Source organism: Columba livia, chromosome 6, assembly GCF_036013475.1.
Source record: "Columba livia isolate bColLiv1 breed racing homer chromosome 6, bColLiv1.pat.W.v2, whole genome shotgun sequence".
NCBI lineage: Eukaryota > Metazoa > Chordata > Aves > Columbiformes > Columbidae > Columba > Columba livia.
In genome coordinates, this window is record NC_088607.1 from 29,427,336 (window position 1) to 29,914,922 (window position 487,587).

At 39.1% G+C, this 487,587-nt stretch overlaps 7 protein-coding genes and 3 long non-coding RNA genes across 48 annotated transcripts; 4 read left to right on the plus strand and 6 right to left on the minus strand.

The window, feature by feature from the left end:
- Nucleotides 1-62,438: 62,438 nt before the first annotated feature.
- On the plus strand, nucleotides 62,439-66,870 carry LOC135579781 (uncharacterized). Its single transcript, XR_010473546.1, has 3 exons — nucleotides 62,439-62,805; nucleotides 63,144-63,246; nucleotides 63,492-66,870. It is a non-coding gene; the product is annotated as an uncharacterized LOC135579781 (long non-coding RNA).
- ADIRF (adipogenesis regulatory factor) lies at nucleotides 66,368-70,228 on the minus strand. The gene is made up of 3 exons (XM_005511581.3): nucleotides 70,001-70,228; nucleotides 68,252-68,314; nucleotides 66,368-66,947 (listed from the first exon to the last, which is right to left on the minus strand). Exons 1-3 carry the CDS (start codon nucleotides 70,059-70,061, stop codon nucleotides 66,841-66,843), a joined length of 231 nt encoding a protein of 76 aa, XP_005511638.1. The 5' UTR covers nucleotides 70,062-70,228; the 3' UTR covers nucleotides 66,368-66,840.
- Nucleotides 70,229-76,413: 6,185 nt separating this feature from the next.
- SNCG (synuclein gamma) lies at nucleotides 76,414-90,731 on the minus strand. Its single transcript, XM_005511585.3, has 5 exons — nucleotides 90,109-90,731; nucleotides 85,023-85,064; nucleotides 84,252-84,379; nucleotides 77,395-77,481; nucleotides 76,414-76,809 (listed from the first exon to the last, which is right to left on the minus strand). Exons 1-5 carry the CDS (start codon nucleotides 90,227-90,229, stop codon nucleotides 76,789-76,791), a joined length of 399 nt encoding a protein of 132 aa, XP_005511642.1. The 5' UTR covers nucleotides 90,230-90,731; the 3' UTR covers nucleotides 76,414-76,788.
- Nucleotides 90,732-97,772: 7,041 nt separating this feature from the next.
- On the plus strand, nucleotides 97,773-117,292 carry MMRN2 (multimerin 2). Of its 2 annotated transcripts, XM_005511582.3 has the most exons (7): nucleotides 97,773-98,426; nucleotides 108,917-109,039; nucleotides 110,150-110,256; nucleotides 111,461-111,529; nucleotides 112,744-112,917; nucleotides 114,024-115,934; nucleotides 116,788-117,292. In XM_005511582.3, exons 1-7 carry the CDS (start codon nucleotides 98,149-98,151, stop codon nucleotides 117,174-117,176), a joined length of 3,051 nt encoding a protein of 1,016 aa, XP_005511639.2. In that variant the 5' UTR covers nucleotides 97,773-98,148; the 3' UTR covers nucleotides 117,177-117,292. The 2 variants fall into 2 exon arrangements, with proteins under 2 accessions (XP_005511639.2, XP_005511640.2); XM_005511583.3 differs by lacking the exon at nucleotides 112,744-112,917 and having other exon boundaries at nucleotides 97,825-98,426.
- Nucleotides 117,293-122,720: 5,428 nt separating this feature from the next.
- BMPR1A (bone morphogenetic protein receptor type 1A) lies at nucleotides 122,721-204,727 on the minus strand. Of its 3 annotated transcripts, XM_065067776.1 has the most exons (13): nucleotides 204,572-204,727; nucleotides 168,955-169,076; nucleotides 148,379-148,586; nucleotides 138,079-138,244; nucleotides 136,121-136,223; nucleotides 134,561-134,660; nucleotides 133,327-133,426; nucleotides 132,277-132,421; nucleotides 131,392-131,584; nucleotides 130,723-131,020; nucleotides 129,798-129,973; nucleotides 128,913-129,043; nucleotides 122,721-127,880 (listed from the first exon to the last, which is right to left on the minus strand). In XM_065067776.1, exons 3-13 carry the CDS (start codon nucleotides 148,443-148,445, stop codon nucleotides 127,755-127,757), a joined length of 1,605 nt encoding a protein of 534 aa, XP_064923848.1. In that variant the 5' UTR covers nucleotides 148,446-148,586; nucleotides 168,955-169,076; nucleotides 204,572-204,727; the 3' UTR covers nucleotides 122,721-127,754. The 3 variants fall into 3 exon arrangements, with proteins under 3 accessions (XP_064923848.1, XP_064923850.1, XP_064923849.1); XM_065067778.1 differs by lacking the exon at nucleotides 168,955-169,076 and having other exon boundaries at nucleotides 204,572-204,716; XM_065067777.1 differs by lacking the exons at nucleotides 168,955-169,076; nucleotides 204,572-204,727 and adding an exon at nucleotides 149,110-150,313.
- Nucleotides 204,728-214,582: 9,855 nt separating this feature from the next.
- Nucleotides 214,583-342,430, minus strand: LDB3 (LIM domain binding 3). Of its 21 annotated transcripts, XM_021297325.2 has the most exons (19): nucleotides 335,308-335,456; nucleotides 335,075-335,200; nucleotides 302,024-302,175; nucleotides 287,656-287,731; nucleotides 275,054-275,076; nucleotides 271,255-271,458; nucleotides 264,677-264,846; nucleotides 263,708-263,744; nucleotides 249,094-249,129; nucleotides 247,242-247,448; nucleotides 242,814-242,978; nucleotides 241,066-241,173; nucleotides 235,575-235,622; nucleotides 232,734-232,861; nucleotides 226,360-226,660; nucleotides 224,913-225,093; nucleotides 222,596-222,716; nucleotides 221,064-221,179; nucleotides 214,583-219,065 (listed from the first exon to the last, which is right to left on the minus strand). In XM_021297325.2, exons 2-19 carry the CDS (start codon nucleotides 335,165-335,167, stop codon nucleotides 218,976-218,978), a joined length of 2,256 nt encoding a protein of 751 aa, XP_021153000.2. In that variant the 5' UTR covers nucleotides 335,168-335,200; nucleotides 335,308-335,456; the 3' UTR covers nucleotides 214,583-218,975. The 21 variants fall into 21 exon arrangements, with proteins under 21 accessions (XP_021153000.2, XP_064923824.1, XP_064923823.1 ...); XM_065067752.1 differs by lacking the exons at nucleotides 271,255-271,458; nucleotides 275,054-275,076; nucleotides 335,308-335,456 and adding exons at nucleotides 279,743-280,149; nucleotides 342,290-342,430; XM_065067751.1 differs by lacking the exons at nucleotides 271,255-271,458; nucleotides 275,054-275,076; nucleotides 335,308-335,456 and adding exons at nucleotides 279,743-280,149; nucleotides 341,670-341,871.
- On the plus strand, nucleotides 226,657-258,740 carry LOC110364005 (uncharacterized). Of its 2 annotated transcripts, XR_010473544.1 has the most exons (4): nucleotides 226,657-228,580; nucleotides 236,619-236,724; nucleotides 247,048-247,210; nucleotides 248,891-258,740. It is a non-coding gene; the product is annotated as an uncharacterized LOC110364005 (long non-coding RNA). The 2 variants fall into 2 exon arrangements; XR_010473543.1 differs by lacking the exons at nucleotides 247,048-247,210; nucleotides 248,891-258,740 and having other exon boundaries at nucleotides 236,619-237,973.
- Nucleotides 318,848-335,068, minus strand: LOC135579782 (uncharacterized). Its single transcript, XR_010473547.1, has 2 exons — nucleotides 334,875-335,068; nucleotides 318,848-334,770 (listed from the first exon to the last, which is right to left on the minus strand). It is a non-coding gene; the product is annotated as an uncharacterized LOC135579782 (long non-coding RNA).
- WAPL (WAPL cohesin release factor) lies at nucleotides 342,146-486,736 on the plus strand. Of its 7 annotated transcripts, XM_065067746.1 has the most exons (21): nucleotides 342,146-342,364; nucleotides 349,667-349,789; nucleotides 391,478-391,639; nucleotides 419,333-419,856; nucleotides 435,705-436,754; nucleotides 444,025-444,143; nucleotides 458,243-458,338; nucleotides 461,505-461,657; nucleotides 461,905-462,041; nucleotides 464,046-464,157; nucleotides 469,358-469,585; nucleotides 474,453-474,564; nucleotides 475,546-475,643; nucleotides 477,234-477,310; nucleotides 478,537-478,712; nucleotides 479,030-479,145; nucleotides 479,857-480,018; nucleotides 481,320-481,527; nucleotides 482,709-482,797; nucleotides 483,847-483,942; nucleotides 484,316-486,736. In XM_065067746.1, exons 4-21 carry the CDS (start codon nucleotides 419,355-419,357, stop codon nucleotides 484,379-484,381), a joined length of 3,597 nt encoding a protein of 1,198 aa, XP_064923818.1. In that variant the 5' UTR covers nucleotides 342,146-342,364; nucleotides 349,667-349,789; nucleotides 391,478-391,639; nucleotides 419,333-419,354; the 3' UTR covers nucleotides 484,382-486,736. The 7 variants fall into 7 exon arrangements, with proteins under 7 accessions (XP_064923818.1, XP_064923816.1, XP_021152969.2 ...); XM_065067744.1 differs by lacking the exons at nucleotides 342,146-342,364; nucleotides 391,478-391,639 and having other exon boundaries at nucleotides 349,769-349,789; XM_021297294.2 differs by lacking the exons at nucleotides 342,146-342,364; nucleotides 349,667-349,789; nucleotides 391,478-391,639 and adding an exon at nucleotides 414,875-415,021.
- OPN4 (opsin 4) lies at nucleotides 352,774-397,602 on the minus strand. 9 transcript variants are annotated; one of them, XM_065067768.1, is made up of 17 exons: nucleotides 397,473-397,602; nucleotides 397,242-397,347; nucleotides 394,410-394,477; nucleotides 392,364-392,500; nucleotides 391,154-391,215; nucleotides 377,314-390,578; nucleotides 376,455-376,609; nucleotides 369,004-369,143; nucleotides 366,961-367,094; nucleotides 365,590-365,793; nucleotides 363,608-363,779; nucleotides 362,541-362,705; nucleotides 361,278-361,385; nucleotides 359,953-360,133; nucleotides 356,758-356,910; nucleotides 356,161-356,229; nucleotides 352,774-354,840 (listed from the first exon to the last, which is right to left on the minus strand). In XM_065067768.1, exons 6-17 carry the CDS (start codon nucleotides 377,384-377,386, stop codon nucleotides 354,649-354,651), a joined length of 1,746 nt encoding a protein of 581 aa, XP_064923840.1. In that variant the 5' UTR covers nucleotides 377,387-390,578; nucleotides 391,154-391,215; nucleotides 392,364-392,500; nucleotides 394,410-394,477; nucleotides 397,242-397,347; nucleotides 397,473-397,602; the 3' UTR covers nucleotides 352,774-354,648. The 9 variants fall into 9 exon arrangements, with proteins under 9 accessions (XP_064923840.1, XP_064923839.1, XP_064923845.1 ...); XM_065067767.1 differs by lacking the exon at nucleotides 392,364-392,500; XM_065067773.1 differs by lacking the exon at nucleotides 392,364-392,500 and having other exon boundaries at nucleotides 376,455-376,553; nucleotides 376,666-390,578.
- Nucleotides 486,737-487,587: the final 851 nt, after the last annotated feature.

The following is a 487,587-nucleotide window of genomic DNA, read 5'->3' on the forward strand; positions in this document are numbered from 1 at the left end:
GCCCACTTTTGAACATAACATTCTGCTGAAACATCTTCCCCATCTTCAGAAACTAGGTGATTCTTACAGATACAATAAGGTCCTGTCCAACACACCAAAGTTACTAAATTCTCCCATCTGACTCTGATTTCCTCCCTTTATATCCCCCCAATGGCTACACATTTCTCTTCTTCCAGCTGGACTGTAAATTAGGATTTTACTATGAAAGCTTCAATCTGTTTTAACCTGTACTTCATTACTGTGACTGAGATAGCAGAAGTCCTGCATTCTGCAGTGTCTTGTCTAAGGAGGATGCCAAAATAAAGATATTAATAATTCAGCAAAGGATCAGAAAGCAACTAACACAGAACAGATGATACTGGGAGCTCACTGCAATACAGTGGACTTTTATCACTGGAAAAAGTGTCATAGTTCTGGTTCTGTTCTAAAGAATATAACTTCAGATTTTTCTCCAAACTATTTGAAATGCTGTGCTAATAATAATTCAAAGAGCTCAAAAACACAGCCATCATGATCTTACAGAACTCACACTTGAAGACAGATCTGAAAAAAATCAATGCCTTCAAAATTAAGTGGTGTTTTGTCCATGCTTCAAATCTACAGCTTATGCAATTCTGCAAAAACATGCTACAAGTCTTAAAGAAAAGCCTCTTCTCTAAAGCCTTTAGACATGCTCAACTTCTGCTTCAGGTCCCAAAGTAAAAAAAGCCAGTTGTAATAGCAAAAAGAAAAAAATTAAACAAAAACCACACACACTACATACCCACACACATTAAACACGTACCTTCAAAGGTATTTGCAAACTCTATGTTGCAGACCAAACCACGGTCATTTAGCTGTCGTGACAGACAGCTCTGAACTCAATATCAACACAGAATTCTCATCACTGCTTTCTCCTTTTTCTGCTGTAACACAGGCCACTGTCATGTTCATCAAGTGGCAACTACTAAGCCTTCATGAAAGTGACACAACTGATAATACTTGAGGGTAAACCAGAGTCAAGCAAGGAAAAAAAAACAACTTAAAACAATAAGAAATTTGTTATTGGCCCAACAAGGAACACAAGCAGCATGACTGCTATGTTAACTTCCAGTTCCAGTCTAGCCTTTTCACCTTGATATATGGGCTATCGCTTACTCTGGTTTATTACTCCTTATTATTCATGACATTTATTGTCTGTTAGACAATTGCCTACCAACTTCCAAAACAAATTATGCATTCCACAGGTTGCATGTCCTCATCAGTAATTCTGTTTCTCCTTCTCATCTTCACACTAACAAACAAAAACAACTACACGCATCACACACACCAGTTAAAAAGGATGAAAACTTGCCTCCAAAGAATCTTTTGTTGTAGTCAAATAACAATACAAACTGTCTTAGATGGTCTCATTACAAATTTCTTAGATCTGCTCATACAAAAAAAAAACACAAGCGGTTTTTGCAATGCTAAGTGAGCGGCTCACAAAGTTTGAGTGTTCTGCAAATTCAAGTTTTTTTATTGTCCTCCCTTTGCTCAGAGAGATATTTCTTATTTAAATAGATGATTGAGGGACTGATTTACAAGTTAGAAATATCCTTCACTGCTGGCTCACCTGAAGCAACAGAGTGCAATGAGGATCTCTATACTTCTGAGTTGAGTCATTCCTCTGTTCCTGTATTTATCTAAAAAGACTTTTATTGTCTTCATGTTCAGAGAAGAATAGTTTATCTGCCTCTTTTCCATATTGTTAGTTTCTTTTTGTTATCAAGTGGTCCTTGTTTCCAAAAGGAATATCACATGATCACAGAATGTTAAGGATTGGAAGGGACCTCAAAAGATCACCCAGTTCAATCCCCCTGCTTGAGCAGGAACACCCAGATGAGGTTACACAAGAATGCATCCAGGTGGGTTTTGAATGTCTGCAGAGTAGGAGACTCCACAACCCCCCTGGGCAGCCTGTTCCAGTGTCTGTCACCCTCGCCGAGAAAAAGTTTCTTCTCAATTTTAGGTGGAAACTTGTGTTCCAGTTTGAACCCATTACCCCTTGTCCTATCACAGTTTGTCACCGAGAAGAGCCTGGCTCCATCCTCATGACATTCACCCTTTACATATATGTAAACATTAGTAAGGTCACCCCTCAGTCTTATCCAAGCTGAGAGAGCCCCAGCTCCCTCAGCCTTTCTTCAGAAGGGAGGTGCTCCACTCCCTTAATCATCTTCGTTGCCCTACGCTGGACCCTCTCCAGGAGTTCCCTGTCCTTCTGAAACTGAGGGGCCCAGAACTGGACACAATACTCCAGATGGGGTGTCACCAGGGCAGAGTAGAGGGGAAGGAGAACCTCCCTCGATCTACTAACCACCCCACTTCTAATACACCCCAGGTACCATTGGCCTTCCTGGCCACAAGGAAGTCATGGCTCATGGTCATCCTGCTGTCCACCAGGACCCCCAGGTCCTTTTCCCCTACACTGCTCTCTAATAGGTCATTACCCAACTTATACTGGAAACCAAGGGAAAGAACTTATTTCAGGCTTTTTATTCTACTAACCCCCCCACAGAAATTTCAAAAAAAAGTCTGTTTCAGTAATCAGATCCAGTTTGGAAAGGCATTTTTTGAATATCACATTGTACAATCTTCAACCAGTAGAGGTCAAGAATTGCTCCACCAAAGACAGTAAGATCATGAAGATCTAGAATCAATACCAGAAAGTCAAGACCCTGTGTTAGTACCATCTATCACAGCACATAAAAAGTCTAAGCATCATGCCAAAATTTTATTCAGCACCAGTTACTTTAACAGGAAATAAAGCTTTAAAAAGAAAAATCATGTTATACCATATTGGAATCCAACACACTAGTTTAGTCTCAGAACCACACAGATTTGTCTCAAATTCCAAATTAATTCTCTCTCAGAAGAAAACATTTGCAACTTCAAAACTGAGGCTCTGTACCTTCTTTGTTCTACACAGCCTAAACATATTTGCCAAAGCACCTTCTGGACAAGCTGGCAGAATGCCAAAGAGTACAAAATCATAGTGATGATTGGATTTTCACAAAACAGAGTTTTATTGTGTCCTTAAAGAACTCTTAGAGACTGAGTGGGCCTCTGTCCTCATCACAGATTACTATCACACAGCAGCAGCAGCACTGCACACGTTGATATGCAGGTCACATCCAACCCTCCATCCATCCAGAGACTGCAATCAGGTACCTGATAATAATGCAAGTCACATCAGCCGGACGGCTGCCGCAGTGAACTGATTCATGCTGGTGCCTTGATGCAAATAACAAGCACACCAGGGCCAGAAGATGTAGGATCTTGTCTTTATAACACAGATGCTGTTTTCGAGATGGAGCCTTCCAGTCTCTCACAGGTATGCGGTGTAGCTACATTTGCTCTCTCAGCCTCTGGCTGAAAAATGGCATTGTGACACATTAAAAAAGAATGCTGTGAAGCAGGGGTTGAGGAAACAAACACAATTTAATCACTGAGCTGCTGCTCACTTTCCAGCACTGTGGCACTATTTCTTACTGTAAGCGATGCATATTCCCGTCATCTTTGCCACCAGGTGAAAACTTGCCTAATAGCCTTGAAACACTGAATCTAAATAAAAGGTTAGTCAGGCACACTTACATTGATTACTGATCAAACAAATAAAACTTTCTCTTGTGTTAAGCAGGCATCTCTGGGTTTTTTCCTGGTTAGTTGTCTCACATAATTTTATGGAGATTTTGTCTGTAAGCATTTGTGTAACTCGCAAATGACACAAACTCTTAAGCCATGACAATTCTTATTCCTAAGTTTACATGTGATACTTGTTTATTGTCCTGGCACCAAGCAGAAGTGTTAGTGCCAGATCATGCCACAGAATAATTCTGAAGGGATATAATCCTTCAATACACTCAGCAGAACCAACAATAAATTGAAGCAGCAGTGAACTAAGGTATTGTCAAGCTGCACTGAGCTACAAGCACTGAGTGGGAAAATGCAATTATTTCATTTCCCCATCATGCTTTATTTTGCCCAGATTTCTCTCACATAATTTGGCATGAAATGCATGCAGTTGTAGTTTATAAGAAAGATTTTATAACTTCTTTGCCCTGAGATGACTCCTTTTTGGCTTTTACCTTCATTCTTTTCCTTTCATCCATGAAGAAACAAAAAAATGAGCTGAACATGAAAATAAGAAGAGGAAAATATTAAAATAATTTAAAATTGGCAACTTCAGCTGGTTAGATGCAGCAGTTCCTTCACATGTCCCTACAAATAAATACATAACCACATGGGTTCGAAGATATTAAGACAATATACATTTCCAAAGCTGCCACAACAACACTGACACCACTACTGCTATCTAACACATTTGATTCACAAGTCTTCTAACTGGAACCACCCAGCACGGCATCTGTGAGATCAAAATATTTGCATCTCAAAGTCAGGACAAACAACAAACCTCTGTAGGAATAAACAATTGTTTTTTCCATTTAAAGCTCTAAGTAGTAAGACCTTAATCACAAATATTTTTACTGACATTACAAAACCTTCAAACAAACAAGCACACCTGAACCATGGCAGAGAACCCAGCAGTGCCTGGAGGAGAGGCACTAACATCAAGGGAGTTATCACAACAACCCTTTTGGCCAAAATTAGCCCTAGGACCACCATGCAATAAACAGGTTGGTGAGCATAGAAGATGGTGCTCTGATCCCAAAGGCATTATCAGTCCAGAGTGTTAACCCAGATAACATCAGATCATCTCCTATGAGCACCCTTCTATGGAAAATACATTTGAAATCTAGTTACTTCCATAACTTATAGAACCCTGCTGGACAAAATTCTGCTCTGTGAAGGGGAAAAAACTTTCTTTTCAGGAAGAGCAAATTTTTTAAACTTCTGTCAGAGACCAGTTTACAGTAGGATCTTCCACCACTTCAGTAAACCAGCAAATGCGCTTCCCTGGTTTCTGTTTCTAAGATGAAAGGCCACACAGACTGCAGAGCAACAAGATCAACAGGCACACACAACGGCCTCTGATAGTGACTTGCCCACCATTCAAGTCCAGAAGTCATTGCTTTATCCACACAAAGAGAAATCAAACTCTCATTTTCAGACTTCAGTTTGCCTTCACACAGAGTAGGACTAGCTTCCTTTTCCAAACCTATGTGCTTGAGGATGTACTTTGGCATAACGACAACTTCATCCACTGAAGAAAATCACTACCTAGTTCCCAAGTTTGGCATCTGGGAGTCTGTTCTATGGATGTGTTTGCAAACAATCACACAAGTCTGGTTGTGCATACCTTGTGCATTTAGTCAAAAAACAGCTACAAAGCAGAAGGGTAATCCAAGATCTACTTTATATCTGTTTCTGCAAGAAGGACCATTTATTTTAAAGTGTTGTACATGACAAATATTCCACATACGCTATTTGCAATGTCAAGAACAGCAGAAAAATGTGCAACACAGAATGACTGAGGTCCCTACATTTCACATGTAGTGCTAGAAAAAGTAGCTGGAAAACACACTTTATTTACATCTTCCCAGTTACACCACACTGCTGGCACTTCAGAAGCAGTTCATTTAATGAAGCCTCTATTGTCAGAAGCCAATTCACAGCCTGCATTGAAACATCACAATTTTCTTTGATACTTTCAAAAATCAGCAGAAAATAAAACCAATGGTGAAAAGGCCGGGGGTGGAGGGAGGGAAACAAACAATAAAACCCAACAAACCAAAACAACCCACACACATCAAACAAAACACCACACACACCAGAGTAAAACTTCCTGTAAACTTTGTAGTAACAAATCCCTTCTCAGCACACCAATTCTTTTGCATCCCAGGCAAAGGCACTAGTGTACATAGAAAGATTCTTCAGTCTAGATGAAGGACACAGCAAGAAGTCTATAACCACTTCGAATATTACCCAAGTTCTGATAATATCAAATAACATGCCTAGCATAATACATACCGTAAAGTGATTAGAGCATGGGAGTATGAGTGAGAATTCAGGGACTCCTCCCTAAAAGATTCAGTGAGGCAAAGCCACTAAAAATGTGACCAAAGTGAATTTAGAAGCTTCAGATTACACTGGGAAGGTTGAACTACAGAAGTACTGTAGACCAGTGAGCAAAGAGGTAACATTTCTCATGCAATTTTCTTTCAAAGTTGAAGCTCATCCAGCTACAAATTCAACAGGAGTTAAATTCCTAAACCATTGTTTAAAAATGAGAGCTAAGCCTCTAGTTCACATCAAACTTTTGAAACAGATGTGGTCTCTGGCTTAGCTTGTCCAACTGTAAAGTAAGTATGATTTTAGATTCAAATGCTTCATTATGTTTTAAGGTATTAATCAAGTAATCATAGATCACACAGCAATATATTAACAAAAGATTTTCTATGTACGAAGTTGCTCAAAAGTCATCCTGATTCAGATGTGCAGAAACATGCCTTTCTCTCAGAACCTGTGACGTGGGGAATGACCCAGCTTTCCAGCTCCTGGAATCAGCTCCCATCTCTGCTGTACTCGACAGAACCACTTCTCCAACCAGAGATTAAAGAGACTGTTTCATGCCACCTTTAATCAAATGAGCTATTGAAATAGCTCCCTGATACCACCACCTTTGTGTGAGGGTTCTTGGTCAAGTATTAGCACACTGCCCACCCCGGTCCACACCATCCCTGCTGTTTCACCAAAATGCCATTTTTATACTCCCACGATTCCTAGAGCATGTATTTGCAACAAATGACCAGCTGGAGGTCCCTCAAAACAGGAAAACCATCAAGGCAAGGTCTGTTTGAGCTGACATCCACTGCAGGAGCAGCTTCTGCCTCTCAGCCCTCCAGCTGGATCTGCGCTCATGAGCACAGCCCCTCGCTGCAGTGCTGGCTTTTGCAGCCACCAAGAACATATGGAGGAGGTGCTGCTCTTGGGAACCCCAGAAACTGCCATTGTGTGCCCAAGCAACAATTCCACATACAAAAAATCTGCCCTGATTTACGAAGCCATTTTATACACTGAGCTCTAATGCAACTCTCTGCCGGCCAACAGGACAATCCAATAACCTCAGAGTTGGTGGCCTGACCGTGCTGTAGCCAGAAGTAGTGTTAAAGGTACAGGGCCCACAGACAACATGAAATTCTGCCTATTCAAACACACAAGGCATTTCCTCTTACCAAAGGAAATCTTGGCACACTTACTAGTTACCAAGTAACACTTATTTTTTTAAAACAAAAAGAGGAAAATTTACCCCCTCCACCCCTCCCATGTCTCCAGCAGCAGCTATTAATGAAAGTATCACCGAATATTTTGATTAAAACATTGCTTCAGGAACAAAAATGGAAGTTACACAGACATCCCTTGAATGGCCTTATATGTGAAGAGGCAAAGATGAAATGGATACAAACTATAGATTAGACACATTAGGAACTATGCAACAGGAATGTAGAACTGGGGTCCTTTGGGGATTGCAGGGAGGAGAATGTGAATATGGTGCTCTTGATAGTAGCACACACAGGGAGGATGCAAGACATCAGCTCAAGCAGACAGATCCATTTTTCCTTTCTGTTAACACCTTAAGATGCAGGCTGCCACTGCACTCAATTGGAAATTGCAAGAATAAGTACTGGGAGATTTAGCTGCTGTGGATTCACTCACAACCACCTCCTAGGTATGCCAGGCTAACTCTGTCATTAGATACAGACGCTATCACCCAAGTCACAATAGTAGTTGCACCTGACTTACAAAAAACAAAAAAGTAACACATTTTTTTGATAAGGACTGAAGTTGAAGAGCAGCCTTTTCCAGTACTGTTGTGGTTTAGGTGGACAGATGAGTAACAGGAAAAGAAAGATCACCCTCTTAAGCTTTATGATCATTATATTTAACTTCCAACAAATTTGATATACTACAGTCAAAGTATGGGGGGGGAAATAAATTTTTGAGTCCCCAAAGAGCTTGCCTTATTGTAATTTTTTGCTGGTTTAATACAGTTTCCCCCATATAGTAAAACAGAAGTTCCTATACCATGAATCAAAACGGGACAAAGAAGTTTTTACAAATGCTTCAAACTGAAAGAAAAAGTTACAGACAACCAGCTACAACTTCATATATTTGGTATCATGCAAAGTGTTCTTAATGAGCTAAAGCAACACGACAATCCATGAGTACATACTGAAATACTGATTGATTCCTAGAAATCAATCGCCAGACTATTTTTAGACAGCATTGTACCTTTTAGCTCCAAGCATCATGTATGGACAAGACAACAGTGATTTGATTCACCATTTCAGGTAGCACCTTCAAATGGAAAAAGGACCATATGCTCTTTTGCTTACACAGAATGCCAAATATTTCCCTCAATTCTACACATAAGAAAGTTCCTAACGCTAAGTTAATATTTGATTTAGCCATAAATAAACAAAGTGCCAAATTTTCTCTGGGAAAATCTGTATGTGATCTTCAGTCTTCCAACAAATCACCATCTGTACATGCCTATGCAATTACTTTGTTTGGAGCTTTTCTGTATACAAATAGGACCTGCAAGCAGGTACACACAAAGACGGTAGATCAGAGAGTCTCGTGAGCCTCCTTATTCCAGCCTTGGAGTACAAATACACTTCGCCCACACCTTTTTAAGGTCCCAGACACAATGCTTCACCATACTCCAATGGGAAAACTTCTAACATGAGTTATCCACCCTATCACACACTAACTACAGGATATCGAGGTGGTTCTTATCTGTTAGACAACATCAGAGCTTGACTAATCTGGCAAAGCAGGGGCTGATGCACTGCTTCCTTCCGACTGAACCTTGGTACAGTTATTACTTCCTCCGTGGTAAAATAAGTAGACCTGCAAAATAATTAAGGTCTTGTTCAACATACACAGTTTAGATACACTACCTTAATACAGTCCTGAAATCCTTATTTAGTTGCACAAAATCAAGACTCCAGGTGACTAAATGAAAGAAAACTGAGATGCAGTGAAGCCAAAGACCACTAATTGTGCGTTACTACACCCAAGATGGGCAAATCCTCCAAAACACTGGTTTTCATGACACTTCAAGTGAGGTCTCTTGTAATCCATCCTGCAATACAGAAGTACTTCATATTTTCTATGGTTGTTTTTTTTGTTTGGTTGGTTTTGTTTGGTTTGTTTTTTTTTTGTTTGGTTGTGGGGTTTTTTGTGATAGGATAAAGATGACATGCTACTGCAGTTTTGCCAGAGAACTTCTGCAAAGCTTGATATTTAAAATACTTCATTTGAGCTGTTGCTGCTAGTGCATTTTCACCAATATTAAAAAATAAAAAGTAGTGAAAAACCATGATACCAGTGCAGTTAATAGGTACTTCACAAAATATAATATTGTTAAGTGGCTAGTATTGCTGATTATCCAATAGTTTCAGCACTTGTGGCGTTAAATATCCCACACAAATTGACACGGGCAAGTGCAGGATGAAGCTGCACACAACAGCTGCCACGATGCACATGCTATCCCACCAAACCCTTGCAGAAATGCTCAGAGGTCAGCTGAAAACACCGCGCTGTCCAGAATGCTGACAGAACTCTTGTTTGCCTTGATCTTCTGACTGCAAAAGCTAGCTTTAGAGGGGCAGTGGCAGAAACATACTTCTCTGTGTACACTTCATGAACCATTTCTGCGCTGACAAAGCCAGGCAAACAGTTACACACATTTTCATTACACACGTAGGAAGGACTTCAGCCAACAGCCTTTACATTCATCATTTGCCCAAGAAACCAGAAAAATGGGCATCCTAAGAGAGGATTTGGGCAACCTATATCCTTGTGTTTTGTCTGCTCCCCAAACCAAAACAAAATGGAAGTTTTCCTAAGGAGTTGTTCTGTACAACTTTAACACATTAACACACAGCATAGAAGTAGTATGGTCACACTTAATTATGTAACTGAGGAGCCTGTTTTCTCATTGTCTGCTTGACATTCTTATCAACTGCGCATTATTTACAGCACAGAAGTCCATGAAAGCCCAGGGCCTGATCCAGCCAGGAGGGGTGAGCCCAGGCAGGGCTCCAGCACAGGGCCAGGCACCCCTAGCAGACACAGCCTGCCCACTGCCCCCCAACTTTTGGGGCGACCACAGCTTTTCCTTTGCTTTTGCCTCTAAGGTGGTGCAGCAGACATCTATTTACACAGCAGACCCTAAAGCCACCAACCACCAGGACCCTGAGTGCCCCCACAGGCCTGGCTTGTCCTGACCATCCCTCACTCACCCTGTGCCCTGGAGGGACCCCCTCCTCACCTCAGCTCACACTGCTGGGTGGGACAAGACATGTGGAGCCGGGTGACAGAAGGTTGTGGCGGGGTTTTGTTTGTTGTTTTTTGTTCACTTGGATTTGCTTGTTTTCGACATACCAGTTATTTACTTAGACATCAAATGTCCAACATCACAGCCCTCTTGGTTTGGGTCCTTTTCTTCCCTCAACATCAGCTTACAGAAGGTCACTAAAGTGCAATACAGGTAAGTGAAATTTATCATTTGCCTGAGGAGAACACATAACTGCTCCTACTTCAGTTTTATTTAGCATGAAGGAAACAGCTCCTTTGCTGTTACCTTTCACTAACACAGGTTACAGCAAAGCTGTTACAAACTGTGTTTGTAACTGAGTCACTCAGAAGTTTGGAAGCAAGTTTTACAAGGGAACCTTCTTAATTTAAGAATGCATAGTTTTCAATTAGAAGTTTTCTAACCGAATGAAATTCAAATTAAATCCAGTATACAGCCTGCATGTAATTTAGCTCAGAGCTGAAAAAGGAACTCCAGATTCATTTTTTGAAGCTCAGGTGCACTGCCACATATTAATGTTATTTCCAAGAGGTGCATGAAAGTTTACTATTGGCAAAATCAACATTTTTCCACTTCTGATGAGCAAATGACACAGCCAACCTTTAGAACAGGGACTATTCTTTGAGCAGCAGCGGAAAAGCTCCCAAAAGAAGCACTGGTGAAGAATGAATCATATGTAAGCAGAAGTAGTGTACTCATTGCACACTTCCATCAAGTCAGAGTCAATCAAACCCTCCAAGGCCAGCATGGTGAAGCACTTTACAAAACTCGGCACAACACTGGGGACTCAAGGAAGGAGTCTTTAATAATGAGCAAATGCTATCTAGGGGTTGCATGATGAAAGCACACAAGAGGCTCCCAGCACTCCAGCAAGACAGCACAAACAGAGTTCCACAGCATGTGAAGATTTTTGCCAGGGCCAATTCCCTTCATAAAAGGGGCTGCCATGTTCACAGCTGCCAGATAATTGTCTGCATTGCTGTGGATTTCATATTATTTTTATCTTACAAGCAGGATAGGAAAACACAGAGGAAATGTAACTTATTCACCAAAACACAGACAAAAGGCTGAGAGGCTGACAGGCTCCTGGCTTATTTTATAAACATCCCTTGAGAATATTCTGCTCACAGATGCGTTTCAAAAGAACAGCAGTAGGTGGTAAACAAACACCATACACCTTTCTCTAAGGAGCTTCAGTCCTCTCATCCTGATCTCGAGCTATCAGATACACAAGAATCCACTGCTACAACATAGCTTCTTGAAATGCATTTCAAAATAAACAGTATGCATGCACACACAAGACACTTTCTCTCTTAACATTACCTTTTCATGAAATAGGAATGCCTTTGCATAAAGAAATTACATAAAGAAATTAAGTTTTTCTTTCACAACAAAGAGCTAAATAAAAAACAACAAACATTTTTATTCTCCAGATCAAACTAATTATATGTAATTTTTAAGTGACAGCAAAACATTCTATTCTTTTTTACTCAACGGATCAGACATCTTGAAACCAAATAATGCTGTTATAGCAGAGTAATATAATTTCCTGCTTGAGGTAGCACTTGAAATTTTAACCAATTACCTGTATGTTTAAGCCACAAAGTTGTTTAATCAAATTATACTTTCTAGTCCTAACCTGAGAGAATCAGGGGAAACAGACTCCACAATTTCTTGACACTTTGATCCAACAGTTAATCAACTTCACCTAACAAAAATTCATGTTTCATATTTAATTTCAGTTTTTCCTGGGTTCAGCTTTCAGGCATCTGTACTTATTACATTTTTTCCTGTTAGATGAAAAAGGTATTTATAACTCTAGAATTTCCTCCAGGTGAAGGTACCATGACATAGCCACCAAGGTACTGCTTAATTCTCCTAACCACCCTAACATATCATGCTCCTTAAATCCACCCTTTAAGACCAGACTTCTAATAAATCAGTTCTTTTCTCCACCTTTCCCTCCACCCAATGTCCTATTGATAATGTGGACCAAGCACAAAACATTCCTGGAATTTTGTACCAAACTGTGCACAAAGACATGATGTCATCCCTAATTGCTGTTCTCCTCTATTCCCTGTTCAAGGCTCGCAGTGGATGTTTTGCCACTGCAGCTCACTTGGAGCCCACACCAAGTCACTAATCCATCGCAGAGACCACAGAATCGCTGCTGTACGTGGTACAGCTCCCAATTCAGTAACCATGGGATAGGTAACCCTAGATGTCTGACCTTGCCAGCAGCATAGAGACGACAGTTATTTGAACAGCCACAAGTTGCCACACAATGTCAACTGCTCTCAAGTGTTGTCCTTTTTTTTTTCTTTACTGTTGATCACCATGCTGCTTGGCCCTCCTGTAGGTAAGTCCTTAAGCGTGTGCTTGAGGATTAGTCTAAACTACCAAGTGCCCTACAATTGAGCTTGCATTTAAGCAGCTATATTTCTCTTCATACCAGAAAGAAGGTTACTCTCAGCAGGTCAGATGATGCTCTGCGCTTCTGTGCCTCAGTTGCTTATAATACCCAAGCTCTCTCAGGCAAAGCTAGCAGGTTACCTCTGCTCTCCTCTACAGCCAGCAGTAATTGAATATAATAAGACTGTAAGCACGTTCCTGCATAAAGGGCACTACTTTGATCATGGGTCTAAGGAGTCCAGCTGAGGAATATAACCCTCCTCCCCCGTCATTTTCAATCTACCTGTGGGGAAATTCTGTTCAATTTTCCCCATGCTTCTGTATCTCAAGTTCTTACAGCCATTTCACATGCTGCCTCAACCCCCTCGTCTTGCCATACACTTCCGAGTTCTTTAACATTATGTAAAGACATGAGAACACCTGGTGTAAAAAGCTCCCTGTTATGAGAAAAAAAAATTATCTAAAGTTAAAAAAAAAAAAACACAATACACCCTGCCACACACAAATAGACACACACACACAAACGCACAACAACAAAAAACACACCACCAAAGAAAACCCACAAACACAACCCTGCACAATGGAAGAGCAACTCAGTGAGCCAGGGATCCACTTGAACAGATGGCTGAAGGCAACCCCTGGCTAAGTCCATTTAATCTCCTCACTTGTTTACTGAACCAAGTCAGAGAGGGACACCCTCAAAGCTGGATGTTTGGAGCCAGCTGAAAAAATGCTGGAAGAAATCTGAGCACTGATGCTGTTAATCTATCAAAGTAATTGAAGAAACATACACACTTAAATATAAAATGTTGCCATTAGCAGAACAGAAGGCTATACCTTGCATGTAACAGCCTATATCACTATTGACAGAGAAAAGAGAAGACCTACTAACCCAGCTAGAAAAGCACTGCAGTAGGAGCTCATGTTGAGTTAACCACCAGGCTGTACAAGCCTACAGGCTGTTGTTGCCTAGGGTACAAATCCACCTGCTACTGCTTCTGTTCTGCAAGATCTCAATGTTTTGTTTAAGAAGTATGCGTATATTTTAAAATGTAGCCTAAAGAGGGGAAAAAACACACTCTCTTTCATGGCTTATCAAGTCTATCACTTTACTTCAAGAACAACAGTGTCATCACTAAATTCTGGTTCACGCCCACCCACGCTCAGCTTTCTCTTCCAGGGAAACAGCCTAGGCTCTCACTTCACTTCTACTCAAGAAAATTAGATCATTATGAGAAAACAAAAAAGTATTCCAGACAAAACAGTTACTTCTGGAAGATATGTGATGAGTATTATTTTTAATGAGATAAACCAGCAAGTAAGGATAGTATCTACTCATCATTCTGCAGCTCTCCAGTGCTTTGAAAACATTAGTCAGAGCTTCATAGCGGGGAGGAACAATCATTGCTCCCATGTTATCAAGTGTTCAAGCATCAAAACATGCCTAGGACTTGAATTACTTTTGGTAAATCTACAGACATACTGCAAGACTATATTATCTCAGCACCATCAGGAAGCAGCTTTGTGGCCAGTCTCCTCCTACCACTTTCCACTACATTTGAGATTACTTTGCAAAGCAGCAATACACCAAACACCAGCTAAAGAAACAGGCTGTACTTTTGTAATAGTTAAGTGAACAAGCTCCTCACAAAAGCTGTCTGAAGTACAAGGTGGCATAAAAAGGGTCCCATGATGAGCTGCACATAAAGGAGTTCTCAGCAGAAGAGGAACAAACCATGACCTTCAACACAAACCCAGCTTTCTTCCTTCATACCAAAGCGTGTCAGTAAACGGCCTTGAACAGAAAACAGAGTACTTCCAGTGGATGCTCAGCATCTGGAAGAAGGACTCGATAGGTCTTAACAGTTCCTGCATGAGGAAGCTCTCCATTGTGGAAGCTACTGTGCTTATTCCAAAGTCAGAGCCCAGTAAGTTTCCACTGTCAACTGTGCTTCAAAATAATTAGTAGGTGGGTGTTTTTTTTAAATACATTCAGACACCCGGGTTCTTATGTTCACTGGCCCAAATTTACTGCAAAATCTGAACATTACAGGAAGAGCTGGATAGGTAGAATTTTGAGCTCATGGCAATGTGTAATGCCAAGAAAAACTCCTGTGGATAAAGAATCATCTACAGTATAGTGGGAAAAAACCCAACACACATACCTTCCCCTTACAAGAATACATGTTCTGAATAAAGTGCATTAAGAAGTACTCCCACGTGAGGTGTTGATTTGAAAAAGCATTCTCACTTTTTCTCTTCTCAACTATAAACAAGAATAGTTCCTTAGATCTACCATGAAATCTGCAATACATGGAGCACAGGGTAGTTTTGTCTCCTATGAAATCTCTTTCCTGCTCCCAAGCCGACCTTTTTGCATACCTACGGCCAAGCTGAGGGGAGGACAGTAGTAGAATTACTGTGCCAACTAATAAATCCCTTTCCAAGAGAACTGAGGTACAGGGGACTGAATTATTCAGCAACACACTTGGCACTGGAAATGTGGAACTGCTGCTTTACATTAGCATCAACCTTGTCTGTCGACATAGTTTCTATATTTGTGCATTTCTTGCCATGCAGCAGAGGTGCAAGTCACATGAACCAGCTGGGTCACAAGTGTCATCTTTATTCCCCTCACATTGCTAAATTCTCATCTTTTTGGGTCATCTCAGGAATCTGAACAACCTGAGATAAACCCTAGCCCAGAAGTAGCTACTCATATTAAAATCAAGTCCTAGGCTCGATAACTCTGCTCATCTCAGCTCTATCACTGGACCAGAATTCCCTAAAATGACTTAAACAAATTAAAAAAACGGTTTCCAATTAAGTTGAGGACATTATGGATCTCAGCAGCAGTCAAGTAGCTGTATAAGGCTTCTTGTCTCTAGACCTGGGTCTGAGGAACTATTTAAAGGCAAAATTTGATTTATGTATCATAACAAAACAACAACAAAAAAACACCACCCACACACACAAAAACACCAACAAAAACAAAACCAAAAAATCCCCACACCCAAGTAATTTGACACATCCCAAGCTGGAAAAGTCATGAAAACTACAGACGTACTAATTGTCTCAATTTGCACAATGTCTTGAATGGACAAATGCAGAACCACTAGGCAGGCTTCCAGCCATAGGGGAATGATTGCACACACACAAATGAAAGAATAAACAGACACACGAGCTGTTTACACTGTTAGTGTTTTGCAGACCAAGCTGTGCCAAGTCCCTACTATCCTTTTTCCTCGTCTTTTAGCAACGATAATTTAATATTTCCTGTCTTCTAAGCCCCAAAAACTCAATAAAGCTCCACTCATTTGTAACCAAATACGGTCAAATATGGTCATCTGGATACAATAGTTTCGACATTCTTGGTTAGAAGAGATAGAAAGCTATAATTGATTTAGTCCCAATATGGCAGACTGAGGGTAATTAAAAGAATAGTGTGTATGGCTGAGTTAGAAGAGAAACTACTTCTTTATTACCAATGTCTATTTGACAACATACACTACTTAAATTCTCTCAATCCTCTGATGTATAAGACAATTTTTTTTCTAATCTAAACAGATATAACTATACCAGACTTATTCTAGAAACCAGGCAGACAGTAGATCTTTCTTGATGTCAGATACTTCTGCTTGCATTTCAGCTTGATAAAGCAGCACATTTTATGACCCTATCACGATTTAAGTTTTCTTACTGCCTACAGGTAAAGGTCATGCACCTACACAATATTCACAAGAATTTCTGCTCTTATCTGGGCGAGGAAGAGTGAAAATAATTTCATTTGATTCCAGAAAGCAAACAAACTAAAAAACCCACACCACAAACAAATGAACACTACTCTGAAAATAAGTTTTTAAACTTTCCTTTCTCGAGGGAGTGGACAAGCAAATCCTGAACAGTTACAGATTTGGTAGAGTTATTCTGTTTATTGCCTTACAGTGACTTTGGTACTATCACAATTGACTCAGCTGCACTGACCAAATTAATCTGGTTAACGCACCCTGACAGCCCAGCTGGAGCAGAGGAACTTTGGAAGGGAAACTTGCACCATCTGTGGCCCACCCCATTAAGGTGAGTAGTTGGCAGTTTAAAGCACAATCTCTCTCAGGACACTCTCAGCTACTAACTCAGTGTGCACAAAACAAGTACAGGCAGTACAGTTACACAAAACTGCAATAAAACAGTAAGAATTGCAGTCCAGAGACAACAAAGCAATTAATCCACAGACACCAGTGTTCACAAGCAAGGATAAAGGATTCCACAGTATTCATCACCAATGGTATACAACTAAAATTTATATTAAAAAAAGCATTTCTATTAGGCATAGAACAAAAAAGGAAAGGCAGCTGCAGCATAGACCAGGCAGTCTTATTCAGCCAGAAACCCCACCATCACTCTCTTCCAGACCCCAATCTCTCCTGCTCCTCCCCTGCTGCTTCATATCCCCAATTGCCAATGAACCTCATTAGCCTTCCCGCATGAAGCACCTGCTAATCCACCCATCCTTGTTAGCACATTGAAAAGCATCTGGTGGTCTAGAGAGGAAGTTTAAAGCCTTTAACTCTATCCCTGCCAGACCCATTCACTACCATCCACGCAGGTTATAAACGTTATAAACTGAAACGAGCTTCACAGAATACACTGTCTCAAGTACTGTCTCAAAATCATATATATGAATGAACACAGTGTTCGGTGGCACCTGAACCTGGAGCAGTCTCTAAGCAACCCTGGACACCTCTCATAAGATCCTCAAGAGACAGAAACAATTGCACTAATGAGCTGGAAAATGCAAATGCAAGAAGACCAAAGGCTTTTCCTACACCTGAACATTTATTTTTCCCAATTAAGGTTCTGTGAACAGATCAACGCTTTCACACCCTCTGTAACCTATCCACATACTCCTATGGTCTGATAGCTGCAGCACTTTGAGGAAGCAGAGACAATAAACACATTTCTTCTGTTTTTCTAAAGAGCATGACTAAACACGATCAATGCCTTGCAGCAAAACACCATTGTGACTAATACATTTGTGTTTTGTTTTGTTTTTTTTCTTCTTTAAACTGTGGTATACATAGCTGGGGGTGGAATAGAAAACCAACATATTTTTAAAGAGACCTTATAAAAGAGGAATAATGTGATTTCATGACATGACTTCTTCAAATTATTTTACATCATTTCATACAAGCTGCAGGTGCAATGAGAAATCCATTGAATTATGGAAACAGCGATTACTCAAGAAGCCACAACCTTCAACAGACAAAATGAGGAACAGAGGAGAAAGTATAGTCATACGTTCACCACTGGAGAACTGAAAGGGTTAGGCTGAGCAGCTCTCACAAGGGCACACAGGAAGTTTGCGGTGCAGTCAAGAAGTAAACGAGATGACCAGCCCTTGTCTGGAGCTTTTATTACAAGCTTCAACTGTGAACATGAAATGATTTGGTAAAACCGTTTTATCAAGACAGTTTGACAAAAATTTGATGCTTTGTTGCTTTAGTCTTGATTCAATAAATAAAACTTGTGGGAGTTATTTCCAGCATTTAGAAGAGATTTTATAATTTATCTGTTCTCATAGATTTTCTTCTTTGAGTTTTTTCTGGTGGCTTCTGTGTAGCCTTGTGACAGCACACACTAGGCAACATACATCTAGTTCAAAGCAATTTCAACCACCCATCACAAAAGGAAGGTACTTTATTCCTGTGGTGAACCTGTTTGCTCCTATAGTCTTTGACAGTTGATTGCAGTTACTCTTATTTTCATTGCCTTTGTTACTGTTTTACCAGCCTTTCCCACTAGTGAAACCTCTCGTCCTGGTGACTAACATCCACCCACTCATTTGTGACTCCAGCTTCCCAGACAGCAACTTCTACCACCTGAGGATCCGATGCAGTGTGGGTGTGAGGGAGAAGCAGCAGCGTTTGTTTTCCCATGAGCTGGTACTGCTTTGTCAACAGTGAATTGGCAAAAGGCCTCGGTATAGTGCAGTCTCATTCATCCAGCTTACAGCAACAGTTCAAACGTTCTCGAAAGACTGACAAGGTAGATGTGTGGTCAGCTACGGGCAAGCCCAAGGACAAGTAAATGTGTCTCCTATAGCTCCTTTTCATATTGTTCCCACCTCTTCCCAGAACACCTTGTGTACGAGTTTCTTTTCATATTTAAATTATATTAGGATCTCAGATCTGTTTCAGGCTTGTTGCAGGTAAATATACATAGCTGCTAGATCAATTATTTGTATTGTCATGCTACTTGCATATACTTACAGTGTAACCTTCAACCTGTCTTACCTTTTGCACCCTATAAAAGAACAATCTAGACACACAAGCTACCAATCCTTTCTAAGGAGTTAAAAAAACACCTTGCTTCTTCTCACTGCTGTCACCTGAGACTTCTCTTCTTGGTGTGTTACAGCTATGCTGTAATCTTAAGATAATTGTATCCACAGATAACCTTTGTCCAGGAGTTATTTCAGATCCTTCAATATATCTGAAAAGGTCCCTAGTTTGAAGTGGCTGGTTTTGTCAAACCCAGACTAGCTAAAGACAAACTTTGCTGACAAAGATACAGCAGCTTTCCTTGAAAGCACAACCACAAGAGTTGATTCCACTCCTGGAAAGCTACTACCTTCTCTGCATTTCAGAGCACTTCTCATTCCTTTGAGGCATCTGCCATTAACTAAAAATTTCCAAGTTACTGATTCCAGCTGGATCAAACACATATGGCAGTTAGGGAGATGATACAAAAACATGATACACCAACTAGAGAAAAATCAGACCAAACTTGAAAAGGAGAGAAACTACCTTGCACAGAACACACAATGTTGAGGCCAAAGAAAAAACCCCACATCAAAAACAAAGCCACCACAAACAAAAAACCCCAGACAACCAAGCAAACCACACAATGCAAAATGCACCACTCACGCTGAGTCATCAGCCAGATTCCTAAATTCATCCCAGCTTGCTGCTGACTGATTATGGCCAGCTGGTTAGATTCACCAAGAATGGTTGAGTCACAAATTTAATAGTAAATTCATTTGGGAAAAGATGCTGTAACCAAGCAGTTCCTCCCAGAGTGTTCTGCGGTAAGGCTTGGACTCCCAGTTACTACATGAGTACAGGTGCTGCTGGTTACATAGGAAATCCATCTCACAAGTCAAATCACACTCTCTAAACTGGCCATTCAATTAAGAAAATTTATTTCTTTTCTTAAAACAGTAAAGTTTTCATCAAATATTGGTCCCCATAGAGAATACAATGCAACTAAAAATGGTACTGCCACACCACTGCTGCAATGATATAAACGCTGGTCACAGTCTTCAGTATCTAGAGACACGAGGGACAGACATGACTCACTGTCTCCACAGGTGTGTGGGGTTGTTTGGGGGGGTGTGTGTGTGTTTTGGGGTTTGCTTGATGGGGGTTGATGGGTTGTGGGTTTTTTTTTAAACAGAAAACCAAAACACAACAAAAACATGCTAAGATAATGACTTCTACATGGGGTGGGGGGAAAGTAAACCAATAGTTCCTGTGGAATCTTTGAGACATCACAAAGCATTACCCTCTTGACCAACTATAAACGGCCAAGTTGCACCCAACTACACCTAACATCCTCTCATCTCAGGGTCACACAACACACTACAGACATTCAAACAGTAGGACAGCCAACACTACTTGGATAAGGAAGATGAAATGCATGAAGAAAAATCATCTACACACAGACGGTTTTAGTATCTATTCCAACTGGAGTGGAAAGGAAATAAAAAAAAAGTAAAACCAACAACACCACCATCACCACCACAGTATTTTAGGGGCAAAAACCTTCTAAAAAAACAGCATTTCCTGTCTGGGTGTCTGAATTCTAAACTACACCCATATGTTTGTCTGCTGTGGAGCAATGGAAACTCAAGTTTTTTTAAAAAAGAAATAAGTTTGGAAACCTGCTTTCCTATGGTTTTTTGGGGGGCGTTGTTTGTTTTTTAATGTTTTCATGTATGAATCAACTGAGTACTGACAGTACAGATTATTTTAATTTTCCTGGGATTCAGGGCATCACTAACTTTTTAATCCTCAGTATTGGGCTCTGGAAAGCTGGCAAATAGGCATATAAAAATGAACACAGGGTTTTCTCCAGGAAAAACTTCCTGGAATATCAAAGTCTTGCCTTCTAATGCTTTTAGCCAAGCACCACAGATTCTAGTGTTTGAGAATTTAAACTGTTTAAGTTTTATATGTTTACCTGACTTGTAACAATTGCACACAATAAAGGGTAAGAGAGTTGAAACCTCTGCTTAAATATATATACAACACTCAACAGCCCCTCACTGATACTGCAGAGCATCAGTCTGACTATTAGCCATTCTGATAGTAATTTTTAAATTGGGTAATAACTATGTGTGAGCTAGAAGCAGGGATTAGAGAAGCATTAGTAAAAATCCTATGTATATCAGCATTGTTTGGAAGAGCTATAGTTTCATCACTGGGCAAACAAGCCTCCAACTATGTTATTTCATGTTGTCAACTAGTTTACCTGTTTATAGAGTCCACTTGACTAACACAGTGAAATGCATTTTACCAGTTGAACATGTTTCTGAGTATTCAAAAGTATAGCACAAAGGCTTTTGCTGATGGATTATCCCAGCCTTCAACACAATGACCACCAGAAAGCCAGCCTCTTTCTCCTAGCATTAAAAGGTCTACTGAGCTCAAGATTACAGTAATAATTTTAATTTACCAAACATCTATACAGAGTACATGTCTCACAGCTTTATAATACAATGACTTGATTACACAGTTCATCTAGCAAAATTCACTTGAGAATCAGCCAGTCATACTAAAGAATTTAACCCAATTTACATGCATTTTCTGTCATGCTTGAATAGCTACTACATTAGCATGAAATTCACTCATCAGTTCAAGCAAGCTGACCACCATTCAGTTATCAATGCACATCATCTCTTCTGCCATATAGGAAGCAACTGGTGGCCAGTTGTGGCCACACTGGCCATTCCAGAGAAAGAAAACACTTCACACTAAAAGCTTCCAATAAGATGTAGATATAGTGTTTTAGACTCAATTAGCCATACAGCTTTCTCAGAACGATTGCCAGGCCTATGTGAACATTAGTAAAAGCTGAGAGATGATAGGAGTCAGGATCCACATGCTCCTGACAGGCTATAGAGACTCGTCACTGTTCTTTGATAACAAGGCACCCAAGTTCTTAGCACTGGGTTTTATTACCAACTTCTGCTCAGTATTCTTTCAAAGTTAAAGCAACCCAAGAAGGATCACTGCCTTGGCACATAGTCTTGGTACAAAACGTGTACCATACAAGATATATCCACATACATGTGGATACCAAACGTGCATTGCCAGCACAGTGTACATATGTTCACTAAATACAAAAACACAACTGTTTGGTCCCAGACAGAACCACTGTAGGGCCAAACAATAGACTGGGCCTAGATCTGGGGTTTACTCCTCACCAACGCTCCTGCAATATGGTACACACTTGGCAGTTTCTGAATTTAAACACACTTCACATTAACTGCACACTCCCATATGCACTTAATTTTTTTTTTTTAAAGCTACTTTTGAAGATTTCCCAGAGGTGGAATAGCCCAGTGTGGCACCTATCCTGTGGAACATTTCCCAAACTAGAAGTTTTCATTAAAGGTGGACAAACTGATCTTTATAAGGACCTTCCTTTAGACCTAACAGAGAAAGTAAACCACAGTCTTTCCTTGTGCTGTAACACAAGTGTTTAATGACACCTTCAGAAAATAAGTAGGCTAACATTGTGATTAAGATTTAAGAAAAAAAATAAACCACTACCACACATATAACACACTACACCAAAAAACAAGACAAACACACATTTTTTTCAAGCTGTACTTCCAATTTGATATTAAATGAAGATAAGAACTTTCAGCAGAATGTAAGATTTAGTGCAGATGCACCCTATGGATTCCTCATTTGCATGGCCAAAGAAAAATAGCAAGTTAAAACTGAGCCCAGAAATGAAAATAGTATCATATTAACATATTGTATGCTTTCTGTAGTTGCCAGTGAAAACTGGGCAAACAAGTCTTCAACTATTTTTATTTTCTGCTTTCATAGCCTATTGCATCTATGCAACTAGTCTTCTAGCAGAAAATAAGATAATTGGGCAGACACTAAGAAGTTCGAGAAACACTGCTCAGTGGCTGGAAGAAAACATGAAGCATCGCTAGCTATAATTCACCTACCGGAGGATTAGTTGTATGCAAATCTCAGAACTACAGCCTGCCCGCACCAGGGAAATATTGCATGCTTCACATATTTCAGCAATCCTATCACATGGCACATCATGATGAAGGGAAAAAATATCTCCATGAAAATATTCTATCTGGAGGAAAAAAGTTCAAGGAGCTAGGAACCAGAAAGTTTTGAGCACCAAGTCTGCCACTCAGGAGACTCCTGGTCTCATGTTTTGTTCCATTAAAGTAAAAACCAACCCATCATACACACAAAATCAAACAAAAACACACCAAAAAACCACAAAATTAAAACACACACAAAAATCCACCACATACAAACTAATAAAAAAAAATAACATCTTATATAAAATATCCCTTAAAGAGTAGGCTAATGTACTATTCAAATCTATCATGTACAGCATAACAAAGTCCAAGCACTACAATTTTCATATGCCGTATTTTCTTACAAGTTTCATGGTTTCTTTTATCTACTGGAGTTACGTATGGACAGATCTAAGCAAAGAACGAAGCCAAACCCATGGTGTCATTGAGTACTGTTGTTAGGAATTATGAACATCATCAGTAGTGTGGAACAATCCACAAGCAACTCAACATCCCACTGAACACAAATCATCACTATTGTCATAACAGAAGTCTGTAGTACCACAACACAAAAGAACAAAAACAAGGGATACTGCAAAATGCTTTGTATCCCCAGAAGAGAAGGAAAAAGTTTCAAGCAGCTTAAAGAAGCCAACACACCCAGCAATGATAAATAAACCCTCAATGGTGGTCTGTCTTCTGAAATATTCTTTCATGGACATACCGTTCAGCCGAACACATAAGCCAGGCAGAGCAGCCAGGTAACTCAGATAACTCAGCACTGCTAGAATTACCAGCTTACACCATACCCACATAGCTGTGGCCCGTTACACACTTCAGGAACAGGAGCAAACCCACTGGAAGCCAAATTCCACGTTAGAGAAGAAACAATATTTTTTTGAACCTCAAAGGCAATAGCCATGGAATGCAGATGCAATATAAGCAAAAAATCAACCCAAATCCTCTTCAAACCTGCTTACAAAACAAGAGCCCAAAAGACAAAGGAGAACAACGACTTCACAGAGCTGTTGCCCATCTCTTGGTGTCAACCTTTTGCAAAGATTTCATTGCCAGCATGGGGAATAGCTGGCCATGTGCTCTAACAAGAGTCCACAGCTCATCCTAGTAAACTGAAGTTTTCTTTATACAAGAAATACAAGTTATTAAAGAGGTAGCTCTCCTATGACATGAAAATAAATTTCAAATATCTACGAGAAAACTTAATACAGTGAGAAAAGTTGTATGAGTGTGTGGGGGGGAAATATTAATAGCTTTATCTCTTTACAATGCCAGTTCCTCAGAAATACATTCAATGATAGCTAGCAATGGCTTTAAGTTACAGGGGTCTAAATACTAAATAAGACATGGTTAACCAGAAACCATATTAAAAAACATGCACAAACCACCACAAAGACAAAAAGGTCATATTTCTTGGCCATACACAGCATTTAAGAGGTACCCAATTTTGAAGGGTTTGATACCACATTTTAAGTAACAGACCTTTTCTCCGTAAAGACCCACTAGTTTCAAAGGAAAAAAAAATGTAAGTTTAACTTCAAAGACAGAAAAATAAAATACTTCAAAACCTAATTATTTTATTCTGCTCTATTTATCTTCAACTGCAACAGACATTTATTTTGTCTACACAGTATTGAGTTCGCTGAAGACAAAAAAAATGTGATCAGTATTTTTCCAAAATGAACCATGTTTATTTGGGTTGGCAGCAGGGAGAGCTTTTTTCTGAGTCGTACCCATGCCCTGCCACCTGTGGCAAGAAGCTTGTTTTGCAACAGAACAGTGCTAAATTGTGGATGAGTGCTGGAAAATTTAATTAAAACTCACTTCAAAACCAACACATCCTGTAAGCATCTCAGGAAATCTATAGGTTCATCATTAAATTCATTAGCAAGTTTATAAAATCCAAAACCACAAAAATCTGTTCAAATATGCATGAACACACACACAAAAAGCAACCACCCCCAGTAATGCAAATTCTCTTGGACCTTGTGCATTGTGGCGAGGCCCCCGGAGTAAGGCAAACACGAGCGACCATCTGTTATTTTTGTCTGCAAAGCAGCAACTTCCCCCCTGATGAATCTTTGATAGCAGCCAAGCAATGGCAGCGACGGCTGCGGCAGGAGCTGACAGCCAGCAGCCCCAGCCTCCGTTTCTCTTCTCACTCATCCTGCATGTTAAATGGCTGCTTCAAACCCAGGAGTAGCTCTTTACATATTAAAACCAAATATGCCTTTTCTGCGCTTTCATTTAAATTACAGCAAATGAAGGGAAGTGTCAGGGAGCAAGTGAAGGGAAAAAAGGAAGAGTCAGAGAATGAAGAAGCCCTCAGGGAGCATTCATGGTGCCAAAGAGATACTAATTTTCTAGTACCATCTGTCAAGAGCTACTTGGAGTTTTTCTTTCTTCATCTTAATACCCTCCCCCAGGTTTTACCATCTCACTTGGTGTACCAAATGGCAAAAACCCCTAGAGCTCACAGAAAAACCACTGGGCCCTCAATCACTTGATTGGCAAAAATGTTACTTCAGGACAGATTGAACTATGGTGAAAGTCAACATTAGGCTCTAACTCGGTGTGCCTTGGATGCAGGAGACACCTCCTCTACTATTGACTTGTAGCTTTTTAGCCCTGCTGAGCACAAGTTTCAAGACAAAACCTGAGATTTGCCCCAAAAGCACCTATTAGGCTGGCAGCTGCACTACAACCCATGCAGCTGCTGGGCAGTGGCCCCAAACCAGCCTCCACAGCAGTACAGGTGCCAAATGGAGGAAATCAAGTTAGCTTGTTCTGCACTGCTGTAACATTTTCTCCCATTTTATTCAAATCTATGCATTATCTGACTTCTCACAGCAATTTAGCAGCAGAGACAGAAGGATATTTCATAACTTACAAGGCAAAGCTATATTACCTCGCAAGAGAAATTCATTTAAAATATTCACTGTGGAATTCAAATATTTAGATTAATGACTATTAGTATTTATATGCCATATCTAAATCATCTCTGAAAACTCTATGGAGAATGTAACAATCGTGAGATTGCAAGTTGTTGGCCCTAAGGAGCAACATATTTATCAGCAGTAATGGGGACAGCAAGTCCAGCATAGTTCTATACCTGGAAATCCAGTATTGCCAGAAGGCCCAGCTGTGAAAACAAAGTGCATTGTGCAAAAATTCTGGGCCTTTTTCACTTTATTTCTGCAGTCTTTGGTCAGCTCCAGGCCCTTTTGAAATGTTGATGCAAACAGAACAGAAATAGGGACAGACAGAACCATCCATGGATATCAAATAGGCAAGCATCTAGAGAGTTGTCCATATAAAATGCAGTATATACACCAATTCTGGATTTGAATTCACATTCTTCCTGTATGCCAGGCAAGATCTTAGCCAGAAGCCTGGCAGCTTTTCTTTGACAAACATTATTGGATTATTTAACACAATGGGGGCTGACAAAAAGATCCTTTCTCAGGCTGCCAATATTTTGAGTCAAAGACAGAGCAGAACTTGAACCTCCAAACTAGAGAAGTGCCCTAGGCAGGTATGTACATGGAGAGGGGGACAAAAGGGGCTCAGATACTTTCTCATTCACTTCTACTGAGAAACACTACCAACAATGTATCAGAACTAGCACACTTAACTGAAAAGGTTATGTGATAAGTGAGCCATAGGTGCATAAAAAGCTTTCCCTGTGAGGTTTGATTGGAAGATACCACAGTGCAAAAACATAATTCCAGATCAAGATTAAAAAAAATTCTAAGATCAATTTTAAAAAACAGCATTGTGGTTCAATTTGTCAGCTTACATCTCAGCTTTTAAGATGCATTTTTATTCTGAAATATTAGAATCAGAAAGCTTACATTTACCTGAAAACTTCAGGCTTTCAGCTGGTTTACATCAAATCTGAAGGAGAAAAAAAAACAAGCATAGATTTGATAATAAAATAAAGCCAGAACAGTTGGAAGTAGAAAGCATCAAATCTGACCTTTCAGAAGCAAGACTGAACTTCAACTACCAACTACTTTGTCATTTCTCATTTAACCAATTCATTTTCTCAGATATTACAGACTTCTGGCCCTTTAGCAATGCTCCTATCCTTTTCATAAAGGATTTATTTCTCCTGTAGCATTGTAGTATACAATGACAGCTCTAAGATATGAAACAACTATCTACTTTGCCCTACTATTCACCTTATAATTTTCTTTGTTCAGTGAACCAGGACAACCTGTGGGAATATATCCGGATACCAGGTCAGCAAGATGCTGAACGAGACACTTAAACACCCAAAGAGTTTTAAGCATCAGTATAGTCTTGCCAACTTCAGTGAGATAATTCAAGTCCATCGAGATGTGCTTGGGCTATGCTGGGACACACATGATTCCCAGAGTACTGCTAGATTCAGAAACAACTTCCCTCTAGAGCCAATCACGAGAAGTGGAGAATATCATTACTTCCAAAGTAAATATTTCTATGCAATTCTGAAGGTAAAAACATAGTAAATTCTTATACCTAGTGGGAATTAAAAGAAATCTTCAAATATTTTCAGCAGAAATTTATTTGCCTGGTCAGGAGCTTGATGAATTGTGGGAACTAATCAAAACATGTAATACCTGTGTCAGAGTTAAGCAAACAGAAAGACATGGAAAGCTGTTTTGGAAATCAAAGACAACACTTGCTATTTCTATTCTTTGCCTCCATCCCCCATCAATGAATGCATTTGTATTTTGAATTTAAAAGCAGAAAGTTAATCATTATTCAGGTTTTCTTTTTTATTCACACACCCCCACCCTTCATAAATGAGTTTCTTTTTTTATAACTATGTTTCCTCAATTTTTCTGCCTCACCAGTTTTCTTAGCCTTTCATTGATACAATTTTCCTGCACTTCCTATATTTTCTCTGTTGGGCTGTCGTGTTGTTGATTCCCCTCCTCCATTCCATTTCCTTATTTTATCATGCTAGCCTTACCTCACTCTATATAAAACCTGACCCAACCTTCATCTCAGCCAGCTTAGCCTGTGAGCAGATTCTTCCCCTACAGTGCTTGTGACTGAAGCTATAGCACTGCCAGCTCTGTTCTGCAGTATCCAGCTCACTTCTTAAAACAAAAAAACCTCCTACTTAGTTCCACTTGGCCAAGAAAGATGATAAGCAACCCAGATTCATGGGATTATTGTTCAAGTAGAAACAACTAAGCAAACATTTAAGATTTAGTTGTTCTTCCACCCACTGTTTTCACTAAAGGGTATTTAATTTAAAAGCCTTCAAAATTACTCCTGGTTTACTCTAGTTTTAAACTGTACAATCTGCTCTAAAATATTCCTTCCCCCAAAGGCACAGCCAAGGAATCTAAATTACAGTTCAAGTTCAGGAAGAGAAACAGTCTGGAAAAGCTATATACTATGGGAATTCAAAGAAAGATTTAAATCACTATAAATGCTTCACCTCCAGTATTTCTCAGTCCTTATCCCATCCCAAAACCTTAGCAAAACCTAATAATTATACTGCCTATTTTTAAACTAAATTTTTAGAAGTATTTACCGTCACTGCCAGCTCAAATGAATTCATATAAATGTATATTCGGACATCATGTGTGTGCCTATGTATATTTTAATCTATAATACACACTATATAGACATGCATCTTTCATACAGACAATAAAAATACCAATTCAATCATATACTCTTACAGTGAATTAAAGCTGTTTAGAGATACTTCTCACAGTATTTTAGTGATTACTTCCTTATAGAACATCTTTCCCAGGTACACAACTAAGCTTCCCTTTCCTCCCTAAAACAAAAAAAAACATTGATAGAGCAAAAAATTTTATCATCACCACCATCATACATATTGGACCCCAGCGTTTGTAGTTTAATAGAGACTGTACAGAATCTGTGCCTGCTTTTGGATTATAGAAGAAAAACAAGCTTGAAAGATAATTTAGAAACCAAGTTGCAGATTAGAATCTGACTAACACCATCTCTAATCACTACAACAAGTTCTTCTTCCAATATATTTATCTTGCCCTTAAGTAGAGAGCATCCCAATTTTTAGGGGATATTAATTTGTTTTTATTGTGTCACACTAAAATCTTACATAAGTGCTACTTACCATAAGCATCAAAGTTAAGGTTTAGCTACCCAGAGATCTAACCTCAGTGCTGGAATCTGCTCTCAGAGGCATGACATGCTGTGTGTCTGTACCCACCTTCTTAGCTATCGCATCTGCTTCCACCTGTCTTGCCTCACCTTAGAAAGTTTGCTATTGTATTTGTAGAGCCAGTAGCCCTAGCGTGTCCTACAGTTGGTTGGGAATCCAACTACTACCCATTAGTGGAAAAATAATAATCACCAAAGCTCAGTTTGCAGCAGATTTCTCAAGTAGTCAAAATAATAATCAAGAATACAGTGATCATAAATCATCATAATATCATTACCTAACCTGGCTACCAGCCAAACCCTTGCAAGTAGTTCCACAATCATCTGTAAAATTCCCAGTGTGGTAGGATTGCTTCATTTTATTCAAAAAGTGACAGAACAAGAAGAAACGGCCTCAGATTGCACCAGGAGAGGTTTAAATTGGATATTAGGAATAATTTCTTCACTGAAAGGGTTGTTAGGTATTGGCACAGGCTGCCCAGGGAAGTAGTTCAGTCACCACCCCTGGAGGGGTTTAAAAGACACATAGATGCAGTACTTAGGGATGTGGTTTAGTGGCAGACTTGGAAGTGTTACGTTTACAGTTGACCTCAGTGATCTTGAGGGTCTCCTCCAAATTAAATGACCTATGATTTACAAGACATTATTTACAACAGTAAATAATTCAGAGTAATTATAGACACATGTTTAATATATGTATTGCATTAGGTTTGCAAGCATTCCTAGATCAAAAAAAGATCTCAAGCAGTACATACTGCTTATCTCCACAATCTATTGCATGAACCAGGAAACCTTGCAGCTTGTGTGGTTTTGCATATGTTTGTAGCACAAACTCCATAAATGACAGCATTTGATAAAAGCAGGAGTACACTTTGGTGTGCTTCACCTTTTCACTCCTTCTATTCAACCATTTTTTTCCTCCAAAGGTACACATGTTGTGGCATAAGGAGCAAACTGTTGACAGATGGCATTAAAACACCACAGTCCCATAATTGAGGCTTATATTCATATATTCCTGCCACTTTAAAATCTAATTGCCAGTAAAACAAATACCATGATATTGCCACATTCAATATTATCATATTTTGCTAAAGCAACACTTGAATCTGCTAGTAAATTCTCTTTTCCCAGAGCAAAACATTTTCTCCACTCCATTCTGACACAGGACTATAAATCCACACACAGCCGTTCAGTTCTGAATGAGGACTTACCTCTCACCCTGAAGTGCTCTCACTGCCAGCGCCACTATGAAAATGCTAGAGATTTGTGTATTTGGATGCAGCACTTGGGTGTTTTAGCCATCTCTTATTAGAATGCACAATGGTGCAACTGACACAGTAAGCATTGTTTTTATAAAAGACCCAAGTGAACCAGGAGTAAAAAAAGGAAAGCTTTGATATATTAATTCTGCTTGCAGTCAGCAAATTCAAGGCATCTACGTCTGATTTATCAGACAACAGTCATCATAAACTGAAGGAAATGGGATACTAATTTTTGTTCTATCTGTGGCTGCTTTTAATTGAAGATAGACATTTATGAAAGGTGAACACAATCTTGTTTCGAAGATAATTGAGACAATGGCCAATTGTTGCACTTACTACTACAGTCTGCATTGACTCCCGTTGTTCAACACAGTTATCCCTAGAAGTCACTGAGCATTTCCTGGGAATTCAGACTGATGCTGGAAGCCTTCATAGAAAAACAGGGCTTACTACCAAGAGATTTTAATTGCATTAACGTCACCAATAAACTGAAGCATTATTAAATGCTTATAAGACTAAGTTCTGCATGAGTGTATCCAAGTGTGATTATATGTAAGTTAATTACCTAAATGCCTGCATGTAGACTGACATTGAGACACACAAATTCACCACAAATACTCAGTATGCATACACACATACATATATGCACAGATATGTACACATAAAATCTTTTTTTTACCCTCTAGTCAGATGTAGTCACCTCACAGCTGGACTGTAGTAGTTATTTTAATGCAGATGCACAATACCATGACTTAAGCCATTTGGGTCAGAGAACAAAGTAAAGAACAATGGACAAGTGCTGGAGAAACATTACAGGCTGCTATAGAAGTGGTTCAGTAATTGTGGATAGTTTCTCCAACAAATTTACATGTATTTTGGTGTACCATTCTGTTCAAATTTCTGCTAATAAAAAGGATTTGCTGAATAGTTTAGGTCTGCATCAATAAGCTTGATCACAACAGCTTTCTTAAAATAGATCAATTACAATTGCCTGAACATTAATTTTGGGCTTTCCAGTAAATTGTGTGAAAAGGACAATGCTTTCCCTGGCTACATCATGGTGAAAGTGAAAGATTTCAGTTGGTCACTGAGAGCCTGGTGTAAAATAGGCCTGATCAAAGTACAAAGCACGAAGCCAGTTCCAATTTTATGTACTGTTTTAAAAGATTAAAACAGGAAGAAACAAATGGACAAACACGTAGAACTAGATAACCCACAAACAAAACCACACCACTAGAGGAGCTCCAATCATATCCCCAAGTCATGGCACTACCTCACACCCTGTAAGCTTAACTTTTCACAAGTCAGATTCTCTCATCCCTCATGCCCTGGGCTTGCAATTTGACCTCAGCCATAAGAGAAGCTTGCCTTCAAAAGCCCATGGGACAGGACCTCACTTGATACATTGGTCAGCTCTCAGATCCAAAGATGAGCAAAGCACATCTGAGGAGTTACATAGTCAGATAACTGATGGGCAGAGCACACCAGGTTATCAGCCATTCTGAGGCTAAAGGCAACCTGGGACATCCAAAACCTGGTTACCAGTTATTCAGCCAAGTCCAGTCCTGACAACGGTAATTAGAAAAGTCACAGGAGATATACATGAAAATCCAAGATGACCAAAAGCCTTGTAGTTGAATGATACTGACAGCAGTGACAGATATGCCTTGAAAAACTGACATATTCACTCAGAAGACATATTGCTGGATTCAGTTATTTCCCAAAGGGAAGGTCAGAGAGAAATTACAGGAAAGACTAATGACAGCTTGAAGGAAGGAAGAAGCTTCAGGATGTCAAATAGAAGGTAACAAAGCAGCAAGGTCAATTGGCAGCAGCATCAGAGACTGGGAGATGAAAGGTCTTAGTCACATCTAGAGAGACTGAAGAATGGAATACCTGAATAATTGTGAGCAACTGAACAACTTCTCCATTTTCAATGCATGGCAAAATACAGATGTAGGAAACATGCATAGAAGCGGATGAGGAAGGTGGCATTCCTAACACAAAGAAAAAGAGGGGGGGGAAGTATCAAGAAAGAAAAGTTTCATTTTTAAAACTAGAACATAACACTGTTCTGCCAGTACAGTATTTCCACATACCTTAAATGTTTTGCTATGGGAGGTATGTTTTACATGCACCGCAACAGGAAGCGGTGATCCCAGTTTTTATGTAATAGTGAACCATGACCTCTCAAAGTAAGTTCTGCTGATTCATCCCTTTTGCCAGACATGCCAAGTTTCACTAGCTTCATGAAGCTATTTGGGCAATAAAAAGTGTCTCTGACAAGCAACATCAGAGAAGGGAGCCTGAATATCTAGTCTAAGAGTTGTATGTTCTAACAATTCTAGACAAGACAAAGGCTAATCACAGGTTAAGTCTTAACAGTACCTAACAGGTGAGGTTTCAGTTTTGAGCACTTTACATGGATTGGCTTAGTTAAACCTTCTCAGATCTTATTCAAGACTTCAAATAAAAAAAAATCCAGTTTATCCTGTTAATGTGAAAAAGTAAGAAATCTTATCTATTTTCTCTGTCAAGATAGTATTTTTTGAATATGCATTTAGTATACACGAGACAGCAGTTAATTTAGATGGCTTAATACATTTGTCATTTAGATGGGTTACTAAAAGTTCATTGACCCGATTAACCATTTTTCACTGATTTACACTATTACAAGACCTCAGTAAATTATATTTACCCAAATCAGTCATCTTTTCTCACACATATTTTGTGCTTGTTATTCCACTACTTCAATTGAGTGAATGCATTGTCAAGTGGACTACAGTTCTTCTGCAGGACATGAAATAATGGAAAACCAAAACAAACAAACCAACCCCAAACAACAAACCAACCCCCAAAAAACAAACCAACAAACAACCACCACCACACACAAACCTGGAGTGCTGGGTTGCATTAGCCTCATTAGAACACCACCAATGTGCAAAAACAGGAGCAAAGCTGTGTTTTGACTGTCATATACGGAAGCTTTTGGATTCATAGTAAGATTTTAACTGCCAGAATGGGAAAGAGTTTGAGTTTGTGGTAAAGATAGTAAGAGGATACCAAATCTGTATTCATACTACTGCCTATATGTGGAGACAAAGGTTGGGATCTGTGTTTTGAGTGATGTGTCATTTTTCCAGTCTCTTTTTCACTTCAGTGTCTCTATATCAGTTTGAATAAAGGTTCAGTTTTCCTTTTCCCAGCTGCTCAGGACTACCTGTGAACAGGACTGTCATCAAACCACGTTTTCCTTTTAACCACTGCTCTGTCAAGAGCTGAAAGAAACCAGTGCTGGTGTCAGATGATGTCAAACCACGCAGCAGAGGAAACTTTCATCTGCTCATTTAGCAGGGTAGCTACACCATTAACATGTAGTGCCAATCCTACTGCCTCTACCTCCCCCATCCTTTCATAGCAAAATGTATTCCAATCTTTGTCCGTATTACATTGTGTTGAACAAAATATTCTGAAGGTTACATAAGAAAGCTGACATTATACAGTGTTATAAAATCCCATTTGTATGAAGTCACATATTTAAAGGATAAACTTATGCTCTAGCGTATATCTACTAAAACTATTGATTTTTCTGAAAATTATTCAACCATACACAAAAGGTTTGTTTGTGTTATTTAAATGAAGGAGAAACACACTATGCAACAGAGTATTAAAGACCAGCTACCTGGGTGACTAAAACACCTGTAACAACCAATGTCATAGACACACAGGAAGAGACTTACTGCTCATGCACAGAAACTTTTTCAAATGCATATTACTGTTTTCCTCTTGTCATTATGCATCCAATATTCTCTGGATAAACAGAAGCATCAGTGCAGCAGGGAAAGCACAATTAGGTAATTAATGATTTATCCTTTATACTTCACACTGATGGGAAAAATTATATAAGCTGACCTGAGAAAGAGATAGAGATTTACATACAAGTTTAGATAAGGCCTTTTGGAGTATTTCAGGAACCAGAATACTGGGTGAGACATCTCAGTCCTTTGGTCAGTAAGATTTTTCTTCATAACCTCCAGACACAAAGCAAATTGAGCTTACCAAGCTTGCAGAGGGAAAGTGGGAAGATCACAATTTCTAAGTAAAGGGCAAGCAACTTGACGATTTAAATATGTACGTGAATCCATGTGAGTGGGTGCCGCCCAGTCGAGCTCATGAAACAAAGTATGGTTGGACCTAATGATCCTGAGGGTTTCTTCTAATCAAAATGATTCTATGACTAAGAAAAGATCAAGTGATTCAAAGTAAGCTTTAACAAACTACTTGGTAAAAGGAGTCTGAAAATACCCAATTTGTCTTTTTTCTATAGATTTATCTTTATAACTCAGGTTTTGTAATTTCCTTAGAAAGGGAACTGCTCAGTTTTTAACAGCACACCACAAAAGCCGAATAGTGGCAAGTTAGGAGCACCTTATTACACATTATTTCAGTAAGCAGTACTTTAGCTCATCCGGGAACAAAATATTCCAGGCCATACAAATGGCTTGGAACACCTTATCCTCATCATCTGTACAGGTTCTGACCTATTATTAAACTCCAATTAACAAAAAAAAGGGCTTTATTCAAGTGCTTTCTTGAAACAATTGGTCAAAGGGGGTTGTTAGAGATTCTCTTTGCTGTAAAGCCTGTAACAGTGCACTTCATGGATAGATTGGAGGCAAGTTCCACACAGCTTCCTAATGTGAGCACACCTGCAGCAGTTCAGAGATGTTGCTGGTTCTGAACTTTTGTCAGGAAATTCAGTTAATTCCTTGCATGTAGATGACCAGCAGCCAGGAATCAAAACAAGCACTAGTTTGTTGTTTGATTTACATACAGGTTTATGCAAACTAAAACCTCAATCCAAAATAGGCTTTTTGTCTTAATTTATGTTTTACCATCTTGGTTGGCATATAGCATTCTTGATTCTAAATGTGTTTTCATTCCCTTCTCCATGCTAAAAGAATCCAAAATAATCCATTAAAACCCAGCAGGTTTTTCTGATGATTCTGGATTAACAGACTAGTCCTAAATTCTTACAGTCCCATCCTGTCCCTCCCCAGCCCCACTTACCAACATCAAGTTTTTATTAGCAATACTACACTTAATACTATCTCTGTTCATACAAATCTAACTCAGTTAAGCAAAGACATCACTTTAACTAGATATAACTATAGTAGATGTCGATCATGTCTCCTCCTGATACCAGCTGTTTGGCCTCTGTCGTCTTCCCTCAGAAAGAGGGTTAGGGCATTTTATCTTGGTAATAAAAGTTAACTCATGCTTCATAGTTTCATTTACTTCCAGCCTGAAGTATTTTTTTTTTCTAATTAATAAATGCCGTTAATTTTTTTAGCATTCTTATAGTAATAGGAAAAGAGGTACCCCGCTCAAATATTTTCTTCTCATTTTAAGTTTCTACGGCTTAGCTAAGGTGGTGCAAAGGTAAAACCATTGAACTTTGAAAATGAGAAAACAGAACCAGATTAAAGATGTGAAAGAAAATTAAGAGTTCGTGAAGCAGATACTGTTTCGAACTATATTAATCCAGATCGATACACATTGACACGTAATATGGACAGGTGCCGCATTCAACATATATTATCCTGCTTCAACATAGCTAAACACAATAGAAAAAGATATTTATCTTTCCATTCTAAGTTCCTTCACAACCCTACCATCAAAAAAATATTTTTTCAAAAGGTTATATCACTCTTTTTCCAAATACAATATAGTCTGTACAGTTTATGGTGATATTCATGGCAAGGAAAAATGTTTCATTACCCTAAAAAATTAGTAGGACATATCTTGCTAATATCAACAATATTCGTCCTTTATTTCAAAAATCATTCTAAATCCATCATTTACAGGTGAAAAAAATCATTTATATTGTGTTTTCCCTAAAGATTAGACAGTCTTTGGGCAAAGCTATAAACTTATTGCACATCAGCTGATTCCACACACACCCACCCCCCCACACCTCGTCTGGGATCTATTTTAAAAATGCATCTGGCTGCATTCCTGCCATCTCAACATAAACCAGCCTGAAGGAATAATTTTTAATGTAACTTGCAGCTTCTCTGTGAAAGGACGCTGCTTGTTTTGGCAGTGTTCTCGCTTGAATATTCAAAACCAGCAAGTGAATTACTATCTTGAACAGGGACATCATCACACAATTATAATATCACGTGATTTCACCCAAATACATTCACAAAGCTGGAAACCCCTGTAAGCAATGCATGTGTACAACTACAAGAACATATGCTAAGGTTAAGTCCTAGGTGCTAGCAAATGTGTGACCAATTATCTCAAATAAGACATACCAATAAAGTCTGTACTGTTCTCCTATTTACTAAAAAGATTATGTTAAGCTTCCATCAAGTCCTCTTGCATATTTTTTGATTTATATAAGGCTTTCTCAGTGGATGTTTTGGAAAAAATAGCCTGAAAACATGGATTACACGTGAATGAAATAACAATCTTCTTTCTCCTTGTAAGGTCAGTGGCAAAATTTCTACTGACTTCAGTGAACCAGATCCTACTTCTTCTGAACTTAGTTGCAATGGAGTTGACCACAGTTCTGCCTTTTATCTTTACATCTGTACACAGTTAAGTGTATAGTTTACACTGCATTGTATTTTTTGTGTTTTGGCTTCCCATTGTCATAACGGTATAACCATTTTGAAGTATGTGGGAAGCATTAAAATTATTTCATCAACAAGCAGATTCATTCTTTGTTAACAAGTGCCTTCTTGTTGAGGGAATGGCTGCAGCAACAGACAGGTCACCATCAGTGGGTGTCACTGAAAACTGTGGCAGCAAGAAATGAATGCAGACGAAGAGAGATAAGCAAAAATTAAAAGACTCAGGTAGTCCTGCAGCCACCACGTGAGCTCCTACAGCTCTATCTTGCTATTAATTGTCATTCAGTTCCCCATAGCATGCTAAAACCTAGATGATCTGATAATAAGAGGCTGAGTGGTATGCATAACATCAAGCTGATTAAATTTGTTTACTGATAATTCTTTCAGGTTTCCGTGAATATCATGCAATTTTCAAGGTTTATTTCAAACATTTTATGTAATGTATTATTGACAACATCCTCATGGACCATTTCTACAATGTCATTCAGGATAATTATTTCACAACAGATTTTCAGAGTCCCTGATTCCTGTTGGGATTTGCTTAGCATAAATTACAGAGCAGAATATTTAATCAATGTCCCCATTAGAACCCTATGGCTTATTTTTAGGAATAAGGAATGAGAGAATGGAGAGATTTCAGGAGTGGCAAGGGGAAGGAAAGGAATATTTGTACAACTGCAGCATGAATATTTTCCTCAGTAATATTCTTCTAAAGCACAGCAAAGCTAAAGGCTGTCCTGCAGCATCTTCACTTTCTTTGGAAATAAACACTGGCATTAATCTCTTCATTTCATTAAATTAAATATTAATGTTAATGGATCACATAATGTGGAGTTAAAAACTATTAACATTTAAACTGCGTTCTCCTTAAGGTTGTTCCAAAAAATGAGTTAGGCCCTCTTTAACAATGCCAAAACAATAATGAAACCAAGAATTATGAAAGGACGCTGCTTGTTTTGGCAGTGTTCTCGCTTGAATATACAAAACCAGCAAATGAATTACTATCTTGAACAGGGACATCATCACACAATTATAATATCACGTGATTTCACCCAAATACATTCACAAAGCTGGAAACCCCTGTAAGCAATGCATGTGTACAACTACAAGAACATATGCTAAGGTTAAGTCCTAGGTGCTAGCATATGTGTGACCAATTATCTCAAATAAGGCATACCAATAAAGTCAAAAACAGGATTTTTTTTTAATATATATGCACACAAAGAGTGGACAATTGCTTATCTCCAAAATATGACAAATTCTTATGCTTCAAAATATTCATATGTGTTTCCTTATGTAACATGCTCTGTACCCTGAGCATCAGAACAGGGTGCTGTGCTCACTGCTTACAAAAGTGAATTAAGTGGGCAGAAAAATATGGCCCTGCATTTTGGCAATATGTCAAGATTAAAAAAACCCTGTGAATTCACTTTTCAAACTGATTGCCAGGTGCCCATTGATGTCTGCTCATAGATGGTTTAAAGAAGTTAAAGCAAAACCCAAACTTTTCTGACTGATGGAAATCTGGGTTTCCCTCAATAAGGACCAAGCAACATATTTACTGTAATCTATCTGTGAGCGTACAGTTATTTCAGCAAGGTAGTGCTACCTTAAAGCAAGACAGTGTTTCAGGCCACCAGAACATACCAAGCACTGAGGGAAAGATGTCACCATCGCCCAGTCTGAACCAGTTCTGCCATTCTTATATTTTAAGCCTCCATCAGAGGCAAAGTGTGTTGCTGCAGCAAGGGGAAGAGGCCCAAGTATAGCAGAAAACTAAAACTAAAGAAATGGCTTGAAGAGCAGATGAGTTTGTGGTTCTATCCAAAACATCTGGCAAAGAATTGTGACTAGCTCTGGAAGGCACAGCAGGCAGCACAGGAGAGACCACATCTCACTTTTCAAGCTCAAACTGCACCCAGGCTTCGCCAACAACTACAATGCACAGGGAAAAGCAATATTGATCAGTAGGGCTTCAACTTTCAGTATTTAAGGAGTCAATGACAGCTGTATGCTGGATTATTGTGATCCCAGGGCTCAGAGAGGTACAATACGTCTGTGTTGCACCTGTGATTCCTTGATGGTCCTGTGCAGAAACCAGTTAACAACATAGTTTTGTACATTACCCAAATGTACTGCTGTTCGTGGAGAGTATGTTAAGAGCACGAGGTTCATAGTTGTGTGAAAACCTGCATCCTTCACACCTTCCTCCACCAGTACAGCTCATGCATATTCATAATACCAGTAGCGTGCAGCAAAGGCTAAGACCTAATCAAGTGCAATGATGTTAGTTCATATATGTAGATAGCCATGCAAATATGGAAGCTACTGACCAATAATGCTTAATGTCAGTAAAAAACCCATCAGCTTAAGCTGTCCTAGAGACTTTACAGTCTGTGTTTGTTGTCTCTCCATAGCGCACACATATTCTTACCCAATACATGATTTCTCCTGAGCCAACTGGATGACAGAGCTGGCAAGGCTAAGGCTTGCCATAGCACAAAACCTCCTGCACAAAGGAAACATTGTGCCAGCAGCCCACTGGCAATTTAGAGCTGCTAGCTAGTGGCCAGAGTCAACAGGGTTTGGCCTTCACAAGAAGCCTGGAAAAGGATCTATATCTATGCCTGGTTTTCATATCTGTGCCTGGTTGTCCATGGAAAAAAAAGGTTTTAACTTGTTTTTTTACCTTCCCATTGTGCCCTCTCCAGCATCTTCTCATTAATAAAAGTCAAAAGTAAGTAAATTCTTTCTTCCTCAGATGCACATATACCTTATCAAATGCACCTAAACCGTTACAAGATATTTAGGCCTAAGTCTATCACGTGCAGTTGTGAATTCTGCATTTACCCAGGTGCTAGACCCTTACCATACTATTTTCTTTAAAAGGCAGATATAAACTGACAATGACTATATACCAGAGTCCTCACAGAAGACGAAATATCCTACCTTTCTAAGGTAGCCATATAGTTTGCACTTTTGATTTATGTGCAGTACAGAAATTTTAATAAACAGTGTATCCTGCCAGTATCTAAGTTATTTTTTTTAGAGACCTTATATAGGGCCTTGTGACAGAAGTTTTAGTACACTCATTAGTGCATACAAGGTGTGATTTATTTTTTTTATAATGCAGAACTTTCAAAGTAATCCCACAGCAATACATTCCTTCCTTCATTGTATGCAGACTCAAAGCAGCAAATCCATTTATTCATATTAAATATACAATTAAATTATCATTCATCAAGAAAAAAGGCTTCAGGACTTATTCCTTTCTGATGCTTCTTTCCTAATCCAGCTTTAGAGTTTGGATTTTTTTTTGAAATATGAGGAGTCACCTAGACAATTAGGAAAAGTGTAAAGAAGGCTAAGCCTTTCTATGACGTAAGAAACTAGCACCTAGGGAATATCACCAATAGCAGCAGCTATGGGTCTATCCAGCACAGCAGTTCATAACCTAGAGCAGGGGCATCAAACTCATTTTCACCAAGGCCACACAAGCCTCATGGGTGCCTTCAAATGGCTGAAAATAATTTTAGGACTGTATAAACATAGCTACCCTCTGACCTAGACTATAAGAGACAACCATCTTTAAACCCTTCAATGGGTTTAAACAGAAGCAGCCGTAACTTGAGAAAGAAGAGCTAAACACAAAGCTGGCCTCCCCTCCTCTTCCCTTCTAGATTGGTACCAAAGCATATTGTTTTGTGCAGTCCACTCAAAAAAGATCAAGACCACTGTGCTTTGCTAGGTTAAAATTATTAGAAAAGCCTCATTAAAAAGCCTTTAAATATATTTTTATCAAGAGAATGACATGGATACTGCCTGGAAAACTCCAATAAAATACATTTCCCCACATGTACACACTTAAATTACTTTCTTAGATGCAAAACACTCTAAGCCATTTGTTATCACAGTGCAAAGGGCTGTATGGTCCTTTTCATTTATGTCCCACACAGGGTGGCAGAAGAGGGAAAAGACAGAAGAGCAGAGTCCAACAGTGCCAGGGGAGCAGGGGCACCTCTCCCACAGCTCACCGTGATCCTACTGCAGCTGAATGAGGCAAAGCCAGGGGAGAGCAGAGGAGCCCAAATACCTGGTTAACACAGCACCGTCTCCCTTCCAGGGCAACAGAGGACACTGCAGCCAAAGCATCATGATAATAATTTACTGCCACAGCTCCAGGCATTAGTGTGTTCCACCTCCACTATGCTGACACCAGCCTGCAGCTGGGAGATGGGCAGGCACCTGCAAGCTGGGATGAGGCCTGAAGCAAGGCAGAGGGGCCCCACATTATCTGTAGCATCTCTCATGTTAAAAAGAAAAAAAAATAAAACCACACAAACAAATGACCACACCCCAAAAAACCACAACAAACCACAAACAACTACCACACACCACACAAACGAAAATAACCCCACCATATATGAAATCTGTGAATTATGCCCTTACTTTCACAACCCAGATGGGGCTTTTCAGCCTTGGATAGCAGCTTCCACAAACCAACAGCTATAGGCAAGCCCCAGTGCCCCAAGAGCACAGTGGTGCCATCTCCACCAAGTTTTCCACTTGCAAAGTGAGCATGTGGGTCATACTACGGGCCCTGTGTCAGTCAGCTCAACACCTGGTCACACAAGCACCCAGACTGACACGTGGACCAAATGCCTTCTCATACAACTTGAAGCACAGACTTAAGATTGTAATTCCTGTTTGTACACCAGCATTATAAAAAAAAAAAAAAAAAAAAGGAAAATCCTGCCTGACAATCCTGTTCTTTGACATCCAAGAGACCACATGAGGGTCTGCTAACACACGATGAAGCTCACAAGGAACAAAGGTCAAGATCAAAATAAATGGGAAGTAAACGTCAGTGGACAAAAAAAAAAAAAAAACACAAACACAACAGGGATTAATCTTCATCACTTGTTTCCGAAAAGGTGAGGTTTGGTAAATCTGGGTCTTCTGACAACAAGGGCTGGCTAGCCTGCACACTACATATGTGTCATTAAAGCTCATTATTGTACCTGTTTCCCACCCTGGTGACTCAAGTAATGTTTGCCAAGAGCAATGCCAGTCAGCTCATTCTGCATTTTAACCAGTAGAGAATAGCTTTTTCAGCTTTAACTTATAACAGGCTGAGAGAAAGATCAAACCAGAGACCTACAGAAGATGGGTTAAACATCAGTGGTATTAGAGTGCAAGAGAAATTGCTGCTACACAGTAGTCTCATAAAGCTAACCTAAAACAAGGAGTAGCTCAAATATATTACAGGGAGTTAAAACTAAACAACTTCATGTAGACGTACACAGGTCACTTCAGGATCAAAAAAAGACCAAATAACTCAACATGTAATTTTGCCATTATATCTCAGTAAGGACCACAGTATGGTGCTAAGGAGAAAACCACAGTCAACCCACAATTCCAAGTGATATGCTTCCAACACCCCACTTGTCAGCAATCTTACCACTCTTCTTGATACAGAGTCAGATTTGAAATAATTCAGAAACTGCTTTATCCTCCTAATGCTTTGAAAAAATTATAAATCTGCCATCCCAGCTGAGCATAAGCATCTTTCTAGATGTTGTTTCTACCTGAGCATAAGCATCTTTCTAGATGTTGTTTCTACCAGACTCGAGCATAGCCTATTCAGCACACATTTCACAGTCAACACTATTGGCTCCTTGCAACACTAGGTATTTACACAAATGGGGTCAAGACTCCAGTTTCTGCCTTTCACAAAGTAGGATCAACTCTCTGAAGTCCTGATCCAAAGCCCAATTCAGCCAGTGGAGTTCCTTTCATTTGTTTAAAAGCTTCCTATTGTTTTATTGATCTTAATTACAACTACCAAACAGAAGCCAAACTGGGCCCAGCCTTACACCCTCAGGCATGATCCAGGGCTGCCAGGGCTCCACCACCCCAGCCAGGGCATCTCCCTGGGCATGAGGACAGACTCAGGCCAGCCAGGTACAGGGTAGACACAGCCACCGTTGTGCCTGTGCCCTCCAGCCCCCGCACAGGGCTTTATGGCCACCCAAGGCTTTTGAAATGGCACTGCCTTACCAGAGAGCTGGCCTTGCTACACCCAAGTGAAAGCCTCAGAAGTCTAAGCTAAACAAAAATCAAGTTACTTCTGCAATGGAGAACCCAAACAACTGTTGAGGCCCAACATTAGAAGTGCAAGAATCTTCATTTCATGGCAGTTTATTTTATATTCTGTTTACACAAAGTAAAATCTTGGGAAATCTTTGGCAATAGAATATTTGAGTTCAGGTAATGGAAAAAAAAAGTGATACATTCAAACACCAAGTAATTATACTAATTGCAAGAGTAAATTATGTTATAAAGTCCACAGTATTCAAAATTACACCTGGATACTTCCAATTTCATTACATTTTTATTTAAAACATGTGATGATTCTTTTTGGCTGCTCATTATAATGGGGAAAAAAAAAAAATCACACTATAAAAGTGACTGAGTTTGAATAACAAAAAAAATAAGGACAAAAGAAATTTCAAGAATTGTGTGAATAAATGAAAAGCATTCGGGTTTATGATGAGTACCTTTATGGAAGATAACTCCTGCCAGACTACCCCCCCAACACCACTAAAACAAAAAAGGCCATAGAACAAAACTAAACTAAACAAATCTCCACCTCCTGATAACCACTGTTTGAGTAGAGGACGCAGACATCTGAAAACCTAGAACAAGAAGAAAATCACTGTTTTTCCCCACATTCACATTTATGTTAGAGTATTTTTAAATGCATTTTATGAATTTCTACCAGCTTCTGTTATTCTCCGTAGGGATATAACAGTAATACTTCACAGAAGATAATCAGAAAACTGCACACGAAAATCGAAAGAATGCAAGCTTCAATAACTGGAGAGAGAAGGCAGAATAAAGAATTAGTGTTAGCAACTTAGAAAGAATATGGTATACAGCAAGACAGCATTCCCCCATGAATTAATTTAAAATGTACCACAGTTGTTTGTTTTGTTTTCTTCAGAGTACATACTTCTGTATGAAGCAAAGTACCATTTAAAACCAGATAATACACATTAGAATTTGAGGGAGACAGAAGTTACTCTTTCTGTTAGATATATGAAACCTGGAAAGTATAATCATTTCTACTTCTAACGGCAGATTCTTCGGTATACCTTTTCAAGCTGGTTTTTGAGTGTGTTTGGGGGTTTTATTTGTTTTTGTCTGTATATATTTTTTTTTCCAAAAGGACCCATGTTATAGATGGCCTTATTTCCATAGTCATAAAAAGTTTTTAGAGTTGGACAGCCTTAATAAAGGTCTTCTAGCCTAATTGCATACATGAGTGCACACTGGCATGAATGCCAGTATAAAAAAAAAGTATTTATATACTGTGCCTTTATTCTGGGCTCTGTTCCAGTGTTGGTCCTATAAAAAGGTCAGAAACCAGCCAGTTTGTCCGCAGTTCCTTGGGATGCACAGCCAGCACGACTTCTTCAGACGCAGCCGACAGTCGGTGCCTGGCCAGCCTGGCAGTCATTCCATAACTTCTGCCTACTTCTCACTGCCATGTAGCAGCCTGCAAGGTCACAACCTGCTCTAGAATTAAAGGTCTCCAGGGGGCACTCAGTTCCCCAAGGATCTGATGCTTAGGGGCTCAGAAAAAGGGTTTGGAAGGATGCACATCCCAGGAGACAGGGCAGGGCTCACCAAGGAGAAGAATTTGTGTTCTGCTCCCAGCTGACATTGAATTACTTACAGAAAGGCACTTTACCTATTTTTACACCCATATTTCCGCTCCACATCAATTGACAAACACAAGAATCAGAACTAGGAGGCTGGATAAGGGTAATGCACGTCACCCAGATAAAGGCAATTCAGCAAGTTTTCACCTTTCAGTGTGATTCCTGTCAGAGGGAATACGATAGATAAATCCAATAATGTAAGATAACAACAGCGATGCTGGCTTTCCAGCCAATAGCCAGCAAAAGCAGCGAAAAAACAGGGCTCAAAACCTGGCTTAGCCTCTTTAAGGAAAGGAATTCTTACTGCAGCTCTTAATCCAGAAACCTCAGTGCTCCTAAGACATGAATTGCTACAGCATATTTATTTGTTTGTTTGCTTGTCCTGACTGGGCTTTTGCAGAGAAAACCCCAAAATAATTTCTCTTTTCCAGGCTCCCTTAACACCTGTTTCTTCTCCAGCTTTATTTAACTTTTTCTAAATAGTCATCAACTCTAGTTTACTATAACAAGCTCACAGTTCTTAGAAGAAAGGTAGAAGCTGATGGAAGGAAGCACATCTTGAGGCAGAGCACAAAGTATCTAAATTAAAACCTTGGATCAGGCACCAGCTTTACCTGTGATCCTTCATGAGCCACAACCTCTTTCTGTCCCTACTCCCTCTCAACGAGATCATTAGCTGAATAAATGATAGTTAAAAACCCATTAACAACAGTCAGATTTACTAGGCTTGATCAATTAGGTTTTCCAAGTGTAAAAAGATCCCAACTCACAAGTTTAAGGAGGAAGCTGCTGCTGCTGAATGTATTATATAATTTATGATCACTGCCTCCTTTTCCAATGCCTTCTCGGTCACTTCTTTAAATTGAGAGGTTTGAAGGAGGTAGAAGGAACAGGCTGTACTTTCTGATATTTACAGCAAGGGTTGTCTTTCTTTTCTTTCAATTTTAATTAATTTTACTTAGCTTTTTCTTTCCTGGTCTCAGACTGTGAGCAGGGAAAGAAAAGCAAGATGGATACTGCCAGATAAACACAACCGGATTTCATACTGCTGATTCGGTTCTTTTTCCCAGGGTTCATACCAAGGCTGTGGGGTACTGCCGGCTGTAACCATTCAAGCTCAACAGCCCAGTGGGACTAATTACTGCATTTACAGTCAAAGATGTAAGGAAATGTATCTCCCTATCTCCATATAGCCAAGTTTACTGAAGGATAACCTACTACATTACACAGATTAATACTCCAGTGAGTAAATTAATCCTCAGAATTTCACTCACTGCTTGTGGCTTATAAATTTTAATTGGCTCTAAACTGCCACATGAATTTATGTGAATGTCTATTGATGAAGTAGAAAGGATCAGAAATTATTTTATCAACACTCAGAGCTCAGAGATAACAGGATATGTTGGGACCAATTTATAAACATATATAAATGTTTGCAAAGCAGGATTCAAGCTTGTTTTAGAGGTGCATCATCATCACTTACATGTAAGTCCATTGAGAAGGAAAGCAGCAGCATTAGATAAGAATGAAAGGCAGTTTCAGAAAGTGAAATACTCCCATTTTGAGAATTTAAAAAAGCCAGATGACAAGCTTAAGGATAAGTAGTGCTTGTACTGGTTTTGATTGTACCATTATTGATCATAGTCAATCAATACTAACAGTACAGCAATCAGAACAACTTTCTGATATGCTGACACCCTAGTATACCATACAAGCGGATATTTGGACAACAATGAAATATAGCACCAGACTTCCAAAGGTATTAGAAGTGCTTAACAATACAGACTGGCATCTTGAGGAAATCACACACCTTCAGAAAGTTTTATCATCAGGACAAAACTTTCCCTCCGATATGTAATTGTTTACTAAGATTCACTTCACAGGTTGAACCTTGCAACAGTGAATCAGGATATAACTGGTTCTCTGAAATGCTACAAGGACAGCCTAAAATGTGGTGGTTTTAAAACCATTTACCACAATATGGTTTGTTAATCCTAAAATATAGCAATGTTTACTTGAATATCAGTAACAGTAAATGTTCTAGCACTGCCCATGACAGCAGGAGCATCCGCTTCACGTTGTCCATCTTTGTGAAATATAGCAGCAGTTAGCAAGGTTGACAATCCAAGAACTGACTTACTCTAAAATAATTAACGTCAAGAGTTCTCAAACCCAGCAATATGAAAGGCCAAGTCCATATCCTTTCTCCTCCCCAAATGGAAATGACTTCCTGACAGCCAGGAAGCAAAATTGCTACCAAAGAACCACCTCCCATCCTTGCACTGCAGATATGCATTTTTTCAGATAACAAATGTGGCACACAAAAGTAATTCTGACACCACACTAATCAATTTCATATACTATGAATGTAAATAATGTATGAAATTGTAAGAGGCTGCTTTTTTCATATTTATTCCCACATCTACCTAAAGCTTTCACAAACATGTCTAAGATGCTTCACAAATTGTTTTAGCTTCCAGTAGTGAGTTATTTGGTATGTCCCATTTCGCATCGTTAGCGGTAATGCTGCTGTATAGAAGAAAAATACCTAAAGCTAAAATAACCTATTCTGTCCTTTTCATCTGAAGGGTGGGTCACTGAATTGCCCCAGCAAGCATTTCAAGGGGAAAATACCTGGTACATCACATGCTCAGATTGCCTTTCAAACCACCAAACCAAGCTCTGAACAGACTCCTGCATTCATTATAGCTCCTAACCATAACTTTAGCCCCTGAGACAATGATATTACCTTAAAGAGATGATCCAGTGTCCATCTTCAGAAGCCTTTGATACCTGTTCTAATTTCGGAAAACTGGGACTAGAAGGCAGCATGAATTTCCTTTGAACCAAACTCCTTACAAGCAGAAGTACTGATATCTTGTACCAAACCTTGGGAATGCCTTGGAATTCACAATGCTCCTTGTGACACTGAGAAATACAATCCAAAAAGGGGATGCAGCCAGCAACTTCACAATCACACATACACTGAGTTACATAGCCATATGTCTTCATTTTATGTCCTACAGCCGTGTATGGCATCACCAAGTTGAAGCACAACTTAAAAGAAACAAAGCTACAGTTTCCAAACTGTAGGATATACCATGTGAATAAACAAAAACTGAGTAACTAGGAAAATAGTTTTGTTTGCATATTTCAACTTTCACTTCAAGGCCAGCTAGAAATACTGACTAAACTACAGAACACCTTTTTTATAAAGGGGGCTAATAAGCAAAAGTAATTAAAAACAAACTAACAAAAAAAAAAAAAAAAAAAAACCAAAACAGAACAAACCACACACACAAAAATAAACCACAAAAACCCAACAACAGCACAAACCAACACCTTATTTCTAGATATTTCCTTCTAATGTATTTATTCATTTAACACGATATTCTTTTTACATTTCTATATTCTCTTTTGTTTGTTTTTCAAACAGCAAAGGACAACTTCATGTTTAGAGGCAAGTCAAACTATTTTTGCTTTTTTATTTAAACACAGACGCTATTTCACCCGCATACTTTAGTTCTTGGTCTTTAAGTGTTTCTGACTACTGAATAAAACCAGCAAAACTCACGCAGCCTTAACAGAGATCCCAAAGTTTTCCTACCTTCACCTGAGGTTCAATACTCCTTAAGGCTGCCCTCCTTAAATTTCAGGTTAAGCTGATGTTCCTCAGAGCATCCAAACACATCTCAGTAGCTCTTACACCTTCTTATCCAGAAGAAATGAGCCTCTAGAAGTTCAGCCATCAGATCCTGATCCACCTTTCACTGGGCTGATCAGATTCTGAGCAGCCATTAGGATAGAAAGGCCAGATCCCAATGCTGGCAGTAGAAAAAGGCCCTACCTCACCTGGCCCTGATAAGAAACAGCTGTGTTAAACCACTGACCTGCCAAACCTCCTGCACAGAAAATGAGCATCAGCTGGGCCTGTTACAGAATCAGTACCTGCAGCTGGGTTTAAACACAAACTCTTCGTGTTAGGACTAATGCTGATCAGCCCGTCAGGCTGTCCAGGCTGCTAGAATGAGTCTTTTGATGAACTACCTGTCCTTTTTTTTCATAAAATAAATAGGGAGGTGAGAAAAGTTATGACTGAATTTATTTTTCTAATTTTTGAGAAACAGTCTGAGCTACTTTAGTCGTATATAACTCTGTTGTTTCCATTCATGCTGTACCTATATACTCTGATATGAGCTCTTCTTGCTAAGATCTCAGCACTTTCAAGTAGCTTAGTAAGTAACACAACTCACATCTGTTACACACATGGCTTTTTATTCACTTTGGAGATACAAGGGCATGTAACAGAGCATTTTATGACCCTTGTTATATATTCCACTGCATTGTCCTTCATTTCTGCTGTTGTCTGCTACGTGTCAGCTGGAAATCAAAAGATGGCCCTTTATTTTAGTTTCACTCTCTTAGAATGTCCTTGGTTCCTCGGAAGGGACCCACAAGGATCATCGAGTCCAATTCCTGTCCCTGCATATGACAACCTCAGGTGCTACCCAGTGCATCCAGACTGCCCTGCAGAGAAGGGATTCAGAGTTCTCTGGCTGGGATTTTAGCAGGGCAAGAGTATCATATTTTCTAGGATGCTTTATTGCTTTGACAATCTTTAGAAAAACAGATACGGGAATTAGCCCATTCTTTTCCAAAATGAGCTGGGACAGAAATGTCAAAGAAATAGACCACAAAGTTCTTCAGAACAGTCTTGGCTAGACACGTTCCACAGTTAGACTTAGCGCATTACATCTAGGCCAATAAACTAATTAGATAGTAAATATTAGAAGACCTACTTGTTCATTAGACTAATTGAGCTAATACTGTCCAGATATTAAAATACAAGGAATGAAAGCTATATGCAAACAAACCAGTTGTAATGACTTTCTGTTAAATTCTTTCAGGCTGAATAAAGCTAGAGGATATTACACAAGGGTAGCAGAAAGCTTCCTTTGAACAGCAGCAATAATCTATATATCCACAAAGAATTTAAATACGTGATTGAGATCTGCAGCACATTGTGTTCACTGCAAATGTAGAGGTAAAGTTGCAGCTAAGTTTCTATTAGAAACCAGCATCACTGAATTCACTTCTGGTCTTCAGGATGACAATTTGTACCAAATTTTTGGAGAAATTGACAAAAGGCTCTTGAACTAAAGGACTGACAAGAATGAAAGAAGCAGTCATTAGAATTCAGAGACTAACTTATCTGTTACTTTCTCAACAAAATTTAATCCAAAGAGAGAAAATGGAGCTTCTAGGTCTTATATACCTAGAAGATCAATTTAATGCTGTTTTTTTGAAGTTGAGATTTTTAAACAGATATCAATTTGGCTCATTAGCTCTGAGTTAAAATTGTTTGTTCAAGGCCAAATCTTGCTAATTTTGAATGTGTTTCTTTTCTCTGAAAAATAAAGCGCTAAAGCTTCATTCACCTGTCACAAATTTCCATCACTGACAGTACGCCTCTACTGTAGCTGTAAGTGAACAGTTTCTGTGTACAGTCTTTTTCTCTAAACTGATTCTATTCTCTAATTTGTAGGAATAGTTCAGCAGAGGACAGGAGGCAATGCCCACTTTACATCCCTTTTTTCTGATATATTGACGGGAGCTTGGGAACTGTCTGACCCGTTTGCCATTCAAACGGCAGGAACACAGGTGTGTGCTTGTATACATGTCTCTATGTGTATGTGCATATTGCCAGATAATGTGCAGACAATTCATAGCAAGTCAGAAAAAGCAAGGTCTGCAAATGTTATTTCCCACATTGCATCCTTGTTTGATAAAGCAAGGTGGAAGATGACAACAGTTACCTTCCCTGGGTCCATGTTCTTCTCACATGCAGGTGTGTGAGAAGTAAGCACCTTCTCAATTAGTTGCTTCCTGCGAGTGACATTCCTTTTCTTCACTACTTGCCACATGGCATGATCTGGAGGGATAGCCTGACAAAAGACTTAGGGAAGAATGAAAGAAGCTAGAGGAAGGGAATGTTATGTAGAGAAATGACAGAGTAAGGAAGAGTATCATAAACAGGGTGGAAGGGGAGAGGAAAGCCTAAGGACAGTGCAGTGATGGGTGTATATTCTGGAGCCAGTTTGGAGAGAGAGGAAGGTTCTCAAAATATGAAACGCTTTGTTTCACTGCCCCTCTCTGGACTAATCAAAGGAATCCAGTTTCCAAGTTTACAGTCTTGCTTGTATCCTGGCATGTGGAGATTTTCTGACTTTTGTTCAGCTCTCCTAAATTAATATTAAGAATCCATGTTCTGCCTGAAACACCTCAAATGAAATCCATCTATCACAGTGCTTCTTCCTTTGGATACTTAGAGAAAACAGTATTTATATCAATGTCTTCAAACATCTCAATGACTATTAACAACTTTTGGCTGAAACAATTCTGAGAATTATTTTCAAGGGGACTGTCCTAAAGCAGCGGCTTTGTTACGGTGCTGGTTGCTTGTAATGCTTCACCCTTGTGAGTTATGAGACATGCACTCAAGTGATAGAAATCCCATCACTTACCTTTATCTACGAGATATCCTCTAATTTGATATGAAAGTGTAAAAATGTTTTGAGAAATAGATCTCGGCAGAATTTACTGCAGATGCCCTTCAAGCCTCTTCCAGTGGAATCATTTATCAAATATGTGAGAACATGTCAGGGTGAGGATTTCTGAGACTTGTCCTAAATTGCATTTTATATATGGATTAATGAATGAAGTAATAAATCAAGAAAGACTGCTGTGCTCCGATTACTCTCAGTTCCTTACATACAACTTCTTTTAATATCCTACCTGCAAGGCAAGAGGGGGAAGCAAGGGGGAGGGATAGCACAGAAAAAGACAAGACTGGAGAGAATCAGCTTTCCTTTTTGCAGTGGTTCTACCTAGTGCTGCTTACGCTTTTTTGATTGGTTTTGCACTGTGTTGCCTAAAAGCTGAGTGGAAAACAGAATTTTTCCCTCTCTAACAAGACCCGTGTGAGCTCTGGGAATGGGTTTCTGCATAGGTACCATAATAGCCATCTGTCTTCTAGAACGAAGTATAGGGTTTACAGCATGTTGGTTCTTTGTCTACAGTAAAGCATGGAAATATGTCCCACAAACTTAGGCATTATTATATCTCTTATTCCCCCAAAGTAATCAACTGCAGCCTTACTACTAATATCAGTAGTTAGATATTGTCCTAAAGATCTCAGTTATAACAGAAAACAGCATTGTCTAGTCAAGCTAAGATAATGTGTTAGAAGATGAACTGAAACCAGGTCAGAACATCTACATGAAGGGGTTGTGCCTCTTAACCAATTCATCAATGTTTTTAATGATGTGAATTTGCCACATATGCAAATGCAAAATGTCATGGAAATGCATTCACTTTTGTAGTCTCCCCGCAGATAGCTCCTGGCAGGTAGCACACAAGCAGAGTCCAGGAGTCTTTTCTAAGACTTCAATAAAGCAAACCTTCCTTCTGTAGCTTGTGGAATCTATGTATAATAGATTTATTTTCTCTTGGGCATTCTAATGTCTTTGGGAAGGAATGTAAATGATGTAGAGGCATTTCTGGCTTCCAACAGTGGAGGGCTGTATGACTTGTAATCACAAGTGCTCTGATGGTGTTTGCTGTTCTATTGCCGGAAAATCCCCCTTGCCAATCCTGAAGCTTTTATTTTCTCCTTAGCTCTCATTTGCATTCTCTCTTTCATCCAAACAACACCACAAGTTCAGCATTTTGACAGGTTGTCATCAGCACCATTCCCACCCTGAGGACTAGATCCATGATGTACAATTGTTCTCCACAGCCTCTTTCATCTTTCCTATAGAGCATTAAGGGGGATGCAAAAATATTTCAATGTTTTAACATCCACACTTCTGTAGAAAGGGGGGATAACACATTTTAGTGCTCAAAAGGGTGGATGCCAGATTAATGTGACAAACCTGGAAGAAGCTGGATAGACAGCCAGGAAGATATGACATAAGGTGCAGGAGAATGGGTTTTAAATTGGTGCTGAAACAAGCCATGTTAGCACTGGTGTCACGAATTCATAGAGTGTTTGCATACCACAGCAAGTGTTTATTTTCTCCTTAGGGACAGTTTGTGTTTGTTATAGCTGACAAGAAGAAAGGTGAGGAAGAAAGAGCTAGTGTGTTTTAAAGCATGATAGGAGTTGTTTGGGTTCTTTTAAAAGAAAAGTATTTCATATTTTCCTAGTGTTTGGAGAACAGTTTGCTCTCTGCAACTTAAACAGATTGTAAGTAGTGAAGGGTGGGAGTCCTTCAAAAGGAAGGACATAGGGAAACAAAACAGAAATTGTGGGCTAAATGCTGAATGCTGAACTGGCCAGGCTGCTCACTGATAGAGGGCTCTAGAAACTCAAACAGACACTGGTGACTTGGGAAACCATTTGCTAGTGATTTCAGGCCACCTATCCTTTAGTCATCCTATTGACATAACATAAAATCGCTCAGACTGTATTTTTCCTGTGGCTAAAAGGAGCAGATTATCTGCAAATTTAGCACACACACAGACTCGCAGTGCAGTTTGACTCCAAAAATGTCCCCATATATTTGTTTTTTTTCCTGTTACCCCGTCTACATGGAGAGTTTAGAAAACAGTGGCTGATAGCAAACACTGAACAGTCCCACTGATGACAAACAAGTGACAGTTCATTTCCCTTTGTCTTCTGGGCTGGCTTCACAGAAAGCATAAATGCTTAAATCAGAATGAATTGTTTCACTACAATGAGCAGATATACTCGATATACACAGAGATTTGTGTAAGAAAGTTTTAACATAGAGCTACATTTTTAAAGTAAAATCATTATCCCACTAAGTCTTTCTCAATGATATCAAGTTTTTAAAGAAAAAATAACTTTCCTATGTATTGCATATTTTCAGAGCTCAGAATTTAGATGCAAATTAAAATCAGTATTTCAGGGTGGGACTGTCTCTCACTGCTTATGGTACAGTAGCCAGAACAGTGTTTCTGTTCAAAATCCAACATTCAAAAATTCAAATTCAAAACAGAATTTCCTGTTGAAGTACAGGAAGAAACTGCAGTGTGGTTCACCCCAGAGACAGAGATACCTAACGAATGTTTTAAAAAGTGACAGATAAATGATGAATCTTTATGCTTACAGACATGCCCAGAACTGGTTATGCCAGGGAAGCTCTAGCAAACAACAGAATTTTGAAGAATTAGAGAATTTGTTTTTCTCATGTATTAGTCTTGGTCTCCATTTAGATTTACAGCATGAGAGAATGTTGCTAAGTATTTTATCCATGTATCAATTATTCTCTGAAGAGGGCTTCACAGTATATCTACAATATTGCACTTGTGCAGTAAAAACAAGCATCTGAAGAACCCTCATGAAAACATGTACAAGGCAATTATTGTGATTCGTGTTTACATTTCAGCTGTCTTCTAATGAGATGTTTTTCTATGAAATTAAAAAAAAAGAGGACTGTGCTGTCAATTTCTGGACTCTGAGATAAAGTTCATGAAAGCATTTACATACATATTTACAGTTTCAGCTTCAGAGTTGAGAGTTTTCCCTGAAAATGTATGAATTTAAACCTACACTGAAGTGCATTCATGAATTAAAAACTCAGTTTAATAGATGCAAGTAAACACCCAATGAGACTGAATTCAACCATCTGTTTGTAGCCATGTATTCCTTAGCAAGCAACTTCTCACAGTGCAGGTACTGACCTTCGATGACAAATACTCCATGTATTTCAGCTCTGAACGGTCTAGACCATTCAATAGGGCAGTCAATAGGCCATATCTGGCTTCCGGGGTACTGATATTTCTACTGGTCTTTGAGCTGGGGACAGACGATAAAAGGTAAAACCTTCTTACCCAGCAGTACGTGAATCCCAGCTTTTATGAAGTGCCTCTAGTCAACCTGCCCACACCCGGGCACGAAGATCTAGAATCTGTCTATAGCCCCCACAGATGCAAATGTCTATAAGAAAGCATCTGCTGAGGCGTCCCAGTGCAGGCATCTGGCCCACACATACCAAAAAAATGAATTAACTCCTGTAGGAAATGCTGAGTGAATTTGCTACTATAACATACCCAAACTGCAGCTGCTGTAATAGCACAGTGAATGTTCTCGTTTCTTAAAGGGTGTCATGCATATCGAACCTTTCTCAGTCTTAATTACAAAACAAAAAATAATATGATCTTCTTACTGTATGTCTTTATTTACCCTCTCATCTGCTCTGGCATTCTAATATCCGAGTTTTAGTTAGAAACAGATGCCTCAGCTTTAGCACCCTCTTGTAATGGCTTAATACGTGAGGTAAGACCAAAGACAGAGGAAAAAGATGCTACACTGAGCACAACTTTGAGCAAATGGGCTTGAATATTCATTAAACAACATTTAATTTAAACACCCAGGCTCTAAAAGCAGCAACATATGGGCCTGTTTTATTTTACATAAACTGAATAGGAGGTTGTGCCATTAGTTTCTGCAGACATAATGTTCATTACAAATGAAGTATGATTTCCTTTAGGGAATACACCACTATTACTGTATCAACTTAGTGTTGTCATTCCCCAAAAAGGTTCAGTATACTTGTACTCTTCTTGGCAATGTGCTTCAAAATGTAAGCAAAAATCCCATAGATCTTCAGTGACAAAGGGAACCTGGGGCAAATTAATGCTTTAATGAGAAACAAACAAAGAATAAGAGTCCTGCCTTCTCAGTATTTTACCATGTTTAAGATACTATCTCAGCTACACAGTCTGCTACTCTTGCGATTGAACATTTTTGTATCAATAACTGCATGACATGTGGTTCTAGAGTCCTCTGCTGGCTAAATGATTGCTTTGCACCATCTCTTTGAGAACCTAAGCTGTTTTCTTGCGTGCATCTTTAATGAAACACAACGTTTGCTCTTGAAAGTGGCTAGATAAAAACATTTCAATTACTCAGCAAGCTCCATGAAAAGTATTTTACCCATGGTCCTGCACTTTACATCCCCAGGCCACTATTTAAGTGGCCAAAAAAATAAGCTAAAAAAAAAAAAAGCTGGGGCAGTACGTACTTGGAGAACTAAGCTGAAAAGCAGAAGAGCAGGATTACCGCATGTGAGGCTGCAGGATCTGTTCTCTCTTTAGTGTTGCTTTAACTGTCATTAACTTTATTGAGAAATATTAATTCAAGAGTGGACTTCAGAAGTATCTTGGGCTTGGTGTTTACTTGGTAGCTGTCTGCTGCAATGTTCTTCTATTTCCACTTACTAATTCTAATAAAAGTGAGGCACTGAAAGGTCATTCTGAAAGATTTGTAAACCACAGAGTGCCCCTAGTTAAGACATCAGTTACGGGTACAGCTGAGCCGGGAGACTAAAAGGGCACAAAATTACATTGGCCTATCAAAACCAACAAAAGTGAATCCCCACACGAGCCATTGGAAATGTATTCCTGAAACACAGAAATCTGTTTGCATGACATCTGACCCATCGGAGTTTTTCTGTAGCAGAAATGGTTAAATTACTGCCAACTAGCCCCATCACCTTTGAGGAGATCTTTTGAAGGAAGATAAGAAAGTGACCTCATGAGCTATCTGAACTCAGCAGGAAGAACTACCTGTTCCTAGGTAGGGGCTTTGCAGACTGATAGCACTGGCCAAAACATCAAACATGGACCAGTTGCTGGGCTACAGTTTGAGGGCTGCACAGCTGTCAACTCCAAGAGCACTTGGCAGAACATCGCTGAGGCAGAGCAGAGCTGGTTGAGCCTCGGTTGCATTTGGTGCTTCATGCTCATTGAGCCTCTCTCTCACTGAGCATTTCCAGAGAAGCAAGTCCTGCCTCTGGTTTGCCAAGAAGAAAGCCAGTCCAGCAGTCAGACAGAGCGTTACCTTGACCAAGGTCCAATTCTGCAGCACAATATTTGCTTGTTTTCTGACCTAGTGACCAGCCACCGCAGGATGTATTTTGCATAATACTAATAGAAGGCTCCTTTATTTGGAAACAAGTACATTTGTACTTAGGCTTTTAAAACAATCAGGTACTTACAAACATAATCTTTGTACTTTACCCTTCCATGCTTCACCTGTAAAGTGGAAAATACTGGGACGTTCCAGCCTCAGAGGGATTTGCAAGGTTGTGGATGCCTGCACCTGCCTTCAACACTGGCACAGTTTTTCTAAGGAGACACTCCAAGATTTGGTCTGTCAGCAACACATTAGAGCTTCTGTAAAAGTATCCTACACCAAGTCTTTCCCCCAGGCCAGCAGACACTCCATACCAGTGAAGTATTGCCAGGAGCCAAAAGAATACTGTTAAATACTTTAAAGAAATCATTTACCACACTGAAAGGAGACTATTTTTTATTTTTTCCCAAACACACAAGTCACAGTCACAAAGGCAGCCAGCAGACATTTATGCCTGTGAAGATTTTCCTATTTAATAAAAACTAGAATTTTGATGCATGTTTTACTTACTCCATGTTTAATGTCAGATGTTTACTTTTCAGCATTTCTTTGACTCTGGAAAATCCAATTTCACCATGTTTTCTCTGCTCTATGCATTAGTACAGTGCTTCAGTGTTTGTTTAAACACTATGTAGTTCAATGCTAGGCAAAATACACTCTCATTTTAATTAACTCCTCAAAAACATACAAGTTTAATATTTGTGTGTGAATATGAGGCAATTTCTCCCAATCCTAGGTTCTTACATTAGTCTTTACTTTTATAAAGCCCTGAAGTGGGGCCCAGATCAGCCAGATTTTCTTCAATAATGAGAACTGATCAATTAAAATAAACACTTAAAACATTAATTGTGACAGCACCTAAGCTTTATGTTACCACTTTACTTGCCTTAAAAAACAAACAAACAAACAAACAAGGCTGTGTTTCACTTCTGCCTGTAGCAGGATCCATCAAACTATAAAGGAAACAGTGAAAGAAATGTCAACTTTCTCCCCCTTGTAATTTAAAAATATTAAGCCCTATCCATTGTGATTTTTACATTGGCTGTTAAATCAGACAGAAACATAGAAAAAGGCAACTGGCAGTGCCAATTTTCTACTTATAGCCAATACTGTGCAGTAGATATGGATCTGAAGTAATTTGTTGCAGAAAATGTTTATTATCAGTGATTGAAACCTGTTATCAAATCAACACAAATGATGCCTGGCTTAACAACCAGGCCAGTAAAAATAGTCAGAAAATGATAGCGAGGTAGTACCTCAGTACAATCAAATCAGATCATCATGAAAGGCAGTGGAGCATGTTTCTCCTAATGTGGGTCAGTTTGCAGTCTGGCCAGTTTCATTAGATAACAAGCTGTATTTTAACCCAATGAACACAAGTACAAACCATCATCATCTGCCCCAGTGAAACATGGCACTCACACATCTTTTGCTGCTTGTAAAGCATCTACTGTGTTAAGAAAGGCCACAGAAGCTCCGACTGTCCTTGTGCCTCAGCACACTACTTGACCTTACTTAGGATCTCTGTGTACAAACAGGAGTAAGTAGAAAGGAAAGACGGAGATATTTTTATTAGTAGTACTGGATGCCGATGGCCAGCTCATGGAAGAAAACCACTATTATCTTTTAGCACACAGGATGCCTTTTAGCCACTTCTGCAGCAGTGTCATTAGCTGCAGCTTTTACAAAGAGAAAAAACAAGAATTAATAGGAAACTTATGAATTTCAGACAAGCATAAAATTCCATAAGGCTTTTTTTTTTTTTTTAATCTCAAGACATAACTGCAGTTCCCAAATATTAGCAACAAACCTCCTCTAAAGCAGAGGGGTCCAAAAGCATTAATGCACTAGGTTCTGTCTACTCCTGGCATAGACTTGTCAAATCTTACTTAAACCTTTTCATTTTACCTCTTAGAGGAATTGTAACAAATGTGTTCATAGAAATAACTTAGTCTTATTGCTAAACAAAAGAAATATTTGCCACCTATGTTGGAAAGTTCTTCTGCTGAGATGAAACTTTTCAAGCATTCAGAGAAAAAAAAAATGAACTACTCATCAGGTCCCTTAGCACCACCAAAATATCTATTCAAAAAAAGCTCAATATATCTAGTTTTGCTCATATACAAGCACATAAGCAAGGAGCATTCACAACTAGAATTTCAAACTTACTGTATGAATCTAGTTTCAATAGCTGCTGCAGAACAATGTTCTATTTCCTCTGTGTAGGAAACTAATGACATTAAAATCAATACTGTACAGAAACTGACCAGAATATGGACAAGCTATTTTCATCTGACTGTTACCAATGGATTTGATAGTGACCTGCATAGGTTATTCCCTAAATGCTCCATTTTCTATAAACAAAGAATCTGCATCACCCTTCCTCCCCTCTGCCTGTTGGTACTGCAGTCTTCTCACAGCATATTATGCCTCATTTATTTCAAGCCACTGACGATATCAGCTTCATTCCTTTCCTCAGCATTTGTTCTGAAGCCTCTTACAAGCTGCTTCCTAAACAAAACCACCTCATCGCCCAGGTGATGCCAAATTTTGCTGTCTTTCATCTGTATCACAGTTGTTACATTTTTCTGCGATGCCAAGACACTCATCTGTTTCCCTGGTAAATCTTTATTTTCTTCACTGCAGTTGGTCCTTTACCTTCTACACTGCAGCCTCCTTCAGACAGAAACCACTACTATCTGGATGTGCCTCACCTATCTCACTGAACATGGAGAGGGAACCTCAGCAAGAAGTTGGACTACTTGATCCAGTTTCAGTTAAGTCAAGCCCAGAGGCTTCTGCACAGCTTTTCAAGTATTTCAGAGGAAGACGTCGTTTACTCTTACTAGTCCAGCTATACAAGTTCGAGTCCTTCCCACAAAAAACCTAAACAATTTCTGTGGTAATGATACCCCTTGTAGAGAACAAACAACTCAAAAATAGTGAAGAATTAATGAAAGTTTTTCCATGTACATCAATTTGAGATCACTCATCAACAGTTAAATATAAAAATTCTTTCTCCGAAAATCCTTTACAGTCTAGTTTGGGCTCCAGACTGGTCAAATACATACAATACTCGAGGTACTCAAATATGAAGGCCAAGCCTAAAAGCAGACAATCGTCACAAAGACTACTACATATAGATGATGGGATATGCCAAGACCAGCAGGAAATAAAAGGGTACCTTCAGCACACAGTGGGGAAAGAAGAGAAGATTCCTGCTCATCAGTGCTTTCCACTTAATTGTTTTACCTCCCACAGGAAAGGGGATTAATCTAGAGTCTCTTCACAGCATGACAACTGTGTTCAACTTCTGAATTACAGAACATCTGCTACACATTGCTTAGGCTGCAGTGTACGGCAGCAAAATGTTGGCAGAACAGAAACTCACATGAAGACCTGCTGATGCCTCCAGACTGTGGAAGCACTAAGATTTCAGATGACAGCTATTCAGCTGCCTGCCATTTTCCAGGTGGAAGGATAGAGGAAAAGGATAGCCACATCAACGCAGAATGTTGCAGAAGAGTGGAAAGACTCAAACAGGGTCATCTGATTTGATCAGTTAATTCTAGATCACTTAATGCCAATGTCCCCTTCCTCATTTTTTGTGCTTAATGCCTCATACTGCAAGAGAACAGCTTATAGATATGTGGTTATAACCTAACCATAGCACAAGGCAAGAGTCAATTGTTCTATAGAATCACTAGGTATTTTTGTTGTCAATCTTAAATCATCAAAATGGGGCATCAAGCACCAAATGATGGCACCAAGCATTATGATGGTCTGTTTCAATACATCGGCTTCAAAAAGTTACTGTACGTCAAATGAACCTGTAATGAAAAGCACGTAAGACATTGCAAAATTGAGAAGGGAACCTTTAATATTCCAACTCCAGAAAAAAGTTCCGCTTCAAGAAGTACAAGCCCCTGTAGCAGGACTGCTTATGTAAAGCATCAAGACCACGCAAGACATATGCACCTTTATGCCAGCACGCACTTATAGATCCTTTGTTAATTGCTTAAAACTGAGGTAAGGAGGCTTCTGAAAAGAGCAACTAGAATTTGTGCCAGAACTTTAGAGCTTTAAACATTTGAAAAACACTAACTATACGGTCTTCACTTAAACAGATGGTTTCCATTCAATTAAAAAACGAATTGGTGAAAAAAAATATCACTTAAAGCCTCATATTCTAAACACAACTAATTTTAATGCATATTTTCAAAGGACTTGACCTCTTTGGCAGGGGACAATTCAGTTTCCTTTCAGTCTATTTAATGAAAAATTGCTATACGTCTTCCTCATATTCATATTGATGTGTTCACACTACCCCCTAGTGATTGTTGAATTGCATTTAATAGCATGACTCTTAGCTCCTTTTATGTTGAACACTATATGTGGGAAAGGTTTACTGCAAGTATTACCTTTAAAACACGCTTGGGTTCTAACTCTAAGCCTTATGTGCATAAAGTTTTCTCCATATCCCTTACAATCTTTTTAGTCGTCAGAAATTTACTGTGACCTATTCAAGACATACCTACAGACTCAAGAGTTCAGTGCACATACTGTAAGGAGCAACACAAAATCCAACCCCTCACTTCTAATACCCTTCTAGCAATTCTTCAGAATTTGATATACTTACAACCTTTAAGAAGAACATCAAATAGGCATCTATCTTTGAAGGTCTGTCTGCCAAGCAAAAAAAGCATTTTAACTTCCACAGGACTTCAGAATCAAAGCTATTATTTTGGAAGAAATTACTCAATTTCACCATCCCCTTAGTCTAACATCATTAGTTCACCTATGTTTAGAAGAAACTGCAGAACCTACTCTTTCACTAGAGCAATTGCCTGCTAATCCCAGTTACTAATCTCAATAAAGGCAGAAACCCTATAGCATGAGGTACAGAAAATTCACTGTACAGCCAAGAACGTGATGACAGCAACCCCCCTTATTCAAGACTCAGATGGAAGGTACTGGAACAGGTATTAAGTGCTTTATCTACACTTGGAGAAATTGTATGGAAGTCATTAGGACAACACTTTAACTACTCTAACGATAGGGTTGCTGGTTTTCTCCAAAAACACTAAAAATGCCTTACTTGTGTTACAACATTCTGCCTCAATACACAGGTAGTGCATTTTTAAAATACTGTACTTACAAATAAAGTCAGATCCTTTATCAGCACAGCTGCTAGAGCTGCCCAGTCTGTTGCAGTCCTATTTAAAGTATAAAACTTCCATTTTGCTTGCTACACAAAACACCTGCACCAGAATGCCCACACTTCTTGCACAGCCTGAGGTAAGGAGGGAGATCTTTACCTAGCAGTGGGACTCCTCCTCAGGCCAAGCTGCTCTGTCTTTCTGGAAGAAGATTGAGTCTGTCTTCCCAGCAGCTAAAAAGAGCACTGTGATATCATGCTGCTTCTGGCTGGCTGGTGAAAACCATCAAAGACTTCTTCCATACCACGCTTTTCTGAGCATAAACCCCTCCAAAATCTCCCTTCAGCAAAATAACATTCTGTGCTGTTCCTCTGACATAGCCCCAACCACAGTCGTGGCCTATAGCTATTGCAGGGACTGAGTCTGTGCCTTCCTAAGCCTGGTATCAGGATCTAAAGAACTGGAAAAGCTCCCCTGTGCAACTTGAACAACTCCTATGTGTCAGAGTTTGCAGAAACAAAAACACGTGTTGTGCCCAACCACTATTGCTTGGATCAATTTAACCCATTTCCCTGTCCTTGAGCCATCTGGAGTTAGAGACAAAAGCAAACATGATGTTGAAGATACCTAAAAACTGGAATAGGATAATGAAAATATCAAATACTACCCTGTCAAAACATAGTCTTCATTCACATGGTAATGAGCGGGTTATTTAACTGGATTTAAATAATTTTTATCCATTTAAATTTCCATTCCAACTGGACCCAGCCTCCCAGTGTCTGCTTTCCTCTTTTACAAGGAAATATGAAGCACCCATGTGAAGTGCACTGAGTCTGACAAAAAGGTAAGTGTCATTTTGTCTTAAAATATTCTCTTTGAGACTTACTGTCTAAATAGACCTGTGTTTGTGTTGTCAGAGCTGCAGCTCTTGCATGAGCCATAGACAAGAAGTGCCCTTATTAATGCTGATGAAAGGGTCAAAACATGAAGAGTCCTGTTTGTGGATTGCATTTGCTGTATGCAATAGAGAAGCTTCTGCCTGTACAACGGGCATAAGCAAGGGCCAAAGAACATTTTTTGGGATCAGTCGGTGGTCAGACAGGTCCCACAGTTACCTGCCAGTATTTATATTCTGCTAAGGCAAAGGTGTGAGAGGACAATTTCTGCGTTTATTTCTGATAGAAATGAACGAGCCCGGTGTTTTCTGCAGATGTCTCTCATCAAGACAGCCTCTCTACCCAAGGGCCAGGTGGTGCAGCCTTTAAACTCAAACCCATAATTACAGGTGAGTGGTAAAACCAGCTTTTTTGGTAAACATAACATCCTCTCGTGCTGGCTCACCTGAACTTCTTGAGAAACACTAACGGAAATGGCCCAAATACAAAAACAAAGCGGCCTTGACCCAGCCCAAAGAGCTCGGAAGCAGCAGTGGATCAGTGGGGAGGTGGCCCTGTATTTCTGCATTTCTTTAGCATTGTTCTTTGTTTATAGAAAGTCAGTATTTTTAATGTATTTTTTCTTTTTCACCAGGTGGCAGCAGCTATCAAAGTCTGAGAACTGACGTATTTCCGTTCTCAGTTCAGCCCTTGGACAACTATACTCAATAAACACTCCGAAGATCTCTGCCATTATCTGAGGAAACCCTGCATATTAACAATTTCTCTGACAGTTTCTCTGTCACAATCTTCATGAAAACGCCGCTTGGTTTTTGTTTCCCTCAGCCTCTCAGAGCTGTTGAGGTGACCATTAAGCCTCTCTCCTCCTGCAGCTCCCAGCAGGAGGATTTCCAGCTTCTCCCAGGTATTTAATTCTGAGTGCGGGAACCCGCCGCTGCTGAGGAACTCCCGCTTCGCCACAGCCGCAGAGCCCGCGGAGACCTGTCCCCGCCCCGCTGCGCAGGCTCCGGCGGCGGATTGGGTGGTGCGAGCAGCACGTCCCTGCTTGCCGCCCTCTCATTGGCCAGCGGCCCAATCAGTCCCCTGTGGGCTGGGCCAGGAGGCTGAGGGGGCGGGGAGAGAGCGGCCGGCGTTGCCGCGGTAACGGGCGGGCCGGACATGGCGGCGGGAGCGGGCGGTTGCGAGCAGCTTTCTGGTCCTGAACACATCTGCCTGGTTTTTTGTGTCTCAGTTGGTTTCTCGTTAACATTCACTTCTGTTCTAAGTTGACATAATGTTTTTATTTAGCAACAGCATTTCCCAGAATTCCAGATACCAGTAGTGGGTTGAAAATTGTTTTAATTGAGGCAAGGAGAAAATTCCAGCCACGGACAATTGTAATTAACTTTCTAAAACTGAAATGACCCTGATTAGGTATTAAGCACCTTCCTCCAAGGTTCTTGTTTGTTTTGGTCTGGGTTTTTTTTTTTTGGCAAATGATACATGTATGTTATTTGTGTATATATGTATGTATATATACTGGAGCTGGAGATCAACATCCATTGGCTGCATACCTTGCACTCCAAACACATTACAGAAAGCCTTACAGATAAAAGAAACAATTGCATTTGAAAAAGCAGAGTTTTACCGGTAACAATAGAAATACTTGCACCAAGCTTACAAGTTAAAAAGAAAAAGAAGAAGAAGAAGAAAAAAAAAAAAGAAGAAGAAAAGAAGAAAAAGAAGAAGAAAAAGAAGAAGAAAAAGAAAAAGAAAAAGAAAAAGAAAAAGAAAAAGAAAAAGAAAAAGAAAAAGAAAAAGAAAAAGAAAAAGAAAAAGAAAAACTGAGCTTGCTAAGAAAATTAAGTTAAATTGTAGCTGTGTGTTTTGTGCAACTTGCAGATAGGTTTGCATGTCTACTGTGATTTTTTTTAAAGTACAGTAAACCAAAATATTTCAAAAACCTTGACAGTTTAAAATACTGGATATGTAGCCACTAATTGGTTTAAGTGTTTAATATTAATTTGATGTTTTATTAAATTTGAAACCACTGTGAAGATGTTCCCGATACCAACTTTATGCAGGTCAGCTCTTGGCTTTGAGGATATTTGCCGCCCAAACTTTGATGATGATAATATTAATACTACATATAGACTAAAACTGTAGAAGACCAGTGAAGAGGTGTAGTTCCTAACACGAGCTGCCCCTCTGCTTCTCCTCAGCCATCCCCAGCAGTGACACGTCCCAAACTTTGCTCATTAGTGCACCAGGGCTAATGAGAGCACCCACATGGCCCCATGCTGGTCATGCAGCCACAGCCCAGGGCTGCTGCTCACAGCAAGTGGTGCCAGGACAGCTGGTTCAAAGCACGGACTGGAGCTGCCAAGGCACAAGCACACATGATTCCTGAGCTCAGCCAAACACAGAGAACTCCAGAGCAGAGACAGTTAAGCACTGTTGAAGGCTGCCCAGTAACTGGGAGCGCAATAGTCTAATGCTCTTTCTGTGAGCTTATACTTGGGTAAATATTTAGGTTTTAAAAGCTTTAAATGACAGTGGATATTGCATTGGGACACTGTGCAAAGCCCTGGACTATGTTTACTCACAGATGGTCTATTACCTTTGGGTCCATAAAGGCTTTTCAGTCCATGCAGTCATTCTGCAGAGTGCAGTGCTCTTGGGGTTCAGCGGTGAGTCAGTCTCTCCTAGGACGGCATCCACAAAGACCAGCCTCCAAAAACCCCACAGCTCTTGGTCAAGAGGTGTGAGACAGCAGTATCTCAAGCTGGCCTGGCTTGCCTTATTCATTAATTCCAGGTGCTTTTTTTTGATTGGATTTTTACTGAAATCAGACTGGTAAAGCTTCAAACCAGGAGGAAAAACAAGTGAAAAAAAAAAAAAAAAGCTAATAGAAGAGAACTATTGTCTGGCAATGAGAAACACCCAAAGACCAAGGTAAGAGCACTTACTGTGAATAAGTGAGTATCAGGGCCTTCTGTTGACAGAGGCAGCCCCATGTGGGCACCTGTCTGGCTGCAGCAGCAGCAAGCAGCAATCTCAAATAAATATTTCTGTCTCCTAGGCAAGAAGAGTGCCCATTTCTCAGGCCTAATTACTGAGATGCATCATGGTGCCATCTCCCACGTTGGTGCTTCCTGTCAGATTTAGTATTAGTGCTGCAAGCATGCATGGGGATACAGTGTTCGATTTTTGTCCCCAGGAGATTTAACGGGAGATGTGTTGTTGATAAAAAGAAATCTGGACTGGCAACAGACGGCCAAGGGAAAGGGCGAGGGTGGACACCACAACTCCCGGTCACTCGCAGGAACCACGGGGCTCCTCCACGGTGTGGGGCTGTTGGTTTGCATTTGTCTGTCTGCCAAGCTGCAAAATGATTCAGTACTCACTTCCCTGACAGGATGAACCTTGCTGAGCTCTTCATCAGAAAGCAAAAGAGATTTGCAAGACTGTGTGATACTTCACTGAAAGCCTAATAAAATAACAATAGTGTATAACCACGGGATACATGGGTGGCAGAAATCTTACAATACCTTTTATTTGTCCAAATCAGAAAACACAGCAAATGGGATGAAGCAAACAACTGACATGAAATATAACACCAGCTTAACTTCTGATTACTGGAAGGAAACTCAGTTTCATCATATGAATGTCCTGGTGTCCCAGAACATGAACGGTTTCATTTGGTTTGTAAATACACTTAGTAAATGTTGCAATAACCATTGTGCTGTTGTAAGTGCAGGGCAATAGCATTGCTGAAGCCTTAAGAGCCACGTTGAAGTTTGTGAACAGATGTTACAAGATTTGCTAAAATATGTACTTTTTCCTTTAAGAAGAATAAAGGGGCCTTTTGCCTTAGAATTTTGTATTTGGAGAGAAAGAAGTTATCCAGGTCTCAAACAGCTTTCATTTTTCTACACAAAGGAGCAAAGAATTGCAGACCAAAGAGAGATTTTTACATGCAATACTGTTTGCTTAAATTTGCATCATTTCTTAAATCCACATTTTTTCCCAAAGCCAGACATTGCTTCTGCAGCTTGTCCAGTTGCTTTTTCTACCCCATCCTGCGCTGCCTTGGAAGCCTTGTCAATAGCTGCAAGAGAGGGGAAAAAAAGATAAGCAAAAAGCTTCAAAAACACAACATGGTTTCATATTTATGATGGAAGGGGGAAGTATGAAAGTTATTAGATTATAAAAAGATAGGGTTATATACATATACATATACATATATATATATATGTAATTTTTTTAAATAAAAGGTTCTCCACAGGTGATTATTGTTGAGTTTGAAAGGATGTATTTAGGAAAGGCTGCAAAATAGGAGGGGTCACTTGGAAGTTTTGGGTGCTGAGCTGAAGAACTACAAGATGAAAGACAGGACAAAGCTGCAATAGATGGATTTTGGTCTAGGTGTGGCCTGCCTGATGGAAGAGGGTGCTTTGGACCAAGAAGTGCTGTGAATAGGGGGATGTTTGGGAAAGACAACCTTATCAAACGATAGGGAAGGTGGAGGATGCTTTCCCCTTGATTCCTTTCTCAGTTGTATATTTGAGGCACCACCCATGAGGGCTGTGGGCGCAGGGTCACTCCTACAGGACCCAACGCCCACCAGGATGGGAAACTGCAGCAGGGTCTCAGGAGGAGGAAGGAGACACTCATAAAGGAGGCACAGCCTCTCTCCCTTCTCTGGGATCCCAGCTGTATTTTGCCAATTTTGCTGCCTCCCCATCTAACATTAACAGGTGGCAATGATGTGGCATTATGGAGCTGTAGAGGATATCTGCTCTAAGGAGATATTGTCAATGCATTTTGGCTTTCAGTAAATATTTTAGACCCTGAAGTCACTAATTCTCTCCTAATTCGTAGAAAATTATTAAAATTAATGAGGACTGAGCTTAGATTTTAGTTTATAATGTTCTCATTCCACAAAAATGAGATACCAACGCATTCCTGATGGCACCTTCCCAGCTGTGGGATCATTACTGTTTGACCCCAGCTCCGCCTCAGCAGGCACTGGGGGCTGGTGTGGGCTGGACCCAGACGCACCCCTGCCCTCACAGGGTTACTCAATCCTCAAGAAAGAAGAGCAAAGTTCTGTTCGTGGTCTTCCCTCTTCCCACAAGTTTTCTATAAAGGAAGCCAAAATCTGTGTGTCATGCATGGGACTTGGTGGCCAGGGAGGAGTCAGCTATCATGGTATATCTGCCAGTAAAGGTATGGAGCTACTAAGGAACAGATCCTGAAATTCTGTCCCATGAGATTTGTAAGAGGCCAAAAATTGTCACTGAAACTAAGGGCTTTCAGTCTGACAGCATGGGCAGGACAGAGAGGAATGAGCACTGCCTGCTTGTGTTGAGCTGCTCCATCACTTCTCGATTTGAACATTATTTCTCTTACCTTTCTGGCTTGCATCTGTAATTTGGTTGACTGCATCCTGAGTAGCCTGTCCCAATGTGTTTGCTGTAATTAAGGACCAAAAAAATTCATTTCCACATGTTCATGTTTATACTTACAGGAATTCCCTATATCAATTGGCATTTCTGCATGTCTGCAGAAGGTTGTGCCCCTGGCAAGAGCTCAGGCTGGTACAGAGCAGGCTGAGTCTCTGTGCTTCACTTGCAGGCACCCTGGGAATGACATGTGTTGCCAGAACAGCTTGCTAAGAGATTAGCATTCACCTGGCACCTACAGTCAGCCAAGCAAATCAATGACAGATAAGAAGATAAAATAAAAAGGAGATAAAGAAGCAAAGATTAGTGGTGAGTTTGAATTATGACATCTAGCTGTACTTTACTTATTTTACACTACACCTGCTTTTATTTATTTTTCTAGCTTATTCTGCTTGGAGAAGTTTGGTCATCTAGCATGCATTTTCTTTGCAGGCAGTTTAGGAGTAATGCCTTTCCCAAAAAGAGAGCAAAAACATTAAACAGAGCAGAACAAGAACAAAGATATTTTACAAACGAGACATTATATAAAGAGAAGAAGAGGAGCAGAATCTAAAAATGGAAGGAATCAACTCCAGAATACAAAGCATTAAAAAAGTGAGATGCCATGCAATTGTAAAATGTCTGATAGCTTACAATAGAGTGATAGCCATCCTATCACTTTTGCTAGAAGTAGTGACCCCTCAATGGCACTAATATATTCAGGATGCAGCAAGGGCTGTTTTGTTTTCCAGGAAGGCGTACTATCATGTTTCTCAGGCTACTACACATTCGTTCCCAGGTGGATGGAAACTTACTGTAAGTCCCCAGAAATCAGTGAGGTTACTCATGTATTTCGGCTATACAACAAAGTGTTTGTAGGATCAGAAACCAGGACTGATACAAATCATACTCTGCTAGGAATGGGCTACATACAATCACTGTAAGGAATATACTATAAAATGCTGGCAGCAGCTCTACACATATCAACATTTTTAATTTAAAGCAAAAGTTGTTATACTTTGCATTGCAAAATTGTTTTCCAATGCACAGGGCTAATAATAATACAGCACTTGGCCCTACAACATTGGAAGAGCTACAACAGAAATGTGGGCATGGATTTTTTTTAAACCATGCAAAGTCTGGTGCTTACTGCTAGAGAAGAAGACAACAGAAACATACTTGTACTACTTATTACAAACAGTCCATTGCAACCAATACAGTTATTACCAGAAAGCTTTGATAATCAGGCCAAGTAGCAAACATTAATCAAAAGTTAACTCCAACTTCTTAGAACAGTATAAAAACTCCTGCAGAGCAAGAAAAGTCCACCCTGACAATGTAAATGTTAGATTATTACTAATATGTACTAATGTAAATGTTAGGTTATTACTTCCCAAACAGGCTTCACTGCTCTGAAAACACTAGGTTTAAAGCTCTATATTTGGGGAGTGATAAGGGTTGGACGATGCTCAGCAGCTGCTGAGGGAACTCTGGGTGGCTGGAGGTGGTTGCCCACACGGAGCCGAGAGAAGTGGCCAGTGTGGGGCCTTGTCCAGGCGATGCCCAAAACCTGGGTCTCGGGAATAGAAACAAAAGGGAAAGCTGTGTCCTGGTAGCACCGATGAAGCTAGTAGTGCAACTTCAGATTGTAGTTTCTGTAAATGAAAGTAACAGCTAAGCCCCACACAATTACACAAGGATATTTAGTTTTTCTTACCAGCATCTTTTGCTGCACCTTCAGCCTGATCCTTCAGTCCCTGGAAGTTTTTACCTGACATTGTGGCTTCTGACAGCTGTTAACACTCCTCGGCTTCAGGAAAATTAAGCACCTGGCAACATATATCACACTATGTGAGGGGTTGCCCTGACCTGTCCTGGTTTTATACATGTGCCAGGAGACCTGCTAATTCTTTTGGGCGTGACTGGTACAATGGGTGGAGTTTGAATGTGAGGAATGAGAGCTGAAAACACATACAGAAAAGGTGTTTATTTACCCATCTCAGTGAGAGGGTGTGCCCAGGTAGAGATTTCTGCTTCATTGCGCTGTCTTCGTTTATAAGATTATTTTTTTTTTCAATCAAAACCACACACAAAAAAAAGCCCAACCTGTTCCACCACTGCAGACAGAGAAAAACCACTGAACTGAGCTTTGTGAAGAGTGCTGGAAAACTACTGAAGCAGCAGATCCTGGGCATGGCCAACTTTCATCCCCCGCAGGGCTGGCTTCTTTCTCCTTCCTTCATCCCCTGAGCTGAACCTCCTGAAAACAAAAAGCAGTCCAAACTTCATTCATTTCTTCACAGTTTTAACCACAATCCCCTTTTCTTGTCAAGTGGGATACTGCTAGATGGTGAGAGTTGTAATTTACCTGTATTTTTTTACAAGAAACTGCAAATCTGGCCATCTTTCCAGTTGCCTGCTCAAGTCAGATTGCCAAAGCCCAGCGTCACTGAAGGCCCTGACCGGATTAGGCAGGTAACCTGTGTCAGCACTAACAGCTCTCAGGTGAAGGAAAAATAATAAAGAAGACAAATTAGCAACCCCACATTTTCCTCGTGTGGCAAAGAGGAGGCTCTCCAGCACCCACCAGGCAGCTCATCACAGCTTGAGAGCGGACGTGCTGAGGCTCCAGCAGCAAACCCCTTCGAGCTGCACTCCCAGTTCTTTTCTGTTGCTGGATTTTCAGGTCAAGGGCCCTGCTGCCGCTGGCAGGGTATCTGCCTGAAAAGGAAAACAGGAGTTCGGCGAGAGCATTTCAAACAGACTCACAGTTACACCGAGCATTAAACATTCACCACAGCAATATTTTAGAGGCTCCTTAGCAGTTCAGGTAAATTTTGTTCTCTAACTCTGCACTGGCAACCACCTGGATTACTCCAGTTCCAACTATTTTTCTTCCAAGTGGAAATCTTTGGCACTTTGAACTCAACATGCTTGTCTGATCTGTGCCACTGCTTGCCTTACCTCGGGCTCAACACATTAAGTAGCATGAATTTGTGAGTAAAACCTACACCACTGTTTGCATAGCAGCGTGACTCCTCATCTAATGTAATCTTATCCTTATCATTAAGATAATTATCCTGATTCCAAGCAAAAAAAAGCAAAGAATGCAAATTACACTTGCCCAGCAGACTGGCATGGCGTGATCACTATAGTGCAGCCCAGAGCAGAGGAAAAAAAGGACATTTGGTATAGCATGTATTTATCCCCTATGGTGGGACAAATGGTGTGTGCATCAGGTGGCTCACAGAGTTACAAAACCAAATCAGAAAATTAGCGAAATGTATTGCATCATCTTTATTAATTTTCTGAGTTAACATTACTTCTAAAAGCTAACATGAAGCATTTTGAACTGATGTTAGATATAGATTAGAGCACTCAGATATAAAAAGGATGATTGACCTGGGCAAAAATAAGGACTGGAATTTCATCTGCTCAGAAATTTACAGTGATTTATGCGTGAGTTTTGATTTTGTTCTGTTATGAAACAACTACTTGAAACTATTAACGTATATCTGATCTATTCCTGGATTTTGTAAAAAACACTTCTCAAAATAATTTAACCTTCTCTTGGTCTCTAAAGAGAACATCATCACAAAGCTGTTGAAAGCTTTTCCTGAGACAGACTGTTCATGGAACAGTAAAACTAAAATAGTAACTTACTTCTTATAGATCAATGAACTAAGCAACTAAACATATGGCTTTGAATTAATTCTTGTCCTGGTCCAAGCTATAGGTCACCTGATTTACATTTCACTGTGTGTCTCCTGATACGAGGTGTTCATGATGGGCTTCCATGGGTCCCTCCTAAGTGTCATGGGAAGAGTTCGAGCTCATGATGAGCTGGATACCCCACCTGGGCATCAGCCTTTCCTGTGACTTCAGCAGGAGTGAAGCACACTCGTGGCTGCCCTGGGAAATGAGTGGCTACGTTTTCAAGCAAGTCAGCTTTCAAACGTGCCGCCTTCTGCAATGCGGTGTCTCCGCTCTCCTGAAGATCTGGGGAAAACATGAGCTTTTTCAAGAAGTGTACCTCCTCATGAATCCCAGTGTTTGCTTTCACTCTTTTGTATGCTTTTCAATAGTCTGTCACCCCTGTCAGAGAGGATCTCACTATCACTTGATGGACCTGGCTGGTATGGCAGGTATTGTGGCATTGTTCTTTCCACCGTTGTCAGTTCTCAGCCACGTTATCTCATTACAAGATAGGGGTGGGAGATCATAAAATATTTTGAAAGCTAAATGCCAAAAACACTACAGCCTGTGTGCTCCTTGTCTCCTGACATCTCCATAAGTATTGACCCAAAGTTCCAACCTCTAAGTGCATCTATAGTTTCTACTCCTGTTCCTCCCATGCATTACCTCTTTTCAAATGGATTTCCTGGTCCTTGACTGGTGTGTCCTAAGGTCAAACCAAACTGCCTACGGGTTGGAAGTTAGTTTGGACTTTTGCTTCATTCTGGTCTTGGTGTCTGTTGAGACTGCAGACAGAAAGCCTGGTTAACACCAGCTGGGATAGGTACAGTGTGCAGGCAGAGCCACATGCTGAGGTGCCTCTGAAATTTCAAGCTATTCCATAAATTACTCCACCTGGTAACACTGGGGCACATCACTGACATTGCTGGGCCAGAACGCAGATGTGAAGAAGTGTCACCACCTGCGCAGCTCCGTCTACTCACCTCCAGCGGGGAAATACTCTCACCAACACACTCACCACCGAATCCTTGGGCTTTTTCTCCATGTTCTGCACATTCTCAGTCTGTTGTCTGTGATGAGCAGTCATTTGTGTTCGAGGGAAAAAACTCCCAAACTGATTCCTTAAGTGCTAGGAGGGCTCCAGGACCCATGGCCCTGGAACTAGTTGGCAACTCCAAACATGCAGCCCAAATAGCTGTGAGTTAAATCAAAGGCACTGCAGGGAAATTAGAAATTCTTCTGGTTTCCTTTCCTTTCACACCTCTTCTACGGCATCTCACATATCAGTAACATGAACCTTTCTGTTCTTATTACCTGATGAAGTTCAGAAGTAACTGATCAGAGCTAGAGCTCATGTTTTACACATGACAATGGGCAAACAAAGTTAATTAAATGGGAAGAGCTGAAATTTATGTGGTTTTGTTCAATTAGACTTTTACCAGGGTTGAGTTTTACAGATAGGTGTGGTTTCCATGAGCAAGGTAAATGCAGTGATGTGTCAAGGCTGAAAATTTTTACATAGACCATTCCTGAAGTTAATGAAGTGCACATCTGCTAAAAAAAAAAAGGCTGATATTAGTGTGAAAGTGATGTGATTTTTACATTAAGAAATAGAATTAGTCATTTAAAGGACTGAAGTAAAGCTGTTCCAATTAAGCTAGATTAGCCCTTCAGTTCAAATACAGAAATGTATTTCTGGAAGAAAAGTAGGTCTAACTGATTCTTCATTTACATGGGTGGCAACATTCTCCAGGGCTTGCTGAGAAAGGTGGAGAAGCAGAGCTAACCAAGCTGGCTTCCCTCCCGTGCTGGAATCCACCCAAAAAAGCAGTGCCAAAGTTTGACAGAGAAACTTTGCACTGCTAACAGGCCCGCGTGAGGTCACACAGACAGGGTTTTGTCTGATGTTTAGAAAGCTGAATGTTTTCTGATACACTATTAACAGTATAGAGTATCTTCTTGTGATTCAGTAGGGTTTCAATGTATTTATGAGACAGTTAAAATAAGCTACGTTTCAATATAGAAAAAAGTCTCAAAGTGGTGAGAATGTGTGATTTCATATATCTTATGAAGAACAGTATTAAAAATACCAGCCCTTCAGTTTTCAGTTGGGTGGTCTTTAAGCTCAGTTTTAGAGCATGCATGATGAAGACATGAAAATAAGACTTCCAGATGAAGTGGGATTTTAGGAAGTGTATCATTACTTGATTTGCATTTAAATTAGTGGAATGCACATTGAGATATTCTGGAGAGAGCCACTGCTTTCTCATCTGCAGACCAGATGAACATCTTTGAAAAATCCAGCCCCTGCACACCCTTGGCTAAAAGGCAATTGTGAGAGAGCTCTCAAACACTATGAACTGTATCAAAACAAGTCAGTTAATAAAGCATCACTGCAAATATACATGGCGGGTTTTGCTTTTACAAGGGGAAAAAAATGCTTTTCAGCATTTTGTTGGTCACTTGTATGGTAAAGTTGAGGCTACATTTGGCAGCAGCTGCTCCTGGCTCATTTAATCACCATGGAGGCCTGTGCATGAGCACCTGGAGTCATGTCACTGGGGACGCACTGTGGCTCTGCTGTGCTGGGTAACGAGTGCTGCCTCCTCACACTGGAGTTAAATTAACAACTTCCACAAGAGAGGCAACGCACATACAAGGCCCACTTCAGTAATTCACAGGGTGAAATCTGTAAAAGAAACTTTTGATTGCCCAGACCATGACCTGTCAGCAAAAAATTATTTTGCTAGTGTTTACCTCTGTCAGCTTCTACCTGGAGCAGGGGAGTCCCAGCATCTCCCTTGTGAAAGCACCTTCTGCTGCAGGATGTATTCTGACACATCTCCTCCATCCTTCCATTGTTCAGTTTCCTTCTATCGCTTCTCATTATGCTTGTCTGAACACTCATTAAGAGTACAGATTTCTTTTCCATGCAGTGAACCAAATAAACATACAACAAAATTTAATTGAATAATGAATAGACAATCTTTCGGCTCTTTTATGACAGACCCTTCTACTTCAGAAGAAACAAGTGTTCACCTTCCTTACCTTCGACAAAGGCAGCTCAGACCGGCACCTCTGTTCTCCCTGGCTGGGCAGTGCCTGGTGTGGGGCTGGCGAGGATGCTCAGCTCCTCTTCCCTCCATCTGGCAGAACATTTTTTTTGTACCCCATAAAGCAAAGCTTTGGAGCAGAGAGGTTTTTCCCTCTCTCTCTCTCTCTAGCAAGCACTAAGAATAGGCTCCAGCCTCCTGCTGCTGGGCACGAGTATCTCAGCCCCTTATGTCTTCTTACCTTGGCCTCAATTTCAGTTACTCTCTAACTGGCAAGTTCTGCAGATGTTTTGCAGGCCATCAGAAAAGACTCTGCGCATATCGGATATACCTTCCTTTGAGGGGTCTTGTTGTCTCTGTGATGGCTCTTGAGTTCCCTTCTCTTGTCGAGATCAAACATCCACTCTGGATGGAAATCCTGTGGTCTCTGCAAGGCAAAGCTTTATGTGTATTGCTATTGTGCCAGAGAGGTTGGTATCACACTTGCTAGATCCTTCCATGCTACAGCAAATCTCTCCTGTAATACCTTCCATAACCATCATCATTATGCAGCTTACTGAAGATTAATGGTCTGATTCTGAAGCAGCTTAGATCTCTACAGCTTATACTGGCTTCTCACGGGTTCGTGGCTGTTCTGCCTGTAGGTGAATAAAAGACCCTGTTTTTAGAGCCATACTTACGTGCTTTAAACTCATTCTTCATTATTTACAGCAATGAGCTTGTAGCAACATCTTCCCATTCTCTATGTTTCTGAGTGCAGACAGTCTCTGCTGTTCTACAGCTTACCTGCAGACTGACCAGCTGCTGTAACTGGTACCAGTTCTGGTGTTCGTGTCGCACCAGAAATTCTCCTTTGGCACCTGTTATTGGACTCACGCATTTCACGGGAGTCCTGCCTGCTGCTGCCAGCAGGAATGCAGTTCTGATCTAACAGGTCAGTGCCCATCATGTTTATTCAATTACCTTCTACCCATTCATCACACCCAGAAGATGTCAGGATGGAATTTTCAAGCTCTAGTGTAAGCAGAAAAAATACCAAAAAAAAAAAAAAAAAAAAAAGCTAACCGAGGTCAACATGACCTTCATGTTCTTCTATAAAGCCTCCTTTTTTTCCACCTTCCCCCATGCACTCTCAAAGTTGTGGGAATATTTTAAAAGTGCAATCTCTATTTTTCAGTCCTGAGAGACAGAAAGATGACCTACCTACACTATTTATTCAGAAATACAATTTTTCATTGTTTCCCATCTTTTACATCATGATCTAAGGTCCTTACAGCCCTGAGATCCTTGTATTTTAATACCACACTTTTACAGAAACGGTTCATAGATTTGGAAGGATCAACATCTAAAATGTGCAAATAAAACTGAGAAAACAAAAAACTTGTTCAAATACTTTTTTTTATTAGTTAAAAAAAAATATTTCCACAATGCCTAGAGATCCCAAGTGCCAGTGCAGATGGACACGAGACACAGATCAGTGAGCCCGACCAAAACACGCAAAGCGAGCGGGTCGGGAAGCCACGAGGGAAGTGGGGAGGGAGACACACAACCCTCTGGGTACACGGCTGCGCTTTACTTACAATCAGAGGAGTCTGGCTTACATATATTGTACGATTTGCTTATGAGGGAGGTGAAAGCCTACAGAGCTGAATGTAGTTAGTCTATGGAGAGTGGGGTTTTCCTGTTGTAGTGTCAGCTAATGTTTCCATGTATGCTCTTGGAATGCTTTCTTTTGAGCTACAAGTCACTAAGTTAATTAATTGCCTTCATTTTCACCCTGTGAGAGAAGACAGACAGGAAAACAGTTAAATATTTCCAGTGAAAAACATATATAAATAAAATTAAGAGAAAAATCAATGTTGGTAGTCACCATATTAAAACCCACTCAGGGCTTTGAAAGGACATTGCAGGTCAAAAACTAAAAGAGCTAATTTAAGTATAGAAAAATCTGTAGAAAAATCTAGCTTGTTATCTAAGCATCTATAGAAAAACCTAACTTGTTTCCTATAGCTCTTCTAAAGTATGGCTGCAACCAGGGAAAAGCTATTCCATATGATGACAAAACCACAGGATAACATATATGTGCGTTTACACACCCAAATCAAGCAGCAATTTAATCTGTCACTCATGACAAATTCTTGGTCCGAAAAAAGGAAGAGGTAAAAGTGAGAACCCACAGCTTGGGTTTTGTCAAATAAGTCCTGAAAACGGGAATACCAATGGGCTCCACATGCAGTAGATGTATGATCACAGATAGCAAGGGGAAGATTGTCCTGGAGAAAACCAGTAACACAGATAAAGCCCACGCGTGGTCTCGAGAGCCCAGGGACACGGGGAAGCCACGGCCGTGGCATCACCTCACCTGTCCGCCGCTGTCTGTGCTTGCCACGGGGGCCCCCTCTCCCGCCACCCCCGGCTGCTCGGGCGGCTCCGGCCCAGCCAGGTCCTCCTGCCAAGTCACAAGAGAGATGTTTGTCCTCGCCCGCACACATGAAGTCCTTGCCCGAATCTCAGACTATTTGAGCAGACTGCGCGGCATGGGTTTGAGCATTGCACACACTAATAAAATACCAGGTGTAATAGATGGCAAATATTGCTCAAAATCCATTTTAGTGTGGATTGTTAGAGCAAATGTCTATGAAAAAACAATTCAATTTCTTACAGCCTCATTTAGGCTCTTTTTCACACGGAAAATCAGTTATTTTTGTGAAGTTTTCCTTCCCGTCACCAAGACCAGAGTTTTGACTTCTTCCGTGTGAAGAAATTTGGTAGTAACAAATAAACTTACGTGGAGTGCTTTGAAGCACCTGCAGTTGCAGCTATTGTCACCAGTTTGCATTGTACGTTTCTTTTCTTTCCACCTAGCAGTCTAAAAAACTGCTTGTAAACCTTTAAAATATAATTTGAGGCAGGTGAAAGTGAAACAAAGGCAACAGCCTGGGGTGCTGAGCTGCCTCAGGAAAACTGGGGGACAGCCCATATGAACACCAGTGCAGTGCACCCCTTCTTAAAGGGAACGAGCACCTATTTCTCTTGCAAGAGGGGAGTTCAGCTCTGGCAAACGTGGGAATAGTCATGGAAAAGGCGATCCCTTCCTCAGGATACTGCATCTGAGAGTGATGGATAGGCTAAAGAATCCCTGCTCAGCTACTGTGCTGCTTATTATATCCCTTAAATGGTGCTCCCTGCCAGGAACCTGCTCCAGAAGGATAGCAGTGACGCATCCATCTGTTTTTAGAAAGGGAAACAACCATGTTTCTGGAGGGTGTTTCTAAACAGTGGTGGAGGAACCAGCACAATGGCAGGATGAAGAGGTGTCAGGCTGTGTTAGGCATGGCTTCTCACAGCCTTTTTCTCACGCACTTCCCAGCCTGCTCAGAACAGGGAGCAGGAGATGAGGAAGGGCTGCATTCCTCGGCTGGGCGTTAGCTGCCGGGGATCTCAGGGAGCGGTCAGCAAAACAATATACAGAGGAGGACCGTGTGGTGCAAGGGTCTTCACTCTGGATGAAGACCCAGAAGTTCCTGGGTACCAGCTGCAGCTCTAACACTGACTCATAGAGTGATACTGGGCAAGAAAGCAAGGGTGAAAATCCAGCTTCTCTGGAGGACACCAAGAACTCTGCCACTGTTTGAGTGTGCATCTCCTCATTAAATGGGATAAAATATTCTGAGAGAGAGGCATGTTGCAACCCGAAGTAATTAGTAATGCTCCTCCTGCTCTTGAACAGCAAGCAGATTTATTTTTCCTCTCAGAAATTATATATTGTCTTAGAAAAAGTGTTTTAAATGAAAAAAAAAAAAAAAAAACCTGTTTCAGTTTGTTTCTTGTATTTTTTTCTTGGGGGGGGGTTGAATCTTTTTGGCCAGAGAAGAAAGAAAACCAAAGTAGTTTAACATAGTAGCTAAGTGAAACACAAGACCTTAGAATTCATTACAGGAATACTATACAAGTTTTTAAGTATTGATATCTATAAAAATATATTTTACATCAAATATATATACTATAGAAGATTTATGTGTATAAAATACCATATTTCACCAAGTTTATGAAACAGTTACATGTTCAGATATCACTAATGAACAACTGAACAAATTAGGACCTGCCATTTATAAAATCATTCCTGCACAAAGTTAAGAGGTCTTAAATAGAGCATACTATAGGCTTCTGGGTTCAGATATTTTAATATGTTTTCTTAAAAACAGATTTTAAAAGTCCACAGGTTTTGCAAAAAAAAATTTAAAAATTACAATTTGATTCTTCAGATTTCTGTATTTCACAGGTTCAATCAAATTCCCTCTTTCAGCTCAATGATTGTGTTTTACATTCTGCTGGCTGAGTCCATACATTAAATGAAATTTATATTTTTATCCATATTATGTCATAGGCCAGTGCTTTTCTTTTCACCATCTCTGAAAATTCTTGAGATGAACAACCTTATCAGGACTATCTTCCTTATCTAACAAAGGAAGCATGCAGAGTCTAAATGTTGGATGCTGGAACATTACACTCATCAAAAACCCAACAAATGCATCTGCAAGCAAAATGTCTTTTATTATTATTATTATTTTAAGGCACCAAAACCAGAGAGGTTCACTGACAACCTAATCTGCTGCAAATTTAACAGCCTGCAATGGGACATCAATTGCATAAGGCGGAGAAAGGTTCAGCCTCACGTTGTGCTCTTGACCTTGGGCGCTGGAGCAAAAATGATGCTACTTGGCAGCGTCCCCAAACCGCTCCCTTGTACACCCTTAGGCAACCTGTCAGCTCCTATGGACGGGCCGTCCTGGATGTGTTTCGGGGTGAATTTGCTTGGAGTGATGCTGGCAGCTCTGACTAAGAGGTCAACTCGTGATTAAAGTGAGTGGACCCACTGACGGGATGGACAGACGGGCGTGCCGAATTCCTGTCTTAGCCTTCAAATCCAGGTGGAACTCTTGGGGTAGCTTTGGATTGATCCAACTCACAGCCAGACTCTCAGAGTTTCCTGGGGCTGCTTATACAAATAATACATATTTAATGATGTTTACATTTAATCCTATGGGATTACTGGGGCACAGCCTTTAGCCATGAGGCACACACACAGTCTTGTAGACTTTAGGCCTTCACCAGTGCCACCTACTCAGCCATTCTGCAGGTGAAACATGTATGTGTGGATGCAATAATGAGACCAAAAGGGAAGCACAGAAAAAATGCCTGTAGGCAGAGTACCCGACTCCACTCCCTGCCCCATGGGACAATGAAGGACACCACCAGGATGCATCACTGCATCAGTGTAGTACTGGGAAGCTTGAATACAAAAGAGGAAGTTTGAATACAATGGGGAAGAGTTTTGACTATTTATTCTACTTAATTGTAAGGTAATTTGGCTTTTGATTTCCCTGTTCCTCCTGCTCAGTAGCTCTCACTTCCTTGGCCTCTCAGTTGCCCTTGGTTGCTCTCCCATAAGTGGCACTCACCCTGCTCAAACTAACATAAACAGGGAGGTCACTTATCAGCTTCTGCTTCTAATTCCTTCGGTGCAACTGTCTTAGCATTGGTGGTGTCGCGGGGTTTAAGTGAACAGAATTAAGGGCATGAACATGAACCATTCATATTCAAAATATGCAGTGGTTATGAAAGCAATAAGCTGGGGTACGGTACATGTGTGCTAGATCAAGCGCAGAGAGAAAAGATGAGATCCAATGAACACGCCCAGCGGTTGCACATAACTGACAACTACTCAAATAATTAATGAAGTGAAATAAAAAATGATCAAACCTAATTCAAAATTACAGAGCCATGAACTGACAACTACATCATATAAAAACTGTCAGGGCAGATAGGTCTAAAGGGAAAATCTAGGTGGAGGGCGCGGAGAAGCATCAGCTACTGGGGAAATTCCTCCACTCCCTGAGGGACATTTTGTGAGTATGTGTGTGTGTACGTACGTGCGCTTGTTCCCAGCCATGTGGTGTCTGCAATGCAGCAAAATTTGTGCTGTGTCATGCAGACAAAGAATTAATCCTCTTCTAAGACAGGGATATTTAGGAGGTGGTTATCTCACTAAAATCCCTTAATGTCCACCCCAGGGAGTGGGATGTGTGCAGAGCCACAGGCAAAACAAATTACTCCTTCGTCTCACTCCTTGGTACATCAGAAAATAATGTTTTAACTTACATATTTTTTACTTAATTCTTAAAACCTCCTCAAATCAGTCAATACCTTCTCGTACTCAGCAGTGACTAGGCCAGTGCCAAAGCCCTACTAGGCAGTGCCAACACTACTCGAGGTTGCTCTCGCCTGGCGACTGGCACCCCTCCGTAGGTGTAGCGTTACTTCAGCCCCATTTCCTTCTGCCTGTCTCCGAGCGCTCGCACTGAGGACAGCAAGGAGCAGTGGGCTGCCAGCTGCCCCGTGTGTGTGTCCACGTCTCAGTGCCTGCCATGTTCCACAAAGGGCTGGATTCTTCCCCACGGCCAAAGTCGCCACCTGATATGCCTGCAGAGCTCAGCCACCTTGCAGCTGCAGCCCCAAGCAAAACTTAATCCCGAATCCTCAGACCGTCCCACTCCTTGCTAGTACATGCCTGTCACTGATTCAGGCTATCAAATGCACAGATTAAATGTCAACAAGCTCTCCGTAACTGATATTAATACTGAGAATGCTGAGCTGGGGACATGCATCCAGGACCACTCGGCTCTCCAGATTCAAGTCATCCTGTTGCATTGCTCAGTGTTCACCATTCACACAATCCCCGGGTGCTGTGAACAACCCGTCTACAAAGTCAGCAGTGAACAACACCGGAGATCATTGTTGAAAACAGAAACAAGACATTAGCAACTGCTCTTTGCAGTTAAAAAGGAAGAGGATGGGATGGAGCATAAGCAAGTCTCAGGACTGGATGCAACAGCTCTCTCAAACTTCGGGGCTGGAATGCTTGTGTATAATTTCAGGATTGCAAGATTTTAACAGTGGTATTTGTTTTTTAAAGATCTAACTGCTATACCTTCTCACTCTTCTCAGTGTATCTCCAGCGGGTCCCTCAAATGCATTACAGTGCCCGGTGCTGCTCTTGGCAGCTTCTGGTTTTATTTCCATTAGCTAATTGTGGAGCACAACAGAAGCAGATCCAGAGGGAAAACAGCGGGTGTGGGGGCCCAGCACAACCCCTCTGCTCCTTTCAGGGCCCTCCCTCTGCAGCAGCTCTGGCCCCATAGCCATGAACCATCAGCAGCTCGGATGCACTTGGAGCTCCTGTCATTGCTACCCAAAAGGTATCCAGCAGATGTACCTGAGGTACAGTGAGTGAGGATGACTAGAAGATCTGCACTCCTAATTTAAGCTGATGTAAAACACTAGAGGAGATAACCCTTGTCTTTCACAGAAACAAATGCTTTTCTTGAATTTCTTTCTCCTGTGACTTCTTTCACCTTGCATTTCTCCTCTTATTTCCATTCTGCTGCCCACCTCTGCTATTTGACATTACACCATGATGTCATATCCAAAGCAGTTTCCTGGCTCCCTCAGTCTGCCCTTTAGCATGAGACACATGCCACATTTTTATTTCTTGCTCAATCCTCATTTTAACTCTCAGTCACAGTTCAGATACTCCAACCCTCTGGAAAACTCAGTTTTTCTATATTGTCTGCAGTCTGCATAACCCAGAACCATTACTAGGATGAAGGAACCGCTGATTTTCTAGGGGACTACTTGCACAAGGATGGAAACAGGTAACATCAACCATTTTGGGCTGTGAAATTACCACCTGTAATGCGTAGCTCATCAGACTTTGAGGGAAGGACCTCACTAGGACAAAAGGGAAGAGGATTGCTGCTGCTCTGCCCTTGCAAGAAAAGGAGACAGTTCAGTACCTGCAGGATGGACTCCTACCATCAGCAAATTCCTAGTTCTCCTGGGCCAACCACCCCGCACCCAGCCAGTCAAAGGGTAGTAGGGGAGGGCAGTCTGGGCCCACGGAATTAGGAATGAATGTTTGCACTCCTGCAGCCTAACTGCTGTTCCCTGTGGGAACAGAGATTAACCTTATCCCAAGGGCTTAGCAGAACTTCTGTATCTGCCCTTTTCACATGCTTTCAGGAGGACATTTTGCGTCACTCGTAGCTGCTGTTCTGCTCTTTTATTAGGCTATTCTCTCAGGATTTATATGGCGTGCAGAAGTTTTGTTTCACTTCACAATGTGTTTATATGCAGGCCAGGAAATTAATCAGCAAACTGTCTGAACAATTAAAACTATTTTGGCCAGCCTCTCTTTGCTTCAGTTCTGGGTTTGGGTGTGTTGTGACTCATCTAGCTTAGGTTGCTATCAACTTTATTGACCACAGCTCTCTAAAGAGGGGAAACGCAGCCGGGCCTACCAAAGAGCTGCCAAATATCAGCCTCATGTACTGTACAAATGGATGCTGTTTGTTGCCACCTGGTGAAAGCATCTTCTCTAGTGATCAACATTGCCTTCATCCAGGGAGCCATTCTGCTCCTTCACATGCCTCTTAATCCCCTCACTTGAAGCAACCCAGTTTCTCAAATTAGGCTGGAGGACAGAAGACACCTTGTTTGAATCAGGTTTAATCCATGCATGGTTTGGGTCACGTGGCCTTTATCAACAAGTGTTTGGTTGTTGTCAAAATCAGCACAAAGCAAAGCAAGAGGGTCAGGCTCTCTGCTGGGACCAGATGCTTCTGTACAACAGGTATGAGGCTCGGGGTGCTCACTGCAGCCTGGTTGTGTTTCTACTCAAGTCCCTGGAAAAAATGCTTTTCTACATTCAGAAGAAAACAGGGAGCCGTACTCTTGCCACCAGTGCCCACTGATGGGACAAGATGCAAATCGATTAACATGTCCATCTGAACACAAGAAAATACTTCTTTCTTTCCTGTGAGGGTGGTCAAATGCTGACACAGGTTGCCCAGGGATGTTGTGGAGCCTCCATCCATGGAGGTATTCAAAACTCAATTGGACACAGTCCTGGGCAACCTGCTCTCATTCACCTTAAAGGTCTCGGACTAGGTGATCTCAAGAGGTGCCTTCCAAATGAAATTATTCTCTGATTACAGATTAAGCATTATATAATAGTATTAAACATTATATAAAAGCAGATATTGCTGAAAACCTCTCATTTAATAGGTAAAACCATCAGATGTAAATGTTTGCAGATATTGTAAGTGTAATGTAAAGACAACTCTTCCGTATTGCACATGACTGAAGAAACAAACATACCTTTCTTACAACTCCTGTAGTAGCCACGATGTTCTCTGCTCCTTCTACAGTCTTGTTTGCCACAGTGTTCACACTGGCTACTACGGCTTCTCCCACCACATTGGCCTGTTCTTTGGTCTTCTCAGCAACTAGGATTTCAAGAAAAGCAGAAAGTCAATGATCTAGACATTGCCAAAAGGTCAATAAAACAACTGCATTAAGAGAAGAAATTTCACCTGATACAGTCCTTATTTGGATTTTTTTATGTGAGGTCATGTCTGGATTTATATCATGTACATTTAGATCATGTACATTCGTCTAACTCAAAATGCTGCTCAGAGAGCAGCACTGCAGCCTATCAGTCTTTGTAGGCAACTGGAGAATGAAAAATTCACTGTAAGATGCTAAGGGACATCTGTGCAAATTAGGTATTTGGCATTGCAGACTGCGTGTGACCTCTCTCTGGGTACCTTCTGTTTGATTTAATACACCTCGGTAGGGAGGAAAGAAAAAAAAAAAAAAAGTAATTTAGTAATGAAATTCTCCAGGAAAAGGATCCATTCATCCATTCATCTCTCTTCCAGGCAGTTCAGAGGGCTGTGCAGCCTTGGAGCTTGGGATACCCAGAAAGATCCCTCAGGGTCCCTGACTCTGTGGCTTCCATCAAATGGAAGGTCACGCAGATTAGTGGTGTTGCCCAGAGACCTTCCATGTGGCAGTAACGATGGCCTTATCAAGATGTCCAGCCACACAGCACAGACTTCCACATCCTTTTCAGGGCTGTGCTCTTACCTGAGGTCACACTTTGCACCACGCCTTCCTTGGTTTTGGTACCTGTGAAAGGAAACACATGGTCCATCAGTGCTACCTGGCAAAGAACCCTCTGGACATGAATGGCCACCTGTTCTTACTAGGTGCGGTGAGGAGCTGTGGTGCTGCCAGCACCTCCTGCTAGGACACAAGCCCTTTGTGGAGGTGGCAGAAGGGACCAGCTTTCTTCCCCAGTGAAGTCAATTAGCACCTTTGTGTTGGGAGTTGGATAACTTCAACCACAAATTGTCTGGAGATTCCTAGACCAGAAAAATCTTGATTACAGCATGCTTAAGTAGGAAGAATTGTCCCTGAAATATGTCCACCAGTTGAGTGGATGTAAATCAATGTTAAGCTAATTGTAAAAATGAATGAGTATTAAGTGACCTGGTGAAATCTCACCTGGCCTTTCAGCAGGATCCTTGGCTGCAGTGGTCATTAAAAGCTTCAGTCTACACTTCTAACAGAGACTCTAATAAAGACTTCAGCAAAACTTGAGGCTGAATTTACAGGACAACTACCATTCTACTACATACCTACTAACTAGATTTCCATTTTGGTGCCTCAGCTTAGGCTGTGCCTGCTTTCAGCAACACGCAGAATGTAGATGTTTTTATCTCAAATTATGGAAGTCCACCACATGTATGCTTACATTGCAATTTATCTCGCTGTTGTCAAGACAGAAAAGCTAACAGGTTAGAAGGGCATTCAGTTTGCAAGATGAGTTGCCTTTAAGGAATAATTAATCTCTGTGGTTTTCCTCCAAGTGATCTGCTATACATCCCTTCCATTCGTATACCGCAGCACATGTTAAATCATGGTAGATGGACAAAAATAAAGGATTAAATTTATCTCTTGGAAGTTAAATAAGCATGTGACAAAAAGTTTCACTGGTCCCACTTTGCTGTATTTTGTAAATCAGCTCTACCTATACAGGCTCTTTTCAAGTTTCCCATACTGACACAACAAAAGGATTTTTATGGCCAACTGTCAAAATGATAGAAATATAGAGCTGGGCAGATCTTTAACTCCAGAGGTTCTGGAGCATCCATGGGTGTGGTGGGAGAAATGAGCTACAAACCACATTTAGTTCTCATTAACAGCCTGAAAAGCAAAACAGGTGCAGTGCCCTGATAACAACAGATCCAGCCCAGCTCTGTTCTGCCTGGTACATATTATGTATTATTGAATGTAAGTCTCAATTGTTGATTTATTTTGGTGGTTGTAATGGTTGCCTGTGGCAAAACAAAGCTGTTCTACTACAATATGCCCTCAACATTTCGCTCCACCCTCCCAAACTGTGTTAAAACTGAAGAGATGAATCTTTGTACTTTATTCTTGTTACTGCTATAAGCTCCAGTTCCTAATGACGCATGTTACGTGTGCACTGCTGTAAACTGGATTCAACAATGATGTCTGTGATACATAAATATGTACAGATGCACAGCAGTGAACAGAGCAGATGCAAGTCTGAAGCCATGAACAGCAACTCCTGAACTGGCCAAATGCACACAGTTCAACTCAGACGCCATCCTGCTTCAGTTTCCCTCCCAGTGCCATTCCGATAAAAGACCGCCACAATATTGATTTGACATACAAGATCTTCTCACACCAGACACAGATGTTCTAGTTTATCACTTCCTTGCTGGTTTTTGGTCAAAGAGCAGTTGTCGGGTAAGCGAAGTATATAATTTGCTGTACTAGCCTTGCATATGTTCAGTTTTGCAATAAACATGCTTAGTGAGACAACAGCTGTACTTCTGTATATTTTTTTTTGCTAGGCTTTTGATTTAAGATGACTATCTGGGCTCAGTTCTTTTGCAAGGGGAGGGTACTAGGTGGGTGCTGTATTTTCTGGTGAAAAATAATTCCAGAAAGGAGGGATGCAGGTAGAAGAAAAATACCTGAATCCATTTTGTGACAGAAGCAATGGCAGTGAGATGTGGCACAGCCAGGGCGAGCCTGCCTCATCTTCCCAGCCCAGTTTCCTGACCACACCCAATGACTCAGGCTCAGCATCCATCCATGATGCACCACATGAAATCGGACCTTCTGGCAGATATCCCTCCCAGAAACCCGCAGTCTGTTGAATCAGAAAGTGATCACCTGATGCTCAATCTCATTTCACCCATTAGTCCTTGCCTGCAGCTTGTGTACACAGAATTAAGAGTTCATGTATCCTGTCTCCTCCGAGTGCTGTGAGTCATCCTGAAGAGCTTTGGGATGGCAAGGGTGCAACTGAGGTGGTGGAGTGCTGCGCAGTGGGAAAAGAGTTGTAGCAGAAAAAGGTATTATGAAGTGCTGTAACTCCTGCAGGAGTTCACGATGGAGTCATTTTGTTTAAGTACAGCTTGGTGCGTTGGGGCTTTCTGCAACATGCATGATTGAACACCGTTCTGGAAAAATGGAAGTGCATTCTTTGTCAAGGCTTCCTGAATTATAGTATTAAACAGTACTAACAGCCTTATGTTCAACACTCTGATGCAGCTTTGCATTAACTTCATTAATTAACTTCACCATCACATTTCTCCCTATTTAAACCAAACACAAAAGATAGCCCACTGAATCAACCTCTGTACCCACAATAACCGTGCAAGAACCCACAGCCAAATCAGCATACCCAGAGGCTGTTACAGTTTGGAGAGCAGACTGTGACTTTACTAAGTGCAAAGATGGCCCAAGCTACAGGATTTCTCTCTCTTTTCATGCACCCTCTTCCCTTTCCATGGCAGGGCAGGAGCACCCCAGGCTCCTTGTGACCCCAGAGCGATGGCAGCATCTTTACCCAGCCCCGCTGGGAACCGCAATGCGGTGCCAGCAAGGGAGGGAGGCACCTCGGGCTCTGCCACAGGTTCTAGGAACTGAACCTGCATGGCTTGGAGAGGAGGGACGAGGTGACTGCAGAACCCCAATGACACTATCTGCTCCAGGAGGATGCTTCTGAATGAGTTTTCCTTTTCTTGAGGCAGCAGCAAGTGACTCATCAGATGTGGTGGTTGTGCCCAGACATCTGGAATCCTCCTTGGAGGGTCAGTGATGAGTTAACACAAACCTGAATAAAAGTCAAGGCTCCACTTAATCCACCCCAAGCTCTGGGGTTCCCCCCTCCCTTTCCTAACTTTCTGAAAAGACCCTCAAGCTTTTATACAAGTATTATTTCCTCCTAGCATCCAAAGATTTAAGTTGTGTCATGTGACACTCCAGACCATGCTGCTAGGATGGGGCTCTGCAAGGGAAGAAGCAAGGAAGGAACAGTTCAGGTCTCTGATTAACCCTTCATGTGTCACAGACTGAGGAAATGTGTCACAGACAGCATACTAATCATTCCAACTTTAATCGATAATACCTGGCCTCCACCTTCTCTATTTAAAAAAAAATCAATTCTCTCAGCTAATCAGCATCTGACCTTTACTTTTCCTGCTTGTGAAAGACTGAATATCCCCAAAGGGCTGAGCAGACCTGGGCATGCAACAGGAACTGAGTCAGCCCCAAGGCAAAGGACCAGCCAGTACATGACAGGGCAGGAATTGGAGGTATACCAAACCTCCCAACAAACCAAAACAAAAAAAGGAGAAAGCACTTCATCTTCACCTTGATCCATATTTGATCCTCATTCAGAGATTTAGGTTTTAGGAAGGCTTTTAGAAAATGTTTTTTGAAAAGGTTACAATCTCATGAGCAGACTCTGTACCTCATGGCTGTGCGGGAATGAAAAACAGGTCACAGTGTGGAGAGATAGGACATGGCTGAACAGAGATGTGAGGAGTTATGTATAAAAATTTGGAAGAGTCCTTTCTGACATTCACTCAAATCAGGAAGCAGCCAGAGCAGCAGGGATGCCACAATCTGACACCTAGATGTGACATTTCACAGGCTGGGGTTTCAGTTACTGTGGTTAGTTTAAATATTTACAAGGATGCTGTTTACCTTTCTTCTTCTGAGTCAGTTTCAAACTGAAATGTGAACTGTTACATACATTCATTCTCAGTATGCCAATAGTTGAGAGTTTAAAATTTTGCGATGAAGACATTAACAGATCTGCTACACATACAGTTTGCAATTCCTTTGTAGCTTACAAACATACGTTTTTGTAATTTTTGTAATTTACAAAATCAGGAGCTATTGTCAATATAACTGTTTTAAATATAGTAGCTACGTACAGCTGCGGATGTTGCAGCGTGATAGCAGGAAGATCCTGCGTGTAAACTTCCTTACTAAAAAAAACCCAACTCACTCCTACATCTAGCAAACATAAAAAGCTGTGTCAGGTGCAGCAATCAGCACCGTGGCAATCAGTCTTGGGAACCTCAGACTTCACAGATTTTTATAGTATCTGGAATATCTGACCATCCAGCCATATAATTGCATGCGCTAGATAATGGAGATGGCAGGTTTCAAGTGTGACCTTGAAGAGGAGGTTTCTGAAACAGCACATTAATTGTGAGAGAGGTCTCCAGCAGGACACCAGGCGTGCTGTTTTCCAGATTCTATCCTTCAGGCAAAATTAATTTGGGTGTCCCTTGTAAAGCAAGATTTCATTCCCCATGTGTGCATGGGGAATGAAACAGATCAGTGAACCAGAGAAGGATTTCAGGACAAAATGGTGCGTTTGTGGGGAAACAGATGCATCCTGCAATCCCCACTTAATAATGCTGCAGGGTCCTCTCAGGGACCTCCTCAGCGTGTGTCTCACAGTGCAGAGGCGAGGTGGAGTTCAGCAGCGCTTGGATGCCTGGAGAGTGAGTGACTCACCCTGCAAACAATCAGTGAACAGACATAACAGAAACCTTCCACCTGGGCATATGCTCCTTAACATTGCATTAGTTCTGCCTCCCCTGAAGTAGTGGTCTTTTCTATTTCTAATTTGCAGCTGGGGAAACTGAGGCACAGGGAGGATGTGGCACCCCAGGCTTACACAGCCACTTCGTGACAGAGCTGGGGATGCTATCCAGACCTCCTGCCATTCCCTTCCAAGTTTTAGCCACAATATGATTTCCCCAGACTTACTCAAAGACAGTGTATGCAGCAGTTCATGCTCAAATGTAGACTGAAAATAGTTCTCTCTTACCTACATACATCACCCCTTCTTTAGTCTTCTCTGCAGCCTCTGTCACTCCCTGCTTGGTCTTTTCTGCAGCAGCCACCACACCTTCTTTAGCGATGGAGAAACCTTTCTTAAAGACATCCATTCTTGTTGCTTGCTCGGGTATTACCCGGACGATCTGAGGGACAGCAGCAAAAAGCACCTCTAGACAACGACTGCAATGTGCAGTCTTACCCTCAGTGGATACTCGGTTTCTCTGCTGGGCTCTGTCTTTGCTCTTACTCCTCGGCTGGATGAAGGCAGTGTGGCAAACCTCACAGCCTCTGCCGGCTCTTATTGATGAAGTGCACTGCACTGTAGCCAATGCCTGTGAACAGCTGATACTGAAATATTAATGATATGGATCTGCTTGGTAAGATTTAAGGAGGGCAGGAGAGAAGAGAAGAAGGAGGACATCAGTAGGTAAGGGACTGCCTGGAAAATTTCCAGACAGATAAAGCTTTTAAAATATGCTGCAATGCTCTCACTCAAGGATGCTCTCATGTGAAGAGGGAGACTTTTTATCTGAAGAGCTGAGTTCCTGAGAGGGCATCTCCCCAAGGCTGCAGCAGGAGGCAAACACAAGCTCTCCTGGGTCCCCAGAAGCTGGAGAGCATGTAAAGCTGGTAGCGTTTGTAGCAAACAAAACAAACGGAGTCAGGTTTCTTGGTCTGGCAGTTACCAGAATCCATCCTGCACAAAACAATAACAAGAACATGATTTCTAGTAAATAGAGAGAAAAAGGGAACCAGCTAGAGCTTGGTGCCAAATGAAGGGAGCTGGGAGTCCCACTTGCCAAGTTTGTCAAGTCTGAAGTTGGCCCCTCAAGGCATTTAGTATAAATTACAGTTCCTCCTCAGCTGCACATCCCATTACAATGGTTCATGTCTGAAAAATCAGATGCCTGTTGGGGGAAATCCTGTTTCTTATTTGTTTCTCTGAGTTGCTGTATACAGAGCTGTGCCGCTGCAGAGTGAGACGACATTTTACACCAACGTCACTGCCTGTGTCAGAGGTCTGTGCCGCAGAGCACGGCAGGGCAAGAAAATCTTCCAGCTGAGAAGTGATTGGGGAAATCTTGCAGTTTGCACAGAGGATCCATCCAGCCTCAAGGCCCCCCTAAGAAAAAAATGCCAAAATATAGAATCATTATTCACAGTTGGATATCCTGATGTGCTTAAAGTTAAACTCAAGCTAAATTGTTTTCTGAAGTAGATTCAGAGTGGCCTAAATCAGCTATTGTCCCGCTAGCACAAACTGATATTCAGCGCAGGGACCTGTGAAAGCAATTGCTGGTGCAACATGCTGATTATTTATTTTTATTATTATTTAATGGTGCCTTATCTGAAACAGAAGCCATGGAGCACTGGCCTCTGAGCACAAGCCCTGACTGGCTTTGGTTGCTTTTCCTTACGAGGCAAACAGAACAAGAAATTCAGAGGTTTAACTGTATGATGGGAGGGTAGCACGCTGTAACATCTTGGAGTGCAGTGGTCCCTAAGCCACTGCCACCATGAGTTATCAGCCTGGAAGGGTCAGATGGGGAATGACTACAGAGAAAAAACAAAAGTCTGAATAAAAAAATGACACATCTGTACATACACGGAAACACGTACACAAATATAGTTCTTACCATGGAAGTAAGCTCATTCCTTTAGTTTTGGGGAGTGTTTTTTTACTCCATACTGAAACAGCTGAAAGACTGTTGATCTGGAAAATAACATACAGATTTCTTAATCTTTTTCTCACAAATGGATCTACTTACTTAGAAATGAAGAACAAGAGTTCAATTTGAATGCAGAGGAGCCATATCTCTGACAGATTAATTTATCAATTTATTAATTGTTAATTAAAAAGAGTGCAAGATTCAGAGGAATGCCATCACAGCATACCAATTATTGTAAGAGCTCTCATTGTTCCAGATTGGCAGCAAGGAGTGAAAAAAGATTTTTCTTACCATCTTTCAAAATTTCCCTTAGGTGGCTGGTTGACCACTATCCAAGGTGTACGGCTGGTGTCCATTTTTGCTCCCAGTGTATTCTTAAACTGGAGATGCATGTCTCTTCTTGTATCACACAACCACTGGTTTAAGCTAGCTGCTCTCAGAGTCACTCACATGACTTCCATTGATTTCATTAGGCACAGGGCAAGAGTCTTGGTTCTACTACATTTGATAAAAAGTGAATTTCCCATCTTTGGGAATTGCTACTGGCCCCACTTAGTTTTTCACTACGCTTCCAAAAGCATTAAAGCAGAGCAGAGCACTTCCAGGGTTATGGGTTTTAGTGGTATCTTCAGGAGAATAACCAGCCTGATAAGGGCCAAGGAGAAGTGTATTTTGATTGTTAAGCTCTTGCTCTGTCATTGCCATTTGTACAATCAAATTCTGTATATTTTGCGTTGCTACTAAAGGTAACAAATATGTGAAATACCAAGCCATCCTGGGATGTAAAACGTGGATCATCACCAGACTGAATTAGCCAATACTTGCGTGGGATACTCCTTTCCTGCCTTCTCCTCTCCCAGTGACCTTCAGAAAGAGCTCACAAGAGGCATTTAAACGCCTTGGATCGCTCCCAAGGCAGCAGGCAGTTTGCACCGGCGTTGTTTTACCTTGAAACCCTTTTAGGAAAGCTCTGGACTCAGGACAATGCTGTAGGTGATCTATATAGGGCATCAATAATGGCTCCTGAACATTTGCCACCCCACGGCAACTGTGGTTCCTATTTCTGTTCTATGCAGGGGATCCAGTTCTGAATTGTTGCCAATCCTGCATCGGGTAAACCCAACAACAGGAGTTAATGTAAGCAACCTTGGCTTTCAGATTTTGCAAAGATCTCAACTTTGTGACCGAAAAACAATTTTCCCCTTGTATGAGATAACATAAACAGCAGCTTAAGAGAAGCTCCTCCATTTGGAGAACCTAAATTCCCATCTCACCTGACAGCAACCTCTCTTTTTCTGTTACCTACCTTGGAACACTGGAGAGAGGTCTGTTATGCTAGACATTAAGTTGCCAGTTTTTCCTATTGAGTTTCATTCATATCACTTTCTAAACAAACCTGTGTCTCACAAACACCTAGCTGATCTGCCTAATACCAAAAGAAAGTCTCCTCTTGATTTGTGCAGTGACCAACCAACTGTTGTTCATTTAAAGGCTGAATTCCATCTGCTCAGGCTTGTTCATAGAGTCTCTTGCTGCAGAACTCCAAAGTTTCTGGAGAGTGTCTCAAAGTTGCAGTTCCCCACCTCCCACACGCTCAAACCTCTCTCTGGGTGTTGGTGGATAATCTCTGGAAGCCCAATACAATGCCTGCCAGTAATTCTGGAATATGGGCAAGACAAGTCTAACGCAAGTCTACCTGTTCCCAAAGCACAGATGCAAGGGAAAGAAAAAAATGCAAAGCAGAAATCAAGGTTCCTTGTCCTCTACCACCTGACGTTTCTCTGTGTCTGCAACAGATTAAACCAGGATTTTACTTAATTTGTGTTTCTTCCCTCTTCAATTTTCCCAATTGCAACAAAACCTTAAACATGTCCTTTAATGATGAACTTATGCTGGAGTCTCTCAGTTGACAAAGGCATCTTGCTGGATGAAAGGAGTGGGATTTGGTCGTATTCTATTGAAGTATTTAAATAGTGCATGATGTTTAACAGACAGGTAAGGAAAGGAAAGACAGACTGCTTTGGTGGCTGGTAAATATCCTTTGTTCAGGAAGTTTTTGTGTGGAGAATAATATTAACATTAGCAGGATCAAGCCTTGCTCTATATAAACAGAAATCCTCCCTCCTTCTCTCTCCGTCCATTTATGAAAACTTCAAAACGCCGAAAGGAGAACTGTCTCCGATCATTCATTTTCATGCCATAACAAAAACAAGCAGTTCTGTCTGACATCCTCTTGGCAAACAGTTTAGGACTTGAATCCCTGCATGTACGTTTGCATAGTTAATGAGTAATTTCCTCTGCCAGGGAACAAGCAGTGTGAAGGCTGATGGACGAGCCATCTTTAAGGCACACACAGTGAGCAGAGTGCTGCCAGTACAGCACTCAGCAGTCTTCCCTGACTGATCTTTGCTGTTGAATTCCATTGATGGCTTTTGAACAAACTAAATAAAAATATAGTCGACAAGAATTCATCTTTGTCCTCGGAAGGACAGACCACTGAAAGGAATCGTCCCCAGCCCAGCAGCCCCTCCTGACCGCCCTGTCCCCTTGCTCCCCTTCCCCGGCGCGGCTGCACAGGCACGCGTGCGCATCAGCAGCGGGCAGGGGATGAGACAGCGTTTTCCAGGTCTGAAAGGCAATGCCTAATGAGAAGTTACTCCCTTGCTGTGCAGCTATGATCAAAACTGTCCTATTCATCTTCCCAGACATAAAATCCTTTCAGTTATTCAGTCTGCTTCAGAGATTTGGAGCTGGGATAATGAATCTAAAGCAACACATACTTAATAAAATAATTCCATCTTTTCAAACCTTTTTTTTTTTTTCTTTTAAATACTCAAATTCTGAATTTAAGGCTATAATATAGATCTAAGAGTGTTCTGGAGCAGGCAGTGGATCTGGGAAGATAGAAACCAACCAATCAAAAACTAGAATCTATTCACTGAAAATTCAATTCCTAAGGGCTCTTTCTCTGGAGAGAAGCTGTTCGAAATAGCCAGTTCGCTTTCCAAGTACGTAGAAGTCATTTATCAAGCGTATGGCTTGGCACTGCTTACTGTGTGGCCACCCATCTCCTCTTAACTGTAGCTGCAGGGCTCTGACTCTAAACAAACAGAAAGGGGCCAAGATGAGATTTTTACATTTTATGCGGATTATCCAGAAGACAGTGGTGATATCTGACATCTTGATTATGGAATTGCAAATGAGACACTGAATTCTTAGGGTGGGCAACATCAGAGTGGGTTAATAACTGTGCTTAATGTAAGGGGTTATAATTACCAGACAAGGCGAAAGTAGTCCTGACACTTGTCTGCAAGATCCCAGGGCACACTGAAGAGTCTGGTGATACTGGCAATATCAACTCTTTAAAAAGTGAAAACAGTTTGAAGAAGCATTTCTTAGAAATACTTGGGGGAAAGGGATTTTCATGAATAAGGACACGGGAAAGAAAGCCACTAATGACTGGGGACCAAGAGTGGAGGAACAATATCTGTCACTTGTCAAATTTATTTGCCGAAGTAGAGAACTAGTGGGTTGATTTTTTTTTTTTTTTTTTGGCTAGATGTTCTGAGAACTGCTAGAAACTTCTGAGATGTGTCAGGGCAGCTCCAAACACCTCCATGATGCTACTACCACCTCACTTACTGATAAGGTTTCAAGCACATGTTTGAAGTAACACCAATCTCCATGTAATTTTCCAAACTGTGTTTTAAATTTGGTTTATCTCAGCCATTTGTTCCATCCCAGCAGTAGTGCCCAGCTCCGCAAGGTATATCGGTGCTAAATTAGGCACCTGAATGGTGAATAGATAACTGTTTGTATTAGCTGGTGCACAGTTGCCTTTCTCATCCAGTAGGTACCTCCTAGAAGAGCCTGACCTCAGATGGCAACGAGCAAATCATCACAGCAAATGACCTCATGTCTGTTTTCCCTGGTTCCACACTGAGGCACCAGCTCAAAAAGAGAGGCAAAGTTGGGCTGCATCGTGTACCTTAGTGGGTTCTCCTCATACCTGTTCCCCTACAGATGTTAAACAACAAAACTTACAGCTCAGTCTGCCAATATATCAAATATTATGAACCAACAGTACAACCTCAATATGTTATTCAGACACACCAAATCCAACCAGTTATTAGACAAGAAATCTTAACTAGTGTTGTTTAGTAAGGAGAGTCCTTTGAATAATTCATATCTTGCGTGTGTTCATGGCATCACCCTATGCTATGTCCACCATAAGGAAAGATACGTCAGTCCTTGAGACACTCAATATTTTAACATCTTTCGTAACTGCTACCAAAAATTCATGCTGAATTATTAACTTGCAAATGGCTGAGCAATCTGTGCCTCCTGATTGCTGCACTCGTAGGCAGCATCGTTACAAAGGCACACAGAATGGGTTCTTGCACCTGAAGGAACAGATGTTCTGAGCCAGGAGGATGAATGAGAAATATTGCCCTGCAGTTTAGGAGGTATCATATCCATGAAGAAGAAAGATGTAATGGCTGAGTTAAGACTAAGTGGAAAGGTATCTATTGAAAGACAAGTCCAAAGGCTCACAAGTGGGGAAGCTTCAATATCTGTAGCACAAAAATAACTTTTCTGCAAACCACGATCACACAGCAGGTCAGGTTATAAGCCTGTTGTTTCTTTTGTCTCATGTTCGTTTCAGTTCCTTCCCAATAAAAGGTCTTATTAAGTAAATATATATAACACTTAGGTCACATCCAGTATGTGAAACACAGCACACAAAATATTCACACATTACCATGCATTACAGCAGGATGTACACAATTCTGATATAAAAGCAGCAGGAAGAAACAGAGGGAAGTTACTTATTACTTTCAGTCTTCAGTCCAGAACTTGTGATTTAACCTCCCTGGAGACGTGGCTACAAGAGCAAGAGCAGATTTTGCCCTTAAAATGATCAAAATCTCTCTCTGCTTTACCCCATGTGCTACTGGTCACTGCCCTAGGGCTTAATTCCTCTTACCCAGCAATGTCTGTCACAGGTCAGTAAGGGCCGTTCTGCGGTTTCCTAGGTTCTTACATTAAGCATTACAGAGAGGCATTCAGAAGGAGTTCAGATCTAACCAGCAATAAGGAGATGAAAATCCATAGCCTCTAATAACAAGGCCTTCCAAAATCCTAGAAAGATTTTATCCTCTATTTTTCAGCTGGCATTGGAACGACCCCAGAAAAGCTTTACGTTTAATGCTCTGCAGGACGTGCTGAGCTTTGGGCTGCGTATCTCATCATTCAAACTGAGTCATGATCTAGCAGTCCTACACCAGAATTCCCACGTGTTCTGTCAGTGGAGCATCATTCTCGCTCATTTTATTCTTAACAATGCCAGGGTGCATCACCCTGCAAGATAGTGAGAAAAGAAATACAGCTTATGACAGCAACAAAACTAAAAGTAGCACCATCAAGTAAAGCAAAACCCATAAAAAACCTACATCTAGCCTCCAATGCTTTTTGTTTTGTTTTTTCAGTTGTTAGGATGTGGTGACGAAGGAAGCTCTTTACAGCAGCTCTTGGCAAGTGCTTTTTTGTCACACTAATTAAAAATGCACAAAAACCCCCAGGTGTGAGGTCCAAAGATAACAACCTGAATGGAAACTCTTAAAAATGTTCAGTAATTCTGACCTCTCCAAAAGACTAGTTTATGAAAATCTTCACTTTGATAGGAACAAATTACATTTCACAGAGCTACTTTGCAAAGGCCACACAAAAATGGATGTTTGTAAACTTATTTTTTGCTGTGCATTTAGTTCTGAATCCATTAATGCCCGTAATTTGTTGTACATACCTTAAATATTCTGCTGCTAACGCCAGGATATTTAAGACTTTAAATTGTAGTAAAAAAACACATGTGCAGACACTGGAGCAGGCAGGTCTGTGACATTTTCTGGCACTGTAACGAGAGTCTGTTACACCACTCAGTATTTTCTTTCCTTTCTTTTCTCTTCCTTTCCTTTAAGCTAACATCCTTTTCCTGTGCTGAGGGAGAAGGCAGTTGATAAAAGCCGAGTTCCTGTTCACAGATAAGTTTAGAAGGCAGCCAAGCTCAGAAGTTCCTTGAATAAGCTATATTCCTACCACCTCTCTTTTCCCCCCTGTCAGAGACGTTTGAGCCCCACACAGGAACTAGACTCACATTGTTCAATAGCCACGGACGTTTCCACAGTAGCTGGGAGGGTCGAGAGCTTTTTCCGCTCTTTGTTACACTTTTTTTTTTTTTTCCCTTCCTTCTTCCAACTTTCCAGTTAAAGAATATTGCCGGGACATTCCTGAATTAATCCAGGCTGCGCTTCAGAGAAGAGAACAACAGACAGGTGTAACCGAGTGGGAAAAAACCCACAATGCTAGTGAAGCTTCTGCTCATCTGTAATACAATAGGGTTGGCAACACTGGTCAAACACTCAGACCATCATGGATATCATGATGGTTCAGTGCACAAGCCACGAATTTATGAGACCTCTGCATACCACCAGAGGACTCCTCCGTCACAGGAGGAAGAAAGTTATTGGGAAGCAGAAGGGCTCAGGGAGGATACTCAGGATTACCCTTCAAGTATGATCTCCTCACATCAGGAAGAGAGAGAAGATTTTGAAGCTGCAGGCCCACAGTCCCGAAATGGGTAAGTACCCCCATGTGTCTGTCTTACATGTAACGGTACTGCAATCCTGTGTGATACCTTTATATCCTGTTGAAAAATTACTATTTTCAATAGAAGTTTCTCATTAGAATATATACAATTTTAGGGATCAGTCTATATCACAACAGGAGGGGTTTAAATGTTTTAACTACAGAAACAGAAAGCTGAATCACTTGTGGAGGATGAAACCACAGACAGGACCTTCTTTTTGTCTAGCCCAAGTCAGCAGAATGGGGCTAGGTCTCTGGACACACCTGGCAAATGTGAAGCTTTCCAGTTCAGCTGTAGGACCATAAAACAAAACACTATTTCTGGCAAAGCAAAACTAGATGAAATTAATTTACGGACTTTTTCTAATCACAAACCGATGCAGATTATTTTTGCTGATCATGACAACCTTTGCCCATTATCAGAATGTGCCTGGCTGCAGACTTAGGCCTTGTAAATGGAGAGGAAAAAAATGGAAGGCTGTCAGCAAAATAAAAACAGTGAAGAGTAAATGTAACAAAGCAAATTATAATAAATAAGCATGATGATGACTACAAATTCAAGCCCCCCAAAAGGTTTTCATGACAGTGAAATGCTTCTTGTGGTAATCTATAGCAGAAGAGCAGCCATCCTGGGTAGAAAAGGCATGTACTTCACTAGAAAGATTTCCAAACACTATGATTTTTTAAGTTTTACAGGGCACGTAAGTAGGTCTCTACATGTTTAAAATAGATGAAAACCAAGCAGGACAGTGAATGAATCTTTCATAGCCCTGATGGATGGGTACTGCAGAGCCCTGCTTGGGAGAGCTGAAACAGCAGCACAGTGAGTGCTGTTCCCAGCTCAGCACTTTAGCATGCCCTGGAATTCTTCCCTCTTGAGGAAAGGAAAAAAGGAAGATGGAAACAGACTATAGAACCTTGTTCATGTCATGCTTCCCTTTCATGCAAACTGAAGTATGCAATCTTGTTTCTAATCTCATCTACATGTAAAATTAACGCCTCCCTCCTCTGCGTAGCACGGTGAGTGCATTAAAACCCTGCTGTCCTTCATACTACATCTTCCCACAAATCTGAACCTCCAACCATTGACCTTAAGTCATTTTCTAAGGCCTGTAAGTGTTGAATTCCAGTTTCCTGATGGGTAGTGTTCAATAATGACATGCACTGTTAATTCATCAACTCCTGGATAATGCATTTCAGACACTGTCAGAGGAAGGAAAACAAAGCCTCATTGGTATTCAGGACTTCCATGTTATACTGCAAGGTGGTAATAATTCAATTGCCTGTTGAAATGCCAAAGCATTCTGAAAATTGACAACCAATGGTAGGACAAGGGGTAATGGGTTCAAACTGAAACACAAGAGGTTCCACTTAAATTTGAGAAGAAACTTCTTCTCAGTGAGGGTGACAGAGCACTGGAACAGGCTGCCCAGGGAGGTTGTGGAGTCTCCTTCTCTGGAGACATTCAAAACCCGCCTGGACACGTTCCTGTGTAACCTTATCTAGGTGTTCCTGCTCCGGCAGGGGGATTGGACTGGATGATCTTTGGGGTCCCTTCCAATCCCTGACATTCTGTTAACACTATAAGTACTATGAGAATTGAATGGTGGAAAAAGTTGCATGTATAGGTTAGCAAGATGCTGTGATATACTGTCCTAACAGGGTTTTCTTCCCTTGCTCTGTAACCTCGTTCAGCACTAGCTTGTGTTCAGTACCAGCTATTACTCATCCTAATTTCCTCCTAAGAGAAATACTTCCTCCTTTTATCGAGATAGTTGCATAATGAGTCAAATCATCACATTCTTCCCAATTATAAAGCTGTCTTGATGACTACAGACAATCAAAATTTAGCCTGGTAGTAGCTTTAAGTTATTTGTTCTTTTGCTAGACCGTGCACAAAAATACAGGAAGCCAGAGCATCTTATGAAAGAAATTTGAGACTTTAAGAGAAATTATGTCCAAAAGTGAGGGTAGAGAGTACGAGTAAGGGGGGGTCAGCATAGATCCCCTTGTAACTGCACTCCAGATTCTAAAAGTCATTGCAAACAGTTGAGGCAACAGTTGTACCTTCAGAGCCTGAAGTCCTCAAGGGTGCATCAGGTGCCCATGGCTGGACTACTCTGCTATGCACAGACAAGCAGTTGTAATGGATCTGGTATTTCCTCCTTACAAGTGTGACACGTGCCCTGGAAAAAAACGTTTAGGAACCGGGCTTTTATTTCTGAAGTAGAGAGCAAGAAAAAAAAGCATCAGGAGTTAATCAGGAATTAAGAGATAAAAGAACATAAAGACGTGCCACAAAGAAGAGCCTGGCTGGTGGAAAATAATTTTCTACCCAAACTATGTCCCTCTTCTAGTTTGCTTTTAAAATAAGATAATATTTTATTTTCAGAACTAGGAAAGAAACAAATGAAATGTATAGAACCTTTGTCTTCAAGACAAAGTTTTGACTCTCATCATTTTCTAACAAAAATGATGTGTTTTTTCCAACCTGTTGCTATTTTCCCCGTGTATTAGGAATAGCAGTTGTTACAAAATATTCTCTGATTTAAAATATATATATATATATTATATTTTCTTATCGTAGTTATTTGAATAATTGAGACTATCACAATTAGTAACTAGTCAGACAGAATCCTCTGGTTTCTATTTCAGCATGTAAGGTAAAATGACTCATTAGATCCCAGTCAAATACTTGGATATATTTCATTAAAAAAAAAAAAAAACAAAATAAAAGAAGCATCTAAAAGGTGCAATTCCACCACATGCTATCTCTGACAGCAAAGCCTAAAGCTGCCTGTACCCTCAGTTGGCCTGACCTGTCAGTCAAGTAACACTGTAAACAAGATCACTTCAGTGTTCCAGGTTAAAAATAAACTTAGGAAAAAAGCAGAGGTTATTCTTAACTTTCTCTCTCAGTAAACACACTGACAGAGGTGGTCCCCAAATGGCTGACTCACCCAGTAAGGGAGAAATGGACTGTGGTGGTGCGATGGGAAGGGGCACAGCAAATCAGCAATTAAAGCTGGTTTCCTCAGCTATGACAAAGTCTCATAGGCCTTCTCCTCTGTCTTTCCAACGTGTAATCACTGCCAAGTAGCCCGTTTTGGATTTGCTCTCTCATTGGGCAGGTGGTTTGGTTCTCTGTCTTTCCCTTCAATCTGCAGCAACATGCACCTATTGGGACTTTTCTTACAATGTGTTGGCAACAAATGAAAACAAACAATCAAACAAACCAAACCCCACCCCCTGCGTTACAAATAGCGAAGGCAGAAGTCACCCTTGATTACAGGAAGGCTTTCTGATGTCACCCAGGTACATTGCTATCTCACTGAAACACACGCCTCTTCTTTAATTTGGCACTGACACAGCCACAAAAAAGTAGGCATCTTTTTCAGATTGTACAGGGTGTCAAAATACAGAACAAGTATCTTCTGAAGCAAAGATAAAGCAGGGAAAATCCAAATCAGTCTTATTCTAGGGGAAATCAGAACAATGCTCAGTCTTAATAGCTTATTTTCTTTGTCTGCTTTTACAGGAAAATATCCATTGATTTAATTAAGACCAGTTTCACACTGACTCATCCAATTCTTCAAAATTAGTCAGGGGCTTTCTTAGGAAGCTGATGGGATACTGAAGTTCACCAACAAAGGCACATAGAATATATGCTTAAAATAAACCATGTTTGGATGAAATGCAGCCACATGCGATCTTCAGCCCCTGACATCCTGCAAACGAGTGGAATGGCCGCGGAGCGCTCAACAATAGCCTTCGTGGTGCCAAGTTCATTAACAGAAGCAATGGTTTCCTATCAAAGTAAGGCACTTGGCTCCTTTCAGGACTTCAGGAAATTCTCCAGTTAAGCTTTTGCCTCAGACAGTGACTGCTGACCAAACCCATCACTTAATATTTGGCTCACTTGCTGAGCTGCAGGGGAGGATAATATAAATGAGGCAATGATTGTGATGTTTTGTGAAGAGGAAAAACCTCTTGCGTTTACATCTCTGAGGCAGCTTGTACAACAGCCTCCTTTCTCTGGAGCTGCTGCTCCCAGTGAGGCTCCAGGTTCAGGACCAGATTTGCTCAGAAAGCCTTCACTACACTAAGCCTTTAGGACATTCTGCAGGACACGTCCCAGCTGGTAACAGACCAACTGGGTCTACTGTTGGAATAAAAGTGGCATTCAAGCAGCATTGCTCAGGGCTCCGGAAGACTTCCAGCACTGTATGGAAATCCATATGTTTGAAATTACCACTGCCACTCTTTTCAGCCCAGCTCATTAAGGAAAACCAGAAATCAATTAGTCTACTTAAACTCCAGTGAAAACCAGGGTGGTTTGTGGGATAAGTCACAGGAAGATCCCAGATCCTGCCTGAGACGGAGCTCTGCTCCTCCCAAGGGAAAGACAGAGAAATATGAGTTTCTGCTGTCTGACTGTAATACACAGCTGTTGGCTGCTTGGAAAGAGATGGAGAATTCGCTACTAGACTATCAGCAATTAGTCCCTGTCTGCTAATTAAAAACCCAGCAGCACACCATGTTCCCTTGGAAAGCCAGCACCTTTTTCAATGCCTGAATACCTTCTGCATTCCATAACCAATAAAAAGATAAGTCTGTCTTAAAACTGACATGCATAGTCCTAGTTTAGATTAATTTAAATGTGATATTTTACCTCTGTTTTATTGAGGCTACTTTTGCTTGCCAGTAAGAACTTTGACGGAAAAACAGAAAAGAGATTATTCCATAGCTAATTCTGCTTCAACTGGTATAAACGTAGAGTCATTCTGTGTAAGTTAGTGCGAAATCACTTGATTAAGTTAGAAGAACGTGGTCCTCTGTTGTCATCTTGTAGCACATTTAAGCACCAACTATTGCATATCTGGTGCCTTTTGCACAGTATAGAAAAGGAAAGTGTCATGGCCCGGAAAGTTTTGCCCTTCGTCAGTTGTAGACACAGGAATGGCTGGACAGGAGTTTTCCAAATAATTATATACACTGACTTCCTTGAGAATAGAAAGCTGAGGAAACCGATGTGAAGGACAACTTGGTTGTACAGCCAAAGGAACAACAAAACTTACGGAAAAACAACAGCCTGAAGTCATGAAGCTTCTGTTCAGGCAAAAATTCCACTGACCTTGGAAGTGTCTAAAATTATGCATTGCAGAGCCAATCACAAGAACATGTAACCAAGGAAAATAAAGCATGTAAGTACCTAGCTGAGCTGGGGGATGTAACTCACACTCACTATCGTGCTGTGATTGTTGCTGTAGCAGTGTATGAAGAAAGAGACGACCCTGTGTTCATTTGAGCAGAGTGATAATTACTGCAGACCAGCCATCTCACTTTATCCCCTGGTTCTGGGGGTTTGATTTTCTTATAAGGTGGCCCAACCAAGTGCTAGAAGCAGAGATAGAACTACATGCATTATGCAATATTTCTGTAAAAGCAGAAGTAGTCTCCAACCTAAGAAAAAAATCATTGTAAGATCAGTTTTTAGTTTAAAGACCTTAAAGGTTCAAATAAAAGGAGCTTAAGCTAAAACAAATTCGCTGAATCTTATTTAAATAGAAAATGCTTTGTCATGAGATGTATTTAATCTCAGACAAAAGAATACACTTGCCTCAAAAAAAAGGCAAGAGTGGACAGATGCATGTAAAGACACTGTTTTATAACCAGATTAGAAGAAAGCTTAGGGAAAAAATAAAGCACCTAGTCTAGCAAAGAAAATTATTCAGATACCTTTTTTCCCTGGATGAAAAAAAAAATATTAAAATATTATTTTGTTTGGAATGTAAAAAAAGGAACAGCAAATGAACAAATTAAACATCAGTAGCCCTGGATTTACTAAGCTTCCCTGACACGTTGCTCTAACTCACAGTATTGTGATAAACATTACCGTTCACCAGAGAGAAAGCTCTTCTGCTCTCCTCACATGAGCAACTCCTTTCTACTCCTCACTCTCCTTGGCAGCAGGAGCTTGAATCAAAAGGAAATCATTAAAGAGAATAAAAGCAGAGGGTGTTAAGTTGGTTATATATTCAGTGAATGAAGTGACATAATTACAAAGCAGGGAAAAAAAAAATACAGAAGCAGAACACAAAGCTGCTGTGTTCCAGAAATCAGCTGAATAAAGAAAGCGCTATTTGTGCAAGAGCAGCCCTTTGAAACTTCATAGACTGAGTCAGAGCTCACTGGAGCCAGCGGAACAACTCCTGCTCACCTCATTGAACTTTAGATCAAGCCTTTCTAAGTCTTCCCATTGTTCCACATTACATTAAAGAATGACATATTTTCCCTCAAGTTTAATACAGTTAAGTATTTTTAGTTACAAATAGCAAAGTTTCCTTAAAGGAAGCATTTGACAACATGTGCAAAAAATACTGCAATAAAAGCTTCATCTTTGGGCACATGTATCATCTATATTGCAGCTCATTACAGATGGGAAAGACAGGCCTTATTCACTTATACGATGAAAGAATAAATTTTGATAAGCTTCATGGAACTCAAAACCCCTAAAAGCTTTTGTGATCAAAACATGATATTATGCAGCCATCCAGCTCCACAAATAAGCTTTTAAGATCAAGTGAGAAAGAGCTAGTGAGCAGACACTATGGACATAAGAAAATGTGACCACCATTAACAGAAGCTTTTCTTGAGAGTATATCAAACTCCCTTTTCTTCACGGTATTCATTCTGCATAATGCTAATAACTGTCCAAAGTAGGCGTCGAATTGGGATCAGCTGTTAATTCAATTTCTGATATAATGTCGCCCCTTCCTACAAGTTGGAAGCCCACCACATACCTCAACACATTAACAGGGTTTGAAAAGCAATCCTTATCTTTTCTATTAAACGTGAGTGCACATTTACATGTGCAAAACAGCAAAAGTACTCACAGTCACACAACACCACATCCTTGCTCGCACACGAGCTGATGCATGTAAACATTTGGTTTAGATTTGTGTGGCTTACATGACTCAAAGGACTTGTTTGGGAGCTGTGTACGGTGGGAAAAACAAATCAGCCCAGATGGTGATTCATGGGGCGTGGATTATTTTCATTAGGAAAGAACAAAACACTAAAGCCAAAGAATTCTATTTTAAAGGAGGTTTCCACGCTGAATGCCTGGGTCTGGCAGGCATCCCATGGGCAGATCCAAGATACTGCACCTAGCGCTGATGCCAGCGAGCTCCAGCAGCAGCACTCGGTCACTGTACTCCCCAGAAAAACAGCAGAGAGGATCTGAGGGGAGAAAAGCCACTCCCCAGCTCTGGCTTGCTGGGCACGTGAGAGAGGGCAGCCTAAAGACAAGCACAAATCAGGTCTCTGTTTCAGAGTTATTCCTCTCCTGCTGACCACTGACAAGCAATGGAGGCTGATTTAGAAAGCCTGGCAGACACAGGCACATGTCGGAGGCAGGCATCAGCCAGAGCATGTGTGTCAGTCTGCTGGCTTCAGCTGAACTGCTTGGTGACACAAGCAGAGTGTTTGGCTCTCCAAGAGTATTGAGTTAATAAACTTGAGGATTTGTCCTCTGGTTCAGTCCCATAGGAAACAAGACTCCCATTGATAACAGGCACAAAAATTCACCCAGTCACTTGCAAAGGCCTTAAAACTACAGCTCACCAAAAGAGCTGTTTTGGCTTGCAGTCCCAGCCCAGGCTGCAGACAACTGCTTTCCTGTTCAGCTTTCCCAGCGCTGCAGGCTTTGCCAGATTCCTGCCCCTGCTTCTAAGAGATGAAGAGTTTTGCTTGCACGGGTGCTCGCTGAAATCGGAGTCGTGTTTTCCTTAAGAAACAGGGAAGCAAAAAGGCTGTCTGTGTCCCAGCAAGCCCGGTGAAATGTTCCCAGCCAGCCCGGGCTGCGTGCCCTTTCCTCCCGTGCTTTCCAGCTTCCCCCCATTCTCCCAACTGCCCGGTCACGGCAGCCACAGCTTCTGCTTTTGTGTTGGACTCAGTTCCCCATTGTTTCTGCAACTCTCTCAGAGAGGCAAACTTTTTCCATATATGCTGATTATCAGAGATTTGGTTCCTGTCTTCCCATTTAAAAATATACTCCTTAAAGTTCAGCTGTTCTTCACCAGACACAGCTCTCTCCCCCACACAAAATGCTCCACTCCGTTTAAACACAAGCTGAGACAAACTCATGGAGTACAAGGGCCCCCTGATCTCTCCAAATACCCCAAATAACATGATCAGTACTGCGTAAGGTCTGATATTACTTTTGTTCTGAGAAACTTGATTTCTTAAGGGAAAGGAATTCAATAGTATGCGCGACAGCATATAATAGGATTTCTGATTTTTCTCCAGGCTTCATTAAAGCAGATATGCTGCATATGTTGATACCAGTAAGCTCTAAGGCTCATAGTAATGGCTGCGACTATACCGCATGCTGTTTTATTGGAGGTAGAACAGCAGAGCCCTAGACCTGTCAGAGAGAAAAATGCAAATCACATGAAAATAGCACCTTCTCACTTATCAGGTTTACTCTTGGGTATTTAAACTGTCCAGTGACAAACTTTTGGGTACTGAATTGCCAGCAGCAGTATAGGAAGAACAATGTTAAAAAAAAAATAAATAAAACCAAAACACCATAACAACCAGTTCCTGTCATTGCTAATATACCTGTCACATGGACATCTAACATAAAGGTAGCTCAGTTTTTAAGGTTCAAGTGGTCTTCAACCAGGACAGCTGATTTCAGGACAATTAGAGAACTGTTTCCTCTGCAGGTGTTTTACTGTGAGGTCTCAAACCCCTTTGGAACTGAATTCATGCCAGTCTTCCCATCTGGAAAACAAGACTGTGATTGAAACTGTGGAGTCGGGTATTTCAGTTCGAAATAGCCGGTGAGCATCAAGGGATGTCTGAAGGAGCCACAAGTTCTTCTGCAAAGGGCAGAGCTGGATTTCATGGGTCACTGGGGAAGATGGAGCCCTTTGCAGCCTGTCTGAAGCTGGCACGGGCTGTGGAAGGTCACCAGTTCCGAGCCTAAACCACAGAGGCTGAGCTGCCCTTATCCCTCAAAAACTGCACCTTCATTTGAAAAGAGGAACTAAATCAAATCCCTGCTTCCATTTCGCAGGACAGGAACCAGCCAGGTTACCTGCTAACCTGGCAGCCTGTTTGGACCTGTCTGTATAGAGACACCCTGGAAAGTTAAGTTACATTGGCTAAAACAGTGCAAGTGGTATATATTTTTTCATTTCTCTCTCTGAACTGCTCAACCCCACCTTTTCCCTAAGGACGAGGATTAGCACATTTTAACATCTGTATGTTGTTAATGGTATGTGGCAACTTCCTAGCGGCTCTGCATGCACACACAGTACTGGAAATAACCATGGCAGGTGCTCTCCTATTACAGGCAGGACATGGAGCCAAACTTGTGTGAAACACAAGGCCCTAGACTGTCTTTAAGACAAGTTGTCTGTAAAATGCAATTGCTGGTTCAGTGACTCTTCCTCTGAAGGTTTCGTGGCCAGAGTTAAACAGTGAGAGGGCGGAGACTACTTGTCTCCCTATAGCTTCTTTCTCCATAGCTGTTACATCCCTTCTCTACAGGATCCTACTCGTAGAGTCCTTTGGTGTTTAACTGGTAAACTTCTGTAAACACACTTTCTGAAATAATCTGTTGAATACACACATAGTTTCTGAACAATAATTGCAATTACTAATTAATCAGATGCTATTTTTTCAGTTTCCCATTATAGTCATTACTACTTCCTGTCACTTGTGATCTTGGATTTTAACCATCAAACTTCAACCAACAGCACACTTCCATTTCTTGACTTCGAACTTTTGAAAAGGAAGAGGCTTATCTACACTCTGGGATAAACAGATGCCTATACATTTCTGAATTGGAAAATTTACCAGACTAGTAAGACTCATGTGTCCTTACTATAAGCATAAAATTAAAACTCAAGAAAACCACCCTCATTTTTCCAATATTATTTTCCTGCATGTGATGGGAAAAATTATTTCAAAGCCAGTCCAATGAATAAAGTTCAATCAGTCACTACATTATCTTGAAGAAGTAATACTTAGGAAGGCACTGATTATTAATGGAGTTTATGTAGGATTAAGTTTTCAGAAGCAGTCTGCCTCAACCTGATGAGTCAGTCATTAGGCATCTGCAATGGCAACATGCCAAGAAAGGCAATTTGACATTTAAAATGACATTAACCTGCAGGTTATCGTGAGATGGAAATTTCTCTTGCTAAATGAAAGGACTGGAAATGGAACTAATGCATCAAAGTTCAGACAATCAACCCTTCTGTAACAAGCCCCGATAAACATCCCAAATGAAAACAAAAGAACTGGGAGTGGAGGGAGAAGCTAGCAAGCATTTTCCACTTTCCTCATCATCCAGCTGAAAAAAAAATATAATAGAAGACCTTTCTGCATTTCTTCCTTGGCACTGTTACAAACAGATACTTCAAAAGACCTTCTTCAAATTCCTTTCCCATGTCTTTCTTCCACTAGGAACTGGTGTTCCTTCACGCAGTCCCGCCTGGTAACATACATAGAAGCCTGCATGAAGGAGAAGTACATAGTCCACTCCCAACAGCCCTGTCTAAATGGAGCACCAGACTGCCAGAAGATCATGTAAGTATCCTAAATAAAACCAATGAAGGCAACAGAATTTTCTCTGAAGCATCTGCATGACATTCAAAATTATTTAATGACACATTTTAAAAAGAATTAAAGCACCTACTCAATTTAATACCGAAGTGATATAGGATCTGATTCACATACCTAATGTAAGAGGCATTTAAAGTAACCTGTGCAAACAACTGCCTTTCCAAGCCATAAAGTACAGGGGTACATGGTGATCAAGTGATTTTCCAAATCTACCCACATTTATGCAGAAAAAAAAAACAGATAACATACCTCTCCTATTATTTTCAGGTCATAATATACAAATATAACTTTAAAAAGTTCTGCCTGTGGCCATCTGTGAGACCACCTCATGGCAGGCATTGGAGACGTGCGGTTGCCCAATTGCTCACTCTTGCAGAAGTACTGGCTGCCCAAAGAGTACTGGTGAAAGCCAACAGTGTACCTTAAGGTACTAGGACTGATCCGTGTTTAAAGCTGGGAGTCATTGAATCACAATACCCTTTTGAAGTGAAATAACATTTAATACTCACCTTCATGTTTTCACATCTATGTAGTCAAGCTGATAACAACAATGCTTTTGTTATTTGTTACTATAAATTCATTTCTCTTTCTCTGGACATAAAAGTTTTGTGAGTATTTATAGTGGAGTTTTTCACAATTTTTTATCTTCCTTGGTGCCAGTGACATTTTGGAGTATTTGTTAAAAACAACACTTTCTCTACAACTCTTTGGAATATTACAGAAGTAAAAGCTCACTCTACACTTGATTGCCAAAGAGTCTATTACAATAAATATTACAGTTGCATTTCTGAGAGTTACATAAATTTGCCACCTGTGACATTTCTCAGACTCAAGTCAGATCAGTGCCTGCATGTTGGGAAAATCTCTCTCCTGGAGAACAGCAAAATTGCTGTGGATGGCCTCAATGTTTTACTAAGCAGCAGTGACACAGTTTACGACGCATTTCTTAACTGTGTTCTGCGTTAGTCATCTAGGAGACACTTGGCACCAGACTGCTGCTAGAGTCAATGAATTTACCCCGAGTGATGCCAGCTGACTAAGTTGCAATCTAATGCCCAGACCCTTACTCCCCAGGTACAGGACCGCTCTGAAGCCAGTCTATCAAGTGAAACAGAAGGTTTTGAAGTCTTTGCAGTGGAAATGCTGCCCTGGATTTATTGGCAAAGACTGTGAACAGCATGGTAAGGAAAGCTAGAGAACATGTGTGAGAATTAATAACTAAATGCTACTCACAGTGGCAAGAAATGATTGCCTGTTTTGTTTTCCTTTTTTGGCTGCCTTACTTTCTTTGGTCTGCTATGCCCCAAATCACTAATACCTTGAAACAAGGAGCAGTTGTACTTAGCTGCAACTAGTAGCTAACAGCATTAGCTACTTCTTCAGTTAGTAGCACCTTTGTAATCTTCACACATGGATAAAGGTATTTGTTTCCCTGGGGCCTGTCAGATGTACAAGTCCATCCAGGAATGCCTAATTCCAGGTAGAAACTGGTGACACCAGAAAGCAACACCAGTATATGAAATGTCTCTACGGCCAGTTTACAGGATGAAGTTACCTGGCTAGGGAAATTACGACATATCCAAGCCCAAGCAAGCCAGACAGCACTTGCTCTCCAGCCTGCAGCGCTGCCTCTTCCCTGAGAATTTAAATGGATAAAAGGTAATTCCCTGTAGCGATTGAGGCAACCATGACAAAAACATCGGTCATGTGAGAATTTTCACACAGTCTTCATCTAACTCACCTACCCAAAGAGACTCCCTGGATAAAAAGGGAGTTTCTGTTTTTAGCTCTGTACGTTTAGCTTTTCTTCACAGATTTGCCTTTTAGGTGGTGCCCAAGCCTGACCTTCATTTATAACGTTGGAAGGATATTACCAAATACAGTGTTTTTAGTTTAGTCTCTTCCTTCATTACACTTGTTGACCAAAACCAGCTCTCTCCATCTTCATCTCCTCATTTGTACAGCATCACTCACTGGAGCTGGTGCCATTAGAAAGTTCAGGTAACTGTGGAACAAGGAAGAGGAATTTTCAGATTTTTTGACAGGATCCCCCAGGAAAAAAACAAAACAAAACAAACAAGCAAACAACACACATATTTGCAATAGACTCATAGACTCATTTATTAGGAGAAATAACTCAGCATAAGTTAAAAAAACACCCCTACTACATAACATTATAATTTATCCAATGTTGTATGCTAGTGCCATACCATTAGCAAAGTAATTTCTCCAGACAAGATGTTCTTTCCCTAAGAAACATGCAATGCAGAAGCCTGGTTCCACCTCAGTTATGCTACACATGAAATTGCCCTGCATTGTCTTGCTAAACTGTAGTAGTTTCTGCATCTAAAACATCATCACAGATGTATTATATCTTAATTGCAGATCCTAATTTTATTCTGGTGCCAGAAAATCAAAATGAAGGCCAAGAAGAAGAGGAGTTCTCAAACCACAGTATGTGATCAAAGTTATTTTGCTTGCCATTCTTTTACCTCTCAGTCACTGATCAGAAAAAAAGACGTATTTTTTAGCTGCAATTTTAACATGCTAAGCTATGGACAGTATCTCTAGTGAAAGCATTCTTTGGGAAAGTTTTTACACGGGTACATTTATGTTCTGTGTAAAGGGCATAAATAGGCTTTTGGTATAACAGCACATGAATGCTCTAGACAAAGCATTCTAACGTTTCAAAGTCGTATGCTGGCTGGTCACGAGCGCTACCCAGTGAGAATGCCAGCTGGGACAGCGGCATGGATGTTTAACCCCTTGCTCTGCACAACACGCTCATAAGTCTTACCAGAAAAACAATCTATTAAAAATGCTATTTTTGAGCAGCTACCCAGTAGCTTTGAGTTTATTATTATGAGGTACTTAGATTCAAATCTCAGGCACTCTGTCCTACCAATCTAAGTGTCCAAAAAGGACTTCTTACCCTCTGGGAAATGGTGTGGCCTGCAGTACTATCAAGTATCTTCTAGCAGTTGGCTTCAGGGTAGTACTGCAGCCCTGAAAGAGAGTCTTCTTTACATTATACTCTCAGCACTGAATGAATAAGCAGTTGCTTAAGTCTATAAAACATTAGATTTAAATGCCAAAGGTAATCCTGAAGGGTAAGAGGTCCCCAGGATGACACAGTTGGGATATACCAGTTTCTGCAACTCTTAGTGTACACTTTAAAATCTACAGCTCAAAATAGCAGGTATTTATTTAGAATAACATCAGTTAAAGGGCCCCTCAGCAAGAGTCAGATATGACACACTCTATGCTCCTGATTCCTTAGTGAAGCACCACAATTGCTCTTCCCTGCTGTCCTTTTATTCTAGGTTGTTAAACTTTTCAGTCAATTGGCTTGAAAGGAGTTATTATTCCAGAACATTTTGATGGTGTGGGGAGATTTTAAGTGAAGAGCATTTTAATGACCTCATGGCTAGCACAGCTGATGTCCTTCTGTTAATGTTTAAATACATTAGGTTTTCATCACTGTTGAAAAAAAATCTTTGCAAAGAAATAATGAATTTAGGTGCTATAAATCAACAAACAACCTAAATGTCAGTGCAAAATTTTCAGAGCAAAAGGTACACAGGTGTTCTCAGAGGTCTTGTAGGAATACCTGTCACCTGGTTGCTGCACTCTGTTGCATTACTTTGTTTTTTTAATCTTGTGATTAGTGTCAACACCTGTGGATTCAAGAGAAATGTTGGAAGTCATTCAAAATCATGAGGCATTACTGGATGATCTTCAAAGTGATATTCATCAAGCAGTCAGCAACTTAGGTGACTTACAGAGAATATTTGAGAACAACGGTACAAGCATGGTGTTAGAAGTGAACCAGAGCAATTCAGGTGAGAGGTCTGATGCAGAATTATCGGCCTGACAAAAGGCCATGTAAAACCATGCAGACCAGAGAGAAAAACTGGAAAACAGAAAAGCCCTGATACTCCTTGGTCTGCTGGTTATTTCTAAAGAGAGTAAAAATTGATGCAATTTCAAGACAAATTAATGAACCAAATTATAGAGTAACTTGAAATGGGAAATGAGATGAAAGGTGGATTCCTTTGTGCTTTTCTGGAATTTCAGAATATGACTTAACCATAGAATAAAGAGGTTGCTTTTACTTCAAATTTGTTAGGTTACTGTTCTGCTTCTACAGCTGCTTCTTTTCTATGGGGATGCAGAGTTTAGGTTTGGGTTTTGTTCTTTTTTCATATTCATGCTATATACTCTGATGTGCAGAGTATCAGACTTATTTATGTAAAAAAAATGTAATATCCAGCCCTTCTCTGGAACATTATTCCTGCTGTGGGAAAACAAAAAGAGATAATGCATTTGACCTACAAATGTGAGCCACTGGTGCAGAGAAATATTTTCTAATGATGCAGACTATTTTCCTCAGTGAACTTCAAGGCATTGAGGTTTGAACATTAAAGTCAGAAGTCAAGCCTTAGCATAATTCATATCTAGTACAGATACTTCACAGATTTTTCAAGTTATTTAGTTCTGGCCTGGAATATTCAGCTGCTAAGATGCTGTATAACTTTGTGAAGTAGAAGGTGCATTCTAGAAAGCATCAGAAAAAGAACAACATTATGAGACAGTTAAACAAGCAAGAGCCCACCAGCTAAGGATTGTTGTGAAAATGGGCAGTTATAGCCACTTACAAAACTATTTGTCCAGGGTCTTCAAAATGCAGTATTTTTATGACTTAAATGTGGCAGTCGATACCTATTGTCTGCAAACTCAAAGACACAATGTGCTTCACAATAACCTCAATTTAAAATCAGGCTTTTTTTGCAATTGTCAAAATTTATCACATGGTCAGAATTTGGGGTGTAAGACGGCAGTTACTATAGAAAAAATACACACTTGAATTACCCTGGCCAGATTAGGAAGCATTCCAAAAGCAGAATTTAAATTTAATGAGTTGTTTTTTTCTAAACTGTGTTAACAGATCTACAGGAAAGGCTTCTGCAGCAAGTTTTGTTTCCTCACGTGGAAAATTTTCTAAGGAAACATTTTAACCCAATGTGGGCAAGCTTCAACAGAAGCTTACAGAACCTCTCGAATATGGTAAGAAACCTGTCCCATGACGTGGAAGCCAACAAGAGAAGCATAGAAAGATTCCAAGAGAACACTGTGCCCAAGAAGGAATTCCAGGAGCTGGGAACTAAGTTTGAATCAAAAGTCCAAGAAAACATAGTGAAAGTTGATCAGGTGAAAAGAGAAATAGAGAACCAATTGCAAATGCAGCAGGCGAGTATTCACCATAATCTCACCATGATCAAGGCAGATACTGACACAAAGCTCAAGAAGTTTCACAAGATACAGCAGTTCCATTTCTTAGCTGTGAACAACAGCATTGCAAACATTAAACAAGAGCAAAACAATCTTGAAAATAAATTTGAGACTTTGAAAAATAATTTAACAGAACTCTCCTCACATCATGGTCCCAAAGATGAAAATACCCAGTTAACCATCAGACAAATAAATGACATTCTGGCAGGGCATGCAAAGCAGCTTAAAGAACTTTACATGGAGTCAGATGTGGCCTTTCAGAATATTGCAGTTTTAGAGAGGTGGTTTAAGGAGTTAAAAAAAAATATCACAAAGTATAGGCCAGAAGATCTTACAATAACTTTAATGGAGAAATCTCTTATTATGGAAGAAAACAAAGCAGCAACGGAAAGGCAGATATCAGAGCTCAACGATACTCTCTCAAATCTTCGGGAAAACTATTCAGATCTGTTGAGGTACATGGAGGAATGTAATTGCCAGAGGATATCTTCTGACACCGATGTACTGGAGGAAGATTTAAAGAATACCACGTACTCCCTTGAAGGCACCCAAAGAAGCTTAAAGGAGATGAAGCACTTAGAGTCAGTTTTCAGAGATCTCTTGAGGAATGAAATTGAAGAGCTCTCCTCAGCTTTTCCATCTATCCACCAGTCCCTTAATCTCCGTCAAGAAGAAAACAGACAGCTTCAGTCGCAAGTTACGGCTTTTTCAGAAGACATAGGTTTCTTGAAAAAGAAAGATGAAGAAATTCATCGACACATCAAGTATCTCAACAGTTCTTTTGGCTCTCTTTTGGAAGACGCCATGCGTCATGAAGCAGCACTGGAAGCTTTACTAGGAGAAGAATTTATGGAAATCTTGTTTGAAGATGATCCAAATATCCTAATATTATCATTATCTCAGGTGCAAGAATCTCTCAGACATATCTCAGATAAACTCCAAGAACAAAACGTGACTTTAGAATCCCTTATGAAGAGATTTCATCTCTTGGAGAGACACCAACAGAATAGTCACCATGCTCGTACATCTCCTAAGCATCACAAAGAAGAAACACAAACATCCTCTACTCTAGATGAAGTTAGCAGTCAACGCACCATTGTAGAACATATGGAACCTAACTACGAGGCTGCAAAAGATGACTCCTTGGATAGCTCAACTTATAATGATATCATGACTCTGAAGAATGATATCAAACACCTAAGCCTGGCAATCAAGATGCATGAATCCAGAAGCAACATGAATCTCTGCTGCAATCATACAATAGCAAATGTAATTGAGCCACTCAACATTTCTGTGGAAATTCTCTCAGCAGATTTAGCAACCCTCAAGTGGAAGCTGGAGGAACATCTGCTGATTTTTAAAAAGCTATTTGGAAGCAATGAAGAACTAGTTGCCTCAAATATAAGTCTGGATATTACAAAGATTCAGTCAATGATGACCAGAAAAGTGAGGGGGCAACAGAAAGGTCAAGGCAAGCAAAGAGACAAGAAAAAGCCTGAGAAGCACAGAGAAAATATGCAAATGATAAATGGAAGAAATGCAGTGCAGACAGAACTTTTGGAAAAAGGTGAGTTCTTTTCTTTTACATGCTCATGTGTGAGTAGCTGCTTTCTGGGCCCTGCTCTAAGTGCTACACACATGGCATATTAATTGTGAGACCTTTCAGTATCTTGTGGGATGCTGGAGGGAGAAATTCTTCCATTATTTACATCCTTAGTTTGTAGATGCTCATGTTAATGTAGTAGCAGTTTTAAAGCTGGTGGGGAGTGCTAGGCTTCCTGGTCATGTTTCTTTTTCCTCTGCTATTTGAGTCTGGAAGGAGTATACTCAAAGCACCAAACGCTGCCTAATGTGCAGGTACATGAAGTGAACTGCTAGAATTCACACAAGCGGAACAGGGAGGACTGACCAGACAGCACACTCTAACAGCTGAGCTTCGGGGACAAGTTTTCAGCTTACACTTTACTGTGTCCATCCAGTTGCCTTTCCCCGGGCACATGTGGTCTTATGAGTAATTGGTGGTAATTACAACCACCACAGATTAAGCCCTGGCTTTTATGACTGTAGTCCTTGTTATGGGCATATAACATAGAGCAAAAATCAGCCCTTTTAGGCACATCTGTGCTGCAAAACTGTTGTTAAAACTGAAAAAGCAGAGAATGTATTTCGAACTAATTATTTTTAGGACAGCATTTTTTTTTCCTGGATACTCTCAGCCTTTTACTCTTTTAAGAGCAGTCGTTCAGATATTTCCAGGGAACTATCTGACCTAATCCCAGACACATACTCATTTCAAGCATTTAGCTCTATAAAGAGGCATACAGAAATGAGACTGAGAGGGTTTCATCCTCCCTCCCACTCTGATGATCCTGGGGAGACAACAGCGCTCACTGCTAAAATCCTGTTCCTTTCTTTTTCAGACTCATTGGTGGCATTCCATGTGGGATTCTCAGAAGGAAAGGATAAAGAAAAAACTCTGAGGTTTAATGAAACTTACCTCAATTATGGAAACAGCTATTTCCCTGAACATGGGTACTTTAAAGCACCACATAAAGGTGTCTACCTGTTTGTCATCTCTGTGGAGTTTAGTTCAGGACCAGCATTAGGACAACTCTCCTTTAGCCGTGGGTACAAAAGAACCCTCTCCAGCAATCAGAGGAAAACACCAAATGGAAACACCATGACTACTTTTGCTATGGCAGAAATGGAGAAGGGGGAGAAAGTGTCCTTTGAATTGCTGCAGGGCTCTATAGTGAAACGGAGTCCACCTGGGACAACAATGGCTGGATTCCTGATATTCAAAACTTGAATAGTGACATTTTGTTTTGTTGGTATCTTTCCATAGATGCAATGGATCAATTTACTATTGCTTCATCTGTGATGTATTCAATCCTACTGCATGTGTTTAAACATAGCACTACCCCAGATTTGTCTTCATGCTTCTTTTCTGAAGTGTTTGGCTTTTGATTAGTTGCTTATGAGCAGCAATGGGATTTTCTTTCAAGTGATAACTGTTTGGACTCCAAATGTATTAGCACACACATTCCCAAATCCTTCCACTGTGAGAATTGCACCTAAGTAGATAAATAGGTTGGGTGGGACCTTCTTCACCTATAACACAAATAATTTCTCTTTTCCCCTGGCAAGAGTATTCTCCCATGGCAAACACCCCTACCACTGGCAAGGAAAATATTTTAGGAAGGACTGTATATATCAACTCTCCTATTTTGTGAACAGTAGCTTAAAACCAAGAAGCCAGGACAATTTCACCTTTTAGTTCTCAGGATCACAGGCAGCCACAGACTGTCTTGGAGACTTCTGCAACTCATTCCTATTCAATGTTCCAGTCTGTGCACAACATGAACACTAGAAGAGATTGATCAAACCCACTAAGATGCACCCTATGCTACTACTTGTAAGCAGAGATCTTAGAAACAGCACGGTTAACCCCCTCTCCCCCCACCACCACTTCCCCCTCCTTCTCCCCCCTTTCCACTAAGGAGAGGCGATTGGGAGGAAAAGAAGGACAGAGTGAAGAGAGTTGGAAAAAATTAAAGATGTTTTACTAATGCTACTAATAAGAATAGAGAAAATAATACAAAATATACAAAACCAATCTTGAAAGTCTCATCAACTGCAGAGCTGGCACCTGAAGTCCTGGATTGGACTCTGCAGCCAACCGGAGCTGGATTCAGTCTCTCACTAGGCCTCAGTTCGCAGGGACGACCCGCAAGGTCCTCTCCTCATGTCGGCCATAAGCAGAAGGGAAAAGGGCAAAAGGAAAAAAGGGAAAAGCGAACGAGATCCTCGTGATCTCCCACTTTTATATCAAGTATTCATGTGAATGGAATGTTATACACAGTTGGTCAGTTTCTTGCTCACTTGTTTCTTGTTGCCCCTCTCGCGAGATGTCCATCCATGCTTATCAATAAGTTTGCATTCCATTTGCTAGGTTTACCAAAACATGTGTCTGGTTCTCCAGGAAAATGCAGTTAATATGAAGGCTTTAGCTGACAGGTAAATTCACTAAAAGAGAAACTTGTTTTTAGCAAAACCAGGACAATGACATCTACATTTAGATATAAGGAAATAAAAAAATACTGGTGAAAATGCGATCCTGAAGAATATAACAAATTCAGCCGAGAGTTCAGCATTTAGTAAATAGTTTAAAACCAACCAAGAAAATAACAGCAAAAAGACAAGTTCATTGATCTATTGTCATTGTTGAATATCAGTAAAACAAATAGCAGAATTTCTGAACTGTAGAGTTTTTTGAATTTCCAGAATCTCAAGATGACCATATCTGGTCATGTCCTAAACTTTTCTTCTGTAAAATAAAATATCCCAAAGGCTTTCATTTTAAAGAAGTTCAATCGTTGTGGGATTTTTCCTTGGTTATCCAACTATCTTACAAAACAATACTAAAACAATTACATTTGCCAAAATGAAATGCATTTAGAAATTTCCAATATTTTTGATGAAAGAAATACATTCTTCTTATGTATTTTATAGCCCTATAAGGTAGCATTTTTTAACAGAAACCTATCCTGCTCTTCAGGGGTTTTCTCCCCACCTGCTTGTATTCTAAGCAACACTAAACTACAAAATTATTAAAAACCACATTGTTACCAATACACATTGCACTTCAGAGAATAGTTTCACAAGCAGTCAGTACGTATCTTCTGAAATAAAACTACAAAGCAGTTTCAGCTACTGATTTGCTGAGAAGATTCTCCATAATGAAAAATACAACAAAACAAATGATTAAAAATGATCTCCCATCTGCTCCTCGCCGGTGCTGATTTTCACACAAGATTAACAGTGAAGTCTCACCATTTACCTGGAGATGCAGAGCCACATCTCGCACTGCTCTGCGGCAGGCAGCACAAAATGCCTGCAAGCTCAGTCTCGTCTTCTGTCCCACAGATTTCTCAAATATCTGAGGGAAGGAAGAAAAAAGTTCCAGAGGTGAAGTGTCAAAAAAGAAAGAAAAGCATCAAATTGTAAGATTGGGTTAATCCAGTACAAAGCTACAACACTGGAGTGACCCAGACATTTTTACCAGTGGTTCCTCAATTCCGGGCTTTTGTGGGGGCAAAGTTCTGCAGTGCCCAGCCAAGCATGCTGCCTGGGTCAGGGCAGCTCGAGCAATCTCACCTTCATTCAGTGCACACCCATTCTGCAGCTACCAGCTCCGTTTCACATTAAATAAAGACCACGCGTATAGACATTTAGAAACACCTTAGTTACTTTTAAAGCTTCGACAGAAAGCTTCAACTGGAATGAAAACCATCCAGGTACTTAGAAAAGGACACGGTAGGTAGGAGATAGAACACCAGTTCATCCAGACAGGATTTTCAAAGGTTTGGCATCCTTGTGCTTACCAGGGTTTACTTTTGTTGAAGAATAAGCCAGACAAGTTCAGAGATCGTCGACTCCAGAGTGAGCAAAATATTAACAAAGACGTTTTCATATATGAATTCTTCCAATATGAGCTTAAGTTAGCCACCTGCATATACAAAGAGGACATACTTGACCGGAACACCCTCACTTCTAGACTGTGAAGGAAAAAAATTAATGAAAGCTAATGAGTTAAAATATTCTATTGGCTGTATAAGCCTTTTTTTTTTTTTAAATGAATACAGCAGCTTTTCAGTAAAATTCCATCTAAATGAAGTCTCAAATACAAGCAAACTATTTGACTACTGATACGAATTTCTTTAAAGCCCCCCACAAACACTTGTTTTGTTGTTTGTGGCTTTTTGGGAGGTCGGTTTGTTGGTTGTTTTTTAAGATTAACACAGCCACATCACCATGACCTGTATTTTCAGGCAACACACTAGAGGAAACCATTTTAATGAAGATACGGGAGACTCCAGTTTAGGACCCAAAAAATTTGCCACAAAATCTGCAAGAGGACAAGGATGATTAACTGACAATTGAAAGAAGAAACATCTCATTGGCTCAGTGGAATAAGAATAGGGGATTTTCAAACATGAAAAACAAAGAGGCTGACCATAGGTATTAGGAAAAGAGAATTGTCTGTAGGAATAGACAAGTTGCTTCAGTTTATCTCATAGGGGACCATCTAGACTAGCACACCTGATGGAGGCATCAGCCAAGCACGAATAGGCACAGAAACATGTATGGTCACTCCTGATACAGACATATATACCATCAACCCAAGCTTCACATTTCAAAAGAAAAAAAGCTTCCAACTTCTCTCAGTACTTCCCAAAAATCCTACAACTGCCACAAAACGTTGCTGATAGCTCAGGTTTCTGGATTTCTAGATGAAATCATTAACCTTTATAAAAAGATTTTTAAAAAGCTGTGCATCTTAATGCCTTTGCAAAATTATTTTGTTACTGAAACTTATACTGCTTTATGAATGTCAGTATTTTATAGCACTTAACATTTTGAAATTAAAGTCTCCTTACTTTTTTTTCTCTTCTGTTGCAAAGATGATCTCCTTACTTTACTCAAAATGCAAGTAACTATCATATATCATCAATTTTACATCCATCAGTGCCTGAATTCTGCAATCAGATTCATCTGAACCCATTTTTGGTACCCACAGCAAGCCAGTCTCTGAAGTCTGTGGCGGTCGCCCCTCATGAACCAGATTCCTGAGCTGGTTAGGTCACAGTACTGGTCCTCTCATGTCTCAGGCTCTCAGCTGCTATTCACTTACCGCATTAACATCAGTGAGAAAGACTGAAGTGGTATTTTGGGGAGAGGCAAAGATAAAGAATGGATTAGCGAATTAATTGAATTAAATCTGATCCTTTATGAAATTAGTGATACTTCAGCAATTCATTTTTAGTCATTCAATTCACCAGCTACTCCGTATACTTCTTGGCTTGCACACAAAATATATATGTGTTGTTTTTAAAAGTATTGCTGGATATGGCTGTTTCAATTCTTAAATACTGATGCAAACTCATCAGTAGCACATTTTCATACAGAGGTCAAAAATAATCACGCACAAATAATAACATTGTGATGTTTATTATTAGCAGGCAGTAGAATTTATTTTCATGTATCAAAACCTCCTAATTTTTTCAAAAGTATCCTCTTATCTTTAGGATATAGCACCACCCTGTGGCCATATCAAGAAGCAACATTGGAGGGGGGGGAAAGTAAGTACTCATCAAAACAAAGACTGGTGCAAAAAGTTTCAGTTACCCACAGTATTTTCATTACATGCTCCTGTAATGCTAACATAGAAATCACAATTTTCAATCCAATTATGATCAGTGTAATCAGTGAAGATATTGCACAAAGTAAACAATAGCCACAATCATAAGAAAATATTTACTTTGCCAAGATACTAATGGTAAGGAGATAAAATCTTTGTGCAGTATCATTTCCTGGCACTACGTATTCAGGAAAAAAAAGGTTTAAAACTACATACAGTCAAGCCTTCCACTGTACTTGCCAGAATTCTAATACAAGAATGCAACACTTGACTTTATGGGCAGGGATGGGAGAAGTGTTATGATTATCTTTAAAATATACTGATAACAGTTTGATTATGTACCATGCTTTCTAGCTTTCTAGCTATTGTAAAAAACGACCTCTAAAGCCAAGATGATTCCTGATCAAAGGCAAAAAGAGAACAGAAAAGTGAACTCACAGTCAGCACACTTCTGCAATAAGAAAATAAATTAAGAGATTTTATAGAATTGAGTACTCACAGATGACAGATCCCCTTGATTTGTCTTCATTTGCTTGAATCATAAAAAACAGAGTGAATTTAGCAGGCTATCCAGAAGCACCTGCACAGTTTCGTAACCAAGAGCACATATTAGCTCAGATCTCTTAATCTGGATATCACTACACAAAAGAAGAATGTTCTACACAGAGGGAACAAAAAACAGTTACAGAGGAAGCAAAGAACAGTTAGAGAGTCCCTTACCCTTTTATTTTCTCTCTTTTTACTTAAAGAGATTGAGGCAAATTTATATGGATAGAACCAACATGTAGTGAATTTGTATATGCTCAAATGCAAGAATTATTCCATGCTGATTTGCCTCTGACTTTGCTATAAGACAGGGTTAAAAATCAGGAGAAGAAAGCACTGGTTTTACTGTTGTGCCCAAATTTAGTCCAAGCAATACAGAGCCCGAACTTACAGAGCACCAAATAATACTGAACAACACTGAACAATAAATGTAATCATTAACAACGTATTCAAAGACGGTTGGGGGAAGAATTAAAAAAAAAGAAGCCCCAAAAACCATAAACGAGGTATTAAAAAGTAGGGACTATTTAGTTACAGTATTATGATTTCCAAGTCATTACATTTTTAAGGCAAAATTTTATAGTAACAAAACACATAACTAATGTGTACTAAAATAAGGTTATTTACTTAAAAATGATACATTGGACATAATCTGTGTACAGAACAAGCAATTCAAGGTAAACTCAATAAGGCACCTTCTAAAGCAGATGCTGTACAAAATACATTAGTGTGTTACATTTTTAAAAGAGTATTCTACACTTCTGGCATATAACACACACAAGAGTGTGACCATTTGTCTTGTTCCACTCTTCTTCCATAATTTATTTACAGCTTCTCTAGGTTAACTACAATGTTATTTATTCTTCTTGTATACAATATAGTACATTTCATTTTGGGCATGGCATGTCAGAGCACAAATGTCACTAGACGATGTGGGCTTCTGTAATTGCATTCCAAGGTAACATATTACAAAGCAACAATTACATAAGATTTGTTCCAAAATTAGAAGTAACGTGCACTCCAGTTCTGCTCTACCAACCAAGGCTAATTCACCATGGCCCCATAAAGCACCGTATCGTGCACCATTGCCAGCCATTGAGACATCACCCCTATTTGGAATAAAGATTGTGGGTACAGGATAAAGACTTTTGACTTCAGAGGCACTGTCAGAAGAATGAGGAAGTGCTATATCATTTTTATATTTGACAGAAGATGCGTACGTAACTTCCCTTTAAAAACATCTGCAATAGCCAAAGAATGCTTTTTCACTTAATATCTTTGCTTTTCAAACATTTTAGACCATTAAAATACAGTCTGTGAATACAGAGTAGGTGAAATGTATCCAAATTATTCATTTTATAAACACATTCAAATGGTACTTTAGATCAAGGTCTAAAATTTGATTCTAGACTACTATGGAGATAACGTAAAATATTGATTTTACCTTTTAATCGATACCTCAAAAGAGACTAATTGAGAAAATAATTTGAGAAAAGTGATGTGCATTGGGAAAACTGTCAATTTCTTGAGTAAAACTCAGGAAAAATTACATATTGAATAAAACTTGGAATAAACTCAAAATGTAAGCCTACATTTTTCTGTAGGAAAACTTGTTCTTGTAAGTTCTTGGGGAACTTACAAGTTAATCAGGAACACAGAATTGGTTCTTTCAGTTGCTCTAACAGTAAGATTTCTGTAAGTGACTCAAATTATTTTCCACCTAACTGAAACCACATGGAGTAGGTTAAATAAATACAAATCTCCCCTCCATAGATGAGTGTTTAAGAACTTCCAAGGCACAATCTTGATACTCCTCAAGGTTTTTACCAGACTTCTGATTTTTATATTAAAAAAAAGGAAGACAAAAAAATAATGAAAACAAATTTGCCAGTTTTGACCAACAACAAGAGATTAATCACACGCCAACAGAAGAATCCTATTACCCTCCCTGACCTTAAAGGCTTCTGAACTCTACAGTTTTGCATAAAGCAACAGGTGTGCTCTAGAATCTGCACTAAGTAGGTTTAACTATGTAAAAATTAATGGGCTAGCTCTGAGAGAAGCTGGGGTTTTTGGTGTGTGTTTGTGGTTTATGTTTGATTTGGTTTGTTTTGTTTCCTGTGAATGATTGCTAAACGGTCAGTATAGGCATATTTAGGCTGCAAACAGAGAATGACTTTGCATGGAATGTAAATATGTGCTCAAGTGCTTTATGTAACCAGGTACTTCAGCAATCACATTTTTTGGAGTATCAGGGAATCAAGAAATACTAAAGACTTAACAGCTCCTCTTCAGGACAATGACTACTGAATACGCGTTGATACGTATGAGTGTGAACTGAGTAACTGAAGAGCTGATAAATTAAGGTTAAGCTTAAGGCACGAAGATTTTTCTTTTCTATCAAAGGTGATCTCTGCAGCAGCCAGCTTACTTCTGGGTCCAAGTGATGTGTAAATCAATTCAGGTCTTAAGATGTCTACCAAAGATCACCACCCTATTGCCTTGCAAATGCCTAAATGGAGAAGAGGAGACTGAGGGGTGACCTCATTAATGTTTACAGATATATAAAGGGTGAGTGTCACGAGGATGGAGCCAGGCTCTTCTCGGTGACAACCAATGATAGGACAAGGGGTAATGGGTTCAAATTGGAACACAAGAGGTTCCACTTAAATTTGAGAAGAAACTTCTTCTCAGTGAGGGTGACAGACACTGGAACAGGCTGCCCAGGGAGGTTGTGGAGTCTCCTACTCTGGAGACATTCAAAACCCACCTGGATGCGTTCCTGTGTAACCTCATCTGGGTGTTCCTGCTCCAGCAGGGGGATTGGACTGGGTGATCTTTCGAGGTCCCTTCCAATCCCTAACAACCTGTGATTCTGTAAATAATAGAGGAGAAAACTATCGAAATTCACACTTCTGGCAATGGCTTCCTGAAGACTTAAGAAAAAGGAATTAAAAAAAAAGAAGAAAAAAAAAAATCACAAAACAAGTTGACAGCTAATAATGCTGTGGCAACTTCTAAAAGAAACAAAAAAAATAATCTAAAAGGGAATGGGTTAATTTAAATAGACCTCCATGCTCTGAAAGTTTAAGCTAGCAGGGTACCTATATAAAATTTTTTCCTTCTAATTAATAAAAACCCTAGAGAAGGAAAAAATAAAAAGCTTATCCCTTACCTTTTTTGGCTCATACCAAATATTTTCCAACTATCTGTGCAAAAATTATGCATGAAGACATGATTAACAATTTCAAATTCATCTTCTATTTCTTGGCAATGGACGGAGAAATGCTCTTTTAAAAAGCCCTTTATCATGAGGATTGTGGCACAATATCATATATCTCTCGCTGTTTTCAAATAAGTTAAAATCATAGTTGACACACCTGTTAACTTTTCAGCCAGAATACATATTAATACTTAAAGGCATTACTGAACAAAAGTAATGACTTTATTTTTTTAAAAAAAGAAACGTCCCTTGAAATAGCTAGATTTCTATAAAATATGTAGAACTGTTAAATAAAGTCTGTACATCACAATAGTAAATAAAAATACTGCAATCTTTTGCCTGACCATTTACATTATGTGAACTACAGAATTAGAACAAAAAATAACATGTTAGAAGGTTGTAATTGTTCACAAATCACATTAGTTCTGCATTACATTGTTTTCTACTAGTTGTACTTTCAAGGGAAATTTAAACATGTATCAAAACAATCTCCATGTACATATTCTAAGACAACAAATAATCTGGCATAAATCAATCTGAAGTTTTAACCTTTTTTGCTCAATTTTGATATCATTCATAACTTTTTCTTCAAATCTTGACTATGGCATGTGTGTATGTGTGCATGTATCTAATTGAACACATGTACCTAGGACTAGGCTTTTTTATTTACTAAAGCACAAAACACACTGTATAAATAACTTCCCTTTTTAAAGTCATCTAGAACAAGATTTACAGTACAAAGTTATAGGCACTTAAATTATCAAATAGGTTCAATTGTTCCAATACTGTGTGTTCATTCTTGTGATGATTTATGCATTTGAAGCTTCAACTTGACTTATGGTACTATTTTCTAACTTCAAAGTAGAAGTGCCAAAGTTATAAATCAGTAATCCTGCCTTACAGTAACCCCATGGAGGGGTTCTGGTTTTTAACCAACTTGTCTGGATCAGTGAAGAAAAGGAGGGAACTGTAGCTTCCTGTGCATGCCAAATAGTTGGCATCATAGGATCAAATTTTGCAATTAGATTAACTTAGTTTATCTTCACAAATTATTTTTCAACGCCATTCCTTTTAAATGTGCCTAACTAGAACTTAAAACACCCACTGATTTACCTTGTCTCATGTCTTCAATTTCATAACCGTCCACTAGATGGCCCACAGACGTGGCCTCCTGCATTTACATCAGGGCAACCCAGCTAAAAATCTTGTGCACATTCTGGGTCTTATCTTCAACGGTTCACAGCAGTTCTTCTGGTCTTGACCTTTACTGTATTCTCTAATCTTCTGAGTGCCCGGCCTGCACTTCCTGCCTTCCTTCTTTTGTGTCTGTAAATTAGACTTGTTCTCAAGCCTTTCAAAACTATCTTCTGCCTAGTTTTGTCAAATGGTGAAAAAGCATGCTCCTACAGTTGACCGATTCCCTCAAGTACAGAGAAAAGGTTCAGAGCATGACAGACACCTGCCCGTGACTCTCACTAAAACAGAAAGGCAAAACCTATCATCAATGGTCTTTCTGTTAAGATGTGAAGTATCCTACAGCAAAAACGCTGGTTGCATGTGGCGTTGTTAAGATATGCCCAATTTGATAGTCATCCAATTACGGAGCCCACTAGACCACAAGTGTGGCGACCAAAGCAGTTTATACCTCTAAGAGAGGCTGTTTCAAGCTCTCTGCAGACTCAGGTAGGCATTCCTTAAGTTATTAATGGTTCACATTTTTGCAGTTCTCCTTGTGACCAAAATAAGAATAGAAATAAAATTAAAACTGAGATTTTGGAAGATAACTTAATGGCAAAGAGTAAGTTCTGTAGCAAATCTCTGATTGTGGAGCCACAAAATGCACAGAGCCCTGACCATAAAACTTTGTTCATTTAAATGGTTTCTTATCTATTCCAAATGACAGCAAAATAATCCTGGCACACACATAAAGGCATAAGGAACCGTTAAACTGAGCAGTATCACAAACAGACTCATAAACTACAGGCTGTTTCACAAAAACTTAGTATGGATTGACAAGGTTTTATCAGGTAGAAGGCAAAAAAAAGCTTATATTCTCCATCTCTGTTGAATCCATATAGCTTGTTAGGCTTTCACAGAAAGCACTGTAATCTGAACATTCAATTCAGTACCCAGAGTTTTACTGGAGACTCACTAAGTATGACTGAAGTGTCAATGCAGCTCAAACAAAACCAAAATGTGTATTTTATCAAGGCTGTCCATATCCGTAGCATGTACTGTATAGAGGCTCTCAGTATCACAGTCTATGAAGTACTGAAAGATTTGATTAGCAGCCTGTAGAAGTGTGCTGAGAAAATACACTGAATCTCAGTTATTCTCTCTTTCCACACAGGTCTCACCCATGTCTGAGTGAAAAGATCTAGGAGTCCAGCTTTGCTCTCCAATGTCAATTTACTATGTCAAATCTTTACATCTTGTGATTCCACCATCTTGGCAAGTGTCTTCTTGATCCTCAAGGCCGTGAGCCTTGAGGCAGGATTATGAGCCCAGCATTCAGACATCAATTTCAATATTGCTCTTAAACACTGTAAAACAAAAAACAAAGGAACAATATTGTTACAACTGACAGACCTGAGCTATATAACTCTGGTTTGCTGTCAAGCCCAAATTATAGAAAACTCAAGTCCAAATGTGCAACTTCTACATATTCTGCAAAATTGCTGATAGAGAACTATTATAAACAGATCAACTAAAAAAACCACAACCACCACGTCCCAATCCTTTTTCCTCCTCTTCACTGCCTAATATTACAGTAGCTAGAGCAAACGCAAGTATTTCTTTACTTTTGCAAGGATGCATTACCAGAACTTATCACTACAACTCAAGAGTAGCAGTACAAAAAATGGTAGCAATAAGCAGAAAAATTTACATATATATGGCAGAAAACCTGTAGAGAACTTCTTCACTGAAAATGAAGATGTGACAAAAGTTCTTTCAACAGGTGAAAAATAAGATGGAAAATCTGGAAATTCCTAAAAGAAATCAAGGATTTAGGCAAGAAAGGATATGGCATATCCAGCTTGCTATGTGAAATAGTTACATCTTAATCACTGTGTTCAAGCTGTGGCCCTTCAGAAACACATTTAAATTTAATATTTCAGTTGCATCATGGTTTGCCCTGGAATACACCAGGAGAAAACAAAAAAAAGTGAGGAAATCTACAAACACAAAGAAATTGCCTCATATTCCTTATGCCACAAACCAATATGCTATAGACATTAAGACTAATAAAAGAAATACAAAACTTGAAGTTTTAGCTCCAATCAAAACTCTAAAAAATATTCCACTATCTGAAAAGAGGACCTCAGAGTAGCATTCAAATACTTTGATGCTGCTTAAGGGTATCTTTCCCTCAAATCACTGAAAAGTTATATAAAAATATGAGTATTTGGAGACTATTTCAAACATATCTTTCTCCTATTGTTGCTGTGATGTTTTCAGAATATCATATCTGAATGTAGTCCCCTTTTTTTACTCTGTTTTAATACTTACTAAGCTAAAATACACTTCCATATTAATGAACAAACTGGACTCATTTTTCCTTTCAACATACTTACTTCATCACTGTTCCATCTATTTGATACTACTGGGCGTAGGCGCTTGACACACACCACTTCTCTCATGTCCTCATAGGATGGATCACTTGGCACCATGTCATAATATGGCAGCTGATACTCTTCAACAATACCTGAAGATAATTGTGAGACATCAAGAACCATTAAAAAAAACCTTAAATCTATACATCTACTCTCAGACTGCCCTAGCTAGAAGCAAAAACTAACTCAATTTTGTGCCAAGGTAAACCCACCACACTGTTACACTGTGATAAATATCTGAAAATTTCACTATAACAATCAGACATTTACTAGAAAAGCTCCAATATTACGAATATTAAGTTTAATAGCTACAGTAATTCCCTGCATTCCCTTAGATACTCAGTGTAGAATTTGACATCATCTAATCCACTAGAAGCTACAAAGAAACAGGGAGAAAACAAGGTGGAAGAAGAAAACACAAGTAGAGATTCATAAGGTCACGAAAGAAGAGTGAGAGAAAAGGAATGATGAGTCCCGAAATTATGTATAAGGAGAAAACTGAATTACACAAGAAATGCAAGAAAGTATAACAAAATATCTGATCAATTACATTTTAAAAATTTTATTAAAGCACAGGTGAAGAAATACATCTGCATCCCACTCTCATTTCCAAACTAGGCATTTTGCTTTTTGAACAAGGCAAAAAAGCCTGAGATGCTTAATTGCAACAATCAAAAAGGTTTAGTTCAGTGATTTTCAAGCTGTACTCTGAACAGACTATTACCACTGCTTATAAAGAGTGCAAGATTGATGATATAGCAGGCTTGTTACATTATTTCCTGAAGAAGCACTGCTAAAGTGAGACAAAGGCCTGGTAGATTTTATGAAGAATATTTAAAAGTTTACCTCCTGTGACACAACGTCGAGCCATTTCCCAAATGATAAGCCCAAAACTGTAGATGTCAGCCATGATGTATGGTTGGAAATGGTTTTTATTCAGGCTTTCATCTAGGACCTCTGGAGCCATGTAACGTTTCGTTCCCACTCTAGTATTCAAGGGAACATCAACTTCGTTTGTGTCACTATATGAAAATATTAAGAAGTTAGTGAATTGTGGACATGGTATGAAATCTTGTATGATGCACCTGGCTACACTGCAAAGCTCCCCTTTATAAATTAAATTCTTTCTTTTGTTTCCCTCTCAATACTACACTTTAAATACATTGCACCTCCCTGAAAAGATCATCTAGACAAATGATAGTGAGTATGGAAGTTGACAGTTTACAGCTTCTATTACAAGACATTGAAAACGCATATAAAAACTGAATTAAAAACTACTATAAATACTTGTATATTTGGTAACAACTCAGAAAATTATTTGTAAAGGCTTATGCTTTATTTCAGGCTCCATTGTAGCACAAGACAGTTCTCTTGCCCCATTGAACTTTAAAAAGTGAAGTATTCAGTAATACTATCATAGTATTATTTTTTCAATTAAGTTTCAACTCACTTTACATTGTCCAAATTTTCTATGAGACAATTTATAATGATACTACATGACAGCAATTACTATGAGAGGCCAGTTTTGAATAATGAATGAATTCACATCTTCTTCCTTTCCTCTACATAACTACTTCTATTTTCCACAAGAGTCTTCTCATTGTTCATTCAGCAACATATTTTCACCTCGACGTTTACCAGCATTTAAATGAAGATCAGCATTTTGCTCTCAAAACTGAAAGCACGAAACCACATGACTCCATCTTCCTTTTAAGTATGACATCTGGTACATTAAAAAAGTTTTTGCATTCCAGAGGATTTGTTCATCTACCTGTTAAACTTGACTGCAAGACCCAAGTCAGCAATGCAGCAAGTTCCATTTTTCTTTATCAAGATGTTTTTACTCTTCAGGTCCCTGTGTGCAATAGCAGGCTTGCCTTGTGTCCCATAAATTTCTGTGTGTAGATGGCACAGACCACACGCAGCAGAATACGCCAGTTTGAGCAGAGCCCTGTTGTCTAGCGTAGTGCATTTCAGAAAATCGTACAACGATCCATTTTCATGATAATCTGTAATCAAGTAAAGCTGTGTCCAGGAGCCAGTGCCTTTTATATCTGCAGCTATGAAACCTATGAAATATATAAACAAGGTCACAATTTATTTGTACATAAGTTTTTTTGTGCAAGAGTTTTAGTAAGAATTCCTAAAGCTGTATTAACTCAGACTCTATCAAAAGATATCCAAAGATTCCCCTTATGAAAACTAATAATGTAAAAGCTCAGATTTCAACTGCACATGAGGTTACCACTCCAGTCTTTCAGTAAAGAGATTGCAAACACGTTTCCAAGCAAGAACAGCAAGATTCTACCCTTTCATTAACATTTTCGTAGCATACATGAAGGGACACCTATCTGGTTATTCTGTAGAAGCTGCCATATACCCCTCAAGCCACCCATTAAGAACTTTTCTTTCCTTCACCCTCACACAACTGCTTCCTTACCAAGGATGTTTTCATGACGCATCAAAACAGTTTGGTAAATCTCTGTTTCTCTGAACCAACTGGCTTCTTCTGTGGTGAAAAACACTTTCACTGCGACTTTCTCACCCCTCCATTTGCCCATCCACACTTCGCCATACCGCCCTTTTCCAACTTGCCTCACCATCTGAATTTGTTTGGCAATAGTGCGCTGAACCTAGGGAAGAAAGAAAAAATAATAAAAAAATGAGGGAAAAGTGGAGGAGGAAAACCAGCGATTAAATAAAGTACCTGGACAAGCTGCTTCTCAAGCTTGGACTCCTTTGAACTATGATCCCACTGTAAAATCTGTTCTATATTATTTTCCAGTATCCCCATTTCAAACCCAAAACAATTAGATCAGCTCAACTTCTTATTTAATTCAGATGCATTCTCCTGCACTCTGTTTCTATTTTATAGTCATCTCTATCACCGGCCAATGTTTATGCAAATATATAGGATGGCAAAACAAAAACTGTGAACAACTATCAGCCAATAAAAAACAAACCTCTTATCAGACAGCAGACACGAAGAAAAAAAATATCTTTGAGTTAGCTCAATTTGATACTTGTATTATCCATTCGTTGCATTGTTACTTTAATGTCTGTAGGTTCTAATTTTTCTTTAAATTTTGCTGATGCCAAAAGGTTTCCTAACATAAAATCTAATTTTGCACTTCATTTTAGTTAATTATGTGATGATGTGCTTTCACACATCTTTAGTTTGTACTGTACCTTTTATAGTAATTGCATTTAAAATTATTAACATACTGCATGGATAAACTGCTTTGTTCTACGTATTAGGTAAACACCGAACTTCATATTTGATGGAGAGAGGTTTAGAGAAGAAAAAACTTAGTTTATGAATTACCAACAACGGTAGTCCTGATCCACTCCCAGAACTCTGTGACTGGTCAATAAGGTCTTTTAATGACTCCCCAGCTGGAATAAATGCTTCATCTTGTTCCAGGTCACGATTATAACAGTGCCTCTTTGCCATCGTCTTACAGTAATGCCTGCAAAAGTAACAGGAGAAGTTAAGCTGAACTCCAAAACATGTAGTAAACTGAACAAGGAAATAAGTTATTTAAATATGCAAGTTTTCTTAAAAGAAAAAAAATAAGATTTTACTGTACCATTTTTTTCAGAAACGTAACTTACATAGGTTTTTAATATTAAGAAGTAGTTGTAATGCATGTAGAGGCATGTCAGTTTATTATGAGTCAGATGGAAAACCAGTATTTTTAACATTCAGCTCACAGGCTGTGTAACTAGCATAACACTGCTGGTTTTGGTTTAAACTAAGACTGAACCTTGAATCATAGCAAATGAGACTGACACAGGCTCATTTCTGCTGAGACTGGTAGAACAACAATCACCTCCAGCACAAGACTGAAGCTGACAGAAGGCAGCACAGTCTCTTAAACTACACCCACACGAATTGCCGCAGCTCAGCTGGTCAATTACTTAGTTTTGAAACACAACAGAAAGGAAAAACTACAAAACTCATCCTTGCTGCTTTAGGGTCACAAAAGCACTTTAAAAAGGTAAATCTCAGAAGCAGATGGAATGTAACTATTAAAAGTGACTGAAGATGCAAAACCTTAAAAAGAATGAAGACATTCTTGTTTACTGGATGCTATAGCATCAAAGTTCTATGTAGCTTAGAAAACTGTAAATACTTTGTAGCCAGAGGAAAGGATCAAATTCACTTAAGTTCTATGCTTTGAACATTTAATTTTACCTAACAGTGCAAACTGCTAGCCACAGAAATGGGAAATTATATTAGAACAGTTTCACTTCCAATCTATTTTTGTCAGAAATACAAATGATTAAATGAGTACATTTACAAAATAACTGTTCTGTTTCCACTCATTTGGGAAATTAAAACTGTTGCCAAAAAAGAAAGTGCTTTCCTTACTTGTAACAAAAGCAGCTAAATAAGATGATCATGACAATTATGCAGACTGCCATAGAAATCAACACTGCCATCCAACGAATGCTGCCATCAAAAAGTCCATCTATTAAAAAAAAAAGAGGAAAGTTTCCCAAGTCTATTAATCAAACATTTATTGTAAACAGTTTATTTAGGTACGATATTTTCATATACTGTGTAGATGAATGTGCACAAACTGAAACACAGGAGGTTTTGTCTGAACATCAGGAAATACTTCTTCATTATGAGGGCGATCAAACACTGGCTCAAGTTGCCCAAGGAGGTTGTGGAGTCTCCCTCCTTGGAGATAGTCAAATGCACCTGGACATGGTCCTGTGCAACCAGCCCCTGCTTGAGCAGTGGGGTTGGACAGATGAGATCCAGAAGTTCTGTCCAACCCTCAACCAGTCTGTGATTCTGTGGCAGTGCATGGAACCACTTGAAAAACATCAGAAAGGAACAAGACAGCTGATGCATTTATCAGTTCATGGGAAGTTACACAAATTTATAGGGTTTTTTTTAGTATCAAAGTAAGTATTTACAACAGAAAAGCAGAGATCGTTTCATTTGGATGACAACAAAAAAAAGAGGATTTAACTTGAGATTCTGGAGTTGTTGTTTTTGGTTGACCCTTCCCAGTTTCTGCTTAGAAACAGAAATGAAGGATTTATAGCAGTAAGATTCTGAGAAATTAAGCAACAGTTAAAACAGTATGACTTGTCTAGCGATAAATGAGTAAGTGCATGAAAATATCCAGTTATTTTCATTGAGAATAACAGAAAGAGAATGAATTTACAGTACATAATAGTTAATAATGCCAGAATATTTTTTTAATGATACATTCATCATGACAAATGCACAGCAGAGATTAAGAAAACAATTTTTAAAAGAAAAGAGAAAAGGCTGTAGAAACAGAATAAAAACCGATCAAAAGATCACATGCAGATTAAGATGTGAGCAAATTGAAAAAGAGAATGAAAATACCATGAGTGACTGAAAGGAAAAGAATAACTCAGAAGTGGCGGAAAAGGAAAACTGGAAATAAAGAGTATGAAGCATAGTACAAAGCTTCACATCAAAATTACTCAGTAAGGAAAAAAAACAGATCTGTGCAATACTGCAGTCACAATTTGTGCTTATTTTTTTATCTGTTGATCAGGAAGAACAGAATCCACATAGTATTTGTTAGTAGCAGTGTGAACATCTAGGAGCTATTTACCTGTACTATCAAGCGGTGGTAACGTTGGTTGTAAATCCTGATTGCAGAAATCAGTACGACAGCACTCAATTGTTCGCCGTAATTGTGCTTTAGGTGAGTCCTGTTGAAACACAATTGAATAAACGTTCAGATTTTGAAGTGATCAGTTAGGATGGGCACAAGCAATGCTAGTGATACAACCCACCACAGACAAAAGTTTAAGCTACTTTTTTTTAAAAATAAAGCTCAACCTCCCCATTTAATGTATGAGACAACTTCCCAGGGGCACACAACCCCCAGCTAATCTCTTTGGGTGCATACATTCTATGTTCACTTTTTAAAATTTTTTGTGGAACTTTTTTACCTGGTGCACAGAAATAGATGATTCCTACTTTTTTATTTCATATATTGCAAATTTTTTAAGCTTGGTCAAAAGCACTTAATCATAAGTTAAAGAAATACTGCTCCTAAGACAAAAACTCCCAGTTCTTTTAGGAGTTTTTCTCTTGCGCTCATCACAGCAGCACTGCTTACTTCAAAAACATTTTCAGAACACCATATAAAAGATGGAGGGGCACGAAAACTAATCTGAAGATAAGGCGCTAATATAAATACAAGAACAACTTCAAGAGGTCATTGTGACACCTCGGGTCTCATTTGCAGTAACTCTAAATATTCACAGCTGTAACTGAAGCAAACAGTGCGTCCAAGAGACAGTACTACTGACAGCTACATTATATAGGAACTCAAGTCCCAGATTTACATCTGGGTATTCGAAACAGTGATAGCATTTCAGGGGGGTGGCGAGAGCAACCCAGCTGGTGACCACCTCTGCAAGCTCTGTTTCATGTAAGCAATGTGACAAAAGAAAAACCAAAATCCAGTCTTCCAAGGCAATATTCACTTGCCCAGCTAGCACTACACCCCTGTCTTCTAAACAAATCCTTGTGTTATTAACTGTGCTTTCAGTCCAAGTTCTGTAACAGATAAAAAAGTTCTCAAGGCAGCAGTCTGCTTAATTATACCCCTTTAAATCAAAAGCAAGTTATATTCATGCAGTTAATGACATATAACTACCGTAAAAACGGAAAAAAAAGTTATGCATCAGACAGGAGCTCTTGTGTAACTTGTGAAGACAATTCCTTATGATTTTGCTTTTCTCTCAAATGAACTGAAGAAAGCAAAAAATTCCAAACTAAGTAATCAAGAAAGTCTGCATTAAAATACAAACTACTCAGATCAACTAGGTTGACTGTAAAATAGTCTCTTCAACTGTGGATACAGCTGACAGAAGGAAAAGGCAGATGTCCTCTGTTCATTTTTTCAGTGGTTTACAGATAATTGCAGAGAACTCCAACAAGCCAGGATTCTATTCCAATCTTTGCTCAAACACCATTAAGTGTCCTTTCTGTCACTACTCACCCATGATTGTTCACTTCCATTGCCTTCAGTGGTAAATGGCAACATGCGAAAATTCTATGATTGCAGTTGTAAGCTACAGAGGTTTAAATTGCTTATGCTTTTCCCCTTACGTAACCTCCACGGAGATCTTAAATGTTAATAATATCTCATCTTTTTTACCTTGCACTGGAAGTCTGAACCTTCGTACTTCATGCAGCCAGAAGCAAGCGTGGGTTCTCCATGTTCATCTTCCTCAATGATAGCGAAGCAATGCCCATTAGTTCTGGAATAAACACATCAATTGTTCTTGAATAACGTGTTTGTTGTTCAATATGCAGCATTAGTTGACCATGAATAAGAATAATAGAATGCCAATATCCAGAAAAATCCTTCTTTAACGCAGTGGTTACCATATGGTATGAGTATGGCATTTTTAAATAGAACACTGAAGGGATGTTTTCTCCCAAATATTCTGTCTTCTACTTCCTCATCCCACTTCAAGATTTCTCACATCCAATCACGCACGTGCAGTTGTTCAAAAACAACTGAGGGGGTGGAAGCACAGAGATCTGACTACAGTTTTATAGGTTGAAACAAAAATAAAGTTCACTTGTGCCTGTTCTTGAAACTGCAATGATAAACTCCCAAAGAGAAGTGCTAGTATGTGAAAGGTGGCTATTTCAAGATCAAAAGCTCAGCTACATTTTTCCCACATCAGCTCTCTCAAGTATTAAGCCTTTAGGGCAAAACAAACAAACCCCTAAACCTACTTTCTGAAGTTCATAGTAACAAATAGATTACATTATTTTTTTTAAAAAAATGGCACTTTGATTCCAAATTATCTTTTTATACAAATGCTTTGAATTCTGTACTACATGAAAATGACAATAATTTGTGCAAGGAATCTCAAACCAATTTGCAATGGTAGGTCTGTGCTTTCAGTACATGTAAAATTGATATTTTATTAAGTAATTCAATATTTATTCATTCTCTCACCACAGATACTAAGGAAAACAAATCCAGAAATATTTTTTGTTATTTTTTTTTAAATTTAAAATAATGTAAAGAAATGCAGATTTGGGAAACATAATGTCATAAAACACCCCTCACATGAAGACTGCGTAAGTGTTACTAACTCTCTAACAGCTTTATTATCAGAGTATTGATCTCTACAGCCATTAGTTCAGAGGCAAAAAATCAGTAAGGCCTATACTGACTGCATACACTAGAGGGCAATAACAAGCAAAAAATAAATACTAGGGGAATTGAAAGACAAAATACTGCATCATAACTGAACACTTTCTAGGTGCAAAACTATGGTTGTAAAATACTACCTGTGTTGACATTTAAAAAGATAGCAGTGTTTATTCTACCTGCTTGGGTTCCACAAATTCTGTTTCATCTGCCAAGTTACAGATTTAGAGAGGCTTAATATTAGACTGTAATTACAGTAGCAATATTGTCTACTGTGTATCCTTACACTAATCCTTAAGGAAGAAAACATAAGGGCTTTAGAATATGGAACTGCAAATGAAGAGAAAAAAGGAAAAACACGGATATTTTGCAACATGAATAAAACATCTTAAGCAAGCACATAATCAGTGCATCAGTCTATTAGGATTCTTATGCCTCTCTAAGTCCAAACTACCTTCCTGTCTCTGTATGTTCAGAGGCTTTTCTTCTCCCCCCCTGCCTTTCCCTCATATTCTACAACTAGCACGAAGAATTCTCAGTAAAAGGCTATTTTGCTAACATTATCTTTTGACTACTAGGGGGAAAAAAAATATTAGATCAGGCAAGCAGGTGGTCATATCAGAAGGTTTAGATTTGGGTCATTTAATACCCAACTACAGTTACTGAAAGCCTCAGTTCTTAAAGCAGTTGCTGGGGGCAAAATGACTGGTTGCAAAGGGTTCTAAGGTACAGTGAAAGCAGTATTTTTCACATACAGATGACCATGGGTTAACACCTCATGGGTTAAAACCCACAGTGCTCATATCTCCACAGCACCAGTGAATTTCTAATCCATTATGGTCAAGTCACCTGAGAGAACTGCAGTCAGCACTCTAGTTTGCTCTCTCATGAGCGAAAACAAGCACTCTTCAAAGAGGCTCTTCTATCCTGTAGGCAATACTTACATGCATGTGTTATTAATAGCATCATCAGGACAATGTCCTGAGCAGTAGCACTTAAGAAAAGGTAAGGTGTCCTCTGGAGCCAGTGTCACTCCATTTGCTTGTTTCTTTTGGTCAGGATTTGTCTTCATTCCTGTGCCATGAAGCATGCTGTCGAGACTATTTTGACCTGGACATTAAAAAAGAAAAACCAAAACATTTTTGCATCTCTGTGATAACTGTTCAAGAGCTTCACAGGTAAAAAGTGACAATAGCATCGTTATATTAACAAATAATTGAATTATACAAGATACAAGAACCTCCTTTCCCAAGAGTATGGCAGAAATTTCAGTTAATAATTTTATTCTAGGAATACCTAGCTCTAATGTTTTGTATTTTAACAGCAGATCTTCCAACCATAATCAATATAAACAGAAAGAGGGTATTTTCCCTTTTTTGAGTTGGGGCAGAAAAGTAGTTATGTAACTGGTAAGAAATTTTCTAAAGAAAGCCCTTCTCATTCATGTGTTTAGAAAACCAAAATGCTGACCGCTTGATAACCATAACAGTATAATTTTATGCATGACTGAATGTACTTAATATGCAATTTTCTAATTTTCTGAACGGAATCATTTTTTATGGGTTCAGTCTCATAGAAGAGCAGTAATAACTCCAAAATCTCTTGCATTTTTTGATCTCTGTATGCATTAGTACTTCAAAACAGAGCTTAAGCACATCTCGTTTGCAAATTAAATTTCAGTAAATGACATGAACATCCACACAAATGAGCTTTCAGAGAATAAAAATAGGTCTAAATTACATTCCAAGTAACCCTCAAATTCTCAACAGTAGGAGAGCTGGGCATCATTTGTTCTAGTTCATATTAAAGTGCTTTTGTGAATGTAGGCATTCAGAAGAAAAATTCCATCTGTTTTCTTCTTAGCAAAGAACATGCAAAAAACAATACATCAGGAACATTATCTGCCTCGTTTGGAATATGCTTTGTGACCACTATATGAGATGAAAGCATCTTCATCCTCCTCCTCCAGCTTTATCACACATAATTTTACAAACAGAAAAGCTCTGTCTGTCCAGCACCTAACAGTATTCTTGGCTCTAAGTCCTCAAGGCGTGAGCCAAATAATGCTGGAGGAGTTGTGAACACACTACAGCCTGCACTGACACAACTTGCAGGCAAGTCTCTGTGCAAGGCTCAGCGGGCAAGGTAAGAGAACAGCCAGTTAGGACTGACAGAAGCTTCTACAAAACCAGTTACAATTCAAAAAGTGGAGGTACCTTGGTACATCTCAAAAAATATTTTAGTCACAACAAAAATTTCATTTTATCTGAGAATGAAAAAAATTACCAAGAAACTCATGGTGTCTTGTAACAGATTCTTATGGCTTCCTGCCAAACCCACCAAACACTAGCTGTAATGAGAACACTTCTCATGTACCTTGCTTGAAAGATGTGCAGAAAAATTTGATTAAAACCCTGTGCAAATACCACCCTCTGTATCAATCTGTTGTAACATCCACTATATAATTCAACTAAATGTGCAATTAACTGTTTGTGAAATTTGATCTTAGTGTTCTGAAAAAGCAGACTTGCAGATTTCGCTATCTAATTAACACAGCACACCCAGTGCATCGTCCCAATTCAGCAATTTCACTGAAAGCAATGAAACTGTGCTTTTTTTTCAGATACAATTAAGAGTACACCGTAAGAAAGTACAGCACGCCATTTACCTAAACCCTCAAATCAGTTAGCCAGGTTTTATCTGAAATGTAGCTTTCTAACAGAACTTCAGTAATGCCTGAGTTAAATATTCCTGATATGTACAAACTAATAACAAGAAGGTGCTAGAATAACACATTTACCTGTGCAACAGGTATTCCAAATTTCACCAAAAAGAATTTTGCACATACGAAATAGCAGCTCTTCCATCTGTCCTCTCTTTCTACAGATTTCTTCCCAGCATAAATTGAAAGCTCATTTTAATACTGTGCTACAGATGTTACACAAGATTCTGTATTCACATATAAGAGATACTTACCTGCTCAGAGAACAGGTAATTCTACTTAATATTTAAAGGAAGAATGCGAGAAAAAAAAAATCACTTCACCCTTCCATTTTCACTTTCTAAAACTGTAAAGAGAGATCTTATTAAACAGGAGCTTATCTGAGTATCTGGGGAAGGAAGAAAAAGGAAAATGAGACTGTTTGAGATAACTTCAGAAGAAAGTTTAATAGTCTCTGCCTAGATATTATCCCTAACTCGATCTTTTACTGCACTGCTACAATCCAGGCTCAGCATTTCAAGAAATATTAGTGTCTATCTTAAAGATGCTAGGTATGGGGAAGGGAGTTGAATGCAGAAAATGACTTGGCTTCCATCCACCTCAGATGTTAAGACAGCAGATCAAGATACACATGGGGTCACAGGATGTTTCATTGCTGTTTTTCCTGGTTAACAGGTACTGGGTAAACGAACAAGAGTGAATGAAGCACCTGCCTACATGACATCTTGCTTCAAGAACTACCTGACCTTCCTGCATCGGGGCTCTCATTACGCGTCACACCCAGAGCTCCACCTCTCCAATATTCACACTGCTTCATCTTCCTTCTGGGAGCAGGACAGAGAAAGGGAGGATCTTGTGACACTACACTACTTGATGATGTAAATAATGGCTTATTTTCCATGACACATGCAGTTGTCAGCTCTGTGGTGCAGCTAAGAAACATCCATACACAAACCTTACATAACCCTTCAAAGGTATCAGTGCTATGCACTAGTATGCACAGCTTCAAAAGATAAAAGTTTGCACTGAAATTCATAACCCAGAGATTTCAGATACAGCAAAGTTTCTTTTTCTATTATTTCCCACTCTCTACCTGTACACTGCACAAAACTGGTGGAGCAAAATAATATACGTTAACAGCAAATCAACTGTCACACACTGGAGGGGATTTCTTCAAGATCCTGAACTAGCTTCAGCCAGGTCATCCAGCCTTGAGAATGATAGTATCATGTATCTTTAAACATACAAATTGCTCTATAATGTGTATTTTACCACATTCAAAAACTTGCAGTTTTCAATGAATATCAGAGTGGTGGTGAGCTAGAACATTGTCTTCTTCTCATGTAACCACAGCGTAAGACAATAAAGAGAAATAAGCTGATATGACTTCACATTGTCAGTTGGTCATTCGCTCTGCCCCATCACAACACTGCCTCATACATACGGAATTCATTTTAAATTTCTAGACGTGTGAACTGCTACAGATACGACATTTAAATGGCTGTTTAAAATGAAACTTTTTTAAATATAAAAAATTAACACCTGCCAAGGTATCATATCCAGCCCTTGAGATAACAGAAGTTATTCAGAGAGCTACTTCTTCCAATCATACATTAGAAATGTATGAAGGCATAGCTTCAAATACTACCATTAATATGAATAATCTTTAAAAGGTACTGTGTATGGCAGTGAAGTGTTATTACCCACAGAAAACTGAGTTAACTTGGTTGCAACTCAATGCTCAACTAATTTAATTAAGTCTTCTGATCTAAGACAAGATTTATGTAACCCATAAAAAAACAGCTCTATTGAGAAATGCAGACAGCAGGAAGTGAAAGAAGACAAATACAAAAGCTAAATTATGCACATAGTTTACTTAAGTATATTCCCTCTACCTCCACAAAAAAAAAAATGTTGCAAAGGTAGGACTAGTAGCCTACAGCATTCAAGCTGTTCAACAGCTTTCTGAAGGCATAATATAGACGTTCCACATCAAAAATTTTATTTCCGCGTACACTGCCCTTAAAAGGGATTTATCTTAGCAGAACTACAGTACTCTCAGCATTTCTTTGTAGCTATTCTGATTCAAGCTTGTAAACCCCAATGAATTCAACATTTAAATAATCTTTGTCAGAACACCACCTTCACCTGCCTTCCTACATAACCTCAAGGCATCCTTGCAGTCCTCCTGACTTGCTTGTCCCTTCTTCTAAAGGTCAGAAATTCTCTTTTTGCTCTTGAGTTCCAGCCAAAGCTCTCTGTTCAGCCAGGCCCGTCTTCCCCACCAGCTCATCTTTTTGGACATGGGGACAGCCTGCTCCTGCATCTTTAAGATTTCCTTCTTAAAGAATGTCCAGCCTTCCTGGACTCCTTTGCCCTTCAGGACTGCCTCCCAAGGGACTGTGTCTCCTAAACAGGGTCTGCCCTCCAGAAATCCAAGGTAGCAGTTCTGCTGGGCCCTCTTCCCCGACAACAGAGAACTAGATCACTTCATGATCACAATGCCCAAGGTGGCCTCCAACCATTACATGGCCCGCATGTTCTTCTCTGTTCACAAACAGCTCCAGTGGGGTGCCCCTTCCTAGTTGGCTCACTGACCAGCTCTGTCAGGAAACTGGTGTCCACATAGTCCAGGAGCCTCCCAGACTGTTTCCTCTCTGCTGTGTTGTATTTCCAGCAGACATCTGATAAGTTGAAAAGCCCCACAAGAACAAGAGCTAGCAATTGTGAGCCTTCTCTGAGCTCCTTATAAAGTATTCTTCTGCTTCTTCATGCTGGTTGGGTGGTCTATAACAGACTCCCAACAGGGTATCTGCCTTGCTGGCCTTCCCCCTGGTTCTTACCCTTACACACTCGACCCTATTGTCACCATCATCAAGCTCTAGGCAGCCAAACCACACGTAACATACAGGGCTACACTGCCGCCTCTCCTTCCTTGCCTTCTGAAGAGTTTATGGCCTTCCATTGCAGCACTCCAGTTTTGCCAGTGATCCCACCAGTTTTCCTGCCTCATGATGGCTTCCAGCTCCTCCTGTTTGTTGCCCGTGCTGTGTACACTGGTGTAGATGAACTTCTGGGCTACTGATCCTGACAACCTTTTTGTGGCTTCTTATGTGACCATTCTCAGGTGCTTCCATGGTTTCTAACACATCAATAATCCAACAATTATGTTAGATATGCTTTCCTTATGAAAAACACATGCCTTAAAATTTTTATGTCATGGTTTTAAATTACTTGCTTTTGCTTTAGGATGCAGATACTGCAAAAACATCTACTCCAACAAGGACATTTTACCTTTCTGCCTATCACAAGCTTTCATGATAATTTAACACGTACTGCTATGTGAATCGAACCTCAGTACAACTGATACAGCTTGAGTAAAATACTTTTGCTTAAAACATAAAATAATTTCTAAAAAATCAGAAAAAAAAATGTATGAGTGCAAAGAAAAAATATATTAAATGCTTCTATAAACTCTGTGTCTGGCATTTTAACCATAATTCTCCCTATAGTGCTTTTTTATGCATCAAGCCTGTGATCTCCAAAGACCAGGCATGTTAGAGGTGGCTCCATCTAGCAGAACTGGTTCCTAAAAATCACAGCACATTCCCAGACTACTTGTTTAAAATCTTTTCTACCACCCTCCAAGCTCTCCCAGGAGCTACACCAGTGCTCACCACAGAGAGGCAGCTCCTGCCCCCAACCTTCCCACCCAGCAATCCCCAGCCTCTGCTCCACTGCCCTTCCCAATACAGTCACTTCTGAAGACTACTCTCTGTTCTTACATATTCAAGACAAAAGACAGAGACAAGAATATTTTACATGTATTTTACTTTTTGCTTTTTTATGTATTTTTACTTTTTGCATACTAATTCAAACTAAATGGACTTTCAGTTTTAAGTATCTTTCTTCAAATGTGAAATTCTAATAAAGAAACATATAACCTTTTAATAATCCATTACAATAACTTTACCCAGACAAATATTAACAATATATGTTTGCTGCCCATGTTTTAAAGACAGATGCAGCCATTAATAAGGGAAATCACTGGTAAACAGAACTACGCTGTCCTCAAGCAACAGATCAGTTTCTGACAACTCTAAGTTCCTTCTGCAGATTTTAGACTATTTTCTTTATTTCAGATTAGTTTATATATTTAAATTCAGTAACTATTTCACCTGAAAATCAGAAAATGCGTAAAATTTTTAAAAAGTAATATCATTTTCTATACCAAATCTTTGAATAAAAGTATGACAGTGAAATCAAATCCCAACAGATTTTTTTCAGTTCACTGACAAACAATGCCAACTTTAGTAAGTCCATTTTAATATTTAATGCTAACACTGATTATTTTAAAATGTAACTTTTAATAAACATATCTTCATACATATTGAATGCTACTAATACTTTTTTAGACAACTAATTTACTAATTCATTTTAGGATTAAAATACTGGTGTTCTGCGGTGTCTCTGAAGAACGCAAAGGTGTGCTGAACCACATATCTAACATATCACAGAGTAAACTGAGAGTAATGAAGTACAAAATTTAGGCGAACGTGTTTAAGCATACATTAAGTTCTTTAACTACCACATTACATATATTGAGTAGTTATGCTCATCAATGCATAATAAAAACAAACACAGACCTCCACTTTGAAGTAAAACTGGCTCTCTGAACTAAAAACCTGCACTAGTGGGAAGACAAAAGCACATTTACCACAGTCCTCAACTGCAACTGAAGCTGATAAACTCTTACCTTAGATGAGCAAAAGCAGGTGGATGAAGGCACAGAGCAAGTCACAGGTCTAAATAAATTGTAAAGGCCTTCCATGGTGAGAAAGGAAATACAAGAATGTCTTTCTTGACAAGGTTGCTATTAAATGTAGCCATCTGCTATCCAGGCTTAACTTTGATCATTTCTCAATGTAAGTGAAAAAAAGTCCCGTAGGCTACAAAGACGACACGATCCAAAGGGTAACCACGTGTTCCCCTGTTCTGTAGTACCGACCTGAGGAACAGCAGCTGCTCACCAATGATTTCATGGAATTGCCTCTGTTTTCTGCTGTTGTTGTAAGAATATTTTCACATTAATCAACACAAGCAGCCACTTGTTTTTTAAAGTTACCTACTAAGGAATCTGCTGTGTATATATACATGCACGTATACAGACACGCTATTATTATTCTCTCAGGTCTTGATAAGCCCTGAAATTCCTGCCATTTTGAAGAAGCCTCCGAAACAAGCAAGGGAGCAAACCCTTAAGCAAAAAAGTACATATGCTGGGTGTTTCTACTTTCTCTGCTTTTCCCTCCTCTTTCTGGATATTGCACAAATTCTCTTTAGTTCATCCTAATGTGACTTCTCCACCTCTACTGATTGCTTTATGATGCATTTTTTTAACATCCTGCATGTATTTTCCTTGTTGAAACTATTATTTCCACCTTCAATTTCCACTTTTTAGACTTTTCACTTTAGATTTCCTCTTTCCTATAAAAATTTCAAATATTTGATGACTATCAACCTCATTCTTCTCTCCTTCCCAGACACAACTCCTCCACTAATCTAGGGACAAGCAGAGAGACTTGGTTGTTTTTCTACTCACCACCCCTAGAAACTGAGCATATTTCATGTGTTTGAAGACAAGCCCTTAGGCAACATGCATCAAAGAAACAACAACATGTCAGCAAGCTCAACTTTCCCATAGCTTTCAGAACTTGTTCAGTACTGATTAGAAAGTCCAAAATATTACTAAGACAAGGCAATTTCTTCTTTAGAGGCTGAAAACAAATTTTACAGGGTCTTTAAACTTAATTTAGCTATATTTTTTTTTAGAAGTAATTTATTGGAGCATTAATAATAAAATAGGAAGGAGTTACTGTAATTTAATTTTACATCACTATAAGACCTGTATATTTGTATGATTATTTCTGTTTGTATCTAGAAAGAAGAAAAATTGTTCCTTCAGTTGCAACTGTATTTGAGTAAAATGCTGAATATTGACTAAAGCAAAGGGGTAATCATGACTTCAGTACAAAGAACAAAGCATATCACTCCCTCCCTCTTCAAGGGAAGAAGTTGGTGTCTTCTGCAAGAAGCAGCAAAACTGCTGTAATACTAATAAAACAAGCACCAGTGCAAAATGCTATGTCAGAGTATTTCAGAGTGGAAGAGACCTCTAGAAGTCACCTGTTTCCATCACCTAGTCAAAGCAGGAACAGCTTCTAAGTTAACCCAGGTCGTTCAGAGTCATTCTGGTGAAGTTTTGACTATTTCTAATGACAGATGCTGCACAGTTTCTCCAGGCAGCCTGTTCTAACGCTTAGCCACATTCACAGTGAAAATTTCTTTCCTCACTTCTCACCAAAATTTCCTTTATTGTGATTTGTGCCCATCTAATCACCCTAGAATTACCTGTAAATATTTGTAAATGTGTACTATAAACTTCAACTATACCAAAACCAGGCTATTTCTGTCTAAATACATTGAGCTATTGCTTGCAAATTAAAAATCATATGTTCACAACAGAAAGAGGGACTGGGCTTGAGAATTTCCCTCTACCAAACTAACTAATGGAACAAAGATGGAAGTATCCTGGATTTTTCTTCGTTTTGTTGCTTTCAACCTTCAAATCTCTGCTGCAATAGCAAAGCTTCAAACTAAGACCCATGCTCTTCAATCAACTTGGCAATTATACAGGAACACTTGTGCAGTTTAGGAAGAAAAGCGTTTACAATTCTGTAGACTATACTCAATGATACAGAACCCTTCAGTGTGCCTGTGGTAGCCTCCTTGACTGAACCCCACAGAGAACCTGAAAGGAATAATAGCAGCCTTAAATATCTTTAACAAAGTGGAACTCTTCACAGATCCAGAGAGAGGACTTCTGTTCCACAAATGCTCAGCTGTGAATGTATGTGGGGCATGGTACTTGGAAGAGCTTAAAAGATGATCCTCCTTGCACTGACACACTATTAATTTAGTTTGGATCCTAGTGTAGTTGACAGCTCATCCCTAGTCAATTCCAAGTAAATATCTTCAGTGTCGTCTATATTTACTGCTTTATAAAAGTCTGGGTTATGTTTAAGGGTACAGTCCTGTGCTTTGCCTCATTCCTTCCTCCCAGCCAGGTGCAGCAGTTCCCAAATCCACCTTGGCACTTGGCTACAAGAGGATAAATTCCAGCACATGGGAAGAGGGAGGATCAAGTGGCTTGGAAGTGGAAGGCCCATTACACATTTGATGCAAGTCTACTCTTAAAATCAGTTATCAAGCTATGTATCAAGTCTAGCCCTGATAGCAACAGCTCTGCTAAATCCTTTAATTTGCAGGTACACACCAGAAACTGAAAAAGCGTCATTTGCATACTTACCAGGCTTCCTTCTCTCTCCTCTTTAATGGGTTCATTAAATTATTATTCTTGAAAGTAAATAGCCCAAAGAATATCTCAAAATCAAGCACTAAGCGGTAATTGATATAAATATGGAAAGAGAATATAAAACCTTTTCTATTCAAGTACTGAAATGCCAGTACCAAACTACTCTTGTCTGTTTCTCTGAAAACAGGGGCAAAGTTCCACATACTCAGTTCCCATGTGAGAGGTGCACAGCTGGGAGAACTAAATCTTACACAGAGACCAACTATGGATGTACATGCTTGATGGACACACAAAGCACTACTGTTCACATCCCAAACATGAGAATGCAATACCACTAACAGTTCAGATACCATTCTGCTATTCTGACACTCGACTACAAGCAATCACAAAATCAGATCTGGCAGGTACAGTTGCTAATAAGGAGTAGGGAAATAATAATAAAATGGGTTTTCCCACAAACTACTTATAATCTTTATACTTAAAACTTCAGTTCCTAGTAGAGCATGAGTCAGTCATACTGGTCAGTTCTCCACACGTTTCTTTGTAATTCAACCCATTTGACGGAGGAGTTAAAAGTCCTAATGATAACTGGATTTCCAGAAGTTTTTCATAACTGGTGGCTGGAAAGACAACAGACGTATAAACGAGTTCTTCACTAACTGAAACCCAGGCTACTGTGAATATCCCATAGCCTCACCTCAGCTCACTGAGTAGGAATAACAAGTTTATTTAGATTAGTTATGGCACACTACTTCTTGGCTGCTGGGAGCATCAGATGGCATGTGGATCTCTACAGTGCGTGTCTTCGGTGGGTCATGTTTAAAGGGATCAAAGATGCACACACATAGGAAAATGAAATTCAGAAAGTCAAACCTTCGATTTTGCTGCTTATATCACTTGCTCCAAAGTGTACTGTGCATTTCTGGTATTGTCTCTATGTAAGCATTTGCTAACACTGGCCTAATCTATAATCTATACTACAACATATATGATCATTAGAATGTCCTTCTTTTTAGAGAATTTTCTACATGGTATGTCAGGCAGAAAAGCCACCTGCCTGCAAAAGAAAAACAACAACAAACAAACAAAGAAAAAACATGTCTCAGTTAGATTAAAAACAAACTTATTTCAACCAGTACATATTTACCTTGAACATGGAGAATAATAAGCAGATAGGCTCCAAGCAATCGCTCACAAACTCTCAGTCGAGTCATTGTTCACTTTTAATCCTTCCTGTGCAAGGCAACCAGCCCTTCTGCTTGACAAATGTTAAGCTTAGTCTGTTCGGTGAAGCCTAATACAAGATTTGGTGCTTGACTGCAAAGATGTTTTTGTAACTTTTCCAACTTCGTTTCCTGAAAGATACAGTAGAACAAAGTGTTAAGAAACATCTCGTGTTTTTGAAAAAAGAAAAAACCCTCAAGATTTTTCATCACATTGATCACAACGATGTGGCTGCAAAAAAATAATTAAAAATATATTAGGCATATTTACTATCCAACTGAAGAGCAGAGTTCTTCTGAAATACACATTTTTGATAACACCACACAGAAATTTTATCACTTTCCTATCAAAAATACTATATATGTTAACACAGACATGTATTTTAGAATCACAGTTATCATATGTAATACTCAACAGATTAACACTTAAATCTGTTTGAAAACTATTTTCCTTACAGAAATTAAAATCTATACTTATTTTTCTTAAATGAAAATCAAGTTTGATTTCCCATAATATTGCAGGAAAAAGCAATACCATGTTAAGCTACCAGTTGAAAAATGCTTGCAGAGAAGCTTTACTGCAGTAAAAACCCAGCCTCCTGCTGGATGAAAACAAAATTAGTATTAAAATAGTTTAGTTAACTTATTTACTTACAATGTTACTTTTGTCTTCTAGAATAGTACTACATCTTAAAAATATATAAAAAGCAAAATCTCATTTAACATTTCAATGAAGAAATTGATTTCTCACTTAGCATCAACTACTCCAGTCCCTCTTCCTGTACAGTACATTATATAGTGTTTTCTGAAGAAAAGAAAGTTAGCTCAGCTCACAACACTAATGATATTTATTATTTATCTTTCTGAACTCCAATTCAAAATCCTGATATCCTTCTGGATTCCCAAGTTTTCTGCAAATTAATCCCCACTGAAAAACTGCGCTACCATATGCACATGCCATTTACTCCAAAAATAGAAGATAATTTTCCTCATCCAGTGGCTGAACACATAGCTAAGACAGCCAAATTGAATAAAAAGTTACTTTTTCAGACTGCAGTAGTTGTGGTCACGTTCTGCTTAACGAACTTTCTACAGCAATTCACAAGGGAAGCATAATTGGGCCTCAAAGGACTAAAAAGCAGCTCAAACACCTAAATAGTTAATCACAACAAAAGCGACATTGCACAAAGACGAACAGAGGCCTGATTTTGCCTTTCCTCGGCCTCTTGTTTTGGTGGGCTTGACCTGCCTGACCCCTGTCAGCCTGGCGCTGCTCATGAATGCCCAAACTGGCGTTCGCTCAGGGATGGGCTGCAATTACTGTTGGTGGCCGCTTCCACCATCAATAACTCAATCTGTCTGTCGGTGAGACCCAAGAACTTTTCATTTTAATTAGTGCTTCGGAGGCATTTAACATGGAGGCAAATTAGCGGCCGAGCCAGGAGATGTCGGGGGGCCGGGGCAGGCCGCCCCGACCCCTGGCCTACTTTTCACACGTCTCTGACTTCTCCCTAACGAAGCGACAAAGGCCCCTGTGCCAGGGGCTGCCAGGGGCCGGCTCCTTCCCCGATTACTGCCAGGTTACGGCGGGATGCACTCGGAACGACACGCTCTGCTGACGTCTGAAGCACTGGCAACTTCAAAATAAAGCTCCTGGAGAGGCAGGGGTAAGAGCCGTCTGGTAACAAAGATATTCACTCTCTTGAGTGCTCCCTAAGCACAAGGAGCAGGACCGATTCTGACAGGGAACATCCTTTGACCTACAAAAACATCAGGCCAGCAACCCAAGTCTGGAAGTATTATTGCTTTATTCCCATGTTTCAACTGCAATTAACTTCCATCCTCAATATAACATGTGGAAGACCAACACTGCGAACAGTTTGTATGTAGTAAAACAACAAAGGCTTTATTTACAGTATTATTTTTGCACTCCATCAAGAGAAAAAAAAAAAAACACACACTAATAGTCTGTTTATATTTAAGAATCATTTGTCTGTCCCTTGCAAGTTTCAGGAAGGACTACATAGTCTCACTCTTCCACATTTCAAGACCAGGAGTGTTTTAAACGTTCAGAAAATTGGTGGCCTCACGCCCCAGTTCAATAAGATAAGAGAGCGCAGTGGCACAGGAATTTAACATGCGATGTGTATTTCCCACTGTACTACACAGCATGCTATCAAAAAATCAAGAAATGGGAAAAATCCAACATTTTAATGTAACCCACTTCCAATTTTCATGGTGATTTTTGTTCAGCGACACAGAAATGTAAGGCAGTTCTCAAAAGTGTTGTGCAAGCCCATTCAAAAATAAAATGGTTGCTGCACAGAACCAGTATTTTGTAACTGAATTTTCCTTTCATTAATATTTTGCTTTTCACCGATACAGATATATAAGTAAATATGTATAAAAATGTACAGAAAACATGCAAGAAAGTGACACTGAGAACAAGTTCTGTTATAACTCCCCATTTTATAAATCATTCTAATTTGAGAATGCTTATCAGCATTTAAACGAATACCTCAAAAATGGAAAGTAAAACCCAGCAGGGGCGCAATTCCCAACTCTTCCCCTGAAATGCATGTATGATGCCTCAGTGCTGTTACTTGAGTTACCTTCTGTTGCCACTGCTGTCAGTGTCAAGTTCGCCCTGAGCCAGGAAAGCCCCGCAGCAGACTTGAGGAGCCCCACTGCACCCCCAGCACCCAAGTTCATGTTTCACTGCTGGGCACGGGAGCTTAAGCCACTGATGGAAAACTAGTGCTTCACAACAAAAGGTCCCAATATGAACCATATGAACTGCAGGGTGGACACATGTTCTATTCTACTGCCTACACTATAAAAGGAACAAAGCTGCGTCAAATAGTGATGTGGACAGGGTGAGGTAGGTTTTTTTCGGTCAACACAGTAAAATTCAGCAGAGCTTTCCTGCCACAACTATCTGAAGAGATTTCAAGCATTTTTTACCCATCATTCGAACTGTTCTTCCTTTTTCCCATGTAAATTTCTGAGCTAAACAAAGACAATTAGTTCTCTTAACAGTCTATATTGCTTCTTCATAGAAACAAACTGTTTGAAAACATTTTGTTCTTAAAATCACCTGGCACTTCAATACAGCTATGTAGTTTAACAGCTGGGGAAAAAAGTTTTAAATAACAGGCTAGCTGTTCTAGTGCTTCTAACAAATGCCACACCTCAAAATGATGTAGTTATGACCTTCACATGAGAATATCTTTCACTAAAAACAAAACAAACCACAACAAAAAACACATTTAACAGAACTGAAGAGGCTGCAGTGACACCTTTTCAGAGCTGTTTCTGGATTCCCATTGAAGACTGGCAGCTCCACTAAGGGACACTACCTAAAGTAAGCAACAGCTGGAACGTCTCCAAAACCTGCCTGATATTAACAGCCTACAAGGACACAACTAAATGACTAATTCAAATGTGTTAAAGCACCAATTAACACCTGGAATGCTACTCTGCCAGAGTGATACTGAAGAAATTCAAGCCCATAAGCCAATCAGTTGATTTCAAAGTCCTCAATCTCTCTCTTTTTCTATTGTAGCCATGAAGAAACATCCAACCACAATCCGTTAAAAACTAATTTATTCATCAATCATAACACCCAATTTGTCTACATTGTAATTTATTATGCTTCCTAAAAATAGCTTATTGAAGAAAATGCTTTTGTTATTAAAACTGTGTGGGTTTTTTTCTGCACTGGAACTGAGCTGTGAATTCATGGCACAGCAGTCTAGCCCTACACTCTGTATGACTCCCAATATACAAAGCTGAAGTGTGCAAGATTTGTCATATGGTCCAAAATGATTCTGAAGGCAGAGAGTTCAGTGGTAACTGTTCTTCAGATGTGGTTCTGTAATATTTTTAACAGCATGATCCCAAAACCAAATGAGCTGCACTGTCCCAAATTTCAATAAAGAATGATAGTGCTGAGTGTAACAACAAAGACGGTATTGTAAAAGGAGAACACATGAAAAAAGAAACGTCAATCTCAAACTTCGCAAGAATTAGAACATTAAATCCATTCCAACAGATGTCTCAAAACATTTGCAGCAGTACATACAATACCAAATAAACATATTTGCCAAAGCAAACCTGACAAATATTAAATTCCTCATATGCATAATGAGAGCAAGAAGTGACTTAGGTAACCGTAAGAATATTACCTCAATCACATACAGAGTTTTGAACACAACTTTGAGGTAGAACAGAATGCCAGAGATAAACTGGACTGTCAGTCTAAGCCAATATGTGACAACAACTTTGTATCAGAGCTTAAAAAAACTGTTACGGTGCCACAAAAGATTATTAAATCGGATGAAGAAAAGAGGGATTGTAAGAACAGTAAAGAATTCACTACAGGGCAGATGACAAGTAGTTTCAAGAACAGAGATTCCCAGTGTAGTACAAATGAGATTCAAGTACCTTGATTCTCGCATCAGCTTGATTCAAGAGTACTTACCCTTTTTGTTAATGAACTAGGCACAAAAAGTAAAACTTTGATAAACCTTGCTGACAAACAAGAATTGACAATTCAGCTGAGTGTTGTTTTTATGTGGGAAGATTTGGAGCACATGAAAAAACAAAGAGAAATGGAATTAAATACAGCACGATAAAATTGGGAAAGTTATTTTGCTTATTGGGTACTCTGAAGTATTTGTGCTTCACATAGACCAGGAGATCATGAACAGGAGATGCTGCATCCAAGGACTCCGGTACACTAACCGAATACAGAACATCAGACACATCCATGGGATGATGCTGGGAGAAAGAGACAAACAACTCCAGGATTTCCTAGAGAAATTTCCCAGGGGAAATGGTAAAACATGAACAGCACAGAGATAATATGATTGATAAATTCAACATATGCCTGGAAGGATTGATAATACTATCTGGAGAACAGGAAAGCCCTATGAATGGAGACAAAAAGAAAAGAAAAAGATTAATACAGCGAAAGTTGGCAGGGAAATAATTACTCTTTGAAAACATAACACAGGAATAAACACAAGGAAAGGAAGACAGCTATTCAACCTAAAGAAAATTACTGGTTCAACAACAACTAGGTATAGATTAGCCATTAAAATTTATTTAGATCAGAAATTAGAAGACAATTCCTAACCACTGGTTAGAAGGTTCTAGGGCAGATTTTCAAAATAAATAGAGTCCAAAAACTTAATTAGTCTTCAGTTTACAAAGGCAACCACCTCATGTAGCTGCAGGTGACTGGACAGGAACAGACTCTGATCCAGGAGACAATGACAACTCTATTTTGTTATTCATGATACAAACTATAGTTAACTTCAGCTTATTCAACATCAAATAGTCAAATTTCACCGATTTCATAACAAGAAAAAGGTTTAAATAAAAGTTTCAGATTCTCTACGGTGTAATTCTTACAAATATTGCTACAAGCCTGCTTTTTAAACATGTTTCTATTATTTTATTCCAAGGTATACCTATACAAATTGTAGAAAATTGTCATACTGCAACAGCCAAGCCAGCTATGCTTAAGTGTTAGCAAATATGTTAAGTTAGAAATGCAGGTAAATCCACCACTAAAATCTATGAAGAAATCATACAGCTGATGGAGAAGGCTGCTGGCTATTGCAAGCTTAGCTGGCTGCACAGCCATCCCTAAAAACTATTTCAAATAAAGCCCTATTTGTTTAGGCACTAATCTGTGCAAGTCCACAAAATTATTTCCAAGAAACTGTGAATTGTATTAGAATTCTTTAAAGCTACTAGTGACTGCATACATTTAAAAGCCAAAACATTGTGTAAATTACTTCAATGCTCTTTCTCCCTCTACAAACTGTTGGAAAATCTGAAATGCTAAATGAAGTACACGTGTGTGTGTGTGTGCGTTATACACTTCTCCAAAGACTGAAATGAAAAAATTATATATCTCAGTTCTATTTGTAGGACATTTCTAGCCACATATTTATAACACACATACTGCAACAGGGCGTTTGTTCACTCACAAAACACAGACCCCTAACAACTGCTTTCTGCAGCAAGAGAGCTCAGTCTTTGAAAATGATTTCTTATTTTTGAGCAGCTGTAAGAAAGTCGCCAACGTCCACTTCGGATACTTTAACAAAAATCTTGAGATGAAGATTCCATACTGCTTGTAAATACCAAATGTGTGTACATTAGGGCAGAATTTAGAAACACAGCTACTAAGTTATTATGTAGCTGTCTGTTTCATAAACAAAGTTGTTAACCATGAAGAAATTAAAGCCTAGCTGCATCTTACCATGCCCAGCACAATTAGGTAATTGGGGACGCCACTCACTGGACTCCTGAATGGCAATCTTACTGTTACTCTGGTTTCCAATTAATTAACTGCTAAAAATTTTCTGCCATTAAACTAACAGTAATGAAATTCAGTAAAATTGTTTTCCCAGTGTCATCAGGTATTCAGACATATTCCCAGTTAGTTACAAACATGACACATTTCTACTTAAGCACATTTAAATGTTATTTCACTACACAATTTTTATTCGTCTTGACCTATTTCCCCTCTTTCAGTCCCATCACTTTGGTGATTAGCTGGCTGAGATCTTCTGCCCTTAAGACAACTGGCAAGCAGACAGCCATGTTCCTTATACTATAAATGACATCAACTTCTGTTATTTTAACTAGAAGCTGTCATTCTTAAATGTTTTCATTATCTATTTATCATTTTTGCTAGTTTCTTGACATCATACCAGTCAATGTAAATGAGGAGAAATGTCTCCACATGTAATGCATTCCAGCTCTAAACTTAACAAATCCAAACTGGGAACGTAACTTTAACCTTTTAAATGTCATTCGCCAAAACAACACAAAAACCAAAACCCAAACCACCATTACATAAAGAATACCTTTGGTTCAGGAAACATAAGAAGCACAAATCATTAAATTGTTACAAATATCACATTATTTCATATTATGGTCATAGTATACTGCCCACAAGACCTATCACATGTTTTGGCTCTGAATTACAGTTTTACACATACAATATACCTAGGCTGAGGAAGGGAAAAACCTGGGCCTCAATCTTGAATATACATTTGGCCACTTTTGGGTTTTTTTTTAAGTGAACAATGGACCCTACAATCAAAGCCAGAGAATTTAAAAGTACAAATGCGTTCCAAGGAAGGGTTTCTAAAGTGCAACATCCTTTTCAGCACTATAAAGAAGACTAATGAATGTTTTCACAACCTTGCAGTAATTTTTTTCATAATTTGAGCACAATTGTTCATTAATCTATGTCAAAAAAATCTCCAGAACAAAAAACTGACGGGGTTAGCTTTTATTATACTTAGATCCCACGGCCTTAGCTTGTTTCTGTTATGCGTATAATCTTTGTCCAATCTAGAAAAAGAAATTCACAACTACTTTTTTTTCTCCTAAACCAAGGAGATTATGCAAATTCTGGGACACATTAAGAGTTCTCCAGAAACTGGGATTTTGTTTGGTGGTTACAGAGCATATTTTTCATTTCATGGTGCCCAAGTAAAACAGCCTGTCTTCTTTTGGACACTTAATTTAATCAATAACTGTACAAAAAAAAAAACTATAGCAAAGCTATACAAAACCAAAACAGCTATACAAAACCACGCTTGTCCCCCGGTGTCACTGACATTGGTTTCTCCTACAAGAGGAGGAGCAAGGAAGAGAAAACCCAGATCCCCTCTGTGCTCAGGCCAGCCCGCAGCTCCAGCTCCCAGCGCACCTTCCCACCCATCACTTCGCCCACAGGAGGGGAGCTTAAGCTAATTGCCGAGGGGCGCGTTGCTAAAATCCACACCTCTTAGGCCAGAACAGCGCTTAGAAAAAGAGGTTGCTATTTGAAAAACGCATCACTTGAATTTAAATTTTGGTACAAAGAAGACAACAGCAGCAACAAAGCTGAGACAATTCGATGGGGGGGTGTTTTTTAGACTGTAACTTCTTCTGCCCCGGTGTCCCTGCCGTCCCCCCAGCTCTGGCAGCGCCGGCAGTGGGGTTCCCGGGGCTGGCCCGCCGCCAGCCCCCAGCCGCGCTGCCCCCCGGCCCGCAGGGCCGCTCGGCTGCCGAGCCCAGCAGACTCTCTGGCTCCACTGCCATTGTCTGCGCCGCCGCCTTGCTCCTTATCCACGGCCTGGATTAGCATAAGAATACCGCCTGCCCCCTCTGCGAGCCAGCTCCTCTCTACCAGACCTCTGCCCCTTAAGAATAAACACGGATTGGGTTTCTTTATTTTTCAGATTTTCTCTTAAAGTCCTCTTTTCCTATTCAAGAGTTGTAAGAAACAACTAAACAAATAAAATGCTAAACGAGCAAAGCTGACAAGGCTCAGGAATACTGGCTGCATAGATTAGTAAATACCAAGGTCAAAAGAGTCAATTTGATAATGCTATTCACAGAGGCCTCACTCTTCACACTCATGTCGTGGGTATGATTTTAGTTATTACAGGATACACATTTCAAACAGAGCAGAGAATAAACAAACTCTAGAAAAGAGTAACAGAAAGGAACATTAAACCCCCCCCCCCCTTTTTTTTTTTTTTAAATTTACTCCCAGAATACAGAGTTTCAAATTAGTGAGGACAAATAGCATTACTTACCAACACAACCCTCAGCCAAAAATACACACACACTCCCTCCAAACCGCTAGTAGCAATGCCTTCAATGCAGGAATCACTGCTGCCCACTTAAACAACTGCAAACCCTTTCCCTCTGGTAATTTACCAGGACACTACTGTGCCCCTTGTAAAGCAAGTGACATGACCTAGTATTAAAAAAGGCCAAAAGAAAACAATTTCACAAGAAGCTAACTGCTCGCTCTCAAAAGGCTTAAAACTGTCAACACGGACATGTTTTTTTGTTCTGCTATCTATAAGATGACTGCTGTCCACATTAATTCATACATAATTTTGTGAGCAAGATAAAAACACACTTGCAAGTGGTATTTCATAACCAAGATACATAATTTTTAAATCATCAAATTTAGCAATGGGCAAGAGAAAGGCACTCTTCAACCCTATTTGCTCAATAGATACAAACAGCAGAGACAAGACTGGCAAGTTCAACATCATCATGATTTGCTAATGCAAAGTGCTGCTTGGCAAGGTAAACCTTTAATCCTCATTTTCCTCACCTGCTTGCCATGTCCATAGAGACACTGTACTCTGCTGATACGAGAAACTCTGTGTCTAGCTCTTCTCACAAATCACTGTCAACAATGCACGTATCTTCTCAATGGGCCAGGCTCCATCAGTCTTCCAAAGAGGCCTTTTAAGAGCTGGACAGGGCAAATAAACCTGTAGATGCTGCTCTTCTACACTCCTCTAAAACACCAATGTGGCAGGGGGAAATTAGTGTTCTTACTACAGAAACAAAATTTTAGATATATCCTTTGCAAATTAAATTTAACTGTTACGTTTATTCTTCATGTTAGTTATATTGCCCTTCTAACTTTAAATTGCTGAAACTTGCCCTTTCAACCTCTCTTATAATTCTTTTGAATTATATCAATAGTCAGCTAACAGCTCTTCTGTCATCCATGAGCCTCCACACTCACCCGAGAAACTCATGTTGGGATATTTTTACAAGGTTACAAGCTCCAGACACAAAATACAGGAGGTTACCACCTCCACAGCAAGGGCAAGGGAAGTGAGCAAGTATTGTCGGTGGCAAGTCTAGCATAGGCTAAACCAGAATCAGCAGCAGTTTAAATTAATATGCCAGGCTCTGAACAGCTGTGGCTGATAGCTGCCGCTTGCTTGATACTGCCAGGGAGGCGCTGACCTCCAGCAAAAGAGCAGGGTGGACAGCTGGGGGCTGTAACCTCACCAGCCCTCTCACTAGTAACCTCCAGAGCTTGCACAGAGAAACCTGACCAGTGCAAAGCTCCAGCAGGCCCAGGCAGGGGAAAAAAAGCACAAACAAAAAACCACAAACACCACACAAACCCACCTGAGAGCAAATATCTTATAACTGCAACATTCATTATCTTACATAGAACCTGCAAAGTATTCAGTTATTCTCAGTATCGTAGTGTGATAAACACTTGCGTATAAAGCATGACATGCTCATGCACAGAGTTATTTTGCAAGTACTGGAGATACTACATTAGCCTATACTAAGAAAGTGCAAATAATCTAGAAATGAATTATATGCTGCAATCGGTTTCTACTTTCATCTGCAATACTGAAGTTTTAATTGTGAAGTATGTAAGAAAATAGTATTGCTCCAAGAAAAATTTCCAGGACTCTGGATGTATGTGTCTGAGCCTATCTCACCCCATTAGTATTCTGCAACTTTTGCTGAGATGAAAATACATTTTAATACAAACCAAAGTTAAACTTAAATGCATGGTAGATCCGCTTGGTTAAATAACTACAGAAAAAACATGGCATGCACATGCACACAAACTACTCCTCTTAAGTTTAAACAATGTGCTTTCATCAAATATAGCTTTGAAGACATTTCTAAATCCAAACACAGTAATCTTTCAATAAGTAGACAGAGTTCAAAGGTAATGTTTATACTTCAACAGTTATAGTTGCCTATTTCCCTGCACTGAAGTGCTAAAGCAATACTACTATTTTTTTCACACAAAATTTAAAAACAAACATACACACAAGAAGTATGACTAGAAAGCTCAATGAAGTTAAAATAGCTAAATTTAGAGTTTAGTAGTTTTATTAGCAGTATCTGTCTCACATAAGTATTCAAGCAATTACACCTCTTTTTAATGCAAAAAGCTCATTTTAAACACACTAAGAAATAGAAGTTTTTCAACAGCTGTTGCACAATAGATCTAAGAATAGCAAACATCAACATGTAAAGTAGCAGTTTGCTTGGTTTTGTTTTGGTTCTAGATTAAATGAAAGTTCACATTCCACTAATACTTTTTTTTTGCTCCATTCAAATCTTTGCTTTTCTTTCCATATTGTAAGAAAGCAACGGGATCAAGACCTAAGAGAACTAAGAAGTTACAGAGATTATACGATAGATTTGTTCTCCTATCAATTTCACTTGCTTACCTACTTTTTCTCTTTGCCCCTTGTGGTGTGTGACTTAAAACTGTCCAAACTCGTGACTACAGGAATGATTTGGAGACTATTTTTATTGCAAACATTTCCCCCATTCCCGTATCACCCTTAAACTTAATGGTATTTCCTCTGATGTCTCAACAGTTCCTTAAGCTAAAACTCTTAAAAAGTAAATCCATCTGCCTCCTGAGTCAGCTCTTCATTAACTTTGGCAATTCAATTATTCCCCAATTATTCAAGATCACATTCTTATAAGCATCTCATTCTGCCTTTTCATACATTACCTGTCAGGCCCATTATGGCATCTAAAAGTCATTTATTCCTTCCACATCTCCACTATTAAAACCTTATTTCTTTTGTGATTCTTTAGCCTACACTATCACCTCCAATAGGACAGAATTAAGGCTGACTCAAATCTGTGAAGCAAAAATTGAATGTTACAGGAAAACCACAGATTCTGTAACAGGAAGAAATTTTTTGTTATGAGTAGAAGAAAACTAATTATTTTTGGCAGAAGAAAAAAGGTACAAAAAAGGTATTGTTATTGAACTTTCTCTGTCAAATGCTGTACAGTATCTTGTAATGATCAATCATCTGTCACTTCCTGAGTATTTTTTTCAATTTCCCTTTTTTCACACATTTGAGTTAAGAACTGTAGTACTGAAACAAAACAAGCAAATGAAATACTGTAGTATAAATAACAGTTCTACTAAAGAGGCAGATCAGTTGATCGCTCCTATGTCCTGACCATAAGAGCAGTCAAAAGGAAATGTTTAGAGCAAGAGTATAAGACCCAGAGAACAACTAGGACGCTCATTCTCCACATTTCCCACTACATTAATTTCTTCTGCTGCAAAATTTATCCGTATCACCAACCCCCACAAAGGGATTTACTCACCATAAATGTATCCATCTACCCCCTTGAAATTGATTTGAAATAATGGTCTCTACGATAGTTTGCAATAACTGAATATCACTGTGTAGCTCTGCTATATGCTAAAAAAAAAAACCCTCACAGACCTGGAATGAATACATTAACACTGGGAATGCTTTCAAGAACTTTGTTGATAAGCTACCAGTTGGCCGTCACAAGGCACATGAACACGCTTTATCCAAATCCCAGTTTTACAGTACAACTGCAAAACTTCTTTCCTGATCCTTAGAAGCATTTTGCTACTCACATCGCCAAGAACATTGTTAGACACACAGTAAGCTGTTTTTGTTTATCTGCTCTACCTTAAGCACAGTTTTGATATCCGTGATATTCTGGCTCAGAGAACTGGTATAGCAGACTGTAGAGAATATACTTCTCCCGGATCACAAATCTATACATGCATGACATGCTCAGTGGTAACTGCTCCCCTTGCAGTCACAGCAGCTCAAATCTCAAGCATTTCTACATAAGCACGCATGATTATTTAAAACAACAACAACAACAACAAACAAGAAACAACATTGCAGTCATGAATTTTTTCCTCTTCCTTCACTTACAACATGAGTTACATAATTAGTATTTTCTTTTTTGGGGGGGTGAATGGTCAAATGCTATATGTGTTTGCCATAGAAATGAATGTTTTAGTTTTCTGAGAAACTGATTTCAGCTTATCAATTTACCAGCTGTAAAATTTGCAGATGCATTAACACATTTAAAAGTAACATTGACAAGGCCACGGAATTGGGAGACTTACTTGCTTTCAAGTATGCAGTACACTTCGTACTGGATTTCGAATTACTATGAAACCCAATCAACAAAGAATAGCAAGAGTAACCACTCCCACTGGTTCAAGAGTTCCACAAGACCTTTTCAGGTGCTTTTTTAATTTTTCTTCCCAGTCACAGGAACGGTGACAGTGACAGTATGCCGCCTTTTCATGGGACTGTGTGTCCACCTAAGGATTGAGCTGCTGCTCAGGCTCTGGCAGAGTAATAGGTGGGGGAGAGGGAAAGGTTCCTTCTCCTGATGTATGGAGAGGAACGGCAATAGAACTGCTGATGCTTGTTTTAGAAGACAGATAAAGACATTCCCACCCACCCCGCCACCCTCGAGTGAAAAAAAAGTCTTGATAATTCAGAGATCGGGGGTGTCACCAAACAACAGATATAATGAGGGGAAAAAAACTTCAGTAGATTACAAGTGTGTATTTTCAATCTCTATGATAATTTAAAGCGCACAGAACTTCAGGACACCTGTATAAACATTCCTCTTCTCATACACTGCCACCTCACAGACTTCAGGGAGCCTCTTCCGTACAGGCAGACCCCTCATCACTGTCACTCCACTGAAAGTCTAGGATCAATCTTTTTCTGTAGAAAATTTTCATATGCTTTACCTGACAACTGAAACAAATCATTGTTTTTCAAAAAGCAGCAACTTGAAGCAACGTGTTTGAATGAGAACAGGCATTTTTAGATTCTAGAAGAACAACAACAAAATCTGTTTGAAGCACAGTCAAGTGTAACAATTTGGGGACATTTCTGCATATCCTTACTATGGAAATTTTCCTAAGGGATGGGACTACTTAGTCCTTTAGTGTTACCCTAACAGATTCAAATTTTCCATCACTAACTGCAAAGCGTCATCAACTGCAAACATTTAAAGCCTGAGTGCAAGATGCCCTGTCTATATCTAAACACAGAAAAATCAGTGCACGGAAACTTCCTCATTACTGTAAGCAAGCCACAGCTTCTAGGAAATTCAAGTTAAAAATCAGGAACATGAGGCTGCTGTTTTCTTCAAAAGTTGATATATGACAAACACAAATATAGGCATATGCATAATATTTTCCCATGCAACTTATGCATTTGATCATCCACATGATTATACTTTTTAATACATATTAAACACTATTCCAGACAAGTTTTCACCGAGAGGCAAGAACTCGGAGGACTATGTAAACCAAGTACTTAGTCCTAAGCGTCTTGTCTTTCTGATTTGTGCATTCACAGACTTGCAGCAGATAGGGATGCCCATGTCCCTACCTGTATGCATGTACTGCAGATGCTCTTAACTAGGTTCACAAGAACGGATGGGTCACACTCCAGTTCTAGCAGGTCTCTGTTTACTGAAGATGACACAATCTCTTACCGCTTTCCAGATACAGGTTTGCCATCATGTTTCTAAAACTTCACAGTAATGTCTACTTCTCTATTTCTTATCAATGGTAATATCTTAATATTTTGCAACTATCTGCCTTACTACTTTAACAAAATAAAGACCTGTGTACTGAGACAACACCACAATCCTTGTTCTGGTGGACATAGCAGCAAGGGTCCCCTTTCCTCCCCCAAAGCAAATATTTGACCACAGCTCATCCTACCTAAACAGTTACATTTTCCTTACCCTAAGTTCATACTAATGTACTACTAAAGTAACTTTTACATTCATCATCCTTGCTTCATCAGTTATTCTAGAGCTGTGTACTTACTTTATTTTTCATCAAGCTATGTTATCTTTCCTAATTTTCTGTAAGCTTGCTCTTCAGATTATTAGTAAATACAACTAAAGTACTACTACTGTTTGGCATATAGCCACCTCACCTGTCTTCTTTTTTTTTCCCCCAAACCATTCTGTTCTGAAACCAGATTATTGTTACTCTGCTTTCTTACTGATTTTCTAAGCAACTTTTAATTATTTCTAACTATAACTAGAAAACTTACTAGCATTCTAAGACTTTATATTGTACATACACTTTCAGACTTTGTGCACTTGCCCACAGTAGCTGAACCAGTGGTTTACATCTGTTTTCCCCATACATATAAAGCACACCATCCTAGTATTCAGATTACATTATTAGAAATAACTAAAACCATTATCACATCAAGTCAATTCATGACAAAGCACATGGAAAAAAAAAAACCCACACCTGTGGTTCGTTTTTTTTTAAATTAACCTACACCATCAAGAAGTTCTCTTCCATTCTACAGTATTAACACATCTCCCTCTTTTCCAAAAATGGCAAAATATTGCCATTAACTGTCATATGACTAACCAATTCATGAATTTTTACTGCCTAATTATTCAGATTCTTTTTCAGCATAGGTATTTTTAAAAATCAAAGTTTCAGAACAGAATATTTACATTTTAAAATATTCAAATTATTACTCAAGATCCTGAAATTCCTGTACTGTGTTGTAAAGGCAAAACATATACATTTTAAGGACATGAAAAAGTATGCCTTCTTTACCTAGACTTGGCAATGGTACATGTTTAATTTTTTAAAATAATATAACATACCTGGATTAGAAATAAGAAAACTAGCAAGTTTCTATCATGCTGTTTTTTATTCAGTTTAAGGATATTATACAAGGACCTTGATCTAAATCCATTTTAGATTTCGGTAGGTTAATAAGTAGCTGTTTATTTTAAAATACACGTTAACTGGACCCCTAGATTTATTTCTGTGCAATTCCATATCAACTACAACACTTGAGAAACATCTCATTTAACATTCCATGAAAGTTATCGTAACATTAAAACCTTGGTACCGCTGGAGGACTTTTAAACCTATCTCAGAGGAACCTAGTCCATAACTGACTTCTTTGGACTGCTTCAAAATAGCAGCATCAGAAGGAAACGTTTATCTGCTTGGTTTTGCCTCAAGAAAATAAAAAAAAAGGAAAACAATTCTTGAAAACAAAAAACTATCTCTGTATTAATGTTCAGTACATAACCACATTTTACCTTTCTTAATGTAAACATTAAGCAAGCAAATAAACCGAAAAGAAAATCTGGTATATTTCTAATTACATATCCATGTTACAATAATCTGATTGTAAGATACACTTCTGTCAATATAAACATCTTCAGACTGTACTGTGAATGCAGATCTGTGTACTTTTATCACTGTGAATTTTTCATTTGGTTCATTATCCTACCCCATAAAATTCCCATCCTCAGATATGGAAATAAGATAGAAAATTTATCCTCCTCTTACTACATAGGAACTTGCCTGGGTTTCTTTCAGATCTGTTACCCACTACATTTTCAACAGGAGCCTCTGAGCCAAACAGAGCCAATAAAAAAACTGTGAAATGAAGGGATTTTTGGACAGCTTAACTCAGCCTTCCTGAACCTGACACAGCCTCAGCCTAGCAATAGGGAAAGCTCTTGTTTTATGCTGAGATTGAGACAGTCACATTACTGGAACAACCTGGGCTAAGGCAGGCCAAATGGAAGTGAGGAAAACACTGTTAGATAGATACTGGTCAAAGGACCAGCAGAATGTGTGACAGCATGTCACAGAACAGAGCGGCTCTGGAGGGGAATCACTGGCACGTCCTGTTTTCATCAACTAATTGACAAGACAACATGGAATCCTGGTTACTCCACTCTGGAAAATGCTTTGAGCACACAGACCTGCATTTCCCATTTGTGGTTTGAGCCTGAAGTGGCTCAGCGTGTTTGTTACGGAATTAACTCCTAGCAAATAGTTTGCCACCAAGGAAATTTGGTGCCAGCTAACCCAACCTTACAGAACGACTGCTTCCTAAATGATGGGAGGGACGTTTTATGTAGTCGTGATGATTCATAAGAAAACCACTGCAGGAACACCACCTCATCACTGGCAGATTTCACTCTGAAACACTGCACGTGTTGCTGGCCACTGAACAAACAAGCTCCATTCACATAAGAAAAGATGGTTCTATCACCACTGGTCTGGGAGGAGACAGAAAGATGACACCTCTGTGGACACTCAAAGCTGAAAAGTAGGAAATTACTCCTAAACTGTCAACTAAAGTTACTGGTTCAGTAACTGCACAGGGGAGATCTTTAATCTCCTGGTTGATACCTTGCTGCAGGCAAGTCAAACTAAGGGAGTATTTTACATTTTAATGTAAAAGGGCAAGTCATCCCAGGCCAGTTTTCAGTACCCCAAAGAAAACAAAGTAATAATACAATTAAAATCTTTAATATTAAATAAAGATACAGGAGACTAGCTGCAGAAGGTAATTAAGCATACAGAGCCTTGCTGATTAGGTGTAATAACACGATGCCGTATTTCTCCAGTTACATCGCACTAGAAATGCCAAAGACTTGCACAAATTCAGAGCTGCAATTAAAAGACAGACAACCTACTAAGTAAGATGTTAGAAAATTTTACACTGTCTTAAAAAATAAGAGCAGAACTAGCGTAAGTACAATGAAGGGTTGCATTACAGAGATATTCCATTTCAAGAAAGATTAAAATAAACTATCTTGAGAACTGTCAGAGAGATGGATGATACTCTTCATTGAACCTTAACAGGGAGGAGATAACCAGAGAGATTTAACCACAATTTCTCCTGTACACCAACTAGGAACTAAGAAATAAATTATCAGGCAGCAGTTTTAGATGCAAACAAAATGCACTTTCTGTATATGACAAACATTTGACACTAAAGCACTCACTTTCACAGAGTTTTGTGGGTGTCAGAAGTCATAAATGGTCTAAAAACTACACCTGAAAGCAGGTCAGGCTGTGAAATACAATACCACACAGCTCTCACTTAGGAAGTACAGAAAATGTTTGATCAACACCTGGGACAATGCTCTCTGTCCACATCTGCTATTTATAGATTTTCCCTCTTGGGCCCTGGTAACCTTATTTTTTGTCTTTGTCACCTTGCTATTGAAATTCAAGTATAAAGGTACCAGGAGATAGAACATACACAGGAACAGAAATTATTAGCAAAAGGACTATTTTTAGTTTGGTTCTGATAAGTTCCCTTCTTGCCTTTTGTGTGCTTGTTGATTTACAAGCCCATAATCCTTAGTAAAAACAGGACAGGCTGTGTCAAGATAGGGAAATTTTGTGGTAGAGTGATGTTGTCATTTCATATTTTGCTGGATCAGCTATTTACATACAGGGAAAGCATAAAACCACCTCCCTCCACTGTCGCTAATCCTGTCGCTATTTTAAAATACAGTGGACAAGAGCGGAAACAAACTTGTGAAGGTGGTTTGGCAAGGGGGTGTGAGGGGTAGTTTTGTTTTGGTTTTCCCTTTTTAAAATAATATTTCATCCCATTCATAATAAATATTTAATTTCACTCATATTTAACCCAACTGTATAGATTTATGCCCTGCCACTTAACACCAGAAAGCTTTTGCTCAGCCATATCAGCAAAATAATAAGTATCAGCAAAAAAAAGCCCTTTTCTCTTTCTCTCTGTGTAACAGAAGGGCATCCACCCATTTTTCAGTTCACTTCAGTTCAGGATAGCATCTGAAAGATACTTAGAGGGAAATACAGATGGTATCTTGACATACTAATTAGCATTTACTCTTTATGTAGAGACCTCATTTATACATGGCATTTCCTCTAAGCATTACCCTTCCCTCAAACCCCTTGTATGAAAGGAGTGAGATTTTTCATTAATAAAGTTTACAGCACTACTTCTCCTAATACTGCATCAGCTCTAAATGCTTTGGGAGTGGGATCACTGAGAACAGAGGGCAGAGTGATGAAAGAATTGTTCTATGATGACCCGTTCTTTACCCTCTATCACTGCCGTATCCTGTAAACCCCTGAATTTTACCCAAAGAAAGATCATAGTTTCACTTTAGCACTTGAATCACTCTTTTAAACGGCTGATGTGGTTCTAGTGTCCACTGCAGACCATCTCAGTTAATGAAGCTATTTAGTGATACAAATAGCTCTTAAAGTACACAGTCTTCTATTAGTATGCACGTGTTCCACAAACACTTAATCTCAATTTTGCAATTTGCTTCTAATTACAAGCCTGATAATAGAAACTGTTCTTTCTGGTAGAGTGATCTTTGAAGACAGTGCCTCAACTGCAGTCTTCTATTGATAATTTGAGAACTGTTATTTATTATTCAACTGTGTCTCTCATTGGAGGAGAAATTATCTGCTCCCCTCTTCAGGGAGAAAAACAGAGGAAATTGGTTCTTGATTTTGTGTTAGTGCCAAGTCCATAATTTTCAGCACTGATTCCAAGTCCTTTACTTTCCAGTACTACACAAGTATGTGAAACCTACGCTAGCTGCTGGTTTGTTTGCAGGGTGCATAAGACAACTGGCCTTTGAATTATCCAACACATTTTTAGGAATATATGACTGAATGAGAAGAAATAGTACCTGCCTGTCTTCTTGTCAGGCATAAAATAACTTGAGTAAAATAGGAAGGTGAAGGAAGCTAACATACATCCTTAAGACATGCATTCAGCATGTAGATCAGATTATTATCTTCCTCACCTGAAGTGCTGTAGATTGACTGCAAATATTGCACTTGTCAGCACAATTTCCAACTTTATACTTTTGGGAATTTGCTTATGGTGTGCAGAAAGTTACATGTTTTGAGCAATACATCAGCTAAAGATGAAGTGTGGGTTAGCTGGATTCACTGCTGATCTTTCCCTAAGCACTGTTTCTCTACAATTTGGCCTCCAAAAGGGGATACATGCTTTTCTCTGTCAGTCAAATGTGTGTTAAGATTGCTTGGCTGATCTCCATTAGTGAAAAAGGCACAGTCCTACTGTAAGAAAAAACTGTTTTCTTGAAAAGGGATTCAACATCTGTTTCTACCTGTGGCCAAAATCTGCAAGATAAAATAATCTGAGATGAAAACTTACTCTGAGAACAAGCTGATGATGACTGGTGAACCTATTAGCCCAAGTCTCTGAAGCTGTCCCACCTGTTATAGAGACCCCATTTCTACCCAGATGGGAAAAAGTGAGAAGGGCCAACAGCATCACAGCTTAAAAACAACTGTATGTGCGCTCTGCTTCAGCTCCAGTTGAACAAAGTGAGAACCATGAGAAGCTAGATGTAGGATGGCGGGTGCTTTATTTAAACAGATTTAATTTTGCAGAAGAGAATTCTGAAATATGTGATAAATCTGACATTTCAGAATTATTCTACTTAGTCTCTTAGTAACATAAAGGAAAAAAGCTTCAGACACCACAAAGCAGCAAACTATGAACCAAACACACCCATCACTCATAATCAATCACAGGAATGTCTTTATGTAAGAAGCAGTGGAATTTAATTTGAAAACAAACAAACAAAACCCAGAAAACAGAATGTTTTATTAAGACCAGTAATAATAAAACCCGGTGTAATAACATTTTGTACCAGTCTAACACTGTGCCAGAGGACAAGATGCCCAACAAGTACATCACTTAGTTGTGTACCAGTCCTTTATTTCAACTAAAGCATTAGTAATAACCATGACCAGACAGATTGTACCAAACACAATTTGTATGATATAGTAATTTTTTTGCCAATGTATATTTCTACAATAGATGTCTCTGTAGTTTTGCTGTCTGTTTCATAACTGAAACATGGACAGAGAGTGGATAAAACAGCTGTTTCAGTAGGGTATTAAAGACTGTCACTAGCATAAAAAAGAAGGCTCAGAAATGTTTGTAAGAAAATATGGTAGCTGCTTTATCATACGCTTTTTATCACTGAAATTCTTGAAATAGAATTTTGCATGCATTAACCTTACCTCAGAATTAGGAAACTGAATGAAACGGTATTGTACTTCAAGTTTCCTCCAGACTGTTTTCATCTGTACTTCCACTTCATTAGTTCAAAGGTGGTATTATGGAAATGCATATTTCTATTAATCTGTAAAACAGTAGGAAAATTTGTCTTAAGAGATACCCAAAGAAATGGTATTGACAGCTTATAATACATAATGTGAACTGCACATTGTAGATACTAGTATCTGAAATTACAGAAGCTATCTGCCATTATGAACTGCCCCTAGCTAGAACAAACTTCGTAGGCTCCTGCATTTCTAACAGTTGCATGGCTGCAGTATATTTATAAAATACTGATGCTAAAAAGCACTTACAATTATTTTTTTAGTATCATTAAATAATTCACTCATATACTTAAAAAAAATGTCTATCCTTCGGTTTAAATACAGGTTTGTCTTACATTAATGGTGATGCCAGGGAAGAAGGGCCTTAAAAATCTCAGCAGGGAGTTTTCCTATGAAAAGCAGCCTTTCTGACCTCTCCCAGTAAATCTTGGATTAACCTGGTCTATGCCAACCAGATTTGCAAGCCCCTAGATACCGGGTTTCTCAATTTTTTAAGTCAGCAGACTAGAAGAAGGATACATTGTTGGTGACAAGGGAAAAAAACAACCACCACACAAGTCAATCTTTATTAAACACTGTAGAATCTGTAAGACTGCAGCTTCACAACAAAAGCCTACTGGTGTCACCCCATTAGTTCCAGTATACAAGGAACTGCAATATACTGAGAAACAATCAATAGGTTTATTGTAGCTGGACACAGGCATGATTACTCCTGGGAAGAAAAAGCAAGCCAAGAATTTGAAAAAAGTACTGGCAATAGGGCTGGTTTGATTTTGTGCTTGTGTTTTTGAAGCGTTGTGCATCCAGGCCTTACAGGAAAGCACAGCGCAGGCTCTTACCTGGCACTCCAGCAACTGTGAGCAAGCATGGCTCGTGGCAAGTCCTTAAGTTTTCAAATGCATTATAGCCAGTTAAGTTAGGCTTATCAGCTTTACTACATAGATTCCATTTTGAGCACAGGCCACCTATTGCCTACTCTTCCTGTTTTGTCACAGCATCACAATTTTTGAATGTTTCCATCATCCAAAGCTTTCAAAAAGATCATACAAGAATGTTATCATTTGGAAGTCCCAGTCTTGTGACTACAAACGTAACCTTGAAAATAACACAAAGGCTTAAACACCAGTAATCCAGCTATACTGTTAAAAGCATACAAGCAATCTTCTAAGGTAGAGATAATGCCTTATTTTTGAATACCAAAGACAACAGTACTGGGAATAGGGGCAGACAAACCATGTGCCTGCAGGATTTCCAGCAGAGGAAGATTTCAACATCCGCTTTCCTTCTCTTTTCCTTTCTAAGCACCATGAAGACCTTAACCATTACAAGGTCAGAATACTTCTGTCTCCATGTCCATTTATAAGCAGTGTTCCTCACACACTGAGGTTTAATAGTCGTGGTAATAAATAATAAATTTGTGTAAAATGGTAACCCGAAACCATTCTGAATATCAGATAGCGCCAGTTCTTAAAGACAACTGTCTGCACTGAGCAGACAGGCTGACACTTGACTGTTATTTCTTCCATGGTAAAACTGAAAAAACACTCGAGCCGTGCAAAAGTGTTTGTGGAGACTGTTTTCACCCTTTTAAAGTAAATAAAGAATCTGCAAAATATATCCATCTCTCTCTCTACAACCAAGGAACTTGTTGGATTCCAAAAGAAACAACTATAAACATAAAAACGTTGGTGTGCTTTCTGTTTTTACAACACTGCTACTCCTCCTGTATCTAGTATCTGATTTATACAAAAGCCACTTTTTATTATTTAAATAGGCTGCTTTACAAGGGTACAGACATTTCTGAGCAATGCTGGTCGTTTTTTTTTTGTTTTTAAAATTATGCCCTCCTGATATTTTTTCCAAATGCCCAAATCTATTCAATTCTTAGTAACTGGTAATTTCTGTAAGCATTCATTGCATGTCCTGATCCCACTCCCATGTATGAGGTATCCAAGCTCTCTTACCAGACAGAATTATTTTAGTGGACTTCCTGATCTGCATGACCCTAGGTATGTCTACATCAGCATTTTAATTCAAATCAGGACTGTACTTCTGAAGTCAACCTCCCAAGCAACTCCATTTTCCTTGCTTTGCTTTACATTGCAAAGCAGTCTCCAAGTACATGAACCAGATTTCTTTTGAATAAAACTAGATCAGAGAATAAGCTTCAGGTGTGCACTGTACACGCTCCAACCACTAACAGGTATTCAGCCACAGAATCAGACGAGGACCAGCTTGAAATAAAACCCTCACAATCTGTATAGCATGGATGCCAGGTTCTCAGCACCTGACAGATCTGATCCTGTTACACCACATTGCTCAGTAACATGGACACAGCCTCTTTTATGACTTACTGAATATTTGTCAGTTCCAGAATCATCTCTACCATTTTCAAAGGGGTAACTACAAGACCTCTGTCAGAGATGGGACTGGAATTAATGATACTATTAATTTATGGAAGTGTCCTCACTGTGTTAATAATTCTCCCATTTCTTCATTGGCATGAGATGTTACTTAAGAACATACAGGATTGTATAAAAGTCAATTGTCTTAAATATTTATTTTATACAGTTACCCAAAATGGTTCATTATTAATGGAGTAGTTTTTAAAAATGTTTAGTGCCATTGTTGATGGCATCTTCTTCCGAAGAAATGCTATCAAAACCAAAATAAAACTATTGAATAAAATATTTGCACAACCTCACCTTTGCTTTATTAGGCCTTGATCTACTACAATGAATACAAGAAGCACAAATTCAAAAGTACAGAGCTTTACAGTGCTTGTCACTATTTACACATTAAATCCAGATTTGTGTGGAAATTTTTCTAAGTGTTAAAACTAAATTAGGGATCTTCATATACGATTAACTCAGAAATAACAGCAACCAATCTTGGAAAAGTCTGAACTACATGAATACACTAGCTACCTAGCAAACCCAGAGAACTGTAGGTTTTCTGCCATTGGCAGGTCCCAGGGAACAGTGAGTACATCTAAGATAAGCTGATCTAAACCTCATTTAGTGTGTGGGGAGGAAAGGGCTACCCTGCTAGTGCAGGACAGCAGGAATCGACCAACCAGCCAGGAGCAGGACAAACCGACAGGAGAGACTTGCAGTGGCAAAGCTCAAGTCAGACTAACTCACCCTACTTCGGCTGTGGATTCCTTTTTGTCTTCCCACTCATCTCGAGATCCTGCTTCCCTTCTCAGTAGCTTCAGTTCCTCCTGCTCCAGGGCCACATCCAACTCAGTCCCTCACCTCTCTTCTTTTGATGCTGAGAAGTTTCCTGGGACTTGACTCTCCCTGCACTCTGTGCCTCCAGTTCATCCCCCCTTTGTTCCAGCTGCCCCACCAGTTTTTAGCTGAATTACTTGATTTATCTTAAATTATCTCTTCCTCCTCAGAGGACCTTGCTACTTGTTACAGCTGGGGAAATATGCTAAAATTTGAGAACTGCCCTTTATTTGGGGCAGGTGGGTGGGATATATAACTTTCATTCCTTCAGTATGAATTAGAAATTTCACAGCAGAGGTAGATGAAGGGCCTTTCTGATGTGGCTATAAGCATCCAGTACCCTGACAAACCTATAGCTGAATAAGCACAGCAGGAAGGGTTGGCAGGTGGGAAATCTGCAACTGCAGGAAGACAGGATGCTTGTACAGACTTTACCTTTAAATAAAAACTGACGTACCATCATTTTTAGAAACAGACACATGCAAATGGCAAAATCTTTGTGCTATTAGGCATCTCTAACTCAGGTGTTCATTTTAAAGGCAAAATTATATGTATTTAAGGAACATAATTTAAGAAAGTAACTAATTAACATAACAGTTGAAGTAATTCAATTGCAAGTAAGTACACAATCATACAAGGACTCATTTGTGCAGACTATGGGTTAAATACTTCTCCATTCACTCTAGCTTCCAGTTGCTTCTTTCCTACTCTTTTACTTCCTCCAGCCACCAGCGCTTCACTTCTGCAGGGACAGCTGCTCAGCTAATCCTACCTTTATCTCAATTTATGAAACAGAACTTGTTTTAAAGCTCCTGCAAATTCAGATCATATCACAGACATGGGCTAGGGTGATATCAGACAAACAATTACATCAGAAAAAATAAAATGAGGGGCGATATGAGGGGCAAAATCAGCATCTCAGATTTGGGGTGGGAGCAAAGGGGAGAAAGAGAAAAGCAAGTGGTGCTACCCGTGTGCCTCTGTGTGTAGTGTCAGAGTTCACAGCCAGCTGAGGGCTCTGTTAACCACAGACAGGACAGGTTTCAGAAGCAGAATTACTCATTTTCAGGTAAACTGAAGTCCTAAACAAAAGGCTTTTTGTTAGAAATCTATGCACAAAGAAAATAGACTGCAGGCCCAGATGGCAGCCTAGAAGATGCTTCAGTTAACAGCCTCATGACTGCCACTAGAAATTTTATCCAGAGTTGCCGCAAGCTAGAAAGAGTTTGAAAAATAGTGAATATATTGTTTTTAGAAGCTGTGAAATTTGAGTGGAATTTTAAAGGGAAAACAGCCATAACAAATTTCCAAATTCTACCTCAAAGTTCATGTCCAGGGATAAGGAATTTCTTAAGGAAAACTTTTTCAACAAATTTACATGTGAGAAAAATCCCATAGCATACTGGTAATAGAAAACATCACACTGCCTGTGGCACATTTGGGAGTTGGTGGTCTTGTCTGTGCAACAGCAAAGGTATATGAGCAAGAACAACCCTTCTAAATTCAATGGGACTGTTATACACAATAAAATGAACTGGCTGAAAAAGCATACAGCTTTCCAGCCTTTGGACAACAAGTTTTTCAAGTAGCAAGATGGGAAATAACCTGAAGTATGGTTCAAGCAGATTTATCTAATTCTTGAGGAAAGCTAGTTCAAAATAATTTAAAAATCAGCTCAGTAAAAATCTACCTACATGAAAGCTATTTTTAAAAATTAATTTTATTCCTGTATTCCCTTGAGTTTTAATAAACAATAACCAAGTTATTCTTACAAGCTATTAAAAATGTAAGGAATAATACAACAGTCCAGCAGTTCATGTCATACTGTTCTTCACATCTGTGTTACAGTAGTTCAGCCTTTTTGTATATCCGGTCAAGACTCTCAAATTAGTTCAGGATACCACTAATCTTTCCAGCACTTGTAGGCTGTTCTTAAAAAGCCTCTATTTTGTTGTCTTTATTACTACACTGATCCTTTACTGAAGAAAAGAAACAATAATCATTTGTGTAGAGGTTTACAGAACTTCAGAAATACTGCCCTGGAATAGTTTGATGAAAATAAGGTACCATATATAAATAATACAGACTTAAACATTAACTGGTCGATTTAAATACTAATGTAACCCGGCTGGTTGGTTGTGCAGGCAGGTAGAATAACGAGTGCTGCTACCACTAATGCAAAATCTCTTAACTGAGTTTTAATCTCCAGTCTGACACCATATATAGGGCAAATCTGTAAAAATAAAAAGAAAACAACTTTTCTTCAATTCAGGTCTCCCTCTTTTTAGGAAAAAAAAAAAAAAAACAACAAACTTCTCTACTGGAGGCATTCAGCTTTCTTCTTACTGGGACAGAATTTTTATTTATTTCATTAACATTATTAGTCAGAAGTTAAATCCCTGAACTAGATCTAGCACATTGACAAAACTTTTTTTGCAGAACAGATACAGCTTCTCTTGACATGTTTAAAGAACTACTCTACCCAGGAGGTGCCAGGAGGCTCTTCACATGTCACATCATTTGGTCCTTTTACACATCGGAGGAAAGAGTCTGTGCCCTAGAACTTGAGCTTTTCTTCTGCAAGCTCATACAGACAGAAGACGCCCTGAACAGACAGTATCTGAAGGACCAACACACTGCTTCACAGCTCAGCACTCTCCCTGCCCTTGTTACACCTTTCTGTCTTCATCATCCGAGTTTCCAGCCGAGATTAAGTGTTCTACACAATCAAGCTCCTGAAACATCATTGCCCCAGGGCATATCTAGAAGTATTAGAACACAAACACATTCCTGAGTAAGGCGGGACTGCGCATTACCAGACAAATAGACAGGATGCACTTTTCAGAGTGACATGAATCTGCATAAATTACAATGCACTGCACTGTCCACAACATCTTGTGACACAAGGAATTAATTACTGGGGCCATGAGACTCCACACACAAACCTCCTTAGAGCCATCATGAAAGTCTGCCTCAGCTTTCACTTTGTCCTGGTAGATGTAATTCCTACAGTAGAAGGAGTTTAAAAGGCATTTAAATAAGGTTCTTAGGGACATGGTTTAGTGCTAGAGATAGGTTATGGTTGGACTTGGTGATCCTGAGGGTCTCTTCCAACCAAAATGATTCTGTGAGTTCAAGCCTCCTGATTTCTTAGAGGATATCTTGAATATTTTATTTTGGCATACATCATCTGGAGTTATCTGAAGGACTTCACAGCCTATCGTGCTGTGAGAGCAGGCTCTGCAATCCCAGTGAAGCTGCAGTATTCCTCCCAGTTTTCTTAGATGTTCTTTGTCCAATGAGCCAGGAGAAGCCAAAAAAAAAAAAAAAAAAAAAAAAAAAAAAAAAAAATCAGTTGACTCTCTATACTTCAGGGCTAAAAGATATCTGCCAACAGCTCGCTGTTATTACTGAAGTGGTTATAGAGCAGGCCATCCTCAAAAGCAATTCCATCAGTCTGCAGCACTGGTGATGCAACAAAGCCAGACAGTTAATTCAGTGTGGAGAGGTCGAGTCAGAATCTGACTTGCCAAGCTTTATCAAAAAACAACTGGGCTAAAGCTTTCGCTGTGCAACTCCTTTCATCACATTCCACAGCTCTCCAAGTACCCGGAACAGTTCACTAACAAGTACTTTTGCTTTCTGAGAGAGATCTAAAACTCAGCTGTTTTACCTCAGCTTTGGAGGCACCAAACCCAAAGCTCCTCTATCCACAATCTGAACCTCCTTTCAGGATATTGAACACAGATTGGCCCCATGGTTAGCAGTTTCCTGCTGCATCTATCATTCCTAAGAACATGAGGCTAGTTGTGAGACCATGGACTTCACAAGCCTTCCAGCATTTCAAAACTTCATCAAACAACACCTAGGCTCCATGCTGTTTAGGCATCAGGCAATTTCGCAGTCAACTTCCCCAGTATGCTCCGGATCCTCACTGGGCCCAACTCACCACCTGGCTGATAGGTTGCCTTGCATGGATGGAAGCAACAACAAAATTTGATCACTTGGCACACAGACCGAGAGGCGGGCATTCTTATCACAATACTGATTCCTGGGAATGCTGCCCAGACTGCAGTTTCTCTCTGACAAAAGCACCAATGAAATCTAGCTTCTGCCTGTGCTGCGGGACATATTAGACCACGTTTTGATAGGTGATCCTCTTCTCCCTCCCCCTAAGATTCCTGCAAAAGGTCAAGTATTTCTTCAATTTGTCTTTTTATAGAGTAACTCAAAGAGTGAAAAACATTTTCAGGAACGCCTGATTTTTTTTTTTATTTTTGTTTTAGAGTTCTGCCACAGCTTTAAAATCCCATGGTCTTGGGCACTATCAAATGACCACAGAGCAAACAGACCCCAAAACTGCATTAATGTTCTATTGCATTGACCCTCTGCATGTGTGTGTAGGATTAATGGTTTGTTTCTTTCATTTTTAAATTGAACCACAGCCACACAGAATCATATTAAACACAGCTTGCGCTATTTGTAACTCCTGACAAAGAACACAAGTGACAGGAACACATAGCTGGGAATGAGAAAACCTTTCCAAGAAGGTCACTGACTTTAGCAAAACAGTGAGTCTGAGCCATCATCTCAACAGCTCTGAACACATGTAAGCATGACAGCATCTTCAAGGAAATCAGGAGACACCCCTGATACCCTCCCAATGGTTATAGCCCTTCACCATGAGCAGACTTATCAGGTACGTAAGCTTTCCGAGAGAAAATGACATGGACTACACTCTAACATTCAAGACAGTAAAATAATGCTCTTGGGGGAACCATTGCAACATGTGCTGGTGCTCAAAAATTACTACTTTTTCATTCAGATATGAGAATACAAACATATCTTGATATTTTTGGCAGTTTAAACAGATTTAAATATTAAGAGCCCTTGCAATTAATGTTCTTCTAGAAATCATAAAAATACTTCTGTATTAGCTCAGAAGTATTCCTCGTGAAAAGCAAAATAAAAACCTATGTCTCTATCATAACTCAGCCTTTCACAACAGAACACTGAAAGCATGAATGCTTTCCCCTGTCAGATCTGACACACGGAGAACAGTTGAAGGTCAGTCATCACGCATTTTAGTTGTCAGGGATGCTAACTATTTTAAAAGAATATGGAAACCTTAAGGTTCCAGAAGTTAGCAGCTGGCACACATCGCTGAACATTCAGGCTTTTTTCCCCTGGAGCTACAAAAATGCACATATTCTATTAAATGGCGTGTACTGAAACCAAAATCCTATTGGCATTTGGGGCACAAAACCACAGAATTCTCGCCTCACTCAGTAAAATCTGTTTAAGTTCTGCTAAAACATATAAACCTTAAAATTTGCATTTGTTTCCACCATGGTAAAGTAAAATGAAACAATCAGTCAACTATCTTTAAATCTTAAAATTGGCAGTGACTACAAAAACAAGGGAAGGACATTTAGCTGAAATCCATGCAGTGCGCATCATATCAAGACCATAGAGAAGAGGGTTTGTATTTATACACCAAACTCTAAATTAGTCTCCTGTTGATGTAATCCCTAGCGATAAAAAACACAATGCATACTTTATTTTCTATTATATAAATGATTGGTCATACTTTAATCAACATTAGATTTTTAATAAAATGTAATGCCCAGCGTTTTCCTTCAGACTAGTTATCAATACTGATTACAATAAGGACGCCCAAATAAGAAGCAGATGAGGTGGCTTAGAATGCTGCGAGAGATCTGTGCATTCTTTGGAGAGTCCAGCTGTTGACAATCATCTATGTAAGGATATATAAATATGAATAAAGTTTGGTTCCCAGTAGGCCCATATGGTCCAAGTGCAGCATCTAAAATTTAGCTATTTTCATGGTCTATATGTGAGATCCATTTAGATAAAACTTCAGAAAGTCATAATTCAATATTCTTCTAATGCACAATGTTCCACATGATTAACTAAAGGGATGTCCCGGCTTTCCACAATTAACTGATATTACATAAACAACTTTAAGTCTTCGGCAGAAAAGGTAGAGAACCAGAAGTTTTATCATTTTTCGTAATTGATTGGTACAAAAAAAAAAAAAACAAAAAACACCTTTACATATTACCTTGGTAGTGTTTGATTGTATCTGATCTCAAGTGGTCTGAACTTTCCTTGATCTGTTTAAAAAACCCAGGCTGTTACTCTTCCTGATACAGTAAGACCAATTTGTCATTCAGACAACCATTAATCCCATCCCAGAAAACACAAGTAGTCTTTTCTTGGAAAAGAGAATACACATTTAGAAATATACAACTCAAAAGAAAGCTATAGTTATGGAATCAGCAGTCTCTGATTAAGAAGTTTGCAGTAGGGACTCATTCTTGCACACTTGGTCCCTGAAATTTCTTCAAACATTGTTATTTCAGAAAAAAAAAAAAATCATTAAGGAAATTAGAAGTAAAATCTCAAGTAATAATACAAACTGATCCTGCTAAAGTATCAATTTACTTATTAGGATCTTAGAAGATATGACCATAAAAAGAAATTCCATCCTTACCACTTGCACGATGGCCACCGTGGCCTCAACTTCTGCTGTAGCTGAGCTGAACAGGTTAAGACTAAGGCAATGCTACATCACGTATGAAGTAATACACAGGGGTAATTCAGTGTAGACGCTAAGCTGCTCAAAAATCCTCAGCTGTTTCAGCTACTAAGTCTAACAACTAAACATTCAGAATGCTGGAAGGTTATAGTAACTTAAGTCACCAAATCATGGTCCCTTTCAACTTGACCTAAGATTTCTAATGACATGTTTGTGAAAAAAGTAACTACATATGAAATAGACCTGAAGGGCACAGACAAACACAGGGCAGGACAATTCAACACAAGGTTTTTTAGATATTTAGATAACTATACAGCATGTCCAACCTGGCCTCTCGCATTTCCTGCTGATTTATATATTCAGAAGTAAAGGTAAAGAATTTCAGTTAATCACATCTCAAATTCTTTGCCCCAAATGCACAGGACTACTGCTGCCCAGGGCAAGGATCTGAAAGAAAATTAAACCTGGGGGTGTTTTTGTGGTTTTTTTTGGTGGGGGGGCGGGGGGGAGGGGGGTCAGTTTTGTGGTTTGGTGTTCGGGATTTCTTTGGGGGTGGTGGTTTTTTTGTGGGTTTTGTTGTGTTTCTTTGGAGGGAGGCAATTGCCACGTGGCAGGGGGGGTTCTGTTTTTTTGTTGTTGTTGGTTGGTTTTTTGTTGTGGGGTTGGTTGGGTTTTTGCTGTTATTTGGTTGAGTTTTTTGTTTGTTTGTTTTTTCCATTTCAGAAAACCCACAGTGAAAAAAATGTGGTAAATACTGATGACATGTCATTTACAGAGAACAATACAGATCTCTTCTGGTTAACTGCCTGGGAACAGTTTCATTTCATATAGCAAAACCACCTTCCATGAACAAATACTGTAGAAGAAGGGCTGTATCCTGAAAAAAAGGACTTTAAAAAGAACAGCTAAATTAAATCCATAGCTTCTTGAGCCCCAAAGAGGCTAACATAGAAGCTCACCTCAGCTACTAACATGGAAGTTGAGGCATCATCCTACAAGCTGCAGATGAACAGGATGCTCCAAGATAGACCTGACGGGTACAAGTGACCTTTCTCTGCTGCACTTGCTGAAGACATGTCACTTCACAGACATAAGAACAGGACTCATGGAAGAAGAGGCAAAGGGAATAAAACAGGCATGAATTATTGTTCAGGCAATTAAGCATACTTGGGGAGGGAAAAGACACCTGAAATATGACCACACATTTTAATACACGCTTTATAGCACAATACACTCCAAACAAGAAGTTATTTTATTTTTGGGAAGCAGAGAGAGTAGGTTAGACTTCACTGTCTCTGCTCCAGAGTTGCATAGAGAATAATATAGAAGAGAGAGACCATCAAGAAAATATTTACATTTGTGATAGCTACATTTTCCAATAACATTTTTTAAAATTTCATGTTTATTTTAGTTCTGGAAACCTTGACCTGCTACAAAAAACTTAAGATACTTGACATCATTGCCTCAATAAGACTTCTAACTAAAAAAGAAAACAAAACCAAAAATGATAATTAAAGACACACACAAAAACCCTCTGACACCAGCAGCTTTTTCTGTTTACTGAAGGCACAAGAGCCAGCAGCTGACATTTGAATTTCATCTAAATTCAAATGCAATATACACTATAAAGAGTTATCAATTTAGATTGATTTACCCATGAGTGCAGTGGATTCTCCATTGCCAGAAGACTACTAAAGGCATTTACAGCACAATGGGGTAAGCATTTATGTAGGTTTCCTTTTGCCCCGAAGTCCATGAATAGAGAACAATCTCAGGTAACAACTGCTCAGACCTGTTAACAACACACACACCTCTGTTCAGGCTAAGCAAGCAGAGCTTCCCATGTACAGGACCATGTATTTAGTGGAAAATGGACCATCACAGGAAGATCTTTTACCTTTACACTACTGTCCCATTTGTTGCTAATTAACATTAAACTTGAAAAACATTTGTAAAAGCATACGAGTAGAGCTATTTCAGATGTATACATTACACCCTGTAACACATGTTTTTTAACAAACAAAATAAATCTTACAAATACACTTTAAGTTATTAATTACCTTAAGTAATTGCTGCTCCATTTTTATTTTCTGGGATATTCAAGACAAAGGAAAACTAAGCATCTTTGCATGCTCCTTTAGCTTAGGTATTTCATTTCCCATCCAAATAAGTGAAAAAAAAAAACCTTATTTCAACAAAGACAAAATGCAAAAAGGAGTTCTAATAAAGTGGTAACCTCTGTCCCTCTCTACACTGAGAATCATCTGGATTATATTAAACTGTCAAGCAAATACCAGGGTTAATAGAAAGATAAATAAAAGAACCTGTAAAATTGTAGGTTCTTTATAGGCTATGCTACAGCTCAGTATGAAGCTCAGCTGATTTAACACTTCAAATGCATGACATCTATTTTATACAATTACACAGGCAAAACTGCAGCCAGATATTTTTACCTATTATCCTAGTATACAGAGAAGCTGCCTCCTCCTCCTCAGCATCTTATAGAACTACTTATAAAATAGCTATTAATACTGTGAAACTTAGGGGAAGGCAACAAAGACTTCCATACAAGGTTGTCAGATTATCTTATCTCTTACATTTCTGTGATTTAATCTTCTATAACACAGAATCCAGGCTACACTCAGTGGGAAAAGGGCCCAAGTGTAGGCAAACATCTCCTGGGCTCTAAAGAAATTCAGCCTCAACTAGGCGTATGCTCAAGTGACAAATTTGAATATGGCTTACAAACCTTGAGCATTCCTCGAAATACGTTCATACTTTAGATAGTAACAATGCAACTGAACCGTCAGTCTTCAGGAAAGCCTTTTCAGCATAACATCATTCCCACGGAACCAGAAAGCCACCAAATTTCCTCACTCCTTGCAGAAACAACTTTCAGCCCACTAACAACTTACTGGAACTTCAGCACTCCCTGTTCGACAAGAATGCAAGACACTTCTAAGTGATGATAGATTTCAAGGGTGGAGAGTTTCCAAGACTATCCATTGAAAAACAAAAAGAATCCCAGTTCAGAGAAGTAGCTTCCTTATCCAGGTGAAGAGAGGCAAAAGGCTGCCCAAGAGTAAATTAGAAGTAAAGAACAGAAAAAATCAGTTTTACCTGAAGTGTTTTATAAATTATTATTTACATTTTGCCTCTGTTTTCTTTTTACAGCAGGGTACATCAGTTAAAATTCCCATCTGTATACCATATAGTTCAACAAGAGCATAAAAGGAAGAGATAGAGACACACTATCATGACCACTTTTGCATATTAAAATGTGAAATGCAATTGTTGGAATAAACAACTTTGGGGGAAAATGTACCCGTTATGGATTTAAAATGAATAAGATTATATGTCTTAGAAAGTCAAGAAGGAGTAAGCTTGATATTCCAATGTTTTTTTTTAAATATAACATAAATGTTATTTTCATAGCCTCTTCCTTATAAACTACAGAATGTTAAGGATGAAACAACCTTTCACCTCTAAACAACTTTGAAAATTACTAAAATTGACACAGAATGACCAAACTACTCAGCAGCAGACTCCATTTATAGGAGTATCTTTCACATTGCACCATAGAACTACATAGGTTTGCTATCAGTTCCACCAACTCAGCACAGGGTCAAAACCAGGTTACTTTCTTGGCATTGCATTAACAGTGGAAGATTCTGCAAAAGACAGTATGTAACACAGATACGTCCCTGCATTTACTTCAAGACGTTTACTGAAGTATACAGGACTGCAAGTCAGGAAATGGCTTTCAAGCACATGAGAAAGATTAGAAAGTCTGACTTGGTTGTGCTGGATCTAAAAGAGTAACAAGATCAAGCTATAAAAGTTACTAAAGTGAGCAGAAATAAATGAATATGTTTAAATAGAAGTTCTGCTGAATAGAAGCAGTACGCTTGCACATTCCTTCTCACGTTAGTATATTCTCAAAACCAAAATAGAACGAATATTTGAGTATATTTAAACAGAACCACACAACAACGCAATAACAAGCTTACAGCTCTTCATATTTAAAAAGAAAACAGAACTCGAAAGATCTAAGCAATGCAACTAAATCTTGATCAAAGAAGCATGCAATCATATTCTGGCAGTCACCAGAGCAGATGCCTGCCATTAATGTAATATAAGCATCTGCATAAGCTCACTCATCCTTATTTAGAAAGAAAAAGAATATCTGAGGTAAGAACAAAAAAAAACGTTTGAAGTTACAGGAAACCTGGGAAAGGGTGAGCTCAAGATGCTGTAACATATTTTGCTTGTGCAAGTATGCCTGGAAGTCAGGTGAGACCTAAAACTCCACAGTTCTTTACAATACAGGATATCTGTCTCTAATAAACCAGAATGTTATAGGATTAAAGGAGTTTTAGACTGTCAAACTGCCAAAACCCCACGTAGATCAGACTACGTAGGTCTTGGCCTTTCCTAAGATTGGAGAAGGGAGTAGGGAACATAAGGAGCAAACAATGATGACATGGGACACAGATATTCATGACCCAAACCAGAAACTCCTAAGAGTGTACTTGAACAGGACTGCTCACTCTTGTCAAGGCACGCAGAGGCATAAAACAGCCGTGGGTTATTTTGTGTTTCCTGAACCAACTTGCGAGGCAGAGGGGACAACCCCCCCCATACATATTCTTCTAGATACAGCTCAGAAAGCTTAAAGATTCAAGCATTCATCTGATGATTGAAGAGTTTGTGGGCTTTCCTGTCTACGTGCTTATCCAGGGCTAAGGATCTCTTTGTCAACAGAGCATTTTGTGCTGCAGTCTGTACAAGGACAACATCAGTTCTATGCACAGTCCAGCAAACTGGTTTGCAGGAGGTGGGGTCTTCTTGGCTGGTTGTGGGGGGCGGAGGTGTTTTGTTAAATAAGCTGAGACCTGCCCGTAGTTCCGCCCTATTAAAGGTAGCAAAATATTTATAATTATCTCAAGAGGAACATTCTTAGATACTGAAAAATAGGAGCAGTTTGGATATGTAATTCTTATCACACTACTTGTAACTTGATCCTAGAATTAACAAAGTGAAAAGCAGCTTCAGAACCCTATTACCTGCCTCTGGGGGAAGGGGGAAAAAAAAAAAAAAAAAGAAAAAAAAAGACACCTAAAGACACCTGATCATTTGAAACGTCCGTGATCAAGATGTTCTTAAGGATACATAATATGTTAAGTCAAATACAGGAAAAACATTAGCAGGATGAAGTGATACCCTTCTGCTCAGGTTGATAGATGACACTTTCAAAGGTATATCAATAGGAGGAGGAAGGACAAGATTACACCCTTCATCAGCTTCAAAAGTCGTAACAAAGACAAATTTATCAGCAATGTATTTAGGAAGATGTCTTAAATAAATGAATAACTGAAAATGTTGATACTTTGAGTGGTATGAAGAGGAGGGAGAATGTTTAGGATAACAAAAGAGATAACAAAGATGTGGCAAGAGAACAGCTTTGTTTTAGCTGTTGCTCCTCTTCAGACAGAAGTTAAAATACTCCAGAATTCAACCTAGCAGTGAGGGAAGGACTCGCCCCAAAGCTCCTCAGTCCTGTCATGCTACTTCACGTGCAGACCTATACAGCACCATTCGAAAAAGAAATTTGTTTGCTGCCCACAAAGTAACAACAAACAACTATTCTATTATTGCACACTAATAGTACATTATTTTTCTACAGGTCTTTCAGCACCTGGATTATTTTTTAAAATATTTTCTACATTTGTAAAAAATAATAATTTTAGACTTCTATAATTCCTAGACTTTTTAGTCTAAGTCCTGCAATAGGACTTTTAACATTTGCAGAAAAATCATGGCACTCACGAGAAGTACATTAAGAGTTACTCCTTTCCTGGCAAATTGTTTCTTATGCTTGTGAACAGCTGCCAAATCTAACACTGACAGAAGAAACACTTCAGAACTTCAGCATTTTTTAAAGTCTTTCCATTGTTTCAAATATGCTCTTCGAAACAAACAACATTTAACAACCATCGTATTATGTTCTCTTTCCCAGGTCACAAACACCCACAATTAAAAAAAAAAGTAAGCAGTAACTGCTGTAGCACAAGACTATGTGCAGTTACTTTTGCTAATACAAATGCTAAGATTTAAAATAAAATAGGAGCCTAAATCCCAAATCTACTGAAAAAAAAAAAAAAAAAAAGCTAGGCATCCACCCAATAGCTCCCACTGACAAAATATTCAGATGGAGATTTTCAGACAGCCTGTAGCATTTGGCAGCCCTCCTGCCTCAGTACTCTGTATAAAGACAGAATAGAAGACTACCACAAACAGGGGATAAACAGAAAAAATAGTCTACATAGTTTTTCATGCCCCAATGTAGATGGTTAGAAAGCTAGAACTCGAGCCATCTGAAAGAAACAAACCTTAATTACAAGTAAGACATTTTAGAAGTGAATTGGGGGAAAAAAAAAAAAAGAATCTGCTTTCTAAAGAAAGATCTACTAGAAAAGCACACCGACCTGACTCTCAAAAAAAGAGCCATCACTCAGTGCCACATCTGTTGGCTGAGTTCTTCCCTCCACTGTGAAACTAAAGAAGATGGTGATACACTTGCGAGCTATACACCGAAGTTCCAGATTTGATTTTAACTCTGATACATAATACAAATCAAATTTAACCACTGCAGCCAGGTAAACTAAAGCGGCTGATGTTGAACAAGGTCAAGCCATTTTTGCTCCTGTCCTCCATTCACTCACTTAGTTGAGTAAAATGATGCCAAATAAAAAGGACCAAACAAGCAACACATTTGACTGGATTAGAAATCAGATGCGAGACAACCTGTCAGAGCTACACAGGAAGACAAGGTGACCATGTGACATGAACTGGCAACCCCACACATCCCAGTTGCTGTTAGAACATCAACTCAGACATCAAAACAGACCTCTAGAAGTCACTTTGTTCAGCCTCCTGCCTAACACAAAGAGCGGCAGTTCTGCAGCCTCCCTCAGCAACATGCCCCAAATACCTCACCATTCTTATTTTTTTTAATCCAGTAAGAAATTACCTTGCTGTAACTTGTAGTCACTCATTTATCATCCTTTCAACATGCACTTCTGGGAAGACTCTAGCTCCACCTTCTCTAAAACACCCATTGGGTAGCCGAAGACAAAAAATGGATCATTCCTCAGGCTTCTGCAGGCTGAACAGACATACCTGGCAGCTCCTCTGCTTCAGGGCAAGCCATTGCATTGGTGTCTCTCATGTGCTGGAGGACCCAGACCTGGCAGACCAAGCCTGCAGGCTGCTGGCTGTGACTGCTGTTCTAACTCAGCAAAACTGTGAGCCAAAACCAAAAGGTTTAAGTCTTGACCCCACTACTCTACCTCCAGTTGCAGACCAGAGCTAGTACCCCATGTGACCAAAGGATGAGGTTCCTCAAATAACTAATGCGATTGATTTGGTGTTGGGTTTTTTGTTCGGTTTGGTTTTTTTGATAGGCTGGATTTCTGACAGATCAGGACAATGAAATGACTTAACCTGGTCACCACAATTGCTAGATAGACTATAACAAAAGAAGTGAAAGGTGCAGAACCACCCATTATCTCACTGCCCTATCAAACAGGTGAACAAATATCTGAGATGGTTTTACAGTGAAAGGAATGCTAGATACATACAGCATATTCTCCTTTTGCAAGGTTTTTAGCTCAAATACCATGTTATTTTAGCGCCAAAATAGTTCTGTTGCTTGCCACAGCAGATTAAGGGAAGTGTTTTATGAAGATCTATGCAAACATTTTGCAAGGTAAGCGCGCGTGGGCAGAACCGACATAATTCAGATATGTTCGCTGCAAACTTCCAGCACGACTACAGCAGCTACACTCTTCTTTTAGCTAAAGCAGAACTGTACACTGGTGATAAAAATCTTACCTGGAGCTCTGCATGTATTCATTTACCCCGAATCTCAGCACAGGGGCTTCACCACCACAGTTAGACTGCTTGAAGTTTCTGAATGGGCTCAAGTACTTAAGTAAAATATATGTGCATTTATAGTCCTTTTCTCACTTCTAGGCATTATATACACTGAGATCTCTGCTTGAAAATGATGAAACTATCTGAACTGCACCGAAACCTGTTATAAATGTACATATTGGAAAATAAACAAAAGGTGGTTTGTGGGTTTTTTGTATTATTTTTTTTTTACTATTAGTTACCTTTATCTAGTCTCAATAGCAGCTGCATCCACTCCATACTGCTTTTTGGGAATTAACATATTTTTTTAACCAACACCACACACATTTTTAAATAAAGCATGGGACACAATGAGTTGAGAAAACACTGAGAATAATTTGGCTAAAGAGTAGATAAGGTGCCAATGTCATTTATTTTTACTATATATAGTCTTACTAAGAAAATGAGATGGAGTCCATTTCCATTTTTGCTCTTACAGTCAAATTTTATTGACCTGAGGGTAAACTCAACCTTCCCAAAAAGTTTATGTTCAAATTTTAAACTTGTGGATTGGACAGTAACCAGTTGAGACTAGCTTTCTCATGTTCAGGCTGAGGAGAAGAAAAATTCTCCAACCTGTACCAGAGACACTTCTGCTGGGAGAGGTGAAAGACATAATAGACTCCCTGCAGCGAAACAGAAATAATCAGTTTGATCCCTTTGGTTTGGGGGAGCTCAGGGATAAAGCAGCAGCAACTCTTCTGAAGAATTTTCATCAGAAGAAGGTACTCTCTGTGATTGCTTTGTGCTAACTAAAACAACGGCAAAATTTTGACACAGGACTCCCCCTTTCAGTGGGTACTTGCTTTTATTTGTGGGTGGAGGGAGGAGAATAAAAGGAATTCCTTTGAGAGCTGCATTGCTAACCACAACCAGGATCATTTTACCTCTTTTGCTACAAAGAGGTTATATGCCATGAAGAAAAATCCCATGACCTAACAGTTTCATATTATTTTGCAAATAATATAACTCCAACCAGTTGCTAGAAGATATTTTTGTAGTTGATTTGCTTTGCACATTTCACAGCACTTGATTCACAGTATTCATCATTTAGGCTCAAGTGTGGTAGCCCATGCCCTTGCTGAGTCTTCCCATAAACAAAGCTGTACTCAGCTCTTGAAGGAAATTGAGAGTTATTATTTACCTCATTTTTGTTATACCATACAGATGGTAGAGAAAAAAAGTCAACCGTTGTTGACATCTGATTGGCAGGATGATTTAAAACCTGAATTAAAAATGCCGGGGGGGAGGGCAGAGGAGGAACACACCAAAAACGAACATGGTCGGTGTTTCAACTTAATATCTCCTTAGTTTCTTTTTTCTAAAAATATTTATGGAGCCTCAGAGAACTACACAAGATGTGTTAGTGACCCTATGCAAAGAGTAGATATAAACTGATGTTGCTTTATCTTTGCACTCTACCAACTGCAATAAATATTCTACAGAGCTATCTGTTCCAAAGTCAAATTGAAACTTTAAATACAAACCCAGTTCTATCATAAAAAGCCTTAATGATACACTCCTGCAGTTTTTTTTCTAGTGGTGAAGGCTTTAAAAAGTGTGCACTAAGTACACAACCGTTGTTTCACCAATGAACTGAGTACGGCTGCAGTGCAAACATTAAATGGAAATTATATGATCCTTAAAACACATTACTTCAAATTGGTATTTTGTATCCATGGGAAGAGATGGGAAAACAAGCAAAATACACAAACCTACACCTCCATTAAAAAGGTTTAATATTAACCTAAAATTTACATAATACTGTAAATACAGGTAGCAACTTGAAAAATGAAAAGGAAATAAACGCATCAGATAATTAACTTTCTAGCTCTCAGAGAAATATTTTAAACACAATAATCCGTTTCCAGAAAGTCCTTATAAACACTATCACAGCTAAGCAAAATTTAACAGAGCCACAATGATCTCTGGTATATAAAAATACTTCAGAACCAAGTTATTCCCTAATAAGTTCTTATGCTCACTCGGAGCCAAGCCCAAACCCCGAACTCTTCGAGAAACCAAAGACATTAGACCAGACGGTGCCCTTCTCTCCGGAGTGTCTGTCACGGTGAGAACGGCCCCGAAAGGGGCTGGAGGAGCAGCGCTGCGCTCCCTTTGCCAGGCCCCTTCGGAGCAGCTCCCCGGGCCGGCCGAGTGGGGCAGGGCCGGCGGGGACGGGGCCGGGCCCGGCGCTGGAATGCGGAGCCAGTAACCCGATCGCCTCCCGCCCCTGCGCCCGCCCCGCAGCAGCTCGAAAGTCATTTAACCTCTTAAAATGGCATCTCGGCGCAGCCTGGCAGCGAACAGAGCTGCCCGTGTCCTCTGCTGAAACTGTAAAGAGAACGGTTTGTGTTCTGCTCGCCATCCCTCCCGCCGCACGCTGCCGCTGTCGGTCCCGGCCGCCGGGCACCATCGCTCCCCGCCCAGCGGCCGCTGCCGCCCGCCAGCGACCGGCCCCCGACAACCGCTGCTCAGTTCAGCCCGGAACGGCCCGTTTGTTCAGTTCGTCTCTGCCCTGACCCAAAATTCACCTGACTCTCACTAACCTTAGAAGCCAACAGATCTTACTCAGAAACAAGCGGCTTGTAAGAACAGCTCATTTTCATTGAAAAAGCCTCGTATCTCAAAGCCAAAACATTACTGTGCATCAAATCAGAGAGAATTTCATTCTGAACACCACTTCATAAACCCAAACAAAATGGACAATCTTGTTATGAATTCACTTGATTTTTCAAACTGCACACATAAATTTCTTTAAAATACAATGACACTACAACATTTAAGTTTTCAGGTTAATTACATACATGCACAGAAATAACAATAAACACAATAAAGTTACTCCTCAATATATGAGCTGATCTTATAAATACATAAACTGTCTCAATTTTCTCTAAAAGACAATATTCCTGTAGCATGAAAAGGCTGTTGCAATTCAGAATAACTAAGTACTTTGCTGTAAACAAAATAGCCAAGATTTTTACCATTCTGAACATACTGAAATTACTAAGATGCCATTATCTTAATAGATAAGAATCAAAGACTTTGGAAAACAAATTTAAAAAAAATAGTTATCAACCATTCTAGTGATGGGACAGTGTAAGAAGAGAGAAAGAATAACTTAAAAAAAAAAAAAAAATTTCCAGCAGTAGTAATTTTACTCATTAAACACACTAGCAAAGCTCTTCTATCAGGAACACAAAAAAACTCAAGGTATCTTGGGAGGGTACAAGTCCAGGGCATCAGTGTGGCCATGAGGAGCTCACACTGACTTTCTCTTGCTTTATTTCCATAGGTTTATGCTTTTGTTGCCTTAACTAAATATGACACAGCAAAACACTGGTAAGGTTGGCAATTTTTCTAGAAATCTACCAAGAAGAGAACTTTGGCCGGTGTACACTGTACATGTAGAATCACTCAGTGTAAAAAACATCTCACCAGCAACAACAGCTGCCAGAAACTCTTAACTGTCATCAGGTTTTGGGCCTAGATTTTTAAAATATATTTAAGACAGACATTCAGAGCCGAGTAATCTTTAGATACAGGATCCTTCACTCACATGGTTTCTCCAGTATTGGTTCCCAACCACAAAACAGAAACAAATTCTAAATGTTGAATTGATGTTGAATTGAAGCAGTCTTTTATTGCCAAAACCCCACAACACAGTGAGGAAGGTCAAATAACGCTATGACAGGGGCTTCCATAAGACTTTAAATCTGAAGAACACCACCACCACCACACTAGAGTGAAAAGAAAAAAACACACACACAAAAACCCAAAACAAACAAACAACACCAAAAAAACCCCACTACCTACATGTCTTAATGTTGGCTATTGCAGGTCAAGGATCAGAAGGCACTAACAGCTGGCTACTTTACCCTTATATGCTACTCAAAGTAAGTGCAGGGTTAGTTTTTTTGTTACATGTTGGAACAAAAATCTTACTCGGATGCCTTAGTTATTTACAGAATATGAGCACTTTAAACAAAAATGTTTTTGTTTTCTGCAGATATTGACTTATATTTGCAAGAGCTCTTGTTATTTTACAGAAGGCAAAATACAGTCCTTTGGCTTGTACACATCATACACAATGCATTTCGGGATTCAGATTATGCTGAACTCTAAATCTGTTAAATCTTTCCCTGAAGGAACCTCTCTTATCTGTTGCTCATCTACAGAATTTGTTTCTGGATCATTTATTACCAATTTATAAATTATATCATATAACCAACATTCAAAATAGAATCACAATCACAAGCTGGCAATATTTTCTATTTTACACAAAATTTCTAAATTAACCTCAAGGTAACAGAAAAATGCTCCAAATATTTTAACAAATCATCAGTTATTTTTCTTTTAAAAATATATATTTAATAGCACTTACCTGGTTGGAACGAAATTTTTCTAATTGTTGGTTAAAAGTGGAAGAGCAAGTATGTTTACACATTAAAACTGAAGCTCAAAACACCATAACATGATTACCTGACAGCTATTAAATGGCGTTTGAGAAGTTATTAGTGTTGATTCTCTTTCAGAAGGCACATGTAACAGTTCTACCTTTAGCATCCTCCCTGTAGTTGTAACTTTGTTGGTTTTTAGTTTTCTTTTATTGCTGCTGCTGTTGTTTGTTTAAAGTGTAAACTTCCCCTCACTCCCACAGGTTGTGTTTTGGTCTCAAGATCTATTATTGGGATATTTCACACAAGCAGTATATATAAAGCAAATTAAGACAGCCCTAAAAATACAAAGTAATCCCAAAAGTTTTAACAGAGGTCAAACCCACTGTGCTAAAAATAGAAGACTGTATGCATATTTTACTGAGAATTCTCTGCTAACACTGTTTTCCAAAAGAGCAGATAGAAAACATGACTATGATGTTTTATGAGGACATTCACAAATACCTTCAGTGCTTAAATTCACCACAAGTTTCATGCCAGCAAAGATTACAACCAGTCCCAGGACAGGGGTCAAAAAAACCCAACAAGAAAAAAAAAATAAACCAAACCCAACCAAAAAACCCAAGGACCCTAAACTCAACATCACCAATGGAAATTAATTGTAACAAATGAAAAGTAGTGTCATAACAATTTTTATGTTTTCACAGTCATGATCACCTTTGAAAGCTACAGACCACCTATCAGAGAAAAATACACACACGATGAAGCAATCATTACCTGCAGAAGAGACATGAAATAGATTACATAAAGTACCATTAGAAGGAGTATGGAAATGGAAAATCTCTTCTAATTTATTCTAAATGTACTACTCTTGAGTTCATAAGCAATACAGAGCCTTACAGGTATAATTTTAAACAAACTGTCCTTTGGAACCCACTTCATTTCTTACAAGAAATGTGACTGTGAACATTAGTGTTTTAGCAAGTGTCACTGATCTCTCACATCACTGTGCACAAGGAGTCCCACTGAGCCCTAACTGAACTGTTTGAGTCTAGCCAAACGAAGCTATGCCTATGTGTTACTGCTTTCAAGAGCAGAGAAACAATCTTCAGAAAGAAGTAACAAAGTTAGTTGAAAATTCTATCTAAATCAAAAGCTCAACAGTATTGGTAAAGTTGTTTGCAAGAGGATAAAGTATTTCCTAACACACCTTCCAAAAGTACAAGTTCTGGATGACAATGCTTCCCGGTGGAAAAAAAAAAAATCAGTGCAAAAAGTAGCATTCAGCAAATCCAGCATTTTAAAAACCAACTAAATTTGCAATAAGTAGTTCATACAAACTCTGTTTTCTATTACAGTATAATAGGATCAGTAGGTGGAGGAGTGTGGACTGCATACATACTAATACATAGACATGTGGCTGCATTGGTACTCCTATGACCTTGTCAGACATTTCAACACTGTATTTTTAGATTATTCTCTCATACCAACTGCACTGTTAAGGCGGCATTTAATTCCATTATGTCCATTGTCAAAAAGCTAGTCTTCTGCTTCAACTGCAGCAGTTCTTTGAAAAAAACATTTAAAAAACTATTTAATTTTCAAATGTGTATCCCCATTCATAGCTATAAGACAAGTTTGTATAGTAGAAAGAAGCATCCACATTTCACTTGCTAGATGCTATGTCACTTTAAGCTGCTTTTGACCAACTCTAAAACTCCCTGGACCTGGGAACAGCATACCCATTTGTTTTATCTGTCCCCGCTATATAAAGATTTCATTGTGCCTTCTCTGTGTTCTACTGAAGCCTGAGGAAAACAGAAGAAAAAACTTATCTGAATCGATCCCTCCTGCCCTGGCGGTGATGCCAAACACACACCTATGGTATTTCTGGTTCTTATACCCCAACTGATTATTTCATCTCAAAATTTCCTCTTCATTCAGGTCAAAAAAAAAAAAAAAAAAGTCATCATACATCAAACAAATTGCACTACAAGCAACAGACCTAGGAAGGCCTGATTTCCTACAGATTTATGTTCTATTTTGGCATATATCTTTTCCCAACAAAAGTGCCCCAGCTCTCTCCCTATATCCTGTATGTTTTCACTCTCCCTGTCCCTTGCAATGCACCCATTTCCCCATTCACACGCATATTCCTCTAACCACAGTTCTCTCTCCCTTTCGCTACCATGTCCTCTGGTGCCAAACAACATGTCTCACTGGCTGGACAGTATGTGCATATTTACTTCCCCTTATCAGTCATAACAAGTTTACTGGGCACTTCTGATCATAACACTCTTCACCTCTGGGGACGGACATTAACACAGCTCAAGACCTTTGAAACAAAAACAATGCAACATTCACTCCATAATCTTACCAAACATCCAATCTTCAAGCCTGTTGATACATGCAGCTTGTCTTTGAAGTTTAAGGAATTTGCCAAAATCCAAAACTTCACATACTACATGAGACAGAAACACTTAACAAAACTACCAAACAAAGGACACAACTGCAAAAGGAGAAGAGCAAAAAGGAATGTAGGGATGGGAAAGTAAAGCTTCTCCTAAATCCATTTTTACTTCGGGGAACGGGGGTATACTAAACATACACTAAGAAGTTACACGGGATCGCTATTATGCAGGCTAATGTATAATAAAAAAAGCATTCCAAAATGGGTAACACTCCCAAATGGCAGCCTTACCCACAGGCACACTACACTACAGCTGAGTCTCGAAGGGGCACTCTTGTTCTGCACACCAACACTGGACACTTGATCTGCCCTCACAACTGCAGCTACAGTAGCAAAAAGGGAAGCCTATTAAACAAAAACAAAACAAAACAAAAAAGTAAAATGCTTTAAGCCAGTTTAAATTCCTACAGCACAGGGGAGTGCCAGTGCTGCTGTAAAGGAAAAGGCAAGGATGCGTATGGGTGGTGTCAAGAGGGAGTAGAACTGGCCCTTCGAGTGTACCTGGCTGCTAGGCTTGCTTATCTGTAGCACAGAACTGCCCTCTTCATCTGCTAGCTAGTTATTCATCTAGCAGATTTTCATTGCAAACATCAATGGAAGTCTACCTGGCTGCACCACTCCACTCCTCAGGAAACTATATTATCAGTCTTTCCACACTAAGTAAAATAAAGTACCTGAACAGAAAATGTTCAAGATAATGCAGACACTAAAAACGTGTTACTTCATGTTTAATGGCAATAGCATTAAACCAAACCCAACAGATGTGTCAATGAAGGCAACTAGATGCCAGTATGATATAAAAAAAGTTGTAGGCGTTACAGACACTACTGCATGTAAGAGCAGAGGAAGTGACGTGCCTGGGTGCGCGTGGGTGTGATAAAAGGCACATGAATTAGTCTCCTGTGCTGGAGCAGATGTCTGGATGAGCACTCTGTTTGTGACACTGCCTGCTATCAGACCAGTCAGGAAAGAAGGGAGAACAGAGTCCTCCCTTGCTCCATCCAGAAGCCTGTGTACTTCCTGGTCTACAACTGGACACAGGTCACTGCGCTAATTGCCATCAAGAGACACATCCTTCAAAAAAAAAATCTGTGTGATCTTAAACCTGCACAATACTCTAATCCCCAGCCACATATTCTGGAAGCAACTCTTCAACTAAAGTATTCACTGTGAGGAGGGAAACACACATATTTTCCTGTGCTTGTAACCTGCCATTCCGTTGTACCGTGAAGGAAACAAAAATAGCGGTGAAAAATTCTCTGTCAGTTTCTTAATTTCATTTAAGGGTTGATAGCTTACCATCACATTTCCCTCTCCACTGTTTTTCTTTCCCTGACTAAAGAAGCCTGAGTCTATTTAGTACTGCAGCCCATTTGTACTGCTGAAGAAGCAAACAAAACAACAACAAATTACCTTCTAATTTTAATGGGACTCTTGAAATTGTGTTACCAGAACTGTGTGACATGCATGTCCATATATAATGAATGTGTACAGCCGCATAATCACATTTTTAAAAAACTTTAATTACCCTATAGAATGCTGCTTCAAAATTGGCTTAAACTTATTTAAGACTGTGTTGACTATAAGGAGGGAGGCGCTGCCCCTCCTCTCCCTGTACTCTCCATATGGTCTTCATGGTGAGCTGGTGCTGCTGAAAACCCAGGGGTTTTGATATGGTTATTTTTCAGCCAGATTAACAAACAAATCCAACCTTCCACCTGGCCACAACTACACAAATACAAAAGTGACAGTGGAAACATACAGCCAAAGGGAAGAAAGAGGAGGAAAAATAAAAAAGCGCGCTTTACACACCATAAGCAGATAAGTGCGATCTAAAGTTGGAGCTTCACAGCGAAGAGCTATTTGAAAACTACTCAAGATCTCCCAAAGTGCTAATACTTAATTTAGAGCCTATTACCGTTTTTCCTCTGTCTGAATTAAATTACATTGCACTTACTGTACCTCATCTGATATTTTATCATCCATTCAGTACTGCTACAGCCAGTTTACAAACCTGTATCAGCTACAAGTTTCACCACCTCACCATCCACTCCCCTTTCCACACCATTTCCAAACATACAGAGAACAGGCCCTGTCACTTGTTTCCAGCAAGGCTGTTAGCACGTACCTCCCAGTTTCTTCCCAGGAGCCCAGAACTGGCCAGGGCCTTGCAGATGTGTCTCACCAGTTCTGAGATGAATGGCATCATCACTTCCCTCAGCCTGCCTGCAAGACTCTCCCTAACACAGCCCAGGAGGCTGCTGGCTGCCTTTGCTGCACAGGCATGTTTGCTGCCTCACATTCAATTTGTCCAGTATGACCCCCAGGTCTTTTCCTGCAAAGCTGCTTTCCAGGAAGTCACTTCCCAGGCTGTATCAGTATAGGGGTTTATTCCTTTCAAGGCACAGTGCTTTGCACTTCTTTTTGTTGAGCTTCATGAGGTTCCTCTCTGCTCACTTCTCCAGTCATCCAGGTCCCGCTGGGCAGCTGCCCAACCACCTGGCCTATCAAACACTCTTCCCAGCTCTGTATCGCTTACGAACTTGCTAAGGGTGTGCTCTGTCCCATCATCCAGATAATTTATGAAGACGTTGCACTGCACTGGAACGCAGCATTGACCTCTGGGGCATACTGGTAGTGACTGGTCTCCATCTGGACATCATGCTGCTTATCATAACTCTTTGAACCTGGTAGCTCATCCAGTTTTCAATCTCACTGTCCATAGCAACTGAACCTCCATCAGTTTGTTGATGAGGATGTTAGAAGAGAGACTGTCAAAAGTCTTACAGAAGTCAAAATAAACAACGTCGACTGCTCTCCAATCATTCACCGAGCTAGTCATTTCATGACAGAAAGCTATTAGACACCTACCAACATCACCCGTGCTGACCTGCCTCTAATCCTGACCCATAAGCTCTCAACTGCCTCCTCATCCACCCAAAAGGCAGAGCTTCATGCATTCTCACGGCTCTCTCACAAAAAAAAACAACTCCACAACAGCCCTTGCCACGTCCTTCCTGGACAGCCTATAGCCAGTCCTTGCAGCACTCCAGCCGTGACAGCTGTCCCACCGCATCTCTGATCTCAGCAAGACTGCAGCCACGCGGCTGCGCACAGATCTATGACTTCTCCCGTTTGTGCCCGATCTTTTCTACAATGTATGGCAAATAGAGTAAAATCCAAATAATAAAGTATTAAACTCAGCCTGTGCAGAGGGAACCTTTGTATTGGCTACACTTTAATAGCAGGAAACCTCATTTGACACAGTCGCAGATCACTGGAAGGAAAAATCAGAAGTGACAATGGAACGATAACTATTTGCAGAAAGGAAACGTATGGATAGATCTGTAAAGAGGTGCTACACAGTTAGACACAGAGAAAGGAGAGAAACAGTTCTGTAGCTCGTGCCCCCAGGCAGGAAACCCTGTTAAGAGGATGGCTCTGGTGAAGGAGGAGTGTCACCTCTGCCCACCTCACATCCCAGCTGCAGTCTAGGGCTCAAACCCAGCCTTCCCCACCACACGGCTGAGCCCACCCACTACCCTGCCCCGAGCCTCATTTCCCCTCTTTCAAATCCTCAGGACACCCACCACCTGTATTTGCAACACACCCCCAGCTTCTCTTCTCACTGAAAGTAACCTGAAGGGGAATTGTTTTACCCTCAGTTGTTCCAAGTACACGTAGTAAAAAGTATCTTCCTGTTGACAATTGCTTATTTAAAAACAGATCCACTTTGAAAACTATATTCACCATATCCGAAAAACACATTTTTCTTGCATAACCTCAAACTTCAAAATTTTGGGTAAAATTCTTTGAAGCAAGAGTGACCTTTGTTGATATCTTTTTACAGAGTAAAAAACATGGGCACTTACGCTAAATAAATCACCATTTACATCAGCATCCAAACCAACTCCTGCTCAAAGACCTGCTCTAATACATGTAAATCTCAGTACCAACAGGTTACTCTGATGAACACCAACATCATCAAAAGAGTAAAAAGGAAAAAAAAATAACATGAAGGAAAACGTAAAATTACACATTTTTGTAACTTGCTTATTAGCTTACAGAGACCTTTTCTAACTAAAACGGTTTACCTTTTTAAGATACTGTACAAAAACACACTGTGAATATATAGTTAAGTGTATTTAATGTGCATTACAGTCTCAACTAGCTCCAGGGTTTTGGGTTGTAGGAAGAAGCTTCCACAAGCGGTGTAATTCCACAGTTGTGTGCTGCAGACTGTCTTGCCCTTTCCTCTGGAGCAATTCTGCTGGCCATTGTTAGGAGCAAAACACTTAAGGCTGGTTTCTTTATTTGCAACATCCCTTTCTCACTAGTGCACCCTCATTCCATAAATTTTTACTTGGTTATTTTTCCTATACCCAACCTCACCTCTGAAATTAAGTCAGCAGAAATTAAATGAACCACCAAGAAAGAAAATCACAGAATTTCACTGGAGCGCACAGCCATATGCTGCAGATGCTTAAGCATGAAGAAGGAAATTCTTAAATCAGCTTAGCAGCTTTCCCTCCACCTCTATTCTCCCACCCATCCCAGGTTCCTAAGATTATTACTGAAAGCATTACAGAGAGATGTAAATATTATAGAACAGCACTTGAAACTTTGAGAAAAAGTTGACTGCCATTTCTGCAGCAGAACCTCTGGCTGAGGAATGCACAGCTGCTGAGCAGATGTATAATTTCAGCATTTAGATTCCATTATTTCAAGGGTGATTTTTTTTTTTTACTAGTTGTTTTCAGATTTTGTATTTCCATCTGTTTTTTGACCTCCCTCAGTTTAGTCCCCTCCTTTCTGTTTTAGCTAATAATGCCAAAATAATTTTCTAAATTAGAAACATCTCTACATTTAAAAACTTGTGAATTTGAAGAGAGGTGGGGGAGTGAAGCAGGGCCAGGGGCAGAACAAAAACAGACAGTTCAACAGAGGCTTGGGTTTGAATAAAAACTGTCCTGTCTGGGTCGGGTTATATTTCGCAGTTCCTGGTTTAACCCAAATTGGCGAGTCTCTAACTGCATTCCTTCCATGAAATTTTAAGAGCAGGAAACTGAAGAATGTCAGCTATATGGGAATGTTCCTACACTTCACCAGAGCCCTCTGCCCTAACTTCTGAGTATGACAGTATTCCAGGATTTGCTTCTCTCTTTCTTTTTAGAGTCACATTAAATTGATTATAGTTGCAAGCTTAAAAAATTAACTGATCATGTACCAAAAGAGTTTTACAAAACATATTAAAATTAGCATAAACCAGTATCAATAGTTGTCAAATCAATTCCATTCAGAATCAATTAATGCAAAAGTAGTAACAAAAAAAACAAACAACAAACAAACAAACAAAAAAAAGAGTTAGCATTGTTAAATTGCATTCATCTAACCAAAGTAGAAGACTAGGTCATATTAATACAATACTGTCTGTCTTAAACTTCAGTCCACGCTATGACTTTTAAAGAATCATCACTAGTAATTCCTAATATCATTTGCACAACAAATCTTTCATGAACAGATTATTAATTCTCTGCAGAAGTGAAATCTCTGACGACTTCAGTCTTCCAGAAGTCATTTGGGCTCTGCCCACTGATTTCCAGTCCAGGCTCTCACAGAGGAAGTGTGAAGGCCTATGAATGGTTTTAGGGTTTTTTCCAAATCAAGAAAAAGTTGTTAATAATTAACACTATAAAGACAGGAGACTTAAGGAAAAGCAAATTTAGACCATTTCAACAGCTGCAGCAGTGAAAAGGAAATTGCTTCCATGAACCTGGTCTGCATCCTGGTAAGTATCTTCTGAGACTTTCTTTGATATTTCTCCAAGTTATCCCTGCTACATCTGCTTGTATTTTATCAGCCAAAACATAGCAAGATTGACAGTCTTCTCTTTAAGATGGTGAACTGAGGGAATACAGACACAAAGAATTGCTAGTTGTTTCCACATTTTACGCTAATAAAGTTGACTGAAGCCATCACGTAAATTACGACAATGAGAAAATTTGAGTTATTTCAAATTTTTGTGAAAAGCATTGCTGCTGCTATATGATGCAAATCAAGCTACACTACATAGCTAAGCTAGTAACACTGATTTTTTTCCCCTTTTGATGCATGGAAAACTCATCACATATTAAAATTACATTTAAACCTACAATATTTTCCTCTGTATTTTGGGAAATTCTATTTTGGGGAAAAAAAAAGCATCAGAGCATTCAGCCACATGCCGCGGATATGTACCCTATGAACTACTACTTCACAGATTTTGTCCTAGCAGAACTTTAAAAAAACATTTGAACACAGTTCAGACCCTTTGTGCTACTCAGAACACTTTGGTACAGGTGGCAAACTCAGCTGACAGGTTGCAGGAAGAGCTCCATCAACCCAGTCACTTTCACTGTAACAACAGAAATTCTGAGGTGGTAACACGCTGGACCTTAAGTAACGCTTCGCTGTTGCTTCATCCTTCATCATGCATACACAACCTATGAATATTATCACAATAATGACCTAGAGCTTATTTTCCTACTTTAATACTTATTTTGAATTTTATTAACCAGAACATCTTAAAACAGTAAACCTAACTTAAACACACAGAATTTACAGAAAATTAGAAGGCAACTATAAGACACTCACTGGAAAATGGTAAGGAACAAAACTATCTGTATTATAAATCTGAAACAAGAATTACCGTAGAGTGGGCATAAAATACATCTAATGTGCATTGTATATGCACCCGGTGAGGTGCTTGGAAGTCAATACACAACGAATACCATCCTGGCAACTTGGCGGTTTGTCCCCTAGTTGACTGCCTGGTCAGTAGTGGGTAAGCTATTGCTATTTGTCTGTATCAGACTAAACCTCTTAAGAATTACGCACCTGTAGTACAAAGCACTGAGCAGATGTTTCTGGACTGAATCCATTAAAAAAATCGCTATTCCATATATCTTTTCAATAAACTGTTCAGAATGCTAAAATGATGCTTTCTGTACAATGAAGACAAATGAGGTGACTTTTTCGTTTTTTTGTCTAATTAGCAAGGATCACCTATTCCAGTCTCCACATTATTTTTAAAGGACACAATATAGCAGGTTGTTTTCAGTTTTAAACATTTTTCAGAATAATTAAAACTTTAATTATTTTATCAGGACAAAAACTACTTTAAGCCTGAGAGTATCAAATACCCAAGAGACTTCGCAGCAACTTTTAAGGGATTGTAAGAAATCCAGGCAGAAAGAAATTCCTTGCTTTTCCTTTAAAGCACCGACCATCGTGGAAGGCACAGAAGTCATTGTCATGACTGGGGACAGCATAAGTGTAGTGTCACAACTGCAGAGGGTTCTGCAGATCTTGTCCAAGAAAGGAAAAAGTGGAACAATTAAATCAGCAGCAGTAAAGGGAAAAGTTTGCTGTCAGGCCACCAAGCATGTGCACTCTGTGCCCACCCCCACATCCTACATTTTGGGAATATTAACAAGTGAAACATGGCCCTATGTTGTCCACATACAACAACTCTGACAAGATATATCTCTAAATTACTGAGATGCTTCTGTAATTTACAGATGACCATAGGTTAGGTGATGAAAATCCCAGGCACTGAAGATGATGCCCTCTTTTTAGTGAGAAACCAAGAAATACCAAACACTTTCAAAACATCAATATAGAAAGGACAGATCTTCCACTGATGCTTGACATAAGCAAGGCAGAAACATACAAATTTGTAACACATTCCCTACCACATAATGTCTGGTCTCTTTCATCCATCTAGCCTCTTCAGCAGTTTACCAACGAAGTTACTGCAGGTCCATGTGTCAGATCTTTACCTGCTCTTGGAAAGATACTGTCCTCATCATAAAAGTTACCAGTCACAACAATGAACAAAAAAAGGAAAAGAAAGGGTGTTTGTGGCGTTTGTGTGCATTTGTTTTTTGCTGTTGTGTTTTGGTTTGTTGTTTTTGTTGGGTTTGTTGTTTTTCTGTATTGGGGGGGGGTGTTGTTTTGCTTTGTTTTGTTTTGTTTTTCTCTTTGGTTGCTTTTCTTTTAGGGGCTTTGGAGAAGGCAGGTTTGTTTCTCTTGGAAAGCCTGGCTATAGCAGAATTAGTGCAAGCACCACTATCTGTTCTTTGATCCCTTCTGTGAAGGGGATATACTCAAATCCTCCTATGTATACATTTGTGCCCCACTATGCCTTGGAAATCTGCAGAGTTCTTAGTCGCACTAACAGTTAGTGTTGCACACAACTGTGTCAGTTGCATATAATTTGAGAGAACAACTCCTGTGTTATTTGCACACAATTTACGACAAATTCCATTAATTCAGAGTTATTTAATATCACTGTTTTCAAAACACTTTTTTTCTTTTAAATTATGAATATAGCCTGCACTGATTTCTCATTATAAAAATTTATTTTAGGAAATATTTAGCAAGTCCTTCCCTACATTTTTTTACTATTGCATATCTACAGAAACTGTATACTGATTCTTGGAGAACAAATAAAACATTACCATCGTTCCTAATTTTAAAACCAAGAAAAAATAATAATAAGATGATAAATAAATTTTTAAAAATCAATTTATCCAATTATTTGCCTTTCAGGACCCTGAGAAGGAGACAAAGCTATCTATTGCTTCTTCAAAATCCTTTTCTCTTTGCAATGCAATGCTCCATGACATTTCATACAACAGTAACGCTCATCTATGGCAACCACATGTCCATTTTGAAAGAAGTTGGCAGACGTTTTCTGCACACTGAAAACTACCATAGTCAATCCCAAACACGATCAAAATGTTGTTAGACCTGACTTGAAGTAGTTCAATAAATACACCAACTACTATAAAGAATAAAGTACATTACTTTGGTTATACCACTTACATCTTAGAGCCTCAATTCCTGAATGTTAGTATCCAGAAAAAGTCTATATACCATGTACACACTCTATTCAGTGTTTTTAATTCTCGTAACAAAGCACACAATTCTCACCACATGGATCTTGCAGAGCAGTGTCAACAACATGAGGATTTGGGTCCCATACATAGACTTTAGGAAACTCTTATGTGCTAGCTACATACTGTTTCAGCAAACATGTATTTGATCAGTGAATTCCAAGTAATATGCTATTTCAAGCTTGCAATTTACCAACAGCTTTCTTCTCTGATTGGAACAGAGGTTGAACCAGAAAACATCCAGAGCTCCCTTTCAAATCTAAATTACTTCACAATTTAAAAAAAAAAAAAAAAATCAAGTCCAGCCACATATGTTGATTATCCTGGGAACACAGCAGCCAGTGGGACATACTAAGGACTAAAGCAGCTGAATCTTGCAGCTGTGTGAGAAGATCCTACATAAAATTTCAGAGTAGAGCTCAAAGCCTACCAAGTTGCCTGTCTCTATGTAAGTACATATAAAAATACACACACACAACAAATGAAATGTAGTGAACAACCTAAGAAAAAGTCACAACAGGTACAAAAGTACAAGAACAAAGGAAAAATACATTGCCAGCAAGAATTTTATCCACACTGCTACAAATACCACAACATGGGGTATTTCTGGCTACAGACTTGATACAAGTATCTGAATATAAATTGCTCTCACGTAACTTTTTATTCCAGGACCAGGTTCTACTACAAATCAGGCAACTTTAAGAATTGAGCAGAGTCTTCCTTGTCGACTATAAAGAAGCTTCTCTACTCCTACAGATAACAGGCCTGAACAATCCTTAGGACACTAACTTGATAAAAGAGCTCAAAATTAATTACCTGTCCACAGAGAACAAAAAATGTAAATTAGAACCACAATCAGTTTACACTGGGAAGAATCATCATACAACCTTTGACACAAAGTGACAGGCGACTGCTGAATGGAAATACCACAACTTACTACCGTTTCCTGCTGCTTAATTCACTCTTAATTTTACAGAAAGAAAAAAAAAAAAACAGAGGGTGGTTGATTGAAGGGTGGTAAAAAGCCATCCATGTTTCTAACCCCTCTTCAATAGATTTTGTAATCAGTTATGAAAACATCGTACTTAATCGGTACTCAACAGTACAATCTTTTACTACTAAGGTACGTGCGATGATTTGGGTTTATTGTTTCTTCAGACAAGAGTTTTTCTTTCACACCGCTAAACGACACCAGATTGGGAAAGGCGGCGCACAGCTTTGTTTAAAGCTCGCACAAAAGGAAGACGAAGCACCTTATTCCTCGCACCCTTCCCACAGCCGCTCCGGCTGGGGCTGCTCGGCACCGAGCCCGGGATTACAACACCAGGGGCGCAGACGCGGGGGGAGGGAGCGCACGGCGAGAGAACGCGAGGCGGGCGGCCCAGCGCCGTGCCGGCGGCCCCCGTGCCCACGCACCCAACCGCCGGCCCCGAGGAGTCCCTGCGCCGGCGCGCCGGCCACCCGGCCTCCCGCGGGCCGCGGCCCGACCCCCACCAGCGGCGCCGGGTCGGGCCGAGGAGCGGCGGGGCAGCGCCCCCAGCGCCGCGGCGGGGCAGGGCGGCGCGGGGGGCCGCGGCGGGCGGGCGGTGGGCGCTCCCCGGCACCCGGAGGAGAAAGACCGGGGCGAGAGAACCGCCGCCAGACGGGGAAGCCGCAGCGGGTGTACGCGTCCGACGGCGCTGCCCGGGGCCGGGCCGCGGAGAGCGAGCCTGGGGGCGGGAGGGGGCGCAGACCCCGGCGGGCAGCACCGCGGGTGGGAGGCCCGACGGCGGGGAGAGACAGCGCCAAGGAGCGTCCCGCGCCCACCCGGCCGGGCGAGGGAGGGGTGCGGCGGCGCGGCGCGGCTCTGCCCGGGGCGCCCCGACGCTCCTCAGCCGCACGCACGGCCGACCGGGGCCTCCGCGGCGCGGCGCAGCCCGGCCCGGCCCCACACTCACCGGCGGTGGGGGCTCCTCATCCTCCGCGGCGGGAGGGAAGGCGAAGGGGGAGGGGGCCGCTCCCCGCCGCGCTCCGCAGGCCGGTCCCGGGGCCCCGACGGCTCCGGTGAGACGGGGGCGAAGGCGGGTGCGTGTCGGGCGGGGGAGGGCGAGGGCGGGACGGCGCGGCCCGGGCTCGGCGCAGGCTCCGTCCCGGCAGGCGCTCCTGGCGCGGCCCGTCCCTGCGGCGCGCGGGCGGGGCGGGAAGGAGCTGGATTCCAATCACTGCAGCCGGCGGCTCCGGCCGCGCGCACGGCGGGGGCTGAGGGGAGGCGGGAGCGCGCGCACAGCGGCAGCGGCCGCCGGTGGGCGTCCTCGCGCGAAGCTGCGCGGCGCGCGACGGCCCCGCAGGGGTGCAGCGCGCGCTCCCCCCGCGCGGCGGCCCTTGGCTCCGGGGCCGCTGGCGCAGCGAGGCTGCCCCTCAGAGCGGCCGGGCGGGGGCCGCGCCCCGGGGCATCGGCGGCGACCGCCTCCTCCGCCCTTCCATCAACACGTGCCGTGGGCGGGAGGGCTGGCGGGGCACCCCGGGAAAAAGTTGGCCGGGAGGAACTAGCCGGGCCTGCTTTTCTTCCCCCGTAGTCCCTCTTCGGGTGGGAGCGCAGGCCGCAGCCGGCTGCCGCCTGAGCGAGCTTGTCGCTAGGCTCACTGCCCCCACCCCTGGCACTGAGACGTTACCTTAACGCCCCGCCCAAAAGGGCTTTCCCAGTGAAGAGGGGGCTGGAGCTCCTCAGGGAAAGCCCAGGCAGGTGTGAGGGCAAAAAGTGGCCAAGTAGGTGTCATGGAGGCACTGCGGGCTAAGAAGAGAGATCGAGATGTGAGAAGCGGCTAAGGTTGGATGTGGCTGCAGGGCCGGGAAGCTCCATCCAGATGCTCTTGGAGTTGGTGCCATGGAAAATGGACAAACTGCCAGGATTCACAGAGTAGGTGGGGTGGAGGGTTCCTGTAGCAGCTTTGATGCGAATTAAAGGGGGCCTCTGTGCGAGCTGTGGTGGGCAACGAGCAGGCAATGGTGGCAGCAGCGTAGGGAAAAGTGAGGGCCTCAAGTGAGCCTTTTAGCCTTGTGGAAAAATAGCTCTGCAAAGGCCGACATTGCAGTGCTGTATGAGGGAGAGAGTTCCAATGCAAAGCACAGAATTGTTTGTTTGCTTTTTTCCATTTCCTGTATCTCTAAATAAGCAAGCCCAGTTAGTTAGATTAGAATACATTATAACTTCTGCAATGAGCTGCATTGCTCACCGATAAGGTCGCTGAAGGCCATGATTTGCATTGCATTTCCAAGCTCCTCATCATTAGGACAAATTACAAAAGTAGTAATTTGTCTGTCTGTCTTCAAGTGAGGTCTCCTAGCAGCAATGCAGGAAGAACTTTAATGACAGTACGTCATATGACAAGGAGACCACACAGTTCCCACCTGGGCTGCTGGTTTTAATCCTTCACTCAACAAAGTGGTGGCAGTTGTGTTGTTGGTACGATCTTGCCTTTTACTTGTCCTGTCACTTGGTTATTCTGCATCAAGAACTTCGTACACAAAACCAGCTATAGGGAGAAATTAAGATCATATGTATCATAGAAACCTTCTCAGTTTCCCTTTGCTGCAGACGGAAACACCCTTTAGACTTTCAGGACACGACAGCAATTGCTAGTGTCAAGGTGCCTGCCCAGATAAACTGTTTCTAGAGAATAACCAACTGGGAAGCAATCTTGCTTATCAGCGCCAAATAGCCACATGTGCTTATATTGTGGGAAACACATATATTGTGGGAAACACAGGCTTGCTTATTTTGTTGACTTGTCCACTGTCTAGCCCCATTTTTGTGTGGTAGTATCACATAGGACTTGTAAATGTGTGTGCCAGAGATATCAGCTCTGAATGTACAATGGGAGCACTGGCTCTGCAATATTGTTCACATGCATTATGCCCACGGATCCTTTGGCAAATGCTTAACTTGTGTACTATCCTACACAGGAAAAATTAAAAAGAGGAAGTATAATCTCAAACCTATCAGCTTCACAGACTCCTTTAAAATATAGGCAGTTAAAGGCACACCTAGTAAGTGTAGGTGGCTGCATACTAGAGTGATAGATATTTAAAAAGACAGGTCTTGTCTTCCTAGACTCTTAAAACATTTTTTCCGATGACCATCATCCAGAAAAATCTGTCAGTGTCCAAAAGAAAGACAAAATCACAGCTTTCGTGCCAAGCAATACAGAACTTGTATGCTTATGTTTATAATTTCAAAGGAAAATATGAGTCTACTGTTCTTCCACTCTGTCTACTATCAGATTATTGCAACAGAATAGACACTCAATATGGAAGAAGAATGCAACATGTGTGTGTGTGCTCCCAACCAGAACCAAAGCTGTTAGAGCTAGCATCTCTTTAAGTAATAATCTCTCTGGTAATACAGTCCTGTGCTTTTCAGATGTTGGGTATTGATTTAAATCCAGCATGCATGAATTTAACAGAAGCCACTAAAAAATAGTGCTGCTGAGGATGAAGTTTGTGTTGCCATGGCCAATATGCTTATTCTCTGCATAAATGAGCACTGTGTAAATACTTTTCTTAATCACAGAATACAGTCAGTAAGAGTAAACTACATAATAATAATATTAGGGCTGCAGGAGACAGAACTGAATCTTGATCTAAAATGATTAATCACAACAACCTTAAAAAGTATTTAGCTTGTGATGGATGTCTGGTGAAACACCACATGGAAAGTACCTGTGCCTTTCAAAACAGTGCAGTACTTACAATATGTTTCCAATTTCATGCAGGTATAAACCGTCATTTTTGAAAGATACAGATTTACAACAAAAATAGGAAAACAATGTGAGCAGACTAAAATTCCTTATTTATTATCATACAGCAGTCTGCTTGAGAAGGGGATTGTTGGCCAGTCCTGACATGTGAGATGTTTGACCTGGTGATGGAAGAGTTTTCTTTATGTTTCACCTGAAAAACCCAAATGTATTTCCCCAAATGAAAGTTACTGGAAATTTAACCTAAGATTTTTGCTAAGTCAACCATGAAGAATCAAACCTAATTTGTTTTGCTTTGATTACCTTGCAGGCTAGTTAGAGATACCTATTTAAAGCAGAAGATGAACAATTTAGGTGATAGGCACTCAGAAAGACACAGGGTTCAAATTAGCTAGTTATCGGTAACAGACATCTCACCTGGTAAAGATTTTAGGAACCTCCAAAAACTCAGACACATCAGGGTTTGGTAACATGAAGTATTTATTTTGTTAACTGAGCAACACTCAAAGATAGTGTAGTCCGAAAATATAAAAATAAACACATTTGACATTTCACCAGGATGGGATATGGAAGCCTAACATGAAATATAGAAGCGGTTCAAGACTGACTGTCACAATGAAGAGAGCCGTATTTAAAAAAATAATCCAATCCTGAATTGGATAGTCTTCCAGTTCCTTTCTTCATCATTTCCTCTCCAGGAATTTCTTATTAGTTCTTGGAACCACTTAGGAACTGCAAACATTAAATATCAAAAGATCTTGTTGAACGAAGAGGTGTGTATAGGGAGAAGGTCATCCATGTGATAAGAGTTTATCTTTGTAGATCCTTCTTCCCTTCAGCCTCTGGAATTCATGTCTTAAATCTGTGGTCCAAATCTGGTTTTGAAAACTGTTTGCAATTAGATGAGTACTTCTCCGTTACTGTTACCAAAATAAACATTTCATGCTACATATTGAATATTACCCTGCAGGCCAGGGACAGAAATTTTTCACTTAAAATGACGTAAATTTGGCTTTGTCTTTTTTTCAGAATTATTTTACTTGAATGTGCATTCTTCTGATTATGAATTTATTCAGCTGTCTGTTACTTATGTAGGTCATGGATTTTATTGTTTTAAATGTAAGCATAATTAATACAATAATACAGAATAAATTCTGTGAAGAACGGTGTTTTTTAAAAAATTTCTGCGAGTGAAGCACTGATAGTGAAAAGGCAAAAGTATTCAGTGGCACTCCAAGCCCTGACCAGCCTTCAGTCCAGTAAGTGTGATGTGGAATTGAGCAGAGTGTAGCACAGGAGAGCACTGTGGAGATACTCTAAAGAGTAACAGCTCCATGTGCAGAGCACAGGCAGAAGGAAATAGGAAACTGTTCCCACAGCTTAGTGTATTTGGGGGTTACTTATGGGCTTCTGCAGACTGGATTCTTTAGCCTTGTGCAGGTGGGCAGGAAGGAAGGAGGACATAATGGCTATACCTGCCATGTGCCTTAGGCAGCTGCTGCAGGCTGGGATTCCTTCCTGAGCTGTGAAGTAGAGAACTCAACTGTGTCTTGCAAAGGGCTGTAGTAATGGGAGCACTTTGCCTGATGTTGCAAGTGCTCTAGGAGACATTTTGCCAGTCGAGAATCAAATTTCATGTTGCTTTTTGTGTTTCTTCTTCCTATGCCTAGTTGAACTGTATGTTTCTGTTTTTATGGATTACCAGGTACAAAAAACATATTGCAGTCTTTTCACCAGGCCATAACAGACCCTGAGACATCTCTCCTTATAAATACAAAGAACCATTTCAAATTATTTTGTTTTTCTTAAAACTAAAGTTGAGTAGTAAGAACATTAAAAGTCTTATACAGAAAAAGAAAAGATTTGTAGGCTCAGCAGAGGCTTCACGGGGGTGCTTCACTCACATCAGTTTATTTGGAGAATTAGTAATATATTTTTTTCCCTTAGATGTATGCAAATAAAATCCTTAAAGTCTTCATTTGCTCTGAGAAGATTAAGTACTTAGAGTTAGAGTCTAGTGCTGATCTTAAAATCAACTATCTGTCTGCATTGCCAAATGATCTACAAGGAAATTTTAATTATTAGCTTCCCTCTGAGAATTAGTATATCTATTGTAAGGTATATTAGTGTCCGTCCACCTTTTATAAGAGGTATTTGTTAGTTTCTTTTACAAGTTTGAACAATCCTTAGATCCAAAACCACATTGTATTAACAGTTCTACTGATGCTGAGGCTTCACCCCCTTAAGCCTTTGTAATACAAAATTCACTTCTTGATAAGGATCCTTTTCAGCAACTGAACTAATGCTGAAAGAAGAGAAGTTTTTTAAACCTGCTGTTAAACACGGAGGATTCTTTTCAATACAGAAAATTTCTGTCTTGGTGTGTATGCCAGCTTTGTCCTCAAGAGGCCTGGATTCAACTGAATGTGTTTCTGGCAGCTATAGTGGTTAGTGTAAAGATTTACAAAGACGGACATTTACGAGGCTGAAAATGTTATGTTCTTCCAAGCTTGTTAGAATGAAATAGATCTGAATCCTATGCAAAACAAGTGAACCAGATAATTTCAATTAATCAAATCTTTAATTTTTTTTTCAGTCTAAACATCTCTTGAACCATAAGTGCATTGCTGTTAAATAAGAACAAATAGAATAAAATACTCTCTTTCTCCTCTTTTTTTCATATTCTAGCACAAACAAAATAATATAGGTCTACTAAATTAATAATAAGAAAATGATATGGTCATATTTCAATCACAGCAGTCATTTGTCTGAAAACATGTAATGAAGTTAAAAGCATAGCAATAAAGCTTTCCTTCTTTAGTCTGTAAGACACTTGAATATGTACTGGAACTGCAACTTGAACAAGTTAAAGAAACATGTACAACTAAAGGCAAATCCTGACAAATAGTCTATAACTTCCTTTTCTTCCAATGAGAAATTGGCCTGTATCTGCAAGCCTCTGGACTTGGCAGCTATACCTAATGCAGTTTAAACTCCCACTGGCATCAACAAAAAAACTACCTGATTACAGATGTAGGATCGGATCTAAGATAACAGCATATTAAAATTCCACTATAAATTCATAAGCTACTAATGGAAATTAAATCCCCAAAATATAAAATGTTCAAAGCAGTTGAATGGTTTTCACTGTACATACTCTAAATGCTAAACAATAGTAGCTATTGCATGTGTGACCATCAGGAAACACAGCTGTGCTTCTTTGTGTTACAGTTAATTACTTCCGTTGTATATAAAATCGAAAGTATTGGTACTCTGGGGCGGAAAAAGGATATCCTGATACACTGCTCCTATTTCCTTACTCAGGCCTATTATTGAATGTTTCACCATTAATTCAGTTACAATGAATTATCCTGTGATGAATAAAGGAAGGGTAGATTGGGTGATTAATCGTTATGCTAAAAGCTACTTTTTCTTTGCATTTTCACTCTCCTACATTTCTATTGCACTTTACTGCTTTCACATGTACCATCTTTGATAGCAAATTGATCACTTTAAAATAGTTGCACTTCGTAATGGAAGTCTAAAATAAATGTTTACTTAACTATCCTTTGACTTATTTTTTTATTTTTTTTTTATATTATGAAATCAGAGAAAGCAGAAAACTTTGTCACCATCCTTTCAAGGAATGAGAAAATTTCAGCTTAAGCATTTGTAGACAGGTTCTCTGAAGCTGGCACACAGAGATGTAAATTATTTTCTATGCCAGTGAATTTCCTTAAGCTAGAGGTGGATGAGGATTCTTACCTAAAGTTAGGGAGTAGTAACAGACCAGCATTTCTCTCTTTTTTTTTTTTTTTTTTTTTCTTTTTTTTTTTGTGAGAATTGCATAGGAGCAAAAACTGTTTGATGTTCTACTAAATACTGCAAATTTAGACCCTAAAGATATGTATTTCTCATAGACTTTAATAGCTACTTTTTGATAGCACTGTTTGTTTCTTTTTAGAGAACTTAACAGAGAGCACTGTGACTGCTTAGGAAATCACTGAAGTCTCTAACAACCACCAGCCATGTGAGTCTATGGAAGATGGATAATGTGTTGTGTATTTGCTATTATAAATTTTATCTTTCAGAACATTCCTCCTAACCTAAAAGTCTGTGGTTGTGTGCAAAGGTGTAATTAACACCACCAGACTGTTTCCAGCCCACTCTAAGATGTGTAACATAAAGCTGAGTGACATGGGGGAAATGTGGAGTCCTTCAATGTGAGCACAAATACATTTTGCCAAATGAACTGAAATCTTTGCAAGTTTGAATTCAGTCTAGTTGGTGTCACAACAAAGTAACAGAAGAATGGCAACTCAGAAAAGCTCCCATTCCAGAAACTGCTTGACATAATACAGATGGCAGAAAAATCATCATCTGCATAAAATACAGCCCTATTATCCTTTTGCTGCGGCAGCTGGCGCTGCAATACAGTCTCAAAAGATACCTATGCTCTGTCATTATTTCATAACAACACAGTTTAGTTTCAGATATGCTAAATTTGATGTGATAGCTAGAGCCTGAATCTCTCTGGCTGCACAATCACATTTCTTGCAAGGATTTTTTGGCCAGAGGTATGTACAGTGTAGTATAGATGCTGTGCAGCATACATGCAGTAAAGCAGAAATTTCCAATTAATGTCGTATGTATTGTGTATCCATAATAAATTTGAGTAAATGTGGGATTTCCCCGATGGAGTAGGCTGACTGAACACGCACTAGCAGCACAGTCCATTATGTTACTTTTTACCCCACATTGTTTACACAGTTTACAAGCATGTGTAGCACGAACTCTGGTCAGGCTTTCACATGTGCAGAAATCATAGGGAAATTTACGATGTCCTCAAAATCAGGACAGGGAACATTTTTCAGGAAGAAAAAGAAAATGGGCCAGGGAACATGCAGGCCTATCAGTGACACTGGGTAATGCAGAAGAACATTTGGTTGTGAAAAAAAATATATTGGGTCTTTATTTATAACGAACAAATTACATTTTTATTCCTGAATTCATATTTTTTTATATTTTGTTGGATTTTGGAAAGTGTACCCTTCTTTCTGCTCCTTCATCTCCTATGCTATCAGAAGTCTAGAGATGTTACCTCATAAAGGACAAATACCCAACTAATGACAAAAACTAGGTCTCTAGGTGCACTCTTTAATGCACTGTTATTATGCTATGAATAGTAAATTGACTATATGGCAACAATTTAGACTCAAATGGTGCACGTATGAAACATATTCACTTAAATGAAATCAGAGCCTCAGTTCTGGATTTTTTAATCCACATACATGTTCCACACGTGCATATAGGAATGCTTACATTCATCAATATTAATATTTCTTTAAATTAAACTAAACCTTGATGTCAACATTATTTTCCAGTCCACATATTATTAGATCCTAAAATAATTAAAATCCTGTGAATCATTCTTTTGTTCTGAAACAAGATCCTTAGTATGGCTACAGATATTTACTAACCTTCCTAAAAATCCAAAACATTCATTTTAATGCACTGTAAGAATAAAACATTCTGGAAGAACCACAAGTTTCCTAGCTTTCTTCTAGCAAGCAGTATTCATTCCACAAGCACTGGAAGGACCATCACCTTTTTTCAATTCAAAGTTGTATTTTTATCTATATCTTCTAATTAAAAGAAAAAGAAATTGTTAATTTAGTTTCAGAAAGCCTCAACTCTTTTTCAGTAACACTACACATAGTAAACTTCATGGAAGCAGAAGAATTTCCGTAACATCTTTGCCATTAATGAAAATAATCTGAATTCTAAAGTAGTAAGATTAGAAAATACTTCTGTAGTGGAGGCAGATTTATTAATGATACTTCATGCATACTGATTAAATATGCCCTAGCAGTTAAAATCTGGAAACTTTTAAAGGAAAAATATGTTTTGTTCAGAAGTTTAGCTTTGTTTGAAGAAAAAAAAAATTCTCCTTGTCTTTATTACACAGAAAAGTCTTGTGACTCAGTCTGACAGTCCTTATTAGTACAACGCACATTTGTTACTGTTTTCTTTTGATGTAATCTTCCCAAGAGGAGGAGGGACTGTACTTCTAACAGCTATCTAAGGGCATGTTTTATAGGCATGCAGCACAGAATTTATGCCTGAATATAATCTGAATCTCATCCATAACTCCTATTTGGCTGAGAGAACAAAGCATTTCATTGTGTATTCAATAATGGTTTCAGCAATCTTATTCACACATTCCTTCCTTTCTAAATCAACAGAAACTGGCCAAATTTAAGATTCACAATGGGGGGAGAGGGGAAACAATGCCAAAGCCTATAGTTTTGAAATCACTATTTCCTTCAGAGCAAATAATAATCTTTCTTCACTTAAGAATCCCTTAATGCAACACTTGTCAAGCTATTTTGCACCACGTCCTTTTCTAATGAACTTTGCTCCATTCACTTTTTGCAGCCTAGTAGCTGGCACAGTGCTATGCTTGTGCCTCTGTTGCGTCCACTTCCACTAGCTGAACTCTCCAGGGATCACGGTGCACAGTTTAGGAACTACTTTCTTGTGTAAAGGTTAAAGGTCAGAACAGACAATCTGAAAACCAGCAAATTTGATCTGATAGAAAATTCAGTCTTTTGAATTACGTTTTTCCTTTTGCACTTGTAAACAGAAATTAGGGCTGTAAAATAAAATCAAAGTGCACAAAGCTGTGATTCCTGATATTGTACTTTGTAATACCATCTAAAGCCAAGTCTGTCCATTTATCATCTAACTTCTTAATTAGGTTTAATATAATTAGTTGTATCTTTAAAAATCCTGCATTCCCGAGGGGTGGGGATTAGGAATGCACAAAATGGCTGTTTTTATAAACACCATTGTTATATGAAGATATCCTTCCATTTAAAGGTATTTCTTGGCACTGGAGCTCAATGAGGACATTTCAAACATTTTGTATATTGTTCAAAATCACTTCTGCTAAGAAATGGAAGAATACCCACCTGAACTTACGCAGTCAAACTTTGTTCTCAGATGCATCAATGTAACCTAAGACAGAATTTGCCCATTCCTTATAAAGTTACTATAAACAGTATTTGTTGACACAATAAGGTCTGTGACTATACAAGTCTTGCTAAGTTAAAACACGAACATGTATACCTATGTCTTTTAAGCATACTAACATTTGTTTAAAACAGCATTATATGGTTAGTAAACATTTAAGACTGATATACAATAAAGTTGAAACCAATGCTTTTAATTTTTATTTTCAGGACTTTAGTAGAGAGTACAAGCTTGTGTATTCTTTCTTATCAGGATTACATGTCTGAAAGCTGTCAGCTGTTCACATGGCATATTAATAAATACACCCAAATCGTAAAGTTTAACTGTATTTGCACATTGCTTTTATTACTAGACTGTTTTATTCATGTTGGCACAGATAATCCATGCAAGGTAGTTACTCACACCTCATAAACCACACTACATTCTGTTTCTGAAATAACTAGGAACTTAGGAAAAAATATATATCTAAAAGCAAGGGCACTTGTGGCATCAAGTCAACATATCAATATATTATAAACCCTGGACTTCTAAGATGATCACTGCAGGCAAGAAATCACTCAGTTTCAAAATCTCATGTTTATAAATACTAAAAAAATTAATATCTGCTACCAGTAGACAAGTATTGCAAACAAACATTAGTGTGCCCAGCATTAGACACTAATGAGTGTGTTCAGTGCTGTGGACTTTCACATTATTAAACATAAATACAAATAATCTTTAACAAAACATTTCATCCAAAGTACTGACCACTGAAGGACCAAGGAAAACATTTTTCCCTGTTTTTAATTGATTTTAGAAATGTGTAATGTGTAAATCCAATATAGTAAAAATTTCTAAAAAAAGAAGTCATAAGAGTGTTTTTGTTTTATTTTGTTTTCCAGATAATAAAAGTCATCTTTGGAAAAATGTTATTTACCCTCCTCTGCAAAAAGAACAGAAAAAGAGAAAAAAGTATTAAGATCATTTTCGAAGCCTTTGACTGAAAAGTTACTGAACACTTTTTAATTAGATAAAAGACTGGACTTCTCATTTGATCATTCAGAGGTACAGTATCTTTGTTTTATAATTTAAAACTCCACATTAATTAGAATGAAAAGAAATATTTAGAGGAACTTAGGACTTGTCCCAGGCATCTATTACAAGACATAAAACATAAAGAAATACACATTATTCATCTTGCATATTTTTGTGCAGCATTTATGTTCAGTGATAGTTGCATCTTTCCCCCCTCCGTATCACAAAGATGACATCTGGCAGAAGAGTATCAGTAGTTATATGATATTCTACCCTTGTGAAAGTTAAAATACTACATTATTATTCACAAATTTCTGGTTCGGATATGTGCAAAAATTATATCTTAATATAGATATCAAGGGTGGGTAAGTGGATTCCCTATTTTTGGACCACATTATGAAGCAGCACAAGTCAAAACAGGAAATTTATTACATTATAATCCTCAGGGTATCTCTGTTTTTCATTCAGAGATATCACTGTACTTCATATAGTGATATGTAAACTAGCTTTAATCTCACTTGCTCAGACACCAGCTGAAATCAGGGCATGTGTTACAGTGCATCTTATCTGCTCAAGGAAGTTTTCAGGAATCTCTCAAGCTAGTATGGCTCTCACTGAAGCCTGTGCTGCTGCATTTTCACTGTTGTCACTCCGCAAGGGGCTCAGCTTTTGCATTCACCTTTCTGCAGTTCTGACCACATACTTACTAGATTGGATCCTATATCCCCCTTGCTCATCCCTTCTATACATATTCATACTAGCTCTCCGGACTATTGAAAGCTACGTGTACCCTGATTTCTTCCTTCAAGTCCTTTCCCTGACTGTAGTGAGTCATGCTGGCTATTTCCCCCTTCCCCCCCTCCACCCCACCCCAACTCACATGTCAGTTTGGTGAAACTAGTCTTACCTAGTTATTCCCCCTCCAACCCCAGCTTCACTAATGGCCTCCTGTGTCCTCAATGCCTCATCTTCTCACACTCAACCAGAGATGCTGCTGCAGGTGCTCTCCCTTCTCTGACCCAAGCCTCCCTTCCCCTGCCCACACTGAGACCCCAGTCTCCCATATCCCTGTCCGCCCCTGTAACTTGCAGACTGAGCTGGGCCACTTCAGCTGGTGATCCGGGCTCCCCTCTGAACATGGAGACAGCCCTAGCCATGCCGCCTACCACCATCTCCCCACAGACTGTATCCCTGCCAAAGCTGCAGCCCTCCATCTCTGGCCATCTCCTAAAATGCTTTGTCCTTCACACTGCCAGTGAAGAGGGAGCTTGGAGGGACATTGAGGGGGAAGGTGGCGAGTGAGACATATACACACATGCATATTAGAGGTGAAAGACCTCATGAAATTCTTCTGAGACATCATAAGCCCTAGCATGTTGTGTCCTCCCAAGGAGTCTGACTCCCTGTTTTGATGTTGACAGTATGAGACCCAGTCAGTAGGTCACACAGAAATCTGCCGTAAGAATATCTTCAATGCAGTCTTAGTGTATAATATGCTGATATGAATTCTCCTAAATAACAGAGAATAATAAATACCATCTTGTTGAATGACATTCAAAAATTGAAAGGAAATCTAAAATTATCTCACTGTTATGAAAAGGTATTTAATGAGGTAAGATAAGTGAAAAAATATTTAACTTCCATGATTACAATTTATTCCTCTAAAGAATATTATGAGCCAGGCCTTTGGATTTTATGATCAATGGAACCATATTCACATCAGTCCAACACTGACTAAAACCAGAAAATTTGTTTGCTATAGAAAAAAAAGAGGCTTTACATATAACGTACTAGTGTTTTAGAATAATTCATGCATAAAAAAATCTGACCGTGTACCACTCAGATCGATCACTGCTAAGACCTGTGAGAACTTAGATACTTATTGAACAAATGCAGGTCATACGTTTAAACTGCCATGGGCAGTTCAGGTTGTTATTTTTGTCCAAGATGAGGACTGTCTGCAGCTAACTTAATTCTCATATTAGAACTTCAAATTTCTTTTATTCCCCCCTCAAACTTTAGATAGTTTCTCATCCCTGAAAAGACAAACTAATTTTCTTAAAACGGGCATTACCCATAGTGAGGGGGAAAGGCAGACAGTGCTATGTAGTTTGTTGTTACTCAAAACACAAGGTAAAACAGAAGGTACAGATGGCACCAGAAGGTGGCTCACAGAATGCATCCTCAGCCTTAGAAATTCTAATTCAAAACTGTCAGTATTGCAAGCTGTCAACACACACATCATAATTTTCACTTAAATTAATAAAATTGGAATAGTGATCAGACTAAGTTTTATAAATAACTGTTCGAACAATGTGAAGGTTGTTCTTAAAATATTAGAAAAGATGACTGTATGGTTATCCTAATTGTCAGAGCCTATCTACTGTTCTATAGTGGCAAATACTACTGCAATTTAGGATGTGTTGCATTTAAACTAACAAAATTTATAAAGAGTATGTGCCGGTGGTGTTATTCTGCCTTACAAATTTTTAATCAATGTTAATTTGCTATAGGAAAAATTATGCCCTTTTCCTAACTATGTGGGAAGGAGTAGGGAACTTTTAAAAGCTATCTCCCACTTCCTAGCTGGGCTAGGTGGATGTGTGTCTTGTGTGTTCACCAATGTGAAGGTTCAGATGAAGATTCCTACCTCCCAATGATATCAGTTGGAATTATCATAGAAACCAAAGCAACTTTGAGTGTCTTTTTCCACAAGAGGAAAGGAAAACTGTTTTCAAATTAAAACCTGGCCTTTCCAGCCAGCTCTATTCCATCCAATGTAAGAACAATCTGGAGAAAATCAGTTGGCCTTTTCCATTATGAGTTGAAGGTGAACTAATCTAGTGTGCATGTATAAGCCAAGTGCACTAGCAAGGTTGATCCAACATGCTTCTCTTGGGCCTACTGGGTTATGGAAAGCATTATTCTGTTTCTACTTCATTTTCCAAGTAAGTTATGGATTGTCTCCTAGGCTTCCCAGCTACATATGTATTCAAGACAGACTTCTAATTTGTAAAGAATCTAAAATATTTGATGCTATGAGGTAGCACCACAACATAATGGAATAGCACTGACTTCTCATAGAGGAAACCCTAATCTCTTTATTTCCCTTTGAAAACTATGGCCTTTGGTTCTACAGATTATTGTACATGTGGCACTTAATAATTATTGTTATGAAAGAAAATTACTTATTACAAAAGGACTTTTCCAGTTGTTCTTAGACACTACTGTGTGGTCTAAGCAGTAAAACTGCTGTGGGTAGTTCATTTGAAACTGTATTTGAGCGTTACTTTTCATATTACAGTTTTTAATTATTTCAATATTTCCCCCAACTGTTTCTCTAATAATAGACTAGATCATTTGTTTTGACTGTTCATTCAGTAGGTTTTTGTATGAACCTTACAAAAGCATGTTCTGCTTTTACAAAAGAGGTTAAACTTCAGAAATATCAACTTCCTAGCTTTTACCAAGAGAAACGCTAGCCATGGTTATCAACTTTATAATTGCCCAGTTAGTCATCTGTTTTTCCCCAGCGTTACTGATACCAAGTCTTCTTTTAAATATTGATGGCATGGGCATGCTTCTTGCACAGTGGCTTATCCTTCTTGGAGTAGAATGGCTGACCTTCCAAATTCACATGGCATACCTAGAATTAATAATGAATACAATCAGGGATCATAAAAAGAAAAAAGTGATTATCACTTCGAGCTGTATTTCTCTTCTGCCCACACATTTCTTTGGCAGAAATCCATCCGATTTCCTGGATCAAAGAGCATGCCTTGGTAGTTTTCCTACTCCATGTAGAGGTTAGGCTCTCATTTGCATCAGCGCTCCTCTCTGTATCCTCTTGCCACCACTACCCACTAAATCCACTAGTTTCCATTAAAATGAAGTCTGGGTGCACAATCCCCTAGGCAGCTTTGGCATGTCCCAGCAGTGCTTGTGTAGACCATCAAAGGATAGTGGCATGCTCGAGTGCATGGTCCTAGCTCAAACTTTAAAATCTGGATTCTGATCCTTTAACACATGATTTCACAAAAGCTCTGGTTAGGTGCCATGGTCCCAGCAGTACCATCTTTCCACGGTACCGTTAGATAGATACTTATTCCTATTATTACTTTGTCGTGGTACGGGTGCTTATATGATCAAGGAGTGGGTCATTCAGACACCTGGTATCTTTGAAAACTAAGTACTTATTCTTACCAGGTTATTCTTCAACCCACAGAGTTCTCTGTCTGGTTGGATAAATGCCAGAGCTGACATAACAAAGCATGCAAGAATGCATGACGAGGCAGGGCAGTCCAGGTTTAGATCAGCTTAAAGTCAACTGGAATTGTACAGATGTCTACAAAAGGGAGTGCAACACCACTTGCAAAGTCAGAGTTGACTAGAACCTCTTAAGTCAACACATCAGAATCTAGGAATAAATGTTTTCCCTAACCCTTATGGCAGACTTAAGACCAGTGAGTAAAAACATCAGTGATGTGCTACTGCAAGTGGAAGGAAAATCATTGAAAGGATATGAGGATAGCATATTAAAAATCATGTTTATTTGCATATTACTTAACCTACTGAAAGAAATAAAGTTATCTCCCAACAACAAAAAGAAAGAGCTGTGAGAACTGCATTATCAAAACTGTGACCTCCAGAGAAAATAGGGTTGCTAATTTAAATAAATACATAAACATACAGTTAAATGAATAAGCAAAAAAAAAGAACATGAATTATTCAGAGAAAGTATATTTTGTAAGCGAGTAATAGCTGTTACTTTGTGAAGGAAACTCACTGTCTTAATATTCCTTTCAATGTTAAAATTTCCAAAATACTTTAATTTTCACAGGACATTTTTCTGTCACTCACTTCCACGTACGTTTGAAAGACCAGTAGCTAGTTTAGCTTCAGATATTTATAAACATTTCTATTCTTTCTACTCTTCTACCTAAATTTTAGAGTTCAATAAACATTAGGAATTGTCAGTCATTTTTGGTGTGACCGACATGCTATTTTTAGTTAATTAGAGGTTCTAGATAGTATTACCTTAGGAATAATATGTTGCAGAACAGCACAGCTGTATTAGAACCATATGAAAAGTACTGTGAATCATATGGATTTTACTACTTTGTGTGCAGAGTGTGGGAATATGGCCACACTGTAGACGCACCACAGATTGATGAGTTTGACCAACTTCTATGCTAATTACTATTCATTCTCTCTAAACAGACTCCTTTTGCAAGTTTCAACAAGCATTCTGCACAGAAATACAAACTGCACTACTTTGTAAATAAGATTATGGCAATGCTGTTCAGTATGGTGTTAATTTATTTTAAATGCTGCTTTATCTTTATTTGGTAAACACCGGAAAGAATAACAGCAATAGTGGTATGTATTACTGTACGAACTTTCTAAAACCGAATGTTTTATTAGAAAGCACTCACTTGTGATGGTCAAATTTAATAATTCTAGTGAAAGTTTATGGAGGAGAAGAGAAATCACTCTCATCCTTCTCCATCTGCAAGTGAAAATCGAAATTCAATCCCTCTGCATTCTTAGGCGTATGTTAGTCATTCCTGCTTTCAGATCTGCTAATGTTACTTCACAATTTATTAGTATAAAGAAATAAGATAGTATTTAGTATAGAACCTACAGCACAAATGAAGCAGGTATCATGCCAAGTGTGTCCAAGAGCTTCAATGAACTTATCTCCAGCTTCAACAGGAAAATCACAGCCATGGCATTTTGTGCTGAACAAAGCAATATAATCTAAAATGAAACAAAAAGCAAACTTAGAAACTCTTACTGTAAATGTATTAAATCCAAGAAAAATAGAAAGTTTCCTGAGGATGATTTTTTCAGTTGTTTTTCCTCAGTTTCGTACTACATTTGCTGAAATACACTGAAATTTGCTTTTTCATTATTTATATAGAAACCCAGTGCAAAACACCGTGTTAGCGCGACAGTTGTCATCACAAACAAAGTAAACAAACAAAAAATTTAATCAAACAAAGTTTTGTTACTCATATAAGTTTTAAATGAGCTTTAATGTATGTGGAAGCTATTCATAAGGACAAATATGGTCATATGAAACACAATCTAATGGCCAGTGAATGTTACCTTAAGGGTGGTATAGAAGCACTGTTTAAGTTTCCATGTCTGGATTTATGTTCTCTCTGCCTTAAGAAAATATTACAGAAGCCGTGTACTGGCTGGTTAACACATCTTTACTTCGAATATCAAATGCAATTTGGAAAGACTTGATATTGAAAAAGATTAGCAGAAATTCTAAAAGTATATGGATTTAATGAGAGTCATGACGGGTTATGGCAAAACCTCCAGTTTTAAAGGGTAGGTGCCAAGTCAGTCATGGTGTATGGTTTTCATTCTTCACTAAGAGTTACTGATTTGTAAAATTCGATTTGTGCAACTGTAAAGAAGGATTCTCCACAGAGAACTGGGCCAGAGACTCATTAGATGGAAGGCAGGGCTTAGAGAGGGAATACCACTTAAACCTTAACTTGCTATCTGACCATGTCAGGCAACTCATTTACATGGCAAGCACCATTTATTAAACCATATTACCCTTTCCATAGTTTGGAAAACCATGATCTTTTCTTAGTTGGCAAGAAGCAGTTCATTTGTTGCAGCACACAGAAAACCTAATCTGCACTACCATGTGTTGCACATCTGGGCAGAGCCATCTTTTCATGTGTGTTGGTTGATCAGTTTTAGGGTGAGGTAGCAGCATCAGAAGTCATAATTCAAGCAACCTAGTAGAGAGAATGTGGGCAGCAACCCACACATACTGTATAGAAGCACTACCAGAACCCTGAAAGAAGAATTTTTCATGCCATAGCATGTAGATTTCTAGTAAGCAGAATCTTCCAGGGAAGGGAACAGGGGAAAAAAAAAGTATAGGGAGAGAAAAGGAAGGTAAGTATCATAATACATAAGGGAGAGAAATGAAGTAAGGCATGCTGGGGCATAGACACAGAAGATGCTCTGTCACTCTGTCATATAAACTGGAGAAAAATACAGAGAGGGAAACACTTGTATATGTGGAGAGGGGAAACAAAATCCCTGGGTAACTGACTTTATTTTGTTCATCAGCTGCTTTATTCTTAGGTTGCTTCCATACATGAAGCATATGATTACTGAGCAGAACTGTCCAGTTTGCCTTACCTTTCTCACAGTAAGGTTCCCCATCCTCCATGTGAAAGAGGCTATTCCCGAACGGCATCTTACAAGCAGCACAGACAAAGCAGGTTGTGTGCCAAGTTTGTCTTAGGGCATGCATCACTTCCTGTAAAACAAACAAACAAACAAACAAAAATCTCCAGCAAAACAGAATGCCTACTGGAGAACAAACAAGGCAGAAATGCTCTAAATTTTTCCCATCTGTATCAGCCAATTCCCCTCCTCAAAAGAAAGAAGTATGACAGAAATTGGGATCCTTCAGAAAGAAAGAGGAAATAGGACTGCAAGCTTTCTAGAACAATGTATTTGCCAAAATGAAATAACATAGTTCAGCCAGCTGTTTGTATCAACATGCCCAGTTGGTGCTGCAGGAGAGATTCTGCACAAGGATTCTGGTTATTTTCTGCTTTGTTTTGACACAATTAGTATGAACTCTTCAATGCAATTTGCTAAATATGAAAGAGTTATTTTCTCCTGTAAGACCAAGAAATGCATGCAGGGGATAAGCGATTGAAGTCTGATGTTTTAAAGCACTTTAGATTACGTACTAATTTCTTTAAATTTCTCACAGGAATGTTTCACAAACTAATGTGAAAATCTAAAAAAAAAAAAAGTCTTGGATTCTAACTGATGTGATTAATGAAACTGAGTCTGCATGTCTGTTCCTAGGCCATGTGTTCATAAAAAAAAAAAAAAAAAAAAAAATCTGTGCAACTGATGTTCTCTCGAACTGAGTATCCAGATTTTATCAGCTTCTTTCTTATATGCAGTATGGAGCAATCTCTATTACTACTTCATTCTTATCTCGTCATGCAGAAGTCCTCCAAGTCCAAAAGGTGCTGTACTGAGCTCTGATGCATGGTTACCAGTTAATTTGTCAATCCTACTTGTGCCCAAGACTATGTTCAATAGTGTATCTCTGTAAAACAGTCCAGATTTTAAAGGGCCAGCTGCATAACTGGTGTGAATTAATTTAACTTTGTTAACTTCAGTGAAACAGCATTGATTTACACCAGCTGAGAAGCTATATCATATTTTACATTGCTTTCAATTACATACAAAGACCCTGTTCTCTTTTAAAGATTGTTTTTAATCTCCACTGACTAAGACAAAAGGGATTGAAGTCCTCTTCTATGCTTTCAATCCAGTGAATAGACAAAATAGTCTAATTTATGTTTGCTATATACCTCATTAGAGAATCACCATTTGAGATACATAAACTTCCGCTACTGTTTGCAAAACAGCTATCACTGATAAATAGGTTTTGATCCATAATGAACCTCACTGAGCTAAGAAGCAAAGAACAGACTGAGAAATCATATTAATATAAATAGAGGCAGCTGGCATCTTTGCTGTTTTCCTGATGAAAATCCATAATGGGGAACTGATTTGTGCCAGCATTAATTAGGTAAGTTAAGTCAGTACTCTGCTGTAAAATGACTCCTACTGCTGCAGTAGCAAACAAGACTTGGTTGGAGCCAGAGCTTCACCATAGATGTCTGATGCTGCCATCCCTAATTGGCAAATTCAGGAAAAAGCATCTAGTCTGTCAATGCCAACATTTAGACAGATGTCAAATGGTGACAACTAAGCAGTGAAAAACCAATATGCTTCTCCTTGCTTCCTCATTGAAGAGCATCTTGTCATATATTCATGATAACTGGGATGCATAAATGCACTGCCAAAATTATCTTATGGCATCCCAGCCTCACCACCATCTAAGTCATATGTAGAGCAAATTTACTTGTACCTAAGCGTGAGCACATTAAGACAAAAGCCGCATTATTTTTGCATTTCTGGAATTCAGATCTTTGTATTTGTTCTGTATTCTTTTAACTATGAGAAGTCAGCACAATTCCTCTTGGCAGCTGTGTTGTGAGGTATCAGTGAGGCCCCTTCCCAAGGTCACTGACACCTCCATTGAAATTTAGACTCAGTCCTGTATAAGAAAACCCAGTTCAAGTCTCTTACTGTAAATATAAGGAAAAGAAAAAGTAACATAGTTTGTATTGGATAGCATGGAACTATCCAAAAAACATTACTTATTTTACACTCAGTGAGATAGTAATTGGATTAAATATTCTGTCTACAAGTTGAATAAGGTACAGTAATATCCAAGATTTTGGATAGATAAAAATTATTATAATACGTTTCTCATTCTGAAATAATCAACAGGCTGGGAAATTATTATTAAAAAGGGACATAAATAATTAAATATCTACTTTCATTGCTTACAGTCTAAACTATCATACTATTTCAGTGAACCACGCAGTTGGAGAAAGGGTTAAGCTTGTTCTCTTACCCCCATGATCTTAGTGTGGCATCTGGCACAGGTTGGTGCAAAGAACTGTTCATAACAGCGCTCACAGTACACACTGTTCTGCTCCTCCACAAAGCACACGTCAGCCAAGGATGTCTTGCAGTAAGCACAATTGAATTCTTCTGGGTGCCAAGAGCGACCCATGGCTACCAGGAAAGGACCCCTGTAAACAATCATAATTATCTCATTTGTATCGCAAAAAGATGGACTGACTTTGATTACAAACCCACTTTGTTAGACACTGCATGCATGTATCAAAAGCATTCTATATGAACCATGAAGGTGAGTATTACAATAAGATCCAGAAGCCTGAAGAGTAATGGTATTTTTCAAGATCATTACTCAAACACTGTGCCAATTGGTTGAAGTATTTCATTAGTGTTTAGTCATATACATTAGATTTACAGCAACTGTTAGAAAAATCACCAATTGTTTTCCTACCTGCATAGCTATAAGGGGTCTTCGTGAACAGTTGCAAAGACAACAGGAAAAGGCTAAGGGTTGTAACACAGAAGATAGTGCTACTATTTGAAAGCATGAAAAAGCAGGCAAATTTCCAAACCTACACACCCACACCTCACAACAGCTCCTAAAGTCTCCTGCCTTCTTTTGATCTGAGACAGCACCGCGTGCAGCATGTTCTAGAAATGTCAGACTATCAGCTGACAACTTGCTATCTGATTATATGGAAGACACATTAAATTCATTTTGGTGATTTATTCTTGATTGTAATTAGATGTAGTGATTATTACTGGAGTCTTTCGGTTTCAGAATATAGGAAGGGCAATGATTAGCAGTTCTGCAAAACCAAACTAGCTCCTCTTTTAGTGGAGGAGACTGGCATTAAACATGGATAACTTAAAGCTGGTTAGCAGTTCACAGGGTAACAGTGGGCACTGGTCCAACACAATGAATTGGGAGAGGAAAAGCGAGAGGCATGCTCTGAATCACTGCTAATAGAATGTAGGCATTATCTTTCTCCAGTCACAAAAGCAACAATTATATTTGAATGCTGTACCAAAATGATGTCTTGTTCCTTGTCTCTACATAATCCTCCCGCACCCCCCAACTCTCCAACTGAAGTTGTGTGTACCTTCTTCAAGGGGTACCTTAGGACCAGAAATTTGTTTAAAAAACAAACACTGATTTGCCACAGCATCCAAGGAACAAACAATTAGCATGTATAACTTAATAGTGATAAAAAGTGAACCACACAATAGCAAAATGAGCTCTAGAATTGTTGAATTAATAAAGCAGACAACAGATATCCCTGCTGGGTAAATTTAACTGAGTCTTAGGCTCTGGTACTGTATATTAATGTACAATAACCATATATATATATATGTATATGTATATATATACATATTTTAAAATTTTTTTTTTTTCTTTTTTTTTGGCTTTATCCCTCTTCAAAACCTCATGACCTTACCGAATGATGCTGTTACAGTGTCCACAGAGAGGAGTTCGGCTGCTGGCTGGAAAACGCTCAGCCTTTTGAAATGTTCCCCGGGCTATTGGAGGAGCCTGGGAAGAAGCTGAAACTGGAGATGGGTAAGCAGAAGTTGAGCCAGGAGATCGTACTGGAGCACCTCTTGGTAGGATATGCTTTGTGACAGTGGTGGTGGTTTTTCCGGGTGCAAATTTCTGGGAAAAGGAGTCATCTGTTACCCAGGGAGGACGACTTGCAGGCTCAGTGCTGGGAGGAGTGTAGGAATGAACGGGTGCTGGTGCTGTTTTAAGTATGCCAAAAGAAACCAAGAAGTATTTTAAAGTCTTTCCTTCTGATGGCAAAACAGTAACACTTACCAAAGGGTACTCCACGACACACAAAAAATAAAAGCTTCAGATGAAACTTAATTATGGTCTGTCCCATTATTGCTCATTAATTCTGAACTGAAGTCAAAGATATCAGCACAAATCACTGACTTTTAATCCACATACATTACAGAAGTGACTGCCTACTGCCTTTTATAGATTTTATGAAGACCATTTTCAAGGGCATCTCTTCATCTTCTAGTAGGAATGGATTTGACAATCCTGTGATAATTTTAAAGACTGCCATATAATCTGTTTAAGAGAGGCTAAAAATAGAAAGGCCAGATCATGTAATAAAGTTTTAGACAGAATTCCCCACAATTTCAATAAGAAGTTATGCTTAAATTTTGATCTCATTAACTTCATTTAAATGCAGCGTTTCCCACAGATGTCACCATTATCCAAAATTTGTAGGTTTTACTTCTAGGTTTCTGAAGGAAAACAGGCTCACGTAGGGAACACAGAGCTATAGCACTGGAAGGAATATTGAGGGAGCCAATTCAGCTCACATGACCAGCAAGACAAAGCCAACGGCACTGAGAGGAAGGCCAGACTTGCGGTTATGACTGATCTCAGTTCAGCTCAGTTCTTGGCTCTGCCACAGACTTCCTGTATAATTTCAAGCAAGGCGTAGTATTTCTTTGCCTCTCTTCCCATGTATAAAATAGAAATATTATACTTCCTTTCTTCCATCCTTCGACTATCACATAAAATCTTCAGTGCAGGCTGCCTCTGTGTTTGCGTGCACCAGGCTCAAATCCCGGGTGGAGCTTTATCACATTAAAATAAGCAGAAGCTGGAGCCTGCACATACCAAGGAGCTTTCCCATTGCCCTACTCTATTCAAAACATCAGATCTTGCATTGTGTAGGAACGAAGCGTCTGCCCAAGAAACTGCCTCATTTTGCCAAGTACAGGAGCACTAAAAGCAGTTTTTCCTTTGCAAGGAAAACAAAAAGTGAACGACTGTTGGTTTGTGAGAGGAGGAACAGAAGTTCGGAAAGTTTAAGTGTTTTGCCCAAAAGAGAGGGCACAGATTTGGAAACAAAAGTCAGTTCTCCTGCAGCCTTGGCAACCACTCTGGGTGGTAGGTCCCAGTGCCAATAAAATTATGACCAAATACAACATTTACAGTTTTAAAGGGCTTGCAGGTAGAAAAGTATTTCAAGCAAGAAGAGGGTTCCAAATATAACATAGATCTTTCTGGATAATAAAGTGGTTAGATTATGTTTAATTTAACACTTCTTTGTTAGCCCAAGCCCTGCCACACAAAATAACATACACTGATTATTGGCAATTGCATGTGCTTCAACTGCATATGTATCAATCCACTGTGATCACCCTGTGATCTCTTATTTTCTTCTTTTTATTGACTTCAGAGCTGAATCTAAAGCATCTTCTTGATAAAACATTCTTATGCTACAGCATCAACAAAGTTTCTGCTTCATAAAACTGTATCCCACCTTAGCTTGAGGCTTTTTTTTTTTCAACCTGGTAATGGTAAACAGTGTTTAAATATTTCAGAACAGAGAATATATATGCAATCTCTTTAAACCCCGGGGCTGTTGCTATTTATGTATTACGGTACTAAGCCAGGCAAAATTAGAAGGCAATATTTAATCTCTAATTGGTGAGTTCAAAAGGCTCCCACCTATGAGACTCTCTAATTAAATAAGGTGACTTCTAGCTCACTCGGTTTTGTGTAAGGATTCTCCCTCCCTCAAAGAGCCAACAATCATTCATGCAAAGTACGGCAGCATATCCCACAGAGGGCCTAACAAAATGATCAGATGTTCAAACCCTGAGTTCCAGAAGCGAAGAACAAATGCAGCCCAGGTACCATTTTTAGGATGTCCTTTTCCATTACTCTCATTAGTAAATTCAGCTTACAACCTCTTAACTCTTTTGAAGGATAAACACTGGGGAAGGGTCTTTGTCTTTCATTCTCCCTGCCTTCTATTTCCTTTTACTTAATCTTTTATACTTTCATCGCTAAAACAAAGCACTAACTTTTTTTTTCCCCAGTTGCTACCAAGGAAATTATTGAAAAATGACAAATGCTGGGTGTTCACAACTGCTCTGAGTTATCTTTTTGGCCATTATTACTTAATTTTACAGGCTGGATTTATTACAACATACTTCCCCCCTGTGAACAGACTGGAATTACTATTGATTTAAAATACCGTCAGTGCAATGTATTAGAAAGGTTTCACTAACTTTGAGATTTAGCTATTAAGAGGGAATTATTATATTTTAATCTTATAGCTATATTGCTAAGCTTACATGAACTCGTCTTTGTAGCTACTGCCATACAAATTCACCTTGCATGTTTATGTATTTTAAAATCTTCCAAAATATATGCAGCAGATAAAATGTGCTGTTTGCTGGTAAAAAGTACTAAGATTCAGTATATCAGAGAATAGATTCTCAAAGTATCCGTATTGTATGAGCTGACCCTTAACTGTTCAAAAATGAATACTTCACGTAACTCAGTAACCCAGCTTCTATCACCTTCTCTCAGCCCTCTTATAGAAGAAAAAGAATGGGACTATTGTTATCCCGTTATCTCTCTTAATAGCTGTAAGAACAAGCCAATTCCTTGTTGCTGAGGAATTTAGAAGTCTCCTTATCAGCTCTTTTTTTATGGTCAGTGGATATTTTTCCTCTAGAAAAAAGGTGTGTTACCAAAGATTCATTTAGTAAAGTTTCATCAAGTCTCAAATGCTTTAGTCTTACAAACTGGTTTGCACTGTGAGAACAATTTCCTTTTTTTTCTTTGTTAGTAGAACACATAATTGTTATTCTTAGCAATAATTTTCCAGTAATAAATTTATTCATAATCACAACTGATTTGGCTTGTTCTACACATCATTGAAGCCCCAAGTTTTCCTATATACTCTTCCAGTATACCGAAGATGACAGACAAACCAGATAATGCAACAAGTCCTTCATAAGAAGACACCATTCTTATTTAGAAGAAATTAAAAAGAAAGACGGCACACAACCTGCTGTTTTAGTCTTGAAGGTGCTTAGGATTCAGTGAAAAGTTAATTGACATTTGTGGGAATCTTTCTACCAATTTCTAAAAAGAGCGGATCAGGCCTTTCCACTTAAGCACTTCTACATGCATGAGGAGACCTATTTGGACTTATGGATTTTTAAGGAAATATCTGCTTTCTTACTTTTAGGTATCATGTTACTTTGTAGTATAAAACCGGCATCTGGGTTTCTTGGAATATATGAAAGCCCTATTCTAGTCTGAGAAAGCCTGTAAGAAAGGGATACACACGCATGTTCCGCCATCTAGTGGACCTTGCTCAGAAAAGAAATCTGTGCTCCTTCCAAAAACGGGCTATGAAATTTACAGGACAGAGAAAAGATTATGGAGTTCACAGCTTTCCGTACAGGAGGAAAACAAAGCAGCAAAAGATTCCCACCAGAGTTAGGTTAGTCAAAGTAGTACTCTGTCTTTGCTTGAAAGTGTAGATTTAACTGATTACTCCTATCTGAGCCAGATGCTCAACAATGCAGTTTCATTTTGAGATTGGTTTCAGTTTAACCAAATTTAGTCTTTTTTTTTTTTTCTTTCTCTCCAATTAAAGATTAAAAAATTAAAAAAATTATAGCCTTGTAAATCCTCTTAGTGATTGATTCTGGTTTCTGGATATTGCGTATATGAGGCTGTTGGTGGAAGTTGCTGGCCCACATTTTTAAAAGAAGCAAGTCATCTCATTCCCGTTAACACTGAGGGCTAGCATAAAGGCATTCCTCTTCTAAATACTCCATTGCAAATCATTAATCTCCACTATTTTGGCCTTTTCACATCATGGATTTACAAAAATATAACTCTAATAAATTATTTGTTGAAGTGAGAGTGCAGTTATCAAAAAAGCCTGAGTTTGCACTAAGCCTGGAAGAAAAAAAATGGATTTTGTGATTTCGTATGTCACCATTTGAGAACAGCTGATCCTCTCGGATTGAGGCTGCATTTTACACTGCAGGGCAAAATTTATATGCATTGACAAAATTGGATGAGGAAGTTTTCTAACTGTCCTGATGGTTTGTTTCTAAGTACTACTGATCTTTCCCATCTGTCACAGGAAATGCCGTTTCCAACTTGTACTTGTCCCAAGTGACATTTTCCTGTTTGCTCAGAACTGCAACTGCAACCGTCTTTAGAGCCAGCTCATGTTCCAAAACCAGTACAAAGTGCTACTACATCAAATATATAAAACTTCAAAAAGATAGCAAAACAAAATCTAAACATCTTCAATAAAATACCCTTCTTCAATCTCCTTTGTACCCGAGTCACTTTGGGGTTCAATTACAGAGGTATTTTAGAATTCTTTATTGTAGATCTCAAACTCCTGCACAATACAGAGAGACATACTATTTTTTTCTCTGCCACCTTCATTGCTATTTGAATTTTGTCTTTGTAACATAGCACATTACATATTATTTTGAATTTTGTCCCGTGCTCTAGAGTACATTACAGCCTTACAGTGCCTGCAAAATAAGGATTTTTGACACACAGGCAGACAATATATACAAGTTGAGCTAAGTTCATTGTATACATACTGACACAGAACATAGTTTCCTTACTGTGTATTTTAAGCCCTTATTGAGAGGCAATGAGGCTCAAAATCAGCAATACAAGGAATTGCAAAGATGCCCATCACAGGAGAAAAGGAAAGCATCACTTCCTATTCTGAGCCTAATTCAACAGCAAGCTTCTTCTTTAACAGATACAGCTACTAAATGGATATAGCTACTAATTTACTTCTGTGGCAGTTTTGCATACTGAGAACTGGAGACTATGCTTCCCCTAAATGAGCATGTAGCTTAATATAAATCAATGTATTTAGGAGATATTTTGACTTGCCACAGTTTGCTGTGTTCTGAATGATGGAAATAAATCCTGTTTTCATATTTTATTTTTTTTGCAAGACAAAATAATAACATTTGCCTTTGGCAAGAACATGGTATATGCTGACACACTCAACCAAAAGCAAACGAAGAGAAGGTGAAACCTTTGTTGATTCTGAGACCCTTAAATAGCTTATGATAGTTCTGAACTGGCTTTTTCCACTGTTATTTCTCAAATACAAAGATCAATCAATTGATCTGCCTGCTTTATGTCTAAGTTTGTATGGGTTTCATTTCAGTAGATCCAGAGATAGAGCATTACAGAAGACAGAATTTCAGATTTTCAGAATTCTTGGCATTTTCATATTTACTTGACTGTCAAGATATAAATCAATTTTATAATTCTCTTGCTATGCTTAATTTGAAACAGAAGTGTATTTAGACTTATACTGCTGTCTCATTTAATTTGTTCATTTTACACGTTCACATTTTGCTCATCAATGGTTTTAGAAGTTCACTCCATTTGTAACACATTAATACAAAGGGAATTTAAATAACATCAAGGAGCATATTTTCCAAATGAATGAATAATAGAATCATTTCTTTCAGTAATTGGAGCTATGGGAAGTGGAAGAATAGCATTACGAAGTACTTCAACTGGTCATTCTTTATTTCAAATATAAGCCTGAGTTTGAGAAGTTCGATATAAGGCCTTATCTATTTTGCAAATATATCCTTTTCAAGCTACACTTCACTGTTTTATCAATTCTGAAGTGTCATAGGGCTCCTAATCGGGTGTGCTGGGTTATTTTCCAAATATATTTCTTTTGAAAAGTCAGGCTACACATTTGTTTAATTACAGGTTTTTTTCTTGCTTTTATTCTTCTTCCTCCTTTTGTTCCACATTTTCACTCTAAAGCAGAATACGAATACAATATAACGCTCAATCTTCATATAATCTGAAGCAAAACTAGCAACTGCCAGCTTTTGTTTCCATGTATATATCTTCCCTGATATGCGTGTGTCCTATTTCAAAGCATGCATTCTTTGTGTTTTCTTTTTCTAAGACAAATACACAAGCATTTATTTTCTGAATCCTTTCATTCCTTTGAAATCACCTTACCTGGCTGGTAGACAGAGGGCTTTATGCTGGCCGTAGTAACGACTCTCGTTTTTGAAGTAGCAGAAGCAGTAGGACTTTCACTGTAGCTTCCAGAAACTGGTGTTGGTGTATATGACTGGCTTGTGTTTCTAGAAGCAAAATGAAGGTATGAGCAACCTTATAAACAGCAAAAGTTGCTGATTATGAAATAACAGATCTGGAAGCTTCCAAAGTACTCCAAGAGGAACTGTCCTTGAGAGCTACAGAGAGAATACTGAAAGATTCATTAGTCTTTATCATTACTAAAAAAAGCTCAGACAATTCTCTGGACAGAAAAATTAGCCGAATAAGAAATTTAAATAACGCCAAGTTGATCTTGTTGTCACAGAAAATAGCTTACTGAAGAAATTTAACAAATCTATTAAAGGAACTCTCAGTTTAACAAGAGATCAGACTTTGGAAACAGGCAGACAAAGTCTGGGCTTTCTGTCCCTCTACAAATAAAAAGGCCCGTTCTTGTCTAAGACAAATCAATGAGGGATATCTCGTTGGCTTAAAAAGCTACTGGCTCAGCACAATTACTACTACTACTATCACTGCTATTAGAAATACTAACTACTCTTTATAAGCATTGCACTCTTTTCAAAAAGACTGCAGTGACCTTCAAAAAACATTTCTAATACCAACTCTTTTCCCTATTTAGACTTAAACCAGAGCCTACATAAATTTTTCTAATGTTCAGATTCAGCTAACCCAAAAGCACTTGATATACAATGTTATGATTCAATTTCTACGTTCCTAGATAAAAAAAATTTTCCTTAGAATTCCAAAAATTATTAACAAATAATTTTTCTCTATTTTATGACTCGGATGGTGATTCTCAGTTTGATTACAGTATATTGAAATACATGCCTCTCTGAATATTACTTAGAATGATTTTATTTGCAGTGACTTGGCTACTTAGACCACCAAAAGAGCATTACAAACAAAGCAACAGAGAATAAAGAAGTACAAGGAAGTGAAGCAACAGATACAGAGATGCATGAATAATAAAAACTATTTGCCATTGAACATCATTCTTACTTACCCTGGTAACATAGTGAAACTAAAGGGAAAAAGAAAGTAAAACTATCTGTATGAACAAGATCCCTATCCATTTGTGCTGACAGTTCAGGAGTTATTTCCATAGTGGCTTTGTCTATAACAAAACATTTGTCAGCATAAGAAAAGAAGTGCCCAGCTTTGCCAGGCCATTGGTCCATCTTGTACTTTCTTCGATAGTGGAAATAGATGCCATCTGGAGAGAACATGCTATACTTTTTATAAATGACAAACCCAGAAAATTTCTTCCAGTACAGGTAAAAAGCATTCTGACAAATGTAAACTTTCAATTTTTAATTTTGAAGAAAACAAACATATCCTCATGACACAGCTTTTTGCTACTCTAACAGTATTTATACTACAGATCTAGTTTGCACAGCATTGCTGCCTCAGGCTCATTTATTTTGTCTATTTAGTTAGACCTAGAAATATAGCCATTGCTACAATGACTACAGCAAATTATTTCTGTACCTAGCCTAAGGCTTAACGCTAGATTTGAGTCCACTATACCATGAGTGAACAGGACTCTCCAAGATAAACTACTTTAGCAGGTTAGTATTCACTGTAAATTCTGTTGTGAACTGTGCTGTGTTTTTGTAACTTCCAAGCCTGTTCTAAGCCCCATAGGACTTTTTTATTTTCCATTCTTGCCATCTACTTCCTGCTCATCTGTAGTGCATAAGAACACACTGTACTCGAGGTCACTGGGCAGAGGATCGTTGCTCCTACCGGAGACAGGAAGATGTACGCTTCAGGTACACTGGCTTCACACACAGCTTTCAAAATGCCTTTAGCTAAACACACACTATAAAAAGATGTTTTCTTGTTTTAAAATCTACTATTCAAGGTAAACTAGACAGAAAACCAGTAAAACATACTTACCTTTACAGGATCAGTGATCAGTATTTACAATGTGGATTAAAAGATTTTAAATCACATTTCACACAACCTTAATCTGCAAATAGCATACACTCAGGAAAGTCTAGTCCCAGATGTGCAGGTCCACTGGTAGAAAGACTCATTTGAAGCTCTCAATGCACAAAATACATAAAGAAATCCTGAGGCTGATTAGTGATACTTGGACTGTCATGAAGAAAAATGGTTATTCAAAATCCAAGTGTTTCCCAAAGTTAACAGCATGATAAAACCATGCCACTAGATTGCCTTCTCTCTTCAGGGAAATTAAGTTGAAAAAAACCAAAACCAACAGAGACACACAAAGTTGTATTCATAGTACCAAAACCACGGCAAAATTAAAAGAAGTCAACTACTGAACTCTTTTACAAGTGCATGATGCATATTAAATACAGTAAGGAAGATACAAAAGCTTGTCAAAGAGAAATAAAGTGTTACACTACATCATTAAGGATTTTAGTGAAGTTAAAAGATTTATCAGAATTTCTGCTGAAGAAAAGGAAGTAGTGTGTGATTAAAAGAAAGGAAAGAAAATCAAAGAAGAAAGAAAAAAAAACAACAAAGATGCCCTAAGGATCAAAGATGCTTTAATGGAACAGGAAGCAATGGCATCTCGAGAAGCAGTGAAAGCACCCTTACTGAATTTGTCTGTAGCAGCCAATGGCAAGGGACACGTAGCAAATTAAATACTGGCTCTGAAAACTATTAGTTGTCAGAAAAAGAAAGAGTAAATATTTCTAAGCAGATAATTTTTATGTTAATACTTCACTAGATGCCTACTAGCAGTAATAAACTGGTTTGTTAAGTGCTTTTAAGGTAGAGTAGCTGCACAAAACAGTTTGATACCTCTTATTTGACTGGTAGTTGATGGAGGTGGAAGAATGCCGGTTGAAACTAAAATGAGACAAAAGTTGTATTTGAAAAAGAATAAACACCACAGAAATTGGAATATCTTGTCCTACAGTGAATTTCCTTAGAAGAGGTGCTCATAAGTGCAAAAGTAAACAACATGTACATATTTATAATCATATAAGTTCAGTATTAAAATGCATTTTGCTTATCTTATTTCAGCTAGGAATCATAATGAAACTGGAATAATGGTAACATAAATAAATGAGCTGAGTATATTGCTCCATAAAGTCACTCACTTCCAGTTTTGCCCATTCTTTAGTTGTGCAATTCTTATTCAACCACTGGAATATTTGCTTTGAAATAAGCCATTTATTTGTATTAGCGCAGCAAAATAAGTGAGAGTTTCTCTTTGTCAGTGTCCTAAGCCTAAGTTGCATCAAATCTGAAAAGCAAACCTCGAATGAATCAAAGCCCAAAGATCAGCCAAGTTTCCTGGGTTATGAGGCAACTATGACAATCCCTCAGAAAGGACAGGCTGGAGGTAGTTGAAGCAACAACACCAAGCTATCATGGTCAGCTTTTCCCTTGCAGTACCATTCTACTGTTCAACTACTAAACAGAGTCTTATGTAAAAAGGTAGGTTTGGTTTGGTTTGGTTTCCCCCTGCTTGGGGAAGCAGCATCATTTCAGAACAGAAATGATTCATTTATGTACATACAGAAAGCACTCAAAAGTTTGCACAATGTATGATCTGAGAAACAAGAGGATTCAGAATGAATCAGCTCCTGTCTAAACGAAGAGCACTGCGGGGCTTCATGGCAACAATCGCATCCCCCAGGAGCACAGACCACATTTGCCAAAACTACCAGAAGCCTACCATGTGTCAGTTATTTTCTCAGTTTCTGGAGAAGAGTATTTCTCCCCTTTACCACAGACACAGTACTTGTATTAAAATCCTATGATCACAGAAGCTACACCTTAATTTTAGAACCGTAATCATAACTCTTTGCACCATTTCTCCTGATTTTGTATTCCCAGAGCGCTGTCTCACTGGTTGCCCTGCTTTTACCTTCCAGATGGACTAACTAATTGCATGAAGAGCTTCGTAGCTTATTTAAAGTATTCCTCCTATGCTGCTTTCTTTGTAAGTACGATGGTTAAGTGAAAAAGTAAGATTAACAACACAGATTTAAGAGTAACATGATCAGTTAAGGATTAGTGACTTACTTCAAACATTCCTCTTTAGGAATACTATCTTTTACTCATGTTAGCTGTTATGCATACAGCCTTTGCTCACAAAAACAATATCACTATAAAACTGATCTTCCAATGTTTAAAATCAGATTTAAATAGTTAAGGACACTGATCAAGAAATCCTCCTGCATTTGCTTGGTGTGCCTTTTTAAGGTATCTAGAAATCTAGGAGGAAAAAAACCCAACCAACCAACCACAACAACAAACACTGAAACAATGGTGGTAAAATCTCAGTCTCAGCCTCATTCTACCTGAGCATGTTTTACAGGATGGGGATACTGCTGTAACCAAGGTCATCCATATTTTGACTTTAACTAAAATTATAAGTGCTGCAATGCTCCAGAGGCAGGTCAAGCAGAAACTAGATTTTTAAGTCTGTATTTTGGCATGCTAATGCATTGCTTAATTCCTAAATGAAAATTAACAGATGCTCAAAAATTTGAATTATAAACTAAACTTAGAAGCTGCTTTCAGTTGCTTGTGTTTGAATAGCTAAAACATATTACATTTTTTAAAAAAAAACCATAGAAGTAGTGCACAAAGATGAAGAACTTATTTCAGCTGCTACACAATCCTCTCCAAAAAAACCCCAAAAACCTCAAATTGAGTTTGTTTCTTGTACCCAATGGTCAGGGAACCAATACCCTACAACTTTCTGATTTACCTTTATGTCCCAAGGCTCGCTGAATTACTGAACTTCCAAGAGAGGTATTAGCTAAGACCTTAACATTTGCCTCCTGATAACATATGTCAGTGTGATATCTGTGTCATATGTTGGCAAGTACGATTTTAGGGCAGTAGCATATAAAGCTGATACGCTGTAGATCTTGTACCTTTGGCTTAAATAATTGCCAGGTACAAGCAATAGTTTTTAGTAGCCTGATTAAAGCATCCATCGATTTCTGAAATGGACAGTTGTTTTCCATAGATTCCCAGAATCTTGCAGGTTAGAAGAGACCTCAGGAGGTCTCTCTTTTACCTCCTGCTCAGAGCAAGGGCAGCTCCACGGTCAGATGAGGTTGCTCAGTGTTTTATCCAACAGTGCCTTGAAAACCTTGAAGAATAGAGATGCAAAGCCTCCCCAGACAACCTCCTTCCTTTCAAAGGGGCAGGAAAGGGGAATTAAATATATATATATATATATTTCTAACGTAGGAGATCAAAGACATTTGAAGTCAATTTTAATATCTCAAGGTGATCTTTTTATCTTCATTGCTCATTAAAATTGTGATTCATGCTGGTTAGTCCATATTGATACATAACTACAAATGAATTTATAGTTTCAAGGCCTTGCACTGCTTCCCTTCTTCCCATGAAAGGAATGTGAAATTAAAATGAAATGGATAAAGGCTCAAGCAAGAAAGAATATTATTTTAGCTCCGAGATGGCCACGCAAGTAGCATCAGCAAATAATAGTGATCTATATACTAATTTATTAGTTGTTTGTATGTAAGTTATACATAATTATTGCTTAACTGTCATTTCCACGACAGCAATGAAAACATAACTCTTTCAAGGAAGAGCAGATTTATCTTAAAAATAACAAAAGATATCTGCATCTAATTCTTACACCAAAAGCTAGCATGGAAAAAGAAAGCTGTGCCAGCAGTTGTCCAGCTGCACAACTAACTGTTACACGCTATTCCTGACCAACACAGCTATTACATTATACCGTGCCTCAACATGAAGAGCACCTGTTCTGGCATTCAGAAGGTCTATCCTTCATTTTGTGATTAATGCAAAGGAACTACAGCTTCTTAAATGAATAGCCTTCAGTTAAAAAAAGTATGCATGCATTAAGCATTTTGTGAATACATGCCTTCTGCCCCTTGGGCAGCCTTATTTGAAGGATTTTCTGTGATTGATAAATTATCTGTCTCTGAAATGTTCCTAGAAATCTACCACTTTTATAATTTATTTTAAAGCCTATGATGCTGTGATTCACATATTCATAAGGGTTTCTGAAGTTTTCTGATGACTCTGAGTACAGACTTACTGCTCAATAGCCCAATTTTAGAACAGACTCCCTGACCAGCAGCATTCTCATTGTTCAAATCGATGTCTGTCTTCACCTAATCAACTGGCTTCACAGAATAAAAACAAAATCCAAAGGAAAATTTATTTCTGAAATAAATCCATTCCTTAAAACTGGAAAACTTTATCGTTCGCACATGTTAAAAGCATGATGTGTTCTTTAGCCCTCCCTTTGTATCCCCCTATTCAAGATACTCAGAAATTACCAATGAATAGAATTTTCTACTGAAATGTAAAAATGCCTTTCTAGTCTTGGGTGGGCAACAAAATAAATTTAAGATTTTACCAATGGAATCCTAAAAGTGATAGATGTAACACGTCTGTGATTTTATCTTTCTGCATTCCTCCAAAATTATTCACTAAATGAAAGCCTTTCATTATTGATTGCTTTTCTTGAAGGGGAAAAATGAGGGCCTTTTGTGACATCAATGCTAATCTTAATGAAATATACATATATTGCACAAATAAGATGCATTACATGCCGTAGTACTACTATATGCAGGCTTCAGAGACCTATTATTAGCTATTATGTACAATTCTCACTGAAGCTAGTATAATACCAAGGAAATCTCTTCTGTAGGTATGTAAAAAACTACCTCTCATAGCAAAATTTATATGCATCCTAAGACATAGACTGAAGATACATGAACAAATGTCCTCTGTCTGGCTAGAGCAGTCACCAAGGCTTTAGTTTAATTTCATGTTCTGACTGATGGATACATTTCGGTCCTCAACTAAAAGAGTCTTTTCCTTTAGCTCAGAAGAAATACATAGGTTTTGCACAGCAGCACTATAAACAAGCTCAAATATGCACAATTATTGTTGCTCAGGACGCAAGGGACTTTCCCTGGTTATAAGAGGCTTTTAACTGTCTCCTGCAACAACTATGTAGGACCTTCTTCTCATAGAAGATGTGATCATTCCAACTAACAGAGATCTATTAGTAAAACAAACAGTGGGTGACATTTAAGAGCCTAATCATACCACAGGACTGAATGAAAAAGCAGTGTTAGAATTATTTCTGAAATGCACTGAGGACTCAATGTGAAAATCAGGTCCTCTTAAAGGTAGTTTATGGTGGATATACACAAATAATGAATTCTCTGAATAACTCAGCACTTTGGAATTTTGTGAGTTCACACATAAAACTAGATGTCAATGGCAGTAAACACCCTTGCATGTGTTCTTACCTTCTATTCTTGGTAACATTCTGGTGACATTCACCAACTTCATAGTGTAATTGAAACTGAAGTTGCAATTAGTGTACTTCCACTCAAGTAAATAGAATTAGTTCAGCAGTTAATTTTGCTTTTTATGTTTTATCCACTCCATAGGGGAATAACACCCATGTTTACACCCTAAAACTCAGAACTCTGATCTTCTGTTCTGTAGCTATTTCATTTTTGCATTGGTTTCAGCCAACCAAAATGCTTTCAAGTATGTGCCTGTGCATAGCACTTCACTGTTGTTTTCTATTGATACTCTTGAGAAAGATAATGATACTTTTAGATGTGTAGCCTTCAAACTTGCATGCTTTGTCCATTTCAAACATCACCTCTGGGTGATTCCTCACTATCTTTTTTATATCAAGATAAGAGAGACGGATAGTTATAATCTCAAATGTACTGCTGATTCAGTTTTTCATTATTTTAGAAGATTATGTTCAAATCACGAGTCTTATAATGCACTGCTTTCTCCTCTGTTAGTCTTGGCGAAGTGTTAATGAAAGTAATGAAAAGGTTTAGCAATGCAGCAATACAGCAGCACTCTCTAGTGACAGATGCTACCTTTCCCTGCTAGTGGTCTTTCATTAGTCATGATTAAGAGCATAATAAAAGAAGGTCTGTGATTCTTGTGATCCTGTATCTTCACCAAAAAAAAAGAAGTCTGTCATTCTCATCCCATGTCACTAAACTAATATTTTCATTTTAAGATAGCAAAACCAGGACAAGCCCACCAACTAAAATATACCTTTGCTCCAAAAGGATCTTTTAGGTCACATATGCTGAATCTAAAACTTGGGTGTTTCCTACCTTGGTTTTAATGTGAAAGATAAGCAAGAAGGCTATTCCTTTAAACACATCATGCTTTTCGATAGTCTCTGTCAAGCCAGTCTCTTAAGAAGCTGAAAACCTTAAATCAGTAATACAGAATAAAAACAAATGAATTTAAAAGAAAGAGAGGTTTACAGATATACCTAGACTGAGATGAGAGAGCAGATGAAATAGTGGAAGCTGCTAACGACATGTTCTTGGACCCATGGAAAGGCTTAGGCTGGGAAAGAGAGCTGGGGGCTGCAAGCACTCTGCAGAAGACACATGAAAGCATGTACAAAATAGTTTAACAGGGACAAAACCAGTGACATCAGAATCAAGCTTTGTCGGAGTCCAGATACAAGAGGACTGCTGCATAGTTACCAGGAACAGGTTTTCTGTAGCAAACATCTGCAGACTTACAGAATAGCACAACCAAGCACATTCCTACAGAACACAAGACAAAATGCACACATTATGTAAAAATCTTAAAACCAGAGTCTCTCGTTAATCAAGAAAGATAATATTTCAGGACAGGACTTTTGTCAACAATACATGTTTTTATCTGCAAGATCTGAAGATGTTTAAGTCTGAATTCAAGATAAACTTTTTAATATGCAATCAGTACCAGACTAAAGATTCTCCTATTTAAAACACAAGTCATTAGCATGATCAGTTTATTAGAGGCATTTCTTTTTGAAGCATTTATTAGATAATCCATTTTCTTCATGTTACAGTTTCAACTAAGGGATAAAAATTACTTAAACCGTATCATTATTTCATGGGAAAGTGCCTTACAGCACAGTTCTCAATTACAGAATAATACCTTATTCAAACCTCCTTTGCTGGCTGATTTTCTTGCACTGGAATAAAACCACTGGAGTCTAGTAGGTCACAGGTAGGGAAAAACTGACTATAGTGAGAAACTAAGTAGTTGGTATACATAAATCATTTCAGTAATCTAGCAAAAATTAAGCACGAAACAGAGCCAAGAGAACATTTCCAATTCCATTTACACACATTTAAGAGATGACAGACTATATCTTAGATCTCAATTATTTAAAGTAGTTTACATTACTGGAAGTTTGCTTTTTCCTTGGTTTTTTGAAGCATGCTAAAATATATATATTTTTAGGAACATTCATGTAGAAAAAACCTGCACCAAGAGATACGCACCAAAAGAATTTGCTCTTACTATCCCCAGAGTTACTATAATATAAGTCACAGCAGTATAAATCCCATGTGTTTCTTCACAGACTGACAACTTTTAATATAGAACCGTAACTCCTACTGTACTTCAAGTGTTATGAATGCATGGCTTCTTGAAACTCACTTTAGCTCTATAGCTAAATCTCATTAGAGAAGAGTAGATAAATCTAATAGAAATGAATTGACTTAATACCTTACAGAGCAAGTCAATCACCACATACATGGCTTTAGTGACATATTGTCCATTGTCCACCATGTTCTACTGACATCTGCTACAATATGGTAAGCTCAATCGCATGAGTAAATGACATTTTCTGATTTTCCATTTCATGTCATACTGCAGAAGCACTATTAAAAGAACCTTCATTCAACCACTGTAACTATTACGAGGAGCTACTTTTGTTCTATTACAAGGGGTGAAAAAAATTTCTAGTTCTAACTCCAGACTCGATTTCTGAAAATGCAAACTGTATTGCAGACTTAAAGCTACTTTTTGTTATTTTTTAGGGCAGTTTTATTTTGCAAATTCTTTGCAAACATGAACAACGTACTTCATCCTAAGAAAACACACCATAATATATAAAAGCATATAAAATAGGCTACAGCTTTTATATACTACATTCTTAAGTTAAGAATGTGTATGCAGCATTTCCAGAGCCATACAGGGGTGTATCTGTGAAAGGACAAAGCAATGAGGCGTTACCTTTGGAAGGAGGAGGAGAAAGACTCTTGCACTACCGAGGTGGTGGCTGGTGGTATCATCAGACTGGCTGTACTTTGAGCAGCAGTAGCAGGCTGATGTGCTGAAGCATGTGGCGCAGGAGCAGAGGCAGAACTGGTAGACACCGGAGCATGCTCAACAGGGGTACTAATTAGAGTTAAATTAAATAAAACAAGAAGCATCTTAAGAAGGTGCGCATTTACATGGAGAGCATAAAACCTACTATGTTTGAAGCTGCAAACATAGTAGGAGGCTGTGTTACTGAGAGAAAAGCACAGTTATGCAAAGAAAAAAAAAGGCATTTGTTAGGCCTTTTCAGATGTGCAGTTAAGACTTCAGTACAGTTTTGGGCCTGCTTGACTGAAATTTATCCCAGGTGTTATACAACACTTAAGTCCTGCTCCCACTGAAGCCAGTGGTGGGAAACGTGGCATGCAGTACTTAAATGGCTGCACACAGCCTGTCACAAACTCTTTGAGTTTGGATAAATTTCACTAAATATTTACTCCTGAAGCTGAAGTTTCATGCTAGGAGTAAACATTTCAATTAGAAGAAGAAAGGCAATTTAAAGAATATTATCATAGTCTTGTATTAGCAGGTTTCCTGCAAGTTCTGACAGTCTAGAAATCCAGTCAGCACAGTTTTACGGTGGGCTTAATCAGTTTTGTGCAATACAGGTAGCTGAGGGATATTTAAAAGCAGTTCATTGTTTGTCGGTTCATGTCTGACCTAAATTCATCTCCCGTTACACTGGCCAACTCATCAAACACCAAGATGCCTTTTTACACATCAAACAGTATGCAAAGTACAAGAGGAAGAGGTAGCATAAAATTGTACTACACCAGTTCTAAAGCCACTTGGATGATGAGCATGAGTTGTTACGCTTGCGACCCGCTTGTGCTGTTGTGGCACAGATAACAGAGCAGAGAAATATTCATATTTATTTTCTCTTTTATTTGATTGCAAAATAGATTAATTGAAATGAATAACAATAAAAATCTAGTATCTTGTCCTGTGGCTATTTTAGTAACCTACTAAACTACTGGTGTCTTTCGTCACCTGCTATCAGAGCACCCAGTGCATATTAAAATATTTTAGCCTCACTCAGGTTTAGAAAGTATTACTTATCTCTTAACAGACAGACAAATGGGGCAGGTATCTATTAGACAGCTCTACAAGATAGTGTAGTCAAAGCCATCTACTGCTAGGAAATGAACTGATCTTTTGGGAGGTTCAGGTTCTTGCCTTCCATTAGCTTTTACATCAAATGCAAAAAAAAAATAAGCGAACTTACAAGATTCACATTCTTTGCTGACTGTTTCAATGAATGTAACATCAACAACAGAATAAGTATATTCATCATTCAGTTGCAAATATACCTTAAAAAACCCACTAAGTTATTCAAAATTAAAAAGGGGTTAAAAAATAAAATAAAGAGAAAAAAGAAAAGACAAAAAGCTTAATTTTGTATTTAAGCAGATTGTACTGTGGCTTTTATTAACTATTATCCACAGAATAAGCCACTGAAGAATAACTAATTGTAATTTGATTTTTCAGATTATTATACTATTTTGTGGCACAAACCTCAGTGATAATATAAGCATCCATCCCCAAGGCATAAGGGACATATTTCTTGATGCCATATTGTTGTGCTGTAGATTAATTTTCTTTAGTAGTTATGATAATGCACCTATTTTTTTGTTTTTAATCAGGGCATTACTGCACATGGCATAGTTGTCCTGTGTATAAGCAGTGATATAAGAACATAATGGGTATATTTTTACTTCTTTTGACCTCAATCATAAGTATATTGCCACATCTCTGGGTTCTTACGAATGACCCCAGTCAGGACAATGGAACTGGTGATTCTCTTGTGCATTGTACAAAGAATGCACAAAACACTCTTTCCTGAGCAAAGTAAGTATCAAATAAAAAAGGTAACCTTAAAGTTCCATGACTGTTTTGCAGCCAAACCTTAACCCCCAAACATTTTTTTCTCTCAGCTTTTTTTCCTGTGCAAATCTGCCACTGCGCAAATATTTTCTCTGTCTTTCAGACATTCTGTCCAATATTTTCTTTTGCTTCTCTCAGCAGCACTTCTTCAGCCAGTTGTACTCCTCAGGGCCTAGCAAAAGTACTTGAGAATTCCTGATACCCTTTGCTCTGCAAGGAATGGTCCCACTTCCCCTGTCCTGGATTCTTCTCCACCTTCCTGTATGGTTCAGTAGTCTAAATAATGGTGTCTTTTATTTCAGCTGAATATTTTATTGCTAGATTAGGTGAAATGGAAATGTGGTTGTTATGCCCACTGGTTTCAAAGTTGAAAGCAACCCATCACAAAAGCAGAAAATCAGTATTTTCTCCCTTATGAGTTTCATCTGCAATTATGCACAATACAAGTGAGCTCCTGAAAATACCTTGTTTGCAGTTCTGGTTTTCAAATCATTACACCAAAAGCCTTGCAACAGTTTTGCAAAAATTTGTCCATCATAATCTGCATTTAAGTTCAGATCAGTTCGTCTATCTTGATGCATTACATTGTGACGTAAATTCTTCCACTTAGCTAATACAGTATCAACGACACAGACTATGTAAGCAGAGCAGCTGCATGTTGTACCTCACAGCTACAGATCGTGAGCTGGTCTGTCACCCAGTTTTAATACTCACAGGGTTTTTTTTGCCCTGTGCAACAGTGCGTACAGGCATTGTTGCAGTAAAAGGTGTTGAGCCAAAATTTAGTACTTACACATCTTTGATTTGGCAACAGGAAATGACTGAAACTAGACTGCACATAAAAATGGAACTTAATGCATGTACTAAAACCAAGCGTAAACTAAGTTTTCACCTATTTTGTCTCTCTGTTTTCACTGAAGTGAAAGAGAATTTGCTACAGATTTCAAAAGAATCAAGACTTTATACCTTAAATAGAAGAAAACAGTGAATTTACTGCATCATTGTAACAACCTTTAAAATGTTAACCAAAACACATACTCAGTGACGGACGGAAGGAAAGAATAAATATATGTGGACATGGACCTCTGTGGAGACAGATTTGAACTGGACAAACAGACATAAATGAAATAAATGCAAATATACTGGAACACCTTACAAAATTTAAAAAAAACAGAAACAGATTTTATCTTGCATGCTGTTTGTAATAGGTCTGTTTACATGATTAAAATATTAGAGGCTTGATCACCTTCCTGCAGGGTAGAATGTATTAATTAACAGCACAAAAAATTGGAATACATATAAATGAAGTAGATATAAAAATTAGAGTGATCTGGTTTACATACAAATTATGCAGTTAGTAACTAATTCTCTACTCAGCTTTATAGAAAGAACTCTAACTTGACTGGTTTTAGTTTAACCAATATAAATTTTAAATAACTTCAATTATAATAGATATTAAAATAAAATCACATCATTTTTTCCCCCCTTAAGATTGCCTCCTTTCTAGATTTTCAATCTGAAAGACTGCAGAAGAATTTTAAGAACCAATACCTGTGATTACTGCTTTATAAAATAGATCATCTAGTTTAAAAGCTTTGTTATTAAGTATGTTAAGTTTCTTGGGTTTTTTTTAATACAGTTATTCTATACACTTTTAATCTGTACAGTATTTTGCATTTCAAGGAAAATCAAAGGAAACTGATGTTCTCAAACATCTCCATATTTGTAGTAACAAACATAAAATGCACAATGTAAGTAAGTTACATGGATGAAAACAAACACATCTCTTTGTCAGCTGATTTTCACTCATGAAAAGGAACACAGATCAGTAGAGATTAAGAGGATAATAATGGTTAACGATCATAATGAGAAAATACAGCAACACACACACTCACATTTAAAAAGTAAGTACAGATTAAACTTCTTTCTCCCGGTAAAGTTCTCATACTTTCTGTCCCAAATTAGAAAGTGGATTATTTAAGCAGTACTTAGTCTCCTTTATGTAATGCATGAAGTTCTTTGTGTATCAAATCCTCCAACAGATCTCTTGTAAAGAATTGAAAATATAGGGAATAAAAATAAAAAGGCAAAAAATATCTCTTATCATAGCATTTGTAGGAAAAAGTGCTGGAGAAGGTGTTCAGAGAAAGATATAACATAGAAGAGTTTTGCATTTGAATATGGGAAAATTTGTAGAAATAAAGTGAATAACATCAGCTGCTGTTGCTCTGCAGAAGGTGCTTAATGACTGTTGTCTCTACAGTGTAGGTGAGATCCTTAGGAGTGCCACTTAGAACTTAAAACCACATGAACTAGAAGTTGCTGGAATTCGTAGACCTTGGACATCTGCCTTTTAGGCAATGGGCATTTCCATCTGAAGGAGTTAGAGGTTGTTATTACCAAACCATTCCAAAGCTCCAAACCAGGTCAGTTATGCCATTACATGTCACAGTGTACCTTTGATTACTGGATGAAGTAAGAGGGACTTTCTGGCCAGTAGTGCTGAAACTGGCCTCCCTCTGACTTGTACCCGCTCCGAGCCTCACAGAGCCCTTGGAGGCCACTGGCTTAGCACTGTCAGTGCTGGCACCCGTGGCGCATGATTTAGGAGGATGCCAAATACTGGAGGTCACATACTGTGGCGCGTGCGTAGTAGCTGTAGGCCTGGGTAACAAAGATTACAAGGGGACTCGTAAATGAAGCATTTATCATGTCACCAGTTTCCTAGGCAATGGCAGGTATTTGAGGGGGAGACAGAATTCCAGCCACGGAAACAGCTGGTGTTTAACAGAAAAAGGTTTGTTCGATTGTTCAGTTTTCAGAGATACATATTCTTACTGTCTACCATACCAAATAAAGCAGCATTTTAGAATGCTCATAGCTGGCCCTTAAAGGCAGCAGAGAACAAACAAACAAACAAACAAACAACAGTGCTGAACCTCATAACTGGAAAGTCAAGTCCAGGTTTAATAATAAAGGCTTTATTTTTCTGTCTTTTTCATGGAAGAAGACTTTCATTTATAAATAGTCAGTGTCCTTTTTTTTGTGTCCCTAAATCCCTTATACCATAGGAGATCATCATGATATTGCAGATGAAGTAATGACAAATCTTGATAGTTTATTAGTTTATTACTGCTTAAAACCAGGAAAGGCTTTAAGAATTAAAAAAGGTACCTTGTGTTAAATCTGGAAACCATATTGCTAGGAATATCAAAATAAGACACATAGCAGAGCTGTGATGATGATGGAGGTGGAGAAAAGCTATGGTATGACAAACCATGCAAGATTAGGGCAATGGGGTATGACACTAACACCAGTCATACATCAGAAATTGTTCCTGGTAAAATAAAATAATTTTTAAAAAAGATATTTCAGTGGAGCAGCTGCATAGTAGATGATTTTACACAAATGAAACTGCTAGTGAAATGCTAACATGTGTTATTTGTTTTTTTCAATTTATATGCAGTTGTCATACAGGTATCCAGCAATTTATTTCATTCTTTTGACATAATTAATTTAAAAGTAAAAATCCATTTTCCCTACTGTTCCAAGTGCCAGTTGCCATTGTTTGTGTCACTAGTAATGATAACACTTACACTTGGGTTTTATGCAACCTTTGTTCAAATGTGAGCAATCTTATGGAAAAATAAGAAAACAAAAAGTGGTTGCGCATTGTTGAGATAGAATTTTTTCATGACAAACTAATCGGAGACATTTCTTTGCTCCATTAAACCACTGGTCAGATTCACTCAAGAAGTACCTTTGTTTCAGTACTTGTGTGTTTTAGTAAATGAACTAATAGAAAACAATGCATTTCTATATGTAACTGCAAAATGCGTTAAGATTCTTTGGAAGAAAACAACTTTTGAAATGAAAGAACTTAGAGATACTATGTTTTGAACCTCATAGTGCACCAGGGATCAATCAAGATAGGCAAGAATCTGATATATAAATGTTCTTAAAATACCAAATATATAATATTATTTAGAATTTAAAAACATCTTGAACAATCTAGATCAAGTTTAAAATGGAAATTAGTCTTAAAACTCCATCACAAACTGACAAAACTCCATTCCAAGAACATTTGATCAAAGCTTCTTTTTCAGGTTTATAAATTCTGAGAAACACAACACCTGCCACTCCATCTCACGGAGCTTTTTGAAATCTACATTAGGAAGAAATGCCTAACAAACCCCCTTAGTTGAAGCCTCTACATTCATCATCTGCTCAGTAGACAAATCTCCTGTTTGTAAGGTAAGAACAATATGGGAAAACTGGAGGTAAACCAGACACACACAGCAAACATTACCTGTTTTCTGATGCTGCAGCAACATTTTCCTTGTCTCTGTGAAAGGAGGGGATACAGTATGAATAAAGTAAATGCAATTGCCAGTGGCAGGGAAAAAACCCAACCAAACAACAAGCCCAAAACAGGGGGAAAAAAAAATGGTGTGAAGAGAAATGTTTGGTTGCAAAAAGCATCCTAGAGTGGTTGCTCAGAAGTATAGTTATGAGAAATCTCTTCAGCTCCCCAAGTGAAACCCAAATATGCAAGTTGACTGTACGCTTCTCAGTTGCAAACAATTTTGTTTCAATATTAAAGTAAAACAAAGGACAACTAACAGTTACAAACTGGACAACGTATGTACATATATAATGTCAGCCATAGTCCCTCATAAAAGAAAATTTCAAGAATATTCCAGTTGGAACACGCCAACTCCAAGTGGTAAAAATAATCAGACTTGGGCAGTCCTCAAGGATCCAATATTTTGAAGTGATAAGCAGTTAAATGGTTAGCAAAGACTCATACAAGATGGATTGTATATATGTCTGGCATCCCTCAAAAATTCTCTGTCCTACCCAAGTAAGTACTAGTTTTCTCAATCTAAATCGGATTAGAAACAAATGAAATCATTCCTTCACTGAGGTGAGGAGTAAGGCAGCCTCAGTTTCAGTGATACAGAATTAGGCTGTTACTCTGTAAAAACACATGCACACTTACAAAAATTACTGATCATTTTAAGTGCAAGCAACTGTATATCTGTAAGAAGCTAAGACATAGGTATTTCACAAAGAATAGAATTCTTTGGCCTTAGATTCCTAAGTTTGAAATCCATTTAAGTTAAATGATCAAGATACTCTCAATGTTTAGCAAGTAAGTGGGTGTTTGTGTCCTTTCGTAATTGTGCTTGAATTGCAACACATTTCAAGTCAAAATATGCCAAATGAGAACATTTCACTTAATTGGGATCTAAAATTACAAAACACAAAGCAAATGTCCTAATTTAGCCAATTGAACCTTCTTTTTTGAAAAGTCCTTTGCAAAAAAGGAATATATATGTATTTATGTGGATTTACTGGGCTCCAGTCATTACCTTGGACTATGTCTGAAAGGCTATTCTTAATATTTTCCATATTATTAGTAGTATTTAATATATTTATCTATATTTATGTACATATGTACAGTCACATACTCTCTCCTTAGTTTAGCTCCAAGAAAGTTATAAAAACCAGTCCAGTTTACATCAGCAAAGGTTTGGGCATAGGTGTAACTCTACCAATTTTCAAAACCTCTAGCTAAAATGTAACCTGTAAAATACATGAATTGAAGCCAGATTTTCAAACACAAAAGAAGATCTGGAGTGACCCTCAGATGTAGCTGCATGACTAAGAACGTCAGTATGGTCAGAATGGAACAACCCATCTCAAAAGTAAATACCCCAATAAGATCAATTGATTCACCACTCTGAAGCAATAAGTAACCAAACACTATGGTAACCAAGCCGTGAGTTCACTGGAACTTCAGGTACAGGAAAGCCAGGATGAAACAAGGTAGAGGAGGCTGGATTAGGAACTGTGTGTGTGTGGGAGGGAAGCATTAGTACACCAAGAGCCATATCCATGCAAGGATGTTAAAAAACACAGTCACGGCCTGGAAAGAATAAAGCATTGTTTATTTCCAGTGTCACCAAATATTGTATGAGAAATTACAGCCAAGACCAAAAGGCAGGCAGTTGGGCTCAGGCAGAAGCAGCGTTAGGCCTCTGTTGTTACTATTAATCTGATCCAAACTTTTCCGCTCCACTAGCTGTGGCTACACAGAAGAATGCAGAAAAATGGCATTTGACTTGGAGTTCAGGATTTCACACAAGTTTTTTCCATGAGCGTACAAGTATAGGAAAACGTTGAGTGACGACTGCAGGGGAGTTGTGAAGGTTAAAACGAGAGAAGTATAGTAAACATACTTCCACAGAATAAAGCAAAGGAAAACAGAGAGAGTAAAGGGAACGATGAACTCAAAGGCACACAGGACTTCTTTGTGGGTTTGCTCCCAGGTACTATTTCTCTTCCCAGTCAATGGGAGTTCTCATTTCGCTAACAGAGAAAGGCTCAAGATCAGATGTGTGTCTTATTGGCAATACCTGCATTTTGAGGAACAGGCTACTGGATTTCCAACTTTTACAATCAAACACTTTCTGCTAACTAAATGCAGAATTATTTTTACTTTTGAGTCAAATACATCCTTGAGGAAGGCTCAGTGAAGTCAATACCTTCACACCATGAAAGAATTTGGATCAGAACGTTATGTTTGTATCCTGTGACTACACAGGCTGCTCAAATAGCTGAAAACTTCTATCCATTACTGTCAGTTATCTGGCCAAGAGTTTGTTGGTTTGTTTTGGGGTTTTTTTGGCTTGCAGCCCTTTTAGTCCCCAGCTGAAACAGCTTTTGATAGAAGGGCCTTAGTTGATGACTGTTCTGAGAGAACACTGCGACTCCCACAGTTTTTATTAAATATTGGACATATATCTCAAACAAGATTTATTTATGCAGTATACTGTCTTCCCAATTACACAATACATCATACAATGGAAATTATGAGATGTTTCCTTTTCATAAAAATATGCTACATAATATGGTCCTATGAATGAAGTGTCAGAAACAGTCTTTCCCTCCGACACACTAGCAGGAATTGTAAGAATTTGAGTAACAAAACATAACATTGTTTTCCAAGCCAAGCTTGGTGTTCTACTGGATCCTAAAAAGAGCCTGAAGAAACTTGAGAGTTTCCAATAAATGAGTCTGTTGAATCTGAACTGTATGTACTGGAGACTGTAATACTTTCCTATTCTATTTATTTTTGGAAACCAAATGTAAAGGATTCCTGAACTAACTTGTACAGGTAACAGGGGACCTGAGATGTGGAGCTTGTGCACCTTCCACCTACCTCCTTCTAAGAGAATAACAGATCTAGACTCACTCTCTCTCGAATAGCTCCTCTCTGTTCCATTAAAATGTTGAGAAACAGAAGAATTTAACCTGTAAGGAACATAAGGAACTTTTGGCATCATGAGAGACCTTATGGTCCTTCAATTCTTCTCTGTCCTTCAGTACCGAAGGAATAAGAGAATACTATAATTGATATTTTCCTCCATATTCTCATGGACCAAGACTATTTTTCTCATTTTACAAATGAGGAACTAAAACTTAATAGAATTGCTCATGGTCAAAACCAAAAACCACAGCATGGCAAAGACTGGAAATAAGCTCTCCTGAATCCCAACTGAATACTTAAAATATCAGCTCACCCTCTTAAATAAGCGATTATAGATTTTTAAATAAATATTAGTCTTCAGTTTATCAGTATTTTCCCCGTATTGATCATCCAGTAGTCTTCCAAAGAACCTGGTAGATATGTACTGTCCTTTTGGCAAAGAGGAAAAAGCTGGTATTAAGACTTGCAGATTGATAGGATCTGTATCTATTTAAATTTAAAATTCTGATTTTTCTAGTAGTATATTGCAAATTTGCAGGACTTGTCCTCATTAGACTTATAATAGATTCCACTCTAACATGCACTTACATTTACATACACATATTTGTGTACAAATAAAATTTTCTTATAAGAAGTAGAGGCCACAAAATAATAATTAAAAATCTTATAGGGCGTCTGGGAGTAAAGTTGTGTGAAAACTGTTTCATCATTTCCTTCCAAACATTTTTGTCTCAAAGGCATGAGATATTGACACTGTTGGAAACTGGACACTGCGCTGGATCAACTGCTGTTCTGATCCAATGAAGCTATTTCTACCTTTCTGTGTTTGCAGCTGAGAATTTCCATGACCGGATGACTATAACACTATTGAGATTGTCTCTTGTTTTGTTTTTTTTTTCTCTCCAAGCTATATTTTTGTTATTTTAACAAAGACACCATAAGACACACAAAGAAATCATAGGAAATTAACTGGAGAGGACAGAAGACAACTATCATGCTGGTTTAGTTAAAACTTTAGCTTGGGATCAGAAACAAGGGGTAGAAGAGCTAATCTCTCTTTTTCAGCCACTGTAGTTAAGAATGTGAGCAGCCCACGCCAAAATGATTGCAATGTATGCCACTAGTACATCTGATTTCCAAAACAGAGGAATACTTTTCTCCCAGAAGGTATCCTGGTTTGTGCAGACAGTGTCACAGAGTAGGAAAAGCATTATCATATATTCAGTGAAAGAAAAAACAACCAGCAACTCATTCTCAAGAAGTAGTATGGAACACAAAGCAGCTCACTAAAATCAAAGCCAATTATCTCCTAGGGATGCATTTTAGTGGCATTGATTGGTATGTTGTTATATTTAACAGTCAAATAATAAATGCAGCTGGAAATACAGCAGCAATGGTGTTGGTGAAAGTTGTAACTCTTTTCCAAGATTTACATAGTGATATTTAGCATGCAACTATGTGTACTCCAATGTATGTGGTAAACACACCACTTGAATAAGAACAAAGACTGCAAAATTTTGAGTATGTGGAGTAATTTGAGCTGGGATCTATTTCAGATAATTATTCCCTATCTTGGCCTTAAGCGTGCAATTGGATTTATCCAAATGGTTTCCTCCAGCTTTTTATAGCCCCACTGGTCAAGTGCAGGTATCTGCCACCAGGCACCTGAACACAGGATGAGGACTTTCTTTGTATTTGTGACCATTACAGACAAAACCAATGCACAACGAGTTTAGGTACTGTACACCAGCAAATCATTCCCCTTTCACTGAAGTGTTCTTTCTCATCATGACTTCACTTTTCTCCAGGGAAGCTGAGAGAACAAGAACCCATAGATCTCAATGTCAGCTGGTAGGTTTTTTTAGAGCTACCTTTTAGTTTGCACATACTGATAAGAAAATTCATACTTTCTCTACAAGGTATTAGCCTAAGTTTGAAGCTGCATCTGAAATATACTAATGTGTCTTTTCTCCTCAGTTCCTGAAGCAAATAAGTAAGCAGTATGAATTAGAGCAGTTACCGTTCTTTCAGAATCTGGATTACATTTTATTTCATAAATTTGTTTAATGATTTTCTTACCTTCCCTCTCTCTCATTTGTAATCATATAACATTCTGGGTCAACTACAACAAATGCTTACATGGAAATGAACTATTAGGAAGTTATTAGCATTTGAGGTAATTTAGCTGACATTAATGCAATTTAGAAACAGAATAAAAGAAAGCAGCGCCAGTGCTATGCTACCAGCCAGTTCTCCAGCTCACCCTAAACAAAGCTCTATGAGCCAGCGTGATGATTCCCAGAGCACAGCTGAGTACCTCTGGTTACACGTGCTTGTTGGCAAGCCTGCTGCATGCAAGAAGTGTGTTTTCTGCATTGGACTGAAGGCAATGCAACGGAGCACTCCGACAGAAAGGCAGCAATGTGCACTGGTATCTTGGTTTGCCATCTACCCCAGCAGAAGGATGTGTATGAAAATCTTACAGGCTGCACAGTAGGAACGGAAGTGATGTTACTTTCTGTCCATGCAGAAGTTCAGTGCTGGACAGGAACATGCAGAAGACTCAGATGGTAAAGATGAGATGGTAAATATAGGTCAGTATGCACACATCCACACAAAGTTGAATCCTGAGCTTTAACAAGTTTAATAGCTTAAACATTACCGTCTCTATGAACTATTTGGAGAAAAGCTTCATGGTATTTGCTAATTTCATTTGGGGGCCTCATTCTTTCTATCTTAAGTGAATATATTCAAGTGGACACACCATACCTTACTGTCACCATCTTTGATAAATTAGCTCTACAGAGAACTGGCTTGAAAACAAGGAATTTATGATCTCTAAATTCATTTTTCCCACAGAACTTCCAGGAGTATTTTGGGGAAGGAAGACACTATATTTGATCAATTTTTCCTTCTGGTTTCACTCAGAATTCCATAGAAACAATTGAATTAATTCACTGCTCCTATGTTTTTGTCACTCTTTAGGTGCTAAAAGGGAAGTGGGGATCAGAATATATTAAACCGATGTGCCTACTATTCTTTATTGCCATTATGTTACTTAAATGAGAAACCTACCTGATTTATTTTATGGGCTGTTGTGGAAAAATAAAGTTTATCTTTTAAAAGAATTTTGGTAATCTGATTAGTGTATAGATTGGAAGTTTTTGGCAATTGGGCAGGCCAGCAATGCAAACAATTGGAAATTCTGCCAAATAAAAGAAGGGGATCAAGGTGCCCTGGCTTGTCCTAGTGGAGTCAGATGGATTTGATAAGCAGTAGTGGAACAAAGGATGTTATTGTGCTTGAGAGCAAATTTTAGTCAATTCGTTTTATGTATGTTGTAGAAAGATGTTGATTAAAGACTGATTAAAGTCATTATCTAGCACTACCATGTACCATAACCAAATTCTAGCTGTTTAACTCTGCAAACTAAAGTTTGTGCAAGTGTTCACGTATTTTCTGATGTATGTAATGGTGATTCCAGTCACTGAAACTCCTGGTAGACACTGCTAAAGAAGCCACAAAATCAACTTAGTCCCTGTAGGAACCTGAGTGCACAAGTGGAAAACTGGTGTCACCTATTCTGCCCCTGAAAAAGGCTCCAGGCAGCATTGTGATACACAAGAGTTAGACTTTTCAAAAGTGAAAAAGTGGTTCCTAAAATATTTACTCCTTTCTACTGAAGGTAGACTCCACAGTTGTGCATAATAAGAGGAAAACTGCAATGCAAAGAAAGCGACCTCCGTATTTATTACGGAGCAAAAACTTACTCTCCTTCCCATGCAGGCAGGCATGAAAGGAGGCAAAGGAAGGAGCCAGAGAACCTTTCTGCTTTTGTAATTTCTTCATGCATGAAAGGAAGAGAGGTCGAGTTCTCATGCCTGCTTTTCTAAAGTCACGCTCTAGCCACATCCCATCAGCACACACTGCATGCAGTCAGTATTGCTGCTGCAAACTAAGCACCGTAGGAGGTGAGGAGGAGACCAGCTGAGTAGAAGACAAGACAGCAGTACTCAGGAAACAGGTTAGTTTAGATCAAACGGTCTTACATCACAGCAGAAAATGAGCATTTCCCTGTGTCATAACCAGACAAGCAGATTTACCTGGAAGGCCTTTTGGTTTTGATTTCTTAATGGCATCAGCTTTGCTGCATCTTCATTAAATGCTTATAACACTATGCTTTACTGGCAATATTGGGAAGGGCAGGGGGTTAATATCACTACCCACACCCTGCATTTTACTTTATTATTGGCACAGTGGCTATTTAGAGACAGTATTGTCACCAACCATTGTTCTTGGCTCACCAGAACAGTCACGGTTCAAAATATATTCAATGTGGGACAGATATACCTGTCTATCATCAGTGCTATTTTAAAGGATTACATGATTCACTGAGTCTTCAATCAGGAACCTATCTGAAGCCTCAACTGCCATTAACTGAGACTACTCTTCCTAGACTAACCACCAGATTGCTGCAAATGGTCAAGAAACACTGGAAGGTGGGGGTGGTCAATCAGAAGAAACGTGCAGTGAGATAAGCCTGGACACATTAAAAATAGGCCATAAGCAGGCCAGGCTTGACCTTTGCTAAACAAAGGTAGGGGTTTCTTAAAGCTGTTAATGATTTCCTATCAGGCCTAAGGCAGTTGCAGTCTCTAGGAATGAGATGCAGTAGAATGACAAACCCAGCTCAACTTCTCCACCTTGCAGGGAAAGCCTGCCTCCTGCTCAGGAGGTTACACGGAAAAGATCTGTAACATTAACTTTCTGGGCTTCAAGATTGCCATGACGACATAAAGGCAGATATTCGAGGACTCAGTTAAGGAATTACTACTCTAAATATAAACAAGGAACTGGATAGGAAAAAAATTACTAACATTTTAATTAACAAAGCCCACCACTTGAGAAATTTTTTTGGGGAGGGACTAGACTGTATAGTAGAAATAATGCTGTAGTAAAGAATCTTGCTTCAGGGATTAATGACAGCACTTCCAGAAAGGTCTTTATCATTGCAAAAGTTTCCAAGTTTACCAACTATTAAAGATTTTTTTCTATTTTTTTCCTGTAATTATGTTAATATTTGATATTCTACAAGTTGGAGAGTGTTTAGATTCTATTTTGTATCCTCCAGGAAAAAAGGATTACATCTGTTTCCCTGATTACATGGTCTATATATGCACTGAATTTTTATCATCAAATCCACTGCAGCAGAGCTAAGGGAAGGGGTTCCTTAATTCCATCTGCATTAGTTTCATAACTGATCAAACGATGTTTTTCTGAATATTAAAAAAATACCTTTAAAAAATAACATTAAGTGTAAATACTGAGATATAATCTAGACATTTTCTATTATAATACATGCACTACAACTATTTGAAACAAATAGCATCTGTATTATGTTTGTTAAACACTAAGGATACACAATTCCTATTTAAGTAAAAACACTGTATTATTACTTATTCAGAAAACCATTTGATATGGTCAAACATGAGAACTGGAAGATGATTTTACTTAAGTACATTTGACGTTTATGGAAAAAAGAGTTAATTGCTTACTGATATTTTAAATTCTATGAGAATTTCCCATCTATAAATAACATTCACCCGCTCTGAACCAAAGTTTGATCTTAGCAACATTCAGAAAGAGTTAAAATGTTGCTCTTATTTCATGCAGTTATGCTGATTTTCCACAGGCACTAATAAGATGCTACGATCACAATCTGTTTGTGTTCCCATATGGAAAATATAAACTAATGTTGTGTATTAAATGGCATGCTTACTGAATTGCTATGGTACTTAGCTAAGAAAAGTGAAATCCATTTTTAAAGGAACTAGTGCTCATGTACTTGTAAATAATACTCAACACCTACTATTATTTAAAGTATGCTAGCTGGATTTTTTTTCCCTTTAAGCACTCCAGTATTTGGTTGATTCATGCAAAATCCTCCATAAACTGTAGCTTTTCCTTCTTTTTAGAACACAGAAAACCAGCAGGATTTTGAATTAACTTTGTTCTTGTATGGATTGCTGATATAAATTCCAGATGTTTGAAAGCAGCAAAAAGCATAAGAATTTCAACTTAACCTCATGCACCAATCTCTTTGATCACAATTACTGCTACCAGATAGAAGTACCTAATCTGCAGTTTGCAGAAGTTAAAGCACATTGAGGGCTGCAGGTAGGCCTGCAACACAGTCAGCCTTCCACTGCACACACCAGTGCTTTATCACCAGAAACTTTTGTTTCCATCAGTGCTAAGGACTCCTAATGCAGACTGTTGAGGGATGACATCAAGTGTTTCTATGGAAAATACAAATAGTCCAATTTAGTTGCATTTTTTTATTATTACTTAATGATCAGAGCATAAGCTAGAAAGGGAAGTGACGTTTTTGGTGTATTTCAAACAGAAAAGAGAAGTATTTGGGGGCCTTTGGTATGGGTTTGCCCTATCTTGACTGATGCAGCTTAAAAGCAAAGCATTATTGTAACGTTGAAACCAAAAGATTCCATTCAGAGCACCAGCAATGTCTCAAGAGCCTTCGCCATGGGCACAAAGAATTCTTGCCAGAGAATGCATGTTATTCAAATGGAAATGCTAAACTATATTATCAACAGGTTGTAATCTAATATCTATTAATTATGCATTGTTTTCGTTCACACCTACTACACTATTTGTTCATTTCTGTTGTTCTTTCAACTGCTTTGTCAGGTTTACTCTAATTACTTACAGGACAGAAGGATTATAGGTAATAGGGAAAAAGCTTTTTGACTAAATTTTCTATTGTGGAAAGAAAAGTTCTCCTTTCAAGAATCAGTTGAAGCAGTTATTGTTTTAAAACAGAATAATGTACTGTGTAAAACAGGCACGTAATTATTTTAGTTTTAAAACCTTTTATTTCAGATAAAGCATGCTGCTATATACAGAAAAAAATGTGGGTCAAAGCAAGAGCAATACAGAATGGCAACATGATTCCTTAAAACGTACACATTCCTTAAAACTTACAAGATGCTTTTAAAAACTTCAGTGCACCAGTAGTACTATATATTCTTTTCACTCCTAAATTACGTCTAGCAAACTGTCATTTCATCACAGATCCTGAGCAACCACATCTATCTCTAGCCTTCGTATAATGACAAATCTGAGTTTCCAACAGAAAACTTACAGCAATGGTTTCAGCAAATTACTTCCACAAGTATAATATATTGAAGAAATATAACTTCACATTGCTAATATCTAATTTCAAACGGCATCATTCCACTATGCAAACTAAGCATGTTGTATATTTAGCAAAGTCTAAGCCAGGCTCACTCAGTTTTCTTTTTCACCTTTCTCCTATTTATCTTTACAACAGTAAAAGTCTCATTCCTCTAACTCCTAAAGAAATATTGTCAATAACTTTCCTCTCATTTTCTTCTAGAATTAAAATCAAGAGAGTACAATAGTGATGTTTTCCCATATACTGAAGTTATATTTGATATAGTACAGGACAAAAGCTAATCTACTTTATAATGAAGAACATGAACCACGTTGATCATTATTTTTACTTTTGGTGGCTGTGAATGGATACCAGGCTAACAACAGATACCTACGGAAGATGACACTCAGAGAAAGGCCCTAGCAGTAAGGCTTTTCTGGGGGTGTGACACTCTCGGGCTCTAACTCAGGACAGCAGTTCAGTTTTTACTGTAACTCTGTCTCATGTATTTGCTTGCTAAATGTGGGCTTTTAACTCTTAACATTAAGGAGCTGCGCTGATAGGCCATGATGCCAGTTGCGCAATTTGGCAAAGCGTGGGCTGTTACGTTCCGTTTCAAACCTCTCCCTGTGGCATGAAGAAAAAGAGAGAGAGAGAGAGAGACAGAGAGAGACAGAGACACATACAGAGAAGAAAGAAAGGAGGAAGAAAGAAAGGGGTTAGGGACCATGGCTACCACTTCCCTGCCTTATAACTAGGGCAATGGCAATTTATTTGGATGTTTTCCTCAGCTTTCAAAGCAGTGCAAAGGTGCCTGGGTGATCCTTTTTGGACCATGTATGAAAAGTTTTACAGTTGTTCGTTTCTGAGAAGTAACTTGATATAATTTTGTATTCTTTGACTTGCGATTGGTATAACAGGGCTGCTTTTGCTAGAAATGCAGTGTAATCCCATTGTTGTCCTGCCAGCAGATTCTCTTGGCTTTTTCCTCCCTCCCCCAGAACCGAGCAGTCAGTGGAAGTTAACTCCATACAAGAGCAAAATTAATGCAAATATTTTCCATCCTGTAATACCTTGGTCAGCCTGTACACATCCTGCTGTCCTCCTGCAAAGACCATCAGCCACAGGTTTCAGCAGTGCTTCTCTATAGTTTTTCCAAGTATAAGAGAGTACAAGTGCTGATAGGTGCAAAAACGTTTCCGGTTGTTTGGCCACCTCCCAAGAACACCCCTAACTACCTCGGACTGCAGACTGGGGCACTCGAGCAAGTTGTAAGCAATGTTCAGCACCTCTCAGCATTCAATCTCTTCTAGATATTCTACAGTTTAAATTCAGGTTTTGTAAATAAAAATAGGAAGAAGGAGGATGTGGGATGAGAGCACAGTCAAGAAGAAGTATATCAAACAGAATGGAAAATAAAATGTTGTTGTTAATTGCAAAACATATTTGATTCATTGCAAACAAGGTAATTTTCCCCCTGTTATTTACACCCAAAACACAAGACCATTGTGTTAATACAGCAGAACCTGAGAGCAAAACCAGCCAGACAAAAATGAGCAGGGCTAGTTTTACTCCTCAGGCTGAAGAAAACACAAAACAATAAACAGAGTAAATGCCAACAAATTCACTGATATTTCCAGTCTTCTGTTCCTAATAACACGTCATGCAAGTAACACTCCTAAGGAGTCTTGATGTATGATTTCTCAGACTATCTTTTATGCTTTAAGTAATTAAAAGTTACAAAGTATTCCTAGCTGAAATACTGAAACTTCACGATGGCATTTTTTCAAGTTCTGTTGGAGCACACTAGCTTCAGTGGGTCTTACATGAAACGTATGAATTCCCTTACTGCTTTAAAGATATGCCCCTGCATTCAAGGAGAAGGTGTTCACAAACATCTGTTTGGACTGAAGTGGATACCATCTTTGCAGAAAGTATTCTGTGAAAACCATCACAACAGCGATGGAAAGTTTTCACGGCAAGTTATAATCTTATCTGTGCCTTCAGAATAGCAGCACCAGGAGCAGCGGGCAGTCACACCACGTGCTCCTTGATGTTGACTGAAAGGAATATTCTGCCACCTGAAAATTCCCAAGCATTATGGGTTCTGTTCAGAGCATGTATGACGAAGTTAGAAGCAACAATCTAGACTTGGCTATTATGTAAGAGGGTTCTGACAAAAATAAGCTAATTTTTATTTATTAATTGTTATTATTTTTATTTTTTTCCCTGTAAGTGTTTGGAAGAAACCCAATCACCATTTCAGGCAGTTCTTGCTGACCACACTGAAGAGCTGACATAAAGAGACAAGGGAAAGCACCAGGGAGAGATCATCACAGGATGCCCTGAGACCAAAATTCCCCACACTTTGAAATCTCCAGCAGTTTAACTTTTGGAATAATGAAGGATTCTTCCAGAATGCCAGCACCACATGAGATTAATGGAACACTGAATCTGGCAAGACTCGGGTTCCACAGTTCCATGGAAACCTTTTGCTTTCAGGAGCCCAGGAAACCTTCCAGGTGATCCCAAGCTGTGGGCCTAGAGAAAGATGTGGCTGTACAGGCTGTCTGGAGTAGATACTAAAGAAGAGTTTCTACTCCATTATTGTGCCAGAAGAGTAGAGTTCAAGTAGGGATTCTGTGCATCTGACACAAGTCCTTTAATCCTTCACAAAATTGAGTGGCAGGTGCCTTGCCAAAAGACTAAGTAGAAAGGCTCCAAGAGGCCCAAAAGAGGAGTATCTGAGGGACGCGTGTATAACCAGGGCTGTTGCTACCAAATCTGCAGGGGAGCCTGCGCAACATTTGAGGAAGGTACCAAGCCACCGAGATGGGGCAAGCACCGTCAGGTAGGTAGGAAGAAGACCCTCTTTCAGGCCTTGCACCAGAGCTCGTGCCAGCTGCACTGTACCTGTATAAATACTGAGTGTGGATTCCCTTCTGCCTCTACAACCAGTGAATGCTCTTCAACCTCTTCAGGTAATACAGCTGTGCCTAAATATACTCATAGCCAAACCACGTGAAAAAAAGGATAACACAGTAATACCTCAAAACCACAGAAAATGTGCAAAGCACAGTGGATATCATCATCTACCTTGAGTTATACTCACTAGAATGTGCAGCTTACATGTTGATGTGTTACTAGATAATTATTTTCAACATATTTGATACCATGTTTCCAATATGTAGTATTTTCAAAGCTAGAGGCTACAGCTAGAAAGATTATTTCTTCCAAGCAACATATTACTCTCAGATTGTTATGGGGGACTGTTAAGTTCAGCACAATGCTTTAAATCCCATCATAATAAAGATTTGGATGTCAGCTATTACATCAAAACAGACAATGCACAGTACATTTAGTAAGAATTTGGCTTGCACATTTGAGGGAAGAAGTAAATCCCTCAGGAATGCAAATGTCAAGCCTGATGTTCAGGCACCTAGCCACGAACACAGGTAACTGCAATGAAAGGTTTAGAGCAAACATAAACTGAAAGTATGCTCACTGTGTTCTCACAGGGGAGATGACAGACACCTTTCTCACTAATTCAACATTTGTATAATAACTTGCACTGTGACAAAAAGCTCAAAACCTTTATAGAAGCCACACGGTAGTAAAAAGAAAGAAAAAAGATAAATGAAGAGAAAGTGGATTGAGTATCAAACATCATAAACCCAAACAGCAGCTTACAGTAACTAAAGTGATATAGGGATTTGAAGTATGCAAACAGAAAATCAGGCTCACATGCAGGATGCTCTGATTCAACTGCAATTTTTAAACTCAGCATAAGAATCTCTACTAAACCTATTACTCAGCTGTGTAGAACAACATAGCATGATGGTAAATCTTTAATTCCTTATTATCTCTCTTTTTCAGTGTTTTTGGTAGATCTTATGGAACAAATACATTAATCCACTAGCAAAAGCAGTCCTGTGCTTCCATATCCTAAAAATTTGGGTTATATTTATTCCAAACAAAACATGAACAAATGAGTACAGATACAGATAGAAACACCTACTTTACTTTATCATTTCAGGAGAATCAAATGTCAATTACAGGGTCATCCAAATAAATTGCTCACAAGTTCCAGTGCTATCACAACATTATATATTTTCATCCAGTTACACAATCAAGTAGTTACACGGGGCTTCGTCTTAGGAACTCATTGCATTCACACACCCAGCAAAGAACACAAAAGTTGCAGGTGTAGAGCACTTTCAGATTTGAACACACGCTTGAGGAATTTTGCACTGTCTTTCCTAAAACCATGCCAATTTGTTACCCTTCTCATTCAAATGCCTCTCACTGATAGCATTTTAGTGATTTTAAGTAAGTGTATTAGAACATTTAAACACAAAAAGATAATAACATACATTCATATTAATGCTGTCTTAAAACATTATTTGGTTATCAGTAAGGAGAAAACCATATTTTTCACAGGAATTTGCCTACCTTGACCGCCTCAGGGCTTCTTCATCTGGATCTTGCACTGCAGACAAAAAAATGTTTCAGTGAGAAAAGAAAGGAAGGAATTAGCTTTATAATGAAATTAAAAGAAAGGTATCAAAGTCCTATCTAAAGGGGCATTCATGCTGACTTTGCAGCCATGGATTTTGTAAGATCAGCATGAGGAGAAGCAGTTCCCTCAAGCTGGAAAGAAGGGTGCCAGTAGGAAACTGGCTATTACAACTACTTTCTCAATCTTTTGCTAGCAATGTGTCACAGCTGTAGGCAATGACTCTACAGAGAGGAGCAGCTGTTTTGTGGGAAAGCATGAGAGGCAGCAGCAGATTCATATGAGGGGTAAACACTTAGTATGTGGGAGAGGTCCCTGTGCTTCCTTCTCTCTAGATCAGAAATAAGCTCTATAGTTAGTACCAGGTGGTCAGAAAAGTATTTCAATAGGCAACAAGGTCCAAGCTCCCATGACATTCATGGCAGATCTAGATAACAGGGCTAATAGAGAACCATAGGTTGAATGCAAATAGTGTCCTATGATTTGTTTTGACCTCCAGAAGTTGTGTCTATAAAAGACTGTTACAAGACACATAAGGTGTTTATCTTTTTTTCTAATGAATGGAGAGCTTTGTATGTCTAGGCTGCTGGAAAATGAAAGATTACACTGCAGAGATTTGATTTGCAAGTAAGAGTAAAGAGTCCCAAATGGTCTTTTAGTGTATAGTCTGTTACACTTGTATGGTGGGACCCCTGGCAGATCAAAGAATTTTCTTCATGAAGCATAAGGTGAGATTGAACACTTGGATTTCCTCATTCCCTCAAGTTACATCCAGGGTTCTCACTGAAAATGACTACAAGCTGGACATGAGTCTTCCTGGAGTAGCAGTTGCTAATAATGGAGTAAGAAAATAAAGACACGAATCTAAAATCAGGATGAGGGGGATGTTTTGTTGTTCAACTTACTGTACTCCGTTCCAGTCATCTGGGCAAGGATACGGAAAGACCTAGACTGCAGATTGGCAGAACGGCGACTCCAGTCTTCACTTTCATCTTCAGGCTTGTTCTGAGTTTTAAGCACAGCCTGATACACGGGCGAGGCACTGTCTACGTGAGGGTCTTTAAGAGGCAGGCTACTGCAATTCAGAAAGTGAAACGTTGTGAAACAGCACATGGTAGCTTTCATCCCAGCTTCTCATCCAGACTAACCACAGTCCAAAACATGGCTTTGAAAATATCACTTTTTAAAAAAAATATGTATCTCACTTTTATGTGAATTAAGAATATTATGGCTCATTCTGTCTTTGAAACAGCCTGTAATCATTCAAATCTGCATATTCAAACCAGCATGAAAATGTTTGGACATGTCTGTTCGTGATTCCTCAGCCAATGCAGCCACAAGCTCCCAGTGGTTAGAATAAGTGATAAGTAAGATAAGGAAATGATAAGGAAGAGTGTGTCAGGCAAAAACATTTCTCTGAGCGTTTTTTTCCCATACTATTTCTTATGAAAGTGGCTTCATGTTGATCCTGTTTTATGTTATGTCTTATTACAGTTTTGGGCCAGTGTATTTTAAGGTTTAGAAACAAGAAACATATTTTGTTGTAAAAATAATGTGATAGGCGTTTCTAGTTTTTTTTCTAGAGATTATTATTCTTTGCCAAACTCTGAATTAAACTTCCAGCTGCCATAACTCTGGATTCACTGTCTACTAAACATGTGAAGCATAAGAAGTCTAGGCTTGCAATCAAGACTTGCATACATATTTTGTATCTGAAATCTTTAACAGCAGAATGTATCTCAGAGTCTCAAGACATCTCTCATCCCCTTGCAAAGTGATATCCAAGGAAGAAACGTCCAGTTTTGCACACCTAAACTCATAGGTACAAAGCTATATAGCACAACTGCGGTAACATCTCTTTGATTGATGATGCAAGCTAGAAACAGACTTAGTAACTTAATAGCCTTTTTTTTTTTCCTACAAAAATAACTTCTGCATAGCATACAGTTAAAATTAAATACTAACAGAGCAGCAGAAATATACACTGAGGGGATGATGTGTGCTTGGAGTAACTTGGCTCCATAACTTCTCTAAATACAAGGTCTATTTTTGAAGCAAGTGATTTATTGTAACAGCTTTAACATGCTATTCCATATAGAGCTTTGCAAGCAGCATGCCCAACTCCATGAAAATTGAGAAACGGCTCTGTCAAAAGCTAAGGGCCATTTGGTCCAACTAAGTCACCGCTATAAAGTTCCAGTTGCTTCCTTGGTTCAGGCTGGAAGTTGGTGATCTCTAAGACACCACTGCACAGAGAAGTTGGGTTTGTGATTGGAAAGCCTGAGAGGAATCACAAAAAAGCCGAGAAGCGTGTCTGATACCCTACACAGAGCAATAACATACACTGCAATAAAAAATATTACCAGGTAGCTGCCTTAGATGTCAGTATTTTCCAGCTGACATAGTCCTTTTCTTCAGCAATGCATAATATACGCCATTTTAATGGATTTGCACCTAACAAGAGCGTGGAACGTGTTCTTCAAGTAAGACACATTCTTATATACGCTATGGACACAAAAGTGCCCCATTTCATCAGGGTTTTGTTTTTTTTTTTTTAATTAGAGGAGTAATTCTATTTCTCATAACCCTCAGTATATGCAAACTTCTCACTTTCTTGAGGAGCCAGCAGGGTATAAAAATGATTTTTCTTTTATATGTCTCAGTACAATCACCTGTGTGATGGAGTGTAGTGTAGGAAAAAACCCTGACTCTTCAGTTTGAGCTCTGTGACAAATCTTTAAAGTTATGTGAAAAAGCCTCTGAGCATGGAAGATGTCCTGTAGGAGCAGGCAACATTTTCCAGCTCCTTTTTTAGCTCACGTTTCCTCAAGCACTATCTTTACAATTTCTAGATGCTACCAGGTATGGAAGGCATAATATGGACTTGTTTATTTTGGGAAGGGTGTGCCAGCAGTGGCTTCCACCAGCATTGCTCCTGTGTGCACCAATGGACAAGTTAGTGCTGTATCCTTCTCCAGACGGAAGATGGGAGAGAGCGCAGTAGCCTCCCTCGTCTGGCCTGTCACAGCCAGTGGCAGAGCTGGCTGAGGAAAGGGACACAAGTGCGGCAGCGAGTTCTGCCTCTGCTGACTTCATGCAGAAATAGTCTTTACAGAACAAAGATGCTGAGTGACACCAGCAGCCAGTCGGCACCCTGCTCGGGACCGTCCTGCTGCCACTTCTCACTCTCGGCTACTGCTGAAAAGTTTTGTGACTGTAAAAGGTCCAGTACGAGTTCTCCAAAAGGCGACCCCATTTTCAAATGCCCAGAGGCACTTGAGGCCGATGTCTTAGCACTGACTAAGCAGGCAGTACCTTGCCCTGTAGCACTGTCACAGGTGACTGCCAGGTTTTGGCCAACACTTGACTTTATATCCCCAGACTTACTTTTTAATCCTGCTGAAGCTTACAAAACTGCTGTAACGTGATAGCACATTTCACTGTGGCAGACTGGGTAATAAACTACTGGAGAGATAATACTGCTGATTCCAACCACGGACTGCTGGGGCAACAGCGGTGTGCAAGTCATGGACAGCTGAAATTCCTTTGTTTACATGCTCTAGCTGGAATGCTTTGCTCTTATGCTATGACCAAATACAAAAAAGCAGTTTAAAAGTGTATGTATAGATACGCCTTTAGCTCAAAGGTAGTTAAAAAACACTAGAGGCTGGATCACACATTTCACAGTAGCAATCTGTGGCATTAATATGACATATTAATATCCTTATGGGAGATGATTAAGGGAGGAAATGGAGCTTGGTGAATTAACCTTCCCTAGCAGAGTGAAACACGCTTCCATAAACTGAACTAAATTAATGCAATACCTTGGAGTATTTCCAACTCTGTCTATAATGCAACAGGCCTTTTTCTTTTTTTAAAATCATAATTATATTGTAGATGAGTAACTAGGACATATGACCCACTCAGCATGGAAGTGTCGCTGATTATCAGCATTTCATAAACCTAAATGTGACAGTTGATTCTTACAGGCAGCCTAGAGATGCACATAACCATGTTAATACCTCTGTTATACCTCTTCCTAATTTAATTTTTTTCCATCTGGGTGTGTATGTGCAGAAATAAAACACCATGCATCTTTAAGCATATTACTTTAAATTGATGTTACTGAAAAGAAATTCTTCCCAAATGGGTTAGCACTTTGGAGCGTTTTTCATATTAGAGCCACATCACCATACAAGTCACACATTATTAACATTAAAACAAGCTTTAAAGATAGTCAAACCTCTTTCAATAAGTAGCAATGTGCTGGTATTTTTTTCTCAGACTTCATAATGAACTATGGTTTACCATGTGAATCACTCCCTGGAGTCATTATTCAGATTTAATTTAAGTACATAATAAGGAAAAACTTAGGAATGCTGCAGTGGTTCTATCCCTGATGAAGACATACAACCAAGTGTTCTGACTTTGAATATTAGACTGATTCCAACTCTTTAAAAAAGCTCTAATGTGTAAAAAGAAAAGAAAAAAAAGCAACCCAATAAACAAGCAGTTCCTGCAGACTGGTTCATTATCCAGCCAGGCTGACTAATTGTAGAGGATGCATGAGCCTTTATTGAGTTTCTACAATCACATTATTGATTCTGCCACTAGAACTGCTGATCTTAATGCAGGTAAAGTTGTTGGATTTATGTCTACTTACATGACTTGTGAATTTGGCTAAAACTGAATAATGGAATTTAGAGGTTTAACAGAAGTGTACTTGAAATGTACTGACCACATGGTTTTACTGCAACCAACTCTTGGTTCTTGGTATTGCAAAATCAATTAAAACAAGGCCATACGGAGTGAGAAGAGATATAAAGTCATGGCAGTCAAATTTTTCTACCTTTAGGTTCCAGCACGAGGTCTGAATAACTGCAGTATAAATAATTTATATGCTTTCCTTTGTGTTTCCCATGGAGATCCCGTTATTTTTTAAGTGACATGAGGCTGACTCTGATCTCACTGGCTTAAGTTAAAAGATCACTGATTTCAAATGGTCAAGCTAGAAAATGAATATTCTCTGAAGCCTGTCGGTTCTTCACCCCTGGTAAAAGGAGACAGTGTTTCCAGCTAATGTCTGCCAAAAAGAACAGAAGCTCTCTCCATCTGCAGTCTGTGTGTGGTGACCATCTCACACACACCTTGTGGCTTCAGGGCTTCTCTCTAATGTAACATGAAAAGCACAAATAAGCGTAAGTGCTAAGGCCAAATTATAGGCAGAGAACCAAGACCAAATGAATCAGTGCACAATTTGGTCTGCTTTTACAGGACAAACTCGTCATACATATATTTCTGCTTTCAGCATCATGTTAGATCATACTTGATCGACTATGCAAACTAAAGAACATCCTCAGTTTCCACTGGAAATTAAAGTTCAGAATATTACAGAGGTCAAATCAACATGTTAAAGAAATGAGTTATAGGTTTAATTGAATTAATATCAGTTGATGGGCAGGCTGTTGCCCTTATATCTAGATTTAAAATGCTGCATTCCTGGTAAAAAACAATCTACTGAGAAAATTGTTTAGTCACGACGTGTTACAAGTTATAGACCAGGCTGTAGCTTAGCACAGGAGATTTACAGAGTCTCCTGCACCTGACTGCACATAGCAATAGAAACATGAGTTTCTTCCGGGCCAGGTGAATGTTAGGCTTAGGAGTCACATTTCAAAATGAGGGAAAAGCTTAAGCAGCAGCTTAGATAGTGGGTTTTGCAGAAAAAAATGGATTTTGCAGCCTTACAGGGGAGAATATAGTCATAGAGTTGTCTGCAAAGAATAATGTTCCACTGAAATTTTCTGATACGAAAGGATTGAAATAATCTAATTTTAAACCATCCATGTGATGTGTGGATTCCATGTTCAAAATGAGAACAGAGCTTTTGCTAGTGGTGTTTACACCGGTCTTGCTGCTACTGGTGCAATGACTCAAGAGTCCATAAAAATCTATTCTTTATCTGTGTTTTCATCCATCTCTTTTCAAAATGTATGGATGCAGTAATATAATTCATTACCATCTCATGATTTAAGATTCAAGCCTCTAATTATTCAGATTTTTTAGTACACAATTCTACACCTTAAGAAAAACCCCTCACCTCCCTGTGTGCCGATTTTGCAGTTCTAGCTGTACTCTTTGGACTTCCCTCACCCTCTGGGGGATTTTCTAGAAAGGGCGTTTTCCTCTCCCCACAGCACAGTGTGTTTTCATCTCTTCCACGGGCGGGAAAAGATGGTGACTGTTTCCAGCCCAGCAGAGCCACTCCTGCGATTGGAACTGCATTTGAGAGATTCTTCTAATGTAAAGGGATCCGCATGCTCAGCAGTGAAACTTTATAATCATCTGATCATTTCAATAAGTAAAAATTTTAAACATTACTATTCGCCTTATATAATGTTACAGCATTTAGTAGAAAATGCCAGTATATCATAAAATGTCTCGTGTAATCCATGCCTATGAAAGATGTGAACCATTATAAAGGACACCGATAGAATGAACTTCTTTCATTGTACTTTGCTAACTGGAAGTATGAATCTACAGTGGAGATTCACTGAGTTATGGTCAAAACCAACTAAAGGGATTGTTTGGGATCCATCATTAGGGGGAGTTGTGATTAACAACAGATTAATATTGTAGAAAAAAAATAATGCGGGGGAAAAAAAAAAAAAGGAATTTAAAAAAAGAGAAAATAAATGGACAATAAAAGGAAGCACTAGCAAATACATAAACTGTCTCCATTTTGAGTAAGCCCGTGGCTAACATATTGAAAAAGCAACTAAGTTAAAACATGTTGCTATACCTGTATTTTGGTGTCACAACAAAGGAAGTTAAGTTCTATTTTGGGTAGAAAGGTAACAAACCAGAGAGAAGCCTGGCTACATTCATTGCACATGTAATTTCAGTTAAGTCATAACAATTGTGGATAAGTTTATCAGGTAAGATTACCAGAAACATGTGCTGGAAAAGCAGAGTTATTAAAGATAATGGATTTTGCCACACTCCAAAGGATACATGTAAGACACGTGTACAGTATGCAAACTAGCGATACAGCACAACTATTCATTCTGAAGAATAAAACAGTAGCCAGTACTAAATATTTTGTGTTCCTCATGTATCAATAGAAATTCTGCCCCCTCTTTCCCTTTATTTCTGAGTTATGCATATGGTACAGTGGCTATTACAAAGCACAGTCAGAAATTAAAAGCCATCCTATGTCACATACAGAGCACTAGATAAACTTTTGTGGGGTTTATGAGTTCTAGGAAGAATACCAAAGAAAGACGTTACATTTTCCAACTATCCATCCTTTAAACTTCAAAACGATGAAGTGCTTTCAAACACTATCTAGGACTGGTTTGTATTTTCACGTTTAAGATAGTTCAGAAAAGTGAGTCCAGGAGGAGCTGCCATGTCATGCGCGTAGGGACTATTAGATGTCTCATGCAGGGGAAAAGCATTCCACACAAGGCAATCACCTTACCTAGCAAATTCTCCACCCTGGGCTTGTGCCTGGCCTGCAATTGCATCCATGATAGCATCTTGGGAATACATGCTGATCGGGGTGTTATACTGGGCGTGAATTATCGTGGCCTTCCCGCCTAGGCCCTTCACCTCAATGGGTTTGTGTGTAGAGAGGGCAGAGTCCTTCAGGACGTTGGGGTTGAAACGCTCCGTGAAGTCCGTGCTGGGTTATGCAAGAGTGAGGTTCGACAGGGAAGGGAGGGGAAGAAAGGAGAAAGGTGTGATGGTTAAGTGAGAGAAAAAGCACCAACAGGGGAGTGTGCATGTCTGTTCGCAGCACCTCACCACAAAAGCTCCTGGCAGGAGGATAAGAGACAGCAAAAGTAACAGCAGTGAAAAGCTGGCTGTGCTAATGCATGACATTCTTATGTTCACTCACCGATTAAAAGAGAAAAAAAAAAAGGTGAAACAGTTGCGACTATAAAAATCATGACAAATCCCTAAGTATTTATGTGATATTTACATATATTAAAATTCTATTCTTACATGCATATATAAGCATATACACACATATATACACACACGCATATATATTTCATGCCCATGGACATACACACATACTGAGAGTTTATTCATTGCATCCATTCATTCTTTCAAGATGATCTTGCAAAGTGCTAGAAAGTGCAATGGGTGAAGAGATGTCAGGTCCTCTATTATTTATAAGGTTCCAGTAGTTTCTGTCTGGATTATTAATTAAAATGTAGTACGTGAAGCTTTTAAACTTCAAAGCTTTCCTCGCAAAGACTGAATTAATCTTTCCCAAAACTCTGTGCAGCCAGCCACAAGTGTTGCTACAGCATGATAAACGCGCCATCTCAGATCAAAATATCCTACACTGCAATCAACGGGACAACTGCAGTTAGAAGAGCAGCCACCGTGTTTTGTAGTGGCTCCATTTATGAAGAAGGATTTTAATTTGAGAAATTGAGCCACAAGCAAGTTAACTGAAGCTCCCATTACAACAGAACAAGTCAATTTAATAATTTAATGTCAGACTTCAGCTAAGGAGAACCTGGCCTCTTCATACCGCCTTGTTGTACATTGTTCCAGTCCTAGAGTTAGGACTGAGCATTGTCCAGACTTTCAACAAGCAAGCTAAGCCTCAGCTCTCAGTCACTGAAGTAGCTGCTCTTCTCTAACCTATGGGAGATGAGATGAATCTCTCGTCTGCTGTTCCTGTCCTGCCAGCAGCAGGAGGATGCCAGCAGTATATATGGGCAAAAGTGAAAATTCCATCCTTTGGGAAACAATGGATATTTCACAAAGGTTTCACTTTGAACTGAGCGCAAAAGCTGGAAACGGATATATCTCCCCCCCTGCCAAAAAAAAAAAAAAAAAAAAAAAAGATATTCTGAAAAATATAATTTTGTTTGATTGAAACAATTTTCCCTTTCAGTTTAAAACCATTACAGCATAAGTTTATCAACTAATACTAAGCCTTTCGCTGAACTTTTTCATGTGACTGAACAACAGCTTCTCTGGCTGGCACGGGATCAAGAGTGTGCCTGTCTGCCATGGGCTGGCCACAAGGGTGTCTGAGCTTTAAATTCAAACACTCAGCCCAGCATGGAGAAGAAGAGAAAACCAGGCAAAGCCAAGGGATTCTACTGTATTTTCGGCCTTTTGCTTGGTGGGATGCCCTGACTGAAGATGGGTAGTAGGCTGTAAGAGACATACAGTCACACATCACTCAGAATACTTGCTGTAACATCAACGGCCACATGCTCAAGGAACAGAGACACAAAGATGCACATGCTGTATTACAACCACAGCCTTTCATTACACACACACCAACATTACAGGGGAGGGAATCCAGAAGCTGCATTATGCATTCAAAAAGTGAAAATAATCCTTTTGCAAAGACATTTTCACATTTAAAATGTCTCACCATAAACTATTCATCAATGTGACAATATTATTATTACACTGACATAATCTGTTGAAGGGTGATGTGCAGAGAGGTGCAGGGTGTTACACTCTTGACTTCTCAGCACACACATGCCTCACTTTAACAATGGTGTCACTTTTCTTTGTCATACCCTGAACAATCACATCATAATCAGGAACACACAGGTCCTTGAAATCTTGAATTTAGTGTTCTCATTGCCCCACACCATTAGAAGCATTGAAGTATTGATATATATTAATATATTGAAGTATATATATCGATATATTGAAGTATTGATATTCCAAACCCAAGATCTGAGAAGATTGTGTGATTGGAAAGAGAGGGGTTGAATGTGCCACTTTTAAAGAATAAAGTTCAAAGCAATTGGTTTCTACAATCAATTACAAAAATAAAAGCTAGTAACCTTAGAACAGCCTAAACTTCCCTAAGGGTAGCAGCAGTAGTGATTTAGACTTTCACCTAGGGTATTTAAAAGGCGTTTAGACAAGGTTCTTAGGGACACGGTTTAGTGCTAGAGTTAGGCTAAGTTATGGTTGGACTCGATGATCCTGAGGATCTCTTCCAACTAAAATGATTTTATGATTCTATGATTCTATTTAAAATTTCAGTGACATTTTTCCAGAGGGTCATACTACACATACCGAGGCAAAACTGTCACTGAATTTCGCATGATTCCCCTACAAATAACAGAAAAGAGTACAGATTTTCAGCTGCAGAGCTTTCTTTATAACTCTGGAAGTAAACAGCAGATACTAGTGCTTGTAAGGGGTGCTGTGCTCTGGCACAAAGCGAGCAGAGGTAGGGCCCTAGAGACAGCCAGAGCACCTCTGCAAAATGAGTGAGATTTTTCCACCAAGCTGGAAAAGGATCAGGAAAAATAAAATCCCAAAGCAAGTAAGATTAAATGCATCTGTAATGCGACTTCTGCTTTGAGACAATTGTAACAGAATAATTATCAATGTAAATTGGCCAGATCACTCCAAAGGAGTTAACATCATTCGCACGACATCGCACCCACACCACATTAAAATCAACACAGAATGCCAGACCACTGAAAATTATCTGCATTAAATATTATTTCAGTTTTATGTATACTACTACTTCTAACCCCTTGTCAGTTTAAATTTGACATTTAACTAATATAATTATTTTATGCTGAATTTAACCCACTCCCCAGCAATTTCTGGGCAACATTCAGCTCAGAGACAGAAAGCAGGAACTGAGAGACAATCCTCTGCCCTTAGAAAACTAAAGTTCAAAGCTGAGAACTCTGTGAACTCCTAAATAAAGGAGATCAATCACATTTTCAAATCAATAGCTGCTTCTTATTTGGGAAATACGTTTACTAAAGTAAACGACTTTTTAGATCTTTTCCATATCAGTATCTCAGACTAACCCAAATAGGAATTTTAGTGAAGTGGGTCTTTGGAAACTAATGCTGAGGCTAAAAAATACACCACTAATAATACATCAAAAAAAGCTCAGATAAGGCTCCCCAAATCCTGAAGGCAAGGAAACTACTGAAAGACTTAGGAGGAATTAAACTTGGACTGTAGAGACAAATCTGGAAGCATTTACAAGGACTAAGCAAGCTCAGATGCCAACTCCATTTGCAGCATTAGAACACAGCTGAGAAATGCCGGACACGTGGGGTGCCCAGAGGGGCGCACCACTGGACCCCATGGCAGTGCACGACTCTTGTCGTGCCAATAAGATCTTTTAGGAAATACTTCCACTTGCAAGCACACACGCAGCAGGAACACGAGGGATCATGCTACCCCGGGACACCAATCTTCACACACACGCAGCGTAACACAAATACTTGGCACTACATAGAAGTGATACTAACTTGGCAGCGGTGTTGGTTATGACCTAAAAGAAGAAAAAGAGAACAAACAACATCAAAAACAACCACACAGAAAAGGTCAATAGTTTTTAGAGTGCAAAGGGCAAAAGGTATTTACAAAAGCTTATTAAAGGTTTTTTCAGGCCATCTACAAATAAGACCAAAAAGTAAATGTAAGCCTGAAAACCCCAACATGATTAAGAAAGGAAAAAAAATGCAGGGATTACAGGTGATCCACTAGGATTTAGCAGGGTACCATGGCATTTTGGCTGACTCCTGAGCATGAATTTATTGCTCTCTATCCCTGAAAGTACTATTATCAAAGTGTAGGGGGCAGAAGGGAAAGGAAACAAGTATTTGCAGAGTATATTCTCATCTGAAAACAGCAAACAAGTGGTAGAGATTATATTCTTCCTTCAGATAGTAAATATTCAGGGATGAATTCTGTTCTCCTCAGGCTGCCCTCAGAGCTGGTATTGCAAGACTGATTTTTTGGTCTTTTATATGCTGGAGAATATCCAAAGTATGTATTGTTATATGTTTTAAATCTAAAACTAAGGAAAATGCCTTTGTGTTTAACAAACTATTGGCCTAAATTTGACTGCACCTACATTATGCCAACAGTGGTGTAAGCCAATTAGTTTCAGAGTAGTCACTCCTAATTTATTCCATGTGAAATGAAGCAAGTTCGTGCATTATGTGGTTTTTTGGATACCCATATCAGGAAATTTTATTCCAGCTGGTATGTACACAGTATAAAAAACATATGTTCATGCTACATCGTGCTGCACTCCATACACAAGAATTTGATGGTGGCTCGCAAAGTAATTCCAAAGAAACTCAATTCAAAACTCAACATAAGCTTATGCAGGCCAAAGCTGGGAGTGAGGAACAGCAAGTGTGCTCAGACTGTCATGCTGTATTATTTGCTAACACCACTTTCTGTGGGTTGCACGAATAGCATTAATGAGCCATGACATGTATTTTCACTTTGTGTTTTCAAAGCTTAGAAAGCCCATTTTTTGTTTTTATTCTCGGGTGAAGAGTGATACATCGTAGTTTGTGCAAAATAAAAAGGAAGAGAGTCTAGGATCAGTTAATAAACATTTCTTCTTATTTAGCTGCACAGAATGCTGTTGAGTGAACTGGGCACAGAACCTTCCCCAACTCACTGTTGTTAACATTTCTGGATCTGGGACTGATGCAAAATACTGGACATTAACGTTATGCTGTTAGAGCGACATTCAAAGTGCTTTTGCCTTGTGCAACCTTCGATATTTCTGCTTCTTTTTACATCCAGCCCCTTTGCATTGGCTCATCCAGTTGCCTCTCTCACGATTAAAAACCTCTAATGAGCCAAAGCCACAGTAAAGACTTCACATTCTTGCATTTCCATGGAAAAAGCAGTCCCAGTTCACCACCTGCACTTACTGCTCTTCAGATTCTCGGATTCGAGAATGTTCTGCTAACTTTATAAACCCAACGTTAAGCCAAATATCTCAGTCTATTACAGGAATCAGTAGAGATGTATTAGGAACAAGATGTAGCCCGTAAGCACGTCAGTGATCCTATCTCCATTTTAGGTATGTGCAGGACAGCTGGGCACTCATTTATAACAAAACACAGTGTAATAGTATCATTTTCTGAAGTGGACTCTGATGCCTGCTTTAATCCTCTGATCCAGACCTCTGCTCTACACGTAAAATAATATTTTGAAGGCAGAACTACAGTCCTTAAAATAGGCCTTAATTAGAGGAACCACTTGTTAGTATATAAAAACATATTCAAAGATAAAAATCATTATGTGCACACGTTAAGAACAGCTCAACAGCCATATATCCCAGCAGAGATTGTTCAGACGTGAAGAGGCTATTATAGCTTCCTCCAAAAAGACCAAAGCTTTGCTTCTCCTTATCTTTAGTATGTGGTGAGAAAATTCCCTCCAGATCAGAGCCCCACGTTGCTTCTAAATATGGAGACGTACGAAACCCCCAACTTGCTGCGCACAGAGGTCACCCAGCCAGCAAACAGTAACCCAAGCCACCTGGCACGTCGTGGTGGGACAGGTATTTACTGCCCTTGACCTACAATGTAAAAAATAACTTACACTGGAATGAAAAAGAACCACATGTTAGAGGCCATGACTCACTCTTCATGTTTATTAATATTCCCCTTTCCAGAGATTTCAGCACATGAAGTTCCACACTTTTAACAGGTCACCTCTATATTTTTCACCTTGGCCCAGGATGACAAAGCTTTAATGCAAAGGTGCATCAGAGAAATGGATGCCGTGTTACTCTCCACAGGTCAAGGAAATAATCTCAAAATTAATTTTAGGTTTCTGATAGGATTTTTCCAAAGGGTTTAGCTAAACCCCTAGCAGCAGCTCACACAATTAAGTTTAAATGATTCAGTGAAAAGAACATCAAATTGAAATACAAAATGTTACCTTAAGACTAACCCCCCACACCTGAATTTTTTCATAACTCCTACCATACTGCTAAATGCATGTTCATGGGTGCAGAATAAATTCACAGCTTTGGAGTACCAGAATGTCACACTCTATGTAGCATCTTATGTTGTACTATATAAGAATGTCCACAACAAAGTCCAGAGCTGATTTTGCAGAGCTCACAGTGCTTTGCTTGGGCACTTTTTCATATGTACCCACGATGAGATCAAGACCACCACAGATAACACGAAGTCTCAGGATAGTTCCAGGTTCCATGTTCTTTCCCCACTTCATGGGTAACACTCAGATGGGAGTGTAAATGACCGGATTATTGAACTCTGAGTTTCCTCTGCATGTAAACAGAGATGCAGAACTCTCAAAGCCGCAGAGGAATTACCTGAAAAGGTACACATACTCAGCAGCTCTGGGCTCTTTCATCTTCTCAGGTTGTTCCTGAGCTGCAGGATAAAGCCTGGACTTTTTTAACAGAATATTTAGATGATTTCTCAAATTTTCTTATTTGTTCATCATTGCTACACATATTAAAGGCAGATAGACAGCAATTCCTTAAAATTTTGTTCCAACTCCAAAAAAAAAAATCTCATATGGTTGTTCTAAGGTAGAACCTTGCTTTGTAATTGAGCGTATTGCCAGAGCCATGCACAAACAGAGAACTTGAATGATATTTGGCTCCAAATGTGTATATAAAAAGGAGACACAAAACATGGAAGAGCAGCAGAGTGAAGACAGTGAAGTGTTCTCTGCAGGTACACCTTTTCTGCACCCCAGCAATCACTGCCATATTATGTAGTCCTACCCCAATGACCTCTGGAATCAACAGAATGGTTCACATTGAGTTTGGTGAGCGATGGATGCAGCTGTGTTGTCATTCTGATAACAAAGAAACAGTCAGAATGCTGAGCCATCCAAAATGCAGCCCCTTCACCCTCACAGATGTTAAGGGGGTTATGAAGACAGTGGGAGAAAGACAGTGAGATGTACTCCCAGGAAACTCTGCATATTGCAACAAGGATTAGTTTTCCTCAAGAAAACTGTAAACTAAGAGAGAAGCATTCTGAGGTTTATTTTGTTGATCTTGCTTTCTAACTGTAATTATTTTCGTTTAAACACTAAGTGCTTTTCTTAATTATCATCTGGTATGAGAAGGGAGAATAGGATTTTTTCAGATAAGTTAATTCGGATTGTTAATGCCAAGCACTTAAGACAGTTATGGTGAGTCATCTATAACATGTATATATGCTTTTTATTATAAGATATCCTTACTTTGCTACAACTTAAAAACCTGTGGTTTTACCCTTGCAAAGAGCTCCTGCAATGCAACATAAAGTACATGAAAATATGTGTTTGCTATCAGACCTTGAGTAGAGTGTCTGAATTTTCTGTTTTTCTACATATAGCCACGTCCCTAGCATCAAAAGTATACTTTTTCCCATATTCATAAAAAGAAATTTATCTTCATTTTCAATAAATGCACAAAGAAAACCCACTAAAAACAAATTAGAGATTTGTTTGCAAATGAATAAATTAAGGCAGAAAAATTAGGAAAACCTGTTTCTCATTGCTTTTTCTCATGTGCTCTAGTCCAAGCTCCTCACTTCACAAACCCACTAATAAAACAGTTGATCTGCAATACAGTAACACTGAAAACCTTGTCAGCATGAGCTCAGACTATCCAGGTAGTAACTAGAGATCATTCCTTGATATACACAAGTTAAGAGCAAGGCTGACAGATGTGAGACAGACAATGGTTCAAACCAGAGGATTTGACTCATTTTGCATAGGAAAGACAATACGCTAAGGAAGGAATTATAGTAGACCAGCATGTTAGATTTGCTGGCCAAAGAACTTTCTCTTTAGGAAAGCACCAAAGATCTGACCTGTTTTCTAGCAGCTTTTATAACAGTGATCCTTGGTTCTATGAGACTGCATGCATTATTTGGCAGAACCCTGAGGTGATCACAGGTACTTCACTCAGAGTGTTCCTCCTCATGCTGTGTGACTGTAGCCAGTCCATATTGCAATTCAGATACCAAAGACCAAGAATGATTCTGTAATGGTGCTGTATTTTTGTTTTGGGGGGGTACTGGAAAGTTTAATGATTGTTCCAGATCTTAATCATGATAAGCAGACAAATGCACAACAGGGTAGGTACTATGACATTCATTTCCCAGCAAACTCATTACTTATTGAAATATTAAATATTTTACCATGTTACCTACCCTCTAGGAAGTCCACCTTCCGAAGCCCTTCGGTTGAGACTTAATTTATGCATCTCAGCCATTTCCCTGAGAGTCTCTGCTGAGTACAGGCCAATAGGGTTGTTATACTGCCTCGCAGGGCTCAGCTGCTGTACAGGACTATTGCCATCGGTCAATACGGGGCTTAGTTTTGAACCTAGATTGCTCTTTGCAGGTGAAATATCAGGAGTCACAGACTGAGAGGACACAGAAGATCTAACTGCGGTAGTCTTTAAGTAGGAAGAGCTATTTGAAAAGCTGATCTCTTGCTGGTTGAGGTAGCCTGAAAATGATCCATTGGTTGCTAAAATACTACCCATAGGCCCAGTCGCCGTGTTAGTTAGAGGACTGAAGGTTGCTCTGTTGCCATTGATTTCCCAAGCAGGTTCCTGTAGTAGCAAACATGCAGGCCAAGAAAAGAAAAAAGAAAAGAGCAATCATAGAACACATGCAAAAATAATATATCTGCAATTACTGCTTTCTAAACATACTGACAAACTCGCAATAAATTGATTGGGGCCAAAGCATCCAACCTTTCAGAGAAGATTTTCAACAAAGAAGCTCCTTGTTTCAAAATAAGGGAAGCAAAACATACTCAGGCATTTTAAAACTGCTGTTTAGTTGAAATCAACAAATAAAGCTTAACATTAAAAGAGCATTTGCTAATAGCCAACCTTATAGCAATAATTTTATCTAAAGACAACACTGTCCATTAATGTATAGGATAATTAACTCTTAAAAATATCTTGAGGTCAGAATCATTTCAGATATTACACAAACATAAAAATCAATGCTATTATTATAAAAATGCAATGATTCTAACCCACTCCATTCTATTTTCCATGAGTACACTTTACGTTGTGGAAGCCCACACACCGCATTGCTTGGGCAGGCTCTGGTTCATGCTGATGAGGCCATGCAGCAGGGTTAGCAAACAGACCAACGTGAGAACAAGTACCGCTCAACACACAGGATGCATCTCGTCACGTCATTTCTGAAGAATTGCCACCTGAAGGAATGTGTGCATCAGGATGTAGATGATGGGTGTTTGATCCTACAGTTGTGGCCCAGATAATATTCCTAACTAGGACAGCAGGATCTATTGTCTCAGTCGAAGTCACAGGAATCTTTCCTACAATAGCTATACCCATAAAAGTCTGTGCTGATGCTCAAAATAGAAACATTCTACCAAAATCTTATTCTGGAAGAATGCAGCACACTATGCTTCATTTTCATAAATGATTTGCTATTAATGCCACTTAGCGAAACCAAAATAAAAGGTAAGATCAAAAAAGAAAAATACTGCTTTTTCAGCAACACAATGCAGGAAGTTGTCATCTGAGTTCTGAGGAAGTTTCATGTAAAACTTCTGGGCTCATGTTGGCTAAAACACCCTTCAGTTCAAGCTCATTCTGGTGCAACACCATCTAAATCCCCAGGACTGGAGGGTACCTGGCACTTTGCAGGAAGCACAGAGCACCCTTTGGGTTAAACTGCCTCATTTCCTTCCAGCTATGGGCAGCACGTGGTTGCCACAGCTCTGTGCTGTTTGGAACTCTGCCTCAATGTGGGATGGGCAATTTTGCCAGAGGAATACAAACTTGTATTTCAAGGGGGTGTTTTATACCTTTACTCTCAGTTTTCTTATTATTTAACTTCTAAAAGCTCAATGACAAGAATGTAAGTAGCAAGATTCTAATATTACTTTTAACATCTCTTTAATGTTTGCCTTTCAAAACTAGAATCTTGAGTGCTGGAACTCATCAGCACATGTTTTAAAATAATGAATTATACAGCACCTATTATAATTATAGATTATAATTCATATATATATAATTATAATTATATGAATTATAAAAGTACCTATTTTGTTCTTCCCTTTTGTTTGTAAATATGCACTTTGGATAAAACAATCTATAGCTGAGATACCCAATAAACTATTTGAATGCTTGGCAATTTCTAGACTTCTCTAGAGCCATAGTATCGGTTTCTAGTTTATCTCAGAAGCTTAAAATCCTGGGTCCAGCCTAACTTGGGCTAGGTCGCTGGTGCTAGAGGAGGAGGATCCCTTCCACCTCTCCCTCTGGACTTAGACCAGGTGCAGCCACCACAGGTACCCAGAGGCTGCAATGCTCCCAGGCAGAGCCTATTGGTAACGCTGCCATCTGGCTCGGGGTGACAGGGACAGGCAGGGGACAGGAACCTGGCCAAGGGCTGGAGCCCACAGCCAGCCCTCAACAAAAGCAAGGACAAGAGCAGGTGGTGGCCTGCAGTGACATTTTGCTTCATTTGGGCTGGCACTGCTTCCATTGCCATATTTAACATCCTACAGGCATCTCCCTCTCAGCCTTACGTGAACCATAGCCCTGAACAGAATTTGGCCTCTGCTGCTCTACTTTTGCTAGTAGTGGTTATCATTAATGCCATTTACTGATTTTGATGTTAAGGTTCATGAGGAAGATAAATATTTAATATTTTCCTCTTGGATTTTTCTATATTGCATATCTAAGTTTAGGGAGATTACATTTAAAAACCAAGATGATACGGCCAGATCATTTAAAATTAATTGCAAAAAAACCCCCTAAAGGTCTGAGGATATAATTAATCATAACAGTAAATACATTTAGGAAGTTCTGAATCAAAAACATAAGTCAGATAAAATGAAATGAGAATATTTCCCTTAGTAATAAACAGGAAGAGATTTTAGCTGGCATTAATAGTTGCCTGAGGCTGCAGAAATAGATAATCCCAAAAGCGTTTTCCAAAGTATTTATTTTAAATTAATACATTTGAATTACATACTTCAGTCATTATACCCTGACATCAAAAACAGCAAATAACCAGCTTTTAAGTAGCCTACTGCAAGCTTCCAAGTATCATTAAATAAAGATAAAAGAGGGATTCTCTTGAAAAATGTGTTTTAAAAGAGGAATAAACATCCAAGGCCACATTTGTAAATTAAGTCACCACTTGTGCAAATGTTTTACATGCTGGCAGAGGGGGACAAAACAAATATATATAAAAAAAACAATGCAGAGGCAACAGAGAAGAAAAAGGATAATTAGAGTCACATCTTTTTACCTTGAAAACCCCGTGGTTTTTATCTAATTTCTTGTGGTTTTTCTTTCTATACCACATAATAAAGGGGCATGCAAAGGGATCTAGTTATAAAGTATAGGTTTTGACTGCTAATGAGAGGAATGATGGGTATTTCCTTAATTAAAATGTATTTTCATAGTTTTGGAGCTACTGGACACTAACAGTAGGCAAAGGGAAAATTATAGAACTGCCATAAAAAATGATGGTTGGTGATTTTGCTCACAGTTACTACATGAACGGAGTTTTGGTTTCACTCCTCAAACCATTTCTAGCTGGAATACTAGCACACTGGTAACTCAGCACCAGATGCCTCAGGAACCCAGCACTGCCAAGTCACTGTTCTCCATTTTGCATTAATATTCACAGTAGTTTTAAGGCAGGTGTTTCCCCTCTATATGGGGAGAAAGGAATGAAATCAAAAATGGCTAAGAGAGCAGCTGTATAACTTCAAAAGTATTACTGCCCTATAATCAACTTATTTAGCTCTTTCCTCTTGACAAAGAATATCCTACTGTGAATAAACCAAGAGATTTTGGATTTTTTTTTTCCTCCAGTTTAGTGGCAAAACCAGATCAAGGCAGCATTTCTGAAATCCCTTCTGAAACGTGAAGGTCTCTAACACTGTGCAGCAGCACAGCTCTCAGCATTACTTCACATGAAACGCAGCCAAGAGTCACAAACGCTGCCCTGTCTCCCATCTCTCTCGTCCCATCCTGTCTGACAGTCTGTGTGCCTGGACAAGCGAGCAAACGCTGTGATCTGCACAAGGCTGGTGCTGCCCTGCAGCCGACCAGGAGAGGAGGCTCCGACACTGAGCAATGGGCTTCGTTCTTTGGGCAAGAGCTGTGATCCTGCAGCAGCCCCCTGCTAGGAGGGGACAACGGTGTTTTCATTTCCCAGTGTAATGCCAGTGAATGAGCTTAAAACTGATAAATGCAGAGGAGTCTCAAACATTTGGGAATAGACAGGAAGCTATGAATCAGCTCAAATTCCATTTTGAAAGACTGTTATTGTTTTCTTTAGAAATATTCAATTTCTGTGAAGGGCAAATACTCCTTATCTATCAGAGATGTGAGAAACAAGTTTATATGGGAAGACACGATACCAGTTTTTCAGTTTCTCTTCTTGTGACAGCCCATGTTCTATTTCTCTTTTCCTACAACTATACAGTCTTTATCCACCTTTTGCACTTCTGGGAGAAGAATTTCACAGAATGGCTAGGGTTGGAAGGCACCTCTGGATATATCTAGTCCAACCCACCTGCTAAAGCAGGTTCACGTAGAGCTGATTGCACAGGAATGCACACTATACCAACAAATTTGACCTTCCAACATGCCCAAGTAGCAGCTGTTCCACTAAGCCTTTTATAGGAAAAAGGAAATGAAGGCACCACAGCATTAAGTGACTCTGCTCAAAGACAGCCAACAAACAGCGTTTGGCTCAGCCAGCTCTTCTATCCTGTGCTTTACTTAAAAAGTCAATAATCTCTGCATCTATTTTCTCTTAGCCACGCAGGCTCCCAAATTAGGCAGGAGACAAGAGATCTTCACTGGACTCTGAAATAAGTGTGTTCAGTACTGGTTCACAAACAGAACGGCACATAGTCACATTATTAAAATTGAAGAGGCTGTCTTAATACCTTTATGCAAGGGGACAGATGTTAAAGCTATGCTTAGCCTTAAAGCTTCAGCCTGAACATTGTGAACTGCACTGAGCTGAGTCTTCACCGGTGTTGTGCTGCCCCCGAAAAGCTGCAGGAACTCACTGATTGATGATGGCTTAGTTTCAATCCTTGCACTCATGCTTACTCTTTTTCTTATTTGAAGGTTTTCAGCATCAGTTATGCCTTTTTTTTCCAGCTATGCTACACCTGTGCAAAAGACTTGACTAAATAAAGCAAAAGTTGACTAAATCAAATTGTTTCAAGTTTGAGATTAATGCCAGATAAGGAAATAGTGAAAATGCAAATCAGTCAAACTTTTATTTCCTATAATAGCCCTACACCTCAGTTGATGCCATAGTTGTGGCTGCAGAACCTGTATCACCAGCTCAAGAAAGTAAGGAGCAAATGTATTTTACTTATGGAATGCAGAAAAATTTCTATCATGGTAAAGATTCTGGGAATTTTATACCTTCCTTACATCTTTGTAGAATAGTGCATTCTTGTTTTTCTAAAACACAAAAACCATGACAATAGCAGTCAAAGAAGAAACACATGCTTGAAAATTAGTGTAAGCTGCAGATCAGCAATTATGTAGAAAAGAATTTATGTTTTATACTAGACACTGAACTTGCGCATGCAGATTTTGTAGCTGACATTGCCATGCCTTAACCTTGGCTCAGAGAAAGGTGAGAAAAACTTCTCTTGATGTTTGAGGACAACACTGTCATTACTGTCTTGTAATGTAGTTTTTTCCTGTTTATTGAAATGCAATTGAATTCATTTCATGTGAACCATCAAAGTCTGAACACTGTCAAGCAGTGATGTGGAGGTGACATCTTCTGCCTACGTGTCACAGAATTCTTCATTTCTACAGAGATACTGTTACTAGGAATAATAAAGGGACAAGCAAATAAACCTTGGTTTTAAAGTATATTTACTGTAACATAACTTATTGCCACATCTCCATGCCACTGTTTATACCAGTAAAGACTATTTACTTTGGATTTTGAGACTTCTCCAACAGTTCAACGCCTTGTTTCCCTTCCAAATCAACCTCAGAGAATTTTTCTTCAGTTGAAACTACTGTTGTCTACTAGTGTACACTAGTGACACAAATGTCATTCCTCCTGACCTGCAAAGGAACTCTCACTCCAGCACTCTACTGCTGCCTCTTGCCCTGGACCAAACATCCCGCACCTAAGAGACCTGCCTGAACACTGCTAGATACCCTGTTTCCCACCATTCCTTCGTTTAGATGCCACCCTTTTCCCCCAGAAAAGTCCCAGTAAATCTCTCTTCCAGCTGCAAGTACTGCCTGTAGCGCATTCAGCATAGGCTGCTTCCAACAGCTCCTACAAACCTTCCTAAGCACTGATGCAGAGAATGCTCAAGGGCCAGGCAACATGCTCCTGAAAAAGGGTTGAGTCCTTTGACCCTCGTCTCTCAGGAAATGTAAAGTGACTTTACAGCTTTCATGCCAAAGGCATTCTTAGGACCTTTAAAAAAAAAATTCCAAAACCTACTGTGCATGGAGCTAACTTCTTTTTTGGGTAGATAGTTAAGAAAAATGTTTTGTGTAGTAAACAGCTTTGAATATCTACAGCAGTAATTTTAAAATTTACATTTGCAGGGAAGAAACGCACCTAGTATAGAGTCATGAGAATCTGATGTCTAAAAGCTCTTGCGTGCCTGTGTTGGGAGTAGGCAAATCTGTCATATCTGTACAGGTGCTACTGAGGGTCTCAAAAGATAATTGTCAGTCTTGTGTTGGTGAATGACTCTGAGGAGACACGTCTACCTGCTCCCTTAGAAACTAACAGCATTCTGTGTAGTTCTTGAGAGAAAATACGTACTCTCTCCCCCTTCCTATTACTTTGCTGGTGCGGCTGAACAGCAGTATAACGAAAAGAAGGATCCAATGGTTTTGTTTGAGGAATTTCACAGTAGTGTTTGGTGACTCTTCTAATAACTTTCTCCAAGATAACTTTTATAAAATCGCCAAAACAACTCTTGGGCAAGATAAATTCTTAATTTAATCTTCCCTTCTCAAAAGGTTTACAACATCTGCAGCAAAATGACATTATTTCTGTCTCAACTAATAAATGTCAAATTTCAAATTTGGCAAAGTAAAATTAAATCAAATTTTTCTCTCCAAGTGAATTCTTCTCTGTTAGTCTGGACATGTTTGCAGCAGTTACAGGGATGATGTTACCTACTGAGCTCTGAATTTGGAAAGCATGGTGTTTAAAAACCATGCAGAAGACAGAACTGTCCAAAACAGCAGAACATCACCTAATTCCCCATATATTTTGATCTTGAGTGTTTCTTATTTATACTACATGCTAGAGGTGAAACTGACATTCACAGAAGGGGTAAAGTTGCAGCAATGGAGATTTTACCTCCTCTCTCCATTTATCTCATTAAATGCATCGGCAATACAAATGTCCTACCCAGCACTTGAGCCTAAAGATACATATACCATCTTTCAGGTATCCTTGCTCCTCAGTGCCTCCAAAGACACAGATGATGAGTTGCCAGGTACAGTCAATGTATGCCGTTTATTCTAATGTGAACATTTATTTTATGGAAGATGACAAGCTTTGACAACAGAAACCAAGCCATCCATTTCCTCTGCTGCTTGTGGTTTTTCATTAAATTGACTTATCCTCTATATTTTTTATTCTCATGTCTTTTGCATAATGTGACAAGAATGCTGTATGATGCAAGCTTTCAAATGCCCTAGTGTCCTCTTTCCAAATCAGTGTATTTTCAGTTGTAGTTAGGATCTGGATACACTGAGGCACAGTCTAAAGGTTTTCCCCAAGAATCTACAAAACCAAATGTCTCTTCTGAGAAGCTCTGGTAGCCTCTTGCAGCCTAGATGAAAACAAACTGCTCAGAACAGGTTAGACCAGATCACCAGAGGATAGCTGAATGCTTTGGTTCTGCTAATCAGAAATTAGCAACATACAGATCACTAATGCATTGCATTGTGGCAGCTTTTCTGCCTGTGCATTCATTCAATGTTTACTCATTCGAGGTGGGCAAAAGCTATTTCCTGTAGTAGGTATTTACTTCACTGTGGTAGATAAAAATGGCATTAACTTTGGCTGAGAAGAAATGCGTCACATACCTTCTGGTGGGGAATTACAGCCCTGGGAGAGTCAATTCTGGGCGCTGTGGTTGAAACAGGCACTGGACGTTTAGATCTGGGGAACAAAAAAAAAAGATAAAAAGATTAGCAATCTGGACTCCTATTTTTCAGCTCTAATTTCAAGCAAAAATGTTGCTTCACCAGGAGTAAGAGACAAGCATAGCCTAGACTTTTTCTACATTCTCATATACAAAGGTCTTAAATGTGAGAATATGTTTGATATAGTTTCTCTGAATGATGAAAAGCCATCAGTTATGGAAGCAGCATCTGACTTGGGAGATCATTTGCTTTCCAGTGCCTTGTGACAAGCTGCATTTTCATAGGTGCCAATCAGCCGCAACTACGTAAATTCAGTTTTGGGCAGCACTGTGGAAAATGGGACTCAGGAGTGTCTTAAAATGCAGAGACTAAACTTCAGTACTGAAGCCTCTTGATCAGCTCCTCAAAAGATCATTATTTAATAGTTTAAACCATATAGCAGCTGCCGTAATTTAAACCTCTCTGCAGGAAGAAACATGGGTTTCATTTCAGACAATTTAGTTTCAAAGGGAGCAGACAACTACTGAATTAACCACACTCCACTCCAAATGCCCACCTTTCACCTGTATTTGACAAATATAAGCACATGATCATTTCAAATAAAGAAATAAATCCTACTAAAATGCTTTCAAAACACACAGTTTGCCCTTTCATTGGAACATAACAAATAAAGCACAGTGATAAATGCTAACTGAAGCACTCTAGGATGCTCAGGTAAGCGAAGATGTATTTGTGGAGGTGTTGCAAGAATCTGCACAGCACTGAACACTCCCCTAAAATCTTTCCAGCACACAGGGGATCACCAGAGCAAATTAAATGAAAAATGTAAAAAGAGTCAAAATAATTCTGCATTACACATTATACATAAATAATATACATCTACATTATACATTACACAAGAAATATCCTATTGCCAGCCCACAGATCAGAATTATGCCTGGAATTCTCATATTTGAAAAGCAAATTGCAAAAAATTCAAACAGGTAAAAGAATGAAATAAAACTACTTAAAAGCACATAAACAAAGCAGAAGTGACTCAAACATTCGGAATTGTTTGCATTAGACTGTTGATGAATAAGGGAAGACATTACAAAAGCTTAGAAAATAACAAATGGTAGAAAAAAGGGAACTAAAGCTTCATTCCTGGACATTAGGTGAAATTGAAAAGACACCATACATAAAATTGATAAGGACAAACATTTTTTCCTAGAGTACTTGGTTAACCCAAGGCGAAACTCATTGTTACAAGACATCATCGAGACTACGAGAACAGCAGGATATCAGAAAGTATTGGATATTTATACTTACAAAAAAACCCCCAACGGCTGCTTTAGACTGGTACAAATAAGTAGCCATAGAGATTCTTGTTTTTCATGCCACAACTTAAAAGACTGGCAGAAGACCTTCTGCATTAGGTTCATTATTTCCTTACTGAGGGCTGTGTTGCACTTCCCTCTGAAATACCTATCAGTGGCAGCTATCAGAGACAGAACACTGAGCCAGACAGAAACTGGGCTCATCCATGGTGACAATCCCAGCATTCATTCCTCGCTTCATATTGAGCTGTCTATTTAGCTTTAGCTGCCATGAAGAAAAATATTTCCATAGCCAGGAGTAAACAAACAATAAACCAGGTAAAAGGAGTAATCCTTAAAGGAACTGGAAGATTTCCATTGAGAAAATATGGAAATTATGCTACTTTGAGAGCTGAAAACAAAGACAATGTAATATATGCCTACCTCACAACGAGATACTAAGAAAATGAATGCTGTTTGAGAAGACAATGAATATATCACAATATACTCCGTCAGACATAATTATCTGAGAAATATATACTTTTGAGTTCTAAGAACAAGAGCTAATCACTTACTGCCTAGAACAAACTTTCCCCAGGTGAATTACTAACTGATCTTGCCTCAGGAGTGAGTGCTGTATCCTTCCTCCAACCATTTTAGCTTAAAAAGAGAAACAACAAGCCATATTCATCAGACATGCACATGTATCATGAAAGACAGCAAAAAAAGGAGTAAGAATAATAATAAAAAAAAACAGCGGCAGGACAGAACACAGTCAGAGTTACTGAAAATTGACTGCGAAAATGTATGAACAGATAAAGATTTACGGGGAGATTTTGATCCTCCTTCTCACAGAATCACAGAATGTCAGGGATTGGAAGGGACCTCAAAAGATCATCCAGTCCAATCCCCCTGCTGGAGCAGGAACACCCAGATGAGGCCACACTGTTGGTGTCCTGTCTGTGTACAGTTGTTCCTGTGGAGTTACATGGGGGCACCTGGACATACTCCAGACCAGAGCTGGGCAGAGCAGATGCAGTGTCCCCCCTGCTCTGTCCACCCATCAGGAATGTTAGTGCCCAAGTTGCTCAGCCCCATAAACACTGTTTGTCACACACAAAGGTACAGCAAACAACAGACACTGCGTGTTTGACATGTAACTGGAAAATACTTGTATTGCACAAAGGAATTTATTTTTCAGACAACTCCATCACTTCTGTTATTTATTGTATGTCTGTGTTTCTCCCCTCATTACCTGACCACAGAAGATGACGTTAAAAAGCTGTATTCCTTCCACCTTACTGATAAGCTATATTGGTCATTCACAGCAGTATTCTACCAAGATTTTTATTTCACACTGACTCTGAGCTGTCAACACATTACTTTAAAACAATGAGTTTCCTACATAACCCTGCCCTGGATGTTTATAGCTTTGATACTTAAAAACAGAATGATGAAGCTTACTGGATTTAGCAGAGGCTTGCACCAGAGAAAAGGGCAGAAGAGGTGAAGTCAATTTGTAGAATGAAAGTGAATGCACTTAGACAATAAAGTGATTATTTACATAAGAGCCATTACTCCTCAGGAAAAAAAAATCTGCAAGTTCAGGACATCTGTTTTCCTCCCTTTTTTAGTAGATGAATCAAATCCTGCCACAACACAAGTTTGCTGTTCAAGTGATCATGGTGCTGTTGCAAACATGTGTCCCCAGGTTTACCTTTTAATCCATTGATAGCAAAATTATTTTATTCCAAACACTCAGGGACTGTACTTGCTTAGTAGGGCTAGGGAGGATCAAAGTTCACATTTCACAAATGACTCTGATAATTTTAGATTCGATATTGAAATGTTCCATCAAGACTGTCTTTTCTGAAGCAATTCATTTGATTTTGACTTTTAGACATTTTGTTCTGTATTTACAAAGTTAAAAAAGGAAACAAAAGCCTCATTTCAAAATGAAAACTCAAACTAGTTTTATGATGACTAAATGCATCATTCTGATATTTTTAACATTCTGCTCCTTTCCACAGATACACCACCTTTCTCCCTCAGTACCGGTTCTCTTTCTTAAGGAAGTTCAAGACCAAAATGGATGCAGTTCTGCAAAGCTGTTCAATTTTGATATAGTACTGCTGATATGGCTGTCAAAATTTCTACTTGTTCTCACCTACCTAAATATACACTTAATTGAGGAGCACTTTACTTCAATCCTGGTATCTTTGCACTCAGAACACAGGTTCATTACAAGTGAACTGTGTTAAGAGGAGCTGCCTGTGTAAGGAAGGGCTGCAAGGGGTCCTCAGGTGACCACAACACTGTGCTTGCAGAAAGGTGATGGGATCTAACAGATAAACGCTCTTTTTCATCTTCATGTGGATTTTTAAAATTTCATACCTTCACCGGTGTCTCTGTTCTCTTTTCTAATTCTCAGGACAGCTAAAAACAACATATGTTTTCTTTTAAGCTTTCAGTTTAATTTTATTTTATGTGAGCACTTATTTATACCTTTTGGAGCATCTTAATTTTTCAACCACTAGGAAATGAAAAAGGACCAAGTGCATAGAAAGGTAATAAAACAGATCAGATTAGGGTTAGAAATGCTTAGAAAATATTTTACATATTTTACTTAGCACCTAATTGAAGTGGGGTAATTCTGGAGTCATGTGGGCGAGCACATTGGAAGACGCAAAACAATAGAGCATGTAGAATTGTGCTTCTGATATATGTTTTAATATAATAATATTCCTGACAATTTAGTGGGGTGGGGAGAAGAGACATAAAAGGGACAGACTAAATACTATTCACGGTTATCAATTTAAGGTGTCTATTTAGTAAGTGCTAAGACCAGTAAGGTGTCAGTTAAATCTTCAGCTAAATAGTGAATTAAGTAGCCAAATAGAAGCTGCTTCTTGTTTCTAAGGCTTGCACAGAAAATCTTGAGTCTCGTGACAACACAGTTGAACTCTCTAAGCCTCACCTGGGACATCAGCAAACAGTCTTAGTGACTCCCATGAGAATCACAAAGACAAAACCCTGAACATTTCACAGTACTTTAAACGCTAGGATGAGACCTACTTTCCCTTTCTCAGGATATCAACTGTGCCTGCAAAAGTATTTCCATCAGCAGTTTTACTCTCTATATATCAATGGCGAACGCAAATATTAGCATTTGGCTGGATGACTGATTTGTTAATTATTTCCCTGCACTGTGCTGCACTCAGATTGCAAGACAGGCAATTATACTTTCCAGAGCTGATGTTCATACTCACAGCAATACATGAACAAAAACTTCTTACACACAAATGGCACCAACCTAAAGGGAAGCTGCTATCCAAAAAAATTGAAATTGTTTGGAAGTATGTAATAACCTTTTTCCCTTAAGAGGGATGAGTCAGGGGCAGCCACAAACCTCATGAGATAGAAATGGAAAGAAAAAGGGAAGAAGCCTTGGAGAATTTTGTGGAGGAAAGGATGGAAGGAGGGAAGTATGCATAAAGCTGAGATTTTTGAAATAATAAACTGGCTCTATGCAGAATTAGGATTGCCTAGCTGTAGAGAATGGTGTTAGAGAATCAAAAGTGGGAGGCTGAAATACCATCAAAATTATCAGAGGGACCAAAGCTTAACAGTATATAACCTTCAGATACCATGTCTCACTTGAAATCTCCAAGTTCAGCGTAGTGATTTATTATTAATGATTTTATTACCATATTGTTTATTTATAATTACTGAAAGATGTTAAAAAATCTAAGGTAAACAAATAGTAAAATAATTTATTAGTTTATGAAGAGCAGAAAAAATGGCTTATGGAAAGAATAGTCTAGAGCAAAGAATTAGCTGTTATTAACAAAAAACAGAAGAGGAACTGAATAAAGATTCAGTGCTTATATGTGGCCTACCATACCCTGGTCTTGAGAGGTGACTCAGCTCTTCCCTGTAAATATAATCAATAACAATTTGAAAGAATCAAGTATCAAAAATATTTATATAAGTTATTTGGCTGTAAAACACCTGAACCCTAGTGATTTCCCTGGTTTAATTTTCCCCTGCCATGCAGATAGTGTACCCGAGACTTATATTACTCCTATTCAAGCATCATCAGGCTCCACTGCAGTCCTGCATCTCTTGGCTTCTGAATGGCTTCCTTGAGGGCCAAAGTCATTCAGAGACAGATTTCAGCACAGCGCTGGGGGATGCTGTAAAGCAGCACCCGAAAAAGCCAGTTCCAGAATCAGGGAATTGCAGCCAAGGTTCAAAGATATGATGATTCACAGAAGAATAATAACAAGCTTTATAACTGCCTTCTGTTCATGAAGAGTTCAAGTGCTGTCCATTTCCAGACAGATTTCTAATGCTATGCAGAATTTGTCTTTTTTTTCCCCTTGTCACTCCACATTTTCTAAAAGCAAAACTCTAACTCAGGATACATTGAGCATCCTAACCACAAATTATGTTTTTATTTTCCTGAAGCTGTTAATGAAGCATATTTACTTAGCTGATATTCCTGTAATTCCTCTTACTTGGGATGTGGACCTTGTAGTGTCCTGTATGGCTTTTAGAGCATTTCTAATTGACGTGCATGGGAAAGGAAAATTAGTGAACACGGATAATTAGATCATAACTACAGCCTGCCCCATTCAGACCTTTGCTTTTTCTGTTTCCAAGCTAAAACACTTCAATGAACTTCCCATTAATGCCTGTGTCTGAGACACTTGGACAGGAAATATAACTCTAGGTCTTAAGACTCGTAAGTCAATAAAGTCAGCCAAAAGAATTTGTTTTCTTTTGAGGTACTCAAGTATTGTTTGACATTATCATTACAGCAATGCAGAAGCACAACAGGGCCAGCCTGGACCCAGTGCCCCATATTGCCATGCAGCACCAGACACCAGCCTGGTAGAGCACAGACACCAAGAGGTGGGCAATTCCTAAAGATGCCAGAAAGCCAGGCAGAACAGACCTCGGCCTATTGCTGCTCTCCCCATAAGAAACAATGGGGCCACAAATGATTAGAATTTTGTGAAAAAAGAATGAGCTCTGACAGCATTAATAGTGGCTGGTGGGCAAGAAACAGCACGGTAAAAAGGATCCAAGGAAACTACAAGCTTTGCCTGCACAAATAACACATTACAAGATTGATCTATTAAACCTTAGTGTTTTACTTGATTGAACAATTCCTCATTCCACTTCTTAAAAATACTATATCGTCCATTCCAATTAGCTTCAAGAGTGTAATTTACATTTTGACATGACCATGCTTAAGCTAATCAATATTAATCAATAAGAAAAGGTCACAGCCCTATTACATTCCTATCTACTGTAACATTTTGGGTAATGTATTGACTTCCTCATTGCAGAATGCAACCAGTAACTCTCTGTCTGAAAGATTACAACTGTCATATGTATTTAGTAAGTTGTGTCAGGCCATTGACTCTGGTGAGATGTGCCCATGATATCCAACTTGACCTTTCCATGGTGAATGCAATATAATATGTGAAAGGATTCACATGGAGATTGTATTTTGCTCATCCAGAGAATATTTCTCTGACAAATAAAATGGTGATTTTTAACCTCCCCTCTAAGCTGATATTTGGGGAAAAAAAAAAAAAAAAAAAAAAAAGTGATGTGCACTCTGAGAACAGTTCTAATCCCAGAGTAGAATCTTCTTGTAATGAAAAGTTCATTGCACTTTAAAGCCTTGGCATACATCCACACTTTCCGGGCTCTTTTCTAAAACTAACAAGGACACTTTATGCAGTGAGTGTAAATAGCAGTTCACTGAATTAAACTGCTCATGTAAGGAATCTATTTATACTTAATTGCAGTGACTGTCATTGATACTTTATTTCATTTTCCATGGAAAAAAGCTGCTCATTAATTTTAAGAGTATTAAATGTTGCTACTCAAAGACAGCAACTCATGGGTCTGTCCAAATGCTAACCTGACATCTATTAACAAATCCTACTGTCCTCTCATACCCGCGTGCAGAGACAACCAGGCATGCAATGGGACTCATTTCTGTTTCACAAGGAGCAAGGCAGGATCACCTCTCAGCTCACAGTAACACACAGGGAGGATATGTCTTTTTAATGTTTGAGCACACAGCATCATCAGAAGTTGGCTCCTGGAGGCAGATCACTCTCAAAAGTTCTAGCGTCACACATCTCAGCAAAATAATCTAACTAGTATCACACGTCACATCCACCATTAGTGTTCCTCTCCTTTTCCTACTAATCTGCTTAAAATTTGAATGTATACACATTGTGATTCAGTAAAGCATGTAAGCAGCTGTTTGCCTGCTCCACTTCTCTTGTTTTTCCAAATGCAGATTTTGTAATACCTCTCCTGAGTACATGCAGCTATCTACAGACTGAGGTGCCCACTGAGTGAATTGTGGAGGGCTCCAACACACACTGTCTACAGATCTCAGCACTTGGTCCAGTCTAGAGCATAATTATTCCAGTGAACATCACATGAGATATCTAACATTGCACCAGCTTTGAATTTATTCCTCTCTGATATTTAAACAGTATTTTCTTAATGTAACCTTTAAATCCTGCTGAGAATCATATTGGCCTATTTAAACATAATTTCTGTAGAACTCAAGGGAAGGGATTGAAGGGCAGAGCTTCATTGTTAATTTTTTTCTTTCTATGCTCTTATTTAACTGTTTTAAGTGTCATCTAATTTCAGGCTGTATTTCTATGACAACATATTTGTACTTGAAAATATGATAAGAGTCCATAATTTTTAGTGAAATGTTATCAAATGCAAATGGCACATCTTTGTCAACACTTAAGGCTGAGTTGTTAAATACTATGTTCTGATGGGAAGCAAGCATCCATATCCACAATCCAGCCTGACATGGCCACAAACATCTCACTTCTGCATACAGTAATTCAAAGATCCTTACTGGACTCTCGATGCGGTCCTTGTTCCCTAAACTCTTCAGTGCTGCTATGCTAGCTAGGTGGTCCCAGGTGGTACTCCTGAGTACAACAGAGTTGCAGCAACCTCATCCAAGGAGTAGTCATTTGATACCGTGCCTTCCACTTCTATAGTTCATATGGGCTCAGATTCTACCCCTAACATGTAATCAGTCCCTGAATTAAACCATCATTAGCTTGATGAATGTAAAGGAATCATTCAAAGAAGGGGGAAAAAAAAATCAAATCCATATTTTCATTTTCTGTTTGTTTTTACTAATCATCTCCCACAATGTTTTTAGGAATTGTTCTACAGAATAGTCTGAGTACCACTATTTCAGACCATGTTTAATCAATATTTTATATGGTTTTAGTTTACTCTTAAACTAGGATAGCTCCCCTCTTCTAACTCTTCTGAACACAAATGCAGTCTGAATCTGGTTCTGATTTCAAGTGTGTCCATCAGCAGACCTAAAACATGCACAGAGTTGGTTACTATTCACAGCTTCAGACAAAAGAAAGCAGTTTACAATAAGCACTGAATTCCCCTTGCTTGAAGTTTGCTGTCACCACATGCTTTATTTATAGTGGGCCTGAAATAAATACTGTCAGATCAGGCATCTTTTGGTGCTGCAGAGAAAAAGTAAAGCTATTAAATATTTACCATGAGTCATAGCTTTGCCTCTAACACTTTCCCTTTCACTAGAGGAAAGGATTATTTAGCTCATGATTTTCCAGCAAAAGTCAGGCAATTGTGACTGTCTGGAAGTGAAGAGTAGCACCACTGGCATGCCTGGGGGGAAGGTTGTGTCAACACTCATCAGCCATGGAAAGTCTGCACCTCTCCTGCTCCTCTCCAGCAGGAGCAGGGCGACGCCAAGGCAGGAGTCTCAGACTGTCACAGGAATGTTTGTGCCAGCAGAATGAGGCGCACTCATGTTACAGCACTTTCCAAAACTAAGCCAGTACATTTGGTGAATCCTTTCCAAGGAGCCTGATCAGATTCCTTAAGTTAAGATCAAATGAACCTTGTGGATGCTCCAGTGAAACATGTTGACAAATAATACTGCACTCTTGTGCATTGCATTTATTGTGAATTTAAGAAAGAAAACCATTTGTATGAAATAAAAATAGATTTTATATGCATTTTGTTTTTCACCTGTGAACTGAACACTGTAGGACAATAAGTTGATAGCCCAGTGTCTGTGGGACAGCCAGACAGTTAAAGATGAACTTTGACTGGCCCAGAACTAAAATGCCTCGGGGCAGCTATGTAGCTCAAGTAACGGATTAGAAACTGATACTGAAAAATGACTGAGAACTGCACTGCAGGAGGTCACAAAAAAATTAAAAGCAAAGCAATGCCTTTTTCCACCACAACCCAGGTCATTATAGAGTAAGGTCATAGCCTTCTACAGCACCATCTGGTGGAACTAGCACCAATCCCCCCTCAGTACATCTAGAGTAGTGTAGGTTCCTAAGGAACGAGCTGCATCTATATAAGTATCTAATGGTTTAGAATATCAGCCTTGTTTGCCTGAATACTGCCATGCCTCATGGAGTTCTGCTGGGTAAGAGCGCACAGTGACAAAGAAATTTCTTTCCTTCTCCCTTCATGCTGCTCTCTTGTCTTCAGTAAAAGTGAATTCACTTCCTAGGTGTATTCTTTTGTCTTCTAAGCGGAAGGAAGTAGAGCTGGTCTGGATGGTGCCATACCTTGCCATACCACTGGATCACAGGTGTCTTTCTCCAGGAATGGTTCAAATACTTCAACTCCCTGCCACTTGCCTGTCTGCATCCTTTAGCTTCCCAAAGTAGCACAGGGAGACATGCTGCAGGCTCTGGGGAACAAGGCAGCCAGACACTGAAACTGAGCAGGCAGAGTATGCAGTGTTTCACTCAAGCCAGGTTCTGGCTGCATGATCAAACCTTTGGCATATCTGGCAAGACCTCCATCCTAATTTTGTGGTTTCATGTGAAAACATAGCATGGTGAGGTAAGTTTAACAGGGAGTTTAGCAAACAAAGCTGCCAGAAAAAAAAAAAAAACTATAACACATACACAAATTCCTGAATGCTCAATGAGACATCTACATGACTGAAATATGGAGAACTCCACTCAGGCCTGCACTGCACACCAAGGACTCAATGAAGAGCTACGTTACTGTACCTTGAACAGTGCTCATCGATGGGACTTAAAGAAAAACTAAGTTTGTATAGCCAGTGCAGACTCTCACTGCTTAGGCAGGCAAGTAGGAATGGGCATTCTTAATGTTTCCCTTCTGCTTCATTTGATGTCTTGCAGTCTGATGTCCTGCACAAGTTCTGACACCACAGACAGCTTTTCTTGACAGCCAAATAAAAAATAACCAGTTCCCCACCCTGAAAGAGAGAACTCCACAAGGAACTTAAGTGTGATAATAAAAGTGAGTAGTAGAAAACTCTGTCTGAGCTGTCAGGTTATAAACCATGTTCGTTAAACTTCATGGCCAGGATCAATAAAAGGAAAGGCCACTGCTCTCAAGAGCCAAGAACCACTAGAAAAATAAAAAAAAGCTTTTTCTTTCAGAGTGTTTATGCCTAGATTTCATGCTCCACTGCTTCTTCGATGGCCTCATAGACTAAACAAGCAAGTTCACTTCTACTTGCAGTGCTGCAACAGCGAAACCAAGCCACAGATTGCCTGGTAAGGCATTCCATGACCTTGAAATGTATTGTATAGAGCCATCTGACTACTTCACATAAATGTCCAAGATCATAGTAAGTTTTCTCATCACAACAGACAGTTTCCTAATGTACATATCTGCCTTTTCCATTTGAAAAGATTTGCAATGTTTTCATACTTTTATGCAAATTAGATAATCAAGTAAACTCATCTCTATAATCTGTATGGAAACTTGTTTTGTTTTTCCATAGTCATAGAACATTCCACTCCAGTTTAATTGCTGTAAGCCATGTCTAAAAAAGTAAAAATGATATCTTAGCACAGTCATTTTCCTGGTAACCAAGTCCCAGGAGATTGCCTTTCTCCTCTTCTTATTTGGTTGAAAGTTACTGTCACTAGTGACTGCTGCCATAATTTCATGCTAACTATTCTTCCTCTCACCAATACAATGTCTGTAAAATTCTTTTGGTTGAAAAAGTATATTTCATTATAAATTTCTGGAAGGTGACTAAACTGCCACAACCTTTTTGTACTTAGGTAAATTAACCCATTTGTGCCTAGGAAAAATGATTTTTCAAAGTGAGATTAATCTCACTTCCCCAATATTGTGGAGATGCCTTTTGTTCAAGACATTGGGATACTGGATCTTTAACAGGGTCCTATGCATACATCAGTTGGCTGAGATCACATGCTGACAGGGTTTAGCTTGTAAAAATACTGAATTGTGCAAAGTGAAAGCCAGCTTAATGTCTCTGAGCACATTTTTTTTAATAGCCCCTAATCACCTAAGAAACAACACTCTTTAAAAAAAAAAAAAAAAAAAAAAAAATAAGGTACTTTTCAGTTTTTGTCATTTGTTTTTCCCATATAAGTCAGGTGAGGCTGAATGGGGCACCAGTGCAAACTAACAGCACAAATCAAAAATCAACTGTGATACCAAGGAGGAGATTCTATGGATTGTGTTACATTTAGAGCTAAAGCATCTGTGAAAGTTCTCACTTGCTAACAAAGAAGCTGCCTGACCCATTTGTGTTTAACAGTATTTCATATCACCTTATGCCATTTTTCTTCTTTTCAAAATGGATCTTAACTCCTCTATATCTACTAATTCATGCAAGTATATTTCAGTCTGTGAAACACTTCATTACTGCTTACTTTGACTGTTCATTATCCTATAAGTTGATTATCTGAATCACATGCTATTGTTTAGGAACCAAGAAACATGGCAAGCCTTAAAAAAATAGAAACAACAGAAAGAACAAGAAAGCAATAATGATACTGCTACTAAAATTGTATTGACAAAGAATAATGTCTGCCATAATAAATAAAGCTTTAGCAGTCTGAAAATACTGTAAGAAAAACTAAGAATTACTGCAATCATTAAACAATAAATAAAAAAACCAATGCATAAGCTGACGTCCTGGATGCAATAAAACACCTTTTTTTTTTTTTTTTTTAATTTTAAGATACAGCCACTATTGTTATGGTATTGTAATTCAGAGTTCAGCAGGTACAAAAGCACAGCAGCTGTTCACCTGAAACTTCCCTGACAACGCTCGATCAAAATTACTGTTTTAAGTGACTTGCAACTGTGACACATATTAGGATAATCTGTTTGTTAGTCACAGATTTGGGAAGCTTTCCTCTGTGTGTTTTGACAGGAAAGGTGATGGTTTGTAGTTTTAAATGCCAGGCCACAGTGTCAGTCCTTCAACAAAGCAAATAAGAAAAACTTTATCTTGATATTAAAAAACCCAGGATCCAATAGAAAAGCAAACAGAAGTTCTGAAATAAATTATCAGAAAGGATTTGCCTTAACTTGCAAATACAAAATAACCAGAACACTAGAAACATTCCTTAAAAAGTTATCATACATACCTCAATAACAACACTAGCATTCATTAGAAAAGAGAAAAAAAGACAGAGTGGGCCATCAGATGAGAATTCAACTACATCCATCAAGAGAGTGCCCCATCATCTTGAACTATTTGCAGGCCTCAACCATTTTCTTCTGGCTTCTGATATAAGGCCCATTTCAGTACATTTAGGATCAGGCTCGTGGTATCTGTTTAATTTGTTTAATTATGGCTGAAAATCTTGAGCAGGCACGTTAGAGACACACATGCACGTTGTATGAGCTGGCAGAAATTATTCCATGCATCTCCCTACCTCCCTTGTGCATTCACTAAAACAGACCACACCCTTTGAGAAAAATCCCTAAGGTTTTTCTTTGAGAAAAACTAAAACATCTGAAGAGCATGATTTAAAGCCCTCTTCCAAGAAATATATAAGTTATACATTTCTAGGAAATAGGCAAGTCCACCTAGTGTTCTAACAGAAGCTAAAACATGTTTCAATTTTGTTAGTATCTTTCTACTTTGTGTAATTATTTTATACATTATCTATAATGCTCACGTAAAGACAAACTTGAGATTTACGAAGCCACATGGGAAATTCAGCCATATGTTTTGCTTTAGAGTACCTTACTCTGTCTTGGAAACCTCAGTTAAAGATGTTTGTCCCTTAGGTGACAGCCTGTTCCTGCTACTGCACATTCCTATATATGAGATTTCCTGGTATGTTCTCAGAAATCATACTTCCATATTGCAACCTGCTTTCTGTCTTTGCCTAGAACATGTAAAAATTATCTTATCCACAATAAAAATAGCAGTTACTTCGCTTTATATTATTATGGAGCTTTAAAATAATGTAACTATTGCAGAGAATCTCTGTGCAAGGTTATCTGACTTGAGATTAACTTTCCTAACAAGGAAGCAACATTAACAAGGACAAGTTAAGAGACCTATCTGTGAAGAGATTCTGCTTTCTTAATGGCGAGACACCTCTTATCACATCTCTATGAGGAAGTCTGCCCTCCCCATGTTCTACTGACTTCCTTTTCTGCACTCTGGCTACACCTTTCTGATTGTCAGATGCAGAGAGGTCACTTCAAACTCGCAGGTGCCAGATCACTAACACACATTCTCAGCCTGCTGTATTTATTCACTCTGTGAATGACAGGTTCCTCCCACACATTTATAACACTTGTTACAATGGTCACTTCCAGAACAGTTGTTCATAAACTGATAAAACAAAACCATGTGTTGTCCACATGGGAATAAGCAAAAGAAACATCACTGTTGGATTTATTTTTTAACAGAAGCCTGAATGGATATGGGACTATACTTGTATTCAACAGGCTAAATTGAGCACAGATACACTCACATAGCATATCCACCATAATGATTTCTATAAGAATCAATGCTGATTTCTACAAGAATCAGAGTATATTTTGGCTTTTCATGTCATATCTGTGCTGTGAACAGTTCAAGCAAGTCTGACAGGCAAGATAAAACACCTACAGCTGTCACTCACGGGTTTCATAGGATACCCTTAGGAATGCAAAGACTTATATCAACATACTTCTGAAGAGTGAGGCTCAGGTTGTGGCTGGCTGACTTGATCTTGTTCTGGGCCTCTAAGTGGGTCATGCTGTCAGTGTTGACTCCATCAATGGCTACCACAAGGTCCCCTTGGTTCATCTGTGACTGTGCTGCCTTGCTGCCAGGGGTGATCTGTGTGGGAAAAGAAAGGAAAAAAAGTCATATCAGAATAAGCCATTGTGTGCACAAAGCACCTACAGAGAATTTGCCCAGAATTCATAGAATCATTTAGGTTGGAGTCCAACCATAACCTAACTCTAGCACCAAGCCATGTCCCTTAGAACCTCATTTATTATAATGAGTAACAGATACAGCAATACAGTAATAGATACAGTTATTGCTGTATCTATTATCGCATGGGTAGAACAACAAAATTTATGGAAATTAAAAAAACTCAAAGTTAACTCACATTTCTGCAAAGGTCCAGGACAATCTCTACTACTCATTACTTCCATTTTGAGAAGTTAGGCCCAATATAGTGGTTCCCTCTTCCTCAAGGGGATATTTATCATTATTTACATTGGAGTAGTATATAGAGACTTTACTCAGAGTGGAAAACTACTAAATCACTATCTGCTGCATGATTTTATATCTTTCCTCCTAAAAGCCACCTATTACCAAATTAATTTATTATACCGAGCAAACAGAAAATGAAGGTGAGGGGCCTTGCACATACCCCTTTTCTTTTATAGCAAGCTTTATAGCAAATTATTCTGCTTAACATTATCCACATTCAACTATAGCTCCATTAATTACCAAGACAGATCACCACATACCTGAGATGACCTCCTCAACCTGTTGGACCTGACACTCCAAAGACAGACCAGCACTTTTAGAAACAAGAAGCCACAGTGCTACAACTATAAACCAAACACTGAGACAACAGAAGTTCTGGTTGTTCACTATGACATTTACACTTTGTTAGCTCCAGATGTCTTGTGAACTGCATTTTCTCCAAATTGACAGTATCCTGACCTCAATTTTACACAGCTCGCATCTGGATGATGTTGATACATAACAGCTACTTATGAAACTTAACTCCATCAGGGAACTCCAACTAAAACAGAAGAGCGTTCACATACTGTCATCCAGGCAAACTTTAGTGAGCACAGCAGAGTAGTCCTCTGCTCTCAGCACTCAGTATTTAAATGGTATGGACATAAGCTGTTGTCCTTTGCTCTTGCTTTTAGGTATTCACTTCTTTACATTCTTCAGTTCTAAAAAATGCCCCAAGGATGATCTAAAATGCCACAATAAAGGCTGCAGTCAATAACTCTGTTCCTTGAGCAGAGCGAACCGAAAAGAAAGATGTGTCTGATCATGAACCAAAATTCCCCTGTGAATCCAGCCAGGCTGAAACTCTGAAGTTAAATTCCTAAGGAAACCAAAACCCAACATAAACCCAAACACCTTTCCTCATCAAGCATGAAGTGAAATTCCTTAACCTGTATTCCCTAATATGACCTCAAACCACTTAAAAATATGTACATACTTAAACCAAAAAAGACCTTCCAAAGCAACTCCCTAAACTCTTGTGCTCTTCCACTGGTGAAGACAAAGAAGAAATAAAGTGGGGAAAAAAAATTATCTATCTATGTATCTATCTATCTATCTTTCTTTATGCTCCATTAAAGAGGCTCAGTATTGAGTCTGACAGTCTTTTTGACAGTCTAATCTGGCAATAGGAGCTGACAATTTACTAGAACATGAGCTTTAGGATCAGGGTGGTAGAGCACAGCACCCTGAATACTTGAAGACTACTTAAAACCAGCAGTTACTTTGGAACTAGGCACTGTAAATAACATCCTAGACCTGATCTGACTAGATGAGACAGCTTTCTGTCCCTTTACATTAGAGATAAAAGCAGTAAGAGTTCTATGTTTTCTGAGTGAAGGACAGCCACAGACTTAATGCTCTCACACAAACCAGTGTTGAATGACAATGGCAGTGCCACTCCCTGATGTATTTTTCTGGTGTTAAGGAACTGAGGAGTGGGGGAAATATTGTGTGGTCATTTCAATGACTGAGTTTTATTCTGTAGTCTAATGCACCCTCATAGAAAGAGATTAGTAGAAACAAGAGATTCATATTTCAAGCATAGTTTTCCTAACCTATTAAAGAAACACTAGTTTCTATGCATTTGATTGACTTTGTGTTAAGTACATAGAATATAGGAGCCTATAAAAACATGGATTACTTGCATACCCACACATATAGCATGCCTTGTATAGTTACTGAAAGACCCTTTCCTGTTCAGTCCCCCAAACATATCAAAAAACAGTATCTCCAATAAAATAAGAGGTCAAGAAAAGGCAAAATGTGAACAAAAGCCCAACTCAGATAGAATAGTCAATACTTGAATTCATCAAGCAGGATGCTTCAGTCATTCTCAGTTCATTCTTTTTCTATAAACTGTTTGCCTGTCATGTAGACACCAAGGCTTGAGGCTTCTTGATAAAGGTTTTTTAGTAGATAATCTTCACATGTCACCTTTCTAAGACAGCACTTTTTAGCTTCTCATGAAACATGCAAGTTCTTGCCACAAAACATTAACTGTGTGATGCTGATACTTCCAGTCTCCAGACAGCTGGTTCCAAATGCTGAGAACTCCCTCTTTTGCTCATCAAGAACAAAGACTAGTTTTTGAACATCAACCCAGTTACTGAAAGTGAAATGTCTGCCCTAATTTGGGAATTCTTACTTAATACACACATCTTTCCTTCCACTCCACAGTGACGCCTCAAACAAAATAAACCCAGAGAATCAGAGCTTTCACAGAAAGGATAAAGAAGCCTGTAGATTTGGGACTATTTTAAGTTAGCTATAACATCCTGACTTCCCTCTCAGTTTCTCTGATTTGTACTTTTTGCAGCCCCAAATTTAAATGTCATATCTTAAAATAAAGAAACAGCAGGTAACTACAACTGTCCTAGAATTAGAGGCAAATTTAGAGGTTGAGGATGGTTATAGTAGTGACCTGATTTCACAGAATCACAGAACGGTTGGGGTTGGAATGGACATCTGGAGATCATCTAGTCCAACCCACCTGCTAGAACAGGTTCACCTAGAGCAGGATGCACAGGAATGTGTTCAGGTGGGTTTTTAATGTCTCCAGAGACAGAGACTCCACAACCTCTCTGGGCAGCCTGTTCCAGTGCTCTGGCACCCTCAAAGTAAAAACGTTTCTCCTCATGTTTAGATTAAACTTCCTGTGCTTCAGTCTATGCCCATTGCCCCTCATCCTAACTTACTTTAACAGGATATTTTCTGCCTAACAGTTTTAGAAAATACTACCTAAATGAAAAAAAAAATATATTAATCAGAAGAATATATCAAACAAAAAGTTCTAGGTAACTTAGAATTTGTGATTTATATAAGTTTCTAACTACAGCCATTGCAACACACTTTCTGATGCAAAGTGCTACAGGACAACCATACCGGGAAAGATAAGGAAACCACCTCAATCACAGCTCACCAGGCACTGTTCCTTTATTTGAAAATGAAAGTGATTTGTAGTCATTACTTCAGCTAAGTAGAACAGTAGCAAATTCTGTGCTGGATTCCATCATACAGCTCTACCTTTCCAGTTCCCATGTCAAGGGCCAGCACAGCACTGATGACACTTTAGCTCTAAAATGCAGCTTATCCAAGCTTCATAGATGGCAAGACCCACAAGTATAAAAGATGGATGCAGTTTATTGTATCTGTAATTCAGAATCACAATACGTATCAGGAAATAATTACTTCCCTCAGTTTTCCCACTGGCTAAGGGTATGTTATGTAGATTATTTGGTTCTGTAAATCTTTACATAGAAGGCATCATTTAAGTCTGGATGTATACTCTGTATGAAATATCCAAATTGAAGTACAAAATTATACTTATTTTAGTCAGAAGCAAACAGGCTTATCTGTAAGGCTTTCAAGAGAACTCACAGCATGCATATTTTACAGCAGACAGTGCGAACAGTCAGTAATTGTTGGGGACAAAATATCAGTGTACAGATGGAGATACATCAGGAGCCAGATCTGAAGTGTCAAGACACATTCAAGACTATTGTGTTCCCATTGTTAAAGATCCAGCAGAAAGGAATGGAGGGCAAAGTGTTTATCTGTTGGTATTTTCCTTACTCTGAAAACTTATCTCTGATCTACTAATATTTTACCAAGTACTCACAGAGAAGATCTCACTGTATCTTTGTGAAATCTTTGGTGATTATTTTCTATTTAGAAAGGTTTTTAAAAAATATTTTTAAAGTGAAAGGTGAGTGTTAAATAACTCTTGGAAATAGACTGCAAATCCAGTAGTGTCTACACAGTAAGCTCTAGCTTGCTGTCATCTCGGCCTCTCTTCTACTAACTAAAGTAACGTTGAGTAGAGAAATATAATGCTGTCTATGACAAATACGCATTTTTCAATTTTATCACAGATTTTTTTTTTTCTTAAAACATCTCTGGGCAAGATCTAAACAGAACTATTTCAGAAAACCTTTATAATAGTCTTAACTCATTACAACATAGTGTTGCAAATGCCTTTATATGGGGCTACAGCGAGATGTTTGCCAGAGATTTAAAGTATAGCTATTTCTGCCAATTGATTTACAGAATCCAAGACAGAGTACCACAGACAGTAAGATCTAATTTTAATAGCATTTCTTTAGCGCCTCAAGCCCAAGCACAGACTTCATCTCAAAGAGACAAGAATTTTTCACCTCTCTCAGAAAAGCAGAGAAACACTTGCTGCTTCAGAGACGTTCACTTGGAGCCCTCACAAATTTCCTATAAGGCAGACATTTGACTTCAATATCCCCAGCTTAGAGCAAGTAGGTGGGCTGGAAGTAACACATGTTGCTTTCAATGCACTACAGAGAATTCTTATTGCACTCTGTAGTGAGCAGAGCTGTATACTGGGTGAATATATAGTACAACAGTGACAGCTGCGCCCTAAAAAATAAGCCTGCACTGGCTTCAGAGTAAATACTGCTTAGCAGGAGCTCTGGGAAGCAGCATACAAAGTGCAGCTGCTGCATCGCACATGTTCCCACCAAGCCCCCTCAGCTCCACTCCAAAGGGCAACAGACAGGGATCAGGCAGTATTTGAGTGGCTGAGTGTTAAAATACTAATGAGAATGCTTGTATAAACAGATGGATGGACATAATTTTCCTACCCCAAGGAACTCCTAATTTACAAGACAGACAAAAATACATAGGGAGGCCTACACAACTGAGAAGGTGTTAACATCTTAGCTTGCAGCATTAGCCAGGGCCTCTTTTTCCAGGACTTGAACTATGCCTGACCCCAACCCTCAAATCAACGAGTTACACTTTCCTCTTCTCATTCAAGAACAACGCTTCAGAGAATCAAGTATTAATTAGCACTAGAAATATGCTAAAGCACTGGGAATGAATACCCTCTCCTCTTCAGGACCTCTGGGACAGAAGAAAATTTTAAAATAAAGTGTTCCTTTTCCATAGTCAGAAAGGCTAGAAATCAGAGACAGGACATAAGCTATCAATTACCAGAGACTATAGGATACTATTACAACAAGAGGAATGGACAGACACTAAGGATCACTAGAAAATAAAATATTTTTCCTTTCTGGAGAAAACAACATTTAAATAACCCTCTACTAAATGTTTGCAAGTGGGTTTCTGTATAGATGCTTCCAACAAACCCTCCTATGTTTTCTAAGCACTAAGGCTCACAATGCCTGGGAGTGGCAGCAAAACTTCTTCCTTTTACGCGCAGAAGCACGACCTGCTGAAAGGAGAGACATGCTTTGAAATCCCACCACAGAGCACTTACACCCAACTGGTGAAGGCCCATTCGAATCCAAGTAGTTCCCTCTGGACTAGAGACATCTGTTTCCTTTCTTATTGTGAACAAGTTAATTGGGGAAATTTATATTATTGTTTCCTAAATGAGTCACTTCCCATTGCTCCCCACAATAAATGTGTAACAGCTCCACAGGGAAAATAAAGGGTTTTCTTAGAAAACAGAAGACTACTCCAGACAAGAAAAAATGCAAAGAAGAGTAAAACCCACCTGGATAAGTCAACAGGCAAGAAATTCACCATTTCACTTGACACTTTGCCAGAAGGCATAAAACAGGAACAAAGAAACATCCTACATAACCTACACCATAGAGCAAACCCCACTGTCTCTGACAATGGCTTTTATACCTTTTGGTGTCAGCTAAGAGAACTGAGCAAAAGCAACTAAATATAAAGACAGAGGACTGTAGGAAATTGGAAATTAAAGTCCTTGCACATATCATTAATGAAACCTAAAGAAAATTTACTTTTTGCAGCCATCATTTTCCTGAAGAAAATGTGTCATTGTTTTCAATTTACTGCCAACCTTTTTTTTTTTTGTTTGTTTTCAACAAGACAACAAAACCTGCCTTAAATGACTGCTCAGGGCATCTGCAGAATGTGCCACTGACACCTTGAAGAGCTTCCATTTATATAAAACAGAGCTGAACTGGCAAGCTGCAGAGACATTCTGAAGTGGTCTCTTCATCTGTAGTTACGGAGATTACAATACACGTGAGAACACCAAAATAGCTTTAATCTACCTCTCTTGGGTACCAGGAGCCATGATGCCACAGCAACACAGAGATTTCGTGGGACAGCCAGTCACTTGCATTTCAGGACACGCTGTACTGCAAGAACAGAAGGGCTACTGGCACTTGAGCTATCAAACTTACCTCAGCCTCGGGTATGCCAGGCCACACTGGAGTGATACCACCTCAAATAACACCAGAAGTTTTCCTTCTGCTGAATGCCTTTACAAGGCTTGCTGCTCATGCACAATATATAGGCTCTTCAAGGAAGAAGACAGTCAGCAAACCCTTCTTGACAAGCTAAATAGACCCAGGTGATGAAAATAAGCCAAATGTAAGAGACTTTCAGCTTAGAAATTAAAGGAAGCAAACAGGCAATGCTTAGGGCACAGTTGTCAAACTCACTTTCACTGGGGGCCACATCACCCTCGTGGTTGCCTTCAAAGGGCCAAATGTAATTTTAGGATTGTATATTGTGGGAGTAAGGCTCAGGGGATTGCCCTAGGTAAGGCTTGGCTTTGGAGGATTTTTTGAGAGTGACTGTGAATGCTCCTGTCCCTTGTTTGAAGGAAAATCATTCCATTTCCTGCTTCAGCTCTATATTATCTGACTGAAAAATTGTCAATTCTTTGTTTAAAAAAAAAAAAACCACAACAGGAAATGTTTTGGATTTTGCAACTTAGCCTGCTAGAACCATGACTAGTCTATATATACCAGCTATACAGATGATAGTTAAAATGTGGATGTAGCATTTTAATAGGGTGAGTTGGCATAGGTAGAAGACTATGCATCTCTCTAAATTTTGTATGGTTTGACTAACAATAATCTCCCTTCTCCCAATCTTCATCTAAAACCAGCTGATAGATCTATTCAGCTTATTCTCAGCATCCTCTGCCAAGATAGCATGTGCTATGTATCTTGCAGAAATTAAATGGAAGCACAGAGGTTAGTCATATAATATTAGATGTTGATTGTCTTGTTAATGGCAGGTTTTTAAGGAACAAGTGAGTAAGTTCCTCTTTGGTATCAAAGAGTTTAATAACCTTAATGCAAATCACAACTGAGACTATAAGTGAAGTACTGATCCTTACTATTTTGGCAGCCCAGTGTGTGTGAGCAATTCTGTCTTCTTCCCCAGGACAACTACCTGCAGCAAAGTTGAACGCAGCTTCTAAGTGTTTTCAGGATCAGAACTACCCAGTTTCTTCAAAGCTTCACCTTCTACTTCCCTACTTCTCTTTTTCAAATTTTAATTCATTTTAAGGCAGCTTTTTGACCTCCTCATGCATAAAGAATTGTGTTGTCTCCCCGTACATGCATAAGCAATAAACTGAGGGGTTCATGTATTTGCTACTAGCCACTACGGTATGATTTTTTTTTCAGGTTCCATTCTGCTTAATGTATTTCACTGTATATAACTATAACCAAATTTCTTTATACTTTGAAAGACTTTTGAGTGGTTCAGCAACAATAAGGCCTGACTAAAAGGGCATTTGAGACAATACTGAGAGTTTCAGTTCGGCAGTTTTGGCCTGCAGCCACTTCTGATATTAAGCAACTTAAAATAGCTTTGAGTTTGAGTAAAAGTCCTGAGGTTCCAGCACAGTTTGATTGATGTACAAGTGACTCTTCTGCTACTGTGTTTGTAAATTAGGGTGCTTGGTGCTTATTACATTGACACCAGCTTACATTTCACTGTTCTTTAAATGTGCATTTCTTTATTGTGTTATTTTTGTTTGCAGCCACTAGAATACCGGGGAGTAATTCTTCCTATGATCTCTAAAACACAAACTGCCACTTTGACACAGCAAATAACAGTCCTGTCCATAAACCAGCAACATATAGTATTCAACTCCATGCTTTGCCCACAGATGCTAGAATAGTATAGTACAGACAGAAAGGCATCTGTATGAAAGATGACAAAAATGTAGCACATGTTCACAGTGACACAGAAGTTGAATCAGAACTAAATTTGCAGAACTACACTCTGCATCATGCCATTAACTTCGCATCTAAGGTCTTAAGAGGCCATATTGCTCAATGTGAATCTGCTTCAACTGGATGGTCCAGCATTAACCACCCACCATAGGGCATCAATTACTCATTGAACACTCCTTTTCCACAACAATAAGTGTTCTGTACCTGAAGCATTCATCCATGTTCTGCGAAAGAATAAACAAAAGCACAGGCTTCAAACTTCAGAGAGTTAAGAACTCCTGTCAAGAGCCAAGTGAATAAAAAAGAACAGAAGCAAATGTCTCCTGAGAAAGTGTCATGCAAATTTGGTCTGTAATATGATGCATCACATTGAGTGCGTAACATGACATCCTGCCAGGTACCGCCACAGGATCCTTGGAAAGGTAAAGATGTTGCAGGTAAAATATAGTCCTGACACATTTAACAGTTACATAAACTGCTGGATGTTTCAGGAAGCAAGGGAAGTTGTAGATACTGAGGATGTTTCTTTTACCTGTTAAGCTATTACATTTTAAGCTTTGTTCTCCTGGCTTTTCAATCAAACGTACAACTGCCATTTCCCTTGTGAAGCCACAGGAACCAGATTTGTTTAACAGAGAACAATTTGAACATATTGGTGTAAATTCAAATCTAAAAGGGAAAACTCGCTATATTGAAGACTGTGAAGAGTGTCAAAATAATATTTAAAAGCAACACAATCTGAATTTTAAAAAAAGGAAGCAGCTTGTTTTACCTCTTCTTTATCTCTACTAAGGTGGAATTTGGCTATTGCTCACGATAAGGATTGAACTTTATAGTGATGATGCCATTGCTGGTTTGGGGTGGTTTAACCCACTACAGTGGCGGGTACAGCAATCTTCAAAAATTTCCCACTTAAAGCTTGCAGATAATAATAAAAAAATCCCAGATTCTATTTGACAAAGTGCAAGCCAGTGACATATGGTTTTCTCAAGGTAAAATCATCTCTCTAAGGGAACTTTACATCCATCAGCTTTATAATCTTCTATTGTATAAGTGTAGCTGAGTACCTTCCCACACATCTTACAGTGGCTTCAGGACACGTAGCAGTATTAAGCTGAAAAGTTTTCAAAATGTGTTTTTACCTTCTTTTTTTTCCCATACACTATTCTCCATCTACTCTACAATAACCAATTTTTATGTGACTTTAGAATGGCTTCCTTTTTACAGACCAAGTGAAATAATAGAAATGAAATGTTTTAACTTATTAGTACTGTTTGTAGCTAAAGGCTATTTCAGACTCGAAAAAAAAATCCAATTAATTAGATGGAAAATGTATCATTTATTAAGAAAGATACAGTATTTTTGTTCAACTATTAATCCAATATGGGTGGGTTTCATGACCATAACAGTTCACCTGCTTGACTTCTCCCCTCCCCTACCCCCCATCAAGCTTGTGATGAGATGGAAGGCCAAGCAAACCCTCGAGAGAGTGGCTCCTACAGTAATCTAGGGCTTGCAAGCTTGTCTCATTTCTACTCAGAAAGAAGTCAGATCAGCTAGGTGTGCTACACACAAAGGTAACCTGGACTGATAGTCTTCCTTCCTCACAGAGCACTGCTTCATCAACTTCCCTTCCTAATTTGCACCATTTCCTAGGAAGAATCTGAAGTAAAAATCTTTTCTAAAACATTACACAAAAGAGAAAGATATTATGGTCTGAAAGTTTATAGAAAGTCTTCATTAAACATCAATATTGTTTATGAGCCAATGCATCCTAAAATGTACATCTCAAAATACTGCTAAGTTAAGAAAATGCAACATAAAGAAGGGTTCACTGAAATAAGAGTTTAACAAGAATATTCCATAGATTCGAGAAACCAGAAGCTGATTTAGAAGCCAATATGCAGGTTATTTAGAAAGAGCTTTAAGAAATTAATGACCCCAGCTAGTTAATATTAATTTGCCTATGATGAATGGGTCTTAAATTAAACTGACCTGCGTTTGAAGATCTAAACAATGCCACTCAAACTTCATCACAACACATCTTCTATTTTTATACACAAGTTTTGGGCTGAAACTTGACTCAAAAATTCCCAACTATGACAAGCAAAGCTGTTCTTAGGGAATTTCCATTCCAGATAAAGGCAGGAGCCTGTGATCTCATGATTACTAATTCATCAGAGTACACAGTTCAAGCAGCCTCAATTAGCTTCTGTAGAGGGGAAATTGTTTACTTAATCTCCCAGTACTCCAAAATGGTAAAGCATGTTTCCTTGACCATCCCACTCAGCAGCATATTCACTGGTAGAAAAATAGAACTACTTCCACAATAGGAAAACCAGAAACTTCTTGACACTCACAGAAGAACTTATTTAACTACCATTGTGACAAAGATGACATCTACACCCATTGCCAGCAGTAACACCAGGTGTATTACCTACTCTGTCAGCATTCACCTACCAGTCTTTAAGGTGCCCAAGAAAAACAGTCCCTTTTGGACAAGCTGATCTGTTGTCTCTGAAAGCAGGTTTTGAGCTCCCGGAGGGGTCACCCAGCACACGTGTGTGTGGAGGGGGGTTTCAATGTGCAAAGACCATAACCAGTAACTGGCACTTGAAAGAAGGTGTTAAGGCAGGAAGAAAAGCCTGATCAGTATTTCCTATCCAGTTGACATGCTACTGTGGACAGCCTTTCACCTCTGAGCTGCTCACTCTGGTCATCAACAGGTGAGGATTAGAGAGCTTTCAGTTTGCACCAGGAATGCTAAGCAAGGTGTATCTAAAATTCTTAAACTTTATTTTGTACTACATTCCAGAAGGTCCAGTGAAAAACCTCCATCTCTTAATTACAGATAGCAAAGTGGGCAACCATCAATTGCGAATGAACACTTTCTGTCTAACCAAAAGGTGATCGCAAAACAGAGCCTGCAAATTTGCCTGTGATGCTGATATTGCTGGTTAGTGATACGTTTACCTGTTAACCTGGGGAGGAAGGTTTCTGCCAATTCCTTTTTGGGTAGTCTACTTCTCTCCTGCTTTGTCTCATCTAGATTTGGTGCTCACCCTTTACTGGTGTAAGCAACACCAAGCTAAGGCAGTATTATTCTTCCAGAGCGTGCAGGTTTTAATAGTGTTTCAGGTAGGGCCTTGAAGCATGCTGCCTACATATACTCCTACAGCTCCCACTCCTCTGTACATTTTTTTTTTTTTTCAGGTAGTTAATTATACTTGGAAGGAAAGTAACAGTGAATCATAAAGATTTCTACCAGTTTGGCAGCGTCATCAGTGGTTTAGGAGCTTAGGGTATGGCTCACATATTCCTATTGAAAAAAATTTAAGTAACAAAGGTTAGATTGCATAATTTATGTGTGAAAAATCATCATTAGCCTGCTTAGTATATTTAGCTAGGCTTTGTCTAGATTAATGTGGTTCTAATTCTTAGTTTAAGATATTCATTCATCCTTGATTCAGAGCAAGGCTCCTTGTGGATCACCAAGCTGTGTAACTTAGTGACAAACATAGCTTGGGTGTAACAGAATTATTCTGTAGGGTGCTTCACTTCCATTCCAAAGCTGTGTTTTTATCATTCCTCCCTTCTGGTAGGAAATCTAGACTGTCTAAACTTCCTTAACAGCTTCTTTGGTAACTGCAGACATTTCACTCAAAAGCACTGGAAGCAGAGCTTGTAGCGAGCTACACTTCTAGCCACAATGAGTTTCAGAACTCTGCATGTCTAAATTAGGAATTTTCCTCGCCTGGTCCAGAGTAAATACACTAATTATGATAATCTGATTGCATATTTTGTTATGGAATAAATGTTCACAGGACATCTATTTAAGTTGATGGAAGGAATGCAATCAAGTTCAGAATTTGGCTTAACAGTGTTTTCCTTGGCTGCTTTAGACATTAACTTCTGCAGTGGAGCATGTCAAAATAAGTGGTGTGGAAGAAACAACAGGAAAGTTGGAAAGAATTTCAGAGAGTCTAAGGTGGTCTGCCTTTCTGTGCCCAGATAGTCTTTTTTTCCTTCATCTGGCACGAAATGAATTGCTTAACAATTAATTGTGTAGAAGACAAAATATGACCATTACTTTAAGAGGGATTCCTGCTGTTAGTAAAACCATTATTTGCCTGATAAAAATGGGGAATGAAAGGAACATATAGAAAAAAATTTAACTCTCCACTTTGATCTCAAATGAGGACTTAGCTAAACTGCAGGACAATGAGCTTCATCATTCTGTTTTGTCACCAAACAAACCACTGAATGGTTAAAGTGACATTTTGGACTGCAAAAGGTAAAAATGTCTTTAAAGAAGACTGATGTATTTCCTAATGCCAACATAAAAATCTCAGAACCAGCTAGAATTATGACTGACAGAATTATGAAAGTTATCTGTTCTAAGCAGCGCTATATTTCCAGTAATATTTTTTTCAAAGCTGTACACACACACAAACAAAATCGGTAGGTGTTTTTTGGAGTTCTAATATGTTGTCAGAGTTTGATCTTGGCCAAGTTTCTCTAAACACTCTTAAATCAGGAGATTACTTAGTGGATGACTGGCTCCCAATCTCCCAACCTTTTTCATCTGTTTCCTTTTTTCATTGTCCTTCTCCTCTCACAGAATCTTGTTCCAGAAAATTGCTTAGTCTCATGAATCATGTTTGCAGAAAAATATTTAGTCACTGTCAGTGATGGAACTTTGACTTACTCCACATCAAGACTATATCAACGGCAATAGAAAACATTTCTTAAAGTGAATATGCACCTATTTAACAACAGGAAGCTTTTGTTTCAGATACAAAGAAGCAGAAATAAAGGAAAATTAAGAATGCTTGGATGGTCACTGGGCAGCTGGGGAGAATCCTGGGGCAGACAGAAGTGCCAAATGAAGCTGTACTGGTTATGTCTCTTTATTCTATAACAGGTCTTTTATGTATAGAATTATACAGCTCTTCAAGAAACTGAGATTACACACACATATGATATGGGAGCAACATATGCATTTTACATGTATCTGCCTAATGAAGTCCAAAGATGCTCCCAAACTTTTACTAGACATATTTTACATAGTACCATAGATTATGTCCACCTGGTTCTCTCACCTGGTGATAGGCATTTTCTTCTGAATGGCCTTCCCCTCTGCCTTTTTGTGTCATTCCAGGATTGAGACAAATTAATCTCCTACCTTCTGCTTCCATTTCCTAAGTATCTTCTACAAAAAATCCTCAGAAAAGAGGATTAACAGTTCTAGATCATACCAATGAGTCTTCTGGGTCACACCTAGTCCAGCATACATTCAAATAAAACTAATTTCTATTCCATACATTGACATTAACCTCCTATTCTATACCTAGAAAGCAACAATTTCATAATGATGTTATTGTTCAACAGCCACCCAAAGTCAGAACGAGAAATACTCCTATTATTTAGCCTTAACATTTAGTCGCTCCTGGAAATAGCATTTTACCACCAAAATTTTATTAACAAATTGGAGAGACTTCTGAGGCTGCATAGGGAAGTACTGAGCATAAACAGTAGCTAATGCTGAAGCTATATGCATCAAACACACAGAGAAAATGTAAAGGTAAGCTTAGATTAATCTAGCTATTTGTCTGTTCTGATAAGGGGAGACACCAGCAATTTCAGGAAATTCTCTGGTTTTAAACAGCAAGGTGCTGATGTCTCTTTTCCTTTTATGTACAGCGCCCAGCACTATGGTGCCCAGACCTTTGCTGGTACTGTACCTAAGGGTAACAGCAGTATTGCAAATAAAGATCAGCATGTTTCACAGAGTGACAAACAAGACATGAAAGACTATTTTGGGCATGTGATAGAGAAGACCTGCATAAAGAAATAATCCAGGTATTAAAATGAGTTCCTAATAAAAATATAAATAGGAAAAAAGGAGAAACTGAGACATAAGAAAAGCAGAAAACTTATTTTACAAGATTCTGGCTATGTCAGAGGAGAACAAGATGCTGTCCTCACTCTCCACTTCAAAACATCTAACATCATCTCATCTAATTCTGCTGCTCTGTGTGAATACCATGGACCAACAGAATTGACACAAAAGCACGGAAGTCAAGCTCTATGCTACTCTGCCCTGCAGTCTAGGCAATGATTCTAGCATCTGTTGCAGCCTCTGTGAAGAGATTTGCAGTGATAGTGCAGAGGTAATAACTACACAGACAATAAGGTATCGGTCACGTCTCTTTGGAGGCCACTTATCCTTTTTTATCATGCATGACTCTGTAAGAATGTGCAATGTGATAGTCCAGAGAGAAAAAGCACTAGGCTGTCAAGCTGAGCTTTTGCTGGCTGCAACTCAGATATGAGACAAAGTCATGCCCATCTTATATAAAGGCTGATAAGAAGGCCATGTGCTGTTTATGCTAGATCAGTGCACAATTAGAAAGTCCTGTGCTTGTATTAGTAAGTACACTGATAATCAGCCTTCAGAAACAAATGAACAAACGACAAAAACAAAACAAACAAAAAACACACACACAAAAGCAAACAAAACCCACCACACCACAAAGAATGGAAAACTGAAAATCTGAATGTCTGTATATCAAAAGTGGTTAAATCCTTCTAAAGAAGGAAGGGCAAAGAACAGAAACTGCTAAGATGAACAGCTTTTGAAACAGCATGATTACAAGTACCTTCCCCAAGTAGGGTGTCAATCAAGCTATTGAGTTCATGAGTCAAGAAGTCCCATGCAGGAAATGAATTCCATTGTGCATATTCCTCCTGTGGCCACAGCCTGTTTGCTTAGGGGACCAGAGAACTTCTCTCTCTTGGGATTTTATTTTTCTACCTTGTCTGTCAACACATCACAAATAAGGCTTTAGCACAGAAAAAATATTATGGCCTCAATTCCCTATTAGCACAAAGGTTTTCTCTTCAGTGCAAATAGAGGTGTTTCAGTTTCTCTGTTATCTGCTTTGTAGCACTACAGATGAGTGCACAGCTGCCTGGCAGTGGTAAATCAGAGTTTGCATTTTCTCCTCAGGTGAAATATCACTGATTTAATCTCAAATAACATTTGAAACACATACTTTTAATTTACAATATATTTCTAAAAGATCTTCTATTCCACCTACAGTTTTATATTAATATTTGTTGGGTTTATGAATATGGAAGTAAACTGAAGGATTGTGGGCAGCCTTGTTGCTCATGTCCCTGTTTCCTTCTGTCCTGAAGAGCAACCTCCCATCTCATCAAAACTAACAACTTGTAAGTTCATCTCACCTTTACCTTTGAGAACCCCGCTCTGATGACCATGGCTAAGGCCACAGCAAACTCACTTCACAAATAAGCGCAGAGGCAGGGTTCACACCTAACTCAACATCTTGCACCTGCCTCTTCGTATCAGACAGTCCTTTTCTCCTCCAGTATATGAAGTGAACACTCAAAGCACACAATCTTTGCAATTTTTTGAATGATGTATAAGCCTAAACCACAGAAATGGAAGTTTGAAGATGCCTGTGTTGGCAGAATACAGACAAGCCCATGGTAGTGGCAGAAAGTCAGGAGAATGGTCCATAGGATCAAAAGGATCCATCTACATTTATCTGCAGCTCCCTTAAGCAACTAATTGTCAGGCCAAACCTACGAAGCACAGAGTCCCATTAAAAACAAACAAACCAACCCACCACCAACCAACCAACCAACAAAAACCAACAACAATAAAAAGCCAACACACACAAGCACAAAAACATAATGGATTTAAGAGAGACTGAATTTCTCATTTCAGAGTTCTATACTTATCTCAGTGGGAAGAAGGGATGACTACAGAAAATTCTGATGTAATCATCAATTAATACTAAGTAACTTTTTTTTTTCCCCTTAAAAACATCTTTTGTTTCCCTTTATAGCTTCATGTAACAGATATAACAATCGACTGGGAAACATCATCCATGTGTAGATAGTGCACACGCTCAAATCCAGTCATAACATGTAACATGCTAGTGAGGCTGAGGGATCTGTGTGTTTGTGCATGAATTACAGACAAAGTATTTGTCAATCCATAGCACAGGTTTTCCATAGGGGGCAGTAATATTATAATACACCATTTTCCTAACCCATGATTTGACCTCTTGGTAATAACAAAGGAAGTTTAATCTGTTTTTGTTACAAACTTGTAGTTGAAACCATAATAGTAATCAGAAATAAAGGCCAATATGTCCAAAGGCTGATTTAGGAGTATTCAGTGCAATGGTATGTGCTAATATGTTGTCTGCCTTAGGTATTTTTTTAAAAAATGGGAGATTATTTGCAAGAGAAATTGTTTTGCTTTGTTAAAAAAAAAAAGTACTCCTATTCCTCTTACAGATGTGGCCCTGTTTCAAGAAGGACACTAATTCAAATAATTGCAAGAATAAAATGTCAATTAACTCTTCCTTATGAGCTATGATAAATTATTTTAGGGTGAAGCTATACATTTTTCTAAAGGGTCTTTATTACAGCCATGTTGACAGGACTTCAAGTATGGTGTTATGGTCAGTACTACTCTCAAGCAGCTGAAGTATGTGCTGCAGCAGGTGCCACAAGTAGAACATAGATTTGCTTTGACATTAGAACGTAGGGTATAGGGTGAGCGCAGGATTGTTTGAGGGATTTAAAAAGAGCTTATGTTGCGAAAGGTTTGGAAAAGCAGAACCATCAGGATATAACATTAGTCAAAGCAAAATGAATTCGAAGAAATCCTGCCTCTTCATCACAACAGTTGTTTGTACTTCATGATCATCGGGGTCTCTGTCATTAAAGAAATATTTTGCTACATCTAAAGGAAAAGCTCATTAAAGTGTAACCTCTTGGTGAAAGTAAGATCAACATATTAAAACATGTTGTTTGAGTTTTAAAAGTTACATTTCTGCCACAGAACTGTAAAAATTGTATTTGCAGCTATTTTCCAAAATCTAAATCATAGTTTACAGTTATTTCACATTCTCAATAATGCTGTCTTTGTAAAAGTTAATCTTGAATCTTTGCACCAACTCCCAGTGTCACACAGGCTATTGGTAATCAACATATTCCCAGTCCTTCAAGCACAAAGTGGCATAGCAGATGACAGCTTTTCCCAACCAAAGAATCTCTCTGCATCTCTAACTTCATACATTCTCAACGCAGATTGAGCAATTCACTCTAACAAAGTAGGAGATGAAAAGCCCTCCCTTGTTAGGCACAGCAACACCTCCCTGCTGACACACATACACTTCTTGCAGCCGTAAGCATGTATGTGCTCCTGTGTTTTCACGAGTTGAAAACACTCTACGAGGTTGTGATCCACACAAACGAAATTTCTCCTATCAGAATTTCTTCACAGTATTTAGTAGTTTTGGTCTTTGCAATGTCATTCTACAAAGCTATTTATTATTCCTTTTCTAGTACCTGAGCAATGGTACAACAATATCTAGGGTTTTTTTTTCCACAAATTACTCCTGACTTTTCTTGATCCATCTGCAAAATCAGCTTCTTGTTTTGTATATGAACTAAGGTCACATATAACTTGCAAAAATAAAGTGAAATATCTAACCAGTCTGCTTGATAGTTTATAGACTTGAGGTATGCCAAAACTATAGCTAAAATCTATGAAAAATACACAGCCAGAAAACATCAACCTCACCTCTGATTCAAAAAAATAGAGCAAGATTCTCTTATATTAGAAAAAAAAACACATTCTATGGTGTTCAGTCTCCTTAATGGAGTTATGATGGTTTATACCAGGTAAAATTATTAGTTTTATCTTAGTAAGTGTAGCATTTCTCTTACAGAAGGACTTTTAACTTTACATTAAACAATGTCTTCCAACCTCCAATTATACACAAGTGATTGAGAACAGCAGTGTTATCCTTCAACTCATAAGGCTCTCTGAACAAATATGTTTCCCCTGTAACTTCATAGAACCAGTGGAATTATACCAGGAATAAATCTGTTCCAGTATCTTCAGTTACTCTATTTGGAAACCAGTCATTTGCCTGACCTTCAGTGCAAGGCTAAAAACAGCGTTTGTCTGTCATCAAGAGCCAGTGAGATTTCAGATAAAACAGAAGTCATGGCTCCTGCAACGAAATTCCAGGAGTGTCCATCAAAGGCTTGCCAACAATAGCATCTCGCTCAGTCAATACTTTCATACTTTGATAAAACTAAGAAAAAAAAGGAAAGAGGAGTCTTGACATTCGGAAATGGTCATGCCACAGACACTCAGTACTTGGGACAAAGTATGTGAAACCAAAAGAACTATTTAATTATATTCTACCTAAACTTTTATGACTTGAATAGCATTTTTTGTTGGTTGGTTATGATTATTTTGCTCCTATTGGGAAACACTACTTCTTGCTACTAACACCACAACACATTTAAAATAACATATAGATCAACACAAAATAAATCATCTTTGTTCTAAATCCCTATACAAATATTGTGAACAAACACTGAAGCAAAAACAGGACTATTTATTCTCCAAGCTTCCAACTTCCTTGTTTAAATTAAAATACATTAAGCTTGTGTTAACTAGAATAGGAAGATTGTTATTGAAGGATAGCGGTTAGGCAAGACTTCAAACTTTTTCCTTATGCTCCTATGCCAGAACATAGGCTTGCAATGCTCTCTCTTGTTTCAGATTTGACCCTGGCATTTCTCTGGACATTACTCAACGCAAAACTAAGCTTCAATATACTATCCCAGTCCTAGCAGGATATTGATGAATACTTTGATAGTGAAAAACAGGAATAGTGGAACAGTCATTTCCACATGCATCCTAGATATCACTCAGTATACACACAGCTTGCTAACAACCTCACTATCCTGGAATATACACGTACACTTCCAGTATTGCTGCAGTTTTTCTAGTCTTTTAGTTACTTCCTACTTGGGTTCCTACTTAGAGGATCTAAACAGCCATCTTTACGGGAAGACTAAGGATAAGAGCGGGTTGGAGTGAAGCTAGAAAATGAGCCATAAAGAATGAAAGATGGAAGTGTCAGAGGCAAGAGCAGAAAGGAAAAAGACAATCCATTTAAAGACAATGTCAGGCATTACAGGAACAAAAAGCTGCATTTCAAAGCTAAGCAGAGGATAAGATTCATACTATCAATTTCTAAGTGCAGCTTATAGGCCACGGTGCTCTCTCTGTTATGTTACCTAATTAAATTGAGAACTGTCACAATGCAACCTATTTGCAATACAAAGCGATACAAGCCACCAGAGGAAGAGAAGAAAGTGTCACAAGACACAAACCATTGGCTGCTTGTCCCTGGTGTGAGTAGTGTGCAGAAGTTCAGTCAGAGATGCTGAGCCTGCTGGGCAAGTTTTGTAAACTCATTCAAGAAGAAAATACCCAAAGCCGACAAAACTTGTCTAAATAGGTAAGGCATACAAAAATATTAGCAAAAAGAAACAAAGCACTTGGGAGAAAAATCCAAGTCACCATGTTCTTGAATACTAAATGAATGAAGCTGGACAAAAAAATAAAAAGATACCATCAAAACAGTATGGATTTTTACTTATTCTGGTAGCAAAGCAAGATAAACTGAACAAAATGTAAGTCATGGTGTGACAAATGACAGAGAAAGGAAATAAATATATATATATATATATATATTAGTATATATATCAAGAGTACCTGTTCATCACAGGGATATAAATAAAAAAGCAGCAGAGATGTTTCTACAGGCCACATACACCCAAAGATAAAAACACAGGTCATGGGCAGTATACATTCAGGAAAGAAAATGAGGAGAACACTTCTTGCATACCAACTATAATGTAAAACTAAGCTCAACTAAAAATGTACCAAGGACTTTGCAAGTCACCACCACCTTCATCTGTTCTCAGATTTTATATCTTTCTAAACAAACATGCTTTTACTTCATTTTATTTCCTTTATTTTCTTTTTTTTTTTTTTAAAAAAAACTGAAATAAACTAAAATAAATGAAAATATTCAAATAAATATTAAGAAACAAGTAGATGTTTCAACTTCACTTCTTCAAGGTGGTTACCATTACCTCTTTTAAGGTATTAGAACTGAGTCAGAAAAATGCTTTTCTCTTTATGACACATTGAGAAAAAGAATTTTTACTGAGTATCACCTCAATGTGATTGTAGCAATGGTGAGAGGATATGAACAGCTTTGGAAGATGGCATGCACCCTCTTTATTTTTTTTTTTTTTTTTTTTTTTCAGAGAGACTTTGGCAATTTGGGGGCTTTCTTGCTCGTTCCTGATCCATATTTTGTTATTGTAAAATTTGGTTCTATGCAATGGAAAAATATAATTTAGAGAGTGTTTTCTACACATCTCTCTTTACAGTATTAGCATATCCCAGGTCAGTCTCACCCTAGTGTGGATGCATGGGCTAGACAGACACTACTCTCAGACAGCAGTCAAGAGCAGATACTTTTGCGGAAGATTAAAACTAAGGACTTCTGGCATCCAGGCCAGAACATTCACTGCGGATGTCCTAATATTAAATGCCAACAAGGAGAGTTTCTTCCTAAACCTTTTATCTACACACTGAACAAAGAGCTTTAACAATCAACTACATGGCAAGAGCTCTTGCTTGGCCTTCTAAGCTTGGAGATGCATTTAATATCAGGACTCAAATCACTTTCTGCAAAACCAGTGGAAGAGGATCAAATCTTAATATAGACAAAATAAATAAATCAATCCTGCTTATAAATCCTCTTAGCAATGATTTCCTCAGATATAACTCAAATGTCCAGTTTATAAGGCAAATTATTTTAAGTGTTAACCTAAAACTACTCCTTCGTGCTGTCTCCTGACCTACAAAGTGTTTTAATAAAACAAAAAAGGTTACAGACCAAATTAAGTAATTGAGCTAAAGACTCAGAGTGGCAAGAGAAAAAGACATCTACCCATATTATCAAATGCCATGAAATTCAGATCTAGCTTTGAATTTCTTCCTCATGAGAAGGATCATCATCTCACACTGTACTTACAAACTACAATACTGTACAAGAGTGTCCTGTCTCCTTTCCAGGTTGTCTTTACGACACATGAACTCCACGGAATCGTGGGTGGAATGTATAAAAGATCTCATTGCAGCTGCTTGTATTGCACCTGTTCAAGGGATAAATAAAGCAGCTAAGTTCTAGTTTTGGTTTCATTCGCTACTAGGCCCTTGATATGCAAAGAAATGATATACCACCTCCTCATCTTGTCAATCATTCTGCAAATATGTCTTCAATATTGTGGAAGTGATGATCACTTTTTTTGTCGTTGTTGCCAGGAATGTTCCTGCAAGCTGGGATAACCTCTATGACAACTTACATGCACTGGGAAAAACCAATGGCTCTTCACTTCTTATTCTTCCGGACAGCAAGCAACCCTGTTCATGTAAATTATCAATCCTTACACCTCTTTCCATTCTAGGAAAGGAATTGCATCTAGACTTGCATCTAGATGAAACTGACCTGAAATTAAAACTTAATTAATTCACAAATTCTCTAGAGCTTACAGGAGGTTTATTCTGCTTTGTTTTTTCCCCCCACTTTATTCACCTCAGACTCCCAAAGCTAGAAACATGTTATCATGTTGTATAAAAATACTAGATCTGTGTGAGTTGGTTGAAAATGCAAACCTTTCTGATGTCTCATTGGGGTCTTGCCATTGGCATTTAGGATACACATGCACATCTCCACAGGACACATTTCCCACAAAATCTTGTAGTTCCTGATACTCTGCAGAACAGGTGTGGGGTAGGTTTTTTTTTTTTGGTGGGTTGGTTTTTAACTCTTTTGCTCACTTGCCTATTTCTTTAGGTCACCTAAAGAATATTTTCTAGAAATTCAATAAAGTAAATGATGTTACTCTCAGAAGACACAACATGGGCTTTGACAAGATGCACATATTCCTGTGTTTTGCCATGGAGAGCTAACAAATGTTCACAGCCACTATCTGCTTGTATTTTTTTTTTAAAGATGATTAATGTGTCCTGCTATCTATGATCAGCATATTTTCTTCAGAGAAAATGTTGGAGATTACAGTCTAAAATAACGTTTTGTAGGGTGAGGAAGCAAAGCTCAGCAGAAACTTAAGCCCAGAAAGGCGGAAAAGGGAGTTGCTGAGGAACAGGACAAAACCATCATTTTGTGGGCCATGGAATGTGTGGTTGTAAAAGGATAGAAGTATCTTCCAGGATTTCTCAGTGAACATATACTCCATTCTCAACACAAAAATTATACCACTCTTAGTTGCAGCTTGGGTTCCTCAAGATAGTGTAAAAAAGACTATTTAATAAAGAAACACGTGTAACCAGATTAACAGGAAACCTGACAGCTACACACAGAGCAGCTGTGAACCTCCATAAGGTGCCCTGTTTAGCCAACTCCTTCCTGCACCCTTCCACCCTGCATAATCTCTTTGCCTTCACTGTTCCACTTTCTGGAAGGGTCCGTAACTTTCACTTTCCAAATGCAACCTTCATCTATTTACTCCTTCACTCACAACATACTTAATCTGAACATCTTTGAAAGCTGGGAGCAAAGAAAGGCTGGCAGACTCCAGGAGGGAGAATATGGAGGCTAGAGCACAGAAAGGCAGATAGGGGAGGGAGTCCCCATCAGCATCCCAGGCATATGGAAGGAGGACACAGCAGAGTGCCAGCCCACATGGAGCAAGGATGAATGCCCAGGGCCAAGGTTAGAGGTCGCCCACATGACCACAGACCACAGCAATATCAGTATTTGTCCTTGCAGCCAACTGCTACAACTAAGGCATACGGTTCTCAAGTGTGGGAAAGTTTCTCCCTCAGAAGAGAGGATAGTTCTGGTGTGCCTCAGGGATAGAATAACCAAACAATTCTGGCACCCTAATAATCTGTTCACTCTTTCCATCAGAGGCTTGCCTCCAACGGCCTACTACCCACAACTCCATGCATTCATCCTGAACTACTGACAACTATATGCCAACACAGCACATACTTTAATTTTAGAAATATTACACTGAAAAGAAGCACAACGAAGCAGCAGGCAATTAAACTGTTCAAATAGGTTTGGTTTGTTATTGTTCAAACAAGCCGTGACACTTATAGACCTTTGACCATGTCATCAAGAAAGCAAAGCAGACACGAAATAGAGACGTCCTCATCCACCCCACCCCATACAGCTGGCAAAATAATTTAATCTGGAATAATTCGTTAGGTGATTTAAGCAAACAAGTGAGATAAGAATCTTCTAGACATGAAAGTAATTTTGACAGCAGGTCAGGAGAGTACTTTTATTTTGCAACTCCTGTCAAAAAATTAGCAGAAAGACTCTGTATTTATTTCCTAGCGTTGTTAATCTTAGCCAATGGATGAAAAAGAACATCTTGTTTCGGCTGCCTATTGCTTTTTTAAACACCTGCTATAGTACCAACTGCCCTTGGCCATTTTTGAACCAGCTATGACTAGGTAAGGAGAGAATGCTGACATTCTCAAATAGAACAGGATGGTTGCAGTGACCCCCAGGATCAAGAAAAGGCAGCCCAAATTCACCCTAATACCAGAGCATTCTGATTTGGCACTACGTATCAGAATCTGGGGTTACAGGTAGTATTTTTGGAGTTTAGGATACCATGGCTCATTCCAGAAGCTTGAAGTAAGTGTAGCATTCATTCCAATTCAAAATAGCTTCCTAACTTACAGGATGCTTTAAATATAGCATGAAAATCCCACAGAGACTTCTGAAGAGTGTGGATGGCACCCTACCCAGGTATAATAAGGGCTACAGTACCTTACAGTTATTTTTCTTCATGCCAAAGACTAATTGTCACTAATGCTGGCTTTAAACTGAAGACCCATAAATTGTTTAAAGTAAGTGTGTGCCCTTAAGACTGTTACTTTTAATGAGAAGAATGGTTTACGTGTATTAACAAGTATGGCTAACCAAGTGAGGGAGCCAAGATAGACCAGCAGCTGAAATTTTGACCTGAGCGAGGGAAAGGAAGGGATATGGTATGAGCATATGAAAGGCTGAGTTCCTCCTAATCCTCAGATGCCATTGATACAAATCAAGTGTATTTGGAAGGATTTTGGAGAAAGGTTAAAACCTATTTATGCACCATGTCCAGGCATTGAACACCTGTGGCACAGATGATCACAACACCAGCCACGCATGTGGGAAGTGCAGAAAGTAACCCTACCCTTGCCAGGGGATTTGCACGCCTTTAAGACATTTGACCCATTACATCTCCCTAAAAGAAGAGCAAGATCTCATTGACTTTCTGGAAAAATGGCTGCTAGCAACTGCTAACAAAAGGAGGAGTCACCCTGTATGAAACATGTTGAAGATGTCATCTGTATCCATTTGCAAGCTCAAAACTAATTATTTTCATGGTACCTCATTCCCAAACCCACAGATTTCTTACACTCAGAGTAAGTGGGTGGAAAAAAAAGGTCTTTATTCCCCCTACAATTCAGAGCTGGGTGCTCTTGTTCCTGAAATCCCTCAGAACAGCACAGGAACAACTTCACATTTGGGGGAGAAAAAGAAATACTCTTCATGGACCTGAAAATGAAAGTTTTTAGGACTGTTCTCAGATGATACCGAACAGTAGGGCTGAACTAAGCTTCAGGGCCAGCTTCAGGCTGATGGCTCCTATGATCAAGCTTTTATTTCACTTAGGCCCCTAAGTTATGATAGCAGCTAAGTAAAATATATAATTTTTTCCTCATATATGCAGCACATTTTGACAGGTGATACCTGTTTGCTTTTAAATCCATGATATAATGTAAATTACGGGTTAACACAATGTGGCAGCACACTTATTAACATCCTTGTCCTCACTCTGTACTGGCAAGAATTAAATTTTTTAGGAAGTGTCATTTATTGAGTATCATAAGATACTTTCATCAAATTAGGATTTTAAAAAATTTAGACAATTGTAACAAAAAGCCTATTCTGAGATTTTGCTTTCAGGTGACCTTTTATTAAGGCTTTAATTACACTAATACAGAAGAGACAGCCCTTTAATATGCTGTATAAACCATACTCTTTCAATTAGCATAATTCATTTCACGGCATACCATAGCTGACATTGCCAGAGACTGTTTTAAATTAATTTCTTTGCTCAAAACTTGCAAGTATAGATTTTTACCATGTTCAGCAAAAATTTACCTCCTTCCTCATGATCTTTCAATGGGGTTAACTTACCTGGACACTGAGCATCGACCTCTTCCTACAACAAAACCCAGTGAAAAAATAAAAGCAGTATTTTTATTATTATACTGGACACTATTTAATGCCATATTGTGCATTAAAATGGTGGCATCTCAGGTACTTACGTGCATAAACTTCTAAACACAAATCAGTTATATCAAATTGTGTTTTCAGCTATCTCCAATCCACTACAAATGCTAGATTGTTAAAAAAAAAAATAAAATTGTGTTTTGTACACCATTTCCATACTTTCAGAGTGGTACTAAAGGCTGCTGTTTTGTTTTTTGGTTGTTTTTCTTTTTTAACACCTACATTTTACAGAGTTATAAAATAACATGGTCTTTATGCCACTAATTAGACAACAAGAGTGACCAGATGACTACTGCTGCTGCTAGTTTAGAAAGTTATTCTCAATGTATTTGCAGAGATAATTTCCATCTTTGTGGTCCACTTGCTGGAGAACATCTTGCAATAACGTATTCAGGATGGAGCTAATGACAGGGTTATCTGCTGCATTATGAAGACAGCCATTTACTGAGTTCACACAGCAGACACTAATAAAAGGTTCTACCTGAAAAAAGCTTATTATGCATTTTAATTATACAGCAGTAACAGTTCAGCAGCTTTAAATTTATAATTTAATGGTTACCTCCTGCTGTGTTTACTAGTTCCAAAAGATCTGCAAAATTATTAACTTAAATAATACTTAAGTAAATCTAAGGACATTCAATAATACTACATCAACTATATTCTCAACTAAATAAACTCTAGGTCAAAGGCTGAGCAGTTTGTCAGATCAGAATGTTGCCAGGGAACATTGTTAAAAGTTAAAGCCAGAAAAATAAAACAAAACAAAACATAACTCATTTGAGTTGTGGACCTATTTCCTTACTTAAATAAACCTTCTCCTCCTCCATAAAGACACAATAACTATGGTTACCACCACTCGTGAACTCCTCAGTTTCTCACAGTTAACACTAGGCCTCCTACTCAAGGGGAGGGTTATGTCCTCTCACCTTTTGCAGGAAAGAAAGTCACAAAGTCACTATGGAGTGGTTTTTGTGGTGTGACTAGTAAAACTATCACCAAGAAATACTGACAGTATTTACAACCGAGTCGGTAATTGCATAGATGCCGCTCAGCCCAATTATTTCATACACAGGTCACTTTTTATGGACAATGTCACACAAACATTGATGATCCAGATACAATCACACCCCCTAAAAAAAACACTGCATTTAGCAGGTGAAATAAAGAAAAAGCATTAAATGCATTGGTTGTGTATTATGTGTCAGAATAGTGAGAGCAGCAGGTTTGATGATGCAGCATCAACTAAGCCAGTATCTCAGCTATTCCAGTCCATTATTCATATTAATCTGGCCTACATTCTAACAGTGCTATTTTTTCCCCCTGAAGCTTAAAACATGGACAGAATTGAGAAACACAGCCTTAAACAGAGCTGTGCATAATGTTCGCACAGATACTGTGCAGAGTACATAATACTCCATATATACCTCTGGCCTTCAGCAATGAGCTTGGTATTTAGTGATTACTTCAATCACACAGAGAACAGGGGTTGCCTTTCAGTTCTAAGCATGCACTTGATTTAAAGGAGAAATAATTTGACCAAGAACTGTAGTTAGCTCCATATCCTTCATGAAAGTTATTTGGTTGAGTACAGTACCTGCATTCAAATCACTTTGCATTATGATACTAAGATTTAAATAAAAAGTATAATAAAAGGATCCTTTCCCCTAAAATCCTGACATAAAGATATAACAACAAGCTGCATGGACTTTTCAGAATATTTTCTGCAAGGAAAGAAAACAAAAGCTGCTTGTATCATGTTTGACCAGAAAGGACAAAATAGTACATCTTGTGCTGCAACTGTTTCGTATTACAAAAATCAGGTATTTGTTGAAATCAAACCTCCTCTTAAAATATTTGCAGCTTTGGTGAAACATCCAGTAGGATTACCTGTCAGATCTGATATGGTATTTTTGATCAAGACAAGGAATGTTGCCTACCTCAGAATAACTAATCTTTGACCACTTGCACAGCCAAGTTTAAACCTTTTCTGCTTTATTCAGACAAGAGACTTGAATCGAGTCTCCAGTATCCAGGGGTGTTCTGATCCTCAGGCCCCAGAACCCATCTCTTTCTCTGGCCCAATAAATATAATTTAGAAGCAATACAACTAGAGAATTTGCTCCCTCCCTCCTCATCCAACATACACATGCCACTTGTGTTTGACAAGAGATGCAATGATATAATACAAACGCCCTACATACTGAACTGTGATTTATAGTGTAGATACTGACTATTGGAACATCTCAAATAACCAATACCAAATCAGGAGGTTTAGGAGTTACTTTAGGAGTTCAGGCTCACAGAAATGCAATAATTTCTGATAACTCTGGCTGTGAACATACCAGAATTGGCTTGTAAATTAGTTTGAAAGCAAAGACACCATCTAAAGTAACAAGCATTCTCTCATGATACTGACACATCCATACATATAACAAATGGCTGCGTGTAATAAAATTCAGAATGCTGTAACTTCGAATGGGGTGACTCCATTGCTCAAGAACTGATCTACAAATTAAGCTGATTATCCCAGAGAAATGCTGACATCCACAGAGCAGCTGTTTTACCAACAACAAATAGGAAAGTTTCGGAGTATTCTTAAAAGCTGACCTAAAAGTATTTTGTTTCCCCTTCACAAGGAAATATGCAGAGTTAAACTGTAGAAGACTGGAGGATGTGAAACCAGCCATGCATAAGAAACCGGTACAGCTTATCTAGACATAAGACGGTCATTACATTAAATGGCTTGCTCTCCCTCTCAGAAGTTGACTTAGTGCCATTTGAGTTTTGGGGGAAGCACAGTCACAGCAAGAGATTGACATAGGTATGCTAGGGAGTAGAGGAGAGACAGGAAGCAACCAGGAAAAGAGGCTGGTAAAATGAAAGAGCCCAACAAATGTGAGAAAAATCTTCCTGCTCCTTCAGAGACATGGACTGTGAAATGCTAGAATAGGTTGGGGTTTTTTTCCCCTTCAAAGAGCTGTTTCAGGCTGCTTGTATCAGAATAACTCTACAGATCAGCTAATTTCATTTTTTTCCTATTAGTGTTTGCCATTTCCCCTCACTGAACTCATGTCATCCCCAGATTTCAACTTCTTCCTCACTTAATAGAATAAAGCCAAAATAATTCTCTAACACGTTTGTTTTGTTTAAACACTATTTATTTCAGCTTCAGAGTCTGGCTTTTGGTTTGGAACCCAGGAAACATTAAAAAACCCTCTATTAAGAAATATAAAACTGTATGGATAATCACAGAATGAATGTACCAGTCATGAGTTACTGCACTGTTCTGGGTAATATTTCTGCCATCTCAGACAATTATAATTTTTGCATACCTTTCAGCTCATTGCATCACCTGCAAACCAGTCTGCCTCACTAGAAAAACTTGCTGTTCAGCACTAAACAGTCACAAATACATGAAGAGGCTCTGCTATTGCATCCATCCATGTACAATTGCAACATCTTGGGTAACATGGCAACACAGCACTTAGATAATTAACTATGCCTAAAAGCCTTCTTAGAGAGGATTAGGTCTACAAAATTAATGAATTCTGCTTGCTTCCAGACAGCTCATGGTTTGCTGCCCACACCAATTTGGAAAGACTAGATTTATGCATGTGATCATGCCACTGGTGAAAGCTCTTAGCATTGCCAACAACCTGCAAGTCTCATTCTTTTCAGTAAGACTGACAGATGCTCAGCTTTTACTGTAAGTCTGTCAATACTGTCTTCCTACCTCTCCTACCTGCCCATGACATCTCATGACAGAATTTGTTCTAGCGGGTAGAATGGTCTGCAGGGTGGGGACTGGAAAAATATTTCAAAAATCTTCCCAGATTATTTTCTAACACTATTGTTAAAGGAGTGTGAAAGCTGCAGACTGACCTCAACTCTTTCCCACTTGTTTTCATTTCCTCTTTTCCTGTTTCCACCCCATTACCCAAGTCAGGCACTTATTTTTGTCTAAACAAGAGATAAGCAGAAAAATCCATTTCAGGGGGACACATCTTCACCTGTCACCCAGATAACTGACTGTGACTCCTGTGTTATATGCTGTTGAATATGCAGCAGTGAGCTGATCACCTGGACCTATCTGAAGGGAAGAATATACAATGACTCAGACAGCATTTTGAAGAGTCCTTTAAAAGAGAACGGTTGTTCTAAACAGCTCTGAGTAATTCCCTTCCTCGTCTGCTGTTTTAACAGCATTCTCATGAAGAGAAGCATTAAGCAATGCCACAATCTTGTATCATGCTTTTGTCAGTAGGCTTCAAAGACCTTCGGGTTTTCTCCCCTGCTTCTCAGGTGGAGAAGTGCAAGCTGAGTGGGAATTGCATGGGGCTGTCTGATAGAGTACAGGTCAACAGACAGCTAAGCCACAGCTCTAGTTCCTAAATCCAGGGTGCCCACTTTAGATGTGGGCTAGCTTCATACTGGCACAAGACTAGCTTCCCCTTTTGGGAGGGTGCTTGGAAACATGCAGGCATAAGACTCTCAATGGGACAAACAATTCTGCTGTCACCACCTGTTGTCACCATCATCTTCCTCAGGAGCTCAGAGGCAACTCTCTCATGGTATGACTTGCAGCATGACAGAAGAGCACAGAGCCTCCACGAAAAAGGATGAACCTTTTTGTTCTCTATGGCCCTCCTGCTGCTTGGGGTTAGTTAGAGTATAATGAGCATGTCCACATGTAAACTCTATCTGCCTGCATACCATGCATATGTAGGGAAAAGGGCCATGGTACATCTGGTATTAAAAGCAATTATAAGACCCTTGAAGTGGAAGTGTTTGGTGTTCAGGACTCATCTTGCACATAGAAAGTCTAATCCCAACTCACTGCAGCTGCAGATCAAAACCAGTCCATAGGTAAGTGTATGGCATCCACTGGCAACATTTAGAGTGGTGCGCCCTTTCTAAGAAGGGACTTTACTTCACAGTTATCTTCCCTCCCCCACTCCACCCACCCCAACAGTATCTTAAGAACATCAGTACAGCTTTCCTTTTCCCCCACGGTAAGATTGCAATTATGTCTAAATTCACAGCTCAACTCACTTATGACTGCAAAATGCTTATTAATGGGAATATCTCATCTGTTTCGAGACATATTTATGTTAAAGATACTAAAGAAAAAATAGACTTTAAGAGTATTATCATCAAAAGCCATGTATTACACTGTGTTCCAATTAAAAAATACCACAACCAGCAGGCATTCCTACTCCAGCTCCCCCAAAAAGAGGCTTCATTCATTTCTGCATGCCTGCTTTTCCCCTCTAAGGCAGGCTGCAAAATTCAATTCCATCCCAAAGCAATGCTCCCAATGAAAAAATGGGCCTCACTAGGAAAGACTTCAAAACAGTTAACACTGCTTTCTGACACTTCTACTGCAGGCAATGCAGCCAGCGGCGTGAAGAGGTAATTCCTCCGCATCTCTGGGAATCAAGCCATTGCAGATTCACTCCTACTCATCATATGCTCTCAAAAGCCCCATAAGAATCATACAGCCTTCGGGCATACTGAGTATACTTTAAGGGATTATCATTTGAGACAATGCATTCTTTGGGAAACAACTGTTTTTTCATTTCTGATTGTGTCATACACAGTGCAAGTACCATAGACCCTTGACTGACAGCCTCTGGGTATGACTGAATTACTTATAAAAAAAAATAAACACCATACAGTGCAGGTTGCAAAGTGTCATGAAAATGCCTACGGAAATACGTTGGCATCTTTCTGTACTTACCTTGGGTAGGATAAGGAAAGAAATACCAACACTACTTATCAGTGAAATTAGTATAAGTTTATGAAATTAGTTTATTTCTATGGGCAGAAGGTTTTTTGGTTGTTTATGGTGTTTTTCATAACACTGACAGAGCAGTCTTCTTTGCAATTACTATGCTGCTTCTGCAAACGGGGTTATGACAAATTCCTCTCATCATCATAGGACATAATATTAAGGTAAATGTGGCTCTGTCTTCAGAGAAAGGAATATTGTGCAGAAGAATAAGGGAGATCAAATAATACAGAGCTTTATAGTATAAATATGAAATAACATAGTTAAGATTTCAGAAACTCACCCATGACTTTGAATTATGATATTAGCAGAGATATAAATGTGGTACCAACAACAGACTATCTTTTCATTGTGAAAAAACAAGTTTTCAAAGTAGTGTAGGTGGTTTTTTTTTGCTGTGAAACAGACCTCATTTGCATTTTATTTGTTTGTCTGATTAAATCATTCTGCTATTCCCTTTAAACACTTATGTAAGTAACCTCTCCTGTCATTGCTCTGCAAAATAAGCCTTCTGCAGGTGATTGGTGGAGGAACCAAGATGTCTCTAAAATGATCTGAACATTCTGGAACAGACTTGAGACTGTCAGGGGAAGAAGAAAAAAAAAGAGGAGGGAGCTGCAAGAAGTAGTAGAAAGCAGAGTTCCCAAACCAGAAGTTACACAGAGCTATCTAGTTTGATAAGAGAAAGGTAGGTAAGGGAAATGCTTAAAAGTTTCCTGAAAACTATCTAATGTTTAAAACTTTTAAGAAACTGAGCTAATTTAGGTAATAAAACCACTCCACTGCAACACCTTAAAATATTGCTCTTAGGAAAACAAACAAACAACAAAAACCAAAAAGACAGCTAGGAAATAAGTGGACTAATCTGTAATTGACAGATACACCAGATAATTAATTATTAAATCACATGCTGTTTGTCAGCTGCAAATGGAAGTCTTCTGCATAATTTAAGACTGTATTTTAAGCACTATTGAGTCTTCTGCTTGACATATCTAATTTTATTCAATTATTGCTCCCTTCCAAAAGAGAGGACATGTATCCTCATCTTTGTCTAGTTTTAACACCTAGGCTTCATGAATTTAGAAGAAGTTATATGTTTATTTGCTAGAAACATAATTTTATATTCCCATTCATAGTTCTTCTACTCCTTTCCCCCATCAAGTAGACAGGACTAGTGAGGCCCCTATCAGCAGAAAAAAAAAAAAAAAAGAGTCAACACCATACAAAATAGAACTGGAAGCTTATTTTTAAAAGATAGTATTGTCATTCTTAAAAAAATATACTGACCAGAACTGTCTTCCTGAGGCATCATCAGTGCCAGGTTGTACCTTGAACTGGTATATTTAAAGGCCATATTATATTTTCTTTATTCACACCTAGGTGCAAACATCCTTTGTTTTCATAGGCCAGGTCAAAGTGCACATATGACTAGTTCACTGGTATTTTCCAACCTAACCAAGCTCAACAACGTTTTTTTGCTCACTTACTCTGGAGATGGTCAAGGGCATGTTGAAGTCCTTGCCCCCTTGCAGTCGGAAACCCCACGGTCCAGGTCCATTCAGAGTCACGCTGTACGCCATTTTGTACCGCTTTCACAAGGCAGCAACAAGGCACTGCAGAACAGAAGGATGGGGTAGACAAAGAAAGCGTGAAAAAAAAAACAAACAATGAGAAAAGGGAAGAGTTTTATATAGCGAAAACAATTCTCTTCCTGCCTTGCCTGTTCAGTCGAGCTGGGATATCACCTAAGAATAGATGGGAGCTATAACGCAGATGCTGATATCCCAGCTGAGTAGGGCCCATAAAAGGTTTGTAACCAGACACCTACTATGCAAAGACTTCATGACTCAGAGGTCTAATATAGCCCCTAGGGAAGGGGACAGATCTTTCTAGGCTTCTCAAGCCCCTCTTTGTGCTCAGTTACTATAAGAGCAGAACACATTTTGTAATAAAAAGAGCAAACCATGCTAAATCCCAACACTAAATCCCATGCTAAAATCCCAACACTCAAATCTCTCTAACCTGTTAACAACTGCAGAGCCATTAGTAACTTCTACTTCAGAACATGTCTATTGCACCATGATATACAACATACTACAAACAAGTTATTTTTACATATTCCATATGTAGCAGGAAAGGCACACACACAAAAAAAAAAGTGTTCGCCCTCTTTTTTTTGTTGGTTTGTTAACCTGGAAATAGTATATATTACACACATTTAGCATCACATGTTTGGCTCTTCATTTCATAGCTCTTGCTTTCTCAAGGGAAAATTAAAATCTGTTCTCTTTGAATGCAGACTGAGGTAATATGGATTATTTCTAATCAGCATTTAATTTCTGTGGCAAAAGAATAGTTTCACTCATTATTTTGATACAAGTCTTCAAAAGGCATGACACTTAAACAGAAGGCTAGGAATACAAATAGCTAGCTAACTGCATCCTTAATTCATTCCTTGATTTTTCATAGTTTATATTCCAGTTGTTAGGTGTTCTATAAAACTTTACTTTCAGTAATGCTGGATAGTATTTCTGCCTTAGATTAGGAATAGCTAAAATACAGAGAACAAGAAGGAAAAGGTGAAGCTGTTGCAGAACTACATATATACACAAAAAGCTTTTATTCTCAGGATAAAACCTATAAACATTAAATAACGTTCCCCCCTTTCAAGTCATTAATATGTGCAGGACCTCCAGAAGCACTGTACTGTATCTCTGCAGCATCCCTGTCTTTAGTCTCCAATTATAAATAAATTCCCCTTACATTAAAGTGTAGAGAGAAGAAAAAAAAAAAAAGGGGGGGGGGGGGGGGCAAGAAAAAGCAAAAGCAAAAAAAAAAAAAAACGTGAGTTCTACTCTGATAAAAACCACATGATGCACTATAGTGAGGTAGCTTCATTTGAACACTGATAAGTTACCCTGCCCATACATCTACTTTAAAGCTTGATAGAAAAACTGGCAGTGAAACAGCAGAGAGCAAACACTACCAGGGCCTCAGTTTTCACCTGAGGAGATGGTCAATAATTTTTCAAAACCATGAGGCAATAGTAGTGCTTGTTTAGTATTCACAGTGGTAAAAAAGCCATTTGCCCAAAGGAATAATTATGATCCACACAGACGCTAGACTAAACCACATAACCATATTTTTTTAGTCAGAGGTCCAAATTAAACCACAGCAATCCACAAAGATATAAGTGAAAAGTTGCACTCAGCCAGTAGAACTGGCCCAAACAAAAATCAATGCAGATAGCAACACAAAGCTTAAAAAGAAAATTAGTTTTTGATGTCTCAAAAATATCTCAAGGGTACATGTACATTAAGAGCATTTGAAATATACCCTATAGAAGGCCACAACCAGTGATGATAGGATGATTACTTTGAGATGAGACAAAACTAACCTGTTGCACTTCAAAAAGCAGAATTTGCAGGCTTGCCAGTTTATCCAGGAGGTCTCTTTCTAAATCCTGGTACTGAATTTTTTTTTTTTTAAATGCACACAAAAAAGATTAAAGGTAAATTCTCACTGCACTATTACTTTCCTTTTTCCTAGGAATTCACTGTTGCTTTTTAGTGATCTTTCTCAGACCCATTTCAAGGGTTCAGGAGAATGGAATAAAAACAGGAGTACGACACATGGCAAGTCATTGCTAGTAAAGACAGTATCACAGAAAAAAGTATTGTAAGAGTGGTTATGTTTTTATGGACTGTGAATTCTGTGCACGTTACCTTTCTACACTTAAATCTTCAGTCATTGGAGAGGTGCAGGGAGTGGGAGAACAAAACCCAGAATAGAATAAAATTGCACAGATATCAAGCTGACCAGAGACACACATTGAGAAACAAGGATGCTGCTTAATCAAACACTATGTGCTTCTATCCTAGTTTCACATGTGTAAGATGCCATTTGCTTATCAGTTTAGGACATCTGAAAGGGTCTGAGATCCTTCAGGCTGGGTGGTATACTAGGAAACTGAAGTGGTAATCTCATTAGGGGCACTGTCATTTGAATGAAATGTTAAACTGAGGTCCTCACATTAAACTATTCCTACTCCTTTGGTTTCTGTGTTTGCACAACTTAGCACTTAAAAAAAAAAAAGTGTAGATTGTGTAATGTGCCAGTGCCCTGGCCAACATTCCCCTTCAATACATCAGGACCACAGCTCTTTCATGTGCTTGTGCTATCACTACCAGGTGCATTTGGCAGTAAAAACATTCCACAGTTTTCTTTCTCCAGGTCTCTCTAACTCCTTTCCTTCTTGTGTCTCTCTCCCCTCTGTTTACCTGGAAAAAGCTCTGTGCCTAATACTGAAGTGCAAACAGTGAAGAAGCTCATGCTGTGGTCACAGTTTCACTTGCTGGGGACACTCAACACAGGTCTCACTTGTCTTCTAAAGACTTTTAATACAAGCAGCCTCTCAATAAGAAAGCTGGTGATCCACCCCCCTGTTTTCAAAGGTGAGAGACGTGAGTGTTCTCAAAAACATCCAGAGCAAACCCAGGGAACTGGGATGGTGCAGCAGGTACAGTGTCATCATGGCTACCAGCATAAACCTCAGCAAAACCTTCCAGAAAACCTGAGAATTAAATAAACTGTACATATGTAACAGACAATCCCCTTGTTTTGAGAAGCTGGTGATGTTTAGAGTAGGTTCTAGTTGGTTTTCATAACTGCCTGTTAGATTGCTCCAAAAAATCACTTTTGGTTTGCTCAAATAACAGTACTTTGTTTCTCTTGGTGTGCCTTTTTCCCCGTGTTCTCCAGCTATGTCAAAATCTATGACTTACTTATATTTTCCTCCCTACAGACAGAAGTTATGCTGAGTCAGATGAGGTCACTGGTGTAAGGAGTGTCATTTAAAGAAAAAAAAATAAAAATAAAACCACATTCCAGGAGCAGGGTGACATTTTCTCTACAGATATAAAAACAGAGTTGTTCAGAGCTCACCAGGTCCCCTCCAGAGCTCACCAGTTGACTGATGGGAACAGCTGCAAGGAAGCTGGATGGGAACAGGGATCTGGAGACTCTACAGAAGAGGAGAAAGCTGCCATCTCCAGCCTCGGAGCCTGAGCAGGGTCGCCCTTGCAGAGCTACGTCAGAAACGTTACACTGGCGGAAACAATTCACATACGCTAGGAGACGATGTTGTGTTACAGTGAACTGACCTTAGGAAAGCTACAACTGCATGCTTGGGAGTGCATGGCCATTAAGTGAATGAAATAAACACCAATACTGTGAATGCTAAATTAAGGTGGAAGGATACAAGTAATGGAAATTCCAATTGTTCAAGTTGCTATCACTTCATTAAGTTGGCCACATTACTCATTGGTTATATTTTAGCTGCAGTGATAGATGTGCTCATAGAAGAGCCTTGAATTACTGTTATTGAAGCAACAAGGTTGTATCATTTGTATCATTAAGTATTTCGGAAGTAGATTGCTTGAGAGTTTGACTTCTGATCTGCAACAGACTAAGTATCATTGGCATATAAACCAGGATTATATGCACGGTCATGGTTTCAACCACCTTTAATGTTTTTCTTCAGGCAAGTGAAAGGCTTGCTCTGCAATGGAATAAACTATAATTTCTTCTTTGACAAAAAGATCTCCAACCAGTCAGATAGACATTCCTTAAAAAAAAAAAACAACCAAACAAACAAAAAACACAACCTACTCCCCCCCCCCAAACAAACAAAACCAAAAACAAACAAACAAAACCAAACCACAAAAAAACTGGTTGCCTCCATTTCAGTCTCCCTCACCTGAGAGAGTGGCAATATAAGAAGGTAGAATTCAGCTTTATGACATGTCCTTTTTGTCCCATGAATTCCTGTACTGTCCCCAGTAAGAATATCTACACTCTTTCAGAAGAGTGGAAAGGTCAGGAGAATGGATTGGGAACGTGTGAAGAAAATACTCACCTGGACAGATGCACAAAGAAAACCCCAGCTTTGAACCAGATATCTGATATACGCAATCAGAGTTTTCCAAATTTTTTAATTAACCAAATAATGAGGAAACAACAGCTGTATTTGGGGACTGATCTTCATTGCAATCCACAGGGCAAAACAGCACATTTACTATAATACTGGCTAATCAGTGCTAAAGAATTTGAAACTGACATATTAGAGATGTAAAAACTTTTTACCTCCAAATTCCTGGCTTACCAACATCATATCTAATATAGAAGTAATTACCAAGAGCAAAGATTTTTTTCCCACAAGTTCAGCACAATTTCAATATTGCATCCAAAGCAAAACTATTCTACAATGCAAAAGAGCTCATTGCCATCTCCTTTCCTTCATTGCTGAGCTCTGAACAAAGTTAACTAATCCTGCTTGTATTTCCACATACAGCTTTGTTTCACCCATTTAATCAAAATCCTTCAGTTCTCACTGAACCTTGTATTTCTGAGTTCCTTAGCCCCTTTATCGAGTTATCCTAAATTCCTGTATTTTTATCTTTCTTAAGAAGCTCAATTTTCTATCACACTTGGTTTTTCCAAATTCTGCTCTGTCGATACCTTTCCAGTAATGTGGTTTGTGGGTCCCAACAGAATATAGTATTCTGGGGAGATTTGCTAGAGCAATATAATGATGGAATATTATCTCCCTTCTCTGTAATACAATGCCTTCAGAAATGCAGCTCACACTGTTTTCTGTTTGGCTGTTTGCTGCTAGCAGTATCACCTTACCAGGTAATCAGATTTGCTGCCTACCCTCACCACTAGATCTTTCACCATGACTAGTCTTACTACTGCTGAAAAATGCCATTTCACACTTTTTTCTCCTGCCTTTTTTTTTTTTCCTGTCATAACCTATTTTCACTATTACAAAATAATGTATATACACCATACTATAGTCAGACCTATCTTTAAAAGATTTGAAGATTTTTGATAACTATGCTAAATTGGAAACCATACCTGTGGAGAGACAGGTTACCAAACAAAGGGAAAAGACACCTGACCAGACTGTTTACAAAGACTTTATTACCTCTGTATTATAAAAAGATTTAAGTGTATGCTACCATGTTCTCACCATTTCAGCCATTGTCTTTGAAGGCACCCAATACAACATGCAATACTTAAACACTTCCATGACACCTACTTTACCAAGCTACCAAATTTATTTTTTTCAAGGTAAAGAACACCTAAACACCTTGTTGTTACCATCTCCTTTTTACATATGCAGCCATAGTGCTTAGGTTACAGAACAAATCAAAAGCAACAACTGAATTAAAATACAGAACTCAGTTTCTAACATAGGTGCTTGAACCAGAAAGAGAAGGTTGCAAAACGTTGCCATTTGGGTTATACCATTCCGCAATTCTGGGCTGAAACCAGGAAAGTGTATAGCAACCCTGTGACTGCTGTAATTTGTGCCTTGCTGCAGGGGATCCTAATTGACTGTTTTGGCCTACAGGAGAAGACAGCAAAAGAAAAAAAAAAAAAACAAACACACACAAAAATGGCTGAAGAGGCTATGTGCAGATTATTGTCAGCTCCACATAGACTGAGCTGTGACACTGATGTCACAGGACTTGTACAGTGTTGGCTTAGCTCCAGAGAGCCTGAGGTTTAGCACAGCACAATGACCATATAACCAGGCTTAGAAGAGGGATGTTGTGCCACCAGTGCAATTTCACCATTGCATAGATTCCACAGGGATGACTACATCACACTGATGTAGCAGTGCACCTCTATGCATGTGCCCATATGCACAAGGATGCAAGGTTTAATCTTAGTTAGATTTCAGCCAAATGACTCACTTACTCATTTCTGCTTTCCCGGTAAAGTCTTCACTTGGTAACATTTTCCACTAGAGAAACTCTTTAAACTTGCAGGGAGACTTTTAAAGAGAGCAAGTGGCTCCCAGCCTGCAGCCGCTTGCCAGCCCTCTTTAGCACAGCACCTGCCGCCTGCCCGCTGGGCGCTCCGCTGACCCCCGGAAAGGGGAGCACCGGCAGATCCGCCCTTTCTAGGCTGCGGCACTCGGGCGGTGCCGCCGCCCCGGGCCCCCTCTGCGTGACAGAGCCCGGCCCCTCGCCCTGGCGCCGCTCCTTCCCTCAGCGCCGCGGCGCGACCCACCTTGCCCACTCGCAGTGTCCCGAGTAGCGTAACCGGTAACTGTAGGCCGCCCGGGAGCACACCGCTACCTCCGGCCGCGCACCGCTTGACCGTGCCGCAGCCGCGGAGGGTGGGTATCGGCGGGCGCGGCCAAGTCCCCGAGAGGACCGGCGGGCGGAGGTCTCCGCCCCCGCAAGAGCCGCAGCTGCCCTCGGCGGGCGGTGCTTGCGGTCACACGCACCCACGGACATTCCGCCCCCGCAGCCAGAGGGTGGCCCCGGTGAGGGGGGAAGGCTGAAGGGAGCGGGAGGCGGCATCACCGCCGGCACCCGGGGCAAAGGAAACACCGCTACCGCCAAGGTGCGGATTTTAAAGCGCCCGCGGCCTTTCCGGGCGCCTCCGCCGCGCGTGGGCGTGGCGTGCCCGGGGCGCTGGTGCCCACCGGGCGCCGCCAGCGCCGGCTGAGGGGAAGGCGCCGACCGGAGGCTTCCGTGGGGCCGCCGCGAGGGGGCGCCAGGCGGCGAGCAGGAGCGTGAGGGGATTTGCCGCCGCGGGCGGTTTACGGAGCGACCGTTAACCGAGAAACTGTTACCCGCGGTGCTCGAACACTCTTTAAAACTCCGTTTCCGAGCGGAGATCACCTCATGGCCTCGGTGGCTGAGCGGGAAGGGACACAGAGCTGTGGGGAGCGGTTCGGCTGAACGCCGGGGGAGCAGGTATCCAAGAGGCGCCGAGCGTGACCCGTCTGGCTGCCCTCAGCGGCGAGGGGAGAAATGGCGGCGGGGGGGGAGCGCGGGGGATGCCCCCCCGCGGAGGGACCCGGAACGTTCTGGAAGGCGGCGCGGGAGGCGGGTGCTGCCCCGGCTTCCCGGCACGCGCCGCAAGGGCAACGGTCCCGCGGGGCGGGCGGGAAACTGGTGTCCTGCCCGCGCTCAGCAAAAGCTCTTAAGCATGTGCTCCAGCGCTTGGCGAGCTCGGAGTCTGCAGCCTTCACCCCCCATTTACCGCTGCAACGTGTGAAATCGGTGGTTTCCTCTCAAGAAAAGTGAAAGTGAAGCGTTTTTTTTCCCCCTGGTGGTTCACTTCATATGGCTGCTGAGTTTTGTCAAGATCCAAGGTACCCGCTACATACATCCCTTTGTTCAGCAGCGCTTTGCGGAGGTTTTATAGCCTGCACCAGAAGTATTTTCCGTAAAGGTGGCTGCTTCGTCAGACTGAGACGCAGCTTTATGAGCTTGTTTAAAAGAAAAAATCCTGTTCCCAAGCGTTGAAACCCTTGAACCCCCGCGCTGCCAGGCCTGAGTCGCCTGGGAGTTGCACCGGCGGGAGAACACCCTGGGCCGGGGAAGCTCTCGGCCAAGCCGGAGTTGCGCTGAGCTCGCCTGCACAAATTCCGGCGCCGGGCGCGGGCTGTGGCGGGGAAGGGCGCTTCCCCGGCGGGCCGCCCGTCAGCACCAGGGACAGGCGCTCAGCGGGGCTTTCTGCACCCCGCCAGCCGTGCGGAGCCGGGAACGTCCCGTCCCCCTCCTGTTCACGGGGTCTCGAACTCAGTGGTTACAGAAGCTTTAGAATGAAAGCGAGGGAACTGGAGAAAAGGAGGCTGAGGGGAGACCTTATTGCTGTTTACAACTACCTGAAAGGAGGTTGTAGCATGAGGGGTGTTGGTCTCTTTTGCCAAGTAGCAAGTGATAGGACAAGAGGAAATGGCCTCTAGTTGCACCAGGGGAGGTTTAGATTGGATATTAGGAAAAAGTTCTTCATGTAAAGAGTTGTCAGGTATTGGAACAGGCGGCTCAAGGAGGTGGTGGAGTCACCGTCCCTGGAGGTGTTTAAAAGACGTTTAGATTAGGTTCTTAGGCACATGGTTTAGCACTAGAGTTAGGTTAAGTTGTGGTTGGACTCAATGATCCTGAGGGTCTCTTCCAACCAGAATGATTCTACGATTCTATGAAATTGTCTCTCAGGTCGTGTGCAGGAATAAATCCATCACTGGAGTGCGAAACCTTTTTGAATACATTCTCAGCACATCTCTAGCCTACTTAAAAGTATTGCAGCTGGGGTTTAGTGTTTCTCATGGAACCTGAAGTCTGATTATTCCACATGTGCACCTGACTGTGATGCACATTAAGTGGGGTCTTTTGCTTCAACACACAGGATGCACAGGCCGGGGCAGGAAATAATGATCTAAATTACTTCTGTATTTATATTTAGCCAAAGTTCACATTCTTGTGGATTGTGACTAAATAGTAGTGGAAAAAATATTCCACTGACTGGTCAGCTTACCTCCCCAAAGGAAATATTTTGCATCTTATCAGATGCCTAAATACATTGTTTTTCATGGAGCATTAAAGGTATAACTACTACAAGACAATGCAGTTTATATTATAGGTTTGTCAGATCTAAGGCAATTTGCAAATGGAGCAGATCAGTTTTACCATGGATCACAAAAACAAAGTCCTTGCAACTTTTTTTCTTTTTTCTCCCCCTCTAAAAACGCATGACAGTATGGAAAATAATGGGATGACTGCTGTGGAAGGAAGAAAAGCACACCATAGCATTGTGCACAGTCCGTTTGGTAGGTTAGGTAATTTTCAACAACATATTAGATATATCTTTTTCCAAAATTAATTCCTAGGGGGGGGGGAAGTGTTGATACTGACAGCAGTATATTAAATTTGACTTTTAATAAAGAAAGCAATTAGAAAATTTATTTTTTAAATGGCTGTTTGTGGCTACTGATGCCTTGAGCCATGGTGGAAATACCAAAGTATTTTTTTAGAGTTGCTTCTTAGTACACAGAACTATGAACCATTGCCTGTTACATTAGTCTTAAGGCAGCAGTGAAATGGTATGATAAAATGTAAGAAATTTATTCAAATCAATTTATTAAAAGCTTGTGTATCTTTCTTTACAAATGCTGATGCTAACCAAATCTGATGGTGAGCTTTTTGCTATCCTTTGCGGAATTCCTCATCGAATCTGCTGTCTCTTAGAAAACCTCTTTGAATAAAAAAAGCTGCACCATGACCAGTAGTTCTCCTGCAGATGAGCAAGCCTTGGAAAGAAACATAATTGATGACAGGTTGGAAAATGTGATCCAGATGGAGGAAAATTATGTTTATTATTAATAGGGTGATGATCTGTTAGATTATTATTCAATTTTACATGTAATAGGAAAAATCGTATTTCGATTTAAGGGTTTATACCTGAACCTTTACAACGGCTTTAGCAACCTGATTTTCTAGTTCCTGGTAAACACATCAGCAAGGATGACAGAAAATTGGCCCATAATCCTGTTCTGATAAGTGGTGGCTCAGTTTTATCTCAGAATTCATTTTTATTTGAAACAGGGTGGTATCCACTAGCTTTTGTGTTGCTCGTTAACTCACTCAAGACCAGAGAATTTGAAAGTATGGGAGATCTACCTGCTCAGAACTCTCTAAAAGAGACTACAGATTTGCTCCCAGAAACTTGTGCTTGCCTTTTGGAGGGACAAAATCCTCTGTTTCCCCTTTCTGGCAAGCACTAATGACAGTATTAAACTCGCATTTTAAATAATATTAAAAAAATACACTGCTAACCTACCAATGGCCTTGGAATAGTTCTGTGAAACAGATAACTGGAGTCACATAAATCTGCTGGAACTAAGGATCACCACTTAGTACAGAAAGCTGAAGACAGACACTACTCTGTCCAGGCTATCCTGTGCAAACCATCCTATTTGCCTTCAGGAAAAAGCTTACTGGTAGAATTAGCTGTCCATTTTTCTCTGTGACTAACCTGGTGTGATTTGCTTTTGACCCATGAGTTTTGTTCCAGCCTGGGCAATTTCCTTTCTTGGAAAACTGGGATAGTTCCGTCTGGGTTTTCCACAAGTCTTTCTCCAAGTCTTTTGCCCTTTCTTCTAATCACAATCTGATCTCCACAACTGTTGCATTAGCTGTTCAGCCACAGGTCTGTCACAGAAAGATTGTTTGCCTTGTAAATAAGCCCCTCGCTTTTCATAAATTTCTGAAATATTTCATTAGGCTTATGAGGCATTTTGGTAAGCTATCTCACAGTTTAGTTACAGTAACTGTAAATTGAAGGTACAACCATCACAGATGGAAACTTGAAAGAATGATTGCTGCCCAACAAGCCTGGCCTCCTCAGCTATTGAGGGATTCCTCACCAATAACGGTGTTAGGAAAATTAGTGTGTAAAGTAAATGCATTGCAGGACAAAATACAGACATGCTTTCTCCTAGGATATAGCTTTTGATGGCTGATCTCATTCCCTGCACAGCTGAAGAAGTTACAGTTCTGAGTTTAGAAATAAACTAGTTATGAGTGTGGCTTTCTGGGAACCTCTACTTGATGACAACCAGTAACAAGATATTACCTTTGGTTTTGGTGGGCTGTGTAGGTATTATTTCTCTGTGGTGACTTTGATGTGACTGTTCGTACAGAAGTGCTAAACTTTAAAGGAGCACAGATCTGGGGTGCATTTGCATTGTCATTTACCCAAATTATAGCAGCTCCAGTAAATGAGGCTTAGCAGTTCTGACTTTCACTGTCCTTTGCCCATGCTGTGTAAGTGGGCAGGAGATTCAATGATCTGTTCCTTCTGTCATTAGCAAATGAATAAGCAATTTGCAAAACAACTCACAATTTTCACTTACCTTCTGATAGAAGACTGGAAGGAATTTATTTAAAATGAGGACTATAGATGTGTGCAGTTAACAGTCTGATTCATGTAGGATTGTAGTTTAACTTCTGAGATTGGCAAAAAAACCTGCCAAAGTAATCTAATATTTTTGATCGTCAGAACTATTTTTTTGCAGAAATTTTACAAAAAATCTTTGGAAGATGTAGCAAGCACATTGCAGCATATTGTTAGAGTGACTCTACTTTGGTAATTTGACCCTTGTAAGACAGAAATTCATCATTCCCATTTTCAGTCTTAGCAGTCCTGTGAAGTTTCTAATGTTGCTCACATACAAGAGCAAACAAACAAGCAAACAAAACAATCAAAACATCAAGCTGTTACATAGGGTTCAATACAGCATTGTGAATTGCAACTCCAGAGTTTTGCTCAAACATGGAAAGCAAGCTGTCCATGTGGTAACCTCCTTGGACTGTTCCTGTCATTTCCCTGAGGTACATTGTTAGCGTAACATTCCTAGGACAGGGTAAAACTAGAGTTATGACAGTAGGTAATTCAAGATGGACTGTCAGCAGAATGAACCCCAGCAACACAGCTGGACTCGTAACCCAGGCTGCTTTCATACTTGGGGCCAATCCAGCCTCAAAATGTTTGTGTTGACTACAAGATATCCACAAATCTTGTGTTCTGATTTTAGTCAGAAGATGGCATTCTCTTTAAGTTTAAATTCAATATCTTTTCAGTTAGCTTGTCTAAATAAATGCTGGCCTCTTAATTCTAGCTTCACCGTTCAACTGTAAGTAATCAATTGTAAGTGCATGCCATTTGTATGAAGGTGAAGTTATGGTGAATCTCTTCCCACCTGTTTCACTTGATGTATCTGCATCTCTCAGTTGAAGGCTAATTAATCCATCATTGCATCTTTCTTAGAACATGCACTGCTGATCCTCTGTTTGATTATGGAAAAGAGGTTACAGTTTGCAACCTTTATGCAAAACCTTCCTAATTTTACCTTGCAACACTCCAAGAGTAAACGATATGCCCATTTACAGATAAACTTGGATGCTGCAGTGAATTGAATTTTCAAGGTCACAGGGGGAGTTAATGTCATACTCTGGCTCAGAATTTATTATCTTTGATACTTACCACAAAGTAGTGTCAGCTGAGTATCAGTCTCATTCAGTTTGATTACTTGGTGCCTTGATCTGATGGTTTGTTCAGTTGAGCCTATTGATTTTGATTGTGATGTCTGAGGACTAGGATGAACTTATCTGAGAAAACTGTGAATCAGTTGGCTCTTCCAAATAAGGGCACTAAGGCACCACTCAAGCATTAAAATATACATTCCCAGAGCCTTTTAAAAGTTATTTACAAAAGGATATATCACCTCTAGATTATCCAAATGAAGAAAGGCTGCCAAGCTCACCTATTTTAACAAACCAGAATTAACAAGTATTTTGTTCTGCTGCTGATACATTCACTGCATCAAAGCAGTAAAGGAAGAGCAAGATCAGCCGCACTTTCCTGATAATTTTTCATTTCACTGTAAATAGAACATGTGAACTGGCTCAGCTGCTTTTCTCACACTGGCCTACAAGTAATGCTTTGGCTACTTTGTAGTTGCAAGTAAAGATAATGATTTTAAATAAATTTGTCAGCCACTGGAAAATGACTGCTGATATATGCTTTTTTTCAAAGGGTAGCATCTCGGTGCCCCCACTTTCAACATCCCACAGAATTCTTCCTGGCCCTTCAAACATCAAGTAAATTTGTTTAACACCACCATCTCAACAGATATCCTGGAATAAGCCAGTATTGTAGCTGGAATGAAGGCTCCAATGAAATGTGTGCTCAGTGATGAGCTTTTTTCTTTTGATGAGATCTTGCAAATTGAGGTCAGGTAAAATAATAACAGTCAAATTATAACTGAAGTCACATAAATCTGCTGGAACCAATATTTCTTAAGTAGAACCAAACTGCTAGCTCTCGGAGGAAGGAAGCAGAGAAAGACAGGTACTTAGAGGTTAGTCACATGTTGAAACAGAAACACTATGTTGTCCTCTTGACTTGTTAAATCAACCAATATTTTGAGTGTAATTTTCACTGAATATGTAATAGCTGGGACTTTAGTACCTAGGCTGGGACTTCCAAAGAGTTTCAGTTGCTGAAGTTCAATTTAATATCTTCTGCAGCAGCAGCAGCATCCTTTTTCAAATCTGTCTCCAGTCCTGAGAGATCCAGAACTCGGGAAGAAATACTAGTATTGTGAAAATCTTAAGCAAGTAGGAAACTGATCACTAAGACACAAAGTGCTTAGTAGGGGATATGGCTTTAGTGTCATGGGACTTTTGTTTTGTTTTAGCGATTTTGACTGACAAATTCAGTACTGTTTTGAGATCCCAGTGAAGTGTTTTAACTGCCGTGATCTTCTGTTCAAAGAATCCTCCTTAAATAGTAAATGAGAGATTACATCTCTCTGAAACCCAGTTTCCATCAGGATCCACCTCATGTGGCTGAAGCATTATGCTGTAATCTTCACTGGTACCATGCCGTTCTCACCTGTATGACTGTTCTGGTAAGGCATGTGGCCCTGGCCTTCTTTTGGCAAAAGAAATGCACTGATCTTATCTAAACTCAGAATCCTAGGTTTCCCATTATGTTGGACAGTCATTTGAGTTATTTTGAAAACTCCTGCAGTAATTTTGTTTTTAAAAGCTGGGTCACAGCACAAAGGCAATTGCCTTTGTGGAGCAGGTTCAGCTGTGGTGGGGATTCTTTCTATTTCTGGAAACAGCATAATGAAGGGAAGCTGCAAGATGAAGCTCTCTAACGCATGCTGTGGCCTCCTTAGCCCTGTCTCTCAAATCACTATGGACTGGCTCCTACATGAGAGAAAAAATCAAGGAGGGTTGAGTAAGTGAAAGAAACAAGGAGAAAGCTGACACAAGATGGGAATTCTTAAGTTCCTTTTCTGATAGTGGCCCACAACAGGAAAGAGAAGAGGCAAGTTGAAGTTATGAAGTTGTTATGTTTTGCCACCCTTCAGGATTCCCTAGCTTATTTATAGTCACTTTATTTTGATGCAGTGCTAATGGATATCCTGAATTGTGTTTTCTTTTTTGCTTCCTTTGCCTTTGGCCATCTTCTACCATGACAATTTGGGGTAAAGCAAGAATTAAAGTAGGTGTGATGTATTGAAATGGAGTTTCCCATTATGTTTCATGGAGTTTTCACTTTTCAGATTCCTTCAGTTGAAATAAATGGTCTCTACAGTGCCCAAGGACAACAGCTTTTACTGCGTGAAACTTATTTCTTGTTGGACTGAACGTAATGATCCAGGACCTGAAAAATGTATTTTCTTTTTTCTTTTTCAGAGGAATGATTTTGAGAAAGAATGTATGCATTGAATATGACCAACCACTGAGCTGCCTGATGCTACTACCTCAACTCTGTTCTTCCTCAGATTATCTTCCTACTTCACTGAGCAGCAGCAGAAAGTGAGTTTTAACCATTGCCTCTGGAAAGCAGCACTTCAAATAAGATGTATCAATACACATTAAGGGTTCTGCCACATGCTTCTGTTACTCAGAGATTTCAGCTGAGGACAGCAGCCTCAAAAGTATTCATATTTTTAAATAGCAGTTGGAGGATTATTATAAACCCTGATTCCATCTGTGTACCTGCTATGTTGGAAGCATACATGGTTTCTTTGAAAGCCAAGAGGGAACTGTGTTTAATTAATGCTGCCTTTGGCACCTGAGGGCATTGGGGACAGCTTGGAAAGGGAAAGAAGTGTGAACTAGTGAGAACTAGAAGAGGGTGGTGATACTGCTGGGAGGGCTTGAAAGCTGGACTGCTCTAGGACTGTCTCTGCGGAGAGTGACAAGGAAGGCTTGACTGCAGGATCTGCCTGGTAGAAAGGAGATGAGAACCAGGTTTATGGGCACTCAAGAGATCAGGGTTACAAAGAGAAGTGAGGGAAGAAACAGCTATTTCATGACAGGTCCTTAGAAAGGGTAAGTGAAGGCCTGTCCTCTGGCCCTGGGGATTAACTAGCAAAGAGCTGAATGGTCACTCACTGCTGGGACGAGGGAAACTGAGAAGAATCTCTAGGAGACGTGGACTGAGCTGAGCAGGCTCTCTGCAATCTGCACAACAGGATAAAGGTGAGCAGTGTCATTGGGAAAGAACTTCTGAACTTCTGAATTCAAATCTGAAGCTTTTATGCATAAAAAAAGAGAAAACCCATTTTTTGTCAGTTTGTTTTTAACCTGTTTTTCTTATTTTCTTCTTTTTTTTAAGTGAACTTGAATAACGTGTAATATAGACAAGTGGAGAAGTATTACCAAAACCATTGAGGTATATTCTGTTCTCTGGTTATGTGTTCACAACTATGACCAGTCTAGTGTATATTAGTGCTTACTTGAAGACTGATGGAGAACTGATGCTATGAATTTCTGTGCTGCTCCGTCACATATCTGATGGATTATGACTGAATATGTATTGTAGTAGCCCAAATGAAAGTAGGTCTTAGGAAGGTTCTCCCATATAAAGCCTCCTTGGCGAGAGTTGGTTAAAATTTTCCTGAAAGTGATCAAAAAAATCTTTGGAACTAAATCTGCATCAATATTGCTGTTTGCTTAAGTTTTAAATCAGCAACAACAAAAAACAAACAAAACCCACCAAAACAGAAGGGTATGGAGGAACACTTTGCTGTAAAGAGGCCTGAATACCTTTCTATTCTTACCAGCCAGGGGTCCTACTATTTACCCCCAGTTTAGTGTGAATCTTGGTCTTGAGAGCCAATTTCAGGGACAAATGTATTTGTAGGTAATATGCCAACCCATCACTGTGAGGCCAGCTTTGCAATCTTTGCAGTCATGAGATCCTGGCACCTCTATACACAGTGGAGTGATATCAGTGTTTGGAAAATGTGCTAGCATTTTCCTACAATGACATGACTCTTGCAGCATTTGCTTTACTCTGTGAGCCAGGTACATAGAATTCCTATTCTGTGTCACCAGTAGAACCCTGCTGCTGCCAGGACTGCTGTAACTAAAAGAAGTCTTTTCATACCAAAACAATATTTTTACTAATGTTTGTCCTTTATACTAGACTGTTCAAGCTAGATTAGCTTTACAGAAACTTTTCTGACTTTATTAAGCCTACACTGATGATCTACTCAGTCTACCATCTGTATAAGGGGCGTAAATAGGACAGCTTATAAATCTTGACAACCCTGAACTTTGCATGAATTTGAAAATGAGCATTTAGGCTGTAAATCTGATGCAGTAAGGAAGGTATAGTAATCTTTTTGTTCTACATGAAACGCTTAGTCTATGGGATTGTGGCCCATATTTAAGGTTGCTAGGAATGACAGTATTACTTTGTTTTAAGACTGCTTTTGTGTAAACCTATTTATAACATGGAGTTCCTCACATTCCTATGATATTAACAATTGCAAGGCTACAAGCACAAGTGTTTGAACTGAGATAGCTGTTGCTCAGCTATGAAATACCATTGTCTGATACTAACATTGCTTTGCAGATAAGGACCCTCTCTCAATAGAGCTCTGTGGAAACAGTGGTTTCAGAAGCAGAGACAGGTATCTGTCAGAGTTACTGAGGTGGTAATATCTTTCACTGAGGGATCAGAGGGTGAGGGCCACATTGCAGCGCTTCTTGGAGCTGCCAAAGTAAAAAATGGCACCAGTCACACCAAGGAGAACGGGGGCACATGCAACTTACCCTGTCCAACTTACTCTGTCTTACCTGAGAGTGTGTGAAAATTTACTCAATTACTATGATGATACTTTTTAGTACACTGGTGGATACAAAACAGTTTCCAAAAGTACTGAAAATGAGGCTGTAACCTGCAAAACATACAAAGTTTCCTGTCAGGATGTGAAAATTTGAAAGATTAGCAATTTGTGACTGCTGCCTTATTGGGTACTTCAATCTTGACTTTCAACAGCCTTTTATTGCCTTTGGTCTTGGCTCCTTCTTTGCAAGACCACCAATAGTTACCGGTTGCTCAGCAGTTTTGCAGAATTGCTTGAATGATCAGACTAAACATGTTCACTGGTGATCCAAGTCTGAATTTGAGCCTGAGCCCATGAAAGCTGGGTCAAGGTGAAGAGCTCAGCTATTAACTCACAGCAGTGGTTGCTGTTGTCATTGCCAGCAGGCTGCTCTGTGAACAGCTGCTGTAGCACAAAAGGCCAAAGGGGAGCACCTCAGTTCTGCTCGGGTCTTTTCAAACCTCAGAGTCACTGGAACATACCCAAGGGCATGGTAAACTACAGGCCATCTCTCCAGTGCAGAACAGGCTGTACAGTTGACTTAAACTGAAATATGAATCATCTCAGTCCTAAATTATTTTAATCCAATCAGTCATCTCTGTTAAAGGGTGTAAAGAGACAGCAAAGCAGAAAGAACGGCTGCCAAGTAGAGGATACAGGACACAAATAAAGCTGCTAAGATGAGTTGAAATATGAACTAATAATGATTTATTTCAAATGCCACTGGGGTTACAATGTGAATCACTTAGAGAGTTATTCAGGTGAAATGAATTTTGTAGGCTTTCTCCTGAACGATTTTTATAGTCTCAGTAGAGGTAAAGGCAAAGCTGTTAGCTACACAGGGAGTACACACACGAGTTTTGAAGTGCTCCCAAACAAATTCTCTCTAATTAATATGTGGTTTTTCAAGCGTCTTGTAAGTAGATGAGCGTGAACAGCTGTAGTTCTTTTTATAGATACAAACTAATCTCCAGTACGTGTTGGAGTTGGAGGATATAGAGAACAACGTGCTGTGGATTTGTAAGGCTTTTCTAGCCATGGAAGCATTCTTTTTATGTCCTCTAAAAGTGGAAGGGAATGCAAGAGTGCAGAGAATAGTCTTCAAGAATACTATTTGGAACAAAATCATGACAGGAGCAAAGGGTCTAGCTTTTAAGGGTACATACCATGCACATCTTATTAACACACAAAACAGCATGTGTGAGTTTTGACCTATTTTCTTGAGAGGTTCAGCCTTTTTTGACTTGTATGAAATAGGCAGCATTCACTAGCATTTGTTCCCAGTTTTGACTGGTGTGAATAGCCTTCATGATAAAGAGTGGGAAGAATTACATGCTTTATGTTTTTAAATAATTTTAAAAGCCTAAGCAGTACGTCCTAATAAAATTCCTTAGACTTGCTGAGTATCTTTGAACACCCTTCCTGTTTGAAGATGGTATTTTTTCTCCCTTCTTTCTCCTTATCGCGAGCTGTATATATTATCAGTTTAATATTGCCCTCTGCCTGGAGACAATATCCAGTTGTGGTAGGTGAAGGGAAGAACTGTAATAGCTCCTTTCCATCTCTTTTCTATTACAATGCTAAAGTGGAGACAGTGCAGATTCCACTCATCTCTAGAACAACTGTTTTGGGGGAACTAACCCTTCTTCTCCCAAGATGTACTTTTGAAAAGCACATCTAAATGTAAACCAATTTGCGGTGTGAGAAGGCAGATTTATTGACTTAACCATAAGACATCTCAGTATAAATGCTGCTTTGAATTCTGCATTCTTCTTATGAAACCTCCTAAAGGAAAGTCAGAAGGAGTTTCCTAATACTTGCCTGTAGCTCTGGGGAGGTTAGCTAAGAGCAGGTTATACTGGTCTCTAAGCAACCATTGGAAAAGCATGGAAAGGACCATAGCCCCGTCCTCAGTGTTATTCCTTTCTCTTCCCCCAGAATCTCAGAAATTAAAATAAAGATCTGAGACTTCAAATTACTGCCCGAGTGCATTGCCTTTTAATTGGATTGTAGAAGAAAATTAGCGAAAATGTGTCATTTATGAGAGAAGGGAGCACAGACTCTGTGATTAGGTTTCCATTTGGTTGAGGAACTTCACAACAATGAAGAAATCGTCTTCAGGGAGCAATGTATGTTTTTCCCCAAATATATCAGCTTTAGCTCTGTAATAGCCTTGAAGTTAAAACTGCACTAAGTGAACAAAGGTCAGTTTTGAATCTCATATTTCCTTTTCCTCTCAAGTTAATCCTAGGAGGCTTGTAGGTTAGATCCATGCAGTGGTGGAATATACCTGAGCAGAGTAAAATCCAAGTGGAAGAAATTGGTTCATGAGCTGCATAAAGAGATAACAAAATTACAATGAGACTCGGTTCAAGAAGTGAGCGACTGGAGAGAACTCTGATGCTGAAAAGCTTACTCCCCTTGCTTTTCTCCTTGCTTGTCTTGTGTCTGTGTAGGAGCATTTCAGAACAATGTAGGGAGGTGTTCTGGATTCAGCTGGCCCATAGCTGTTCCAGAGGTATTGGCTGATATGGCGTTCTGGCTTTCACCACTCACTTAGCTGTTGGACTTCTTGTTCTGCTTATGGCTGTTGATCTTTGGATACAGGAAACCAGAGTTGTATCCAGAGGGCAGCTCTGCTCCTTGGATATTGCTGTACGTTATTGTAATGCTGGGTATCTGGGCTGCTGATGGTCTGTGGTGAGACTCTCCTTTTCTTTGTTCGATACCATTCAGGTTTTCACCTCTCTAAAGGATTTAAAAGAAATGGAAAACACAAATATCTACAAGGAGATCAGGTTGCATCATCTGTGAAAAAGTTGCATGTAGTTAGTTAAGCACTTTGCTGATCTCCACGACTAACTCAAAACCAAACTTAAAAGATGGAGGAAAAAGTAGATTTAAACATTTTTTTAATTTTTCCTGAATATTTACAAGAAAAAAACATGTTAAACAAGTTAATGTACTAAAGCACAGACTTTGCATTTGCTACTTAAGAGCTGGTCTACTTTGATGAAAACCAGGCTAATGACAGAACATTCGACTATGAACAAAAGTGCTGCGAATATGCTCAGACAGTCTATTATTTCAATGCAGGAAGAAGTCTGTCCATAAAGAGGGACTGTTTAGGTTCATTTGGGCAGGAGGTGATGTACAATGTGGTGATAACAGCATGGATAGTTTGAAGGAGGAAGCAAACTAGAGAATGACTTGAAAACTGGAATTGAGGGGAAGATTAATAAGCGTTTTTTGACAATAGCAATGTGAGCTGTCACTTGCACAGGACCAAAAAATTAGCGTGTTAGAATCAGGCTAGCAATAGCTTAATACTAACAATAAGGTAATTTGTTTATATTACATTTGGGTTAATACTGCAAAGATAAAACTGTCTTGTTTTCACCTGTCAAGCCTTTTATTTCCCTGTTTGTCAAGAGTTAGAGCAAGTCAATTCACTTGTGGCAGATATCAAAAAAGTTTTATCAGTATGCCGTAGCTTTGATACACAGAAGAAGAAATAGACACTAACACAACATCTTACGGAATAGGTGATATGGCATGTTTCAAAAACTTACCTTGATTTCTTCCAAGTTGCATTTTTTAAATATTTGCTGCTACTCAAAACAGAACATTAAATAGCTAACAATATCAATTTGCACAGCAGTACTTGCCACAAGACTATGGCTGTCTCAGAGGTACAGCCATCAGAATGGCTATCTCAGCTTACTGTGTATATTATTCCTATAAAGATGGCACAAAATGAATGCTTCTGTGCTCCACTAAGAAAATCACAGACTTTATCAGGGAACCTACTGAATTCAAAAAAATATTCAAGTTCCTTGAAGTGGTTGGACTTAAAGGAGAACCCTGTAGCATATGTTCTCCTTCTGCTTAGTTTCAGCAATGACCTACCCTTTGTAGTCATGTTTGTTCAATATGCTACTAGGAGTATAATTTAATTTTTGCAACTCAAGAAATAACTTAATTTGCCCTCAGAGACTGGGAATGTCATTAGTTTTTGTTCCCTTGGTTAGTTAGACCCATTCCAAGTGTTAAAATAACAGTTCTTACAGTAGGTGTAGTAGTGTACTCTGTGGCATTCAGTTCCTCCATGGATATGTCTTCAATATCTACAGGTGTCTGAAAAATGGGCACAAATAAGAAAGAGATAAATGACCTATAGGTACGTCACAATATTTTACATACATAAAATACAAAGTACAGTAAAAAGAAAACTGGCATTAGTGGAGCACTGACTGAAAAGTAGTGATATGCTAAATACAGCCTTGTTTTTTACCTTTCATCGTATGTTTTCATTTGATAGCAAATGGCGACATAACAGAAAGACTGACCAAGTAATTTGGACAGCGAAATACAAATATTACAGAATACACACTTTAAACACAAGACAACATACCATTCAGATGCTAAATTCACTAAAACAGCACCATTGCTTGTCAGAAATGCAACAAATACAGCTGAATAATGAACCAGGGTGGAAATAAAAAGCTGATGACCTTTTACAGCCTGTAAGTCATTACTGATTGTGTTAACTCATAGGTTATCTCCATCTTCTTGGCAGGAGCCTTCATGATTAATTATGGTAAAATGTGCAGATTTGTTAACCTACCAGTTGTCAGACAATTTAGATATTCTGCAGTCTTTTACCTTCTGATATATCCCAGAATCATGGCTCTTCAGTTTAGGTTTGGCTCTTAGGTCACTAGTTTGAGTTGTGTCTTTATCTGTTTCATAGGAAATCTGCCTGCTAGCAAGTCTGGAGAACACACTGAGGGTATCGGTTTCTGTGTCAGTACAGTCCTAAAACGAGTACAGCAAAAACAATCACTTCAGCTTGCTTAGACTTTGTTCCATTTTGCTCCATGAGAATCAGTTTTACCCAGACAGGAATTGTAAAAGAGACAGACACAGTATAAAAGACATTTCACAAAAGTTATGCCATGTATGACTTCATGAAGTCTTTGCTTATAAGAGATACAAACAAAACCATCAAGTCTGTTGAGTCTAAAATTTGCCTTACTCTTTTTTTTTTTTATTTTCGCCTCCACAGGATACACTGCAAATTTTCAAACAAAATAGGGTTTCTTTATTTACTGTTGTTGAAACTTCTCTGATGCACCTTGTAGCTTTGAGGAGAGTATTTCCATAAAATACCCAATGAGGAAGCACAGGCATTTGGAGGAAATAGGGCCAAAGTGGTGTGGTTGGAAGCAGAAATAAATAGAAGGAAATGTCTGGGGACTGCACAATCAGTTCTTTAGAAATATTTTGTTTCATCAAGTAGCCCTGATTTTATAAACTTTGTTCCAATGAATGGGAAAACAGAAAAACAAAAAGACAAAAAATCCCGATCCAAGTAAGTAAAAAAGTTCCTGTTCCTCACTCTGTCATCCTTTTCACTACAATGATGAGGAATCACAGAATTTCACTGAATTCTATAGATCATAATGAAACAATGAAACAGCTGATGGGTTTGTGATGAGCAGCTCATGGCAAACCAGCCTATTTTCTGTTTGGCAGTGCACCTTGCCTTAAAATGGGGGAACATAACAGTGCGATATACTTCCTTAAATTTTTTTCATGCAGCAAGGGTTTTTCATAAGCAATCTCTGTGCTCTGCATGTAGCTTTCATTAGATGAGCATATATAATTGCTTAAAAATACCTAAAGCAATTATTGATATTTTCAATTATTGACACTTTGATAAAATTTCCCCAAAGAAGAAAATTATAATAAGATGTGTAGAAAAACCTGAACATTGATGGAATTGGAGAAACTGGCCTGATAAGTCTTTTACTTCTTAGACAGAATCCTGATTGGTGATGCTATATGACAATTTTATTACATAACAGATTGATTGCTTCTAAGGAGGATCAGGACCTTTTTTCCTGTAACTGTGGGAAAGGATAAGGGCAACACAGAAGCATGGGAAGGAAAAATGAATTTAATTTGGAACAGTGACAATCAAGATTATATTTTCAGAAGCAGCTTTCTAACTCTTGAGAAGGCAATTATTAAGATGAACCTACAGAGTGAAGTGTCTCCAGACTGAAATGTCCCCATGGAAGATTTTTTAGAAGAGCATAACAAAACATCCAGAAGGACAATCTAAACATATGTTTTCCTGCTGAAGCAAATGAAGTTGGACTAGGCCATTTTCCCAGCATTTTTATTTTAATGTGTACTCTGTTTCCCTTTCCTGGCATAGAGTGTATTAGCACTTACAGTCCTATTTGACTGAATTTTAAAATGGAGGCAACTTTATTTTCTGAGGACCTGTTCTGGAGCTTGGCCCCTTTTCATTGGAAAGAACTGTCTGGAAATTGTTTCTTCAGGATTTTCCAAGGTGCAGAATATCTTTGCATGCACAGGAGTAGAAAAAAATGCATATAGTTTATCGGCTTACATTGATGACCAGCCTCAACATTAAATATGTGGCAGGATAGGTACTGCATTTTTGGATTTTGAGTGTATGTCTTGAAATCTTATAGTTTAATTGAGCCCCATATGATGCAAAAAAGCCTGAAATAAATTATAAGTGAGCACTGAAGCAAGTTTCTTTTAAACTTGAGCCCTTACTTCACCTGAACTGCTAATAAGCCAGATATGGTCAAATCAAATAGTTAAGGGAAACATATTCTTGTCAGAAAAACTTGACTCTATCATTGTTCTGAACAAGATCCAGATTTACTCAAGGCTCATAGAAAATTCCAGACTGAAGCATCCCAATTATTTGTAATTTCTTTATTTTGGGTAATTTTCATGCTCCATTCCACTGTTTTACCTTGAGTATTAAGAGTTGCTTTCATAAGCAGAAAGAATTTTTGAATTGTATCATTCCCCTTCCCAGCACTGATAGCATTACAAGAACACACAGTGTTGCTGAAGAAGTCCGTTGTTTTTTAAGAATCAGGATTCACAATCTATGAGATGCAATATAAAATGTTTTGGGTTTTATGAGCCAATTTTAAAACATTCTTCCTGAATGGTGGCTTCTAGTCAGAACAATTTCATTTTGATGGGACCAAGAAGTCAAAAGGTATAGAGTGCAAAGAAATTGAAATATTACTGTTAAAAACAACTGTCAGAATTCAGCACTTGACTGGAACAGACACAATAATTATCCTGACTGTGAAAAAGAATCACTGAGGGAATCATGGCTTTTCATATATTTGGAAATTTGATTTAAAACAACTGCAAAGAACTAACTAATGTGCCTAGTTACTTAGTAATGTAATTTTGGGTTGCAAGAGAAAGCATAGGATAACAAATATTTGCCCTGTTTCCAGTTGCTGTGCAAAACTTCGCTTAGACTGGCAGCAGCAAGCTGCTGAGGTCTTCTGTGAGAATGATTCTGTAATGGATTTACTGATTTGTCTAAATCTGATGATGAATGTTTCCAAATACAGCCCACTTCACTTCCAGAACGCATTATCTGTTTCATTACCAGCTTGCTTTCCCTAGAGAACTGCTTAGTGACCAGCAGTTTCTTTTTTGTGTGTGACAAGCCTCCAAATCTGTGGTCAAACAGGTATGTCCTGGAAGTATGATCAGACTTTCAAGGGTGCTCTGACTCTAAGCTTCCCTTTCCAAATTTCTATTGTTCCATCTTTCTGCTCTTTCTTCAATGTCACAAACCATCAAAAATACAAAGATCTACGTTCTGCTTTTACACGTCAGCCTTCTGTCTTTTATTTCACTTTGTCTCTCTGCTTTCTTTGAAGCCCTTGTAATGAGCACCGTGATGCCTTTCATCTAAAGAATCTACCACTTTGAAGGACTTTATATGAAAATGAATTGCTTTGCAATTAAAAATGGATGTATGGGAATTGTCTCCCTTACTGATTCACTGTTAGGGAGAGAAGACAGTCGCCTTCTTCCTTTCTGCAGCCCACTTATCTGAGAAGACTGGCTGGTTACAGTTGCTCGTCGGGAGGAGGTATAACTGCTGAAAGACCGTGAGTCTTTAGGAGAAACTCTCAGCAGGGATCCAAGGCAAGGAACATATGTTGCAATGGCTCTTCTAATGGATGAGAGGTAGAACCAGTCAGATTTTTTTTCTGTTAGCACAAAAATTCAGTCATCATAAACAATGCATTTATTCAGAGAGGTGAACTAATGCTGCATGGACTGGAAAATTACTGGGTACAAAAAGAGTCTTCCAGACATCCAATGTCTCCTATATAATCACCCTGCAAGATCATTTATTCACAGTGTTCTGCAGAACTCAAATTTATTGCTTGGCAGGAAAGGGCATTAAAGTATAACTCTTCAAACTGAAGTGAGCTATTAAAATGATGTTTTATCTGCTTTCAGCTTAATCAGGGCAAAAATAAAATTCTGTCCCTTTAAACTGAACCTTGCAGAAGTACCACGTAATGAATTATTTTAATCTTCCCTTAAGCAGCTATTCTAGCTTCCACTTGCACATCTGTTTGCCAGCTATCTGTGGAGTTGGATAAAAAGTGCAGTTATATTACAGTATTTCTTTCCTCATATGCAATATAAGGAAATTCTTTTGCCTAGCTTTCATTTTCCTCCCAAGCCTTCCCCGCTCAGATGTTCGTGTTCCCCTCTTATCTATCTAGTTCCCCAGCAGGTCTTTGTAAAGGGTGAAACAGCAACATATTTATGGTTTTGCTGCCATCCCTTAGATCTCACAGCCTGCATCTGAACCTGATATGATAATGAGCCTAGCTGTTACAACTCAGAAGAAATACTATCTGAAAAATTAAAGCTTGAAGAAAGGTGGGGAAGATGCACAAAACAAGGAAGGGAAGAGGTAGCTTGACTTTATGGAATTGCATCTCTCACTGGCCTGGTTAATTTAACAAGCTGCTATTTGCAACACTGACAGATCGATAGTTTAAAACTTTATGGTGTTTTCCTTTGGGGTGGGAAGTTCTCCATCTTTTATCCTGTAATATATAAGTACAGATCAGTATCCATAAACATCTCTTAATTCCCATCTGTACAGTAGTTTGTTCTAAGTACAAGTTCCACTGATATTTATATGGCTTTGAGAAGTTTTTTTTGGGGAAAGCAAGGCTGTCTTGCAGAGGTAAAATGGGCAGATGGAGTGGAACTCAGGTTCTAGTCCTGAAAGTGCCAAGTTACTGTCTGATTTTCTTTGCTATATTAAACATAGCTTTTAAGAGTGAACTTACCTGTATTTGGGGTGAGTGATGGCATAAATTATTGGGTTATGGATGACAGAAGCTTTGGCAATCACGGCTGGTATAGAGTTCATGAACGGTGTTAGGACATGAGAATACCTAGAGTAGTGCAAATGTATAATGTATTATATATTTAATATTGAGTTCTGTGTAGTCTATGCAGTTATACACTGACAACACAATACTTTCTTAGTGCTCCAGAGAGAGTAAAAGGTGGAGTTCTCTATCCAAACAGTGAGAGAACAAATTTTACATCCTTTGACTGTAAAGATCGACACCAACCTAACTGCATTTCTGAGGAACATGATTTTCTTGGGGCTTCTCACAGCAGTTCACTACTATGACTCAGGATGGTGGTAATTCCCATGTTATTTATCTTAGGGACAAAGTCAGCCTTCAATAAGTGAATGTGCATTCATCAGTGTATCTGTTCCAAACTCAGCAGATATACTTGCTGAGTAATGTATTCCTAAATAGGTGTGCAGAATGAGGCATTATAGGGTCAGGTGACTCATAAACCTATTTTCCTATTCAGACTTTGTTTTTTGCCTGATCTGAACTGAGAAGTGAAAGGGAAGTATTTTTCTGAACTAAACAGTGAAGGGAAAGTATTTTCACATGTCATATGTTATGCTCATGTGTTACTGTGACCATGCATATATGCAGGTGATGTGACTCTAAATGAGAAAAGAATTATGATTTATGTATATCTGCCATGCTGCTATCAGCCAATTGGTTTTTGAAGACAGAATGAAGTAACTCATAAGGTCTTGGTCAGAAGAAAGCTCCCTAATACAAGTATTTACTATTTTTGAACTGGCTTATACACATAAGGAATTTCAGCAGCTTGTTGTAACACAAAAAACTGAACAGACTTTTGTAAGTAAAGGAAGAAAAGAGAAACAGCCCGAGTGGATCTTTTTGGGCACCTTATATAGCATTTTGCTGCTAAATAAAGTTCATATGGTTCAAATAACCCAGCATAGAGAATCATCTGCATTCAGAAATCATCAGCACAGTAATGTTATATTGCCAGTAATAACCTTCCTGATTTTTTTTTTTTAAATCAAACTAAGAAAAAAAATCACAGTCAGCATGTGCCTCATTTGTTAACTGTCACTCCTAAATATATGAATGTTTTGGATGCACTTCAGGCATTAAACTTGACAGGTAGCTTTGACTTTCATCTGTCTTCTACAATTTCACACCTTTTGCTTTCACTGAATATTCCTTTGCTGATATATTCATAATTACCCAGCAAAAGCTACCAGAGCAACAATAGAGTATGGTGACCATGAGATGACGTAAAGCAAGATGACAATCAGTGCAATTTTGGCCATCTTCCACTCATTTTTCATCCTCTGATACTGTTTCTGGCATTCTTTATTTCCATGTTTGCATCCAAATGTCTGGATAGACCTAGGGGAAATAAACATACAACAGGGAAAAAAAAAAAAAGGAGGTAGGGAATTGAGCCAATAGCTTCATAAAATGGGGCAACAATTACTTTTATGCTATTTCATGCTAAAAGTCATGCACTTTTAATGTGTGTTAATGTATGTATGTGACAGCTCGTTCACAATTCAATGCACTTTTATTGAGCTAATCAATGGCAAAATTCACATGTGCCTCAGTGAAGAAAATAGTCCTGTACCAGAAGAATTTCCACGTAAATCAGGCATTCAAGCCAATTGAACAATGCAATATTAAATATAGTTAGAGAAGCCTTTACTTCCCTTGATCTGATTTTGCTACCTTCCTCTTGCCCTGTGCTTCTGAGCTCTGGGACTAGATATTCTGACACCTGCAAGACAGATATCTACAGATTACAAATGTAGTGGCAGACATTGGCCTTTAATTTTACAATAGTTTTTGTTTCAGAGACCCGTGATGAAATGTTTTACATATTTTTCACCCTTGTTAAACATGGGTTTTGTAGTTCAATTCCATCTGTTTTTCTGTGGAATAGTTGTTGATACACTGTTGTTACATGTCTCTGATGTCCCCGTAGTATTTCGTTTTGTTGGTTAATTTCTGTAGTCCTTCCTTATCCTTCCGATTTCCGTTGTTGCTACTCATACCCTTCTCCATGTCATTAGACAATATACTGAACAGCTCTGGTTTAAATTCAGGAATGGTTTGCTAAGGAGCACAATTCTTACCATGTTGGCTACTGACAGAATTCTTGTTTAGTTTCCTGTCTTAGTCGTGCAAACAAATTAAAATTGAAAAGCTTCCCGAAGCTTCTGTTAGTCTTTGTTTCAAGAAAAGAAGCTGTCACTTAACCAGAAGGTAAAAACTGAAGACTGCTGGCTACTTACTTGTTGGCCTTCTTGATAGCCTCAAATATAAAGATGTAGCTGTATATGATAGCAATCAAAGGAATGAAAAAGACAAAGCAGAAAAGAAGCATCGTGTAGGCGCGGACTGATGGTGTGAAAGTCATGTAGTCCCATGAACAGGAAGTCAGCAAACCCTCAGGAACATACGCACCTAGAAAAAAAAGGCAGGAGAAGTCATAAGCCATGGATTGCTTCTTATTCTGAGTCCAAGACTTAGAGAAAAATACTCAGAATAACACGGCATTTAGTCCTTTTCTGTTAGAGGGAAAAAGAGTTTAAAAGCATACATGATTCTTCATTTAAAGCACCTCTTTTTTTTTTTTTGCTTTTATTGTGTGGCCCTGTTGTATTTATGTTTAGCAGTCTAAGGCTTCAGATTGGAAAAGTGAATCATTTTGGTTTAGTTCTTAATATTGTTTAAAGCTCAACATAGTCAAATGGCATCTCTCCAAATACTTCAGTGGGTCTTGGATCCAACCTGTATTGTTTTTAAATATCTTCATGTCATGTCATGTCATGTCATGTCAATTTGCCATCTTCCAAAGGAGTGAAATGAAACTGATTGCTCTAGCTACCAGTTTTTTAAGCTTGTGCAGATAATTTACTGTGCAAAGGAGAGAGATTTATTGTGCAGATCAAATTAATTTTGTCAAAGCAAAGTTTGAGTACAAGTGAAAAAACCCCACATACATACATAATATTCTGCCTGACATAAAACATAATCTTCTTAAAGGAACTGTGTCAAACTGTGAAGTAAAGAAATTGTTAACAGCAATAACTTTTTACCTTTGCATTTTACTTTGCATGGTTTACAGTGATATTTTCTGTTGAATTCTTAAACGTATTGCACCAGATATGCTCGTATGCATCTAATTACCATATGAGAGTTAGTACTGTGGATAGTAGTAGAATCTAATTACAAGGTAATAACACCCTTCAAGCAATTATTCCACTTTCTCCTATTAAGAATGTAAGACTATATTGTCATTTTGTCATTCTAACAGCCTCTTGTTCAACTAAAAGTTGCTTCTCCCAGTATTGTAGTTTGCCTGCCTAAACGTGCTTCATGAGGGACCAGAATGACAATAACAAAAATCTGCTGTAATTCTACTCAGAAACTGAGTTGGCTGCAGCATCCTTTGTGAAAATCAAACACTGCTATATTCTCAGCTCAGCTGAGCTGACACATTCTCTTCTGGAATTAGGGAGCACAATAATGAGCAGGAGTTTTGAATGATGAGTTCTTTCTAATACACTGACTGAAACTAGAGGCTCACAGAAAACAAAGAGTAACAGAAACTCCTTTTGTTACAAGTTGCAAGGGTCAAGATGCTATATGTATGTTCCAATTTGCAGGCATAAATTTCACATCTACAGAAGCAAAGTAGTTAGGTAGTTATTACTAAATGCTATCCCTATTGGAAGCCTTAGTGAAGATACCAATGGCTGAATGGAGAATGTGACCAACACCTAGTGAGTGCAATTTGCCCACCTAGAACACAGTCAAGACTCACTGAAGATGTGCTTGCACAAAATACTCAGACTGCATTCCTGTTTTATAAAGAAATTCAGATTGACAGAACTATCTTTCACAGTGCCTTTGGGGAGGAAAAAAGGGATCAGAAAAAAACCAATTCATTTCACTTTCATATTGGCTCAACAGAAGTAGGTGTGCAGATACATCCTTCATAAATTTTGGCCTTGACTTTGTCTACTGTTCTTTATTCAGTAAGTAATGAGCTTAAGGAAAAGTGCCATTGCCATGTGATATGCTGTAATAAACACTGAAATTTTTCCTTTTGACTAGAGATCTTCAGTTTCAATATGTATTTTATCAGTTTTCTTCAAATTGATTTATTCAAGTCTAGTATGAAAGCCATTAATTCAACCCTCTTCTATAACTGTAACTGATCTTTAATCCAGTGCTATGAGGGATAAAAAACTTATTCCATTTCACTTACTCCATCCAAAGAAGGGTGGGAGGCTCCAAGCCAAAGAGTACAGCCAGACTCCTACCAGGATTATTAGGGCCTTCTTCTTAGACGTCACTCCAACAGAAGACAGAGGCTTTGTGATGACAAAATATCTGTCCAAGGCAATCACCATCAAAGTAATCATAGATGTAATGCCAAAAAGAGCTCCGCAGAAGGCATACAGCTCACAGCCTTTCAATGAAGATGACAGAAGTAGCAGTGAAATTAATCTACCCATGCTAATTAATTTCTGGGAGAGTTCAAGTCTGTGTTTCTTGCAAACTAATGTATTTTGGAATTTGTGCAGCAATGGAACTTCAGTTTTCCTGAAGTTGTAATGCTATTTCAAATCTGCTGTCTGTCTTGCTAATGACATTATCCATGGAAATAAACTTCAAAGATTTTGTTTGCTTGAATTGCTGGAGAGACAGGGATACTTAACGTATTTTTGCTCACTGATTTCTGATGTTTCTAGTGGGATCATTTCAACAGTCATTAATATCTTGTTTAACTCCAGTGTTACTGCAGCTCCCTTAGAAACAGCTGTTTTGCTTAACAATGGGCTATAGCTGCTTTGATATTATGGATCCATTTATATCTCAAAGTCAAGTAAATATGCAGACTATGAATATATTAATGAGTGATTTTAATTATTCAAACAACCTAATGACTAAAAGCAGGCATTGGTCATTTTTTAATGGGGTGTTTGTTTTTAATTTTATTCTAATGTACATGCAACTGAATGCTTTGTGGGACTAGAAAAAAAAATTGCTTTTGGTCATCAGAGAACAAAACAGCAACACTGCTTCTCTGAACTGCCTCTCTGTCACTACCCCTTCAAGAGGCAAAGACTAGTCTTCCTCTTACTACAGTTATGTAGGAAGAATGAAAGCAGCTTCATGCCACATTTTCTTACTGCCCAGGAAATGTTCAGTTAATATTTCTGTTGTGAAAACTCACTTTTGCCAGGCTTTCTTGCCTCACTTGCCAGGTGCAAGTCCAAGAAGAGCTTTTAAGCTGGTGTGTTGCAGGGTGGTGCTTCTTTGTCATAGGACTCTGCCAGTCACTAAGTTGTGAGATGACTGGGGAAGAATACTGGCAAGACGACTAGTCCTGTGTCTTACAGTGCTAATGTTGCTTTTGTATCTATCTCATGTCTGTAATTTGCCTCTCCCTGGTGGGAAGGTATTCACTGCACACAGACAAAAATGTTCAAACGTTTGTGTCAACATTGAAACAATGTTGAGAAATGTTCTCCATATTGCAAGTGTACCTGAAGATAAGACAATAGTATGACAGTTTAACTACCACTATGGTAAGAACATACTTTGTGATATCTTAGAAAGAATATATACAAACCTTTCTCACCAAAAATCCAGCGTTTGTGGAGGCTATTGGTGAAAAAAACTGGAGACTGCGTAATAGACATCAGGAAGTCACTAATAGCTAGATTGACGATGAATACGTTGGCTGGAGTCTGAAGGCTCCTGCTCCTGCAAAGATCAGAAGGAAAGTTGCTAAACACTTCTGCACTGTGAATTGTGGCGTTACTCTTTACTGTGAGCTGTGATGGCTTCACAAATATCAACGCAAACTACAGAGCAAGTTGGAGCAGAGTGCTTCTCGGTTCCCTCATGAGAGAACATAAGCAAGGCTCAGTTTTACACTCTTATGCTCCTGTTCACATTAGAGGATTGTTTTGATAACCAGTTCAGTGCTGAGGATAAATCATATTGTTCTTTAAATATCCTGACCCACTGCACTGCATGTCCATGATTAACAGGAAATTAAACTTGCTGTACTCTATGGATTTGCTGGATCTGGGTCATGTTAAGCAGGAGGAGGAGAGCGCATTTTCTACTGCTGATAAGATGAACAGTGACTTCCAAATCCAGGGATTAAACAAACTCACTATGTACCACATTAAGCATTTTGTTTTACATCAGTTCTTCTCTATGACACTCATTTCACTGGCCCAGACACTGACGTTAAAGAGATCAATAGTGAGCCTTCAGTGTATCCTGCCTGTGTATGTTATTCATGCTACTATGGCACAGTGTTTTAAAGGGTACACATAAAACCTCAACTGAGAGCTCCTCAGTTTGGGGCTTAGTGTAACTTTTTCGCTCCTTTCTCAAATTTTCAGTCTTACACACAATTGGAAAATACCAGAATAAATGAAAGTTCTTTGCACTGATCCAGAATCAATCACTAGGACTACTCTCAACTATCTGTCCATTTAGGAGCAAGGCGATATTATTAGGAGATGCTTATGGGCTGCTTGTATTTGTTCAGTAGTCTACAAAGTTACTGAACATATTTCTATTTCAGACAGCTACAGTTTGCCATTACATGAGACTGCTTTGTAGGCATCTGATGTGTTCTCCAAACTTCTGATGTACTTGTTTCCTTGCTGTCAGTATCCCTCTCTGTCTTCATAACATCTTCAAATGAAGACAAACTGTGTCCTTCAGTGCAACTGTCATGACTGGATTTCTTGTGTGGGACCAGCCAAAGAGCTGAGGTGGTGCATCTGCTTCATCCTCACATATCTGGTCCGCATGGCAACACCTTTTCTGTTCTTAAGGCCATGTCATTCACACTTAAGTGTTGGTATCTACTCTTAATGCACATAATGAAACCTGCCATTTAACGCACCATGTAAACATAGTCTTGAAAATCAGACTACCACCCACACTCTAGTGATTTAACTTAACACAGCCAAATTAGCATATAACTTCTGTTATTTTTGTTTATTACATTAGAGCCTAAAGACCAATCATGAAGTAGAAGCTCACTGGCCTGGACATCATGCCAATGCTCTGCCCCAGTGTGACAAAACAGAAACAAGATGAGTGAACAGAAATGGTGAAAATATCACATTTTTGTCAGAGATCCAATTTCCTTCAGATATAAAAGTTGGAATGTGGCTTCAGTTAAAAGGAAATAAGCCAAGTGTTAGAAAATGTGAAAACAAGAGACATGGCCAGTAATGAACAGAAGGAGAAAAGAAACTGAGTAGTAAGCAGCAGGAGAAAGGAAATATCTAAACTAGAGAAGATATGTGGGAAACACCAGTGCAAAACATCCCATCAGACCAGTGCAGAAATAGTTCAGCCAGTAGAAAAAACATCACTGGAAGGTTTCTGCTTTGGCTGCTTTTCTATTGCTTGCCATATCTGAGGGATTCTTTGCAATGTCACTAACAATTTGTCTCTGCTTATGGTTAATGGGAGGAAGTCAGAGGGAGGTGGCAGGTTGCCACTTTTTTCCCCACAGCAATGTCTCTTTACTATGTCTGTGCAGTAGTCTCATGGTACGCCTGTGCTGCATTTGCAGAGCACAGTGAAGGTACTGTTTGTAAATTTGACTATTTAAAAAAAACATCCAAAAGAAAGATACCTGCAGAAAACGTAGATGACCAGGAAATTACCCAGAGTTCCTGTGATCCCCACTAGAAGAATGACTACTCCAATTGTATAATGGGCATGGTCTGGGACATCCACTGTAGGAAAGGCACCAGGAACATCTTGCACCGTCATCTTTTGTGGAATAAAAAGTACATTGTCAGACTTCACTGAAAAAGCTGGCATGTGCTTCTCTAGAAGAGGAAATGGTCAAGAATGCAAAAATACAGCAAGAAAAAAAAAAATCGGAATAGGCTATTTACTTTCAAATAACATTTACTTTTGATCATCTTCAGGAGATAAATATGGCATCAGCAGTACAAAGGCTAAAGGGCAGTTTATATGTTTACTATTGGTTTAGAATTGTGGTGAAAAAAAACAATCTGTTATTTCTGAAAAGAAAGAGAAGAATATAGACGAGTAGAGGAGAAGAAGAGAAGGCAGAAAGGGACCCTTTCCATTGCATCTCACATCAAGTAATGCAGTACTTAAGAGCAAGTAAATTTTCTGTAGTTTTCATTTTGGGAAAGTTTCTGTAGCTGTGATGTGTGATTTCTGTTCTCTGACATCACTGGCTAGACTTACCTAACTACACAGGAATGATTTTCTACAGATAAACATGCATTTGTTCCTTTAGTAGGATGGCTATTTCTTCTCTCCCACTGAATAACACCAAATTGTGACCTGCCCTCAAGACCTTGTTAGCAAAATCCTAACAGCACTGGACGAGAGTCTTTTGGAAACTAAATCAAGGATCAGAAAAACAAAAATGCAAATCCTTTATACCTTGTGCCTGGCTTCCATACCAATTCTGGTTTTGCTCCACACTGAATGAGGGTATTTTGCTCTGTGAAGTATGTGATAAAGCACTTGGTGAAAGCATTTAATCAGCTAATAACTCATAGCAAAATACAGTGGCTAAGTCTGAAGACTACAGCATTTTAAATAGTAATTTAAAAACCTTTTCTAGAGAAGTATCAGAAGCCACAAACACATTTCAGGCCGAGTGATCCCAGATTAGTAATGAGGCAAACAATAGGGTAGCACCCAGGAAGCAGGATGACCTGATATAAATTGAAGAGGAGAAGAGAACAGCTGTCCAAACCATCACTGTTCTGCTGCCTTTTGATATAAGGTCAGGCAAGGAGATGTAACCACTCACCTCTGTACAACTGCTACTGTCCTAAATGTGTCTTGGCATCAGCTCCAACCAGCTAATGGACCCATGAAAAATAGCAAGCCTCATCCTCATTCATCTGCACGGACAGATCCAGTCTCCTCTTCGTAGCCAGGCTTTTCTTATCAAGGGTGGCGCTCTCTCTGGAATGGCATGCCATGGCCATTGCTCAGAGCTCAAGCCTGCAAGCTGCGGCCATGCCATTCCTCAGCTGCTGAGCTATGAGAATCGCACCAGGGCCGGGAAGAGCTCAGGAGATATTGAGTTGTTTGTAGCCCGCCTGCTGTGAAACCTGTCAACTTGTCTGTGGCCTAGGATTGACGGCAAGGGAATTGACTGTACCAAGGTCTGTGCCTGTATCAAGCTTAAATCGTGCTATGGGGCTGGATGTGTTCTTTCCAATCACCAGTGCTGGCAGTTGAGGGCACAGCTGTCATATTCCATCATTCCTTCCCAGGAAAAGGAAGGTTGCTGGTGGGAAAAGAGGAAAGTGCACAGAGGTAGGTATTAAGTTCTCCCTTTTAAGCTACAGTTGTGTTAGTAGTTGTCATTCACTGTTAGAGTGTGACGCAGAAATGCCTTTAATGACATCCCATTTATGAAAGGAAATGGGTATTTTAAGGCATCAGAGGCAGATATTACTTCTGAATGTATTTCTGAGACTGGGCTGAAGTTACTAGAGACAATGCATATTTAAAACCAGTGTGCTGGTACCGAGAGGTGAACCCCAGGAGTGTCTGGAATTCTGGAAGAGATTGTCTTTGCTTGTGTGCTGAAGATCTGCCCACAGCAATCCTCAACAGCTAGAGCATGCTCCCTGGGGTTCTTCATTAGCAGTAATCAAATGCTGGACAGATACTCTGATCTTCGAGAGTTAAAAGGTAGCTCTGGGTGTTATTATAATTGGAGGAAAATGTTTAGGCTGACACACTAACTAAATGACAGTATCGTGACTATTTTTCAGGTTCCTGCAGCAAATAAGCTAGCATCACATCATGAACATCAATGGGCATCTTGCCTAGGTAGAAATAGCTGTGCTTAACATGCTGCCAGTAAAATAACAAAATCCCATACTAAGAGCAAGTAGAGGGGGACAGTCTGAGATAAACCAGTTTTAAATAAATGAAATCAAGTTCTTTGGTTTGGGGTTTCTTTCTTCTCCTTAGCCTTGTGGCTAGAACATTTTTTAATTGCTGTTCTACATAGAGTTAATGATGATTGTTAATGGAATGGGGATTTCTTATGTTTTTCTCTGTAACCATCCGTTTAATCAGAACTTGATCACGGTAACTGAAATGAAGCAACTAAAGGAGCTTGTTTTGGCTACAAAGAACAGATTAAAATGGCTTTAATTTGAATTAAATTTGTGGAGGACTAAGGACAAGGAAAAAATTAAAAGAAATATAAATACACAGAGAAATCACAAGAGAAGAAAGGTTATCTCAGGGTCAGTGGAAGACTTCAAAATTCCTTATTCAGGAATGAAACAAGTTCAGAATCAATAAAAATGTCAGGTGTGAAAAAAATAAAGGAAAAATAGTTATATAGGAGCAGTAATAGGACATAAATAATAATAAATATGTGGGCAAATAAAAGATCTGTGGAAAAGAGGAATAAATTAACATTTTAGTGTCCGTTTCTTGTAGGCCTGAGATTTTTTTACCATGAGGTCCAACTCTGGCTGTTCTCTAAGAGGAAAAAGACAATTATTTTAAAGGTTCATTTTGCTGTTTTGGTTGGAAATGCTGGTCTGATTCAAAGCTTAAGTCAAAGAAAGGTGCTAGTTGACTGACAAGGCGTTAGATCAGGCCTAAGTACTGCAAATTCATCACAGAGTTGCATGCATACAGCTTCCTTAGCAGAAGATGAAAACTCGTGCCAGTTCAGCTCTAGATCTTCTAATGGAATTGTACGCCAAAAGAAAGGACAGGGGAAAAAGATAGTGCTAGAGGAAATCAGGTCAGCAGGTTAGTCAAGAAATGAGGTAATTCCCAAACTTTTACCTGTTCAGTTTCTCCAGCAGATTAGCCTTGTTTAGTCTGTTTTCTGTTGTATAAGTACTTGGTTGGCAAGAGAGAATAGAAATCCCACTGCTGCCATCCCCACTGTAGCAACTGTCCTTTGAGGATACTCTGAACAACTATTTCAGTGGCACTGATAACACATAGCATTGTTGCCATGCATGTTTTTCTGTTCAGCCTTCTTTCTATAAACACCTCAGAATAAAGAAAAATGAACAGGCAAAAGCAGCACTTCATTATTTCTCCCCCATGTGATAAAACACCACAGTTTATTTAATGTAACATGGTTCAAAATATCACCAGATGCACAAAGAAACTGAACTGGAAGCTAAATTTTGGACATTTTCCAGTAGATGGACAGTGGACTACAGCTTTCCTGAGTGAACAAATAGAAGATGCTTGTACCTGAGGCTTTGGACCACTGGGTGCCAGTATATTCACGGGCCTACTGTGCTGTGGGTGGCTTAGACTGGTATTAATTCTGTAGGAAACAATTCTTTGGGAAGCACCAACTTCCTAACAGTCAGTATCAATAACGCACATTTCCCAAGCAAGCAAAGAAAACAGTCATGGAAACTGTGGAAGACATCAAGGTAGTAACTGTAATGTAACAAAATGTCTTCACAGTAAGTACCAAGGGTCAGTTGAAGAACATACTTTCTAACCAAGGATGGCATTTTAGTCAACCTTAAAAGCAAGTTTTATAATATTGTTCAGGTATATATGAAAACTGGTCTTTTTCTAGTCCTGTAAAATAATTTGTGTTTTTAAACTCTAATAGGCATGTCATTTACTATTTATTATTTATTTACACTGTAGTTTTGCGTAAACAAACGAACAATTTTGGTGTGGTAAGGAACTTGGGAAGTGCCACACTGATTCAGACCAGCATTCCTGACAAAACACTAACCTGTCGTTAGGCATGACTGGCTGTTTCACAGAGCTGTGAAACACGAATGATGAACAGTCACGTGGGAATTTCATTTTCAGAATAGACTCTCAGCAGTTGGGTTTTACCCTAAAACAGGGTTGTTATCCCTTTGAAAGGATAATCTTAGTGGAGGATATTTTTATCCTCCATATGCAGGTGTAATCCTTTTCTAAATCCTACTCTATCATTTGCCTCAGTAGAGTTGGTGGCTAGAAGTTATGAAGTTAGAAGCTGCTCTGTATTAGTGTATTTCCTTCCAGCAGGTTTAAGTGTGTCCTTATGGAAACACTAGAATAGAGGGAAACAGGAAGGTTTAATGCACCCTGCCTTCTTAAAATGCTTTTTGTTCTCCCTAAAGGAATGCTTGTCTACTGCCTATGACAAAACAGCTAAACCACAACTGACTCTGTTTTCAGTTACCGTTCAGTAAACTTGACTGAGACTTGCAAACTTGAGTTGCTTTTTGGGACTCTGGAGAAAATGAAATGTCTGATAGATAAATATGTGTAAATCCTTGCTGTTCTGGACTTGTCCGTAGAGGCTGCAGCACAACATGGGGCCTTGTTATTCTATATTTATGGCTTGCTGCCACAGCTGATCACAAAGGAGGCAGAATTCTTTCTAGCGGGCCAATGCGAGGAGCCAGTCAGCTTCTTCAGCAGGAGGGCAGCACACAGTTCCTTCTGTTAAGGCTTTGTACAAGCAGAGAAGGGGTAAAAAATGAATCAGCCACAGGAAGCATCAGTGTAGGGCAGAACTTGTGTTTCTGAATGAAGTTTGTCAAGACGCCGCAAGACACTGGGCTGAAAAGAGCTAAAAGGTAAAGGAATTCCTTTACAGTCAGGACAAAACCATGATTCTGAAATGATTTGCCCAGGTTAGAGGGAAGTCCAGATCAGGATAAAACTCAGGATTATTCGATGCCTGCATCTATTCTGTCTTGGGAATCTGTTTGTTATACACATTTTTCTAAAGAGAAGGTTTTCTAAATAGTTATTTAATAAATGATTAAAAAAAAAACACACCACAAAACAACCAAACCATCTCACCTGTTACTAACTTCTAGTAGAAGACATACCAATTTTGAAAGTCCAAGCCTGACCCCACTGCCCATAACATGAGAAAAATATTTGTTGTCCTTTTTTGCTTATCCACATGCAAAGAACACAGTTCAACTACTATTGGGGATTAAAAAAAAAAAAAAAAAGTCTGTTCTTTTTCAGACAAAGAAAAAAATTATATCGCCTGATTACTGTTCACTTGGAGATGCTGATTATGGAAGTCCTGGTAAAGCTAACAGTGATGTGGCAGGAACAAGGCCATGCATATAAATGCTTGTACTGAATATAAATTTTATTTGATATAGCGCACTCCTCGCATTCTCCTAATGGCAGGAGTATAAAGCAAGGTTAATTTATACTTATAGGGAAAGAAGAAATCCTCGTAAAGTCATTTAGGGATTTGAACAGTCCCATGTTGACTTTGGCAATGTATCAGGTTTCTTTGTTCTTAAATTTCCTACAAATACAGGTAATGAAGCCACTTATTTACACAGTATGACTTACACAACCAATAGCAGTGTTAGGCCTTTTTCATTACAACAAATCATACAGTTTAGAGCATTTATCAGAACAGAAATACTGTAGTTTCCTAGGGTTTCTACGTGCAGTGTTTGTACTGCCTGCCTACAAGGGGCCTCAAACAACTGAGAGCACTTATTTTGCCTCACAGCTCCTTGCTCTGATTTCTGAGGTTGCCTCTGTAGGCACTTGCTCTATGATGACAGGCAGCACAAAGAGGAGTGTAATCCCACCTCAATTACGGTTTCAGGAGGGTGACGCCAACTGCTAAGCCCTCTTTCCAGTAGGCAGCAGGGCTTTCCATAGACGACGTTTGTCCTGTTGAGCAATTTGGATAGCAGATTTTGTATCCTGTCTTCCGGATTTAATTTCAACACAAGCAGCACATTCTGCTTTCAGTCCTGAAACTCTCTTAAACCAATCTTTGCATCAAATTAAAGTGCAAAAGTTTGAAAACACTTTCGCTTGACCTAGGAAGAAGAAACAGACAGCTATTTACCTCTTCTAGCAGATAAGGAAAAAATCTGGTTTTAATTTTCCGCTATAAAACACACTGTCTCTGTAATCCTTTTCCATTTTGCAATGTGCTTTCCAGTTCCTCTTCTCCCTCCCTGCTGTGTTCTGCTATCTATCCTCTTTCATATGTTATCCATCTAATTATTAGTAAGCGCCTCAGTTCAGGACACTTCTCTATTTATTTTCTGTAATACACTGTACACAGTCAGGTTTTATTAAAAAAATAAATAAATAAAAAGACTGCATTTTTACTATGCAAATAATAAAATATTTACCGGTCCTTCATTATAAATTAGGATCCAACTGAAACACTCAATCCAATATCCTGTATGCATAAAAAATTTTGTGAGTGTTTGAAACTTACACACAATTTTTAAGTGTCCACTGTGTTATGTGGGCCATACCAAAACACCTGGTGTGACCACATCAAGATTTTAAGTTGCATTTCAGTTTTTAAAAGCTTAAAAAATTAGCTTGGGTCATTTTTCTATTCTTTACTTTTAAACAGATTTTTGTATAAAGAGCAGGTAAAGAAAACTTCATAGTCCTAAAGTATACTGAGATACACAACCAGAAAGTGGACTTCTGAGCTCCTTTGGTTTGGGCTTGTGGGGTAGGATGGAGAATATTTTCAGCATGCCCAAATAAATTCCATCCTGAAGTGTCATCCTAACAGAGTCTCACCTTCACACTTCTAAGGAAATTTTCATTCTGTTTAGTACTTAACGGCTGAAAAAAGGCTTTGATAGAACTTACCTGGAAAAAATTTCTGAACAGCTCTCATGGATAACTGCAAATAACAACTGTAACATGTACATAAGCATTTCACTGCACTTACAGACTAGGACAGAAATTACAAGTATTTCCATCTTGAATAGTAACATGAGAGCATTGTGTTTGAACTGCTAAACAGCTGTTTAATGCGCAAGAACATGTTGTTTTGATAGTTTGCACCATATTTGGAGTACTGTGCCATTAGACATTCCTCCCTGTCTTCTGCCCATGTAACTGCTGAAAAACAGTTTCTACAGTCCTTTCTGCCGTAAATAAATAGCTAAAGGAATAAGAAAGAAATTTTAAAGATTTCATTAATGTTGTTCATTATTGCATTGCGGCGTTAAATGTGCACATGCTCCTTAAATGTCCATTTACAGTTCTATAAATGCCAGCTTTGCCAGCAGAACTACTTACTACAGCTTTTAGTGACAGAAAAACACTTACTGTCGGGGCTCCAAGAGGCAGGTCCATCAGTGTGTAGGCATTGGCTTCCAAGTCATTCCATGCATTGAAGTACTCCACAATTTTGGTGCTGTTGGGGTCCTCAGAGGGACAAGAGATCCCCCTTAGAATGGGCTGATTATTCAGGTGAACAAAATCTAAACAAAAACAAAGAAAGAAAAGCTCTCTTCTGAATTTAAGTCAGCCAATTTACCTTTTCCTGTGTAAAGAAGATTGCCAGATTCTCTGGAATAATGCGAGATCCAGTGCAGAATTTCTCACTAGAGCTTCAGATTGCTTCACTCCATCTTCAGCTTAGCAAAGGGCAGCAGCAGCGCTTTCCATTTAAATACAAGAGACGACAGGGTCCGCACATGCCCAGTTTGAAGCTTGTGCCATCCAGAATCCAGCCTCACTTTAATGACAGTATAAAACTGATGCTCACTTAAAAGTGCTCTTATCTTTTTTTGCCTTTGACAGACTTCTGCCTGAATTTTAATGCTATATCTACATTATCCTTGTATGAAAACAAAGAAGTCACAAGATTGGGTTCACTGTCTGTCTTAAATATTAGACCTATTAGACCTTACTGTTTATTTTCACTGTATTGGTGAATTAGTTTTTTGTAGTCTGCTTTTAAAGAAGATGCATGTGTACAGTTCTGCTGAAATTGTCCGAACTCAAATAGATTCTGGTATGTAACAATGTGCTTGTGTGCACTTCTGTCTTGTAGAATTTAGGTCATGATTATTTGTTGGTCTGCTTCTAAAAATAAACAAAAAATAGGGATAAACCCCACTGACATCATCCTTTTCTGCTCTTCAGTTAAAAAAAAAAAAAACAAAAAAACGCGTGCAAATACCTAAGGCGGAGAACAGCAAATAACCACTTGTTGTGTGCTTTCTTTTGCAGTTGTGTTTAGTTAGGGTGTACATTAGCAGATCCTTTTTCACACAGATCTTCCTTTACATTGCACTGTGCAAAGAGATACAAATTGTTGTATTCCCAATTGAAGGCTGGTTTCCACTACAGTAAAGTGAAATTTAATTCCAGTAGAGAATTAGACACAGAGTGTGAAAAACCTGTTCTAGTAGACACCGCAGCCTGAATATCACAGAGTTTAGGCCTTCCACCCACTGTCAAAATGACCCTAATGCAAGCTGTTAGCTTCATTGCAGTTGGTAATAAAAATAGATTATATGAACTGTTTCTGGAAAGCCGTTGTGAAAAGGCTGCACGCATAACAGTGGGGACTGTATTCCCTCAGCTCAGCATGGATTTCCCTTCTCATGTACCTTTCCTTAAATTATCACTTGCACTACCTAACCTTAAATTGAGGGAAAAGGGATTGCATTTCTTTGCATGAACAGGAGCTGTGCCTCTATATCAAAGGGACTCACCTGTAGTGCTGCAGATTCCCTTTGATAGTCATTTAAGGAAGGCAGCATTTACCTTGTGTCACCAGGCCACTGAACATTAACCAGAGGAGTCGCTTCTTTTACTTTACAGGCTCTCAAACTGCAAGACCTTAAAAACAATTAGCAGACCTATTGTGAAAGTCAGAGAAATTTCATTGAGTACCCCTGTCCTGTGGTGTTAGATCAACATAGCCAAGCCAGATTTGACCAGCCATGGCAGAGCTGAGCTCAGAGGTGGCTAATTACTTGGCAGCTTTTAATTTCATCAATGCCTGACATTCCCTGGTCATTTTCTAGGGTGTGCTCTTCCCCTCTTCTCCATGTGTGACACCAGACACACGAATATCAGGGCAATGGTGGATGTGGCATTAACAGAACAAACTTCAAAAGTTATCGATGTGAACTCCAAATCCATCGCTCTGTGTTCTTGCATACACAGTGTGTGCATGCAGCACACTGTAGGTATGAGGCAACAAACAATGGGGTTGGACATTTTGAGGGATAAGACCTTTTTGGAAGATAATTCTGTATTTTATCACTAAAATGGCAGGAGATGTCATTACAGAAAGCAACAATGTGAACCGGCAAAAGCTTGCACTATATTCAAATAAAGCTTATCAAGGGAGTAGAGCTGAAAGTACATTTTAATGATTGAAGTGTAGAGAAAGAAAGGAATGGGAGATGTCCAATTTGTGTGAGCTTTATGTTCGAAGTTGTATACAGTTACATCCTGCTCTTAGCAAACTGATAAGACATGAAGTTGGAGATAATCTTCAATGACAGGCATAAATATTAGACTGGAGGTGTTCTTTGACTATGTATTCTAATTTTCTTTCCTCAAATCCTCTTAGTTTTCTGCTTATGTCTTAGTTTTGTGCAGTGCCAACTCTCCATCTGTTTACAAACAGCTTGTACATTAAGTTTTCCTTTTTCTTGGGTCACAGATTACATTTTTCTTCCTTCTTATTTCCTCTCATCTCAATAACAAGTCAATGCACTGAAAATGTTTCATTTCCAGTTAGCCTAGAAGCATCCAATTGCTTAGCATTTTTAGAGGAACCCATAATATGTTTGGCAGGGTAATCAAATCATGGAACACAAGTAGTCTTTTTTTAAGTAAATCAGACAGTATAGAAACTACATGTCTTCTTGCTTCATTAGATATAGTGTTGTTGTACATGCCCTTCCAGATAGGTTTATTTGATTAGTTCATCAGCTTCTGAAAGTATATTATACAAGAATGTGCAATATAAAGAAGAGAGAGGAAGTTTCCCCAGTAAGAAGTGGTTGCTAGTCCAGAGCGAGCTATTCATTTGCTATCCCTGCCTTAGCCGCTGGGGCCTACTCTTGTGAATGCTGAGCACTTCAAGCTAGGTGAAATTATTTCTGAAAAATGGACCCTAACACTGAGGCTCATGTCCAATGGAAATGTCCTCACGTGATTAGTCTAATCCTGTGTTATAGCCAATTGCTAGAGGTGATTATATGCAATGCCTCAGCTTCTGTGGAAGGAGAGGAATCATGTCCTAGAACTGCCCAAGGTGTGAAGAATGAGGCATCTCATGCTCTGTACCTACAGCTTGGGAAGTCAGACAAAGACATATACAAGCAAACCATTCACAAAAACTGTTTTCTTTCAGATTTAGAAGTCATGGAATGTCCTGAGTTGGAAGAGACCCACAAGGGTTTGCAATGTACCTTCATAGCTTTTTATGAACTACAGGCAGAAATAGCAAAAAGACCCTGGACTCTGGGGCCTTTCATTAAACTGAGAAAATTATCTAACAGGACAAGGGAAAGATAATGCGTGGGTAAAATTTAATTAAATTCCAAATGAACATAGGAGTTCTTTCACAATGAGTGAAAGGGAACAGTGTTGTCTTCTTTGGCTGGGAGCTGTGTGGAATTAGGTTTCAGTTCATCTGCAGAAATACAGAGTGGACTGAAAGAATAGGTAGTCTGCTGCTTAGATCATAAAGATCACTGTTGGGCAACTCCAGGAGAGTTAGAAGACCAGAGGTATGGTCAGCCAGGCATTAATGTCCCTGACACATATTTACAAAAGCTTACCTGGCTTCCTTAAATTTTACGAAAGATCCCCTAGGCCAGCATGAGGAGAGAGGAATAGACTACTTAGTAATGAGAAAGGTAAACTCCCACTCTTCTTTGAGTTCAGATACAGTTCTGGTATTTGAGCTACCACGAACGAGGAATGCACAAAGCAAGGAAGTTGGGTGACTTTTTTTGTCCTGCTATAATGGGGAGAATGATAAACTTTGTAACACACCTTGGGGATAACAATGCTACTCTCAAAATGTACTCTGCTTGCCTTCTAAACACGCACATTATTTCTGTAAGTGATGGAATAGAGGGAGGAATTACTGATTTTTCACTTGGAAGCCTATCCATTTTCAGTATCTGCCTTTCAAAAGGCAATACCACACTAAAATCTGAGCCCATAGCAGCCTTCCTTACACAGTCTCTCCTGTATAGAAATTGTGAGCCCTGGGCATCCAGTGTGGTATTGCTTGTCAGTGGCTGTAACATCCAAAAACACATTTCTCTGAGAAGTGTTTTCAGAGGCCTGCTTTTGTACTGGTACCTGCAACAAACTTATCTGCTTCATTATACAGGTGAAAACTAGTTGTTCATTTTATACAGAAATCTGGCTTCAACCATCTGTGTCCTTTTTGCCTTTTAACAGCCAAGATCTGTCAGGTGGGAACTCTCCTACTTCTTAGCTGTTCCCAGACAGCATACTGTGATTTTGGCACCCCAAATAAGACAGCAGGGAGAGTTGTATAATATATATCTTCTTTGTGCTCTATTAATAATAGAAATTAAACTTAGTCCTTCATGCCTGGAGTAACTTGGCAAGGGGACATGGAGGCAAGAACACCCTTTGTAAATAAAATTGTTAAACTGAGTACAAAGTTCTGTATGGCCTTTTATGGGAGCACACTGTTGAGATTACCCAAAAATCAATAGACAAAATAGAAAACAGTAAATCAAATCAACATGGCTCCTGCTTAGCTGTGGAAATGAATAATTCACCTCATAGGTAGTTCTAATTTTATAAGACAACCGACATCTACGGTGACCAGCGGAAGCACAAACTGCTGGGTGCAGCCAGTGAGCGTGTAACACTGCAGAGCTGCTCAGCGCCACAGCAGGGAAGTGAGAAACCCAGGGCTGGACTGAGTACAGAAGGGGCAGACTAGAAGGGATGGTTTAGAAAAGTCCATTCAAACACAAGTTCTTTTCTAAGATTTATCAAAAAAAAAAAAAAAAACAACCAACCAACCACCATCAAAAAACCCACCAAGCCAACTAACCAAAAAGTCTTTTCCACTGAGATGAAAAGATTATATTAGTATCTCCTCACCACTATGAATTTAGCTCCATAACATGGCCTTAGGCTGCCAACTCTATGGCAAGACTAAATCCGGCAGATGCTCTGCCTTCGTTTCCCCAGTAGTATTTCCAGGTTACTCTAGTGGTTTATGGCTTCAGGGCCAGGTAGCTTGAAAAGGTCAACCCACCTCTGTCCCTCTTGTCCTTCCTCACAGCATCTGAAGACAAAGTAGCCACACAAAGAACACTCCAGAACGGCCAGGTTGGATTTGCAGTGCCTCCAAAAAAAGGCTTTTTACTTTGTTTTGTGGGCTGAGCTCTGATTCATCCTTCCCTGTATCCTATGGCTTAACCTCTGCACAAAAGCTACCCTTCTCCAGGGAGCCCTGGCTAACCAATCTCTTCTCAAGTAATTTCAGCTAGAAGCTTCCCTAATTCCAATTCCCAAATAAGAGCTCACACCCTCCCAGCGCTTCTCTCGTGTGAAACAAAGCTGATTGTGCTGGTGTAGTTTAGTGCCTAGTGTAGGCAGGGACAAATCGTCATTTTAAAATAAGATAGAAAAGTTGCTGTATCATTGCAGAAAGAACAGCCTCCCATATTTCAGGCAATAATTAGATATAAAACTTAAAGGGAACTTCCCTTGCTATTCTCTTGCCTGTAATAAATCAGATCTGTGCCACAGGCGACTCAGTCTGGAGTGGGCTGAAAGGTGGGTCAGCACATGCCAGTCTCCAAGCTGCCTTGTCATCTTTGCTGGAAGCAGATCTAATGAAAGATTTGCTTATGCAGAGATACAGCAGAACAGTGTGTTTCCCAGCTAAGGTAGGGCTCAGATTAAAAAAAAAAAAAAAAAAAAAAAAAAGCATTATTGGTCGAGAAAGGGTGAGAAATAAAATTGCAAAGAAATTCTGTTTATCAAGCATTTTCTCCCAGTCGAGTACTGACAGCCATTAGAGGTACACACCGTAGCCAGTGACGGACAGGAGTGCCAGGTTTGGGGCAGCATGAATAGTTTGTACTGCTTACAAGAAGAACAGTTGGTACCATTTGATTTTTGATTGTTTTGTTTCTAATCTCATACATATGTAGTAGTTACTACTGAAATAGAAAGAACACAGTGATTAGAGCCCACCATGGGGAGGGGATGCACAGATATCTTGGTAAAATAGAGGACAGTCATGGAGACAGCCAGGTCTCTGATGAAAATGCTAAGGGAAGAGGAACAATAAAAAGCAATCAATATCCACACACAACAATCAAAATTAAAACCCCGGGGTTTGAGAAATAATAGTTCATTATAACCAGAAGGTAAGTAAAGTGTGGTCTCATTTGATATTAAAGAATTATCATCTTTCTCCTTAGATAATAGCACTACTGTCTTCAAACAATCTGCAGAGAATACATATACTGCCCTAATAGTTATACAACTATTTTTTGTGGCACATACTGTTGTCTTACTATGCTTCCTGTGAAAAGAACTGCAGCTTAAGTCTCAGCAGCTCACAGCTATTCCAAGTGCCCTGCGCTTTGCTGTTCAAGCTTGTGCTGTACCCAGTGCTTTTGGGAATTTGGGCAGGATGAGGAGGGAGAAACAGACCACTAAATAACATCACTGAATTTTCAAAACCCTGTATTTGAATTGTTTCTGAAAACAGCTGAAGAGTGAGTGCAAACTAAAAATACCAGAGGATATTTTAGCTGGGTCTGTAAGGGGTTTCAGTGACAAGTGTCCTGTCTAAGACAAAACGGCCAGCAGCAGCTGAAACAGAAGCAGGATTTGGCGCAGATTACAACAGTGTTCAAGACTTGGGCAGGGTTCTGTAATGACCATTACAAACAGAGGCATTATGACGAGTTACTCCCTGCTGCAACTTGAAACCTTTCAGACAAGTTCAAAGTCAAACAGACCTAGCACTTAAACTAGAAGAGAATCCGCCACAGCTCTATTATCAGAGCTTCTTAAAACAGTGAAGTGTAAAGCCATATACCCAATTCTTTATAAACCCCTCTGCTAGGGCTATCATCCAGCCCGTCGTCACCTCAGACTCCAGTTTCCTAAGTGTTCACAAAGCCTCTAATGAACAGAGACTCTTTTTTGTTTAAGTCTACAGTGTGGCCTTTATTAATACCTGCTCTGCTAAAAGCCTCCTCTGGATCCTCACTGACTTCTGTTTCAGTTGCTATGACATCCTTTTTTCTCTGACCTTAAGTTATGGAACATACAGGACAATTATTATAAGGCTGGACACAGGATGCCAGTGCAGCTATGTCCAGCTCAGTCTGAGCTCTTTTCATCATGATCCTGTCTTCTCCCAGCTCATTGCTTTGTCTGTTATTGCTGTGCATCCCCTCCTTTGACTTTCTATTAAATCAGCGATATATTGCTGGTCTTCACTTCCAAGGGCCTTGATGGATTATCTCTCCCCAGCTTACCTATCATCTTTCAGACAGCATTGGCTTGCCAGCTCTTGCACCCTGTCAGCCAGTGATGCTGATTTCCATCATTCACCAAACAGAGCTTCCAACATGCATGATTTGCTTGTCTTCATGCAGTTCCTCGTGCTGGCATCAGTGGCAACAAGTCCTGGACAATAGCTCAGCTGTGGGCACACAGAGCCTGCTTGGCCTTATTGTCAGCACTGACCTATGTTGTCTAATTGTTACCTGCTAATTTCCTGCCACTATGTCTCCACTGCTTGTTTCCCTGGACTTTGATAACAAGCTCTTTGGAGCAAAGGCATTTTATTCTATGCTGGTGTGATGCTTAGATTTGCCTAATATTTCTAGGTACAACAATAATAAAAGCATTGTGGGCTTCTCTTCTCCACAGCTAGTGCTGTGAATTTCCTTCAGAAATATACTCTGCTTAAATTTTTTGTGAAGGATTGTTAAGTTGTTCAGTATAGTTACAAGAAAAAGTCAATCGAAGCTCAGGGTTTTGTTTTAATAAAAATGGGGACTTGTGTTTGAAGATTCTTTTCAGAGTTTAATAGCTAAACAGAAAGCTGCCTGAATAAACATACATGTCAAAAGCAAACGTATATGAATTAAAGTGATAAAAAATACTGGCACTAATCCTCAGAAAGCCAAACTATTATTTCTTGCTTTACTTTTGTAATTCTCCGTGCTCCCTACAGAACTGGCATTCCTACTCACAACTTGCAGATAATGCTGCAAATCAGGAAAACATAGTTGGGTAGTAACTTTGCAGCACAGCAAACAAACATAGACAAACACACAACCTCAGCTTACCATAAGAACTTTTCAGTGAAAGAATATCCTGAAATTTATGTATATATGATTGGGAAAGCTGGGCACTCTATTCTTTCTGCTCTTTATATATGGCTACAAATACGCTTGTAAGACCAAAACATATTAAAAACATGCATCCTTGAATATGAACTAAATTTCTGGGCCAAATTCCCCAAAGCAGTAGAGCTATTTTGCACACCACCGTAGTTTCCATCTTGTACAAATGGAAACTTAAGAATGTAAACAGTAGCAAGTGACTGACCTCTCCCCGTATAATGAACAAGTGGATGACCCATGATGAGGGTCATCAGATTTAGACAAGTCTCATACTCCCTTCTGGGTGAGTGATTCAGCTACTCGTTTTCCTGGTAAGAAAAAAAATCAATGTGCTCTTTTCTAAGCAGAGTTTCAGTAATAGGACTTAAGACTGCCAAACGCTTTAATAAAGAATGGACATTCAGATGCATTTTTCCCTGATTATGAACACATTTTTCTTCACATGTTTTAACCTCTTTTTGCAGCATTTAGTAACCAAATATAATTTACTAAAATTCCCATCCTCTCCTTGTTTCTCTCAAAAATCTATACCCAGCCAAAAATTTAAACCTTTGCCTTACATTGCTGCTGCCTTTGACATGAGAGATGAAAATGGTACATTTTTATTTACAGTAACTGCTTGTGAGGAGAAGAGGTAATGAGAAATACAGTCATTTCTGTCTTCAGAAATTTAAGTGAAGTTAAAAACTCTTAGCTATGCAATCAGTACAAACTGTTGTTATTATGTTGCTGACTAGGGACATACTTAACAGTCTACTCAGTCTTCTTGTTTTCAAATTCATTGACTTGTGGTAGAGTTACTTTCTTGGATTTATTTTAAAGTGAGAGAACAGGGCTGTTTATTTTGCAGTTTGCAGGCAAATGTCCTTGGGCAGCAATCAGAACTAGTTACCATCATCAAACAACTGCAGTGATCCCAATGTTTTGCAGACAGCAAGTCAACAGTGATCATGTTGGTTACCCAATAGAAGCAATAGAAAAATAACCTCACGGCAGCATTCTGAAGGCAGATACCAAAGAAACTCAAACCTATTTCACATTTAAGGAACAGCATACCTGTTAGGACTCAGTTTTACAGTGCACCAAAATAGATATTCCACAGTACATACAATAAGCTTGCAGATCTAATCACCCTTACAGAGTTAAGCAGTTTTGTACGTTATCATGAATCTACTCATCAGATGGCATAAATCAACATGACTCCACTAACTCAGCTCCTATCACTTGAGGAGCTGAGCTCACCATTACAAAGCAACTGCAAAGCTTGTGTACATCACCCAAGGAAGATTCTGCTACAGAATGAGCTGCTAAAGCACGTACCCTTCCCAGCCATGCTTCTTACCTCACAGCCTCCAGTTTCTGGACGAGCCCTTCAGAGCTGCTTTGCTTTTGTTTTCCCTTTGGAGGGACCAGACCAGTGAGGCCCATGTCTGGGTACAGGCCTAGCTGGGGTAGGTTTAGAAAGGGAGCATGGGGCCAGGCCTAAGCTTAAATGCAGCCCCAGCCCCATAGCTAGAGGGGGTGGATGGAGGTGTCAGGTGAGGCTACTCAGGTCAGTTAAAACCTATTAGTGCACTCAGGTCCTTGACAGACCCCAAGTCTCAAATTCTTGTTAAATTCCCACTAAGTTCTTTCTGCTAAATTAAATTCTTAATAAATGAGCATGTTTTCTTAACTACAGAGTCTTACTACCTTCCAGTGATATCACCCTACATATCTTTCACCATCTGGCCATTTATTTAGGATCTTAAATTTGGATTTGGAATCTTCTGACATTTTGGAAGTTCAGAACAAGAGATCTCATGGGGGATTATTCTTCTTTTATTTTAAATCTGTTGTGTTAGAGAAAGATGTTGGTGTTTAATACATATCTCTAAGAATAGAAGAGTATGAGAATGACCATTCTAAGTCAGTCCAAATGTGTCTAAACCAACATCCAGTGGCTAAAAGCAGCATGCCAGGGAAGTGCAAGAGTATGGTGACATTTTTCTAGAATGCTCTTTCAGGCTCCAACAGTATGCAGCTCAGCAAATCCATGCCTCTCAAAACATATTTCAGTGATTTAAATCAAACATTGATGGTGCTTCTGTGGTTTTGTAAAAGGATTCTGGAAGTAAGAAAGAATGTGTTTCAAGTTGTCAACATAAAAGTCAGGGAAAAGAAAGGCTGCAGTCTGAACCATGGAGTTATTCTGGTCCATACCAAATTATTCTTTAGCTTGGGCACAAGCACAGAAATCTGAAAGCTAATGCAGCCTGTCTTGGAAAGCTTTGTATAATTTCAAACACAGTCATACTACAAAACCAGTTTTCATGTCAGCTCAGCAACTCCCTTCATGATCTGCAAGTGCCTTTCCATAAAGGTTGCCAGAACAAACCAGCTGAGATACAAGCTCCCTTTCTCCTAAGGACTGGAAGATAAATAACTCCTTAAAATGAATTTTTAGTTCACAGATTTTAATGCAACTTTTTTTTTTTAACAGATCCTTAATAGCCTTGTTAAAAGCTCTGATTTTCAAGGCTTGATGATCAGAACTCTGAGATATGCATTCAAGACAAGTGGCTGCAACTGAAGCGCCCAGAAGGACTAGCTGAAGATTTAGGAACATGGTTTTTGTATAAGAATTAGGCTTAGAGAACTGCAAGGTTGAATTAAACCAGAAATCTAACAGACTAATGCAACATCAGCATTCACTTACTCAGGCCTATTTTCTAATCACTACTATTTCTCAGGCTTTTCTTGCAGTGCTTAGATGGCTCTTCTCCTGAATTTCTTACTGCTGCTTATTAGACATTACTGCAGTAAAAGCCTCATCATGATTGACTGAGTGCAGAAAAACAATGGAGAGAAGGCTTTAAAAATGGCAACTGCTGTGCATTCTCCAACCATTCCACTGGGGCTGAGTTTTTAATTTTTGGTAATCAGTAGAGTTATTAATATATATGCTCCCAAACCAGAAAGTCTCTCGCAAGTTTTGCTAAATAATCAGTATTAAGAGGTCACATTAAATATCATTCTATGAGAAATATTCACCCACAGGGAGCTGGGTATTTTAAGCCCTTAATAATCTCTACAAGTGCATTTTGGAGCACTAGTTTTTGGGAATTTCACCTGAATACGTGTTGTGAAGTCACTTGATGCACTTTTCTGAAGGTGCATGTGTAGGACTGTGTGATGGTCTTTTGTACAGTGTACTTCTCTAAGGTCTGATGAATTATTTGCAATTCAGTTTTAGTTTTGAAAGCTGCTGCTTTTAGCTGGACTGCCAACTTGTTACTACAGATTAATTTGTGTGTGTGTCTGAAAACTAATGATTATTCCAATTACACCAGTTTATCTAATGAAATATACTTACCTAGAAAGCTTGCACAGCCTGTCTTTACACAATAACAACTACAGCAAAGTACCAACAGAAACGATGGCATGTTTCACTGACTTGGCAGCATCCCTCCCCAAAATTCCTGAAACTACACCAGAAACATAAACCACAGGAATACTGTCATTATAAACAAAGTGTGCAGTGTGTAGAAAGAGGGGCAGCTCTAATACAGCCCACAGATATCATTTGCAGCTGATTTTCCAGTGTCATAATGAATTGTTTCTCCATTGAACTTAGGTCAGTTTCTGTAGAAGGTCATTGAATACATTGGTAGGCAACATATGTGACAAACAGGGTAAAGCACAAACCACTTGACTCGCTATAAGAATAAAGGTTTGTTTTTCAACAAAAGAATTGTGAACTGGAAAGCAGGGTTTTTGGAGAAACGTGGAAATTAGAAAAAAAAGAACATTCCAGCTTTACTGTGGAATAGCAGGTACTCCCCACCCCAGAGATGGTACATTTGGCTGTCATCAGTACTAGGTTTTACAAATACGGAACAACTTCATTTTAGTTGAGTCTTACAAATTGTACCTGGAATCAGAAACTGAGCTGGATTATTGAAGGTTTCTACCATTTCTCTAGAAAGAACAGTTCTCAGTCACACGTAGCTAGCAACTTTTATGGTGATGTATAAGCCAAGGTGAAACTCAGCAGTTTTCCCTGATCATGCTGGCTCTGTACTGTTAAAAGGAGTTCAGATATCAGTACTCCTGTTAGCAATTAACATTATAGAATTTAATAACAGTGGAATAAAAATGCTTTTTTGAGGTCTTTTTTTGGTTTTCTAGCTATAAATAGGTTTGAAAAATAAGTGGTATAAAATACTTTTACTATGACATACTAGTGACTGGGCAGAACTGAGTAACAAAAAAGTCTGTAGCTCATATCTACCTGCTACTGGAAACCAAAGGAACAGACACCTTTACTATATGTCTGAATAAGCATGCCATCTTCCCCCAAGATTTCACCTGAATATTCGTGTTGATAGTCAAATTATTATAAAACTATACTAACCTAATGCTTCTGAAGAACTAGATTTGACTTGAAGATACTTGATTTAGTGCAGCTGTTATTGAGAAAAAAATCAGTATCAGAACAAATATTGTACAATAAAAATCTTGTTTCAGACTTTTTGCTTCAATACAAAGAATAAGGTAGACAGGACAAGAGGCAGACCACACAAACTTAGCACCAGCAACTTCCACCTGAACACAAGAAAACACTTTTTTACTGTGAAGATAGCCAAACTTTGAGACAAGTTGCCCAAGGGGGTTACAGAATCTCCATCTTCAGAGATATTCCAAATCCAACAGGACACAGTCCTGAGCAACATGCTGTAATGACCTTGCTTAAGGAGCATGCGGACCAGATGATATAAAGAAACACCATTCAACCTCAGCTAACATGGATATAATATGAAAGTAATGGACCCTCCAGGGCTGCCTGTCTCCACACCACAGAGAGGTCATCAATGAGCAGAAATGAGGTGGAAAACTCTTGCACTAAGATTAGCTCAGTTGAATCCACCCTCAGGACATACCCATGGGACAAGTGCAGCATATGTGCAAAAATCATTATGCTGGGGTCTGGCTTTAACATCTTTACTTATTCTGTTCACTAGTACTAGTGGACCCAAAAATTTGAATTAGCCTTGAGCTTTCCATTATTCTTTGGACTGCTTCACATACCACTTCAACAGTAGCCTCTATTACTTAAGTGTTGTACATTCAAACCATATAGGGGACTGTGCTCTGTGTATTGAAAGAGATTCCTTTTTAGCAAAAGTGTGTTAGAATGCTACATTAAAAAACAAATCTCTTCTTAAATACCTGGTGAAAAAAAGAGTAAGGGTCTTACCACTGCAGTGACAGATAACACAAGAAGATTATTGCATCTGTTCCTAAAGTGATCTTAAGAAGTCTTCATGTCTGCAAGAAAAACTAGTAAAACCCAGCAATGCTGGAGCTAGTGAAATAATTTCCAAACAGTTCCAGTAAATAACAGTATTAATGCAAATGCAGAGTCATTGCTTTCTGTCATTTGAAAAAGCTCTTGCTTTCACTCCTCTGTTTTCATGTTTCTGTAATGACTTATTTCAGTTTATCTATAGGAATGTGGTGTCTAAAAACAAGAGCTTCCATCATTGGAGCTAAAGAATGCGGTTTATTAACTTGCAGGGGGGGTTAAGCCAGGCTAGGTATTAGGGACAAACAAAATGACCTGTGGCATAACTGGCAGGGCAGTTCTGACATGGTGCACATTATTAGTAAACAAATGTGCAAACATATCATTTGTTATAAAAGCCCTTAAATTACTAGAAGTACTCCTGGGTTTTCACCATCTCTTATCTCCAATTCATGGTCAAAATCAAGTCTGTCTTTAGGAGCAGACAAGGAGGACAATTTCATACTTGAGTTTCTCAGAGGTCAGCACAGCCACTGAGGTACAGCTTCCCTGCTGGGGAAAGGGACAGCCCACCAAGGGCTCTCCAGGAGAGCACCACAGCCCAGCATTTGAAATCTGAACTTGCCTGAGGGTCTTCCCTTTATGGTGACTGTCTTGTCATACAAGGGGACAAACCAGGTCTGAACAGGAGTAGATTCTTATATTCAGGCCATACTAAAAAATCCATCTGCTTGGCCAAGGAGGAATACAGTGTGACTGGGAGAAAAATCAGAAACAATATTTCAAGTGGCATTTTCTTTGTGGTTGCTAGGAGAGTGATAGAAGGAAATAGGATCTTTCAACTATTCTCTTTGGTTTGCTAGTAAGTTGGCAGCTAGATAACCTAAAGCTTAAGGCATACATTTTTCTATAATTATTTACCTGGAAGCAAATACATATTTCACAGTTAATATTGCTTATGTATTCATATTAATAAAGTAACAGCATCTGTATTTATTTCTTGAAATCAAAGGCTTGTTCTCATAGGTCTGGTAGTTGGACTTCAAAAGACTTTGCACTAATTATCCCCAACTTCTTGTTTTAGGATCGTCAAAGGAAAGCAAGAAAGAAGCAAAAAAAAATATTCCTGAAGCAAAGTCCTTGTAGTATGTTAAGATTCTTGGAGTCCTGAAGCCCAAAACATCTTGGGCAAATGACAGTTGTATTTCTAACCATGCACCTGGAAATATCTTGCTTTGCAAGCAGATAGCTCTGACAGTGCATGCTAAGTAGCTTGTACACTTAAAGAGAAACTAGTTTTAGATGACAATCTCTCATGGGTTGCCACTTACATGAGAACAGGGTGCTTATACGTCCTCTTGTGTATTCTGAAATCTCTTGTAAGGTCCAGAAGCTGGGGAGATAACCAAGAAGGTGAAAAAGTTAATGCTAAAAGAAATCTGATAATAACCACTCTTCCCATTCTGCTACATAATGTACTATCATTATGTGATGGGTAATAATAAAAGGTATTCGTGCCAAGGAAAGAATGAGTTAGCAGTGTATGAGGCAGGAGACTGACACTGTTTGAATTCAGGATTCAAATTTACACTGATTTATTTACCAAAAGATAGATACTACTGAGTTGATTTAATTTTAATTTTCTTCCTTCACAGATATTTACCATCAGGAAATCTTCTCAAAAACCTGCCCCCACCTAAGGAACTTTCTGCTCCACCTCATACATAGTGCTTGGCTCCAGGTCTTCTTACAGAAAAATAATGGCTGTTAGGTGATAAAGTCTAACAGGAAAACACCACAAAGACATGTGGAACCAGGTACATTTAAAACTTCTATTCTACAACTCTTATCTTACAACCATCTGCACTTAGATATCAAAGTCCCAAGCCTTTGTTTACATAGGCATGCGATCTTTGTATTTCTCTTTGCCACAGCAGATGGAGGTGACGCATTCTCATTTTTGAGAATTTACCTTCAGCAAATAAATCTTACAGGCATTTGATAACCTGGTATTAAGATTTCCCCAAAATACCATTTAATTACTTTAAAAAATTGACCTTGAAATATGGTTTAGATAATCAGTGCTGACAGCCTAATATGAAGTCTATTATATACTATATGAAGTCTATTATTATAGCCATACTACAAAAATAGTGAGGTACCTAGAAGTCAAGGTGATGAGTTAAATACTATATCAAACAACATGTCTGTGGTCTACAAAAGGCAAACTACCAGTCACCTGTAGAATAGCATGCCCCCAAAGAATCTGTACTGAACAGAGGTACTAGTGACTGAAGTCTATGTATCCAACATGAAATTAATTCCGACGTGCAGAATAGGAGGTAATAGCTAGAGGAACACATACAATGTATAAGTTACTAGTTAAAAAGATAAAAGGAGCTAGAGTTTGTAACCTTTGAATTAAAGACATTGAAGAGCTGGATCTGGTTGTATAGGGCTTGGTCACAAACCCAGAGTGCACCGTACTGCCCCGAATGAAACAAGAATTCCAGTACTAAGTGACCCCACATATGCGGGCACCTCAGAGAATCTGGAACCTGGAAGCGGTGGGATGAGGAGCTGTTGCAGGACTGAGGAGCCTCTACGGTGGCAGCAGCAGACTGTGGTCCCCAGAGCAGCCAGGGACAGAGTGGCTCATGGCCAGTGGCAGAGTCAGGCTGTGAAAGGACCAAGGAACATTAAACACCACCCTGTTACCTTTGAAAAAACACTGCTGCACATGCATGAGTTTTCCATTTTTGTACTGCCTTGTACTTTCCAAAGCTTAGCACAAATTACTCTTCCATAGAAGGTAGATGGAAGGTACCTAAATTTAACCGAGTATTAAAAAAACACAGTAAAGGGGAGAGCAGTACAGTGGCACAGGGGACAGATGAGCAGAGGAAGGGAATGAGACATAGCAGGGAACTGGCTAAAGCAAGCAGTAATACACCATTCATCTAACAACAGTGACAAGAAGTGCCAGTCCTTTACTCTCTAGGAGCAGAAATGAATCCACTTAGAGCATTAATCAGTAATGCTCGAAATCAATAATACATAACAGACTAATGGATCTTAAAACTCATTAGTGGTGTGTAGGAAGCGTACTGCCTAAAAGTAAACTGCATGAACATTAACATTAGAGCTAGTCAGAGAATGGATAATCTTGCCTGTGCAAAAACTGATTATGTCTTCAAGTGATATGAAAAGCAAATTCTGGGGTGGGTTTTTTTTTTTATTTAAAGAAATGTCACAACAAGTCTCTTGCTAGTTATCTTTCCATTTTTTTATCTAATGTATCTAGACAATAAAAGACTGCTCCATTTCAGGAATGTTTTGTTACAGATTTTTTTTCTTTAGACAGAAAGAAATAAGCTGCAAGAGCTGTGATGAGGCTAATAAGTCCAATCAAAAGTATTTTTTATAAGGAATATATAGTGACACCAAATATGTTGATCTTGCTAATGGTTCTGGCATAACATGTATGTGAGAGGATTACAAATTTATGAAGCAAGTCTGTCATAACAATCATGTGTTCAAAGAAGGGACTCCCCTGGAAGAGCAGCTGCACTTAGACAAGAACAGCCTTTGAACATCCAGGGCAAATGGAAAAGATCCCTTCCAGGCTTTGCTCAGGCAAAGACATATCCCTATTATAAAGCAGCATAGAAGCAGAATGGGAGGAGGCATCTTCCTCATTCCCACCACCCATAAAAGAGAAAAAACTTCTAAAATAGTTTTCTGTAAATAAATTATAAAAAAAACCAAAAAAAATCTGTATGAAATATCTTTAAAAGCAACCAGCAGACATTTGAAACCAGCAGAAGTTAATACAAATGCTGATCATATTACTTTCCTCATCACTCTAAATAAGATTTAATACCTTCAGGCCCCACTACTAGTTTGCTTTCCTTTGTTTTATCCCTTTGATTCCTTCCTTTCTGTTTGTGCCTAGAAATTGCTATTTCCTTGAAAGGCAGGTGAAAAACTGAATGTGAGCTCTAACTTGACATAACAAATGATGTTAAATTGACTTCTAAAGGAAATTCCATTAATAAAACTAGTTTCTGAAAAGTGGACAAGTTTCCAGAAGAGTTTATAGTTAAAAAGGTATAAAATAAGATTGCATGTCTCTAAACACCAGCGTGATAACTTAATATAACCGGTGTCACTTAACCTCTGTCAAACCTGATAAGGACATGATGCTTATGGTAACTAAAACTAAAGCATATGCTAAGTCATATTGATTTGAATGGTGTTTATATGAGTGGTAGATTAAGGTATGGTTAGCTTTAATGGCCCCATTGCTGTTGAAAGTATTGATATTCCCATTACACTGACTAATATAGTTCCTTGCTAAGTAAGTGAATAATTTACAGCACTCAAACCTTAGAGGTCTGGCTATAGTCCACTGAATGGGACTAAAGCATAGTCTGGTAAAAGCAAAATCTCTCAGTTAAGTTCTCAGTCTTAAGAGCTTCAACCACCCCTGAATATACATGTTAAATGCCATGATGGTAAGCACTGGAGCAGGGTGCATTCTTTCAGTAGTATATGAAGAATCAGTCTATATAGTATCATCTGTACCAATCTGCCAGGTCAGAAGATGTCACACTAAGGGTGGGAGTCCAGTTGAAAATGAATTGTGAGTATAACTGGAAGAAATCAAGAAATTAAAGTAAGTAGTATGACCTCAAAAAATTACACTCAGGCTTACTTATGTAGTGCTATGTGAAGGCTTGAGAGTTGAAGCAACAGTTTGGTTACCCAACTTATGCTGTTCTTGTTGCACTATAACTATTACCTCAGTGATGAAGTAATTTCTCACATTTCTCATCTCACTCAGTTCTCATCCCCACCCAACTAATTGTTCTTTCATTTTCCTCCCAGCCTGCATTTCTTCCTTTCTCCCAAGTAGTATCTCTCATTCATTCTCCTCTCTTGCTTTCTTAATTTTGATATTTTTCAGTGTCCATGGAAGAATAAATACTTAGCTTTGTAGGAGATTGGAAAAATCACAAAAGCAAGCTATTTTTTCTTAGCAGAATAATTCAGAGTTTCATATCTGCCAGTCACAATCTAATTTTGTGTTCAAGAGTCCTTTGCACACCCAGTAAGCTGACAAGTGTACAAACTTTGTAACAAGACCTTTAAAAAGCTCTCACTGCAGTATTTGGCACAAGCTTAGGGACTGTTTGTTAGCTACTGAAGGAAGACTCAGTTGTAGAGGATAACATTACTCAATGATAAGGTGAAAACAAGGAAACATGGGTTTCCTGCCCAGAGTAAAGGCATATTACTGCATGTTGCTGCATATAACACACTAGCTGAATTAAAAACATTTGGAAAAGCCGACACTTGCTCTGAAAAATAACCAACAGTTAAAGAAAGGTCCACTCCCAGTGTTAGAATATACAGAAGCTATTTCAGATACAGCTGGTTTGTTAAATAGATGTTGACCTGGTTATTTGTAAATTAGTTTAAAAATAGCATCATTCTGGTTTTAGAAGCTAGATAAGGAGAATGGAGGTATTTTCTTATACAAATAGGATTAAGGGGAGATTTGGTGGTACTTAGTGAACTACTTCAGAAACTGGTTTGCAGTCTAACACAGTCTGTTGAGCACTAAACAATGAAAATGGGTTTGTGCACATTGTTCCTTCAGTTACATTGTTCAAACAAATGCAATCACAGCAAGATTAACTACCTTCTGAGATAAGACACAGCAAAAAGAATTTTAACAAAGAATGGTCTTTAGAAAGACTTCTTGCCCACACATTCTTTTGTTCTAGATCTCATCCTCTGCAATCACCTCTCTCCTTTTTTCTGTTATCAGCTGTGAAGAAAGACATACAAGAATCTTCTGTATTTATAGAAAGTAATGTCCTGCTGTTGGACCTGTCCTTTCTCTGTGGAGGTCCATGTTTCTCAAACTTCTCTCCCTTCATTCTACTTTGGAAGTAATATTTGATATAATCTCAGTTGTATACTTCTTTATTCCCCTACTATCACTTGGTCTGAGTAATTCTTGAAAAGCAAGTTATCCATGACTCACCTACTATTCATTAAAATTATTTGATTATCTGTCAGATTATGATTAATCAGTAAGTAGATCTCCAGGAAATTTAAGAGACACATATACTATTTCTGTTACTTCTCTAAGCCACCTACTCTAGTGCATTTAAAAATGGCTCAGCTACTATAAAACGATATCATATGATCACATATGTTTTTCCTAGCCACCTTATCAGTTTGATTATAGCAAGAGGAAGCATGCAGCAAAATAATTTCTTAATTGTTAGATAAAAGACTAACTATTTTTACAGTACTGATCAAGAGAGCTTGGACATAAAAAATAGCTGGAGCATGAACTACCAGTGAGGAACACTATCTTTAATCACTCACACTTTAAGGAAGTTCCTCAGCTGGGAGCTGCAGTAAGATTCATTACACCTTTATGGACAGTCTGGTTCAGCACAGAAAGGCTGAGAACCATTGCTGCAATACACAGTAGGCATCAACAATCATTTCTAGGCCTTCTCATAAAATACTACCATACTGTCCAATTTAAACTGCTTAATTAGCAAAGAGAGTGCCAGCTCATCCACCAATCATGAAGCCTGGGGCACTGTCATGAAACTAGAGCTATAACAAGAGACACCAATAGATGAAAAACTAAGTTTGAACATTGATATCCTTTCCTAAACAGGGCTTGATCACAAAAGCTCTGACTTTAGTTCAAACAGTAGAAGCAATTGTCAGTTACATTCACCAGAAACAATTTTTAGATATATCAGACTAGCATACATTAGTGGTTCCTATTCCATATTTGTCACTTAGTGAGCCCCACTACCTTCATCTGAACCTTAAAACTGCTTCTCCCAGTCTAAGGATATTACTGTGGTGCATGTAACAGGAGAAAAAAAATAGTTCATTTAGTCATCACTTGATAGTGGATACCATTGCTTTAGATTACTACAGAATTAATATTCAATACGTAGGAAAAGGATTAACAACAATTGCAGTTTCAAATAAGAATCAAGAACAGATTACACAACAGTGATTTCTAATGTGAAAAATAGCTTCATAAACATAAAGAAATCTTTCCTAATATATTATTAACACAATTGAACAAGAGGCTTTAAATGAAAATGAAGTGTTTTCCACAAAAATAGCTCCACAATAGCCTGAAGTAGTCTTTAAAGACCCCTAGAAAAATAGCAGAAATGGTAAACAATGTCACAGGATCCAGCTCTTTCAACATAAGATGTTTTTAAGCATGCATCACCAATTGAAGTTTTATCAAACTAAGCCCATTCATAACACTCATCAAATTAGTGCCATCCATTTATAACTGTAATAAAACAGTCCTTAAAGTGTGATTTTCATAAAGTGAAATTGATACAAAAAGCTTTGTACCAGGAAACGGCAAGGGCCAGCAGCCCCCCAAGGGACTGGAAACCAGGCACAGCAATACAGCTAGAAGAACAGGATCCTACACCAGCCAGGCGCTGCCCTGCTGTACCTGAGGAACACAAACAAGACGAGTTAAGGGATAGCCATTAATAGTTCAAATCCTCATATGTGCCCCTCAAGACAATGAGACAGATTTGAAATAAAGTTGAAAAACTACATCAAGATTAGGCTTACTAAGGATAACATGAGCCAGATGCCTCAGGAAGCAGATCTACAAACAAACCAAAATAACAAAGCCAAGACCAAAAAGACAGAAATATAGCAGGGCTAGAACTGCACACCAGCAACATTCCCACAGATAAACTCAGTCAGGAAGCAAGTACCTAGAGCTGAGTTTAAATAGAGCTCCTGGGCAGAAGGAAACAGGTGACACCAGTCAGGGTAGTTAAGGCCTATTAGTTCGCTCAAGGCTCTGACAGTTCAAAAGCACTCCTGCTTCCCCTGGGAGTAGCTGATTTACTAGTACCTACTTAGTTGTTCTTTTGGATTTTCTTGCCAGAGTTGCTGAGGTAAAAAGTTAAAAAAAAGGCATCTCTTTCAAAATTGCAATTTGATCACACAAGCTTGAAATACACACCAAACATTCCTCATGCCAGAATTAAGTTCACCATGGTTTCTTTTCAAGTTCCTGAAGGGAACTTTTTACACTCTACAAGCTGGACTTCAACAAGCTGTCAGATCAAATAGACATGAGGCTGTTCGTGTTTCTACTCATTTTATCAACAGAGCAAGACTACTCTGAATCAGGGAGAGAACAGAGAGCATGTCAATACCATACAATGAGCATCATGCAGAGATGCTGGTTTGGGTTGTGGATGCAGAATGGAGACATAGGTACATATCTTCCCAGCTAATTGCTCCTGTTGAGCATTCTTTTTCAGTAATGTTAACCATTCTAGTTCTACTACTGGCTTCTCTGCACAGCACAATAGCATGTGGCATGGGCACACTAAACCTAAACAAAACACTAAAATAAAATAGATGGAGATAATAGTCTAGAATCTGCAACCACCTTGTGCTCTTGGATGTCCCTGTGTTAGATACATAAAGATCCCTGATACAGGGAAAGCATATGTGTAGTGTGTTCTGCAAGGCACTTTGGGATATTCTTTAAAATAGCAGTTGGAAGGAAAGAGAACTGGCCACATTGATCCAAGGCACATATTGTGGGGCTCCTGCCATTTTCCAACAGAAAACCTAATGGCTGCAAGTGAGCACAGGCAGGGAAAAATGTTTTGAGCTGTCACAAGGCTGTGAGGAATGTGATCACATGCTGTGATCACAAGTCATGCACAGCCAGCTGTGCCAACAATCACTTGAAAATTGAATTGTAAGAGCGATGTACTGTGTACTCCTGCGGTACCTGCTTGAGGTGGTACAATTCTTCAAAAATATCCTTCCTGTATGCAAATAAAGTGTTTGTGTAGCTGTGCATTGTCTGAAAAATCATGTTGCGTTTTTTTCTAAGATAAATGAATTAAATGTATCAGGGCCCTGACTGACTAGGCCTTAATGGCACTAATCAATCTCATCCGGGACCCCCACCCACACACTCTCTGCCCATTGGCCCAGGAGCTCTACTTAAACTCAGTTCTGAGTGTTCACTGCTTGAGTTCTGCTTTAGGAATGCATTTCTTTAATATAGTGTTAGTCTTGTCTGGCTATTATCATTTACAGACTGCTTGTCTGGTTTCATTTCAGGTTAGTGTTGTCTGTGTGGGTTTTCTGGGCACTTAGTGAGCTGTGTTTGACCTGTTTGCTCTTACTGAACCACACCTTGTCTGCTGGTCTGTTTTCTGGTTTCATCTTAGACCTGTATCTTTGTCACAACTTGCTGGATAACCTGGATACTTGATCACACTTAGTTGCTAGCTTTGTTACTGTACCTATCTTCTTGTCCCTTGGGGAGCAGCTAGTGCTTGCAATAAGGCTTAACAATTATAGAACTGATATTTATGGCTTTCAGGTATCTTCAATGGTTATGTTTCTATTCAATATGAACTTTTTTTTTAATGCTCCTGTTAGCAATGCATTATAGTTCATAGGAATCCTTGCTTCTGAAAGCAGTTACAAGGCAATTATTTTAATGAAGATTTCTATTTTATTTTGTGCTTGAGGTAGCCACTGTTGTCAAATCCCAGGAGTAAAATAACGACTGGATAAGCCATGTAACACCAGGTTACAATGTGAGCATTTTGACTTTGTCTTACCTTAAAAATGTGAGAAGTCAAAGGCTTGTAACAGAGCAGTGTGGGCTACACTGCAACTCAAATGTGACGGCTCCTGTTGTATCAGTCAGGCGCTACCACACTTGACCAGGGAGGCCTGCCAGGTCAGGTGCATAAAGCAGGCTACTGAGAAAAGGAGCTAATAAGTTTCTTTGCTGCAGTGCAACATTTCTCACCACTGAATGAATTATTTTCAGTGAGAAGCTGTAAAAGACTGCAAGGGTTAGCAGGTTGGTGTTCTCATACTGTCAAGTAAGGGGATTTCCTCCCATCTAAAACCACACAGAAGGAAGGCAGGAATACAAAAATGGTATTTTCATTTTCTAGTTCAGAAATGGGGCATGCAGTGTATAAGAGTTGTGTAAAACTCTTGAGGAAGTTCATAGGAGAAATATAGGCAGCCTGAATCCCAGCCTTGTTTAGAGGACCTGTCTTTCTTTCTTTGTACAAAAGTCTGTGTTCTTCTAGAAAGGTGAAAAGGGTTTTTTTTTTCTGCGTTATAGGAGACATTTAAAGCTATTTAGTCAACCCTGTCTGACTCCACCATATACTCTAGAAGGTGCAAGAAAGGAAAATTATATCCTCTTCTTGCCTTCTGGAGATAAAATTATGTTTTCAGTGTAGGACTTGCGTATCAAGTAAGTTTATTCTGCATCAGTGTAGATGAGGATCCTGCCATTAAGAAGGAAACTCTTTTTCTACCTTCTTACTTTCACAGTTCTCACAACCTTAATGTTTTTGCACTTTCTTCTTCTTAGAGGCTGTCTGCATTTGGTTGTTAAATCACTTTTGCCTCACAAGGAACTGTTTTTTTTCATAATGTTTTGTATACTATTTACATGACAAATTCTTTGTCATGGAACCACAGTCATAGGAATTAATGTTCAACCTAAATGACCAGTCTTTCTAGTAAGTCAGGCTAGTGTATCTCAAAGGATACTATTTTGCACTTGGCCTTCACGCTGCTCTCCAGCTTTCTTGGAGCCTTTCTTCAATCCTTGCAACCTTTTAAAGGCAAAGGCCTTCAGGGCACCAGTGGCTCTTGGTGCTTCCCTTAGGGAGGCAATGCCTCTGTAAGTGATGTGTTCGCCTGCTCTCAGAAAGCTTTAAAGCCTTATGCTTTGTGGGAAACATTTTTCTGGTGTCTTCTCCTATCACAAAGCCAAGGATCCTTGGCAGAGCAGGACCTTGGCTTTGCTTCTTGTGCTTTCAGACTCCAATGCCCTGTGCATGGAGTTGAGAGCTAAACACTGGTTGTGCAAGCCCTAAATGGTGCATGGATGTGACAGAGTGTTGTGAAGCTCTATGTTGAAACACCAGTTGAGGCAGCAGGCACTGTAGTGATACAGCTTTCTGACCTTGCACAAACATAGATTGTTTTGGTTCGAAAAGATTAAGATCATCCAGTCCAACCATTAACCTAATACTGCCAAGGGCACCACTAAACTATGTCCCTAAGCATCATATTGGTGTGTCTTTTAAATACTTTCAGGGATGGTGACTCAATTGCTTCCCTGGGCAGCCTGTCCCAATAGCTGACAACCCTTCTTGATAAGCAACTTTTCATAGTATCTGATCTAAACCCCCCCTGGTGCAACTTGAGGCAGTTTCCTCTCTTCCTTGGGAGAAAGAGAGCAACACCCTCCATGCTACAACCTCCTTTCATGTAGTTGTAGACAGCGATAAGTTGTCCTCTCAGCCTCCTTTTCTCCAGGCTAAATAGCCCCAGTTCCCTCAACCGCTCCTCATAAGACCTGTGCTCCAGACCTTTCACCAGCTTCATTGCTGTTCTTCAGGCACATAAGCTCTATTACACCAAATCAAATCAGCTCTGTCATAACAGTGTCAGAATGAACAGTCTTGCACTGACAGACAAAAAGATCATAGAAGAGACACAACTGTCTTATCTAGTAAAACTTCAGGTTGCATGTGGAGTTATTTTCCAAGGTAGGGTGATGAGTATAAAAGAAAACCAATAAAATACTTGTTAAGAAATGACAGGTTGGGTATTAACTTTGCCTTGTAGCCTTTATTTAAGGTGTGTAGGAAACCTAAGCTGAAAGCATGTTGGTTTGTTTTTGTAGCTATTTTAATCTGAATTAAGAACAACTATTCTTTCCTGGTGTAGAAATGCCTCTATAGTCAAATGCCTTAAAGCTGCTTAATTACTGATGTATTGTGAGCTATCAAGTAGATATTAAATAGGTACAGGGTTTCATATAGAGGCATACACTTGCAAACAATGGAGGCAGTAATATTCTGGCATGTCAAGGCCTATTGAAAGACTAACTCTTAGGTTCAACAAACAGCCATTCAAACCTGCTGAATAGATGTAATTCCCACTGATACTTGGAACTGTTATGGTTTTATGGTAGGACCTATGTGGACATTTTCCAAGCCACAAATTATAAAACTGCAGAGTCTGGGAGCAAGCAGTGGATTTAGATATTCAAATTTATCATGACACAATATACCCTTTATAAGGAGATGACTGCAAATGCAATTCTGTGGAGGAGGATGACTGACTGTGCTCCCTTTTGAAACATAATTACTTTAGATGATTCCTCTCCTGAAAGAGAAATCAAATGTTTATGGGAGTCTTTTGGAGGTAAAAAAAAAAGTTTTTGATTAACATAGGAAAGTATTGTTATAATATATATATATATGTATATATATGTGTATATGTGTGTGTATATATATATATGTATATATGTATATATATATACACGTATATATATTAAGTGTAAAGTAATGTTTGATTAAGCTGCAGTCATCTGGTGATGAATGCTTTCCCTGAGGGCTGTTGGGCAGGAAGGTGTAAGCTTAATTTGAATTACTGGCTTGTTTGAAGCTGAGCAATGTGGTCACATTGTGTGTGGTGGTGTGCACTGAGATAGTCTCTTGCTGCTGGGATTTGCCTGTGAGGAGGAAACAAAACCCTTAGCCTAGTTTAGTTCTTCACTTGGTTGTGCATGCTTCCCTTTAAAAGAACTGAATTCCAGTTGAATCTAGCTGGATGGAAACTAAACACAGTGATGGAGAAATAGGGTAGTTGTGGTTTTTGTGCCATCCTCTCTAGGCCTGTCCTTTCTTCTCTTAAACATGTCAGAGGGACCAAGGTAGAAAATACAGAAGTAGGACAGGAGGAGAAGGAATGTGGTAAGGAAAGATGGATGTGGATGTGAAACACCAGAGGAACAGTGAGCAGATTAAACAGACTGAATGAGGAATGATGTGGGAAAAACTACATGCTTTCCTTTTGCCTAAGAGTAATGACAAAGTGTTTGCTTTGCTGGGTTTTGCTCCCTGTCTCCATGATAGTTACAGCTACAACTGTGCAGAAGGACTGACATTCTGCAAGATGCTGTATAACCTGTCTTCTATAGCTGTTACTTTGCAAAGACACGTATGCTTGGCTGATCTGGGAGCCTATAGACCATGTTTGTAGTTGTGGTATTTGATAACTATTTGATGATCTTGAAAATGTGCAACTGCAAATGGATGTTGTCATGTGGTCCTTGGAATGTGCCAGCTGTACTCTGAAGCCTCTGGTGAGACCACCTAATGTCTCTGAGCAGCTATCGTACTCTAGCACAAGTCCCCAGAGTCCCTGCTTGCTAGGTTCAAAATCCATCTTTTGTAGCAAGTGCCTGGCTATTAGACAGTCAGGTCTGATACATGGAAAAGTAGGTCACTTTTTGTTAAACAACAGCATCTGCAGGATTTCCTCAAGTCGGCAAAATCAGGAGTACACCTTACACAGTTTGTTGCAGGACTCCATCACCTTTATGATCAAATCTTCAGTGTTTTGAAAAGACAACCTCTTGTGTGTTAAAAGGTGAGCATAGGCAGCCAGTCATCATGGGTTGCTCTAGACTTGCTGCTTTTACTGCTTTTCCTATATCTGGTAGTACTTTTGGTCTGTTTGAGAACCACGAGTTAGCCGAATGTTGCATTGTATTGAACTGTGTTGTGTGTTGGCAAACTATATAGTAGTGGGACCAATGGTGCCAATACAGCAGTTCCCAGTGAAGCTGTGTTTGCATTCCCTGTAAAGTGCTACTGCTGCCTCTGCAGGATTCAATTTCCTTTCTATTTTTATATCATTTTCTAAGTCTGTAGTTAATATTAACTGACAGGACCAGCTGAGAATCTTGGGATTTCCTATTACAGATAATTAAGGAAAATACTAATTCATGTACAGACAGATGCCTTGTGGTAAATTGCACTGCATGAATATCACTGCCTTTACTGTTAATTCTGTTTCCTACTGATTACTGAATCAGCCTCCTAATATAAGGTGCTGGAGGCATGCAGCAGGTTTCCCAGCAAGTAGATGTGTAAAGAAAGCTGCAGAAGCGCTCTTATTATGTTTGTTGTTGTTTTTGTTTGTTTGTTTTCTTAAGCATTGCTTTTATGCACCAGTTGTCCTAAATTGTTCTGTGCCTAGAATATACAGGAGCTTGTACTTTATGCTTTCTTAATGCAGCTTGGAGGAGGACCTGGAAGATGGAGGGAGACTTGCATTCATCAAGGACTTTTCCAGTTCACTTTAGTTTTTACTGAATTGGCATATGTTAGAATAAAGTTTCCTGTTTTGTTCAAAAGAGATACTGCCATTAGGGAGCAGCAATAGTGGGCTGTTCTGCAAGGCAGGCCAGCCAGGAGCTGAGGATGATAGCAAGACAGGCAGTGGTGGTACCAACAGGGCTCACAATCCCCCTAAGCTTGTGCAGTGAGAGCAGAGAAGAGCCAGCGACAGTAACCAGGATTGGTCACAGTCATCACTAGACAAGTCTATAGCAGTAAGGCAAGTTGAAGGTCTAATGAAAGCTGAGTCAGGATCATTAAGGCATTTAGTGTTACATTTAGTGAGGCTTACCTACAGCATAGCTCAGGATTAGAGGTTGCACTTTAGACCTGCTCAGCTGGACCAGTGCAAGGGTCTGAAGTTAAAAGTAGCCTGAAGCAGAGGAAGCCCTGATGGGGCTTCTCACAGCTCTTGCACATCAGCCTGACTCTGTGTTGCAGCTGAGCTGGCCTTGAGCACAGGGTGCTCAGAGGCAGGGGTGGCAGGTTGCAGTGCCTGTTGATGCCCTCATGCAGCAGTTGTAAACTGCTACATACATGCCCTGTTCTTGAGCTATTCCCTAGACAGGAGCCAGGATATTGGGTTAGATGGATCTACAGTCGGATGTGGTGCAACCTTTTTTATGGTAGCATGTTAAATCTTTCTGGCTTCAGAATCATCTCAGTTTGGACATACAAGAACAGGACTTCATAATTCAACTGAATGGAGCTGCCTCAAGCTGAGCAGGTTTGAAGTGTAATACTTTTGTAAAATATTATTTCCTTCTTATCTGTCAGCATAAACATATAACTGAGTATTCAAACAAGCAGGTAGCTGTGATCAGTAGTACAAAGTTGGCCTCTAGCTTCTTGTGGAATAGATGTTTTCTGGGAGACTGGTTGTTTATCTTGCCAGTGAAATGATCTGTTAGTTTTATCCCTGTTCTCTGGGAAAGAATATGCTGGAGTCTCCTGACTCATAACTTATCAACAAGCAGAAGGGTAAATGTTGATTGTAACATGTCTGAGTACAATGAAACATGAGCACAGAGGAAGATCTGTGCTTGCCTTTCACCTTCTCAAGTGTCTCCTGCAGAGGGATATGAGAGCAGCCTCGCTGGAGTCACACTGGTTTGCACTCATATGCCATGCTGGCTGCCAGCAGCAGACGCTGTGGCAGGTCTGGCTTTTACAGTCCTCTGGCTGATGAAGAGTAAGTTTGAATGTGCAGGCTCAGGCCACAAACATCCTGCCTGCAGTACAGGTGTGGCCACCAACTAAGTCAGAGTTGCTATGAGGTTACACTTCAAACCTGCTTAACCAGAGACAGTTGATTCAGTTGCATCTTGAAGTCCTGTTCTTTTATGTCCAAGTTCCCGATTTGAGAGCACTTTACATTAATCAAAGCTACTAGCATGCATGCTTAACGCTAACTTCCTTGTGCTGTGGGGAAAAATACAGACTAGGTTCCTGGAGTTCAGCAGGAAAGATGGGAAATCAGTACGAATGTAGCTGTTTGAGGTTGCTGAGTGCTCTTTAGGACATGAATATGACATAGCTCAGTAACTGGGTTTTGACAGACTCCATTGCAAGAGCTTGCTTTTCTAGCTGTGTTGTGCCTTTGCTTTTATGTAATTTTATAAGTTCTTACCTCAGCATGGTTGACTGTGTTTATGGTCATTCTGATATCTATTAAATGAACTCCTTTTTACCAAGTTTTGTTTCCAAGACTTTTAAAATAGAACCCTCAACACTAGGGTTTGCTATTAACTAGTGGCAGAACAAAGGCAATCCATGCACCTCCAAATGACTATTAATTGTTTATCTTCCCTTCCTTGGAATACTGCAGAAACAATGTCTAACCATGCACTCTTTTTCTATCGATCTGAATAATCCAGTGAGTGCTGAGACTTGCATTTTCTATTCATGCACTGCAGCCATCCTAACCTACAGCACTGGTGTTACAGAGAATCAGGTATCCTGTGGGCTCTACTGTAAGCAGCTAATATAGAAAGCTGAAGTTAATATATTTTAATGTATAGTTATTAGCATGTGTATATATATGATGCCACATTTTCAAGAAGCATATGGATCACTTAGTGCTTACTTGCATATGTAGTTCATCATAGAATAATAAAATAATAGTGGTGAGAAGGGACCTCAGGATGTCTCTTGTCCAACCTCGTTTTCAAAGCAGTGTCAGCTTTAAGGTCAGACCCGATTGCTCAGGGCTTTATCCAGTTAGGTCTTGAAAAACTTCAAGAACAGGAACTGCACAGCCTTTCTGGGCAACTTGTTCCCCTGCCTGCTTGAAAAGGTATTTCTAATCTGAAGCTGGAACTTCTCTTGTTATTACAACTAGATCCATATTGTAAAACAAAGATGATGGATTGCAGTTCAGGTGTTTAACTGGGAATGATGTCAGGTGCAAAATACAATGCCAAGAACCTATGTGGGCTGTAGGTGAAGTGCTGCTGACAGGAACAGAGGCCGATGTATGTAAAATCTGTACTCCAGTAGAAATACAGGGGCTCTATTCATGTGGTACTTAATTGCACATGGAGCTCAATGTCTGTAACTCAGCCAGAGCAGGGGCTGTTACAGGAGGAGTGCCATGACACCAAAAGTACCCCAAAATAAAAGATGTGTTTGTAAAAGTAGTACTGACTGGATCTTCCATAGCTTGTTTTCCTAAGAAGTTTTACATGTCTTCCTCCCTTGCAATCTAAGCATGATTTGTCTGCTGCTGCTCATCTCTTTATAGAAGAGCAAAACCAGCATGAAATTGATATGATCTTTCATTGCTACCCAAAAGGTTCTGAATAGCAGCCTCAGAACAGAGTGCACTTGTTGACTTCATTCTGCAGCTGCATGACAAATCCGCCTTCAAGCCTGCAGCTTCAAGAAGACAGTGTGGCATCTGTTCACATAAAAGATAGCTTTTGGCTTGTCTCTTTTTTTTAAATAATGGGAAATTTGAACTACTGGATTTAAATAGAAACTTAGAAACAGGTGACTTGGGCTTCCCTCATTTGCCTAGAAAAATGCCTCTCACTTATTTTTGACAAAGGGCTGGATGGATTATCCTCAATTTCAATTAAATATTTTTGTTCCACGTGTGGAGAAATTAACATCTAATTTACAAGAAGCTTTAATACTAGTAGAATAATTATATTCTATTATGTGAATCTCTGTTTAGTCAAGGTGTAACTACAAAGTCTCTTTTAATGGGCTGGTTCTTTCTATATGCATCTCTTTCTATATGCATTTTCTTGTCACCATGACAACTTCCTACCAGTTTGTCTGACACTGTGCGCTTCAGAGAAGTTACATTTAACCCAGGGGCTGAATGCAGAGTACTAGGGAGTAATGTCTGAACATCCAGTTTCCGTGAGCTCATGCGTAGTTCTGCTCTGCTGAAGTCTGATGCATCCATGCATGCAAGTTCAAGAACAAAGAACTACATTTTTTTTCACCAGATCTTTGAACTGCAACATAACTGCAATATATTGCAATTTCTTCAACATCTTTTCATTCTTATGTACAGAGGTTTGTAAAACCAACATTATGGGCATGTTTGTAAAACTAAATGTTTAACTATCGCTTAACTGATTCATAGCCTGACTTCTAAAGGAAATGTAGACTTTTTTATAAGTTATTCTCTTTATAGTGTTGCTTAGAAGTTTTTATTACTGGATACTGGGATCAGCACTTTAATTGGCAAGTATTCAATCACAGAACTAAGCTGCCTTACACTTGTTTTGATCTGTTCTCCGGTAACCTAGAAAAAATTCTGCCTGTGCAAATCTGCCTGATCTGTATTCTTTGTCAGGAGCAATTTTTCAACTTTGGTACTCGAAAAATCTGTGCATTTTTTGATATGCCTGAGATGATACTTTGCGAGCTGTGCTGATTTGTGTTGCTGGATGATGTAGGGTGCTCATTGCCATGCTTCCTCACCCTTCCATACAGTATTTTTGTTGCCTTGGGAGAGTTTGCTCTGGAGACCGGCACTTTACCAAAAATAGGCTTTCAGACAGGAAGCTTCAGTTTCTTGAAGGAAAGATTTGCAGGACAAAGAGTTGAAAAATGTATTTGGGGTATGTGGCTTTGTTCAGCTATATCTGACAGTGCCTCAGTGTTCAAGGTGAAACTGAGACAACTCTAAGCCTGGCAGAGGTAGTAAGGGCAAAGTTTCCTAACAAAATGCAAATGGCTAGACCTCTATCAGTGATGTTTATTGCCAGTTGTTTGGCAAGACTGTGGTTTAAAACCTTGTACATGTTATTTCCCTGTCAACCTCAGAAAAAAACCTGTTGATTACAAATTGGCTTCAACAGAAACTCCTGCCAATATGCAGAACTAGCTTACACAGTGGAGCACGGATGGTAGATGGATAACTGAGTCTGCTGCACGAAGCAGTAGCGCTGCTTTTGCTTATTCCATTCATTCTGCATGCTCCAGCTGCTGTGTCTCTGAATGCACATCATGCATATTACATCAGTTTTCTGTGTGTGAAGCCTTATGTCATGTTTGTGGGGTGGTGTTTTTTTTTTAAGGAATTGTAGTAGATAACTTGAAAGATGCACAAGAATATCCTCTTCCTAAACAAAATATCTTAAGCATCTAAAAGGGAGATTGGTTACACTTGGATGCATTATCTGATCAGAAAGGCATATAGAATTGTGACAACTATAAGTATATCCACCATAAAAAGAGCTGCTTGTTTCAGTTTTTTCTAAAAGGTCACTGGAAGTACCTTATTTGAACCATGGTCCTGGAGATGGGCTATTCCTTCTGTTTTGCCATTGAAATAAAGAAGCTCTCTAAATCTCATGATTATAAAATCTCATAGTGGAAGGACATGGAAGTTGAGTTTTTTGTTGTTTAACAGGAAAAGAAGGTACGAAACACTTAACGGACCAAAAAAATGGTAATTCTCATGTGTCTCTTTGGCAGCTTATTGGTATTTGTTCTTTTACAAACTGCTGGCTGAAGTTATGTTCAGAAATATCTGTATGACCCACAAGACTAACACAGCTGTGACAAACCAGTTCAGCACTACAAACAGCAGGGATTTGTCAGAAGCAGAACCGTGATCTCAGCTGGTTGTGCTACTGGTGATGAGATTTTAACTTTCGGAATCCGTGCTAAAATGCATACAATTGAAAGCAAATTAAGATGTATTAAACTATTTGCTGGTTGATTATGATTATATTAATGAAGTGACTAAGGAAATAATTGGAGACATGTCCCAGTGTATGCCAAAAATCAACTGGACTATTCTAATGCACTTCTGCCAATAGCAAAATGTACAACTTGATGTCATCTTTAGAGTGATAAAAATGCAGTTCCAAGCAGTTAATAATCAGAAGGAGTCAAAATCCTATTTTGAAAAATAAACACAATGTTTCATTAACTATAACACTGAATCGTAGCATGGTTCTCAGCCTGAACTGGGAAAGAAAATTGTGATTCTATGGGCAGATGCAGAGACGAATGCATCTATATTTTCAGGGAATGTTGGTAACTTTTTCTATTTACCGGTAGGTGTCACTGGAGTCCAGCGGAGAGCTATTATTAGTTTAAAATAGCTCTTCTGTTTAATCAAAGCTTTATTTCATGGAGAAACATAGGTATTTGTACATGCTGACATACATCCAATAAAAATTAAGAACTGCAATCAATGGTCTTTCAAATATGTTTATCCCTGTCTCAGCTACTGATAACTGCTGGTGGATAATTCAATGGATTGAGAAAGATCTATGGATTATTTTCTCTGCAGCATGCCTGAATCTGGTCCAAGCTGATAATGACTGAAGAGATTACTCGATACAAAGGTGGAGCCATTTAGCAGTGCCTGTGGGGTTCCTCAGCCCTTGCCCAGTCTTCCATTTTTTTGGGGGGGCGAGGCAGGGCAGGGGAGAGAAGATGGAAAATCAAGCTAAAAGACCAAAATCTTGATTTTTTTTTTTTTTTTTTTTTGTTTTTTTTTTTGTTGGTGAGTCTGGGAACTAAATGGGACATGAAAGACCCATTAGCCATAGAGCAGCTCTCTGTGAGAAAGCATTTAGGGAGGAAAACTAGTGGAAGCTCCACTTCTGGCATCTGTAGGTATGTACCTCTGGAAGTAAGCCATACAGTCTTGATGTCAGATGTGGTTTTCCTCCAGTCTTAAATGTAAATTGCTTCCAAAGAATACAGAGAGTCTATATAATCACAATGTCATTAGTTTTATGCACTTGTACTTTATTATATGGATGTTTCTCTGAAGATCTGGACCTTGCTTCCTATACTTTGCATTAATAGACACAGCGCTGTGCTGAGCAAGACTGCTTAGGATTGAGCTGAAATAGAGCATGGAATGAGTTATCTGTTTTAATAACCTGTGGTTCTTGTCTGTTATGTGTTTGCTAGACAGGTGATCAGCAAAGGTATTTTGATTGAGAGTACCTGAAAGCACATTTCAGGTATTTGCTATCTGAAAGGCACAAAAAACCATCAAGTAGACACCTATGGCTACTACATGATGTTCAAGCCACTTGATATCATACATCAAAAGCTAAAAAGGGGAGTTATGTTTTTGGTTTTTCCCCAGATATGGTATAAAAGCCTTATACTTAGTGAACACCACCAGGGAGACATTGAGTTAGTTGAGGCGGTCTTAGTTTGAGCCTAAGCTTTTGCATAAGTACATTCCTCCAGTCTCTTTCAAATGTTCACTAAGAAATGACTGTGGACACAGCAAATATTTATCTCAGAAATTTGAGATCGCACATCCAGTAGAAAACTATAGCACAAGGAGGCTGCTGCAGGCCAATGTATTATTAGGATAATGTGCTTTTGGACAGTAAGTGCACTGCCTGTTCTGTTGCCTTTACATGTGGCTAGATCCAGTAATGAGTCACTTATTTGATATGTCTAAAGAACCAGTCAGTACACTGGTCATTTTTAGCCTTTTGTTATGTTTAAATACATTGCTGAAGTATGCTGCCACCACTTGTTAATAGGCTCTCCATTGCATGCTGTAGGACGATCTTTGACTATTTCACAGGACGTTGTTACATTGGCCCCAGTGAACCTTGTTAAGCATGGACAGGGTTGCTGAGCTGGCACAGTGTATGTCCCTGGATGCACCTGGGTCTTGTGCAACTGGCAGGAGACCTTCCAGCTTTCTTCATGGTGCTGCATTGGAGTTAGAATAAAGGTGAAAGTAATTTATTCAGGGCTGTATTCTGGCAGGAAACTACTGAAGTAGTTAACCGGTATTTTGTTGCCTCCTACCTTCCCATGAGGAAATTTCATTTAATTATTTATTATTTTCATTTTATCAGCTTAATTTGCTAGCTAGTACAATTCTGCCATGACTTTCAGGGAAACGTCTATCCAGTCTTCCATAGTCCCACAAGTTTTAATTCTGTGTGGATTTTCTTTTCTGGTTGTAGTTTATGTTGCTGTTCTTTGGATCATCGCACATAACTCTTCAAGGCCATACATACTGGTCTCAGTGCAGCAGCTTAGTTGTTTGTCCTGACATTGCTATAGTTTAATTCTTTGTAACTCCTGTGGATGTGCCTAGTTAGTGGTCAAGTTCTACTCTTTCAAATAAGTAGAAAGATGTACTTGGGAAATACAAAGATGAAAACGAAAATCTGGTAAATAAAGCCAAAAGGGAATGGAGTGATTATAGCCTCTGCAGGTAAGAGGCCACACACAAGCCTAATGATCAAAACTAAGAGGACAAAGGAAACAATGTGTGAGTGGTGGTCATGTACATTCTCTTTCGAGAAGTTTTGGTAGCTTTTCTTAAGGGCTGCCACCATGCAGACAGACAAATTCAATAATAACATGAAACAGTAAGCTCTGTAGACTTGAAAAAAAAAAATCCAAGGGAGGATAAGGTTTGTTATTGAATGTGGTTCTCCTATACAGTTGCAAAAACTCACAGGCATTTGAGGGTCAGTCCCCTTCTATTCCATAATAAAACAATGGAAACACCCGACCAAAGAACCTAGACTTCCCTTACTGCTTTTAAAATCAGGTTACTTTCTCACTGCAAATGCGGTGGGTTTTTTTCTTCCTGAGACACCTTGGCACATTGTAAAATCTTCATGAGCAAAAGCACAGGTGGTTACTTTCTCAGCAAAGCTTGCAGAGATAAACTGCATGGCAGAATAAAGTTCTGACCTTGACACTTACAACAAGGTGAAAGCTACCTTGTGCCTTTCCCACTAGTATTTCACCACAGGTTTTTCCAGTGGACTCGCAGGCAGATCACCTGGGGAAAAACACTGCACAGAACAACTGGTGAGAATTTAGCCGTAGGTGAGTGACTGCTGTTGGTTCATCAAGTAAAACTAGTCTTTCCAGAGGCTTTTACATTGCAGAGATGACGCTGCCTCACATGATTGCAACAGACGGGTGTGCAGGCCAGAGAAAAGGTGAAGTAGTGCAACTTTTTCTGCTACCTGCCCGGGTCTGGTTTATTAGTGCCGTGATCCAGGGGAGAATTTTTTGTTTTAAATCATCACAGAGAGCTGGCCCTTTGCTGCATTCCTGTAAGCATTTACTTGTTCTGTCCAGTGGTGCTTGTTTTAACCTTTCGGTTACTAACCTTAACGTCTTGGTTTGAGCACCCGATATAAGGAGATAGCCACAACATGATGCAAATTCTGAAAAATATGATCCAAAGCTGTATAAAGTTCCCCTATTTGAATGTTTTAGTCTTTCTTCTCAGGGTTCAGTGTCAGAAATAAGCGGTATACTATTCATTGGAAATGTCTCACTAAGAAAAGCCATCTTCACAGAAATCACACTTCCCTGTACATTGGGTAGCAGATCTCTCCTCCCTCCCCATCTCTCTGCATTCTGCCTTATGCTCTGCCCTGGCCCAGCTGCAGCAGCTCTCGGTGCAGCCCAGCTGTTCTCCCCACTCCCGTGCTGCTCCTGAACTTCCCCCAGCACACACTAGTAGCAATACTAATGTAGAAATGACTATTTTCAGAGCTGTTTCAGAAAGTTGACTAAAGCATGGTAATTAGTTACTTAATGTGTCTCTTTAACCTCTCTTCATCTTTGCTATGCAAAGAGCAAGGGGGAGATTCTAGCCCCAGTGAAGTGAGATGGTGACACTCTGAGTGCTCTCGGCCAGGCATGCAGTGTGACACTTGAAGGACAGAAACAGGAGGAGACTGACATTTTGCAAAGAAGAAGCAAAGAGTCCTGAAATGTTTAATATTTTAAGTGGTGCTAATTGGGACATGAAAGCATTGCAGCAGCTGTTGAGTGCAGCAAGAGCAGCAGGACATCCTCTTCTCCCACATCCTGTCCCACCTGGACAAGAGGCAAGGAAGGAAGTACCATTGGAAGCTGGAGAGAACTTGGGAGGCAAATAGTGACTATGCGGTGTTTTAGACTCTTCTGTATCGGGATTTGACAATGACTGAAAATACTGTTGGAAATATGAAGCTAGCCCAGGGTGTGTAAGAGCTTTCAAATGACACCCAATGACTATCTTCATACTGCAAAATTCTCTAAATTACTCTTCAAGTAACTTCTATAGCCCAGCCATTGTTAGAAATGTATTTAATTTCAACTCTAAATTTTATATCAAACTAGAAAATATTTTCAAACAGTTTATTGGTGTCACTTCCTTTTTCTGGCCATATTTTTTGCTTTTTCTGGTTCTCAGGACAAACTTTTTTTTCATGTTGTAAAGAACTGCAGAGAGCCTGAAGGTATTTTGAGCTCCCTGTACTGTTTTATCCTCTTTTTCTAACAGATCAGTTAGCAGCCAATACTATGCAAAACTCAAACTGGTTTAGCTGTCTGTTTACTCTTGAAGTTTAAACAAGCAAATTAGTAGCTATAAGAATACTCACAGGAAAAAAAAGTCTCACTCTTGGTATTCAAATTAAGTATTTTACAATTTGTAACCTGTTTTCAGTAGCTCTGCCATGACTGAGTCAGGTGGTTAGATACAGATAAACTTGTAAGCCTCTGAAACACAACACAAACCTCTCCCGTATCTCAGATCAAGCTTGTACATGTCATCGCAAGGCCCGGTCTATTTGATGATCACTTTCACTGGCACCAGGTGTGTACTGGCTTAGAGAGCACATTCAGTGTGTTTGCTCTTCAGAGGTAATACCTAAAAGCTACCAACACATCAATGGGTGCTAGGTAAAGACCAAAAATCAATTTACTTACAGGATCACTAAACAAAACCAAAGTCTCTCTTCTCTTTATGGAAAGACAGTAATTTTGCATTAGGTAAAGGTATAATTAAGAAAGGTCATCTTAACTAGCAGTATCAAGACAACTCTAACCTCTCCTGTGCACTGAAATAAGCCTTTTTTTTGTTTTTTAATTAATTTTGCATTTGGGATGTGGATTTTAAACCCCTTCCTCAAATGGCAGGTGGCTAATATGATCACATGTGCTGTGGAATGATTTTAGGTTCCAAGGCTGTAGAGGTTTTGGCTTTTTTTCCTCTGCCTTTTTTTCTTTTCTGAGCTTCTCGCTCTATTGAAGCATTACAAGATGTGTCTGAATATGATGTTATGTTTTTAATGCACTGCTTTCCTACTGGTGCATACTTAGTTTTCTATTCCACAAACAGTTTATGAAATACTCCTTACAGAATTTAACACAGGGGATTTGATGATTGTTTGATGTCTGTACATATTTGCTGTATGACAACCTCCACAGAGTACTTTTTCACTGTATAGTGTGTATCATTAATTAAAGCCTCAAAGGTGCGCATAAATATCATATCTGTGGGTGGATGTAACTGTAGAAGCTGGTGCCTGTGGAAGCAGGAGCATGTGAAGGCTGCTCTCCCACAGCCACGTTTGCTCCATGGCACTTGTCGGCGGAGGCCGCTTCCCGCCGGGCGCGGCTGTGAAGGCCGGGACGGCAGGCGCTGTGAGTACCGGCAAGTGCTGCGAGGAGTGCGAGGGGCTGGGTTCCCGGGGAGGCTCCCGCCGCTGCTTGCCGTGACAAACTTTTCACGGAGTCACCGTACAGCCGTGCTCCTGTGCCCGCCGCGTTCCCCAACTCCTAAGGAGGGGTCTGACCTCCGCTCCGGCCGCCCCGGCTCCTTCCTGCCGCCAGGCCGGGGCGGCGTCGAGGGAGCCGGAGACCCGCGCGGGTACCCTCCCCTCGAGTCGCGGCCTGGTCGGGCAACGGACGCCGCCGGGCCGGGCTCCCCGCGGCGGGCCCTCCTGCGGGCCGTGCTGCCCCCGCCTTCAGCACCGCAGTGGCCGCACGTTAGAAGCCCCGGGGGCGCGGGCCTGAGCGGAGGCCACGGCGGGGCAGGTCCCGCCAGGCCGCGCCGCGTTGTTCCGGCCGCTTCAGGCCGCCCCTGAGCGGCCGAGCCCCCGCGGACGCAACGCAGCGCGGGCCCGGCCGCCCGCTCCCTCGGGCCGCGCCGGGGGCGGGTCCGCCGCTCGCCCCTCGCCCCGCGCGGCGCGTGCCGGACTGCGAACTACAGCTCCCGGCAGGCGCCGCGCGGGACGGGCCGGTATCGGCGCGGCGGGCGCATGCGCGGCGGCGGCGCGGTCGGTTGAGTAAGGCGGCGTGCGATTGGCTGCGGGCGGCGGCCGGGCGTGGGACGCGCAGTGACGGAAGGAGCGGGGCAAATGGCGGAGAGATGGTCCCGGGCCCCGTCCCGAGAGCGGCGATAATCCCGGCGCGGAGGAAGCGGCGCCGGAGGAGGCGGCGCCGGGGGCCCTAACGCCCGCAGCACCCCGGGGGAGGGGCGGAGGTGTCCCTTCGGCGAGCGCCTGTCGCAGGCGGCACTTGGGCGGCCAGAAACCGCGGCCAGAGCCACATCCGCGGCGCCGCCCGGAACACGCCGGGCCGGCGCCCGGGACTCGCTGCCCGGGATCCGCCGCCCGCCCTCACCGCCGCGACCGACGTCGAGGTAGGTATCGGGCAAGGAGGCGGCTGGCGGCGGCCACCCGGCGCCCGCGGCCTGTGCGGGCCGCGGAGCAGGCCCCGGCACCCCGACGGGCAGGGGCCCCCGACCTGCTCCAGCACCGTCCCGCTTCCGGGGCGGGGGCGGCGGCCGCCTGGCGGGACATGGCGGGCGGCCGCGGCCGCCCCCGGCCCGCCTGGAAGTTTTCGGGACGGGAGTCGTAGGACTTTGCTCGGGGGTAAAGTGCGGTTTGGGACCGGGAGGAGTGGGGGGTGCGGCCTGCGAGGCCCGCGGCTGCCGGCGGGTTCTGCGTGCGCCCCGCGCTGCCCCGCGGCCCCGGGGCTTGCGTGGTGGGGGCTGATTCTCCTGCGGGGCGGGGGGAGGGGGCCGGGAGGAAGGGAAATGACATCAGAAACCGTCGGTGGGGTGACCCGGTTCCGCTAACACCCCCTCCCCCCGCCGCAGGGGGCGGGAGGAAAGAAGAAACTGTCACCGTGGGATTTCATCAGCTCCTTCTGCCTCCGTGCATTTAACCTATTTCTCTTCCCTTTGATTATGTAAGAGGAGCGGTGCGGAGAGGAGCGACGAGTAGGGATGGCTGATGGGCTTCCTGGGGGGTTGTCGGGGTTTGATGTCTGGCTGGGCTGCCGAGTTAGCCCTGGGGAATGACGGAGAATTGTGGTTGGGGTTTTTCTGCTTCTGTTTACATTTCTTGCACTGCTCCAAATATTGCAGCGTGATGCAGGAGACAGAGGCAGGGAGTGGAAATAGGGTGAAATTGGCCAGGTTTTTTATTTCATACTGAGTGAAAAACAAGGGAGAATTTTAAGTTAAGAGTAAAAATCTTGTTCTGTTGGTGCGCTCATGTAAGGAGGTGCATATGTATTTTCTGCTCGTTAATCTCACTTTGAGATATTAGTTTATAGCAGAGTGTATTTGTATTTTCCTGATACTAATATTTTAACCTGTTCACATCATATTCAGTATTTGAGTTTTGACATTTTGATTCAAAACTCCTTATGAGATGATCTTAATTTTTTAAACTTACAAATAGGAAAATGTAGATGAAGGAGCTCTGTTTTCTGAAAATAAAGTGCTCTTGACTACAGGAGTTTTCTCTTTAAAACTGCAGCCATAAGCCATCATTTCAATCTGCCATTATTTTTGCAGACGCTGGAAATGTAGTGTTGGAAATATGTATTTGTGTCAGGGTTTAGGGAAGGAAAAAGTGGTGGTGGTGAGTGTTTCGTTGTGTTTATTTGTTTGTTTTTTTCTATAAAGAGTTGTATAGAAACTGAGATGTTAATAAATAGTTCACTTTAGTTTCTGTAGCTCTAAAAAGTGGCCTTTCTGGTATAAAATGTTTTGGTTAGTGTTATAAGTATTTTCAAGCATCAGTTTGGCTGTTCATTTTCTGAAGTATGTTTTAGTTTCTCTCTTGGATGGGAATTAGGAAATTAGAGCTACTTACAAGGGAGCAAAAATAACCCAAAAAGTTTGGCAACGATGTGTTTGGAATGGCACAAAGTGGTCTGATGGCGGTGTGGGGAAAAAGAGGATGGAGAGTGGACTTAGAGAGTAACGTGTACTAGGCTGAAGCAGAAGGGGTCTGCAGGGTGGCGTTCCGCAGCACAGTCCTGGGCAGTAGATAAGCACATCTTTACCCATCCATCTGCTGAACTGCTGGGGAGAAGAGTGTTTCCCAAAATGGTTGTTCCTGTATCCCTTCTCCATTGCGACACTATCTGTCTGTTAAACTTCTGAAGTTCAAATTTGATACTTGTAGTTCACTTAGAACTGCTGAGACTTAGATGGATTGTTCATTTTGTTTGGTAAGTGGAGAGTGGCCTGGTCTGATAAAGGGAGACTATTATTAGTGAGACAGCCTCGCTAGAGCAAAGTGGCAGAATGACGTTTCTGGAAACCAGTCTGGTGATCTCGGAAGAAGCCGGTCTGGCACGTCAGGTTGAGACACTCCGAGTGTTGAGATCAAAACTAAATTGTGGAAGAAAGACCATATAACACATATTCAAGGGAATAATAAAAACAGTTGTCCCGAACAAATAGATCATATGATATGTTTATTAACAATCATTTTAAGTGCTGTTTTTCATATACTACTGTGTACAAAAGAAGATGACACTTTAAAAGTTGGATTTCTTTGATTCTGTACCTTAAATAAATGCCCCTCCCTTTTTTAACAGTCATTTCTCCAGTATGGAGAGTAATTGTGGAGGGAAAGATATACTTGATTAGATTCAGATTGACTATAAAGAATTCCAATTTCCTATTCAAGTTCGTACAAAAAAAATAAATGCTGGTTTACAAAACAGATATGATAGTTTTGGGTTTATGGTGTTGTTTTTTGTCCAGTAGTTGAAGAATTTGTTTTGGAAAAAAAGAAACAAGTTAGTCTGTCTTCATTCTTGAGTTAAGCAAAAGTAGGAACAGAACACAAGCAGGGAACTGTTTAAATGTGTTCCTGTTTAATCTGTTTGTATATAAACTTTATTTCTCCGAGAGACCAACCTGTGAATCAGGCTACAGATGTAACAGTCAGTAAACAGTCACAGTTTGTGCTGGTCTGCATAAGGTGTCCTCCGTGTTCTTAGAAATGGATTGAGAAGTGTCTCTTTGTTCCTGTCCCTTGATCAATCACATTTACCCCTGAGGGATTGCTGTGTACCACTCTTGACCATGACAGTGCAGATGGCATAAACCACATCGTATTACCAAATAATATACTTGCTGAGTATGCCTGATGTGCAAGAAGAACGTGGCGTGAAGTTGTCATTGTTGTGTGATTAATTAGTATTTAAAATAGCTAGAGCACCTTGAAATATTCTGTCAGTTTTTTACATTTAACTACAAAGAGTCTCTTTAAAGCCGTACTGTGTTATTGGACTGTAGCAAAGAGCTGCATGTTCAAATGTGGTGGAAATATCGTTTAGTTTTCTGCTGATGTTTCATGAAAGCAGTGCCCTCTGTACTTGAAAATATAAAATTAGAGCAAACCAGTACCAAAAATAATGTATTTGTAGCAGAGTTTTCTTTAGGATCCATTGTGCCATTGTTTTATAAACGTGCAAGTAACTGAATTTCGATTAAAGTTGGTAGATACACTACTTATTGCAGGAACTTTTGACGTAATGACATTCACATGTAAATGAGTTAGTCTGTAGAAAGAAGTAGATGATGTATCTGTTGCTTGTGTGACATGTATGTGCCTGGTGCTTGTAGGCCCAATAAAGGGTGGAAATACAATCGTTTGTACTAAAAAGTTGGTGAATATGTGTTTCTTCTTTCTTTTCCAACAGAGAATATGAGACAGGAGCCAAAATGACATCCCGATTTGGAAAGACCTACAGCCGGAAAGGGGGAAACGGCAGTTCCAAGTTTGACGAAGTATTTTCCAACAAACGGACCACCCTTAGTACAAAATGGGGAGAAACCACCTTCATGGCTAAATTAGGACAGAAGAGGTCCGGTGTCAAACCAGATATTTCTGAAGTTCCTAAAAAACCCAAAATTGAAGATGAGGTAACAGAGGATCCATTTGGATTTGACAGCGATGAAGAATCTCTTCCCGTGTCTTCGAAGAATGTGTCACAGCCTAAAGGCTCCTCTCAGCTGGAACCTGGTGAAGCTGCTCAGTCTGAGGACTTCACTCCTCTACTTGAAGCAAACAGCAGAATTAATCAACCAGACAGTGGAGAAAGCGTTGCATCCAGCAAGTGCATATCTTTTGATAATACTGTTCCTCTCTTGAAAGAAAAGAGCACAAGCAAAAATGTGGAAGATGGAGAATGCAAAGGTGGCAGCACTAAACTCATACCTGCAGGTACGTTTACTCAGCTGTCCAAATAGTTCTGTTATCTTCCAGTTTTTACTACTCTACATTTAGACTTCGTGTTTTCAGGGGTTGGTTAAATGTTCTAATAGAACGATGGGGCAATTAATTGTAAAGAACTGTAAAGGGTACGATATTTAACCAAAACGCCAGGAAGCATTCTGAATTTTACATATTGGTCTGAGATCCCAGGCACTTTAATCCTGAGTCTGCAAAGTGAGGTACAGTGGTGTAGATTCAACATAGTATGTTAGTCCACCTTGAATAGGATGGAGCAATAATCTTCCTTTGCTAAAATTTGTTCTGAGCCCAGTGCATTTGTGCTTTTTAACATGTAGTATTTTGAAGAGCGATGAGTTGTTTCTAACAATGCTTTATTCTGAAGTTGCTGGCTTTAATTTGGTGCGAATTTATGGTTACTACCATGCGGGTGTGGATACAGCTTACAACCTGCCTTATTACTTGTATAGAAAAAGTAGTTTCCTGATCTTCAGTTAAAAAAAGGTGTGTATATATATATATATATATATATTTTTTTTTTAATTAGCACATCTTTACTATGTGTACATAGAAAGCTTCAGAGCTATGAAACAGAATTCTGTCAAACTTCTTCTAGAGGCTCTTTTCAGGCTCTGAAGTGTTTGTAAGAAATCTTAATATTTTTGAGAGGGAATTCACAAATCCCATGGATCTGAACATCTCTGTAATTTTGTACTAGTCATTCTTAGACAAGATCAGATGTTATTATATCTCATTAGAAGTTTTCATATAATGGGCTGATTAAACTGCAGCTTCTAAAATTGCACAGAAGATCCCATTAGATGAACCTTGATGAAGATGACACCTACTGACTTGCTCTGGGTTATCATCATCAGCTTTAACGAGAAGAACTTGCGTAACTTCGAAATCTCGGAAATAGTTAAGCCTAGCATCAGAAATTTGAGTGGACTTGTTCAGTTGTAGTAGAGTGGACAAGAAGATACTTAATAGTGGAAGAGATATATATAGCTCAGTTATATTGCTAGCAGAATGATCTTGCAAATAATAAAAGAAGAAAAACAAGAAATGTTGCTTTGAACTGTTGTTTGACAGACATGTTGGTGGGACATGTAGTTGTCTTTTGATCTTACTCTTATTTTTGCTGCTGAATTATTTCTAATTTTCATATGATTTTCTGCACTTTATTTGTCTGTATGATCTACCTTCAGTCTGGAAATGCAATTTGTGTTTTGCTAAGTTTGAATATAGTTTTCATAAGAGATTGGATAGATTTATCCCCCAATATCTACAAGGAGAAGAACCAGTAATGAGTTTCCTTGGTTGTTAATGAGAGGTTGTAGCAGAGCAGGTTTTACAGTGAAATGGTTTCCATGTAGAAAAGCTTTGTTAGGACAGTATTTTTCAGGTTGGAAAAGAAAAGGAGAGCTGTGGGGAGAGAATGTGATAGAGCTTTGAAAATTTGTAGTGTGTGAAAGGCCAAGAGGAAAAGACTTCAGCAGTTTCCTTGGTGTTTCTTGGTTCCAGTGTTGTGGAAAATAATAAAATACAATATTAAGTGCAGAAAAACTTTTGATGCCTATTTAAATTCTAAAACTCCTTGTTAGACAATACTTTATACACCATAAGTATATACAGCTCTAAAAGGAAGGAAGATGATGATTCTTGCTGGACAAGTCCATCAGTGGCTGCTGAGTGTGGTGGTGGTGATCGGGATGCAGAGGGAGGTGACTTCAACAACAGTTTACTTGGAGAGATTGTTTGTGATGCTTTCCTGAGGTATTTGTTACTGACTGCACTTCAGCCAGGAATAGTGAAGGGCAAGGTGCATCTGAACCTGGTGATGCTGTTCTTTTCGGAACCCATTACATTATTTTTACACCTAGTCAAAGGAAGATAAAAACCCATTTCAGAACTTTCTGAAGAAATTAAATCCAACTAAGAATGAATCTTTGCAAAACATGCTAGAAGGCCCTTTAAATAAGGGTAAGGAAAACAAGGCTGTAGTTTTGGTGCTAGTGTTTGTTTTGGACAGCTAGTGTAAATGAAACTTGGATGGTTTAAGCAGCTTTTATGCTTGTGTGTAGACTGATCCAAAATAAATGAATATTGTCTCTGAATAGGTCGCTCGGAACATTGAGCAATTAGTGATACAGTTACCAAGTGTAAATGTAGGTACTTCAAAGGTTTCTTTGTTATATTGACAACCAAGTACATTTGATTATATAAGACTTGACTTGCAGAACTGGAGAGAGTTAATTTTGTTGATTTGGGGGTGGAAGTATGAGGGAAGAGGGGAACCTGAGGGAGGAAAAGCTGAGTAATGATGAAAAGGTTGTTTCTTATTGTGTGGTCTCCTCAGATACAGTGTGTGTGCTTCTATTGCTTACATGTCCTCACCCTTCCTAGCGTCTCTTAGACTCTGCCAGATTCCACCACATTTGTTCAAAGGATTTAAAGATCCTTGAGGCAGCAAGTGCTGCTATTCCTGAAGAGGAAAGAAAGGGAAAAAAACCCACAACACACACACAAAAACAACAACAAAGCCCCACCAAAAAAAAAAAAAAACCCCAAAAAAACCCAAAAACAACAGCCAAACAAACAACAATAAATGAATAAACAAAAAACACCAAAACAAATAATTACACCAAAAAAGCCCATCTTGGCATCTCTAGGTATAGGAAACTAGGCTATATTGGTACTGATGTTCATTTAAGTGCTTGTTAACGTGTTTGAAGTGCAATTTGCTAGTTGTTGTCCTGATACTGACTAGAGAGTGCATGAATCAAGGCCTCAGGACCTCCTGACAGCAGGTACCACCATTGTGTCTTATTTCTTTACCTGAATAAGGTGAAAATGATGACTTAACATGGATATGGGTAATCTGAAAGCTGCAGTTTAGCCTGCGAATTCTGCTCCTGATGTGTTATCCTGCCGTCATGTCCATTTCTTTGGACATTAAAACAAAGGTGATGCAATGTCAGTTAACATTAATGTTTGATATTAAAAAGCAGTGTATTTTTTGTGTTTTTTTAAAAGTTGTGCAACTGTGTAACACAGACAAGGATCTGTATCTTTTAATTGATATGACTTTCTGGTGGGGTTTTTTTGAGGGGCTTTTTTTGTGGTTTTGTTCGGTTTATTTATTTTTTTAATAGCCTTCAGCTAGTGCTTGTAACAATCTCATTTTAAAGGCTTTGAGAAGCTCTTAATATGGAAAGCTTCTTGTAATCTTACACTAACGTTGCTTGACCAAGTCTTAATACTGTCAGAAGAATGTTCATGAGTAATCCTGTACATAACAGGTAGTTTACAGGTAGTGGGAGTTTAGGTAAATTGGAAATAGCAACAGAGTATTCAGTGTTAATAGTTACTGTTAGGTTAAGATAGGACGACTTGGTAGCTAGAAAGTAAGTCGTGTCATTGGAAAAATATTCGACTGGTTATTCATACCAAGCAAAAATGCAACAACTTGGTAGCTAGAAGGTGAGATTTTTTTATGAGAGTCTAACAGTAGGATAAGATGAAAATCCACAGAGCAATGCTTGCTTAGGTTTCTGAAACACCTTGGTAGATTTGTGTTTATTTGTTTTTTAAACTGTTTAGCTGCTTCTGTAATTCTTTAAGACATAAACCCAAATAGTGTTTCACACTAAATTCTTCTGCACATAAGCTTCTGTATAAAAACATGGCCTTGCAGAGCACATTGTGAGGTGCTAGTTAAAAAACAAATCTAATAACTTTGTTCTTAGAATATTTGTTAGCTTGTGCATTGAAATTAGCATAATACAGTTTTTCAGATTAAAATCAAAGCTCAATGGATTTTAAAAGATGGTTTGTCATTCCATAATTATACTAGTGTATTAATATATTTCAATATATTTCAGTTCAGGGAAACACTACTTCTGTCATTCTTGTGTGAGAGTTTGTGTTTTGACCCTGGATGTTGCGATCACTTGCTGTGTTTCGCTTGCGTGCCGAGGGCTGAGCTCTTGGAACTCGAGCCTTTGGAGGGTCTAGTCCAAGGCGTTGATGCTGTTCATGAGATAAGGCTCCTGGGTCAAGAGATGTCTCAAGTGGTTGGATGATGTCTCTTGTCTTCAGACACCTTGTGCTCCTCCTGTTTGTGGTTGTGTTAATTCGGAGTTAAAATATGTGGTATTTAATTATGCTTTTAACTTAGAAGTCTGGTTTGTTTTAAAGACTGTGAGTTTATTTCTTGAAAATGTATTTTGCTTGCTGTGGAGAAGTAGAAAATAGAATGGCTTAAAATGTCTTTTCAGAATAGAGAGCAGTGTAGGAATAGTATCCCTTTCTGCTGTGCTGTGATGCTAAGTGGTTATTGTCTCGGCAGTGTCCTTTGAGGCTTTTTAAGATTAGAAGGACAAATTACTGCATGTAAAATATTTGTGATACTTGCATTTTTTCCCCTAACAGAGTAATTATGAAAACAGCTATTCTGCGTCTTGTCATTTGTTACTATGTACTGGTATTCAAACAAGTCTTTGTTCTGGAAGTAGTTTTGTTCTTGGTGCTGTAAAGAAACGTCTGCCTGTTTGCTGTTCAGTTCTTTTGTGTTTCTAGGTAGTTCCTTAGCGGCCTCGTTTTTCATTTGAGGCTCATGCACATGTCGGTAGCAAATTGAAATGGCAAATGCAATCCTTCTTAATAACTTGTGCTTATGCAAGGCAGGAGTGAAGGGATACAACTGTGCTTAACTACTTCATGACCCAGTGTGCAGAATCGAAAGGCATACTGAGCAAAGAGAGTCATTTGCAGAAAATAGTTACCCTGAAAAGAAGATAGTTCGAGTTATCAGGTCTGCTCCCAACAGACCATCCTGATAGTACCTTAGTGAATGTGTCTGCAAAGCCTCTGCATCCTGATTATGTGGGTGGGGGAGCCCTGTCTTTAGAGTTAAGTTGCATCTTCTCAAATTCAAGTTTGTTAAATAATTACATTTGACAGCACGATTCGCCAGGATATTCCTTTGACGTTGTTTTAGACCTTCTGTTTTGTATTTAACATTGACGCTAAGATAATAGTTAGGGCTGAGTAATGTTATTTTTCTTTCTCTGCAGAGTTGCTGGGTGCATTTTATTTACCTCTTGAAGAAGGATTTCACTTTAGTCATTTGCTTTCCAAAAATGGAGCAAAAGTTGGGGAAAACTGAATGAGGTCTGAGCATTTGGCTGTGTTAGGAGACAGCTGGCAGCACCCATGATTAAGAAGAGCTGCAGCTGTGCTCTGGCTGCCTCAAAGCATTAAGAAACTGATAGCAGAGAACGAGAAAGGTCTGCCAGAAGATATGTATGCCCCTAGAATTTCAGTGTTTTGATGTTTGTTTAGATGGCAATAATTATGCTGGATATATAGATAGCTGGGGCTTATCCACAAGTCCTCTCTTTTTCAGTTGCTCTTGTTATGTTTCCCTCTTTTTAAGATATCCTTTCTCCCCTTGCACACAGAATTGTCTTGCTTTGTCAGTAGCCCAGGTTCAAACTAGTGTGATAATTATTTGCGACCTTTTTTCTTTGGTATTACTCTGATACTTCTCTGAAGATTTGGTGGTGTTGGGTTTTTATTGTGTTTTTTGTGTTTATTTTCTTGGATATTTCTCATACATCTGAAATTATTTAAATTCTGTTTAACTTTCAGTATTCTGTTTTGCTAATACAGCAATACAGGAAAAATACCCCAGTATTTAGGAAGGAATCTTCTGATTTCTGCAACATATTTTTCCTGGTGACAGGTACATGTGTAATATGTGTGTCCATGTACAGACCACACACAACTTTTCCCTCAACCCATAACTCTCTCAAACAATAGTGAGGTTGTCAAGACCTTTTTTGGAATCCATACTTTTAAAATCATTCTTTCTTTATGGACTTGTACAATGAACAATTAGTTTTTAAAAGGTCAAACTTTTGATTGCTTTTTCACTTCTTTCATGTTTAAAAAGTTGAAATAACTTTGCATTCAAAACAGCTGGTCAGTGCTTTTAGAAGAAAAAAACCTGTTAACGTGTGTACCTCTTAAATGGACCAAAGCATGTAGGAAAGCAGACAACAGTTGGTGAGGAGGCCATTTCAGGTTCAAACTGCTGAGATCTTATTAACTGTATGGAAAATGTTTTTCAAATTCAAACTTAGCTCATATTTTCTTTCTAAGAAACTGCTACTGTATGCAGTAAAGAGTTTCAGCATATTGATGAGTAGTGTCTGAATTCAAGCTGACTTAGCCTAAGGATACATTGGTTTTCACAGTTGTTAGTGCTGCTATGTTATAATATGCTTTAATACTTCTTTTTAATAAGGGCTCATACAACAAAATACAGTGAAGAAAAGCTTCTTTGGCATGTGCCAGCCCCTTGTGTTGCCCATGACACTTTGTTGTGTTTTCCCTGCAAGGAGTGAGTAGTTACCTTCCAGGATCAGCTTTCTCCTGCTGCTGGGAGCAAAAGATACCCTTTTGAGCTACCTGTGAGGAAGAACGTGTTGGTTTCACTGGACTTTCCATCAGAGCTGAACACGATACCGGTGGTTCAGGCTCTGACAACTCTTGTGTTACAGGGTGCAGCCGCTCTCCTGGCTGTTGGGTTTGATGTTGCACCATTTCTCGTGTCTTCAGGATGACTTTATTTTTAGGCTTCTGACCAAGTGGTGTTCCTTGCAGTGATGTAGAGTTCTTCAAAGCTTAATTCTTTGCTGGAAGACAAAAATTAGTTTTCTTTCTTTAGGAAGGGGTTTTAGCATTGTTTACTAAGTTTCCAATTTGTCCTTCATTTGAGAGAGTTGTGGACTCTGCATGTGAGTTGGATGTGAGCATTGACTACATGCTGCATGGTATGTTGGGTTTTTACAGAATATCAGTGTCTGTAGAGTCACATTTTATTTTATACTGTTACGAATGTGGGTAGATATAGATCTGAGGCAATGTTAGAAAAGTAGTGTTTTTCTTGTTAGTCTATAAACACCAGAAGAAAAACAGACTTTAAACTAGGTGTTCAGAATGTTGTACTAGAGTTGTAAGCAAGAGTAGAAATAAGAGTGAAGGAAGAATTACAGTTATTCCAGCTGTGAAAGACAAAATATGAGACTATAGTTGCAACTTCCACAAAAATACTTGCCTGGGAAAAAAAAAAGGGGGTTGAAGTTGTAGGGCTTTAATTTGATAGTAATTGAGAGGCTGGATATAGCTGATAAAAAGCAACCTAGATTTAATTTTGTAGCTATATTTTGACTGGAGGAGGAAATGCCTTTAGTATGAAAGACTAAATTCGTAATTTTGAGGTTTAATGTTTTTTTTTTCCCCCCCGAATGTTTGCTGTGAAGGCAGTTGTGCTGACCACAGAAGGATGTGTGCTTTGGCCAGGTGCGCGTGGATAGATTGGGATGAAGGTGGTGTTGAGATATGCAGTGATTTAAGATACAATGAAAGATCAGTGTTCAGGCAGAATACCTACTGATTGCTACCTGAAGCAGCAGAAGAGGGGAAGAGCAGTTGGATTGTTACTTCAAAAAACCATTTTCCCATACCATTGAAAATGTGCCTGAGATAAAGGCAAGTGGAATTACAAGGAATTACTTCTTCTGGCTCCAACAGGTGCCCGAGGTGAGAAGCAGGAATGCCGTGGTTGGGGTTCGGCTGTTCCCAGAGTGGATGGAGCCCCAGCATGCTGGGCTGTTGGGCTAACAGCACAACAGACAATGTTCATAAAGCGTGAATATGTGTTAGCTTCATGGAATGAAGTAATGGTTACCAAACCGAAATATTTCCTCTAGGTGATTTGACAGAAGAAAAGGTGTCTCCTGTCTGTCTCAACACCTGTATGTTTAGGATAGCTACTCTTAAGAGGTGTAATGCAATTGAGAACTTGTTTCACGCATAGTTTAAATAAATAACAAATTCAGCCTTTTCATATAAATTGCCTTATAGTTTTGATATTCAGAGTGCTGGAAAGGAAACAAGAAAAACAAGTTATTCTTGAGGAAAGTAGGTCTGTGATGGTGGTAAATTAGATCTCATCACTTCAGAGTTTTCTGTGGAATTCTGCAAAAGAAGATGCCTCTTAAAACATCTGCAAAAAGGCAAACTTTCTATCCAACCTGTATGCCAAGTTGTTGGGAACTCATTTTGATTCAAAGCAACTAAAGAACCAGAATTTATAATCATAGCTATAGATGTGGTGGTTCTATGATTTTAGCTATTTCAGTGATTGTCAGCCATGAAACTGGCCTTGAGAGCCTCATCTTCCGAGGCTCTTAAGCTTCTTATCTTCTGTTTATGCCTGCTAACAGGCACTGCATTTCGAGATCTTATGGCCATCAATGGTTAATGATGGATCTAAGTAAATTTTGTCGCTTTCTTAGAATTGTGTATTTTATAGCCATAGCTTTTTTTCTGTGTTTACCAGCTGTTCAATCATAGGCAGAAAATGGATCAAAGGAGTTCAGTCTGTAACCTTTTCTCCTTACCAACCAAAACACTTCATTTCCAATGCAGAGTAGAAGAGAGAAACTGTAATGAAATTTGTTTTCTTATTTGGAGAAAAGCATGGCTGCTCTGCAGTTGCTGGTTTTCTGTCCAAACCAGAGAAGACACTGTATGTCACCTTTGGGCTCTCTTCCCAGAAATGAGGAATGTGATACAAGCAGCTGGTAAAGATTAATCTTTTCCTTTAGCCTGGTCAGCTTCAGATTGTAAAGTGATGTAGCTTTCTGCTTGGGAACATTGGTGATGGTGTAATGGAGCCATAACGAATGTTTGGGAGGGTTTGGGAGCATCAGGCAGAGCTGTAGCTCATAATGAGCTTAACAACCTGTTTCCTGCATCCTGTGTCAGTGGTCTGCCTGCTCATGAGCCGTGAATGTGTGTGCCCTCAGGAGCTGCAGGGATCTGAAGGCCTTCACTTTTTTTTCCGTATTGCCTCCTTTTCCTTGATATTTCATTTTCTTTTACATCTGTCTTGGTAGTCGGGTGTTTATTTGAAGAGAAATAAAAAGGAATAAAATATTGGCAGCATGCCACCTGCCTGCCTTTTTAAAGATTTAGTTGCTTCTGACTAATATTATCTATACATTCACAATTAATCCTTCGAATTTATGTGGCTAATAGCGAAAGAAACCTAGTGTAAGTTTGTAGATATGTTTTCTGTGTACAAGAATTCGATCATGCTTCATTTGGTATTAAAATGAAGGCTTCTACAGCTAGTTACACAGCAATGAAGGAGCACAAGGGCTCATGCTACAAATGCTACAGAAGGTGATATGTCTTGTTTGTAGCTTGGTGATGCTTTGGTTAGTCTTCATCAGGAATTGCTAGAAATTAGAGAAAACTAACCTGGACTTCAAGTTAGTACGGCTAGCATTTAATACTGGCAACTCTTCCATGAGTAAACAGAAGAAATAAGCATTTATTTTGCATATGTGATAATATTTTGACACCTTAGCACGTTTTCTTAGCATACCAAGGCTAATATTGACTGTCCATTTGTTTGATTTCCTAATAACATTTGTGCTTGTTAACTAGTTTTGATCAAACTTGGAGTGGTAAGGAGAGATTTCAAAGACACAGTGCTATTTCAAGTGTCATGAAAGGTGGTGGTGTGAAAAACTTGAGTTGAATTGATTCATCTGTTCCCTTAGCTCTCTCTTGTCTGCCTGCTGGTATGGAAAACGTGGTTATGCCCGGGTCCCTAATCCGTTTGTGCAAGCCGCAGCAAGCTGGCCAGCCAGCACATGTTGCTGCACGTGATCTGCAGCGTGTGCTGTCCTCTGCTCATCAAACAGGTTGGTGGTTTGAGTTGCGGGGCATTAAGCTTTGGTCTGTGAGCCCCAAATCTGTTCAGGACAGAAATTCACATTAAAAGACGTTGTTCTCAGAGCCTGCGAGGCTGCTCTGTGCTCCACGTAACTTAGAAATAGCAAAGAGGCTTCTGCAGCTTCTATCACTGAACTGGTAACAAAAGCATATAGTGTTTGACCTTAGGTAATTACTGTTAGACTGTTAATGATGATTTGATTTTTATGGAGCTGAAAATTATGTTTTCAGACTTGGAGCCAAGCACCTTAATCTTGTAAGTTAAATGGAAATGAAATTGAAATGGGGACTAGGCAGGAGGATACATTTCTTGATGGCTGCTTTAGATTATGTTGTTTTGGTTTGGTTATTTTTTGCCAAGAAGGGCCTTTGGTTTCCTAGAGGATTTTTCCCTTCACTTTGTTTTGGATTCCGTTTTGGTATGTGCTGTACCCGAAGGATCAGGGCGTGAAATTGTTAACTCTTGCAGCTTTGGTAGTTGATGGAGAAAGTTGTATGTATCTCTTCTCCAAACTTCAGTGTTTCTTCTTCAAGTAAGATAGCTCTGTCAATCTGTTAAGTTCCATTAGTGTAACTATTCTAGTATGTCATTGATAATGATACCAGAAAATACCAGTCTGAGCTGTCTAAAACATTCTGTGAGGAATCTGTAAGGACATGTACTTGTTATCGGAGGTGGAAAAGTAGTAGTGAATGTGTCCACCCACTCCAAGCACTGGTGGACAGTCAAAGATCAGGCTTAGAATTACCCACGGTTTTGCATTTTTAAAACCTTTATGCATTTGTTTCTTTGCCATTTTGTGTACACTATAAAGTGACTGGGATCACTTAGCCAGTTGTGGAGATAAATTGCAATATGGTCTCTTTTATTCATTCTTCTGGCAATTTCTTATTTCATCATGAATACAGAAGTGAAGTATTTTGAGCTGTGTGAACAAAGAAATTCCTTAGAGTCCCCTTGTTATATTCACTGCCTGCACTAGAAGTCAGCTTGAATGAGTACCAGAGCTCCTACTCAACTGGTCTAGTGTGGCTTTTGCTCTGGAAAAACTATTGGCCTTCACTTTTTTTTTTGTTCTGTATGACAATATATAGCTAAAGATTGAAGACAAGAAGCATATTGGAAGTTGCCTTTCTATCTTCATTAGTAACTTACCTTCTTTTCTTTGTAACATTCAGTTTTAAACACTTGTGAATGGCATATAATTACAAAAAAAAAGTAGTGATTCTTTTCACTCTGGAAGTTTCTGTACGCCTCACTTTTTTTTTAGACCTTTCACTGTCTCAAGTAGTCTGTAATTATATGGTGTCTTTTATTATTACTGTGATCAAACTAAATGTTTTGTAGGTGGGGAGATATTCTTCATTTGCTCATATCATGCAATGAAGAAGTAGTAATGCTTCTGAGGGCTACCTGGGAGCTCATTTTCTGGTAGATGTTAGTTTCTTAAGAAGAAAATCCCTTTAAAATAAAGCAATGTGTTATGGGAACTTAATGAAAAAATAACATTGACACATCTTAATGTCAAAATTATCAGAGATGTCCAGCTGAAGGATGTAGGTGTCTCATTGCTAAAGAAAATCAATTTAACTTCTTTAAAAAAAATCATTAAGAGGCAAAATCTGGACTTGCATCCTTCCTTTTGTACATGATTTTAAAAATGAAAAGACAACAGGTAGTCCCATTATGGCTACTTATGTTAGCCAGAAAGCATTTTGTGTTCTCTTGGATACATAGAATAGCATTTGTTCCATCTAGTGAGTGCTTATATTAAGCATGTATTTTTTAAAAAAGATACGAACAGAATGTTCTCTTTATACCCATCTAGTCTCAATGATATAATTAGTTTAGGTGTGCATTTGTTTAATGTTTAAAGGTTTATTACTGAAAAAGCAAGGGTTGATTGCCGAAAATGCAGTGGGATTTTGAGAAGTCAGTTACATTTCCACTGTTTGAACATTTTTGTATGTCTAGAGGACTGTATGTCTAGACTACTATATTATATGAATTGAATATAATGCATTGTATGACTTTGAATTTTTATGGTCATCTTACAAAGGTTACTTGCAGCAGCCATCTTCATAGTCACTTAAATACAGCTTTATGGAGTTTGGTTGTGTGCATCTCTGTGTGTGTAAAAACATCTCAATGTGTTTGGTGGGAAATAAGAGAATTTTCACTTTTTTTTTTCCCAATTTATGAGCATTCCTTAAGACTAGACATAAACTAGAGCATAAAATAAAGCAAGAGCTTTGTATAAGTGTGTGTTTATCAGTTAACATTTGATTTAGACTTGCCAGTCATTTAGACTGACTCCCTTGTATTCTGGTAATAAAGTTCTAGAGATTTAAACAGAAAACAAATCATGATTACTACAGCAGATTGTTATGGGTCTTAGGAATATTGTACTAGCACCTGGCAGGGGGGAAAACCCAGCACTCTCTGGTGGATTATATAGTCATATGCTGTTGCTGAGCTGAAATTACTTGGGAGACTTATTCTGGTATTTGAGCCCCAAAAGAGCCTAATTGCAGTTAAAATTGGGAGGAGAAATTAGATGCTTCTTTTGAACTGCAGAATATCTAATAGTTCAAAATTAGTTCATTTTCTCATCTCTTCTCTGTGTTTTCTGTATCTGTAAATAAAAATATGTTTTGTGTTTCCTGCAGTCATGCTAGCTTCTGCTGTAATAGTTACTACAGATAAATATTGAGGTTATTGAGTTGCTGGTATTGTACACCTTTGGGCAATTAGCAAGTGATTTGCAGTAATTTCTGGTGTAGAAGCTTCAGTCTGACAGCTATTGACCCACTGATGAGCTGAAAACAGTGTCTTGACAAAGTGTCCTTTGAGAAGTTATTCCTCTAAATGTCTCTGCTTGGTTTTCCATTAATGCATTACGATGACCCGGTTTTAAGGCCAAACTTTCTACCTGGTGTACAGTAAACGCTTTCCTGGTTACATTTTTCATCAGCCTTGCTTATTATTGGAGATGGAAAAACCTCCCTGCTGCCATTAAGACTTCTGAAGTACTGGCTGGTTTAAAAACCACCACCACACCTTTTTCCAAATAGTTGATTAATGTATCTTTGGACACAGATTGCTTGGTAATTTTTTGCCTTTTTTTTTTTTTTTTTTCAATGCTTCTGATGTATATGAGCTGTATATATTTTTATATATTATTGGCATCTTCAGTCTGTTTTCCAGGCTGGATGTGTGGATCATGTTTTCTGCTTGAGAGTACAGTCTGTAGCTGAAATAATTATTCAAGCTGAGACTATGTGAAATTAAATTTCGGCTTTTTTTCATCTCAGAACAGATTCCTGAATTATTTGGCTCTTGGGTTGTAATGTGCATATGCACACATGTATTCTGTTCCTTCCCTGGGAAGATGAGATTTGATTTGGTCCTGGATGAAACGTGGCTCTTTAAAATCCCAGCCTTCCTTAGGATGGGAAAACCATTCCCTTTCCAGATACACAGACAGAAACATCTTATTAGCAATTCTGTATTGTTTATTAAACCAAGACAGGCGTATTTTAAATATACTTCCAATATTGCTTAGAGTTTCATTAATTCAAGTAAATATGCACTAAGATATGTAACAGTTAGTGGTGAGGCTACAAAATAGTGTATTTTAGCAAGAAAGTCTGAGAATTTTTTTAGCTTAATTTGCTGGGTTTTGTGCCCAAGTATTATGGTAGTCTTCAGTTGCACAATAATATTAAGCATATGGGAAGGAATAAGGAACATATTGTGCACTGTCAAGCTCACTCTTTGATTATAGGAAGGTTAATTTTGTTTAGGCCTGTTAGATTATCACAAGCGTGAGATTGAAATGGGAATAACAAGATTTATTGTATAATGTATTGATACTGAAAAAGATAAAACAAGGTTCCATCACTGAGATGGCTCAGACTAAATTCTTTGGGGAATTTAGTTCTGCATTTCATAGATTCTGTGAAGAGCTTTTTTTGCATTTCTGGCTGAGTATGGAAACTTGTATGGCAGACCTCAGCTGGACTCCAAAAAGCTCAGATGCCGTTTGTGAGATATTACTTATCCTTTCTCCCTGAGGAATTTCAGCTAGGATTAAACCAATTTCCTGCAAAACATGACTTGGTGGTGTTAATTTCTTTAACAGAATTTTCTGCTTGCACCTTAGAGTTCTTTTGTAAACCATATGTGCAAAGATGTCATTTAGACGATGCTGGTTCATTTTGAAAACAAGCGAACCCAAGTCCCTGGAACAATACCAGTGCTCGCTTTCCTCATCAAGATGGTTGAAACCTTTTGGTCAGTGCTATGAAACTTCTGTGCCACTTGGGTAAAGGAGCTGCTGGAGTTTAATGCAATCGGGGCTAATGCTGAAGGATGCTGAAGCCTTCATTTTACTGATGAATTCAGGAAGCATTTGCCACCTAACAAATTTGAACCGCAGGCCTTGCATTCTGCCAGTGCAGCCTCTTTTATTACTGGAGCTTTCTGTATCTGTTTCTTCAAAGCATGTTCTCTTCTAGCATCTCCTTTTCTACTTGTCCCTGTCCCAGCTGCTTCTGTTTCTCCGGTTGATCTCATCCTGTGCTACTCTTCTATGCCTCAGGGCTTTCTGCATTCCAGTCATATTTATCTTGCAGTCCTGGCCCAGGCAGCCGGTACAGAGAGCGCTGATAGCGATGGCAGACACCTTGGCTCCCGTGTTCGCTTAGACTGTCTCTGAAATGTCAAAGAAATTTCTGCTCATCTTGTTTCCAGGAAATAATGTACTTGTATTTCTGGGTATCTTTGTGTGTGTTGATGTGCAACAGCAGAGTATGGCAGATGCAATCTTCGTGAAACTAGTACTAAATCTGCTGAACTTTTGTTGGTATTCCCTGTGAACCTGTGATGAGAGTTGCATTTTCTGTATTTCTTCTGGAAGTCCAAATATTTTAATTTGAAGCAGAAAATAAAATAATAATTGCTGAAGTTGTTCACTGTTCTGGGTACATTGATTAAATCTTGTGATACAATTTGTAACAGGGACTGTAGCATTTGTAGTACAGATATGTTAGTGGATTACTTTTGCTGGTTTTAATAGCTGTACAGTTACTGCATTAGGCAGTGAATTATAAGATAATTTTCAGCAAATTTACTTGAATTCATTGGTTGGTTTTGTGGCCCTTGCTGATTTTTTTATTTCTACTGTGATGTCTCACTACAATTTAGTTCTTAGACCAGGAATATCTGAAGGAGCAGCTGTAACCTGCCTATGGATCCCCTTTCCTCACTGCAGTAGGCTGCTATAATGCCTCTTGGAGTATTAAAAACATTGAATATATGCAACTTAGCTAACTCATTGATTCGTACATGTTTTGTGTTTCCAGTGATATTACCTGCTCTTTTCAAGTTCTGTGCAAAAGCAAAAGGAACTGCAAAGTAGGGCATCTGAAGCAAATGAGCTGCTAAAATCTATATCGCAAATCTTTCATTTGAAACACTAGAGTAGTTGCAATAGCTTGATGTAAACAAGGCTTTTGTGGGGGATATGTTTGCATAAGAATACAATACAACACTTATAGCCTGTGTACAGGAAGGAATTCTTTTTCTTGTATAATTAGAAAATGCTTTGTAATAGCTCTTTATGCACTGTAACTCATTTGTGTGTGAAACAGTGAATGATGATTGACTTCACTGAAAATTTTGCTGCAGACTTTTTCTCCTTTTTTGTGTAGGTTGTGTAGATAAGTGGTTGTATTTAGGGTTTACTATTGTTTTTTTCCATGATGCACATGTTTTCTAAGTGATGCTTATTTCATGTTAGTGTATGTTTTTGCTAGAAATGGTGAGAAGATTTTATTATAGCAAAAATTTTTAACTGGAAGAATTAAAAAGTATAAACCAGGACAATAAGGACCTCCTTAATGTTTTTCATAATTGAAAGCTGAATGTTTGCTGTTAGTTTGTCACTTTCTAAAGTTGCCCATGTGATTTTTTTAATGATACCTTTTAGTAATAAATTAATATTTTTTTTTTCTAGATAAAATACAGAATTTGAATGAAGATAATGAGAAGAACAGTCATTTCATCTATGAGAATGCTGAAGACAGTAACAAAACCAATGCTGAGACTACAGACACTTCTGGACACAACATTGAAGCCAAGGACTTGCCTGATACTTGGGACTCCCACATGGCAAAACCGTCAGACTCTCCATCAGAAACATCTCAGACGAAGGGGCCACTAAGAACTCACTTGTATGAATGGGAGGATGAAACCGAAGACACCAGAACTGGAGAGTATGTATTGGGCTTTGACAGTGAACATCTCTCAGAGATGAAGAGCAAGGATGAGGAGTGTGATAAAGAAGATACTGAAAATCCAAAGGAAGCCATTAGTGAAGAACTTGTGCAACCTATTCCTAGGCCAAGCAACTGTAGGACATATTGTCGATCCAACAAAGCAAAACCGCAGGGGGCAGCAAATTTTGACAAGCTAATGGATGGCACTAGTCAGTCTTTATCCAAAGCAAACAATGAGTCAAATAATGATGGTCTGAACCCAGCAAGAAAAGCATCTTTAAGTAGTGGGACCAGTTTTAGGGGGACGGTTGGACGGACTAGAGACTATACTGTTCTACATCCATCTTGCTTGTCAGTTTGTAATGTTACTATACAGGATACCATGGAGCGAATCGATGAATTTACCACAGCAGCCCCTACTGACCTGGGAGAAGCTGGACGCTTAAGAAAAAAAGCAGACATCGCTACGGCAAAAACTACAACCAGGTTTCGACCAAGCAATACCAAATCCAAAAAGGATGTCAAATTAGAATTTTTTGGGTTTGATGATCAAGATGAGGGAGGGGGAGATGAAGGTGCCTCTAGAAGTTGTGGGAGTTCCAATTACAAAATCAAGTACTTTGGGTTTGATGACTTGAGTGAAAGTGAGGATGAAGATGAAGAGTGGCAGGTAGCAGAAAGAAAAGCTAACAAAAAACGAAGTAGAACTGCACCACCATCTTCACTACAGTCAACTTCTGATGGCAACGAGAACTGTTCCCAGGATAGCCAGCTCAGTACTCACACAGGTAAGCAGAACTCTTCTGGAATACATACTTAATATAGAAATTGAGTGGACCTTTGTATTCTGTTCCTTTTACAGTATACCTAGGTGTTGGTTGAACAGGACCACTGATTTGAAAAGCTAACAGTTAAAATCTCTTATTTCTGTGTTCCTGTCTGCTGTTCCATAGCTGTCTTGAAGTATGCTTTATACCCCTTGACTCTTGCCAGAGGTAGAGGGTGTTTTTTTGTTGGATTTTTTTGAACAGAAAGTTCTTACCTTTTTGTTGTGTTGAGCATACCTGTGCCTAAAAGGCAGACAGACACCTTCCCGCAGAAGCTTCCCATCAACCCAGAATTACGGAGCTGATTGCAGAAATTTAAGTAGCTCTTAGCAATTTGAAATATGAATTTCCTTTTGGTGCTTTTGAACACATCTATAAACTTTTTAGACCTTTCTCATGTTCCGTCTTTTGATGTATTTCTGGTTTTGTATGTCTGCTTTAGTGTACAGCTTTCAAATATCTCCATCTCTGCAGAGGTGGTGCATGTCTATATATGTGTGTACACACACACACACGAGTAAAACTGTTCATGCAGAATTTGCTGAGCAAGTTCTGGTGTTTTAGTGCCTTTGAAAAATTAGACTTGGTTGGTGGTCATTTGGGCCAAGGTTTAGTTGTGTGAAGAAGAAAAGGAATAACTTTGAAAGATTTCTTGTAGCTTTTTCTTTTTGAAAAAGTCTAGTGCCAAAGAACCGTGCATGTTGGAGTAAGTATCTCAAAACAATGCTGCTGTTCTGGGGAACTCCTGGTCCTCGGTTTTGGACCGTGAAGCATGAGAAGTTTTTATCCATTCACTGAAATTGTTACGTATTTAAGACTTTGGCAAGAAGTATTTCATTGTGATGAGGAGAGGGGAGGACTCAAGTCCAGCCTTGCAAATGTTGGAGAAGCTATTTTTCTTTTCCCTGCAAATAGCTTCTGCTAATATAATCCAGAAATAAAACTTCATAGGGAAAGATTTTCATTTCTATATTAGAATTACAGTGGTCTCTCAAACCAGAAACGCCTGTGAGCCTTCTAATCAAAGGTAGATGTAACTGCTGGGTTTTTGGTAAGTGCTGACAGGGCCAAATTGATCCTGATGTTGTATGAGGAGATTGTGTTTTCAAACAAAAAGATCTTTTGTTTATTTTCATTAAAATTAATTGTAATGAAACACCTGCATTCCAGCCTCTTTGGAAAATGAATTTAACTTACAGTGCCACTTAAGAAATACTTCGTCTGAGTCTCTTTCTCTGACAAGTCTTTGTTCAGCCATTTATTCCAAGGGAAAAAATTGCTTCTGCAGTTAATGCAGCTGAGATGCTGACCCATCAAATAATCCTTTCAGCTGCTGTCCTTCGGAGTCTCAAAATATCTCCAGTTTGTTTTCAGCACTACATTCACCGAGGAGGCCATTATACTCCGAGGTATGAGAGATTATTTCTCTGAAATATTTCCTGAGAGATTCCCATGGCAGAGAGAGATATAAATTTATGTTTTGTTAGGTTTTTTTAAATATACTTCTCGGGTAAGAGTGACTTCTTGGTGCCTCTGCTGAGAGATGGTTCTGCTTTATTTGCATCTCTTTTGCTCCCCTGATTCCTGGTTTATGTTGCCATAGCCAGGTGAGCTTTAACTTGCATTTTTTTCTTCTGAAAACGGAAGGTGTGAAGTTATTTTCTAAGCTGCAGCATGTTCCCTAGTTAATCCAGTAGTACAGATTATAAAAATAGGGAGTCTGATATTGCCCTAAAATTTGTAGGACTCCTTGATATATTTCATGCTGTTTTCTCTTGGACCTTTTAAAAGTTTGAGCATCATGATCACTCAGAGCAGCCATATTAGGGTCCTTAAATATAGCAATGCTGAATGAGAGAATATATCAAGGACTTCAGGACTGAAGCCTCAAGTTGTGGTAAAATGTGTGACGTTGCCGTGAGGTATCGTCTTTACATACTGAAAAAAAAGTGACTTCTGCATCTGTAGAAAACGCCGGTTTTGAATCCAAGTGTCAGGAGACACTTTCAGAACATCTTGCACGACAAAACTTTTTCCTGAAGTCACAAACAGTACTGAGAGGTGCTAATGCTACCTGGGTTCCGCATGTGCTCTTCTTTTCTATGTGGATTTTTTCATTAGTGCAAAAAAATGTAGTGTTCTTGTTCCAGATTGACAGATGCCAGATTGCTTCTCTGCATTTCAGCCCAAGAATGATTTTTGACTTTCTGAGCATAAATAATGTTATACAACATAGTCAGTTTTCCAAGAGATTTGATACTTTCAGTTACAGTCTTAGAAATTTCTTACCATAGTACTGATTCAGTTGCTTACCATAATGTAGGCCTATTTTTATGAAACATTTTAGAATCTTAATATAAAACAACACGCAAAGATTTTCCAACTAAACTGGAAATGGACTGTTCCTTCCAGTATAGTACTTTGCAGTTGAGGGAAAGTCAGTTTAATAATATGTATTTAAATGTTTCTACAAATGAAATTTAGGGAAGCACTAAAGACTAACTGGACAATATTGTTAGTTCTGGAAAAAAATGCAAAGTAGATGAATTCAATTTTAGTTAGACTGTCTTCGCTGAAGTGTGTTTTCTGTTGTTCACTTATGCTATGGAGCAGCCTGCTGAAGCAGAAGCCCCTTTCACTGGTGAGCCTCCCGGCTCTAGTTTGCCACAAAGCCAGGGGCTAAAAGTGCTCAGGAGACTTGACTAGATCCAAAGTGGTAGCTCTGTCATTTCACTAGCCAGAATACGGGATGACTCCAGTAAAGAGAACTTTTTAATACTGGAGGAAACTTACTCCATTACTTGGCTGTGTTAATCAATGAGGAGCTGTATCCAAGAGAAATCTGAACTAATGATGAAGAGTAAGGCTTAACCAAAAATAAGCTTCAGTTTCTAAGAGCAAACCTCTCTATTTGGGACAGTGTTACACATTTGGAAATAACTGAGCTACCAGTTTGTTTCTGTCTTTCTCTGAAGATCCTGCTATGGTTGTCAGTAGTCTGGGTGGTCACTAAGATTCCTAATGTATTTAACTTCCGAACGTGTAGTCTCGGAATACTTTATTTCCTGCATGTTCAACTGGGACACCTAGGACTGTATTAATGCTTGTTTTATTACATTTGACTTTGGCCAGTGCAATAAAATTATTACAGAAAGTGACAGGCACTAAAAAAAATGCCGATTAAAATTAAACATATCCATATCTCTCTGTAGACTGACAAACAGAATAGAGCAGTTGCCTTGAAACCTTCTGCTGAAGGAAGGCCTGAAGATCCATCTTCTCTAACATGCTTATTTTTTTTGCTCACTTCTTCCTTCTCTATATATTTCATAAGCAGTACAGTAATGATGAACTACACTGTTTTTGATTTAAATTATGAACAGTTATCCTGTCATTATAGTGTAAGTATTGCAGCTTCGCTTTGTGCGTTGTCATGCATTCGTTTTCTTTTCCGTGATCAAGATTAGATTTCTATAATCCTTTAGGATAAAACAGCTTTTGTATGTAAGCATCTAGCACTCACTTCATTTCTGGTGAGCAAACTTGCACTATTTTTTTTTTCTTTTCCTTCTTTATATCTCCTCAAAAACTGAATCACCTTAATTGGGTAAATATTTTCAGCCAGTTAAGAGTACATCAAAGTTCTCAGAGGCAGAGTCCTGTTTGGACTTCAAAATCATCTGCACTATTACCCTCAGGCACTAAAATGAAACTGGGTTGTTTTTCCGCAGGAAATTTACTGTGAAGTTGCCTTCTTGGTCTTTGAACATCTTCCCAATTTTAGCTGAGACAGGCAAATTATCTCAAAGATTATAAACGCTTTGAAAATGATTGGATAGGGGAGAAGAGACCTTACATGCTCCGATATTGAGAAAAAGGTCAATATGCTCATCTTTTCTGTGAGAGGGGGTGGCAGCTTCCATAGAAAAGAGAGCCAGTGGAAAACAAGTTTCATTAGTGTCACTGCTTGGGAAACGACTTGTGTCTTTGCCCAGCTCAGTTAATGTTAACAAAAGACATCTCCCCCACACCCTATTTAGTTTACATTTGAAAATCTGGAGTGCTTTTAGGATACCTAGAAAGCCTCAAAGACCATTGCACGAATAAAAGCATTCCAGATAATCTTAGAAAAGCCGTCATAAGTGTTTGATACGCTGGCAACATAAAAAATGCACAATTACCCTGTTTTAAGTAGGAGTTCAAACGTCTTTATCAAGAAGCTTCTTTGAATTTAAAATTACCTAATTTAAATGGGGTAATTCAGGATCACATAGAAGTAGAATTCAATCTAAGAAACTTAGATGATTTTAAAATTGTGGCTTAGTTGATATTGTGCACAATTAATCATTATTAACCACAATAGCAGCTCCAAGTCTTAGCACAAGGCACAAATTGTTGTGCTGATTTGATGGGTGAAAACAGATCTTGTGTCTCTAGAGTGACTTGAATGTTTGTAATTACTGTAATCAAGTGAGTTTACTTCTTGGCTTTTAATCTACATTAGGAGGGTCCAGTTCTGTTTGACTTTCTTTGAGAATCGCATTCAGGGCCTGACTTCTTCAAAAGCGTTTCATAATTTGTAAGGATGTGTATCAAGCAATTTGATTTGGCTCCTTTGATTTTTATATAGATTTGGAACTAGTTTTCCTTTGTTTAAGTTAATGAGTATGGGTCCGTAATATTTTTCCTCTGTTAGACTAAGTTTATCAAAGCATCTTTTAGAGTCAGTTGTTTTCAGAGGGACGGTTCATGTGTTCTTAAGCTCTTTTGCTGACATAGTACAACTAAACTGAAAACAAGTGGGCTGGGATGTGAGAGGCTGGTGCCTTGCAGTGGGTGACCTGCCTGCCCTGTAGCTGCCAAGCTGGTTGAAATATACTGCAATTTAAGAAACTTGGAAGCCTTATTTTAAGAATACTTCCATCCCCCAGATGAGATAAGTTTTGTGTGCTTGTGAGTGCCATTAGAAATTTGCTTGCCTGGTTTGCTTTTGATTGCCTCCCTACCCAGGCACTTGGCTGGTCCTGTGTACTGGATGTGAGAGCACTTGGGATTAGAGTAACTCATCCAACCTGGTTGTATTAGGTTGGTGCAAAAGCAATTGCTGTTTCAGACGGTGAATTTCAAATAATTTTAACTAGGCTAAAACACATCTTTATTAATCAAAATAGAAACCATTACAATCAACACACTTTTGCCAATGAGCAATAAGTTTGGTTCCTGTAGCATAAAAATCTGTGCTTGGGGATTCGACAAACTCTTTCAAAGCATTTTCTGTGTCCTGCTGGTTGTGGAAGTGTTTTCACTGCAAAAAGTTGTCGAGGTGCTTGAAGAAGTGATAGCTGGTTGGCGAGAGGTCAGGTGAATATGGTGGGTGAGGCAAAACTTCATAGCCCAATTCATTCCACTTTTGAAGTGTTGGTTGTGTGATACGTGGTCGGGCAATGTTGTGGAGAAGAATTGGGCCCTTTCTGATGACCAATGCTGGCTGCAGGCATTGCAGCTTTTGGTGAATCTCATCAATTTGCTGAGCAGACGTCTCAGATGGAATGGTTTTGCAGGAATTCAGAAAGCCGGAGCGGATCAGAGCAGCAGCAGCTCATTGAACAGTGACCTTGACCTTTTTTTGTGCGATTTTGGCTTCGGGAAATGCTTTGCAGGTTCTTCTTGGTCCAACCACTGAGCGGATCGTCACCGTTTGTTATACCAAATTCACTTTTTTGTCACATGTCAGAATTCGATCAACAAATGTTTCATTGTTGTGTAGAATAAGAGAAGACAACACTTCAAAATTATGAATTTTTGGATTTTTCAGTCAGCTCATGAGGCACCCACTTACTGACCTTTTTCACCTTTCCAATTTATTTCAAATACCAAAAGACTGTAGGATGGTCGATGTTGAGTTCTTTGTTAACTTCTTGTGCAGCTGTAAGATGATCAGCTTTGATGATTGGTCTCAATGGGTCGTTGTCAACTTGCGATGGCAGCCACTACACTCCTCATCTTCAAGGCTCTCCTTGACTCCGCTGCACTGTCTGTTCATTAGCAGTTCCTGGGCCAAATGCGCTGTTGATGTTGCTGATTGTCTCCGTTGCTTTATGACTCGTATTGAACTCAAATAAGAAAATTACTTGAACTTGCTTCTTGTCTAACATCATTTCTGTAGTCTCAAATAAATATAAAATAAACAGCAAGTAACAGGTCAGTAGCAAAAAACACAAAGTGAGAAAAGCACATGAAAATGATGTATAACATAACCACATTGATTTAAGAAAATATTCCAATATCAAACAACAAATTTCAACAATGCAAAAAACGCATTTACTTTTGCACCAACCTAATATTTTTGCAGTGCAGTTTTCAAATAGCAGCAGCTTCTCTGGAATAGATTGGTTTTCTAAGCTGTTTATCAGATGAAACAGTGCTTTGCTGTGCCTGTCTTCATTTCTGTCTTGAAATTTTTAGTAACTTCTGGGTTGTACCAAGGAAAAGAACATAAGCTGGTCTCCAAGGGGTAATGCTTCAAATACAATGGAAGTTGGTTTTAAAAAAAAAAAAAAAATAGGACAAGAATGTAATTAGATCAGTGATTTGCAGATTTAGAGTCTAAATCTGAGTACTAGAACTACTGTTTAGGCAAGTATTGAATACACTGAAAGGCTGTTTCAGCAGTTACTGCTAGTTGACTCCTTTCTGGGCTGATGACCATATATTTTTTTAATACTGTTTATAGTAGAATAAGCAAAAATAAACAGGCAGCCTTCACGAGAAGTGAAGTAGGGTCAATTCTTTGGTCCTGTAGTTGTGGTGGGAAATAGTCTTCTTCTAAATCTCTTAATCTCACACTTTTGAAGAACCCCATCTCCTGTTTAATTTGCCTGCTGGTCAGAGTTGTAGCAGCAAGCCACAAGTAAGCACATATAAAAGGTAACCTGGGATATACAGGAGTGTAAAATGGGAAATAATAACTTGAAGCTTACACAATGGACAAGAGATGTGACAAGAATTGTGACTGTGTATCTTGTAATGTGTCTTGTATGTATTATGAAAGTCTGGTTGATAAACTTGAGCTCCATTCTGAGCTGTGTTTGGCTTTAAAGCTGATTTTTCTGATGAAGTTGATTATGTTGATTTCAGAAGCTATACACGTGCAATGACAGATGCAAGAAATGCTTGAGCGGTTCAATAGCTTTCAATATGGTTGTTTCATGTCGATATTTACCTTCTACAGATCTTCTGGAGTTCTCAGAGGATGCATCTGGTGTGCCTGAAGGCAATAAGAAATCCACAAACAAACAAGGTGATAAATCTAAGGAAAACACCAGGAAGATTTTTAGTGGGCCAAAGCGGGTGAGTAATAATACTGAGACTAAGACAGGTTTCTTATTTTAATTAACTCTTGGGTATTGATGTTTCTTCCCATACATGTGACAAGGCTTTTGTCCCAGTGTATTTTTGCACTTGAGATAATTTGTTGATTTTTTAAAAATTCTATCTTGAAAAGTAAAACCTTCAAGTGCAAAATTTTGGTCTCAATTACTGGGATCTTGACTCTTCAGATGCAGGTCTGGGCCTGCGCAATGCTAACACACAACCTAGATGCATTCCCTTCTAGATGACTGATAAAGCAAAGCTCCATTAAATGCTGTGTGGTTTGGTTTTGTTTTCTCTCTTCACTCTCCCAAGAAATATGTGTCATTGTGGGATTTAACCTTCCTGAAAGTTTCTAATTCGGCATTGGTATAGTCTTTATAGCATATGGAAAAGGGAGAGTTTTCTTTTAGTTAGGAAAAAGGTAATCTCCAATCCCATCCCTCTATACGCAGACTCAGTAGTACTCAGTATGAATTTGCCCTTTCATACTCTGAATGGAGCTTATTCATTTTGCTGATGCCAAGTGTGGTTTATCTTACCTGTTATTATAGGTTACTCAGTATTTTGAGGTTTTTAAAAATGTCCGTACAGCAAAAATTGTGTTTAGCTATAAGGTGAAAATTGCAGTAGTGGCATCCATGTAATGTCCATTGACTGAAGTTCTTATGACTTGCATGTCCATGATACCTGTTTCTGATGCTTAAGGCCTTTTCATGTGCTTTTTGCCTAACACGCTCCCATTGTCCAGTGAAGAGAGCACCCGTCTCATGGTCGCTGCAATCCAGAACTGGTGTAGTAAGACAGAGAGGGAACTGGAGAGGGAAATGCACTTGTATTTCTCCTTTCCCTTTGAGTTCCATAAGTTTTGCAAGACCTGGCAGTTACATGTTATATTGCAGACTCCCTTTTATATGTGTTCTGAATGTGTTCAGCAGTCTTACAGTCCTAAGAATTTTTTTAAGTTATTTTCCTTGTTATTTTTCCTTAAATAATTCTAATAATAAAACCACACACTATAATTTCTCATACAGGTAGCTAATTACTTGTGTTATATGATAGTTTCACTTGAAGCAATTTAAGGTTTATTTTTGACTTCCAGAACCAGAAGACTTATTACCTCCCAGCTGTGTCGATACACAGGCTGTTTCAAAAAGATTGACCCAGTTTGAAATCATACTGCTTTGAAATTGGGTCCATCTAATTGAAACACCCTGTATAATCATTTTCCATTTGAAAAAGTGGGTTTGTGGGTGGAGGAAAGAGGACAAATTTGTTCTGTTTTTCAAAACATGCGAGGGAATAATTTCATTTGGGAGGACACATGACCAATAAATGTGATGTCCTTTGGAAGAGAAGCATTGCTGCTGGCTGCTTGGGGCCTTTGGACAGAGCGGGGAGCTCTTGGCTGCCCTTTCTTGCCTCTGGAGTTGGAGGTCAGGCTACGGATCAGTGAGGAGGGTCTTTTCAGAGCAGAAATAGTATATCTTGAAGATTAGAGTTCCTCAGCTTCTGCTAATTAAATCATCTTTTGTTGTTGTTGTTTTAAATCAGCTTCCTATCAGTGAATATGTTACATTAGACTGAGAAACAGAAGCACAGGGAATGTAAATTTAACTGTCTTTTTTACTTTTTTCAGTAGCCTGAGACAGCTGTTGGTGTTCTAGTAAGCGTGGAATATTTTTTAATGTTTAAATATTTACATGCTTCAAATACTATTCTCTAATAGCATTTTATGTGTTTCTTGTTTAATTTTAAACAATAAATACTTGAGGATTTATATGAAAACTGCTTTAATTAATTTTGAGTGTATATATCATGATATTTTGTGTAAAAAAAAAAAAAAACCAAAAACCTTACAGCAGTATCATACTATATGGGAGAAAATGGTTTCAACTCTAGAAAATCCTCAGTTGGGAATAATAATTCACGTGAGGTGAGAATTAAACAGCCTTTTTGACCCTGTAGTGATATAATGGTCCTAGAAGTAGAAATTGCTGTAATTGCGTTCAGATTTTAAACTCTAAAGTTCTCTAATCGTACAGCTGTTACTTGGAGTTACTAAAAAAAACCTGTAAAGCTTGTTCTGATGATAATTAGAGACGTTATAATTATCTTCCTAAACTATAGATCTAGACTCTTAATCTCAGTTGCATCTTAAGGGAATTTTCATTCTGGGAATGACAAAAATGAACTGAAGGTATTGACCTGACCATAACTAAGTGATCTTAAAAAAAACCCCAAAACTCTGGAAATTCTTCACTGTCTCTTCACCTTTTATTTTCTCTTGTAGACACTAGCAGGTATATTATGAATCATTTTCTGCTAGGTGCTAATGTTAGAGGTACAGCACTTGGCATCACACTGAGCCGAAAAGTAAAAAGCTCTGCTACTCGGGAAGCAACAGGTGGGATTGTTCAACTTCAGTAGATCCAGAAAGCTGAAGGACTTTTTCCAGTTCATAGTCAGCAGGACTTTTGCCCATGTTTGCGCTGTTGAAACCTGACCATTGTACCCCAGTGTTTAAGTCCAGCTCTTGAGACTTTGAGCATTTGTGTAATAGAGGATTACAGACATTATTGACTTAGTGAATAATAGTCTTTCTAAAAAACTACTTTTAATGTAAGGAGTCTCAGTAGAATCACTGGCTATTCACAGAAGAACAATGAGCATAAAAGTTGCAGTAGCGTGTACATTATGATAGGTATGTAAAGTAGCAACGTGAATTCTGCTTTTAAGTGAATTAAATCTCTTTACCCTTAGCCCGTGTTACAGGGGGAATATTATGTTCTGTAGTAACATAATTATGTACTTACAGTACATAAATATTGGCATTATTTGACTTGCAACTTATGGGTGTGAAGCGTACGTGAGTAACATCTGCAAAAGTTTGTTTACAGCTGTTTACAGTTTTAATTCAACTGGTTCAGTAACTCGTGCTCTAGCACGTAAGTTTGGGAACTCTGTGGGGCTGGGATATGCCCACCTCCTGCTGCCTTTGGGCTTAGTTTCCCTTCTACAGATCAAACTATTACTCAGTTATCAGGCATATAACAGTAAGGTATACAAGAACTTTTTTCTTGCTATGGTCCAAATCTACTCAGACTAAAGGGGCTTGAAAATAGGGACCACAGAAATTTTCTCCTGAGATTTCTTGCTCCTGCCTCTCACCACAGCTTTGGGCTGGAGTCAGCAAATGAGGAGAATCAGGTTTTGTACAATACTCTGGAGCAGGTCCCAGTGGCCTTATGTAGATGATGTATATCACTAAATGGCAATGTGGGGGAGCGGGGGAGACACACGACAAAAACCTGAAGGTACAAAAAACCAAAACCAACCAAAAATCCTCCACATCTTAAAAATGTAAGATAAAGAGAACAAGTCTATCCCCAAACTTAATATTTTGATTGATCAGTCCTAGAATGTGATAACTCTGCCTGGTGTTTTGTGCCAGAGCTGTACTGTCAGTTCAGCATTAAGGGCCACAAATCCTCTGAACTGCAAATTTTCTGGGATAGCCCTCTGCTCTTAAACTCAAAAGATAAAGAGTGACCTGCAACTCTCCTGATCCTGGTTCTGCCTGTGGCCATAGGAAGCCGACCTAGAGAAGGTGAATATTGATTAGCTTTGAATATTCCAAGGTAAGAACATAAATAGAATTGCAAATCATAATTAAAAGGCATGGGAGCCTTTCAGCTTGAGAGACCAGGGAGAGGGTGGAGACTCTGATCCTTCTGTTAGTGCCCTTCAGTGCTCCGAAGACATACAGGGAGACTTACTGTGTCACATGAAGCTGGACAAAGGAGCTAAAACAGAACAAAACACTGATTCTTTCATACGGACATACCCAAAAGCAATCTCCATGTTGTGCTTTTGCAAAGTAGCATGATGGTTTGAGGTATTAGGTGAGTACTATGTCAGGATCTTTTTTTTTTCATGCTGGGCCTTAGAATAGGTGAACTTCAGAAATTTGTGTTTTGGAATGAATTTCTTATGTGTTGATATTTTTCACATTGAGTGAATTTCATAAAACTTCCATGCTTGTATTGACAGAGTGCAATTTAACAACTATGGAATACTGACATTTTTTTAAGAGGATAAAACATATGTATTTTTATGATTGGTAACATGAGGAAGAAAGTACTCACTGCATGAACAGTCTACGCTGATGATTCAGGGACTATTATTCAAACTAAAAACTAACCCGAACGCTAGTCCATTGCTTAATGACTTCTGACTTCAGTTAAAACTTACGTTATTTCCCTTACCTACTCACTTTTGCAATGAAAACAGAATGCTTATAAACCAATTTAAACTAGCTTAAGTATTTTTTTTTTCTTATTCTCTTGTCTTGCTGTGCCTGGAGAAGTTTCTCTAAACACGCTTGTGGAGGTCGTAGCTCTAGAAGACTTGACTTGTCTGTGACTCTGGATGCATTTCCCAACATACACAGTGAATGGGAAGAAGTGTGTTACATCACTGTGCTTTTTTTTTTTTTCCTCTTGTTGTGTGCACATTGGGTTGTACAGGAAAAAGTCTGGAAAAACCTCTTTGCCATTACCTTGGCTATCCTTGTGTTTGCTTTGGGCCACCCCCTCAGGTCTTGGACCACGGAGTTTCCATGCAAAGCACTTTCCTTGTCTTTAACTGTCTGTCATTCCTTGAAAGTTATTCTACTAGGGTGGAATGCATTCGTTAGGAAAAGCTGAAGGTCTTCTTGTATTATCCATTAAAAAACAACAACAACAAAAACCCCAAACCTAACAAAACCCAAAGAGGGCAAGGACTAGTTTTGCTTGAAAAAGACAAAATACTAACAGGAGTATTTGAAGCCGCTTTTGCACACCTTTTGCTCCACCTGCACACTCCTGTTCCCTCTCTGCTTCAGTTTCCTGAGGCTGTGTATTGAACTAAATTGAGGAACCTGTCTGTTTAGAAAGCAACCCACTAAAAGGAAACATTTACCATAAATCCCAGTCCGGTTCATTGGAAAACAGTAAACACTTGTATCCACTCAGTTGAGGGAGCTGAAGAAGAGAGATTAAGTCATCTTAACCTGGTTAAGTCAACATTGCAACTGAGAAATGCTCACTAAACGCAGCTGGCATTAGCAGGATTACACGCATTACTTTGATCAAGGGACATTAGTAGAGTTAGTCATGACAGTAGTGTTGAATGCGTGAATGAAATCGTGGCTGGATTCAGACATGGCTTAGGCAACAGACTGCTCCTGAACTCTATATCCAAGATAAAAACTTGATCCACTCATAACTTCGTCAATACTGCCGTTCATGTTTTATTCAGGTTTTACAAACAACTGCAGTGGTTTGTGCCCAACAAGGTACAGAAATGTGTGGTTTTGGACAGAACATTTGGGAGGATGTGTTAATTACTGCTGTGTGAAGAGCACCAATTTCCAGTTATCAACTGCTGAACCAGCAAAAAAAAAAAGTTCTTCTTTGTGACTTCAGTTTGATCTGCAGCTAGTCTATAATTCAGTATTTAATTGCATCTTTCTTATCCTGTAGGCAGGGTTTTTTCCATGAGTAGGTTGTTTTCGTTGAGTTGCTATGCTCACGTTATAAATTTTAGACAGTGTGAGAAACTGGCAATCCTTTAAAATAAAGCTTAGGTGTGATCCTGCTGTTCCTAATAGGATTGTCTGTAGTACAAGTTCAAGGGTATAACCTATGAGATCTTTTACAGGTTGATGTGAGCTTGTTCCCTTGGTGCTTTATGCTGACTGGAAGAAGCGATAAGTATCAGCTGGAAACAAATGCTGTGTCTAAGTTTACATGTAGTCCAAGCTGAAATACTTGTACCTGAGCTTTGAAAGAGTTTTGAAATTGAAGAAGTACAAAACCATGCGTGGCTCTCGCTTTGGCTGAGTAATCTGACGGCTAATGTGACAATGACGTGTGTGTGGGAGGGGAAAGGAACTGGGCTGCCCTGTGATCTGTAGTTTTCCACTTAGCTTGTGTTATACTTCACAGTAGATGTTTATCAGAGACATCCTGCAAGCAATGTTTATCTTTGCTTGCCTGCAAATGAATCTGCATTTCCCCAAAACAAATTTTAAAGTGTGGGGGGGGGTTGTTTTAGATTTAATGTGTGTGAAGATTAATCTATCTTAAGTGCACGCAGTCAGGTGGTTTTGGTTAATTGTTTTTTCCATAGCTTATTTTCAGTAAGTAGTTTTAGAAAGGCAGCAGGGGAAGTGTAATTCAGAAGTTTTGCTGTGTCATTTTAGCCCTTTCCATGCACTTAATGGTAGGATCAGAGCACACTGGTCAGAACTAATTTTAGAAAGAATTGCTTGTCTTTATCTTGCATAACCTTTAGGAAACGGGTGTCCAACCAAAAGGGTGAACAGTTACAGCAAAGCATTTTTTCAGTGATATTAAACTGTTGATACACAATGAGCTGCTATTTGCATCCTAATTTAGGATTGTCAAAATTGCACTTTTTAATAGGAAAGATTATTAGTTGACACTTGCTATTTTGATTCTGTTGAGAAGTCGAGCTGAATTTTGAAAATGAAAATATTCTGTGAAATCTCTGGCTTGTACGAGTTTAGCACTAAGCCAACAGTCTGTTTCATCAGCAGTTTGACAAACAGTGGTGGTCAGATCTGCCAGCCTGTGACAGCTTGTTGCTACTGCTGCCATACATTCCTTTTCATTTACGGGTTGGTGTTTCTGGCAGATGGTCTGCCCAGTCCTGAACTGAAGTGGTTTTTGTGGGTTTTTTGGTCCAAAAACTATTCGTTGGAATGATGCACAAGAGATGAGCTGTTCTAAGTGCTAACCAATTATAAACTGTATGTGTATTTTAAGCAACTTTTGTGTTGCTGGAATAAAAATGAGTTAAAAAGATATAAAAGATGACAAAAGGTAAGAATAAATCCCTTTCTTTCATGGTTGACTTGTTATAAATGAAAGCTTCATCCTGATATGATTATTTCACTTCACCTTTGCAAATCCAGATTCTTTGGTGAGCATATTTATTTAACACTGGCTTCCTAGTGCTTACCAGTTAGGGATCTTTTGTCTTCTATTATTAATGTAAATAGACGAAAACCAAATCTTAGTTTTTAAGCTACTGTGCTAAACAGGATACTCATCAGGTCTGGCATGTTTTTAGTTTAGTCACCTAATTTGAAGAGTGAATTGTAATTTTACTGAATTGAGTTGGGGCATAACCCCTTGAAGCCATCTCGGAGGGAAAGCGAATGCCGAGAGTTGGTCTGTTAACTTCAAGATAATCGCTCAGTGATCAAAATTATTTTTTTCCTAGTCCTTCACACTAAACCATGGGTGTGTTCTGGTAGATGCCAAGATCCTTCGACCCAGCAGAACCGATTCCTCGGCTGTCCTCCCCATGCAACTGTGGGTAGAAGTGTTGTAGCAACGTTATTGGAAGTGCATTTCTCCTATGCAGTGCCAATAAAGATGTTATCTGTTGATACACAGCTTTGTTGCGAGAAAGGTAGAGATGCAAAGTGCGACGTGAAGGTAACAGGCTAAGTCCTCATAGAGGCAAGAGAAACAAATGATAATAAGCATGGAAAGCCTTCCCCCTTGTGTGTTTATGCTTTTCAGGAAGCAGAGAAATCAAGTTGAATGGAAAGTGTTTAGCGCCGCAGTGAAACTTTGTGTTTCACACTTGTAGCTCCTACTGGTGTTAACTCTTAGGCAAGAAGCGAAGATGCATTAAAACATTTTTGAAAACAGATTCTTTCTTTCATCTTTGCATTTCCCTCCCCACTGTGCCTCCCATATCAGTTACGTAGTTCCTGGTAATTTGTGCAGTGTTTCAGTAATTAGGCAGTGTAGGGTAACTGCATAGAATAAGCTCTACATTGCACAAGGCCTCAGTCCTGTAGAAAGTTCCAAAACAAGAAAAACGCTCAAAGAGAATGAAATATACCAGTTTCATTTAACAGTGGGAGCTCAATTTATGTGCAGATGAATAAGTAGAATGGTCTTCACAACTCCCATGTACTGTAGGAGCGTGGCTGTCTCGCTCAGCTCTGTCTGTGGCTGTACGTACATTAGATAATAGTGCGATGCAGCATGAGTACAGCTTGAGAATGAAACAGTTGGTGTTGAGGGTCCCATGTCCCCGTTATACACATCTAGAAGTTTCAACTTTGAGTTAGCTTTATTCTGATCTGCTTTACGGAGTGCCCAGGAACAGGGCTCTATGGAAGAGCATCTTTAAGTTTGGTTTCATCAGAAAGGAATCAGGTAAGCGTACTTGGAGACTCGGTGATGCAAACCAGTGTCATAACCGAGGACATCCAGGAGATTTATTTGAAAAATGTGTTATTGATCCAAACAGAAATGCTTATGTGGGTGTGTCTGCATGCACAGGCACCCCAGCCATATGACCTTGAGATTTTAATTGCTGTTGCCATTTTGTAAGGCGTTCCTGTTAGTAGATTGGTACACTTTGAGTAGATTAGGAATTGGGAGGTGCGGATGGGGAAGGAGGGCTCTGTCTCTGCCTTTGTATAGCAAGGAAGAGGGCAGGAATTTTGTCTTTACAGTTTTTACAAGGATGTGTTTATGCCAGTACAGTTACTTTGCAGGCAGATGCAGGTTTTTCTTTTGATTGAAGTGACACGTTTCCAGTATTGTGGTGGTATGTCTAAACTGTTGTACCCTGTCCCTTTTAATCACACTTAACACGAGTTTCAGGCCAAATTAGTAACCACAACCATACGGCTTCTGCTTCTGAGCTGACCAGTTTTGAGTACACTCTGTGTGAGCAGCATCCAGAACACCATTAGCTATTTCTGGTAAAGGATGAGTCTCATGTTGATCGTATTGCCCTGTTTCCTCAAGTTCAATTTTCATGCTTCACTTGGGTGTTTGACCCAGCTTGTTCTGCACTGTGGGCCTCTTTGTGAGCTTCAAGGAAGAAGAAACATTTTGCAGTTCTTCAGAAGTCTGATACAAGAAAAGCTTCAGTGATACTTTCCCCCCACTCGCTGTATTGTTTGCTGCTGACTGTTCAGCCTTGTCTGACTAACACCATGTAGTTGTGTAGCTATGTGCGTGCGTCATGTTTTTTGTGGACTGTGTTCATACTATAGCAGCTCACAATTAAGTCATTCGTGGGACCCAGAGGTGATTTATTTGCACTAATCTGCCACTGTGATCCAAATAATGGAGATGCAGTTCACGTTTTGAGCACTAAATAAATTACTCGGTCCTCATTTGCTGCTGGTTTTTAACTGCTTTTGGAAACTGTTATCTTACCTGGATAATCTTGGTGTGTGTGTATTATATACGCATGGTTCAGCCTGTGCTGAACTGCTATTCCATCTTCCTGTTTTGAAGTGTAATTTCTTTTTCTTTGCTGTGAATGGATGTTCATTCCTTTCCCGTGTCAAAATAAACAGTCTATTATGACTAGTTCTGTGCTGCATAACGTGCTTGTGATCTTTTTCCTGTTCAAAGTGAAACATGCAGGGCGGAGTGGTACGCCTAATGATTATGAATATTGAGTGGTAAATAATCATATATTTTGGTTTATTGGGGTTTTTTGGAACTTGTAGTTTTGATGAGCATCTAGTCTACAGTCTTACTGAAGGCCTTTCAGATATAAATAATGCATGTATCTATCAGCTGATCTGTCAAAAATATCTTGGAGTTTGCTTTCCAAGGTAGGAAATAATAGTAAAAGAATTCTTGCCTGCGAATCGCTGCTGTCTTTCTTGTTTTGTTAGTATTTTCAGCAAAACTCATGTCTCTGGTTCTTATTTTCTGCTCTTATATCTGTGAATGGCAGGCAGTGCTGCATCAGTATGTGCAGAGTGCTGACTCTTGAAAAGTTCAGCTTTGAGGCTTTTGGGGAGGGGAGGTTAAGCATGACCTGTAGTTTGTGCCATTTGGAGATGATCTTATAAAATGGAAAGCCTTGTGCATTCTGTAAAATCCCTGTTATTAGTTCTGGTTTTGCGTCTGAGTTCACCCTGCAGGACCACGTGCAGAGTCCCACAGTACAAGGTGCTTCGTGCCCTCGCTGGAATATTTGTGCTCTTTCAGACATCTATCTGTGTGTAAACAGCTGTCGCTTCTATACATATGGAAAAAGGAAACTCTTCTGCTATTCAGCAGAAGCTCTTACAGCCAATTAATAATGCAGAACTTACTTGCCTCAAGAACACAGAATTCAAAGGAGTGATGTACTTCCCCTTGCATCCATTCTAAGCTGATCTTGAGAGGAAGAACTCTTAAAGAAAAGTCTGCATGATTTGAATAATTGCAAGGTTGTCTTTAAGAGAAAGCAAGACAGTTTCTTAAATTACTGCTGCTTAAATATCAGTGTTGCTTCTTCAGGGAAGCTTGTTATCACAGGCATTTGAGTTACCCTAACAAAAAAAAAACCAACCAAACAAATAAAATGACAAAAACAAAAAAAAACCCTTTGCTTCTGTGATCAAGCCTTCTGAAAAGTCTTCATCCAGTAGGATTGATTTGATCTTTGATACTTTCCCAGGCTTCAGTTCTGTCACACAGTAATCTAAAGCAATGCTTACAGATTGATCAGCATTGGTGCAGTTTCTTTGCAGTTGTTTTGGAAATCCATCTTTGTTTGGTTGCTTGCAAGAGACAATGTGGAGGTTGCTCTGAGAGGTGGTTGGAAAGCATGGATGTATTTGTCGTGTCCATGCCTGTGTAAGTTGTAAGAGAGGCTCCAAAGCCTCTGCATAATGTGTTAGTACTGAAGAGAACTTAACTTTTGGAAAGCAGTGCTGGATTTTTGTGGGCGTGTGTGGTGTTTGAGCCGTGTGCAGTCAGTGTGAGACAGGACACTGGAGCAGACGCCAGGGGTGCTGGGGAGCAGTGCCACCGTCTAATGAAATATTACTGGGAAGGCATGGAATCACAGCTGAAATTACTTTGATCTAAAAGTGGAAGATACTACAACGGATAGTGGCTAAAACTAACCCTCCATAAATATTTGAAGTTTAAAATAATTACCATTTTCAGATACAGTTTCAGTTCTGTTAAAATAGAGCTGTTAAATGAAGATGTCCTAATTTCTCAGAACAGGCTTTTATTGGTGGCATTACTTGATTTCTTACATAAAATGTGGCTCTCTTCTGTATTGTGTCGGTAGTGCCTAAGCAGGCTGTGAAGTGCCTTGTCACAGAACACTTTAGGATAACTTAGCTTTTGATTCGCTAAGAGATAACGAAAACCTGAGAAGAAAAGTCCATTTTTGACTGTTAAATAAAAAGGATGCCATCTTTGACTCAGGAAGCCTCTGAGCCCTGAGTATGTAGAAGGGATTGTCTTTATCTTTTTGCCCTGTTGAACTCTTCCCTGGTTATCAGCTGTTGCTCTCTGCTGAAGAAAACACACTAATGCTGTGTAGACCTTTGGTTATGCTGGCGCAGCTGTTTGTGTACTTCATTCTCATTCCATATTGAAGCACTGAAGTCGGTCTGTCACCTGTGCTTCCTTGCTGTACGCATGTGTGTGAACAGAGGCACTACATTTTGAAAAGCCGAGGCTGCAGACACCCATTGCCTGGTCAGCAAGGGCTCGTTCCAGCTGCGGCCTCACCGAGATGAGCTTGAATGGCAGCGTGACTGCTCCCTTTTGCCTGACAAGGGCTGTGTCTGGGTCATCGGGAGCGCAAGGCCTGGAAAAAAAGGGACATGCAGGCAGGGCACAGACAGAAGAGGCTTTATGTACCAGGAGCAGCGAATATGGTGAGCTCCTCCCTTGAACTTCATACACATGAGGATCCTGCAGCAGCAGCAGAGCCCCCCTTGTTCCTGCATGGAGCTCAGAGAGTGGCACAAATCTGGGATCTTGTTGTGTGGCTGCATCTCCCCGCTGGGAGCACAGAGCCTGACGCTGCTGCTGCAGAGACCCGCAGCGCTGCTGGGCAGCATGTAGCTCCCGGGCAAGGAACTGTGGAACGTGAATATATTAGCATCCTTTAAGCAGGGATAGAGTACTATTTGAGACTACAACTGCGATTTGGGACTATTAATAGAGAATATCCTATGTTAATAGGACTTCTGGCAGCTGTACTGCTGCTGTCAGAGTTGTAGTCCTTAAGCTTCCCTGCAAGGTTAAGAAGAATTATGCATCAGCTGAAACTGATACGAAATATCTGCTGTACTTTCATGCTGGTTACTTGATAGAGTGTGTTATTTCCTTGAATTTTCCTCTATACCAGGATACAGCACCTAGGAATTTACCCCCTCTTTTCCCAATCCTAAGTATGCACTTAGATAATTTGTGAAACAGTTGTAGTTCATGAAAAATAAACAAAGGAGCATCTAGAAAATATTCAGTGGTTCTTTTCCCCTGTAGACATTTGTGAAACATTGTATCTTTCATGATTAAAAAGCATCTTTGTTACTAAATTGTCATTCCTTTGTTCATGGAAAGATTGAATTATATTCTGGGAAAGAATTTGCTACTTAGAAATATGTAGCAGAAAAGAGAGTTAACCTTTTAACCATTTTGTCAGCAGTTAACTTTTTTCAAGTAAGGATCTATATGACATCATCTTCCTATTTGTGGACAGAGATGTCCTCTTGTAACAACCACATGAAACTGGTTTCTCAGTTTAACTTTTGAGCTTGGTGAGATTGTCAGGAAATTGGGCAAATCAGTGCTGCTGTTCCCTGGGAAAGTTAAAAATTGAAATTATCGAAAGCCTTATTTTGGTATTGGTACGTGTGGCCATGATGGCTACATGTGGCTGCTGAAGGGCTTCGTGTATCTGTCACCCGAAAATGTATTGTTAAGAGCTTCCTTGGAGAACAGATAAAACCGTGGTGACGGTAGCCATTGTATACTGGTTGCTGAATGGTACATGAGCACTGCTTTAAAAAGGAAAGTAAATCCAACTAAGTTTCTTATGGCCACATCAGAGCTCACTGTGGGAGGGAAAGAGGCTTTTCTCTTGTCTGGAAACTAAAATGATTTAGTGCCTGACAGGTTGTTCTGGGCTCCAGAAGCTCGTAGCTGAGATTTTAATTCTGCTAATATTCTTTGAAATTTTGTTAGTCAGGGCTTTCTCTTCTCAAGAATGATGGGATGCAACATAATAGTGTTTTAACAGTAATATAGAAACTCTTGACTTACAAAATCTACTTTTTGGCTTTTGATGTGCCAAAAACGTGTTATACTTCATAGAAAGGCATTCAGTCCGTAGCTGGCACTGCAGGGTTTGTTACACTTAGCCCCTCTGTGGGCTGTACATGAGCCAGTAGCTGGTTTAAATACGTGATGCATTATATTCTAACAGAAAATTGTTTACATGCCCAAATTCTATTTTTAAAATATTTTTTCTCATGTTTAAAATACTATATAAGTGCCTGTGAGGACGTATGTAGTTATACAGTTTACCCAATGTATGGCATGTTGGGAAATTGTGAAAATTGTAATGGTGTCTTAGTCTGGAATATTACTATGCTGTTAGATTGGTAAAATTAGATGGTAGAAATTGAATTGTCTCTTTCCTTCTTCAAACAATTGTATTGTATTTCCCAAAAATTCAAGGACAGTGAATTTTGATGCATTTTGATTTGCCTTGACATATTTTCACACAAGAAGAAGAAAAAAGGCTTCTTAGTTTATTAATATGGATTAAAGCATTTCATTTGAGTGTTTTCTATTCCTCCAAGCATCAAAGTCTGTATCAGTTCTGCATTTTGATTCTAAGCTAGTCATATTTTCTAGTGGCGTGGTGTTCGCTAACATTTTTGCCCCATAGCTGTCGTACTTTGTCTATAGGAAGGTTGCAGACCTTTTGTCTTTGAATAAATTCAAGAAGTAGAAAAACTGAAAAATTCTTGAAACACATGTCTTTTGCTATTGGAATGGGTCTGTATGTCTTTAAAACTATCAGATGTTTCAAAGTCTTTCAGGCTTTCTGATGTGTACAATATTGAGAACTTGTATTGTTGGGAGTATGGAAGGGGGGAAAAATGAAGCTTGTTTTACTTATTTGGCTACATTATTGCTACAATATTTTTGAAGTATATAGTGACTTCCGGTAGATTTGCTCAAAAAAATAACTTTTCATTTTGTCTTTAGTCTCCCACAAAAGCTGTATATAATGCTAGACACTGGAACCAGCCAGAATCAGAGGCTCTGCCAGCGCCACCAGCTTTGAAAACTCCCAGTGTCCCAGTAAGTAGACTGTTGTGCTTCTTTGTTGGGTATTTTTGGTGGGTTTTTTGGTTTTTTTCGAGTTTAGTAAGTCTCCTTTTAAGATTCACTGATACTTTTTGAAATGCAAGTTCTTGATATCTGGTAATGTCACAGTCATTTGGAATGAAGTCCACTTCATGATGTGAGCCACTGGGTATTTGATAGGAGAGAAATTGTCACTGGAAATACTCTAGAATTGGATCTTCCGTATAATTTCAATATACAGATAAACACTTCAGTTAAATTGTGTTCCCCCATCTGCAGAAGTTAAGCTTTCTAATAATGGACTCCATGTTGTCTGCTGTGAGAACCCCTGAGATCAATTAGCTCATACCCGTAGAAAACAGTAAGTTGCAGGTCAAAGAGGAAAAACTTTAAAAGACATATTTATTTTTCCATTCTAATGGAGTAAAGTATTGTGAATTGCTGGCTTGATTCTTTACACACTGAATTTTTTGTATACGGCCAGGAATGCTAATACGAACATGTCAGATACAAACAAGCTTGCCTACAAAAAAGTAGACCGGGGTGAAAACAGTTCTTAAAGTAACTTGTTTGTTCCAAAATACGTGGTTTTTGTGAAGCTTAAGGTAATTGGTTTTAAACTCTTGAGACCCTGAGAATCCAGGGTTCAGAATCCAGAATCCAGGGTCGCGGGCTTATATGTGTGTAGAAGTTGTTACTGATGATGCTAAGAGAGCATTGTACATTGTCAGTAAATTTCACTTCATTTGGTGCCTTGCTTATAGTAGTTGCATGAGAACAGAAAATCAGAAAGTAGATATTTTTCGCAACGATAAGTCTTCAGCTTTTATTGTTGTCATTGTTACCAGTTTTAGGTTTGGTGGGGTTTGTTTGGTTTCGTTGTTGTTTTTAATTCCACCTGTGTGGGTGGTGTTCTGATACTGGCTCCTCTTTGATTTTATGGTTGGTTTTGGTTGCATCCTCACAATATTCTGAACAGCCTTCCTTCAGTGTTAACTACACTGCCAGGAAAATGCTCGACTCATTTAAAAATAACCATTACCACTAGTGTTTGAGGAGAGAGCCAAAAATTCAGTCCTGAATTTCTTCTAAATGCATTTCTCAATTTAAATTATGTGCATTTGAACTGAAGCTTTTGTTGCTCGCTGAATCTTTGCGTTGATACTGGTTTTTGTGAAGTACTCTTGATAGCGAACTTAAAGGCAGATTTGTCCGAGTCTCCTCAGGCAGACTTTGAATAAATCCTCTTTAGGCTGGGAAAATGTCTGGATCGTTCATATTCAGACAAGCCATGTTGTGTGCTGTCAAACCTCCACTTTACCTGGAACCATCAGCATTAATTGAGGAATACGGCAGAGGTTTGGCTGAACAAACCAGTTAGGGGAATTTGTCTGTATCTGCTCCTCATGTTGTGATGTACATCTGAAGTTGCTTCAGTCACTTCTTCTTAACCTTGGATTTACATGTGCATAATTAAGATTTAAGAGTTACAAGATAAATAAGCCTTGATCCAAACGTTCACCAGTAATTCCTGTGCAGATGATCCTGCCTCTTTAATTTCTGTAGAAATTTCATACCTGCAAATCTGGGTAAATTTGTCTTGGATTTGTGGTGAGAAGCCCAGAGCAGGCAAACTGCTTATGCCAAGTTTCTTATGGCCTCTCCAAGCTCCCTTGGAATGTGCTTTGAAGGGGAAGCCATTAACCGAGACTTGGATGAGAAACTTCAGTGTTCACAGGCTGATAAGATCAGAGTTCTCCAGTACGTGCTCTAAAGCAGCTTTTCAGGATGGTTTATTAGCATGTTGCTACTGGAGCCTAAGTGAACAAATACTGCTGCACAGTGATAGAGGCACCATGTAAAGAATATTCTGTTAATATAGCAGGTTGTTTTGGCTTATATTTTAATTTTGGCTGCTCACGTACAATGCATAAGGAGTTTTTCTCTCAAAATATCCCCTGGATTGAGTAGCAGTTAATGCATCCTCTGTGCCTGCTTATTCATTTAATTTTTTCAGTCACACTTCAAAAAAATTCTCATTTTTTTAATGCAAGGAAGCAAAGTACATTTTTACTTAGAGACTGAGGGTGAGTAGATGACCACTGGTGTTGGCACTTGTACTTTCAGAGTTTGACAGTTGGAGGTCTTTTTCCTGTGTGCCTTGTTTTCTGTCGTTTGTCTTCACATTTGATTTTTTGCCGAAGAAGTAATCTGAAGAAAAGCTGACACTTAAGCTTATAGTAGCCTCAAGCCAGCACAGAGGAGTAGGTAGAGGAAAAACCTGTAATACTTGTCTGAGATGGCTGGAAACTTGTCAGGAGTTTTTCTAGACTTAATATAAAGTTCTCTACTACCTGTTGTAAGTTCAAAATAGATTTTGCTGAACTTTGTGCTATAACATGTCATTCCTAAAATACTAACAACGCAAATGTGAATAAGGCCAGTGTACAGAGAGTACCATGAATTTACAAGAGCCTACTCCACCTGATGGAGGTGTGCACCGTGCCTCTCTTCTTTTTGTGGCCATTTGTTCTGGTGAGACAAAGCCTATATTGGTAGTCTTCTGCCTACAGGCAAAATACAGTTTGGAGTATGAGGTTGGCGAGGGTGGCTTTCTGGTAGCTACACCCTGAGTAGCGTGGCATGGTAGCTTCCAGTATTCAAGATGAGAACAGCGTTTTTCAGTCCAGGCTGCGCTGGGGCAGCGATCGCATCCAGCCCAGTGCACTTCACACTGGTTCAGCAGAGCAGCCGCCTTGGCCAGTCCTGGGAGCTCCAGTGTAAGGGGGTGAGACACTTCTGTCAGCAAGTACTAAACACTGAACTTGGTTGGTTTATTTACCCTGAAGCTTAAGAAACTAGTGTAAATGACTTTTTTTTTTCTTATTTGAGTTTCAAAATTCCACTGGAGCTTTCCTGACTACTGAGAACTGGTTTTTGTCTTTAAAAATGCATATAATTTCTGACATCTGAGTTTTTTTTTTTTAAAGATTAGGTGCATTATCACACAGCTTAGGTACATCTTTGTAGTGTAAGGCAAGGACTAAGGAGTCCCAAAATGTGAGTTTGACGATTGCACACCTGTACTGTTTCCTGATGTATTTAGTGTATGTTTACATGCTCAAAACATCTGCCCATTTTAGCACTTTCTTATTAATAGGTAAGGCTATCTTCAAAGGAGGCAATTCATAAAGATGATGGAGTTTTTAAGGCTCCTGCACCACCTCCCAAGGTGATAAAAACTGTGACAATACCTACTCAGCCCTATCAAGAGATAGTAACTGCATTGAAATGTAGGAAAGAAGACAAAGAAGTAAGTATTCTTAACAAATTTTTAAAATAAAGAGTTATTGGTAATCCTACGTATTGAAGGAACAGTGTCAAAATGAAATTTGGCTTTCCTATTTTTAATCTGTTTTTTTATCTAAATAATTGAATGGCCTTCATTAACTTAATGTCTCCTTGCACTCAAAACTGAAGAGATTTTAAACTGTACTTGTTTAAGGTTATAATCAAGCCCAAGAGCAACTTACCTAGGTCAAAATATTTGTCTCTTCCAGTTATACACTGTTGTTCAGCATGTAAAGCACTTCAATGATGTAGTGGAATTTGGTGAAAATCAAGAGTTCACAGATGATATTGAGTACTTGCTAAGTGGATTGAAGAGCAATCAGCCCCTAAACACACGTTGCCTTAGGTAAGATATCTTCATATAAAACACTGAACTTCTGTTTCAAAGAGATATTGAATTAAATATTAATCAGTGAAGTGACTGTGCTTTAAAATGTTGTTGGAGTAGTTACCTGTCACTTTTGCTATAAAGAATAAAATTTGAAAATAATCAAGATGCTATATTGTGAATAATCAAAAGTAGTATGACTAGGAAGATGAAATAGAAAATCGTACAGTCAGAGACATTTTCAACACACTTGTTTTCCTTGCTATAAATTAAAAAAAAAAAAACCTTCTGTTACCTTTTCTTTGTTTAGTGCAATCTTACAGGCAATGTCTGATCTGTTTTTTTAATGCAAATTTGATTCTAAAATAAAATCCTTAATACTGGACAGTTTGGTTATAATCTAGAACTAACGTAATATTGAGATACTGTTTAGCTCCAACAGCCTGTTCTTTCTTTTCTGTTGAGAAACAACACAGCTAGCATCCACTAGAAATAGTGTGGCTTCAATATTAATTGGAAGCTTCCCTAACTTGTCTTGAGCTACTCAATGCACTCCTAGTATTAAAGTTACACACAATTGCAAAGTTAGTATAAAAAAAGAAGTGTTTGTCTTGCTTTGAAAAAGTTTGACTTGATATTGGTGTCCATTCCCTGGACATAAAGGTAATTGGAATAATGCTCTGTAACCACGTAATTTTTTTTTTTTTTAATACTTGTAAATTTTCGTTTCTATTTAGCAAAACTAAAATGGTAGAGAAGGAAAAACTTGAATCCCCAGAGACAGGTGATGAGGACACTTTGAGATTTGACTGTGCATGAGAAAAAGCTTTATATGCTTTCAAGAAAGCTATTTTAAAAATTCATTCTAGCAATGGATGTTGTTGCTGAAGTTTAAACACAAGGAATTTATTATCCAGTTTGTGTGTACATTATGATAAGAGTAAATTAATGCCATAATGACAATTTAGGAGTGTTACCCGAGTGCGCTTAATTTGCTCATAATGGCAAACTGCCTAAGATCTTAAACTGACTTTTTTTACTTTCCAAATTTATCTAATGGAATGTAAGTTGTATAAACACCATAAACATTTTTTCTTTCAGTTAACAAATTAAAAGAAAAGTATTTTTCCAAAGGAAATCAGTGTGTAAGGATAGGAATAGCCGTAAAAGAATCAGAAACTGGTAGGTAAGCTCTGACTGGCGCTGTCGTGATTGGAGACAGAAAAACCACTTGTTCTTTAAAGGCCATACCTGGTGGATCCTCCATGATACGATTCTTCTGTAGTCATGGAACACTTGACTGTAGAATCCCTTATTATTCCACATTTAAAAGCAATATATTTTTAATAGTCTGTATGTTGCCCTGTGCTTGAAATGGCAGGCAGCTTTCTTATAGAACTAGGGGAAGACTTCCATTTTGAAACCAGAACTGGTATGCTGATCGCTCATGAGACTAATATATTTCTCAGATTTTCTCCTGAAATCTGTACTGTATCCATCAACCAGAAATGTGGCAATAAATATTGAAAAATATTTGCGTTTTTTTGGTAAAAGTATTGTCAGTCATAAGCAGGAGTAATCAGTCAATTAGATAACTTAGTTAACAACAGAAGCTCACATGTATATTTTCTGATAGTGCCTTGATCCATAATAAGCTCTCCTGTTCCTCTAAATCAGAGCTTCATGCCTAATCCATGAACATTTTACTTTCGTTTTAACTATTTGAAATTATTTCAACTTCTGTTTGAAAGAAGCAAGTTCAGGGTATCCTTTCAAATCCTGTTTTTAGCCAATCTTAAAATAAAGCAGAAATAGCTTGGTGCTGGTAAGCAACTGTTGAATAAATTACTGCTCTGTTCACCAGCTGTAAACTTGCCTTACACAAGTTTTAGAAAAAACATTCCGATAGAGTGTGTCAGGGTCTGCTGTACGTGGTCAGTCACGTTTGGTAGACTTGTTTATCTGCCTTGTTTGTAACTGCGTTCACTTGAGTTGTTCTAATCCAGAATTAATTTTCTCTAGTGTAATCAGCTTGGCGACTAAGTGCGCCATGCCCAGCTTCCGAATGCACCTGAGAGCACATGGGATGGTAGCCATGGTTTTCAAAACGCTGGATGATTCGCAACACCACCAGGTATGGAGACACCGGCTATTTCAGAAAAGTTTGGTTGGACTTGTCTATTTTGTGTGAATTTTATTCATGTGTAATTCAAGGTCATGCATCCAGTATATGTGGGATCAGTGGCTCCATTTGAGAAATCTGTTGTGAAATGAAAAATAAGAGCGCCTGTGTTCCAGTGACAAATTCCCCTTCCACTGTTGTATGCTTCTGGGTTTTGAAATTTCTTGAAAAAAACAAGCTTTTAAAGCAGACTGACTGTGCTTTGGATTGCTATTTTATATCTTCTCTTAAGCTTTTTTAAAGTAGTTTTGCTGTTGCATTTATAATTTCCTTCAGATAAAACACATTTGAAAGGAAACCTTTGTCCTTATATTTAAAGTGGCTCTAAGTGTTCATCTCCAGACTTGCTTGTATGTGAATTCTGTAGCTGTTGTGGGGCATTTTTCATGTCCTGTGCTTATCTCTTTGAGCGGTGCTGCAATTTCAGTTGTAGGATGCCTTGAGTGTGTGCGGTGTTCTGTGACAAAACAAGGAAAAGTGAATTTTAACTACTTACGGTAACATGACCCAAGAGTAAAAAACTGTAGCGGTTTGAGTTTTCCTTCTTATCGACTTCACAAGTTTATTCAGCTGTGATAGAAAACGCTTCTTGCCGGTGATAGTGTGTTGCCAGCAGTTGGTAACTGCCTCTGTGGGGTATCTGTCCCTTGGGGTATTGTTACAAAAGCTCAACAAAGGAAATCTTACTTGAATGGGTAGTAGATATGTATATCCACTCAGGTTTATTACCTTTATTTAACAGATCTAGAAGAATGACATACAATGCAGAAGGAAACTTTGCACCCACAGAAACAGACCTTTAAGAGATTGTATTTGACATTTTACTGTGGGCGGGGGAAAAAGCTGTAGAGCCTTAAGTAACTCATTTAGAGTAATAGCATATTTTCCATCTCCTTAAAAAATTAACAGTGGCTAACTGTAAAATGTAGGAACCAGGTTCAGTGCATTCATTGTGAGTTGTTAAAATAGTGCCAAGTGCTACTAGAAAGAAATAAAGTGCAGTCACGCTAGTTAGGACAGTTGCCACCTCTGAGTTGCGGGAGATCTGCAGAGGACAGTTCCAGTTCCCTGGATATTGTACGAGCAGGCTCGGTGTATTTTTGGCTGTCTGTTAACAGTTACCATTATTCCTTCATTTTCAAAAGAACTAGCACATACAGTTCAAAAGGAAATTACGTGCTATTATTAGTCTGCAGTAACAAAAAGCATTGATTATATTCACTATTTTCAGTATATTTGATTAAATGCTCCCTTTTGTCAGGAAAAATATGGTAGTTAATGTTTTAATATAGTTACAGTACATTCTTAGTACAGGTTAATATAGTATTAGAAAATTACTGCTTTATCAAACTACTATTTAAAAATGCTAAAGTATATGCTCTAACTACTGACAGTATATGCTTCAACAATGACCACCTCTGCAGAAGCTCGCTGCCTTTATATACTACCCTTGCATTCACTAATTATTTCACTAATATTATAACTTGTTCAAAATGCATAGAAATTTCTCCACTAAGTCTCAGTTCAAAGTAACTCAAGAATAATACATCATGCTAGGCTTTGCTCACATGGCTCAAATCCATGTTAATATTTTCTTTAAAGAATTCTGGAGATAGGAAAGCTGCCACAATGGTATTGCTAATGGAAACAAATATGAGCGTATACTGCATTCACAGCACTGATACAATGGAGCAGACAGAGAAAACAGGGGACATTTACATATCTGTAAGAACAGAAAATAGCAGTTGCAGAGGTATTTTTTTAACCACCAAGGAAAACAAAATAACTAGTTACCTTAATGAGCTATGCCCCAAAATATTTACATGAAAATTACTTGTCCCGCTGAATTTTTCTTGTAGTTACGCTTTTAAGCTACAGTTTCAGTTTTTGACTGACTTTGTCTCTTCAGCTATGCTCTAAAAGTTTTGGAGTATTATTAATTTTTAAAATAAAAATTGTAGTTTCATTGTAGCTGTCAGTAGTTAAGCACAGAAATGTGGTTTTGTAATGTCTTCAGCATGTGAATAATTAAAAAAAAAGTGCATTAAATGTAGTGCAGAACCCTAGAAAATAACCATCTGTTCCCACAAGCTGGAGTATAAATAGAACAAGCAGGGGAAGACAAGGATGAGAGTGGGTGTAAATGGTCTGCCGTTTCTCAAGTATATGTTCAACTAGGATGTTTTCCTCAATTCTGTAAAAGTATGGAGTGCAACTCCGTAGTTAGATATTCCACAAAATTTCTGTCTAGAGCAAATTATATTTATTTTACTTTATTATCCTCTCGACATTCAGTTGAGAGCAGAACCTGTTTTAAGCATCTTGAGGAATAGAAAGGGGGAGCGAGGGGAAGCCCACTCAAGAAAACTGCTTCACTGCTGCAGTCCGTATGGGTGGGATTGTGAGGGTTTGATTGGGCTCTTTGGTTGTTTGGTTTAGGTTTTTTTAGGATATTGATCAAAAATGAGTTGTACTAAGAACTTTCCTCTCACTCTCAACTTGGAATTCTGTATATGGTAGGGCATGGGAGGGCTTTCAGACAACATGGGTGGCTGTGTGTAACACAGAACATCAGAGCAAAATGTAGAGTTGTTGCATTCAAGATTAAAAGGGACTGAGAAAAATTAGTTTTAGAAAACCCAGATCACCAGCATGTAGCTGAAGCAGGTTTGTCCCACATTACAAGCACCATTCATGTTTGAGGTCCTTACTTTTGCAACATCCCTCTTTTCCTGCTGCACATCAGCATTTGGAGGCTTATTGGCCCAATTGCCGTCTGTATGTACGCTGCTGCAGGAACCCTGCTCTTGTTACACGGTCCTACTCCTCTTTGCTTTGCAGCCTGAAACTTTCCCTGTAATGTTTTAATGCCCTGTTTGGGTCCCTTCTGATCACACCTAAGTATCTCAAAACCTGTGTGGAAGCTCTGAAGGGAAGTGCTGACAGAGCTTGTGTGGCACGAGAACCATCACTCTCTGCATAATAGTCAATTGGATTCAAAGAAGGGAGCCTGGGACAGGCCAGGACTTGGTACTGAGGTGTCCAAAATGAGTGTGATTGCCCTTATCAGACTTTGGAGTATTAGTAAAGTGTTTCTGAGTAGTCATCTAAGAACAGTCTCTGACATTTTGAAATGCCTAAAAAGTGGCAGCCCAGATTATAAATTCAGCAGTTTACCGCTGTTAAAAGGTGCATAGTTTCTAGTTGATAGAAACTCCTTTAGTCGCTTAAGTTGGGTTTGTTTGTTTGGTTTGGTTTGGTTTGTTTTTTACCAGGGAGCTCACCTAGATAATGCTGATCACTAGAAAGTAGTTCTTCATAGATGTTGCTTTATTGGGTCCCACACTGGCTGAACAACCATTAGCAAAGTAAACTTGGTTTCACTGGGATGCACGTGCTCCTGTGTCCTCCTGTAATAACTGCTGTTCTGAAGGAACAGTGTGTTCTTCTAGGAACCTGACATTTCTGAGTTTAAAACAGTAGCACCTGAGTCCAGAGTAAATAATTTCTCTAATTAAAATGATAAAATTGCAAGGTTTATTGGAGGAAGTTAATAGAAATTAAGTGAAGACAATGTATACCCTGTCTGTGTAGAGAAGCCACATAGATTGCTTCCTGCCTTTTATCTGGTGGGCCTGGAGCAGTGATATTGACAGCTAAGATTTTTTAATTATCATTATTTTTAACCAACCCTGTGGTTTGGTTGTGTTCGTGAAAGGAGATGTAGATTTGGAAGCTCTTGCTTCCTTTGGTGTTCCAAATGTGCCTTTGGTAGTTAAAGTCTTTATTCACCTGAGGGTTTCGTTGACTCAGACAGGAAGGAGTTTTAACATAGTGTTTAATAGACTGTCAGCTGCCTAATCTTGTTTTGGAAATGCTGATACTACTTAGTATGACCAGGTATGATGATCACTTGCTTCTAAAATAAACGGAAGCAGCTAATGATTGCATTGGTGGTTGGCTGAAATCTAAACAAGATGTTCATCTGTTATGACATAGAAATGCTGCTCTTTCCTGTTGGGCTTTACAACGTGCACATCTCAGAACTAAACTTTTCTCAATTTTTAATTTATAAAGGAAAAAATGGAATAGATGCATGCAGCATGTTGACTCTTAAGGCTTGAACTCAGTAAGACACACACACACCTCAGCATCCCCCCACCAGCTCTTTCCTTCAGATACCTCCAAACGTTTCTGAAAGTATTGTGTCCTGCACAGCTCAGTTCTCATGAGCATTTCTCCTCCGTAGCATAACTGGGAGCTCACCTGGACAGATGGTTTCTTGGTGCAAGTGCTGTACTTCCCAGCACTAGGGACAAATACCTTTGCTCTGATTTCTTCACTGTCATTTGTCCCTTCCTGGCAGTCACCTTCTGCCTTTGCTTTTCTGAGTCCTCACAAAGATTAAGTTTGATTCCGCCTTGAAGAAAGATTCTTCGGGCAGTAAGAGGACCCTGTACACCAATTCTGTGTAAGACAGGGATGGTGAAGATAATAACATTTTCTTGTTAAGGACTGATAGGAATGGAGTAGGGGAGAAGCTGTTTTGTACTCTGCCTACTTCCAAAAAAGCAGAATTCCCCTGGAAATTAAATGTGCTTATGCTGGAAAGGTTTGGGTAAGCTATTGACTGACGGACCTGCTTGGCAGAATTGGAATGTATGTCACCAAGCATGCTTTTTTTTTCCCCCCTCCACATGCAAACACTGTCCCCATGATCTCTGTATTTTCTGTTGCTGTCAGCAGCTTATCTCATCGAACCAGAATGTTCACCTACCTTGCCATGTACCTTGTGCTTTTTCACTTTGTTCCTCTGCCATCTGTCTCTTCTGTAATACTGTGTTACTGGCATTTCTGTTTCTTATTCTGTCTGTAGCACTGAGTCCCTTTAAAATAGAAAACCCTGCTTTTCTACTAAGGTTTTGTAAATGTATTAAGTGCTCTATGTTGCAGTTGTATTGGTTAGGAGAATGCATTAGTAATGTGCTAGAAGGAGTCTATGTACAACAGTAAATGCTCATGCAAATGCTGGTGTAGATTGGGACTTGTGAGGCTTTTTCTTTCATAAATCTTCAGCTTGTTTATTGAACTTTGTGAAAGGTCTGCCTACCATGATTACTAAAAACCTTTTTCTTTCTTCTCTCAACCCAAGAACTTGTCCCTTTGTACAGCAGCTCTAATGTACATTCTGAGCAGAGATCGTTTGAACATGGATTTAGACAGAGCTAGTCTAGATCTGATGATACGGCTTTTAGAATTGGAACAAGATGCTTCTTCTGCCAAGCTGCTGAATGAAAAAGACATGAATAAAATTAAGGAAAAAATTCGGAGACTGTGTGAAACGGTTCACAACAAACATCTTGATCTTGAAAACATCACGGTGGGTATCATGCTTTTATCTGAAAGCCATGACAGTAGTGGAATGCTTAATAAAATGGAACTTGTAAGTATCATCCTTAATCTCATCTCTCGCAGCCAAGGAGTCTTATGATGTTTTTTGTACCTTCTGCATATATATACGGCTGCACTGCGAGTATTTTCTTCTTTAAATTTGAAATTTCCTTTCTAAAAGGCTGTTAGTAGGATCGAGTTTTTGCGTTCTTCACCTGTCTGATTCACCATTCACTCCCACTAAGGATAACTAGTTAAAGGTAGCAATTAAAAACAAGTAACACTTTAAATAGCCATGTGTATAAAGACCACATTTAGATCATTTGACTCTGTTACTTTGCCCAAATTTTATATATACTTTCACAAAGAACAAGGGTTCTTACATGGAATAAGAGTATTGTGTGTTAAATTGAAAATATAGTGCAGGTTCTCCCATTAAAAAAAAAAAAATCCGTCCTACAGAAACTGCTTTCTCTGTGCCCAAAGTGTGGTGGCAGATCTGTTGATTTCCATAAACGTGGATGACTTTTTCCTTCCTTTCTCAAACATACTTGTTTTTTCTGAATGTATCTTCAGCTGCAATAGAGTGAACTGTTTTTGTTTAAAAATAAATTTGGCCATGGTTCGATGCTAGCATCAAGCTAACTTGAAAAATAAAGGGTAAGTTGCAAGTTGCTTTTGAAAGAGTATATTTAAAGATTTGCTGACAGATTGACTAGATGAGTGGTCATAAATGGCAAAAATTAGTAATATGTTTTTGCTTTCACCATATTTCAGTATAACAGATGTTAGTATGATCTGAACTTCTTAACATCTTTAATAGCCTTTTAATGTTTTAAAGGTTCTTATTAGGTTTTTGCCATTTTTCACATAATACTTACACTCGACGGGAGAAGCTTCTGAGCTTTTTAGAGCTTTATCTCTGCAAGTAGTGTTTCAATTCCTGCTAGTAATCTGCAGTTGTATTCCATTTTAGGTTAGATTAAGAGATGATATGTCTTGTTGAGCTGGCATTTTCTTTTGTAGTTTTTGTGGCTATTTTGTCAGTTCAGGAAGGATTTGGTTTGTTTTTTTTTTTTTTTTCCAAAATTCTAGCTATGGAACAGATAGCTGAGCTGGTATGAGAAGTCATTATTATGCAGCATTAAAAAGAGCTGAATTTTGAGGGAGGAAGATGATATTGATGACATAATTCTTAACCTGGGTGATCAGTTTGTGGTGACAATGGAGAACTGTTTCAGAGTTTCAGCTGCGGGCTTGTTTCCTACAGGCCTATGAGACCTGCAGGGGGCTGGGATTAATTTTGTGGCCTTGGAAATCTGCGAAGGAAGAGGGAGTTGGAGATTGTTTTCTCCACTTTCAGCTTACTCTCTGAATTCCCATGACACAATCTGAAGATATCAACACAGAATGAAATTTGTTCTCTAGGTGGTGATCAGCTAGGAATCTGTATAATCAGTGTCTTATTTCAGTGCTGTTTTGGCACTGAAGGCAGCTCACGTAGCTCACAGGCTGTCAGTGCCAGGATATCTTTGGCACTGGAATGTGTAAGACAGCTCCCTTTATTAAGCACGGAACAGCTGGTACAGGTTCCTCATGGCTAAAGCATCCAGCCACACAGACCACTGTCTCCTATTGGAGCTTTCTTTGTAGTTATGATCTGAGCTAGCATGATGCTTTTTCATGAACTGGAATTCTAGTTTTGTGGTTTTTTTAAGCATGGGTTTTAAAGGGAGAGGATATATTAAAAGGCACTCTGTCTTGCAAGGAAGTTGCCCGTGAGTAAAGAGTATTGTCATCACAGGCCAGCAGTTTCAGCTTTTTTTTTTTCCTGAGGCCTCTCTATCTCTTAAAATTATGTCGAGCTGTTGTAAATGTGTTGAATGCTGTATAGTCACAGATGGAAACTGGTTCCCTCCCAGCTGCACCATCTAGCAGCAGAGACTATATAGTGTTTAGAGAATATATGCAAGCCAAGTGAGATGATTAGGTTCTCTTCCAATTTACGATAGTAGCAATGGTAAGTTGAGACAATAATGAACTTCATATATAGAAGATAAAGTTGCTTTCACATAGATCTGTCATGAGATATAACAAGTAATCTCTGTGTTGTACCAGATGACAGGCAGAAAACGCTAACAAAGATGGAAATCTTCTGGGGGCGAAGATCTGTGTTTTTTCAGACCCAGACATGTCCATTGAGAAACAGAAGGGTTGCAGCAGGTGCTTTGGTAACTCCAGTTTGTGCCCAACTGGTTACACCTTCATTTTTTTGAATCTTACACAGATCAAATGAAGATGACCATTACTGCTGGTCTCTTTCCCACAGACAAGTTTGTTTGTGTGACTATCTGGAAGTTAGATTGGACTAATTTTTGAGTATTCAAACAGGTATTCAAAGGAGTCTGTTTTCTAGACCCCTATGGAAGTTTAAAAATTAGTAAACCCAGAAGTGAAAAGGAGATCTCAGTGGGTTGAATTTGTTCTAGATTTTTTTGCTGGCTTAGAAGGTGATAAAACCTGAAGAAGTTTGCCTCCATGTTAGCAAATGGCACTTGCCTGTCAGTCAGCACAGCCCTGTGGCTGATGCTGCCAGCTGCCTTCTCTCTGTAGCATCAGAACAAAAACCTTCCAAAGTGACTTCTCTTTTCAGTTGGTGAAAGAGGTTATTCTGTTTTTTCACTCTCAGCATAAGGTTGAAAGCGTAAGAATTTTGGACCTTTGGTGCTAGAATTTCGTAGTAGTTGACATAAAAATTGGATAGAATGGATTACTTTTCCAAAAGCAAAAGGGATACAAGATTTGATTCATTTTATTTTTTTAAAAAAAAAGTAGTTTTACGCCCAGTGTTGTAAATATAATTTTATATTCTCACGGCGTTTTTTGAAGTCTTATTGCCCTTTGGTAGAAAACTAAGCACCGTATTTTAAATATTGTGTGGCCTTTGAGCTTTCATGGTGAAGGGTTTTAGAAAGCTAACTAAATCTTTTGTAGCTGTTAAGATCTCTAAGGAGACTTTAAGCAGCTTCTATCAGTCTGGTTTAGGTTAAGCATAATTTCAGACACCCGTGTTACAATATGTTCAAGCTCAATCTATAGAAGTGACGGGAGTCATCTGAAGAGGATGGGAAAGCTTCAGAGAGCTTAGGGCTCTGTCAAGCTGCCATCTTCAGGTGCTCTCCCCTCCTCCCTCAAGATGCTTTCTCATTTGGCTGGCTTCAGATGGGAAGTTCTTAATCCATTGCTTAAAATATCCTCATCTCCTTTAGCATTATGGTTTTTTATCTTGCAGTTTTTAAAAGTGTGAGGTTTTGGATCTTGTATCTCCCAGTGGTAAGCTGAGAACACTCTGTAACCAAGTGTGCTTGGTTTCCCTCCTGGGGGGGCTGCTTGAGTGGCTCTTGGCAATTAGCAGATTCCCGGGTGGTGAAGCAGTTGCAGGAGTAATTGCAGCTTTGTCTCCATTTCCTCACGGATGGGCAATTGAGATGCTGCCGACTCGGGGAGGATGGGGCTATTGTAGATTTGCTGCTGTTGTGTTCTGTTGTGTCCACCCCCCAACACTTTTATGACTCAAGGACCCTTCCATTTCCACTGGAGAAATACTGTTTGAACTCTGTGCTTATCAGCGGCAGTGTCCTGCATAGCTTGCTTCTGAAAACCAGAAGTAACTAGGTTTGGGTGGTTACTCTTTATGAAGACTAGTCTTCAGCTTTATTTTCCTCCTTGGAAGCCAATATATCGAAAACAAGGAAAGCAACCGAAGATGTTGGGGTGCCTCAGACAATTTATAATTTGGTTTTCCAAGACAAAGGGGTGTTCCCTCCATCTTGGGGAGTTCTGATGTTCTCAGGAGGTGCTGAGGTTTGAACTGGTGTCCCGGATCGTGCTGCACAGCGCGGAATCAGTACAGCCCTCCTTGAAGCATCATAGATCAAATGTGTCAGGGGGGAACACAACTCCAGAGTGGTTAAGCTCAGTTTGCTTTAATGAGATCTTATGGCTTTTTCTCAGACTTTTCATTGTTGTATTTATGTACCATATATGAAATTGTTAAGCTTATAAGTAGGTGGTATTTGCCTGTGCATTTTCCAGATGTTACGGAAGTCTATACCAGTCACTTTTGTGAAGGTGTAAATTTATATGTATATATGTTTTATTATCAACACTTGACTTTTATGAGAAGCCTTCGGAAAAAACAAGTTGTAGTCATGAGTTAATAAATGACGTTAGTTTGGTTAAAAACATTGCAGGGGATTAACTAAGATAATCACCTAAAATCTTGTCAACTTCCATTTGCAGGGAGTAAATTTATCTTTGCTGTTGTTGAATTTTGATATGATTTCCTTGTTAAAAGACAAAAGTAAATATAATGAGATTTTTATACAGTGTTTTAGTTTAATTTCTATCTTCAAAGAGTTTAAAACCACAAAACACCTACAGTAAAATCAAATGTATTCTACAAGCAGCAGAACAAATGTTTTTGGGGAGACAGAGCAGCAGTGTTCGCTGTGGCTTTTCTTGGGTTTTCTCCTGCCTGGCTCATTTGTCCATTTCCTTCCTCCACTTGTCTCTTTTGATAACAAGAGAAACAGGTGAAAGGAGCTGCTTGGGGTTTCTAGGCTATTAATAAAATCAAGAATAAGTTGAAAATGCAAAGTACCTCTTTACGGTACTGACTCATTTTTTAAGACACGCATATTTTTCAGTCCGTTCTTGCTCCCTCTGGTGGTTCTTCTACTTAGAGCCTGTACCTTTGTGTTTATACTTTTATATGACGTGTATTTGTGTGATTTGATAGATCGGATACAGCTGCATATAATGATTTCACTAATTCTGGAATCTAACTCTTTCAGACCGGGCATTTGGCAATGGAGACGTTACTGTCTCTCACCTCCAAACGAGCTGGAGACTGGTTTAAAGAAGAATTGCGACTTCTAGGTGGTCTTGATCATATTGTAGATAAAGGTATATTGGAGATGCTGCTTTGACAGTGTGAAAAATCAGTGAATCTTACTGAGATGTTGGCTTTTCTTAATTTTCATTTCTGTAGTTAAAAATAGAAACGTGTTTTTCTCAGCAATGTTAAAAATAAAGTACATAAATATCAAGTCACTGGAAAATATTGGTGACTTTAATTGTTGCATGCGGGTTTGAAAGTAGTTTTAAGGTTAAACAGAATGTGTATAATGTTGCATATAATGTGTGAGATCAAAAATGGCTTACGCTTAGGCAGAACAGATTATTATGTTACGTATCCCTGTACAGCACACAAATACAGCAGCCTTATTCTAGAAGAAAATCTCCTTTGCGGTCTTCTAGAATTATATTCAGGCCTGATATTTTAACTAAATATCCCAGAGGAAGTCAGCACTTCAGGCAGAAATGGTTTGTTTCCAAGATACATCTTGGTTAGGTTTTTTTGGATCAGCATTTCTCAGATAGCAAATGGGACATTTCTAAAGTGAATTCTTGAGCTGAATAAAGCTTGGTCTTCACTAAGCAGAGGGGTGGACAAAGGAAGGATTGAAGAGATGAAAACATTCAACTTGGACACTATATCAGACTTATAAAGTGTGGGGAGAATGTGTGCTGTATGTTTTTTTTTCTTTTCTACAAAACAGTGCATTACAGTTAGGGAACACAGCCGTGCTGTGCTATCTCTTCATTGTCAGTAGAAAATCAAATATACAGATAGGCAATTTGTGGCAACAATCACAAACTTGTAAAGCCAAAACTGTAAGGGGTTTTTTTTTGTTTTTTTTTTAGTTTCCTTGGAGAAGTGAAAATCTTTGAATGCTGATCATGTCTTGGTGATTTTTTCCTAGTATTAGAGTTTTATGAAGCGTAAAGCAAGGTTGATAGCAACTCTCTGAGTAGTTTGTTTGTACTCTTGGCTTTTAAAGACTTCTTACTGATAGCAGAAAACACCTTATTTTTGTTGTTTAGTTAAAGAATGTGTGGATCACCTAAGCAGCGATGAAGATGAAGAGAAATTGGTTGCTTCATTATGGGGTGCAGAAAGATGTTTACGGGTCTTAGAAAGTGTGAGTATGAGCAGTTGCATTGCTTTTCTGAAAACCGCTTTTTTGTCAACCAGACTTTTTCATTGTTACATTCTTTCAATATACACTTACATAATAACACTATAATGTTGTTTATTTTTTATGGAAGAGACTAACTTTCTGATCTTTATTGGTGTTTGTGGAATGTTTGAAAATTTCTTTTGCTGTTCTGTATGCATGTAAAATGTTGCAAGTTTATTTTTGGTAAGAATAACTGAGTGTAACATAATGCTTTTTCTTAAGTTCCTACAACAAGGTGCTGTTTATGGGTGTTGTTTTTGGGTGCATGAGTTTGACTCTCTATTGTGTGTCTAGTAACAACAGATCATTTGAGAAGCAGTGTTTTCTTAGAAGCAATAAATCGATGTATATTTTACAAATTGACACTTTCAAACAATCGGTTGGCTAAGTGCTGAAAGAAAAAACTGCCCTGAAAATCAAACTAGTCTTGTAATCAGTTGAGCATGTATGGTAGATAATTTTTGATAAGAACGTTGAACACAGTGCCTTTGTAGAGATTAACGGACAGAAATTGTGAGCATATGCTTCTCTACAATGCCTTATCTTCCCAAGTTTCATATTTGCTACTGGTGTCGCTATCTTTGTGTTGTGACACAGTAAGCAAGCAGAAGTATGTTGTGGGCACCAGGAAGGTTCAGGTTCAGAGTACAGGCCAGTGTATCTCAATGAACACTTTAAACCCAAGTTAGAGGGTAGATAGCTACAACGGTGACTTGTTTTCTGCACTAAAATAGAAGGACAGACTCAAAGATAGCAGAAAAGTAAGCTAAAACCTGAGAAAGATGAACACTTGCTGAAGTCCTAATTCAGGGGTGCCTGTGTAAAAATTAATGGCACTTAGCTCTTCACCTCCCTTTTGAACAGCGAGAGAAGAAATTTCAGATCCAATTTCTGCTTTTATATTTGACAGATAGAATTTCCAAGCAACAGTAGAAGAGCCTTGTTTAGTGGTAGAATATTCAAATTTGAACTTAAGGGTGGTTTGTGATGCAGTAAGACCCTTAGGAGCTTGGGAGAGATGACAAAAATCAACACACCAAATAATGCAAGTATAGAGAATAACTTACTGTTTCTGAAAATGGATTCTGAATTTCAGTCAAGGTAATCAAGGGAAAACTTAATTTTTATGGTTGGAAGTATAATAAGCTCTCAGAAGTGGAGGTGATGTCAAGTCCTAAAAATAACATTTTATATATATAATTGTATTCTGTGTTTTATATTTATGTATATTTACATGCAGATATACACTTACACACTTTAGGATACTGTAGTTCCAGGATATAGATTCAGTGTTCTGTTCTGGCAGAATATTCTGCCACACAGTTTCTGCACTTACTGTATCAGGGAACATGCATTTATCTCCAGTGCCACAATTTTATGTGACTAATGACAAGGTGAAAACTCCAAGGAGATATTGGACAACAAGTGAACGTTTACACTGGATAATAACCAAGAAATGTGCAACTGAATCAAGTGGGGTGGTGGTGGAAGGGAATGGTTCTCTTTCAAGGAAAAATTACTGTTTTTAATATTACTTTCTCCTCTTTCTAGGTAACTGTGCATAATCCAGAAAATCAGAGCTATCTGATAGCATACAAAGACTCACAACTCATAGTCTCCTCAGCTAAGTAAGTTATAACAAAAAGACATTTTTGCAGAGCACTGCACGTTATAGGGGGGAAAATATTATACCAGAAGATTCTATGGGGAACAAAACCCCACAATTTCCACTGTTGCTTTTCATGAAGTAATGCTAAAGTTCATTTAGGTGAGGGTATTGGTAACTACCTGAGTGCTAACAAAATGTAGTCACGCTGTTGTTGGTTCTGGAGAAGCCGCAAACTGTGAATTCATCTCCTTCTGTACCAAGTTAATATGAACACAGAAGAGGGCAACTGGGAAGCTACATTTATTTATTGTGTTTTCATTATGCTTAAGTGTTTACTGAAATGGAGCATAACAGAATTGACAGTATAACTAAGAATTAAAATAGTGAAATTCTATTCTTAGCTGCTCTCCCTGGCAAAGACGCTGTACAAACATCTCTAACCCATTTATCAATCTAGGTGAGGTCTCAGTTGACTGGCAGAGATTGTATCCTTCTTCTACTGCTCATCATAAGAGAACAAATTAAGCTGAAAATTTGACTTTGCAGATCTCATTGGAGGCATAATTTCATGGTTGTGGTTTAGATATTTTGAGTATTTATTTAAATTAAAAAAATAAGTAAAGAACAACCCAAACATAAAACCCTCACAGTTCCCTGTGCTATTTAGACCAATAGATGTTTTTGACGTTTTTAGTTGTGTTTGTAATTGAAATCAGTGGTGTCAGTTTAACATCAAACTAATGTCATGCAGTAGAATCTTGCCTGTGGTCCAGTACTGTTATGAAATGAAGATTTTACTGCTCGCACGTCATATGTCATCTATTTCTTACAGACTGGAAATAACTCTGAAGACAGAAAAGAGAACGTTTAGATAGCACTGTTAGAATAATATTGTATTGATGGTCAGAGGAACAAGAGGCTGGGTTTGTAGGGAGAGGAGATATCTTTTGTAAGACTATGTGATGAAGTCGGAAAGAAAAATTAACTTTCACTCTTGAAATCTCAGACTGATAAATCTCTAAGCCAAAAAGCTTTCCTGTTTTTTGTTTTCACGATTTGAGTTCAACTCATAAAAGATTTTATGGATTATAAATTTATTATCTCTCCCTACAGTCTGGGCATCTGTGCATCAGAAAAATTCTGCATAAGCTCTGTATTTGAGGTTTTTTCCTGGTACAATGGCTATAAAGGTGGAAAGTCGTGTATGTTGTGGAGGTAATTTTGTTCTGCATCTTCTCCCTGTAGAGCACTGCAGCATTGTGAGGAGTTAATCCAGCGATATAATCGTGCTGAAGACAGTATCTGTTTACCAGACAATAAGCCTCTGCCTCACCAGAATGTAACTAACCACGTGGGTAAAGCCGTGGAAGACTGCATGAGGGCCATCATTGGGGTCTTGCTCAACCTGACAAATGATAATGGTAAAACAAACCGGAAAATTTTGCATATTCTGTGTTAAAGCACCAGATAAAACATCTATGTAAACCCTTTCCTCACCCTGATGACATTTTTTCTATGTAGAATGCAGTAGTTATGTATGGTAGATGCCTGCTTTTCAGTAATCAGTAATTTGTCTTTGCAAATTGGATGAGCAATTGCAGGTATTAAGTGTTAAGACGCATGCTTTGGCTAAGAGAGTCCCATTTGTCTTTAGGGCTAAAAGGTTTTTATCAATCTGCTTACGATTATAAAAATGAGTATTTTCAAAATTGAGCCTTAAAACTCTTTTTGTTCACAGAATGGGGTAGTACAAAAACAGGTGAACAGGAAGGTCTGATAGGCACAGCTATGAATTGTGTGCTGCAGGTTCCAAAGTTCCTACCTCAAGAACAGAGATTTGATATTCGGGTGCTGGTAAGCTGTTGTATTTTTTACGTTAACATAAAACAATTTGTCCCCTTCTTGTGCCTTTTATTACTCTGGCTCCAAATTAGGGAGCAGCATCTACAGTTTTCATTGACCATATATATATATTTATATATATACACACTTAGTTGAGGTGTTTAAAGAAGGTTTCTGTAAGGATTGTGTGGTTTTGAGCTCTAACCATTTTCCCCTGTGTTTTGTGGGAAAAACTACAGCACTACATAAACAAAGAGATGTAGCGAAGTCTCTGAATTATCTAATTTTCAGATCTCTTTTCAACTTTAGAAATACAGTGGATGTTATTGTTTGAGATAAAGGCTTTGTCAAATGTATCTCTGCTTATGTAGAATGGGTCTGCGTGGCCTAAATAGCAACTGTGCAATGATGTATGTGAAGGCACTTTTATGGAAAGGAAGGCTGGACACTTGAATCCCCAATCTATAAATGAAATCTCATCTTTAAAAATGTCCAGAATTGGAAAAACAGAGATTCCTGCATGCAAGTTCCAGTATACAGGGATCTCAGCTTTGCCTCATATGTCTTGAGATCCTGATCCCTCTGTTTTATAAAGGTGTGTTACTAAGTTATGTATCCTCAGAAATATGACACACAAAGAAGACATTTATCTAGATAATGTTCTTTGCTAAATTACCCTTTTTTTCATGTGTGTAATCTTTTCTGACTCTCCAATTCTTGCAGGGATTGGGTCTGTTGATCAATCTAGTAGAATACAGTGCTCGGAACAGGCACTGTCTTGTCAATATGGAAACATCCTGTTCTTTTGACTCATTCTGTACGGGAGAAGGAGATGAGAGCCTAAAGATAACTGGACAGATTGATGCTGTTCAGGCTTTAGTGCAGGTAAGAAATGCGTTTTTCCTGTAGTGGTCACCATTCCTCATTATCAGACTGTCAAGGGGGAAGGGAGAACTAAGCAATGAAGATTTGTGAGAATTTTTCTCTGTTTAGCATTTTGAGTAGTACAGCACAGCGAGGGAAGAGGGGTGCTGCTCACAATTTTGACTTTTTCAGTGCTGTCCGTTACAGAAATAGCTTTCCTGGTAAAAGACAGTGGTGCCATTATTACAGACATCCAAAGGCTGCTCTAATGCTCCGTAAAGCTTTCTTGTTCCTATATGGTTTATTTCTAGTTTTCTTGTTCCTAAATGTCTGTCTTCTAGTTGTGTTATAAACCAACTGTAAAAATTCTAAGCTATTCTTGTCTTACATACTTCACTTCCATAGATTGTTTTTTTTTTAAGTACAACCTTTTTGGGAGTATGAAACTGAAAAAAAAAAAAAAAAATAAAAAGTATCATGCTTTAAAAGGGCAATAAAATATGGATGTAATGATTCTGGATGTGAAACAGCATTCTTAAATGCTGTGTTGTCTAACTTGTTCAAAAAAATCCACCAATAATTTTGGTGAATGGCTTCCACCTTGCAAACTGAAATGAAAAAAAAAAAAAAGGAAATTAAATAACAGCCTTTTTTATTTCAATTCAGATAATTTTATGGACTTTTTTAGCAGTTCTTTTATTTAACTATGTGAAATAACTGACTAGCAGCAGACAAAAATAAAAAAATAATAATAAATAACGTATGCAGCTCAGCAAAGCAGTATCTAAAACTGGTAGTTGTATGGTTTGAGGAATAATTCACAAGATATAAGTGCACAATATGAGATTGCAGATTCAGTCACATCCTTGATAAGTCATTTTAAATTACTCTTTCAAATTTTTGCTTTTTACATATCAAGGGAAAAGCAGAGAGACCCAAGAGGGAATAGCTAGCATGAAAAGAAAATCAGAATTGGTAGAGGACAAAATGGGACAGGAACATGGCGAATTTCAGTCTTCAGGCTGTGTCTCAAAGAAAACGATTAAACATTTAGGATGCCCAAGAGGAGCCTGCAACTGGTGCCGCACTGGGGAGGGACTGGGAGGGAGGGAGGGAGGGAGGCCTCTGCTGTAGAGTGCAGCAGTACTGGTGGGATAAACTATATTTTCCCTTGAAGAAGAAAAGTCTATTGAGAAGAAAAGTATTGAAGACTAACTGTATTAAGGGGTGAATTGTGAAGGGGAAATAAACTTTTGATTATTAATTCATTGTGTTTAAGGTTTAATTTATAATAGAAATTCTCCTGAAACTTTCCCCATTAGCTATTTCTTGAGCGTGAGCGAGCGGCACAGCTGGCCGAGAGCCAGACAGATGAACTGATTAAAGAAGCTCCTACTGCTCAGCACGACAAGAGCGGGGAATGGCAAGAGACAAGTGGGGAGATACAGTGGGTCTCCACAGAAAAGTCAGATAGCACTGAAGAGAAAGATAAGAAGGAAGAAGACGATGAAGAACTTGATCTTAATAAAGGTACGTTGTCTGGTTGCCATGAGCTCAGAAAAGGCAAAGAACTCTGCAATTGCATAAATTCCCACCTTGTCCTCTACTTCCCATCCACATGCAGTCTCTTGGGCTGGGATTTCCTCAGTCCATCCCCCAGGTGAAACCATTACAGATCATAAGTAGTAGCAGTTCAGAGCTGCAGCATGAGAAGTGGAAGAAGTTATGCTACTTTTTATTTTCTCAATAGTACCTTCTATCAGTTGCTTAAAAAACAAAAAACACAGCTTTTTAGGGACACTGTGTAGGAACTATTCTGGAAGGGATGGCTTGTAGGCCTTCTATCTCATTCTTTTGAAACATTCCTTGAAAGTTACCTGCCTTAATTTTGTTTTCCAAGATATCATGATCTGTTCTTGTTTCATGCTACTTTTAAGATGTGTTGTTTTTTTTTTTTTTTTTCCTCCCATCCCTATTGGTGTGTGTGCTACTTCTGTCCCCATCTTCTTTGTGTCTGAGTTCTTGTCATTTCATCAGTGGTACCCCAGGTACCTGTGTAATGCCTTGATGTGCTGCATCTTCGGTAGTTTCTTCCAGGAATTTGAGTATCTCTAAGCCGAGTTATGTAGTTTGTCTCTGGAAAATGTATGAGGTCTAAAACATCAGTTCTTAACTAATCTTCTACTAGTAGGTGCAGTGTATGACTTCTAATAGTAGGTGAAGTATATGACTTTTTCCAGCCTGGCTTTATTTCCTTCATCCTCTTTATAGCTCCATCAACTGGTGTCTGCAGCTATTTGTGGTTTGCCCAAAATACTGCATCATTAGCAAAAAGTCCTGTATCTGTTATCCTTAGTAGGACAGACTTCGTTCGATGGAAGTCTTACTGGCTTGTAGTATCACGTGAGACATTTAAATTTGTATTTTGGTGTGTTAAGTGTACAGTTTGCACATTAAAATGGCCATTAATAAAATACTACACAATGTAATGAGTTGAAAGCAAAGGAACAGTTTTTCTGTTCAAGAATGTGCTGCTGAGTTAATAAGTACAGAGTTTGTCTGATTGTTGTCTCTGAAGTCTCAGTCCAAAACTCATTTTGTTTCAGGGGGGAAAAAAGAATTCTGAAAAACAATAATGAAAGATTGTGTTTGAAGCAGTAAAAGATAGGAGCTGTTTAGTGAACACAACACACTCGGTTGTCTCTTTGCAGCTCTTCAGCACGCTGGGAAGCACATGGAGGACTGCATCGTGGCCTCCTACACCGCCCTGCTCCTGGGCTGTCTCTGCCAAGAGAGTCCGGTAAGGGAATAAGTCAATAACTTGCTCTTAAGTCCAATACAGTTTTTAGTGAAGTAATAGTTTGTAGTAGTGAAATAGGTTTATTAAAATAGGATTTGAGGTGAGCTAGTTCATTGCTGAAGCTACACTGATTATATAGTTCTGTGAAAAGTTGCCAGAGATATTCCACCCAAAATAAATTTTCTGAACATTGGTATGTTCATCAAAAACAGTTGGAACTGAATATTTAACCTCTTCCATGACTCTCCCCTTCACTGTTGGTCTTATCCAACAAATGAATTTACTTTGGAAAGGGAAAGGAAAATTAGCTCACCTTTTAATTATAAAAGCTTGCTTTATTTTTCAGTAATTTGAATAAGCAAATTAACATCGGACTTGTTTGTTTTTTCTCAGTCTGCTTTATTTTTTCCTCCATTGAAATCACATGAAACTGTGTATGCCTATAGTAGTTGAAGATGACTGCCTCAGACTGGAAATACATAATACAAAGCTGAATTTAAGACGTAAAAATATGGAACTGTAATGCCTGAGAACTTCATAAACTCTCCTGTCAAATATATGCTCAAATGAAATGAGGTTGAAACCTGCCTACAGGCTTGTCTAAATTTACCATGGTGGCAGAAATAGTCTTTACCATGCTGTTCTGTACCTCTTGACGGATTAGTTTCCGTACAGTTTCCGTGTTTGAAGTGATAGTGATGGTGAATTCAATACTTCTCAACCCTTCATAATTATAGAGGGAGATTCCATGTCAGGAAAGTAAATCTTCTTGGGTTTTTAGTTCTTGATAATCTTGTAGTTCCACGGGGGTCTGATGGTGGCAATGATCTTTAATTGGGGGGAGGGGGGGGGTGGAATGGAATTGTTGTTTCCTAGAACAAAAACATGTGAGTACTGCTTAAGAGGGACTTCAGTCATAGAGATGACAGCAAAAACCGTCTTAATAATGCTTTGAATCTACATGTCTTATTGCATCTCACATGCAGAGTAATATAGTTCTGTGTCAGAAAAATATTTCCCAAATTAAAAGAGATCGTTCTGTTTCCTAGATAAATGTGACTACTGTGAGGGAGTACTTACCTGAAGGGGACTTCTCGATAATGACTGAAATGCTCAAAAAATTTCTCAGTTTTATGAATCTTACTGTAAGTAATATATATTTTAAATTCATGTATCTAGATATTTTTGTAAATGTGTTTTCTGTTAATAGTCTTTACATTTGTAGAAGCATATAACATTTTTCTGTTTCTTTAGAGGAGCACAGGGTGACTTTGTTTTTAAATACTGAAAGCTCATTCGTCTGTCATTATTTTGGTAGTAAATGGAATAAAGCTACTTTCATTCCATTTGATTGTGACTGGTCAGGAAAATATTTTGAATCTTCTGCCTGAACCTAATTGCTTGTACTGATACATCATTCTAAATACTAGAATTCCGAAATGAGAGTAGCTCTTAAATATTTTAAAGACGTCTTAAAAGTGCTTTTTTGTTACTTCTGTTTTCTGTTACATTTTGCAGTGTGCTGTTGGAACAACAGGCCAGAAATCTATCTCTAGGGTGATTGAGTACTTGGAACACTGCTAGATCCTGAACTTCGCTGCTGGAGCAACCCTTAGACAAAAGAAGTAGTCATGAAAGAAGTCCTTGAACGATATACCAAGAGCATTCGTCTGTGTCATTCATGTTCGGATTTTTAAGGCTACCTGGTCTCTTAACCATGCGTTCAGCATTTTCCAAAAGACAGTTACTACATCAATCTGCAACTATCAAAAATGAGGGGAAAAAGGTTCTGAGGAAAGTAAATAAAGACACCATGCTGTTTATGATGCAGTGCAGTATTTAAATATTTTTTGGCAGGGTTTACCCTCCCTATCTTTTTTCTTGCTTTGTTCGTGACAAGTTTCAAGGGGAAGAACTTGCTGCTGATAGTGCAACTGCTGTTTACTGTTGAGCCACTGTTTCGTGCCAGCCAGGTGCAAAGGCAGCTTAGCTACTGAGGTATCAAACAAATGTGCTAATAAAGAAGTTCTGGACAGCAGCACCGCTCCTATTTGAGTTTAATTTGCTCTTGCTTTTTTATTACTAGATTATTCCAAAATCATAAAATATAAATTTTTAAATACTTTTGTGATTTTAACTACTGTCTATATTTAAAATTTGTTGGAATCCAAAGAGGCGAGGATTGGATAGTTTATTTTTTATACTGTTTTGATTGAAATTAGGTTGTTGAACTATTTCTCAGTTCTAAAACTATCATGGCCCATGTACTGTAAACTGATAGACCATAACACTTTGTAGTTCCTAGAAGCATGCAAACCCATAAACACACAAAGCCATTTGAGGGTATGTTATTCACAAAAGAAATAGTAACTGTAAAAAGTTGTGCCCTGTTTAAATGAAAAAGTATATATATATATATATTCAATCCCAGGGTAGTTTACACTTCTCATAAGCAAAGTCTTTGAAATGCTGTTTTAATTTGTTTCAAGGAAGCACTCAAGATGTATTTTATAATGCTCAATACAAAGAATCTGGATGTTTTAGGGGGAAGAATTTTAAAGCAGCTAAAACATCAATAGGGATTAATGGTTCCAGCTGACATAATCTTTCTATTTCATTCTTCTGTAGTATGACAAAGTTTAAATGCATACAACACAAAGCCTTAAATTGCTGATATAGCTAAGATTTTGTTCAGTCTGAGGTCTAGTTCACAGCAAAGCATTGTGTTTGAAGACTTAAGTGGAACAAAGAATCCCAGAAAGTACATAATTTTTTTTAGCATTTTTTTCTTGCACTCGTTATTCAGACCAACAGAATTGGTAATTATTTTTATTAAGGTGGTCTTGAATATTTGCAGACTGTTCTGAGATCTGCTTCATCAACAATTTTAAATACCTGTATAGGTAGTTACATCATGTTATTCCATTGAATTTGTAAAACTTGAAGCCATAAAAATATTAGTTCTATGTATAATGAGGGGGAAATAACAGGAAATCTAACCTGCTTTTAGATCTTGTGTTATCTCCATGTATAAAGTTAAGAACTCGTGCTTTTGTATCAGTGCCAGCTGTAAATTTTATACATACAGTGGCTGCCTTCTATGTCTTCCTATTTTTGATAATGCAGATTGTTGGGAATTCTGTAAGGAAGTAACTGATTAGCGGCAAAAATCCTATGTTGGTCATACTTTTTTGCGTTTTCTCTCATCACTTTCTAAAACTTAGTGTATCAGTGTAACTTAGAAACGTTTTTGAGGTTATATTCCCCTTTGTTTAAAAAAATCTCAATACTGAGGGAGGGAAAGGAGCTGTCTGTAAATGATCTACATCAGGAGGAAATTATTGAAGAGTTTGCCCATTGAGTTTTCTGATTTAGGAGGTTTTTACTTACGGGATTTCAATTGGATTGTATAGTTTTCTGTGGAGAGATGGCGAGAGAAAATAAAACACCAATGTGGTGAGGGGGGAAAGCAGGGACAACTACCTTTCTTTGTTACACTGGTAATTGTTTGAGAATTGATTTACCTCAGTGTTTAACAGGTTTTTTTAAATGTAACTAATTGTCAAGCACTGACAAATGCAGATTTTTTTTTTTTGAGGGTGCGGGGAGAAATCACCCTGTGAACTGCAGTGCATTTTTGTGTATTAGACCCTCAAATAACTCTGCATTAAAGGGTACTTGAGGCCAACTTGCAAATTAAAGTTTTAAAGTAACTTTTTTCCATTGTAAATATTTGTGTAAATACTCTCAATTGGAAATTAGAACAGTAGAGTACTTTTCTGAATCCAATCCTATTTTTATTTTATACAGTATTTCTCAGCTGTGATCTTTGGAGCAAAAGCCAACGGCAGGAAAAATAGTTTGTACCAGTTTCATGAAGTATGTCTTTGGGTTTTTGTAAATAATTTTAACTCAAATAAAATTGCTACTTTCAATACATATCTTGTCTTTTAACATGTAATAAAACACTCCTCTGAGTGATTGCTGAAAGAAGGCAGTGTCAGGTAAATTGTTAAAAGGAAGCTAAAAAAAAAAAAAAAAAAAAGAAAAGAAAAGAAAAAGAAAAAACATCCTTGAGGAGCATCCTGATGGTAGAGCTCTGTTTTTCACTGGTGTGTTGGGACAACAAAATTCAGTGCCTGGACCTCAGGCTGTGGTGGATCAAACCAGCTAAGTCTTGAGATCTTCTGGAGATGCTGTACTGCATTTCTTGATGCATTTTGGAGTGCAAGTTGCTATTCAGTTGTTCAGCTGAAGGAGCATGGAACAGCTCTGAAGAGCTGTAGTTAGAATAACAAAAATATGCGAAGCCATAAGGGAAATGGGGCAGTTGTTGTTATGGTGATACTTTTCACATTGTGGGGGATGTTAATGGCTTCTTTCTTCAGTGAAAAATGAGAAAATTACCATGAACATAGCTCTGTTTTCTATTAATATGAATGATACTTTAATTTCAGGATTTTTTTTTTTCCCCATGGATTTTTTCTTAATTGATACAACTAGATGCAGGTACAATATGCAGTAATTCATGAGCAGTAAAGTGAGTTGAATGTGATGTATCATCTCTGTTGTCACTTTAACAAGCATCAGCATAATGTAACTTTATTTCCGTGCTCTAAAGGGATGTTACTGGAGTTTGAAATATGCAGCAGTATGTTATTAGTATGTGGCACTGTAGGAGGTAAATACAGCTTTATGTAGGCATATGTTTGAAAAAAAAAATATCCTAACATCAGTGGAAGTATTTCCTCTTGGTTATTTTGTCAGTAGGTATGTAATGGAAGCATTAT

Coding starts and splice junctions, on each gene's coding strand:
- ADIRF (XM_005511581.3), bottom strand. CDS start 70,061: ATGTCAGGTAAAAACTTCCAGGGACTGAAGGATCAGGCTGAAGGTGCA. Junction 68,315..70,000: donor AGGTGCAGCAAAAGATGCTG/GTAAGAAAAACT, acceptor CCTTAATTACAG/CAAACACATTGGGACAGGCT. Junction 66,948..68,251: donor TACAGATGCAAGCCAGAAAG/GTAAGAGAAATA, acceptor CCTCTCTTGCAG/CTATTGACAAGGCTTCCAAG.
- SNCG (XM_005511585.3), bottom strand. CDS start 90,229: ATGGATGTCTTTAAGAAAGGTTTCTCCATCGCTAAAGAAGGTGTGGTG. Junction 85,065..90,108: donor AGAAGGGGTGATGTATGTAG/GTAAGAGAGAAC, acceptor TTCCTTTCACAG/GTACCAAAACCAAGGAAGGC. Junction 84,380..85,022: donor GGTGCAAAGTGTGACCTCAG/GTAAGAGCACAG, acceptor TTGAAATCCTAG/TTGCTGAGAAGACCAAAGAA.
- MMRN2 (XM_005511582.3), top strand. CDS start 98,149: ATGCTAGTGAAGCTTCTGCTCATCTGTAATACAATAGGGTTGGCAACA. Junction 98,427..108,916: donor GGCCCACAGTCCCGAAATGG/GTAAGTACCCCC, acceptor TTCTTCCACTAG/GAACTGGTGTTCCTTCACGC. Junction 109,040..110,149: donor CCAGACTGCCAGAAGATCAT/GTAAGTATCCTA, acceptor CTTACTCCCCAG/GTACAGGACCGCTCTGAAGC.
- BMPR1A (XM_065067776.1), bottom strand. CDS start 148,445: ATGACTCGACTGAGAGTTTGTGAGCGATTGCTTGGAGCCTATCTGCTT. Junction 134,661..136,120: donor GTTCAGACTTCCAGTGCAAG/GTAAAAAAGATG, acceptor GTGTTTCAACAG/GACTCACCTAAAGCACAATT. Junction 129,974..130,722: donor CTTGCAGTCAAGTTTAACAG/GTAGATGAACAA, acceptor ATTTTCATATAG/TGACACAAACGAAGTTGATG.
- LDB3 (XM_065067752.1), bottom strand. CDS start 335,167: ATGGCGTACAGCGTGACTCTGAATGGACCTGGACCGTGGGGTTTCCGA. Junction 222,717..224,912: donor GCCACACTAAGATCATGGGG/GTAAGAGAACAA, acceptor TTTGTTTTACAG/GAAGTGATGCATGCCCTAAG. Junction 221,180..222,595: donor GGAACCTTACTGTGAGAAAG/GTAAGGCAAACT, acceptor GTTTCATTTTAG/ATTATATTGCTTTGTTCAGC.
- OPN4 (XM_065067769.1), bottom strand. CDS start 377,386: ATGTACACCCTAACTAAACACAACTGCAAAAGAAAGCACACAACAAGT. Junction 363,780..365,589: donor CCCACCCTTCTTTGGATGGA/GTAAGTGAAATG, acceptor TTTTTTTTCTAG/GTGCGTATGTTCCTGAGGGT. Junction 354,841..356,160: donor AGTACACTACTACACCTACT/GTAAGAACTGTT, acceptor TAAATCCTTTAG/AGAGGTGAAAACCTGAATGG.
- WAPL (XM_065067746.1), top strand. CDS start 419,355: ATGACATCCCGATTTGGAAAGACCTACAGCCGGAAAGGGGGAAACGGC. Junction 464,158..469,357: donor ATGATTCGCAACACCACCAG/GTATGGAGACAC, acceptor TCTCAACCCAAG/AACTTGTCCCTTTGTACAGC. Junction 469,586..474,452: donor TTGATCTTGAAAACATCACG/GTGGGTATCATG, acceptor TAACTCTTTCAG/ACCGGGCATTTGGCAATGGA.